This window comes from Panthera tigris, chromosome B1 (genome assembly GCF_018350195.1).
Source record: "Panthera tigris isolate Pti1 chromosome B1, P.tigris_Pti1_mat1.1, whole genome shotgun sequence".
Taxonomy (NCBI): Eukaryota; Metazoa; Chordata; class Mammalia; order Carnivora; family Felidae; genus Panthera; species Panthera tigris.
The window spans coordinates 157132307-157709022 of NC_056663.1; the positions used below are offsets into that span (position 1 = coordinate 157132307).

General features: G+C 35.3%; 1 long non-coding RNA gene and 1 pseudogene across 1 annotated transcript; one reads left to right on the forward strand and one right to left on the reverse strand.

The window, feature by feature from the left end:
* The first annotated feature begins 36546 nt into the window (after window positions 1–36546).
* LOC102957352 lies at window positions 36547–38311 on the forward strand (annotated as a pseudogene).
* Window positions 38312–112130: 73819 nt separating this feature from the next.
* Window positions 112131–429142, reverse strand: LOC122237736. Its single transcript, XR_006216358.1, has 5 exons — window positions 429054–429142; window positions 396506–396554; window positions 380182–380239; window positions 183974–183994; window positions 112131–112429 (listed from the first exon to the last, which is right to left on the reverse strand). It is a non-coding gene; the product is annotated as an uncharacterized LOC122237736 (long non-coding RNA).
* Between the last annotated feature and the right edge of the window lie 147574 nt (window positions 429143–576716).

A 576716-nucleotide genomic window follows, 5' to 3' on the forward strand; every position in this document is an offset into this window, starting at 1 on the left:
TGAGTTTGAACTTGATAATTTTTTTTCCTAGATGGTAGCTAATTGCAATTTAGTAAATAATATATTTATTCCTATCTGTAATTCCTCTTCAGCATGTTAGGAACTACATGTCAGAAAACGTGTAATGCATTTGTGTTTTGTAATCCCTCTGAAGCACCCATACAGATTATTTTAACCATAGAAACCTATGATTGACTAGGGTGAGTGTTAGTTAGATCATTTCTTGTGTAGACTACTCACAAGCCTATTTCATGTGAGTTGAAATTAGGCAATCAGTACTTTCAGGTCAAGCCTCTTGTCTTCATTTTTCTCATGAAAAAAGCCTAGCACCACACCCACCTCAAAGCAGATATTTGAGTTACCATTGGCTAAATAATTCAAGAGTTTACTTGCTGCTATTACTGAAATGCTTATTTTATTGTTAATGTTTTGTTCAGCCTTAACATAAAAAAAACACTATTTCCCATTTATAAGTTTAAAATGAGAGATCCCTCAAAGATTGTTCTTAGAGTAACAGTTTTGGTAACATTGAAAGCATTTAATTTATAAATTAATTCTAAGAATCTTTGATGCTGGAGTTTTCTTGATCTTAGCAGGAGTCAAGAATAGATTTTCACAAATCTGCTACCTGGCTGACTGACAGCAACTGAAAACACCATTAACTGAAAGACACATCCTGTTTTCAGAGAAATTAAAATGAAAACTTAAAAATGAAATGATGAAATAGGATGGATATAACTGTCTTTTCTCTCAGAAAAATAGCAAAAGTTATGTTGACTTTGTCCCCTCTTATTCACCATGTGACCTTCTTTATGCCCACATAGCTGAAGGTCTTGCCTGCCTCTAAGGATCCTCTCCTCACTTTGCCCCCAACACTCTTCAGTTTTCAGTTAGTCCTGTAATTATACCCAATCTCCCAAGCTCACTCTATGTTTGCAAACTTAACTGTTCTTTGGAGCTCTGCTCTAGTTTCTTTTCTTTTTTTTTTTTTTTTTAATAGAAAAATCTCATGGCAAAGTTTCATGGCAGATGAGAGAGTAAAATTTTTAAGAAAAGCTTTGACAATCTATCCAGGCAGTTATACAACTCAGCTCCATGTAGAATCACTAGCACTAAATAGATATTTTCTCACCATTTTCTGAGGACCAACTGGTGCCTGGCACTGTGACAGATGCTCAGGACTTAGGAGCAAGATAGACATACGTCCTGAACCTATTGTCTTTTATATTCCAGCAAGACAAATTTCTGACTTTTAAAACTCTTCTTTAAAAAAGGCACTATTTACTTATTTATTGCTTCTAAATGCAATAGTAATATTTGCACAAGGTAATAAATCAAATACGTAAGCATTAAGGATAATGATAAATCTCTTCTACTCTCCAGTGGAAACTAGCTTTAAATGCTTTGGTGTATAATTCTGGATTTTTCTCTGTTTCTCTCACGCTCACACACACAATTTTTCAGAAAGAAAAAGTTATTTTTCTACCTCTATGTCTCATTATGTACTTTTTTATATATAGCATTTTCCTTCTTGTGTTTATTTAACAAATCTACATTATGGAATTTTCTCTGTCAGTACTTACTGATTTATATCACTGTTTTTAATGGTCTTATGATGGTTCATAGAATGGCAGCGACACTCACCTTAATATATTTCATTCTTGGTTTGTTTACAACTTTTCCTTATGCAGGGTATGTCGCGATGGCCATTGTTGATCATACATCTAATAAAAATGGCTACATATGCATACATGCATACATATTTGGCTATATGTGCAAAGGCTTCTCTGTAGGGTAGAATGCTACTAAAATTATTGGTTAAGTGGTATGTTTTTTTGACATTTTGTTACACTGTATCTATTAGCCTTTATAAATGCTATATAATTTATGCTTCTAACAAAGGGCATAAGAATATGATTCCTGATGCTTTTACTAATGCTAAATATTATTTTAATGGTACATTTTAGATCAATGAAAAGTGATATCTGTTTTCTCTAATATATGTATTATTACTATTGTTATTGCTGAAGTTGTATTACTCCTTTATATGTCTTTCTTCTGAGAAATGACTCTTCATTTTTATCAAGCATGTTTTTCTACTATTTTTTTTAATTTTGAATGTTTATGTATTATATGTATCAAGCAATTATTTCTATTTCCCAAGAAAAGAAAGACAATCCAAAGAATTATCATTTATTGCCTATTAGGAACCAAGAGCTATGCTAGAGTTTTTACAGATATTATTTGTGTTTCTTGCAACAACTCTATCAGGGTGAGATTATTAATTTTCATTTTACAAATAAAAACTAGGTATCAAAGAAGCTGACTGAAGTACCTACGATCAGAGATAAAAAGTGACATTCATGCTATATGTAGATAAGAGATATAGAAAGAGTAATCAATCATCCTGGTTTACTTGGCCTTTTGCAGTTTTAGTTCTGAAAAGAACTGCATCTGGAGAATCCTCATAATGTCCAGACAACACAGGACATTGGTCATCTAGTGAGGACATGTTCACTGAGTTGAAATAAAGCAAATGACAGTGACAAATCTTGAGACAAGCATAATTTGAAGATTAGAATTCTAAATCATTCTCAGTTACTCTTTTTTTCTGGAACCATCAGAAGAGTAAGACAGGGTTCTGTACTATTCTGCTATAAAGTCGGAGTCAGTTAAGGCAGGTTTATAATTATAGACCACCAAATCATTTCCATTGGAGAAGGCACATTGTGTCTAGAAGTAGCAATGTTCTGACTATGTAACAGTAGATCTTAAGACCTTGTGAGGTAAGTAAATCTGTAAACTAGGTTTTGTGCAATGAATTGTTAAAGGGCAAAATAATTTTGACATGAAGCATTTTGATGACTTTACAAATGAGACTATCTCCACAAGGTTGTCACAGATTGAGTTTTACCCAATATTTTTTTTTCTTTAAGATTAGATCCATAAAATACATTTTTCACTGTTAATTTGGAGACAGAGGGACAGAAAATATTAAACAGCTAAAAAACAAGTGTTTTCTGACCTCTTGAAAATAACACCATATCATAAATACAATCCATGATACAATACCTCAATTTTTTGTTAGCAACCTGAGAAATATGAGAATACTTCTCATTATCAGGTCTCTTTGGGCTTCAGAAAAAAATTCATTTTAGATCTTTTCTGTTGTTGACAAAAGGTCATTTTCATCCTACAGTTTCAACATCAGGACTGATTTTGAAGAAATAAATAAGCAAGGTAATAAGATCAATATTAAAAACACTATTGTGTACACAGTTGTCTTAAAGTGACAGTGCCTATAATTACCATTATTTTCATTTTTGTGTTTTTAATTATTTTGCTAAACCCATTTTGTTTGCATTGTTTTGATTTAGATTTATCTGGATAAAAGAGCTGATTTAATTATTGTTCTTAGCAAGTAATCTCTGTCATACTAGTTAGTCTTAGTTTAAGTTTCTCAACAAAGTGTTAAAGTTTTACTCACATGCAACCCTGCTATTCCTTCTGCCCACCCCTATCCCCAGGAAAGGGCTAGATGTGTAATGAATATATTAAATCTGTTTGTTCAGTACTTGACCAGAACTAACTATAGGTTTATGGGACATCTGGGTGGCTTGGTTGGTTAAGCGTGACACTCTTGATTTCCGCTCAGGTCATGACCTCAGAGTTGGTGGGATTGAGCCGAGCCTCACTCAGCACTGACAGCACTGAGCCTGCTTGGGATTCTCTCTTTCTCTCTTTCTCTCTTTCTCTGTCTCTCTCTCTCTCTGCTCCTCCCCCACTCATGCTATCTCTCTCTTTCTTTCTGAAAATAAACTTAGAAAAAATAGAACTAACTATAGGTTTCTTGGTCTGTAACTTTGGCAACATTTAACATCTTTTTAAGTAACTCCTATTCTTAATGCACTATTATAACAAATCAAAAGATTGGAAGTTCTATATGAGTAAATAAAAAGAAAAACATATTGTCTAGGAAACCTTCTTGAAGAAAGAAAAATAAAAGTGAATATAAATACATATATTGGAGATAGTGTACGTAATTTAGGAAAATTTTCTTCCTAAATAAATTAAAAAATTGCTCATCTCTTCCTCCGTTTTCATTGTTTTACTCTTGCTATTAAAGTTTTCTGTTTTTGTAAATTCCTAAAAATTTAATATTCTATACATTGATAGAGTTACAAGAAAAGATATCTGGAGTTGTCAGAATGTTGTCCACAGGTCTAAACATTTTCATAATAATATACTAAAACTCATTTTACTTTTCACTGTGTAACATTTGCAGTGACAGTGACAACTGGTGCCTTTGCACAGTGGCAGCTCATTACATGGGTGTTCATTGTAATCGTCACTGTCACATACTCACAGTTAATGAAATAGCTTTTTAACTTAAGAATGGTCTTGAAGAAAAAGAAAAAACATTGAATATGAATTCCTGAGCATGTCACTGTGTCAAATAATCTCTGTGACAAACTTAAAACAAGAAAATATTTTCTGTTGCCTGCTGAAGTACAATGATTATCTTCTAGCAAAGCACTTGTGTAAATGTTTGAGTTATGAGCTGAACTGGATTTTTTCATGAAACAATATGTTTAATGGAAACAAAGACTTGATGCATAAACAATGGGTTTCACAGTTTGGTAGCTGGCAGACATTTTCTTGAGAATGAACAAAGGAAGCATATCCCCACAAAGAACATGGCCAACAGTATTATTACCAATTAAAAATTTGAGTTTTTAAGCAAAGATTCAAATGTCATAAAACTTGTATCTGCCATGATAGGCTTTATATCTTTTCAATATTTAAAAAGTTTCCTGAGGAGACTGGTTGACATATTAACAGATATGATTATTTATTTAACATTGTATTATAAAATATGTTCATATTTAGAAGACATGGATAATTCAGGGAGCCAATATTTTCCAAATGGTAAATGCATCATATGATTAAAAAAAGTTATGTATGGGTTAAAAATTGATACCAAGGACAAAATGCATTAATGGAATCTATTGAAACTAAGTACTAAAACCCTGCTGATATGGTTTTAGATTCGACATTACAAGTAACTTTTAAGAAATTGCCAATAGTCAAGTTTGGGTGTAATATAAAAGTCTCCTTTACAATTATCTGAAAGGAAATTAAAATACCCTTGCATTTATTTTATGAGTATAATTCTGTAGGAGGCCAGATTTTGTTCATATACTTCAACTAAAACAGCATAGGGCAACAGATTGAATTCGGAGTAAATATGAGAATCTGGCTGTAATTTAGTGTTCTGAGACCAATTCCAATGTGTATGCATGTATGTGTGTGTGGGGGGGGGGGGGGGGCGGTGGTGTCCCACACATACAACCAAGCAATTCTTGAACACCAGCAGGGTGGCTGAGGATTCAACTCAATTCTGACACCATCTACCCAAAGATAGTTTTAGATCTCAAAGGTGAAGGGGTCAGTCCTACAAGATGCCCCCACCCACCCAAACACACTTCAGACACCAGCCACAAGCCCATGTCATTACCTGTGCTTCTGACCCACTGTCTATATATAGACTGTTGGTTCTCACAACCTCTTCCTTGGACTTCAGACACAAATCCAGGTTGTTACCTGCACTTCTGACCAACTGGCTATAAATCAGATGTTCCCAGAACCTCCTCCTCAGGTTCAATTAATTTGCTAGAGCCACTAGGAAAAACATTTTATTTACTAGATCACTGTTTTATTATGAAAGGATATAACTCAGGGACAGCCATATGAGAGAGTGCATAGGACAAGGTATATGAGGAAAGGGTGCAAAGCCTCTGTGCTCTCTCTAGGTGCACCACTTTCCCAGGGAAACCATTTAAAAGCATAAAAAGTTGAATAAAAATTAAAATGGTGGGGCACCTGGATGACTCAGTCAGCTTAGTGTTTGGCTCTTAATTTTGGTTGAGGTCATGATTTCATGATTCGTGGGTTCAAGCCCTGCATTGGGATCTGTGCTGACAGCTCAGAGCCTGCTTGGGATTCTGTCTCCCTCTCTCTCTGGCCCTTCCCTGTGTTCTCATTCTCTCTCAAATATAAAATAAAATAATAAAATAAAATAAAAATAAAATAAAATAAAAATGGCTACATTAATACTTCCGAGAGGCTCAATTTTAAACTAAGGAAACTTTTTGCTCTCTTCTACAAACATTCTCTCCTCCCTTCTTAACATTTTGGGAAAATAAGTAAAGTTATGCACCATAAAATGGCCAACTGGATTAACATAAACTCTAGTTCGTAGCTTAGAGACTCCTCTTCCGGCTTCTTCTTCTTGCCCTGCTTTCCAGTGTAAAATAAAACTCTGATCCACCAAGATCTCAGAGTGCCGATTGGTTTTTCTGCCAGTAATCAAGTGTGGTTCTGTAACAAACCTTTTGTTTTAGGAACCTAGTACTACTCTGAAAATAACTAGGAGGCTGCGGGCACAAACACAACTCCTGTTGAAACTGGCTAGATCCTGCATTTTCCCTATAGACCCTTCCAGTCCCTGCCTCTGGGTGGGCTTGCAGTTTTGAAGGACTTACTACGGCCTCCTTTGCCTGGCAAAGCAATACATTTATCCTTCCTCTTTATCCCAAACTCTGCCTTTGCCTTATGTTTTGACTCTGAAAGCACGAAGGTGAGTTTCAATAACACCAGCACCTCCTCGTGTTTACCAACCTGAAAGCTCTCCAAACCTTAGCCTGTTGGGTTTTTATGGAGGCTTCATTATATAGGCATGATTGATTTACACACTGACCATTGGTGACTGAACTCAATTTCCAGCTGCCTCTCCAGAGGCAGGGGGTGGGACTGAAAGTTCCAACCCTCTCAACACCTGGCTGCTTCCACTAGAAACCAGCCCCTATGTTGGGTGTTGTCCAAAGTCATTAACGTAACAAAAGATGACATAACAAAAGACACCTTTATCACTCAGACACTTTAGCAAATTCCAAGGATTTGGGGAGCTTTCTACCAGGAAAAGGGAGAAAGACCAAATACATATTTCTTATTATAAATCACAATATCACAAGCTGTATTCTGTTTAACCAGATTCAAAGAGATTTGCAAAAATAATAAATACTTTTCTCACATATTTTTTGGGATAATTATTTTTCACAAAAATATGTTTATTTGTGTGATGTTAACTGAACTAATAAATATTTTAAATGTTTTCTCATTTTATTTTATAATTGGTATATAGAACTCACATAAACAAAAGTGATTCAGAGTTCTTATATTTTTTAAAAGTCTGAAAAGTTCTTGAGAAGCTTTGAGGGTGTGAGAAGTTTGAAAACATCTGCACTAGATATTTGGAGAAAGAATATGGTGGGCGTCTCAATGGCAAATAAATATTTGAAAAGGTTTTCAAGCTTCTTAGCAGTAGCTATTAGGAGAATCTATATTAAATCTAAATCTGAATCTAAATGTAATCTAAATCAAAGTCTATATCTGACTTGAAATATAAGCTAAATCTAAAGCCAATTTAATTTAAACCACAGGTAAATTAAAACCTAACTAATTTATATCAAAGTAGTAAGATAAGGGGATTTGTTAGACAAACAGAGAAATTACAAAAGTGAATGATTAGAATATTCACCTATTGTCTGTCCAAAATTATTCTACATCTCTGAACGTGGAAGAGACCAAGCCTGGATGTTATAATAACAAAGAGGAATTTTAATAATGCGGGAAAGAAATGATGACAGTATGAGCTAGAATAATAGTAATGGAGAGGGAGAGAAGTAGACAGCTTTAAGAAGTATCCACATAAAATGACTCAACCGTGCTTCATGATTTATTCTAAGTATTTATAGAGTGAGAAAGAGTTGTCTGTGATGTCTTCCAAATTGCTTGCTTGGTACACCAGAAGCAAATGGTATCATTTATTGGGATAAAATTATGGGAGGTGGGACAGCCTTGAGTGGTAAGATAATCTCAGTTTAGAAATGTTGAATTTGAAGTAGAAATACTCATCCATTTCTACATAAATATTTAAATAAGTGCTTGGAGCCCAGGAAACAAGTCTCAAAGGAAGCAATAGATGTTGGGAATCATCAGACACTGATGATGACTAAAACCACAAGAACAAATAAAAATAGATATTTTATAAATTTTTAAAAATGTTTTATTTATTTTTTGAGAGAGAGCTTAAGTGGGAAGAGGCAGAGAGACAGAGAGGGTGGGGGTGGGGGGGTTGGGCAGGGGATCTAAAGAGGTTTCTGTGCTGACAGGCAGACAGCAGTGAGCTACTGCAAGATCATGACCTGAGCTGGAGTAGGATGCTCAACTGACTGAGCCACCCAGGTGCCCCAAAAGTATAGATTTTAGAACAAGAAGGAAGAAGATGTAAACCGGAAGCCTGTGAGGTGAGCAGAGGGAGGAGAGCACTTCAGGAGACTGAGAACGAGCTGCAAAAGAGCTAAGATGAAAACAAGGAAGGTATAATTTCAAAGAAACAGACAAAGACAAGGATGGTAATCTATTTCACATGCTTCTGAAAAATGAAGGTGTAGACTGAGAAATATCACCCACTGTGGGATCCAAATATCATTAGTGACTTTGACAAAGAGAGTATCAGAAGAATGGCTGGGGTGCAAGTGATTGGGAATACAGTGAGAAGGAGTAGGAAATGAATAAGAGAAAGCAGGTGTACTAAGCAGAACATAAATACCATAGTAACAATTGCAACTTATCAAGACTTATGCTATTGTGGGGGAAAATGTACTTTTTCAATGCTTCTCAAGCTAAGATCTTTCATATATAGATCTGTGATATGTCTCCTAAAAGAGATTCAAACTCCCTTGAAATATAAATAGCCTAACATTTACAAGGGAGGGGGTTTCTTATTCACATATGATAAAGTTGATAAATGGCTTAAATGCTTGAATATGTCAAATTCAATTGCTCTCATATCTACAACACCATATATATGAAAAACAAAATACAAAGAGATTGTTCTAGTATTTTATTTTCTGATTGCTTTTACTTGAAGTTAGAAGAGTGAAAAGCATCCAAATTCATATCACATCTTTCATTATTCAGTTTTCTATACTGTTATAAATAAAATCTCAACTGTCCTTCCAATACCCTATGCTACATATAGGAAATATTATTAACCCTGTTCTAGACAGAACTGATATGTTTTTTCCAATTAAATCTCTATTATATATACATGGATTAATACTTACTATGTTGAATTTTTCTAAAATTAGACAGTTAAGTGAAAAAATTACACTTTCTATGAAATATCTAACATTTATTGAAAGCTTACTAGATTCAGGCATGCGTTAAGCATTGTTTATGAATGATATCATTTAATGCCCAAACTAACCCTTTGTGGCAGGCTTTATTATTATATGACAAAACTGAGATTAAGAAATTTTAGGGAATTTGTTCATATCACATAATCACTAATTAAAAGATCTGGGTTAGGAATACAAATTTGTCTGAACTCATTTATTCATTCAATAAATGTTGATTGTATCCCTATTATATGCTAAGCACCAGTGTTGTTTCCTGGCACATATTAATGAATGCAACAAAGATTTATCTCTGTCATTATGCAGCTTACTTTCTATTGGGGAAAATGAGACAACCAACAATGAACATTAAATAAGTAGATAAGGCAGTAGAACAGGTGTTGGCAAACTTTTTCTAAAGGCCAGACAGTAAATACTTCAGGTTTTGTTGGCAATAAGGTCTTTGTTGTAACTACTAAACCTTGCCATTGTAATGTGAAAGTAGCTACAGATAATATGTAAACAGATGAGCATGGCTGTATTCCAACAAAACTGAATTTGCAAAACAGGTGGTAATCTGGGCTTTGCCCATGGGCTGTAGTTTGCCAACCTTTGTGTTAGAAGATAATACATGTTTGTTCTGTGTGGTGTTTTTGTTTGTTTGTTTTAGATTTTATATCTATTAATCTATTAATCACACCCATTAATTATAGGGCCAAACTAACAACCCAAATTGTTGACAAATCTCCTGCAATCTAGGTTTCACAGGCACATGACATCAAATCCTAAACCTTCTAACCAATCCTGAGTGCATACTCCAAATTACCTTCTTTATCCAACTCACACACCTAGTCAATACTTCCCCTGCCATAAACATCCAGGTCCAGGTGCCAGACGATTAGACACCATCTTTATAGCTAGAACCTGCTGACATTATTCAAACTAGCCAACTCTAAGCTGCTTCCCTGCCCCACCATGACTTTCCTGCAGAAAATGCAATGAAGGCCCTGAGCCATGCTTTCCTTTCATTCTTCTTTCTTCCTCCTAACTGAACCTGGTGCTTCCCCTGTAGCCCTGCATAGTATAACACGTCCCCTCCTCTCAGGAACTGTGAGTAATAAAAATCTTCTTTCAATGATATTGACTTCTCTGTCTCATCACTCAGTCATCATTATAAATCAAAATCCAGGGGCACCTAGGTGGCTCAGTCAGTTGAGAGTCTGACTTTAGCTCAGGTCATGATCTCGTGGTTTGTGAATTAGAGCCCCGCATCGGGCTCTGTGCTGACAGCTCAGAGCCTGGAGCTTGCTTTGGATTCTGTGTCTCTTTCTCTCTCTGCCCTTTCCCCGCTCATGCTCTATTTCTCTCTGTGTCTCAAAAATGAATATACATTAAAAAAAATTTAAATCAAAATCCAGGCACAAATCAATGCCATGGAGAAAAGAGAAAGTATAGCAAACATGTTTGTTTAAATCTTCTAAGAAGCAGATGTCAAGTCAGGAATAGACATGTAATAAATTTATTGGGAAAACTCTCATGAAGGAGAAAGAGATGGAATCCAGAGAAGGCAAGAAGAGCTTTCAAACCATAATGCAGGTATGACTCTTGTAAAGGAGAGAAGAAAGGAGGGGGGATTGAGGAGGAAGACTCTTGAATATAACACAGTTCTAGGAAAGGTTTGGCAAGTCTGATGGGGAGTCCTTAAGGCAAAATCTGCCATTAAAGGAGCCCCATGCCTTGCTAGAACGAGCCTTCATTAAACCTCCAATGATGTTCATTTACTATCTAGGAGCCAATGAGAATCTTGGAGAGAACAGAAGGACGGGGGTATCATCTGAGATTTATCGAGAAGGGTAGTGACTGAAACATTAGTCAATCGGTGCTGGTCTGCAGTAGAATCTCAGCAGGGAATTTTCATGGCCACCACTACATGGGGGCACTAAGGTGATCGAGTGGCATAAAGATAAGTAGGTTGATCACAGTATTAAAAAGCGTGGCCAGAACAGAATTCATTGAAAAAGCTAATGTCTGAGCAAAGATTTAAATGAGATATGGGGTTTGTGAAGTAGCTACGACAGGGAAGAGCATTCTAATACAAAGAAATCCTTAGATTAATATCTCAGAGGACAAAAGGTGCCCAGCATGATCCATAAGCAACAAAGATGCCAAGGTGGCTGGAGCAAAGTTAGTAAGAGAGAGAGGGCTGGAAGATATGATGGCAGATCATAAAAGGCCTTATGTACCATAGGAAGGATTTCAGGTTTATACTCCAAAAGAAGCATCCAGTAGGTTAGAACAAATGAACAAAATGATTTGGTTTACATTTTAAATGATTTTTTATGTCTACCATATTAAAAAGGATTTAAAATTAAAATACTGTATTAAAATACATAGAGGTCAATGGTAGAAGCAGGTAGAACCAGTTTGGAGGTTCTTATAAGAATTGAGCCAGGAAAGGACGGTAGGGCAGACAGGGCCAGAGTTGTAGAGGTGAATGGTAAAAAGTGATCAGATTCTGGAGATATTTTGAAGTTAGAACTGATGAGGTGTCCTGATCCCAGTACCCATGTTCTTATTTACTACATACTACTGAATTGGTATCTTTCTGTCTATCTGCTTCTTCTACTAGTTCTTGCATTGAAACAAAAGTGTTTACATTCATTAATTCACACATTCAGCTAGACATGTTAATTAAATACTTGTTACAATCCAAATATATCCTTACTTTCTGAGAGAGTAGAACTTGGTCATTGGTTTTAAATGATATCCTAACATACCCATTACAGATTATACATAGATGATTTAGATAGATATAGATACAAGTATATATAGATACAGATATAGATGATATAGATATAGATAGATATATACATGAGATATAGATATAATTATAGGTGTATATATAGGTAAGAATAAAGGTAAAAGTAGAGGGAGAGAGAGATAATACTAATTATCTAAACTAGAGATAATACTAATACAAAACCAGTTGTGAAGGGTGGCGTGATAGACGTTTCACCCTAGTATGGTAAAAGCAAAAATGCAGGCACCATACTTGTCATTTCCACCCGGGTGAATAGACACAGAATACACTTTATATAGAAAAAGACATGACCTGAATTTTTCAAACAGAAAACTGGGAGGTAACAGAAGGGGAGAAAGAGGAGTATGGGCTGATCTGAGAACATTGCAAGCCATGGATCAACATGATCCAAGGCACTGAGGCAAGAAACAGCCTGGGAGGAAGAAAGAGATAAATCCAGTTTAGGCAGGAGCCAGATTACAGAGAAGCTTGTAGGTTACACTAAGGAATTTAGGTTTATCCCCTAGTTATTTACAGAACCAGTGAAGTTTCAAGTAGAGAATTAAAAATAATAATAATAACAATAACAATTATATTTGTAAAAAATCTCTTTGGGGGTGCCTGGGTGGCTCAGTCGGTTAAGCATCTGACTTCAGCTCAGGTCATGATCTTGCAGTTCGTGAGTTCAAGCCCCGTGTCGGGCTCTGTGCTGACAGCTCCAAGCCTGGTGGCTGCTTTGGATTCTGTGTCTCCCTCTCTCTCTGTCCCTCCCCCGCTCATGCTCTGTCTCTCTCTTTCTCAAAAATAAATAAAGATTAAAAAAAGTTTTAAAAAATCTCTTTGGCAGAAAGCAGTATATAGATGGGATTGGATAAGAAGTCAAAGAAATGCGGAACAAAATATACATGTTTTTCTTTTTTTTCTTGAAAGATTACAGTCTAGAATGAGAACAGTGTATGTAATCAAATGCAAGAGAGCATGGGAAGTATGGTGGATATTCTAGGCAATCAATATTTCACATTCATGTGCGCACACACTCACGGTTTTTCTACTAAACTGTAGCATTTCCAAAAAATAAGATAGAAAACCTTGTAACAATGCCCATAGTGATAACTTACTAGTTAATAAAAATACGTGTACATTTATTTAAGAATGAGAACATAAACCACCAAACAATGTGGTGAAAAAGCAAATGGATTTATGATTTAGGTCATAACAACGTAATGGAAGCATTTGTAAGATGACCAACATGGTGTTTCTCAGAAACATAAATACTTTAATGTCAAACAGATTGATTATATAGTGATTACCCATTTACAGCATAAGAAAATAAAGAAACAGAACCTACATGTATTTAAAGGCAAAAATTGTAGAACTGCTGGCTTTCATAGGTTTCTATTTATCTTAATGAATCAATTTTTGTGCCATAAATGGATTTGTTACAGAGCCATAATGTTGAACAAGCCACAGAATCTTGGCTTGAGCTGTGGTTAAATTTGATATTATGTATCTGTGTCCACATGGAAAATTAAGATGACCTAAATGATGAATGAATTTCAGATGATGTATTTTCTAGGTAAAGTCATATTCCGATAATATTTTTTCTATTTTATTCTTACTAAAGCACAATGTTATAATTTCAGGAAGAAAAATTAGAGATATTATCCAGCATGTGTCAATTCAAGTGTTCAGATTATTTTTAAAGTCACACTTTTGTTACAGGGATTGAGAATATACTTTATTTTATTCTCTGCCAGATTTGCCAATCTCTTTGATCTTTCTCCTTTTTCTCCCCTTCTGTACGCTTTCCTGAGTGTTGCTTGAATATCATTCATTCATGCTTGCAATAAAATGTTATTTAGTTCTTACCCTAAGCATAATTATTACTGGTGCTAAACATATGATGATAAATAAAATATAATATATAAATAATTAAATATGAAATTCACAGTCTCTTTTTCTTGTGACAGATGAGAAGAAAACTAATTATTTGAAAGAAGTCTTAAGAATAGTTGTTAGAGGCTTCTTATCATTTTCCTGTATCTGTCTTTTGGTGCTCCCCTGTCTCTGTCTTTATTCTTACTTTATTCTTCCTGGGGAATGCCATTTGGGAAAGGGTTCAACACCTAAATGCATGATGCTTTCTGCTGAAATCTGTATCCAAGCCACCAGAGTTCTGTAAGTAACTGCCTACTGAACCTGGCCATCCCTTAGATAATTGAAACCTAGCTTGTTAAAAATGAACCTAAATGTATACTCAGCTCCACTTCTACTTCCCCTCATCTCAGCACCAACAACCAAATCTGATTCTTCTTTAATTCTTATGATAAATGCCATCATAATCCATTAAATGGTACAAGTTCGGAATCTGAGAGTCATTTCATACTCTTGCAACCCTATATGCTTTTCCCCTTCCAAATGCAATCACTTAAGTCCTTGCATTTCAAACACCTCAATATTTCTATTATTTTTCATTCCTACTTGTTTTAACCTTGTTCAGATCCTATTATCTCCTCTCGTTATATTTTTGTAAAAATCTCCCGTAAGTGGTCGATAATGATCATTTTTAATACCTCACCAACTTTACCTCTATTTAAAACTTCCAGTAGCTTTACATTGCTTAAGGGATAGAAGCCTTAATCTCCTCACAGACTCAATGACATGGTCATGATTTGTGGGCTCTCTCTCTGTCCATTCTCATCTTCTGCCACTCCCCGGTGTAGATTTTATGCATGAGCAATATTGAAATCTTTGTGCATTCTTATATGTGTTGAATTTGTATGCACTACTCTTTCTTTCAGGAAGGACCTTGTCCCTCTTCTGACTGCTGTTTCAACTTCTTCAAGAATCACCAGACGTGTCACTTTGGCCTTTATGCTTTCTTTAATTTCCTCCAGTGGACTTAGTAGCACATAACTGTGATCATATTATGCTGTAATATATACTATAAGTGTCTTGATAGTAAGTGCTTTCTCTCTTCCCTATAAATCCTCAAATTCCAACTAAAAATAAAAAAGTGGTACTTATTACTAAACATAAAACTAATCATTGAAAGACTAAATAAAATCTTCAATGTGGTTTGGTTCCTTTATGTATAGACACAATGTCTAGGGTCCTTGACTTTGTATACTTCACATCAGGACTCAGCAGAGTAACACAAACTACATCTAGTTGATACTAGGCTCTTAGTAAGTATTTGTTGGAAAGCAGTGAGCCAGAGTTCAAGCTCTTCCATCGACCAAGTGTGCAAGTTTTTATTCGTCATTCATTTTACACAAGTTCCAGTTTTCTCATTTATAATTGGAGATGCTTATATTTGCCACGCTGACCTCAAATGACTGCTATGATTCAAATGAAATAAATAACATAAAAATATTTGGAAAAGAATACAACTCTCTATATGTTCTATTTAAAACACTCTGCCATTGATATATTTGTCTTTAAAGAGAACTATATCTGAAACTGTCTGGAGTTACTGGTTTCCAGCCTTATGTAGTGTCTCCAGACAGATAAGATTCCGTTCATGCTACAAATCGATGCCTTACAATAGCTACTTACAATATGAAAAATCCCTCATGCTAGAATTTAAAATCACATGAATAAAGATCTCATCTTGTGACAGTGGAAAGGGCAACCCCCAAATAAAATAGAGCCCTTGTTTGGACTAAAAATGTAAAGAAATACATCTTAATGAGGAACAATTAATTGAAAGCATAATTGCTTAAATATTCTTGATTCTCCTTTTTATTTAAGGAATGTTCTTTCTTAAAAAAATTTTTTTAATGTTTATTTTTTGAGAGAGAGAGAGAGAGAGAGAAAGTGTGAGAGGAGGAGGAGCATAAAGAGAAGGAGACACAGAACCTGAAGCAAGCTCCAGGCTCTGAGATGTCAGCAGAGAGTCTGAAGGGGGATTCAAATTCACCAACCGTGAGATCATGAATTAAGTTGAAGTTAGACACTCAACCAACTGAGTCACCCAGGTGCCCTGGCATGTTCTTTCTAAGAAGTCCCATTAGCCAATGAAAATGATTCTGAATTGTACTGAATCTTTCTTTCAAAATTAGTGCGCCTGTGCGCACGCACACACACACACGCCACAGTAGTTGCTAAAAATACTGGCTTTCATCATTTACTATGATACTTACTGGTATTTTAACTAGATATTTACTAGTATAAGTATCAACCAAATGCAGTATATTAAGTGCCAATTGCAGATTGGATTTAATTTACAAAGAAATATTTTCTTTATTTAAATCATCCTTCAGTTATGACCTAATTAAATCCTACATTCTTTACTGTTATTTCAGTGGAAATTAGTTTTAAAAATAAAGTTCCGAAAGATGATAGTCTGAAACCATGGCTGAAATCTGAATTAAACACCCCAAATCTTCTAACCTACATAAAGTCCCTGAATAGCGTTTTGTAAGTCATGACCTAGGAGTTCTTTTTAAATTCCAATTATCTTCAAAATAATATTATCGGCATGTAGCTGTCTAATTAGAAATGGCAGTTAATAAAAACACTTTATATTAGGTTGCCAACTACCAATTTATTCCAGTGTTATATTTCAATAATCTGAACCAAGCAAAGATTTTGCCTGCACAGAAGTGGCCTTGCCTATCATGATAAGCAGCTGAAAAATACACATAAGCTGTATGAACCCGGCAGAATCCATCTGGTGAACCATCTGTGTGAGGACTCACAAATATTATACCCCATCTGTTGTTTCATCTTTGCTAAGATTGCCAACCTTGTCTTCACTCTATTATCTGACTATTTTCCTTCCCCATGGACTTTGTCTGTACATTTACTTTTATTCCCCATTGGCACCATATATCTAATTTTCAAAGCACTTTCCTCATTTTTGAAAGAAATTAGTTTAAGCATTTAATTTATGCAACTAACAGTCCTCTTGGGAAATAAAATAATTGAAAAGAATTGCTGCGATATCCGTGTTCTTAGCAAATGAGTGCATTATTATAAACACCAATTTCTTCCTGGTAAAGTCTAAACATAGAACTTCCCACCAAATTAGCAAATTTCAATGTCAAGATAGTGTTTAAAATATAATGTTATCTGATTGCCTCTCCCCCTTTCTAATCTGCTCTCCATTTCATTGCATGATGTTATTTTCTAAAATGTCCTTGTCCCACCTCCTCCAGTCATTACCCATCAATGGCTTCCCATCTCCCCAAATGAACTCCTTTGAGATTTTAGCTCTAGTTCTCACGTATTTGCCAAAGCTTTCTTAACTACAGCTTGTGATCACTGTAGGCACAGTCTATACCAGTAATACTCCCTTGGCACTTATTCTAGCTTATTCTATCTTGTCATCATAGCTCCTGCATATCATTTATTTCTTCTATTTGCATGGTTTTTTCCCTTTGTGTGTCTTATATCAATAAACGGATATTAAGCCTGCAGAAAAGTGTGATAATGTCACCCAGTTTTTATTTTTTTTAAAGAAAAATATTTATTTACTTTGAGACAAAGAAAGAGAGAAAGAGAGGGAGAAGATGTATGGGAGGGGAGGGCAGAGAGAGAGAGAGAGAGAGAGAGAGAGAGAAGGAGAGATAGAACCCTAAGCAGGCTCCATGCTGTCAGCGTAGAGCCTGATGCAAGGCTTGAACTCAAGAACCTCAAGATCATGACCTGAGGTGAAACCAAGAGTTAGGAGCTTAACTGACTGAGCCACCCAGTGCCTTGTCTTCTTTAACATGTATACAAATAGCTCTGAGCCCTGTCCTCTTAACTGTGTTTGTTTAAAGTATGAAGACCTAACTTACGAACCATATTCTGGTTCTATCAAAATGAAGTTAAGTATTAAAATAAAGGATTATGCTGTCTCTGAGAAATTTCAAAATCTGTGTCTATAGACACCCAATTAAAAGGAAATACCCTCACCAAGGTAGACTTGCTCTCTCTTGACTCTGGCCTCAGAAGAAACAGCAGCTGCATTTGCTCTGGACTTCTGAAACAACAGCATTGATCAGCACACTTCTCAGAGTTAGTCTTCCTCAAACTCTGTACAGGTGAAACCACATTTTGGGAACTTCTCCAACCACACATAATTTCATGATGTAAGACCACAGCTGAGGCCAGAGACCATTATAGAAAATTGTAGCTGCTGATCTCTATGTATGTCTATGTTGGTCTCTTTATCTGTATCAAGAATAGCATGCCTTTGTTTCTATATCGATTTATATAGACTATAAGTATATGAATAGGAATATATATATCTACATAGGCATAGCTAAATAGTTACAAATAAGTAAGATTATAAAATGGAATAGGAGACAGAATATATAAGTGTAGTTAGGAAGAATGCAGACCTGTTTGTAAGTAGAATAAAATCTTACCCATCTAAAGACCTGACACAAAAAAACTACAAGCATTCAAGAGGAAAATGAATCAATAGTTTTATGTGTTCCACTGTGAAACAGCATTCAATTTTCAAAGTATGCATATGCCATGGGAATTAGAAAGAGACATATAAAGTAGTTACAGCAAAATCATAGTCTTTATAAAGAGCAAAACTGCTAAATCTCACCTACTGATTCTTACCATGATCACCAGCTCAAAGAAGCCTTCCCCAGCCACCATATCTAAAATCACATTACTTGTAACTTTCTGGTAACTTATTCTTGTCATTCTTCATAATATTTTTCAATATATGATTTTACTTTACATATTAAGTTGTTCACCTGTTTGTCACCTATCTCCTCCAATCGAGTATAAACTTTCTGAGAGTGGGGACTTTGTTTTGTTCTCTGTAGTTCTCATACTTGGCCCATAGCAGCCACTCAACACATATGTTATTATCTAAGGAAATGAACGTTAAAGTTCTCTCAGAATATCACTTTTTTTTCCATTTGAGGACACATCCCAGTTCTGTATGCTAAACCCAGGTCATACTCCTACTGAGTCAACAGCTCTACATTCAACCTAACCTCTTGCCTTAAATTATTTTAAATAACATTAATATTGTACATATATTCCAGACTTTCTGGCAGAAGAGTGAGAATAGCACCACAATAATTAAAATCACTCACTGTATTTCTCCCCTACACACTATAAAATGTGAGATTTCTTCAGCTTCCTGCCAGGTAATTGTTCTAAATCTCCAAGTCTGTGGTTGCAAATGTATTTCTTGGGCCAACTCTTTCAGCCCTTCCCCCTCTAATTCCAGGTCTCTGTGATACTGGTGTTGCTTGTTACTCTCAATGACAAAAATAGGACCCATGTGTCGATGTTCACCATTGACCAAAAGGGACAAGTCCTTTCTTATTGAACTCTGTTAAAGAATACACCGCTGCTGGCGATGGTAGTTGCCAAAGCACCAATACCAAGGCTTCTGCCAAAGGGTTGTTTGCACTGATTTTCATGGTGGAGCGGCCAGGGCCTAATATTAAGGGCACCAATGTTTGCCTCCTGTTATTGCAGACATCAGTGTTTTTTCTTCTCAATGTTGTAGAAGCTGCTGGCAATAACATACCTGACAGGTATGTGCTCAATTTCTTAAGTAGATAATACTGGAAAGAACAAAGGATATCTTTTTGAAACTCATCTTTCATTTCTCATGGACTTGCCTAAAGACTGAGGTATATGTCACTGGAAGCTGGGTTGAGGGATTAACTAAGTCAAAGCTTTGACCTTTTTCTCTGATGCTGACCCACCATCCTTGAAACAAACTCTGGATCACAATATCCTTAGTACAAGTTCTCTCTCAGGAGGCACCTTGTTCCCTCATATAAATCTTAGGGTGAATATAACTTACTTTCAAGCTGGGATGCCTGCTACAGAAAGTACTATGACTGAGCAGCTCATCAAATCATCAATGGATTTTAAAGGCTTTAGGATGTGTTTCAGAATAAAGGGTAAGCATGAAAGGACAGCAGCTAGCAGCCTTCTCAGGAGGAACAATATTCAAAGTCCCTTTGATAAAAACCAGGTGACTTTTTTTTTCTTTTCATACCTGGAGTTGGGCGACATAGCAAACACTTTCTCCATGCCTCTGAGCCAACCAAATCAGGCACATAGCAGCAGACAGCTGTGACCCCAGGACTCTGATGTTCTGGCATATTTGGAGAGTGGAATATGAGGTAGCTTCTTTATTTAAAGAGTTGTTACGACAGGTCTAGTTCGTCAGTTTGCAGATTCCAAAGCCTCTCACCTGTAGGAGGGCGATGTGTGTTATTGGAAGAGATATATGGTGCATCTAAAAATAATAACACCAACAGAGAATTAGATAAGTTTAGGATTTGGTGTCACAACACATTTAAGCTACAGGGTGGTGCCACTTATTGCTTTGAGACATCTGACAACCCATCAGGGATTGGATTAAGGACTTCAAAGGAAAGGTTGGATGCTCCCCCAAGTACCTTGTTGGCAAAGTGCAACCAAAGTGTTTGGCTTACTCTTTATTTTAGTGTAACTCAGAGATATTTGGAAAATACTCGAGTCATAAAGAAAAAAAAACACATTAGCCAGATTGTACTTGAAAGTACATGTATTTTTTTTATATATACAGGTGAAGTCTTTTTTTTTTATTTGTTCATTTTCACCTCTTTTTGGAATGTGTCAGGATATACTCTTGGCTAAGCAAAGACATCTTCTCACTTCTGTTCCCAAAGAAAACCAAAGCACAGAACTGGAAGCTGCATTTTTCATTTGACGCTTTTTTTTTTTTTTTTTGTATACAAAGCATGAAAGGGGTTCTTTTTTTAAGGCAGGGAAATTAAGAATTTAAAGAAGATGAAAGTTATACCACAGGAAATATATGACATTCAAAAACCTATAACAACATTTTTACAGATTGGAGGGGTCATCCATAAAATGTTATCATATTCTCACAGTCAAGAGTGGAAAATGGACTATTAAACTGCTGTCTGTAAAAAAGTGCCCAATATATCTGGCATACTCTATTTTGTAGTTTATTTGGAAGTATTTTTAGAGTTATTTCCCATGCTTTAATGGGATATAAAAGCATAAGCCTGTCAGGAAAGCGTAGTGCAATGCCATATAATTGTTAGATGGATCAGCATTGTCGATGACTTTATTTGAACTTTATTGATTCACCTTATATTAGGTGATACTCTGGTCCACATAATGTATCTAGCTGTCAAGTTGTAGTAGCTTCCAAACAACCAGATTTCACAATAAATCTACCTCATAGTTTGAGGGAGAGTAAAAATGTGATCGAAGAAGTAACTGCAATAATTATAGGGTCATTAATTCATATCTCGCTGTCTGTCTACATTGCTCTCATACCTAGACATTTCCCTAAGTAGAATTCCTAGATCTTCTTTTTAGAAAATGACATACGCCATCCAACTCTCTCTAGCTCTCATTTCTAATTAAGAGTGTTCAAAGTCAATGGCTCTGTTAAAGTACATAATATACTGGTCAATTGTTTATTATGTGTCAAGCCACATGGATAAAACAGTAATTTAAAAATTGTACCAATATGTGAAGAAAGTACAGTCTGCTGAGAAAAAGGCATATAAGCACATAAGTATAAGGGCACATGAAAATGCAGTATGAATGTGAGAAAAGAAGTAAAGATAGTTACTTTTCAAACTAAAAAGCTCTCAGCAGGGCACCTGGGTTGCTCAGTAGGTTAAGCATCTGACTTTGGCTCAGGTCATGATCTCATGGTTTGTGAGTTCAAGCCCCACATTGGGCTCTGTGCTGACAGCTCAGAGCCTGGAGACTGCTTTAGTTTCAATGTCTCTTTCTCTCTCTCTGCCCCTCCCCCACTCACACTCTATCCTTCCCTCTCTCTCAAAAATAAATAAACATTTTTTTAAAAAAAAAAGCTCTCAGCAAAGTGCCTAGCACACAGTACATGTTCAATAAAGGTTACAAATTATATTGTTATTAAGTATATCATTAAATGAGTAGTTTATGCTCTGGGATACCTGGATAGCAAAGGTTAATCAGTTGCTATTAACAGCACTATTTTCATCTGTTAAAGAGTTCAGAAATTATTTCTTAGGTAAAGCAGTCTCTTTTGGCTATCATATTTGTATTGAGAAAGAAAGTAACAAACTATTTGTTTTCATTTTCATGTCATTCTAATTTGTAAATCTGTATACTGTATAATTTTTCACAGTACCAATGATTCTAATAGTGTATCATGAAAAATATAAAAGGACAAAACAAAAGGTGGAACATTCCTTCTTTAAAGGACTTCTTATTTTAGAGAACACTGAAGATTAATTTTTGTCTCCATGAATTTATGGAAGCCTATATGCAGCCTGTAAAATGCTAGTCAGGATTTCTCTCATGTAGCAAAACACCCATTGTTCTGATATATTCAAGCATTATGGTTTTGATGCACTCTTAATTATTTAACACTTTCTTTTTTTTTTTTTTTTAATTTTTTTTTTCAACATTTTTTATTTATTTTTGGGACAGAGAGAGACATAGCATGAACAGGGGAGGGGCGGAGAGAGAGGGAGACACAGAATCGGAAACAGGCTCCAGGCTCCGAGCCATCAGCCCAGAGCCCGACGCGGGGCTCGAACTCACGGACCGCAAGATCGTGACCTGGCTGAAGTCGGACGCTTAACCGACTGCGCCACCCAGGCGCCCCTAACACTTTCTTTTATTTATTGAAATTTCCTTTTGCCATTTGACTTGTATCCTTGGTACATAGAATATGGGTAACAGCTTTATTAATAACACAATATAAACATGAGATGATTAATGTTCTCCAAAGAAACCTAGGTCCCACACCCCCCAGTATTGTTTCTTTACTATAGATGAAAGTTTCTGTGTGACACCCCCCTGAGGGAGGAAGTGTGTACATTTAAGCAATGGTTTTGCTAAATATGAATGGCACTCACCTTCAAAGGAGAGCTTACCGTGGAATGAGAGCAGGGTTAGTCTTTGAAGGAGCCCAATGAACAGCATCTATCTTTCTTGCCTGATTCTGAACAAAATGAGATATAGGAAAAGGAGTAAGGCATTTAAGGTGAAATGTAAATTGTTATTATTGCTAATACTGACAAAGACTAGCTAAGGAATATAGTTCAGGGACGAGCAGATGAGACTGCAGACTGGGGCTTGCCAAGACAGAGGGAGTGGCCCATCCTATATGGACCCTGTAAGGGGGTGGAATGTTTATAGAGTTTTTAAAAACAATAACACAACGGGCTAAGCCTTGGTCTGCTTTTTAATCAAAACCATTCATCAGCAATCTTGAACAATGTCAGTAATATAGAATTCCTTCCTTTTCTTTCCCCCACCTCCCTCCACCTGGGAAAACTATCACTAATAGCAAACTTATTGACTTAGAGGTAATCATGTATGAGGGTGGAAAGAGCCTACCTCTAGAGGAATAGAAGGGAACTCTTGCTTCCCAGGAGAAAGAAGAGAGAAATTGAGCTGGGCCTGCTCTGGCCTTTCTTTCCCAACTTAACAACCATATAAATTGTTCCACTTCCAGTGGGACAAAATAAATAAAAAGAGAGTGGACAGGAGTATTAAGTAATCAGAGTCCTTAATCATGGTAGACAACATCAGAAGTGGTAAAGAAAGATCCTTGAAGATGAGACAGATTAATATAATAAGCAAAGATGGAAAGAGGTGAGATGGAAACAAAGTGTGTAGCCTAAAAGTGACTATTCACAAACGCAAAAAGAATATTTTGCTTATTTATTTTGAAGAGGAATAAAATATGTTGGAATCTGGACTATTTGATGAAATGGTCAATGGTGAACAGAAGGATCAAAATACCTGTTGGTATATTTAAAATCATTAGTAAAAATAATTTAATGACTCCCGCTGCAAAAAGAAGACTGATAAGTAAATAGAATATGAGAAAATGGGGTACCTGGGTGGCTCAGTCAGTCAAGTGTCTGACTTCAGCTCAGATCATGATCTCACGGTACATGGACTTTGAGCCCTGCTTTGGGGTCTGTGCTGACAGCTCAGAACCTGGAGCCTGGTTCAGATTCTGTGTCTCCCTCTCTTTCCATCCCTCCCCGCTCATGCCCTCTCTCTCTCTCTCTCTCAAAAACAAACAAAAAGATATATAAAAAAACAGAATCTTAGAATCTAAAATCTAAAACTTACCTTTTTATTTTGCATTTAATAACTGAATCTCAGCATTTGCCTCAGCCTATGACAATTCTCATGCTTTATTACTGGGATGTAAGAACATACTTCTTTCACTTTTAGTTGCACTACTTTTAGGTTTTTATCTTAAAAGAGTGTTGTAGGATTTTGCATCTCAATTTCTCTCCCTAAGTGATCTTTCACTTTAAAAACAGACTAACAAGTAGCTATTTGACATATACTTAAAAAATCTATTTCGGGGAGGAGCCAAGATGATAGAACAGCATGGAAGTTTTTTTTGTGTGTCTTGCATCCATGAAATACAGCCAGACCAACACTGAAACATCCTACACACCTAGAAACCTGATCGTAGGATTAACACAACAATCTGTACAACCTGAACCACAGAATTCAGGTACATGGTGCGGAGAGGTGAACTTGGGGAGAGAGAAGCCAGGGTGGGCAGGGAGCTGCTTTTGCAGGTGGAGAGAGGATGGAGACTGGAGTGGGGGAGAATACGGGAAAAAGCACCCCTCCCCAAAAGCAGCTGAAGAGAGAGTGGAAAATTGGAAACAGCTGCAGGGACTAAACTTAAAAGGGAGAAAGGAGAGGGCTTAAATTCCATTAAGACTGTAAACAAGGGGAGTGCAAAGGCTGCAACTCCGAAGCTCAATACCTGGCAGTGCTCTGGTGGGAAGGGCGAATCCCCAGGAGCATAGTGGGGTCCTGGAGGTTCTTGGGCCACATGGGGAAAAGCGGTTCCACTGCTGGAAGGACATTTGGTAGAGATTGTTGAAGTCACCTGGTCCCAGCAGACCCCAGAAAATGGCCACATTCACTGGTGCTGGAACAAGGTTGTTAAGGGTGAAGCCTGGTGCCAGATGTGTGTTGCGATTTTCCATAATCTCTGAAACGCTGCTGCTACACTACCTTGTGAACTTTTTCTGGGACAGACTGGGACCTGGCCGCAGTGTCGGGGCAACGGCAGCAGCAGGCATTCCTGGGTGCAGCTGGCATTCAGCCATTGCTCGGTAAGACCCTCCCACAGAGGGGCGAAATAGGTCAAAGCCGCAGTCCTTCACAAGTAAGGGGCCAGGGAAAACAGCCACACCTGAAACAAAACTCAGGCGAGAGCTACTGCCTGGGGCTGGTTCACGGACAGTGAAGAAGCAGGGAGTGGATGAAAGCTAAAGACAGAGGATGGGTGCACAATTGCTGATCAGAGAGAACAGAGTTCCTATACTAGAGACTGGGTAGCTGCGTGACGCCATTTTCACCACTCCCATGCATGCGTATATGCACCTATGAGCCCTGCAACAATCCACCCCAGTAGACTGGCAGCGCCATCTAGTGGAGAACGGTCCTATTACACTGAGCCCTGCCCAACTGGGCCAACCTCGCTCTTCAAGAACAAAGTCTCACCGCCTACTTAGTTTATGGACAATAAAGTGCTACATAGTCTGACTTCTAGGGGAAAACGAAGTAATTTCAGTCCTATTTCAATCTAGTAGCAGGTCCATCTATTCAATTTTCTTTCTTTTTTCTTTTTTTTCTCTTTTACGCTGTTCTTTTTCTTGAATACAAAAAGAGAAAAAATTCATTTTTATTTTCAATTTTTATTAAAAATATTTTTCTTTATTTTTTACTATATTTTTTACTTTTGTGTAATTTTTCAAATTCTATCTTACTTACATCATTCTATTTTAGTCTACTTCAGTGTATTCACCTTTTCAAATTTTCAAACAATTTTCTTGTTTTCTTTTTTCTATTTTTTGTTTCTTTTCTTTTACTTGAATGCAGGAGGTGAAAAACTTCATTTTTACTTTTAATTTGTATTAAAAATATTTTTGTTTAAAATTTTTTACTATATTTTTTACTTTTATGTAATTTTTTTTCAAATTCTGTTTTACTTCCATCATTTTATTTTAGTCTACTACACTGTATTCACTTTTTCAAATTTTCAAACGATTTTTTTCTCTTTTTCATTTCTTTCCTTTTCTTGAATACAAACAAAAAATCATTTTTACTTTTAATTTTTATTAAAAATATTTTTCTTTTATTTTTTTCTACTATATTCTTTACTTTTGTGTAATTTTTTTCAAATTATATTTTACTTCCATCATCTCATTTTAGTCTAGTTCAGTGTATTCATTTTTACAAATTCTCAAACGATTTCTCCCCCCCTTTTTTTCTCTAATCTGTCGAACCACTTTCAACACCCAGACAAAAACACACCTAGAATCTAGCATAATTTATTAGATTTTGTTTTCTTGTGAGTGTTTTTAATTTTTTAATTTTAACATTTTTTTGATTTTTCTACCTCATTAATTCCTTTTCTCCCTTCAAAATGACAAAACAAAGGAATTCACCCCAAAAAAAAGAGCACGAAGAAATGACAGCCAGGAATTTAACCAACACAGACACAAGCAAGATGTCTGAACCAAAATTTAGAATCACGATAATAAGAATACTAGCTGGAGTCAAAAATAGATTAGAAACACTTTCTGCAGAGATAAAAGAAGTAAAAAATAGAATGAAATGAAAAATGCTATAACTGAGCTGCAATCACAGATAGATGCAGTGGCACCAAGGACGGATGAGGCAGAACAGAGAATCAGTGATATAGAGGACAAACTTGTAGAGAATAACGAAGCAGAAAAAAAGAGGAAGATTAAGGCAAAAGAACACAATTTAAGATTTAAGAGATCAGTGACTCATTAAAAGGAACATCCGATCATAGGGGTCCCAGGAGAGGAAGAGAGAGAAATAGGGGTAGAAGGGTTATGTGAGCAAATCATAGCAGAAAACTTTCCTAACCTGGGGAAAGACACAGACATCAAAATCCAGGAAGCACAGAGGGCCCCATTAGATTCAACAAAAACTGACCATCAACAAGGCATATCATAGTCAAATTCACAAAATACTCAGGCAAGGAGAGAATCATGAAAGCAGCAAGGGAAAAAAAGTCCCTAAACTACAAGGGAAGACAGATCAGGTTTGCAGCAGACCTATCCACAGAAACTTGGCAGGCCAGAAGGGAGTGGCAGGATATATTCAGTTTGCTGAAGCAGAAAAATATGCAGCCAAGGATTCTTTATCCAGCAAGGCTGTCATTCAAAATAGGAGAGATAAAAAGTTTCCCAGACAGACAAAAATTAAAGCAGTTTGTGACCACTAAACCAGCCCAGCAAGAAATTTTAAGGGTGAGTCTCTGAGGGGAGAAAAGATGAAAAAAAAAAAAAAAAACATATATGTATATATAGAGAGGGATAGAAATAAATAAATAAATAAGTAAATAAATAAATATCAAAAGAAAGATTAGAAAGGCCCAGAGAACACCAGAAACTCCAACTCTACAAGCATCATAATGGCAATAAATTCATATCTTTCAGTATACACTCTAAACATCAATGGAGTCAATGCTCCAATCAAAAGACATACGGTAACAGAATGCATAAGAAAACAAGATCCATCTATATGCTGTTTATAAGAGACCCACTTTAGACCTTAAGACACCTTCAGATTGGAAGTAAGGGGATGGAGAACCATCTATCATGCTAATAGTCAACAAAAGAAAGCCGGAGAAGCCATACTTATATCAGACAATCTAGACTTTAAAATAAAGACTGTAGGGGCGCCTGGGTGGCTCAGTTGGTTAAGCGGCCGACTTCGGCTCAGGTCATGATCTCGCGGTCCGTGAGTTCGAGCCCCGCATCGGGCTCTGTGCTGACAGCTCAGAGCCTGGAGCCTGTTTCAGATTCTGTGTCTCCCTCTCTCTGACCCTCCCCCGTTCATGCTCTGTCTCTCTCTGTCTCAAAAATAAATAAATGTTAAAAAAAATTTAAAAAATAAAATAAAATAAAGACTGTATCAAGAGATGCAGAAGGGCATTATATCATAATCAAGGGGTCTATCCACCAAGAAGACCTAACAATTGTAAACATTTATTTGCCAAATGTGGGACACCAAAATATATAAAACAATTAATCACAAACACAAAGAAACTCTTTGACAGTAATACCATAATAGTAGGAGAATTCAACACCCCACTCACAGCAATGGACAGATCATCTAATAAAAAAATCAACAAGGAAACAATGGCTTTGAATGACACACTGGACCAGATGGACTTAATGGATATTCAGAACATTTCATCCTAAAGCAGCAGAATATACATTCTTCTCCAGTACACATGGAACGTTCTCCAGAAAAGACCACATGCTGGGACACAAATCAGCCCTAAGTAAGTGCAAAAAGATCGAGATCATACCGTGCATATTTTTAGACCACAACCCTATGAAACTCGAAATCAACCACAAGAAAAAATTTGGAAACGTAACAAATACCTGGAAACTGAAGAACATCTTACTAAAGAATGAATGGGCCAACAAAGAAGTTAAAGAGGAAATTAAAAAGTATATGGAAGTCAATGAAAAGATAACACCACAACCCAAAACCTCTGGGACGCAACAAAGGTGTCATCAGAGGAAAGTGTACAGCAATCCTGGCCTTCCTAAACAAGGAAGAAAGATCTCAGATACACAACCTAACCTTACGCCTTAAGGAGCTGGAAAAAGAACAGCAAATTATACCCAAACCCAGCAGAAGACAGGAAATAATAAAGATTAGAGCAGAAATTAATGCTATCGAAACCAAAAAAGCAGTAGAACAGATTAATGAAACCAGAAGCTCGTTCTTTGAAAGAATTAACAAAATTGGTAAACCACTAGCCAGTTTGATCAAAAAGAAAAAGGAAAGGACCCAAATAAATAAAATCAAGAATGAAAGAGGAGAGATCACAATAAACACAGCAGGAATAAAAACAATAATAAGAGAATATTATGAGCAATTATATGCCAATAAAATGGGCAATCTGGAAGAAATGGACAAATTCCTAGAAACAGATACACTACCAAAACTGAAGCAGGAAGAAATAGAAAATTTGAACAGACCCATAACCAGTAAGGAAATCGAATTAGTAATCAAAAATTTGCCAAAAAGCAAGAGTCCAGGGCCAGATGGCTTTCCAGGGAAATTCTACCAAACATTTAAGGAAGAGTTAACAACTATTCTCTTGAAGGTGTTGCAGAAAATAGAAATGGAGGGATAACTTCCAAACTCTTTCTATGAGGCCAACGTTACCTTGATTCCAAAACTAGACAGGCACCCCACTAAAAAGAACTATAGACCAATTTCCCTGATGAACACGGATGTAAAAATCTTCAACAAGATATTAGCCAACCAGATCCAACAATACATTAAAAATTATTCACCATGACCAAGCGGGATTTATCCCTGGGATGCAGGGCTAGTTCAATATCTGCAAAACAATTAACATGATTCATCACATCAATAAGAGAAAGGACAAGAACCATATGATCCTCTCAATAGATGCAGAGAAAGCATTTGACAAAATACACCATCGTTTCTTGACAAGAACCCTCAAGAAAGTAGGGATAGAAGGAGCATACCTCGAGATCAAAAGAGCCATATATGAACGGCCCAATGCTAATATCATCCTCAATGGGGAAAAAGTGAGAGCTTTCCCCCTAAGGTCAGGAACAAGACAGGGATGTCTACTCTTGCCACTGTAATTCAACATAGTATTGGAAGTCTTAGTCTCTGCAATCAGACAACACAAAGCAATAAAAGGCATCCAAATCGTCCAGGAGGAGGTCAAATTTTCACTATTCATAGATGACATGATACTGTATATGAAAACCCCAAAAGATTCCACCAAAAACTGCTAGAATTGATACATGAATTCAGCAAAGTTTCAGGATATAAAATAAATGCACAGAAATCGGTTGCATTCCTATACACCACAATGAAGTGCAAGAAAGAGAAATCAAGGATATAAAATCAATGCACAGAAATCAGTTGCATTCCTATACACCACAATGAAGTGCAAGAAAGAGAAATCAAGGAATCGATACCATTTACAGTTGCAAAAAAACAATAAAATACCTAGGAATAAATCTAACCAAAGAGGTGAAAAATCTATACACTGAAAACTATAGAAAGCTTATGAAAGAAATTGAAGAAGACACAAGAAAAGTGTAAAAAGGCTCCATGTTCCTGTATAGGAAGAACAAATATTGTTAAAATGTCAATATTGCCCAAAGCAATCTACATATTCAATGCAATCCTTATCAAAGTAACACCAGCATTCTTCACAGAGCTAGGACAAATAATCCTAAAATTTGTATGGAACCAGAAAAGACTCTGAATAGCCAAAGCAATCTTGAAAAAGAAAACCAAAGCAGGAGGCATCACAATCCCAGACTTCAAGCTATACTACAAAGCTGTAATCATCAAGACAGTATGGTACTGGCACGAGAACATACACTCAGATCAATGGAACAGAATAGTGACCCCAGAAATGGACCCACAAACGTATGGCCAACTAATCTTTGACAAAGAAGGAAAGAATATCCAATGGAATAAAGACAGTCTCTTCAGCAAGTGGTGCTGGGAAAACTGGACAGCGACATGCAGAAGAATAAACCTGGACCACTTTCTTACACAATGCACAAAAATAAACTCAAAATGGATGAAAGACCTCAATGTAAGACAGGAAACCATCAAAATCCTTGAGGAGAAAGCAGGCAAAAACATCTCTGATATTGGCCGCTGCAACTTCTTACTCAATGTGTCTCTGGAGGCAAGGGAAACAAAAGCAAAAATGAACTACTGGGACCTCATCAAAATAAAAAGCTTCTGCACAGTGAAGGAAACAATCATCAAAACTAAAAAGCAACCGACAGAATGGGAGAAGATATTTGCAAATGGCATATCAGATAAAGGGTTAGTATCCAAAATCTATAAAGAACTTATCAAAATCAACACCCAAAAAACAAAGAATCCAGTGAAGAAATGTGTAAAAGCCATGAATAGACACTTCTCTAAATAAGACATCCATAGCCAACCGACACATGAAAAGATGCTCAACATCACTCATCATCAGGGAAACACAAATCAAAACCACTATGAGATATCACCTTACACCTGTCAGAATGGCTAATAGTAACAACTCAGGCAACCACAGATGTTGGTAAGGATGCGGAGAAAGAGGATCTCTTTTGCATTGTTGGGGGAATGCAAGCTGGTGCAGCCACTCTGGAAAACAGTATGGAGGTTCCTCAAAAAACTAAAAATAGAACTACCCTTTGGACCCAGCAATTGCACTACTAGGCATTTATCCATGGGATACAGGTGTGCTGTTTCGAAGGGACACATGCACCCCCATGTTTATAGCAGCACTATCAACAATAGCCAAAGTATGGAAAGAGCCCAAACGCCCATCGATGGATGAATGGATAAAGAAAATGTGGTATACATATATACAATGGATTATTATTCGGCAATCAAAAAGAATGAAATCTTCCATTTGCAACTATGTGGATGGAACTGGAGGGTATTATGCTAAGTGAAATTAGTCAGTCAAAGAAAGACAAAAATCATATGACTTGATTCATATGAGGACTTTAAGAGACACAACAGATGAACATAAGGGAAGGGAAACAAAAATAATGTAAAAACAGAGAGGGGGACAAAGCAGAAGAGACTCATAAATATGGAGAACAAACTGAGGGTTGCAGGAGGGGTTGTGGGAGGGGGGATGGGCTAAATGGGTATGGGGCACTAAGGAATCTACTCCTGAAATAATTGTTACACTAATTGGGTGTAAATTTAAAAAAAAAAGAAAAAAAAAGTTAATTTAAAAAAAAGAAAAAAAATATTTATTATAAGGTAATATTTATATTTAAAATTTTAAATGCCTAGGTATGTTATATAATCTGAATTTTTATGGCTTGTGGTATTTAAAGTTTTTCTAGGACTAGTTTCTAATGTTCTGATATTTAGTTTTAGATTGCATGTATGTATGTATTATGTATGTATGTATGTAGAATTAGAATTAGAGTTTCCTGTTTTGAGACAATAGTAGCTTTGGAATTAAAAATTAATCCAAATGAAATTCTTTAAGTCCATAAAGGGGCTTCAAGAGTAAATATTTATTGGTATATATTAAGTTATGAAATAAAAAATTTTTGAGGCAAAATGCATGTTAATAAATGTGTAATGCTTCCAGAAGTTATATTTTATAAATATTAGATGCCATGAGAAAATAGAAATTTGTACTGATTTCTTTCTATACAATCTCAAAACATCTTCAGCTCTTCAATGCAAAGAGATGCATAGTCAGTTTATAATTGTTTTCTGCTCTACCATTATTTACTTTTTAATAACATAAGAAAAGTCTGTCTGAGCCACTACTTTATTCATTTGCTCAACAATTTTTTATTGAACATCTACCATGTGTTTTGAGCACTCTTCTAGGTATCTGAGAACAAAAAGGAAAGTCATCCATGTCTTATGGAGCTCACGTCCTAGTTGAAGGACACAGAAATAAAAAGTAGTAGGTGTAATAAATAAATTACCATGGATATATTACAAAGTGGTAGTTTCTAGAATATAAAATAAAAAGGTGCAGAATGAGAGGGATGTGGAATGTTGGAGATGGGATGGCACAATTACAGATAAGATGGTCAAAGCAGTCTTCACTGAGAAAGTGACATGTGAACCATGACTTTATAGGAGATGAGAAGGGTGGAATGGTAGAAAGCAATCCCAGGAAGGGAGAGTGTGAAGGCTCTCTGTGAGAGGTTTACAATGAGGTCAGTTTGTTAGGAGCAGAGTCAGTAAGCAAGAGTAGTAGAAGAGGATTTAGGATAGGAGAGGCCAGATCAAACAGAGCTTCTAAAACATCATATGAACTTTAGTCATTACCAAGTATAAAAGAAGAGGCCATAGAATTATTCTGGAAAGATGGAACTATCAGCAATAGTGATTTAAAAAGTTTGTGAGAGAAGCAGAGTTTTGAATGGTGGAGGAAGGATTTAATTTAATATTAGACATACTGGGTTTGAAAGATCTTTCAGACATCTAAGTGGAGTTGTCAAAGTAGGGGGATGGATATTTGTCTGCAGCTCAGGAGAGTGGTGCACCATGGAGATAAATGTTTGAGACAAGTACACAATATGGATAGCCATTAGAGTGGATGAAATTAACAGAGAAGTGAGCATAAATCAGAAGATGAGTAGACAAAAGAGAGACCTGGACCACTCTGACATTAAAGGATCAGGGAAGGAAAACCAGAAAAGGAAGCAGGGAAGGAGCAATCTCTGAGGAAGTTTGCCAACCTAAAATCCAGAGAAAGAAAAAAAGGGAGAGTGACCAACCAATATGTCATTGGCTGCCATCTTCTATTAAGACAAGGACCAAGAAATGACTTTATCAACATGGAGATCACTGCTCCAATGGAAAAGAACTGGTTTTAAAAGGAGACAGAAAACTAACTTGGGTAAGTTTAAAAGAGGTTAAGAGAAGAAAAATTTAGGGCAGTAAATACAGGCAACTCTTGTAAAGAATTTTGCTACAAACATGAGCTTGAACATGAAGAAACAACTAAAAGAAGAATGAGAATCAATATCACTTTTGTAATATGGGAAAAACAAGAGCATGTCTGTCTGCTAATAGGATTGATCCAGAAGAGAGGAAAGAAATTGTGATGTTAGATGCTAGAGGAGAGAATTGCTGGAGAGTTGACCTGGAACAAGAAATCAAGCTCAGATTGAAGGATTAGCTTGAGATTGGAGCAAGAGTTCATTCACTACTACACCACATTCATGGATATAGATGAGAATAGAAAAATAAATGTGAATATGGGAATCTGTGGGTATTTTAATTATTATTATTATTTGCTTTAAATTCTTCAGCTAAGCAAGGAGCAATTTCAAGAGCTGAGAGTAGGATGAGAGAGAAATGGTGGAGTATGAGAAAGGGGAAGATGAGTAATAAGTCTCCAGAAAAAAAAAAAAAAAGGAGACAAAGAGCTGAGGGCGGGTGGGTGAGAGAAACTTGCTATTACAGCCAGACAAAATTAAGAAAATAGTCAAGATCAATGCTAATAAAATTAAAGGGAGAGCTATCACATATATCATCCTATGTATGCAAAAGTTCTCAAAAAAGACCTTGGGCTAGGGGAGTATAGGTCAATGTGACAGAAATTCCCTAACTAGAAGAGACCTTAGTGCAGGAATGGAATTAGAATTAGAATTTAGAATTAGAATTTAGTTCATGTTCAGGAACTATTTCGGGGCCACGGTGATACCATCACTGTGGCCGCTGCATCATATTTAGAGCAGTGCGTATGGGTCAGGTGCTGAGCTGGAGTTTAGAATTATTACTTCATCTATCCTTCACTGCAAAATTACAAAACAAAAATAAATATATTTATTTGTAGACTAGCAAAGTGACATTTAGAGGAGTTCAGTAACTTGCCTAAAGCTCAAGCTTGTAAGACGTTGGCACAGCCTCAAATACATGCAGTTACATACACTTTCACTTCTCAACTACTTCTTGAAGAATAAATTTTCATTTTACCAATAGCTTCTTTCAGAATCTGATTTACTTCATTTAATTAGTCTAAAGCCACCCCACTTACTCTAAAATAATCATTTGGTCTTTTGAATCCCATAAGTATTCTGTTTTGTGGAGATGTAATTCAAGTGTAAGTAATCATGTATAATTTCATGTGTTGCTGCTGAAAAATTTGGAAAATACATTCATATTTATTTTTCCATTTCAACTGTACTTCAATAAAAATGAAATAGAATAAAATAAAATAAAAGAAATAAACAATACATCCATATTACCATCAACATCTTAAGACCTTTATTCATATCCCCTCTTGGTCAATATCTACCCAAACTGAAAATCCTGTCTCTCTTTGTCTCCTTCTTTTATCTCTTTGCTTCTTCTGTTCTTTCTAAAGACCTGGTTGTACCCTGACATTTCCTAATTCATTTTTGCTGACCTTCTACCTTTCAGTTTATCTTTTCCATCCCTACTGTTACAGGTCTTTCCTTGATGATCAGTCTCCATATATGTCACTTTGAAGATTTCCTGCTATGACTTTCAGAAATAATGGCTCAAAATTCCTTTATCTGCTGACACGGCCCCCTTTTCTTCCTTTGTTATCATCACTATGATGCAGCTCAGACCCTAAATTCCAGTGTTAGGAAATGCCCTAGCTAACTTATACGTATGCATTTAGCATTTATCCTAAGCAATAATTTATTTAGAATCTACCCTTTGCCAGGTAATGACATGCCTGGATAAAATCACATGCTTCCATATTACCAAACCAAAAATGCTTTAAATAATAAAAACCAAGAGATAAGAAAGTCACCCCAGGATCGGGCTAATATTAGAAGTTTTAGGATCTAAATTCAGCAACTGGTGTCAAAACCAAAAACAAAAAATGTATAGTCAATATCATCTTAGAAAGAGACACAAATTCTCTAATAAGTCTACACAGGGAGTTTTTTTCTGTTATTGTCTCTTCAGTTGAACACCAGAATGCCTTAGATCTGAGAGTCAAACAGTATGAAAAATAAGTATCTTTATTACTCAGGATAGTGAGGTTCTCAGATGATGAGAAGCACATGGGAATTGAGACTGACTGAGGGAAGAGCAGATCCATGCCTGCCCTCTTAGATTTATTTGGGCAGAAGCTCATTAGATAGAATGGCAGCCAGGGTACTACGGATACTATATATACCCTATATGGAATTTAGGGTATAAACCGTTATAGCTCTTTCTGTTTATTTATTTTTATTTATTCATTTATTTGTTTACACCAGGAGCCAAATTAAATGTGCCTATGCTTTTTTTAAGCTTTTATTTTAATTCCAGTCAGTTAACAGACAGTGTTCTATTAGTTTCAGCTGTACGATACGGAAGCAACACTTCCATACATCACCCAGTGCTCCTCATGATAAGTACACTCCTTAATCCCCATTACCTCTCTAACCCATCCATTCACCCCCATCCCCTCTGGTAACCATCAGTTTGTTCTTTATAATTAAGAATCTACAGGGGTGCGCCTGGGTGGCTCAGTCAGTTAAGCGTCAGACTCTTGGTTTTAGCTCAAGTCATGATCTCACAGTTGAGCCGTGAGTCAGGCTCCTTGCTGACCATAGAGCCTGCTTGGTATTCTCTCTCTCTCTGTCTCTCTCTGTCTCTCTCATTCTCTCTGCCAACCCCCCCCCCCCCACTCATGCTCTCTCTCTCTCAAAATAAATAAACTTAAAAAAAAAAGAGTCGGTTTCTTGATTTTTCTCTCTCATTTTCCCTTTGTTTGTGTGTATTGTTTCTTAAATTCCACATATGAGTGAAATCATATGGCATATGTCTTTCTATGACTTATTTCACTTATCATTATGCTTTCTAACTTCATCTTTGTCATTGGGAATGGCCATATTTCATTCTTTTTTATGTCTGAATAATATTCCATATATATATGTACATTATATATATACATTATACATACATATATATTGTACATTATATATATACATTATACATATATATATAATGGAATTAGAGAAAAGTTTTATATCCACCTCTGAAATCCTAGAAGACCCTTCCCAGCTGCCTCCTCAAGACAGAACAGAAGACACTCACAGAGCTGCCAGAGAAAGCTCAAACCTGCTCACTGCTTCCTCAGGCATGGCTACTTTGCTCCCTGGTACTCACCTCAAAGGAGTATGTGAAGAAGGGCCCCTCATAGACATGCCTGGTGAGGCCGGCCAGCCCTGAAGACACTTCTGGTTCTGGGAACATTATCCTGACCAGCCCTCTGAAGCCTGGAGGGGCCACATCCCCAAGTCCTCAGAAGGAAGAAGCTGATGGACAAAGGGCCACCTCTTGGAGGAGCCGGCCCATAGGGCTAGAATTTGATTTCTCTGACAATGTCATCAGCAAAAGTTTGCCCCCACAAGGAAACTGAGGAAAAGACGTGGCCTTAAGCCTCCTTCTAGGATAGCAGAGGCAAGGCAGGAAAATGCACCTGAGGAGGTGGGTGTGGGGCCCATTCCCCTTCTCCAGGGGTCTTACAACCTGGACTGAAACAAGCTGGATGACCTGAACTTTAAGTCATTTGAAAGTGGAGGAGAGGCCCAGCCCCCAGAATAGGCCAGCAGGGCCTGTGGCCAGGCATCTGCATGCTGGTCTGGAGGCCACAGGGCACTTCCCTCCAAGCCATAAGGTGCCTTCAGCCTGGGTAGATGACACACCTGGGATGCACACTGCCTCAGGGACCCTGGGCACAGTGGGTGAGGAAGAAGCTGCCAACTGTGCCAGTACATCAGTGTCCCCTACTCCTAGGCGTGAACTGGAGCCTGCCGCAGACCTGGTTGAGGAGCACTTCAGAAACCCAGCTGAGGCTCAGGAGCCAATGTGGATTATCTGGAGCAGTTTGGGAGTTCCTCATTTAAGAAGTCAGACCCGAGAAAAGAGTCCTTGTAACTCAAGTTTGACCCACTCCTGAAGGATAGTCCTCACACCGGTGCCTGTGGCTCCAGGGACCAAAAGTGCACAGAACATGGCTGTGCCTTCCTGGGTAAGCCCTCCTGAGGGGAAGCTAAGGGTACCTGACTTCCCAGGAGCCCTAGGTACTCCCGTGCTGGACACCCCTCGATATGTCATTGGATCTAGGGGTCCACTGCTGCCCGTGGAGTCCATCATGGACTTGCTACAGTATAGCTAGAAGGATGTGGGTAGAGCAGTGGAAATCATGCGAGAGGAGAACATGTTGCTAAGGAGTCAGTGTGAGGCATTCCATGCAAAGAATCCGAAGATAGGAAAGATGATGGGCAGGTTTGAAGGAATTGTGTACCAGGCGATGGAGGAGGCTCAGAAACAGAGGGAACTTGCAAAAGCTGAGATCCAGATGATTCTGAAGGAAAAAGACCAACTCACTGCAGACCTGAGCTCCATGGAAAAGTCTTCCTCTGACCTCTTCAAGGGGTTTGAGAAACAGAAGGAGATGATCAAGGGGTATCCCATGAATGGAGAATCACTGAAGAAGTGTCTCAAAGATTACATAGCAGAATTGAAAACGAAGGCCAGAGGTACCAGGCTCTGAAGTCCCACGCAGAGGAGAAACTCCAGCTCGCAAAGGACGAGATCACTCAGGCGTGCAGCAAGGCCCAAGTCGAGGCCTTGGCCTTCCAGGTAAGCCTCAGAAAGGAACAGATGCACATCCACTCACTGGAGAAGACATTGAGCAAAAGACTAAGGAAAAGGAGGAACTACTTGAATCTGTGATGATTTCATCTCCAAGATGGGAAAGGTCTGATGTGGAAGCCCCTTCCCCAGCCCCCAAGTGCCTGTGTCTGTGTCTGTCTGATTGTGTGTCTGTGGAAGGTTTCATGTTATTTCTTTTCTCTTAACCTCACCTCAGTTCTAAACGTGATTGTATTAACAAGAAGACTAAATAAAGTTTCCCTTCAGTTTGCATGTCTATATATCTTCTATTATATAGTAGATAAATATCACTTCTTTTTCTTTATCTATTCATCTATTGATGGACAAAGGCTGTTTCCATAATTTGGCTATTGTAATAATGTTGCTATAACCATAACATAGGGGTGCAGGTATCTCTTTGAATTAGTGTTCTTGTATTATTTGGGTAAATACCAAGTAGTGTGATTGTGCAATTACTAGGTCATAAGGTAGTTCTTTTTTAACTTTTTTATCTATCTATCTATCATACCATACCATATCATATACCATATATATATATATGTATATGTATATATATATATATATATATATATAAACTTTTCAACACGCAAACTGAAGGAAACTTTATTAGTCTTCTTGTTAATGCAATCAGGTTTAGAACTGAGGTGAGGTTAAGAGAAAAGAAAGAACATGAAACCTTCCACAGACACACAGTCAGACAGACAGACACAGACACAGTCACTTGGGGGCTGGGGAGGAACCTCCAGAAAGAACATGAAACCTTCCACAGACACACAGTCAGACAGACAGACACAGACACAGTCACTTGGGGGCTGGGGAGGAACCTCCATACTGTTTACCACTGTGGCTGCACAAGTTTGCATTCTCACCAACCATGCACGAGGATTCCTTTTTGTCCACATCCTTGCCAATACCTATTGTTTCTTCTGTATTTTATTTTAGTATTCAGACAGGTTTGAAGTGATATCTCATTATAGTTTTGATTTTAATTTCCCCAATCATGAGTGATGATGAACATCTTTTCATATGTCTGTTGGCCATCTATATGTTTTCTGTGGAGAAATGTCTGTTCATGTTTTCTGCCCATTTTTTAATCCAATTTTTTGGTTTGGGTGTTGAGTTTTCTAAGTTCTTTATAGATTTTGAATACTGACCCTTTACTGGACATGTAATTTGCAAATATCTTCTCCCATTCAGTAGATTGACTTTTAGCTTCATTTATTGTTTCCTTCTTTGGGCAGAAACTTTTTATTTTGATGCAGTCCCCATAGTTTATTTTTGCCTTTATTTCCCTTACCTCAGGAGATGTATCTAGAAAGACGTTGTCATGGTTGATGTTAAAAAAGTTACTGCCTGCATTCTCTTCTAAGATTTTTATGGTTTCAGATCTCACATGTAGGTCTTTAATCCATTTTGAATTTATATTTGTGATGGTGTAAGAAAATGGTCCAGTTTCATTCTTTTGCATGCTGCTGTCCAGTTTTCCCAACTCCATTTGTTTAAGAGACTGTCTTTTTCCTATTGTATTTTCTTGCCTCTTTTGTCAGAGAGTAATTGGCCATATAATTGCAGATTTATTTCTGGATTTTGTATTCTGTTCCATTGATCTCTGTGTTTATTTTTGTGCCAGTACCATATTATTTTGATTACTACAGCTTTAAATATAACTTGAAGTCAATATTTTGATGCCTCCAGCTTTGCTTTTTTTTTTTTCAAGTTTGCTTTGGTTTTTGTCATTCTGTACAACTTTTAGGATTGTTTTAGTTCTGTGAAAAAAATGCTGGCTGTATTTTGATAGTGATTGCATTAAATGTGTAGAATGCTTTGGGCAGTATAGACATTTTAATAATATTTGTTCTCTATGAGCATGAAATATCTTTCCATTTCTTTGTGTCATCTTTAATTTCCGTCATCAGTGTTTTTATAGTTTTCAGTACAGGTCTTTCTTCTCTTTGGTTAAGTTTATTCCCAGGTATCTTATTTTTCTGGGTGTAGTTGTAAATGGGATTATTTTTTTAACTTCTCTTTCTGCTGTTTCATTATTGGTGTATAGAAATGCGACAGATTTCTGTACATTAATTTTGTATCCTGTGACTTTACTGAATTTGTTTATCAGTTCTAGAAGTTTGTGGGTAGTGTCTTTCAGGTTTTCTTTTTTATTTAAGTTTATTTATCTACTTATTAGAGAGGGAGAGTGAGAGAGAGCAGGGGAAGGGCAAAGAGAGAGAACCCCAAGCTGGCTTTGCACTGTCATCGCAGAGCCTGACGTGGGGCTCGAATTCACAAACCATGAGATCAAGACCTGAGCTGAAATCAAGAGTCAGATGTTTAACCGACTGAGCCACCCAGGCTCCCCTCTTTTTTTTTTTTTTTTTTTCATACTATCATGTTATCAGCAAATGGTGAAAGTTTTACTTCTTCCTCAATGATTTGGATGCCTTTTATTTCTTTCTATTGTTAGATTAATATGGCTAGGACTTCTAGTACTATTCCAGTTGACTAAAGTGGTGAGAGTGGATATCCTTGTCTTGTTCCTGACCTTAGGGGAAAAGCTCTGAGTTTTTTCCCATTAAGGATGATGTTAGCTATGGATTTTTCTTAGATGGTCTTTATTATGTTGAGGTATGTTCCCTCTAAACCTACTTTGTTGAGGTTTTCTATCACGAATGGATATTGTACTTTGTCAAATGCTTTTTCTGTGTCTTTTGAAAATGATCATATGGTTTTTATCCTTTCTCTTATTGATATGATGTATTACATTGATTGATTTGTTAATATTAAACCACTCTCACAGCCCAGGAATAAATCCCACTTGATCGTGCTAAGTGATTTTTTTTAAAGTATTGTTGAATTCTATTTGCTAGTATTTTATTTACAATTTTTGCATCTATCTTCATCAGGGGTATTGGCCTGTAGTTTTCTTTTTCAGTGGTGTCTTTATTTGGTTTTGGTATAAATGTGCCTATGTTAAACACAATTGTATATCTACAGGCACTTATGAAACTCAAATATAAAACAGGCACTAGCCTTTGGTCACCATTATCAGTCAGAAAAGCCAATGTTCTGATTCCAGGCCCATACTTTGCTAGAGACCCAAATTTAGTTTCTAGATATCTATTTTTATTACTTCCCAAGACAGTTATAAAACTAGCTTATAAACTCTGAAGTCTTCTACAATTATAAAACTATTATCATGGTCTTCTCTAATGGATGTGATATTATCAGAAGTAGATTTTTTTTGGTCTTACGTTGTGTCTTATTTTCTGCAGGGTGTGAAGAATGTTTATGAAGGGCACAGAACTCATTCATGGAGAAGGAAGAGAATTTTTTAAAAGCCTGTTGGCCAGACTAAGAGTAAACCTATTGTGTATAAAAATTGTGATTGAATGTGTGCTAGTAGAGTTATCAGGAAAGTTTAATCAGCCGGTTTAAACCACTTCTTAATCCCTGCCAGCATCTTACCCTTTACACCACTGTTTAATAGGAAAGCATAGGCATGTCAATAAAGGACATCACCACAATCAATGATTCCATGAAATGCTGGCTGTCACACCAGCTGCCTAATCCACTATTACTCCACTGCCAATTCCACCTTCAAAGAAAAATGATAACACAGATATTTGATTGAATTTAGACGTCAGTCCTTCCTAGCATGTCAGTTATAAATTGCAGAAGCTAAATTGTATGACTTTTCCAAAATAAAATCAGTTTTCAATGAAACTGTCCACCTTCATATCGATTCAGTTGGAATAAAACACAATCTTTTCACTACAAGTAATATTTCTTCTTGGAAAATGATGCCATAAGAAATAATGTAAAAGTACTAATTAAACTCAACTGGCATCTATACTATGCAGTAAGCATGGAAATGCCCTTTTGCAAATGTTTTGTATTTTTTGAGCCTCTTTTTTTGATTCTTATATTCTTCCAACCTTTTTCTCTTCAATGTACACTCAGGTAATGATCTTTCATTCATGTGGAGTTGTAAATAATTGAAAAGGTATATTGTTCCTACTGAATTCTTTTTATCTCAAAGTGTTAAGCTAAATAAATGAATGTCTAAAGGTAGACTATCAAGGGACAACCAACGGAATTGTTATCTACTTTGCTGAGCAAAAGACCAATTTTTTGTTGACAGACTGATGCTTGCCAATGCTAATCTACTAAAGAAATTGTCACAGCAGACATATACAGCAAGCCAGTAACATTTGGTGATTGCATAAAAATTTGCTGATATTGGATATTTTGAAGTAAAAATAATTGAATAAATAACATAATGGACAACCTATATCACATCACTCAAAATAGCTCTTTAATGTGTTGATTAAGTGAAGAATATGGGTTTTCAGAAAATCCCTGGAAAGTCATTTATTATACTTGGCTAATTTTAGTGACACAAATTTTTAGTGCCCCTAACCAGCCTCATTTTGCAAATTTTCTTCTCAGTGTCTCTATTCTGACTGCCAACGTGGGTGCTAATTAGCATCAATTTTGCTGGTAATATTTTTCTCCTCTTGGGGATGGAGTACAGCTGTTCACTAGGAACATAAATGAGAGGACCCCCTGATTTCTGTGGACCAGTGGACTGTGATAATTGATTTTAGTCATAGCTAATCCAAGCTAGTTTAGAACTCCATAACTGACTGTATATCCTATTAGTGATCCCATTAGCCATTAAGCTTGCCTAAGGTGACAAGGAAAACAACTCAACAGCACCAAGCTCAGCCACTGTGGAAAATAAACTCACCTACTGTGGAGTGACAGGACTCACTTGGGAACCGGGCTTCTGTAACTGAACACATTTCCAAGAAGCTCTCTTTAAGCACTTAATGAAATGGAGTTTTCTTTACGACTTTCATTTAAAAATACATTATGAAAGCCACTTGGCTCTTCTTTGCTACTGCCAAGTTTTGAATACCTGATTGCCAGACCCATAGCACAGCTATAACTAATTTCATATATTATGAAGATGTGTTTTCATTTCAGTTTATGGCAGTGAGTATCCAGGTTTGAAACTTGTTCATCACAGAAGACAAGCAATATTACCACCTCAGGATACTGCAAACAGAAGCGTTTAATGAAACATCGGTGTCTAAGATGAATAAAAGTTTGTTTTTAATGTAAAAATGGAACTTCAATTTCTATGGGGGAAATGGATAATTTTGAGTATGAAAATTTCCATCTGCCTTTAAAAAAAAAATCTCTTCTTGAATGCATTAGCATCAAATCAAATAAATCATGAGTACTGAAGACCTCCCAAACATTTCCCCATAAATATTCCACATATCCACCATTTAGTCTGGAACATTGGGAATGTCTTATCCATTCTTTGTTTTCTTCCCTATATCTTCTTTATCATTGAACACTGACATTTCTCCTTTCAAACTGTACAGTTTGTCCCATTCCTCATGCCTAAATTCCTTTCCATTTTACCCTCGGGCTGCAGGAGCCACCTCACGATCAGATTACCTACATTAAGTCCAGTGGTGCCACACCTTGGCTTAGCCTGGGAAATTTTGAAAACTATGGATACGTGAGATTCACTGAGATTCTGACTTAACTGGTCTGTGGTGCCACCCAGGTACTGGAGTTCTTAAAACTCCCCACATGAACCTAATGTTCAGTCATGGCTGAGAACGATGCATCTACTCACATGGGTAATGCCAACAGTTATCACAGCAGGATTCTCACTTGAGAAGGAACTAACAGTGGTCTTCTATTTGCTATGGCAAATACAAGGTTTAAATACTTCCACCTGTGTTTTAATCTGTTCTTTTAAGTAAGCTCTACCCTCAATGTGGAGCTTGAACTAAGACCCGGAGATCAAAAGTCATGTGCTCTACTGACTGAGCCAGCCAGGAGCCCCTAAATCTGTCTCTCTCTTTTAAATGTTTATTTATTTATTTTGAGAGGGCAGGGGTGGGAGGGAGGGTCAGAGAGAGAAAGAGAATCCCAAGCAGACTCCGTGTTGCCAGGGTAGAGCCTCATGCAAGGCTCAAACTCATGAACCATGAGGTTGTGACATGAGCTGAAGCCAAGAGTTGGACACTTAACTGCCTGAGCCACCCAGGTGACCTTAAGTCTGTCTTTATTATTATTGTTTTTTAAACAATATCCTTAACTACCTAATTTTATTTCCATCTATACCTACCACATTTGCTCTCCTTGAGCCAGATCTTTGCACACAAATGTTTATAGCAACTTGACTTGTAGTAGCCAAAAACTGCAATCTGCCCAGATATCCAACAGATGACTGGTTAAACCAACTGTGGCTCATATATACCAGGGAAAACTACTCAGGAATGAAAAGGAACAAACTACTGATACATCCACCAACTTAGATGAATCACCAGGATGATATCCTGAGTGAAAAAAAGTCAAAAAGTTACATAGAATACAATTCCATTTATATAATATTTTAGATGTGACAAAATTGTAGAAATGGAAGACAGATTAGTGGTTACCAGGGATTAGAGAACAGATGAGGGTGGGGGGGAAGGAGGGAAGGAGAGGAGTTGGGTATGGTTATAAAAAAGTAAAATAGAGGACTTGTGATATTTGAGCTGTTCAGTATCTTGACTGTGGTGGTGAATACATGAGCCTATAGAAGTGACAAAATTGCATAGAACTTTACACATACACATACATACCCTTACAACCAAGTTAAACTGGAAATTGTGAATAAAATCACTGGAATGTATCAGTGTCGATATCCTATAATATTATTCTGTGATTTTACAAAATTTTACCATTGTGAAAATTGGGCAAAGTGTCAGAGCCTCTATTATTTTTACAACTACATGTAAATCTACAATTATCTCATAAAACTGAGATAATTTTTAAATTCCAATTTAAAAATAGTAATTAAAATTTTCAATTAAATTAAAAATTTTAGGGGGACCTGGGTGACTCAGTCTGTTAAGCCTCTGACTCTTGATTTCGGCTCAGGTCATGATCTCATGGTTCATGAGTTCAAGTCCTGCATCGGGCTCTGCACTGACAGTGTGTAGCCTGCTTGGGATTCTCTCTCCCTCCCTCTCTCTCTGCCTCTCCCCTGCTTTCTCTCTCTCTCTCTCTCTCTCTCTCTCTCTCTCTCTCAAATTAAATAAACATTTAAAAAGATACACTAGGGGCGCCTGGGTGGCTCAGTAGGTTGAGCATCCGACTTCAGTTCAGGTCATGATCTCACAGTTTGTGGGTTCAAACCCTGCATCAGGCTCTGTGCTGACAGCTCGGAGTCTGGATCCTGCTTTGGATTCTGTGTCTCCTTCTCTCTCTGCCCCTCCCCAACTTGTGCTCTCTCTATGTCTCTCAAAAAATAAATAAACGTAAAGAAAAAATTTAAAAAGATAAACGAAAACTTTTAATTAAATTCCTACCCATCCTTCAAGGTCCAGCTGAACACTGGACATCTGCATAAATTCTGTTCATTACTCAGCATCATCTCTGGATAATTATCAAGGTTAAGAATAGCATATAACGTTAAATCTGTGTGTTAACGTTGTCCTCATAAAAGCAGGAACTGTGTGCTACTCCTTTCTTTGATGTGGAGTAAGCAATTAATAAACTGGTATCACTTGATTAGTAAATTAAATCTGTAAAAGGAAACACAGTAGATTTCACTTACATTTTTTTTTCTGAGAAAATCATCCGCTTGAAATGGGAGAAAGGGCACTTGGTTGAACTTTCATCTTCTTTGTTGCTATAATTAGTTCCTCTCTTTAGTTTTAACTTCTTTTTAAATAACAATGCGAATACAGAAAAAATATACACATCCTAATAGACTCAATAGACTTTCACAAGCTGAGATTTTACATGTCCATGTAATTGAAACCCAGATCAAGAAACAAGGTAACAAGTACTCCAGACATCCTCTGTGTTCCGTTCCAGTGGCTACAACCTTAGGATAAACCAGTATTCTTTTTGTGAGTGCATCATACAATATATAATGCTTTGTGGCTGGCTTCTTCTGCTGGAACACTGTTCAATTACATGCGCATCGTGCGTGTTGTGCTTTATTATATTGCATTGGGTGAATTCCTACAATGTATCCGATTTATTGTTGACAGACATTTGAGTAGTTCCTGACTGTGGATAATATGGATAGTGTTGCTGTGAATATTTGAATCTGAACTCTAATTAATATTTCCAATGAGTATCAGTTTGCTCTGGCTACTCATCTTCATTATTTTTTAGGTGGTCCTTGGAAAATGACACTGTCTCATGAGCAAAAATGATCCCTTTCTGAAGACAGTAGGTAGTCAAGCAGATCTGAAAAAGAAAAGTAATTCAGAGATTCGTTTCTTAGTTTCCACTTTCCTGAAAGATATTTGACACCTAAGCCCTTAATTATCTTTCCTATTTCAAGAGGTCGTATGAGACAGAGCAGAAGCATAGATACAGAAAGTTCAGGCGGCAAGAGTGAAAGAGGTGATTTCTGTTGGGTGGCACCAGGGACTCAATAGGGATTTCAGGAAGCTCTCCATTCCTTTGTGAGGCAGACCTAACAGGATGCATGATCTGTGTGCTCTGAAATTCATAAACAACCCATGCATCTGCTAGCAAAAAGAAAAATAATTATAAAAAGACAGTGGATTGCTCCCCCAGGTTATGACTGACTTCTCCTACTTAACACAGCTAATGCAATTGAGGGTCAATTGCAAATGGCACTAATCAAAAAACAAACATTCAGTTAGCGTGTATCTGCTTAATCCATCTTAAGAATGGCAAAAGACGGGAAAGACATGATTCTTCAAAGAAGTAAGGGAAAGATTAATCTAGTTTTCTTAAATGTTTATTTATTTATTTTAGAGAGAGAGAGCGCGTGCAAGCGTGCGAGTGTGGGAGGGGCAAAGAGAGGGAGAAAGTGAATTCCAAGCAGGCATTGGGCTGTTAGCACAGGGGCTCAATCCCAGAAACCATAAAATCATGACCTGAGTTGAAACCAAGAGTCGGACATTTAACTGACTGAGCCACCCATGTGCCCCAATAATCTAGTTTGAAAAAGATCTAATATATCTAATACCAAGAATACCATTTTATATCTATAAGACACACAACGATTCACTGTTGAGTTAAATACATCATGAAACAGTAGTGAATAATGACACATAATATGATTTAAAGCTAAATAGTATGCCTTATAGTTTACAGTTAGGGTTCAATGAAGGCTGGACTAATCATGAAAGTCCTCCAGGAGTTAAGCACTTACTGGAGAAAGATGATTTACAGACACAAAGGGGGAACAAGGTGACAGATTACTGAGGAAAGGTAACTGACTCTAAACTTAATTCCCATTCTATCATGTGTTAACTGGTTTTTACACATTACTGAAGTATGGGTTAAGTGGCACAGACACAAGGGAAAGTGCTACATTCAGGGTCTGCTGTGGAAATTGGTCTAACGTTGTAACTAAAACAGTGGTTGGTTACTCACTAGCGAAAAAGAGAAAGTAACTTCAAGGATCTTCTGTGTGTTCTTTATTTTTTCAATATTAAGGCATCATCCCTAATACTTCCATAATCAAATTATTTTTTTTTGCTTCCAGGCTTTATTTCAGATGAAATCACATTCTAGAACTTCAACCTGAAAGCATCATGCTGTATGAGGATCTACATCAATTTATTCACATCAATGTAGTTTTTTGAGACTTTCTTAACACGCTGCAACCTGATGCTAATCAGTTAATTAGATAGTAAAATCAACTATAACAGTTTATTTTATATCTTCTCAATCAAATGAACATATTTATCACAATCATTAAGCAATATGAAGTTTCTGGGTCACTCCCTCACATTTCTTCCTTTCCTAACAAGTTTGGTATGTTTGTAGTACATACACTTTTTTAGACTTTTTCTTCTTGGTGAATTCCCTGAGGCTCTTTAAGGTATACACAGAATGTGTATTCATTAGATATTGAGCTCCTCAAAATGAATACTCTGTTGGGTGATTCTATCCCATTCCCACCTAAAAAGCACTCTGAGCACAGTAAATGTACAATAAATGCTAAAAGCCATACCTAACAACCAATAAACAAACTACCTTCATGTAATGACTGTATAGCTGGGCATTGTGTTAACTTACACCAACCAGAGTAAAACTGAATAAAAAGTACACTGATGTCTTTAAATGTTGAACTACTAACCACACAGCTAGACTTTCCCACAAGTTAGTACCTGCTCATAGGAAATTTCTTGTGCTCCTGAACAGTTCTGAGTCAGCAACATGGTCTTCAAGCTATTTTGACCTTCTAGACCTATGCAGATTGTCAGCTTCACTTTTAAAAAGTGTGCCCATCCATAAATTTAGATAGGGAGCTATGTCAATTTGAAAATATTTTTCCTCTATTTTGAGGTTGTTTGGAAAATAAATATTTGTCATTCTTTCAAGTCTCTCTGAAGACATTTCTCTATATTTCAAACACTTCCACTGATCAGTTCCAGCTTTGAAACTGCTATCAGTTGTATTTGTAGAATTTCAATCAATGATAGGAAGTCAAAGTCCAGGTAGCACAGTAAAGAGTTAATCCATAGCCCTCAACATAAGATGTTTTCGTTTTATGTTAATTTACGTATCCTCTAGGATATATGACTTCAAGGCTGCTCTTTAGAACTAACACCACTTTGCATATCATACAGTGCCTTGTACACAGCATGACTGTAATGGAGAATTGGGAGACCAAATGAAATATTCTGTTTATGTTTGAGGTTCCATATTACTAATGCAAAGAGTTTCTACTAATCCTTGAAAAAACGATGCATTTCTTGAAGCTGGTTGAGTTAAAAATTAGTCATTAGAATCGACAAATATTTATAAGATTTTTTTTTGTTTTGACTACAAAGGAAAAAATGTATTAGCTTGACAATGATGGAATGCAAGGAGCTGAGGCGAATGTACTTGCAATACAGAAAAATAAATCCTAGGGATTTAAATAAATAACATAGGAGAAAAGCAAACAGCTTGAAGGCTCCCGGTTAGGTTTTGGTCACAGTATTGAAAAAGAAAATCAAAATTCTTTTTGCTCTTTCCTTCTTTGGAAAACATATTTAAAAGATAAAGTTTGAACTAAAAAGATGCCTCTTGGTTTAAGGGCCCAGTTATAAAAACCATTCCCCTTTCTCAAATTTTACTCAAAATCATTGTCCTCTTTAATCTCTTTTTTCCCACTGAGCTCCATTAGAACACAATAAGCTTTCTTGTTATGTTTCTGTGCCCATTTCCTGAGTAGAAATTACAGTGTTGATGGTTTGGGCTCCTCAAATGAAATGTCTATGAGCAGAGTTTTGAAGCCATGTATTTATAATCAAATGGTTATCACCAACCAATGCTATTAAAAGTCATAGTGGAAAGCACACACTATTCAAACTATATCTGATAATATAATATTGCCCAACATGAAACTGAAGAGAGGTTTGATATCCTACTGGTCATGTGGTCATGTCCTCAATAAGCACCAGTCTCCAGGCCTCAATTCAGGGTGATGGTTATAATTATATTTGACTATACATGTGTGTGTACATACATATATAATAAGCTGTATAATATATACAATATATTATATGAAACATGAATCTGAAGTATAGTTAGAAATACTTCATTCTATAACCTTGTTTTCCACCTGAACCAGTTTTCCAGGAATCTCTTCTTGTGAATAAATATATATATATATATATATATATATATATATATACACACATATATATGTAAAATCATGATTTTGTATTTTAATCAAATTAATCTCTCAATAAAATTATCAATATGCCCTTTTGTTTGATTAAAAACATAATTATATTTATTAAACACATAGAAGATATCTTTCTTACAGAGAACTCTTTTCCCTTAATATTTGATACATAAATTAAATATAATAACACTGAAAAAACATTTCTCTGTGATATTCAGAATGCAGTAGATAATCCATTGGAAGAAAGAATTTGGGGATCTATTTCATTTAAAATATTTTCATTTTACAAATGTTGAAGAATTTTTTCCCTATTTGTTATTCACCATATTGTTGTAAATTTAGTATGAATTACTATGCACTAATTAGTATTAATGTTAACCATTTCATGTTTATTATACACCCTGATAAGCATAATGCAACCTTGGAATTGGACCAAAACTTTTTTTAGACTAAAATTTTTAATAGACAATATAACTGCCCTTTGGAACCATTTTAAAGTGCTTTATATTCTGAAACCAATTTTGCTGTACTAGGTGCAAAGTTAACCTCATTGATGCAAAGCTAGCATTGCTAATATCAGATTTTCAGGTATATCAATACAATGTAATTCACTAGTAGCTTTTCTAAAACTGCAACTTTGTATCATATTTCAAATTATGTAACATGACTCTCATACAAAGGTATAGAAATTATCTGGAGAATTGATTTCCAATTGCTACCTGCCAAGCTGCTACGGTTTTTCCAGCTAAACAATAAAAATGTAAGTACGAAGTCTTTTAAATTCACTTAGAGACTAATCACCACGGAATCCTGAGATCTCTGTTTAAAAAAGTTTCCTTTTACTATTTTAAATGTGTTTCTTCTAAAAGTAACAAATTGAAATATATCATTCTTGATTCTGAAGTGAAGAAAACTGCCCATATGACATATTTTCACAGATGAAGACAGAAGACATATGGAAGAGTGTCTCTTTGAGAATTTCAATTCAGCACAATATCTCTAAGGATAAGGTTTTGAAATTTCTTATTTTGCTGCAAGACATCTAAAAGGCACATGTATGTAAGTCATTGTTCAAATATTATAAAAAAACAAATACACTCTACTAAAATATAGTAGTTATAAAATTATCTCTAATAAATTAATTTCAATCATTAGTGTAATGTGAGTGCTCCATAGTGGAATAATGTCTTTTAGGTAAAATATGAATGTGTTCCTACAACAATTACATGAGCTAAATGAGGAAAAGCATATTTGGGAAGTTAGTTCTTTGACAGTCTTTTAAAACATTCTGGTAGTGTGTGTTTTCTGGGAAAAAAAATATTTTTACCCAAATCACAGTTAGCATATGTTACATGGGAGTTGCGGTATTAATATAAGAGTATTTCTGTAGACTGTTTAACCAATTTGTCCTCTTTTTAAATATGCCTATGCATATTTACTGCAGGCATAGATGTCTGTACTGATAGTTCCCAAGTATTATTACTAGGTATTCTGTGTGATGGGATTTAAAATGATCATCACTCTTATTTTTGCATGTGCTAGTGTTGCTAGAAAATTAGTCATGAAATTTACAAAAAAAAAATGAGTTCAATACTAGTATTTTTGTCTTAAATTCTTTTTTGCCATTTTTTGCTTGTTTTGTCTTCTTTGAATGCACATACTGCATTCATGTGTCTGTTTGTTCAGGATATTGTTCTTTGCTTGTTCTTTCCACTGTTGGGTCATTTTGTTTTATCGTATCACTCTCACATACAAAAGATGATGATATTAGCTGCGTTGTCCACACTCCAGTTTATTAGGATCTGCTCAAGTTCCCAAATTCCCTAGCTGATTGGACACATGGGTTAAAACTTACCCACAAAAGAACTATCCACAGGATGAGCTGTAAATAAGATTCTCTTTCAGGAAAATATGAATTGAGATACAGAAATGATAGACATTGTTCCATGGCCAGTGTTCTACTGGGGCTCAGCGGAGGTTTATAAACATGGACTTTTGCCATTCAAAGAAAGTCCTACCTTCCCTAAAATGCCTATTTTAACATTTCCTTGGTTTTCTGGAATCCAAGTATAGTTTCTACTCTCAATTGCACATTCAAGGGGTTTTTTAAAACCCTTTTTATTTATTTTTGACAGAGAGAGAAAAGGTGAGCTGGGAGGGGCAGGGAAAGAGAGAGACAGAAAATCCAAAGCAGGCTCTAGGTTCTGAGCTGTCAGCACAGAGCCCGAAGTGGGGCTCGAACCTATGAACTGAGAGATCATGACCTGAGCAGAAGTCAGACACTTAACCGACTGGGCCACCCAGGCACCCCAAAGTTTTTTTTTCTTTAATGTTTAGTTTTGAGAGAGAGACAGAGAGACAGAGACAGAGAAGACAGAGCGCGATTGGTGGAAGGGCAGTGACAGAGAGAGAGAGAGACAGAATCTGAAGCAGGCTCCAGGCTCCAAGCTGTCTGCACAGAGCCCCACCCAGAGCTTGAACTCACAAACCGTGACATCATGACCTGAACAGAGTTGGAGGCTTAACCAACTGAGCCACCCAGGTGCTCCTCACATTCAAGTTTTTAATTATTGCTTCCAAATATTCTCTGGCTATGAACAACTTGTATTATTTGGATCTGTTTAAAATATTAGTTTTTCATTTTTTCTGTTTAAATTTTTTTAATTATTAAAGTTTTAATTTTAATTCCAGTATAGTTAACATACAATATTTTATTTCTTTCAGGTGTAGAATATAATGATTCAACAATTCCATACATTTCTCAGTGCTCTTCATGGTAACTGTACTCTTTAATGCCCATCACCTATTTCACCCATCCCCCATCCCCTCCCCTCTTGTGACCATCTGTTTGTTCTCTATAATTAAGAGTATGTTTCTTGATTTATCTCTCTTTCTCTTTTTTACGTTTGTTCATTTGTTTTGTTTTTAAATTCCATGTATGAGTGAAATAATCTGGTATGTCTTTCTCTGATTGATTTACTTCACTTAACATTGTAATATAGATCTATCCATGTAGTAGCAAATGGCAAGAATTCATTCTTTTTTATGGCCACATGACATTTCATTATATATATATATATATATATATATATATATATACCACTTCTTTATCCATTCATCTATCGATAAACACTTGTAAACACTTGGGCTGTTTCTACAATTTGGCTATTGTAAATAATGGTGCTATAAACATAGGGGTGTGTATATCCTTTCAAATTAGTGTTTTTGTATTTTTTGGGTAAATACCCATCAGTGAAATTACTGGATTGTAAGGTAGTTCTATTTTTAAGTTTTTGAGGCACCTCCATACTGTTTTCCACAGAGGCTGCATCAGTTTGCATTCCAACCCACAGTGTATGAGGGTTCCCTTTTCTCCACATCCTCACCAACACTTGTTTCTTGTGTGTGTGTGTGTGTGTGTGTGTGTGTGTGTGTGTGTTTTATTTTAGCTATTCTGACAGGTGTGAAGTGCCATCGCATTTTAGTTTTGATTTGCATTTCCCTGATGATGAGTGATGTTATAAGCATCTTTTCGTGTTTCTGTTGGCCATTTGTATGTCTTCTTTGGAAAAATGTCTACTCATGTCTTCCACACATTTTTTAAATGGATTGATTTTCAGGTGTTGAGATATGTAAGTTCTCTATATATTTTGGATACTAACCCTTTATCAGATATGTTATTTGCAAATATCTTCTCCCATTCAGTGGTTGTCTTTTAGTTTTGTTGATTTCCTTCACTGTGCAGAAGGTTTTTAATTTTGCTTTTATTTCCCTTGCCTCAGGAGACATGGCTAGAAAACTGTTGCTACAGCCAATGTCAAAGAAATTACTGCCTGTGCTCTCTTCTAGGATTTTGATGGTTTCCTGTCTCACACTTAGGTCTTTAATCCATTTTTAATTAATTTTTGTGTATGGTGTGAGAAAGTGGTCCAGTTACATTCTTTTACATGTCACTGTCCAGTTGTCCCAAAACCATTTGTTGAAGACACTGTCTTTTCTCATTACATATTCTTGCTTCTTGTGTTGAAGATAAACTGACCATATAATCACAGATTTGTTTCTTGATTTTCTATTCTGGTCTATTGATCTATGTGTCTATTTTTGTGCCATACCGTTTTGATGACTACAGATTCGTATAACTTGAAATCTAGAACCATGACCCTTGTAGCCTTGTTTTTCTTTATGTTAGTTTTTTTTTTGTTTTAATGTATGAAACTTTGCCTTTAATAGGGAAGCTTTACCCGTTTATATTATCATAATGCAAAATGTCTTTATTTTTCCTTTTTAGTACATTATCTGATTTTCTTTTCTCCTTGTTGCTGTGTATATTATATCTGCATAGTTTTTATTTACTGAGATGTTTTAGAAAGCATATTAGCATATTTTATATTCTAATCATGTTTATAAAAATTTGTCAAAAATTTCAAAATATTAAAGTTGTTCTCACTCTGAATATCCAAGTCTATTGTGAGTGTGTGTGTGTGTGTGTGTGTGTGAATATTGTATGTGCATTTCCACACTTGTGTCATCCATAGATTCTGTGTTGGCAGATTTACATTTGCTCATGCTATAATTAGGCAAATATGTTCTGCCTATGATTCAGTAAATTAACCTTATAATTTATGGCAATATATTAAATGCAAATCTTGAGTCTTTGAGATAAACATCTCCCAGTTCTTTTTATATATCACTCTTCTTTCTCTTGCAAGGCTTTGTAGAGAGGTATTTCCCTCATGGTGACTATGTTATTAACATCCTATCCTTCTGTACCTTTCCAATTGTCTTCTGCAATTTGAGATCTCTGAATAGATGCACAAAAATTAGCTAAATATGGACTTTGGGCATTACACTCTGACAGTGTCACTGAGCAATATCTAATATATAGAAATCAATACATTTTTTTTCAAATTTTCTATGTGGTACAAATTCTAATATTTCCAGGAGTAGGTGGCATATAGACAATTATTTTGCTATTTTTATTATAACCATCTATTTTAACAAATTTTTGCCATGTGCTAGATACAAGAAATTCTTAAATTCAATTTATCTATCTTATAATTCTAGCTAATTTTTTCTTGGCTTCTGACATTAGGTTGTTTGGTCTTAGGTTTTTGTTTTTGTTTTTTGTTTTTTGTTTTTGTTTTCTTGCTGTTATTATGTTATTACTGTGAGTTCTGTTGTGTTTTTTATTATGACAATCCATACTTGAGGGCTATTAAAGAGATCACTTTTGAATCAGAAATAGACCAATACATGAAACATTATTTTTCACATTTGGTTTCCTTTTCACTTTTGGGGAGCCCCTTGTCCATAATTCACTTACTTTGGATAGGTATTTTCCCTACCAGAATTTCATGAAGCAATTATGAAAGGATGAACTGAGAACTTCTTATGCTTGAGTGAGAGCAACCTCTACATGTCAGGATACCTTTAGAGCAAATGAACAAAACAAAACAGATCAAGCAATCAAACAACCAGTAAACAAATAGAGGACACAGAGGCATAATTCAGAGAGGCTGCTTTAGTTTGACTCTAGCCAAGAACATCATTCTGAGGGACAAAACAAGTCCTAACAGTCCTCGATTGGTTCAGCTCAATCCATCAGAAGATAAAATTACATAGGAACTTGCTTGTCAGAATCCCTGGCAGTATACACTTCTGTGGAGGACACTTTGTGGGTGATACCTCTCAGGAAACTATAGGGGTGGTAACAACGGGTGTGATTTAAGATGCTCTAGGGCTGATCCTGGCCAGAAGTGCCTCAACCACCAGAACTGAATCTCCTCCTCAATGTTATCAAATCAAAGAGATTTCTGGCAGATTGACTTCTCTTCTTTTTTTGCGTAACCCTATGTTCTGCACTATAATAGTGAGAAAGGTGGGAAGGTGAATTCTGAACAGGGAGGAAAGTATTTCCCTATTTGTTTTATACTCAAATACCTTATATCTATGCTTTCTGTCAAAGCCACTTCTTGGTATGGATAATGCTGTCAAACAAGAAAGATGGAAAAGGATTAATTAATCGATATCTCCTAAGGGTTTTTAGCTAAAAGGCTAATGCAAAGGCCAAGCACTGTCATTACCACTATGTGGTCTGATTATGGTGATTATGTGACCTAGAAGAAAAATGTCAAAAGGGAGACATTGCCATGAATTTGCATTGTTAATATAACTGTTGACAGCAAAGAGAAGTTTGCATATTTGAATAAGATCCCTCCCCACAAAATCTAGCTGTCTCATAGACTGATATATTTGATTAAGCTAAATTGTCACAGCCAGACTCATTATTGTCATTCTACACTAACATTAAATGTCTATTCAGTATCACTCCAAGAACCATGCATATGAAGTGTAAGGCTCAGGAGGAAAGAAAAGCATTTTTCAGCTTTTCCGTGAGTGTACAAACAACGACTCATATTCTAAAACAGCAGTTTTGCAAACCTTTAGCTTTTCCCAAGGAAAGGTTACAATAGCACCACTATAATACAGATTATAATCAGGTAATATCCACTAATGAACAGATAAATCTACAAATATGTAAAGCAGAGCTAGAGGAAGGAAAACATTGTATTAAAAATACTCTGGATACCACTTAGCAAATTCTTCTTTAATCACACATTAAGTATGGCCTTCAAGGCTTTTATGAAATAGTTTTGCAAAGAAAATACACAGAATGCATTGATTTAATTGCTTATTATCTTGATTTATAATCTTTCAATATTTAGAACTATAGTAGGTAGGTCTCAATTTATACACTTTCCCCAGTTGTGTGCTTTCAAGGAGCAGGTCTGACTTTAAATTTAGAATTGTCTGACTTTTCTTAGTTTTGAACAAGATTGTAGTTTCACAGCAAAGCCTAGCTCTGAGTGTACAAAGGCCTCTCCCTCTTCTACCCTCTCTTGTTTGTCTACACCTGCTTCCATCACATGAAATTCATGACTTTCCCACCTTGTTTGTATTTACAACATCATTCTCAGCAGCTATTAGATCCAAACAGGAGCTAAACAAATGGATAGAAGATTTCTATGATTTATTTAATAAGCACAGAGCAATATGATATTATAATACTTTTAGTATATGAGCATATACCATATACTATTATATATATTACATGTAATGGTATAAATATGGACTATTATAGTATTGATGATGTGTGGAGAGGCAGAAAGAGAGCAAGGGAGAAAGAGAGAGAAAAATTGTAAAACCAATGAATGCAGAATAAAAACTAATTTTTAAAAACAAGTGGAATACAGGGAGGCATCAGACTATGTCCTTTTACCATAATTCATTGAAATTATATATGAATGGTAAAAAAAGATTAAAATGTTCTCATATTTAGAAATTAACTAAAACCAAAAGTCCCCAGAACTAAAACTATAGCTAACTGTGAAACACAAAGCTAAATCTTCTAGGAGACAACAGGAGAAAATCTAGGTTACCATGATTCTGCTGATGACTTTTTAGGTACAATACAAAAAGCACAATCCATATAAGAAAAAAGGATCAGTTGGACTTCATTAGAATGAAAAACTGCTCTGTGAAAGACACTGTTAAGAGAATGAAAAGACAAGGTACAGACTGGAAGAAAATGTGTGCAAAACAGATACCTGAAAAGGACTTGCATTCAAAGTTCAAAAATAATAAAACACAATTAAAGAGAAATCAAAAGATCAGGACACCTCACCAAAGAAGATACACAGATGGCAAATAAACATGAAAAGATGCTCAACATTGTATGTCATCAGGCAATTGCAAATTCAGAAACCAACGAGCTACCAGGACAAAGCTAAAAGAATGGCTAAAATCTCAAACACTGGCAACACCAAATTTTGACGAGGAAGCGGAGACACAGGAATTCTCCCTCATTGTTAGTGGCAATGTAGAACGGTACAGCCACTTTGGAAGACAGGCGAGTGAGTTCTTAAAAAGTGAAGCATAGTCTTATACAACCCAGGAGCTATGCTGGATTTAGCCAAATGAGTTGAAGACCTATATTTACACAAAAACCTGCATGTGAAAATGTTTATGGTAGCTTGATTCATAATTTACAAAACTTGGAAGCAGCCAAGCTGTCCTTTAATAGATGAATGGTTAAAATATTGCACTGCATCCATGTAACAGAATATTTTTCAGTGATAAAAAGAGATAAGGTATCAAGCCACAAAAAGACATGGAGGAAGCTTAAATGCATATTTCTAGGTGAAAGAAACCAGCCTGAAAGGATTGCAGACTGTATAATTTTAACTATATGACATTGTGGAAAAGAAAGCAATGAAGACACTAAAAAAATCAATTGTTACCAAGTTTTGGGGGCAGGAATGAGGAGGGTAGGAATGAGTAGGTGCAGCAGAGAGGAATTTTGACCAGTGAAACAATTTTGTATGGTCCCATAACAGTGGGTAAAAGACATTATGCTACTGGCTAACTCCATAGCACTGTACAATGCAAAGAATAAACAGTATCTAAGCTATGACTTCAGTTAATAATAATGTCTCAATATTAGCTCATCAATTGTAACAAATGTACCATGCTAATGCATGATATTAATAATAGGGGAGACTGAAGGCTGAGAGAAAGAGAGGGGGAGAGAGAGAGAGGGGGAGAGAGAGAGAGGGAGAGAGAAATCATATGGGCAGTCTCTGTACCTTCTGCTTATTTTTCTACAATCCTAAAACTGTGTTAACAATAAAATATATACTTTAGAAAACAAGATTAATGAAGAGTACACAAAGCAATAACAAACTATTTAGAACTACATTATGAACACACATGTTAAAGGCAACAGTTGAAGGAAGAGAAAGTTTTTAAAGCAAACAGAAGTTGTATAATTTGTAAATTATAAGTGAGATAGATGATATATGATAGACATGAGATAGAAAGATAATCAGTTGACAAGAGTAAATACTCCAATCCTGGCCTAATTTGACTCTGATGATAGTAGGTCGCCTCCAACTCAGTGATGCCATGAATAATGCCAAGATGAATGTCTTCATACATGTCAACTTGCCTATGGATGATACATGCCTATGGATGTATCAAATGTATTAGTGGTGTGGATGACTATAAAGGGGGAGGGAATGGAGTGCGGACTGAGATTAAAGGAAGAACAAATAAATACTGTACACCCTGGGCTGAGGAGCATGTTTAATTCAAGTTTTTTACTTTTTAAAAAATGTTTATTTATTTGGTTTTGAGAGAGAGCATGTAAGCCAGTGGGGAAGGGGCAGAGAGAGAGGGAAAGAGAGGATCCTAAGCAGGCTCTGCACTGTCAGCACGCAGCCCGACACAGGGCTCAGTCTTATGAACTGTGAAATCATGACCTCAGCTGAAATCAAGAGTCTGATGCTTAACTGACTGAGCCACCCAGATGCCCTCAACTTTTTACTTCTGTGTTAGTAAAATGAGAGAAAGAAAATGTTTTGTAATAAATAAAAAAAAAAAAAAAACACCAAAACTCTGTGCTTCAGACTTGTTATAACTTGCAAAAACCTCATCCTTCTTACCTCTATCCTTTATTCAGCCCATGTTTCTTCATGCTTGCTTTTGTCCATAGATACACCATTCAGTTTCAGCCCAGACCAAGTCTCCATTCATACCCTTTCTCTTCCAGAAATCATACCCACACAATTCTGACTTCCTTTCATGACACAGCATAATCCATTTCATCTTAATATGCTACAGCATTTGATTATATATCACCTGTGTTTCTCTAATTTTTATTTGCATAAGTATTCTTTCAGTGGTATCGTATATTCCTTAAAATTTACTTATTCAGGGGCACCTGGGTGGCACAGTCGGTTGAGCATCTGACTTCAGCTCAGGTCATGATCTCACGGCTCACGGGCCCGAGCTCCACATCGGGGCTCTGTGCTGACAGCTCAAAGCCTGGAGCCTGCTTCAGATTCTGTCTCCCTCTCTCTCTGCCCCTCCCCTGCTCATACTCTGTCTCTCCCTATCTCAAAAATAAACATTAAAAAAAATAAAAAATAAATTTACTTATTCATTCATTCATTCATTCATTCGTTCATTTAACAAATACTTATTGAGACCTAACTATGTTCAAATGCATTGGAAAACTTTGAGGAAAGATAAATAACAATCCTCATGGCTTAATGAGTTCATAGTCTAGAGAGAAACTCAGAAAAAAATGTGGTTGAGGATTAAGTTTATCATAGGGTGGTATGCATGCTAAAGTACGTATTGTGAAGATTACATTATGTTCTCTAATAATTGTTAATATTTTACATAAACTATGTAATGATTAATATTAAGTGCTGATATTAATGATATTATACCATGTTAGTTACACTAATATTCATCAATATTATGCCAATAATATTAAGGGCAATATTAATAATACCATACCAAGTTAGTTTACAATAAATTTAACCAAGTAAATCGCAAAGCTAAACCTGCAAAAAGTATTGCTTATTTCACCAGCTCCTCTGAAATCTTCACATTGTTGCCTCCTTCCATTATTGCAAATAATCAGAACTTGGCTATTTATCAATTAGCCCAAAATTCATAAGGTAATCTCTAGTAGTGATTTATACTGTTGTCAGAATATGCAAGGAATAAATATGCCTACAATTTTGTTTCTATGACTTGCAAATATATTTCTATATTTATGGTTCAAGGTTTGCTGATTACTTACAAGGTGGATGACAGCAATGTTGGGAGACATAAATTCCTAGTGTCTCAAGGGTAGGATCAAAGCTGCAGTAGCACTAATCTCCAATCAGCCCATTTTTTTCCAATTTGCAAAAGGAGTCCAAAATGTATCAATACTTCTGCATTAATGAGACAACTGCAAGTGGAAAATGACAAGCAGTAAAGGGTATGTTAGGAAAGTGTTAGCAAGTATTCAGTGACCAATTTACCTAGATATGCCTAGGCTTCAAGTCTTCTTTAAGAACTTATTTTAGTAAAGCAGAGTTAACATTTCCTGCTATATCCTGTAGTGATTGCCTCTGACCTACTCTTCAGGCTTTCACTTAAGTAACATTTTATTTCTCCAATCTGTTCTTCCCTATTTCTGGGATAGCAATTCGTTCCTTATTAGTTTCAGCCTCGTTTTCTCTCTCTTAACCATATGTAAATATGGATTCTTAATTCCTTATGTGTTTATTTCACTGTCTGTTGTATTCTTGATATGTGGAGATGGAGAGTACCTGCAATATTTTCAAAACTCATGTCACTGAGTTTTCCTCCATATTTTTAGGATATCTTTGGCTTCTCCGATAACTCCTGTTATTCAACATTCACTCATTCAGTAAAGAAGCTCGGGCCAGCTTCATGGGTGTGTGACCTGGCCAAGTCACATGGGGTTTCATGCTTAGGAGGGCTTCGCACTTGGTTTAGTGCTGTTGTCATCCTGCAACTCTTAAGGAGGGGTCCCGGGTTTTCATTTTTCACTGGGCCCTCAAAATGACATAGCCTGTCTAATATTCGTAGATTGTACAAAATAAGTATAGATGATAAGGGAAAGATACACATAAATGTTCACTGGGGTTGTCCTTAGATGGTGGTTTTAAGGATAATTTTAATTTTAATTTTAGATTTTAATAATTTTAATTTTCTTCCCATATTTCTTCATTTTTAAGTTTTCCTGATTTTTAGAAATAAAGGAGGATAACAGAGTCCCAGAAATCCCTTGGGATTCAACACGTAGAATTTATGAGACCATCCTTTGGGGCTAAAATATTTTAATCTGCAATAGACAAGATATTTTCATTTGTAAGTGTACAGATAATTTTACATTCAATAGTAGTACTTCACAGCAAATGAAATACAGTATGTAATTAACTAAGCAGCATCTATAAACTATTGGTCCCCCTTCAAAAGTTCCTGAAAGTCTTGAGTTCTCATGATGGCACTGGATCCCTGCCTATAACTTCGTTTTACCCTATATTCACCCAACACCTTTTGTTTTCCCACATTTGTCCCTATTTCATACTTTCATGACTGTTTTAAAAACTAGAGCAAAATTAATAAGGAAAAATATTCACAATTAGTTGGAGAACTGTGTAGCTTTGAGTTCTGAGTGTGTAGGAAACAATTGGTTTACAACATCTGATGGATTTCATTTTCGTTGCCATTTTAGAGTAACTGTACTTCTCCCCAAGCAGGAGAGATTCAACAAGTAAGTATTTAAAAAGAAGAAAAAGGAGGAGGAAGAGGAAGAGAAAAAGGAGAAAGAAATCTTTGTTCTGTTCTTATCTTTGTCTATTCTTGTTGTAGTTGGTTTTCCTTTTTATTTTTTAAAAGTAAACTCTACCCTCAACTTGGGGCTCGAACTCAGGCTCAGAGATCAAGAGTCCAATGCTCTTCCAACTGAGTTAGCCAGGTAGCTCTGTTTTAGTCTTTCAAGGTGAATATGCGTATTTTCATTTTTACATATGAATTGAAATCACTTCATCTTTTTTAAAGCCAGGAAATAAAATAAAATAAGCAGTGTGGGAGCAAATTTGCAATACCCCCTTCAATGTTTCTCTGGAACACTATGTATAAGGCAGAAGTCGAAAGGGGGGGAATTATGTAACTTCACTTTCAGTTTCCAGATACAGTAACCAACCAGGACATTGAGACAAATTGCTTTGCCTTTCTTGGAGTTATGAAGAAGGGATTAAATAGTCAGTATAACTTCCTATTTGAAAGTGTGTACCCACTGGTGCCAGAGCGTTGAGGTCAAACCCATAATTGTATGGCTTTTGGCAAATAACCCTTTCTCTGAGCTTCATTTTCTCATTTGTATTATGAATATGATAAGAGAATTAAGTAGAATAGTTCTTGGCACATCATTAAACTCTTCAAAAGTGGGAGCGATTATTACTATGCATTTTATTTTCATTTAAAAATGACTCTAGGAGTGCCTGGGTGGCTCAGTGGGTTAAGCGTCTGACTTCGGCTCAGGTCATGACCTCGCCATTCAGAGTTTGAGCCCCGTGTTGGGCTCTGTGCTGACAGCTCAGAGCCTAGAGCCTGTTTCAGATTCTGTGTCTCCCTCTCTCTCTGTGTCCCTCCCCTGTTCATGCTCTCTCTCTTTCTCTCTCAAAAACAAACATTAAAAAAATAAATAAAAAATGACTCTATTAATTAAATTATAAAAACTCATCTCCTAAAGAAGAAACTTCAGGAAAAAAAAAAAGATATAAAAATATTTATATTATGAAGCTCAGGGCAAAAGGATCAATAATATCCTAAGACACTATGATACGGAAAACTCACGTTCGATCTTTTATAACTGAGGCAATGCTCTCAGTAAATAAACATATACACTAATTATAATAGGTTTTCATGTTTATTCCTGTACAGGGCCCTTTATTCCTGGAAGTTGCTACTCCTCGGACTTATATGAAATGTAAGTATCTGAACAATGTAATGGAAGAATATAATTGATGGTGCCTTTTATTTCCCCAATATCCCTCCAGGAAAAAGGATTATTCCCTTAGCTGCTGGTCGTGTTGCTCATTAAACACTCTCAGTGATCTGGCCTCTTCTAGAACTGCCTGGGCTGAAGAGAACAGACCTGCCCAAACCCAGGCCTCTTTGGGAGCAACCACAACCAATGACTGATAGATACGAGCATTGAATGCTTGGCACCCTTGCCTCTACACAGACATTTTAGATGCCTGTGGGACGTCTACATGGGATGGAGTTAAATGTGTCTTATTTTCCTGTGTGGTGGTGGTGGTGAGGGGTGCATGACCAGTATATAGAGACGGTTTCAATAAAAAAAGACAGACTTTTAAGAGAATTAGCAGGCAATGTAAGGAAATTAGGCAGGGGGAGCTAGAGGAATCCCTCCCTGTCTGTTGGAATTTGGAAGAATGATAAAACCATAACAGTGCTGTCGCTATACAGTGAGTGCAGGCTGCTGTAACCAATTACCACAGATTAGGTGTCTTAAACAACAGACATTTATTTCTTATAGTTCTGGAGGCTGGCAAGTCCAAGATGAGAGTGCTTATTTCTTACAGTTCAAGATGAGAGTGCCAATCAGATTTGGTGTCTGGGGAGAAACCTGGTTTACAGACAGCTGCCTTCTTGCTATATCCTCACAGGAGAGGGAGGGCTCTGATCTCTTCCTCTTCTTATAAGGACGCTAATCTTATCTTGGGGACTCTACTCTCATGGCCTCATCTAAACCTAATTACCTCCCCAAAAGCCCACCTTCAAATACCATTGCACTGGAGATTAGAGCTTCAACATATATTGAATTGGTGGAAGGGGAGACACATTCAGTCCATAGCAGGTGTGGAGAATAAAACCTTACCTTAACTGGGGAATCATAGTTTCTAATTAAGACGAAGAAATGTGGTAAACATTCTTTTTACAGAGCAAAAAGTTTAAGAATATTTATTAGAGGGGCTCCTGGGTGGCTCAGTCGGTGGGGCGTCTGACTTCGGCTCAGGTCTTGATCTCATGGCTTGTGGGTTTGGGCCCCACATTGGGCTCTGTGCTGACAGCTCAGAGCCTGGAGCCTGCTTTGGATTCTGTGTCTCTCTCTAGCTCTGCCCCTCCCCTGCTTGTGCTCTCTTTCTCTTTCTCTCTCTCAAAAATAAATTAAAAAAACTTAAAAATTTTTTAAAAAGAATTTATTACAAATATAATAAGTATTTTAAGGAAAGGCAGAGGAAAAAGTTCAAAAAAATATAAAAAAGGGCAAGCCATCCAGGAAAGCAGCAGGACAGGGCTGAATAAGGATGAGTAAATATGCAACCAGGGGTCCCTATGAAGGGAAAATTATTGTGTGGCTTCTACAGTCTGCGGATCTTACAAATAAAGGAAGTAGGAAATTAATTTTAAAACATGCCTTCGGCTGCAGTAACAATACCCTGTGAAAATGATTCAAGTGGAGAAGCCATTTAGTTCATTCACATAATTAGAGCAATGACTTAATGATGTCCGGAGACCCTGAACACCTTCTATCTTTTGGTCTAGCCTTAATCTGCAATTTACTCCAGCCACAGGTTTTCTTGGCCAAACCTGTTGCCTCGTGGACACTGGAAGGCTGATGCGGTCACTGGAATGTGACTCTATCTCAGATGTGCCCTAGTAGACATCTTCTACCCCAGTCTCCAAAAGCAGATCAAGAGTGAAACTGTAGAAGTGACTATCTAAGTATCTGGCAGACAATAGACAGTAACTGTGCTGGTGGAGTTAGCCAACAAGTATTGTTTGCATACTCTCCGTGGATGCTCTCAGATCATGGTCTCTCAAGTGGCGATCACTATTCCCTTACTATCTGGATAATCAGGGTGCAGGTAGTGTAGAACCTGGGAGTGTTCACTGCCATGCTGGGAGTCTAGGCTAAAGGTAAAACAAACAACAAATAAACACCACATTTTTTGTTGTTATGATTGTCATTGTTTAGAGCGGTATTATTAAAAAAAATATGTTCTCATTTAAATCCAAATATCGGAACACTACATACAATTCTGAGCAGAAAACAAGGCAATCCCTTGTTGAGTGAAAGGAGAACAGAAATAGGCTTTACATTTAGAAACTCATTTTTGGCTTTACCATCTACTTGTAGTGTGTTCATAATTACCACCTAATCTCTCTGAAACCCGGTTTCCCTCATGATCCAGCAATCAAAAGAATAGCACCAACAACAGTTTACCTGAGAGGTTTGTTTCAAAGAGTAGTAAGATTACCTCTAAAAGGTGCTGTGCTGCTTGAAGTCCGGTGCTATCGGATTACTTCTCTTCTTTTTTTACCCCTAGAATTTCTTCATTCTATGAAGTGTGTGTAGGTTTTGTCAGATGAAATAATTTTAACCTGAGAGTGAATCCAAAAGTGATTTTTTATGGTTGCCTCATCTCTTAAAACATAGATATTCAATATAGACATCTCTGAGGGAGAGATAAAACTGGTATTACTTACCAGAAAGATTGCTGAAAGATGGCTTGGATTTTAAGTTAACAAGAAGCATTTATTTCTGTTCAAAATTGGCCATCCCAACTACTAATGTAGAAAGAGATGTGCAACTGTAATAAGTTCTCATCTTTGCAAGATATGTTCTCTTCTCAGAAATTCCCCCAAGCATATTTTAGGTAAAACAAACAAATAAATGGAGAAAACATAAACAAGCATGAAAACATGTTGGATTACTGTTTTCTTGTCAGAAATACTAAAATGGTTTCATCAATCATAATATTTTATGAAGCACTTGTCTGCTGGCTTCTCTTTTGCACGTGATGCACAAAACATCATCATACCAGTCTTTTATATATTTTTATTTTTTTATTAAGAATTTTTTAATGTTTTTTTTTTTTTTTTTGAGAGAGAGGCAGAGACAGAGCATGAGTGGGGGAGGGGCAGAGAAGGAGACACAGAGTCCAAAGCAGGCTCTAGGCTCCGAGTTATCAGCACAGAGCCCAACTTGGGGCTCGAACCCACAAGCTGTGAGATCATGACCTGAGTTGAAGTCCTTTGCTTAACCGACTGAGTCACCCAGGTGCCCTAATATATTTTTAATTTTTAAAAATGTTTTTTCATTTATTTTGTGAGAGAGAGAGTGGGAGTGGGAGAGGGGCAGAGAGAGAGGGAGAGATAGAGAATCCCAAGCAGGCTCCCTGCCAGCGTGGGACTCGAACTCACAAATTGTGAGATCACGACCTGAGCCAAAATCAAGAGTCAGACTCAACCGATTGAGCCCCTTCATACAAGTTTTTCAAAGATGATGTTGCTAATACTTTATAAACCTGTACAACATACAGAGGGAAGAAGGGATAAACATCATTCTGCTTCCGTGTTACCATTCTTACTTTCCAATAAATTAAATGATTTGCTAAAATTTTATTATGATGTTACATCATAGATCCAAAAAGAAAAATAGAAATTGTATCCCTCCTTAACCCAACCCTCCCACTGCATCTGTACTCACTTTCCTTTAAGTGCTAGGGGTATTGTCACTTACGTGACAATTTTGCTCCACTGTGATCCAGCTCTTTGGGAATGGGCCCCAGGTGTCTTCCATCAAGAGATCCTGAGCCTCTCACAATTACATTGTGTCTTATTCATGTCTGCATCTCTAGCACCTAGGGCAGTGTTTGGCACAATGCAATGAATTGTTTCCTTATTTAGTAAATATGCAAGAACTACTGATGTCATCAAAACCAGTAACAAAATACCTTTTCACTCTGGTTCTCGGCTTTGATAAACAGACACTAACTGCAAGCATGTATATCCGGTAAGTGGTTTTCCAAACTCTCTATGAAGTATAGAGCAGATCCTCAATTTCTCTCAGCACAACTCCCATGTCTGAAAAGAAAAACACACAACATTTTATTTTTTTACTAGTAATGAGGGAAAAAGTCAAAACAGGATGAAGATATAAATAGCAAACAGGGAGTTTTGTGTATAACGAGAAACCTTCAGAGAACTAATTAATGTCAACACCAAAAGATAAATGGTGCTTGACTTACACCTTTTTAACTCCCCTCCTGTTCTTCCATTTACTGTCCTAGCCATTCTTGTCTTAAATGTCAGTCAATCCAGACCGTCTATCGCTTTAATTCTCCAGTCTATAATCCTGCCTCTCACCACCCGCTCCAACTGTCCCTTGAGACCAATGACAGTTCATGGTATCTGGGAGATGCACACCAATGTTCAGGTACTGTTTGAATAATAGGAAACAATATCTGGTGTAATAATTTCTGTTTTTTAAGATAGACTCCTTAGACCTCAAAGAGATATGGTGTGAAATGGAGCGGCAAGCAGTTAATGGCTGGCACATGGCTCCATATGAAAGGGGAAGGCATTAAAAAGAATCTATGTTGAATAAAACTAAAATTTATTGAGCACCAACCAAATGCCAGGCTCTTTACAAACGTCATCTCACTTAATTATTCCATAGCAATATATTGTAGTATTTATCACCACTTCACACAGATGCACAGAGGAAGCAACAGAGTTTCAGAAAGGTTAAAATAACTGCCTGAAGTTACACAACTCAAGATTTTAACTTAAATCTGCTTGGATCCAAGTCTCTTCTGTCTTCAAGAGAATTACCCTGCTTCTGAAAGTTCACTCCTGCAGTTTCAATAATAATTTCTAAGTCATGTTATAAAGCCATTCTATGTTTATTTGGGGGAGAAATAATGTAATATCAACCCTATATAAATGCAAAGCAAACCAGATATTACTTTTATATTTTTTTTAGTGTTTATCTATTTTGAGAAAGGGAGAGAGAGAGAGAGCAGGGGAGGGGCAGAGAAAGAGAGAAAGAAGGAGAGAGAGAGAGAGAATCCCAAGAGAGAGAGAGAGAAGGAGAGAGAGAGAGAATCCCAAGCAAGTTTCACGCTCAGCACAGAGCCCGAGGCAGGCTCTATTTCATGACCACGAGCTCATCACCTGAGCTGAAATCAAGAGTTGGACGCTTAACCAACTGAGCTACCCAGATGCCCCATCACTTACTCCTTTTGGTTAAAGTCATCATATACCATGCATTTATATTATAAAATATAAAGGATTAAAATAATATTATGACACCAATGGTTGTCAAATAAGTAGTTTGAAATTTAATATCTCAGAGCTATAATTTAAATACTTTTACTCATCTCTGGCCCAGTTGTTTGTTTTAGCTACTTGGGCATATTTCTGTGTCTTCCAGAAGGTTGTGAGCTGCAGATTCCAGAAAACTTGCTTTTTAAAATTATTTTCCCTCCACCTATTTCTGAACATAGTGTCTGAAATAGAGCTGCTAATCAACAAACAATGAAGAACCTGGTTTTCTATACTTCTTCAACATATTCTATTTCTGCCCTAAAAATCATTGACCTTGCTATGTCAAAAACAACTCAGAAGTACTCTTTGAGAACTACAGGTGAAACATGTCCTTTTCCTTCCTCAGAAAGGACTAGCACATGACCATGAGGGGTTGAATTCAGAGAGAAGAAATAGGGGGAGAAAGAAGAAGAACAAAGACCAAGGTCTATTCTTTTTTAAAAAGTATTATTTCCACTCATATTTGAGGATTTTAGTCATGCTTTCCATTGAAAAACAAAAGAACTTATACATGTCTTTATTGTAGCAGAGGACAAAAATCAGAAATATTTGTTCTTCCACATCCTTTTGATAGATGAAATAATGCTTCTCACGCATTGACTTTGGCATCTGAAGTTCAGGATGAAGAGTTATATTTGCGGACCAAAAAATATAAAAAGGAACTTTAATGTTACCCAAAATGTCATTTCATACAGGGCTAGCATCTATTCTGCATGCTTAGGGAAGGTCAAAGAATAATTTTACCCTACACACGCCACAGCAAATATAACGATTCTTTAGAAATAGGTGAGCCTACACACTCATTGGAAGCATACGAATAATCTCAAACATGAACCTCAATGTCACCTCAACTGCTTGATTCACACCTAAGGGATTTCTCATTTATGTGCAAAACGAGAATCTACAATTTCATCTGAGCACCCATCAACTAACCTGTGCCAAATGATTTCATGTAAAGTTCAATTGCAACAAGCTATGTTACAATCCCCCAATCTGACTAATTGGTTTGCAAAAATGAGGAAAGAACATATAAGCTTCTGAGACAGAAAATTATAGTTTAGCAAATTTTTGGAGCAATTTTCTTATTGCTTCAAACTGGATGCTGGTCCATATGCATATCCCATAAAGTCAGGAATGAATCTGTAATTAGATCACTAAAGTGAAGCCAGCAATAGAGAATAATTTGAACTGCATGGGGTTTATTTCTGCTTCTATATCATCTAAAGATTTTCACAGATAAAGTTACTGTTAAGTATAGAATGTTAAGTGTCGCCCTCTTCTGAATATGGTCAATAGGTGAGATGTCCTAGCCAGCATAGACCAAGTGTGCTTGTACAGTTTAAAGCGATGATACTCAAACTTTATCGTGCATCACAATCAGCCAAAAAGCTTATTAAGACACAAATGGCTAGACTCAACCCCCAGAGTTTCTAGCAGTCTAGGGCGGAGCTGAAAATTAACATTTCTAACAAGTTTCCAGGTGATGGTGATGGTGATGCTGGTATGGAGGCCACATATCAAAACCCACTCATTTAAAGAAATATATCTCAAGATGCAGTCTACCCCCTGACTTCATCAGAGTAATGAAGGTGCTTAGTAAGGTAAAGAAAGATTCCCAGATTTACCACTTCAGCCAGATTTACTACTTGGGAACATCCAGGATAGGACTCAGATGTCTGCATTTTTAACAAGAATTCAAGATAGTTCTGATCCGCTACAATTTGAGAACCTCTGTTCTTTTGTCCACTTCTGACATTTTACTTGCGTTCCAACATGCAATGTACCTTCAAGGTTCTGTGCATTATTTGGAGTTCCCTGTCATAAAATTCTACTTGACAATATATATATTTTTTTTATTCTTCAGGATCCAGGTCAGGTATCCCTTCTTTATAAGACTTCCCTTCCCTGTCAGGGAGATTGATTTCTCTATCAATTCTAGTAGCAGTCACTGCATTATGCATTCACATGTTTTTTTACTGACAAAAGATGAGGTTCTAGACTGAGAAAGAGAGGATATACTTTTTTTTCATTGAATTTTACCTCATTAGGTAAGGGATACATCAGCCATCAGGAAAATATTTTGACTCTAATGAAAATGAAGACAAACTTGAAAACTGAACAAAACTGAACTTTATATTTTGCAGTGTAGAAAGATTATAATGACTACACTATTTCCAATGAACACTTGAGAATTTTGTTTCAGTGAAAGTTGTTTTCAGAAAGTATTTTTAATGAATGTACATGTGCAAACACATGTGCATGTACACCTTTATTTATTGTTGTTGACCTTTTCAAAACTTCTCATTGATTTTTAAGGGTTTGGATCGTTTATTTAAAGAGTTTCTGCCCTCTTCATTTGCCAAATTTTCCCATTTGTCTAATTGTACCAGCTGCTGCCTTGGGTAACATCTGTTCTCTATTAACTCCTCCGAAAGACATTTTGAGAGGTCATAAGGATCATAGCTGTGATACACCTAGAGACATGGCCCAAAAGACTTGATCAGTGGATTATGGTGTGATTTTGTATCATAAGATGCTTTAGGTATTATGACATATCTACAGTTCAAAAGAAGCCTATGAGGATTTCAAATATGATATGATCATTAACAGAGCAGAGTAAAAATTTGAATAATGCCCAGCTCTTACCATTTCAATTTCATTTCTATTATAATGATAATGGCCTGCTCAGTTGGTAATTATTACTGTGGTTTCTTTCTTTCTTCTTTCCTCTTTGAGATGAGAAGCATCAGCAAAACAAAGTCAAGGATGAAAACATTAGAACAAGTAGCAAAGAAGCTACTCCTTGAGAATGAAAAAGGACATTTAGTCAGCGATGGAACAGTACTGATCATTATAGATCAGAAATGCAGTACTGTATGGATCCACCGTGACATCAATGATTCAGATATGTTGGTTACATAATTGAGTAAATAAATATCAGCCACAGAAAACATGATAAATACATCTCAAGTAAATCTGGTGTTCCAAAGTAAGGGAACTCTGAGCTAAAAGATGCACCAATATCAAACCTTGTTTTTATTTGTTTAAAATTCCTCCATTATTCATAATATGCCAGTGAAGTAATAAAAATCCACCTTTCAAATAAATTTGTAACACTGAAGACTTTACTTATATTTCATTGAATTATTTCAATTCATCCCTAGCAGTTAACCGAGTGCAGAGGGGACACTATAAGTGTTCATAAAATGAATTTTAAAGGCAACATCCTGTAGATTTTAAGACCTGAATCCTTAATGGAAAACAAGAATTACTGTTCCTGACAAGTTTTATTAACTTCAGAATAGACACATTCAGTGAGATGTCTCAGCTCTCTCTAGTGTTCTCTGTGGCATAATGATGCAGAAACCCATCAAGGATATTTGTGAATCAAAAGAAAAGTAAAAATCAGGAAGTCTTGAAGAGACAATTCATCTAAACAAGACTTCACTTTCGCATTCAGACATACCTGGGTTGGTTTAGTATACTAAAGATATTATATATGGGTTATGAATGTACGCCCATATAAAATTAGTTCTCCCTCCTTCCCAAAATAGAGAGATACTGAGATCTAATGGGAAGAAGGTAGAATTTCAAACTTGGAAGTATGCATTTAAATCAGTTTTGTCACTTAGTAGCTATGTTTTGTGGGACCAGACACTTATTATTCTTTTACTATAGGTGGGCACAGCATTCTAATTTTATGTAAGACAAGGAAAACAATATATAATAAAATATTTTATAAACTATAAGCAACTATATAAAGCCACTAATAGTTGGTTAAAATTTTAACAATTTGCTATTGTGTAAAAAAGGACAGAGACAAAAGAGTACATAATTTAGGATTCCTTTATATGAAATTCAATAATTGATCAATAATTGATTGTATGAGAATCAGAATAATAGTTATTGGGGCACCTTTTTGTTTTTCCTGGGCCACTCAATATCTTAAGGTGAATGGTTTACCAACATCCACTGTCTGATCTTCAACCCCTCCTAGCCTCTACTGTTCCTCTGACATGAGATTAAAGGGACCCTCAGAACTCTGCATGCTTCTGGAAAGACACTATCACTTACTCACAAGTATTTACAGCCTTGACATCCCTTTTCACTTTAATACTATCAGCATTAATATACTTACACTCTTTACAGCAACTCAAACTGATAACCACAAGATCAGTTCTTCCAACTTATTCTTCAGCTCTTGCATGCAAATCCTGATAAGACTTTTCCAAGCCCACTTTCTTTCCCACTTTTTCTGAGTTTTTGAAATCTTTTCACTGTACCTTCTGATAGGGATTCACCAGCAAAATCATGTCTTTCCTACACTTTTATACATTCTTGCTCTAAAGGAAACCAGCCTCTCCCCTAAGGACACTGATTATCCTGTAGCCTCTGAAGTGGTGTTATATAATACAAAATTTGTCTAGTCTTTATCCCACATTCCTGGGACTAAGCTTCTAAACCCTTGGAATTTTTCCAAGTGATAGTGCCTTTTCTTTTTCATGGTAGGTTCCTGCGACCACATCTGAGTTTTTTCTAAACAAATAACTCATGATGGATTCCTAGATTGTTTCAGGATAGTCGTTGACCATGCAGGAAAGACCAACTATGTGATTAGAGGGTTGAGGTCTTGAGCCAGATGATATCAACCTGACTTACAATCTCCTGAGGGAGATTGATTTCCATTATATAGCCAATAATTCAACCAAGCATGTCTATGTAATAAAAATCCCAATGACATTGGGGATCAGAGCTCAACTGAGCTTCCTGGTTGGTGAATACATCAATGTGCCTCTTGATTCCATGGGAAAAGACATTAAAGCTCTGTAGTTGGGACCTCAAAAACTTTCTCCCATGTGTCTCTTTTTTTTGGGGGGGGGGAGCTTGTTCCTGATTTGTATTTTTATAATAAAACTGCAGTTAAAGTCCAGTGCTTTCCTGAGTTCTATGTGTTGTTCTAGGGAGTTATTGAACTTGAGGTGGTAAGAGGAAATTCTGTATTTGTAGCATTTTTCAGAAGTGCTGGTAACCTGGGGAGCCCCAAACTTATGGCTGGTGTCTGAAAAAAAGGGGGAAAATTGTAGGAGTCTTGTGTCCCTAACCTGTGAAATCTATGCTACAAGTTAGCATTAGAATTGCATTGCAGGGTGGCTGTGTGGCTCAGTCAGTTGAGCATCCAACTCTTGATTTCCACTCAAATCATGATCCCAGGGTCATGGGGTTGAGCCCAGTGTTGGGCTCTTCACTGAGCATGGAGACTGCTTGGGATTCTCTCTCTCTCCCTGTGTCCCTCTACTCTGTACATGCTCTATCTATCTTTAAAAAGTAAAATTAAAAATTATATATTAAAAAAAAGAATTGCACTGCAGGTGCTGCCAGTTTTCTCCAATTCTATAGGTGCAATAGGTATCCTGTGTGTCCCTTATTTCCCAGTCAAGACCATTTTCAGTACCTCCTCCATCAAAACAAACATCTTTGGTATCAAAATATTAACTATCAGTATTCCTTACTATTACCATGACCCATAGGACCTCGGGTTACTATGTCATTTCTTAGAAATTTTTATCTCCTGGTTAACTGTCACTCTTGATTATTTCAGTACACAAATTATTGATCTTGGCAGTGTTATGATCTCTCAGTTCATTAAATGGCACACCCCCATTAACATTGTTATACTATTGTCCATCACACTAGACATTCACCAGCATGGTCATTTTCTAAACTTTGTCATTACTAGTAACTTTAACCCCTCCATAATCTCAGAGAAATGCACCTACTCTAGGACCACAATCTTGTGTCTTTTTAGTTCAGCTCATTTGATGCCTGAACTTAAATAATCCTTTGAAACCACTAAGACAAACAATACCGCCCATAATTTTTTCATTATTTCCTATTACATTCCCATTCCCATTTTCCTCACTTCAACACCTCTTTCTCCATTCACATTCCTTGTGGATGAACTTACTTCTCATTTTAGCAAGAATATCTAAGCAATTATCTCTATTTTAATATAAAAGTAAGTCATGGAAAGGTTAAATAAATTTCTTATGGTACACAGAATTGAACTCAAGTTCTCTGCTCTTAATATTTGTGTTAGCCACCTGCAGCCACAATGATGCTGCATAACAAATCACCCCCAAGCTCAGTGGCTTATTTTTAAAAAGTGGTTATTTTAATATTCCTGTATCTACGTTTGCTACAATTAAGCAAGTCTGGAACTGACTTGGTTAGGCAACTCTACTTCATAGTGGTCAATGTCAGGACTTCCGGTTTGGGTCAATTTTATTCTACATGTGCTTGTTTCAGGGCCTGGTTTTTGTTTTTTGGAGTCAGATATTATGGATGTTTTTTAGAAGTGGATATAATGCCCATTTTTAGATGATAAATCTCAGGAATGAAGAAAATACTCAATTATTTCTAACATTACAGGGGAAATATATGTATCCAGATTGGAATTCTCAAAATTCTGACTCTTAACCTAGTAGTCTTCTGTGGACTATAGTTAATTTATTATCAGCTTTGAGTTTGTTAACAGCTTTACTGTTGCTTCCCATTGACACTATAAGCTAGCTGAAAAAAAAGAAAAAACAAAAACAAAACAAAAAACCAAAAATTAAAAAAACAGTGATAGATCTTTCATATTTTTGGAATTTTATTTTTTCAACTCCTACCTTCACAAAAGTCCGTTCACGAAGCCAAAAAGTTTATTTCATAAAAAGATGGTTTCACTTTTCCTCTCTGTCAAGGGCAAAAATGGAACAAGGTGGTGAGAAGGTAATCTAATCACCAGCTCTTTATGAAGGGGCATGAGTTAATTTTTTATGACACAACTTGAGTTTTTTCACCCAGAAAGACCAGTGGGTAATATTCCCTGCCTCCTTCTAGGCAACACAGCGCACAAAACCATGGCCAGAGATCCTTTTAAAATACACTCCTTCTTTTCCCTTGGCCTCTGTTTTGGGATTAGTGGGTAATGAGTACGGCAAAATAGGTCACACAGTCCTGACCTTATGAGATATAGCTCATAATACTGAAATGTCATGGCTGGGAAAAAATGGGGATCATCATTTTCTCATCCTGACATTTTTCCACATCATAACTCACAGGTACTTCATTAAAGATCAAAAATGAAATAGAGTAATAAGACTGTATTGACAACCACAGTAAATAAAATTAAAATCTATGTAATATATTTGAGGCTGGGTCTTGACATTAAAGTTTAGGAATTTGACATTTGGTTATATAGACATTCATCATGAAGAAATTTAAAATATATACTAACCATAAACAGAGTAAAAAAAAGCTATGAAAGTGTTTACAATCTAGACTGTTACTATTAACTAACGTGGTGGTGGTAGGGAACACCTTCTTTTCCTGATTTTCATAGGACAAAATATAGGGTTTAAGTGAGATATATATCTATATATATATATATAGATAGATATATACATAAAGACATATGACCCAAATAAGGATAGTCTACAAAATATTAGTATATATTAAGAAGGGCTAGAACAAAATCAGTCATCAGAACAAACATGGTATTATTCTATATTTATCCCTTAAAAGAAATTTCAAAAATACTTGCAACAACAGAGATCTATGAGTTTATTTTGTTAACATATATAAATATATTATTTTAACCTAATAAGGTAGATATCCCTACATAAAAAATTGATATAAATAAACTATATAAATGCCAATGGAGAAATATGTATTTTAAATTTCTGGTAACATCTATGGTTTTATTCATTGATTAATTTAGTCATTTATTTTAAAAATATCAGTAAGTACTATGTGTCAAATATGACAATTCACAAAAGTCTATTGATTTGTAAACCTCTTGGATCAGATAGCATCTATGATTATACTGTTATTGTTACTGTCAATGATTCCAGTAATCTCTCTTCTAAGTAAACCACTGAAAGATAAAAGAAATAATAATAATAATAATTATTATTATTATTATTATTTTGTGGTCTAACACTGCATTATGGATTTAAATAAAATGAATGGGCTAAGCAGCCAGCAGAGAACCTCAGTACAACTTACAACATGTGCTCATGCCTTAAGGCAGACTTTTTTTGACTGGTACACTGAAAAAAAAAATCAATTTTTATTGAGAAAGAGTATCTTTCCCACTGAGTTTCTTCCCTTTACTCAGTGTGCTAGGAAAAAAAAAATCTTACCTTTATTTCATTTTATAGATGGCATACATGGACTAAAGAGTTAAAGAGCACAGTCAAATTCAAACTCCCTGGCCTCTCATTTGAAATATAATAAATAAAACAAAGTATGAAATCAGACAAATATAATTCCAAGAAGACATATTTCCAAAGCTGATTAAAGCAAAGAGAATATATTTGACTTAAGTGGTAGAAAATTTTCCCAAAGTATGTTTATATAAAGACAGAAGCTTGTAGCTTTGATTCTGAAACTGAAACATCTCTCATTCTTATGGTGCTAGCTTACCAGTAGTTTGGAATAAAGCCTCAGGGTGCTACACACTTTTTTTTTTTTAAGGAGAAGTTAAATGTTAGGTAGGGGTCACCTGGCTGACTCCGTCAGTGGAGTGTACAACTCGATACTGGGGGTTGTCAGTTTGAGCCCCACATTGGGTGTAGAGATTACTTAAAATATTTTTAAATTCTTTTAAAAAAATAAGTGTTAGCTAGGATTTATTAACACAAAATTTTGGATTATGTTATTTGGGATTTGCCTCAAAATTATAGCATTAGCAAATATATATATATACACATATATATAAACTAAATATATATATACACACACACACACATATGTATGTATAATATATGTATTGTATATGTTATAGTTCAGGACTAGCAAAAAGAATTCTCTTTGATTTCTATGTGATCACTCTTTACAAATGTTTTCTATTCTCTTTATCTCCACTGACACCTACTACACCTCATATATAATTGGCTTTCCCTGCATTGCTGAATAAAGTCTAAAGTTCAGCAGGCTGAGTAACATTCACTGTCTCCATCCTCAACCCTGTGGCCCAGCAGCTAGGATCACAGTAGTATCAGAGTAACCCCAGGGACATGAGACAAAGTGTGATGATATTTTTGCCCTTCCAGCTCATCACAACATTTCCTTTCACGGAGCTTCTTCACTTGATGAATATGACTTGACACAAGCAAGACATGGAAAGGGATTTGGGACTTTTCCTAAAGAGGTTATTGACTGAAAAAGAAATTCAAGTTGTATTTATGTTGACATGATGAAGGTTATAAGATGCTAACTGTTCTGAAGCTGTTGAGGTAGCTTTTTCTCAGTAGAATTTCTATATTTACATTTGGAAAATTGGGATATTGCATAACTTTTTGTTGAGGTATATGCTGAGAACCTTCTGAATATTTGGACAATTTTGGAATTATACATATAAAAATAAAGATTAAATCCTTCCCGTTTCACAAAATTTGGAGTGTTTATTTCACTACCTATAATTTTCTTGTTCACAACCAGGAATTCATGTTCATTTTTATAAAACAGTGAAATTCCTGGAATTTTCATCACAATAGAACAAATATTTAAATATTTTTAAAATAGCTATATACATGTGTGTGCATTTTTCTGTATCATTTATGTTCTTTTTTTCCAATTAGCACAAGAGTGCTCAGGAGCACAAATACCAATTTATTGATCAATAATTTTCCCCTGTTAAAGCTATTCAACAAAATTACTTAAGAAGAGAAACAAAGAAATTAAAACCAACATCAACAATAACAAAAAACCTTACGTGATTATTTTGCCCAAGTGAAGCCATATGGACCATTTACCTTCAAAGAGCAAATTACAAAATGATGATGAACTACATTTCCTCCTAACACCCACCAGAAATGCTGACCTAGTGAATGGAGTAAATGGGGTTTTTAGTACTCAGGGTACACATCACTAGAAAGTTAGTCTCCCTCAGGGTTCCTGGGTGGCTCAGTCAGTTAAGTGTCTGACTTCTGATCTTGGCTCAGGTCATGATTTCACAGTTCATGAGTTCAAGCCTAGTGTGGGTCTGTGAGCTTATAGTTCAGATCTTTCTTCAGATTCTGTCTCTCTTTGTCTCTGCTCCTCCTCTGAGAGTGCTTGCTCTGTCTTAAAATAAATAAACTTAAACAAAAAAAGAAAGTTAGAGTTAGTCTCTCTCTCCTTTTGTCCTCTCTTCACTCCTTTTCTCCTTTTACTTTTCTCTTTCCCTTTCTCTCCCCTTTTTGCCTAACTACCTATCTATAGAAATCCCCCTGTTAATTGAGAAAGCTATCAGGATGATTGTATTATTGTTTTCTTTTACTTGTGCAAGAAAGAATCATTAGAAAAAGAATTGGATAACTCTTTACCAATTTGTGTTCATAGGTAAATTATATTTACATGTAATATATAACCATTGGAATATTCTAGTTTCAGAATTGTGAAATATTCTTAAAAGTAAAGGAAGTATAAATAATAGTAATAGTAGTTAACTTGATTAATTTGCAAAGTGGTGTATGTGCACTATCTATTTTAAGATACAGAAATAATTCTTTGAATTAACTACTATTCTTTTTGTCACTATAGATGAAGATATAGAAGCTTAGAGAGGTTCTTGTCCAATGTCATGCAGCTAGAAAATACCAAAGCCACTGTAGAATACTGAGAGCCTATATCACACCACTCTTAGATACTATACAAACTTCCCTTGATGTGTTAAAGAGCAAGTATTTGGTCAGAAGGATTTAAAACTAATGTTCAAGATATACCTCCCTGAACTTCATGAAAATGTTTCCTTAAATGTAGAAACATTCAAAATAATTAGTTTTACAATCTATGATACTTCTTTATAATTAAAATCCTTTTAAAGCAATCAAGTAAAAATCTTTCCTACTTTAAAATTCTATCTTCACAACACATTGCTAATTTGCTATTGTTAAATTCTATATTTGGGAATCATTGAAAGTGATGGCTATTTTGTTGGTCAGAACATATAATTGAAGTAAATGTTTCAAAAAATATTGAGGACCATAATTATACATGCCAGAGACTGCAAGGATTCTGAAAATTGCCAGAGATGTCCCATGATTAATGTCTATCATTTTCTGCCAAATTCTTCAATTTTGTAACTATTCCTCTTCTTCCCAGTGGGGTCACCTAAGCCCTGTCTGAAAGTCCTGACCTAGTCTTTGTCTGGACCTGCTCCTGAACTTAGATATTAGTTCTAAAATGTTAACATGTGGCCATATTTGATTCATTTTTTCACTTTTATGAAATGTTAAAAAGTATCACCAAACTCCCTCATTTCTCTATCCTGTACCTTTCTCTCTCCACCTAGAGGTTAGCAACATCTTAAGGTGGGTATAAATTTGTATTTTAATATATTTTGATATATGTGTGTGTGTTATTTTATAAGAATATTTTAGATATTCAAAAGAAATATTAATGCTATTAGGCTTACATATTCTCCTGCAACTTGCCTATTATACTCAACATTATATTTCTGGAATTGAACAGTTTATACATTTTATTTTATTTTATTTTATGTTATTTTATTTTATTTTATTTTATTTTATTTTATTTTATTTTTATTTTAGATCATTGTGTTGTTATACCACAGGTTGAAGCAACATAAATTTCCCTGATGGGTGAACGGATAAAGTGTGGTTTGTACATAAAACACAATGCTATTCAGCTTTAAAAAAGAAGGAAATCTTACCATTTACAACAATGTGTATGAACCTGGAGGAATTTTGATAAGTGAAATATGCCAGACATTTAAGGAAAAATACTACATGATCTCACTTATATGATGAATCTAAATAGTCAAACTCATAGAAGTAGAGTGTAATGGTGGGTGCCGGGGACTGGCAGAAGGGGCAATTGGGGAGTATTTGTCAAAGGGTACAAAGTTTTTGATATACAACATAAAGAATCCTTAGGGATATACCACAGAACATAGTGCTATACTTAACAATACAGTATTTCATACTTAAAAATTTGCTAAGGGGTTAGATCTAAGTGTTATTATTATCATCAATAAGAGGTCAGGAGGGAACTTTGGGAGGTGATAGATAGATTTATGGCATAAATTCTGGTGATGATTTCATGGGTATATATTTATCTCCAAACTCATCAAGTTGTGTAAAGCTTTTCACATGCTAATAAATAATTAAGTAACCAAACAAACAAATACTGATTATATGTTCCCTAATCAGCATTTCATGTTTAACATAGCTAAAACTTTTGATTTTTCTTCAAGCTGTTCCTCTAAAAGCCTTCTTTTTTACCTTAGTATATAGTATCATCAGCCACTGACTTATTCAGGTGAAAGATCTATGCATCAACTGTAATTCTTCCTTTTCTTTCACCAATAATAATCACCAAGCTCTTAGAGATCATTCTACAAACCAAATCCTAAACGTGTCCACTTTGTTTAAAGACTTGCTGAAGATATCGTTGTCTATCACCTGGACTACTGCAAAATTTTCTTAACTGAATTTCCTTTCCACGATTCTTCTAAAGTGTATTCTTCAACTAATAGCTACAGCAATATTTTATTATAGTAAGCCTGATCATATCCCTTTACAAATGGCTTCCTATTTAAAATTCACACAGCTGCCCCACCAGAGTTTAAAAAGTCCCAATAACCTGGACGCTGATGGGTCTTCCAGTCCTCACTTATACCTTTCTGCAGCTATTCCAACATGCTTCAAGCACACCGCTCCTGCTTGTGAGGGCTGGTCTCAGGCTCTGCTTTCCACCCAGGAGCAAACTAAGACATTGGCCTTGATGTTTCTCTCCCTCTCTCTCTCTCTCTCTCTCTCTCTCTCTTAAACAACTTGTGATGTAAATATTTTATGAAGTAATTTAATACTCCAAATACACACAAATCATTTTAATTTGGCCTGGCATCATCCATCCATTCTAACACTCTTAGAGGTTAATTATTTTCAGACTTATTACCAGTAAACTGATCATTACTACATATGAAGTATGATCAGTAATATTAGCCTGCAGATAGAGGTTTTCCTTTTGTTCCCACCCGCCCCCCACCCCCGTCAGCAGAATAAAAGATACGAAATATAGCTAACATCCATGATAAACATGGATTGAGTACTTGAGAAAATAATGTCTTCTTTGATAGAGGCAGAGACAGTACAGAATGTAAAGAAAGAGTAACTATGGACATTCAACATTTCCCTTACTAAGAAATAACAGTAAATTCACATTTATGATTTTATGTGGTTTGTTAACAAATTTTAGGTGCTTTGCCATAATTCTGTCTCAATCTAGAGAACTATATTTCCATTCTCCTAAAAAGCTTAAAATTAAAACATGAATGTAATTGTTTAGGAAAGATTAATATTCTAGTTTCAGAAGATTAAACTAATTTAATCTGACTAGTAAAAAAAATGTTCTCTTTGGGAATATGTTTTACTATTTTATTTATTATTTTATTTCTACACTTTATACATATCTTCAGTGCCACAAGATTTTATATTCAGTGTTTTTGGATTCAAAAAGAAAAGCATTGAAGTATGCATAATTGAATCTATACACAAATCCTTGTAAGTATAAAGGCTTTCTTGGTGATATATATTTAGATGAGGTTCTGTCATTAGAAATCAATAGTGATGTGGTTTCTCTGAAATATAATTATTCATTGAAGTCATGAAATAGCAATGGAAAAAAAGCTAATATAAAAACAAAAGAATCGGGGCGCCTGGATGGCGCAGTCGGTTGAGCGTCCGACTTCAGCCAGGTCACGATCTCGCGGTCCGTGAGTTCGAGCCCCGAGTCAGGCTCTGGGCTGATGGCTCAGAGCCTGGAGCCTGTTTCCGATTCTGTGTCTCCCTCTCTCTCTGCCCCTCCCCCGTTCATGCTCTGTCTCTCTCTGTCCCAAAAATAAATAAAAAATGAAAAAAAAAAAAAAAAACAAAAAACAAAAGAATCATCAGAGAACATTTAACCTATGAAATGTATTATTTTAGGTAGAGCATTATTCTATTCATAATTGTCAGACAGTGAAATTTAAAGGTGTGAGGTGGTAGGCTCATTTCTGAAATAACCATTAAAGATTTATGCATATTCATGAGCTAGTATATTTCTGCTAAATCCAAACCTCTGCTCAAACATTGAGTATCCTCATTCTGATATTGTACCCAGAGTGGGTAGAAAGAACTACTAATAAATACAATGCCCTCTACATGTAATAGAACTAAACTAAAAGTTTAGCTTCTTCATTTATAATTTTTTTAGCATACTAGGACACATCTATCCATTCACATCTAACCATCCATGTGTATGTTTGTAAATTTTAGACATATAAAATTGCAACAGATTTACTCATCAAATACTTTCCCTATTATAATTCCTGGTACCAAGTAAATATGAACAAGTACTTGTTAACAAATGAATCAACAAATGAATAAATGAGTTAAAATTGAGGTCTTGAATATTTTCTTTGATTTCCTCTTCAGGTATTCCTTGAGTTGAATAACGTAACTAATTTTTTCTAGTGCCAATTAATTCAGCCACAATCATGTAATGTTATACAGACCCTGTGTTAGGGGAATAATTCCATGTAAATTAATCATTTAGGATGATTCTTATTTGTTATATAGAGCCAGAATATTCAGATTTCTGACCTCTGGCAATTTTAATGTAATGGTTGGACTTGTCAGTAAAAGTGTATGTGGTAGACAACAGAATGTCATGACTTTTATTTCCAAAATGATACTAAAAACTTTTAAGGGTGAAAATACCACTCCTCTTAGACAGACCTGCAATTTCAAATGTATTCTGTACCCTTCGCCCCAAATAATACAGTACATTAAAATAAAATTAATTTAATTGAATACCATCTGAGATGACTCCAATTAAAATTCAGCCTGCTTGAAGAGGCTAATATAGGATTACCAATACTGCATTTATTTTAGTCCACATTTCAGGATACCTTAAAAAGGACTAATGCCAAACTTTCCATATTTCACATTTTACTAACAAGTATATTCATGAAGTAATCTTGTCATTTGATACTAAAAATATATTTATGAACTTCCCATACACTCACCTGAAAATTAAATATTTTCATCCAACACTACCTCCAGTCTGTCTTACACATGTACTCCTCTTCCATAAGGCCATATTTTTAGCTCATTACTATTTTAGTTAATTACTACATCACTCATATGAAATTACTGATTCCTGATTAAAATGGAAAACACCCAAAAAAAAGCCAATGTATAAATATAATTTAAATTAGCATTTGGTATTTTATCAAATTCTAGTGTATTAATTTTCCTCATTAATTTTCCTCCTCATTTAATCTACTATTAAATATAGGTGTGTTCCCCCTAGATAAAACTCTTGAAGCTATTCAAGGTACCTAAAGGAATTTTACATATTTCTGATAAATAATGATAATAACTTTTAAGAAATTGTTTTTCATCTTTTAAAGAGTAGCATTATTAATATATAGATCTGTCATAAATAAAACCCAACTGTATCATGGGACATTGGAGGATGGATACAAAATAATTTGGTTCTATTAGCATTTCTATATTAAATATCCTTTAACTTATAATTTATAATGTTTATATGTGCATAGGTTAGAAAATATATTAATTAAAAGTATAATAAAAAACATACAAAAATTGCCTATAATCCCAATGCCCAGTGTCAGAGTTTACTTTTGGAATATCTTTTCAATCTTTTTTTCTTTCAATTATATATTTATTTATTTTTAAATTAATGTATATACTGATACATACTTCTAGAAATACTAAATATACATTAAATGTTAATTAAGTATAATCAATATTAATAATTTTGTAAAACTTTATGATGATATAACATCACATGTATAGGAAAATGATAAAAATACTACAAAGAAATGTTGAGCCTTTACTCAGACTGACCAATTGTAATAATTTTGCCTGTTCACTTTAGCACTATCTCTCCTATTTCTTTCCCCTGTCTCTCTTTCTTATTCTCTTACTCTCCTGATTGAATGATAGAGATACAGATATAAGTATATAGAAACACATAATTTTCTTGCTGAACCATTTGAGAGTAAGTTGTATTGTCATCCCCTTTACCTTAAATAATTCAGTGTTTGGTTCCTGAGAACAACAGCATTCTATGACAGTTGTAATACAATTAAAATCACAATTTACTACTAATAAGATGTTATTATCTAAAATATATATATCTACATGTTATGAGTTGTCTCAATAATGTCGTTTGTATCTATTTCCTTTCCCCATCCAGAACCAAATTATGATTACTCTTTGCATGTGGTTTTATTTCTGTTTAGTCAGTTAATTCCAACTTAAGTTTCATCTCAGGTTTATTTCAGTGGGCTCCTCCACTTCCAAAGATGACCCTTGTTTCTTCCTTTTATACATATCTCAAGGAAATATTTATTGTAAAATGGGCATCTTGGATGGCGTATTACAGAGACTGTTTATTCTATTATTAGCCACATGGGAGTTTTAATTTTTAGTCTTGTAGGCATTAATTTGGCTCAATTCAACTCTGTTTTCCTGTGGCAGATTGACCCTATGTTCAAGCCTCCACTTTAATAGAATCTGTGACTTACTTCTAACCAGTAGAACATGGCAAAGGAGGTGGGATATAATTCCCCTGATTATGTTATATGACAAAAGTGATAGGGTTCTACCCCGTCATCTACTAAATTATGTAAGACTCTGTCTTTACAGACTAGGGAGATCCTCTCCTGCTGATCTCTGAAAGCAAAACTGCCATATTATGGTGAGGTCATGTGTCAGGAAACTGCAGGGGGTTCTAGGGTCTAAGAGGAACCCCAAGGAAACTAATCCTGCCAACAGACAGTGAGTTTAGAAGATGATTCTGATCTTCAAATGAGACTCTGGCCCCAGATGACTCCTTGATTTCAGCCTTTTGAGACCTGGGGTAGGTCACAATCAAACTTTCCACTTATTTCCTCAACTGTAGACTGCTGGCACCTTCCATCAGAATCTTCGGAATCTCCTATTCACATGCATAGCTCTTGGACCAGCCAAGACCTTGGGCCTCTTTCCTAGAAGATTCTGGTGCCCTTTTCTTTGTAAGATTTCTCCTTGCCTCTTCAGATTCTTTGGCAATCATATATTCAGGCCACTGATTTCTCAACCAAAACCTTATCTTTTTGCCTAATTTTCATTTGTTTTTCCATATAAAACCATATAAATGCAAACCATATAAATGCAAATCTTTCCTGGTGCATTGTTATTATTTTCATAGTGAAGGACTCTCTCCCTCTCTTGTTTCTATTATTAATAACTCTACAGTGCCTTCAAGTAGTTGAATTTAAAAAAAATGTCCAAAGTTTATACTTATTATCTGAAGAAATTTTAGTCTCGTATAAGTTATTTTCTTCATTTCCAAAAATAATTATCATTAATATTCTAACAGATATGCTTCTGTTCTTTTTCCAAACATACAGATTGTGAAATAAGAAATCTGAAATTCTTAAAACTCATCAGTTCAAAATCTTGCTGGAAAAAGGAAAGGGCACATCAAAATGAAATATATTAAGTGGAAATAAAGACAAAATAGAATCTGGGCTCCTGTTTTTATTTAAAAAACCTAAAGATGAAAATTACCCATGTAATGGATTTGCCACCACTGAAGTGAGCGGAGAAGAGATCTAATTGTGAATACAGACCTTAAATATTTTTTGAGGAAAATGTCCTTGCTGGATAAATGTCTGTGGTGGGGTGTGGGGGGTAAGCAATTACCCTGGAAGATTTCTCAGGCCAAAGATTCTCAGAGAAGGAAGCAACATCAGAAGTTACTGTGTCATTAGTAGATTTATGGTTTTGAAAATAAGGAGATCTGGAATGCCTGGGTGGCTCAGCTGGTTAAGCATTGGACTTCAGATCAGGTCATGATCCCACGGTTTGTGAGTTTGAACCCCACATCAGGCTCCATGCTGATTGTGTGGAGCCTGCTTGGGATTCTCTCTCTCTCTCTGCCCTTTCTGTGCTCTTCCTCTCTCAAAATAAATAAATAAAAAAGAAAATAAAATCAGGAGATCTAACTTTCAATAGAAGATACGTTTTTGAAATAAGATCAGCAGAATGTTCAAGACTTTGCTTGGAGACATTCTTTTTATAAATGTGAATACCTTATAAAATAATAAAACAGAGGATTCAAGAACCAGTTAGAAGGAATATAATATGGTGCCTTTCAGGGTCCAAGAATTAATTTTCTACCTTAACTACATATGTGATATTGAGAAAGTTATCACTTCTGAACTTCTCACTTTTAACTGCAGTTATCTGACAGATGGAATTGATTTATCTGAAAAATGGAATAGGTAAAAATGCCTGCATCAGTAACTTTTCTAAAGATAATTAATGAATGCAAAACATCAAGGGTTCTGCCTACATGTAGAAAATGCTCAGGAAGGGCTGGTTTTAACAATGCTGCTGCTGTTGTTTATAACTAAGTGCACATTTTCCTTGGTGCATAGTATTTTGCTTTGACCTTCACTAACAGAGTTCCAATTGACTTTCTGATCCAATTAACCATTTTTCTGGACTTTTGCTCTGTATTTACATTTCCCTTGAGAAACTCATGGAATTGTTATGTACAACTAAACCCAGATTCCAGTTTATACCAGATATTCATATGTGATCTTCTAGACTGATTTATTTAGCAATTTTTTTTTCATTGCTCTAGGTCTAAGGATCTGTAACGAGATGAGCCTATTGAATTTTCCAATTTCTCTTGATATCCTTCTAATATAAAATACTCCTGTAACCTTAATATCTAGCCTTTTCTTTACATTTATTTTCCTCAGTTAACAAGGTACCCAGTGATGATTTTTATCCCTGCTCATCTCTAGCACATTTGGGTCCTAATTGTTAATAACTGCTGGATTGATGTAGGGACAAACTGAAGAGGTCAATGATCACAAGAAAGAATTAGTCAATAGGTCAATCTCTGGAATTTCAAGACTAAAGAATTGTGTTTATTATTTTTGAAAATGTATGTCCCAGAATCATGATTAGACATTAGGGTTAATAGAACTCTATTCTTTTCTACAAGATACAAAGTCTTCTGTGCTCTTTTGGTCAGAAGTTGGGGTAGTGGCTGGGGCACCTGGGTGGCTCAGTCAGTTAAGTGACCAACTCTTGATTTTGGCTCAGGTCATGATCTTGCAGTTCTTGAGTGTGAGCCCTTTGTGAGCTCAAGCCCCTTGTGAGTTTGAGCTCTACCCTGACAGTGCAGAACCTACTTGGGATTCTCTCTCTTTCTCCCTCTCTCTCTGCTTGCCCCTGTGCATTCTCTCTCTCTCTCTCTCTCTCTCTCTCAAAATAAGTAAAATAAAAGAAAAAAAAGAAGTTGGGGTAGTGGAAATGATCAGGAGCTCACTGAGAATGTGCTTGCATATGTGTAGCTCAAGAAAGATATTTTTAATTGTCCTCATTGACTTCATAATTAAAAGAGATTTCTGCCAAGATTTTGGTAATTTTTTAGCTTTAGATTACAATATTTTTCCAACAAGATTTTCCTCCTTCGTTCTATATCCTTAAATAAAAAAAAATAACATAATTGGTTATTTCAGAAAATAAAAAATGTGAACAACTTTCATTAATGTGAATTAGGCAGAAATTTTATTTGAATAACTGGCAGGGTAAATAAATACAATTAATGACCTTCCTTTTCATCATTGACATCACTAAGAGTTTGGACTTTAGCTGTCTTTATACATTTCAAAGAAAAATGGAAAGGGATAAAAAGAGTAAGAAACTTGTTTGCACATCACATATTTAGTAAAGCCAGCTATGTACAATATAGTACAGATCCTTGTCACAAATAAGATGGTTTGGAGAGCTATCAAATTTTGGATGTCATATCTAAATTCATGTAAGATAGATATAAATAGCATATTTCTTACATATATGCCTTTCTCATAATCTAGAAATCCAGAGAAGTGACTGAGTAAGCATTGTATTTATATATTGGCATGTATTTAGGAAAGAAGCTTTTTTGAAACTAAAGGCTTCAGTGATGGTGTTTGAAACATAATTTCCAAGGTTTTCCCTAAAATGTATGAGAAGAGTCATTAATGCAGACAGTGGAGAAATGCATGCACACACCCACATGCTCACATACAGAGATATAAATCAGTAATACTTTCCAGGCTTGCTTCCTCTTGGAATGGAAATATTTTTAAAGTATTAACCATTGAATATCCCTAATCCAAAAATATCCCAGTGTAATGTGAGTGCACAGAGGACCCTGAGCCCTGTAATGATACAGGCCCACACTGCAACTACAAGGAGGGAATAAGATGTGGCATCTTTAATTGTCCATCTAGAAGGCTCGTACTTGTAGGTGCCAGAGGCAACGATTTCCTATGGTGTCCTTGTTTTGTCTCTCCCGTTGCCTTTAGGTTTCTCTAGAGACTGCTTCCTAAATAGGATCTGAGCCTTGTAGTTATTTCCAGATACAGTTCTCTTATTATATAAAGCCCTGTTGATGTCATGGTAAACTGTGGGAGAAAGAGCTGTGTTCTCTAGCCCTGTAATTAGGTCTTAGTCTTTTAGTGAGTTTGTGCCCCTGGACTATGATCTTTACTAGTATTTTTCAGGCTTTTATTTATTTATTTTCAATTCTTAGCCTAGAGAGGACTGGAGTTCTCCATGTCCAAGGCTAGAGGAGGTTTAAGTTAGTTATTTCCCTACCCTCACACACATTAGGCTCTGGTAAGACAGCAGGAAAACAGAGTGCTCTGAGAGTGGTTGCTTTTCCCCTCATCTTAAGGAAGACTGAAGCGATTTTCTCTGATGTTTGTCCTGGGAACTTGTTTGTGCCTCTAGAGTTAAAATTCACAAAAGCCTCCCCAATGGCTGAGCCTCCCAGAGTGTATATTTCTCAAACTAATTCCATCTCACTCTCCAGCAATGAATCACTCACCTCTAGCAGTAGGTCTGCTCCCAATAAGTGGTGATCCTCTGTATCTCTCTCTCTTTCTACTTGTAAGGCGGTGGTTTGTCCTGTGACCTCAATTCTCTGATTAAACTAAGAAGAATTGTTGGCTTTCAGTTCATTTGGCTTTTTTCCTGTTGTGAGGATGGGAGTGATGACTTTCAAGCTCTTTATATGTGGGGCTGGAAACCTGAAGTCCAAATGTCTATAGGGGCCATATTCTGATTTTGAAGACATTCCACATCAATGTTCTAGAACTCCAATACTGTAGCCACTACCCACTTGTGTCTACTGAGCTCTTGACTTTTGGCTAGTTCATATTGACATGTACTGTTAGCATAAAATATACATAAGATTTGAATACTTTGTGTAAAACAAAAGAATGCAAAATATCTCATTGATAATTTTACTTTAATTATGTGATAAAATGTTACTATTGGATATATATTAGATAAAATAAAATATGAAAATAAACTTTAACTTCTTTTTGAATTTTTAAAAAGTGTTTACTTGCTTATTTATTTATTTTGAGAGAGAGAGAGAGAGACAGTGAGTGTGAGCAGAGAGAGGGGCAGAGAGAGAGGGAGAGAGAGAATCCCCAGCAGGCTACACACTGTCAGCACAGAGCCTGATGTGGGGCTTGATCCCATGAACAATGAGATCACAACCTAAGCTGAAATCAAGAGGTGGACGCTTAACTGGCTGAGACACCTAGGTGCCCCCCTTTTGACTTTTTTAACTAGAAAATTTAATATTTTATAATATTAAAAATTAGATGTGGCTCACAGTTTATTTGTATAGTCCATGATCCTCTACAAAATAAGGAGAGATCATAGTGTATTATTGGCAAAGAATGGGAAGGATTCTCTTTTCCTTGTCCTGAAATTAATTATAGGGTTCCATTTAGAAGATAAGATGCAACAAATTTAGCATTGCAAAAGACAGATATCAACCATAGGGTGTTTTAAAAACAAAGTTCATTGTACACAAGTGACCACAAACAAAGGGTCATCGTCAGGTGACAAATGGTAAGGAGAACCTGTTGCTGCATAGGCGAGATATCCACACATCCACCAGCACATGTATCTACTGTTGTCCCCTGTCATTAGGCCCAGGTTTCCAAAAGCTTAATACCCCCTACCATAAGGCCATTATCCAAAGTCAAATAATAAGATAGGTGACCATCTGGCCTGGCAATAGTATGAGCATAATACAATAAAGACACATGATCTGGTAAAGATAGGAGTTAAAAGGGACCGGTCAAAGCCGTATTTGCAAGGTCTAAATCTTACTTATATAATAACAACTACAGCTTCCATGAGGGTAAGGATTTTTTTTTTCTTTTTAACCACTATTCAGTACTTAGAAAATAGCATAATATATATTGGATACTCCATAAATATTTATTGAAAAAAGAAAAAAATGAGTTTTTCTTGTTCGGTTTATTTCATCTCTACCTCTGTGGACCCTTTTTCTGTCTAATAGTGGCAGATAAAATGGTTTCTATTATATTTTGACTTGGATTAAGATGATCTACTACTAAAGTACATTTCAATTTTCGGATTTTGACCTAAATTTTCTTGGTCTTTCTGATATTCACCCTTTTTTCCTAGCTAGTAAGATAGTATTATTATTTAGGGTGTCTATCACCATGTAAGCTATGGCTCTAAAAGAATTACTGAAAATAACATTAGTTAATTAATTAGAGTTATATAATATTTCAAGTAATATTAGTCTCATAATTAGAATAATGGTGTTATGGTAGCCAATATTCCCTGAACAAAGCAAGAAACTTTTAATGAACCTGCATTAAACAGAATTCAAGCCCTTCTAAGCTGAGCCATCAAATGTAACCACTGTAGATTGTGATGAACAAAGAATTAGCACTAATAAGTAGGGCAGCTAATAATATTAACTAAGCTGGGAGAACAAAAGTGAACTCAGTCTATGACTAATTATTCTATTCAGTCATGCTATAGAGTGTTTATTAGATGAACTATAAATGGTACTATTTTGCAAAAGGGGGAATATTCTTGATTTCTAGATCCCAAATATGTAATAAGTTGGCTCTATCCAGGTGAAGTGCAATACTAACTCTAGCCTTGTGTATGATAAGAATTAAAATTAACATATTTGGGGATCCTGGGTGGCTCAGTCGTCTAAGCGTCCGACTTCAGCTCGGGTCATGATCTGACGGTGCGTGGGTTTGAGCCCCCCATCAGGCTCTGTGCTGACAGCTCAGAGCCTGGAGCCTGCTTTGGATTCTGTGTCTCTCTCTCTCTCTGCCCTTTCCTCGCTCACAATCTCTCTCTCTCTCTTTCTCAAAAATAAACATTAAAAAAATTTTAAATAAATAAAATTAACATATTTATTGAAGCTTAAAAAAATAAAATCAAATAGAGGCACCTGGGTGACTCAGTTGGTTAAGTGTCTGGCTTTTGGTTTCGGGTCAGCTCTTGATCTCATGGTTTGTGAGTTTGAGCCCCACACTGGGCTCTGTGCTGACAGCACAGAACCTGCTTGGGATAATCTGTCTCTCTCTCTCTTTCTCTCTGCCTTTCCCCTAGTCTCTTTCGTGCACACTCTGTCTCTCTGTCTTTATCTCTCAATATAAATAAGTAAACTTTAAAAAAAATAAAATAAAATTTCTTGATTTTGTGGCCTTTATTTCCCAAATCCCCATTTAGCTAATGTTCAGAATTGCCTAGTCTTTTAGCTACTAAATCACCATTTTTTGTTTTATTGTTCTGTAGAGTTAATTTAATCTTTTTTTAGCTCATCATTAGTTATGAGTGTTAGTGTAATCAATGTGTGTTGTCATCAATTTATGTCCTCATATTATGTAAAGAAATATAAATATGGTGATTTTGTTAAAGAAATATATATTTGATTTGTCCGTTTCCAAGTTCATGGTCATCTTCTCTGTGAACCATATAATTTTGGTTCTAATCAAGCCAATGATGTCTCTAAGTCATTACTTCCTCCCCTATGTCATAAAGTTTCAGGTCTTCGTATTTGGATTTTTCAGTCTTTTCATGGTGGACATGGTAAAGTAAATTTGGAGGTCTGGGACATTCATTGACTACACTGCTACCTATAATCTATCAGTTTACTTGGTTCTGCCTGCCATCAAGATATATGGCTGGAGAAATAGCACTACAGAGGAAATAGTTACAGAGAAATAAATGACCTGTGAGAGAACTACAAGTCTCTAGAGTGTGGGGCAGAAGGCAGAAAGTTATCTTGGTCAAAGTTTTTGTTTGTATCCATATGTCCAGGCAAGTTTGGAACTGCAGGAATTATGTTCCTGACTCATAACCTTGCCCACTACCCAACTTCATTCTTGTTCTCTTAGTCATGACTCCATAGAAAATTTTTCCAGCCTCAGACTGGGATTACTCTTTTGCTCTACTGGGAAAATTTTCCTCATTCACGTGAGATCCTTCCTTCCTTCCTTCCTTCCTTCCTTCCCTCTTTCCTTCCTTTAATATGGGAGGAGTTTTATTCCACCCTTCTAAATTCTTGGCTGAGACAACCCTGTAATAAAAGATTAGTAGAACAAAAACAAAAAGGTGCTTAATAACATCAATACTCCTATGCACATGCAAGATACCCAGGAAAATTAACTTCTTGAAATGGCCCAAAGAGATAGATCAGTAGGTCATATCTTGGAAATTCATCTATAACTTGTAGTTATTCCAAAAGGAGAAAACGAGGCAAGTGAATCAGAAGATATATCACAGTATAAACATAAGTAAAATTTTCTGGGCTGAAAAGAAACTAGGCTTGGAAACCATGGGTTCTCATTCCTTTGGAAACAAAGCTCATCCAATGAAAGCAGATATAACCTGATTAATAGATACATTCTTTGAGCCCTCAACATATTCAAAGACACTGAAAACTCTCATATGCAGCTATGCTGAAAAAAAAATCCCAAGTCACCTGTTTCAGCACCTTTTATAACCCAAGTCCTGGAAAGAGTAGTAAGACAGCCATGATCCCTCCTCTTACAGGCTTTTCCAGGCTACTATAGGGAAGGAACAAGGTGCTCAGAGAGCAACACAATAATGGCTGATGTTAACTGAGTGCTTACTCTGGGCCAGCACTTGTTCTCTGTGCCTTAGATACTTAACCCTCATTAACTAGTTTACAAATGAGGAGGCTAAAGTGCAAAGAGGTGAAGAGACTTGCCAAAGTCACAAAGTGTTTAGGTGAGAGGATCTGGGATTTGAGCACAGACTGTCTAGTTCCACCATTCTGATTCTTTTCTACACATCTTAAAAAGGAAAGGATTTTTAAACTGAGGCTAGCAAGTAGGTAGTAGGTGACTGGGCAGATATAGGGGGAGGCAGACAGTAGCATTTGCTAGATAGAGAAAATAATCTATTTCAGAGACCCTGAAGTAGGAGGAACTTAGGTGCAGGGAGATTTGAAAGAACACTCACATGGTAAGCCTTAAAACTATAAAAGGAAGAAATTAATGGGATGAAATCTTTCTTTTCTTGAGGCTTTTAGACACTATCATGATGTGACTACCATATATATAAAATTTACTTCAAAAATCTCTGGGATTATAGTAAAACAGCTAGTTTCTCTCTTTCTGTCCCCCCCCCCCAATTTCCTTCCCTTCTCTTCTCTTCCTTCTCTCCTCCTCCCTACCCCTTCAACATAAATGTGATTGGTCCAACTGCCTTCTGGGTGGTTTCATTAAGATATCCCACAAACACCTCATTATACCTCAATTATCCCCACCCAAACTCGATTTGCTTCTAGTATTACATACTATTTCAGTGAACAACTTAGCCTATCAAAGGCCCAAGAAATACCTGTATACCTAATACTCAACCTTGATTATCTTCATGACTTACCATGCTCGTTTATCATCAATCATCAAATTCTATACAGTCTACTTCCTAGACAGGTACTGAAATCATTTGGCATTCCCATAACCACTACTGAGGACTAAAGTTTTGACACTCATCATTAGTCATGTGGATTTCTTTCAGGAAAACTCAAAACTACAGAAATTCTGAATGATCCCTTCCTTCCTTTTGTTGGGGATTGAGCTGAGCTGGAGAGAGCTGAGAGGCCAGGTGTCAGAGAAACCAATTAAAACAACAAACTGAAATAAAAGTAACAACAAAGCCTTTAGTCACTTACTGTGTGTGATAGTATCAGTAAGAGGTTAAAGCAGAGAAAGTATTGACTCCTCCAGCTCCATTTTCCCCTGGGATTGTAGCAAGAGAAGGGCCAGTGGATCAGCACATTTGTGGAGAGTTGCCTCACTATTGAGGGAGCCCGGAACAAAGCCTCCTGCAGTGTAAGGACCTGTGGGCTAGGAGACGGCAGGGGGAAGGACTAGGAGGAGAAAAACATGAACTACTGAGTGAAAATGGGGAAAGGTGTCCTCAAGATTTCTTCTCTCCCCCGATACAAGGCCCTGAGGAAGCCCTCTGCCTGGGCTAGGAAAGTAGATATGCCTAAGAGCATGGTAAACCAGGGGCCCCCACTCCTTGGCCTTGACTGCTTTCAGAGACTGCCATGAACTGCCCCTGCAAGAATCTGGTGTGGGAAAGGCAGCTTTTCCCTGTAAGACCTGCCAGATTAAATGCCTATGACTGGGCCTGGAAAAATATGCATAGGGCTGTGTATTGTAGCCAGGTGCCAGCCTCCTCACTTTCTGGATTCACCTCTCACTGTCATCTTCAGTCTACAAACACCTTCAGTTCTCTATACTTCTATGCTCTTATGTCTACTTACTTGTCTGCTTCTGCCTTATCTGCTATCTTAGCCACTTTTGGTGTATTTATTCCTTCTTTATACTTCAGATCAGTTTTTTTAAATGTTTATTTATTTTTGAGAGTGGGGGAGGGGCAGAGAGAGAGGGAGACAGAGAATCCAAAACAGGTTCCACACTGTCAGCACAGAGCCCACTTTGGGGCTTGAACTCACCAACAGTGAGATCATGACCAGAGCCAAAGTCAGACTCAACCAACTGACCCACCCAGATGCCCCTCCAATCAGTTTAAATACCAACCTGTCCAAAAATCTTTTCCAACTTGCTATTTAGATTTCCTCTAGCATTTTGAGCTAGGTCAATCATCAGGGTTCCTGACCATGTGTGTATATCAAACATTTCTTGTGATTACTTGTATCCTTGAACTAATGGTAAATGTAAATATTATTCCAAATATAGTGCTTTCCAAACTTGCTTCAGTATTTACCTATGCCTTGAAAACAAAACACATTTTTAAAAATGGTATAGAATTTTTTCAAATAAAGAGTTTCTCTAAGAAAGAGACATATTTCTATCCCCTGGCTGAACAGATCTGTGACACAGGATTCATTTTATAACAATTATAATCATTAGAAAACTGCTTATTAATATTGAACAGAAATCTATAATACTTTCAAGTGCTTCAACCTTTTGATATCTAATCCTATGTTTTGTTTGTTTTCTATAATGGGTATTCAGCTACTTGAGAACAGATACTAGTACACCTAATAAGTATTCTCTCCTTCTTTAGCTATTCTTCAAATGTGAATGATTTTTAGATATTTTCCTACTCTGAACATTATCCTTTGTGTGGGCTCCTATCTCTAAATATTCCTATAAAAATGTAATCCTATGAATGAACAAAATAAAACTGATGTAATCTTAGTTTAACACATTGGAGCTATATTAACTCCCTTGATCCTGTTACTTAATTCTTATCTGGATTTATTACATAGTTCTATAAACTGTAGTTCACATATCTGAAAAATCCCCATGTATGTTAATAGCTTCTTTCCCTTTAACACTACAGATAAGTGAACTATTAAAATATGTGTGCATATTTGAAGATATAAACTAAAAGTTTTTCTTTATCATCTTCAGCAATACTGAGACACATACTTAGACACTAAATCTTTTTATCTCCTCTACTTACATTTCCCTACTAATATTTACCCTTTATCTCAGAAATAACTTTGCGATATTATCAGTGAAGCATATCCTGTGTGGAGGATTCATTGGCATCTATTGGTGCCGGGTTCTACTGAATTGAGAGCCCAGCCGGAGGAAAAGAAAGGCATCTATCAGAAGCTCAGGGTCTCATGTTCCATAAGTCTCAAAAGGATGCTGATACAATCCCAATGGGTGTGCTTCGGCCATGGACCACCTCTAATAAAAATTATTTTTAAATAAGTGTTTTAAAATTGACCTTTTAAAAGCCTTATTCTAAAACACTGTGTCTCTATGATGGAATTCATTTGGAAACTGAATTTGCTTTACAGAAATTCTTGTTAAATATATGATGGAATCCAGTAAAGAGAAATCAATGCTATATATACATATATTTCCAATACCATTTAGTCTACCACTAGTCTATGAAATAGAGTTCATGTAAAAATCAATTTGGTCATTTCCAAGTAAGATTTAATAACCTGGTATGTCAAACATGTTTTATTAGATCCAGCTATAGTTCATCGCTAACAAAATTACACATGAAGATTGAAGTCTCTTAACTTGCAGAAGAGTTGTACAATCATTTGCAGAATGATTTAAGAAGAAAAAAATGAGCCTCTGTTGATAGTGACATTTAAGGATATATATTTACTCTTGAGCCAGGATTTGTAAGTAATTTGATGAGTGACTTAAATCTTTTTTTTTTAATAAGCTTGGAATATCGCTTATACAAAGAAATAACTAGAGAAGATGGAGACACCTTGTGACCATGGTTCTATTTCAAAGGTCTCTGAATTGGAGGTCACACTCTTCAACATAGTGGTAAGGACAAAAGGTTCTGAGGACATGGCTGGGTGTAGAGGTTGGCTTCATAACTTGATGGATATGTAGCTTTTCCTCACATTTACAGTGAGAATAAAAATTGTATCTACCCAACAAGTTTGTTGAGAAAGTAAAAAGAAACATCACATTTAAAATACCTACCACAGGGGCGCCTGGGTGGCTCAGTCAGTTGAGCGTCCGACTTTGGCTCAGGTCATGATCTCTTGGTTGGTGAGTTTGAGCCCCTGTCGGGCTCTGTGCTGATAGCTCAGGGCCTGGAGCCTGCTTCGGATTCTGTGTCTCCCTCTGTCTCTGCTCCTCCCCTGCTTAGACTCTGTCTCTCTCTCAAAAATAAATAAAGATTAAAAATTTTTTTTTAAAAATATCTACCACAATATTTGACATATAAGAGTTACTCAAAAAAAAAAATCATTATTAGTTGTTTAAGGTTGCATAAGAAACAAAAACCCCTGTTCCTTTTCTTACTATTTTGAAATATTCGTATTTTGCACTGTCATCATTGTTTAGAGAATACTTTTAAACAGTGGAACTATAAGACTTAAAAGCTCAGCTCTTTTGAATAAACTTCCTAATATGGTGCCTGCCATAGAGAAGGCAATAAATACGTTTTTAATGGATGAAGGGAGAACTGAGCATTCTGAGGCATGACTTCCTTTGCACCCTGACTTTCTTCAGGCACCCTCTAAGATCTTGCGCCATGGAATACTTTTAGAATATTTGCACCAGATATTCCTTAACTTTGGATCTCTTGTCTTAGGAGCAATTGCAGCAAGACCGGTAAATGCTAGATTGTAGGATTTGTTAGGGAGATTTATCACACTCACAGGTGATAGGAGATAGCCCAGTGCACTAAAGAGGCAACTTTAGTCCCGAGTCCCAGTGTGAGCATTTGAGATGCCTTGATCTTAGCTGAAAGACAAACTATGGATTTTGGTGAATTATGGAGCAGGGCTTATTCATACACACAGGAAGCAGTGTCTTGTCATTTGCCAGGCAGTGGCAGGACTGCAGACACACGTGTGTTTTGGCAAAAAATAATTGAAAGGCCAGATCAAGGCAAGACAGGAAATGGGTCTTAAAGAAATGGGATCTTAGTGTGTTACTAACACAGGAACTTGGGTATAAGCAACCAGTTAGAAAGCCCCCTACCATAACAAATTAGAGATGGGGATTTAGGGCAAAAGACAGAAGCCATGTTTGAAGAATTGGGCCACAGGATGAAGGATGACTGGCAGTCAAGTGTAACGTGATTTTGGAGTGTTACCATGTTAAGCAGCAGCTTTTAAAATCCCTCTGCTGAAAGTTAAAATCCATCTTAAGAAGGAAGCAAAGCTGGATCTGTAGTAGGATTTAGCATCTCTTTGGGGGAAAGAAGTCTCTGGATCAGGTAGCACCCAAAATTCTCCAACAGCATTTGTAATTAGACTTTAAAATATGCTTTATTCTTATAATGACAACAAGAATTTTCACATCGGTTGAAATACAGCTTCTTACAAAAGTGTTTTAACTCTGATTTGATGTAACAATTCTTTCCCTTAAAGTTTCTTGTTATGTTTATCATTTGCTATGAATCCTCATATACTCAAATATGTAAATACATTTAGTAATCCTTTTTTTTTGTCCCTCCCTGTTACAATATATTCAGAGATTTTACACACAATCCTGTCAAATGACCACATTGCCAGAAATCTTTTCAATATAGTTTGATGTTCTCTAGACAGATCAATGATCTGGGGCCTTGGATCCACTTATAATACCAATATAGACTCCGTGAGCTCTTAATCTCTGTCATACCCTTGCCAACTCTGCAACAATTTAGTGCCATTTTCTTGCCATATCATCTATGATCATCTCTGGCACTGGACTTCCTGAACATTGCTCTAGTGTCTGGTAGTGTGTAGCCTATGCAAGCACTTTCAGACTTGCTTTTTGTCTTGTACTTTGTCAGCAGCCTTGTCGTTGGTGGATCCCATTTCCAAGCATATCTGCTACATAACTCTTCCCCCTTTCCAGAAAAAGACTCAAATTTCCTAAGAAATTGTGAGTTTACAAAGGCTGAATTAAGCGTAATTTCTAGCCTGCAATGTTGTGAGGAAATTTCTTAGACTTTTGCCACAGGAAATAATCTTGCATGCTTCTGGCAACCTTCTGAATACCCACAGCTGCAATATAAGCTTTCCAAACTGACAAGTATGATCTTAAATGACTTTCACCATTTCTCTCTTGTTTGTTTTTTTTTAATTTTTTTTAACATTTATTTATTTTTGAGACAGAGAGAGACAAAGCATGAACGGGGGAGGGGCAGAGAGAGAGGGAGACACAGAATCGGAAGCAGGCTCCAGGCTCTGAGCTGTCAGCCCAGAGCCCGATGTGGGGCTCGAACCCATGGACCGCGAGATCGTGACCGGAGCTGAAGTCAGATGCTTAACCGACTGAGCCACCCAGGTGCCCCACTTGTTTGTTTTTTTATATTAAATATAATTTATTGCCAAATTGGTTTCCATACAACACCCAGTGCTCATCCCAACAGGTGCCCTCGTCAATGCCCATCACCCACTTTCCCCTCTCCCTTACCCCCCATCAACCCTCAGTTTGTTCTCAGTATTTAAAAGTCTCTTATGGTTTGCCTCCCTCCCTCTCTGTAACTTTTTTTCCACCTTTCCCTCCCCCATGGTTCTCTGTTAAGTTTCTCAGGATCCACATATGAGTGAATACATATGGTATCTGTCTTTCTCTGCCTGACTTATTTCACTTAGCATAATACCCTCCAGTTCCATCCACGTTGCTACAAATGGCCAGATTTCATTCTTTCTCACTGCTAAGTAGTATTCCATTGTATATATAAACCACACCTCTTTATCCATTCATCAGTTGATGGACATTTAGGCTCTTTCCATAATTTGGCTATTGTTGAAAGTGCTGCTATAAACATTGGGGTACAAGTGCCTCTATGCATCAGCACTCCTGTATCCCTTGGGTAGACCACTTTCTTACACCATTCACAAAAATAAACTCAAAATGGATGAAGGACCTGAATGTGAGACAGGAAAACATCAAAACCCTAGAGGAGAAAGCAGGAAAAAACTTCTTTGACCTCAGCTGCAACAATTTCTTACTCGACACATCTCCAAAGGCAAGAAAATTAAAAGCAAAAATGAACTATTGGTACCTCATTAAGATAAAAAAGCTTCTGCACTGCAAAGGAAACAATCAGCAAAACTAAAAGGCGACCAATGGAAAGGGAAAAGATATTTGCAAATGACATATTGGATAAAGGGCTAGTATCCAAAATCTATAAAGAACTCACCATTTATTTTGATCATGAGTTGAACAGTTTAGGTATTGTGATAAAAGAAAACTCTTGAAGTAATTTAAGGAGATTAAGAATAATCTGGGGACACTTGAGTGGCTCAGTCAGTCAAGCGCCTGGCTTTGGCTCAGGTCATGATCTTCTGGTTTGTGGGTTCAAGCCCCGGATCAGGCTCTGTGCTGACAGCTCAGAGCCTGGAACCTGCTTTGGATTCTGTGTCTCCCTCTCTCTCTGCCCCTCCCACGCTTACACTCTCTCTCTCAAAAATAAATAAACATAAAAGAAAAAAAGAATAATCTCATGTGCCTTTGCATTAAAAACCCCTCTGAAAGACAATTACTGAAGAGTTCCTGGAGGTATAGATTAAGGATTAGATTACACATCACATAACAAGTCTTCCTAATTTTTTTCAACATCTCTCTGGCCACTTGTCATCTGAACCTCATCATCTGTGTCCCCTGCTGCCGTCATCTCCTGTCTGACCACTGATAGCCTTTATTATTCAGAGCAACTTCATTTTCTCTTGATTTTTCCAATTAGCTCCTCCAGCTATTGTCCATTTGATTAATTTCATTGTTTTCTTTCTTTCTTTCTTTCTTTCTTTCTTTCTTTCTTTCTTTCTTTCTTTCTTTCTTTCTTTCTTTCTTTGTAATGGTTGTTTTTGACAGAGAGAGAGAGACAGAGCGCAAGCAAGGGGGGGGGGGGCAGAGAGAGAGGGAGAATCTGAAGCAGACTCCAGGCTCCGAGCTGCTAGCACAGAGCCCTGCGGGGCTCAAACTCACAAACTGTGAGATCAAGACCTGAAGCTGAAGTCAGACGCTTAACTGACAGACCCACCCAGATGCCCCTCTATTTTTTTCTTAAATGGTTGAAGTAGAGGTAAGAAACTTAAAAAACAAATAATATATTTTGTTCTTCTAGTTTTTTGATAGCAAGATCATAATCAGATTGTTACCATTTTATGACTGATATAAGATCTTCAAATGTTTTCCTTTTTTTTCAATATCATACAAGTATCACTTCCTGAGGCTCATTTTGAGGACAATTTTTGAATGAATTCATGCCTCAACTCAGCTCACCCTTTTGCTGTCAGTGAATCTAGATATTGGCATGGGTAACTGGATGAAATATTAATTCATTGCTGATGCCAACACTATTTGAGGACTGAATTTGCTTGACAAGACCTCAATGGGCATGTAAAAAAAATCCCATACTTTTTTTTTCTTCTCTGAATGCTTATTTTAGTTTACTTTTAATATTTCATTTTTGATTTTTTGTTTTATTTATTATTTATTTATTTATTTATTTATTTAAATTCAAGTTAGTTAATATATATGTAGTATTGGTTTCAGGAATAGAATTTAGTGATTCATCCCTTATATATAACATCCAGTGCTAATCCCAGCAAGTGCCCTCCTTAATACCCATTATCCGTTTAGCCCATCTCCCCCACCAAACACCCCCTCCAGCAACCGTCAGTTTGTTCTCTGTATTTAAGAGTCTCTTATCATTTGCCTCCTTCTCTGTATTTACCTGGTTTTTCCTTCCTTTCTCTATGTTCATCTGTTGTGTTCCTTAAATTCCATAAATGAGTGAAATCATATGATATTTGTCTTTCTCTGATGGATTTATTTAATTTAGCATAATACACTCTAGTTCTATCCATGTTGTTGCAGATAGCAAGATTTCATTCTTTCTGATCACCGAGTAATATTTCATTGTATATAAATATACCACATCTTCTTTATCCATTCATCAGTCAATAGACATTTTGGCTGTTTCCATAGAAACATTGGGGTACATGTACTACTTCGAATCAACATTTTTGTATCCTTTGCATAAATACCCAGTAGTGCAATTGCTGGGTTATAAGGTGGCTCTATTTTTTTATTTTCTCAGGAAACTCATGTTGTTATCCTGAGTGGCTGCACCAGTTTGCATTCCCAGTAATGGTGCAAAAGTGTTTCCCTTTATCTGCATCCTTGCCAGTATCAGTCATTTCTTGAGTTATGAAGTTTAGCCATTCTGACAAATGTGATGTGATATTTCATTATGGATTTGATTTGTATTTCTCTGATGATGAATAATGTTGGGAATCTTTCCATATGCCTGTTAGCCATTTATATGTCTTCTTTGGAAAAGTGTCTATTCATGTCTTTTGCCCAGTTCTTCATTAGATTATTTGGTTTTGGGTGTTCAGTTTGATAAGTAAGTTCTTTGTAGATTTTGGATGCTGATTCTTTATACAATACATCATTTGCAAATATCTTCTCACATTCTGTCTGTTGCCTTTTAGTTTTGTTGATTGTTTTCTTCACTGTGCAGGAGCTTTTTATCTTGATGAGGTCCCAATAGCTCATTTTTACTTTAGTTTCTCTTGCCTCCAGAGACATGTATTGTAAGAAGTTGTGCGGCTGAGGTCAAAGAGGTCACTGCCTCTGTTCTCTAGATGGTTTACTATCTTACACTTAGGTCTTTCATCCATTTGGAATTTATTTTTTGTGCATGTTGTAAGAAAGTGATCCAGTTTCATTCTTCTTCATCCCACTGCCCAGTAATCCCAGCATCATTTGCTGAAGCGACTGCCTTTTTTCAATTGGATATTCCTTCCTGCTTTGTCGAAGATTAGTTGGCCATACATTTGTGGGTCCATTTCTGGGTTCTCTTTACTGTTCTATTGAGCTATGTATCTGTTTTGTCTTGATGAATACAGCTTTGTAATAGAGCTTGAAGTCTGGAATTGTGATGCCTCCAGCTTTGGTTTTCTTTTTTCAACATTACTTTGGCTATTCAGGGTCTTTTCTGGTTCCATGCAAATTTTAGAATTGTCTGTTCTAGCTCTGTGAAGAATGCTGGCATCGTTTTGCTAGGGATTGCATTGAATTTACAGGTTGCTTTGGGTACTACTGACATTTTAACAATATTTGTTCTTTCAATACATGAGCATGGGATGTGTTTCCATTTTTTTGTGTCCTTAATTTTTTTTTTAATGAACTTTCTACAGTTTTCATTGCACAGATCTTTTACCTCTTTAGTTAGGTTTATTCCTAGGTATGTTATTATTTTGGGTGCAATTGTAAATGGGATCAATTCCTTGAGTTTTCTTTCTTCTGCTTAATTATTGGTGTATAGAAATGCAACTGATTTCTGCATGTTGATTTTATATCCTGCATCTGCACTGAATTCATATATCAGTTCTAGAATTTTTTTTTGGTGGAGTCTATTGGGGTTTCCATGCAGAAATCAAGGCATCTGTGAAGAGTAAAAGTTTGATTTCTTCCTTGCCAATTTGTATGCCTTTTACTTCTGTTTGTTGTCTGAATGCCAAGTCCAGGACTTCCAGTACTATGTTGAAAAACAGTGGTGAAAGACAGTGTCATGTTCTTGACCTTAGGGGGAAAGCGCTCATTTTTTCCCCATTAAGGATGATATTAGCTGTGCATCTTTCATATATGGTCTTTATGATGTTGAGATATGTTCCTTCTATCCCTCCTTTCTTAAGCGTTTTTACCAAGAAAAAGTATGCTATATATTGCCAAATGCTTTTTCTGCATCTATTGAGAGCATCATCTTCTTATTCTTTCTTTTATTAACGTGGTGTATCATGTTGGTTGATTTGCAGAGATTGAAACAGGCCTGAAGCCCAGGAATAAATCCCACTTGGTCATGGAGAATAATTCTTTCAATGTACTATTGAATTCTATTTGCTAGGATCTTGTTGAAAATTTTTGCATCGAGTTTTTTCTGGGATAATGGCCTATAATTCTCCTTTTTAGTGGGGTCTATGTCTTGTTTTGAAATCAAGGTAACACTGGCTTCATAGAATGAGTTTGGAAGCTTTCCTTCCATTTCTATTGTTTGGAACACTTAGAGAAGAATAGGTATTAACTCTTCTTTAAATCTGGTAGAATTTCCCTGGGAAGCCATCTGGCCCAGGATACTTGTTTGTTGGAAGATTTTTGATTACTGATTTCTTTGCGGGTTATGGGTTTATTCGAATTTTCTATTTCTTCCTGTTTCAATTTTGGTAGTTTGTACATTTCTAGGAATTTTTCCATTTCTTCAATATTGCCCAGTTCGTTGGCATATAATTTTTCATAGTATTCTAATTGTTTGTGTTTCTGTAGTGTTGGTTGTGATCTCTCCTCTTGCATTCATGATTTTACCTATTAGGGTCCTTTCTTTTTTCTTTTTGGTAAGTCTGGCTAGAAGTTCATTGATTTTGTTAATTCTTTCAAAGACCATCTTGAATTTCATTGATCTGTTCTACTGGGCTTTTTTTTTGTTTGTTTATTTCTGTACCATTTATTTCTGCTCTAATCTTTATTATTTCCTTCTTCTCCCAGATTTAGGCTTTATTTGCTGCTCCTTTTCTAGCTCCTTTAGGTGTAAGGTTAAGTTGTGTATTTGGGACCTTTCTTGCTTCTTGAGATAGGCTTGAATTGCAATGTACTTTCCTCTTAGAACTGCCTTTGCTGCATCCCAAAGGGTTTGGACTGTCATGTTTTCATTTTCATTAGCTTCCATGTATTTTTTAATATCTTCTTTAATTTTCTGGTTAACCCATTAATTCTTCAGTAGGATGTTCTTTAACCTCCATGTATGTGAGGGCTTTCCAAATTTTTCATGTGGTTTACTTCATGTTTCATAGCAGTGAGATCCAAAAATATGCATGGTGTGATCTTGATCTTTTTGTACCCTTGAGGGCTGATTTGTCACCAAGTATGTGATCTATTCTGGACAATGTTTCATGTGCAGTTGAGAAGAATTTGTATTCTACTGTTTTAAGGTGAAATGTTCTGAATATATCTGTTAAGCTCATCTGGTTCAGTCATTCAAAGCCATTGTTTGCTTGTTGACTTTCTGCTTAGATGATCTGCCCATTGCTGCAAGTGGAGTATTTTGATTTCTGCAGCAAGGGTTTGGTACTCTGTTGTCTTCTATGCTTTTTCCAAGCCCAGCCAGTAGTTTTATGACTATTTTTCTAAATTGTTGTTCAGATATATCACTTATATCTTTTTTGAGCAAGTTGCTGCCTGTGATATCTTCTTGACCTTTCTTTTGGGGAGAATTCTTCTGTCTTGTCATTTTGGTTAAGTTCTGTCTTTTGCATGTTTTAAAAGCTTACTATGTTTCCTGCACCAGAGAGTACTGCTTTATTAAAAAGGGGTCATACACTGTCCAGGTTCTGACACTTCAGGAAGTGTTTATGCTGTATGCTCTGTGCACTCTGCTATTGCTTTGTGGCTGTTCTTTCCAACTGGCCAGTCCTGTGCAGAGCTCCTCCTTGCTTGCAGTGGGGAGTGTTTGGCCCTTTAACTAGGTGTGCTTTGATTTGTTTGTTAGAATAGCCTGGAATAAAAGTAGGCTGCCATGGCTTCACAAGATAATCAAAACTGGCACTCCCTGTATTTCTCATTCCCACTCCGTGGTCCAGAGAGTTTTTCCCCTTGTGCTAACTCAATACTGCCATTTCACAGCCCCTTTGTCTTTCTCTCCTTTTTGTCTTTCTAATGGGTTCCCTCCCCTCTGCAGTATTGCCATTTTTTCCCTCATCCAATTCACTTCCATGCACCTCACACTCCCCATGCTATCTCCGCCCAACCTTGGAGATCCTCATGCCACACCACAGATGGATTTCCTGTGTGTTCCAAGTGATCTGACCTCAATATAGCTGTGGTTGAGGGAGGAAGAATGCCCAGGGTCCCCCTACTTCTCCGCCATCTTAACTCCTCCCTTAACTGCTTATTTTAAAAAGCTGAAATGTTGGAAGGGTATTCCCTTCCAACACTCACATTCCCAATGTGAGTGTTTTTGTTAGTGTTTAAATCAACTTGCTTCTCAGAAAAAAGTACCAGATTATGTTATTGATTTTTTTAATGTGCCATAAGCATGCCTATATCACATGCCTGAAATCTTTCAAGTAAAAACGCCATTCTAAAGGACCTCATATATTTGAATCCCTTTCAAATACTTCAGTACTTGAACACTTTTTTAAAAAAAAATTTACTTTCATAACTTCAGGATCATATATAAATACATAATTATTTATATAATTTGGGGTTTCCTTATTGTCTATTTGCAAAGAATTTGGAATTTGGCAAATATGTTTACAACAGATGTCAGGACACATGCATATAATTTACCTCCCTTAATATCAGAATCTGAACACATAATCCAGAACTGGATGTTTAACAAGATTTTTGAGTCCACAGATTTTTTTCTTAATATGATTATACTTCTACTGTTAACATAATGAGAAGAGGATGATTGAAATCTGATAAATTACAAGCTGCAGCTAAGGTGTCTTATTTATTATGTCCTCCTGTCAAGATTTTCAGGTGTAAGTCATGGAGATATTCCACAGAGATAACAGATTTAAATTTATGAACAGTTTTTTCCCCAAAAAACAAATTATCACACTTCTGTAAGCATTTAATACTGATTTGAAAGTAGGTCAGGAAATCTCTGCCATGTGTATAAAATGTTCAGAAACTTTATTTATGACATCAATATACTGTATATATTTTAATTTAAAAAAAATCAATGCCGCAGTTCCTTCAGGCTGGGATTGAAACAGGAACACAGCAAGGCCTCCAAATCAACCTTTTTCTGTTATAACTAGATGAGGCCAATGTATGCAATCTTGGATGTGGATTCCAAGTTTAGCCATAAATATGACATATTATATGATAATGAACAAGGCTCTTGGCCTTTCTACCCCAACTCTTCATCTATAATATTTACAGGCTGGACTAGATGCTTTCTCTGTCTCCTTAAACACTTTGGTTCTAGGTTCAAATAAAGAAGACAGAGGTATTCTGTGAAAAAAAATGGCATTTAGAATTAAATACATGACCTTGGAACTATCACTGCTTTTTTATTAATGCATGTATAATAAAGCTTAAAGATTATAGTTCCATTGTCATTATTATAAGACCACTTCAAGCTATATCTGTGTCATAAATTTATCTGAATTTCCATTTGAGTAACCTTCTGTGGAGTACTCTTAAGTGGGTTGGTGAAAATTAGTTTTTTCTCAAGCATTTAAAATTTTCTAATTATTCAAGTCTTGAAATTCTCATAATATTTCTTAAAACTTTAGCATCTTAGCAACTTTTAAACTATAACTTCATAATTAGTGAAGTAGCTTCTTAGCCCTAACAGCTCTTGTCTCACTAGTATTTTTTATGAATAAAAAAATCTTAAAGAAGAGAAATACTAAAAATTATTCTATTTTTTTTCAAACAAGGAATCTTACTTGAGCAGATGATCATAATGAACTAGTGACCAGAAACAAGAGTCCTTTATAAAATTATAAAAAAAAAAAAACTAAGAAATCTGCAAAGCAGAGAACAGTATGGTTTGCTTAATAGGAGTCTAAGCTTGGCACTTATATATGAATAAACATAATTTAAAGTATTCTTTTGTCAAGAGAAATAAAGGCACTCTTTTACTTAATTACTTAAAAAATATTTATCTCAATTTAAAAAAACCTATAACTCTTTGAAAGGTAAGGAATAGAGGAGGGAGAAGGAATAGAGGAGGGAGGGGAATAGAGAAGGAAGAGGAGGGAGGGAATAGAGGAGGGAGAAGAAATCAATTCTGTAGTGGACACCAACACAGGTAAGAACAAAAAGAATCCTGTTTCTACAGAGCATCTCTGTAAGTCAGATGATTATTTACAACCTAAGGTTAAGCCACCTTAAAAAATTTTAAAACAACTACCTGATTTAGGAAAGCAGTTTTCTAAAATTATGGATTGCAATTGTTTATTGTCCCATTTCATTTTCTTCAATAGTCATCTTAGTTTTGTTAAATTAATTCATAATTGCCCATGTTAAAAAATGAATATTGAATAGAAAAAGACTAAGCCAGGACTTACGCAAAAATAACACAAAAGGAAACATAGAATAATCTATATATCAAGATAAAGAATAAAGAATCTAAAAGTAATCATCCTAGTAAAACATTGTATAGATAGGTATTTCCTTATATTATGAAAGAAATCAAAGAACTGGGAATATTTTGTTTAAAACATTCAAAAAATAGGCATGTTAAGTAGTGGAAATAATGGTCTACTAGAGAAAAGATAGAAAAGATTGTTGTCTGAGGCCAGATTCCTTAGATGCAAACAGTGAGAGACAAGTCCTTTGCAAGCAATTTATTAAGACACTTTCAGAATACAATAGTAAGAGGAAGGGAACAGGGGATCAGTAATAATAGTCCAAGAACATCAGTAGCGTCCCTGAAATCGTCTTGGTCTGTATTCCCATAAAAACAAACTCTGAATCAAACACTCAAGTGTAAATACTTTATTTGGATAGTGATTCTAAAAAGGGCTGGTAAGAGAGCAAAGTGAAACATTGAAAATAAGAGTTTGATCCTATCAATGATGAAATATAGAGTTGCATCCTTAGATACACTTGGTGTTTATGTTCTTTTCTTTTTAATTTGACCTATTCTCATGTGTGATTATACATCAGCATGGTTTCATATGGATATCCTTGATAACTAAATGTGTGTCATATTTCTCTGGATGCTTTTAAGATTTGTGTTATCTTCAGTGTTTGGCTATGATGTGACTGTCTTCTTTAAATTTGTCCCACTTGAGTGTGTTTAGCTTTGTTGGATTTGGATACTTTGTAAAATATTGGGAATTTTCGCTATTATTTGTTCAAATACTGTGGTTTTTTTCTGAATCATTCACTCTTTCTTCACTTTCATGGATTCCAACTTATTTACATCAGACTTCTTAATGTTGTCTCACATAATATTGAGCTCTCTTAGTCTCTCAATTATTTGTCCCTTTTTAAATATGAGTTGGGTCATTTCTGTTGTTTGTTTCTTTGTTTATTTATTTATCTACTTTGCAGCTGCTAACCTTCTGGTAATCCCATTCATTTGTTCATTCTAGATATTGCACTATTATATCCTGGAATTTCTATTTCCAGACATTTGAACAGACTTGATTTCCCATCATTTTACTCATCATGTGCATCTTTTTCTTTATTACCTTGTACCTATTTATGTTAGAGTTTTAAAATCTTTTCTGCTAACGCTGACATCTCAGTTATTATGGGTTCTATTTCTATTAACAATTCCTCTTATTTTTAAAATTGATTTTAGACTAATTTTTCTGAATATATATTTATAGTTATTTATTTCATGTCATATATATGTACATAAAATTATGCTGGACTTTGTGGATATGTTGTGCGGAGTTTGACTCTTCTGTCTCTCTTTAAAGGTCATTGAATTTTATTCTGGAAAGCACCTACATCAAGCAGTATTCAGTGCTACCATTTCCTGAGTGTTTTGGAATTTTCGAAGTCTTCTTTTTTTTCATTGCTCCTTTAGGATCAAGTTTGCTTGTCCGTTTGTTTGGTTTGGTATTTGTGAAGTTAATCATCACTTATCCATTTTCCTTTTTCAAAATATTTCACTATTATCTCTTCATTCATTCTCTTTGTCCTATGGAGGTGTTCCATTTCATGTCATTTATGTCTTTTATATGAGACTTTGGCAGGGAATGAAAGAAAACACTTGTATCCAATCTGTCATCTTTGAACAAATTCTTCAAACAAATTTAAATATTCTAAATTCAAAACTTACTTCATCCACTGTGCACAGATGCCATTTGGTTTCCCATTAGCCTTTATGCTTTTAAGGTTTAATGGTTTAAAATACTCATTTTCCTCTGACTGGAATGCATTTCCCCACTTTCACTGCATTCTTTTCTTTATTTCTCTCTCCTTGAAGCCTTCCCAATTCCTACCAAATTATAATTAAATGGTTTCTCAGAGACTAAACATATATATACATAACTTTATTTTATAATTTATTGTATCTGTTTGCATTATACTTAATATTTATCTCCTAAAATACATTGTAAGCTTCTTAAGCATAGGGATAATGTTGATCTCCCGCAATTTTTCAGTCATACTGATTAAATATCTTAGAGGTGTCATATTATTAAAATATATTCTGACATGTATTAAAATGGCAAGGGACTTTATGCAAGACAATTGCAATAGGGATTTTGCAGTAGGGGAGAGTTGATTGCTTACAACTCCAAATACAGAAATGCAGCTGGGGATTTAGAACCAATGAACAGAGTAAGTGGTTAATGGATTGAAAATTACTAAGAAGAGATATAGGGTGATTCTTGCTAAACTGTCCTAACACACTTCTTGCTAAAGGCAAGCAAGAATTTATATATCAAATCACCGAGGGTGGTTAGATATTAACAGTGGGAAGACTTGCTAAAACTAAGCTGAGCAGGCCAAAGACTGGTACAAGGACTAGGGTTCAGGCCTAATAGGAAAGAGAGTTCAGAGGAAACTGATTAAAGTTTGGTCAAGGAAGAGTCTTTGTCAATATGCTCTTAGATTTCCATTTCTTTGTAACATTGTTAACCCTCTGTATGAAATAGTTTCCCCACCTCCACCCAGTATTTTGGATATCCTTTTACTCTTATCCAAATACTTTCATTATATGGTATTTTTCGTTAACTCCCTCAGAAATAATGAGATATAACTTAGTTTGTCTTCTCAGAGTAATTTTTGCTAAGCCCGTGAGAATACTTATCATAGGGTAATGTGCTTGAATCTTCTCCTACAGTAGACTCTACCTTAAAGCACTAAGAACATATCTTATCAACATTTTAGTTCCCACAGTATAAGAAGGTACATTAAAATGTTTATTGAATTGAACTTCTTGACTGTTTACAGTTGGATAACCCTCAAAAATATCTGGATTTTTGGATGTTAGCCAGATGATCTGTGAAACTTGTCACTATCAGCTATAATTACACATTTATTTATAAGCACTCTTTGAATTTAAATGAATGTTTTGGATGAAAAAGTGGTAATCTTGATCAAGAGACAGGTAAGGTCAATTCCTATTTGAAGGATTTTGAACTTGGTTGCTATTTAAACATGATGGTAACCTCCGTATTGTCATTTACATGTCATTCTTTATTTTACACTTACTTTGGTTTTATAAATATAATTCATTGCAATGACATTTTGAAAGAAATTTTCTTCAAAGTAGTTTTTGATGTGAACAGATGCTATCAATTGTAAGAAACACCATATATTATATATTGTTTCTCTAGCTCCTCTATATTTCACATAATATATAGGTACATTGTATTATTTTTTGTTTATTATGTGTTACTATTCATTTTTAGTATAAGTCTAATATACCTCTAATGTCCCTTAATTTGCATATAAATTTCAGAATAATTTTCTGGTTCCAAAGGATTCTGGACTTTATTACTTCTGAAGTGGACTAGTTCTTAAAAGCAAATGGTGATAGTACAGAAACAAAATATAAGAGATGGAAAATGGTGACTATTGTTGTCCTTGACTAATGTAAAAAAAGCATAGAGTTTCTCTATTTTGTGGTTGGAATTTGTCTAAACATATTAAGTTTACTAAAGTTGTTTGACCTGACCATAAGTTGTGGAAGATATTTCAGAGAGGAATCTATTTTTATTAGATCTGGCTAAAGAATGGATACAACCAAAAAAAAAAAAAATGGTAGCAGAGTAATGGAAAGAGTACTAAAGGAAATAGGGAATATAATGCCACATAAGATGGGAAAAAATGAGAAAAAGTAAACTGAATAAAATTTGATAGAATATTGGATGGGGGTGCAGTAGACAACAAACAGAGAGATCTAAAGGGAAGAAATGTAAAAACAGAAAAAAAAAGTCAAGAGGATTATAGTCAGAATGTTTTGAGTTGCAAGTAAGAGAAACCCAAGTGAACTTGAGCAAACAACAACAAAAAAGATTCTGGGGAATAAGGGGCAGGAAGGGGACAGGTGTTGCCTTAAGTAACTGAGTGGTCCACAACCTAAATCATGTTGGATCCATATACTTTACTAAAATATCAAAAATCTATTTTCATCTGTCTCTTATTCTGTCTTCATTCTTCATCACACTCTCTTCCTGTTGAAACAAAGATGGCCACCAGTTATTATGATCAGCCTTTAGTAGTTATTATGTAGTAGTTATGATCAGTCTTTAGTAGAAAGAAAATGTCTGTCCTAGCAGGTCTGTAGTCTTTCCCAGATCCTTTTCTTTTCTTTTCTTTTCTTTTCTTTTCTTTTCTTTTCTTTTCTTTTCTTTTCTTTTCTTTCTTTCTTTCTTTCTTTCTTTCTTTCTTTCTTTCTTTCTTTCCTTCTTTCTCTTTCTTTCTTTCTTTCTTTCTTCTTTCTTTCCATTTAATTTAAAATTTTTATTTTTTCTTTTTTTCAAATATAGTTTATTGTCAAATTGTCTAGCATACAGTGTATACAGTGTGCTCCTGATTTCGGGGGTAGATTCCCGTGATTCATCGCTTACATATAATACCCTGTGCTCATCCCAACAAGTGCCCTCCTCAATGCCCATCACCCATTTTACCCTCTCTGTCTCTCTCTCCCCATCAACCCTAAGTTTGTTCTCTGTGTCTAAGACACTCTTATGGTTTGCCTCCCTCCCTCTCTGTAACTATTTTTTCCCCTTCCCTTACCCCATGGTCTTCTGTTAAGTTTCTCAAGTTCCACATATGAGTGAAAACATATGATTTCCCAGATCCTTTTCATTGGCTAAATGCATGTCACATGCTCAACCCAAACTAATTATAGTAATCACAGGAATGGATTGTATTGACTGAACAAGTTAGATTGGGTGACCAACATTGAAGATTGCCACCTTCATCTGAAATACATGAACTACAAGTCGATGAAAAAAAGGAAAATCTGGGTGTTGTTATTTGAGAATAAGGTAATTAATTTTGGTCAGTTACCAATAAGAAAGTAAATAATATATACAGGAAGAAGGTAGTGAATACAGTGACAAAGAGACCAGGCTGTGAAAGAAAGTACATATAAGAAAGGAAGGAAGGAAGGAAGGAAGGAAGGAAGGAAGGAAGGAAGGAAGGAAGGAAAGGAGGAAGGAAGGAAGGAAGGAAGGAAGGAAGGAAGGAAGGAAGGAAAGAAAGAAAGAAGGAAAGGAAGCAAAGAAAAGAAAGAGAAAGAAAAAAAAGAAAGAAAGAAAGAAAGAAAGAAAGAAAGAAAGAAAGAAATAAAAAATATAAGATGAACTTGAAGGAAAAAATTTTAAAAATCTCATCAGAAACAGAAGATATATAGATGTATATATAATATACATTTTAGATATACATAAGATATATAAATGCAAGATATATATTATGATATGGTGTGTGTGTGTGTGTGTGTGTGTATATATACACACACACACATATATGAATATAGATACATAGATTTATTTTTTTAACCTCATGGTAAATTTACCATGGGAATTAGTGTTTTATACTAGTGATTGGAAATCTGATACACAATGTGAGCTCCTGAAATTCTGTCTTTATCCAGCTAGTTAGTTTGATCAGATGCTGCAGTAAATAAAACAAAAAGTAGCCCAGTTTCCCTTTTCAAATATACATTTGCTCTTGCAGATCTGCTAAAAAAAGATATATTCACTAAGTGGGAGGATATATATATATATATATATATATATATATATATATTTAAAATAAGCACATATAATAAATATGCATTGATATGGCTAAATTCTTGGCTTCAAACGTATCTAATTCCAAACTTGGAAACAGTATGCTAACAAAAATAACAGATTTGTGCATGCCTACATATGGAGGCTGTTTTATTATATATAAAACACTGCAAACCATTTTGAAGTGGATGAGGGCTAAAGGTTGAGTGGTTGTAATGAAGCAAAATTGCAGGTTCCCAAGGGCAGGGTGGGAAAGCAAATGAACTGTGTTTTTAGTTCCTTAGAAATTACTTTAGCAATTAAGAGGTATTCATATATGTGGTTTCACTGCAATCAGGGCACCCAGTGGAATACCCAGACATTTCTTAATGTATGTTGGCCATTATTTCAGCAATTATAAAAGAGATATAAATGCTAACACGCACATTTCCAGTAATCTGGCTTTCAGTCCCCACACCATCATTGTAGAAATGTATTATGTGGCTTCTTTAAACCCAGCTTGCTCTGCAAGGTCAGTGCAACCAGCAATTCATTCCTTGCAGAGTAACCATTTTATTAGGTAGCGTGGAAGTCAGAGCTCCCTATTTCATTAAATGGCAATTAAGTAATTTAAAAATAATACTAAGCCTCTTAATCAGCTTGTTTTGCCATGTGTTCCACAAGGGACTTTGGCATTCTCCAACAATTAATAAGAAAAGCACTTCATGAATGCAACCAATGCTTTTAAGCTTTGATTTTTCCTGCCAAATCAGAGGTTTAAAAATATTTCTTTGATGAAAATGCTGTCTTTTAAAATGCATTCTCTCTCAATAAGAAAAAAGCTTTTAACGAGTTAATGCGGTAATTATCCATTGTTATGTATATTTTATTTTACAATAGTTTAGACAAAAAACGGTCACATCTTAGGTGAGAAGTTATGAGTGTGAGCAATAAAAGCCCTTAAAATATCCATTAAATCATTGTGTTGTTTTACCTTAAATATATAGAATTTAAAACAGTCCTTGGAGGAAATTGTATCTTAGGTTACTGTTTGAGTTATCTGTTGCTATATAACAAACCACCCAAAAGCTTAGTGTCTGAAACAACAACAATAATTTGTTCTGATCCCAAATATTCCATTTGGACAGGGCTCAACAGGGCTCACAGTCTGTACTATGTGGTGTCAGCTGGCACAAGGGCTGGGGGATGCATATCCAAGATGGCTCACTCACATGGCTGGCAAGTTGGTGCTGGGCTTTCAGCTCTGGGAAGTCAGATGGTGTTGTGGGCCCTGGTTACTCTCCTTGGAGTGTTTGGGTTTTCTGAGAGAATGGTGGCCAGGTTGCAAGAGTAAGGTCCCATGAAAACCATGAATTGTCTTTTTGAACTTGGATGAAGAAGCAACATAGCATCATTTCTGCCAGAGGCACAACACTTCCTTACCTCAAAGGGGGGAAACCTAGCCTCCGTCTCAATGGGAGAAGTGTCACCACGTTGGAAAAGAGCATGTTGAATGGGAGACACTATTGTACATATTTATGAAAAATACTATCTCCCAATATTCATGAAAAAGATAGAAATATATTCAAGACCACATGATAAAAAATACATTCCTTTCTTTCAGAGTAACAGAAAAATAAATTCTTCTTAGACTTTTAAGTTGTTGGTCTTCATTCTATCTACCAGATATTCAGTATAATATAGTGGGGAAAGAACATGCGTTAGAGTCCAACATTGTATTCTAAATCCTGTGATGACTACCTAGGAGTAAAGTCACATAAGCTCTCTGAGTACTTTGTGATTCATCATTAAAATTAGGTCTAACAACAATGATTTTACAGGAATAATTGCAGTGAAGTTTAAATGATGTGATAATATAAAGAACTTACACATCAGAGTCATTAATTTTTGTCTGCGGTAAATATATTGACAATGTCATTGTGTTATTAAATAAGATGAAAACAGCGAAAATTTCTATCCATCAAAGAAATGTCAAAAATGACCCTGTATAAGTTAACAAGCTTGATGATGTATAGAGAAGATGTCTGCATAGGTTGATTCATATGGGGTTATTTTGAAAGACTATGATTTTCAACCTACATTGCTTTTAGTGTCCTATCTCCTGATACACTTAGTATCTGGCTTCTCATATTCTGCTGGAAGGTAAACAAAATAGTACTTTTTGGTTTTTTTCTTAGGACATGGAAAAAAATAAAATGACCTATCACAAAAATATGTTAAAATATTTTTGCTGTTGTTATTACTGCTAATTCACAAATTAAATGGATCTGGACAATTCAAATATGATAAATTGAATACATCGTTGTAGTTCTCTTCAATAGTAGTTATCTTATTTGCCAATCACCTATGTAACAGTTTATAAATATATCATTACCGAATCAAATATGTTGTCATTCAGTGTGTTATGTAGATGATTATGTTCAACAAACCAAATGTCCAAATCAATCCATTTTTTGCTATGTTAACATGCAGTTTATCAAATTATTAAGGAAACTCATATTCACTCACTATTCTATTTTTCCATGTGCCCATGCCTCTTGCACACACACACAAAGACACACTAAAATTCAGCAGCAGAATGTCATATAAGGAGTGATTATTCAGTTTTCTAACCTACCTATTTATACTAGAAATGTTACATCTAAATTCATACTATGTAAACATTTAATGTGTTAACTCCTTTCTAGCTGGTTTTGAAGGAAGAAATTTATAAAATTAAAATTCTGTAAAACAAATATAACAGTTAATTAATATAATTATTTCCCTAAAGCCTGCATGGAGAAACAATACTATTTAAAACTATGTAAGGTAGGGCTCCCGGCTGGCTCAGTCAGTTGAGCGTCCAACTTCAGCTCAGGTTATGATCTCATGGTTCGTGAGTTTGAGTCCTGTGTTTGATATCACAGAGGGATTAAAGACTCTTTAAGGATATTAATGCAACTAATTTTTATTACTCAGAAAACAGAAACAGAAAAAAAAAACAGGATTTGTTTTACTCTGGAGCTGTATCAAAAGGTTGCTTTCCTATCACTCCCGCCTATACTCTAAGTTCCTGGAAGAAAAATATAGATTAAACCCACTGTCTAAAAACTTGAACCAATAGCCAAGGTGAAGTAAAGGATCCCCGGTGGAGAAGAAAAGAAGAGGTCCCAAATCCAAGGAGTCCAGGCAAGTTGGAAGAAGGAGGAGGGAAGGAAAGCAGAGGAGAGAGACCCAATGACACACACTGAAGATAGACTTAGCCCTGCCCATCTAGTTGGAGGGAAAAGGACAGAACTGTTCTGAGATAATAGAACCAGAATTTAACTCAGAAAAACCATTTTCTCTATTACAGCACAGTGACTCTCTACTCCTAATATATCTCAGTTTATTGTATTTATTCTAAGAAAACAAATATATGTATTTATTTTATCTGATTTACTTAGTCTGACTCCATCCACAAAGAATTGAAAATATCTTAACCAGAAATTATAAATATTCTGAAATGTTTTTCCATAAAGTGAATATCACTGAAAACTAAATGCAGTTTTAGTACCATGGAACACTTAAATTCAGCAAGAGGATGCTTGCTCTGGGCCCCATATTTTACAAGTCCCCACATGTGTTACTGCAAAACCATTTATAGAACCAATGTCACTTTCTGTCACTTAAGATCTATCTTTCAACACCAACACTGTTTACCCCAACCAACCCTAGATACTCAATCTCATGGTAAACCTTGTTAAAACCCCAAGGGGAGGCTGGTTTCTTTTTCTTCAACAAGTCCCATGACCAAAAGCATCTGAGTAAAGGATTGAGGGCTGAACCACTGCCAGTGTAGGGCATGGAACTGCTCCGAAGGGCAGTGAAGAGTTATCAGCAGAAGCACTTGCATGTAGAAAATTAATTATCAAATCTTGTCTCTTAGGTAGTTGTTCACACAATGGATTTTTGCATAGGAAAGAATAGTTTCTCAGTGGTGCTGTGTTTATTTTCTTGCCTCTCTTTTTCCAGTTTGTAATTCCAGTGGTACTTATGGATAAACATACCACTGACATACCACTGACAATTAGCAACCGAGAAACATTTTCTAGAAAGTAATTGATGTATTGATATTCCTTTTAAATTTGTATAAGACCAGATAAAACACATGGGAAGCATGATACTATTTCCTTAATTCACAATGTGTCATTTATTGTTTGATTTAACTAATAGTTTTCTTTTTATGCAGATTATACATTTTAGTTTAATTTTATTTTTTTTTTATTTATTTTTTTTTTATTTTTTAATATATGAAATTTACTGTCAAATTGGTTTCCATACAACACCCAGTGCTCATCCCAAAAGGTGCCCTCCTCAATACCCATCACCCACCCTGCCCTCCCTCCCACCCCCCATCAACCCTCAGTTTGTTCTCAGTTTTTAACAGTCTCTAATGCTTTGGCTCTCTCCCACTCTAACCTCTTTTTTTTTTTTTTTTTTTCCTTCCCCTCCCCCATGGGTTTCTGTTATGTTTCTCAGGATCCACATAAGAGTGAAACCATATGGTATCTGTCTTTCTCTGTATGGCTTATTTCACTTAGCATCACACTCTCCAGTTCCATCCATGTTGCTACAAAAGGCCATATTTCATTTTTTCTCATTGCCACGTAGTATTCCATTGTGTATATAAACCACAATTTCTTTATCCATTCATCAGTTGATGGACATTTAGGCTCTTTCCATAATTTGGCTATTGTTGAGAGTGCCGCTATAAACATTGGGGTACAGGTGCCCCTATGCATCAGTACTCCTGTATCCCTTGGATAAATTCCTAGCAGTGCTATTGCTGGGTCATAGGGTAGGTCTATTTTTAATTTTCTGAGGAACCTCCACACTGCTTTCCAGAGCGGCTGCACCAATTTGCATTCCCACCAACAGTGCAAGAGGGTTCCTGTTTCTCCACATCCTCTCCAGCATCTATAGTCTCCTGATTTCTTCATTTTGGCCACTCTGACTGGCGTGAGGTGGTATCTGAGTGTGGTTTTGATTTGTATTTCCCTGATAAGGAGCGACGTTGAACATCTTTTCATGTGCCTGTTGGCCATCCGGATGTCTTCTTTAGAGAAGTGTCTATTCATGTTTTCTGCCCATTTCTTCACTGGGTTATTTGTTTTTCGGGTGTGGAGTTTGATGAGCTCTTTATAGATTTTGGATACTAGCCCTTTGTCCGATGTGTCATTTGCAAATATCTTTTCCCATTCCGTTGGTTGCCTTTTAGTTTTGTTGGTTGTTTCCTTTGCTGTGCAGAAGCTTTTTATCTTCATAAGGTCCCAGTAATTCACTTTTGCTTTTAATTCCCTTGCCTTTGGGGATGTGCCGAGTAAGAGATTGCTACGGCTGAGGTCAGAGAGGTCTTTTCCTGCTTTCTCCTCTAAGGTTTTGATGGTTTCCTGTCTCACATTCAGGTCCTTTATCCATTTTGAGTTTATTTTTGTGAATGGTGTGAGAAAGTGGTCTAGTTTCAACCTTCTGCATGTTGCTGTCCAGTTCTCCCAGCACCATTTGTTAAAGAGACTGTCTTTTTTCCATTGGATGTTCTTTCCTGCTTTGTCAAAGATGAGTTGGCCATACGTTTGTGAGTCTAGTTCTGGGGTTTCTATTCTATTCCATTGGTCTATGTGTCTGTTTTTATGCCAATACCATGCTGTCTTGATGATGACAGCTTTGTAGTAGAGGCTAAAGTCTGGGATTGTGATGCCTCCTGCTTTGGTCTTCTTCTTCAAAATGACTTTGGCTATTCGGGGCCTTTTGTGGTTCCATATGAATTTTAGGATTGCTTGTTCTAGTTTCGAGAAGAATGCTGGTGCAATTTTGATTGGGATTGCATTGAATGTGTAGATAGCTTTGGGTAGTATTGACATTTTGACAATATTTATTCTTCCAATCCATGAGCAGGGAATGTCTTTCCATTTCTTTATATCTTCTTCAATTACCTGCATAAGCTTTCTATAGTTTTCAGCATACAGATCTTTTACATCTTTGGTTAGATTTATTCCTAGGTATTTTATGCTTCTTGGTGCAATTGTGAATGGGATCAGTTTCTTCATTTGTCTTTCTGTTGCTTCATTGTTAGTGTATAAGAATGCAACTGATTTCTGCACATTGATTTTGTATCCTGCAACTTTGCTGAATTCATGTATCAGTTCTAGCAGACTTTTGGTGGAGTCTATCGGATTTTCCATGTATAATATCATGTCATCTGCAAAAAGCGAAAGCTTGACTTCATCTTTGCCAATTTTGATGCCTTTGATTTCCTTTTGTTGTCTGATTGCTGATGCTAGAACTTCCAGCACTATATTAAACAGCAGCGGTGACAGTGGGCATCCCTGTCGTGTTCCTGATCTCAGGGAAAAAGCTCTCAGTTTTTCCCCGTTGAGGATGATGTTAGCTGTGGGCTTTTCATAAATGGCCTTTATGATCTTTAAGTATGTTCCTTCTATCCCGACTTTCTCAAGGGTTTTTATTAAGAAAGGGTGCTGGATTTTGTCAAAGGCCTTTTCTGCATCGTTTGACAGGATCATATGGTTCTTCTCTTTTTTTTTGTTAATGTGATGTATCACGTTGATCGATTTGCGAATGTTGAACCAGCCCTGCATCCCAGGAATGAATCCCACTTGATCATGGTGAATAATTCTTTTTATATGCTGTTGAATTCGATTTGCTAGTATCTTATTAAGAATTTTTGCATCCATATTCATCAGGGATATTGGCCTGTAGTTCTCTTTTTTTACTGGGTCTCTGTCTGGTTTAGGAATCAAAGTAATACTGGCTTCATAGAATGAGTCTGGAAGTTTTCCTTCCCTTTCTATTTCTTGGAATAGCTTGAGAAGAATAGGTATTATCTCTGCTTTAAATGTCTGGTAGAACTCCCCTGGGAAGCCATCTGGTCCTGGACTCTTATTTGTTGGGAGATTTTTGATAACCGATTCAATTTCTTCGCTGGTTATGGGTCTGTTCAAGCTTTCTATTTCCTCCTGATTGAGTTTTGGAAGAGTGTGGGTGTTTAGAAATTTGTCCATTTCTTCCAGGTTGTCCAATTTGATGGCATATAATTTTTCATAGTATTCCCTGATAATTGTTTGTATCTCTGAGGGATTGGTTGTAATCATTCCATTTTCATTCATGATTTTATCTATTTGGGTCATCTCCCTTTTCTTTTTGAGAAGCCTGGCTAGAGGTTTGTCAATTTTGTTTATTTTTTCAAAAAACCAACTCTTGGTTTCGTTGATCTGCTCTACAGTTTTTTTAGATTCTATATTGTTTATTTCTGCTCTGATCTTTATTATTTCTCTTCTTCTGCTGGGTTTAGGCTGCCTTTGCTGTTCTGCTTCTATTTCCTTTAGGTGTGCTGTTAGATTTTGTATTTGGGATTTTTCTTGTTTCTTGAGATAGGCCTGGATTGCAATGTATTTTCCTCTCAGGACTGCCTTCGCTGCATCCCAAAGCGTTTGGATTGTTGTATTTTCATTTTCGTTTGTTTCCATATATGTTTTAATTTCTTCTCTAATTGCCTGGTTGACCCACTCATTCGTTAGTAGGGTGTTCTTTAACCTCCATGCTTTTGGAGGTTTTCCAGACTTTTTCCTGTGGTTGATTTCAAGCTTCATAGCATTGTGGTCTGAAAGTATGCATGGTATAATTTCAATTCTTGTAAACTTATGAAGGGCTGTTTTGTGACCCAGTATATGATCTATCTTGGAGAATGTTCCATGTGCACTCGAGAAGAAAGTATATTCTGTTGCTTTGGGATGCAGAGTTCTAAATATATCTGTCAAGTCCATCTGATCCAATGTATCATTCAGGGCCCTTGTTTCTTTATTGACTGTGTGTCTAGATGATCTATCCATTTCTGTAAGTGGGGTGTTAAAGTCCCCTGCAATGACCACATTCTTATCAATAAGGTTGCTTATGTTTATGAGTAATTGTTTTATATATCTGGGGGCTCGGGTATTTGGCGCATAGACATTTATAATAGTTAGCTCTTCCTGGTGGATAGACCCTGTGATTATTATATAATGCCCTTCTTCATCTCTTGTTACAGGCTTTAATTTAAAGTCTAGTTTGTCTGATATAAGTATGGCTACTCCAGCTTTCTTTTGGCTTCCAGGAGCATGATAAATAGTTCTCCATCCCCTCACTCTCAATCTAAAGGTGTCCTCAGATCTAAAATGAGTCTCTTGTAGACAGCAAATAGATGGGTCTTGTTTTTGTATCCATTCTGATACCCTATGTCTTTTAGTTGGCGCATTTAATCCATTTACATTCAGTGTTATTATAGAAAGATATGGGTTTAGAGTCATTGTGATGTCTGTATGTTTTATGCTTGTAGTGATGTCTCTGGTACTTTGTCTCACAGGATCCCCCTTAGGATCTCTTGTAGGGCTGGTTTCGTGGTGACAAATTCCTTCAGTTTTTGTTTGTTTGGGAAGACCTTTATCTCTCCTTCTATTCTAAATGACAGACTTGCTGGATAAAGGATTCTCGGCTGCATATTTTTTCTGTTTAGCACAGTGTAGATATCGTGCCAAGCCTTTCTGGCCTGCCAAGTTTCAAAGGAGAGATCAGTCACGAGTCTTATAGGTCTCCCTTTATATGTGAGGGCACGTTTATCCCTTGCTGCTTTCAGAATTTTCTCTTTATCCTTGTATTTTGCCAGTTTCACTATGATATGTCGTGCAGAAGATCGATTCAAGTTACGTCTGAAGGGAGTTCTCTGTGCCTCTTGGATTTCAATGCCTTTTTCCTTCCCCAGTTCAGGGAAGTTCTCAGCTATAATTTGTTCAAGTACCCCTTCAGCACCCTTCCCTCTCTCTTCCTCCTCTGGGATACCAATTATGCGTATATTATTTTTTTTTAGTGTATCACTTAGTTCTCTAATTTTCCCCTCATACTCCTGGATTTTTTTATCTCTCTTTCTTTCAGCTTCCTCTTTCTCCATAACTTTATCTTCTAGTTCACCTATTCTCTCCTCTGCCTCTTCAAGCCGAGCCATCGTGGATTCCATTTTGTTTTGCAATTCGTTTAAAGCGTTTTTCAACTCCTCGTGACTGTTCCTTAGTCCCTCGATCTTTGTGGCAAGAGATTCTCTGCTGTCCTGTATACTGTTTTCAAGCCCAGCGATTAATTTTATGACTATTATTCTAAATTCACTTTCTGTTATATTATTTAAATCCTTTTTGATCAGTTCATTAGCTGTTGTTATTTCCTGGAGATTCTTCTGAGGGGAATTCTTCCGTTTGGTCATTTTGGAGAGTCCCTGGCGTGGTGAGGACCTGCAGTGCACTTCCCCTGTGCCTCTTCCGTGGGCCTCTGGTCTGCGCTTGACTCCGGAGACTCCCTTCTGCTAATCCTCTGGCGGTTTTCTGGGTTCTTTAGGCAGGTGTAGGTGGAATCTAAGTGATCGGCAGGACGCGCTGTGAGCCCCGCGTCCTCCTACGCCGCCATCTTCCGGAACCCCCTAGTTTAATTTTAAAAATTAAATGAATTATAATTTTCAGATTTATTTAAATACATTTAATTTTAAATGTTAATATTGAATTATAATTTGAATGGATTTGAATGTCTTAGATACTTTTAATGTATTAGAAAAGAAATTATTTCCTTTGTAAATGTATAAAATGTTTTACTTTTTAATTTTATACTAACTTTATTTCTGATGAATACATATTTACGTATTATACACTGAATGCAATTAATTTTTATTCTTCACGTTATTTAGATTATTAGTAAGAGTATAAGTCAAAATCATGTTAGAAATATAGAAGAATAATTCCATTGAATAAAAATCTAAAATGTGAGAGTGAATCTTCAAAAAAGCAGTCTGCATAAATTTTTTAAAAATGGAGACAATAAAGGTGAGCAGATTTCTATCCAACATCACTCACATAAAATTTGCCATGAGGATATTACAAATTCATGATTTAATTACGGTATAATTACTGACCAAAACAATGAAAATTAGCAAGAAAATTATTCTCATTAAGTTCTCAAACAGGTCAGATAAAATTTCTGCCATTACAGATTCTTTGTAAAAGGAAGATTTAATTGTCAATCATGAAATGTTACTTGCACACAAATAAGCATATGCAATTTTACGACTGAAAAAAAATAGTGATATAAACTCCAAACAACTCACAGAATTCAACAAAAACAAGATGACACTAGGAAAGATTATAATCATGATGGACTTAAAAAAATAATATGCTTTCTTTTTATATTTACATTTTAGTGTTACTGGAGGCAATATATTTATAGAAAGCAATAAAAGGGGTAGATTTGATAAAAGTTATTTTGGAATAAAGTGCTAGAATGGCTGAATGGGTAGGATGGATACAATAATAATGAAACAAATAGTTATTTAACCTGAAAAAGCAAACATACAACTATTAATTTATCAGGTAATATACTGAGAAAAGTTATACATAAAATTGTAAATGTAATATTATTTACTTCAATTATATGGTATCAGTGATAAAAATATTATTGAACGACTAATGTTTATTTTGCACATTGTTGAACTATTAGAAAACAAGGGGCACGTGGGTGGCTAAATTGGTTAAGCGTCTGGCTCCTGGTTTTGGCTCAGGTAATGATCTCACAGTCATGGATTTGAGCCCTGAGTCCTACCGCCTGATGATTGTGCAGAACTTGCTTGGAATTCTCTCTCTCTCTCTCTCTCTCTCTCTCTCTCTCTGCCTCTTTCCCACTTGAGTGTTCTTTCTCTCTCTCAAAATAAATAAAAAAACTTTTAAAAGGAATAAAAAGAAAACCTGGTGTCAAAACCCCAATGTCAAAAAAATGTAGGTTTGGGGCACCTGGGTAGCTCAGTGGTTAAACAACTGACCTGAGCTCAGGTCATGATGCCACAGTTCATGGGTTCAAGCCTCACATTGGGCTCTGTGCTGACAGCTGAGAGCCTGGAGCCTGCTGCAGATTCTGTGTCTCTCTCTCTCTTTCTGACCCCACTTTGCTCACAGTCTGTGTCTCTCTTGCTCTCTCAAAATTAAATAAACATTAAAAAAAATGTTAATGTAGGTTTGACTTAAGCTAAGAACTGAAACACGAAAACTTAATTTTTGAAATTACTACAAATATTTGTTGAGGTTAAGCTTATTATAATGTTTCCACTATGGTTGATAAAGAAAACAAGAAAGGTGTAGAAGCAAAATTGTGGCCAAAAATTCATGATGTTTTTTAATATTTCATCTGTGTTTACAAATAATGACATTTTTTGTAACAATTCAGATTGTTTATAATTTTTCTTTCAATTTTTTATCTGTGTACCTGACTGAGACAACGTGGGTCTCCTGGGCGGCTCAGTCATTTAAGCATCCGACTCTTGAGATCAGCTCAGGTCGTGATCTCATAGTTAGTGAGTTCGAGGCCCACATTGGGATTCTCTCTCTCTCCCTCTTTCTTTCTCAAAATAAATAAATAAGCTTTTTTCAAAAAGTGAGACAACTTGATGAAACATATCAAATTTTACATAGTAATCATTCTTAGAAGAATTATGATAATCCTGCCTAATATCTGTGAAAGTAAGAGATTTAATTCAGAAAAGATATAAAATGCAGAGAAATGTTAAGAGTGGGAGTGGAGAAAGAAAGTGTACAAACAAAGAGTTAATCCTAATTGTGGTGTTTGATCAAAAAATTATATTAATGTTGAATTTTCTCTGTAGCTACTTAGTATGAACTATTGCTTTCTATGGCAATTGTTAGCAGTAGCTTATAAAAATTCAAACCATCCTAACTCTAAGAAAATCAAAATACATAACGTTTTTAAATTCCTCATACTTAAAAAAATCTCCATGGGGAATATGCAACAAAAGTGACATTCCGGTAATACAAAACACTGCAAGTAAATAAAACATTTGCATGGCTATGAAGAAAAAGATTCATGTTCAAATAATTACAAATTTTCTTTCTACAATAGTTTTATTTTCGAAATCATTTTTTCCTATAAAATCCATCAGTAAAAATGTTGAAAGAAGAATTTAATAAAGAATACATAGATCTAGACACTTCTTCACGAGATGGTGATTATCATGATGCATGTGATAGCAACTGATATGATTAAATTAAAGCGTGTTATAATGACAACAATGGCCAGCTGTATCAACACAGGACAACTGTTTATTTCAGTGTATTCTTCCACAGGATGATAAGACTGCAAATTAGTATACCACTTCACCTTTCCTTCAAAAAATGCCTGCAAACATTTTTCCAGACAGTTCACTCTTAATGAGATTGCAGCGTCCACTAATACTAAGCTATTATATGACAAAGCGGGCTAATTCCCAGTTTCCTGAGTGACCCCCTCAACCATTGAGTCAAGGCCTAAATACATTCCCTCTTTATATAAATATATAAATGTATAACTATAACATATATAAGTATACATTTTTATATAAATAAATTCATAAATAAATATAAATGAACATTTATGTATAAATGTACAAATAGACAATATATAATACAACATATCATATTATGTTATATATACATATATGTGTAAATCCTATGTAAGTCCTATACATCATATAAAAACATAACTTATATACATTCTTCAGTGCTGTTATTATAGAAGTTTCCTGTCGGGATAAAGGACAGAACATATTTTATTTAGCAATTTGGGGCCTCCATTTGTACTCTTGCCCTGTTCCCCTCCAAAAAAGTATTTGAGGTGGCCCTTTCAGTGAAAACAAGCCAATTTTCCATAATTAGAAAATTATTGATTTTCTGAAACATCATACACCCCAATAATGGCAAATTATTGAAGTGCTTTTGAGTTCTTTCTGCATTGGTGATCTTCCTTTTTTTAGGAGCTATCATCTATCTGGGTGAAGTATGGCAGATTTGACAGAGTAATTATGAATAATATTCAGTCAGCTCCAGACATTAGAGCTTGATGTGGAGAAGAGAACAGTGGTACTGGGGCAGAAGTATATGTGAGTCTAATCGCATGATGACATTAATAGAACAATGATTGTATCTAAAAATTTTAGTGTTTAATTTTTGAAAATGTGTGCTTGCATATTTAACCATGTTGACATGAATTTTTGGAAAAAAATAATGGCCTATTTCTGTCAATTATGTGTTACTTTATACCTGAAAATAATAGGAGCTATCCAAAACCACCACTGTGCAGTATTTCATTGAATAAACTGTTTGAGAGTAAAAACATACACTGCCTTTTATTCATGGAAAACCTCTCCAAGCCAATATTCTCATTTCCTTCTCATCATTTTGCATTTTTATTTTTATATAAAGTCTACAAGCAAAAATGGGGGCTCAATGATAATTATTCTTATACCAAAATCATTGGTTTTGATAGGTAGTACACTGAAATCAGTGGGCTTATATCAAATTACTTCATACAGCAACTCAATTTATTTAACTATGCACAGGAACAGTTTGCTCATAATTAATCCTGGCAGGAGCACTAAGAAACCAAGTTGCTTAAAACCAGATAATCCATGAGAGGTGTATTGATTTTCTTCCCTAGTGTTCTAAAGACTACTGAAAATTTCCAAACATTTCACTGTCCACATTTTTGGTTTAATGCCTCTGATTATTCAACTGAGAGTCTGCTCACAATGGAGAATAAGTGTAGAACTACTCCACACAAAAGGAGAGTTTAGGTCTGTTTGCTTGTGTGGCAATGCTGATGCAATGCTTTGGAGAAAGCAGACTAATTTAAATATTTATTGGGGTCCCTGGGTGGCTCAGTCAGTTAAGCGTCAGACTCTTGGTTTTGGCTCAGGTCATGATCTCCCAGTTCCTGAGTTCAAGCCCCACATTGGGCTCTGTGCTGACAACCTAGAGCCTGCTTGAGATTCTTTGTCTCCCTCTCTCTCTGCCCTTTCACCGCTCTTGCTCTGTCTCTCTCAAAATAAATAAATATTTTAAAAATAAATATTTATTAAATTAATGAATATAACTCACCTTTTCATAGTTATTTGGATGGTCTTTAATTCCAACAAGAGTTAAGTAAAGTTTATAAACTGTTAATAAAATCTGATTTTGAAAACAAAATATGCTACATTCACCCAGCGTTTAAGAGTAAAAGCAATACTAGAAATGAGTTTTTTAGGAGTCCCATCATGCCCTCTCTCCAATTACTGTCCCAAATCTAGACAAGACAGAAGAAATCCAGGGAAGACTTGATAAGAGTCTTTATATAATTTTGAAATTGAGGGAGCACATACCTAACGTTCTATATGAAATTTATTACAAATTAACTACATGTTTGTCATAGAAAACTAAGAAAGAACAGAAGAGGGGCTCCTGGCTGGCTCAGTCAGTAGAGTATGTGAGTCTTTATCTTGGGGTCATGAGTTCAAGCCCCATGTTGGGTGTAGAGCCTACTTCAGAAACAATAGAAAAGTAGAAAGAAGAAAATAATACTAGTTATTATTATAGTAATAATATAGTTCTACTAACTATAATGAAAAGCTGTTATAATTATATAGTAGAATCACCCCTTTTTCATCATAATGCCCCATCAGGTCATCATTACTCATTTTTTTTTTCTTGTTCATGTTGCTACTGCCATAAAATATTACATAAAGGCTCTGGTTTCAGTTCAGAAGAGTAAAGACCTTGGACATTGTCATTCTCATTCTTACAGGAAGAAGCTGGACAAACTGAAAAGCAACAACTCATCTTGGACCGTTTAGAGAAGTGAGGTCACAGAGAAAGCCACTATCCTGAAATCTGGATAGGTTTCTATTATGTGCTTACTTTATTGGCATCTGATGGTTTACATGTATATCTGAGTTGATATAAGCCCCCAAATTAAATACCTAAATCTTATTTGTTTTCTAAATACACATCTAACTTTGTGAGGAGTACCAAATTAAACTGAATAAAAATTAACAAAATCAATATGTAGTTGAGGAAAATCATATTTCACAGTATTATATGACATAAAGAAATCAGTAACACTATTCACTATATATCCACTCGAAAACCACCTGCTGAGCATATATGTGGAATAAAATTCCTCACTCAAAATTCATCATTTTGGATATTAAGAAGTTCACAGTCTAATAAATAGAGTGATAAAGTATGGATTAAGAGATTTCTTTTTTACTTTGTAATCTACATCAAGGAAATTATCTTTTTGTTATCCTCCTCTGAAATGTGTTATTCTTTAGAATACCTATTATGACTTTGGCCGCTTAGAGCTATAGTTACTATTTATTAACATGTTGAATACACACACAGTAACATTAACCAGAAATAAAAATCACTATTAAAAGCACTTGTTACTTCATTCTCACCTTCCATTTCACTAATTTCTGAGATATTGCATAAACCACTAGTTTGCCTTTCAGTATGAAAACATTGCATTAAAATATGAAAAAAATGATGATGTATCTTAACTATGTATTTATTTAGCTGAATTTAATCTGCATTTAATCCTATATCCATGCTCTATATCTAGCAGGAAGAAAAGTCATTCTAGATGAAGACTAGAAGTCAACTGTTGATTCATGGTTTAGTTTATATTTCTTCCAATGTATTTTTGAAAGAAATATGAAGAAGCAGTATTCATAATTACCATGACTGCAAAGCAACCTCATATTAAGAAGGTTGTTTGACACCTTTCAGAATTTTATCTTCCAAAAGTAGATGGTAATATTAGACAACATACAAGAGAGAATAGCTCATATAAAACTTCCTGATATATATTTATATAACATTTCCATATTATATAAAGATATTAGGAGTTATAAAATCATCAATGATCGTATACATGTGAACTATAATATGGGTATTCATGATGTTTGATAAAACAGAAAATAATGTTTTTTGTGTTGCTAGTGTATGTACACCTGAAAAATATATGTGAGAAAAAATAGTACATTTCTATATATATATAGTTACTTTGTATAACTTCATACTAAGTATACTGGTATATATAAGAATAACCATGGTCTTATAATTTAAAATTTCCTTTAGCAATCTTAATTATTCTAAACAACTGGAGGTTGAATCCATGTGCATAGCCTCTGGGACACATAAGTCATGTTCCTGAGGTCCCAGGAGAACCCATCACTTATAATCAATCAAATGCGTTTTGTAGAAAAATGGCAAAACACTTCAGAGCAGACAATCTAAAGTAATAAATATGATGAATTCTCTACTTCGATTTAATTTTCTCTTTGATTGTATAAGGCTAATCATAACACCAAACTCACAGAGTTTTGTATTCATTGTTGCTTTTATGCACTTTTCCAATGCACAATTTTTTTCTGAAATTGAACAGTGACAGTGTCTTAGATGCCTTGGATACTCCATGAACAAGCTCCCCCCCGCCCCCATCTTCAATACAGGGTAAGTGTTTCACTGGGTACGTGTAATCATTTTCTAAGAGACACTTTGCACACAAAGTCAAAGGCATTGATTTTGAAATACCCACTCTGCCTTTACACTCCTCTAAAACTAAATCTCCAGAGAAAACATATGATTTTGTCTTTTCCTATCTCACATTCACAAATCTCCATCTCCCACATTCTAAAAGGAAGACATATTTTTCACACATTTCCTAATATTAACAGGGTGCTTTGCTGAGGGGTGTAGAACCCTCAGGATGCCAAAAAAAATTACAACATGAAATATTGGCATCAGTAGCAAGAGAGTGAATGGCTCCAATGAGTGAGTAACAAATCACTCTGCAAAGCAGGAGGTTTCCAACTCTTTGCTTTCAAGAAAATTGAAGGAGAAGATCAAATTGTCAGGTAATAAATCATTAAAAATAACATTTAATGATAGAACGCTATGTGATTTTTGTCATATAATTGATATGGTGACCAAAATAATTGAGTTACATTGCTGTAACCAGATTCCTTCTAATTCCAACTACTTTTATCATATAGACAAGGCTTCTCAGGACTCACATCCATAAAAACCAAGTATGATAAAATAAATAATAGTGAAATTTTTATCATTCTAGTATAATATATGAACTAATTGAAGGAAAACCAATCCATCTAATTAAAAAATACATTCCAAATTAATAATTTAATTCATCATAATTGCTTGTTTAAATTAGCTCTATATGTAGGAATGCCAATAGTATATTGATAATAATTATAACTTTAATTATAATTTTAACTCAATCTAAAATTTTAACGTGGAGGAAATTATAGTAGCAAAAATGTGTTTGTTGGAGAATATGTATAGCCTAGAAGCATGTAATGTATTACATTAGGGTAAAATTCTGAGTAAAATCATATGGAAAAAAAATAGTTTAAATCTTAGAGATTATTTGCCTTCGGTAAATAAATGGATCATTCCATATCTACCATTACTCACTATCACAAACCTTCTCTTTGTGTCTCAGTTTCTCTTTATGAAACAGTTGAGTGCTCTTTCTGTGTGTGACTTTACCCAAAAAACTAACACAGTTAATTAAGTATCCCTTGACTAATTTCTTTTCTAGGTTAAATAGCCAGAGCTTTACAATCATTTCAATGACACGGCTTGAAGGCCACTTATTCTTATGCCTGTTCCACTACACCACACACACACTACCCTAGTTTTCTCTCTTAAAGTGGTTTGGGTATAGCCTATACCAATCCAGTTGCACACTTGACTTTAATTAATTCTGTATGTTAGAATTCTACATGATAACATTTATTTATTCTCCCTGTGCTGCTATACCAAAACTCCATAGATGGTGTCTTAAACAAGAAACATTTATTTCTCACAGTTCTGGAGGCCAGGAAATCCAAGATCAAAGTGTCAGCCAATTCGGTTGCTGCTGAGAGCCCTCTTCCTGGCTTGCAGACTACGACCTTCTTGCTAGGCCCGCAAAAAGTAGAGGGAGAAAGATTTCTCTGTTCTTAACCTTACAAAACCACTAATCCCATCATGAAACCCCACACCACCCTGAGGTCCTCTAACTCTAATGACAATAGCCCCTTCACAATAGCGCCTTCTCCAACTACCATTACATTGGAGGTTGGGGCTTCAACATACAAATTTTGGGGGAAACAATTCAGTCCCAGCAACATACAAATGTATAGTGTCTGGAGACTCATCAAAGAGGAAATAGCAAAACCAAAAACAAGTACTTCTAGATTTTTATAAACTTTGGATACGCCTGTTAAAGACTTTGAAAAACATGCAAATACCATGCAGATTTCTGTCTGGTAGAAATTACACCCCTAAGGCTACAATGTATTGCTCTGTAGATCATTAGCCACTTTTGTGGCTAAGCTAACACACTTACTTTAACATTCACCTTTTAAATACCCACTTATAAATACCCACACCTTCAAATTCGCTTATAAATACCCACACTTTCAAATTCATTTTAACTCAAACTTAATATCTTACTGGTTCAATCACTAATGTGTTGAATTAAATTTTTACCACATTTCCATATTGTATTTTCATAAGATTCATGTTTCTAACTTTTTAAAAATTGTACTTGACAACATAAAATTTATATATAATGTTTAAACTGTGATATTGTTTCATTTGTGATTGCCCCAGTGTAGTTTTATCTTTCCAGCTCAGTTAAAGAATGGTTTTTTGTCATATTACCCTTTATCATTGTTCTATATCTGTACAAAAGAGAAAGTAAGTGTCTTATTCCAAGACATAAGTGATTAATAAACTACATAACTAAGAATACGCTTTTCCAGAGTTCTATGGCTCAACTTTTGGAGATGTTTTCAATATTTCACTTAAATAGGGATACAGCCTCTATGGATGCCATTTGTCATCACTATTAATTAGTTTTATTATTATCTTTACCATAATTATTATAATGAATATATTTCTTCTTTATGGTCATTTAACAAAAAAAAAGTTATACAAATTAGTTCAACAAATATTGATTAATTCAGAATATAACCGCAAATGAAATCATTTACATAAAAAGAAGTTGTAAGTTTAAAAATTCTAACAAAATCAGTAAAAGCTCACGTTTGCACTTTCGGGAATAGAAAGCATTTTCCCATGTAGTATTTATTTTAACCCTCAGAACCACTCAAGCATTTAGCTAAGAAGAGTATAATTCACTTATTCGAGAAATAGATTAGCTGAGATTTACCCAAAGTAACATAATAAATAACACTTTGTTCCAGATTTTTTATTTCTAGTTCTTGGAATTTTCATTTTAAGAAGTGCTAATATTAAGAAGTTCTTTCTTCATTGAAAATAAATAACATCACTACGTACAATTCTTGAAGTTTGCCGAGGCAAATGAATATTTTATTCTATTTTATTGCCTATTTGAGGTCTGAGGGTGAAATTGCTACAAAAAAATAATAATAAAAAACCGCATACCCATCTAGTTGATAACTAGTTTAGACTCTCCATAAGGCAAATGATCAAGACAGACTGGAGTGAAATATTGCTTAGAATTCTTCAGGAAACATCCTAGATTCAGATATAAATAAAGGACTATTGCAACTATAAGGTGTGGATTATGGAATTTAAGTATTGGAACTATCCTAAAGATTAAGTACCTACAAGGCCTTTACTTGAACCAGACTTTATAAAGCACTTGTAATAGTATTGTATTGCCATTGAGACAGATATACAATTACTCAAACCAACTGTAAAGAAATAGTACTATTAAGTATAATTATCCTTAGCAGCTTGCTTTAATAAAGAAAAACCACATATTGCCTCATATGTTTATTTAATCTAGCAAACATTTCCCCCTAAGCATGTGATTTATATACCTTCTCATTGCTATGACATTTGTTCTATTGTCTATTATTGAGAATATATTATAAGAAATCTTAAAACCTTTTATATATACTAAGATCCAAGAACATTTTTTTGTTTTAGTTAGCTTTTGTGTGGCTGTTTTTCACAGAAAACTTCATTGTGCATAGTATGAAAAAAATAATAACTGTAAATGTCAATAAAGAAACACTAGCTAATTAGCTTATAGCAAAATATAATTTAAAATATATTACCAGATTGTTCTACCCTTAAGCCCAGAATTTAGACAAGTGAAAATATGTATAGTCTCTCCACTGAAATACTAAACTTATCAAAGTAGGGTTTACAGGTTAGGTATAAAAAGAGTGATGTTTATTTTTGCGAAAATTCTCAAACACATCATAATTAGTGACTATACCTATCTATTGCCTTGGTTGTTTTCCAGGTAGAATTTCAATTTTCCTTTAAAATTTAAGACTTTGAAACTTTACAAACTAATATTTTATAAGCTAAATATCATTCCCAAGTACTTGCACTGAATGTACTCTGAATTAATTCTATAAGCCAGTCACAATCATACCCTCACCATTAGTATTATATATTACACTGTGTATGCCTCCTATTCTTGGGCAATTTAGAGTGTTATGTCCTGAATGAGCCATAGATGCTCTTTTGGTATTGAATTTAACAAACTGTGGTTCTCTATATCATTTCAAAAGACTTTTTATTATTTTGTTCCTATTTTAATAAAAGATCATAGCATTTTACAACTTAGAGAAATAAGATGATATTGAAAGTGAAAGGAAGGGCAAAATGACATAAACTAGAGATAAAAATCAGGCCACAAATGATATTCCAATTCTCCAGAAAATTCAATCCAAGACAGTGATAATCAAATATACCTATTTTAATTATATAAGTGTACGGATGTATATTATCAATAATTTGAAATAGTGTAGTAAGATAAGTGAAATGTAATATCACAAAGCTAATAATGAGAGTAGATATTTAAAAAATGTTAGCATATCATCGAATGTTGTAAATTATAGGCACATTCCAATGTGTTCTCTAGAAATAATGACTTATTGGTGTGCATGGGTCTATTTTATTTTAATTAAACGATATTATAATTAAATTAATTAGTATTTAATATTAATTAATATTTAATTAAATGATATTTTAATTAAATGATATTTTATTAAATGATATTCTAGTTTTGTTAAAATCCTCTTTTAATCTAGTAAAATGTAGCAGAATATGCTACACCTACTTCATAACTTATTTATACTATTGATTAGGTTTATGTTAAATGAAGGAAGAATGTCAAATGGTAGTTATTGTACTAATGAAGAACAAAAACATATTGAATTAAGTTAAGCAAAAATAAAAGAAATTTGTAAGTGTTCAGAAACAATCTGATAGAGAAAACAACATGAGTTTTTGAGTGAGACCAACAGGAGTAAGAACACAATATTTATACACACACACACATACACACACACACACTACAGTATAGTATATAGTATACATATATATATATACACATATGTGGGTATATATGTATGTATTTTTTTTCAGAATAAAAAAAAAATTCTCTCATTGAAGTAGGATACAAATACTAGATAGTAACCACATATTACTATAATTGAAAATTTATAGTTATATAGTTATATACTTTATAGTATATAGTTATATACTTAAATTTCCTCATCTATTTATTCTCCTTTCTTCATACAATATTCATCATCAGTCTTCTACATACTAGGAAATGTACTGTTCCTCCCTTCAAGAAGTCCAGTGAGGGAGACCGATATAAAAACATAATTTTAAAAAATATAAGTGAAATTGTAGAAATATTTTCATACTCCTCAATTTATTCATTCATCCAGAACATATTTATAAAGCACCTATTACATGGTAGAGAGATGTTTTTGTTCTGGAGATGAACTGATAAAAGAAAATAAATCTGTACATCTGTACTCATATGGCTGTTGACTTAGTGAAAGACATAGGCAATGAACAAATAAATATGTTAGGAAGATACACACACACACATACATGTGTGTGTGCGTGTGTATATATATATATATATATATATATATATATATATATATATATATTCAAGCAAGGCAAGCAGATTATAACCCTCAATCCAATAGTAAACACCCTAACACAGGACTTAAACGGTAGTTATAAAAGGAGAGATATATCATTTTTGTGAAACAAATATTATATGTTAGGGGATTTTTTTACATATATAGTAAAACCTTGGTTTGTGAACATAATTTGTTCTGGAAACATGCTTGTAATCCAAAGCACTTGTGCATCAAGGTGAATTTCAAGGCTCAGTTGTAATCGTGACATTTGGCATCACATACTACTCATATTGCAAGATATCACCCATTTATCAAGTTAAAATTTATCAGAAGGGTTTGCTCGTCTTGTAGAACATTCGCAGAACAAGTTACTCACAATCCAAGGTTTTACTGTATATAGTTACGTATATATGATAGTTATAGAGAATAATAAAGCAGAAAATGGAGCAAATAAAGTGCCAAGAAAACCCTCTGTAGTAAGGTAGCATTTGAGTAATTATAGGAATGAAGCAAAATGAGGGAGGCAAGTGCATGTCTAGAGAAATGCAATGGCATTTGGAATTGCCAATGCAAAGATCTTGAGGCAGGAATTTATCTGAGTATTCCCGGAAAAACAGAGGTTAGTATGGCAGAGCAGCGTGAGACAGAAAGAAGTGATAGGTTATTATAAAGGGTTCAAGCTGATTACCCAACTCTTTTCTGGCCATACAGAATAGTTTCTCTGCCTCCTTGCAGAAGTGATCTAGTATGAATTTAAGCCAATGGAATGTGAATTACAGCAATATGTGTATTTCCAATAGAACCCTAAAATACTGTCCCTTAGTAACACTCACAAGCTCCTTCCGTCATGATACCAGGGAACTTACAACCTAAGAAGCCACGTGCTTGAAAATGCCAGAGCACAAGACATCAGGAGCTTGGTCACGAATCACCACTTGCAAAAGAAGCTATCATTCATCACAGGTATCCATTCTCAAATTTTTTTTTTTTTAATTTTTTTTTTCAACGTTTTTTATTTATTTTTGGGACAGAGAGAGACAGAGCATGAACGGGGGAGGGGCAGAGAGAGAGGGAGACACAGAATCGGAAACAGGCTCCAGGCTCCGAGCCATCAGCCCAGAGCCTGACGCGGGGCTCGAACTCACGGACCGCGAGATCGTGACCTGGCTGAAGTCGGACGCTTAACCGACTGCGCCACCCAGGCGCCCCCTCAAATTTGAATGAGTAAGGAATCATATTGTGTCAAGTCACAATTTGAGAAATTTGAGATTTTTCTGTTAAAGCAGCTCTTGTTATCATAGCTAATATAGAAAAAGTCATTGATTAAGAAGGCAAATTGCCTTCAAATTGCTTAGGAAATACAGGCTATTGTAAAATGTGTTTTTTAAATTTCAACAAAATAGAAGACCAAGAGTCTTGAACATAATCTGTCTTATGTTTTAAAGGGATCTCTCTATGTTTTTATCTATTAGCTATTATTTCACAGTTTGAGTTCCTACCCTTATCAAAACTTAAACCCTCACCTTCCTTGTTCAGGTCCCCCTAATCCCTCTTATCCTGCTTTAAACTTCTTTTTCCACAATGCCTTGTCAGCTTCCAACATATATTTTTATGTTAATTTGTATTATCTGTTTCCCCTGACCCAGAGTGTAAATGCCATGAAAGTAGAGATCTTTGTTTATTACCTCAATCACTTAAATCAGTTCCTCATACATAGAACCTATTCAGTAACATTCTAAGAAAATTGGTAACTCATTTAAAAAAAATATATATTTGTGTCACTTTTATTTAAATTCCAGTTACTTAACTTACAGTGTAATGTTAGTTTCAGGTGTAGAATTTAGTGATTCATCCCTTAATTACAAACCCAGTGCTCATCACAAGTGCCCTCCTCAATACCCATCATCCATTTAACCCATCCCCTGCCTGTCTCCCCTCCAGTAGCCTTCAATTTGTTCTCTACAGTTAAGAGTCTATTTTCTGGTTTGCCTCTCTCTTTTTTTGCCTTCTATGTTCATCTGTTCAGTTTCTTAAATTCCACATGAGTGAAATTATATGGTATTTGTCTTTCTCTGACTGACTTATTTTGCTTAGCATAATGCTCTCTAGCACCATCCATGTTATTGTAAATGACAAGATTTCACTTTTTTTATGGCTGAGTAATATTCCATTGCATATATATACATACCACATCTTCCTTATCTATTCATTCATTGATGGATATTTGGGCTCTTTCCATAATTTGCCTAACAACTTTACTAAAATGAGGTATTTACTTACCAAACCAAACCAAAACTGAAATGAAAAAACAAAACAAAAACAAAAATCATGCTGTATTATATACACTTCTCTAATTCCATACCAATATTTTTAAATATAATTTATTGTCAAATTGGTTTCCATACAACACCCAGTGCTCATCCCAACAAGTGCCCTCCTCAATGCCCATCACCCACTTTCCCCACTTCCTCACCCCCCATCAACTCTCAGTTTGTTCTCTGTATTCAAGAGTCTCTTATGGTCCATACCAATACTTTTAATAATTCCTCCAATGTTTTACTTCCAACATTTTATAAATGCCAGGATTTCCATATCTGTATTTTTGTCTACATAATTTTATCCTATCTCTGAGATAGGAAGGGAAGTTTGTTGTTTCCATTGAGGAAAAAAGCAAATGGGGACAGAAACCTTAAATAACATAATCTAATTTGTATAGCACACCATAAGACAAGATTGGCTCCTAGTGTGGTGGCCTTTCTATTTCTCAATGTGCCTTCTCCATTTCTCTTCTATACAGGAAAAGGCTAAGAAATTATTTGTGAAATGTGTAAACAAGCCAGAAATTTGGGTATGTAATAGGTATTTATGATTGTACTTATGTAAAAAAGAAAAAGAGGGGCATCTGGGTGGCTCAGTAAGTTAGGCATCCAACTTTGATTTTGGCTCAGGTCATGATCTCATGTTTCATGGGATCAAGCCCTGACAGCAGAGGGCCTGCTTGGGATTCTCTCTCTCCTGCTTTCTCTGCCCCTCTCCTGCTCATACGCTTGCTCACTCTTCTCTCTCCAAAAAATACATAGAAAGAAAGAAAGAAAGAAAGAAAGAAAGAAAGAAAGAAAGAAAGAAAGAAAAGGAAATAAGGAAGGAAGGAAGGAAGGAAGGAAGGAAGGAAGGAAGGAAGGAAGGAAGGAAGGGAGGGAGGGAGGGAGGAAGGGAGAGGGGAAGGAAGGAAGGGAGGAAGGAAGGCAGGAAGGGAGAGGGGAAGGGAGGAAGGGAGGGGGAAGGAGAGAGAGAGAAACAGAAAGAAAAATGAAACAGAAAGAAACACTATTAAGGTCAGAGAGAGTAACATGAAATCTAATTGGTATTAAATGATAAAATTATTGCTAGAATAAAAGTGCCACGCAATAAGAAAATACAAACATAACTGCTGATCTTTTAATAACAAGTATAACTTTTTTAGCTTTAATATCTAACCAATCTTTGAAAGTCAAAGTTAAAATATATAAATCCAGAATAAATAATTAGTCATCCCTTAAAAATAAAAATAAAAAGTAGAAATACATGAATAGTATAAATAAGTTTTATACCATTCTCTTCAAAGTAACATAATTGCTTCTCTTTGTCTCATGAGAAAGTGTTAGTCTATTCTTGTGTGTACCTTAAGGAAGCCTGAGAAACCTCATATAGGTAACAAAAATAAAGAAAAAACTGTTGACTTTGGGAGATAGTCTTTAATTGGTCAAAAAAGTACATGTTAATAGGGCTTAGAAACTATGACCTTTATCCATAATGTTTTCCTAAAGACTTATTTAGCAGAACTTCTTATTGACGTCCAAAGAGAATATACAGGATTTGTCTTCTGAAATGCCAATAATCATTTTCACATATTCAACTGTGTAAATGTTTCACCGGAAACGAATTTGGGGTTTAGGAACCAACAGAACTGAATTCACCTCCTGATGCAATCTTGGGATAGTCTAGTCATTTAAGTTCTATAGGCTGTTTCTCCACTTAGTGAAACCAGTAATGTTAATCACTTTTTCTTGCTGTAGAGGTCGCCTGAGATGATGAATCCAAAAGACCTGGATATAATACATTTTCAATAAATGTTAGCCATTACTAATTAAAATGAATCTGACATTTTGAGCCTAATTATTTGGCCACAGTTTAATACTTTTCATAAAAATAGGGAAGCAGCAATGAAATTTTAGATGATATTATGTAAACGATTTGGATTTGAGATGCCAGAGAGGAGCTGGCCATTCTTGGGAGTAATTGTAGGAAAAGAAATTTAGATTTAGGAGACCATTGGAAAGATGATATTGTAATTTCATTATTGCCCTCAAAAAGTAGGTTTTACCAAAAGTGGTTATTAAAGCTAATGTGTTAAGAAAAAAAAAGCACTAAAATGACATTAAAATTCTTTTATAAATAATTTTCTAAGGTAATTTGCATATTTCAAATTTCACAGATTATAATTACTATAAAATTACTATTGCTTAGTGATTTCAATCTATACATCTCTGATATTATCTGCAAAGTGCTTAAAATGGTGCTTGATACACACAGTAGCATTTATGTGTGTGTGTGTGTGTGTGTGTGTGTGTGCGTGTGCGTGTGTGTGTGCATATACACACACACATATATATATATATAACCAATACATGCCATGTATGAATATGGGTGTAAATGTATCCTCTCTGTACCTATACATATAGATAGATGAGTAGATAGGTAATGTTACATGTACATCTTTTTTTTCCTTAATGACAATCCTTACATAAATAAAAGAACTTGAATTGAGAGTTCTTTGTTCTAGTCTCCATAGGGACATACTAATCTTTTCTAGGGTATTTCCTGATCCTGCTTTTTTCCTAGAAAAGGCAAATAAAAAGTTCCCTTTCATGATAGTTCCTCTTTCTTAATTTGCAATGGAGACACAGGCACATCACATTATTGAAATCAATGAGTTGGAGATTACCAGACAAATTTCACATGTTTGAAAAGATAACTCAAATGTGCCAGTTTTCTGATTCCTCCAAGGTATAAGGGAAGCACTGATATTAGGCAAGAATGTTTTTTATTGCTTTTGTTCTCCCATAAAGTGATACTCTTCAACATTTATTACCTTTTAATACTTTTTTCTCTTATAAAAGAAATTAAATATTTAATTTTTTTCACCCAACTAACATTATGGAAAAAATCGGGGGATGTTCAGAAAAGAAAAAGGAAAAAAAAAGAATTGTGTCCCTTATCTATGAATGTTATCTTTGTTAACATTTTTCCAATTAATGGTATTAGATCACACCTATCTTTCATCATCATTTAACAAAAAAACAAGACATGCTAGCACAAGCAGTAGGAAGACCATAACCCCTAAAAAAAATGAAAATTTTGTTTTATGAAAAATTCACCAGAGGGTATTTTTATTTTTCTCATTGTACCTCTAGTGTCAATTAGCATTTGAGAATGACTGGTTTAAAGCAAGTTTTCCTTTTTTTTTTGGAATGCATAGCCTAAAACATGTTTATTTCAGAAACCAGTGTCTCAGTGAGTGCATAGTTAAAGGAATATATACAAGTCATAGAATCTCATCTTATGAAGAAATGTTGTTGAGATTCTAGTGTTTCACTTGCCTCCTAAAAAACACCATCAAGAAGTTCTTGTGTCATTTCATATTTCTACAACAAAAACTCATTTCCACACTCATCCACCTACTTGTCTTCCTGTTACACTGAGTGATTTGACCCTGACATTCTCTCTGAGGCCAACATCTCCACTTGTGTTATGAAACTACCTATTGTCTCCTTCTGAATTGCAATCGGCCACCTCTCTTCTGCAACATCCTTTTATGTTGGTTGGTTTCCATACTTAAATAAAATGGTTTTATAGAGGTTTCTATTTTATTTTTTAAGCTTAAGTGACACCTGAATTTGTTTGATCTCCATCTGATGCTTCATTTTTTTTAATGTTTATTTATTTTTCAAAGAGACAGAGACAGAGTATGAATGGGGAAGGGCAGAGAGAGAGACACACACAGAGAATCCAAAGCAGTCTCCAGGCTCTGAGCTGTCAGCACAGAGCCCAATGAGGGGCTCAAACCCACCAACCGCAAGATCATGACCTGAGCTGACGTCAGACGCTTAACCAACTGAGCCACTCAGGTGCCCCAAGTTTTCTATCTTAAAAAAAAAATACCTTCACTTCACAGCCCTTCAAGGCACAGGTCCTCTGCCAGCAAGACTTCACACAAAAAGCAGTCTCCAGTTCCTGCCACTCTCCACATAAACACTTTCTAATGGCCCCCTGTTTGAAGTAGAATAAACCTCAAATTATTTATAGAGTCCACAAGACTCTATATTAAGTGTCTCTATGGCTTGTGCAAATTCATCTAGACCACTCCACATCCTTCACACACTATGTACATGCGCACTAGTCTTTAGTCCTCAAGCACACTGGCACCTTTAGCCCCAAGCAGGCTGAAAGTTTTCTGCTTTCAGGGACATTTGACTTGCTTTGCCCTCTTTTCAGAATGCTCAGCTCTCAGATAATGACGGAACTGTCATTCAGGTCTTTGTTCAAATATTGTTATCCCCTGAATCCTGCACTACACAACCAACCTTCGGAAGTGTCCCCACTGCTATGTCCCATCACCTGCTTTACTTCTCTCGTATCACCATCTGGAATTGACTTCTGCCTTTTTGCTAGTTGTCTCATTATCACTCTGGGATACAAACACCATGTGAGAAGGGGCATTTCCTGTTTTATTTGCTGCTACATCTGTCATGCATACAACAGTTCCTGGCACATAGTAATCAACAACAACAATTTCGCTAATATATGCACATTTTTAATTATGTATCAATGAATATTGCTCATATTCACATACATACATTTTTAGCTATATTAACTAATCAATGCATTGTATTGTTCAGGGATTTGACCCTTTCGTAGTTGCTTTGATATGGAGTGATAAATAATTGCAAATATCCTCCTTTGTAATTTTCAAATAATTAGAACTTTATAATAAATTGTGTTTTTAATTGTGAACTGCACTAAAATTACAGAAATGAGCAAAGACACCTCTAATTTTTTAGCACAATTAATAAGCATCAGATTAAAAATGTATATGTAAATATATGCAAACTTTTACGTTCAAAGGACAATTTGGATTTTTATTGGTAGGTGGAGGTAAATTATAATATTTCTAATTTTTGAGATCAAAGCTATAGCAGTAGCTATTTATAGCATCTTGAGAGCTCCTCCATCATAGATATGCACATAAGCTCTAAGATGGTCTGCAATGATCCCTTTTGGTATTCAGGCCTTGAGAGTGGGATAGACTTGGGGACTTGCTTCTATCCAATAGAATATAGCAAAGATAATGAGTCACTACTTTCATGATTAGGTTACAACAGACTGTGATTTCTGTAATGTCAGCAGACCTACTACTCTCATGTTTTGGCGTAATTTATTACACAGCAATAGATAACTAAGACAGGCTTCTTTACATTGAGTCAATCTTAAAATACACTTAGAAGTGCCACCTTTATGTTTTAGTTCTTACTCTACTGTAAGTCATTTAAATGTTTTCCTTTGAATTATTTTTTTAAGCCAATGTTTTTTTTTTTCTTTTTAGTCTAGTGAAATGATGGCCACTTTAAATTTAACAATACAATTATCTGATCAATCTTCAATTTATTGCAGTAAGAACTGAATATCATTGACCATCTAGCCCTATATGCACATCAACTGCTAAGTTCTTGTGCATAGATGCTTGTGCATTAGGTTGAGGGCTGAGAAGAATGGCACACATTTCAGTGGCATATGGATTGAGGAGGAAGCAGAGCTTGGCATAAATAAATTGGAACTTCTCAAGAGTTGGAAGAGCTTGTCAAAAATAGTTTTCCCTAATCACTTATTTTATTATGTTTCTGTCAGGCCTTGCACACAGATATTTTTGAAATTGGATGCTGCAATTTGAAATGATCACATCTAGTTTCAAAGAGTAGTGCAAAGTAGATGAAAATCAATATAGGGCCTCAAAGTCCCACTAACCAGTTACCTTGGGAAAATATAGGGCTTAGACTCAAGCAGCTGAAGTTTATTGTGGCTTTTGATGTGTTCCTGGTACACAGCAAACATTCAAAAATTGTTGATTCTTGAATTTATAAGAAGTGTTGCTGTACTTCTGCTTAAATATAGTTGTGTAACACACAGTGTGACCTTGTTACTATTCTCTTAATTCAATGAAATTTATATTAAGACGCATTTATTACTGTATTTATTTGTTTTATTATATATTCCTTACTAGATACATAATAATGACAAGGACAATCTACTTTTTAATACACCATGTACCTCTTACTAAAAATGAGGCAATACATATAAAATGTATCCCATATATATTTTTAATCAAAAAAGGTAAGTAATTACATTCATATTTTCTAACATTTATTCTAATATCACATTATTTTTAAACTAATTTGAAATTACTTCAGTTTCTCTTAATCTCTTACTGTGTTCAACATCCTTTCCATAAAAAATCCAATCTTGCTAGATTTCTGGTTTTGTTATTTTGTTTTGTTTTCAGTGTGTGTGTGTGTGTGTGTGTGTGTGTGTGTGTGTCTGAAATCAAGTATAATCATGGTTCTCCTGATTATAATGTATCAATACTTGTCTATAGAATATGACCTTAATACAGCCTACCAGTTCTTGCTAGTACAGAGTATGAAAAGATTTGCAAGCTTGAATCAGGTAGTCGTGTGGGCAAAGCTACGGGATTTCATTTATCATATATAAATCACATTGACTTTGTACATATCTTCTTAATTACCAATGCCATCATTTACCAAAGTGAGGATAAGATTGAAAACCTTGATATTTATTTAGAAGACTAAATAAATAAACATATGGAAAAAACATATTCAAGTACATGATCCATAAAATCAGGGGGTAGTTGTCATCAATAATTTTATTTTCTATCTACTCAGTTTCATTCATTTCTCCAGCCATGCTACCACAGAAAAGTTAGGGACATGCTAGGGTTTCACTTAACATAACATTCCCTGTATCAAGTCCCCCTCACCTATCTTCCCCCTTGTGATTTCCGATTCTTTCTTTCAGACCCAATTCAAATTATATTTCCTACAATTATCTTCCCTCATATTTCCCACAGTTTTTACCATTTTACACTTCAACTTATTCAACTTTCAAAATATCATTTTATATATGATTATCTCCCATTTCTTAATAAGTGGTTAGCATTTCAAAACCATAAAAAAAGTTTTTATCTTCTCTGCATTTAGCACAACACGTAGTAGGCATTTAATATCTGAGTGAGTAAATTAAATTAATTAATCATTGAGAACCTACTTCTAGTTACTGGATTTATGTAAGACATTTATTGTAAACAACAGCAAAATAAACCATTCAATTGTTGTTCGTTTGCCATAAAATTAGTTAAATAAATAAGAGTAGCAGAAGGGATACAATGTTTTGGTACAACGGTTTACAGACAATTCTTCTCCCAAAGCTTAATTGTATACTTTATTGACTTCTTATCACATAAAAGAAATATAGGTCTCTCTACTCTGATGATAAGTTTTGTGGTCTTGTCATGGCCTCTAATTTTACCTTCAATTAAATAGTCAAAAGAGCAATTAGATTTAAGGGATTTCTTTCCTAAATAGACCACTTGGCTCCATCTATCTTTTCATCGGGAGCATTGATATAGTCTTAGATTACTTGGAAAAATTGGTAATGAATTATGCTCCTTGAGGCTGTGGTTAATTAAATTGGCTACCCTTTTGTCTTCAGCATGGGCAGCTGGGGCACTGGACTACAGAGGACTAATGAATCCTACTTAAGGTAAGTCCTCAAGGGATTTGAATTCCTGCTGTCAGACAGGAGTATGATTCAGATCACAAAGTTCTCCAATCTGCTAAGTAGGTCAAACTCTCTAAGGGAAAATATAAAGCAATTTCAGGTCTGTTAAAATCAGAAACTATGAATTTAATTAGTTATTATATCCAACAAACTTCTTTTTAATGCTGCATTGTGAAGAAGCTCTTCAGAAATCCTTTGTATTTAATAGAAAGCATTTGGATCAAAGGATAGTTCTGTTAGAAGCCACATATCTCAGAACTCAAGGACTTTCAGAAAAGGATACATGCCCAAATAGGTCATAAGCTTTATACTCAAATTTGTAAAGTGCTAGTCAGGTGATTAAAAACACCATACCTGGTAGCCAATTACGCAGTATTATGCATTTTTTGGTGTTATATATTATATATGTATCTACTAGGTTGATGCTAAGGATAAATAAATCAGTTGTAGTTTTTTTTTTCATTTTTTCATTCCGATTTTGCTCATAATTTTTCAGCATAATCCTATGTAAATCATAAAAACACATGTAGACTTTCCATATGTGTTATACACTGCCATGAAAAATGTATTAAACTGCTTTAATATAGGTCAAGCTAGAAGGAAAAGTTCACAGTACTATTATTAACAACAGTAATAATAATAAGTTATTAAATACTTATGACATGGAAAATACTATAAATTTATTCAGATTTAATTACACTGGAGGTGGGGGGAGTCCCCACATGAACAATTAATTCTTTTGGAACACCACCTGGGTGTTCTATAATTCAACTCAATTCAACTAAATTCTGACACTAACTACTCAGAAATAACAGCAGATTCCACAGGTTGAGGGCTCAGTCCCACAAGACTGAACCCTTCCCCACATCAGATATCATTTGCAAGTCGAGACTGTTACTTGTATTACAAATTAGAGATTCCCACGACCCCCTCCTTGGGTTCAATTAATTTGCTGGGTGGCTCACAGAATTCAGAGAAACATTTTATTTACTAGCTTACTGGCTTATTAGAAAAGGGTATAACTCAGGAAATGCCAGATGGAAGAGACACATAGAACAAAGCCTGGGGAAATGGTGCAAAGCTTCTGTGCTATCTCTGTGATCACTACCCTCCCCAAATCTCTACATGTTCACCAACCTGGAAGTTCTTTGAACACCATCCTGTAGGGGTTTTATGGAAGTTTCATTACATAGTCATGATTGGTTAAATCACTGGCCACTGGCAATTGAACTCAATCTCTAGCCCCTCCTTTCTGAGGTCTGGTTGGAAGAGACTTGAAGTTTCAACCCTCTAATCACATAATTGACAGCCTCCATCCTTAGGGGAGGTCCAAAAGTCACCTCATTAACATAAAAAAAGCATAAGGTTCTCATCACTTAAGAAATTCCAAAGGTTTTGGAAGCTGTAAGGCAGGAACTATGGAAGACCATATATACATGTGAAATACATCTTGGTCATCTAACTGATCAAATACATACTTCTTATAATCACCATATCACACACTGTAATAATCATTTTCCATTGAGTAGTTTATTAAATATTCACAAAATTATAAAAGGTAGTTATCATTATGAAGAAACTAGACACAGAAGGAGTAAGAAATTTACTCAGGATGATACAGTTTATCACAGTGAAACAAAATTTCAATCCAACCTAACAATAGAGCCTGCCCTCTCATAGGCAAAGTGATATTCCCTCATTTTGACCATGAATTAAAAATTTTCATAGAATCATGTATTTCAGATATGGTAGTATGTTAAAGATAACATAATACTTTACTATTCAGTATCTCCTGTGGACCAACAACATCAGCATCATCTGGTAGATTGCAAGCATTGCAGAATCCAACATCAACTGGACACACTGAACCAGAGTAGCACTTTTTCAGGATCCCCAGGTATTTTAAATACACATTAAATATGAGAAGCACTAATCAATTACAATTTTTCTCAAACTTAAAGACACATTTGGAATCCCCTGGGAGACCATATCCATGTGCATAGACTATACACACCATGTGTGTGTGTGTGTGTGTGTGTGTGTGTGTGTGTGTACATATATATATATATATATATATGTAGAGGGCACTCAATTTCAGAACAATTATTATAAATAATAATCTCTTGTGGGGTTGCCAAAATACCAGTATCTTTCCAGCCTTTAAGGTGATTCTAATGTGTAGTCAATGTTGAAAAACATCGCGCAAAACATGATATTCTAATAGGGTAGTTTTCAAATTTTGGTTTGTGTAAGAATAAGCTAGGAAAATTTCTAAAACACTGATTGCTGTACCCACTTTTGGAGGTTTTGATTCTGTAGGTCTGATATGAGGGCCAAGGATTTCTACTTCTAACATGTTCCTAGGTGTTACTGATCTGGGTACCACACTTTGACAACCACTGATCTAACAAAATCTTGGACTTTATAAGGGAAGTAATTAAAATTGCCTGGGGAATGAAATGAGTAAGGTATAGAAAATTCAGACTCTCAGATACATCTGGTTTAAATTTATTTAAATGTTTATTTATATCTGAGAGAGAGAGAGAGAGAATAATGCAAGCACAGGAGAGGCAGAGAGAGACGAAGACACAGAATCCGAAGCAGCCTCCAGGGTCCGGACTGCCAGCACAGAGCCTGACGCAGGGCTCGAACCCACAATCTGTGAGATCATGAACTGAAGCAAAGTCGGACGCCCAACTGACTGAGCCACCCAGGCGTCCTCAGATACATCTGGTTTAAAACTTACTTGTTGTCACCTATTACCTTTATAAACTTGGGCAAGATACTTGCACTTAACCTGTTTGAGAAAATCTTCTTACACACACACACACACACACACACACACACACACACACTAAGATGATAAGACTAGTTTCGCAGACAGTGGTAAGATAAAAATGTATATAAATACGTAGGATGGTATCTGATTGACAGCCTTACTTAATCCATCTCGTAGCTAATAATTGTTAAGAATGACACTGGGGAAAAAAAAAAAAGAATGAAAGTGGAGCGCAGGGCTTCTAATTTTCCCTCTACATCCTACATCCACTAGTATTAAAATAAATTTTATATTTCTAATTAGAGTTTTGCTAGTTATTAGAGCTAATCAAACATATGATGACAGAAATGGAGAGTTTGAGTTTTTCTTATAGGTTAGTTATCCAAAAGCTAACCACAGTGGAAAATCTCAAGCATATCATACAGCTAATTGAAACGTTTCTCTCTGGCTTTTTAAATATATCAATGGTCAACAACCCTTTTATCATAAATAGAACCATCTATGAAGAACCCCACAGGTAGTATGTTTATTTTTATTCTCCCTACCTTTTATTATAATGTTTAAACTTTTTGCCTTGGACTCTTCCAAGCTGATCCCTGCCTACCTGTCTTTAAGTCGACACCCATTCCCCACATGTAATTTTCACTCCAGCTTAAAGAAACAGTTTGCAAATCCCTAATACCACAACGTTGTTAAAGATATCTGGCCTTCTACACATCAATTTTCTTTTTTTTTTTTTTTATTTTTTTTATTTTTTTATTTTTTAATATATGAAATTTACTGTCAAATTGGTTTCCATACAACACCCAGTGCTCATCCCAAAAGGTGCCCTCCTCAATACCCATCACCCACCCTGCCCTCCCTCCCACCCCCCATCAACCTTCAGTTTGTTCTCAGTTTTTAACAGTCTCTAATGCTTTGGCTCTCTCCCACTCTAACCTCTTTTTTTTTTTTTTTTCCTTCCCCTCCCCCATGGGTTTCTGTTATACACATCAATTTTCTACGGCACTTACTGCTCGTGATTATTCTATAAACCTGCAGTGCCCCATGTGCTTATGTGGAATGGACTTAGCACTGCACTGTATGGAAATATTTGATGTAAGTTCTATCTTCAGTGTAAGCCTTTGAGACGGTAGATCTACCTTCCCAGCTTCTCACAAAGGTTGCTTTATTGTAAATACTCAATAAACATTTGTTCAATGAACAATGCAGCATGCACTCCAAAGTGGGATAGACACTTCATACACACACACACACACACACACACACACACACACCACGCACACTCACACACACATCAAGGAAAAATACACAAGTATCATACTAATATGGCAAATATGTCTATATGACTGGTTTAATGTATTGATAGGCTGGCATTTTCAAAAACAGAGCAGCAAATATGGAAATTTGTAAAATAAAAATTTTAGGTGAATAGTAATATTCTCTGCTCTTAGACAAAGAAATTATTTCAATCCTATATGGAAACTAATCAAAAATACCTATTTAGACATTTTGTGAAGTCAAAACTATAAGGTATATGTCTCCAAGAAAATCACTGGATATAAATAAGGAGTAGAGAAGATAGAGAAAGAAAAATGTGAATCACAGTCACAAATATTCTCTACTCTGTATGTGGAGAAAGTGCATACAACAAAACTTTAAAAGTATTTAAATAACATTCCAAATTCACTTTATTTTAAAGGAGCGTTGCAATTAGGACAGCCAACAAGGTTATGAGGCAAGAACATTTTACGAAATTGCAGAGGAAGCTGTGAATCTTGCTGTGCCAAAATAAATAAACCACAAGATAAAAATAACTCAGAAATAGAACAAGCAAGAGAAATGATATCATTAACAACTTACTTTGACAATTACTTTTCCTCAGGTAAAGCTAAGATATTTTTTTTGCAAAAACATGATAGGGCATAAATAATTGAGAATGCCAGCAATATAAACATAATATTAAAATATAGGCACGAAGTATCCATTCTATTTTAGGTCATCAAAAGAAGTAGCTATGATATAGGAGAACAATTACTGGACTTTGAGGCAGAACACCAAAGCATAAATACAGCTTTGAACTTACTGGTTTTGTGAACTCAAGCATGGTATTTAACTTCTGAGGTTCAATCTTTCATCTCATGTCTGTGTGTGTGTGTGTGTGTGTGTGTGTGTGTGTGTGTGTGTGTCTGCATTGTGTGTTTGCAATGAATTAATAGATACAAAGCTCCTAACCCTTTGTATAGGGTATGGTGTACAATTAATCTATCTCTGTATTTGACATGCAAATATGTATACTTCGATTTTTCAAATTTGTTTAGCATTTATATGTCAGAGAGGGAATCTTAAAAATATTTTAGCCCCTTAACAATTAAAAATCTACTGATTTGGGGTCACATGGGTGGTTCAGTCAGTTGAACCTCCGACTTTGGCTTAGGTCATGATCTCACAGTTTGGTTCCTGAGTTTGAGCTCCACATGGAACTCTCTGTTGTCAGCACAGAACCCACATGGGATCCTCTGTCCCTCCCTGACATGCACGTGCTCTCTCTCACAAAAATAAACATTTTTTAAAAATATGCTAATTTTACGGCAGATGCCTGGAATTCCATGTTGAGAATGTGCTGGTGAATATTACCCTTTTTATTTAAATTTTTCTTGAAAAATATCTAGATAAGTGGTAATCTTGTCCTAAGGCGTTAAGGAGAAACCTTGGCCTCCACTCTTTTTGAAGCTCCTGCATCTGGTCTCTTACCTCATCTCAAGAGACTCCTTTTCCAGGGCAGTACTTTCCTGAGATTCAGACAGGTGCAGTAGCAGCAACATTCATCTAGACAGACTCACCACCTTGGAGGAGAGGATATGAAGCGCAGCTCTCCTGAGGTTTTTTTTTTATCATCCAGTGCTTCCCATCAGTTTTTGCTGTGTGAGGTGGACAAATTCTATCATTCATAAAAATAATTCAAAGCCAATTCTCAAGTACTCTACTCAGTATTTGTAACTAAACAACCAAATTAAGCAGGGATTAGAAGGGAATTTACAGGTCAAACATCATCAATATTGATAATAATGAACATGAACAAGCTTTGGTAAGATGAAAATGTTTTAAGATATACAGAGAATTGTCATTATTATGGAATTATCGAAGTAACCATGCATTCAAATACACAAATTTCTAAGGATAATGAAATCATCACAGGTGCAAATTTTAAAATGGTAAAGGTTAAGTGTTAGGCTTTTTAAAAAGATATGACAATACTGAAAAAATAATAATCACCTGTCTAGGAATAATTAGACATAGCCTTGCTAGAGGTAGAAGAATGGCTGAATTCAGCGTGAAAATATGATTCCTACTAAAGTGAGTTGCTAGAGAAGTGTTAGACATTCCTTTTCTCAGTTTAAGATAAATTCCATTATATCAAACAGCATTAGACCTTGACCCCGGAATTCTTCCACCAGTCCGCCAGATGGATGTATTTTGTTTGTTTCCCCTTCTCTAATAACCTTTATGTTAATGCACTACTTTATAACAAAAGACTGTTCTTTTCCTCTACTTGTGCCTGGAGTATTCTGTATCCTTTTCCTATAACATGATAGCTAAAAAACTGAAATAATCGTTGTAATAGTTCTTTTATTTTTTTTCAATTTTTAAGGTTTACTTGCTTATTTTTGAGAGAGAGAGAACACGTGCACACTAGTGGGGAAGGGGTAGAGAGAAAGTGAGAGCACGAGAGTCCCAAGCAGCCTCCACAATGTCAGCATGGAGGCTGATGGGGGGCACAAACTCACGAACCATGAGATCGTGACCTGAGCTGAAATAAGAGTCAGAGGCTTAACTGACCAAGCCACTCACATGCCTGTAATATTGCTTTTAGAACACAGCATTAAAATCATCTTAAATTCATCAATTATCTAAAAAGTTAATAAGCACCCACTATTAGCCAGAAACTCTTTTGGGTATTAGGAATATAATTGTAAATAAAACAATGTCCTTTGATTCACTGAGCTTGCTTAGTGAAGGCATGCACTGAGGGTAGAGAGACAGATAATAGAAAGGTAAACATGTTTATGTCAGAAGATGACAAATTCTACAGAGAAAAAAAGGAGGGAATTAAGGAGTAGCTACAAGCAAGGCTGGATGCTCTTTGTACAGGCTTATCATCATAACAATTATGCAGACACCTGTAGGAAATGAAAGAGAAGCCATATATCTAGGGAAGGGCATTTGAGGCAAAGGGAACAAGTGCAGAAACTCTGGAACAACAGTGTGAAGGAAGACCAACGTGGCTGGAGCAAATGGACAAGATTTCATTTATCTGAATAGAACACATTGCAGGGTTCTTATATAATTGCCTGTATTATTAAAAATATATTAACCTAGAACTACTTATACTGAACTTTGCTGGGATCAGGGTAGGTCCCAGGCTTTGGAATGGGAGTAAATCCACATGTGTAGGTGAAGAGGTCCTAATTGCCAATGGGCAAAGATTCAGGGGTGAGGGCAGAGGCTGATGTGCCTGTACAGGCTTGTGTGTTTCTGTATATGCATGTGTATGATCCTGATTAAATGGGTGAATTTGACAAATAATACATTTCAATGATTAACTAGGCCAAACATCGTCAATTTCTCCTATGATTGCTTAGTCATGTTTCCATAAATGCCACAAATCTGTCCCATTTTGCCTGTATATTTATTTCAAATCTTCACAATTTTTAATTGTGTAAAATACAAAACTCTTTTGTACAAACAAAAGAGTTTTGTATTTTATATGATAATTTACAATACTTAATTTGTATTTATAATCATGGTTAGGATCAGCTGTAAATTCATTATGCATACCAAGTTTAAATAAATAGTTAGAAAATTACCTGCACAAATCAGCAGAACAACCAGGCACTTTGTATTTTGCAATTAGTGGTAGATAACGTTCTTAAAATTCAGTTTGTTTTGCACAAGGAAAAAAATATATGTAATTATGAGACCCCTTTCTAAACTATCTAAATCACCATGATTGGCAACTTATTTTTTTTTTTTTTGCATAGAGTTCTATTTAGTTGATTTTGCATATTCTGTGAATTAAATGTGCTAAGAATTCCTCCCATAAACTATTTCAATAAAGGGGGTTATGAAAGAAAACCCAGCCCTAAACCTCAGGACAAGAACACTACACCTGTACCACAGTGATTTGTTAAACAAGAACTTGAATAAATCAGAGCTCTGTATTGACTAGAGTGTGCATATGTTGGCTTACCAACAAAAATAATCTGATAGGGCAGCAATATCAGTGCTGTCTATAGACGGGCAGCTTGACTGTTATACATACATTATTTTGTCCATGCTATAATCTCAGCAATCTCTCCTGACGGTTTCTATGACACGAACCTTCCAAGAACCACTGTGTGACAGAAAGCAATTAGAAGATGAAAGAATGAAAATTCTTCTAACCAGACCCTTTAACTTAATCACAAAAGTGTTACTAACAATCCCAATGGCCTGATGCCTCCTCCCTTTAAACAACCCTCCATGAAGTTATGCTAGGATTAGTTAGACTGGTAGTCTTTGATACATGTGTGTCTCAGGGTGATAACCATACCTTTTGCTGAATGAGTAACTGAAGAAAAGTATTGTGCTAGCCTGTTCTTACTACTTAAACCCTGCTAAAAGTAAGAACTCTGAAATCCTGTATATGTGTGTGTGTATATATATATATATATATATATATATATACACTCATATATATATATATATATATATATATATATATATATATATATATACTCATATATATATATATGAGTCCAAAGGTATTCAAGTTGGGGGAAGAAAGTTTTTGCCTATTACAGAGGCAAAATAACAAATTATTTATTGACATTATATTTTTTAATTTATATCTTGATTATTTTCTTTATTACAAAACCTAGATTTTATTTATTTTTTTAAGTATTTATTTTTGAGACAAAGAGAAGACAGAGACAGAGCGTGAGCAGGGGACGAGCAGAAGCCATCACTTAAACAACTGAGCCACCCAGGAGCCCCACAAAAACTATATTTTAGAAAGACAGAGACTTTTATATCACTCTAGAGATCTTACATTCTGATTTTATTTTATCTCTATCTTTATATCTATCTATATACAGATATAGACATATATAGATAGGTAGACATATGTGAATATATTAATTATGTATATGTACATATATATATAATATAGAGAAATAAATCACTTTAAATCTTAATCATAGTAATATATTTAAATAGATATAAAGTATTCTCTAGTTGGGGCACCTGGGTGGCTCATTAGGTTAAGCGTCAACTTCGCCTCAAGTCATGATCTCACAGTCTGTGTGTTCCAGCCCCTCATCGGGCCCTGGGCTGACAGCTCAGAGCCTGGAGCCTGCTTGTGATTCTGTGTCTCCCTCTCTGCCCCTTCTCCATGCACATTCTGTCTCTCTCTGTCTCTCAAACATAAATTTAAAAATAATTAAAAATAAATAAATTATTATCTAGTAAAGAGAAAGATCCTGAGAAAATGTGGGAGTGGGGTGAGCAGAATAAACAAGTTTTGAAGAGTGACAGTATTTAAACAATGAAAACAGACCCTTTTGTGGACCTCAGAAAGTAGGAGCATACCAGCGGTTGTGGGTATAGATCTAGGACAAGTAAATACTATAAGAGATATTTTAATAAGACAAGATAAATGCTGCATATTTTATAGTATATTAGGACTGATACAGTTATTTTGTCTTTGATGTAATATGGGCTCAAGGTTCAGAAAACAGCATTATAATGTTGACAGTCTAACCATCAATCAGGCTATTAAGATTATAGTACAAGTCACAATTCTCACAGCATACACAGAACCAGCACCTGCTGTACATATAAAAGTGAAATAGAGATTCATTAATCACATCAGTGCTATCAGATGAGCTTCTGAAATTTAATATGGGCAAATGGATTTGATTTACTTTGTTGGCTGTGTTATCTATAGTATAAGCATCCATTTTACCTCTGACTTTCTAAGTCAGGCTTACTCATGTATACACTATTCTTCATACCAAGTCTTTAAATAAATATATAGACACCAATAGGTGTTTGCACAAATGACCAGAATTTTATTTTCCTGTTCATTTCTACCTCACTATTCCCCTAACCATTATGACCTCAATCACACACACACACACACACACACACACACACACACACACTGCCCTATTTGTATACTGTTTTGTTTTCTAGGCCATAAACCTGACTCTATAAACCGATTTTAACAGTAACTCTGCTTCCATTCAGTTATGGTGACTTTCCACTATTCATTAACCCTGTCCTCAGACTTGATTGGACTTCTGAAGTTATTATGGTTTTGCTCCAGTCTTTAGTTTCTGTGGTCACTGTAGTACTATATGCAAAATGCTAAATATAATCCCTGGCAGTAAAGCCCTGTTCCTCACCCTAACCCTTACTACCGTCATTATTCTGAGAATTAAAGAGAATAGAAGGAATTTGGTATATACATACTTTAAAATAGTAAATTCATAACATTTATAAAGCTAAAATATAAAAAATTAATGTGAAAGTACTAGAAACACAGAATTTAGAAAATCTTAGCCATTATTTTCACTAACTCAACTATTAAACAAAGACAATAATAAGCATGTAAAATAATTTTTAAATAGAGATACAATTCAGCAACAATATCAAAAGTATAATTGGTATTAAAAAGTACAGAAATAGGTCAAGACCTAAAGTGTCCACATTAAAGTGTTCATATTATTGAAAAATCAATCTTACCTAAAATTTTATATTATTTTATAAAAGTACAAAGCGACATCACAAGTATTTTCTTGTGTATTAATAGTGAGATTACAAATTCACGGCTTAAAATATGCAGTATAAACTTTTTACTTTGTACTGACATGTGAAATTATAAAATTTCACATAAAATTCTGAATTTTCAGTTTATCCAAAAAAAAAAATTTAAAAATCTAGCTACATGGGCACATATTTTTATATGTCAACATTTAAGTCAAGCAGAGGCTGCTTACTCTACTAAAAGTTTGAATGTTTTTCACCATTCCAAATTAAATGTTTAAATCAATCTTTTCTAATACATACAGGGGCGCCTGGAGGGCTCAATTGGTTTAACATGGTACTTGAGCTCAGGTTATGGTCTCACAGTTTGTGAGTTTGAGCCCCACATCGGGCTCTGTGCTAACAGCTCAGAGCCTAGAGCCTGCTTTGGATTCTGTCTCTCTCTGCCTCTCCCCTACTGGTGCTCTCTCTCCTCAAAAATACATAAACATTAAAAAAATTGTAATACACACGTAGTTATACATTCAGCTCTTGAACTCTTTTTATGTCTTGTATATTTTTATGAATTTCAAACTTATAGCAATGTTTTAGTAAGAGTAACAGGATTCTTATAAACCCACATGTATATATCGACATATTTTTTCTAAACCATTTAAAAGTTACAGACATCGTATCACTTATACCTTCAGTGTGTATTTCCTAAGAACAATGTCATTATTTTACATAATTATTAAGTCCAAATTACTAAGAGGTTATTATTTAAACACAAGTCTGTTATCTTTTGCACAGTTGTTTTCTTATCTGTAACGTACCATTTATTTCTGGATGCTTTGAAGAATTTTTTATTCTATTTACTTTTCAGCAATTTATTATTTTTTTTTTACATTTCTTTATTTTTGAGAGAGACAGAGACAGATCACAAGTTGGGGAGAGGGAGACTAGAATCTGAGGGAGACAGAGAGAGAGGGAGACTAGAATCCGAAGCAGGCCCCAGGCTCTGAGCTGTCCAGCACAGAGCCCAACATGGGGCTTGAACTCACAAGCTGTTGGATCATGACCTGAGCTGAAGTCGGACACTTAATCGACTGAGCCACCCAGGTGCCCCTACTTTTCAGCAATTAAAATACAGTATGCCTAGGTACTATTTTCTCTGGGTTTAAGATGTTTAATTGTTAGAGATTCTTGGATCATAAGTTGATATTTCCCCTCAGTTTAAAAAAATTTTTCAGCCATTTTATTCTCAATTATTTTTTGTAATGTCCTTTAATCTACTTCTGGGACTCTAATTATGTGTATGCTAAGCCAAACAATATTGTTCCAGAGGTCATTGAACCCTGTTTATTTTAGTTTTCAATATTTATTCCTTTGGTTGTTTAGATTGAATAATTTCTATTAATCTACCCTATAAAAGTTGACCCCATTTTTTCCTGTCCCCAATATTCTATAAAGTTCAACCAACAAATTTTACTTTTTACTGTTTTCTTCATAATTTTAATTTCTCTGTCAATAATCATATCCACATACACCTTATAAACATATTTTCCTTTAACTCCTTAAACTACTTATTATGGTTGTCTTATTTTTTTTTTTTTGTCTACCAATCTCAAAATTTGACTATCTTGTGTTTTTCTCTATTGACAGACTTCTTTTTATGGTGGATTAAATTTTCTTATTTTGTTTCATGAACAGAATTTGTATTGTTCACTGGACATTGTCCATCACACGTTGAAGTGACTGTGGATCTGTCATCCTCTCTTGGCAAAAATGGGATAAATTCCTGAATATATTGAGGAAGCAAGCCATGTAAGTATCTATGGAAAAGGCATTATAGACAGGGGAACAACAAATGCAGAGACTTGCTGCATTCAAGAAAGAGAGAGGAGGCTAGTGTGACTAGAGCTAAATGAACAAGAAAGAGAACAATTTTCTGTGTTGTTGAACAGTCCAATGACTGTACATATCACTTTTTTCTCTATGGAAGACTTTAAGGTCCTGTCTTTGTGCTTAAGTTTCAAAGTAAGTATGTGGCTTTCAATACAGAGGCCCTATACTTCAATGAAACACTGGCCTTTTCAAAAAATGCCGCTTTTAAAATTCCCTGCTACACTTTACCTCTGTTGCCTTTTTTATGGAATTCTTATTAGAAAGAAGTTAGATCTCCAGTATTTACACTTCTATTTTCTTGTTTTTTTATTCCATTCTCCATGTTTTGAATTTTCATGTGTTTTCTGAAAGAATTTCTTTGCTTGGTCTTTCAATGTTTCCATTAATCTTAGAATATTTTATTTTATGAGATAAAAATTGTCCTTTTTTATTTTCACATGCTTCCTTGTAGAAAGCAGTTCTTTTTCATTTCATCAGAGCAAAATCTTCCATCATCTCTGTAAAACCTAGTCTTTGGAACTATTTTGCCCCACATTTTCAGTCTGATATCTTATCTCTATGCTATATTGTGTTTGCTGTCCCCAAACTCAGAGTCTCATTTGTTCGGTTTCTATGTGGAATAATCCCCTAGTTTTTGGAGTCTGCAATAACATAGGGTCTGTTGCAACTATTTAGCTCTGTCAATGAAGTATAAAAGCAGTCATAAACAATATGTAAATAAATTAGTTTTACAGTGTTCCAAAATTCTATTTATAGACACTGAGAGTTAAACTTCATATATTTTTCATGGGTCAGAAAACAGTATATTTTAAACATTTTTCAATCATTTAAAAATATAAAATACAGCTTGTGGATTATACAAAATAAATAGCAAGCTGAATTTTACCCACAGGTCATAGTTTGCCAACCCCTATGCTGGAAGAAGAAATAATTGTCTCAGAGTGTATAACTAATTTGATTCAGGCTTGGGCATAAATCCTTCACATTACAAAAGTAATTCTGCTTTCATTGCAATTCCTATATGATCCTACCAAAATCAAAGTCAAGCATTTCTCATCTCTCTTTGCAAAGCTCTGATTTAGTCTCTTTTTCCCAAAAAAGATAGAAATGTCAAAATAGAAGGAGACAGAAAACATCTAAAATTATTTTTATTCTTTTTTGTTCCTTTTCAAATACAGTGTCAAGTGGTATCTAGATATCATTCACTTTTCCCTGCCCTCTGTCTAAAGGTAAAATTCTTCAAAGGTCTGACTATCTAAAATCCAACAGTTGGCATAGTTCAGTTGAATTGGAATAGAAGATGGCTTTCTAAGGAAAGAAGTGAGCCAATCACTTTAATTACTTCATCCAAAGCAGAAAATACAGCTCTATAAAAATATTCAAATACATTTCCCTGATATTTGAGACATTGATGATAACAGGAATTCCTTTATAGAAACATAAAATATAAGCATAATCACTCTTAAAAGGCAATGCTAGCAAAACACTTTAGACAGTGCAGTTCTCTTTTACTAAAAATAAACGGTCATAAGGGACACAAAGGCCTTGGCCAAGTATGGTACTTATTACTATTGTTTGCTAGATACTTATGTCTTCTCGTCATCTGGTAGCTTTTTATTCCCTGTCCCCCTGTGCTTTGGTCAGGGAGGGTGCATGTGACCATTTTACTCCATGAGTTATGAGGAGAAAGTGTAGTGTGTCACTTCTGGGTTGAGTGTTTAAATAGTTTTGCAGCACCCTCTGCTATTTAAATGTTATCAAAGCAAGTGGATATATTCTTGGTATGACTCCTCCAACAGCCTGGGACCCACAGTGAGAATGAATATTTAGAGTGAATGACATATAGAATAAGTAAGAAATGAGCCTTCGTTGTTTTAGGGAAATAAAGTTTGGTGTTTGTTTATTACTATAGCATACCTGGGCCTTTCCTGACTGACGTATCTATTGTTTCAAGTGCAAAATCCGTTAACCCTATTAGTCATTTGTGAGGACAACTATTTACTTGTGCCTATTAGAATTTTATTATGGAAACCAATTTGACAATAAATTTCATATTAAAAAAATTATTATTCTAAATAAATAAGGAAAAAGCTTTAAAAAAAGAATTTTGTAATGGATTTTACTGAGGATGTCTAATTGCACATGCTATTTCCCAAGTGAATGTACATGGGGATATATTTTGTCTACAGCAGTCCTCCAGACCTAGGTGTTCTACTTTGTCCTGGAGTCTCCAGAGTGGGATTATTTTCTGTGAACTACCCAAAACAAAGGAGCAGGCTTGAGAGCATAAGTCTTCTCTGACCCTTGATTTCAAGAATTAAACTCTGGCAATATTATGTACTGATTCATCATATTTGTTAGTATCAGCTTCTTAGATTCTATTTTTTTTTTACAAATTATAGCAAATATAAATACAAGGCAGATATTAACTGAGATACCCCATCTTATGAGATTTAAATGAAAATGCCTCCCATGCCACCAGTCACTGGAATGTCCCTCCCAGGATGCCTAGTATTTTTGAGAAGGATTATTGTGGGACATTTATATTGAAAAAAAATAACATGTAATGTTACCAAAAAGGAACAATTATTCTTTGCTGCTTTGCATTTTATCTTTTATTTTAAACATCTGCCTAAAAAAATCTACGGTCATAGAAAATTAAAGAAAATATCATCAAGAGATGCCTTGTTTTTCTGATACTATGTTGTTAGTACAATAATGTGGTAAAAAGAAAGCTCCTCAATGGGCAGGCTGATTTCAAGAGAGATTATATATATATATATATATATATATATATATATATATATATATATATAATACGACTGCTATAAAAGAAAAGAAAGAGCATGATAGACATGCACCAAAATATTATAACTATGGATAGTAGATTTTCAAGTAGTAAATGATTAGCATATTTCTTTGAAGTGTACAAAACCAGTTAGAGGCATTGTTTTTGCTACTGAATATTTTAGACCCTGGCAAAAGCCATTATGAAAAGCAATTAAACAGTTTATACACATAAGATATCTTTTCATGCCAGAATTTAATCCCCAAGGCCAAGCAGGGCAGGGGGACTTAGAAGAATCCAATGGGAGAAATTGCATACATTTCTTCAGAGCTTCAAGTGCAAGGTAAAGTATTACACATGAGAATACAGTAAACTCAGTATTGAATAAGGAAGGAAACCAGCAGACCAGTAGGGAAATTAAACTAAACACTGGCTTAATAAGTGTGAAACTATAGCACTACACATCATACATCTTTTTTAAAATGTCATTTCCAAAATATTATTACACTCTGATATATTCTTCTCATTTTATATAATAATAATGCATCTATTTAAATATAGTTATGATTATATGTTTTATCTCCTTTGTCCCTGGATTGCAAATACTCTTGTTTGCAAATATAGAATTTCAGTCATAATATCTACTAACAGATGTTACAAGAATTTTTTTGAGGTTGCAAACTCAATCTTTTTTTATTTAGTTTAAATATAACACAAAATAGATCTAGAATACATGGATGGTAAGCCAAATACAGCAATAAATTTTTAAAACATATGAAGTCTTAGGAATCAGTATTTGAAAGAAAGATGAAAAATAATCCAAATTTATTTAAAAGGCAAATTTATTTAAAAGGCAATAATGCAGATAACATCCTGCATAAGTGAGGAGCAAAAAAACCTACAGGCACCTTTTTGAACAAGATGATTAACAAAAATAATGAGAAAATGCAAAGAAGTACTATTTTCTGTATTCATAAAGCTTTGAAATAAATAAAATGAAAATAATTACATGAAAATCATAGATAATTTAGATAAGAATAATTATTGGTTTAACTATACAGATTATTATAAAATAATGACATTGGTTTCACTTTATAACAAGTTACCCTGTATGTCACTGTAAAGGAAGACACTCGTGATGAGCACTGGGTGTTATATGTAAGTGATGAATCACTAAATCCTATTCCTGAAATGAATAGTATACTATCTGTTAACTAACTAGAATTTAAATAAAAACTTGAACCATTAAAAAAATAAATAAATAGGCTACAAAGCCCCTCTATTTAATCACTATACTCCATCCTAAAGAAATGAAAATAAGTGATATTTTCTAGATGCCATTGTTTTAATTTTATTTTTTATTTTTTAAAATTTACATCCAAATTATTTAGCATATAGTGAAACAATGATGTCAGGAGTAGATTCCTTAGTGCCCCTTACCCATTTAGCCCATCCTCCCTCCCACAACCCCTCCAGCAACCCTCAGTTTGTTCTCCATATTTAGGAGTCTCTTCTGTTTTGTTCCCCTCCCTGTTTTTATATTATTTTTGTTTCCTTTCCCTTATGTTCATCTGTTTTGTCTCTTGAAGTCCTCATTTGAGTTAAGTCATCATCAGGGAAATACAAATCAAAACCACAATGAGATATCACCTGACAGATGCCATTTTTTTTTTTTTTTTTTAGTATTGGTAATATTCGTGATGCTTAGCAAAATATTTTAAAAGTAATCAAGGTGTTAAAAAATGTGTTTCAAAAGATATGCCCACATTCTCTTAATACCCCTTTACACAGAAGAATATATGTTTTATTGGCTCAAAGAGGACAATATACTCTGCCTCAAAATGTCCACTTAACAGGAACAGAAGATGAAAAGGAAGATTCATAATAATGAAGTGGGAATCATCTTCCTAATTTGACTTAAATGAAAAGGCCATGTAGTAATTGGGAATAACCACTTTGAATATACAAACACTACAAACGGTCAAGATAAAAGAGGTTCAAATGTAGCTGGTTGAGTGCAGCTTAGTGAGCTTGAGGGGAGACTAAAATTGGAATAAGAATTAAAACAATAACAGCAGCAACAATAACTGCCTATGTTTGGTATAAGTTCAGTAATAAAAATAAAAATAAACTATGGTTTTAAAATACCTCTTTGCATCCAACCACATTGCAAACCAAGATTTGCTAGCTTCTTAATCCCATAGGGAAATAGTGTGAATATTGAGTTTTCTTTATAGCATGATTCATAATAGTTATTGCTGTCACTTCCCCACCAAAAATCAAGAACCATGTAACTTTGTACTTAATTACCAACAAATGTTTTCACTGATTTTGTGCTTCTTTTGCAAACCTTGTCAGCAATCAATGATAGGAAAAAAAATTTTTAAATGTATAATGTTTGGTTTTCCTTCAAAGAGGTATATATTATCCCAGGTATTAGACTGATATAGGATAAGACAAACTCAGTATATGTACATATGCAAATGATGATGACAGTCTAATGGGTAGAAAAAAGCTATTTTACTTGAGATAATCATTATTCATGCTCCACAAATATTAGGCTTTCAGGCCTGTGTTATAATGTTTCAGTTTTAATTTGCATTACAGAGCAACAAAGAGCTGTAGATGTTACCATTCATAACTATTAGTTGTCCTCTACAACTGAAGTCAAAGGTAGAAAAAATTGTCTCATTGAAACCAAGAATTCATTATTGACTGCTGGCCATTATATCAAAGACATGTTTTTCTTATGTTTTTAAATGACATATTGTAAGAAAAACAAACTTTTTTCTTTATTTAAAAATAGAAAATGGTTTAAATAGTAATAATTCAATATTTTATATTGAATTTATCCAAATAAATATGTGTAATCATTTGTGAAAGTGTTGCCCATGGCACAAATATTGAATTAATTTTCAGGATTAGAACTATCTAGTCATAAGTTAAGAATTTGGAAACTCTCAAGTATTTATTAGGAATCAACTCATGAAACCATCATCCTTACATTGGTAATTTATTTTTCATTTGGGCTCCCAATTTGCTGAATAGGTAGCTTAATATAATGTGTTAGAGGAATTTATTTGATGAGAGTAAAGTGTGTAGGAAAAATAAGAAATTAAACAAACATTGCTCATATTTCATGGCCTTAGGTTAAAACTCTAATAATTGAAGGCCATCTTAAATCTTCCCCCCCACCCCCCCCCCCACCCCCCCCCCGCCCCTTAAATTAATTGGTTATACTGTATATGTTTTGGAGAAAACATCGCTGCTGCTAGGGTGACAAAACTCCATTTGCTTGCCTTATTGATGATAGTTCATTATTGCAATGCTTAATAGAATATAACATATCGCATATATTTTTCATGTATTAAAGACTATAACTTGTATTAAAAGTAACTTTTTTATAAGTCAGATGAGCAAAGAGTCAGAGAGAGAGGCAAATAACTTTTCTGGGAGTATTCATATTAACAGACACCAGAAGGAGCAGTATGTGAAAAAATGCAGAAGGTTGAGAGCATTTGGCTAAATGAAGGAACTAAAACATGGTACAGTTGGAGCATAAGTCAGCCTGGACATGGAGGGAACAGAGGCTGGTTAGAAAGATTGTCTCATGAAGAACCTTCTCTCTAACTATATTTAGCCCATGAAGTGATAATCCATAAGTCACATTATACCACACAGCCTTACTCACCTTGTGGGTGCCAGCTCTAAATAGCTGGTAACATTGTAACTGGGACAAAATGGCTTGCTATTGGAAGAGGTTCAGATCTTGTTTAGAAAGAATATATAAGAGGGGAACATGAAGCAAGGATTCTCTCTTCTTAGTCTATAGAATATGGGCTCCCCTGGGAGAAGAGAAAATTTAGAACATACATAGGTCAAATCTCATTCCAGTGATAAGTAGTTGGGGTTATGCCCTCTTTGTATTTGTGCTAAGATACCCAATCAAGGTTTCGGCCTCCTTTTTATTTTTAACTTAGGAAGATATGAAGAAAGTCTGAGAAAGGAAGGCACTTTCTCTACTGAATAACTTTTGACAGTGATTTTCAATCTAAATGATGTTTAAAAGCAGTGTTATTCTTGGCCATTACCTAGGCTCCTAAAATCCTTTCAGTTTAGTGCACTATTCATTATAATGATGTTCCTTGTGTAATGGATTTAGAACTTATTTGATCAGAAATAGAATAAAGTGGGATTGGATAAACACAAATTTCACTGAAGTTATGAAAAAAGATTCATTATCATAGAAGTTTCCAGGAGACAAAAAGTGTAACAAACTGGCAACATAATAGTTTATATTGTTTGTTCCTTGAAAACATCTTTACTTTGAGAATTCAATTTAAAGAGTTTATATTGCCATAGAAATATTCTAGATGGAAGAGCATTCGCAGCAAACATTATTTTTCTAATAATTGCAGAAGAATGAAAGTTCCAAAACCAAATCATAAATGGGAGCGTATAAATTCAGACCAAGATACTGTAAAATGTTTGACTTTTATTACACATTATTGATAACTCATTAAAAAGGAGAAAAATACATATGTTTGCAGCTTTCAGTGCCGGATTTCATTTTATCTCTTTTATATTTGCTGTGATTTACTTCTTTTAGTATGACTCGCTTTGTGGCTTTCTTTTCAGATTAATTCTTCTTTTTTTATGTTTGCCCAAAATAATTATTTTGTAAGGAAAATGTGTACCATACCACAATCATAGCACAGAGAGATGATCTTCTTGACATTCACAGTGATGCTGAAAAGTATTTATGACTGAACTGTCCCTTTTTAAGATTGTACTCTCTAACTCAAACATTTAAACTTACTTCAACTATTTTTTTTAACTTTAAAGATCTTATTCCTGTTCTTTCTAGTTCATGACATTCCTTTCCTTTCTTAAAAAAAAAATATATTTCACAGTATTTTTCTAAGTGATGGCAATTTTACCTTCCAGTGAGCTGTTGAATGATGTTTCCATTCCTTTCTTTGAAAGATAAACATTCTTTCTCTTTTCAGACTAAAATACTTATCAATGCTTTTATGATATTCGTTTATTTTGTAATAGACTATAGTAGTTTGTAGTGCAGAGGCCCGGGTATTATCCCCTTATTAGGGAAGAATAAACAAAGAGTAAATTGGGAGAAATTTTTCCTCTTTGTTACCATTTATCTTTTTCTTATACTGTTTTTATTCTGAAGTGTGTTATCTTATTTGATGCATTCTGTTTTCAGGGCCCTCTACTATTTAGAGTAGATAATTTCCTTAAGTACACAGATCTTCCTCTATTTATGGTGGGTTTCCACCCCCCAAACTCACTGTATGTTGAAAATATCATAAACTGAAAATGCATTTAACACACCTTACCTACTGAACATCATACCTTAGCGTGGCTTAACTTAAACAAGCTCAGAACACTCCCATTAACCCATTAACCATTTGCCTAGAGTTAGGCAAAATCATTAACACAAAGCACATTTTATAATAAAGTATTGAATAGCTCATATAATTTGGTGATTACTCTACTAAAAGCAAAAAACAGAATGGTTGTGTGAGTGCACAATGGTTGGGTGTTGATTATTCACCCTGGTGATCATGTGGCTCCTGGGAAGTGTGGCTCACTGCCCCTGTCCAGCATCCCAGGAGAATGTATCATACCACATATTGCTAGCCCAGGAAAGATCACAATTAAAAGTCTGAAGTATGGTTTCTACTGAATGCCTATTGCTTTTGTGCCATCATAAAGTCAAAAAATTCTAAGTAGAACCATCATAAGTTGGGGACTGTCTGTATTTTATAAAGCAGAGAAGTTTTTTTTTTTAACCCCTGACTTACTTTTTTTTTGTATTTTTTAAAGTTTTTATTTAAATTCCAGTTAGTTAACATACAGTGTAATATTAGTTTCAGGCGTACAATATAGCGATTCAACATTTCCATACAATACCCTGTTAAAGCAGAGTTTTGTATTCCAAGATTTATCTTATTTTATACAGAATACCTTCACTTTTTGTCTCCTAAAATGGGAAACTCCAATTTGTTTACATTTAATATTTTATTTTAAAGGAAATCTGAAAGTAGCATGATACTTATTCTGACTAAAGACAGTGTCTTCAACTGATTTCCTCATTCTTTACCTGTCGTGTTGATTTGTTTTGCAGAATCAAGCACCATACAACATGGGACCCAAATAGTTTGTCTCTACTTCTTTATTTTCAAAAAGCATGATTTAATTTGTCCATACGGTTTTGACAATCACTTGGCTTCTATTCATTGGTCTAAGCCTGATTTTGATTACTAAAGAGTGCATATATAAAGAGACAGGTGAGAGGGATGGCATTTACTGAGCACCTGCTGCGTAGAGGATAACAGACACTTTTATACAGGATATTTTTTTTAAACTTTTGCCCCAGTTCTAAAATACATGTGCTGGTATTCATCCGTATTTTTATTTTTTCAAGTCAGAAGCAAACACTTCAGCACTTCAAATTCATTAAATAATTAACGTTTTCAACAACAGTAAAATCAGAACTAATTACCCAATATCTCTGCACAGTGAATCCGGAATACTTACGGGAACCAAGGTCATTGTTTTCATTAGCTTATTCTACAGACACTAATGATTATTTTATACAGCATTCAGCTTCTCTACTCAGACTAGAAACAGGTTACAAGAAATAAAACACTGTTGGAAACACTTTTGCAAAGCATTGAAGTTCAGTTAAAATCATGTTTTTCAAAATTACAAGTCTATTTTTATAGTTGAGCAGATACTAGTATAGCACAGAATCAATTTAATGTACTTACAAAGCAATGTTAATGACCAATTTTCTACAAGAACAAAAATATTGCTCTCCTTAAAACACTAGCAAGCACCAGTGACTTCCTAACAGAATTAATAAAATGATTTTTGGTGTGTCCTTACAACTCCCATGTTTTAATTAATTCAAATGTTGTTGTTTTCACTACAAACACAGCAGGAAAACACTCATGTGCAAACATTATTCTATTTTCACAAAGGAAAAAGAAATGGCTAGATCCATATAAAGTGACTTATTGATTATTGTAATAACAGGGAATTTTACAATTCTTTATGTTGTAAATTTTCAAAATAAAATAGTTGCCAATGTCTTTGCTAGTTTTAAATATATAAGTTCTACAGACTACTTTGTTTTACCAAAGATATTGCTATATAAACATAAGGAATAAAGATTTAAGATAGAGAAAGGAATTGGGGTGCCTGGGTAGCTCAGTCAGTTAAGCATTTGACTTTGGCTTAGGTCATGATCTCAAAGCTTGTGAGTTCCAGTCCTGCACGGGGCTTTGTCTGTGCTGACAGCTCAGAGCCTGAAGCCTGCTTTGGGTTCTGTTGTCTCCCTCTTTCTCTGCCCCTCCCTCACTTGTGCTCTGTCTCTCTCTCTCAAAAACAAAATAATAAACATTAAAGAAAAGATAGAGAAAGGAATTGTCCATAAATTTTAAAAATTCACTTGTTAAAACTTTATGTCTTTTAAGCTGTTTTAGATCACAGCAAAATTGAGGAGTGGGGGGAAGCACAGAGATTCCACATATATTTTTGCCTCTACACACGCATAGCCTCCCCCATTACTAGCATCACTCAACAAAATGATATATTTGTTACAAAGGTTTACCAATGTAAACCTCCATCGACACATCAAAATCACTCAAAGTTCATACTTAGTTTACCTTCGTGTTTACTTTTCTTGTTGCTCATTGCACATGTTTGGACGACAAATGTATAATGACAGGTATCCATCATAGTGTCACAAAAAGCATTTTCGTAGCTCTTAAAATACTCTGTGTCCCACCTATTTATTACTCCCAAGCCCTCATCCCCTGCAACCACTGAACTTTTTACTGTTTCCATAGTTTTGCCTTTTTCAGGATGTCATACAGTTGGAATTATATAGTCTTCCCAGATTGACTTCTTTCACTTAGTAATATATAAGTTTCTTCCATGTCTTTTCATGGCTTTATAGCTCATTTCCCTTTAGCACTCATTAACACAATAACATTCCATAGTCTGGATGGCCTATAGTTTATCCGTTTATCTACTGAAGGGCATCTTGGTTGCTTCCAAGTTTGGGCAATTATAAATAAAGCTGCCATAAATATCTACATTCAGGGTTTTGTGTGGACATAAGTTTTCAACAAACCACATAGTTTAAGCCAACTTGACATGATAATTTGTTACCAAAGTGAATAATCACTTGTATCATTAACTAGTTTCTATAATCAATTTGAAGCTGTGTCAGGGACAGTGGAAGGGCCAAAGGAAAATGTAGAAGGAAATGTAGAAATGATGAAATCATCACTCCCTACAGAATGTAGGAAACAACTTGCTTCTTTCAAAGAATAAGTAATATCCTGCAACTCATTTTACCATTAACATGAGCTAGTTTTTCCAATTAATTGAATTTTACTTGTTCTCCTTTCAGTTTTCAAAGTCCCTGAAGATATGTGATATACAATTATATATTTAGGATTTATTGTGGTGATAACAACAAAGAGAAGAGCTTCCTCAGTCCTAGGAGCTTGTATTGGTTTTCTCAAATGTGTAATGGTACCTACAACTTGGGAGCTTAAAATAACACACTTGTGTTATCCTATACTTTCTGAGGGTCATAAATCCAGTAACATTTTAGCAGTTGCAAAAATAGCTGCAGAGCATCAGTTAGTGCTGGGTTCCCATCTACTGGCTGGACTATGGATCTAGCAATTCCATTTGTGGGTCTATACCCAAAAGAAATGAAAACAGGATATTGAAGACATATAGGTACTCCATGTTATTGCAGTTTTAAGCTTTATTCACAAATAGCTAAGATATGGAAGCAACATCAGAAAATGAATGGATAAGGAAGATGGGAGATACACACACACACACACACACACACACACACACACACACTGGAATATGATTCAGCCATCAGAATAAAATCCTGCCATTTTTAACAACATGGATGGACTCTGAAGGCATTATGCTAAGTGAGATTTCACACAAAGAAAGACAAATACCGTATGACATCACTTATGTGTGAAATCTAAAATGTCAAACTCATAAAGACAGAGAGTAAAATGGTGATTACTAGGGGCAGGGGGGATGTGGCATATAGGAGAGATTTTGTTTAAGGATGCCAACTTGCAATGAGTAATAAATAACTCCTAGAGATCTAAAGCCCAGTATAATCAATATAGACAACGATATTGTGTTATAAACATCAAACTTGCTAAGAGACTAGATCTTAATTTTTCCAATCACAAAAAAAAGAAATAAAAATCACATCACATGATGAAGGTACTACCTATGAATACAATTACAATCATAATATGATATATAAGTGTATCAAATCAACATCTTGTATACCTTAAATTTACACTATGTTACATATCAAATATATTTCAGTGGAGGCAGGACTAGGAAAGCATCCATTTCCCTATTCCTGTGGTCATTGGCTTCATTCAATTCCTTGTATCTAAAGGATTCCTAGCAGCTTGCTTCTTAAAAGCCAGACAGAGGAGACAGTCTCTAGATTGAGTCTGCTGGCAAGACAGAGTTTTACATAATATAATATAATATAATATAATATAATATAATATAATATAATATAATATAATATAATATAAATAATATATAATATATATAATATAATATAATAACAATAATGGGAATAAAGTCCTGTCACCTTGTGGTATTTCACATTGAAAAGTAAGGTAGGTCCTGTCCGTTCTCAAAGATGGAAGATTATACAAGTGTGTGAACACCAGCAGGTGAAGATCACTTTAAAGTCTTTCTGCCCCTATCTTTACCCTCTTCAGTCACCTCCCATTCAGAGTCTAGCTTAACCAAGCACTGGTGGAAAATAAAATAAAGGTATGAAGTGAAAAGTTGGCATTGAGAGGTTGCACCTTCTAAAATAACATTTAGACAGTTTCTTTTTTTTTTCCCCATGACAATTGTTTATTATAAAGGTGAACCCTGATCCTCATGATAGGCTTATCCTTTTAACATTTTTTAGTTCATATGCTATTTACTTTTATTTTAAAAATATGACATATGTATTAGTCATGCACCTAGTGATGAAAAATAATTTTTAATTTTTTTTAACGTTTATTTATTTTTGAGACAGAGAGAGACAGAGCATGAACGGGGGAGGGTCAGAGAGAGAGAGGGAGACACAGAATCTGAAACAGGCTCCAGGCTCTGAGCTGTCAGCACAGAGCCCGACGCGGGGCTTGAACTCATGAACCGCGATTTCATGACCTGAGCCGAAGTCGGACGCCTAACCGACTGAGCCACCCAGGCGCCCCGAAAAATAATTTTTAATAAACAACTGGGACAAAGGTACAAATATTTCAGAATAATAAATTTTAACCAAACTCTTTCACAATTCTAAAATTGGACTCAGACAATGCCTTTATTTAAATTTCAAATAGAATTTTTATTTTTAACAATATAAGAGAAGTTAGGTTTTCCACGTTTAACTAAAAAGGTCACAGCAAGTAGTTGCTGAATAAAAAATCCACCTTGCTCACATCATCTATTTCATTACTTATTTTTACTAGAAAAATTTTTACATGATAAAATGTACTTTTTTATTAAAAATATACCCAAAACCTTATTTACTATTATTGCTTCAAAATAAAATGTTTTTAAAATATAAAATAAGAAACAGTTTGTAAAAAAGACAATTAGATCAACTTACTTTTATAAACTCATGCAGAAAATTAATAAAGATAATACACAAGAACTTGGTGGAGTGACCCAATACTGTGTTTAAAAGGCTCACGTTGGTTTCTGATATCTGGTTTTCCAAATGCAGGCTGTACAATGTCCTTCACTGAGATTTTATGTTCTACTTATTTCTTCTTCTCTTTTTTCTTTTTTTCTTTTCTTGTCTTCAGAGAGACTTACTGCTTCCCAGCTCTGTTTGGTGAGATTTCTTTGAGTGCTTTCCTTAGTTTGTTTATGACTACTAATATCCTCTCATCACCTGTGCTGCTCTTTTACTAATCAATTCCAGGTTGTGTCTTACATTGATTTGTGGTTTTGAGATGTTGCCACTTAATCAGTAAGGAAACCATAGTTCTGTGTAAAATACTTCCCACATAGAAACAATGAGGGGAAGTTCAACATGAGAACTTGGTGGAAGGAGAAACAAATAATTCTTTAAAAAAAAGATCATTACGTCAATTCCTAAGTAGATACTAAATCTATTTATCAATCTTTTTAAAAATATGATATTTTACATTAAAAATTCTGATTATATGCTCATATGGATGCAATGAAGGCTGGTCAATGGGGAAAAACAATAATAAGTAATCTATTAAAGTTTGGACAGAAATAACTCCTCCTTGGCCAGAAGCTGAAATGTGAGTAAAGGCAGAGAGCATTCCTTTCCCTAAAGTGGAAAACTAATATTTTCCACCATTCTCATTCATGAGAGCAAAAGCAATGAATATTGGTGCTACTCTTGTAGACACAAGGCATCTAAACCTGAAATGACACATTTAGAAGTAGATGACTCTAAAGCAAAACAAATCTGGCTGTTTTCTTTTCAGCCTTCCTTATTGGATACCCCTCTCATCATACCAGGACAAAATTTATTTAAACTGTGTCACACTGCAAAAAATAATTGGTATGTTGATGGCTTCCATGATATCTTTGTGCGTCCTCAGTGCGTGTCAGTGGATACAAAAGAGAACAGGGGATCATGGTATAGATAAACATTTGGAAATCCATGTGTCAAACATTACAAGTCTGTAAACTGTATTTTGCTTTGTGGGTTATTTATTTATTTATTTATTTATTTATTTATTTATTTATTTATTATTTTGTTTCATCATGATGAATGTAGTTGATTCTTACCTCTACTTTCACATCTCCCATGTAGTAGATAAGATAAACTCAGTGATAGATTCACAATTTCAAGAGCCCCAACTATACTAAAATTCAGGTTACTCAAACTGTGATTGTTCTATGCTACTATAAATTTTCTCCATGTTTGCAGTAAATATATTGAGGTGACTCTAGACTATAACTCTAGTCACTATTATAAACCTCAATTTGGAATCTGGAATATATGTTGGAGGAATTTGATGCAATATGGTTTATAACTGCTGAATCATTTAATTTGACTTTTAACACATGTTTACATTTCTGATGAATAATTTTCAGAGTTTTAGAATACCAGAAAAGAATCTAAGTACTTGTTTTAAGTTCCTTTAATTATCAAATTTAGAAACAAATGTATATTCCTTAAAGAAAATTGTGTTTTAAGTTTTCTAAATTGCCATCAATATTTCAATTACTCTAAGAACATAAGGGAATGGGTTTCAGAAGAGATACATTTCTCTCAAAATTTTGACTAAAACAGTTATTAAATTTTTTTGTGTTTTTTCTTTCCCTCAGTGGGCAAATAAAACTGTGTTGATTACTCATTTGTATAAATCTTTCATCGAGGGGGAAAAAAACATAGTTAAGCACTTGAAAACTCATTAAATAATTAACACATTCAACAACAGTAAAATCAGAACTAATTACCAATATTTTGCTCAGTGAACCTTGTACTCTTACTCTGGGAATCAAGGTCATTGCCAGCATTTGCCTATTCTACAGACACTAATGATTATTTTATACAGAATTCAGCTTCTGCTTTCAGACTGCAACCTGATTAAACAAGACAATGACAGAACCATTTTTACAATGTATTGTGATTGCATCAACACATACATAAGCAACCTGATAATTTAAAGGGAGAGTTTTTGTTAATTTATTTGCTTTATATTCTGAAATCTTAAGTTTTGTTTTGTTTTTTATTTTAGGTGCTAGTGCTTCTAGATTTTGTCAGAAATGTTGCTTTGGTGGGGTGCCTGGGCTCCTCAGTTGGTTAAGCATCCCACTTCAGCTGAGGTCATAATCTCGTGGTTAGTGAGTTTGAGCCCCACATCGGGCTCTGTGCTGACAGCTCAGAGCCTGGAGCCTGCTTCGGATTCTGTGTCTCCCTCTCACTCGGACCCTTCCCCACTCACATTCTGTCTCTCTCTCAAAAGCAAATAAACATTGAAAAAATAAAAATAAAAAAAAAAAGAAATGTTGCTTTAGTTCATAGGTCAGATATTCTGAAAAGTGACACTATGAAAGGAAAGTTCTACTTTTTATGATAAAATTTCTATGAGGACCATTATCCTTAGTACAATTGTTTATCATTGAAATTGTATATACATATAAGAATATCAATTGTACTTTTGTCTTTATGAAAGCTGACTATAAAATATCCAACTGTGTTTTTAGTCTGAGAAATAAAAAAATAGTTTTTTTTTGTTTTATAGCAGAACCCAGGTAATGTAAGAAAAGGATAAAAAGAAATTTGATATAGACAATTATATGACTCAAATGACTGTATGCCACTACTAAGAAATTAATTTAAGACTGACAGAAATTCTCACAAATTGGAAGGCAGGGTTTAACTCTCTTTAAGTAGGTCATTAAAATAGCCTCCAGAAAAAGAAAATCATGCATAGAATTTTAGGGCATAATTAAACCTCTTGAAAGCCCATCCACCCCATCAACCACCAATACATGTTGAATTATGGCAATTGGCCCAGGCAAAGCACTGCTTCCTTTCTCAACACTTGAACCTCATTAAGTTATGCTCCTCTCTTAGAGGACACACCTTTAACTGAGTCTTACTGACTGTTTAAATTACTTGATTCCAGTCATAATAAATGACAAAGCGGGCAATTACCATACAAATTAATTCTTGTAAGGATTTTTCTAATGAACTCCGTACTACCTGAAAGAATATAGACTATATCCATAAGACATTTTGTTATGTCCCTATATGCTACATTCTTAAAGACCTAAGGACTATACCATTCACCCAAACTGGAAGTTTCTCTTTACTTCACAGATGCTACTTTTCATAAGGATATAAACCTGTTTCTACCTCCTAAAAACTGGCACATAGTGCTAACTACTGGAGATGAGAAGATAACAGAATGAGATTAAAATGTGTGTGTATGTGGAGGGGTGTGCTCAAGGAAGATTTGTAGCAAAGTACAATATCAAAATCAAAATCTGTATTAGAAGAGGTTGAGCATAGATTTGAAGCTGTAAATGACTGAGTCACTGATCTAGAAGACAAACCAGAAGTACTCACGTAGAAGGGAAGAAAACAAAGAATCCATAACAGACTAGAAACACTTACATGACATGTTCAAAACAGGCAAATCTATAGGAACAAAGTAAACTAGTGGTTTCTTAGGCCCAGGAGTTGGGGAGAATAGAGGTCAACAGTAAATGGAATCTCAATGGAATGATGAAAATGTTCTAAAACTGATTTATGGTAATGATTATAGAACTTAACAAATTAATTAAATATCACTGAGGTGTATGTTTAAAATGAGTGAACTGTATGATATGCAAAACATGTCTCAAAAGGATTATAAAAAAGTAGAAAATACAGTTGATAAGCAAACGAAAGTAATACAACAAGCGTGAAGGAAAGAGAATGTTGATCTTACATTCAGAAAATGTTGATCTTATATTTTATCCCATTAAAAACAAAAAAAAGATCTAAAACGTAACAAATAACAATTAGAAGAAAACTGAGCTAAAGGTAAACTTGTGAATGTAAATTGAAGGGATCTTGGAATACTTGAGAAATAAATTGTAAATGTTTGAATAAAAGGAAAAGAAAAAAGGCCTGCTGATGTGCAGACAGAAAATAGAAGTTAAATTTAGGGCATAGAAAACAAGGCTGTACCAAAACTGGGTTCATAAGCTTCCTTCAGTGTTAAGAAGACAATAGGTTTGTGTTTTCAAATTTTGAAAGAATAAATTATAATTCAGAAATAATGTATCTAATAATTGCCAAATATGAAAATATCATTCCCTTTAAATATGCAAAGCTTTGGAAAACATACCAACCAAATATTTATCTTTTTAGCAACACTAGAATTATTCTGGTTCACCAGAGATGGAAGGAAATTAAAATTCACAAACAGAAATCATTTAAAAATACATTTCTTAATATTTTGTTAGTTTAGAATCAGAAGTCAGGTATCATTAGATTCTGTCACACAAAGATGAAATTTTATTCTCTATTGCTTCTCTTAGCTTTCTCTCTTAGGTAGTCATTTCTTTTTGGTTTCTAGGATTTTTTTCTTCCTGTACCAGCTTTGTCATTCTACTGCTTAATTAAATGTTTTGCTGTTTCATTAATAGCTAAAACAATAATGATCTCCAACATTTTCCAAATTATGAAAAACTCAATTATTTTTACAGTGGCCCATGCTGGAAGAATCACTAAACAAAATAGCTCTTAATCTTCCTTAGCATAAATATATTGATATTGAATTGATATTGAATATATTGATATTACAATGTTCTGCCCTTTAAAGGACATAGGAATATTCATTTTTTTTTACTAAGTTGGAAAGACCAATACATTCACCAAAGTGTCTTCAGTCCACTCATGTTACAAATTTTAGCCCAGTGACAATAGTTTTGCATTATTTTCTAAAATGAAAATTTGTGTTTTGAGCTCAGTTCTGGTCAAATATTCTTATAAAAAGTCTGTAAGGAAGGACATTAAAATGTTACAAGTAATCATGTCTCCATATTAGAGTTATAGGTGTTTAAATATATTTTATATGATATCCACATCTCAAATTGTCCACAAAGTTGTCAGACTTAGTAAATATAAATAATGTACATCGAGTTGTTTGTGTTTCAGAAAAAAACATTATTGGAAATTTTATTGTAAGTGTGTTTCAGATATTGCAAAGTTCATACTTATACTAACATTAAATTTGAATTGTTAGATAAGAACAAGTAATTCTTAGTATATGCCCCATGCAATATTTGAAAATGCTAAGTGAAATAAGCCATACAGAGAAAGACAGATACCATATGGTTTCACTCTTATGTGGATCCTGAGAAACTTAACAGAAACCCATGGGGGAGGGGAAGGAAAAAAAAAAAAAAAAGAGGTTAGAGTGGGAGAGAGCCAAAGCATAAGAGACTGTTAAAAACTGAGAACAAACTGAGGGTTGATGGGGGGTCGGAGGGAGGGGAAGGTGGGTGATGGGTATTGAGGAGGGCACCTTTTGGGATGAGCACTGGGTGTTGTATGGAAACCAATTTGACAATAAATTTCATATATTAAAAAAAAAAAAAAAAGAAAATACTTCTAATAATAAAATGTCCATTGGTAATTTGAAATGCAAATTTAACACCTATCTGGTGTTTTTCTCTGGTAACCCTATCCACCATGAGAAAATATGCTTCTTTTAATTAGAAATATACCATTTAATTTAACACACTTAGCTTACTGGATTTGGAAAGAAATGCATGAATATGGTACAGGTATTTATTTCTCAGGTTCCGAGTTGCAGATAATGATCATGTTTTATATTTTACAGTGAAAAAGTCTATAGAAGTGAAGACTATTAAAAGGATCTCTAAGACAATTAGGATATACGGGAGGGGCGCCTGGGTGAGTCAGTCGGTTGAGCGTCGAACTTTGGCTCAGGTCATGATCTCGGGGGCTGTGAGTTTGAGCCTCACATCTGTGCTGACAGCTAGGAGCCTGGAGCCTGTTTCAGATTCTGTGTCTCCCTCTCTCTCTGCCCTCCCTCGCTCATGCTCTGTCTCTTTCTTTCTGTCAAAAATAAACATTAAAAAAATTAAAAAAAAAAAGAATATATAGGAAACACACTAATGAACCACAAAGTGAAAGGGAGGCAGCTAAAAACTAATCCATACTTAGTGGAGAAGAACCTGGAAAAATTATTTCCAATTTTTCCTCTCTAAATCTTTCCAAATGTCTTCAACTAACTGATATTTATATATCATTATATTGTATATATGTATATATATGTATATGTATATACATATATATGTATATCATATATTTATATATTTGTATAAATAACTTCAGTAACAATAAAAAGAAAAGAAAACTATTATCACTTAATGGTAAAAAGTCCTTGCAGATGACCTAAAAGCTTATGTTTAACTTACACTTAAATATACACATATACACATTGTTCCTCAGACTTTCCTATGAAACATCTTAAAGTTGATTTTCATGCTTTTTCAGAAAGTATAGACATCTAGGTGGTAAAAGATACCATGTCTAAGATCTACTATATTGATTTAGCTCTTTCCTTTTTTTTGTTTTGTTTTGTTTTTTTTTTTTTTGATTGATTTGACAGCTGAATTGAAGTCTGACTGGCATCCCAGAGGGCAATAGAATACTCTGCATCAAAGGTATACAGGTGAAGTTCCCAGGAGGGAAAATACTAGAAATCACAGCACAGCTAAAAACATTCCATTGTGATACTACTATTAAGAAATCCAAGTCTTGATAGTGTGGCTGCTGGGCCACATTTGTGTACTCAAAGACTCAAAAGACTCTTTTTAAGTAAACCAGTTACTTAAAGTTCTGATTACCTCACTCCAGAAACTAGACAATGCAAGGCTCAAATCCACCAGCAGCTCCAACAAAGGGAAAGTTGTATACACTGGTGAAAATCATGCTAAAAATGCAGAGATCCACAAAGAAAATGAAATAAAGACCACACCAAATCTCTAGAATTAGGAAGTAGTCAAATTCATATAGTATACTTTTAAATAAAAATGGAGCATAAATTTTCAGTTAATAAACACAGCTGAAGTTCATTTTGGAAGTTATTAGCTACTAGAAGTAAAGGGCATTTTTAATTAAAAAGTTAGACAAATTAGCATGTGTTCATAAGCATGATGTAAAAAGAAAATAATTTTCTCATTTTATTGTCAAGTTTTTAATTTTGTAATCAAAGAATGCTTTGTAACATAATTCGGATAATGAAAGTTTTCTAATTTTCAGTTGAGAAAGAATAGATAGCAGAAAAAACTCATAAAGTAGGGCAGAAAAATACATATGGCTAGATGATTTTATTTTAGTTTCATTTTTTTTAAATAAAAAAAAAGTTAAAAGTAAGATACAATTTTGTTGGCAGGGTACAATGCCAAAGTATTGTAGTCAAAAACTTTTTTTAAATTCTTTCATTTGGATCCTGGGAAAAGCTTTTTTTTTCCTTTCTGTTTTAGTTAAATGAGGTAGGGTATTAATTTTCTGCTGTTATTTATAAATAAAAATATCAGGATTAATTATATTTCATTATAAGGTTTAAGTTATGTTGCTGTTGTTTTCTCCTACTGATTCATGCATTTAAGTGACACATTATCCTCTAGTACAAAAGACATGAAATAACAATTGTGCATGGAGAAGAGTTTATTAAATGTTTATCAGAAGACTCATGCCAGAGAAGACTTACATGTGAAAACTAAATGTGAAAGATGCTGTTTTCACCTTCCAACCATTTCATGGGTAATCTTCACTGTAAACAAAGAAGGGAAGATTGTCTAATCTGAGAAGGCAACTGTCCAAAAACAACGTTGCTGTGAAACACGGAGGCATTCTCTGTAAGGTAGACTCCCTTGTTTTTTATAAATCTAGGAACTTATTTTGAGTCTTGCCACAATGATATATCTCTCTTCTAAATGAAAGTCTTCTCCTGGGTTCCATAAAAGATAGAATGGCCTTCATCTACATATTACAAAGTGGGCACATTGCCAGTTTAGGAAAGCTCTCTGGGAACTTTTACTCTATTATTATAGAACTTAGAAACATTGCCTGGCTACAGCAGAATGGATAGTGTCTTTCCACGGGAAAAAGAATCGATAAAGACTACAAAAAAGGAAAAAGGCAAAGTACTGTAGGTTCTTAAATGAAAATTGATTTCCACCATTGACCATGGAACAAGCTCATCAGTAACATCGCATTTAAAGGGAATCTAATTGTTTCTTCTTACGGTAGGGTTTGAACTTGGAAAGGAAGTATAAGAGGGAAATCAATCCTCTGTTCTCACAAGTAGCTTAGTCACAGCATACTGATTTCAAGAAAATACAATTGCTTAAGAGGGCATTGTAACCAGTCAATGGATTGCCTCAGAAAACCAAGCTGCATTCCTCAGGAACATATGGGTTCAATTTTTAATTCTTTCTTTTTTCATGTACTTTCTTGACCACTGGAGACACCCTTAATTCCTTTCAGTAACATAGTAAATTAAATACAAAAGAAAATAGATTAGTGAAAGTTCAATAGTAAAAGAGGGGTGATCATCCAGATTGTGGGCCATACTGATGATTCATCTCTGTATGTAAAGGAGAACATGTCATTTTATTTACTTATCACTTAAGTATAATAAGGGCACAGAACTGACCATGATATACAAATACTTTATTTCATGGTACTTATATTGTATATGTGAGTGAGAGGGAAGGCAGATAAATAAAGACATAAAAAAAAAATAATGAAGGAAATACTTTGTAATAGATGTAAGACCTAACCTTAAAGCATACCATCACAGGTAAAAGGAATAGCAAAAAGTGGAAGCATGACTTCCATGGTCAAGGGACAGAAAGAAGAAAGACCAGTGTGATCAAATCTGAATAAGCTAGAATAGTATTATGAATTGATATGGGAGGGGAATGCACAAACCAAAACATGTATAACCATGGAGACCATGGTAAGTGGCTTAGGTCTCTTTGAAAGTAAGTTTGGAAACTTTGGAAGGTTTCAGGGGGCTGGTAGGGGGTCAACATTTTATTTACACTGTTCAAAATCTCATGCTGGCTGATATATGAAGAATAAACTGAAGAGGCTTTCGTAATCAGGCCTTTATAGTAGTCCAGGGGAGGAATGACTATGTCTTCAATAATGGTGATAAAAACTTTTGTTACAAGACTATTGTGTTTTCACTAAAAGCTTTTTTAAATTTAGCCATCTTGGACTGGGCAGTTGCAAAGAAAATCGCTGAATGTGGTTCAATAAGAAGAAGAAAAGTAGAGAGGGCTGTAAATACATCCTCAGAGGGAAATGAGCCACAGACTAGCAAACACTCAAAAATAAGTCATCAAACCTTCCAAAAAAATCTCCCAATCCATGTATCGAATACTATGTTCCTTACATTCAAGTTCTTTTTTATTATTATTTTTTTTTTCTGAATAGAATATTTATTTATCTTAAGAGGGCTCTGAGCTGACAGCAGCAAGCTAGATGTAAGGCTCGAACTCACCAACCACAAGATCATGACCTGAGCTAAAATTGGTGTCTCAACTGACTGTACCAGCCAGGTGCCCCTTACATTCAAGTTCTTTTAAATGCAATAAAAACTATTGTCAAGTGCTCGCTTCGGCAGCACATATACTAAAAACTATTGTCAAAGACTACCTGTTTCCCTTGCTGACTTCCCTCCCTCATCCTTCATTGCAGGCATAGTTCATTTGTCTTTCCACCTTACTTACAATAGTTCATGACTATCATTATCATACTCTCTTTCTGGCACAGTAGAAAAAGCATTGACTTATAAGCAGATGGATTCCAGTCCCGACACTTGCTGTCTGCAGTGACCTTATGAAATTCTTATTCTTCCTAGGTCTTGGTTTCCTAGTGTATAAAGCTAGAACAGACCTTTCCAATACTCTAAATGCTTTAGATATTTAAATTTAATCTACAAAATAATTCTATGAGTTAAGTATTGTTATTGTTGTTGCTATCATTCCCATTTAATGAGTATGGAAACTGAGCCGTATAGGCAAGGTGAACAGTTCAAAGTCACTAACTAGTAAGTTGTGGAGCCTAGGGTCCAACATAATCTTCCTGATTACAGACACACATTCTGAAACATTATATGTTTAATGAACTAACATATCATAGATACTTAGTAAAATCTTCTTACTGCTTTCATATTTTCTGCACTTCCTCTCTTATTTCAACTTGTAGTAGCTGTATGTTCAGTAATAGTTATATATACCAGTATTATACAGTATTTCAAACTCTATATCGGCCCAAACTGGTATCCTTCCTTCCTAATTTGCCATCTCTCCCAGAAGTCATGAATCAGCTGCCACCCATTGTTAAGACATAACTCTGTTTATTTAATTTCTGTCTTTATGATTTCCACAGTTGTGTAATCTGAGCTGGTAATGCTAATTGAATTCCACATCTCATGGATGATTCTTCCAAAAGAAAAATAATATGCATAATGTATTTGCAGGATTCAGAGAAAATGATACAATTTTCTGCATTTGATCGAGCAACTGATATATAGTTATAACTTTCTGAGTTCTGACTTTCAAGTTATGGTAAATAATTTTTGATAGAAGCATACTAGGGAAAATGTCACAAATCACAAAATAATCTAAGCAATCACACACCTCAAATGTTAAGCAAAGTCACTTTCTGTGCAGTTAATGGTGTTTCACTAGTCATGGACAAGCTAATGAGTGGTTGAAGTGGACATCAGAAACAAGTGAGAGATGGAGCATTTATATGGAAAAGTATTGAGGACAGCATTAAGGATTTGTTTTCAATGTCAGAAGTAGTAATGATGACCTTCAGTATAGACATTGTTCAAACATTTTTTGTACATATTTTCTCATTTTATTTTGCTTTCAATAGCCTTAAGAAGTAGGTGGTAGTGGGAAGGTGGGAGACAGTATCATTAGTAATGATAATAATTTCAGGAGAACTATTTTCTAGTAGCGAAAACTGAGAAAGAGATACAGGTAAATTACTTCAAATTCTATAGCTAGTAAGGAGTAGAACTGGATCAATTCCTTATACTCAAAATCTCTGGATTTTCCACTATAAAAAAGCTTTCAACATAAATTAATTTTTCATTATGGTGCGTAACTATTTAAGAAAGACACTTACATATCTGAAAACTACACTCATGGTTTGGGTTATATATAATATGTACATTCTATTTTGAGCAGAGAAATGTTTTAAGTAAAATGTTGTGCTTTAATTTCTGAAGTGGGGTAAAAGTTATTGAGAATAATTCATTTAAAGAGGAAATATAGCCTAATTAAATCTATTTAATGTATTCAATCTCAATTTATCTTTTACTGATCCTAGATATTAAATATTATCCTCATTTTTTTTTGAGTAAGGAAACTGAGAGATCTATTGAGTGCATGGATGAGCTGTAAACAAAGTTAATGAAATCTAATTAGTTACTCTAGTTTTATCTCATTCATTGTAACATACATACTCCTATAAAATGAAGATTGTGTAATTGTCTCCAAGCATATTCACAATTTTGCATTTTTAAATTATAAATGTAAAGGTTTGCCAAAACATGTTATTCAAACAAGAATGGAACTAAGAACGTTATTAAATAATCATAGTGCCAATGAGGCACTAGTCGTTTTCATCTGTGTTATCTTATTTAACCCTGACAAATCTCCCTCAAGGTATGATTGAAATAATTTGCCAGAAGAGTAAACTTAAATTGAAGAAGATTAAATAGCTTGTCCACATAATGCTATTAGGAATTTTCCAAGTTTATATTTGGTCATATCTAGTTATCTTTTTGAGACCATTTAACCATGGCACTGGCTAAAAAGTAAAACAAAATAGAACAGTACAAAACAAAACATAAAACACAACAACAGCAACCACAATAAAAAAAAAAAGCCAACACTCATTATCACCAACTGTTGAATAAATATTTCTCAGGAGAACTCACTGCTACTACAGAGTCATATTAACCAACAAATAGTAACAAAAAGATAATGACTTTTGGGCTCAACAAACCTGATCTTCATAATGCTCTGACATACTGAAGAAGCATTAGATCCAGATCTCATTACTTTATCTGCTTGATCCATTTTGTGTTCTTGTGATACTAACTTGGCACTATTTCTTCACTTTCTATCATGTTGCAGTAGTACATTATTATAAGCTTTTCTTATACATTTCCACTGTAAGTACTAACAACTTCTCAAGAAGTGGTATCAACATTGAGCACTGCAGAAATGAGATAGGATTGCCAGTTACCACAATTTTGGAATACTCTTGAACTAATATTATAAATCAGATACTCAATGTTTTTGAAATCTATCATTTACAATAGAATTCAATTTAAGAGAAGGAGCGAAACATATTTTTACCATTGACGACAGTCTTAATTCCTGTAAATAAATGAAAGATATACATTCACTTCCGATAGCAGAATTAAGCAGGCAAAAAATTCAAACTTTTATAAGTTAAATTTCAGAAAGTTCATTATAATTACATAAGTGTTCCAGGGACAATAGGTCACTTAGATTTTTGTCTGGTTATTGTTTTAACAATTAGGCACCAAGAGTAAGTTATTTAAATGAAAAAGCCTTAAACCACAGTTTGACAGAGCTTTGATTTGGAAATGAAGGGCAAGAAATTCTGTGTCTAAAATATTATTTTTAAATTTTAAGCAATTTTATAAAATTTGGTGATATCTTCTCAAAATGCAGCTTACATTATAAAGTTATCTTTAACTAGAAATCATAATCCATATCATATCTAATAAAGTTCCAGTTAACAATAAAGCTAAATTTTAAGTTGCTATGTTAAAAATCTTAGGCAATTAGAAATCTTAATATCTAATGTTCTGTTATGCCATTAATAGGTTACAATCAGTTGATTTATACACAATAACAATGAAGCTAAAGTCTTGGGATATATCCCAGTGTGAATTTATAATGATACATTCTACTCTTGACTACCATCAGTCATCTTAGAGGCATTTATTTCTTTTTTTTTTTAATATTTTTTTAAATGTTTATTCACTTTTTTGAGAGACAGACACAGAGTGTGAGCAGAGTAGTGGAAGAGAGAGAGGGAGACACAGAATCTGAAGCAGGCTCCAGGCTCTGAGCTGTCAGCACAGAGCCTGATGAGGGGCTCGAACTCACAAACCATGATATCGAGACCTAAGCCGAAGTCAGACGCTTAACTGACTGAGCGCCCCAGGCGCCCCAGAAGCATTTATTTCTGATTCTAAAGATGGTTAAATCCAGGAAAGAAACATGGTTCTTTATCAGGCAATTTACCATCAAAATGAGAAAAACAATTCCAGCTAATTTCTGCATTTTGGAAGCAGAATTTTTTTTTTCTAAAAACCAATAGTATTCTTTGTTTCTGGGACTAAAAGGCAGATACCTTGAAAAGGAAGTAATATAGAGACATGCCTTTCCAGAGTGAGCAAAAAGAAATCACAACTTGCAAGGATCTGTACTAAATGCAAATCTGGGATAAAAATGTAGTATCTAGAATGTCTAATGTGGAAGATGCTATGTTAAAGCACACATTTCTGATTGTATGGCTAATAGGATGTATAGTATCAACAAAATTTTTACATGATCCATCTGTGATGAAACAGGCCCCCAGCCAGAAGCTAAAGATTTCATTTCATCCTTGTGAAAAAGTGATCCTGGACTCTAATGGCTGCCATACTCTGCCAGGATCCCAGGAATGGCCAGTTCATGCATACTTTTTTGAGTAGAACATTACCCCCAAAGCCCTATTCACTCTCCATAACTGGTGATGTGCATCAAGGAATGCAAGCCACATGCCATTGTTAAGCTAGGTCCACCTAGATTTCCATATGGAAATCTTGTCTCCAAGCAAGAGACATTTCTAAGCCCCAAAGAGAGAAATCCAAGTATTTCCTCACCTGTGAAATAGGGCCATTAATAGGACCCTAAAGCCTACTGGGATAATTTATTTTGTACCTTTAAGAAATTTATTTTATATTTTACTCACAAGATAACTCTGTCTTGAAAGGTACATACTGAGGAGGGACAGACCTGTTAGCTCTTCTCAAGGCAAATTTCTTAATCTGAAAGTGAGCTTCAGGCAGGTCACACTGCATGGAACTTACATGCAAAATATGCCAGCTTTATAAATATGTCCTCTTAACTTCTGGAATCAAATTTAAAGAGTTGGTAACTCTGAAAAGATTAATAACAAGAGATCAACTGTTGTGTAAGATAAGAAAGAAATTTCTGAAGGGAGAAATATATAGAGAAACAATATTTGAAATACCTCTAGGTTTTTTTAGTTAGCTTATTTCCATTAAAATGTTATGTCTTACAATACTTTAAAGAAATCTGTACATTGCAAAATTATGTGAATGTCTACTTTGCCACAAAATTACAGAAATCCAACTTTTACCACACACACACACACACACAAACACACACACACACACTCCCCTCCCCCCAGTTTATTCATTACATTGTCTAATTCTGCTGTTGTTCTAAAATGAATCCTGTGTCAGCTCTTAATAGCATGGTAACTGAATAACACTATGGCCATTGAAGAGGTGGAAAGTCATGGTATTATTCAGATCTGTCCAGGTTGGGACACAGGATTTAAAGAATTCACTGAGTTGATGAGAATCTTATCTAGTCTTTCTGGAGATAAATGCCTGGCTGCACATGCAAAAAGACCTATATTCTTTCCTCCCTTTTCTAGCAAAACAAAACAACAAAACACACTCTAGTTCTTCTGAAAACATTACTTTGGGTCTCAATAAAGTTCTGAACTTGAATAAAAAACATTCAGATGCTGAAAAATGTTGCATACAATTCTTTCCAGGAGAAATACACATGTATGGATGGTGTTCCCAGTGACTAGTTAGAAAATCTAAAGAAACTATATATAAAGTTTTGTGGTAATATAAATTTTGGTTTAGCACTATGATGATGAAATACAGTGAAATGAGATATCTTTCAGATCTTTCCTAATCCTGTAATAAATTGATGGCTCCCCAAAGAGTTAAAAGGTTACAGTGTCTTCAGTGTTCCATTCTCTGTCCTATGGAGATGCCAGAAGGTCCTGTATTTGAGGATAAAGGCTTTGGCTCAGCTTGTACTAGATGAGGCACCAACATGGAGACCCCAGAAGATACCTAATAAAAGCAGTCACTGAGACTCATCACTAAGGAAAAGAACCAAAAATAAGATTTATTTGCCAGGATAAGAAGTCTAAGGGATGAGAAAAGCATTATCTACCAGAATGTGAGAGAGGTTAAAATGTGGATCTCAGGCAATGAGCCAAGATGACTTGGTTTATCCCATGCTGGTTCTTCACCAGTATCAGGCTCATGGGAGTAAAGATGCTGCACTGGGCCAAGCATCATCAATGTTCAATAAATTCAAATGACTATATCGTATATTGTCAATAAGTATCACCTTGTATCATGAATAACTCCAGCAAGTTATTCAAAGTATGTGCTTTATCTCACTTACTTCATGAATTGTCTGGGTCCCAAACTCTCCATGTCAGTTTTGTTTAACATGAAGAACTTCCATCCCCACATTTAGGAAGTTATAGATTCCAGAGGATCTTAATTTTTAAAAAAAAAAATTTTAACATTTATTTATTTTTGAGACAGAGAGAGACAGAGGATGAGCAGGGGAGGGTCAGAGAGAGAGGGAGACATAGAATCCGAAACAGGCTCCAGGCTCTGAGCTGTCAGCCCAGAGCCCGATGCGGGGCTCGAACTCACGGATCGCGAGATCATGACCTGAGCCAAAGTCGGTTGCCCAACCCACTGAGCCACCAGGCGCCCCCAGAGGATCTTAATTTTTAATACAGTAACTTGTATAAGAGCAAGCATTCAGAAGTGAAGATTCTTATATTGGAGGATTCTTTTCAATATGCAAGAAAGTTTTCCCTGCAACACTGGAGATAAATTGACTTATTAAGAACAGTTGTTTAACATGTACTTGGCAGACATGAATTAATTCACATTCTGTTTTGCATCATTCCAAAGCCTAATTTTTGAGCCAAGCCTATGCTACACATTCAAGGTAATAATATATTTTTAAAGGTATTTCAAAATCATAAGGAAATATATACTGAGTGCTTGAGAGGTAAACTGTGTTATATATCATACCCTAACTATGCCAAGGCCGAGTGATTTTAATTTGTTCACTTAGTAAGCTCTTTGGAATTTCAAATGTATCTTAAACAAGCTGGTGATTGAGAATATACATTTTATTAGTGTGATTAAATATGACACTTTCATCTATTGCAGTTTAGAGCAGTCCTAGCTTCATAGCTCATATGTAAGAAATGAAATAATTTAATATACATACCATGTGCCCTGCACAATTTTTCTACATCTCATTGAAATTCTGTCACAATTTATCATTATTGAAACACCATAGAGTAGTAGTAGTCTATGAGATGTCTTCAAAGAAAAATAAAAAATGGGGTTAATAGCATGTATCTATCCTTGGAGAACTCCATATCTTTCTGATTCAAGAAAGGAATACAAAAATTTATGGAATGGACTAAACATTCCATAATTTAAATCATTTGTTACATCATGCAGAAAGAAACCCAAAAGTATATTAAGTTGGTCACAAATCATTGGAATGTATTTTATATTGTCTGTCAATACGTTAGTATTAAATCTTCATGTAAGGAAGAATTGAAGAAGTCCAAATTAAAAGAAGATCAAACATTGGTACTCTACAAGTACCTTTGACATTGTGAAAGGTATATTCCTTTACAATTCATTCCAAAATAGCATCCTAAAATCCACATCTAACCCACATTCTAAAAACTATTACTAAATTTCTCAGAATGATCCAGATTCTAGTGCCTTATTATTTCCATAATTTAAAATCAAACTCCAATTTCATTCATTTTTGAAATTTTCTAGCACTAATTATTCAAATAACATTTGATACTAGAAAAAGAATAAATCATTTTTTAGTTACAGGAAGTTAAATTATCTTGAATATATTTTCAAACTATGGAAAGAAATACTTCAATTCAGAATTTTAAAAATGCAGAAATTTTATGAAAAATATGAGTCATCAAATCTTGAAATGCATTAACAATCTCTGATAATATACTTTGTGTTCTATAATGAACTATACAAAGTACAATAACTTTTGTGGTTCCATACAAATTTTAGGATTGTTTGTTCTAGCTTTGAGAAGAATGTCAGTGCAACTTTGATTGGGATTGCATTGAATGTGTAGATTGCTTTGGGTCCAAAAAAGACACTGAATAGCCAAAGTAATACTGAAGAAGAAAACCAAAGTGGAAGGCATCACTATCCCAGATGTTAGCCTCTACTACAAAGTTGTAATCATCAAGACAATAGGGTATTGGCACAAAAACAGACACAGAGACCAATGGAATAGAATAGAGACTCCAGAACTGGACCCATAAATGTATGACCAACTAGTTTTTGACAGAGCAGGAAAGATTCCAGGTATCCAATGGAAAAAAGACAGTCTCTTTAGCCAATGGTGCTGGGAGAACTGGACAGCAACATGCAGAAGAATGAAACTAGACCACTTTTTTACATCATGCACAAAAATAAACTCAAAATGGATGAAAGACCTAAATGTGAGACAGGAAACCATCAAAACCCTAGAGAAGAAAGTAGGCAACAATCTCTTTGACCTCAGCCGTAACAATTTCTTGCTCAACATGTCTCCAAAGGCAAAGGAATTAAAAGCAAAAATGAACTATTGGGACCTCATCAAGATATAAAGCTTCTGCACTGCAAAAGAAACAATCAACAAAACTAAAAGGCAACTGACGGAACGGGAAGAGATATTTGCTAATGACATATGGGATAAAGGGCTAGTATCCAAACTCTATAAAGAGCTTACCAAACTCAACACCCGAAAAACAAATAATCCAGTGAAGATATGGGCAGAAGACATGAATAGACACGTCTCCAAAGAAGATATCCAGATGGCCAACTGACACATGAAAAAATACTCAGCAATTTAATAGAATTATACAAATAGCAGAGGAAAAAAAGCATGATCTATTTCTAACACAAATGCATGAATAAATGTGATATGCAGTTTTAGCAATAAATTCTGCTGAGTGTACAAACTTATACATGTGTGAATCCCATTTTCTCTCTCTTTTCTACTCTTAGGATAGTAAAATCTCTCTTTTCTATCAGAGTACTTCCTCCACTTTCGCTCAGATCCCATTCCTTATCTCATTCTCAAAGTCTCATGTCCTTGTTAATTCTGTCTCCCCATCCTATCAGCAAACTCTTTCCAGATTATCTATATCAGCATTAAATGGTGATCTACTACCCCACTTAAAAACAGCATCTAAGAATAAAGAAAAACAAAACAAAATGCTTCCCTGGATCAAACTTCACCCCCATCCCCCTCTCCCTGTCAACAAAGCTGCATTTCCTATTCAATCCATTGCTGACTGGATCCTGCCTCTACTACAGTCAACAACAAAAGATTTGTCCAGAACATTTGTCTATCTTCATCTCACTCAGCCTTCTAGAAACTATAACAAAGTGGCACAGTAATCTCTTCCTCGTTGCAAAACAGTGTATAGGGGTGGGAATTGGAGGGGAGCAGGAACATCTTTTATACCACTGTGCCTTGTTTTCCTCAACCTGGATTTGCCTTGCTATCTGTTGTTCACTCCCTTCCTGTACAAAGCCTCCACATATCTGGGTTTCCCAGGGTACCAGCTTGGGTCCAATTCTTTGGTCTCTGAATATTTAACCTGTGATGATAATCATAAGTACCAGTGGATTTAAACACCACCTCTCTGCTGATGTTTCCTAATTAATTTCTCTACCCCAGACTCCTAGTCTTGATTCTTTATTTGCATGTCCACATGATCTCTCCCAAACAATCTGTCTGTGATCCTTTCAGTCTTATGCCCCAATTATGCCCCATGTTTCCTCTTTTATTCATCTCACATTTATAACTTTAGCCCACACCAGTAACATGCAAACTTATTTCCCCACCTCTATTTATCTTACATCCCAATCCATTTTTTATCCAGCTGCAAAAGCCACTTTAAAATCCAAATCACATCACATTTCACTGCAGATTAAGTGTTTCAATGACTTCCCACTGAAGTTAGGATCAAATCATATTATTTACTTTGGTCTGAAAGTTACCGTGTAATTGCGTTCCTCTGTGAATTTCCATCCTTATCTCTGACTACCTTCATCTTTTCTTCACTGTGCTTTAGGCACTCTAATATTCTTTGAGTTCTTGGAATAAGCCAAGTTCTTTCAGCTGCAGGACATTTGCACCTGGTGTGTACCATGCCTGGAGTGTTCTTCATTTCATCGTCAAAGAGCATCTTCTAATTCATTTTGGTTACAGCTTGAATTTTAACTCTTTAGAATATGTCATAACCACCTTCTATAAAATATCAATCTATTCACCCTGCAAATTTCAAGTTCTCTTTGTTTTTCAATATATAGTTATTGTTAATATTAAAATATTGTTACTTATAATGATCTAATTTGAGTATCCATTCCCCACTTTTTTGTACTTCTACCTTTTGGCTGCAGGACTTAATGGATTATATTTGACATCTGTACCCCAATTAATTGGAAGATGCAACTATTTTCATTTTAATTTTTAAATGACTTAGAAAGCCAGAATAACTTGGCCACTGCTAAGTTGCTTTGGGAACATGGAAATGCAAAGATCTAAACAGCTAATGAACATTTGTTGACCCTTTTGAGAGGCTCATTTTCTCCAAAGGCAACATTTAAAATAAACATTCAGGTCCTAGAACATACATATGTAGATACAGATAATTGTGCCACTCTCTAAATTAAACCACACTCTACTGATAATGTCATTCTCTTTGGCATGGGTATCCAGCTTATTATAGAAATATACAGTAGGAATCACTAGGAATTTGTGAAATAAAAAGAATAGACAAACATTTCATCAAATGAAAGGAGTCTGGGGAGTCTGGGTGGCTCATTTGGTTGAGCATCTGACTCTTGATTTCAGCTCAGGTCATGATCCCAGGGTCATGGAATTGAGTCCCATGTTGGGCTCCATGCTGGGTGTGGAGCCTGCTTGAGATTCTTTCTATCTGTCCCTCTGCTCTTTCCCCACTCCTCAAAAATAAATCAAATTAAAGGCATTTTTGTAAAATATTTTTGTAAGTAGATCTGTTAATATATCTTTTAACACAAGTAGCACTTTGGAAAAAGCAAGACTTTACATTTATGTGGTAACAAAGATTTCATCATTTATAAAACATAGAGATATTATTTTCCTCATAAAATTGATGTGAAGATTAAATGAGATATATAAAACTCAATATTCATATTGGGTGCACAGTAGGTTCTAGTAAGTGTTATTTGTATAATACTTAAATGTATTATAAAATCTCACTTATTAGTAATTTCAGGGAAAGCAAATATAATAAAGAGAATTTAAAATTATTTAAATAAGAGCTTTATCATATTCAGCTTCACATATTAGTAAAAATGTACTCAGGATGTGCTATGTACATATATGAAATTTTAAATTGTGAATTATTGGTCTTCCATTATTAGCTTAATAGAAAATTTAGTGCATTACTGTGTAAAAGTTCTTAGAGGGCTTGATTTAATAAATAGTCATTTTGATTTATAGTTTGTGGCTGTTTAAAATAACAAATATTTAAGAATGTCTTTTCCCCATTATATATTCTTGTCTCCTTAGAATAATTGACCATATAAGCACGTGTTAATTTATGAGCTCTCTATTCTGTTCTATTGATCTATATGTCTATTTATGTGCCAGTACCATCCTGTTTTTAGTACTACTGCTTTGTAGTATATCTTGAAATCCGGAATGTGATGCCTCCAACTTTGTTATTTCTCAAAATTTCTTTGGCTACTCAGGGTTTTTTTGTAGTTTCAGACAAACTTTAGTATTATTTGTTCTAGCTGTGAAAAATGCCATTAGTATTTTGATAGAGATTTCATTGATAGATTGCTTTGGGTAGTATGAATAAGGTTTTAGAAGAATCTCTAAGCTTCCTTGTTAAGAATAGAGGAGGTTTTGGGGTGCCTGGGTGGCTCAGTCAGTTGAGTGTCTGACTTTGGCTCAGGTCATGATCTCACGGTCCATGAGTTCGAGCCCCACATTGGGCTCTGAAGTTCTGACAGCTCAGAGCCTGGAACCTGCTTCAGATTCTGTGTCTCCATCTCTCTCTGCCGCTCCCCCCTCATGCGCTCTCTCTCTCTCTCTCTGTCAAAAATAAACATTAAAAAAAAAAGAATAGAGGAGGTGGGGGAAGATCAAATAGAATTAGGCAGGCCAGTTATAAGGTATTGCAATAATCCAGATGAGACAGATCTGCTCTTTTGAAAATGGGTTAACAATGGAGCTGAATAAAAGCAGTCAGGTTCTCAATATATTATGTAGTTACAGCCAACAGATTCTAGCAAGATTTTCTGATGCTAGCATGTTTTGTTTCTAGAATGAAAGTATCAGTGTATCACAAGTGGTACCAAGGTTTTGGATCTGAGTAACTGGGAGACTAGATTTGCAATAACTGAGTTGGGATGGGAAAGGACACAGATCAAGAATATTTCGTTTGTTGTTTGAAAGTGACAGTGAATAAATATTGAATTTGAGATGCTGTATTTGATATAATACACTTTGATAAAAGTGATGTGATAAAAGTGATAAAGTTGATAAACACTCTTTTTTTTTTATAGTTAGTTGGGAGACCAGTAATTCAGGTTAATAATAATCGTTAACATTTATTTTTCACTTATTACATGCCAGATGTTGGTTTAAGCTTATTACTTTTCAATGAATGCCCATCCATATTGCTCAAAATTTATTTTCATAAGGATGTTTAAATTAACACTTTCTTATCTAAAGCCCTCGAGGCCAGAGAACTATAGATTTCAGGAATTACTAGATTGTACAAAAAGTAGTACAGTGTACATGCAATCTATTTTACAATACCTTTCAGTTGGATCTAGGGTACTATTCTTTAGTTGACCATATTATTATATCTTCAGAAAAACATAAATATTCACAGTAGGAGGGATCAATAAAGAGTATCATTAGCCTGCTACCTGTTCAGGTCAGGCATTCCATCAAATCAATTCAAGTCAAATCAGATTTTACTGCCAGATGAATTATTTCAAAAACCTTCAGACTTTCAGAATTTATCGGGTTTCAGATAAATTTTCAGATAAAGCCCTGTAACCTACATTAACTGTAATTTTGGAAATCCTAAAAATAAAACATAAAGTCGATGGTGACAAATCACTCTTCTATACAGGTGAACTCCTTCTTTGGATTACAGCTTAAAAGAGATAACTTCCAGAAGATTCTTACAAATTTATTGAATATTTAATTCATTTCTGGTATTTTTGTGGCATATGTGCTTTGATGCACATTTTAAAATATTACTTATAAAGCTCTTAATAATAAATTAAATCTCATTTGATCCAATGATAAATACTAGTTGTTTCAATGCCTATTGTATTCTTTATTATTGGCTAAGAGAAATAATGGTTTTTTTATGATTAACAAGAGATAAATGGGAATAATGTATAAGCTGTATGCAGGAACTACTCACAAATTAAAGTGTCCATTATAAATTATTTTCCTAAGCACTTTTCTATGGACACAATAATTAAAAATACCTTGGAATAGAATGGTTAAATAAATAACTTTAAGTGTTAGATCAATTTTATAAACATGTCTACTCACTTCAAAGAATGCAAGTAATTGCTATAAAATGTTAAACACCACAGTATATTTTTAAATGTTTTTAAAAGCATTATATGTCAATGTCTGTCTGTCAAGTACACTGAATTCCCAAGTAAATTGAAGAATCTACTCTTTTTTAAAAATAGACTCAATTTTTTAGAGTAATTTTAGATTCGTAGAAAAACAGAGCAGAAAGTACAGAGTAGCTGTGTACCACCTGCCTTCTTTACACATGAATGGCCCCCCCGCTGTCAACACTTTTCACCAAAGTGGTACATTTGTTGCAATCAATAAACCTACGTTGACATATCATTATTATGCAAAGCCCATAGTTTTCATTAAGATTCACTCTCTGTGTTGCACATTCTATAGATTTTGCCAAATGTACAATGACATGTATCTACCATTATAGTATTTTATAGAATACTTTCATTGCCCTAAAATTCCTCCAGGTTTACTCCTTTTTAATACATTAACATTTTGTTTGAAATGTTGTATGGAAAAATTTATAGCTTTTTTTTCCCTAAAGATTCCCAATACAATTTATATTTCATATAAATGACCTCCCTCAGTCATGTACTATTTCATCTTTCCTGATATAAATCTGTTATGCCTCTCTATAGCATGAAATTAGAACCAGAAATAGTCAAATGACTTAAAACAGAAAAATAAGGAGAATATTAGCAGGGGATAGCAGTAACCATCATTTTATCAATTCATTTGTTTTGCATTTAATAAATATATATTTACTGTCTAGTTTATGCCAAGCACTCTTGAGGGTACTGCAAAATGTGAACATACAGATAAAATACCTTTGCTTTGGGAAAAAGAAAGACAATAAATATAAATAAATGATTAACAAAACACGTAGAAGTATTATGGCAAACATTACAACAAGAAACAAAGCAATGTAGGGGGGAAAATACAGTGAGGGATTTTATAGATTACTAGTTGGAAAGGGCGTCTCAGAGCCAATGTTCTATGAGAACAGACCCAGATCAACTGAGACAGCAAGTCATGCATAGGTCTAACAATATTCTAGGCAGATGGTAAAGAAATTACTAAGTCCCCTAAGTAGGTCTGAGCTTGGTACATACATTTAAAGAGTAGAAAAAACATGATGTTACCTCAGTAGAGTAAGTGGTCAGAGATGGGGTGCAAAGTAACAGAAAGAGACCAAATAATATTGGACTTTTATACTATTAAGAACTTTATTTTGTTTTGTTTTTCTATTTTTTCTCTCCTGAGTGTAATGGGAATCCATTAAAGGTTTGAGTAGGAATAGAACAAATTTTAGTTCACACTTTCTAAAATATTAGATTGTATAGAGAATGGGCAAGAGTGGAAAATGACAGATGAATTGATATGTTATTGCAGTAGTCTTGGTGAGAAGTAATAGTATCTTAGACCATAGTGTTTCTCTTTCATTCTTTTAATATGGATAAATGTACTGAAATGTTTTTAGAAGTCAATGGATATCTTGCATTCCTAGGGAAAAAAAAACCCTGCAGGCATAGTGTATTAGACTATGATACATCATTGAATTTTATATGCTAGTATATAATTATATTCTATATTAATATATTTTATTACATATTAATATATTTTTGTGTCAATAATTCCATAAGGTATTTTGCAATGGATTTCAATAGTGTAGTAATGTTTTCTCATTTTAGTATTAGAGTAGTGATGGCCTCATACAATGAATTATTATAACACTCCTTTTCTGAAAAAGGTAATATAGCATTGGTATTATTTTTTCATTAAAAGTTTAACAAAATCTACCAGTATAGCCATCTGGACATAATGTTTTCATTGTGAAAAGATTTTATACTATGAATTAAATTTATTTAATTGATGTAGGCCAACTTAAATTATTTATTTATTCTAGAGTCAGTTTTGATATTTGTATTAGTTTTCTATTACTGTCAAAACAAATTATCATAAATTTAGTGGCATCAAACACATTTTTTATCTCACAGTTCAATAGGTCAGAAATCCAGGTGTAGAATTGCTCAGTTGGATCATCTGCTTAACATCTCCCAAGACTAAAATCAAGATGCCCTTCTGAGAGGTGCTGAGGATGAATCCACTTCCAAGGTTATTTAAGATGTTAGTCAAATTCATGGTTCATATTATTTACATCTACAAAGCCTCTTTAGCTATGTAACATAACAGATTCACAGATTCCAGAGATTAGAGTAGAGACGTATTTTGGGGTCAATTCTGCCTATTATAGTGACTTTCAAAGAATTTGTCCATTTTATCTGAGTTGCATTGAATCAGTTTACAAAATATTGTTTATAATATTTATTATTGTTTTAGTATCCTTAAGATTGGTACTTATATACCCTTTTTATTCTTAATGTTTGTGAGGTTTTTTTATCTTGATTGATCTAGCCAGATATATACTCAAACATATTTATCTTTGTAAACAAAAAATCTTTTGGTTTTCATGATCTCTATTCTCATAATTTTCAATTTCATTATTTCTGCTCTTGTATTTAATATTTCATTTTTCTACACATTTAACTTTAATGTATTTTCTTTTTTAGTTTCTTAAAAGCAATGTCTTCAATCTTTGATTTAGTTAATAATGTTAATGGTTTCTATATCCCCACTACTTTTTTGTCTATTTATTCTAGCAATTACTGAGATAGGCTAGTTGAAATTTCTAACTATAATTGCCAATTTGTCTGTTTACTTAAGTTCTGTCGGTTTTTGCATCAAGTATTTTAATGCTGTTAATAAGTTTTGTGGAATTGTTATATAATAAGAAATACGTATTTTGGTTTTCATCACTGGCTTCTAGATAGAGCTACTGAACCTTTTGAATTTCCTAAGCGATGAGGGTGCTAGGAGCATTTTATTTGGTTTTTGACCCATCTCTGGCATAGAGCTCCTAAAACTTTTGAGATTTCCTAAACAATAGGGATGCTAGGAGTATTCTTTGTTCTAATATTTGGGCTTTGACTCCAGTTCCTATCATAGAACTTCTAATCCCTTGGAATTTTCTGGGTGGTAGGAGCATTTTTTGTTCTAATGAGGCAACTCTTGGTGAACCACTGAATAGCTTCAGAATAGGGATTGGTCACCGAAAGCGGATGCTTCATTCAGAGGGAAGAAGGGCTGAAGATTAAGTTAATAACCATGTCTATGTGAGAAAGACTCCATAAAAATCCCTAAAGTTGGGGGTTTGGAGGACTTATGGGTTAGTGAACACATCCATGTACTGAGAGGGTGACACAGCCCAACTCCACAAAGAGAGATGCTCCTGAGTTCAGGACTCTTGTGTGTGGAGGCTCATAGAGGCTGGCTGGCTAAGATTTAAATAAGCAATGTTTGCAGCCTGGGAAACAGCTGGTTGAGAAGCTGCAACGCAGTCCAGGAAAACTGATCTCCTTTGAAATGTCAAGGCTGAAGACAGCCTGACCTTGCCTGTGGATCAACATGTTTTCCCACTCTGTAAACGCTTGATCTAATGTAGTAAAACTGCCCCCATCCTATGATGTATACACTGCCCCTGTGATGTATGTCTGCACGTCATTACCTTGATTGTACTGTTCCCTGATAATCAATGAGTATGCTTTTGCTTCTGCTTTTAAAACTACACATTCCATTCCCCTGCATCCCTTGAAATGTACTGATAAGATTAGCAGTAAAAACTGGAGAAGAGCTTTGCTCGGGCCATCACCACTGGAGCGCTTGTCTCCTTCGCCCTCTCCTCTTTCTGATTCAGATGTCTGGAGTAATCTGTTAATTGGCCACCCCAGGGTTTGCTGGTCAAACCCAGCACTTTTAGACCCAGCCTTACCTATCTTTCCTTCTGGGTGTTTGTCTGTATCCTTTATCATATCCATTATTGTATAATAAACTGGTAAACATAGTGTTTCCTTGAGTTTCATGAACTATTCTTGCAAATTATTAAAGCAAGGAGGAGGCAGTGTGAACCCTGATTTATACAGCTGGTCAGTCTCAAATACAGGAGACAACCTGAGACTTCAGATTGGTGTCTGAAATGGAGGCCATCTTGTGCGACTGAAAACTTTAACTTGTAGAATCTGATGCCAACTCCAGGTAAATAGTTCCAGAATTGAGCTGAATTGCAGAACACGTGGATGTTTTCTGGAGGGTTTGGAGAATTGGTTGGTGTGGAAAATCCCACACACTTGGTGTCAGAAGTAGACCGTTCTGAGAATGTCAGGAGGAGAAATAATTTTTCCTTTCCTTTAGTGTAGAAAAGACTTTTTTCCAGGTTTGTAGACAGTTAGGGTATTATGTGTTCTTTATAGATTGTCCCCTTCACGTTATGAAGTGTTCTTTTTATCCCTATAATATTCCTTGTTCTGGAGTCTACTTTTCTGATATTAAAATAATCACTCCAATTATCTCATGCTTAGCTGTATATTTTATATATCTTTTTATATATGGTTATAATTTTCTCATTTTAAAAAACTTTTAACTTCTCTATATTTATATTTAAGTTTCTAGTAGGAAGAAATTGGTATAATCTCTTTTTATTGGACAAGATTTTAATGTACTGTGTTTCATAGAAAAAAAGCATATAATATTTTTCCTTAAAAATCAAATACTTTGCCAAAATTTTGGACCACCCAAAGATCTATTATTAATATTAAAAAAGAGAGATTCTAAAAAACTCTGCTATGATTATCAAGTATAACAAGAGCAAAATTGTGAGCTATTGAAAACAGGCATATTTGTTTAAAAGTTAACTGTATTATGAAAACCTACTGGGCTATATTATGGATGAGATGAGAGAAAATATTTTTCTATGGTTCACTCTATGTTTTGATATCTTTACTTACAAATTACAGTTACATGCATTTATTTGTGTCTTTGTTTGATGCCTGTCTCCCCACTAGAAAGTATACATCAAAAGGCAGGATATATTTTTTTTATTAATTCCTTTATCCACAGTGTCTACCACAGTGCTTTGAACATTGTAGATGGCCAATGGATAATTGTTTAATAAATGATGACTAGTATTAATCTTGCATTTACAAACCTGTTAGATAATAATAATACATAACATTAAAGAGTTTGAAGTATGTAAATGTTATGACAAAAGTAAAAGGATGGATTTTCTAGAGAAAAATAAAATGTGTCATTTGTCAAAAACTATCAACAGTCAGATGGACTGTTGTTCTGTCTTGTTAAAAGAAATAAAATGGGAGAGAAATGAATTAGTGAACTTTAAAACATATTCTCCCCAATGCTTTGGAAAAGGTGATACTTCATGGGCCCTGCCTCTTCTAGGAAGGCTTTGTCACTTCTTGTAATTTGATTATCTCAGCTCTGTGAGGCCTTAAAATATTTTATAATTTCATAGATTTTCCAGTTGTTCTTGTTAGAAAGGGACTACATTCTCTTGCCGCTTTCCATATTCTCAGCAGGAGCCCTCTTTATTTTCAGCTTTGGGTATTTTCCTTAATACACAGAAATCAAGCTTTATTTAAAACAATGATTTTTGTTAGGTTTCCATCATCCAGGTGTTCTGTATTGAAGTTTCTCCACCCTCAGAATCTCTCTAATAAAAGGTGTAGATGGAAACGAAGTCATCTTCATTTTTCAAAGCAAAGTCCATAGATATTCCCTAACATTGACTAAACAGAAAATAATTATACTATTAGAGTTATGGATTTCAGTTTCAGAAGAAATTCAAACCCCAAATAAGCAAAAGTGGTTGCTACAGGGGAGTTCATTGGAATTTTGAACTGTCTTTGACTTTTTAATTTATACTTTTCTGTAGTGCTTAACTTTTTTTTAACATTGCTTATGTATTATTGTTTTCATATATATATATGTATATACATATATACACACACATATATGTGTGTATATATGTATATACATATATATATATATATTTTTTTTTTAATCTTACCTGTAACAACTACAGTAGGTTTGTTTGCTGAGTAAAAAGGTGTTAGTTGAACAAAAGTAATTCTAGCTATTTAGGACAGGTATTCACCTGGCGTGCAGTTTACGCTAGGTCATAATCTTGCTACATATTAGATGGACAAGGGGACTAATCTGGATGGGGAAGAACTTTAAACATCAGAATGGCAAGTTATAAGTGAGGCAAAACAAGGTCTTAAGATTTACAGGAGTAAGAGACAGACTCTGAGTGTCCCAGAGTTAAAGTCTAGTTAGCAAGGACAACAAGATAGATTGGGATCAATAATGTGACATAAAGCTAACTAGGTTATTCAATGAAAAGCCAGAGAAAACTTCAAAGGAACAAGGACTTAGGACATGACGTTTTGTTATATCCGTCCCCTCCGTCTCCATATGATACTGCATAATCTCTCTGCATAATACAAGTTTTGGACACAAATATTTAACACAAATTAGGGGGAAAAATCATTCTTGCTGTCAATTGGGCATTTTAGAATACTTGGCCAATCCTAAAATACATAGTTTTTGAACATTTATGTAAAATATGCTGACAATATTCATAATCCATTTTCTTTCAAATCTATACTGAAGATAGTTACCATGAGTATGTTGTTATTGATTTAAGTTGTTAGACATACGGTATGCTGTATACTACTTTGTATTATAAGTAGTTATGCTAGGTCAATTGACCTAAAGTAATTAAGAATAATGGACCTTAGTGATGACTTCTTCCATCAGCAATTTTAAAAGATACTACAAGATTAGAGAGGTAATTACTGTTTCAGCCTTGCAAATCACTGGCAAAAATAAATCCATGACACATATCTACTTTTAACAAATCAGAAATGAGTGTAGCCCCTATATAAATACCTTTTTTGATGACCTCCACATTTAGGTGAGGGAAGGAGCTATCAATAACAACCACTGGGAACCACAGATATTGCCTGGCATTAAAATAATTATGTTAAATAATGTGTTATACAATAATTTCATTTCTAACACTTTATCATATACTAGAAATATTAATTCATAAGTGATATACACTAATTACAGAGCTCTGGCAGGGTAAACAAATGATTAAAAATCACATGTGGTATTATTGAATGAGCACTTGAGAATGTAATCTTTGTCTTCAAATAAAGTATAAGCAGTGTCTAGTTTTATAATGTGTGTGTGTTTGTAATGGTAATAAAAGCATTTTGTTTGGGACACAAGACCCCACATAAACTGATGGCAAGCTGGGGACCAAAATTTTATGATTTGCTTGAATTATTATTCTATAGTTAGTATTGATGGTTTAAATGAATCACTGAATCAAAAATGTAGGGCTGGAAGCCATCTCAAAGTCACCTTTTCCAACAGTGCAGAAGCAATCGAAACAAATGAAGTCTATCAGATAGCTATCTGTCTTGTCATTAAAAATTCCCCTTAAGAGAAATTTACTGATCTCCCTGGGTACATGGCTCTGAGGTTTGGTTGGACAGATTACCTTGAAACAAAGTCTGCTTTTTGGCTAAAAATCTTAATAATGTTAAAAATATTTAAAAACCCTCTTAGAAACCTTGTCTCTTTTACTCCTTTGTATTCAGTATAACACTGACAATGAAAATAAGAGCAGAGCACAGAGGATTTTTAGGGCAGTTAAAATACTCCGCATGATATTGTAATGATGGATATGTGTCATTACACTTTTGTCCAAACCCATAGAATATACAACACCAACAGTGAACCCTAAGGTAAACTACGGACTAAGAGTGATTATGAAAGTCAGTATAGGTTCATCAATTGTAACAAATGTACCTCTCTGGTGGAGAAGGCTTAGAAAGGGGGAGGCTGCGCGTGTGTGAAGGCAAAGGATATATGGGAAACCTCTGTACCTTTCTCTCACTTTTGCTGTGAACTTAAACCACTCTAAAAAAAATGAGGTCTTTAAAAAAAGAGACTCTTCTTTTTAAGATTGTCTTCACTTACATTTTATGCCCTCTATTCAATTCTTTCCTCCTTTGTCTCATACTATATCTCTCCCCTGTTCTCTTCCAATTACTCTTTCTCCTCTGGCTGAGTTTATAGATTGGTTTTGGTTTTTGGTTTTTTCTGGTCTCCAAAACAACTTTTCCTTAACTGAGATAACCTTTAAGAGGTATAGACCTATATATGATTTTTGAGTGAATCATACTATTATTTACTAACTTGTGCTAAAGATTACATATTACATTCAATTCCTCTCATTTTTAACATCCAATCTAATTTTAACCCTTCCTATTCAATAATTTTTCATTCATTCATTAAATAATCATTTCTGAATTCCCGTTATGTACCAAAATCCAATCATGGTTAGTAGAGTGAGGAGATAGTCACAGGGTGGGAGGTAGGAAAAACAAGCTCTGCTTTGCAAAGCATATTCCATGATTTTACTAAAATCTCTCCTTCAAAAGTCATTGATAAGAGTGTAATTGTCATATCTAGCAGCCTTGACTCACTGCACATCTGATATGTTTTTTTCTGGAATGTGTGACCTAAGTGACTCTTTCCTGACAATTTTTCCTACCTTTGTTTCCATGAAAGGTTTCCATGAACATCTCAGGAAATACAGGAAACATATTGGTCCACTCCATCAATGAGACAAAAATAAAGTAGTCGATAGCAAACTGACTTAATTCCCCTATCTACACTGCTGTTGATGTCTAGATTCTGACACAATAATGACATCAGATGTTTTCTCTGCCTCTTAACACAACCCTGTTGCTCAAACAAGCTTGCTGCTTGAATCTCAAACCATCTCCTAACTTTTGTCATTCTCTCTTCTTATGAGTCTCAAGGATACCTTGTCACAAACTATCTTTTTATAGTACATCAATGGTTGTCATATACTTGCTCAAAATCATTATAGTTTCCCAGTACCAAGAATTGGTGACTCAATATATATCATTTTTCTCTCTCTGATTCAAAATTATATATGTTTTATCTCTTCTCACACCCTTGATAAGCATAGATCATGTTTGTTTGCATGCACAAATGCATACACATACACATACACAGAAACACACAAGAACAAAAGCTCATGAAGAAAGGAACTTAATCTTGTTCACTGCTCTATGTTCAGAACATAGCACTATACAGGGCACATATCAAGTGATTAACAAATATATTTTGGATGCATGAAAACATAAATGAATGAATGAATGAATGAATGAAGTTACTATATCCTTCCCAAGATTTTGAGTAAAGTTGGTATTTCAGAAGAAACCCTTAGGATACCATTGTGCACTGTTGATGTTACTCATATGTAGGTCCAAACTAGAATCAAAGCTTTCATGTAAATCTCCCCTTTGCTGAAGAGAAAATCGGGCTCAAGATCCATCAGACAACATTTCCAATATTTTATTCAAAGGCATCGATGGGTTTTGTTTCTGAGATGTTCTCCCTCTTCTTTTCTGCCAAATTATTAGTTGCTATTCCTTTGGTATTTTAAGTTCTAACTCACATGCTATTACTATCCTGTCTCTTCAGATCAGCTGGTGGAATTTTGTTTTTGCCTGTACTATAGAGAAATGAATATCTGGCTGGAATTGCAGAAGACCCTTTTTTCCTAACTTCATCTCTTATTGGATGTGTTACTTTTTTTTTAAGTTTTTAATAGCTTATATCCTTTATCTGCAAAATCTTAGTATTTCCTTTTCTATGTAACAGTGAATGCAGGTCTTCTTGGTTGACTACATATGGGGGGGTTTGTGTGCAGGGGAGTAAAGTATGCCATGTGGTTGCCAGATTATTGTCAGAAAATATTTCTTCAAATTCTCTTCTCTCCACAAACTATGAGATTTAGTACCGAGAATGACTTGCCCAAACTAACATAAATACTATGACACTGAATGCAAACACTGATGCAAATACATTTTGCACACAGAGGTCTTTATTTTGGCCTCCACCCTGATCCCCAAGAGGTTAGCCTTTTTTGATGTTAAGGATACATCAGTGAAAAAGTATAAGCAGTGTCCTAACCATTGAAATTGTTATGTACTGTGTTCTGAGGATAGAGCAGTAAACAAGACTAAAGTCCTTGTCTTTATGTATTTAAAACAAGTTTTTCTGTTACGAAATTGGATGCTGGCATTAAAACCTTAGAAGAATCAAAGGTGACTGTAAGAAAAGTTGAACAAATTCTCTTATTGCATTTATACGCTAGAGGCTACGTTAGGAGATATATTTCCATGACTTCATATAATGTCTCACTTATATATAACAACAGAATATATTTCTTTCAAGCCTACCTTTGAAGAATAGGCTGTAGATTCAGCAACTGTTGTTGTTTTTTTTTTTTTTAATTTATTTTTTTTTATTTTTTAATATATGAAATTTACTGTCAAATTGGTTTCCATACAACACCCAGTGCTCATCCCAAAAGGTGCCCTCCTCAATACCCATCACCCACCCTGCCCTCCCTCCCACCCCCCATCAACCCTCAGTTTGTTCTCAGTTTTTAACAGTCTCTTACAGCAACTGTTTTTAAAGACATTCTGTACATCACTTTGAAAGTGCTTTTCAAACAGGAAGACAGCTTTGAACTCTTGCCTGCATGTTCAGTGTGTCAGCTCTCCTGTCTGGCTTAGATGTTTGAGCAGGTGTGTGTATATACGTGTATTTTGGTATTATAATACTAGAGTTCATGGTTGCTGACATAACTTAATGTTCTAAATCTGAAATGATACTCAAGAGTAAACAATATGTGACTGATATATATACACACACAGAATATGTATATTGCCAGTGAATGATGAAGGTAAAGTTATTTTATATTTTATCGAAGATGTTATTTTATAGAAGGTGAAGTTCTATTCTATTATTCAAAAATATTTCATTATAACTCATAAATTAACATGTATCCCACTTTGAAAAAGTAAGTGGGATGATTTACAGATACTCCTTTGCAGCTCAGATTTGCAAAGAAAACCCAAGAAGAAAGCAAAAAAGTATGAATAATGGAAACAGACAAGGGGTGAAATTGTAAAAGCAGAGAATATTCTCTCACATCTATTTTTTAATGTTAACTTGGAGGTTTAGTTTATTTATTTTTATAAACTCTGTACTTGTCCCCAAAGACTACACTTTTTACTCTAAATTTTCATGGAATGGTGGTTAACTAAGTTAAAACCTGAGAATTGATAAAGCAATTGGAAGCCCATGGCATTTGTGCTCAAAAATTTAACTGTAATAAAACTTCTATATCTGAGCAACACAAATGCTATTCACCTATGTCTACTTAATTCCTTATGCATCTTCCCAAGGGATTCCCAAGGGTTTATTACTTAAATAAACCATGGAGGTTCTATTATCTGTGTGTGTACATACATTTATATGTGTGTGTTTCTATGTATGCATATAGTTATGTAAGTATATATATGTATGTATGTATCTATGTAGATATAGGTTGTAGCATCTATATGTATGTATTTTTTCAAGAATCTGACTTGAAAATTTTTTTAATGCTTTTATTTATTTTAGAGAGAGAGAGAGAGAGAGGGCACAAGTGGCGATGGGAGCAGAGAGAGAGTGAGACACAGAATCCTAAGCAGGCTCCAGGCTCTGAGCTGTCAGCACAGAACCCGATGTGGGGCTCAAACTCGCAAGCCATGAGATCATGACCTGAGCTGAAGTCAGACGCTTATTAACCGACTGAGCCACCTAGGCACCCTTAACCTGAAAGATTTTTTTAACTGATTTTAATTTTTCTAGAAGGTTTCTTCTTATTTTATCTACTACAGTATTTCATATACATGCAGACTCAGCTCACAATTAATTTTAATTTTTTCCACTGCTAATAAATGTAAAAAAAATCTAAACACTTAATGAATAAAAGTATAATACCTACTTTTTTGCTAGGTTATTTCAACTCAAATTAGAAAGCTTGTAAGCATGTGATTGCTGCTACAGAAAAAAGCTGGTTTGAAAAAACAGTGTTCATTCCCTTTTAAAAGCCCCAGATCATCATTCCCAACAATTTCTTGAGAAGGGGAAAGCAAACCACAAGAGAGCCTTAAATACAGAGAACAAACTGAGGGTGGTTGGAGGGAAAGCTAAAATGAGTGATGGGCATTGCACTGAAAAGGGCACTTGTTGGGATGAGAACTGGGTGTTGTATCTAAGCCAATTTGACAATAAGCTATATTCATAAAAAAAAAAAAAAAAGAAGATTTCGTTGAAAGGAAGGAAGGAAGAACACCCTGAAGGCTGGGTATTAGAGAAAGGAAGGAGGAAGAGGAGAGATAAAAACTGAAATAACCATTAACCTGCCATGTATAGATAACAACATTTTGTTCTAATCCTTTTGGAAATATATTTTAATTTTCAATTTAAAATGATGTCCAAAACTTGTAATCTGCTTTTATTTTCACTTCTTTTCTCATGCAGTTTACTTTCCTCAAACATAGAAGAGTTACTGTTCATAGTATTTTACTATATATTTAAATTTTTAATATAGGTCTATTGCCAGGTATTTTGCTTATAACTCTGTTGCAATCTCTGGTTATGTACAGAGGATTTTTTTTTCTAGATTAGAATTAAAAATGTGCATCTTCTAAACTTTTGATAAGCATTTAGAAATTACTCTTTAGAAATATCATTCCTGTTGGCTTTCTCAACAACGGTACGGGAAAGTGTCCACTTTGCAAACAATTGCAAAGGTGGGGGATTTTTACAATAATAATTATTATTATCCCATAATGTAATAATAACAATTATGATTATCTGATATAATCATACACCATAATAATAATTATCATTATTACATTAGAAGAGAATCATATCTAAGTTTTGTTTTCATAGGCTTTATGGATCACTTGAATCACATTACTTGTAAAATACTGTTTGTGTTCCTTCTCAATTTTTTTTAATAATGTGTTTCAGTTTTTATAAGTTGTGGCAGTACAATTTAAACATTATGGACATTTATTATTTTTGTGGTCCATACATCATAAATATTCCTATCTGTCCTTGGCCTATACTAATAATATTTTGTTTGTTTTGTTTTCCATCTTTGGTCTTTGATGCCAGATTTGGAAAAGCCTTCTTCAACCAAGATAACTATGTACTCATAATTTCTTCATTTTTTAAAAAATTTAAACTCTTTTATATTTAGTTCTTTAATCTATCTGGAATTTTGTAATTTACGATCAACTGTGATACTCTCACTCAAAGAAGTAATTGCTCAGACCATTTATTAACTGAGTCAGCTTTTCCCTAGGATGGAGAAACTTGTTTGTACTAAATGCAGACAAACATACACACATCCACACACATGTATTTATTTCTGAGTCTTCTCATTGATTCCATGGATCTGCTTTGCTACTTTGGTACCACTGTCAGATTTAGGTTTTAATTACTGAGACTTAAAATTGGTTTGTTAAATATAGTGGTAATGGAAATTGTTTTCAATTCTGAATTATTGTTGTGGTTAGTCATGTAGATTTAATACTATTAAACTGCCTTATATTCATTACTAGAATGAAACATACTAAGTAATCATGTATTACCATTTTAATGTAGAACACAATTTGATTTACTGCTATTTTTAGGTAAGATTTTTCATCTATTAGACCTAATGTTTTAGGAATGTGCATTGGGGTACAAACATTGTAATATTCTGATATTAGGATTATTTTCACTTTATTCCAATCATGTAGTTGCTTCCCATTGCCATAGTATCATTATTTAAGCTTATATTTATAAAGTCACCCTCCACTCTGTTGAGATAGCTATTTTGGTGCAATAGTCTAAGTATACCTTACAGATCCTATATTTTGGTTCTGCTAGGTCACATCCCATGTTCAGCTATGGTTCCTCAAAGCAACCTTCACTGGGGTGGCTGGGTCTCGAGAGATTATAGTCATACTTTGGCAATGTAGAGGAAATATTTTTGTGTTTCTTCAGAGTTATCTGAATAAATTTTGCTAAAATACAGGACCCTGGGCTAAAAGCAAGTATTGGGAGGTTAATATTCACCTACATATAGAGTGGGGTGTATTATGTTAAGCAAAATAAGTCCATCAGAGAAAGACAAATATCATATGATTTCACCTATATGTAGAATTTAAGAAACAAAACAGATGAACATAGGAAAGGAAAGGAAAAATAAGATAAAAACAGAGAGGCAAGAAAACCATAAGAACTTTTAAATACAGGGAACAAACTGAGGGTTGCTGGAGGGGAAGTGAGTGGAGAGTGGGCTAAATGGGTGACAGATATTAAGGAAGGCATTCACTGGGATAAGCACTGCGTGTTATATGTAAGTGATGAATCACTAAATTCTACTCCTGAAACCAATATGACACTACATGTTAACTAACTCAAATTTAAAGAAAACCTTGGAAGAAAAAATAAATTCACATGCATAGATAGTGAGAAAACTCCAGAAAGAGTTACCTAGCTTTTGAGATATAGGTTTATATTTCAAAGGAAAATCATTCCCAGGACCCTGGAGCCATCTCTAGGTAGTAAAATCCAGAAACACTCTAGGGTATATCTGGCCTTTAGGGAAATGCACTCAATTCTATATTATTAGAGTGAGAACCTAGGATCATTTCACCCCATCTCCAAGGAGCAGAGGTTTTGTGCCTCCTTTTGGCAGAGAAAACAGGCAGCCACCTCGTTCTCCTTAATATAAGCAGAGAAAATCCATTTTACTTCCTCCTTCATCTATGGATTATTTGGCCACACATGTCACTAGATGTTTTTCATCTTGTTTACATTGTGTCATCTCAGGTCTAAAACTGGGACAGAGATGGCCAGTGAAGTTACTGTCATTTAAATAATAATAACCAATCTTTCTGATCCAGAAGACCCATATGTGTATTCTGAATACAACTAATAAAAATAAATGCTTAAAACACAATATTCGTTCTCTGTGCTTAGAAGAGCACTGGAACCTAGGCAGTGAGAACCTTTCCCAAGATTCTTCTTGTTCCTTCCTATAACCAGGCCTTTATTGAGAGAATAAAAATCAGGAATTGTGCTGAGTACAAGTGGTACAGAAATGATTTGTGATGTGATTTCTATAAATAATTTAACAAGTACTAGTGTGGGATAGTCATGCTAACAAATAAGTGCAAACAAGTTTTCCAGTACATTGTAGGAAATACTCGGAAGGAAGTAAGAGCATAAAGAGAGGTGGGAATTAAATTAGACCTATTCTTGGCAGGAATGAAAAAGCCTTTATAGAGGATGTTTCTGTGGGTAACAAATATTTACTGTTAACTTGCTCAGTGTCATACGCTGTTTTAGCCACTAGGTGTGCAAAGACAAATGTGAATGTCTGTTCTTCAGAAATTCATTGTGTACTGAAAGAGTCAAAAAAGTAACCTTTAAGTGTTATGATAGGAGTATAGAGGTGGACAGATAAAATAAATGTTTAGAAAGCAAAATTGTCAAGGCTTGGTGTCAGCTAGAATGAAGGGCATAGAGAAAAAAGGAGTTTATATCTTTTCTGGCTTAGAGGATTAGATGAATGGTGATGTCACTTCAAAGAAAAATCTAGAAGTAATTGAATCAAGGGTTAGAGCTCAGAAGAGAGGTCAGGGCTGGTGATATGGATTTTTCCAGCATCAACGTGTAGATAACGGTTTCCCAAAAATACCACATTTTCCCCTGACCCTTTTTTCCACACCCATCACAAATATCAAAGACATCGATTGTTGCTACTAATCAGGAATACGAACTATGAATCCTTCTTAGTCTGAGCTTTCCAGATAGCACTATAAAATTATTAAACTTGACAGATGAGATAAAACTAATGCCTTTTTTCCCTTTCAAGCTGAAGGAATTATTTTAATAATGATAGAGCAAATATAAATAGTTAGAATATCAAAGGAGTTAAGGCAAAATTTAAAGCATAGAAAAATTAAAGAAGTGTGGGGTAAAAAAGAAGTATAAAAGACCAAAATACATTAAAACGGGTTAAAATATATTAGAGTCATATTTTTAGAATATGAATCATTACTGGGGTGCCTGGGTGATTCAGTCGGTTGAGCACCCGACTTCGGCTTGGGTCAAGATCTCATGGTTTGTGGGTTCAAGCCCCGCACCGGGCTCTGTGCTGACAGCTCAAAGCCTGGAACCTGCTTTGGATTTTGTGTCTCCCTCTCTCTCTGCCCCTCCCCACTTGCACTCTGTCTCTCTTTCTCTCACAAATAAACTATAATTTTTTTTTTTAAGAATATGAATCTGGACCCAAAACAGACACTTAGTTCAATGGGACAGAATAGAGAGCCCAGAATGGACCCACAAATGTATGGCCAACTTATCTTTGACAAAGCAGGAAAGAATATCCAATGGAATAAAGACAGTCTCTTCAGGAAATGGTGTTGGGAAAACTGGACAGTGACATCCAGAAGAATGAACCTGGACCACTTTCTTACACCATACACAAAAGTAAACTCAAAATGGATGAAAGACCTCAATGTAAGACAGGAAGACTTCAAAATCCTAGAGAAAGCAGGCAAAAGTCTCTTTGACCTCGACCACAACAACTTCTTACTCAACACATCTCCAGAGGCAGGGAAACAAAAGCAAAAATGAATTATTGGGACCTCATCAAGATAAAAAGCTTCTGCACAGTGAAGCAAACAATCATCAAAACTAAAGGGCAACTGACAGAATGGAATAAGATATTTGCAAATGATATATCAGATAAAGGGTTTGTATCAAAAATCTATAAAGAACTTATCAAACTCAACACCCCAAAAACAAATAATTCAGTGAAAAAAATGGGTAAAATACACGAATAGACAACTTTTCCAAAGAAGACATCCAAATGGCTAACAGACACATGAAAAAATGCTCAACATCACTCATCATCAGGGAAATACAAATTAAAGCCACAATGACACCCACATCACCCAGTCAGAATGGCTAAAATTAACAACTCAGGCAACAACAGAGGTAGGCGAGGATGTGGACAAAGAGGATCTCTTTTGCATTGCTGTTGGTAATGCAAACTGGTGCAGCCACTCTGGAAAACAATATGGAGGTTTCTCAAAAAGCTAAAATCTTACCTACTCTATGACCCAGCAATTGCACTACTAGGTATTTATCCTGCAGGGATACAGGTGTGCTGTTTCGAAGAGGCACATGTACCCCAAAGTTTATAGCAGTGCTATCAACAATAGCCAATTATGGGGAGAGCCCAAATGTCCATCAACAGATGAATGGATAAAGATGTGAGGTGTGTGTGTGTGTGTGTGTGTGTGTGTGTGTGTGTGTGTGTGTATGTATGTATTACTCAGCAATCAAAAAAAATGAAATCTTGCCATTTGCAACAACATGGATGGAACTAGACAGTATTATGCTAAGTGAAATAAGTCACTCAGAGAAAGACAAATATATGACTTCACTCATATGAAGAATTTGAGATACAAAACAGATGAACATAAGGGAAGGGAAATAAAAAGAATATAAAAACAGAGCGGGGGGCAAAATACAAGAGACTCTTAAATACAGAGAACAAACTGAGAGTTGCTGGAGGGGCTGTGGGTGGGGGCATGGGCTAAATGGGTAAGGGACATTAAGGAAGACACTTGTTGGGATGAGCACTGGGTGTTTTACATAGGGGATGAATCACTGGAATCTACTCCTGAAAACATTATTGCATTATATGCTAACTAACTTGGATGTAAATTAAAAATAAATAAACATACAAAAATACAAATAATATGAATCATTATCTACTTCAGTCAAAATAATATCATGCAAACCCAGTATTATGAAAGAAAAATATGAAGACATGTGTCAGTCCTGTTTCATGACTGTAGTCTTTTAATAAGTTTACATTCTATTTATAAAACAATTTAGATGATGCCTTGCATGTTGGAAATGATAAAAAGCTAAGCTTTGTCAGCAAAAGAGGATGCTTATACTGAGCACTGTGTAAATAATACTGCATCAGTTGGGTTCCCCAGCAAAAAATCTATATCTGTATCTGTGTCTATATCTATATCTATGAAATGAAGAGATTTATTTCAAGGAATTGGCTCATGTGATTGTGGAGACTGACAAGTTCAAATTTGTAGGACAGGTCAGAGGCTCGAAGATTTCAGGTAGGAGCTGATGTTGCAAACGTGAGGCAGGATTTCTCTTTTTTCAAGGAGACTTACATTTTTACGGTTCAGGCCTTTGAACCAAATGAATGAGGCCCGCCTACCTTATCACAGTGATTTCTTTACCGTAAAATCAACCAATGGTAGGTGTTAACCACTTCTACAGAATATGTCCTCAGCAACAACTAGATTAGTGTTTGCTTGAGTAACAGGTATCATAGCCTAGCCAAGTTGACCCCTGAAAGTAATCATTGCAAATACTTTTTCTCCCAATACAGAGAAATCCTCGGTTGTTTCAATGGTCTCAATGTGTTATCATTTTGTTACCATTTTGTTTTATTGTAAACATGGCATGGCATTGATACAGGACCCTGCTAAGAATGTTTCTGATAGGTTGCTGATGCCAGTCTTTTGCCCTCTGGGTTAAAACAGGAGCCCAGAAACTTCGAGTGTGTCACCTACTCAACTGGGTCCCAGAGTGCAGTTAGGACCTGGTGGGAATTGTCATTATATGGTTCAGATGCATGGCCCAGAGCAGACCAAATATAGCTCCTAGATGAAAGAATGATCAATACCTTCCTCTCCATTTGAACTCTAGCTTTAGGATAGGTGGAAAAAGGCAGAGGTAAAAAAACATTTGCTTTTCCAGAGCCCCCTCAAGCAGTTTCTGGGGAAGGGAAATGGAAGATTTGAGACAGTTCCATGGCTGGACTCAGAAGCACAAATGTTTGAAAATATTTGGCTTTTCTAATGCTTCACACACTTAATCTGATGTTTTTATATTCCTATGGTGACTTAATTAAATATAAATGCTGATTTATTTCTCAAGTTGAAAAACACTCTGCTGAAACTGAGCATAAGTCAGTACAAAGTGTTTCTAAAATGCTGTAGCATTTATCTGTGTTAAAGATTTTTAAATGTTTTAACAGAAAGAGGAATACAGGAAGGAGGATAGGAGAAAAGGACATAGAGAAAATGGGAGAAATGAATACAAAAAAAAGCTGTAGATTTCCATTACATACTTTGTTCAATTATGTTTATAATTTTCAAAATCATCAAATAGCAAATATTATGTCTATTGCACAATGCTTAAACTAATCAAAATGGGGAAAACTTTGTTTCATCATGTTTATTGAAAAGTTTAAGATAATCTTTAAAACAATTCTATTCTCAGGATTTAAAGAAACTATGAAATAGTGTATATTAACTAAAAATAGTAAAAGAAGTAGACCAGGATAAGTAAAATGGAGGGAAAAGATTTAAAATGTAAAACCGAGACACTAAGCATCATAATAGTTATAATAAATACTTTAATTATCATGTTAAAATAATTATAATATCTAAGTGCACTTGGCACATTTTTCATCGAGGCAAAAGTGATATACAGTAACACCTTGGTTTGAGAGCTTGATTCATTCCGGAAACATGCCTGTAATCCAAAGCACTTGTATATCAAAGCGAATTTCAAGAACCATCGGCTCAGTTGTGATCATGTGATGTTCGGCATCACATGCTACTCATGTTGCAAGACATCGCTCCTTTATCAAGTTAAAATTTATCAGAAATGTTTGTTCATCTTGCAGAACATTCACAGAACAAGTTACCCATAATCCAAGGTTTTAATGGATAATATTTTCCACATTTCTAATACTGCTACAGAACCCTTGTAAAGATATATTCTTCTCCAGAGAAACTTGACTACCTAAATGTTCAATGAAAACAACACAAAACCTCAAACAAACAAAGCCTGCCATTGAAATTGACTCCATTACAAATACTGCATTTGATTAAGAAAATAATATGAAGTGTCTATGATTTATGTTTTCACACCAGTTCTTATTATACCTTTTAACCTATATAACAAAACATTTGGAATATACATCCAGAAGGATGTTATAAATACTTACTGAGGATTTTGAGAATAAGTAGTCCAAGTGTGTTTTATAAAACCATAACAAACTACAGTAAAAAAATTAATTTCTAGTTTATTTTACAGATCCATTATTTTAGATAGATTTCAATTAACATTTCGTTGAGGATGACATAAAATTTGCACTTTGATAAATTTAAAGAGAATAGTTGCATTTTGTGCTAGAAATATATCCTTTCTTTAAATTTTTTTAATGTTTATTTATTTTTGAGAGAGAGACAGAGACAGAGCGCCAGTGGGGGAGGGGCAGAGAGAGAGGGAGACACAGAATCTGAAGCAGGCTCCAGGTTCTGAGCCTGACCCGGGCTCTAACCCACAAGCTGGGAGATCATGACCTGAGCCGAATTCAGACTTTTAACCCACTGAGCCACCCAGGCGCCCCACTAGAGATATATTCTTGAAGAAATCTTGAAATTCAAAATTCATGTTATTCAAAACTTATTTTTTAGGTGAGGGGGATTAAGAGTACGCTTACCATGATGAGCATTGAATAATGTATAGAATTGTAAATCACTATATTGTAAACCTGAAACTAATGTAACACTGCATGTTAACTATACTGGAATTAAGAAAGAAAAAGAAAAGAAAAGAAAAGAAAAGAAAAGAAAAGAAAAGAAAAGAAAAGAAAAGAAAAGAAAAGAAAAGAAAAGAAAAAGAAAAAAGAAATAAAACCTTTTATTCATAGGAATCAAGTATGGGAGAGGCACTCGCAGAGCACATAAATGTACACAGTTTTCATGCTGATAATGGTGTGGATCTTGCATCAATATCACCGGCATTTTCCCATCATCCTTGCTTGCTTACATATTGGTTTTAAAATTATAAGCAGTTCTGCTTTAGTGTCCTTTAAAAATATTCGCAACATCACATCAGTATTTCATAGAGTATACAATTCCAAATTAACAGCAGAGTGTGTCACAATTTTTACTTGGTCTTTTCTTTTTTCTTGTAGTTTTTGGCTCACAATTTGGTTCACATCCAATTTCTGGTTCACAATTAAGGATTTTAGGTATGATTTTTTGCAGTGATATTAGCAGTACTAAACAATGGATATGTGGATAACCTTGTTACGGGATATGAAAGTAATTTAAATTGTAAAATTAGGTAAAAATAAAAGAACAGAACAATAGGCATCAAAAATCATTCAAAAAAAAAATCCGGTGCATGAAAGCAACAATATTTTAGTCAAGACACTTATGTCATAGGTATTTTTTTTTTCAGCTTAAATGGCCACAGGTAGAACAAAATGCTTTTTTCCTGTCTACTTGTGCAATCCTTGATAATTTTTTTTAATTTGTATGTTTTACATTATTTCCATGTGCATAAAAAGTCTTTATTAATACCTTATCACACTATATACATTGTCCTGATTTTAGATCTAGTTCTTAGAGATCTAAATTTTATATCTCCTTCTTCATGAAGTTCAAGTTGCTGAGAACAAGCAAGGTGATACTGTGATTGCATGTGTGCTGAACATACTGTGTGTGCTACACATATATGTATAAGCTATCCATATAGTATACATGCTAGCTGTTCACACACTGCTTTTACCTCGTATGGCCTCACATAAACTTAAATATGAGTAGGTAAAAGTGATTAGAAATAAAGCTCATTTTGCCTTCTTCTTTTCTTTTTCTTTTAATTTTGTGGGCGAGAATCGTTTTGTCTTACAGGAATGTACAATGTTTTGTACACAAGAAAAGCCTTAGTTGAGGTTAGCCTCAAAAGCAGATTTTTAGGCAAGGGTTGAGCACTCGTCATTTTGAGAGGAATGTTGACAGTGTCATGGAGAGGTGACACGGGGAAGGGAATGCAGACAATAAGGAATATACTGTTAAATGAACTTCTGTGGTCACTGGCCATAGCTCAACTCCACAGAAAGCTCTGGGAAACAGTGCGAAACATGTTTCAGAATACCATGGCCAGAGTTGGGGAGCTAGGGTATATATTCACTCACTCCCACCCTTCTGTTATCCATTATGGGGTGGACTTCAGGGGAGGTATGTTATATATGAGGCGTTCCCAGGCTACTGGGCTCCTGGGCAATGTAGGGTCCAGAAGTGTGAGGGCTGCTCTTCCACAAAGTGAGAAGTCATGCTCCTGTATGGAAATGCTAGGATGATGAATTCAAGACTGAATCCAGGGGCGCCTGCGTGGCTCAGTCGGTTAAGCATCCGACTTCGGCTCAGGTCAAGATCTCACGGTATGTGAGCTCGAGCCCCGCGTCGGGCTCTGTGCTGACTGCTCAGAGCCTGGAGCCTGTTTCAGATTCTGTGTCTCCCTCTCTCTCTGACCCTCCCCCGTTCATGCTCTGTCTCTCTCTGTCTCAAAAATAAATAAATGTTAAAAAAAACATTTTAAAAAAAGACTGAATCCATACAACGGATAATCAGAAAACACTTAATAAAATAAATGAATTTAGTGAAATAATTGTTCAATTTTAAATGGCTAGTGCTAGAAAATACAAATGCTTTTTTTTTTAAAACAAGGATGTGCACTTTCAAGACTTCTTTCTTTTTTTAAGTTTATTTTTATTTATTTTGACAGAGACAGAGATGGCACGAGCAGGGGAGGGGCAGGGAGAGAGGCAGAGAGAGAATCCCAAAAAGGCTCTGTGCTGCCAGCACAAAGCCCAACATGGGGCTGGAACCCATGAAACTGTGAGATCATGACCTGAGCCAAAACCAAGAGTCAGACGCTTAACTGACTGAGCCACCAGGCACCCCACAAATGCTTCTATTCTATTTAAACTTCTTAAACAGTAAATTTGTTTTCTTATGTAATGATGGCTGCTCATTTCCATTAACTAAATGTCATTTTTAAAGTTTATTCACCCACTTTGAGAGACATAAAGAGAGAACAGGAGGGGCAGAGAGAGGGAGACAGAAAGAATCCTAAGCAGGTTCTGTGCTGTCAGTGCAGAGCCTGATGCAGGACTTGAATGCACAAACTGCGAGATCATGACCTGAAATCAAGAATCAGACGCTCAACTGACTGAGCCATACAGATGTCCCCTAAATATCAATTTTTAAAACATTATTTCTTGGGAGTCTCTCCCTGTCTCTCTCTGCTCCTCCCCTGCTTGGGCTCTGTCTCTCACTCTCTCAAAATAAATAAATAAACATTTTAAAAAATCACAACATTTATTTTTTTCCTATTCTCATTTATACACTTCATCAAGTAATACTTATATATTAATAATTCAGTTTGATAAATAATGAATTTTTAATTTTTATTGATGATTAAATCAATATATGTAAGTAAACTACTTAGAAAAATAGCCTGACCTAAAGTAAGGTTTTAAAAAAATATTTTATTTAAACAATTATCATTATTATTATTATTATTATTATTATTATTATTTCATGTTAAATTCCTCAATCACAAATGGTCTACAACTCAGGAATTTTGATTGCATATACTACATGTGCCATTCATATAAGCTAACTCCTTAGAATATCAATTGCAATATATCCTGAAAAAGATAATGGGAGATTTATGGTGAATTAGCTCTTAAAACCAGAAATATATTATTAATTTATAATTATATTACTAATATAATTAATAACAATATTAATAAGGTTGACCAAACTTCACTTTGATTATTATTCTGATGTAACCTCGCCAAGGTTTATTCCCCAGCATTTACTTTGTAAAAAATATTTTTTTTGTTCTATTCCTAATAGGCCCCTATCTGTCATTGGCTTCTGCCAAGACTAACCGATGGAAAAGCCCAGTGGTTGACTCCTCCTAACCAATGAGCAGATCTGTGTCTCTGAAGTACATGTTTCCGAGTCAAACTAAATTACGTAAATATTGAGCAACCAACATATGCAAAGTGGTTTGTTGCACACTGGGCCACCAAAACTAACAAATCATGAAAGAGTCATTGCTCAACTTCCTCGAGCTAGTACTTTGGGGCTGTGAATTCTCAGAGCAGCCACTACAAATCTTTCTTGTAGTGTCTAACACTGGATATTGCAATGCTTTGCATGGAATAAGTAGGTATCTTTTTCTTGGAAAGCATAATGTCATGTTTTCAATGCAACTTAGCTAAGGCACAGGATTTATATAGCTTAGTTCTTTTATAAAGTTCAATAGAATGTTAATAGCCACCAAGTATTGAAATCTAGGATTTAGATTTCATTATAATGGGGCCAAATGGCATGCAGGAAACCCCAAGCGTCTTATTCAGTTTTGCAGTACTTGGCATACCTTGCAGGTGGTTTCCAGGAACTTGTGTAATAGAAAACTAAGGAAGAATATAGCAGATGGCAGAATGATAGGCATATTGAAATTCTTCTCAAGATTTTTAAAATATTCAAGTCTTCTTTGATAAGAACCTCTTGAAATTTTGCCCATAGTTCTGAAACAAATTGAAATCAAACCTTACATAAACTCTGTTATATTTTTCTAATTTTAAGTTGATAGGTAAATAAGTACTATGAAATAAGTACTATAAAATATTAGAATAAGCCTTGAAAATATTGCAAGGCTCCCAATTTAGCTAATAATAAACTACAGTTTCAGAGCCAAAAATTTCAAGATCTAGTATAAAATCTGAGAAATCTCAATGAACTTTAAGGATAATTTCCTATAGACATTATAAAGCATCAATATAAAATACATTGCCATTCTTTGTGAATCATAACTTTGATCAATATATCTTTCTGGGCATAGAGATGTGTAGAGCTTATGTAAGATTATGGAATTAAAAGCCAGTGCTACTAGAAGAAAACTGTCTGTATGTTTACTAAGAGAAGCCTAGGAATCCCCAAACCCATCTAATTGTATATTCCCTGTGAAGTCCTCTTTTCTTAGCAGCTCTAGATCAGCACTCTCCAATAAAAATGAAAACCATAAATGAAAGACACACAGGCCCACTTGATATGGCCACTTGCATAATGCGTAGCATAATGAACCAAACAGGTCTCGAACTTACATACACACACATACATAAAAACGCACATACACATTCCTTTTTCTCCATCGGTGTTCAACATCATGATAAATGGTTGTATATCCCCCAATTCATTCTCCACTCCCTATTACTCTATGTTTGACTTTGCCAATGGTTGACACCAATAGAAATGACCAGGAGGAAGTAGGAATGAGCAGGAGAATGTAGGGGACAGTCAGTCCATTGCCCCCACCCCCATATCTCCTTGGTAGTGGCTGAAATTCTCCACCTAAGACAATACTTTCTTCTTGATGCCAATCTCATGGTTAGAATTTTTGCCAGGTTTAATAGCACCACAATCTTTCTTTACCCTTCAGAAAAGCAACTGGCTTTCTGTGATCCTAGTTCCTGGATGCTTTACCATCTCTCGTTGGATTCCTTTACTTTGCCCACATCCCTATACATAAGTCCTTCATTACCTTCTCCGCAACTAAACCTTTCAATGTACCATCTGTTTCTCATTGTGACACTAACTGATATAATGGCATAATAATTTACTTACTTTGACTTATGCCATAAAACTAACATCATTTTTTACTCATCTCTGCCAAATTAGCAGGCTATTTAGCCATTAATTGCTTTCTCCTATTACTTTCCATATTTGCATCTTGGATTTAGTCACTTTCTAACAGAATTTGTCAAAATATTCTTTTGCCTCCTTGTCTTAACTAAAAATTGGATTTCCCCACAAGATACCACATTTCTTACATCTGCTCTTTACTCTCATGCTTCTATTATAGGGGCAGAAAGCAGAGCCCACATTCTTATTTTCCAATTACCAACTTTTCATCATTCCTTGGTATTCTAGCTTTCATTCAACAGACATTTATTGAACATTAACTATATGTCAGGCAACTTTTTTTCAAAAAAGGAAAAATCAAGAACCAATTTTGCAAAATTCCATGTTCTCATGGAGCTTATATATTGCTAGGGGAAACAATTAACAAGACAAGTAAATATTATATATTTTATGTTAAAGACTGACATGGCCACTTACACATCATTTCTCTTCAGCAACTAGGCATGAACATTTCTCTTTTGAGGCTTATGTCACCTGAAATAATCATGTAGGAATTTCTGAGAAACAGGTTTACCCTATCACTCTCCATGACAGTTGTGGCCCTGGACTCACAACCCTCATCTTTCAACTCCAACTATTATTCTCAGTACTATCTATATTAATGTATGGACACTGACACACTCCACCTTCAGATTTCTTTGACCTTCTTTAAAGCCTCACTCTATTTCAGTCACTCTGACAACCAAACTTCATGAGTATATTTAGTATGTCACAGTAACATACAAATTCCATGTCCGATATATTAATATAACATAGCACTCTTTTACCTAAACTATCATCATTCTAGCACATGGAAAGCCTTATTTTCACTGTATCTACTGATATTTATAAATAAAACTTCAGAATTTCTATACTCCTATGGGCTGTTGGGCACATACTGCTTTTGTTTTCTTTCTCTATCCAGCATGGGGTGCAAGGTTCCCTTTGCAGACCTTCTGGCTGGCACTTTTAACTTTTTCAACTGCAGAGACTCACTGTAAACCCTCTAAACCTTAATGAATCCAGGTTAAATGTTTTCTTTGCCTCTACAACCAGATTAACACACACACACACACACACACACACACACACACAAACACACAGGAGTGAACACAGGCACTACAACAACAATAACAAACCTGCATATCTGTAAATCACAAACAGTGTTGCCTATTTGTTTTTCTAGGTCTTTTTAGTTGACACGTGAAATATTTGAAACAGCTTTTTATCCAGGTCCTGTGACTCTCATAATCTTCGTTGCTCACTGCTGATGAGGCGTATCTACCCAAAAGGAGCTGAAGCAAATACACAGAAGTTGCCTTATTTCTGCCTTGCAGATCTGGGTACTTCATGTCCATGCTTACTTTCTTGTCTTCTATCTCAGAGAAATAGATGATTCCATTGGCTAGTTCATCATAGTCTATTCCTTATCCTCTCCTTCAAATCTTTCTTTTCCTTTGGTTATCCATTCTCTTTTCATTAGCTTTTTTTTTTTTAATTAATGTTTGTTCATTTTTGAAAGAGAGGAGACAGAGTACAAGCAGGGGAGGGGCAGAAAGAGAGGGAGACACAGAATCAGAAACAGGCTCTAGGCTCTGAGCCATCAGCACAGAGCCCAATGCATGGCTTGAACCCAGGAATGATAAGATCATTACCTGAACTGAAGCAGAGTGCTTAACTGACTGAGCCACCCAAGTGATCCATCCACTAACTTTCTAATAAACCTTATGTTTGACATATAACAATGCCCCAGGTTGTTACATTAAAGTGCAAAACAGAACATGAACAAATAAATAAATCAAACACAAAAAGTAAGTAAATAACTTCTTATGTCTCCTCTTTCTTCCGTTTCATATTTCTAGAATTCACCAGTAACTCAAAAAAAGAGGTGGAAAGAGTTTGAGGAGTCAATCCAAGGGAGCAGTATAAACTCTTCTCTTTCTGTGATTGTCCAGGTCAAGGTCTGAAGCTATATGGGTGTCCAGCTTCATCACTTGTCTAATTGTGAAACTTTGGTAAGAAACCATCTAATTTCTCTAAACTTTCTTCTGGTCTTCTTATTGTAAAATGGGAAGAAAACAGTAACTGACAAATTATATTGCATATGCACTATATTAATATATTAGACAGTATCTACTATAGTTCAGAAATCAATAAATGTCTCCTATCATCACTATCATTATTGCCACCCAGAGAAACTATAATTACACATTACCATGGTATTCACGACATTTCAGAAAACAATCTAGAAGACTTCTTTTTTCTGAATTTTATAAACTAACAGATTACATTAAAGAACTATCTTGTAGTCCATATACCTATCCCATCTGGGCACTATTGATTCAATCTGAACTGCAAGAATTTTATTTTAAAAAGGCTGGACATATTTTCAAAATTAAATGCTGTATCTTGTGTCCAAAATTGCCTCATGCTATGCTTGTGATTCTGTATTATGTGCTTAGACTTGATAAGCAGTAGTATTCAAGGCCTGTGATTGAAGATGACATCAAGACAGCTTTGATTTGCCTTGTAAGAATTTATTAGTCTGAGAGAATACTCCAAAGCATCTAGCAACAACATACTTATTTCCAGTGACTGATAGATGAAACAATGGGTGATAGGAATTACCTAGAGGCACTAGTTTACTTAAAACTTTTCATTGTAGTTGACATGACCTTGGAAGGATATGAATACTGGTTCCTCAGGGTGTTTAATCAACTAGGAAATAGAAACTTACAATTGTGCCTTGGCAAATATCAATTCACCATACCTCTCACATATAGTGTCACAAGAAGAGATAAAAAGCTCCTGAAAAATATCTCTGCCATGATCAGTTTATCATATCACAACAGATGTATATAATTAAACATATTTTGAGGATTCAGTGGAAACTATGGACGTTTGTGATTTATATAAGGATTTCCATGCAATGGCTTAAATTAATCAGAATTGGGGAATACATGAGGCACGTAAAAATATAGAAAATTACCTTTTTGATGACAAACTAAGATGTGAAGAAATAGAAACAGATGGATCCGTCTTAGGCAAAAAAAAAAAAGGATTTTTTTGTGGTAAAGGATGTTGTGGAAAAGAGCAGGACCTCTGAAAGGCATGAGAATGATAGCATAGATTTTTGAAGAATGTTTAGAGAGAGGGAAAAGTATCGGAGTCTTCTTCAAGAAGCCTGTGTGGCAAACAGGAAGCATTAGAACTTTATGAAATGTTACTTTCATATAAACTTGTAAAATGATGATATGGAGAATAAAGAGATAGGTCTGTAGCTTCTCCATTATCACTCTGCCACAGGGTTAGCAGGATTATAGTGTCATTACATCAAGAATAATAGATTCCTCTACTGCTAAACAGTGAAGCCAGCTGAGGCCACCAGGAGATCCAGGATTTCTAGAGAGCATAACTCCGTGGCAAGACACATTTGATAAGGTGGCATGTTAAAAACAAAAAATAAAGGCTAGAAGTTGGTCACATATTTATTCTATCAACCAACTTTTGATTACTTAAGCATTGTGGTTCCACCGTGCCTTTAGAACAATGCTAGACAGTGGAGATGGAGCAGAAAACCTTAAACCCTGCATACAGTAAACAGAATAATGCCCCCCTCCCATAAAGATGTTCACGGCCTAATTCCCAGAACCTATGAATAGGTTGCCGTACAGGGCAAACGGAACTTTGTCAATGTGATTAAATAGTGATGTTGAGATGGAGGAAATTATCCTGGATTATTTAAGAAGGGCCTGTGTAATCACAAGGGATTTTATAAGAGAAAGAGGGAAACAAGAGAGACATAGTCAGAGAGCCATGATGACAGGTGAAGTTGGAGTGATGTGCTTTGAAGATGATGGAAGGACCATAGGCCAAGGAAACATCAGGAAAAGAGGTTCTAAAGTGCTGTCTTATGATCCAATAATTCCACCTCTAGATATTTACCCAAAGAAAACAAAATCACTAATTCAAAATGATATATGCACCCCTATGTTTATTTCAGCAATATTTATGTTAGCCAAGATACGGAAACAACCCAAGTGTCCATTGATAGAAGAATGAATAAAGATGTCACACACACACACACACACACACACACACACACACACACACACCACACTCTGGAATATTATTCATCCATAAAAAAGGATGAGATCTTGCCATTTGCAACATTATGGATGCACCTAAAGGGGATTGTGCTAAGAGAAATAAGTCAGACCTAGAAAGACAAATACATATGATTGTACTTATATGTGGAATCTAAAAAAATCAAACCAACTGAATAAACACAGAAACAAAAAGCAGAACCAGAACTATAAATATAGAGAGCAAACTAATGGTTGCCAGAAGGAAGAGTGAAGGGGGGTGGATTAGCAAAATGGATCAAGGGGAGTGGAAAATACAGGCTTCCAGTTATGGAACAATAAGTCATGAGAATATAATATGCAGGATAGGGAATATAGTCAATCGTATTGTAGTAATGTTGTATGGTGACAGAGGGCAGCTACACGTGTGGTGAGCATGGCATAATGTATAAATTTGTTGAATCACTACATTGCACACCTGGAAGTAATGTAACATTGTGTGTCAACTGTACTAAAATAAAAACAAAAAGAGAAAAAAGAAAATAAGATAAAAAGAAAACACTCTCCTTTGCAAACTCCATAAGGAATGTAGTTTAGCAAAAACCTTGATATTAACCTGTAAGTTTAATTTCAGATCTCTGACCTCTAGAACGGTGAGAAAAGTTTGTTGTTTTAAGCCATTAAACTGGTGGGAAATTGCTACAGCTGGAATATGAAAATAATAAAGTGCTCAAAAGAAATATATAGTCTGTACCTTATACAGACAAATTCTTCAATAATTACACACAAATATCAAGAGTATTATAGAGAGTTTTGTAGATACCAATGGCAGTCCAGGAAAGGGGCATTGGGCTTTTACTGGAGACTTATGTAATGCTTTCTAAATAAAATGATTGTTAATTTTTAATTATGAGTAGGAATTTACCAGTATCCTTAGTCAATATCATTTCTGTTCTGTGATCATTCCATTCCCAGTGCCATTTTTCTAAAATATAAATGTGATCACATAATTCCCACATTTAAATCCTTCAGAAGATTCCCAGTTTATAATCCTGATACCTATTTTTTAAACACCCTCCCCTCAATTTGTCTTGCTAATCTGTCTTTATACAATATAGCAGGGAGAAAGAACAACAACAGAATAGGCAGCACCTTCAATACCTGGGTTTAGAAATCCCCTATTCTATACAACCAATGCCACCACTTACCAGTACTGCCTTGCACTTAATTGTAGGAGATAGTTTCCCTAAATTCTGCCACTACAAAAGAACTCACTTCCTCCAGTTTCCAATAACATGTTCTTTCTGGGCTCTCACTGTCAGCCTACTTCAAGTCCAGACTTCTACTAATAGCCTGTTCAAGGTGATTTAGGCTTTCTCTACCATTCCCCTCAAATTCATTGCAGCCTCCGCCCAAAACCATGTCCACATTTTTAGGTATTTGTTATGGAAGTACCCCACCTCTGGTACAAAAACCAAATTGGTTTCCTATTGCTGCACAAAAAATTTTACTCGAATGCAGTGGCTAAAAAGCACATAATTATTATCACATAGAATCTGTATGGCATAGTCTGGTAGGGTTTAGCTGCACCCACTACTGAGGATCTCACAAGGGCTACAGCCCAAGTGTTAGGTAGGCTGTATTCCCATATGGAAGCTGGACTGGGGAAGAATCTGCTTTTAAATTCATTCAGATTGTTGGCAGAGGTCATTTCTTTGTGGCTATGACTGAAGGCCCCTGCTTTTTGCTGGGTGTGGGCTGGGGGCTGGTCCCAACCATGCCCTAGGGACTTTCTGCACATTCACACTTACTTTACCAAGTCATCCAGGAGAATTTCATGCTCAGTCTGCTAAAATGAAGACTTATATAATGGAATGTAATCTCAGGGATAACATCCCATCGCCTCTCCTATATTTTATTACTTCAAAGCCACAGATCTTGCCCACACTCAGGGAGAAGGTACCACAGCACACATTGATACCAGAAGGTGAGAAATTTTAGGGCTTTCCCACAATTGATAATTTTCAACTTATTTTATATAGAAATGCGCACATAAATAATGTATTCTGGGACTGACTTGCCCTCAAGGTCAAGAAAATGATTCCCCATCCTATTAATTACCAAAAAGAAATGTTTAAATTAACAAAGTCTTCAATATCGTCATTTATACTTTTTATACTAAATTAGTATACTTACATTCTTTGGTGACAGGGCAATGTGATGAAAATAGCTTGGATTATAAAGTAAAAGCTTCCAAGACTATGATGTGGATTACTGACTTGTCTGTAGCGCTTTTTTAATAATCTTATGTACCATATATGAGTAAATCCATTTTAACTCTCTGAGCCTAAGTTTCTTCATCATCCAAGTCAGGATAATAATCTACAATGTCATGAAAAACCATGTATGTGTATGTGTATGTTTGTGTGTGTGTGTGTGTGTGTGTGTGTGTGTGTGTGTGTGTATATATATATATATCAAGTGATCTATATCTATATATACATCTACATATATATATATATATATATCAGTGTGTATATGTGTGTGTATATATATATATATATCAGTGTGTATATATCTATATAAGTATTATATATATGTATATATATATATATATATGTATATAGTCACACACATATCTTTTGTAAACTTTAAGGTTTTATGTATATGTTGACTTGAATAATATTGATGATCACAGTACTAATTATAATGTAAGACTTATGAATGTCATCTCAATGGTTAGTCTTTGGGAATCCTGGAAAAACAAACTGTCAGTACAGAGCACAGAGCCTGATGTGGGGCTTGAACTCAAGAGCTGTGAGATCATGACCTAAGCTAAAGTTGGATGCTTAACTGACTGATCCACCCAGGTACCCCATCTCATTACTTTTCAGAAAGATTACTTGCAGCAATCATCTGTTTCACACAAACTTATTTTTGTCTACACATGATGCCTCCTCTGAGGCTTTTGTTCAACAGCCTTTAAATTTTCCTCATTTTCTCATAAACATGTAGTAATATTAATGCCCATATTCTCTGTAAGTAATAGTTTACTTTTCCAGAACTAGTTACAAGACACTCAAATAAAAACAAACTTTTCTTTATCAGTCTTTCAGGTCAACCTTATTTTCCATCTTTCCATTTTCCTTATTCTGTTTGCCTTAATCATTAACTATATTCTTTACCTTAGCACAGATTATTGTCTCTTTACCTATTCAGTTCAAGCATATCCTCAGGTGTTAAAATCCCTAGGAGTAGTTAGGATTTTTTTTTTACTGTAAGTTTTTACTGTCTTTGCTTTTCTTTATATGACTCTACTTTCATTAAAATGATGATAATAATAATTATGTATATGCAAATTATATATTATATATATACACATATATATAATTTTTATTTATGAAGTGCTATATTTGAAAGAATTACCACGGTGAAAATTATTCTAGGTGACACTAAGCCGAATTTTTATTGTCACACAGCATAAACCAATTGGTTTATAACAGATGAAAGTTTAGCCTCCTGAGAAAAATGAAACTTTTTAAGAGTGTAAAAAAGTAAAATTTAGGAAAGGGAAGTAATTTTAACCACATTAATGAGTTTCCTAAAGGAAAGGAATGTCTAAAGTAATTTTAAAACCTCATTTATAACCATGAATGTTTATTTTTATTTTTAAAAAGTGTATGAATTTTTTATTTTCTTATTTGTTTAATTAAAACATATAGTCAATTCCCTCTGAACATCTTAATTTTGGCATTTCTAAAAGCATACTTTTACTCTTGTGGTAAGAAGAGATTCTCGTCATTTATTTAACATTCTAATTTTGCTATTTATCATTATAGTTAGCCTACAAATTACCTTAAAACAAAATTTTATGTTAAAAGTAGAACTCACATTACTTTTTTCCTTTATATTTATTTTCAGATTTGAAAGAACAAAGAAAAATGTAAACTTTTGTTACTCTTCCATATAAGTCATTCACCTCTGTGATAAGATAAAGAACTGGTAAACACTTAGATTCTGGACTTTTTAAATTCTCAAATATTAAGGTAAAAAGTTTTTAAAGATTGTTCAACAAATGTTTTTAAATTACATTGCCCTTGTCAGGTACCATTAATGATTACTGATGACCTTTGGCCCTCTTCAAATGGAGAATTATCCACACTAAAGCTTTAATCTTAAAGTTTCAAATACTTTCCCAAAACTTTTTCTCTGGGTTTACATTAATGGGACACCTGCTACCTTAAAGCAGCTAGAGTGTCAGTTCACCTGTAAGACAGGATATAAATCAGACAACTGGACAGCTACAAATGAAATGGTGGGCTCAAAACAGAATTAGTAGTGGTAAAGTATTCTTCTTACAGCGTTTCTCACTATTTAATAGCAGGTGTTTATTTCACATGTATTATCAGATGATTGTTCCACTGTTAATTATAATTTTAGAAATAAAATATCTTTTCGCCAATTGAATATATTTGATTGTAGAATATATCAAGTAATGGATCAGTAAATATGCATTTATTTAATAAATATTTGAGGAGATACAAATGGGCACAAGTAACTAGGCCAGCCAAGGAGATCAGAGGGAAAGATGAGTAAAGTCCAGTCTATGCTCTTAAAGGATGTGTCACCTAGTTCTTAAGATATCTACACATAGTTGTAATAAACATCAAGATGCATGGGGCTCCTGGGTGGCTCAGCCAGTTAAGCGTCCAACTTTGACTCAGGTCATGATCTCACAGCCTGGGTTTGAGCCCCACATCGGGCTCTATACTGGCAGCTCAGAGTCTGGAGCCTGCTTAAGATTCTGTATCTCCCTCTCTCTTGCCCCTCCCCACCTCGTGTTTTCTCTCTCTCTCTCTCTCTCTCTCAAAAAATAAACAAAATATTTAAAGAAAATAAATATCAAAATGCAGTAAGTGTGGGAAAAAGATGTAAATGAAACCATTATGGTAGTTCAGAAGGAAAAAAAAAACCTTTTTTTCCCAAGAGTGATCAGAGAAAGCTTCTTGAGGAGGTGGTATTCAGTTATACCTTGCATGGTAACAATTTTGTTCTTTTAGACATGTATGTAAAATTGCTGCCTGTGCAAAACAAAAATGTTACAACTTCCAAAAAGCACTGAATACCTTCAACGTACCAAATGCTGGTTTGGGTCCTTTATTAGCTTTCTATTGCAGCATAAAAAAATTATCACAAACTTAATGTCTTGAAACATCACAAATGTCTTGAGGTCAAACATTCAAGTTGGCTGGCTAGGTTTTTTCTTAGGATACCACAAGCATGAAATCAAAGTGATGTCTGGGCTGGGCTCTTATTTGTAGGGCCTGGAAAGAATCTTCTAAGCTCATTTAAAATGTTGGCAAAATCTAGTTCCTTGTAGTTGTAGATCAGAAGTCTTCTTTTCTTGCTGCCTGTCAGTCAAGGACCACTTTCTGCTCCTAGAAGTTTTCCATATTCCTTCGCATGTGGCCGCCTTCAAGTTCAAAGCAACAACAATGTACTGAACTCTTGCCATGTTTCATATCCGTGATAGCCCTTCTGCTGTATCCGTCTTCCCTATTTGTCTTACTTTTCTGCTATCAGCCAGTGAAAGTTATCTGTTTAAGGGATCGTGTGATTAATTTAAGCCCATCTGGATAATTTCCTCCCTTTTTTAAGAGCAATCATGCCACATAACATAACATAACCATCACCTTCACAGGTTCTGGGGATTAGGACTTCTTTGATTCTAATGTTCAGGTTCAAAATTCCACTACTTATAAAATTAGTAATGTTCAGAGTTGTGAAAATTATTTAAATCTCATATTTATCCAAGTTAGACACATTGCATTTATCAAATAGACTGCTTCAGAAGAAAATTGTGATTCTGAGATATTTCCACAATTAGAAGTCCCTGATGATGACACCCTGAAGAAACTGTGTTTCCAGAGAGAAGTACATCAAGCAGGTGAGAAAATGGGCACTACAAGGAGATTCAGAAAGACCTACAAAGATCGCTCTCCAGTACCCCAGTGAAGAGAGGGGCACCTGGGATTCCCCAAACCCCTCTTTTATCTGCATGGGAATTGCAACTTGAGCATGAGACTACAAGACAAAGTGGGCCACAGTTTCATGACCCCTGATAAAAAGAATAGCCCCAGAAAATATCCAGCCAGATCCTTTTATCAACATGGATGATTCCAACACAAACTTGGTACTACAGGGTCCAGCTAGTCCCACATCAAAAAGAATAAAATACTAAAGAATAAACTTAAACAAGGAGGTAAAAGACTTGTACAATGAAAACTACAAAATGTTGCTGAAAGAAATTAGAGAAGACACAAATGGAGAAACATCCCTTGCTCATAGATTGGAAGACTTACTACTGTTACAATGTCACTAGTACCCAAAACAATCTACAAATATAACATAATCCCCATAAAATTCCCAATGGTATTTTTTGCAGAAATAGAAAAATCCATCTTAAAGTTCATGGAATCTCAAGGGACCCCAAATAGCCAAAACAATCTTAAAAAGAACAAAGTTGGACATCTCATCTTTCCTGATGTCAATACTTAGCACAAAAGTACAGTAATAAAACAGTAGTTATTGTCATAAAGAAAGATATATTGACCAATAGAAAAGTATGAAGAGCCATGAAATACACCCTCACTATATGGTCAAATGATTTTCAAAAATGACACTAAAACAATTCAATGGAAAAAGATGGTCACTTTAACAAATGGTATTGGTAAAACTAGATAACCCTATGCAAAAGAATGAAGTTGTATTCTTACCTTACTACATTCAAAAATTAACTTAAAATTGATCAAATATGTAAATATTAGACCTAAAACTATAAAACTTTTATAAAAAAACACAGGAGCATAGTTTCAATCTTGCCAGATAGAAAGAGTTCTGGAGATTGGTTGCACAACAGTGTGGATGTACTTAACTCTACTGAATTGTACACTAAAAAATGGTTAAGATGATAAATTTTATGTTATATATATTTTATCATCATTGAAAAGTATATATGACTATAAAAAAGTCCCTGATGAGTTTTAAAGAGATCCTATCTACCATTTAAGGAAACGTATGGACAAACACACATACACACACATACAGATGTACACACAACACATGAAGTGTAAATATGGGGCGAGTCAGGGAGAAATCTATTCTTGGTTTATAGGAAGGACTAGAAAATTTTGAGAGAAAGTCAAAGTTGCATTGATTCAATATTGCTTTCACATAGCCTCTTTATTGGTTAATATACAGTTTGTCCATCATCCAAATTATTACTTACACAGTACCAAACAACTGTGTGTTTGGAAATGTGATACACTTCTGTTTCCCTCAGTCTCCTTAGATTGATAGGTAGACACAAAACACATTTCATGATTTTTTCTCAAGAGAAAGAAAAATGGAAATGTTGGGTTGGGATGTATAAGGTATACATTTTTCATATTTTCATTTTACACCTCTGGTACTGTTATGGTATTAACTTTTTAAAAAATCCATCACAATCTATGAAGAAGCCCTATTCAAAATATCCTTTTATCAACATTATATTTCTTTTTGATAACAATGTCTGTATTTTCTGGAAGAAAGTTTTGTCTTTAACTGTAAAGCAGTAATCCCTCAACAAGATATTTTCAAATGGAAGCCTTACCTAATTTTTATATTTTGGGTTATTTCCATACAAATTCATGAGTCTGATGCTACTGTGGTGTCTTCAACAATGTATTAAATTTAAAACCCAAGAAAGCTCAAATGTTCAAGTAATGCAGAAGTTCCAAGAGTAATAACAGTTGTTCTGGCTTTCATATTAGCTGGATTCAGGGCACTGGAAATCTAGTCACTAATAATGTTGACAACATTTTATATTTATGTACCACTTTAAACTTTGCAGTCACTCATTTATTTTCAATATATGCATACAATCATCCTTGAGACTGTTGTCATCATTCACATGTCTACGATGAAAGCCCTGATAATAAGAGGTTGGGTAAGTTGCCAAAAGTCAAAGCTAATGAGTGGCAGAGTTGGGAAGAAATTCAGAGGTACTGGAATCTAATTTTAGTTTCTCTTTCTTGAAATATGAAATCTGTCATATTTCAAGACTACATAGACGGCCACTAGTTGGGTTCTTCTAGCAAACTCTGATTTGCCCATCTTTGCTTGATATTCTATCCCAGAAAAGGAAAGTTGCTCTTTCTTCTGACAAGGTGGCATGCTTCCATTACAACATCCTTTAATAAATAAACACATCTATTCAATGTCACAACAAATTAGAAAGTACTTATTTCTGTTCAGTGAGCCAGATGAAATCAATAATCACCAGGGAGTTCCCACTATAATTCGTTAGAGCCATTCGCTGGGCCTCAGTAATCTGCTCAGAGAATGGAGCCAAAGGCTGGGTTCACTGGGGAGAGAAAGTTAGGATCAAATATTTCAGCTCAAGTGAAGAAAGTATAAAATAATCATTGCATTTCAGCCTTCTTCACAGTGATGCATTTCCTTCTCAACAATGCAAGAAATGGTTTCAGAATCACCCACTAATTTTTAGAATGTATCCAGAATTTTAAAAAAACTTTCAAACGACATACGCTGGAACAAATAATGGCAATGATTTTTTTTAAGTACTGTGATAATCTGGTCTTTTTGGTCCCCTAAGTCCACCTCATTCGTCACACAACTCATCAGTTCCTGCTGGTCTATTTCACTACTTACGACTTTCAGTTTCCTTTCTTGAAAGCTCCTTTTCTCTTCTACCTCAGTGTTGGAGGCTTCAAAGTGCATTCTTTAGTACTCTTGTCTTCTCTACATCTAAACCCATTTCCCTAGTGATATTAACCAGTTTCACCATTTTAAATAATATTTGAATGGCCACAAATCCTGAATTTATAAGTCTAACCTAGATTTTCTTTTTCTGAACTCCTCACTAAGATATTCAACTTGACAACTGGCTACTTCATTTGGATTTCTAAAAAAAAAAATTCAAATGCAGCATGTTCAGAATTGACTCTCATTTTTCCCTCCCAGAGCTACTTTGCTCAACCTATCTCAGTTGATAGCATCCCATCCTTCAGCTGCTCAGTCTCTGAACCTTGAAATCACCTGTGTCTTCCCCTTTCCCCTTGCACCAGACTTGTATCCCAAGAAACCGTGGACTTTATCTTCAAATATACAAGAGTCTATCCACTCCTTACTGCCTTCATTACTACTTCCATCAGAGTTAATATTATTTTACCTGAATTAATGCAAGAGACACCTGAAAATTCTCCCTGCATCAAGTTTGCACTTTTCCTCTCAGTTTATTCTCAAAACAGCAGAAAGTGTAATCCTTTGAAATTATAAATCAGAATAAATGAGTATTCTGTTTAAAATCTTGCTATGGTTTGCACAGTATAAAAACAAGTTCTGAAAATGGCCTTCAAAGGCCTGCAGAATTTGGCCTATGCTTACCTTTTTACTCACTCACTTTACTCCATATATTGGCCTTGTGCAGCTCCAGGAAGATGCCAGCCCTGCTACAGGGTTTTGAACATTTGCACTGGCCGCTCCCTCTGCCTGCAATGCTCTAATTCCTAACATCTAGATGGCTGTCTCCTACAAACACTTCAAGTCTTTGTTCAATTTCCACTCACTCAAATGACCCTTTTTTAAGTCACAGCTTGTAACTCCAGCCAAGTCCACTTTTCTAGTTCCATTTTTCTCCATAGCTTTTACTATCTTCTAATCTACTATGGAATTCACGTTATTACTATGATTATTATTTGCTCTCTATCCTTTGTTGTTACAATAGAAGTTCCATGAGGGACTGAATTATTGCTTTTTTTTCACCATCGTACAGCAACATCTAAAGTGTCTAATGGATAATAGACAATCAGCAATGGGTGAAGTATTTTTTCTAAAGAAGTTTATTTCTTTAAATTATCGCAGTAACTGTTTCTCTAGATATCATATAAAGCATATATGTATGTATATATATGTGTGTGTGTGTGTGTGTGTATACATGTGCATATTTTATATGTTCCTAAGTTCTAATATTTTAAAATAGGTTTCTGTGTCACTAACTTGAGTAAAATTGCCCTATGACTAATGCACGCAGTTGTTTACAGAAACAAGTTTGTATAAAACTCATTTCAAATCACTCAGTAATGATGAGTTATGTTTAATTAAAATTAAATGATAGTGTATATATAAAGAAAGAAACAAGTACTGTGTAAAATAAAGAATAGAGGCATCTAGAATTGGAAATGACGGGATGTAAACAAAAACATTATTAGAATTAGACTAGCCTCTTTTTTTCATGTTTATTTTTTTTACTTATGAGAGAGACAGAGAGAGAGACAGAGAGACAGAACCTGAGCAAGGGAGGGGCAGACAGAGAGGGAGAGAGAGAAGCCCAAGCAGGTTGCATGCTGTCAGCTCAGGGTCCAGAGCAGGGCTTGAACCCACTAACTGTGAGATCATGACCTGAGCCAAAATCAAGAGTCAGACGCTCAACTGACTGAGCCACCCAGGCTCCCCAAAACCAGCTTCTTAAAATTACTTACATTAGGGTAAGGACAAAATTTCAGATTTAATTACTATTTTAACATTTTTTAACTCAAAATAATTTTTTCCATCTCATATAAATTATGGATACAGAAAATACAAAGTTCTATTTCAATAGCATGCTTATTCAGAAAAAAAAATTATTTCTGAACTAATGTTAGGAAAAGGAACAAACTGATTAACTGAGTTTTTAACTTTTCAACATTTTTCAGAATGTTATAACCTATAGTTCTCTTTTATTACTTTATTACTTGTTTGCCACAGTTGAGATAGGTCATATTCCATTGCTCCATGGTATATATATAGAGAGGGTAACAGAATTGTTGGTTTGTCAGAGAAACTGTATAAGTTATCTATTTTTTATTTTTTTTAATGTTTATTTATTTTTGAGAGATAGACAAAGCACAAGCAGGGCAGGGACAGAGAGAAAGGGAGACACAGAATCTGAAGCAGGCCCCAGGCTCTGAGCTGTCAGCACAGAGCCTGACATGGGGCTCGAACTCACAAACTGTGAGATCATGACCTGAGCCAAAGTTGGACACTTAACTGACTGAGTCAACCAGGTGCCCCATATAAGTTACCTATTGACGTATGACACCTTGCCCCAAATTTAACAGTTTAAAAAAAAATAAACATTCTTTTTTTTTCTTTTATGTTTTCTCTGGGCCAGCAATCTGGAAGTGGTTTGGCTGAGTGGTTCTGGCTCAACATGTCTTTCAGAATTGGAGTGAATTTCCAGAATGGGCTAGGATTGCAGTCTCTCCTGAACACTTGATTGGAGCAGGGTATGCTTTTGTGTTCACTAACATGATTGTAAGCAGACCTCAGTTCTTCATTGGCTGCCAAACAGAGACTTCAAACCCTCACCACAAGGGTCTCTCCATTTGCTACCTGAGTGCTGTGGACATGTGGCATCTAGTTTTCCCAGAGTAAGTAAGTGATCTGAGACAGTGACTGGGGGAACAACACTCATGATTTAAAAAAAAAAAAATCCATTTTATAATCTAATCAAAGTAGTGACATATTATCAATTCTGCCATATTCTATTCATCAGAGGAACATCATTAAACCAAATCAAATCCACATTCAAGCAGAGAATATTAGATGAAGATAATATCTAGAGGCAGGGATCATTGGGGGCAATCTTAGAGGCTGCCTACCACAGTCCAAACTCTAGTTTCTAAATATTAATGCCCCTTAATATGCAAAATACATGCATCCCCTTCAAAAGGCCCCACAAAAGTCTCATTACAGAATTTACTCAAAATCTAGAATCTTTTCATCTAAACCATATTCAGGTATGGAAGAGACATTGGGTTTAATTCCTTAATTATGGCTCCTCAATACAGATACTCTGATTCTATAGACCTGTGAAACTAAAGGGACAAGATGTCTGTCCCCACACACCCAATATAGAATGGTAGAAAAGACACATAATAATCCCTGTGTACATTTCTGTTCAAAAAAGTAAAGTGTAAAGTACAAATGAATCTGAATTTAGCAATTCTGAAGTTCAATTGGACATATGGAAGTTTCTTGATTATGTCCAAAGGTCCAAGAATAATTTGTCCCCAGATCATAAGGGACAGTACTAATCTACCTGTAGAAGACTGCTAAAGTCTCCAAAAGGCAACTCTATCTACCATTGACAATTCAAACACAAGTGGATATACTGAGTCATATGGTTCCAGCAGCAAAGCAGTTGTAGAGGAATTGTTGCTTCCTGCTCACTAGGTCCAATCAGCATAATATTATCAATGTAATGGAATGGTGTGATGTCCTGTGGAATGAAAAGTAATCAAGGTCATTGTGGATGAAATTATGACATAGGGTTTTCCGTAGGCAGAAAAATGATCTCCCCAAAATGTCCATGTCCTAATCTCAGAAACTTGTGAATATGTTACCTTTCATGAAAACAAAAGAGATATTGCAAACGTAATGAAGTTAAAGATCTTGAGATGGGGAAATTATCCAGGTGGGCCCAATATAATCACATGAGTCTTTATCAGAGGGAGTCAGGAAGGTCAAAGTTAGAGAAAGGGATGTAACAATGGAGGAAATGATGTTCACGTTCTACTCCCTAGAAGTTGTGAATGTTAATTCATATGGCAAAAGGGACATGGCAGATGTAACTAAATTAAGGATCTTGAGATGGTTGAATTATCCTGGATTATCTCTGTGGGTCCAAATAGTCAAAAGAGGGACTCAGGAGGAGTCAGAGTTAGAGGAGAAGCAGATGTGATGATGAAAGTAGAAATTGGAGTGGCCCACCCTGAATGGAGGAAGGGACCACAGGGAAAGGAATACAGGCAGCCGGTAGAAGCTGAAAAGGTAAAGAAAGAGATTCATCCCTCAAAGTTTCCAGAAGGAACAAATCCTGACAACACCTTGTCTTTAGTCCAGGGAAATTGATTTTAGGCATCCAACCTCCAGAACTGTGAAAGAATAAATTTGTGTTGGCTTAAGCCACTAAATTAATGGTAATTTGTTATAACAGCAATAGAAAATTGATACAATATGTAGAGAAAAAAGAACTTGCCAAATCAATAACTACATATTAGATGCCAGGGAATGTATTTATTTGCTCTTGCACCCAAATCTAATCTGGTACAGCAGCTACAATGGGAGTCGCTACCTGAATAAGTTTATAAAAACCCACTATCATTTTCTAAGATTCATTTATCTTCTACACAGGCTAAATTGGTGAGTTGGAGGGGAATGTGGTAGTATTAACTGCAAAAACTCTCAGCACATAATGACTCCGTCCAAAGCCTTGCACTGAGACTTGACCAAACTGTAGCATGTTTTCTAGCAGCTTAAGGCTGTGTCCCTATGATTGGGTCCTAAAATCCTTGCCTAAAAACACTAAATGTGAGGTGCTTGGGTGGCTCAGTAAGTTAAGCATCTGACTCTTGATTTTGGCTTAGTTCATGACCACATGGTTCATGAGATTAAGCTCCTTGTTGGGATCTGCGCTGACAGTGAGGAGACTGCTTGGAATTCTCTCTAGTTTTCTCTCTGTCCCTACCCCACTCTCTCTCTTTCTCTCTCTAAATAAACAAACAAACAAACAAACAAACAAACAAAAAGCTAAATGCTGCCAGGAGAATGATGATAGGACTCTTAGAATAGCTGCTTTGGAGGGCTTGCAATTATAAATCCTTTCTCTCCCCCTTTGAGATGTTAATCTTCTAACATCCAGAATTCTTACCTCAAGGACCTGAGAGTTCTCTCTTTGAGATGCAAACATTCAGGGAGATAACTCCCACTCTGCCCCCCCCCCACAAGCTCCCAAGGGAGAGGAAGGGTCCAAATTCTATGAGCAACTTGCTCCAACTTGCACATATACCCCCTGCCTATCATAAAAATAGAAGAAGTTTGTTTCTCTTCTGGATAAGTGCCAATTACATACACAGATGACCTAGTCATGTGGACCAAACCTCCCCTTTATGAACTTCGGTGTCTTTCCTTTAGCATATCCCAGCATTTAACAAGTCTCCTGTGGAGGATCCAAGATGGTGGAACAGCATGGAAGTTTTTTGTGTGTCTCATGTCCATGAAATACAGCCAGACTAACACTAACCCATCCTGCACACCTAGAAAACTGATCTGAGGATTAACACAACAATCTCCACAACCTGAACCAAAGAATTCAGCAGGTATGTGGCATGGAGAGGTGAACTGGGGGTGAGAGAAGCCACAGAGGGAAAGCAGCTGCTTTTGCGTGTGAAGAGAGGATGGAGATGGTGGGGAGAATATGGGAAAAGCACCCCTCCCCAAAAGCAACTGGAGAGAAAGTGGAAAATAGGAAACAGCTACAGGGAGTGAACTAAAAAGGGACAAAGGAGAAAGGAGAGGGCTTAAATTCCATTAAGACTGTAAACAGGGGGAGCACACAGCCTGAAACTCTGTAGCTCGATACCTGGCAGTGCTCTGGTGGGAAGGGTGAAACCCCAGGAGCAGAGTGGGGTCTGGGAGGTTCTCAGACCACATGGGAAGAAGCAGTTCCACTGCTGGAATTCATTTGGTAGAGGCTGTGAGGCCACCTGGGCCCAGCAGACTCCAGACAAGGGCCACATTCATTGGGGTTAAGCCTGGTGGCAGACGTGTGTTGTGATTTTCCATAATCCCTGAGGTGCTGATGCTACACTGTCTCGCGAACTTTTTATGGGGCAGGCTGGCATCTGGCTGCAGTCTCTGGGCAGCAGCAGCAGCAGCATGGTCCCACAAGCGCTCCTGGGTGCGACCAGCACCCGGCCATTGTTCGGTGAGACCCTCCTGCAGAGGGGCCAAATGGGTCAAAGCCATAGTCCCTCAGAAGTGGGGGACCAGGGAAGGCAGCTACATCTGAGACAAAACTCGGGAGGGACTTGGTCATGGACAGTGTGGAAGCAGGGAGTGGACGGAAGGCAAAGATGAAGGATGGGTGCGTGATTGCTGATCAGGGAGAATAGAGTTCCAATACTAGAGACTGGGTAGCTGGGGGACGCCATTTTCACCGCTCCCACGCATGCACATAGGCACCTACAAGCCCCACAATAATCCACAGCAGTAGGCTAGCAGCGCCATCTAGTGGAGAATAGACCCATTACACTAAGCCTTGCCCAACTGGGCCAACCTTGCTCTTCAAGAACACAAGTCTCATTGCCTGCTTAGTTTATGGACTATAAAATGCTTCATAGTTTGGCTTTTAGGGGAAAACAAAGTAAAGTCAGTCATATGTCAGTTTGTTAGCTGGTTCATCTATTCAGTTTTCTCTTTTTTTTTTTTCTTTTTCATTTCTTTTCTTTTTCTTCAATACAGATAGAGAAAAAATTAATTTATTTTCAATTTTTATTAAAAATATTTTTCTTTATTTTTTCTACTATACTTTTTACTTTTGTGTAAAGTTTTCAATTTCTATTTTACTTCCATCTTTTCATTTTAGTCTACTTGAATGTATTCATTTTTTCAAATTTTCAAATGATTTCCTTTCTTTCCCCCTTTTTTCCTCTAAGCTATCAATCCACTTTCAACACTCAGACCAAAACACACCTAGGATCTAGCATCATTTATTCAATTTTGTGTGTGTGTGCGCTTGTTTTTAATTTTTTAATTTTAATATTTTCATTTTAATTTTTTTTTATTTTAATTTTTTCTACCTCGTTAATTCATTTTCTCCCTTCAAAATGACAAGGAGAGAATCATGAAAGCAGCAAGGGAAAAAAAGTCACTAACCTACAAGGGAAGACAGATCAGGTTTGCAGCAGACCTATCCACAGAAACTTGGCAGGCCAGAAGGAAGTGGCAGGATATATTCAGTGTGCTGAAGCAAAAAAATATGCAGCCAAGAATTCTTTATTCAGCAAGGCTGTCATTCAAATAGAAGGAGAGATAAACAGTGTCCCAGACAAACAAAAATTAAAGGAGTTTGTGACCACTAAACCAGCCCAGCAAGAAATTTTAAGGGGGACTCTCTGAGGTGAGAAAAGATGAAATTATAAAAAAGTAAATAAAAAAAGACCAAAAGCAACAGAGATTAGAAAGGACCTGAGAACACCACCAGAAACTCCAACTCTACAAGCAACATAATGGCAATAAATTCATATCTTTCAGTACTCACTCTAAATATCAATGGACTCAATGCTCCAATCCAAAAACATAGAGTAACAGAATGGATAAGAAAACAAGATCCATCTATATGCTGTTTACAAGAGACCCACTTTAGTCCTAAAGACACCTTCAGATCGAAAGTAAGGGGATGGAGAACCATCTATCATGCTAATGATCAACAAAAGAAAGCCAGGGTAGCCATACTTATTTCAGACAATCTAGACTTTAAAATAAAGACTGTATCAAAAGATGCGGAAGGATGCACTATATCATAATTAAGGGGATGCATTATATTATAATTAACGGTTCTATCCACCAAGAAAACCTAAAAATTGTAAATATTTATGTACCAAATGGGAAAGCACCCAAGTATATAAAACAATTAATCACAAACACAAAGAAACTCATCGATAGTAATACCATAATAGTAGGAAACTTCAACACCCCACTCACAATAATGGACAGATCATCTAAACAAGAAATCAACAAGGAAACAATGGCTTTGAATGACACACTGGACCAGGTGGACTTAATGGATATTCAGAGCATTTCATCCTAAAGCAGCAGAATATACATTCTTCTCCAGTGCACATGGAACATTCTCTAGAATAGACTATATATTGGGACAAAAATCAGCCCTCAGCAAGTACTAAAGATTGAGATCATACTGTGCATATTTTCAGACCATAACACTATGAAAATCAAAATCAACCACAAGAAAAAATTTGGAAAGGTAACAAGTACTTGGAGACTGAAGAACATCCAACTAAAGAATGAATGGGCCAACCAAGAAGTTAAAGAGGAAATTAAAAGGTATATGGAAGCCAATGAAATGATAACACCACAACTCAAAACCTCTGGGACACAGCAAGGGAGGTCATAAGAGAAAAGTATATAGCAATCCAGGCCTTCCTAAAGAAGGAAGAAAGATCTCGATACACAACCTAACCTTACACCTTAAAAAGCTGGCAAAAGAACATCAAATAAAACCCAAAACAAGCAGAAGACAGGAAATAATAAAGATTAGAGCAGAAATTAATGCTATCGAAACCAAAAAAGCAGTAGAAGAGATTAATGAAACCAGGAGCTGGTTCTTTGAAAGAATTAACAAAATTGATAAACCACTAGCCAGTGTGATCAAAAAGAAAAAGGAAAGGACCCAAATAAATAAAATCAAGAATGAAAGAGGAGAGATCACAACCAACACAGTAGAAATAAGAACAATAATAAGAGAATATTATGAGCAATTATATGCCAATAAAATGGACAATCTGGAAGAAATGGACAAGTTCCTAGAAACATATACACTACCAAAATTGAAACAGGAAGAAATAGAAAATTTGAACAGACCCATAACCAGTAAAGAAATCAAATTAGTAATCAAAAATCTGCCAAAAAGCAAAGTCCAGGGCCAGATGGCTCTCCAGGGGAATTCTACCAAACATTTAAGGAAGAGTTAACAACTATTCTCTTGAAGATGTTCCAAAAAATAGAAATTGAAGGAAACTGCCAAACACATACCATGAATCCAGCATTACCTTGATTCCAAAACCAGACATAGACCCCACTAAAAAGAACTATACACCAATTTCCCTGATGAACATGGATGCAAAAATCCTCAACAAGATATTAGCCAATTGGCTCCAACAATACACAATCAATCACAATACAACCAAGTGTGATTTATACCTGGGATGCCGGGCTGGTTCAATATCTGCAAAACAATCAACATGATTCATCACATCAATAAAAGAAGGGACAAGAACCATATTATCCTCTTAATAGATGCAGAGAAAGCATTTGACAAAATATAGCATCCTTTCCTGATAAAAATCCTCAAGAAAGTAGGGATAGAAAGATCATAACTTGAGCTCATAAAAGCCATATATGAACGACCCAATGCTAATATCATCCTCAATGGGGAAAAACTGAGAGCTTTCCCCCTAAGGTCAGGAACAAGACAGCGATGTCCACTCTCACCACTGTTATTCAACATAGTATTGGAAGTCTTAGCCTCTGCAATCAAACAACACAAAGAAATAAAAGGCATCCAAATCGTCCAGGAGGAGGTCAAACTTTCACTCTTCATAGGTGACATGATACTCTATATGGAAAACCCAAAATGTTCCACCAAAAAACTGCTAGACTTGATTCATGAATTCAGCAAAGTTGCAGGATATAAAATCAATGCACAGAAATCGGTTGCATTCTTATTCACCAACAATGAAGTGACAGAAAGAGAAATCAAGGAATCGATCCCCTTTAGACTTGCACCAAAACCCATAAAATACCTAGCAATAAATCTAACCAAAGAGGTGAAAAATCTATACACAGAAAACTATAGAAAGCTTGTGAAAGAAATTGAAGAAGGCACAAAAATATGGAAAAAGACTCCATGTTCCTGGATAGGAAAAACAAATATTGTTAAAATGTCAATACTACCCAAAGCAATCTACATATTCAATGCAATCCCTATCAAAATAACACCAGCATTCGTCATAGAGCTAGAACAAATAATCCTAAAATTTGTATGGAACCAGAAAAGACCCCAAATAGCCAAAGCAATCTTGAAAAAGAAAACCAAAGCAGGAGGTATCACAATCCCAGACTTCAAGCTATACTACAAAGCTGTAATCATCAAGACAGTATGGTACTGGCACAAGAACAGACACTCAGATCAATGGAACAGAATAGAGAACCCAGAAATAGACCCACAACCGTATGGCCAACTAATCTTTGACAAAGCAGGAAAGAATATCCAATTGAATAAAGACAGTCTCTTCAGTAAGTGGTGTTGGGAAAACTGGACAGCAACATGCAGAAGAATGAACCTGAACCACTTTCTTACATGATACACAAAAATAGATCCAAAATGGAAGAAAGACCTAAATGGAAGACAGGAAGCCATCAAAATCCTCAAGGAGAAAGCAGGCAAAAACCTCTCTGATCTTGGCCGCTGCAACTTCTTACTCAATGTGTCTCTGGAGGCAAGGGAAACAAAAGCAAAAATGAACTACTGGGACCTCATCAAAATAAAAAGCTTCTGCACAGTGAAGGAAACAATCAGCAAAACTAAAAGGCAACCAACAGAATGGGAGAAGATATTTGCAAATGACATATCAGATAAAGGGTTAGTATCCAAAATCTATAAAGAACTTACCAAACTCAACACCCAAAACCAAAGAATCCAGTGAAGAAATGGGCAAAAGACATGAATAGACACTTCTCCAAGGAAGACGTCCAGATGGCCAACCAACACATGAAAAAATGCTCAACATCACTCATCATCAGGGATATACGAATCAAAACTACAATGAGATACCCCTTACACCTGTCAGAATGGCTAACATTAACAACTCAGGCAACAACAGATGTTGGGGAAGATGTGGAGGAAGAGGATCTCTTTTGCATTGTTGGTGGGAATGCAAGCTGGTGCAGCCACTCTGGAAAACAGTATGGAGGTTCCTCAAAAATTAAAAATAGAACTGCCCTATGACGTAGCAATTGCACTACTAGGTATTTATCCAAGGGATACAGGTGTGCTGTTTCGAAGGGACACGTGCATCCCAATGTTTATAGCAGAACTATGAATAATAGCCAATGTATGGAAAGAGCCCAAATGTCCAAGGATGGATGAATGGATAAAGAAGATATAGCGTGTATATATATATATATATATATATATATATATATATATATATGTGTGTGTGTGTGTGTGTGTGTGTATGTATATACATACACAATGGAGTATTACTCAACAATCAAAAAGAATGAAATCTTGCCATTTGCAACTACGCGGATGAACTGGAGGGTATTATGCTAAGTGAAATTAGAGAAAGACAAATGTCATATGACTTCACTCATATGAGGACTTTAAAAGACAAAACAGATGACCATAGGAGAAGGGAAACAAAACTAATATAAAAACAGGGAGGGGGAGAAAACATAAGAGACTCTTAAATATGGAGAACGAACAGAGGGTTGCTGGAGGGGTTGTGGGAGGGGGGATGGGCTAAATGAGTAAGGGTCATTAAGTAATCTACTCCTGAAATCATTGTTGCACTATATGCTAACTAATCTGGATTTAAATTTAAAAAAATAAAATCAAAATAATAAAAAAATAGGCTGCCAGAATCATGCTGACAAAAAAATAAATAAAATAAAATAAAATAAAATAAAATAAAATAAAATAAAATAAAATGTCTCCCACTTTCGCATCTGTGAAGCAGACCTCAGTCTATAGTGAGTTCTTTTCCTACTGCAGTAGTCGCCACTAAATGAAAACCTGGCTTTACCACCTTTGCTCCACCTTTACCACCTTTACCTCCAGCTTTGCTTCTCTTTGACAGTAGTATTCACACTCCCTGCATTTTCAAGTCCTTGGTGGTATCTCCAATCTTTGTAATCCCTCCAGAAGTGAGGCATAGTTTTTGTTTTGGTTTATTACATTCATATGTAGAGGCAGTTCTAGTGGCTTCTATTTGGTATTTTCTATCATAATAGAAAGGTCTTACTTTACAGGCTAGGGAACCAATGAAGAGATTCTACCAGCTATTGACTATGTCCATTTCAATTATATATCTGGAACTGGGGAAATAACCACAATGTGGGTTCAGGGACCTACTCGATACATTGTGAGATTAACTAGAGCCAAACTCCCTGAGGACCTGACCATTAGCCTCTACTCTGACCAGAGGACAAGACTGGTGTTTGGGTCTCCAGGACTTAGTTTCATTTGTTTACCAGTATTCTGTAATACCGAAAATGTCTCATTGGGCTTCCTTCCTTAATTCAGTCATCCTGGAAGATAGCTGTGGTTCTCTTTAGGAAAGGCAGGGAGAAAAATTAATAATATAAAATCTGGGCAGTATAAGAGTCCTTGCTCAAGATGACCCAGCATTCCATTCATTCAAGGGGCTCCAGGTCCGTGAAATGGTTCAAGTGTGAAAATTGAATGTGTGAGGGGCAATGGTTCTTTGTCCTGGTGATTCAAGTCAGACTTCTCTTCACTGGACCTAGAGTTTTCCCATTTATACAGATCAAGTAACACTTTAGTTTTCTTCCCACTCCAGGGACACCATAGATCAACTAGCCAATGAAAATATCTCTGCAGGTCAGAATATTCTGATTGCTGTTTTTGCTCCACTGTATATTACATCTTGTTTTTGGAGATTTGGCTCTTCCACTTAGACCCTATAACCTGGGACCCAATTAACCCCACTATATTTAGAGATCGCAGTTTTATGGTAGCAGCAGTCACTACAACTTCTGATACACAGAGAGGAGTAGCCACAGAGCTCTTCAAGGATGCTGTGGCTTCTCTCTCAAATTCAGTTCTTATAGTTATGGTAAAGGGCATGTCCTCTGGATTCTCATGGGGTGGATTGGCAAGTCACATGTGATAAACTCTCTCTAGCATTCTGAATCCCTAAGTCTTTGGATACCTTGAGCTGTAGTATACCAAAAAAGCTCCGGCATCTTGACTTCATTACTGTAGGACATCTTTGGATACTCATTTCAGTCAACCAATCAGGCAATCTATTAGAGCCATGATTAGTCTTGCAAGCTAAAACATTGATTCTGAAGTCCAATTTCATATTCCTTCAATCTATAGCTTCCATTCCCACACTCAGTCCCAAGACTTCCATTGATACCTATTGGCAAATTTGTGTGATTATTTTGGTCCACATCACACTTTCTCGTGGGTCACACTTCGTACTTCAGATTCTTTGGAACCTGATGGGACTTGAATCTGATTATGGATCCAGATACAACGCCAGGTGGTAGAGAAGGACCCTGAAGAGGAATCAGCAATGTTTTTCAGATATTGAGCATGGTTTTCAGAAATCTCATGCCTGAAGATATGAGATATAAGGGTTTCTTTCAGGGCACTCATAGAAGCTTTCACGTTCCTTGAGCTGAGAACTTAAAATCTTCATCTTATCATTTTCTTTCCCTAAATTCTCCAGTGCAGTTAGAAGCAAACAATCAATTCATTATCCCCCCCTTTCTTTACACATACGTGTGTATGGTAGTGAACATTTTGTTGCCTTGCTTTCTTTTTTTTTCATAGGCAATTCATTATAGGTATCTACAGGTGATCATTTAAGTAACCATTTGCCATGCATGATATGGAATAGCCAGTGACCCCTTCACCAATGGAAACATGAACATTGATGGCTTTAAAGCTAATAATATCAGAGAAACAGTTTCAGAAAACCATAAAATAATTAAGAAAATTCGTCTTTAAAATTCTGGTTCTCTGAGGTAGATTGATCAATAATTCCAGTTTGCTCAGAACTGTCTCGATGATGGCATTGAATATCTTATATCCCAGAAGGGAATTCTGGGAAATGAATTCAGCTTAACCACATTGACAGATTTCAATGCAAAACCACTACAGTATCATTAAACAACATATCCTCCCAACTTTAGGAAAAATTATCAGTGCTTTCTGCTTTTTTAGTTGTTTGTGAGAATGCAACAATATCTATTCCATGTATATAGAACTTAACATGCAGACTTTTTTATTTCATAGTGCTTCTTCATACACATATTTAGAACTGAGTCTAATATGGAGTTTTTAAACATTATCTATGGTTATTTTGGTCACAAACATAGAAATTTGTTGCTGCCTAATTTATTAAGCTATGTAAAAATGTGACTTCCCTCAACAAACTCTAAATTTTCAATGAATTCACAAACCTCATAAGTGCTTTATTTGATTGAAATATTTTTGGTAACATGGTATGGGGTGAATTTTGCATTCAAGGAGGTTTCATTACAAAAAGGGCAGTTATATGAGTACAGAATTCTAAGAAATTGCAGAGGCTGTGAATACATTAAACAATCTGGTAATAAAAAAATCAGGAGAGGAACTTTATACATCCCCAGGCTCCGAAATCAGAATTTTACAATGGTGCTATTGGATCTCCCAGATCCAAAAAACTCTGTATGATATCATGTGAAAAATATTTTTGTTTTTGTTGTATATTTGATTTAACACAACAATATCTTTATTATAATGTTGTCTACAAATGAGGTAATTTCAGAGAATTTCTAGGTGCTATTTTCATTTCAATAAAAATATTTAATGAAGATGTTTTCAATGACATTAGGTCTACAAAATTTCTATTTGTTCTACTGTCATCAAAAAATGTTCAGAGTCTTAATTAGGGATATCCACTGCCCACTCCTCTTGAGCAGGCATAATAAAAAAGATATTCCTTGTCCTGAGCACACTGCACTGCATTCAAGGAAACTAAAATGGGAACAAATTTGCAGGAACCTCTTGAGTCCAAGTCGAGGAATTAAAACACTGGGCAGTTTCAGCATCATCCAGACCAGATATTAGAACCTCTAAGTTAGGAAATAAAATTATGAATTGTAAGTTCAAAATATGGGTAAACCAAGGTCCCAACCTTTGAAAATATCAAGACAATGCAGAAAGAGGAGGGTTAATTCAGGAAGGTACTCCTTCAGTGATAGGATTGAAGAAATTATCCAGTTATTCCCCACAATGCACTAAAATGCAAACCATATGAAATACTAGTTGAACTGACCTGTTTATACGTTCTGTATGTAGGGAAAATTTGCAAAGTATTATTTGGGCTTCAATTATGTGGAATCCAAAATATTTTCATTATACTATCCATTTATTTTTCTTAATTTTTAACTGTAGAAATTAGAGCAATCGTCGTTTTAAAAAAAGTATTTTTAAAGATAACTTCTATTAGAGCAATTGTCATTTTAAGAAAACGTATTTTTAATACTTTCTCTCAAATTAAAAAAAATAAATGATATATAAGAACTCCAACCTCCAGTTTTTGAAGAAGTACTTAATATGCATTAATGTGTATATATGGTCCTGTATTGCCACACATTTTCTTTATATACATCTCAATTAAACTGACTTGAAATATGTTGTAAAAATAAAATGTAAAATAATATACTTAAAAGTATAATTATTTAGGAGCACCTGCATGGCTCAGTTGGTTAAGTGTACAAGTCTTGATTTCACTTCCAGTCATGATCTCACAGTTCATGAGTTCAAGTCCCTCATAGGACTCCGTGCTGGCAGCACAGTGCCTGCTTGGGACTCTTTCTCTCTCTCTCCCCCTCCCCTCCTTGCACTCTTTCTCTTTCTCAAAATAAGTAAACATTAAAAAATACTTTAAGTATAATTATTTAAAATGTTATATGAAAGTATTTTCATGAATTTTTTGGTAATTGAATAGATGGAATATATCTTATTAAAGCTTTTTTTGTGATTATTTGAAAATCTGTGACCTTAGCTATAATATGGTAAAACAGCATCTATAAAATTTGGTGAATTAAAACAACTATACTAAAGTACTTTAGATTCGTTCACTGTGTCAATTAAATTACATAAATTCCTTAAGATAATTTCGTACTCATATGTCAATGTGCTCACTAAAAGAAATCTGGTTCCACAGATAATGAAAGGTTCAATTTCAGCCTTGCCTTTTCTCAAATTCTCAAATTCAGTTTTTCAGAATGGCCTGAATTAATGAGTCGTTTTTATGATAAAACTCTGAAGGAAACATTAAAATGATGAATGTATCACAAACTTAGGAGGGAGCTGGTGTCATAAAAAGAACTTAACACTTCTAATAATAAATAATTCTCTCAACTGCTGAGTTTTCAGTTCAATACCTTCTCAGGAAGATGTCAGAATGAAGCATTAAGGGTTGCTTGACTCCATCAGAATGGGAATAGAGAGAGTGGCAATCTTGAGGAGAAAGCGACTGGAGGAATCAATAAAGCTCCCCAGGACGGCTCCACAGTGAGCAAAATGGAATTAGTAGTATGAGCACTTGTGACAGACTAGCCATTTTCAACATATTTTTCCATTTAGTTCCCACAACAAAGCTGGATATGATTTTCCTTAATGTAGAGGTGAGAAGAATGTGGCTTAAAAAGCTTCAATGACTTAACAATGATAATTATAATTTGATAAGCCAAGATTAAAAGTGAGATCTGTCAGAACCAGCTGCTCAGTGTGGTCTCTGGAACAGCAGCATTAGTACCACCCCAAAGCTCCTTGGAAATATCCACCTTGGCCCCATCTTGGATGTACTGAATCACAGTCCATAGGGATGACCCTCAGAAATTGGTTTTAACCAGCTTTCTAGGTGGTTCTAATGTATACAACAATTTTTCAGAGTATTGCCCTATACCACACAGGTGACTTGGAATTGGGCTGCATTTATCATATTTACAACTACATGTCCTTGTACTGAACTCTATATTTCATTTCATCATCTTTTTAAAAGATGGAAAAAATACCTTCCATGCCTTTCTTGTAAGACCTTTAAAAAAAAAGAACACTGTAACTACAAAGCATTATAAAATATAAATGTTTAAATATATTATTATCAATCATAATTAGTACAATTATTTTATGTCACCATGTATGAAATATTCATAGTTAAAATTCTTTAAAGAAAGAAGCTGACACCCTCCCATCTTTTTTCCTTTGTCAAGAGTTCTTAGCAGTTGCCTTTGACCACAACAATAACTGATGGCCTTGTAAAGATTATAATTCTATCCTTGGAGGGTCTACGTCCCAACTTGAGCAATAAACAATTAGTTTCCTTAGGTTATTAAGATCAAAATTAGAACTTAACTATTCTTTTTTAGGAGAACAAGATTTTGTGATCTTAACAAATTCTGCCTCTAAAGAAAGGACAGTACTGAGTTAAAATTGGAATTCATCATTCATATCTTAATTTAACAGCAGTTTTGAGCTAGCTTTAGAGACTACACATCAAGCATTCAGAAGCGTGATCTGTCAGAAGTGAGATAACCTTGTAGAAATAGGAGTTTGTGCTTTATTTCACAAGGGTTAAGACCCTCCCTCCTTCTCTTTCACTATATTGGGAGTGTGTGCGTGTGTGTGTGTGTGTGTGTGTGTGTGTGTGTGCGTGTGTGCGTGTGTGCGTGTGTGTGTGCGTGCGCATGTGCAGATGAGTGCATGAATAATGCATAAACAAATTATGATTTTAGAAACTTCTAAATGAGGATAATTCTGAAATAGAGAGTTACACTTTCTTAAGACTGCCTGTATCTTCTTTCTGCCTTTCTCAAATCCAGAATTTTTTATTAATCCCTCCTCCATACCAACATTTCTCAAATTAGTAAATGAAATTTTCTCATCTCTTATTTTTTTAAATAAATAGACAAAGTACACATATGCAAGCCCACCCATTTTATGCTTACTCTAAAATAACCTAGAATCAAGCACTTTAAATTTTGGGGGAGATAATACTGATTGTATATTGATACAAGCTGAAATCTGTCTCTTTGTCTCCATGTGTGTTTCCCTCTCCTTTGTCTCTGTTGGTCTCTCTCTAATATGCACGTATGTACACACGTGCACACACACGCACAGGTTTGGGGGATTTTATATGCTGAGGGCCATTTGTGAGCCTGCTACTGAAGGTTTGGGCTGCTCATGTTTGGATCTGGAAGGTCCCTGTTGCTGAGAGAAAGCATCTTGCAATTGCTAAGGGCCTAGTCTGGAATAAATTCCCTTGTAATTCTGTTCCATTACTTAGCAACTATGTTAACTTTGGACAAGTTACTTAACCTCCCTAACTCAGTTTCCAGATCTATAAAATGGGGTTACCAACAGTACTTACCTCCAAAGATAAGTATTAAACAAGTATTAAAGTATTAAATGAATAAGTAGTAAGATCAATTTCCCTTATTCAAAAAAAGACTTATTCAAAGTCTCATATTTCTCTGGTTCATCAGATCAATTTTTGAGTTGACTCTTATCTTCGCAACTTTACTGTTAAGTATTTCTAAAGGATGCACTTTATAAATGTGAGAAGCAACTGAATCTAGTAGTGTCAACGCAGTGTCCATACCTTCTAAGAGCACCTTTTTTTTTTTTTAAGGTTTATTTATTTATTTGAGAGAGAGAGAGAGAGAGAGGGAAAGGCCGAGAGGCAGACAGGGAGTCCCAAGCAGGCTCCACTCTGTCAGGGCAAAGCCCAAACTGTGAGATCATGACCTGAGCCAAAATCAAGAGTCTGACCTTAACCTAACCCACTGAGCCACCCAGGTGCCCCACTTGAAATTTTTTTCTTAAAGAAGTACATCATGTTACAAAAAGAAGACTTGTATGAAGTGAAACCATAGTTTTTGTGTTGTGGTATATTTCTAAGAGAGGACATAAATGAGATAAAACCAAAGAACCAGTGTTAGACAAACAGCTGATAAATATCAGGCACTCTTAAGTAAACAACTGTAGCCTAAAGTAACAGAACCATAATTTGTTACTAAGTCAAAGATACTAAGAGAGAGAGAGAGAGAGAGTGTGAGTGTATGAGTGTGTGTGTGTGTGTGTGTGTGTGTGTGTGTGTGTGCGTGGAGCGTGTTTTGTATGTGATTATTGGGAAAATGATGATTCTAAAAGCTCATAATGAACAGCATACAGTGATTTGAGGGTGATAACAATAAAAGTGTTATATTGAAGAAAAGAATAAGCAACATGAGGAAATAATAAAGAAATTCAAGGAATACAGAAAAGGAAGCAGGCTGAATTAAAGGTATACCCTTCTAATAACATTTTTACCATGCATGCATTTACAAAAGATTTGTTGAGCTTTGTAGAAAATATAAGCATAGTACAATATTATCCTTATAAGGAACCAAATATTTGGTAATTTAAAAAAAAAAACATTTGAAAGACATACCTCGGATAAGAGTTTAGATTATTACAAACTTTCTGGAAAATATGTTAAAAGGTGAAATTAAAGTCTAAAATATGAATACATCTTATGCTCTACGTCAAGAAACCTATTTTAAACTGGTAATCACCAATAAAATATATATGTATGAGAAGGTTTGTTGCAGGTTATTTACAAAAGTAAAAAAATAAAACAATATAAGTAAGCAATGATTAATTATTAAATTAATTCTTTGGCATCCATGAAATAAAAACAATTCAACATTACATTTTGCAATACTTTTTAATGATTTGAAAAAAATATATATAAACGTAATGTCAAGTGAAATGAGGTAAATCAGATGTAAGAATATAAAACTGTATTTTCAATTTTTACTATGCAGTTTCATACATGTTTGTAAGCAGAAGTATATATGTGAGCGAAAGCAAATAAAGCAAAATGTTCTCAGTGGTGATTACAGATGAATCTGTAACAAAAAGTTACCATTTTTCTGGTATATAGATATTACTTCTTTAATGACAAATAAACCTGTTTAAAAATAGTTTGGTTTGGAAAATATTTGGAAAATTTGAGTATTTCAAAAATATATATTTAATTCACTCGTTTAAAACATGACCAGTGGCACCTGGGTAGCTCAGCCTGTTAGGCGTCCGACTCTTGGTTTTGGCTCAGGTCATGATCTTTCGTGTTCGTGGTTTCAAGCCCTGCATTGGGCTCTGCACTGACAGTGCAGGACCTGCTTGGGATTCTCTCTCGCCCTCTCTCTCTCTCCCTCTTTCTCTCTCTCTGTCTCTGTCTTAAATCAATAAAACAAAATTAAAATATAAAATAAAAATAAAATATGAACAAATAATATTAAAGCTTTTATTTATGTTAATAAACTATGTTAGTTATATAATAAAATGTTGCTTTATAACAAGGAAAATTTTCCTCAAAATAATTACTTAGTGACAATGCTATTTCATACATGTGTATCCACACTTAATATCTCTATATGTCTCCCATTTCTCCTTTCCTCTTAAAAGGAATCTTTGAAATTGTATATTTATTTAATTAAATAAAGTTCATACAATATTTTCTAATAGTTGAAAACTATTCTTATTAAATTTGGGCCCTTCATCATTTCTATCTATGTCCCTGGAGTGTAAAATACTTAGGTTCCTTGTGTCTGATTATTTCAGTTAGTCTTTTACATGCAGCAAGGCAATTAAGTTGTTTGTGCATATCCTTAAAAAAAGGAAAAAAGTAGTTGTCGTGGGATATTCTAGTTGAACAGGACCCTCAGGTGTCAGTGAAAGAGATCCTGAAGTATCTTGTCCATTACTTGCAAGATTTGGTATTACTGACAAGTTTCTACACTCCACGGGCAACACCCTTAGATGAAAGAAGGTGTTATATTGACTGGATTTTCAAAACATTTTCCTACATGTTATAGTTACTATCTAGGAGTAAACAAAGAACAAAATGTACTTTTAGACTTCCTCCTTAAGATTAGAATTTCTGGAATCAAGATGCCCCATGGTAAAGGTGAAATTTTCTCTGAAGAGTAAAGGGGCAGACCTATCTTTGATTAAGATGCTTGCAAACTCACATCTCTTTGCTCCATTTATTCCTCTCGATTTTACAAAGTAAAAATAAGTGAAATAAAATGTTTCACTGAGGTACTTGCTTTGAACTCTTTGAAGTAAGATAGACTGACATGAAAATAAGAATGAAAATACTTTTAGGATACATAGACAAAATTCTGGAGATGCACTAAAAACGTGTAAACTGGCTGGCAGAGCAGAAATACGAGATGAAAAGATGAAAAATTGCTCAGGGATAAGTTGGGATCTTGAGCTTTAGAACTGAATGTGATAAAGTCAGTGGAATATTCCATTTAAGTTGTTCCTCTTCCTCCCCATCTCTATCGAAGGAGAGATTAATCCCTCAAAAAGAACATTGCTAACACTTCAAAAATCCAATTTGTGAACAATGTTCAAGTGTCTGAGAATACACATTTATAATCTTAACAACCTAGTCACTCTAAACTTGGAGGAACCTGTCATTCATTTTCAAATATCAGAAGATGTCATACCCGGAAGAGAAAATTAACATCAGAAACAAAGGAAATTTTACAAAAATTTGAAGAAAGAACAGTTAAAGACATAGGTACTTTGGTTCCCCTGACAAAGTTTAGCCAGCCAGAACTATAGCAAAATATTTTAGACTTCATATTTTGGTTGGAAAGTTTGTAATAATGATGATCTCACGCTCTGTATTAAATACTTAAGAATATGGAGAAGGCCTGCCTCAAGGCAGATGAAAGTGGCAGGAAAGCCTCAAAAGAAAAACTCTAATGCATATGTTTCATATTTAAAGAATGGGTCTCACATCCCAAAATCCATCTTCTCCAAATATAAACTTAAAATACTTAACTGAATCTCACACACCCTTTAAATTATTATTAATGGCACTAAATTTTTGTTTTCTGATCTATAAAATGATAAGTTATCATAGTTGCCATGAAGATTAATGAGAAAGCCATAAAAGTTGTAGCAGAGTTCCTGGCACAGAATAGGTGCTTGTTAAATGTCAGCCACCACTGTCAGCACTTCAGAAGCCACCTCACCCCTTACTGCTATTACCAACATCAATACAATAATAATAATTTACGTTGTTTTTTATTTTTATTGGTACTCAGTTTTATATACCTTCCTGTTTGATTGCTTGTTTGTCCATAAGAGCTTAAATATAAGACAGATGTTTATGACTATATGTCCTTGTTTTTCTTTAAATTTGTTACAAGACCCTATATCACAAAATCTCCCAAGCCCTTAATAAATACACCATAAGGGTACTCGATAAGCCACAAAACTGCATCTCCTTACTCAACACTGAAGTCGCACAGATGCGCAAACCAGTTCTACAAGATAAAATGACATGAAATGTTTTAGCTGCTGCACAAGGTGGAACTTTTGCTCTCAAAAAACAATGCTGTGTATACATTCAGGTTACTGCAAAAATATTTCTGGATTTCTAACTGACATGAATATTTGAATTGGTTAGAGATTGGTTATTAAACTCTTGGACTGGAGGATTTTTGTCAACTACCAAAGGACTTTTATTGGAGTTTCTTTCTTGTTATTCTAATTATGTTTTGCTGTTTTCTCCCATGTCTCTCTGCCTGGTGCCAAGACACCACCACTGCAATAACTTCAAGTCAGAAGATCCTCTCTACTTAAGGAGATTCATGTATGTTGTCCACCTTGGATTCAGCTGTCTCCACCTTTTGCAAATCCCCTATAAATTCCCCAACTGACCGATATTGACCCATAGGTAGGAACGTCTCTATGCCCCTACTTAGCTGGAAGAAGTTACAGAAGATGAGACCTTCCACCTTCAATAACCTTAAAGATTTAAGGCTCAAAATTGTTCAGGGGGGATATGATGAGGGAGCATGAGGCAGGCTAAGGCAAAGCACCAAGCTAGGACCCCTACCCCCACCCCGTAGGTGGGAAATGTATGATATTCCTTGGACACTCCGGGCTACCCAAAAATGGGAAAGGACAAAAACACAAGGTCAAACTGATAAGAGTCTCCACCAATTTACCAAAAAAAGGCAATCCCATCAACAGCCTAAAGTGCAGGAACTCCCTACTGTCTTAATGTTAATGCTTGGCTAGAGAGAAACAACCTTAACTTGACAATGGCTAGGCCTCCAGTAAGTCTTTAGCATGTGAGAGTCTCTTTAGAAACTCTCTCTTGACTTTATCTCTCCCAACTCCACAAAACAGTCACCCCTCACACTTACAGCGCAGCTCTTTCTGCGCACGGGCTCTGGTCCTGCTCTTTAATAAAATTACCTTTTGCACTAAAAGGAAAAAAAGAAAAGAAAAGAAATGCTATCAAATAGCTAAAATTTAAAGAAAAAAAAGTCAGTCAAAATAGGTGTGCCTGGGTGGATCAGTTGGTTGAGCTTCTGACTCTTGATTTCGGCTCAGGTCAGGATCCAGCCCCATGTCAGGCTCTGCACTGATCATGCAGCCTGCTTATGATTCTCCCCACCCCCTACCCCGTTCCTGTTCTCTCTAGAGTTAAAAAAAAAAAAAAAAAAAAAAAAAACATGAAAAATAAAAATAAAATACACTGAGATATTATTTAACAGAATACTTTTCTGAAGCCCATGTTGGCATATATAGGAAAAGGTAATATTAAAGGAAAAAATTTTACCTGTGTTATGAATGGTTTGTTTGAATTAAAAATAATTATTAAAAAGCCAGACACAATGTCCTGCTGACATTTTAACATAAGGCACAAAGTTTGGTTAGTTATTAATCCCGTTGACCTTCCTGTATGGCTTCATTTGAACATTCAACTCTGTGTAAGGCACATGGATCCCTATATTACATGCATTTTGACTGTATAATGAAAGGAATTATAGTACACATTAAAATAATAAAACCCTGTGACTTAAAAAAATGTATATTCTCAAGTTAATAACTGGAGATAGCATAAGCAAAAAATGGAGGAAATAGTCAGAGGACAGAAAAAAAAGAACAATTGTTATTGCCAGGAAATTGAAACCAAGAACTAAAAAGCCAAAATGAATTTCCTCTCTAAGAGTCGGCTCTGCCTTTCTCTATTATCTGCTTCAGTTTTTAATGTTAAGACCACATTGTTTCTCACTTTCATAGTTGAAGATGGGCACCCCACAGTTTCTAAGTTTATAATTTATTATTCCAGCTCATACAGAGACACTCAACAGTGTCTGTGAATCCCAATCCAGACTCCTTGGGGGACAGAATATGATTGGCCCAGCAAGAGGCAGCAGCTTATCTCGTCTGATTAGTTGTGGCCAAAATGACAATGTCACATAGTAGTACAATAGCACTTAATCCCTGGGGGTTAGGGAGGCAATTCTCAAAAATAAGAGGTCATTGTGAAATGGCAAAATACCCTCAAATGTATCTATATCATCCAATATTATTCTTAACGCTGAATACCCAGTATGTTGGCCTATACTAGCTACTTTCCAGAAACTCGTGTCCATGCCAAATGATTTCCAATGTAAGATTCCTCTTCAAAATATGCCCTATGACCAGTCTACACATACTGACCTCACTTTTCCCCATAGTCCAATAAATGCTTGTAAATCTTTTGCCCTTCTTCATGAGTTATATTGAGTGAAAGCAAATTGAAAAACGAAACTAAATTTTCTTGATGGTAGTTCTGTTATTGCCGTTTGTTAAACATAGTTTATAGATGCTGATTAACAATGCCATTCATCTTTCACAGACAGGATTCCAGTTATGCTTGAAGTATAACAAAAGACCCAATGATTTGGCTTGCCTAGAAAGTCAATTCAGTAAGAAATATAAAAGCAGTCAGGTCAGTTTTATGCTATTATGTGGACAGACCACAAAAAGCAACAACAGCCACAAAAATCAGGTGATTGGTTGGCTGATTTTCTTTTTTTTTTTTTGAAAAGTGAGTTGGATTGATGCAGAGAATCCAATTGATGCAGAATTTTGGCATATCTTAGTTAAAATTCTGGGTGGTCCATCACAATGATCCAACTTGAGCTTTCATGATTCTCTCTGCACCTTTTTAAGCCCTTCCATTTCTTTTGTCCATTGTCTTCATTTTGTCTCACCAGGAATAAACAGATGTTGAGTCATATTCTATAGTCTGATGACTTGAGTCTTGCTGTGTCCCTGCTTTAAGTGAACGATCATAAGCTACATGCACTTGCCCCTCTCTTAAATGGAAAATATGGGCAACTGAGCAAGATAACCTCATTCCACTTCAAGATATCAAAATCTGATAAAGCTTAGAATAGTTAATATTTATGGTGTTAGACTAATATTTGAGTGCAGCATTTGGATTTTGGTAAGAATGAAGTTCAAGATTTCTCTGGGATCCACAGGAGTGCTTTTTGTTTCTATGAATAGTAATGGCTGCTTAAAATTGCATATGTGTATGACTCTAGAGGTGGCTGGCAACAGTGAACCAATCACTTGGAAATATTTACATTGTCAAAGAAGACAATTAGCCAAAAGCACTAAGTTGTGTAAGTGAATGTGATGTGGCCCATAGATGGAACACATATTAGAACACAGGGGTTGCTCCTGTTCATATCTCCACATACATCAACCTGCAAAACTGGTATAAAATGTTTTAAATGGCTTACAAAATAAAATTCTTCACTTATAAAATTTATCTTTATGTATTATATAAAAGCAATTTTAATGTATTAGGGTTTATCATAGATTCTTCAGTCATGTCTAAATTTGAATTGACATTTTAACATAAAGCATTGATCATATTGCTTACTTACTCCAAAAAATCATATTTGGGGATGAATATGTTGAAACCTAAAAGCAGATAATTGTATGTGCATGGCAGTTACTTTTGCAGCTCTGCTTTTGAGAGTCCGGAATTAAGATGCATTTTCTGATCTTTCTACGTAAAAGCTGTGACACTGTATTTCCTCTCAGTCCTAAACCCATGCTTTTTTGAAATGCTTTTTGTGATGATGACTCTGGGGCTAAATTCTATAAACACTTCTGCTTTGATAACTAGAGCAATATTAAGCCTTTTCATACAGGATAGATGAGGATCATCGTGAGGCTATCCCAAAAGAAAAAGCCTGTCTCCCTGGCTATGATGTGTTCTTGCTTTGTAGGTATGTCTGATATGTCCACAGGTAAGCCTGTGGGAGGCCCAGTGGTTCTTATCTTTGTGGTCCTTGCAGTATCAGTTCCAGTTCACCTGTACCCTTCAGGAAGTTTCTTGGTCATCCAATGGACTATTATTATGAATTAGTTTTGACCTGCCCACAGTCCCTTGTGAGTTTCTCTATCTCCTAATGATTCACTCCTACAGTCCTCATCTATTCATCTGTCATGTTTCTCTGCCTTGGGTAGACTATGTGTTTCTGTGGCAGACATACATTCTTCACACATTCTTCTACAAGTTCAGGATCTCAGTTTGGGGATAGAATGAGGTGGGGCCAGCGAATGTTTCTCTAAGTTCTTAGTCTCTTCCTTGTCACTTTTTCTCAGCCAGGTGCTTCCTGAATTTACTTTTTCTGTATTCCTAGAGTCCTAGGTTGCAACCCATTCAATTACCCTTTTTTGCTAGTTAATAATGATCTACATTAAATCACCCCTGTTCAAATTGCTGATGCAGTTTCTTTTTACTTCATGACTGATGGAAATGCATATTGATATTTAAAAAGTCACACTTAAAAGTTTCAGTTGTATCAGTGGTGAATCTTATTTATAAGAAAATATCACTAGATCTCAAGATATGGTGTTCAAAATACCAATTCAAATAGGTGGGATTCATTTGTTTTAACATTTGCATTTTAGTGTACAAGAACATTTGCAGAAAGGAAAAGGCAACAGTTGGTCATGAAAATAAATCTATCCAGTAAACTATTGTACTTGTTACTTGACTTAATATAGTACATCTTGTCCATATTTGTTTCCTAAGTATTAGCAGCTTTGAGAAGGTTTATGTGACTATAAACAAGTCTCCCAATGATATTCATTTCCATTACTACTATATTTACCTCTGACAAATGAGAGAACAGTAACTGAAGCAGCTTAAAATACTTAATGGGATACTGTTGCCATGTCAATAGAACTCTTATCTCTCAGGAAAGTACCCTATATCTTATTAGGCACTCCTAAATCTTTTCTACTTGAGGTTTTAGTTATCTTACTTCCCATATTATTACTATATTATAGAATTAACATAAGCAACTTCAAAGCACTGATATTCTCACTTGAGGTGAAAAGGATTCCAAGCCTCAGAGCACTTGGAAAAGATTATTAGAGCTTGTCTGATAAAACCTACGTTACTTCCCCAAAACAGAAGACTCTCAAATCACCTCTAACAAATCAGTAGAAATCCTAGAGTTACAGATCTTTTGAATGAAGTTTTGTCTTCAGATTTTCTTCCTCCCAGTGTCAACTCAGCTCCTCATTGTAGCTTTCACTAAGCCATGAACCTCACTATTCTACAACCCATATTGTAACTGAAACAGAAAAATCTATGGATCTCTCTCTATTCTATGTACTTCAAGTTCAGGTGGTAAAGACAGTGTCCTGTCCTACCATTGCAGCAGTCTCCAAATTTCCCTATAGTTGTCATTAAATAATTAGTCATTAATCATAAAGTCTTCTAAATTTATTTTTTCCAACCTAAGACCTGTCATTATTTTAACATATCAATGTCCATAAAAGTAATTTTTCCAAAGAATACCAGCAAATGATTATTTCTATATTCTTTTCACTCCCCATGACTCAGAAGTATTTCATTTCCAAAACTTTTAACGTAAACATGCCATTCTCTGGCCACAGTCTCTGCCCTCTTCATTTTCCTGTTCTTAGGTTTCACACAGACCACCAGTATATGATGGAAAACATGCCATCCTCCCTTTATATCCTCTGTATTCAGCTTTAATTCCAAGTAAAAAGACACTTATTTCAATCACTATTTTGAAAATACCCAGATCTCTCTGAAACACTGTAATGGTAAACATTACAACCCAATGGCAAGTCCACATCCACAGTGAACCCAATCAGAAGCTTTGTCCATGACTACAATCATGTAGGTGGACATTTCTGGAGAAAAATCACATATCTGGGAAGTTTATAATAATCTATGGTCTCACTTCAATATTTCCTAGAGATATCACAATGTTTCTTCAACAAGTTAGCTCTCCTTAAACCTCTGACATCCTTATTATATCTTTGTACTCAGAATATTACTTTTCCTTTGCTGCACTGACAAAAATACAAGTTTCTATCAGATGAAAACTCTATCACTTTCTCTCCAATAAACAGAACTTTGTGCACTATAAACATTCTCTTTTTGCTCTGATGTTATAATGTGGGGAAAACGTCTTCTACTTAAATTTCATCCTTCTATCTTAGCTTTGGTCCCATATTCTTTGAAATTCATGAGATAGTGTTGCTATAGATTATCTTTTCTATCTCTCAGAGATATATTTTTTTTTTTTTAGACATTTTTTTTTTTAATTTTTTTCAACGTTTTTTATTTATTTTTGGGACAGAGAGAGACAGAGCATGAACGGGGGAGGGGCAGAGAGAGAGGGAGACACAGAATCAGAAACAGGCTCCAGGCTCCGAGCCATCAGCCCAGAGCCTGACGCGGGGCTCGAACTCACAGACCGCGAGATCGTGACCTGGCTGAAGTCGGACGCTTAACCGACTGCGCCACCCAGGCGCCCCTCTCAGAGATATTTTTAATCCACTTGGTTCTTCCCAGTAGGACTAAAATAGGATTTTTTTCAGTGGTTTTCATAATGTGAGTCTACGTGTTTCCACACCCACAGGTTCTGATCAATTGGCCAATAGTTGGTCCTGAACATCTGTTGTTGTTTTTTTTTTTTCTTTCTTTGTTTTGTTTTGTTTTTTCCCTAGAGGATGATTTTAATGTAAATAATTGAAAAAAAAACACCATTCTAATCTCTCATATAGTTAAAACTCTTCCTCCCAGTACTACCCATCTCTTCCAGATACCACTGTATTATTTTTCTTCCCTTCAAAGTGAAATATCTCAAAGAGTAATTTACACTAGTTGTCTCAATGTCTTTTGTCATCATTGACTTATCAACACTCTTCACAAAATCTTTCTTTTCCAAGCACAAAAATGGTCACTATGTAACTAAATCCAATACATGCCTTCAATCCTTATTTCACTCAAATTCACAGCATTTGACATATGTGATCAGTTGGTATTCTTACAACACTCCTTATAATTTTCCCGCCTCTAGTTCCATCCACAATTCTGGAAATAGCTTTTGAAATTCTTTTATCATTGTTTCTATTATATACAATATTTACCTATTGGGATCATAATTCACTGGAATTTTTCCAGTATACAAAGTATTAACTTTGGATCAATAAACTTTTTATGCAATATTTTCAAAGTGTGGACTGAAGCATCCATATATCAAGATAGGCTAGATCTGGCTGAAGGCTTAAAAAATTCATAACTTAAAATAGGAAAAGGTCTATTTCTGATTCATGCTTCATGATCATCAACAGAGGTTGGCAAGGAAGGAATCTTTGCTGATGGTAATCATTCAAGGAATCAGGCTGGCAGTTCAGATACTACCTCAAATGTTACTTGTCACTTTGCAAAAAAAAAAAAAAAATATATATATATATGTGTATATATATATATATATATATATATATATATATATATCAACCCATAAGTGACAAATACCATCTCCGTCTTCAACTTATGACCAGAACTAGTCACATGTTCCACCTAAACACAAAAGATTTCTCTCTCTCTCTCTCCCTCTCCATATATATATATATATATATATATATATATATATATATATATATCACAGGCCTGAAACCAGAACTGTATAGTAGTGAGCAGCATTCAAAATTGCCACCTAAATAAAAAGACCTTTGTTACTCACAGCAAAGCTTCTGAACAAGACAGTTTAGAAGACAGCCCCTGTATTCTGTATATGGTAGGTAACAAGCATTCAAGAGATCTGTATGCACACAAAAATTAGGAACCACTTCCCTGTGGGTTCCATTGATAGACTTCAAAGAGGCTTAAATACCATGCAAAAATGTGTATCTGTACATAAGTAAGGTTACAATTATAATATGTTATCCAAAACAACATACATTTGACATTACGAGGTGTATGATTAATGTTTTATTAGGACAGGGGCATAAACTAGCACTATCCAAAGTAAACTGGGATTGGAATGCTGTGGGACATACAGGCAGAATATAAAAAATATTGTCTACGGACATACCACCCTGAACGCGCCCGATCTCGTCTTATCTCAGAATATAAAAAATATTAAGTAATTTTCCCAAAGCCCGATGGCTCATTTTTATGAAAAAATAGATGAAATAGATTTCCTGATTCTAGTGGACTTTTCACTACTTCATAATCATACAAAATCCCTGTCTGTCTTCATTGTAAATGTAGAATTTGTCATATAGTATTATATAGTTGGAATGACTAATGACCAGTTTCAAAAATAATGGAGTACTTTCCTTATAAATTCCACACTGAAGACTTTGAGTTGGGATTATTTTTACCCTACTTAAATTTTTAATTGCCATATGTCTCTGAGCTGGACTTTGCAAATGTAAACTTCTAGAAAAGACACTTCTCAGAATTTCTCCTAGCAACTGTAACATCCTAATAATACAAAGGCTATAAAATTCAATGTAACCTTAATTTTGTTTCTAATGTGCCATATTTCTGCTTTATATGAACATAATTGAAATATTATTTTAACTGGACCTAAATTATAAGACAATGAAAGCTGACAATTTCAGAGGATAATCTCAATTTTATAATCTTCATTATTCCTATAACATGCTAGTATTTTTACTATTCTTTCAGGTGGATGTCCCTCAGTCCATCACTTTATCTTGGTTATAATGGTTGTTATTGTACCTCTGTGTCAAGTGAGTTCTTGATGAAGGAACGAGTTGTAAGGAAATAAAGTACATAAAAAATATTCTTTTGATAAGGATTATTATTCCAAACATACAAAGAACTCTTAAAATATAACACTAAGAAACAGTAAGATTAAGCCAAATAAAAAATGGGCCAAAGACCTGAACAGACACCTCACTAAAACAGATACGAAGGCAAAAAGTATGTGAAAAAATGTTCCACATCCTATATTATTGGGACATGAAAATTAAAACAATACCCCAAATTAAAACACATCTGTTAGAATGGCCAAAATCTGAAACACTGACAGTACTAAATGCTGATGACCATATGGAGCAACAGGAACTTTTGTTCATCGCTGGTAGGTATGCAAAATAGTACATCCACTTTGGGAAACAGTTTGGTGGTTTCTTACAAGACTAAGTATACCCTTACTGCACTATTCAGCCATCATGCTCCTTTGTATTTACTCAAATGAGTTAAAAACTTGTGTCCATCCACGTTGCTGCAAATGGCCAGATTTCATTCTTTCTCATTGTCAAGCAGTATTCCATTGTATATATAAACCACAACTTCTTTATCCATTTGTCAGTTGATGGACATTTAGGCTCTTTCCATAATTTGGCTATTGTTGAAAGTGCTGCTATAAGCATTGGGGTACATGTGCCCCTATGCATCAGCACTCCTGTATCCTTTGGGTAGATTCTTAGCAGTGCTATTGCTGGGTCATAGGGTAGTTCTATTTTTAATTTTTTGAGGAAACTCCACACTGTTTTCCAGAGCAGCTGCACCAGTTTGCATTCCCACCAGCAGTGCAAGAGGGTTTCCCTTTCTCCACATCCTCATCAACATCTATAGTCTCCTGATTTGTTCATTTTAGCTACTCTGACTGGTGTGAGGTGATATCTCTCATGTGTGGATCTTGAGAAACGTAACAGAAAACCATGGGGGAGGGGAAGGGGAAAAAAAAGTTACAGAGAGGGAGGGAGGCAAACCATAAGAGACTCATAAGGACCGAGAACAAACTAAGGGTAGTTGGGGGGGGGTGGGTGGAGAGAGGAAAGTGGGTGATGGGCAGGGAGTAGCGTACTTGTTTGGATGAGCACTGGATGTTGTATGGAAATCAACCTGACAATAAATTATATTAAAAAAAACTTCACAAATAAATAAAACCTCTAACAAAAACAAACAAACGAACAAAAACTTGTGTCCACATAAAACCTGCACATGGAGAGCTTTATTCATAACTGCCAAATTTGGAAGGAACCCAGATAAAGTAGATGAATGAATAAATAAACTAGTAAATCCGGACTCTGGGATATTATTCAGTGCTAAAAAAAGAAAAATCAAAAACAGCTATCGAGCTGTGAAAAGATGGGGAGGAATCTTAAATGAATATCACTAAGTGAAAGAAACCAATCTAAAAAGACTGTAGACTGTATGGTTTTAGCTATATAATATTCTGAGCAAGACAAAACTATGGAGACGGTAAAAAGATCAGTGGCTGCCAGGAGTCTGGAGCGTGAGATGGATGAGTAGGGAAAGCACAGAGGATTTTAAGGTAGTGATGATTCCATAATGTAAATATGTGTCATTATACATATATACAAATACATGTCCAAATCCACAGAATTTCAATAGCAGGAGTGTGCCATACTGTAAACTACTGACTTTGGGTGATTCTGATGTGCCAATGCACACAGCTCATCTGTTGTAACAAACATACCACTCTGATTGGGAATGTTTCTAATGAGGAGGCAATACCTGTGTGGGGTTAGGCCTATATGAGAAAATCTCTGTGCCTTCCCCTCGTTTTTGCTGTGGACCCAAAACTGCTCTAAAAATATAAGGTTTTAATAAAAAAAAATTTAAAGTGTTCTTTCTAGCTTTTTCCTAAGGTGAAACATTTATTATCACACAGGAAACAAATACTAATAAATGTCTTATATAATATTCTTCCAAGTTTTCTGATAATAATACATTTTAAATCACTCTACAAGAATGAATATTCATAAAGAAAATAGAAGTACACTCTCAATTTGTCAGTCTGTCACATGTGAAATGAGACTTCTGAAGTAGATGGAAAGATAATAGTTATTGAAGCATAAATGAATGTGACATCATCTAGGCAACTTACAAATGACAGCCACATAACCATTTCCCTACTTGGTCTTCTACTGATCATCTTTGAAGCAATTCACATGACATATGTGTTATATACAAAGTTAAGGAATAAATTGATTTTGTTACATTTTTTAGCATCATGGAATGAAACCTCTTCACGTTTAAATAAGCTTGATTCATATTTTAAAGTAAAAATAATAGGCTACTTTTTTTAATCTTTTTAATGTTTATATATTTATTTTGAAAGAGGGAGCACAAGCAGGGGAGGGGCAGACAGAGAGGGGAGAGAGAGAATCCCAAGCAGGCTCTGCGCTGTCAGCACAGAGCCCAACATGGTGTTCGATCCCACAGTGAGGTCATGACCTGCACCAAAATCATGAGTCAGTCGCTTAACCAACTGAGCCACCCAGGCGACCCTAGGCTTTATGTTTGGAATGGTTCACTAGCAGTCGAGGGTATCTTCTTTAAAGTTATTCTCTTTTTGAAAAAATTATTTTCAATTGTTTATAAATTTAATTTAAGTTTACTTATGCACTACATTTTATACAAGTATGGGCTAATTTAACAGAGTTGCTTTGAAAATCATCTCTCTCCTCTCTCTTCTCCTCTATCTAAACCAAATTAGTAATGGAATATATATATATTTCCATGTCTTTCTGTGCTTCTATTTAAATATATATATATATATATATATATGAGAATGTTCATTATCATTTTGCCAAAAAATACAAGTTTGACACACTTTTCTGCATCTTAGATTTCTTTCTCAGCGAACCTTTTAAAATAGCTTGAAAGTAAACTGTTAGAGCTTAAACTAATTCTTTTTAATGGCTGCATATTACCTCATAGTTGGATATGGAATCATTTGATAAACCATCACAGGGAATAATAGGCCTATACAGTGGCTCTACAAAAACGCTTCAGTAAACTTTTTTATATTTATGTTCTAGCTCTTGAACAGATTTCTGTAATTAGGTTTGTGACGTAATTTAAATTTTAATGTACTTTTCAGATATTTTTTCAAAGTATTTGTAATTTCACATTTTTCAACACTCAGCAAATGAGAATACCATTTTTCCCCCCCTGCCAGTTGGCAAAAATTGTTAGCCTCTCTTTAATGTTTTCCAGTGTGATGCATATAAAATGACTTCATGTTACCGACGTTGGTATTTATCTTATCATTAGTGATTGGAAGTATTTTTTCACATGTCTGTTAGCCATTTGAGTATGATCTTACAATTTTTTATTCAAACTCTTGTCCCATTTATGTATTGAGTTGCTTGCCCTTTGATTGTCAATTTGTAAGAGCTGAGAGCTCTTTGTGTAGACTAAGAATCTACACTTTTACCATTTGAATATTTTTTGTATTGAAGAATGTGTGGATATATAATTTCTCCAAACAGGCATGCTTATACTGGTTTTTTTTTTTATGGTTTGTAGGGTTCTACTTTTGGTAAGTAATATTTTCCATGCCTCCAAACTGTACAGGTATTGATGTAGATTTTTCTGCAATTATACATTTGGTTTTTTACCTACATGTCTTTATCATCTAAAAAATCTTTCTTCTGTACTGTAAAACTTTATTTTCTTCCAGATGTATTGTCATTTGGGCCAGAATATTTAACAAATAATGCATCTGTTTCCTACCAAAATGAAATACCACTTTTCATAGAATACAGTCTTGTATGCTGAGACCTATCTCTGCATATCATATTGTGTAGTTCTGTGCTATTCATCTATTCCAATGCTAGTGCTACATGGATGTTATTATGGTTATATTAATAGATTATATGATATTGACAATTTAGTACTCTCTTCTTGCTGAAATTTCTTTTTATATATTATCAGATTTTTTTAAATGTTTATTTGTTTATTTTGTGAGAAAGAAAGTGTGCACGACCTGAGGGAGGGGCAGAGAGAGAGGGAGAGAGAGAATCCCAAGCAGGCCCTGCAAGGTCAGCACAAAGCCTGACATGAGGCTCGATCCCAAGAACTGTGAGATCATGACCTGAGCTGAAATCAAAAGGCAGTTGCTTAACCAACTGAGCCACTCAGGCGCCCCTAGATATAGACATTATCAGGTATTACTTTGACATATGAATGTGGAAGTTAGTTTATCCAGGGGAATAAGGAAATTGTCTTGAAAACCTAAAAGTAATTAGAGAATTCATATCTTTAAGATACTGGATTCATATCCAAGGACATATGTCTTGCCATATGTTTAGACCTCTTTTATATATTCATTACAATTTTTAGTATAATTTCTACATTAAAAATATTTAATTATATCTCTATACATTTCTTCTTAAAACACATTTCTAAGTTTCAGAATCTATTTGGTATTGTAAGTTGTGTCTTTTTTCCAATTTCTATTACTGGGAGCATATTGCTGGCATAAATAATAATTGAGTTTACATGTTAAAATTATATACAAACAAATTATCAACTTTTTTTTTTTCCTGGCAGCTTTGTTACTGGAACCTCTCAGGTTTTCTAAGAATTCAATCATAAGGAATTCAATCATAGCAAAGGAGCTAAATTTGCCTCTTCCAATGTTTATTCAGCTTATTTAGTTTTCTTGTCCAACACATCTGTTAGAATCCCTAAGACAATATTAAACAAGTGCAGGTGATAACTGGCATTCCTCGTTATTTTCTATTTTAATTAAAGTGTTTAAGATTTCAAGTAATTCTATATAGTCTCCTTCTATTATGTTTGTTTAGTGTTTTATTTAGGAAGATAGATAAATGTTATCAAATCTCTGTTCTGCATTTTATGTTTATCTTATGTTTTCCCCCCTAATGTGTTGATGTAATCGATTATGTATGCTTCTATACATCTATTAAAACCACCCTTTGTCCTTAAAATTAAACCTATTTGGACACAGTGTCTTATTCCTGATACATGGCTGAACTATAGGGCTAATATCTTATTCAGAATTTTTGCATTTATTTTCACAGGTGATAAAAAACATGTTTATAAGGTAAACAAAATATTTCTAAACAATTTCTTGCTATAATGATTAAATATATCTTGAGATAACTTACTACAATAAAATATTTGACTTTTTAGTTTTACCAAGACTATGATAACCAACAGCATCACAGCAATCACTGAGATAAAGAAATTTGAAATTCATTGATTTTGTACTTGGTGGTTCCTTAGCTTATAACCCCAGGATCAGTGTAAATTAAGCCACATAAATCTAAACTCCCTAAATATCAATAATAAGACATCTGGAAAGGGTTCAGAGACATATCAGCCAATGAAATCCATGTAATTACACATTGTTTAATAGCTGACTCCAGAAAAAACAGCTTACCTCTGATGTGATTTCAAAGGTGCTGGGAAGTTACCCTATCTCCCAATATATACTCTCCCAGGGTTAATGCCTGACACAGTAGAGACTACCCACCACTCTGTTCTAGTACCATGACAGCTGTTACTTCTGATTGGACAGAAGTACTATCTTCTATATGTTGTTAACATTTTGAACATCTTACCTGGTTTTAAACATATATTTTCTTTTTAAAAAAAATTATGTTTATTTTTGAGAGAGAGACAGACAGATTGTGAGCAGGGGAAGGGAAGAGAGAGGGGGGAGACACAGAATCTGAAGCAGGCTCCAGTCTCTGAGCTGTCAGCACAGAGCCCGACACGGGGCTCAAACTCATGAACTGTGAGATCATGACCTGAGCTGAAGTTGGAAGTTTAACTAACTGAGCCACCCAGGTCCCTCATGGCTTTTAGTGTTAAAATGGTGGCAGTCTTTCCCATGAGAAAGGGAATATATACCATAAAACTGAGAGATGAGCCCTAACAATCTGAATACGGCCATGGATAAGGACCTTCCTTGCCTTGGTATTCTTCCTTCTGTGGAAAATAAGAAGTATCTCCCTTAGTGAATAGTTTAAGATACATGATTACTTTCATATGCTTCTCTAGTGTCAGGATAGGAAGGGTATGCTAGAAAATGCAGAAAAGGGCAAAAACAAAGCTTAGGGAATATTCTCTATCAGTTTATATTAACTCAGGTCTCTGTTTTCCATAATTGTCTATTCTACCTTCTGGCCCTACAATTATTCTTTTATATTAAAAAATATTCAGTGTATTCATGCCATCTTAATTTTTTATTAAAACGTACTTTCAGAAAATATATGTTTAGGGGCACTTAGGTGGCTCAGTCAGGTGAGTGTCTGTCTTTGGCTCAAGTCATGATCTCATGGTTGCCCAGCTCATGCTCTCTGTCTCTGTCTCTCTCTCTCTCTCTCAAAAATAAATAAACATTAAAAAAATTTTAAAATAAAATTAAAATCCATGATAATTTCTATGCAATTATAAAAATGTGCATATTTATAGTCTGTACTCACAAACATATATATTATGATTGATTAGATTAAAGGGGGCTTTAACTCTTTGATTATTTGATAGCATCATAAGAATTTTAAAAGAGAACTTTCCTCAAAAGTTGTCAGTCATATTGAGTTCACTTAGTATTCTGATACTGACAGCATTCTAATGTAGGACCCCAGATCTATGCTATTATTAATTCTGATGTACACATTGATTTTTCCTTTGGAAAAGTAAGGTTGGTTGACTCTCAAAGATGGATACCATCAAGAAGTCTGGAGGAAATCTTATAGTCAAATATTTGAGACACTGCCAAGGAGATGGAAGTGCTAGCTTGAACCATATCACAACTGTAAAATTCTAGAAGTATCTCAGATATAGGAAAGGTCCAGGCAGAGCACTTGGAGCTATCTGAAAAACACTTTCAGTCAGAGTAATCGGATAGAATGGAAGAAAAAACATGCTACTGGTGAAATGGAAAAAAGTAAATACAGCCGTTTTTCTTATTCCCTTAATTTGGGCAAAACTGTCAAACAAAAATTATGAATCTTCTTCAATCAGCAATGCTGAATCTTTGGCCTTTAAGGCCACAGTTCCCCATAGGTTAATAGATTTTTTGACAACAAAAGAGAGGCTGGAATCGATTAGAGCACTTCATCATGTCGTTTTTTTTTTTTTCCAAAGAAGGAAGGATAATGATCATTTGTCAGTAGTCCTAGCCATTCCTCATTAAGAGAGGTTTATACGAACAGCTAGCTGTGGTTCCTTCCTTAAGATGAAGGCTAGCAACTAACAGGCTTGATATCAGAGAGGATTGGGAGGTAATCATTTTACTTATCAAAATGTCTGGTTTTTCACTTTGTAAAATGAATTACATGACTTGCCAGACATTCCACATAGTTTTCAGACAAATGTCAGTATTGATTTTATTCCTAGTTCTTTCCATGTATAGAATCAGCAGAATCCACATAGTTTCAGGAAACAAATGTAGACTATAGGTAGTAGAGTTTCAGACTTTGTTTCTCACAAGGGTGCTGATTAAAAAGACAGCCAAAGGAAAAAAAAAAAAAAAGACACCCAAAGGCATTTTGAGGAGCTCTAATGAAATCTAAGAAACTAAGTATTTGAAATACAGACCAATATGCCATGGCTGATGAAAGAGATACAGAGCTGTGATGCTTGACAGTCTTCTGATTTATTGTTTTGCATCCATCATCATCATCTCTACCCACTGGTAAACCTAAATGTGTATGATGGTCTCTTGTGTATTTAATATTGGAAAAGAGACACTGGACAAAGTCAAAGTAAGAATATAAAGAATTTTAGTAAGGCCTTATAAGATAAAAAGTTTACTATCAAAATAGAAATAAAATTTTATATTCAAAGCACCTAATTTGCCACCCGCCCCCCAGAAAAGCCTAGGAAATATACTAACGAATATATATATATACATATATATGTGTGTGTATGTATATATATATATATATATATATATATATATATATATATATATGAAATCAAATGTATATGTATGTGAAATGACCTCTTCTTTCTACTCTATTCCTTCCCTTCACCTGAACGAAGGATAGAATCATATTTACAGGTAAAGCAGGTAACTGTTAATGAAATGGGTGAGCTTCAAAATGGAAATTATAAACATTTAGAAGACTATTTAGATTACTCTTTAGTTAGAATAGATGTTCTCTGAGATATCACTTTGTGATGGGCTGTGTCATGGCAGCCAGAACTTACATATTCTTATGAGGCTAGGGACAAGATACCTAGCAGGTGGAAAAAAAGCTTGGGAAATTTCTGAAGCTGAGATGCAGAACTCCCTGAAAATTGCATGAAGTAATTGACCAAGATGAAAGAAAGATGACAGAAAAATATGTTGGAAGGAGAATGATTTATAAAAGAAAGAAGGTAGTAGAAGAGTGGTAAAGTGGTGAGGAAAACACAAAAGACAGGCCTATTGAGAAAGGAAGAAACAAGAGGAAAAGAAAATAAGTCATTATTTGATTTAAAGTTGAAGACTGAATTTAATGGTCATAATCGTCACCCCAGAGAATTTGTCACTTGAAGGTCAATACATTGTAGAAATGTGATTTTCAACCTAAGCCCCCTAGGGCCTTCATCTATCTATTTGAAAGACAGAACATAAAATTCTTTTCAATGTGATGATAGTGGGAAGTGATTTCATGTTTAACTAACAAGGTTTTTTAGAAATGTATCTCTTTCTGTCCTTGCTTTGCCCTATCAGATTATTTTTCTAACTTCCTCGTTTCATCTTTTCTTCTGCTCTTTCTCCTACTCCATAACAGCTACTAAAATACTGGGCTAGAATCGTGTAATGCCAAAGGTGCCGAATTGCTCATCATTTTTGTATTGAGTTTAACCTTTAATTATTGAAACGTTTTTTGTTGAACTTTAGCTAATGATCTTAGACCATCAAATTGGCCCCATGATATCTTGGTAAATTTAGTAAAAAGAAACAAACAAACAAACAAAGTATCCTATTTAAGGCCCCACAGGATTTCCAACAATAAAGATCCATGAAAATTAAATATGCTAAATTTAAGCACTCAGGAAAACAACCCAAGGAGTTCATTTGTTCCAGCAAAAAATACACCTGTAGGGATTAAAGACATAAGGGAAGGAAACAAAACCATACAAATATAAAAGTCAACTATATTTTTTAAAAAAGGTAAAAGAGAAATAGAGACAAATAGAAATCCTGGGAATACAAAGGATACTGTTGAAATTAAAGATTCATTGTTTAGTTTCCATGACAGATAATGAAAAATATTTAGTAGGAGAATGAGAATACTGACTACATACAAAGCAGAATTAAGGGTTAAAAAGGGGATAAAATATGAAAATGAAGATAAGAAACAAGGGAGATAAAAAAACAAAATCATTTCTGATAGCAATTTCAGAAAAAAACTCATTTCAGCATTTTCTCGTGAATGTTCCAAAACTTTTTAAATGAATAATTTAATCATGCATATTTTAATATACAATCCAACACATTATATTTGTTGATGAGAATTCAAACATATATATCTTGAAATTAAAGAACCTCGCAAAAAACTCATCCTTATAAATACCTGGTGAGTAAAAAAGTGATCACAAAGTTGCATATTATTTAGAAAAAATATGAGTACATTTCAAAACTACAGAGTATAACAAAAAATACTTAGAATATTATAGCATAAATGCATCTTTTGAAACATGGACAATTTTTAAAAAATGAAGTCGCTGTTCACTTAAGAAGCTAGAGGAAAAGAAGACAAAACTAGAAACTAGACAATCCAGAAATAAAGCAAGGGAAAAGAAAAGATTAATGAAATAGTAAATATAGACTAGAAATATGTTTCCTTGAAAAATCTACTAAAAGTGGCACACTTCTATAAAGATAGATTAGGGAATACAGAAATGGCATGAAAAATACTAGATGACTTAAAAAAACCATCATTACAAGAGACTGTGAACAAGTAGATGCTATAAATTTGACAACAAAATGTACAGCTTTATTAAAAAAATAACTTTCAAAACCTAATTCAAAATTTTTTTACGGGTATTAAATAATCAAATCAATATTTAAAATCCTTCCTCAAAATAAAGAATCAGACCTGGATATATTTATTAGCAAATGTTATCAAACCCCTAAGTAACAGATATTACCAATCTCATATAAACATTGAGATAATAGAAAAAAATAGAATGTCCCTCATTTCATTATATAGGGGAAGTACATCTTTGATGCCAGAACCAGTAATGAATTGTGTGATGAGGTGAAATTATTACCTAGTTTCATAAGTGACCATAAATGAACATATTGTACACAAAATATGAGCAAACTAATTATAATAAAGTTTATAAAATAATTATATATGATTAGGTTCAATCTAAGAAATACAAGCATAGTTTATAATTAAAATAAATATCAATGCTATTAAATATAATAACATATTAAGGTTGAAAATATAATGCAAAATACAAATAATAGCATTTCATTAAAATGCCTTAGTAACTTATTAATAGAAGGAGGCTTTCATAACTTGATTAAAAAAATATCAAAGAGTTGGTGAAATGTGCTTAAAATCTATAAAGTAGGCAATTTCTCTCCTTCTGTTGAGAAATACGATGCAGATATGTAGCTGATGAAGTTAAAAAATGATAATCAATTTTGTTTGGAAAGGAAAACACAAAAGAGATTTTTTTCCCTTAGTGTCCAGAATTATCCTCACAATAATTTTAAGATAGTTTTTAGAGAATATTTGTAATATGTGATATTATACAATGTCTATATCCAACAGTCATTAAGTCACAAACATCCCAATTAGAAAGATTTGTTATTTTTAATATACATCATGTACACCAGCAAACAAAAAAGCAAGTAAAATTTTAAGAGGTCTGACATGGAATTTCAATAAAAGACAGAAGAGCTTTTCAGAGGAAAGTATAAAATCTATATCAACAGACCTATAAGAAGACCTAAATAAATGTAAAGTATATAAATTCTATGTAATTTTATTTAAATCCCAAAAAGGTTTTTTCATGAACTGACAAAGCTGATCTTAAAAATTATATGAAAAATAGTGGACCGTAAAGAACACCACCACAAAAATTGGAAGAAGTACGTTCTCTGAGGATTCTCTTTTCCAAATATCTATAGGCATTATTGACCATAGACCATCTCAACACAGATTCACTTATATATGAAAGTATAGTATAGAACAGAGTAGGCATTGCTAATAATGGTTACCTGTGACTCAATAAGTGATGTTGGAAAAATTGCCTATTTGTGTGAAAAAAAAGATAAAATCCCCAGCTTATATCACATAAAAAATGAAAAGTATAAAGATTAAAGACATGCATGTGAAGAACAGAATTGTGTAACTATTAAAATCAATATACGTAACAGTACAAAACCATAAAATTTCTAAGATAAAAATTTTGATATAGTGAGCTTCCCCTCCAATTTTAAAAAGCTGAGCAGTTGTTTTCACATATTTGGCTCTTCCAGAAACACAGAATCTTAACAGTTAGATGAACATTATCAACAAGCACTTATTGAATATCTGGTAACATTTCCTTTATTTTTTTTTTAAATAAGCACAGCTAGAAAGGGATGTTGTATGAATACAAAAATACACCATGAAGATGGCACATATTAAGTGTCACTGAAGAACTGATATTATTTTTCAGATATGGATGGTGAAGTAGTTTCATCAAGTCATAAATAGTTTTCTACAAATGTAGAGTTGCAATTATAATTCTAATATCTGTGGAGTGACATGATCTCCCTGGGACTTCAAAATATACTTAGACATTGGATAATTGAATCTTTATACATTTCTATTCCTTACCTCCTGCATTCATTCCATTGCCTGAGCCTATCTTATTTTGAAATCTGTCTTATTTCTTTTATTTCTCCTGCTGTCAGTATCGCCAAGGGTAGCTGATATCATGATGGTTCAAAGTTCAGCTACTAGAGTGAATGATCTATGCTCAGTCCTAGATCTGTCTCATGTCAATACATAACCTGGGAAAATCCTGGGCTTACAATTTTTCTTAGTAAAATTGAGGTAATCACATATCATAGTGTTATTATGACTTTTAAATAAATATCTATATGTGTACACACACATACACACACACACACACACACACTTAGAACAATACTTTTTCCCATAGTACTCTCTCAATGATAGAATGTTGTTGGCTTCAACAGTCATGTCATTATCTCACGCCCTTAAGTATACCTTTCTACAATCTTTGTGACAAAAGATTGTCTCTACGGTATATATGAGATTGCTAACTAAAATCTATTTCTTCTTTCAAGACACAAAGCTAAGTTACATTTTTTTATTTTGCTTTGCAATTAGTTTAGGCCAGGTGAGTGAGTTTTAACCAGTGGTCTGTGAACAGAAAGCACATATGATTTTGAGAACTGGGTAATAAAAAGCCCCTATACTTGTGCCACTTGTAATGTTTTTCCTTTAAAACAATAATCTTGGCAATAATCTTGAGGGTGAGTTTGCATGCCATGTACATAGGATCACAGAGCAGCTATTACTTTGTGTGCCAAATGAACATTCACAGGGTATCTTCCCAAGCCTTCAGTATTATATGAGAAAGAATTAGACTACTTTTGGAATAGTTAAAATTTGAGTACTGTATTAGACAGCGTTCTCGAGAGAAGCAAAACCAACAGGATATCTGTATCCTATTTATTAATTTGTTATAAAAATGGGTTCCTGGAATTATGGAGGCTAAGTCCCACATCTGCTCTTTGTGAGTAGGAGAACCTGGAAGGTGGGTGGTGTGATTCAGTCCAAGTCTGAAGTCGTGGGAACCAGGGGAGCTGATAATGTTTAAATCCCACTCTGAGTTTAAAGGGCAAAGAAGGCAAGGTGGCAGGAGCAGTAGTAAGAGTCTTGGTCAGAGTCTGGAGGCAGAGAACCAGAATCCTTCCAGTATCTGGGTCTGGAGAAGATAGATGTGCCATGTCAAGTAAGAGCAAATTTCCTCCTTCTCTGCCTTTTCTACTCAGACCCTTAATGGATTGGACAGCATCCACCTGCATTGGTAAGGGAATCTTCTTTATTCAGCCTGCAGTTTCACATGCTAATCCATTCTGGAAACATCCTCACAGACATACCCAGAGATAATGTTTTACTAGCTATCTTGACATCCCTTAGCCCAGTCAAGTTGGCACATAAAATTAACCATTACAGGCACTATATTTTACTGAAGTCTAGGTTATGCTGATACTACTTATTCCCCAAACAAAAACTTTCAGTAATTCCTAATTGGAAATTATACTCTAAAATCAAAACATTTTTGTCCCGTTCTGCTTGGCACATTTTAAGCAAAGCATGGACCAATGAGTGTGCACTCAGTTGTATAATCAGATAGATAATAGACTTAATATAATAAGATATTGAAGAGCTAATGACTATTCAACTTGAAGATAATGCTACAGAACTCATGCCTTTTTTACTCATTTACTCATTCAAATTTAATTTACTGATTGCCTATAAGTTTAAATTTTAATCCCTTGTGCTGGAATTGAAAAGAGGATTTAACCAATATGTCTGTACCGAGAGCATTGTGGTAGAATAAGATTGAATAAATAATTGTAATAGATAATCTAAGGCTTGCAGAGAACTACAACTTGGTAGAAGTAATGACTAACACAGCCAGGGTTTGAGGTTTGAGGAATTTTTATATAGATAATGTTTAAGTTTATCCATGTAAAACCTGTAGCAACTTAAGCTAAACCAGGCTTAGATGGGCCACTGAAACAGATCAAGTAATACTACATGAAAAGCATAAAACAGTTTCCTTCCAATATTTTTAAGTGCTGTCATGTGGAAGAGAGCACAGAATTATTTTGCTTTGTTCAGGAATATCCAGTAAGAGCATTTTCTGTGGAAGATTGAACAGAATGTGTAAAGCCAGTCATTTTCATGGTACTAAAACGGGACTTGGTAGTTGAACACAAAAGGGCTTAGGGAAAAGACAAAACACCAGGAGTGGTTTCCTAGCTGACAACAATGAAGTGAAGCAGAAAAGTGAGCTTGAACCTGGTTATTTATTAAAGGAGCCAGACACATGCTAAGTGTGAAAACATACTCTAAATTTGTCATATTTTGATATCAGGCTCATAATGACCTCATAAAAACAGTTAGTCATGGGGTATCTGGGTGGCTCAGTTAGTTAGGCATCTGACTTCAACTCAGGTCATGATCTCTTAGTCTGTGAGTTTGAGTCCCCCGCCAGGCTCTGTGCTGACAGTTCAGAGCCTGGAGCCTGCTTCAGATTCTGTGTCTCCCTCTCTCTCTGCCCCTCCCTCACTCACACTCTGTCTCTTTCTCTTTCATAAATGAATAATCATTACAAAAAAATTAAAAAAAAACAGTCATCCCTCCTATTTTCTTAAAATATTTGTGTGAAATTTGTGTTATTTCTTTCTTAAATGTTTAATGAAATTCACCTCTAAAACCATCTGGGTCTTGAATTTTATTTTTGGACATATTTTCATAACAAATTTAATTTCTTCAATATAGATATAGATCTATTCAGGTTTGCGGTGGGTGTGGGAATTTTGATAAGTTGTATTTTTCAAGAAGTCTATCCATTCATCTAAGTTGTTATGTCAAATTTATTGGCATGAAGTTTTTCATAGTATTCGCTCATTACATTTTAATTTCTGCAGCATCTACATGATAGCCCTATCTATATGATTTGTGTTCCTTTTACTCTTAATTAGACTATATAGGGATTTATTTTATACCTTAATGGTTTTAAATGTTTTACATTTTAATCAATATTTGTTGATTTTATTTCTTAGAGTGCTTAGACCAATAACATTTAATGTAATTATTGATACGGTTGAATATAGATCTCATATTTTATTTCTGTTTTCTGTGTGTCCCCTCTAATTTTTATTTTTCTGTTTTACCATCTGTTCCTTCTTTTGGATAATTTGATCCTTACATTTAATGTATCTAATGACTTTTGTGCCTATATCTCTTTGTATAATTTTTGTTACTCTAGAAATTAAAATATACATATTCAAATATTCAGTCTACTAAGAGTTAATGTTGCACTACTTCAATAAAATGTAGGAAGCTTGCACCATATGCCTTTTTTTAACCCCCACTAAGCTTGATCTTATAGTTGTTAAATCTATTACATCTACATATATTGAAAGCTCCATAAGACAATGTTGTATTTTTTGCTGTCAACATATATCTTTATTTTAAAGAAATTAAAACAAAAATAGTCTATTATATTTAACTATATATTTATCATTTCTGATCTTTCTTCCCTCCTAAAAATCCAAGATTTTCTCTGATATTTTCCTTCAGCTTGAAGAACTTTCTCGAACATGTCTTGTAGAGTAAGTTTGCTGGTGACCGACCAGTGCTCTTACTTTATAATTCATTTCAAAATCCATTTTTATTTCACCTTCATTCTCCTAATGCACTCAATAATTCCAATTTTTTTGAAAACTTTTTCTACAACCTGATTTTATTTGTTTACTTTTACCATAAAAAAACAAAATTCTAAGATCACAAGTAGTTATTTTTTGTATTTCATTCAGAGATTTAGTTGTAATCAGCAGAAAAGTCTTAAGTGATTTAATGCAGCCATACCATATCTGTAGCTCTATATAAATTGATTTTTGTTAAGAGTGACATGGAAGAGGGGCACCTGGGTGGCTCAGTCAGTTAAGCATCTGACTTTGGCTCAGGTCATGATCTCATGGTTCATGGGTTTGAGCCCTGCATTGGGCTCTGTGCTCATAGCTCAGAGCCTGGAGCCTGCTCCGGATTCTGTGTCTCCCTCTCTCTGCCCCTCTCCTGCTTGTGCTTTGTCTCTCTCTGTCTCTCAAAAATAAAGGTTAAAAAAAAAAAGAGTGACATGGAAGAAAGGTGACCAAAGTGTAGGGTCCCAATACGGAAAAAAGCAGGAGCTATTCAAAGTGAAAATTGTTGTGGAAAAAAAAAAAAAATGGAACTTTTCACTCTAACTCAATAGCATACATAATAAATGTTCTACATGTATCACCAATTTCCATTTAAATACACTAAACTGGGACACCTAGGTGGCTCAGTTGGTTAAGCATCTGACTCTTGGTGGTCATGAACTCAGGGTTTGTGAGTTTATGCCCCATGTCAGGCTCCATGCTGGCAGCATGGGATTCTCTCTCTCTCCTTCTCTCCCTCTCTCTCTGCCCTTTCCCTGCTCACGCTTTCTCTTTCTCTCAAAATAAATAAACTTAAAGTAAATACACTAAACAATAAAACGTTTACTATAATGCTATCTTCATTCTCATAAGGTATAAAAATATTTTAAAAACAAGATGTAATAAGTACTAACTGTAAGTGAAAAAATAATAATTAGACTGCATTATAACTAACAGATGTCTGTCAAAAATAGCAATAAGTAAGTGAAAAAGTAATCCACAGGGTGGGAAAAATATATGAAATACAAACACATGACAAATGATTCATTTCTATAATATGAATATATCTATCATCTCTACCATATACACACATATGTGATATATACATAAAGTTCTCATATGTAATATGTTACATAATATATAGTGTACATGCATATTATCCATGTATAGACATATGCATGGATAATATGTAAAACTGACCTACAAAATGTAGATAACTCAGTAGAAAAATGAGGAAAATACTTGAATGGGCACTTCATAAAACAGGATTTCTAAATGACTAATAAGCATAAGAGAATGTGTTCAACCTTATTAGTTACCAAGGCAATGCAAACCAGAGAACACATAAGCACACATACAGAATATGATACCACTTCTCATCCAAAAGAATGGTCATGATAACAGTTAACTATGGTCATAATAATACTATGTAAGCATCATACAACAGTAAGCATTAGCTCACCAGGTTTCAGGGCAGCTAGAAGTTAGTCTATGATAGGTTCCATTGGATAGCTCTGCTCTGCTCCACATACCTTTCATCCTTCTCCCGGGATTCACATGATTAATTTCGGTATATATTTCTCATGGGAATTACTGAAGCACAATAGAGCAACTGAACCACTTTACTCACATTGTTAAGCTAACATTTCATTGACCAAAGCAATTCACATAGCCAGGCCTAGATTCTAATGGCAGGGAGTTAGTCTACTCACTGAAGTGGGGGAAATAGTGTAACTATTAATCTAATCTAATAATCTAATTTTATTAATCTAATCTACTGCAATAATAATAATATCAAGTATTGGTGAATAATGTGAATTATCTGGAGTTATCACAATGATGGCAGAAGTGTAAATTGGTGTAACCACTTTGATGCTATCTGGGAAAATTGGAACAAATTATATTTTTGACCCAGTAATTCTATTCCAGTTATATACTGAAAAATGCATATATGTGCATATATGTATACATTTATATATAAATGTTAATACCAACTATGTGTAATAGCTAAAGTATAATATGTATGCAAATTGCTGTATATTCATATCATGGAATACCATCAAACAATGGGAATAAATGAATTATTGCCTTATTGAACAATATAGATAAATCTTGGAACATAATATTGAACAAAAGATACAAAACACTATATAAAAAATTATCTGTTTATATAAAATTCAAATACGAACAAGAGTAATACAGTACATAAGAAGACATGCGAGTGGTTAAGATTTCAAAGAAATCTTTAACTTAAAGGGGGAATGAGGAATTTCTTTGTTTTTAAGATTTTATTTTTTTAATGTTTATTTTTGATAAAGAGAGAGAGTGAGTAGAGGGGAAGGGATTTGAAGTGAGTTCTGTCCTACCAGCAGAAAGCCCAATATGGGGCTCAAACTCATGAACCTTTAGATCAGGACCTGAGTTGAAGTTAGATGCTTAACTGATTGAGTGACCCAGGTACCCCAAGGAATTTCTTAAGTAATAATAAAGTTCTATTTTTCCATCTAGATGTTATTGTTTTTTTTTAATGTTTTGCTTTCTTTTGTTTTTCTTTTGTGAAAATTCAGCAAACTGATCACTTATTCTCTATTGTTTTCTATATGAATGTGACACTTCAATAAATATTAAAATTAAGAAAAAAAGAATGAGAAACACAAACTCTGGGGTAATAATACAAATAAAAGGAGGCTCTGGATGATAATTTGGAGAAGCACAGAAGATCATGCAATGCTATCGACAAAATTCCAGTTATGTTAGGTTGTGATTTGATGGGTGTTCATTTTACTGTTTTTTTTTCACTAAATAGATATATGTGTATAAGCTAGTTCCATACCAGCTGTTACATAGTAATTAAAAATCAGATGATTGCATAATAACACAATAAAAAAAGAGACTCATGACTGGCACTGAGTAGGTTCTCAAAATATTTATGAAATGAATAACAAAGTGTGATTGACTCATTTCAATGTTTTATATGTTTGTATGACAATAAATCATATTGTTATTAGATATTTCATTAAATGCACAATAATATTACACTTAATATTTTGCAACTTTTTTGTTTGCTTCACACTAAATTCTAAACATCCATTTTCCAGTTTTTTTTGTTGTTGCCACAAACAGATATAGTCATAGGGGTGGGTCATATTTCATTTACTAATCTACTGAAGAGAAAGAGCACAAAATATTCAATAAACTAAAACCCTTCTAAATAAATGTCTATATTTCCCCCATTGATGTGACTATGTTTGTGATATCAATTTCTAAACATGAAAGTGTGTCAAAGAATACTTAATGTTTAGCAACTAATAAATGGTGTTTCAAAATGAAGTAGCAACTCAGTTCACATTTTACCAGCAACATATGAAAGAGGCTTTTTTCTCCCTGCCAACAATATAAGATAGGCACAGATAATTAACATTATTGTTGGCATGAAGTAAAAAGGCTGTTTTATAAAAAGACTGCTGATGGAATATGAACATATACACTGATATAGAGAAATATAGATAGGTAAGTAGACAAATGCACATGTACTTTCTAAGGTCTATTTAAAATTTTTTATTAGTGAAACAATAATTTGTTTTATAATTCATTTTATTTATTTGGTGTCATTTTCTTTGGGATGTTCCTTTCTAAGGATTGATTTATTGATGTTCCTTTCATAATAAAAATTTTTCACATTAACTCTTTTATTCACCATGCTAAATTTTTAATTTATCTTCTAGGATTTTTGTGATGATTTTATTTCCATATAAGACACCATGTATTTTGGAATTTTTGTATTTGTTTCCATAATCTGAATATTCATCCATAATGTTTTAGTCATTGCCATTTTTCTTTAAAATTTTGATTCAGCCTAAATTATTTTTGGTATAGACACTGAGAAATCCAGCTTCATTTTATTTTCCAAATGGCTAACCAGCTAGTAATAAGTGTTGAATACAACATTAATTTAACTTCCACTGATTTAAGTGGTATATTATATATTAAATGTATATATTTTGTATTCAAAATCTTTATTTAAAAAAGTTTTTTTTAAATGTTTATTTATTTTTAAGAGACAGAGACAGACCGTAAGTAGGGAAGGGCAGAGAGAGAAGGAGACAGAATCGAAAGTAGGCTCCAGGCTTTGAACTGTCTACACAGAGCCCAATGCAGGTCTCAAACCCACAAAGCATGAGATCATGACCTGAGCCAAAGTCGGATGTTTAACCAACTGAGTCACCCCAGTACCCCCAACATATTCATTTTAAATAGTTTTAAATATATCATGATTATACAATTCTTTTTAACTTTGTAGTTATAGCAAAATGTCAGCCATTTCATGTAAAAGAAAATTGAGCCTATTTTGAAAAGTATATAGTTGTACGTCATCATATTCAATACATACTTCCAGTTCCCCACCTTTTATCTTCCTGCACTTTGAAAAGCTTCACTTGTGTATAAATAGTCATAGTGACAAGACACAAACATCTAATATTGAAAAGGGAATGATAGATTTATAATAAATTTTGTAAGTGCTCAGGAAACATGTTTTCAGTCTCCTCTTTTTACATTTACCTTTTTATTTGTAATATATCTATAAAGGAAATAAAGCTTCATTGGTAACATAAATGTAGAATCTCTATTCTTACATATCCTTTTCATCTGGTATCCAAACACGGTCTTGAATTCATTTCAGGAATGTTTACAGCAAACCTATCCAACAATACATATTCACCAATGTAAAAATCACCTTGAAATCTTGTGTTCTTGCTACGTAAAAATTATTATTTTCTTCCTTTCATGATAGTCAGTTTGGAAGAAGCTATATAATAGGAAACAGGGAAAGTAATGAAGATTATATAGTTTGTATCAGTAAATGGTTGAAAATGTTTTTTGATTGAACCTTTCTTTATAAATACGATTTGGGATTTCAATAAGGGCATATTGCAAATGTCACTCAGTACATTCAGCAAATGTTACCTTCTATCACAGAACACCACTCAGGCTCCAATGTGATTTGAGTAAAAAGAAACCATGAGGGAATAACTCGTAAATGACACTTTAGCTTTTCAGTCTTGATTGATTTCAATACTGAATTTGAGAACAATATTGCTGCATTTGTAAACAAAGTTTACTTCTAGTTTTATGCAGCCATTAAGTGTTTTCCTTTAACATTCAGGAAATTATTGCTTCTTCCTCTAAAGTCTGTATTTCATTTTTGTACCATAATAGATTTTAAAACTTTGGATAAGCAGCTCTGAAATCCTAACTGTTCCTGTGGGCAGGACTTGCATTTCCATGAAATCAACTGTTCAGTGACACTTCAAGAATCCTTTAGCAGGATGACGCTCTCCTTTTCCAAATCCATGTGCTCTTAATGCTATTGTTCACTGCTCTCACCATCAAAGATAGGGGTGTAGGAAAATCCGGTAAAGCTTTCTTTTGCATTTGCCCTTCCACTCCATTATTGAGTCTTAATAATAAAGGCTCATATCTTAAAAATCTGTACAATAAAAAAGCTTCCAAGTGGCAATTCAAATAAAAATATATAGATTCAGTGACTCAACAAACTTCAAAGCCCTATTCTCTACACCCATCATAAAACCAGATCCTTCTCTACAGATTATTCTTATGTATTATTCTTCTCATTCACATTCTATTATCAAAATATTTAATTAGAGCAAATAAATTGTGATTATTTTTTTAATCCCACTAATAATTAGAATAACTCAGGAACTTTGGATTACTTGAATCTAAATTCTAGTAATGATTTAATAACCTAGGACATCCTTAGGTATTGCAAGATGTTGTCTGTCAGATGGCTTAGTAGTGGCCTAGGGATGCCACTCAAGGAGCAAAATCAGAAGGCTTAATAAGCTTGTCTCAGAAAAATCTCTGAGCCTCCTATTCATATAATCAACCACTCACATCCTACTTTTAATTATTGCTGGCTGCTAGTTAAGTGTTGCTTTTAGCTCCTAGAGGCTGCTCTGTGGTCCTTGTACATGGCTTTCTATCTTTAAAGCTGGCAAAGATGTCCAGAAAGCTTTGTGTGTTTGTTTGTTTGTTTGTTTGTTTGTTTGTTTGAATATCTCTGGCTTCAATTCTGCTACTAGCTCGAGAAAGAGCGCTGCTTTTAAAAGGTTAACATAACTAGATTGGGCCCACCTGGATAATGTCCCCTTTGATTAATTCAGTGTCAACTGATTAGCAACCTTAATTACATCTGCAAAATCCGTTTTGTTATGTAGCATAATATAATCACGGGCAAGAAGTTTCTATACTTATCATCATCGGTGTTAGGGAGGAAAATCCTGGGAGACAATTTTAGAATTTGCCTACCACAGATATTGATCTCCCATCCCCCCTTGGCATAAAGAGGCAATGGTCTAATTCTGCTGTTGAAGAAATGTCAGTGTACCTATACAGAGAATTGGTCTTCATTCCTCCACCCAGCAGAAACAGATGGTGTTCTAATTCACCTGCCAGGGTCTTTTCATGGCAGTCCAACAGGGAGCTGAACGGCCAACCACACTTGGCAGCAATAGGACTTGGCAAGGTGATAAGAGATGGGCTAGTCAGTGCTTCACTTACCCTCTTCTGGTGCAAGCATGATCTAGTTAGGAGTCGAGTCCCAACTCCCATCTAGCAACAACAACAACACTGAATGAGGCTGTGTGAGGCAGGGCTACTCAGCCCGCTGATCTCCATCTACCCCACTCTATGTGTCAGCAGGAACCAGTAGGGAGCTGAATTTACACTCACCTAATACCAATGTACCCTAAACAGGGCAACCGCTAAAATAGATTATATAGGATCCAGAGTCTTAGAACATTATACCCAAATATCTACAGTACGATAAAAAATAATTTACTCTTTATACCAATAACCAGGACACTACAACTAGAATAAGAACTTGTAATCAAAAAATGTTAATATTGAAGTTACTGAGATGCTGGTTATCTGACAAGGATTTCAAAGTAGCCAACATAAAAATGTTTCAGTGAACAATTATGAACACTCTTGAAACAAGTAAAAAAATAGAAAATATTGGCAAAGGAACTGAGAATATTTAAAGAACCAAAAAGAAATCATAGATGTGAAAATACAGTAACTTGAAAGAAAGAAAAACAACATATCAATAGATGGGCTCAATATCGAATGGAGATGACAGAGAAAAGAATCCGTGAACTTGAAGACATATCAATAGATATACCTAATCTGAACAATCTGAACAAGTGAGAAAATATAGACTAAAAAATAAAAATTAATAGTAAAAAATCTTCAAAGACTTGTAAGTCAATACACAACTATCTGTTTAGCATCCATATCATTAGAGTCTTAGAAAAAGAGGAGAAAGAATGTGGAGTACATATAAGAACTTGGATAGGGGCACCTGGTGGCTCAGACAGTTGAGCATCCAACTTCAGCTCTGGTCATGACCTCGTGGTCTGTGAGTTCGAGCGCCACATCGAGCCTGTGCTGACAGCTCAGAGCCTGGAGCCTGCTTTGGATTCTGTGTACCCTCCTCTCTGTCCCTCCCCAACTCATGCTCTGTCTTGCTCTGTCTCTCAAAAATAAATAAGTGTTAAAATTTTTTTTTAAAAAAAGAACTTGGATTGATCTCAAGGACATTATGCTGACTGGGGGAAAAAAACCTACTCAAAAGGTTATGTATTGTATGCTATTTATTTAACATTGCTGAATAGCAAAATTATAGAAAATTATAGACAGACAATAGATTGGTGATTTCCAGAGGTTAGGAATGGGGGGGGGAGGAGTTTGGGCATAGTGATAAAGGGTTAGCCAGATGGACCTTCTGTTGTTAAAACAGTTCTGTATCTAGAGTAAGGTGGTTAGTTACATGAATCTATACATGTGGTAAAAATGCATATCACTACATATCACCCCCAACACTCTCAAATACACAAATGAGTTTATATAATAAGTTCTGTGGAACGTACACCAATGTTGATCTCCCATTCTGATGTCGTACTATGGTTATTCAAGATGTTGCCACTGGCAAAACCTGTGTGAAGCATCCATATAATCTCCCTGTACTTTGCTGTTTGTTTTTTGTTTGTTTGTTTGTTTGTTGCAACTTGCTATGAATCTGCACTCATCTCAAAATAAAAAACTTGAAAACATTGTTGAACAAGTACTCTTTTAAATAATTTGGTTTATACTCTATACCTCAGTTTATCTTTCCTTTAAAATATTCTCATTTCAGGGTGCCTGGGTGGCTCAGTCAGTTAAGCGTCTGACTCTTGGTTTCAGCTCAGGTCATGATCTCACAGTTTGTGAGTTCAAGCCCCGTGTCAGGCTCTGGGCTGACAGCTCAGAGCCTGGAGCCTGCTTCGGATTCTGTTTCTCCTTTTCTCTCTGCCCCTCCCCACTCATGCTCTGTCTCTCTGTCTTAAAAATAAATAAAACATTAAAAAAAAAGAAAATCCATTTCAAATGCTTGAATCTTTCTTTATAGCTAAGTAAGTGGCACACTGGATTTCTGATGGATCAACATGGTCCATTGCAATAGCCCCTAAATTTTGAATAGATCATTTGGAATTTCTAGAGTTGACACTTTATCCTATTGTTTCCTTTGTAAGCAGTGTTTTTCTTACCTTATAAAACTTTTGTAAGGAGTAGCTACTAAAATGTCTAATAAAATTTTAAGTTTGCACATAGTTTTTATAGAATGCTATAACAAATAAAACAGAGAGGAACAAATACTGATATTGTAAATACCTATAGATTTTAATACCGAAGAAGATTTAACTTAAAAATCCTTAGTCTCATGAAAAAAAATAAAATGGCATTCATAGACATGTCGAAGCAACTTGATAATTGGTCTTAAAAATATCTAGCTAATAAACCCTGTTGGTCACCCCTAAATTTAAAATAGTGACTTAAAAAATAAAATTGTGTTGCACCCCTATGTTTATAGCAGCACTATCAACAATAGCCAAAGTATGGAAAGAGCCCACATGTTCATCAATAGATGAATGGATAAAGAAAATGTGGTATATATATATATATATATATATATATATATATATATATATATATACACACACATACACACAATGGAGTATTACTCGGCAATCAAAAAGAATGAAATCTTGCCATTTGCAACTATGTGGATGGAACTGGAGGGTACTATGCTAAGGGAAATTAGTCAGAGAAAGACGAAAATCATATAACTTAATTCATATGAGGTCTTTAAGAGACAAAACAGATGAACATAGGGAAGGGAAACAAAAACAATATAAAAACAGGGAGGGAGGCAAAACAGAAGAGACTCATAAATATGGAGAACAAACCGAGGGTTGCTGGAGGGGTTGTGGGAGAGGGGGTGGGCTAAATGGGTAAGGGGAATTAAGGAATCTACTCCTGAAATCATTGTTTCACTATATGCTAATTTGGATATAAATTTTAAAAAATAAAAAAAAATTTTAAAAATAAATAAAATCAAATAAAATAAAGAAATAAAAAACTAAAATTGTGTTTCACAAAATCTTTAACATTTTGTATTTTATGCCAATAGATGAAGAATTCTAGAGTGACCGGACAAATTTTTTTTTTCTAACGTTATTATCTTGAATAACCTGCATGAACACGATACAAATAGAAGTAAATATATTCAGGAATGCTAAAATCTTTTGAGAGGTTTGAATACCCACCCATCCATAAATCACTGAAAAGAAAAGTTAAAGATTTCATGATGCATTCTGTTATCATATTTGATGGCTACATTTTCAGCTTGTTTATTGGGTGAACATAGCAGTGTCCTCAAATTTTATTAATGAGGAGAAAGTTGCAGCCTAGAAAAGATCACTGTTTAAGTATTAGTAGACCGGAAACAAAGGCGAGGGTACAATATAATAGCATAAAAATTTCTTTATTTTACTATCAACTAAATGTTCAGTTAGAGTCAAAAATAGAAGCAAACCATAAATTACTGTAGTGAAGAATGTAGTTACCTTTATTTTTTTCCATTTTCTGGTCAAATTATGTATATAGAAGAATAACTTTCTAATTTGAACCCTTTAAGAATAACACTGCACACAGATAATTAGTCTTTTCATATTTGAGGGTTGAGGGTCAGAATGCCTAATAACCCATTAATAGAATATCAAACTAGACTTTTTTTTAAGTGTTGTGTTTTATTTATACTGTCCTATGACACCTAAAATCTAACTTTTGAGATTACAGGCTCTCAGACAGTCAAGGATTGACTAAATTAAATCTATTATAGGTTATCGAGTTTGTAAATTCAGTCATCACCCGGACGAATGTTTGGAAAAGGCACAGAGAGAAAACACCTGAGAGAAGGGTGTAAGCACAAAGCATGCAAAAAAAAAATCATATAAACTGTCAGCATCTAGAAAAATTGTTCACTGTTTTTGACAAGTGGGTCAATGGTGAATACTCACCTTTTGCCTTTTGGATTTAAAAAATACAGATAGTCAGCAAGCTGGCAGTTCTTAGTCACTATGTAATTCAATGAGGAACCAGGAGAAATACAGTTTCTTGTCTGTTACATTGTGCTTTACAATTTCAGAAAATCTTGAAACACTTGAGCTTGACCTTCATATTCTCATTGTTACAGGACCAAAAAAATTAAATAAATAAATAAATAAATAAATAAATAAATAAATGGAAGCAAGCTTTTGTTGACCCTTAAAATAACAATTTTATAGTAATTTAGCAGGGAGAAAATACTCTCAGAAATTCAACTTGCTTTATTCGAATATAGCTGTGTTCTTCTCCACATAAAAATGTGTACTACCTTGTAACTTATTGGAAATATTAACCAAATATTTAACATAGTAAGCAGAAAAACCCCTCAAACTGCCAGCTGCAGTAATAAAAACAAGCTAGAAAATCCATACTCTAACTTTGCTAAAATCTCTCTGTGTCTTTATTTCCAAAATAAAAATCTCAGAGGAGAGGAAGAGTGAGGAAACTGAGAGGAAATGTTCTCTAGATGTGCTGTATAATATGGTAGCCTTGAGCTACTGAGCAGTGGTAATTGTAATATTACTAGTCCAGAATGACTTGTACTCAGGTGAAAATACAAAGTGATTTTGAAGACTTAGTATAGAAGACAGAATGAATAAATCTCAATAATTTTATAGTAATTAAATGCTGAAATTATAGTTTGAACATACTGCGTTAAAGAAAATGTATTTTTAAAATTCATTTCATTTTTTTAATCAGGTAACTACAAAATTTAAAACTATGTATGTGGCGTTCATTTGTGGCTTATGTTCTATTTCTATTGGACCATGCTGATCGATAGAATACTCATAGTTCTTCCATTTACAAGTTCCGTTAACAGGTTTACCTGACTACCATCTTCCCAATCACTAAACACTGGGAAAGAATGTGCAGGAAGTATGTGATAAGTTTCTACATTGTATTTTTGCTCTTCTACCAAGTTTTTGGGGGTTTTTGGTGTTTCTTTGTTGGTTTTTTATGGGTTTCTTTTAGTTTTCTTTTTTTTTTTTTTAATCGTCCCTTTTTACTATCTGTGCTTCCCACTGTGAATTCCCAAGGTGGAACACTTCTGTCCTCTTTGTATTACTAAGAGGTGAGATTACATTTGCACACAACAGATGTAAAATAAATATATGTTGAATGAATGTCCCCAACTTCCATTTGCTATTTTATTTGGAATGTTATTTATTTATTTATTTATTTCCTTATTTGTGTGTTTCTGCCTCCCCCCACTAGAAAGTAAGCTCCCTAAAGTCGAGAACTTGATTTACTCTGATTATTGCTATTATATATATCTGGAGTCTAGAATAGTGCCTGACACAAATTGGTGCTCAAAAGTGTCTTTTGAAGAAATGAAAGTAGACCAGTTGAAAAGAACTGTGTGAAGAGTCGGTTCCAACAGGCAAGGCAAATACCCTCCTTTTCCCGTCTTTCCATAATGAGATTTTATTTCCCAAATCATCCTAGTTAAGAAGGTAGCCCTCTAACTTGTCCTTCTTGATGGCAAGAACATTTTTTTTCTTTTTCCAATCATCTGCTCTCTAATAGAACATTCTATCTCATGATTGTCTGGTTTAAGGGTCAGACTATAAATGCCACTTAAGGCAAAACACTTTTACAGGAGATTGCCACATTGTTGTTTTCATGTGAATAGAGTGGTCCCACTGTGTCCTACTTCTGCTCTGTGTCAGGCCAGCCTTCAATTCCTTGAACAAGGAGAATGCATTTTAAGGGATATGCATAATTATCAAATACAGTATTCTTGAATGAATTCCTAAGGTTCTTCACAAAATATCAGTAGTACACTTAGTGTGATTAGGAGGAAAGGCAAGGGTTCTAAACATAGTATTTGTCATCATTAAGTACAACCAGGCTAAAATAAGTAATACATATTAATTTTCTAAATATAAGTTAATATATTTTATTATGCATGCTTGATATTAAAGTCTCACATCTGTGAATAAAAAAGATTGTATTAATTTTTATCATATAGATTTTCTGAAAACAAGACAAATTTTATTTTGTTTTTAAAAGAGAGGAGGGCAAACAAAAATGGAAAAGCCAATTCTATGGAACTAAGACAATTTCTTTATTTTAAAAAAAAATTTTAACGTTTATTTATTTTTGAGCATGAATGGGGGAGAGAGAGAGGGAGACACAGAATCTGAAATAGGCTCCAGGCTCTGAGCCGTCAGCCCAGAGCCCAACACGGGGCTCGAACTCACGGACCATGAGATCGTGACCTGAGCTGAAGTCGGTCGCTTAACCAACTGAGTCACCCAGGCGCCCCGACAATTTCTTTATTTTAGAAAACAAAACTTCTTCTCTAAAAACTTCCTGTTACCTATCAAAGAAAGACAGAAATTTTCACCAATCACTTTTAAAAAATGACAATCTCAGGCAGGAGAATCAACCATAATACACAAGATCAAGAATATTTCTAGGCAGAGTGTCAGACGCTAAGGATCAAATCTTTATTCAATTCTGAATTGTCACTATGACAACTAATGTGACTTACTCAAAATGCAGTGCTTTATAATTCAATAGTAATATTGCTAAAATATGTTTCAAAGAAATGAAAATAATCCTATTATGTATGTAGCTGTTTAATTTATATATATTACTCATATAAAGAGAGCTCAACCCTCTACATTAAAATTGACTTCTCAACTTCCCTCATTTCCCAAAGCGTATTCCCTAAAATCCAAACACTGTAAAATGTTCAAGGCCCCAAATTGGATAAGTTCCCACATTCTAGTCCATACTAACAGAGAGGTTTAAGAATGATTAGATGGCAAAAGCTATAGCTAATACTTTCCTACTAAAATCACAAGGACAGTGAGTTTTCCAATGGCAGTTGAAATGATTTTACCAATAATTACACTGTCCAGATAGCAGATTCATGAAAGAAGATGATGAATTATTTAAGGAAAGGAACTTCTGTGCAAATGAGTTCTTACAATTAGTAGCAACACCCTTCTGCATACACCTTTCTTAACTGCTGCAACTGAGTTGATAACAATGCACAGTGGTAAAAATGGCGCAATATATCTGCCCTACTCCTAGCTCTGGCACTAATTAACTTGCCAAATGAGCAAGTTATCTTACCAGTGTGCATTTCTGTTTTCTTATCTGAAAAACTATTGGGACAGAATAAACATTCCCTAAAGTTAATTTTTAGATGTAAATGTCTGTGGCCAAACAAAAATAAAACAAACAGAACAAAAACTAGGAAATGACTTTTTCACTGCAAATGTTTCCAAAGTTAACTCAAAAGCTTTCATGAGTATCTTACAGGATATATACTCAACAATAAGTTAGAGAATGTCACTGTTTATTTGATTGGCCATTTTCTGCACTGAGTATCTTTTATCTTGCTATTATAGAAATAATCACACTCATTTAGTAATAAATTTTGGTAATTTTTTGTCAGATTAAAAAATTAAAATAAAATCCTAGATTAACAATGAAGCAGTTATATGAGCAACTCTATGCAAACGAATTTGATAATCTAGATGAAATCGACCAATCCCTTCAAAGACACAAGCTGCTGAAAATAGGTAAACTGAGCAGGCCTGTATCCACTGAAGAAACTGAATCAATAATTAATAACTTCCCAAAACAGAAACACCAGGCCCAGGTAGGGTCGCTGGTGAATTCTACCAAGCATTTAAGAAAGAAATTATACCAATTTTGTATAATGTCTTTCAGAGAATAAAGCAGGGGGTACAATTCTTAACTCATTTTGTAAGACAAGCATTACTTCACTAAAAACTAAAACACGGGGCACCTGGGTGGCTCAGTCAGTTAAACATCTGACTTCGGCTCAAGTTATGATCTCATGGTTCGTGAGTTCGAGCCCCGTGTCGGGCTCTGTGCTGACAGCTCAGAGCTTGGAGCCTGCTTCAGATTATGTGTCTCCCTCTCTTCCTATCCCTCCCCAGCTTGTTCTCTGTCTCTCAAAAATGAATAAACGTTAAAAAGAGAAAATTTAAAAACTCCTAAAATATAACAACAGAAAAAACCTACATGAGAGCTTGTATATGGTGATGACTTTTTAGATACAACAAAAAGGGCACAATGCATGAAACGATAAGCTGGATTTCATTAAAACTAAAAACTTTTGCTCTCCAAAAGATAATATCAATAGAATGAGAAGACAAGCCACAGCCTGGGAGAAATATTTGCAAAAGACACATCAGATAAAGGACGGTTATCTGAAATGTACAAAGAACTCTTAAAATTCAACAATAAGAAACAAACAATCCAATCAGAAAATGGGCCTAAGACCTTAACAGATGATTCACAAAATAAAATATAGAGATGGCAAATAAGCATATGAAAAAATACTCCACATCATTACTAATCAAGGAAATAAAACTAAAACAACAACAAAATATCATTACACATGGATTCGAATGACCAACATATGAAACACTGACAACATTAAATCCTGGTCAGGACATGGAGCCACTATAACTCTCATTTATTGCTAGTGGGAATGCAAAGTGGCACAACTACTTGGGAAGACCATTTGGTGGTTTCTTGTGAACTCAGACATACTCTTAGCATATGACCCAGCAATTGAGCTCCTTGGTGTTGACCCAAGCTCCTTGGTGTTGACCCAAGGTGTTGAAAATTTATGTCCACCCCAACACCTGCACGTGAATGTTTACAGAAGCTTTATTCATAATTGCTAAATGTTAGAAACGACCAAGATATCCTTCAGTAGGTGAATGGATAAATAAACTGTGGTACATCAAGACTACAGAATACTATTCAGTGCTAGAAATAAATGAGTTATCAAGTCAGGGAGAAACTTTGCATGCATGTTACTAAGCAAAAGAAACAAATCTAAAAGCTGTATGCTTTGTAATTCCAACTATATGACATTATATAAAAGGTAAAACTATGATGACAGAAAAGAACAATGATTGCCAGGGGTTAAGAGTAGAGATAGGGATGAATAGGCAGAGCACAGAGGTATTTAGGGCATTTAAGCTATTCTGTATGATACTATAATGGCAGGGACATGTTATTATACATTCATCCAAACACATGTAATACACAACACTAAAAGCAAACTTTAATGCCAGCTATAGACTTGGAATGATTACAATGTGTCCATGTAAGTAACTCAATTGTAGCAACTATACCACTCTACTGGGGGGGAGGGGAGGTTGATATGGAAGGAAGCTGTGGGTGTGCTGTGTGAACAGAAAGTACACAAGATATGATTTCACTCTTATGTGGATCCTGAGAAACTTAACAGAAACCCATGGGGGAGGGAAGGAAAAAAAAGAGGTTAGAGTGGGAGACAGCCAAAGCATAAGAGACTCTTAAAAACTGAGAACAAACTGAGAGTTGATGGGGGGTGGGAGGGAGGGGAGGGTAGGTGATGGGCATTGAAGAGGGCATCTTTTGGGATGAGCACTGGGTGTTGTATGGAAACCAATTTGACAATAAATTTCATATATTTAAAAAAAAAAAAAGGAAGTACATGGGAAATCTCTGCACCTTCCCTAAATTTTGCTATGAACATGAAACTTCACTAAAAAAAAAAATCTTTCTTAAAAAGAAGTGTAGCAGAGATGCCTGGGTGGCTCAGTTGGTTAAGTGTCCCAACTTTGGCTCAGGTCATGATCTCACAGTCTGTGGGTTCCAGCCCAGCGTCTTGCTCTGTGCTGACAGGTCAGAGCCTGGAGCCTGCTTCTGATTCTGTGTCTCCCGCTCTCTGCCCCTCTCCCACGCACACTCTTTCTCTCTCTCAAAAATAAACATTAAAACAATTTTTAAAGAAGTGTAGCAGTTATTTATTTTGAATGTGTAAAGATTTCTTTCATTAATTGACTTCAAAGACACAGTACTGAGAAATCTTGTTGATTAAAATATTCAGCTGTGAGAAACATTGATGCTTGAAATAAAACCAAGGACAATGGAACATTCTGCCTTTGCTTAAAAGATCTGAACAATTTGGGTAACTTTGACACACTGAAGTAGCCTCATTTCTAGCCTCAGTTCTTCCTGTCAGAGCAATTTAGAGGGCTCATTTTTTTTTCATGACATTCCTCGTTTATGTTAACTTTGCTGTGAAAGAAACAGAACCCCAAGTCTTCCCCTTGGTGCTGCTGGTAATCAGGCTACATAGCATTTCTAACAGGAATGAAAAGAGTGATTCCAAGTAGACATGAACAAAGCCACATAATTTGAACAGTTAATACTTCTTTACCAATGATTTCCTCTGCCCTGCTCTGTTTTTCCTGCCTCCTGAGTAAGACTACTGTGATAAACAGAGCTGTTTCATGCTTTTCCAAGTTGCTCCTTAGAAACAGTCATTAGGTAAGAACAAGCCTTATTGAAAGTCCCTTCCCATTCCCTTTTATTTATTTGATCCATTGATCCTCAAGGAGAATGTTTTTCCTTGCTGCAGAAATGTAATAAACCTAACTTTGTCTTACTGCAGGTGTTTTCTTGGTGGTATTTATCAGAAAGGCTCTCACAACATGAAAATGTGTATCTTAAAAGAGGGTGGGAGACATTTGTTGATTGTCTTTTCAATTCCAATTCTCTTTCTTTCATCAACACTTTTTGATCTTCCCTTTCTTAGCTACATGGCTTGAGTGGGATTGATTGCCTGAAACAAACCTCCTTTACCAATGAAAATTGATTCAAGTCGATGGAAACAGGGATTCTTCAAGATCTGAAGAAATAGCAAAAGATACATTCTATTTTATCCTGGATTGCAAAGTGTAAAAATGTATGGTCTGACTATGTTCTAGTGATATTGCTATCCTGATAGGAAAATATGGAACTCTGGTGTGTAAACTAAAACCATTAAAAGCACAGTGAGGGGGTGCCTGGGTGGATCAGTCAGTTAAGTGTCCGACTTCGGCTCAGGTCATGATCTCGCAGTTCACGAGTTGAAACCCCGCATTGGGCCCTGTGCTGACAGCTCAGAGCCTGGAACCTGCTTTGGATTCTGTGTCCCCCTCTCTCTCTGCCCCTCCCCTGCTCACACACTCTCTCTCTCTCTCTCAAAAATAAACAAACATTAATTTTTTTTAATAAACACACAGTGAGAGACAGAGATATGAATTCCTAGAGGAAACTATATGAATAAGTGGATCCAGTATCACTTACTTGTGAACTTTTAATATAAGAAAGCCAATAAAATCCTTTCTTAAACTAGTTTTAAGAGCACCTGGGTGGCTGAGTCACTTAAGTGTCTGACTTCGGTTCAGGTCATGATCTCACGATTCGTGAGTTCAAGCCCTGCATTGGGCTCTGTGCTGACAGCTCAGAGCCTGGAGCCTGCTTCGGATTCTGTGTCTCCCTCTCTCTCTGCCCCACCTCTGCTTGTGCTCTGTCTGTCTCTGTCTTTCAAAAATGAATAAACATTTTAAAAAAAAACTAGTTTTAGGTATATTTTTTTCATTAACTGCACTTGAAAACTTCCTAATTAGTGTAATTATAAATGTAGTCTAACCTAAGGACAGAGAATGTGGTGAGAATTCAGAAGAGATATCAACTTTGGTGACTCCAGGTGCACTATCATCAAATAAGACCAATTAAAGACTAGCCTGTTCCCACTAACCTTGGCCCATCCACATGGCAAGGAAAAGACATAGTAATCTGGGAGCTGTGTGTTTGACAGTTTTCATTAATAACAGCAGAGTCAGCTCCTGTTCTCTTCATGAGGACAGTCTCTGATTGAGAATAAAATGAAAAATGTTAGCCCTGCAGGTTAAAAGACTTGAGATTGTTTACTTATGTTGCGAAAGAGAAGTCCTAACACGGGAGACTCTAAATGGTGAGAGCAACTAATACCTCTTCTCTACCACCAAAGGGGAAAAAAAAAATATTTGGAAATGTTGTTAATGCTATTCTTTAAGGATGAGAAAAGTGAGCTTCTGAGACTTAAAGGGTCATGCCCAGCCTGTATCTCATGAAACAAGAACTAATAGTAAAAATGATAGCTAAATTTTATCATCCAGCCATTCTGTTTCAGGCCCCAAGTACACAGCTTTTCCCATTCCATGAAGTATAATTATCATAGTTTTGATTATATAAATGAGAAACTGAATTACTAGAAGCAACTTACCCAAAAGCACTGAAGTCATAAAAGTCAAACCTGGAAATTTAACCCATGTCTCTCACCTTCCAGGGAACATATACCTAATTACTAGCTAAGTTTCATCACCAAAATCCAAATATTTTGATTCTCAGTCCAGAGATTATAAACATCTCTAAAGATGGGATCAAAGTATCAGTTTGTTTCTCAAGGAAGTTATGGGAAAACAATCAATAGAAACATGAAATCTTTCTTACATGATCAATTCTATAACATATTGTTTTACAAGTTACATCGTATCTTTTTCTACTCCTATGTGTGTAAGCAGGATTATTCTAGTGGCTAGGGAGAAGTAAGCAATATGAAGAGGTAAAAGATGAGGCTGAAAAAGTTGATAATTCATAAAATTGCATGATGGCAACTCAGGTTGTAATGGTTTTGTAGGACATGTTGATATATTTATATATTTTTTAAGTTTATTTATTTTGAGAGAGAGAGAGAGAGAGAGAGAAAACACATGAACTCATGTGTGCAAATGGGGGGGGGGGGGCAGAGAGAGGGAGAGAGAGAGCATCTCAAGCAGGCTCCGCACTGTCAATGCAGAGCCCTATGTGAGGCTCAGACTCACAAACCATGAGATCATGACCTGAGATGAAATCAAGAGTAACATGCCTTAACTGACTGAGGCACCCAGGCACCCCAATATATTTTGATTTTTGTCAGAGTTTTGTGGAAAGTGACTACAGCTTCTGTTTAGTGTGCTAATAAATTCTAAACTTAATAATTAATTTTTAAAAATGAGTTGGATTATAATTAATGCAGTAGAAAATCAGATCTTGAATATAAAAAAGTTTAATGTTATAATATTTTCTTAAAGGACAATTGCCATTTTATAATGCATTTTACCTTTACTTCTTTAAGCACTATTATATTGTCATGTTACTTTTCAGTTATATTAGAAATATAAAATTGTACAAACTTTTCTACTTAAAAAAAGACCCAAAAATAAAATTATTTTAGGAAATCACAGAAAGTTTGCCCAAAGAGACATTTGAGAAAGTTATATGCAGTTCAAAGCAAGAATCTATAAATATAATCACATCCTCTCTTGGCTAGAGTATTTACAACTGTAGATATAATGTAGTTTTAACTTTTTGCATTCAATAGACATTACCCATTAATCCCAATGAAATATATTTCTTCCTCTGGGTTTTGGTAGTTCCAAGTAAAATCTTCTTTAAGAAAATAGAATTTAATATGCTATTTCGTGGCCTTATTATACTGCTTCAGCAGGTTGGCTAGAAGTCAACTTGATAGCGTAAGTATCAGAGGAACTAATGTCTACCACCAGAAAAGAATTTCTTCTGCCCTTATCCAGAGTGTATCGTGATGCTGTCTCCAACTAGTGTATCTATTCTCTGGCTCCCAGTATATTCTATGGAACCATAGCCATATCTGGGTTTCTGCACTCAACATTTTTAAGAATTGATTATCGGTTAGGAAAAAATTTAAACTACATATCTGTATATTAAATATGCATATTTGTTAGAAGAAATTGAAGTGACTTCTACTTGTGGCAAAGATGAAATAACTGATATGCTAAATCTCCCCATAACTTAACAACTATAAAATCTGGTTAATAAAAACAGTGTTGTGAAGGCATCATGTTTTAAACACAGTGGGCAGTATTTGAGACAAACATTCTGAAGGAAAAGAAATAGAGTCACATTAATGCTAACTTTCCACTCATTCCCAGGCTTGACATTTGATTATTTGCTGTTCAGGGGCAAAGAGCAAAAACATAGCAGTGAACTAGAACTTGCGGCAATCTCATCAGGCTGGGGAGACAAAAAAATGGCATTGAAGTTTAACAAACAAGTATTAACTCTATGGGTCAAGATTCAGAGGAAAGGAAACCAAAGAATGACTGCAATACTTTGAAAGCAGTTTATTTTTATTTGTTTACTCCCAAAATGCTCAAGTCTGGGCTAATATTTGTGAAAATCAAAGTGATAGCTTCTAAAAGCTATCCAAAAGTGTTCGCAACTTTACCATACTGGGGAGATGAAAATTGAAGTTTAGGGGCTTTCAAGTATGAGGGGGCCAAGTAAACAACCCAACTGTTCAGCTCAGCCTTAGAAGTGTTATTCTCTAGGAAAAAAGGCAAACAAAATTTACCAGCACTATCTGGGCAGGTGATATGCCCATATTCTATCTACTAGAAGAGAAATAAATATTTTCTGGAGGAAGATACCCTCATGCAAAGTCTGTATTCTTTTTCATACACAATGCACAGCATGTAAAGTAAATAAGCAGACAAAACAAAAATATCACAAATCAAGAGAAATGGACAAGTAGAAAATAACAGATATTTACTTTTAAAACCCAAGGATCAGTATGTTTATTAAATGAAAATTTAAGAATTAAGAATTTCACACACAAAATAAACAGGAATAAATAAAGTAGCCAAAGGTAAATCCTAAAACTAAAAAAGGCAATAGTTGAAACTAAAATTCAATAGATGGGTTTAACATCTGGTTAGACACAGCAGAGGAAAACATTTAAAACTTAGAATACATATCAGTAGGCTTAATAGAGATTGAAGCACAAAGCAAAAAAAAAAAAAAACAGAAAGTGAAAACTGAGAAAAGGGAAATGCTGGAAAGATATAATAAGTGTGTTTGGAGTTGTATGAAAAGATAAGGGTAATAATGGAACAAAAATAAAACTTAAGATGGTATTGCCCAAGAATTATCCAAAATTGATGAAACGCATTGTGGTACTCTGCCTCCAAGATGACCCCAGTGATCCCCAACTCCTGATATCTATGCCCCTGTGCTGAGTGTTGGCTGGATTTAGTGGCTCCCCTCCAACTAATAGAATGGAGCAGAATTAATGTTTCTGACTCTAAGACTAGGTCATAAGAGGCAGTGTGGCATCTTGTTTTTTTTTTTTTCCCTTGGTCACTCATTCTAGGTCATGAAGCCAGCTGCACGAAGATGCCTACAAACCAAGAAACTGAAGTTTCCGCCAACTTCCATGGTTGTGAACATAGATGTGTATCCTTCAGCTCTTTCAGCTAACTGCTACCCTATTAAGAGTTTACCTGTAACCTCATGAGACACCCTGAGCCACTCCTAGGTTTCTAATTTTCAGAAACTCTGTAAGATAAAAAATGCTTGTTTTAAGTAGCAAAATTTTTGAATAATTTGCTATTAAGCAATGTATAATTTATCCAGTTGCATGGTCTAAAACATGAAGCTATTAGTATAACTACAAAATCCTCTGTTAAGACCTTAGAAAGAACAAAAGAGGTGTCTGAAAGTAAAGTTCAGTCAGACTAAAGACTCTTACAGTAGTTCATTTCATCAATTTTGGATAATTCTTGGGCAGGATCATCTCAAGTTTTACTTTTGCTTCAGTATTACCCTTATCTTTTCATGCAACTCCAAATATACTTATTATATATTTCCATCATTTTCCTCTAATTCACAGATCCTCTCAATTAAAAACATAATAAAAATAGGACATCTATGCATTATAAGGCTTTGTTCCTTAAGATAAATGTAAGTTAGAAAAAGGCTTATTCAAAAAAAAAAATCTACTGGCACTTTTTTCTCAAATGGTGTGGACACAAATAAGATTCCTGGGAGATCTACAAAGTTTGAAAAGATTCCCATATTCAGCAAGATGCCAGCTTGAACTGAAAGAAGCAGAAGCAGTACAAAATGAAATCGTCCTTTAGACATCCAAAATTCTACTTGCAGGAAGTAGACTGAGGAAACTATTCCATTGCAAACACATACCAACTTTCATGAAAAAGGAAATATGGCTCAGAAGATGGATCAAGAGATAGACAACAGATTCCAGAGACATGACTAGTCATTGCCAGGTATAAGTAGAAGTAAATTTTAGCTTCCAACATAAGTCCTACTTTCTATTTTGTCATCTATTTAAATAACTTGACTTAACTAACCCCAATATTATTTTCTCCTGATCTTCAAAAGACATTTTATTTCTTTTAAGAATGTAAGTCCTTATGAAGTTTTATAGCCAATAGGAAATTTAAAGATCTGCTAATCTAACATTTGTCTAAAAGTTAATAGCTTCTGTACTCACAGAATCAGGATTAGGACTCAATTCAAAGTTGTCAGTATAAATGTCAGGAAAAATTAAAGAGATGTCCTTCTGACTTCACTACAGGCACACTTTTTTAACCTAATGTGCAATTTCATTAACCCCCATTAAATATTCTTCTAAACTATATAAGGGGATTATAGGTTTGTTATGAGGATTACATAAAACAAAACATTTAAAATACTTAGAGGAGTTCTATTGTATCAGCCAAGTCATTATTTAAGATTAAATTACACAAAAACATATGGGTACATACCAGTAATTGCCAACATTTTGAAACACCAAAACTGAAATGAATGGACATTCAATAAAGAATATGAGGCAAATACATTATATGCTTCAACTTTGCAAAGAGATAAATTGTCAATTACATATTGACAGAAATGTCCGTGTGACTTTTCAATAACATAAATAGTAAGACAGACTTGTTCTTCTCTTGTTTATCTTTTAATGTCTTTCCATTTAAAATTAAAACTCAGCCCCTTATTTTAGCTGATTAAAGATGACTTCAACTTGCTGGCATTCACCTATGCGTCCTCCTCTTGAATCTTGGCAGTCTCTGTGGCCACTCTGACAAACAGCATACAGTGGAAGAGATAACGTGCCTGCTTCTAAGCCCTGGCCATGAGACTTGTGTTTTCTTCTTCTCTCAGACCAATTGCTCTCAGAATTCTGAGCAGCTGGGTAAAAAGCCCAACTTCCCTAAAGTTGGACACGATGAGAGAAGACCACATGGAGAAACCAAAAGAGGCCTTGAGACTACATAAAAAGGAGATTTCCCAGCTATTCCAGTCCCCAATTGTTTGAGCAATTGCCACTGACACCTTGTATACTGTGGAGAAGAGGCAAGCCTTTCTGTGTGTCCTTGCCCAAATTCTGGACCCACAAAATATAAAGAATAATAACAAAATGAGTGTTAATTTAAACCACTAGATTGGTTTAATTTGGATAATTTGTGTTATAATAAAGAACCAGAGACTGATCATGATAAAATTTTGAATCAGTTATTAGTGAAAATAAAGCACCTATTTAAGGTGTTTTCATAATAATACCATCCCACTCCCAAGTGGAGAAAGTATATCAAAATTGCAAATAGGATCTAAAATTTGTGATTAGGCCATAATTTCAGTAGTATAATTTGGAAAGCAAAGGTAAATTAGCAAAACTTACTACAAGTAGGAAGACTGAAAGATCCTTAGGAATCTAGTCATCCTACTACCTGAGCGAGGTGGTTACAAGAGATAAGACAAACACTTTAAAATGTCTGGCCCAGTTCTATATCCATGAGATATAATAATAGCTATTTATCTTAATTACCTTTTATGAAAATCCATTCAGCCAATACATATATTTATGGAACATCTCTAGTATAACAGACATCAATAAAAATATTGGAGAAAAAATGATAAAACAGAAGAAAGATTACTCAAATCCATAGAACATATGCTCTAGTTGAGCAGACAGACAAACAAATAAAAGAGGAAGCAAATGCTTTCAGGAAAAATAAGAACTAAGAAATAAACCAGAAAGGTTAGAGATCACTATGGAAAAGCCTATTTTAGATGGAGTAGTCAGCGAGACTCTTGAATAGAGGTCAAGTAAGAGGAGACAAAAATGAAATTCAGACAATCAGATGAAGAGGAAGCTGTGGGTGCATTTATACTAAAGACAGGGATCCAACAAGTACATTTCCATCAATATGAAAATAATTTTACATATTCCAGCAACGAGAAAAGATCAATGGGATCAGGAAAGGAGATAGAGATCTAACTTGGAAGAGATTTCAGCGATTCAGCAGACTATAGTAAGAACGCTCAATTTTATTCTAAGAACTTTGGAAAACAATTCAAACTAGTAAGCAATGAAACAAGATGATCCAACTTACATTTTAAAAAGATCATTTTTGGAGCACCTGGTTAACTCAGTCAAATGAGTGTCCGACTTCAGCTCAGGTCATGATCTCGTGGTTCATGAATCCAAGCCCCACATTGGGCCCACCGATGTCAGCACAGAGTCTGCTTTGGATCCTCTGTCCCCCTCTCTCTGGCCCTCACTCACTTGCGCTTTCCCAAAAAATAATATATATATATATATATATATATATATAATCACTTTTACTGCTACATAGAGAAGAAATTGAAGCAAATTGACAGGAGGTAACTGCAATGATTCAGATAATGGTTAACAGCAACCCAAGATAAATCATGTAGTAAAGGAATCTAAAAATTGGCAGATTTCTAAAATATCACCAGTATACAATGCAAAGATGTAATCAATACATTTCAGAGGTAAAATCAATACAACTTGTTGTTGAAAGGACAGGGGCAGGGAGACATTGTTAACATAAACAGATTATTACAAATATGGTTATATATAAATTATATAGTTATTTAAATTACTGCTTAATAAGAAGGGATTCCCCCTGAATTCCTAGCTTCAGGAGGGTGGTAGTGGTAATTTACTGAAATGAACAAGAAAAAAGTAGAGGGAGGTTAAAAAAAAGATATCAAGAACTAGAGATGTTGTCTAAAGGGTAGTTGTCTATGAGATATGCAATTAGAAACAAACAGTACAAAGAAAATAAAACTTTTGAGCCATCAGCATGGACAGGACACTGGAATTCTTTGAAATTCATGAGATTACTGAGAAGTAATGAGAAAGAAATACTTAAAAGACCCAACACCAAATCTTAAGGATTTCAACAACTAAAGATTCGGTTTAGGAGGATGAGCCAGAAAAAGAAAATTGGATGAGCAATACAAGAAAATCCAAAAGACAAGGGTTTTGTGGAAGCCAAGAAAGGAGAATACTTCAAGAAGGAAAAAGGCATTCACTGAGTCCTGCAGTAAAAATGTCACTGATAACCTTAACAAGAGAAGATTTGATGGAATGTTGGGGGTAGAGTTAACCTTCAAGGAAAAGAGATAAAATCAGGAAATGAAGACATGGGAACTTTGTGAAAACAAACCATTTATAAAGTCTGTTAATAAATGGGAGGGTAGGGGATCATCCAAAATAAACAGAAAAGAGTGCACTTGTGATGAGCACTGAGTGCTGTGTGGAACTGTTGAATCACTATATTGCATACCTGAAACTAACATAACACTGTATGTTAACTATACTGGAATTAAAAATTTAAAAACAAGAATAAGCAAATAAATGGGGTCAGATAAATGTGGCTATAACTGAAATGAAAGCATAGTTCACAGAACAAATAGAAGTTATCAGAATATGCTCTATGCTTGTAGGGCTTATCAAATGGAGAGGAAAAATTCTGCAGGGAAGAAATAAAAGGTATGACTAAAAGACTGAACCTTTTGAAAATGGATTAGATCCACAGAAATGCAGGGAAGACCGCTTTTGAAAAGAAGAGTAACACTCAAAATTGTAGTCTAGAAGAGAAAGGGAGGTGTGGGATAAATTTGTAGATTTGGTGGCAGAATGTGGAGGAAACCGGCTTCTGTTGACTTCTAACTTGTCAGTGAGTTAAAAGATAAATCTTTAGTTAAGATTAAAGGTGAAGAAGGTTAGGATTAAGAGACAGAAGAAAGTATATCGTGCAGCATAATATGAGCCCAACAAGAAAGCATTATTAGAGTTCAGTAGTTTTGAGGACCTGTTTAAAATGTGTAACATGAATTAATTCAGGTCAGCTGAGCAGTTATTTGCTAAAGTACAAATCTGGAGAAAATAAATGGATATTGGTATTTAAATCACTTTCATATCTTCAGGTGAGTTCTATTAATGCGAAATAAAAGAGATTTGGTAGGCTTTTCAAAGAAATAATGATAATGATGGAGTATGAATTGTAGGTTAGACAAGGAAAAATGAACCCCAGAGAGGCCTGATTAATAATGATAAAGTGGCATAATCCATGGATTAGAAATCTTGATGAAATCAAAGAATTATTGCAGTAGAGGTACTTCAATAAGTAAATTGGAAAATAAGATATAATCAAAAAAAGACATTTTTTAGACTGCGATTTCAGAGATAGATCAAGTGCGATAGCCCAAGCAAATGTATGCAATTTGATATAAACTGATTGATAAAAACCTAGAAATGAATTCTAAAGTATATTACCACCTAACATTTAGTTATATTAAGTTTCTGATTAAGTGCTATTTTCATGACTACTCTATAAATTCTAATAGAATATCTGGTTAGAACTGCTAATTTAACTAAAGAGATAGGAAGTGGATTCATATCATATAACCTAATGGCATGAGGACCTAAGTTAGGAGCCCTTAATATAGTTATATTCCATGAGCTGAATATAAGTGAAAAAGATCTCAACTATAAGCATAATTTTAGAATAGTTTATTTTTTTCCACAAAGAAGGAGATACTTAGGGGTTTGATTTTGAAATTTAAGTAATACATTTGGTAACCAAAAAGTATCATCTGGAAAAAATGTGTTAAGAAAAATGTCTGAGTTTTGTTGACTTTTTTAGGTATACAAGAAAAAGCAAACCTAGACATGTGCCTTATACTTCATTGTTCCAAAATAACGTGGAATGTTTCTCTGAGGGAACAGAGAGTATATTCATAGCAGATGCAAGTCTCACACCACAAACATAAATATTCAAGAAATGTATTTTATTTTTTTATAATTCTGTATAATTTTCCTTTTAAGTCCCCTACTGAAAGAGTGGAGAGGAAAATATTTAACCAAAGCTAATTTCAATTCCCTCCCCTATCCCTGGGATTGTGCATAATTTCTAATATATTGCATAATGGCAAGAATTTCGTAGTTAATATCTGGTCTTTCTATGCCTTCAGTCTCAGTTGACAACCACTAAAGACTTGTCATCCCATCTGATCATCCTTCCTTTGTCCATTCCAGGGTCTCCACTCCATATCATGTTAAAATGTGAATAGTTCCTTTATTTTTAGCAGCATTCCTTGCTGGCATTCACTTCATCTGCTTCCACACCACAACAGAACATGAGAGTACCTCTGTGGATGTCACATGACATCTAAGTCAATGCCACTCTTTAGTTTATTTGGCTTCATTCATGCTATATGGATGCAAGTGAGAACCAAGTAAACTCAGTTCTAGACCTATCATACCTATATTCCTAGATTGGGGCTTGGCTACTTTTCTAAGGTCTATTAAGAAACAGAAGTGTTCAACTTTTTTTTTTCCTCTTAGATTACACAGTCCTCACTGGTTTTCTACTGTTCCATTCCACTTGTGGCTCATTCCACTTGAGGCTCAAACACTTTTTCTTTTTGTCTTTTTTTTTTTAATTTTTATCTATTTTTGAGAGACAGAGCACAAGTTGGGGAGACTTGAACACAGAGAGAGAGGGAGACACAGAATCTGAGGCAGGCTCCAGGTTCTGTGCTGACAGCAGAGAGCCTGACGTGGGGCTTGAACTCACAAATCATGAGATCATGACCTGAGCCAAAGCCAGATGCTTAACCAACTGATCCACCCAGATGCCCCTCAAACCCTTTTTTAAAACTGCTCTACCTCATCTAAACTCTCCATTTCCGTTTTGACAATTTTTGTCTTCCATTCTGATCTAGTCTGAGGATAGCACACCCTGGTTTTTATACTGTAGATTTTCTCCTTATTTTTATTTTCCAAGATGTGAGTTCTTTGTATTTCCCTCTAAGTACCAAACCTCGGAAAAACTAAGGCAGTATTTGACCATGGAATTCTCTTAGCTACATTAACCTTTCTCTGAGGGGGGAAAGGGTCAAATCAGTCAAGAAAACACAGGGAGAAATTACGGATTAATATTTTGAAATTGCGCCTTGCTCTGTAGTAATAATACAGAATTAATAAAATCTTTTCAAACGAGCTTTAAGTGATCTTAATTTTTCCCCAAAATTCTGTGAAGAATTGTTAGAAATCTATAAATATAAACTGCAGGTTCTGCTTTTGGGGGGAGGGTTATAAGAGTAGGGGAGTATAGACTGATAGAAAACAAGAAATGATATGGTATAATATTATGCTAATTTTAATTAAAAAATTAAGACCAGGGAAAAAACACAAGTAAGTATATTAGGTTATCTGTGCTATATCTAATAGATAATTGATAACATTGTGTCTTTGTGTTATGTAATAAGCTATATGTAAACATCAGGCTGTTTAGGGAGAATAAGAAGTATTGGCTTTGATAAGTCTCTGGTATAAAGTCTGGTATGAAAGCTATATACTAGTACTGGAGTTATAGTAATGAAATATTAATGGTCACATTCTTAAGTGATTAACATGTGTGCTAATTAATGGGAAATAAGATAATACTCTTTTTGGATGGCCAAATGCATGAACTTAGATGTAAACTATGTTATTATGATATCATTGAGTATATCAAACTCAGTCAAGACATGTGTCAAAATATTATTCCCTTACAGTCTAATCCCCACGTTTTTCCTCATTTCTCTTTTTCCAGTCTTTCCAAGATAAAGTCCTTTTAACCCTAGAGACTTACTGAATATGGTTACTCTGTTTTGAATTCTTCTCACAATCTGTATTTTTTTTTCTACAGAGTTGACACCTAAACATTATTCTGATTTTAGCCCAATTATTACTTCTAGAAAATCTTCATGTTCTGCCAAGGGAGAGTTCAGAACTCGTTAGCACTGCTCTCCTAAGAGTGAAATATAATATTTACTCATGTTTTTCCCTCTTCCTAGACTAAAATCCTTAAGAAGCTATGACAATATGCAAGAGAAACTTTGACATATTTCAATATATCTCATGTTTTAAGAATCTAATCCATGAAGTTTTTAGTCACCTTTTAATAGTGTAACTTATAATAATGTAACTTTTAATGTAATTTTTAATAATGTATCTGGTTAGAATCCTCTTTTTGGCTGTCTGCTACTCTTAAGAATGAAATCCAAAAGCCATTTCTGAGCTGCAAGGACTCAGAGGTTTCTGCTTACACTTTGAACCTTGTCTTTTATCATTATACCGCAACTCACTACACTATGATCTCTTTCTGTAGTTTCTTTTTTAGAGTCTTTGTACTAGATACTTCTTTTGCCTTGATCATTCCGACCTTAGAATTTCCCTATGGTTGACTCTCTTGGATCCCCAGAGAAAACTTTATCATTCCAACAAAAGTTGGATTCCTCCACTCATTGTGGTCAATTATTAAACCATCACATCAGTTTATTTTCTTCAAACCAGTTACTAATGGCCATTATTTTAAGAATTTTAATGCTTATTTGCTATTTATTTCCACTACTATAAACTCCACAGAACAGTATTTGTTTTCTTTACTCAATTATCTTTTAAAGACTTATTAAGTAATAAGGTAAATAGTCTTTCCATTTTCAGATGCAGTTGTCATTTCTTCTGTGGTTCATTCTTTTATGTAGATCCAGATTTTGATTTGGAATTACTTTTCCCCCACCATCCCTTTAATATTTCTGCAAGCACAGCTTTATTAGCAAGTAAGTCTTTCTGCACTTTTGTATCTGAAAAAAGTATATCATTCCTTTGTTTTTTTGAAAGGTAATTTTGTTGGGTTTCTCTCATTAATTTCAAGATGTTACTTTCTGTATGTATCCTCAGCACGGGCAATGTCACTCTCAAGAAAATGACAGTTGATGGTGGAGGAGAGGGAAAAATCATATGACAGTGGCTTGTGTTCTTCAAAAGAGCCACACTATATACAGTGCTGAACAGATACCTGTATGTATATCTGTATATATTAAACAGACATACAGTATATCTGTGGTGTTGAGATTTGATCAGTCAGGAGTGATTAGGAAAAAAAAAGTATTTAAAAAGACTTCTGGGTGAGAGTAATAATGAAACCAGAGTTGAGGAATACTGCTCTATTGTCTTCTCTTGCATTGTTTTGATGAGAAATCTGCTAATAATCCCTATAATCTTTCCTCCCCTTCTCATAATGCTTCAGAACAATACGACTATGCTAAGACTTAAGATAGTTTTCTTCATATTTCTTTGTTTTGGATTTATTGTGATTCTTAAGTATGGATTTTTTAATCTTCATAAAATTGGGAAAAACAGGCATTATTACTTCAAATATTTTCTGCCCTCCCCCCTCTTTCAGGGACCCCAGTTACACATATGTACAGCAACTTGAAGTTATTCCACAGATTTTCTCTATTTTCTCTCTATTTCATTTTAGATAGGTTCTATAATTATCTTTTCAAGTTTACTGATCTTTTCTTCTACAATATTTAAGCTTCCATTCATCTCACCTGTGATAAAGATAGTTATACAAATATGTGTGTGTGTGCATGCATGCATTTGAGTAAAAAGAACAGAACCATAAAAACTACATGCCTTAATAATGTTAATATTCAAAGTCAGAAATTTATACATCCCTGCATATAGGCCAAAAATTCTATGGCTGACTATAATGTAGATGGCTACTTTAAGGAACAATGATTTAACTCATGAATTAATTATATACCTTCATTGTTGAGCCATACTACAATGGGATTCTACATTCTATTTTAAAGTGGGTTTAAAAATACTATGAGAATAATAAGGCCATCTTATTATAAACAATTCATTCATACTTATAGACACACCTATATAAGCAAATGATTGAAAGGTGATTTGATTTGAAATTTAAAAAATTATTGTGACCAAAATCTATTTGAGTGGAATAATTAAAATCAAAGCCAGTTTTAAAAGTTGGTAATGAAGATAAGAAAATTGTATCAATACTCCCTGGCTAAAAAATGAAACTACAGGGGTGTTTGGGTGACTCAGTTGGTTAACCATTGGACATACGGTTCGTGTGTTCAAGCCCCACATTGGACTGCATGCTGGCAATGTGGAGCGTGTTTGAGATTCCTTCTCTTTCCCTCTCTCTGCCTCTCTCTCCCTCTCTCTCTTTCTATCTCTCTCAAGATAAATAAATAAAGTTAAAAAAAAAAAAAAAAGAATGCAACCACAGATGGGAACTTCCTATCATCTATAACAAAGAAGAACTGATGAGGTACATGCTATTGGTACATGCTGTTTGTCTTTAGAAAATTCCACTAAATATATGAATCTATGCATAAAGGTCATTACAAACCAAACAGATGATATCTTTAGAGTAGTTACATTTTCAAAGACAGCAAATATTCTCATGCACATGGCTATCACAACATTTCTACCTTGCTACTACTCTGTACTGTGGCCTCAGAAGTTGACTGTCAGGTGATTTGTCTCCATGGTGAAATAAAATATATAAGAAACTCCAATGTACGTTTGACATATCCCTTAGACCCAGAGATTTTTAAACTTACTTTTTTCTGTATGGAAGCACTTTTATTTAAAAATATATATTATTGTCAGTAATTTTTGTTTTGATGTAATTACATTTATATGATGTTCATGACACTAAAAGTATAGTGTCAGCACTCCGGATGGTGACTTACCACCTTTTTTTTTCCATGAAAGAGGAAACAGCTAATCTAAAATATATATTGAAAATTTCATATCTAAGTAAGGGAGAAATAGAACCATAAAAGTCTCCTTAAAATTATAGGAATTTGCTTTGCTAGAAAATAATTGCTAGCTCCATTCTTTCCTAACCTGCATATAAATAATTCTTGTTGGTGGAGCTCTAAATAAATAAACACATGCTAGATCAATCATTGCACAGATGGTATATTGCATTTATTTTTTGACCAAAGTTTTACCAAGTTAAAAAGAGGGTAACAATGGACCAAAATAAACTAATTATGCCAGAACTCAGCCTATTTCTTCCACAGGATATTAGACTAAGAGCCTCGTGAAAGAAGAAGCTGTTCTGAATTTTGAGGGGATAGTTAACAGCTAATGGCTCTGCATTTTGAACTAGTAAATATCATTTGAACGTGAAATGGACTATACTTTAGAAACAACCTCTCTTATAATCATTCCTTTTATGTATATTTCTTTGAGAAGATGTATTTGCTTGGGATGCAAACTGAAAATAGAAGGTGTACTCCTCTTCACTTTAAAAGAGAGATTGTTACCAAGGCTCAAGCATGCATTTGATTTTTTAGTTAAATTCTTTCCACCACTTCTTTTGAGGAAATTGTTTTTATAGTAATTCATGTTGTTCTAATAAAATGACCTGTTAGAGTAGTTACATTACTACTGTTTTCAGGTGAGATTCTTGAGATTAGATTTCCAGGCTATTTAGCACTGAATAATTTCCAACTATAGTTCTAATCTGTTTAGACTTCTGAAGTCTTAAATTACCATCTAGGTATAAATGAGCAAACATTTCATTAAAAAATGAAGAGTTTTATGACAATACCTTTCCTTGGAAAATGGAGCCACCTGAGCTTTCCTAATAGCTGGTGACATCCATTAGTGGTTTTCTCTGAAATTGAAAACATTTTCCATCTGTTCATACACACTCATTACAAAGTAGTTAAGAGCCTGTGGGATCACAAAGGCACATTTTGGCAAATTACAAAATATCAAAATGAGTTATTGAAGAGGCAGCAATGACTATATAATAAGCTGCTCAAACTTGCAATTGTCTGGTTTTGTGTAAGAAAAGACATATGTATACTAAAGTCTATTTTAGCTTTTTTTTTTCTAATACATGGGACTCTTCCAATTGATGGTATTCATTTCTGTGCCTATGACCCAAATTCTTTCTTCTATGGGAATTTATATAATTTTGTGTATTATAAAAATGAAGACTTTCTTTTTCAGTCTTTATGGAAGTGCTATTTAATGGATTCTCTTCAGACGAATGGATTGATGCAGTGGAATTAAATAAAGGCAGTAAAGGATTCAGGTGAGCCCAAGAAGAAAATCTTGATTGTCAGTCTACTAAATAATGGAAAATCAGGGGATGCAAGTAATAGAGACTTTTCATTCAGATACCTTTAGGAAGAGACTACATGGCCATCTCTGCTGGATGCTAAAGACAGTCTCTTGCCAAATGGATGGGGAAATTTCCAGATGATTTTTGGTGAATGTTTTAGTGATCTCTTTTTCTGTCTTAATAAGGACATATTAGCTATGCACAAGTTGCTTACGTGTCACCTAGAAGCAGAGACTAAAGGAATGTGATATATTGCAGCCAAAGTTCAGCCTAAGGTGAAGAACAGATCAGAGCAATAACGATCTCTATGAGACAAGAGAGGTTAGGCCTGAAATGGTGACAATAGGAGAACAGAAAATGGAGCAGGGGACAAAATGAAAAATATGGCTTCTATAAAGAAAACCTTATTTGGTTCGTAGTTTTCCCATGACTTATCTGCAAATGTCTACATAGGTATAACCATAGAGATTTCCTCTATTATACGGTATTTTTGAAAAAATACGTATAGGGGCGCCTGGGTGGCTCAGTCGGTTAAGCGTCCGACTTCGGCTCAGGTCATGATCTCGTGGTCCGTGAGTTCGAGCCCCCCGTCAGGCTCTGTGCTGACTGCTCAGAGCCTGGACCCTGTTTCGGATTCTGTGTCTCTCTCTCTCTGACCCTCCCCCGTTCATGCTCTGTCTCTCTCTGTCTCAAAAATAAATAAACGTTAAAAAAAATTAAAAAAAAAAGAAAAAATACGTATATAAATAATATTTATATTACGTAAAATGGATAATAAAAATTTGATAAATTATGTTATTTCAGATTCAATCTTCTTTTAGGCAATTTTGTCAATGCAACTTATTTTCATGAAATCATTCTAAACTGAGAGTCTATATTCATTTTATTTGTATTTCTTAAGAACTGAATAGGAACGAAGGAAGGAAGGACAAATGGAGGGAGGGAAGAAGGGAGGGAGGGAAGAAGAGAAGGGGGAGAAAAAAGCAAATCCTTATGCTTATGCATGAAATTCTAATACCATTATGTCTAGCATTCACTATTTAACATCATGCTCCAATAATTTTTTAGATGTTTTTAGGGATACAAATCAAAGTGAAACTGAAAGAAGAATGACAAAGGATTCTCAACAGTATTTCTCAGTGTTTGGTAGTCTTAAGCAATATGATTGCTTCAAATCCAAGCCTCATTCATTATAACAATCAACGATTAGTTTTATCACTTTTGCATTTTTTTTCATTTGCCAGACAATTAGATTTTAATGCCCTTGAATATTATAGAATTAGTTCAAATTGTTGTTGGAGAGGTAATATTTCTGCCATCTCGAAAACAGAAAGGTAAAAAAATTAAAGATGTAAAAAGTCTCATTAGATGTAAACCAGGAGTGCCCATTCATGAAAGTGTAAATATTTTCTTGTTTCTTTCAAGATGGTTTTCCTTTTCTATATTAAACATTTCCTTCTATTTTCTATACTGTTTCTTTTTTTTTCCTCTTCCAATATTTTATTTAAATTCAAGTTAGTGAACACATACTTTAGCATTCGTTTCAGTAGAATTTAGTGATCCGTCACTTACATATACCTTTCATTCATAATGCAGCATCTCATATATTTTTCTACCACCCTGTTTGTCATGCTACTCTGAACTAATAATAAAAGGAGAAAGTAAGAGAGAAACCACCTGACTGATCACTCATTAGATCTCATTACACGTCAGTCTTATCTGAATGGTACACTCTTGGAAGAAGGCTTCTTCTTCATTTATTTGAAAAGCACTGTGTGGATATTTGCTCTCCATACAACTGTGAATAGGAAGAGATATTTTCTGATGAAATCTGCTTTGAATATTTTCAGGAAGATTAACCTTTAAAAATTGAGGCTGTTTGTACTGAAATGTAATAAAATCATTAAACACAGGTAAGACTGCCGCTAGGCTGAAATGGAGATTTCAGCCCCAAATTCAATGTTGAACAGAATTCTGACCCAGTCTGTGGTAAATACCTTATGAATTTTTGTAATACTAATATCGACTCTTATCTGATGGAGTATAGCTCATTCTCACTCAAGATGGATACTACCAAGTGCTGTAAATTTGTATTTGGAGGCCATATTCCTTTGCATATTGTATATTAGAAGTGACTTCAAATTGAATTCAGTAGAAAAGTTGCAAAAATCAGTATAATCATATAAATTCTGCCTTTATCAACTGTGATGACAAATGCAGTCTGTATGCCAAAGGCTTAAATGAAATTGAGTTGAGCTTGATGGGAGTCAGGCAGGGGTCTAATAAGAATAAAGTAGCAAGCCCAAAAGAATTTCAAAGCACTTTTAAATCCACATTCTATTCACTTCTTGTTTGGTTTTCATCAGCATGTGCTAGAGAATTCTGAGCATATTTGCTACAGACAGATGCTAGTGTTGTTTGAGCTTATTGGAACAAGGAGCAGCAGGAGGTATGGATTAGGAGCTATTGATAAACAAGGGTGGGCTGAATGAGTTTTGAGCAGGCCAAAGACACATATTATAGATGTAGTGTTTTTGAAGATGATTTTAAATCTGTACTATATATATATGACATTATTAAACAAAAGGGAGTAAATATTAAAAAATAATTAAAGCAAATGGCATACTTGTTAAAGTATACATACAAGCTGAAGATTTCTTATCTTGGACATGCTTTGGTTGATACTGCATAAATGTACCTTAAAATAATGTTATTTTTCTATAACAAAGTAGGTCTCCTTAAATAAAAACTAGATATCTTTAGCATTTATTACTCAAACACCCAAGCTTTCTTTTCAATATTCTTCAAGGAATAGTGAGAACAATCCTAAAGTGCAGAGAAACAGATTCATAGATACAAACAGCTCTTATTAAACATCAACAATAAATATTTATTCTCATAGCATACATTTGAGAAGATAATGTATAAAATGCTTTGAATTTATGGTTAAAAGACTCGGTTTCAAGCCCAAGGTTTATTACTTACTAATTATGGAAATTCAGAGAAGTAAACTAACTCTTAATTCAAATTTTGGCATTATAATAGTTATCACATACAGTGGTTGTGAAATGATAGCATCACCAATTATTGCTTAAGTCACTAGTAATTGTTTCATTCAAAAATTATGAAATAATTTTTCCTTATATTTTACCTTATAAAATTAGTATAAATAAAATATTTGTGATTGAACATAGATTTGCTTATCTGAATTTTTTCTTACATTAGATAAAAAATAAAATATTATTATTAAGAAAAACTTTAAAAACCTATTGTTTGTGTGACATAGCAAAGAACAGAATTTAGGCATGATCTTTTATAGCCACGGAAAGCATATGATCACTTTAAGGAAAGCAGAAAGCTATTTTGTAGCAATAACATCAGGAAAATGAAAGTTATTAATGAAATAGAAGAAAAGTGTCAACCATTAAGGAAAAGAAACATACTCTTGTCTAATGAAAAGAACAAAAGTGATCAAAGTGACAAACCCTATTTTAACAATAACCAAAATAAGGGTGCTTGGGTGGCTCAGTCAGTTAAGAGTCAAACTTTGGCTTGGGTCATGATCTCATGGTTGGTGAGTTGGGGCCCACATCAGGTTCTCTACAGTCAGTTCAGAACCTTCTTCAGATCTTCTGGCTCCCTTTCTCTCTGCCCCTCCCCTCCCTCAAAAATAAATAAACATTAAAATTTTTTTTTAAATAAAAATAACCAAAATAGAGGACCACAGATTTTGGTCATCATCTCTATTTGACTGTTTATACTTGTGATAAAATGGTGACATCAAAGCTACCTCAAAAATTTTTTTCTAATAAGAATTTTGTTGAATTTTTTCACATCAGTAATAATACTTACAAATATTACTACACATGAATGAATGTAGGCATTAAGTAAATAAAAACCCTTATTCTTTGGAAGCCTACTTTCATATAATAATTCCTTTAAACAAATATATTGCATACAACTCTATGCAACATGTTAGCTAATATAATTATCGAGAAAGTAGAAAAAGTTATAAAAATTAAGTCAATTAACAAATAATTTGCTAATTCTCCTTGTGTTAATATTAAGAATATTTGAATAAAGGTAAATTCATTGCATGCTTTAGAGAAGATACTGAGCCCATAGACCAAAAGGCTGAAGAGATGTTTATAAAAGGAAATAGACTATATTATACTTTTGCAACATGAAAAAGTAATTTTGAAAAAAATTTAGGTCTCTTGTTCTTTGCTAACCAAAAATATAAAATTATCTATCTGTTGCTTTTATTTTTTTTTTATTTTTTATAAGTTTTGTTTTAATGTTTATTTACCTTTGAGACAGAGAGAGACAGAGCACAAGTGGGGGAGGGGCAGAGAGAGAGGGAGACACAGAATCCGAAGCAGGCTCCAGGCTCCAAGATGTCAGCACAGAGCCTGATACAGGGCTTGAAATCACGAGCCATGAGATCATGACCTGAGCCGAAGTCAGAGGCTCAACCGACTGAGCCACCCAGGCGCCCCAACTATCTGCTGCATTTAAAAAGAATATTTTAGGGGCGCCTGGGTGGCGCAGTCGGTTAAGCGTCCGACTTCAGCCAGGTCACGATCTCGCGGTCCGTGAGTTCGAGCCCCGCGTCGGGCTCTGGGCTGATGGCTCGGAGCCTGGAGCCTGTTTCCGATTCTGTGTCTCCCTCTCTCTCTGCCCCTCCCCCGTTCATGCTCTGTCTCTCTCTGTCCCAAAAATAAATAAAAAACGTTGAAAAAAATTAAAAAAAAAAAAAAAAAAGAAAAGAAAAAAGAATATTTTACATAAGAGTGAAACCATATGGTATCTGTCTTTCTCTGTATGGCTTATTTCACTGGATCCTGAGAAACTTAACAGAAACCCATGGGGGAGGGGAAGGAAAAAAAAAAAAAGAGGTTAGAGTGGGAGAGAGCCAAAGCATAAGAGACTGTTAAAAACTGAGAACAAACTGAGGGTTGATGGGGGTTGGGAGGGAGGGGAGGGTGGGGGATGGGTATTGAGGAGGGCACCTTTTGGGATGAGCACTGGGTGTTGTATAGAAACCAATTTGACAATACATTTCATATACTGGAAAAAATAAAAATAAAAGGAAAAGAAAAAAATAAAAATAAAAAGAATATTTTAAATATGTATGCATAACAAAACAAATTTGATATTAGTGAATATAAGTATCAAGTGTTGAGATATAATAATTTAAAAAAAAAGAACAAAGATTCTGAGTTTAGCAGATTTGGTTCCATTCTTGGTTTTACTACTATTAAAGAAAAAGTTATTCTGACACTTGTTAAAATGGTAACAAAGACTATTCTAGACCACTGTGATAGGTTTCGGTACTATGGCAATAGGGATAAGAAATGGAGCTCAACTCCAACTATAACAAAGAAAAGAAAACATAGCTAAGGAGCAGGTTGAAGGGGGTGGTTTGTGGATGGAAAATTAACAAGGGGAGACATCAAGCGTACGGGGAATTCTCACTAAACTGATTTAGGATTTGTCTGAAGTCAGACCAACAATAATTACATCAAAGCCAAAGGATGAAGAATTTAACCAGTTATCAAGGGTGAGGGAGTCTCTTTAATTGGCTTAGCAGGATTCTTGCTAAAACACTGGGCTATTCAGGCCCAGCAGGACAGGGGCCATGATGGTCCAGGCTTACAGAAGAGGGCTCATAGGGGCCTGAGTAAAGTTTGATCAAAGAGAATCTTGGGGGAGAAAAGGAGTTAAGGTGGTAGAGTAGTAAGGAGACCCTATGCTTGCCTCATTCCTCAAACACAGCTAGGTAAATATCACATCATTCACAGGGTGCCTGGGTGGCTCAGTCAGTTAAGCATCCGACTTTGGCTCAGGTCATGATCTCATGGTGGTTCATGAGTTCGAGCCCCGTGTCAGGCTCTGTGCTGACAGCTGGGAGCCTGGAACCTGCTTCGGATTCTGTGTCTCCCTCTCTCTCTGCCCCTCCCCCATTCACACTCTGTCTCTCTCTGCCTCTCAAAAATAAAGAAATGTAATAAAAAATTTAAATATCACATCATTCAGAACACTAATGAATCGATCTGAAGACTGAGAAAAAAACTTCACAAGTAGAGGGAGAAAAGAGGCCACGTGATGGAAGATAGGAGGTGCAGAGACGTGATTTGGAGGAGAAAAGAATTGGGGGTGCTGTGGAGGGAAAGGGACCACGATCACAGAGAGATGTCAGGGAGGGAGAGAGAGACAGAAAGCAGCACACAGGGCATTGCACATGAAAAACACTTCCCCAAAACCATTGACTTGGAAAACAAGAGGGGTTGATAACTGTAAGTTTTTACAAGCAGCAGTGAAACTCAAAGTCTGAAGTTTTAGAGGTCTGTGCCATCACTAGGGTGGAGCCCAGGGGTGTAGTGGTGCTCCAATGGAGAAGGAAGGCAGAGGCCTAGGAGCAGACTACATGGTCTGAGGATGCCCTTGGTCACACTGGGAGACACAGTTCTCCTTCTTCGAGGGCATTTGGGAGAGGTGGCACTGTCTCACAAGGGAATAAAGATCCAGAAGGCACCATTAAGCTACCCTGTTTATTAGCACAGGAGCAGAAGCACCTGCTGACTGCAGCTAACCTGGACACAGGCTCTTTACTGTGCTTTACCATGAACTCCAAGCCCCTGCACGTTCACACAACTGACCTTCCAGGACAAAAGAGCACAAACCACAGTGGGGCAAGACCCCCTCCCCCCGAGGATCAGCATGAGTCCGTGCCATGTTGGGTCCCTAAAATTTGGAGTTTTGATACCCAGTCAGTGCATCCAAAATAAAACAGAGGAGCACTGTGCCATCAGGCGGGCAGATGGCTTGGACACACAAAAGGTGAAGCCAGGGATCTGAGGGATGCCTGGGATACACAAGGGAAGATAGTTCACTTTTTTTTTCAGGCTTCCTGAACAGTGGCAGGTGTGAACTCCCCTCACTGGGGACGAGAGCAGGCAGATGCCATCCCCCCCACCCCCATCAGCACAGACGGACTTCAGTGAGCAGCACAATGCACACAGTAGAGGCTTGAGCTCCCTACACCAAACCCCACCCTCCTACACTCTGAAGGTGGTTTTTAATTAGGGCAAATGTGCCTGAGAGTCAGAGCAGCAGTGCACCCCTCCCTGTAAGACCAGCACAAACCCCCCACACCCACCAAGTCTACTGACCGTAGAGTGTTGCAGCTTCACCTCTAGGGGAAACAGGATCAAGCCTCAAACTCTGCAGAGACTGATGTGATGTAAAGAGCAGCCAAAATACAACAACAGAGTACACACAGCATACACCAGAAACACTTCCTGAAGCACGAGGCCCTGAACAGTATATGATCTTTTCTTAATATAGCCATTACTCTCAGGAGCAAGAAACATAATGGGCTTTCCTAACACAGAGAAGAAGATAGAGACTTAGATAAAAATGCCAAGACAGAGGAATTCATCCCAAAAGAAAGAACAGGAGGAGGCCATGGCCAAGGATCTGATCAAAACATATATAAGTAATATGCCTAATCTAGAATTTAAAACAACAATCATAAGGATACTAGCTGAGCTTGAGAAAAGTATACTAGACACCAGGCAGTCCCTTACCACAAAGATAAAAGACTTTAAAACCAGTGAGGATGAAATAAATAATCCTATAACCAAGATTCAAAACCAACTGTATGTAATGAACAAAAGGATGAAAGAATTAGAGGAATGATTAGGTGATATAGAAGATAAAAATATGGAAAATAATGAAGCTAAAAAGCAGAGGGAAAGAAAAATATTGGATCACAAATGTACGCTTAGGGAACTCAGCAACTCCATATAGCAAAATAACATTTGTAACATAGGAGTCCCAGAAGAAGAAGAGAGGGAAAGGGGCAGAAGGTTTATGTGAGCAAATTATAGCTGAAAACTTCACTGATCTGGGGAAGGAAACAGACATTGATATCCAGGAGGCATAGAGAACTCTCATCAAAATTAATAAAAGCAGGCCAACACCAAGATATAGGATAGTAAAATTTGTAAAACACAGACATAAGAAAAGAATCTTAAAAGCAGCAAGGGAAACAAAAATCCTAACCTACAGCAGATCTCTCCACAGAAATTTGACTGGCAGGCCAGAAGGGGGTGGCATGATACATTCAAAGTGCTGAATGGGAAAAATATGCAGCCAGGAATACTTTATCCAGCAATACTGTCATTCAGAATAGAAGAATAGATAATGAGTTTCAGGGACAAACAAAAATAAAGGAGTTTGTGACCACTAAAGACCTGCAAGAATTTTTAAAAACTTTTTTTAATGTTTATTTATTTTTGAGAGACAGAAAGAGAGACAGAGTGCAAGCTGAGGAGGGGCAGAGAGAGAGGGAGACACAGAATCCAAAGCAGTCTCCAGGCTCTTGATTGTCAGCACAGAGCCTGATGTGGGGCTCAAACTCATGCCATGAGATCATGACCTGAGCCAAAGTCGGATGCCTAACTGACTGAGCCACCCAGGTTCCTGTAGACCTGCAAGAAATACTAAAGGGAACTCTTTCAGTGGAAAAGAAAGACCGTAAGCAATATAGAAAGGAGTAGAGAAAATCTCCAGGAAAAATCGATTTTACAGGTAATAAAATGCACTAAATTCCTATCAATAATCATTCTGAAAGCAAATGGGCTAAATGATCCAATCAAAAGGCATAGGGTATCAGAATGGATTAACAAAACAAAACAAAACAAGACCCATCTATTTACTGTCTATAAGAGACTTATTTTAGATGTAAAGACACATTCAGATTGAAAGTAAAAGGATGGAGAACGATTTATCATGCTAGTGGTCATCAAAAGAAAGCTGGACTAGCCATACTTAAATCAGACGAACTAGATTTTAAACCAAAGACTGTAACAAGAGATGAAATGAGCACTATATCATAGTGAAGGGATCTATCCAACAAGAAAATCTAACAATTGAAAATATTGATGCCCCCAACTGGAAACACCTAAATATACAAAACAATAAATAATAAACATAAGGAAACTCATTAGTAATAATGTAATAATAGTAGGGGACAGTAACACTCCACTTCCAGCAATGGACAGATCATCTAAACAGAAAATCAACAAAAAACAATGGCTTTGAATGACACACTGAACTATATGAACTAAAGAGATATATTCAGAACATTTCATCCTAACGCAGCAGAATACACATTCTTCTTGAGTGTGCATGGAACATTTTCCAGAATAGATTACATACTGGGTAACAAATGAGCTTTAACAAGTACTAAAAGATTGAGTACATGTCATGCATATTTTCAGATCATAATGCCATGAAACTTGAAGTCAACCACAAGAAAAAATTTGGAAAGACCACAAATACATGGAAGTTAAAGAACATCTTACTAAAGAATGAATGGGTTAACCAGAAAATCAAAGAAGAAATTTAAAAAATACATAGAAGCAAATGAGAATGAAAACACAACAGTTAAAAATCTTTGGGATGCAAGAAAAGCAGTCCTAAGTGGAAAGTATATAGCAATAAAGGTCTACCACAGGAAGAAGAAAAGCCTCAATTACACAACCTAACCTAGAGGAGCTAGAAAAGGAACAGCAAATAAAACCTAAGGCCAACCGAAGGGAAATCATAAAGATTAGAACAAATATAAATGATAGAGAAACAAACAAAAAAACCACAGTAGGATAGGTCAACAAAACTAAGAGATGGTTCTTTGAAATAATTAATAAAATTGATAAACTCCTAGCCAGACTTATCAAAAAGAAAAGAAAAAGTATGCAAATAAATAAAATCGTGAATGAAAGAGTAGAGATCACAACCAACACCACAGAAATACAAACATTTATAAGAGAATATTATGAAAAATTATACACCAATAAACTGAGCAATCTGGAAGACATGGATAAGTGCCTAGAAACATACAAAGTGCCAAAACTGAAATAGGAAGAAATAGAAAATTTGAACAGATCCATAACCAGCAAAGAGATTGAATCAGTAATCAAAAATCTCCCAACAAACAAAAGTCCAGGGCCAGATGGTTCCCAGGGGAATTTTACCAAACATTTAAAGACAAGTTAATACCTATTCTTCTCAAACCATAACAAAAAATAGAAATGGAAGGAAACTTCCAAATTCATTCTGCGAAATCAGCAGTACATTGATTCCAAAATCAAAGACCTCACTAAAAAGGAGAACTGCAGGCCAATACCACTGATGAACATGGATGCAAAAATTCTCAACAAGATAATAGAAAATTTAATCCAACAGCACATTAAAAGAATGATTCACCAGGATCAAGTGGAATTTATTCCTGGGTTGCAAGGGTGGTTCAATATTTGCAAATCAATCATGATACACCACATTAATAAATGAAAGGATAAATCCATATGATGCTCTCAATAGATGCAGAAAAAGCATTTGACAAAATAAAGTATTTTGATAAAAACTCTCAACAGAGTAGGGATGGAGAACATACCTCGACATCATAAAGACCATATATGAAACACCTACAGCAAATATCATCCTAAATCGAGAAAAACTGAGAGTTTTTCTTCTACAGTCATGAATAAAACAGGGATGTCCACTCTCACCATCGTCATTTAACATAGTTCTAGAAGTTCTAGCCTCAGCAATCAGACAACAAAAAGAAATAAAAGGCATAAAAATTGTCAAGGAAGAAGTCAAACTCTTCACAGACAACATGATACTGAATGTAGAAAACCTGAAAAACTCCACCAAAAAAAATTCAAGAACTGATACACAAATTCAGCAAAGTCACAGGATATAAAATCAATGTACAAAAATCTGCTGCATTTCGATTCACTAATAGTGATGAAGCAGAAACAGAAATTCCAGAATGGATCCCATTTACAGTTGTACCAAAAACCATAAGATAACTAGGAATAAAACTAACCAAAGAAGTAAAAGATCTATATTCTGAAAACAATAGAACACTTATGAAGGAATTTGAAGATAACACAAAGAAATAGAAAGATATTCCATGCTTATGGATTAGAAGAAAAAACATTGTTAAAATGTCCATACTACCCAAAGCAATCTATATATTTTTTTAATGTTTATTTATTTGTTTTGAGAGAGAGAATGAACAGAGGAGGGGCAGAGAGAGAGAGAGGTAGAGAAACAATGCCAAGCAGGCTTTGCACTGTCAATGCAGACCTCAATGTGGGGCTCCATCTCACAAACTGAGATAATGACCTGAGCTGAAATCAAGAGTCAGTCGCTTACCCAACTGACCACCCAGGTGCCCCATCAATCTACACTTTTTATGAAATCCCTATCAAAATACCACCAGAATTCTTCATAGACCTAGAACAAACAATTCTAAAATCTGTATGGAACCACAAAAGACCTTGAATATCCCAAGCAATCTTGAAAAAGAAAAGCAAAGCTGGAGGCATCACAATTCTGGACTTCAAGGTATATTACAAAGCTGTAGTCATTGAGACAGTATAGTAATAACACAAAAACAGACACATAGATCAATGGAACAGAGTAGAACCCACATCTATATGGTCAACTAATCTTCAACAAATCAGGAGAGATTATCCAGTGGAAAAAAGACAGTGTCTTCCACAAATGGTATTGGAAAAACTGGACAGCAATATGCAGAAAAATGAAACTGGACCACTTTCTTTAACCACACACAAAAATAAATTCAAAATGAATGAAAGACCTAAATGGGAGACCTGAAACCCTCAAGAACCTAGAGAATAACACAGGCAACAACTTCTTTGACATTGGCAGTAGCAACTTCTTACTAGATATGTCTCCAGAAGCAAAGGAATCAAAGCAAAAATGAACGACCGGGACTTCAAGATAAAAAAGCTTCTGAACAAGGAAAGAAACAAGAAAACTAGAAGACAGCCTACAGAATGGGAGAAGATATTTGCAAATGGCATATCTGATAAGAGGTTAATAACCAAAATCTATAAATAACTTATGAAACTCAACATCCAAAAAAAATAATAATCCACTTAAGAAATGGTAAGAAGACATGAATACACATTTTTCAAAGAAGACACCCAGATGGCTAACAGACATGAAAAGATGCTCAACACCACTCATCATCAGGGAAATACAAATCAAAACCACAATGAGATACCATCTCACACATTTCAGAATGGCTAAAATTAACAACACAGGAAACAACAGATGTTGGCAAGAATGTGGAGAAAGAGAAAACTTCTTACACTGTTGGTGAGAATGCAAACTGGTGCAGCCACTGTGGAAAGCAATATAGATGTTCCTCAAAAGGTAAAAATAGACCTACCCTGCAATTCAGCAATTGTATTACTAGGTATTTATCCAAAGGATACAAAAACACTGGTCTGAAGGGACACATGCACCCTGATGTTTATAGCAGCATTATCATCAATAGCTGAATTATGGAAAGAGCCCAAATGTCCATTGACGGATGAATGGATGAAGAATAAATATTATGTATATGTTATGTGTGTGTGTGTGTATATATATGTTATACACACACACACACACACACACACACACACACACACACACACAGACACACTCAGCCATCAAAAAGAATTGAATCTTGCCATTTGTAATGATTTGGATGAAGCTAGAGTGTAGTATGCTAAGCAAAATAAGTCAAAGAAAGACAAATACTGTATGATTTCACTCAAATGTGGACTTCAAGAAACAAATGAACATAAGGTAAGTGAAAAAGAGAAAAAAAATAGGTAGGCAAACCATAAGAGACTCTTAACTATAGAGAACCAATGGAGGGTTGCTGCAGGGGAGGTGGGTGAGGGACAGGCTAAATGGGTGATGAGTATTAAGGAGGGCACTTGCTATGAGCAGTGGGTGTTATATGAAAGTAATGAATCACTAAATTCTATTCCTGAAACCAATATTACACTTTATGTTAACGAACTTGAATAGTAAATTAAAATTTGAGACCAACAAACAAAAATAGAATCTTTTTCACCACTTATCAGCTGTGTAGTCTTGTTAATTTACCAAAAATTGTAATCCTCAAATTTCACAGCAGCAAAACTAGGGTAATATCAATCATGAAGTTTTTATAAGGTAAAGTTTCTTTGGTACTTCTGTTAGCATGCTGGTGTGGATAAACATATGGCTTTCACACTCCTGAATTCCTTGGGTTTTTAGGCTGAATTTCAATCAAGAGAAGTGAAATTCTTCTGACCACAGGCCTATTCTTCCATACGATTTTCAATGAAACACTTTCAGCCCCCTGGCTTTAGCGTTTACAGTTGTTAGTATTTTCTCAGATAGAAACCCAACACAATATTTTAAACTCCAGAGGCTTAGCACAGCTCCCTGTTGCCCAAAGGTAAAGGCAACACTTAGTTTCCTACCAGATGAGAAAAGATAACAAGATTATATTAGCAAAACAGTTTTTTTCTCTACTCCCTCCAGGCATTATATTTCATCTCATCTTCCGAGTTTATAAATGATTTGAAATACTCAGTGAAGATGAAGGAAGTACAATATTAGGGAACAAGCAAAACTTGTCTTACTTGACCAATATCAAGGCTTAATAAAGTAGGAATAAACAGGAAGGTGGTAAGTACAATCCTTCTGTTTGGCCTCCTGGTCACTGTTCATAGCAACTCTCATTAAAGTCCTCTTCTTCAACAGAGAGGAATTAGTGTTAAAGAACACTAAATACGTGTGTGTGCTTTTATCCAGACATAATCTATTACATTTTATCATTTGTTCTCATTACAGAGGCTGAGCTGGATATTTTGAAGATGATTTTACAGAGTGTAAAATGAGAACAAGTAAGTCTCAAGGCATTCTGTTTTTTAAGGGTAAAACTCTATATTATTTTCTCTTTAGAGTATTATTTTACTCCATATTATTCTTTATTCTTACACAGTAGTGGGAAAAATTAATTTTATTTAAATAGACTTATCTAGCACTCAAAAAAATTATGACATATTGCAAATGAGAGACAGTATTTATCCATGAGAAAGCAAAACTCTGGAAATCCTGTGTTCCTTAATTTTATGTATCTAAATTTTTCTTGTCTGAAACAATTTTGGCCATACAAGCAACTGCAAGTCAAATGATGGTTTTCTGAGTTTGAATGTCATTTTTAATCTGTAAGCTATTTTTATCTAAAAGTGGAGAAATTTATAATGCAAGTTTTCAACAAAAATCTCTTCAACATTCTCTGTTAGGTTAGGAAGGAGGAAGATTCACATAAATAGAAAAATCTTGAAAGTCCTTTCCAGATCCCATTTTTTAGGTTCAGCAAAAATGCTACCTCTTCTGAATTTCCAATGCACTATTCACAATTCAACTACTTTTTTTTCAAATATTGATTCTCTTTTTATTGAAATATTTATGAGCGATAATAACATGGGAACATTAGTACTCAATGAATATTTACTATGTTCTAGTCACAGTATTTGGTGTTTTGCTTATGGCATTCATTTGTTCCCAACTCTCTATATGATAGGTAATATTATTTTTATCTTAAAGATGTGAAAATTTCAGCTTACTGCAGATAGGAAACTTACCCAATGCTGCATAGCAGCCAGGTGGCAAAGTCAAGATTTTAACTCATTGGGTTACTCCTGAGCTCTCTCTTTCCATTATGTAAAACCTGAAACAACCTTTGTAGCTCTAACTCTATTGTGGATCAAGCTTCAGCTGACCAAATCATTAACTCTCTGAGAAAACAACTTACAGATTTACCTTGAAAAGTTTGTTATGTTTCCTTTTGTTTTGTTTTTATTTATTTTTTTTCTGGAGGGGTTAACTATTAAATGAAACAAGTAAATTGCTTCAGGCAGAAAAGAAAAGAAACTGATATCTTTGATATCTTGTTCCCAGGATCAAAATAAAAGCCCACACTCTCCTTTTGTTGAAATGTGTTTCAGTCCAGCTTTCTAGTTCAAAAATAAAAGAATAATAAATGTCTTGGATACAATTCTAACCTAAGGTGGTCATTCTAGCCTAAATAGGACTTTGGGTCTTACCTGTGCCCTGAGAAAGGGATCTGAAATTTCTGATGAATGGTTATAATACCCGCAATGATGCCCAGTTAGCAGATTATTGATGATTTCCAAAGAAAACAATTGCAGAACAGAGAAAGTAATGCTTCCAAAAAAATGATTTATATGACCTACATATAGCAGCAAATACCACACATGTTCCATGAAAGGCTAAGATTCAAATGTGTGTTCTATGAAAAGTGTTTGTTTTAGTCAACTCTGTATGCCTAGCATTCCAGCAGCCTCCCAGTAAACATTTCTATAATAAATGGTTTATTATTCATTTGCAAAAGCAGTTTAAGGATGCAAGTGTTGGGAGAGAAAAAGGGCACTATATTTTGTTTCTAGTCTCAACTGTCAATTGTATGGTAGTCAGATTTTATTCTAAAATGTTATTTTAATAGTCTTACAAGCAATGAAACTAAGGTCATCACAAATTGTGTAAATCAGTCTATTAAGGATATATGGGCATTTAGGGTTTCTGGGCTCTCTGCTGGAGGCACTCCAAAATAGACCTGAGAATTAGTGGCACGACACACTAGAAGATCTGAAGTTCAGGGATCATATCTTATTCTGCATTGTATTTCTAGCCCCTTCCACCTTGACTGGGAGCAGTCTGAAATACAAAACTTTGGTTCAGAAAAAATGGAGAAGGTCAGTGGAAGAGAGGTCTGAGCTTAGCATCAAGCCTTGACAGAAAAACAGCTCCTGTTTCAGTTCCTAGGAGAACATGATGGAAACTTCTCACAGAAAAAAAAAAAGTAAGCCTGAAAGAGCAAGGTTACCCTGTGAGACTAAAAGAACATGAATCAGATAGGCTTTCTAACAGTACCTAAAAAGGAATAGTGTTCTTTCTATTTGGGGCTGAAGAATTTTTACTAATAGCTATTATAGAAGGCCTATTATGTACCCGGTGCTCTGTATCCATTATTTCTAATCTACCAGCCACCTTCCAAGGTTACATCTCCTTTTTTTCATAAGAAGAAACTAAAACCCAGTAGGTCAAGGAACTTGCTCATAGCCACACAGAGATGGGATTAGAAATCTTTGCCTGTCTGGTTTTAATGCCTTTGTGCTTTACATTATACCTTGATGCCTGTAAAATATGTAACACTTAGTAAAAGCAATCCTAGTGTATTGATTGCCTTGTATACTAGCAGGCACTTGCCCATTGCTGAAAGGGATCTTACAGACTGAGGTCTACTTAGATTTTTTTTTACAATGCCCTTTCATTCAATAAATACATTTTTGGGCATTTAATATCTATGATAGGCACATTTCCTTAAATAAGTTGCCCTTGATATTGAGACAGAAAAAGAGATTAGAAGGCATTCTGGCTTCCCAAGCAACTACTTGTGAAGGCTGGTGGAATTGGAACTTCAATGGAGAATTAAAAAAAAAAAAAAAAAAAAAAAAAGACTTTAAGTTTCATTGACTTAAGTTGAGTACTTGATATTTTTTTTTAGGTCTGAGTTAGTCTGTGGCAATCAAAGGTTACATTAAATAGAATCATCAACTCTTTTTTCTTGATTCCCCCCCTTTTTTTACTCTACAAATTCTATTGCATAAATCTCACTGGGAAATATGAAAAACCTCTAGGCTTTGAAAAATTCCATTCAAGTATGCAATAAAGAATGCAGTAAAGACCAATTGTAGATGCTATGGTTTAAAACACTACCAATGATGCATTAACTCAAATATGAGGAATGGTAATAAAAGGAAAAACAAGGACATTGTATTTTAAAATCTATTTTTAAAAAAGTACTGGAACCTAGTTGATTAGTTCTTGCAGTAAGAGTTAAAGTAATTCAGGATTTTATTCTACTCTTTTCTGGATGACCGAAAATTTGTCTTAGATTTTATTTCTGTTCCTAATTTAGCTGCTTTTCTCCCAAGGACATCTAAGTAATGTGTAGGCATGGAAAAAAATAAGCGTATATCTTATTTAGCCATATAATTTAAGAAAATCAATTATTTAATAAAAATTACATGTAGTTTCATCCTTCTTCCAAAAAATAGCTCGCAAATTTGTAACAATACTAACATATAGGAGAAACAGAAATTAATTCTTTATTGCTGCTTGACTTCTTATCAGGAACAAAATTCAAATGTAAGTTATCTTAAAATATTGATGCAATCACATAGTAACCCTTTGAAATTGACTGAGACTTGAGTTTTAAGTTTATTCATGGGATAGTATAATATAGTCCATTATTTCCAGTGTTTCTCTAGACCACAGATAATCTTAACCATTAGGAAGATAAGTGAAGGAGTCCATCATCCATAAATCACTTGGAATGTTCAGAGTATACTGGGAATACATTGGCATGAACTGTGTCTTCTCATAGTGCTTTCCAACTAGAAAAGATACTCAGAGGAGAATCTCATTCATAAAGTTTTACTGTAATGACTGGCTTTGGGAATAAATAGTTCAACTTGTACTTGTCTCCTTGGCTATGAGACACTCCATTGAGGCTTTCTATGCCCTATTTATCACAATCATATCAAACTTTTCTGTGAAATAAACAAGTGCAGTCATACTCATATGAGATGTTTGAAGATGAGTAAAATACTCATAACCTTTGTTTTTCAAATATGGAATGATATATGTGTATATCAAAAATATCTTTAACTTGTTATCAGAAAACCAGTAAAGGAAAAAGCTGGTTAAAACAGTATTTTGAGAAACTAGGTATTTTGGAGAACTAGAAAACTAGATTAGATTCAAAATTGATTAATGTTTGAAGAAAATTAAAAATCAAATATTTAAAATTATTTTGTACTAGACAGAAATTATGTGGAAGTCTACTGGACAAAATCTAGGCCTTTAATCAATAATGACAGTAAGGTAAACAAAGTACTCTCAGGACTTTGAGGACTGTTCAGATAAACAGGAAAGTACATTCTTCACTTAGAGCAGGGTTTGTAGGCTCATAATCATCAGCTCGAAGAAACTGCTTCCAGCTCTATAAAAGAGGCATAAAATACCATTGTGACAGAAGATTTGAATGAAACTTGAAGGTAGCCATTATTGTGCCACCCCTATCTCAATGACTTTCTTTACATACTGACACTTTTTTAAAAAGCTAAGGGTCCAATAAATGAATGTATATCAGGAGTTTGTCACAAAATATTCTTCAAAAACATTTTTTATAAAAATTTTTTACATTTGAGGAAACCATGGGACCAACCTGAATGATCCAGAAGTCCTAAGAAAAAATTATATACTCATGAGTTTGTTAATTTTGTTGAGTATTTAAATATCACAGCAAGTGATTTTCAAATGAGGGAACATCTTATTAGATGTCATTTCTTCAAAAAATATATTTGGAGTGAAAAAATGTTTAAAATATCTGCTCTTGAAAATAACCAGAGAGGGGCGCCTGTGTGGCTTAGTTGGTTGAGTGTCCCATTTAGCTCAGGTCATGATCTCACCATTTGTGAGTTCCAGTGGGCATCTGGCTTGCTGCTGTGAGCACAGAAACTGCTTTGGATCCTCTGTACCCCCTCTCTCTGTCACTCACCTGCTCACACGGTCTCTCTCAAAAATAAACATTAAGAAAAAACCCAGATAGATTTGAATATGAAACTGAAACAATACATATCATTTAAATATCCTTTTGTATTATAAAGATAAGCAGAAAATTCAGTTAAAAAATAATGAGAAAAAATCAATGCATAGAGATTTAAGTACAGTTCAGAGAAGATGTACGATTTTACTCATGTTCTTTATGTAGCTCATATAGTGCTTAACAACCATCTGTTTTGTGACAAAGTACACTTGTCACATACCAAAGAAGACACATTGGTTACTTTATCTTTCAGTTCCAATGTCACACAAAGGCTCAGATTTGTTTACTCTAACCTGATGACCAGATGACATTTTGCTTATTATCTGTTCATATTCTGTTTGTAAATTTTTTAAAAAGCATATATGTGTGTGGGGGGGGGGCATGTGGGTTTGGCTGTGTGGGGATGTGTTTCCATTCCAAAATTTTTAAAAAACTACAATGGAAAATTTGAAATTCTGCCAATAAAACAAAAAAGTATATAGATATGGACACCATAAGAAAGCTATTACTACTAAAACTATTAATAATACCAAAATACTCATAACAAAATATATTCCTATCTTCAACAATAAGCCAAATTCATCATTATGAGTGCTATTGTTCATGACACACAATTTGACAGTTTCAGTGAGAGACTGTTTTTTTTTCATTCTCTATTGTTTTTTAAATATTTTTCCCCACTAAAGTTTTCTTCTCATGTCATCTACATATACTCTTCTTTTTGGAAACCTAGAAAAATGAGGAACATATTATATGTTTTAACTAATTTGGCCAATGAATAAATTAGACAAACATAAATCACCACGTTCAAATAAAGAACTTCTGAAAGTAGGCACATATTTAAAGGTTGGGGACAATCTTCCTATACATTTGAAGTTTTCCTCCACACAATTAAACTCTTTATAAGGTAGTGCATCATACTCAGAGTATGAATAAATCCAAAGGCATTATATGTGATTATTTTGACTTTGTCAGAGAAAGCTGAAAAGTGATATATAATAGTATTCAAATATAAAAAAAGGTATTCCATAAATCAGATCATGTATAGCTCTTCTTTTCCATCAATAAATGCAATTTTCCTACAAGACACTCAGAAGGAATGAGAAATAAAAATGTTTTCCTCTATAAATAGTAAGCAAAGAGAAAATAGCTCATTCATTTATTTGCCTATTTATTGTATGTCTACCACATAGAATCGCAACTTGCCAGAACACAAAAAACATATGATAAACCCTCTAAAAAAATCTAAATTTCCTATTGAATCCTAATATCATGGCATATATATTTTAAGAAATATCCCCAATGATCCTGCCAGAGCCAAGAATGATAATCATTGGTGCAATGTGTAGGGGGACATCATTTTGTTGCAGGGATACAGGCTGTATAAAATATAATCTTGCCTTCAGGAAGCTCATTGTGTAGTGGGAGAGATAACAGTGTAAGAAATGCAGCAGGAAAAATCTGGGTATAAGTAAAAATACAGTGGCCACACAGACGTGAGAATGATTAATTCTGTCCAGGTCTGTCATAAAATAGATCTTAGAAGAGAATCTAGAAAATAATGAGTAGGATTTTTTTCTAGGCAATGATAAAATAGTAGCAGATATCAGTATCTTAAGGCTTTTCACATATTAATTCTACTTATCCTCTACAATATTCTATAATAACCCATGGAATGGAAAATTATTCTTTTCCTTATTTAACAGTGAAGAAACGGAGGCGCAGAGAAGTGGGGCACAGAACATACAACTCAAAAGTGGCTGCAGGGAGTTTGGAACTTTGGTTGTGTAACTATAGTACTACGCTCTTAACTCCATTGCACTCTTCTTTCAAAAGTGAGGAAGGGAAATATAAACAAAGGTAATAAAATGTGCAAAAGAATGTTTAAGGTACTATAAGCATAGACATATCCTTTTTTTAATCTTTTTTTAATGTTTATTTATTTTTGAGAGAGACAGAGAGAGCTCAAGCAAGGGAGGGGCAGAGACAGAGAGAGACAGAAAATCCTAAGCAGACTCTGTGCTGAGAGACAGAGCCTGATGCAGAGCTTGAACCCATGAACCATAAGATCATGACCTGAGCTGAAGTCAGACACTTAACAGACTGTACCACCCAGGTGCCCTATCCTTTTTTTTAATATGAAAAGCATAGTAAAAAAACAAAAAACAAAAACAAACAAAAACAAACAAACAAACAAAACACTGTTTGCAATGACTCAAGACCACTAGAATTTACTACCGATTTAAAGGTCAGAGAAGATGCACCAAATAATTCATCCTTAGGCTCCTCCTAGCTATCTTTAATTTGAAAGATGGTAACAGAAGAAACTAACTACACAAACTAGCCATCTAGCTGTAAAGACCCTGGAATTCTAATAGGTCTGTTCCTAATATTCTGAAACTTGCTGAGCTGCTTCAAAATTCTAACAGGATTCAAATACTCACCTGTTTTGTCACTGTTGACTATACTCTCCTTCTTGAAATACCTGTTTTAGTCTTTTATATATCTATCTCGCTTTTTCTTCCCACCTCACTAACAATTTTCCTTTGTCAGACTTCTAAATGTTGAAGTGTTTCATTGATTTTGGCCCTTTGTTTCTATGTAATCTTATCCAGTATCATGACTATAAATACTTTCCATCTATGCCTGACTCCAAAATATATATTTTCCAGCCCAAAACTTTCTCTGAGTTCCAAACTTCTAGATCTATTTAACTGCTTGGTATATATACTTGTCTAAAACTGACAAGTATAGACAAGTAGTGTGTGTGTGTGTGTGTGTGTGTGTGTGTGTGTGTGTCCGCGCGCCCGCGCGCGTGTGTGTGTTTCACCCAATCTATCCCTTTCCAATAGGGATATTCACTCTTAGTAAATATCAGAGTGAGTAAGATATTCACTCTTAGTAAATATCAGAAGCCAGTTGTTCAGGCCAAAATTCAAGGCATCATCCTTATTTTTTTCCTTCTTCTATGTCTTATGTCTAAACTCTGAGCAAAATGTATGGAATCAACCTCTTAAATATGTTCAGAATTTGGCTATTTCTCTCTATCCATATATTGACTGAACTACCATCACTAGTTTCTAGAACACTTCAACTCCCTTACAACCAACTTCTCTGATATCAGATTTGGTCTTCTACATCTCTGTCTCTCTCCCTTACCCCCTCCTTCCTTTCTTCCATCCCTCTTGGCTCTCCTTCTCCCTTTCTCTCTCTTTGCATTAGTGCCCAGAGTGATAATTTTAAAGCACAACACTGATCATTCTACTACTCTGATTAAAACTCTTCAAAAGCATGTCATCAAACAAAATATAATCCAATTTTTTATTATGTTCTTACATTGTATTCAATTCATATACTGCTTTCTTTTTGTAGAGGATATCACTACTTTACCCAGATCTCCCCAGATCCTTTTAATATTTCTATGTCCCAGGAGCACTTCCTTAATAAATTGTTTGCTCATTAATTCTCTTTTCAAGGTCTGTTTCTAGAAAATGAAACTTAAAGATATCCTGTTCTCGTGCTTTAGCCATAAGGACTTTCTTTTTATCCTTTCAATAAATCAAGGTCATTCCCACCTCTAAAGATACTACACATAATCTTCCTTCTCCCTGGAATATGTTTTTTCGAGGTCTTTGCATGATCTCTTATGATTCAGATCTTAGCTTAATGGAATTTTCCTTTTAAAGACTTCCTGAGTAAGTCTGGTTCAGGTACATCTTTACCAATTACCTATTTTATTATCTTATTAGTGCCAATAAAGTAGGGCTCATGTCTATTTTATTCACTGTATCCCAGAAATTATAATGCTTGCAAGAACATTAGGAGGATTCTATGAGAATGTTGTTGAATAAATACTGAATAAGGGCTTTCACTAGCAGATGTATCTCTCTGCAAAACCTAGTATTATGTAATTTGGAAAAATCCATTTCACATGCAGTGTCATGTTTGGAATGTGAGCCAAAATGAATCTGCAATTAGGTTATCACTTGAAATACATGTTTTATATCTTCCAACTACTGGGGAATAATGTCAAATAGTTGACTATTAAATCCCTTTATGCCCAATATCACATGAGGAACATTTTCAGTTGGCTCATTGAGTTAGTAGTAAATTAATTTACATGCATGTTTAGGATGGAAGATTAATATAAGGAGAAGAATTAATAAGAATTAATAATTAATAAGTAATAATATACATATATACACATGCATATATACATATGTGTATATATGTATATTATATACATGTGTGTATATTAAGAGATGAATATGTTTTGGTCATGAAGAATTTGATGCTAATACAATACTTTCAAATAAGAACTCTATAGAAAGCTGGAAATATGGGGTTTATATTTGATTAAGAAATTTGGGGTATTTAGAAGAACATATTTTAAAATATTTGCAGATTGGACTCCATGAGAGACCGACTCTGAGACAGAATATTTTTTAGAAAATATACTCGGCATGAACACCTTTAGAGGAGATGTAAAAAAGCAGAATTAAGGGAAGGGTTGAGCTGCAATGAAATTCCAGTGAAGACCTCTGCTGACTTGAATGAGGACCTTAAGACTTGGGATTCTCCTTCAGAGTTACTTCAAGACAGATCCAGTAGAAGCCTTTACCCCCACATTTTGGATTGTGATTGCTCGGGAAGGAGGTGTGGCCATATCTAAGCAGCTCTTTAGCTGATGCAATGTGCAAAGCAGGGAGACAGCTCTAAAAAAAAAAAAAAAAAATCTCTAGCAGCATTCCCAATAGTTTAGGGAATAAGTCCTTCATTCCTGAAGGGAGATCTGGGTCCCACATCATGGCACCAAAACTTCCATTTTAAGTAACACAAATAGTGTGTAATTTTTTTAGGTAAATTAGGCAGTTGGAGTTGAATTGACATTACAATATATTCAAATGAATAGAGTTCCTGCTTTTTGTTTCATCAAAGGATTATTTTATGTAGATTAAAATAGACTAATTGTGGAATATTCTTGCAACTTTTCACTGATATGCCCACTTATACAACAAAATACCAACGGCCATGTATAACTTAATTTTAGAAATCTATTCTCAACAAGTTTGACCCTGTTGCTCTCTTGGAACATACTTTATTATTTCTGACTGTGAGAATATTGGAGTCTGAGATTTTTAGCTTCTAAGAAGAGGTGTCAAACATGTTTCAAGAGAAGCCCACACCTAAATAAAGTGAATGACATTTATACTGCTCAGGAAAGAGCTTCTCAGTCACCCTGACAATTAATCATAAAGTAAAAGGGAGTAGACACTTTTAAAGAGAGAATAAGAGGGAATAAATGAAATGGTTCAAGAAGATTGATATTCTCTTGTCTATTAGGTAAGGTGTTCTTCCTATCTCCTGCTTCATGTAAAGTTAAAATAGTTAACAAGGCATACATATGATTCTTAATTGTTTATTTTTTTTTCATAATTATACCCACCTAACAGAATAATTTGGTCTCCTAGTACATATCTGTGAAATGTTTTAGAGTCCTTGTCGGTATTCACTGATTTGGAGAAGTTGGGTCCAGCTTCTTAGTCATATCTGGCCACACTCCCTTTGCCTTCATCTCTTTCCATTTTTTTGAAATATATTATTTACTCCTCAGGAACCATCTAAATGTCATTTATTCTCTAAGACACATATATAAATTCACCATTTCCTTAAAGCTTTGCAACTCTGTTCTAATCTTTAATCCTCTCATGAATACTAATAACATAGTATTCTTAGTATTCTTAATACTGCTAACTGTCTTGTATGTTCAATAAAATAGGTGATGGATATTAAAGAGTGCACATGTTGTGATGAACACTGGGTGTTGTATGTAAGTGATGAATCACTAAATTCTACACCTGAAACTATTATTGCATTGTATGTTAACTAACTGGAATATAAATAAAAATTTTGAAAAAGAAAAAAATCAATTATATGTTACGACATGTCTCTTCAACTAGATTATATATTCAGTGACAGCAAAACTCATGTCATATAAAGTGCCTAGAATAATGAAGACAGTAAGCTCTATAACTGGTTGATAATGATATGATTCACTGAAGCATTGAAACAAGTTGTCTAAATAGAAATAATGACTTTACCTGAATGTCAAGAAGTAATAGGAAAAACTAGTATGTTGTAAATATGCTACTTTTCAGTTTCTATTTATTATAAAATTTAATCAAAGTCACCTTCTGGGTAAATCCAGTTGTAGTATTTAATTTTTTAAATTTTCTCACCAATAGCATCTAGCTGAAAAAAATAAAACTTTTAATTCTGGAGGAAAAAATGGGGAACTTGAACTTTATATAAATAATAGCAAAAAGATTAAAATAAAAAATAAGTTTTTGTTGTAAGCTGTATCTTTGAATCATCTTATTATATTTCTCCCTACAGGCAGAAATCCCCAGGTGTTTGCTTAAACAAATATGAAATGAAAGGAAAGGCAAATTCAATTATTTCCACTCAGCAACTGAAATTAGCATGATGGAAATGTTCAGGAACAGGTATAATTAGAAACAACAGATGTGTTTTTATATATTGAGTTGCCATGTTGTAATCACAGAAATAATCACAATGTCTAAGAAAGTCGTATCATTTTTACATCATTAAAATTATATATGTATATATATAATTTATATATAATTTCCATTGATGTTGATATGGAAACAGCAATAAAATATAGGCATTTCAGTAAAAGGAGTTTTTCTCCCAGTGACACTATTTTAAAAATATAATTTTTTTTTTAAGTCACCTTGCTTCCCACCAGATTTACTATGAACATTTCTCTCACTGTGATATGGAGCAAGAAATCTCACAAAAGCTATTCATTACAAAATCATGTTGTCTTCTAGCCTATTGGGTAGGTATGGGTGTTTAGGAAGTGGGTACTACCATTTCATTTGCTAAACTGAGTAAGATAATTATCTTAAACATTGTTTTTGAATTTTTAAATTTAATTTTAGAGAAAGCATCAGCATGGGAGAGGGGCAATGAGGAAGAGATTCCCAGGCAGCCTCCACATTAAGTGTGGACCCTAGGTCATGACTTGAGCCAAAATCAAGAGCCCTGATGCAGGGCTTGATCCCGATCCCATGGCCCTGGGATCATGACCTGAGCCAAAATCAAGAGTGAGGTGCCTGAGCGGCTTAGGTAGTTAAGTTTCTGACTTCGGCTCAAGTCATGATCTCACAGTTCCTGAGTTTGAGCCCCACATTGGGCTCTCTGCTGTTAGCACAGAGCCAGCTTAGGATCCTGTGTTCCCCTCTCTCTCTCTTTCTCTCTCTGCCCTTCCTAGTCTCTCTCTGCCCCTCTCCCGCTCATGCATGAGTGTTCAGTCTCTCTCTCAAAAATAAATAAACATTTAAAAAGGTAAAAATAAAATAAATTTAAGATAAAAAGAGTCAGATGCTCAACTTACTGAGCAACCCAGGAAACTCTATCTTAAATATTTTTATAAAAATAGTAACTGATCAAGAACATAGAGTTCTAACTAGTAATAATAAGTCTGGCAACAATTATACAGATTGTATTATGCATTTAATTAACTGTGTATTTCAAACTAAGTTTGAGATAAGAAGAAAACATAAGAAATAGAATATATAGGAATTAATGACTATGATATCTGAAATATTTGATATTTATGGCACAGTTTATATGCATGTTTTTAAATCAACATATTTCCCACCTGACATGTAAAATCTCTGTGTCACATATATTTCTATGTCAAATAGCTTCCCCCTAAATATAGATCTTTCTTTCTCTTTAGGAGACTAATAACAACTAATATTCTAACAAATTGCCAACAAAATCAAACGACTTGCTAGTGATGATAATTACAATGAAACCTAAATAATGTTACTTCCTCCAAGCAGTGCAACAAAATACTAATTTTACCTTGATAACTTCTAAAATATTTAAGAAAATCCTTATCACTCTAATTTTGCGGTGTGTGTTTCCTACCAACTTGATTAATAGGTGCTAGATAATAAGATTTCTTCTTGAGTGCTGTTAGGACCCAGGACTAAAGACCATGTACTGTTAGCAAGATGACTTCATTCTATCTTTTGAACTATATTCAAGAAATGTATACCTTGTCCACATTCATCTTTTAATTACATGGTCTATTCTTATAAACCTTCTGTCAATGAAAAGTATTTTCATTCAGCTTCTATTGAAAGTCTATATATTTACTCACAAGTCTCTGTATCCAGACACATACTATAAGAAATGTAATTTTCAAATTTCAAGTTTGAACTTTTAATATTTCATAAACTTTGATTTTAGAACAGTTTTAGATTTCCAGAAAAGTTGCAGAGATACCACAAAAGTCCCCATATTTTCCATACCAATTTTCCCCACTTGTCAACATCTAACATTATTATGGTGCATTGGTCACAATTAATGAACCAATACTGATACATTAATATTAACTAAAGTCCATATGTTACTCATATTTCCTTAGTTTGTACCTAATATTCTTTTTCTATTTCAAGAACCAATGTAGGATATCCTATAATATTTTGTCATTATGTTTCCTTAGGCCGCTCTGGACTGTTTTTTATGATCTTAACAGTTTTTTTTTTAAGTTTTTATTTAGTTATTTTGGGGGAAAGAGAGAGAGAGGCAGACAGAGGGAGAGACAATCCCAAGTAGACAGAATCCCGATGAAGGGATTGATTCCATGAACTACGAGATCACAACCTGAGCCAAGATCAACAGTTGGATGCTTAACCGACTGAGTCACCCAGGGGCCCCTGACTTTAACAGTTTTAGGAACATTATTAAGAACAAAAAAAGGAGTATTATTCATGTATTTTGTAGAATGCCCATCAATTGAGATTTTTCTGATGTCTTTGTCATATTTAGACCTAGTGTTTTATGTTTGCAAGAAAACCACAGAGGTCAAATGTCATCCTCCTTACTTCATATCAAAGGTACACACTGTCAATGCAAATTAACAATGTGAATGTTAAACTTGATCACCGGAGCTAAGATAGAATTTGTCAGATTTCTTCACTCTAAAGTTACAATTTTCCCCTCTTTTTCTTGCCATAGTCTTCCAAACGTAGTCATTATGTGCAGCCCAACCTTAAGGAGTGAAGAGTTATAGTCCACCTCCTTGAGTGTGAGTTTTCTACACAAATGATTTGGAATTCATCTGTCCAGGACACCTGTTTATTCTTCTCCATCTGCCTATTTATTTAATCATTCATTCATATCAATATGGACTCATGGATATTTATTTCATACTTTGGGTTATGACCCAATACTCCTTTTTTGTCATTACTGAAATTGTTCTGTATTTGGCAACTAGAAGCTCTATCATTTGGTGCTTATGTCCTGAAATAATTCCATAATCATTTGTATTTTTAATTTTAATTTTCTGCACTATAATTTCAGGCACTATAAGATGCCTTAGACTCATCTTGTACATTCCTTGCCCCGGTATTTAAATTTAAATCAGCCATTTCTCCAAGGATCCCTAATTCCTTTTATTGGAGAATATTAGAAACCAAAACCTGGGCACTGTGTGTACTCATTGCTATTGGGGTGTTGTTTCTAGATGCTCTCAGCTGACTAAGTATATAGATATAGATATAGATATAGATATAGATATAGATATAGATATAGATATATACAGATATATATATATAGTATATATACATATTTATATATATATATTGACCTAATATGTACACATATCTATAATTATTTCTCTATGTAATCACTATACTTATACAAAGATAAACATGAGCTCATACTGTTGCCTACAGCTGAGTCATTATGGCATAGATTGTTCTAGCCTCCTCTCCTTGCTGGCCTATAACCTTCCACTTTACCAGTGGGAAATCTGGTTCCTGCCATCTGCTATCCAATTACTTAATTGTTTAATTCCAGGACATATGCATTGTGGTTTCAGTATTACGAATCTTTATCTCCACATCAAACGACTTTACCAACTACATCAGAGTGTTATACTTCCTTTGCTTTTAGTCTTACATTTTCCATTCATTTCCAAAGTTATGTAGATCAGCAGCTTTCCCCCCCCCAAGCCTAATGTGAAGTTGTATTATTTTGCCACAGTCTCCATTCTATCATAGCATCCATGTCCTCCTAATTTTTTAAATTTACATACAATAGGATTCACTCTGACCTGTGACATTTTGTGGATACATAGACACATGAATAGTGCTATATACTCACAGTTATACTGTCATGAAAATTAATTTCACTGCCCTTATATTCCACCGTTTCACCTATTTAACCTTACCCCTTTCTAAATTTCTGACAATCATTGATCTGTTTACCTTCTCTATAGTTTTGCCTTTTCCAGGATGTCATATAAATAGAATCATACAGTTTGTAGTATTTTCATACTGGCTTCTTTCACTTGACAATACACACTTAAAATTCATTTATGTCTTTCCATGACTTGTTAGCTCATTCCTTTTTAACACTGGATAATATTCCATTGTGTAGATGTATCGCTGTTTGTTTGTATATTCATCTCTTGAATGATAACTTGGTTGCTTCCAGTTTGGGGTGATTATGAATAAAGATGTGATGATCATTTGCACGCCAGTTTTGTGTTGACATAATTTCAAATAAGTTTGGTAAATACCCAGGAAATAATTGTTGGACTGTATGGTAGGGTTCTGTTTAGCTCTTAAAAAACTGTTGAACTGTCCTCCAAAGTGATGGTGCCACTCTTTATTCTTACCAGCAATGAATGAGAGTCCCTCTACGTCTTCACTAGTAATTGATATTGTCAGCTTATTAGATTTTGGCCATCCTACTGAAAGAAGATACTTTAGCAGAAACTAACATGAGAAGGATGGAAAGAGTTGCACTGAATTTCCATAGACTACTCAATCTCATTATTTCTACACTTTTAGACCATGTATATTGGGGAATTGGATTGGGAAAAAGGCTTGTGTGTTAGTGTTATAAATTCTGCTCTTGAAACTGTCTTGGATATTTTTTTCTATTTTTTAACATTTATTTATTTATTTTGAGAGAGAGAAGGGGGAGAGGGGTAGAAAGAGAGGGACAGAGAGAGAATCCCACGCTTGATTCCACAACCTTGGGTTCATGATCTGACCTGAAATCAAGAGTTGGACACTTAACCAACTGAGCCACCCAGGTGCCCCTTGGGTATTCATTTCATAAGAGAAATTATCACTGCAATTTTCTTCTGTGCAAACTTTAGACACTTTCCATGTTCCTATAGCATCCTCTCTCTTTATCAGAGGTCCTCCATTTACCTCCCTAGAATTCCTGATTATAGTCCCCTAATCCCCTTTTCATTTTTTTCTGGAGCCATCTGGTTTTCTCTTTGATCTGCCATAAAACTTCCAAGCCATACTCAGGAGGGCTTATTTCCAAAACTAAACAAATTCATTAAGAAGGATTCTTATCCAGAAAATTCTCTTCTAGAACTCTGTGACTAACCTTTGATGTAGTAATTTTGTTTTTGTTTGTTCGTTTGTTTGTTTGTTTCCTACTACATGCATTATCACATAGATTACCCTAAGGAACATACACTAACCCACCCAATGACATGACATTCTTGGCCCATCCTGGGACTTCTCAGTCTACAGCGAAAAAAAAAATAATTTTTCTTGAATGAGAGTGGGAAATACAGAGACTGAAATGGCTCTTTTGGGAGAGAAAAGAGGACTGACTAATCCAGACAAGGTGGGAATGAAATTTGGAATTGGCCATATTTACAAATACTAACTGCCAATGATTATTAGATGAACATTAGAGCTTCTTAAGGAAGTATCAGTGTGGCTCTGAACTTTCAGGAGATACATGTACTTTGAGAAACAGCTAGACTGAGAAACAATCACAAAGTTTTTCACGATGGTCCTCAACAGTGTCTTTGGTTCTAAAAATCTGTTGTCACAGTCCTGCCCACCCTTATTCCCCTTGAGATTTCCAGGGATGAGATTTCAGACCTCTTTGTAGGAGATTACTACAGTAACATAGCTAGGTAAATTGTCAATTTGATAGATTTTAAATGGCTGATCTTCAAGGCCACCACAGAATATCCCTTATTTTCAAGGTGCTGTATGTAGTTTTGAGTAATTGACAGATTATACACTTTATAGATTTTCTGCTATGTTTTTAAAACCATAAAACAGATATTTGATAAATAGTATTCAGTTAAGTTGATATGCAGATGTGATTCCTCCCCTTCTCTTATTTGCATTTTGGTAACACATTGCCTATGTCTTTCTTCTGATTAGCATCCCTATTTTTTTCTCTTCTTTGACCCACTTTTGAATGTACAAATACTCCCTACTTATAGGATATATGGTTATCATGCCCATATTAACAGGAAGAAAAATCATAGAGCATTCTATTTTCCTCAACAATAATTCTTATTTAGTGGTAAAGTGACAACTTATAAATGAGAAAATTTCAAGTAGGGTAAGTTCATAGAAACTTTGCTTTTCCTTTGTTAATCATTCAATTCTGTCATCCTGTCACCACTAAAATTTTTCATCTTTAGAACCTAATTACCAAGGTCAATTTCTAACAATTCCTTTATTCTGTAACCATGAGAAAAATGAACCATTTGAGTAGAAGCTCTGATTAAAAATGAAACAGTCAAATAAATTGAACAGGTGACATTCTTTTCAAGGTTTTTAATTCATTTTTATTAGTAGAAATTGTGTTTCATATAATTAATAGAAAGTTTTTACTGGGCTCAGAAAGAGATTCAAACAAGAGTTTGTTAGTTATAACAGAGAAAAAATACTTATATTTGGTCAGGATTAATAACTTCTAAATGCGAAATTTGTTTAACTGCCAGTATGTATTCAAAATCCTAACTAAGTTAAAGATTAAATTAGAGCTGTTGGGAAATTTTGCAGAAACTCAAGCTTTAAAAGTGACTTATTTTCCATGTGTCCTTCATTTTCAACTGAAAATATATTTTCTATTCACTCGTAGTTTACTTACAGTATAATTACAAACTCCCAGTTTTATTTAAAATGCTTGACAGGTGTCATGAATTTTATGCAAGGTTCATTCTCATGTCATGTAAGAAAATTTTTGTTCATAATGTATTTTAAGCTTCTTTAAACCTTGGAAGTAAAGTATGCTTATTGATACATTACAACTATACACTGAAAACAAGATAATGTGCAGGGGTTTTTCTCTTGTATTAGAACTTACTCTTTCTTACTAAGGTATAACTGACATAACATTAGTTTCAGGTGTACAACGTAATGATTTAGTAGTTGTATATATTGCAAAATGATCACTACAATAAGACTAGTTAGCATTCATCACCATAGATAGTTACACAATTTTTCTTTCTTGTGGTTAGAATGTTTAGCATCCACTCTCTTAGCTATTTTCAAATATGCAATACAGTATTATTAACTATTGTCATCATGCTATACGTTCCGTCCAATGGCTTACCCATTTTATGAGTTGGAATTTGTACCTTCTCAGTCCCTTCACCCATTTCACCCACCCCCTTACCCTCTATCTCAGGCAACCACAACCTGTTCTCTGTATCTATGAGCTCAAGTTTATTTGTTTGTGTTTTTTTTTTTGGTTTTGTTTTGTTTTTAGATTCCACATATAAGTGAGAATATACAATATTTATTTTTCCCTGTATGACTTATTACCCTGAGCATAATCCCCTCAAGATCCATCCATGTGGTCACAAATGGCAAGATTTCATTCTTTTTTATCGCTAATAACATTCCATTGTATATATTTACCACATTTTCTTTATCCATTAATTCTTTGATGGACATTTAAGTTGTTTCCATTTCCTGGTTGTTGTAAATAATGCTTCAATGAGCATGGAGGTGCATATATCTTTTCAAATTAGTGTTTTTGTTTTCTTCAGGTAAACACTCAGAAAATTGCTAGATTATATGGCAGTTCTATTTTTACTTTTTTGAGGAACTTCCATACGGTTTTCCATGTGACTGCATCAGTTTATACGGGGGTTAAGATTTCAACATATGAATTTTGGGGAGACACCAACATTTAGTCAGTAAAGAGTCACCTTTAAGACAGGTATTCTGATATTGGAAGCCTTGAATTTCAGGGGAGGGAAATATGGGAGGGATCCTTTGGGACTATCCTAAGTTACAAAATAATATTTTCACAAGCAATGTAACTTTGTGATGTTACAAAAGAAGAAAAAGATAAATTCATTACCATACAAAACATGATAATCCATGCAAAAGCTATGTCAATTGTGAAATATAAGTCATGGTTCAATTTGGTAAGTAACCATGTAAGAATCCAGAAATTTAGCAGATGCTAGCAAATTAACAAAACAAAGAAAGATAAAGTATCGGTGCCACATTATTGTAAGATACACTGATAAAGGTTCAAATTATATCTATTTAGTAAATTCTTTTTGATGCTACCAGCCAAGGAACACGAGAAAAAAAAAATGCCCATGTTCCTGAGATAAAAGATGAAGTTTATCTGACTTTGTGTTAAGAACAGAAATGATCACCATCAGACTAACTCATTCTGATATTGGTTCTCTGTCCTGTTTTCAAATAAACACACTGCTAATTGTTGAGAATTAATGCTGAGGGAAATGCTGGTTTCATTAGGAATTTCAGAAAGTAAGGGCTTTGTGATATGTGATTGGCCAAAATACTGATTCTTCTGTAACAAGGTCAGTAGATCTTAAGCCATCTGTATCTTAAGGCTGATCATGCCTCACTCCTATTCTTACTTCCTGCTTGAAGGTTAGATACTATTTGTCATTGTCACTCGATTCCAATAACGCTTTCTGTCATGTTGTTTCCTTTGTTTAGAATGTTCTTCCTAACCTGCCTTTGCTGGGCTAAATCTTACTCATTTAAGTTGCTGCGAATGGTTGGCATAATAATGGCCTTACAAAAGCACGCAAACCCTAACCCTGGAACCTGTAATATATTAGGTTACATGGCAAATGAGAAGTAACCTGTGGATGGAAATAAGACTGATAATCAGCTGGCCTTGATATGGAAAGATGATCCTGGATTATCCATATGGGTTCAGTGTAATCACAGGAGACAATAAAAGTAGAAGAGGGAGTCAGAAGGGAGAGAAGCCCAGGGATAGCAGCATGAGGCCAGTATGACAACCATAGTTACTCCCTTTGAATATGGAGGAAAACTGGCACAAACCAAGAAATGTGGTAACTTCTAGAAGCAGGAAAAGGTAAGGAATCAAATTTTTCCCCAGAAGGAGTGTGTCCCTGGAAATCTCTGGGCAAAATTACTTTGCCCAAGGAAGTTCCATTAGGTACTAGGACTTTCTCCTTGACTCCCTTGTGAATATTTCTTCTGTCTTTTGAAGGCAGAATATTTATTGTCTTTCAGTCCAAATTCTAATTTGTATAAATTTACCTGAATCAGAATATCACTTATAGGACTATTTAGAATAGCCCTAAAAATACATGGGGCACTAATCCAATAGAACTGGAATCAGATAGATTAGAATCTAATCTGAAAGAAGAGAAAGAAACACCTGAGATCTCTTTTCCCATGCATGCACAGAGGAAAGGACACATGAGGACACAAAGAGAAGGCAGCCATCTATAAGCCAGGAAGAGGTCTCACCAGGAATCAACCCTGATGGCACCTTTATGTTGGACTTTCAGCCTACAGAACTGTGAGAAATAAGTATGTATGTATGTGTGTGTGTATCTTCTTAATATAAATATAGAGTATTTATTTCATAAGCTTATATTGTTGGTGTAAGAAATTAAAACAGTTTAACATTTCATACTATTTTTATATCGGTATTTGTTCTCCTGATAGTTCCATGTTTAAGAATAGATAGTTAAGTAGTACAAAATAAGAAGAAAGAAAAAAACTTACTTCTGTCCTTACACCTAAACACAAAAAGGACTTAGCTGTCTGGAAACACTAATACTGTCAAGTCACAGAAGGATATTTAGGAAGTATCCAGTCATTTGAAAGAAAATTATCAAATGCCATAAATCATGATTCTCTGAGGCCCTGTCATAGTTCAGGTTGCCAACAGACTGACATCTCTCTATGAAGAATTGGTTCCAAACTTTCTCAGCATAAGCAAATTCCTAGGAAAAATGAGTAAATATCAAGAGAAGTGGCTGCTTTGTTGGCAAATTTACTGGGACGTCAACCAAATCAATTCAGCAAAGGAGGTTTAACATTACTTACAGCAAGTAATCTTTGCATCTGTTTCTTAGGAAGCTATATTCTGTTATTTTTGCTTATTGAAATTATTTTCAGTCTATGGGTATCAATAAATTGTGTTGATTTCAAGTAGATCTTTTAATTTATGTATTAGTAACCTCTGTGTTATAGTGACCACTAGCCAACGTCAATTTACCAAAACCTATTAATTTTTTAAATGTAAAAAAAGAGTATAGAAATAGTAACTGTATGATTGATAGCCTTTTATTCTACTTGAAATTCTCATTAGCCATTTAAATTAAAAAATTCTTGAAATTTTCATTAGCCATTTAAATTAAAAAAATGCATTATGACACAGAAATCTCTTTGTTAATGAGGCCAGATACTAAAAGGACACTAAGAACGTTATGTTCTAATATTCCAGATTAATTAATTTAATAAACGTGTTTGAGCATTTATGATGTATCATGTCTTCCGCTGGACTCCTAGAGCAACTTACAAGCAAATCAATCTGTATGATATAATGTCGTAGAAACCACAAGAAGTGAACACAAATACAGTCCATTAAAACATATGAAAGAGAAAGAATTTACTAGGGAGGAGAGCACCTTAAAAAAGGAGAATTGAACTAAATCTTAAAGACAATGTGGAAAAGAGGCTGATCCATGTCTGAGTATGCCAGAGAGAATGCTTTATTTACTTGGCAGTGTTTGTGACAAAGCAAATACAAGATCCAAAGATTTAAAGATATTTTAGTAACAAAACCCCACTACTCCATATACAGTATAGCACTTTACTACTATAGTGCTAACAAACCACTGGAGTAGGATCTGAAGGACCTCAAATGTGTGATTTATTCCATGGGCCCCGGGTCAAAGTTTGACATCATCTGGGCCTGAGGGACAAGCTGTGAGCACAGGTGGGATTTCAGGCCATCATGTGCACTGCCAGTACCATGTGCTGGGAGGGGACCCTGGCCAAGGAACTCTCCCACTTGGAGCAGTGTATCCGCTCAAGGTGGGGCTCTAAAGGGTTGCACAAAGGCCCTGGGTTCCCCTCCCTTGGGGCACTGACCTCTCACCACCCCAGTGTTCCCTCTGTGGCTTGCCTCCCCTATGCAGCCACTGATGCCACCACAACTGCCTTTTGCCTGTCTTATCCAAATGGCCTTCCTCAAACCCTAAGTGGCATCTCCCCAGACTTATCTCTCAGTAGCCGAAGACCCCTGGGGTAGGAGTTTTGTCATCTTTATGCCCCCTACCACTCCCATTTACAACTGGAACCAGACACCTGGACCCTAGACTTCCTCCCACAAAGCCTCTGCCATGCCCTGAGGTGATGGTACTGGTAGGATGAGAAGCAGTTGCCTGCTTGCCTGCTGAGCCAGCGCTCTACTAGTTATGGCACCCCTGGCATCCTGTCTTACTGGCTTCACTTTGACAGCACTACTCATGCCTCCTGCTCCCCTCTGCCCAACCTGGAACTTATGTATCTACTCTGATCCCGGTCCCCTCTAATAAATTCCTGTCCATAAGACACCAACTGAAAAAAAGAAAACTATATATACATATATATTAGTACATATAATTTGACATATCTATATAAATTTTACATTTTTAAGCAAGAAGTCTTTCTACTAAAATACACATGGCTTATCATAAGATTAATTTGTTAAGACTTCTACTAGTTAGGATGTAGAAACTAAGTTTGTAAGAGACCATCCATCCCCCCATAAACATAAGCCCGATAAGCCACAGAATCTTCAGGGTTTTTTTTTTGTCTTTGTTTGTGTGTGTGTGTGTGTGTGTGTGTGTGTGTGTGTGTGATGGTGGTGTGGTGTTTGTTGTCTGTTGTCCTTTGCTCTATTTTCTTACCATACTAAGAAAATAAATTAATGTGTAACAGGCAGCCTTTGAGGTAGTCACTGATGATCCCTTTGTTGTTGATTCTGAGGGCATGTGAATCCTGTCTGAGTGCAAAACAGTGGCCCTTTGAGAGCTGTGCATGGGTGAAGGAAGCTAATAAAGGTCCCCTTAGCCACTCCAGACCTTCACCATGTACACTAAAGCCACACTCCAAGGCTGCAGACAGTGTGAAAGGATAAACAGCGATCTTCCAATTCCCAGGAAGCTAGAGAAAGGGCAGAAGAAAACTCAAGCCAATGATCAAACAAAAACCATCCCCAGAGGAAAAAGGCTGGCAGCCAAGCTGTAAAGCAAAGAGAGATCACTCACATTTGGGAAACCTGGAGGTAGTTTTATAAAATACGAAGGGATTTCAAGAATCTCTCTAATGCTCAGAGTGCAAGCCTTGCTGAAGGAAAGTCTAGACTGTGTCCTGAAAATATGTGACGATAACAGTAAACTAACTAAATTTGTAACCAAGCCCATGTACAACTCAACTACAGAATATAAGGACTCAGTCCCTACTCACAACAAACCCTAATGGCCTTCTAGAAGGCACGGCATGTGCTTCCCTCCAGGTAAGTATTGTTTAGTTTAATCTCTATTTTTACACACAACAATTGTCATATAATCAGAAATTATGAGAAATTTGAAAGAGCAAATATATAGGATCCATAACCAAGAGTAAAAAAAGAAAAGCAAGCCTCCAGGTATCCAAAATATTGAAATTAGACAAAGAGATTATTTTTTGTAATAAATATGTTTAAAACTAACAGAAAGAGTGAACCACATATATAAAGAGTTAGTGATTTTCCAGCAGAAAATGGTAAGAAAAAAAAGGAAGAAATGAAAATGCTACAAATAAAAAATATATATAATATTAGCCTTAAAGCTGACTTGATACAGTAGAATAAAGAAAAAAAAATGAGTGAAGATGAAACAGGCCAGAAGGAGTTCTCCAAGTTGAAGCACAAAGGAAAAAAAAAATACGTAAAACATTGAAGCAACACATTTGAGATGTGTGGTATAAAATCAAATGACCGAACATGCATGAAATTGGATTTCAAGAAGGAGGGGAGAAGAAGAATAGTGCAGAGGAATTATATGGAGGGGTAATGACAAAAAATTTCCTAAAATTAATAAAAGGTTTCAAGCCAAAAACCTAAGAAATTCAGTGAAACTCAAAGGAAAATACAAAGAAAACACCAAGGCACATAGTAATCAAACTGCTAAAAAACCTAAGATAGAAGAAAATCTTAAAAGCATCCAGAGGAAAATGCAGTTTATACACAGAAAGACACCAGTAGGAATCTTGACTGACTTAGCTGAAGGAGTTGAGAAGATAATGGAATGATACTCTTAAAGTCTCCTGTGAAAAGATTAGATTGTTAAAATATTGCGTTTTTTGTAATAAGACTGTTAAATCGCTGCCTCATTTTCTAACAATTTTTCTTAATTAAAATAAGAGATATTTTATAGTGCATGGTAATCTTAAGTTTGGGCCTGGTAGAAAGAAGAAATCCATGGAAAATGAGAAAAATGAATATGAAAATCATGGTTATCTCTGTGCTGTCTTTGAACCTATGAACTTAGAGTAAGTACTTAGAGTGTCCTGAAGAATTGGGAGGGGTCAGGAAAAAATGAAAAAAAAAAAAAACAAGTAGAAAAGTAAAGGTCAAAAATTAACAGTTTGGGAGCCTCCCTTCCAACCAGATGATGGCATCAGTAATTGGTTATAAAGACTCAAGTACCTCTGTAACTGTGTGCACTTCTGTTTTACAGATCTATATTAGGGAGTTATTTCAAGCGCTCTTTACCTACTGGATTGTGTCATTTACTAAACAACAACAACAACAAAGAGAATATTTTCCCAGTGTCTGTGGAAGTCTTTCTGGTAATCAACAACATAGCCCTAATCAAAGCACGCAATAATTGAATCTTAAAAGAACACTGCTCCATGTGGATGTTTTTGTTTTCTTTTTTGTTTAGTATTCTAGTGTCATTTAATGTAAATATTTTCTAATCCTTTATTCCTTATCTTTTTTTAACGTTTATTTACTTTTGAGAAAGAGAGAGAGCACTAGTGGGGAAGAGGCAGAGACAGAAAGAGAGAGAGAATCTCAAGCAGGCTCCAAGCTGGAGCCCTATGCAGGGCTCAAACCCACACACCGTGAGATCATGACCTGAGCTGAAACCGAGAGTCAGATGCTTAACCAACTGAGCCACTAGGTGTCCCTATTCCTTATCTTTACTGGGAAAAATAGTAACTAGCAGAGTTTGCCTCCATCCCTCACCTTATCCATGGATTATCTGGTGCAGTTGTCCTGACCCTTTTCCACTATTGTATGTTAGACATTAATGAGGGAGACAACTTCATTTCTTTTTTTTTTACATTTATTTATTTATTTATTTATTTATTTATTTATTTATTTATTTATTTATTGTTTTCTTAATGTTTATTTCTGAGAAAGACAGAGAGACAGAGCATGAGTGGGGAGGGGCAGAGAGACAAGGGAGACAGAGAATCCAAAGCAGGTTCCAGGCTCTAAGTTGTCTAAGCTCAAACTCACTGTCCCCAAAATCATGATGTAAGCCGAAGTCAGAGGCTTAACCAACTGAGCCACCCAGGCGTCCCGACAACTTTTTTTTAGAGGATGACATTATCTTCAGACTTTGAAGCAATTTAATGGAAACTTTTGAGTGGAAGAGATGAGTTTTGTCACATGGAAGGGATGAAATCTTTTGGGGAGAAGAATGTGAAATATTCTTGTAGGGTACAGACTATGGTCGTCAGTCTCCAAAGCTGGCTGCCATATATTTCTTCCCTCCCTATATGTTCATGCCACTCTAAGCAAGAGATAGAATTTATTTCACTGTTACTAATTTTTTCCATTTTCCTTAGGCTCTATTGTCTCTATATGACACTTTTTTCTTTAGTTTTTTTAAATTTTAGTCATTATGGATTATTTACACTAATATTGATTATTTAAAATATTGTATTAAAATATTACCTGTTTTTGTTACTGAGGTGTTTGGAGCTTCTTTAAATTTTGTACCTGTGGTGAGTACATCATTTATCATGCCCTGGTCCTGCATCTGTGAGAAGTATGGAGTGGTCAAAACATATCAATCCTATTAGAATATAAGCTGTATAAAGACAGTTTCAAATATGTTTTTATATTACCTTATTTATCTATGCCAAAAATCAGGGCTAATACTTGGAACATATTGAATAAATTTTTGTTGAATAGAAGAGTCTTAAGAACATTAACTATTTTTCTAATTGGAAGGAACAATTGTTGAAATTTTAAAAATATTTTTTAACATTCATTTATTTTTGAAAGGCACAGAGAGACAGAGCATGAGTGGGGAAGGAGCAGAGAGAGGAGACACAGAATCTGAAACAGGCTCCAGGCTCTAAGCTGTCAGCACAGAGCACAATGTGGGACTCGAATCCACGAACTGTGAGATTGTGACTTGAGCCAAAGTCAGATGTTTGACTGAGCCACCCAGGTGCCTCAATTGTTGAAATTTTTTAAGTAAGGTGGTTATATGATACAGCTACAAATGAAATTTCTTGTGGAAATGAGGACATTGTTTTACAAAACCTTAGCATTTTTTTTTTCTGGAAAATGGGTGAGAGGGGAGCGGCCCTCTTCTTCCTTTTGAACCACTGGGGTTCTTGCAGCTAGCTTCTCTGTGGCAGTCCTTTTCTCCTCCTCCTCCTCCTCCTCCTCCTCCTCCTCCTCCTCCTCCTCCTCCTTTTCAAATGTTTATTTATTTATTTTTGAAAGAGAGAGTGAACCTGGGGGTGGGACAGTGAAAGAGGGAGACAGAGAATCCCAAGTAGGCTCCGCACTGTCACCACAAAGCCCCACATGGGGCTCAACCTCAGGAACTGTGAGTTCCTGACGAGAGCCAAGATCAAGAGTCTGATGTTTAATCAACTGAGCCACCCCAGCCCTCCTCTGTAGTAATCTCTTTTCTTCCTCTTTTTTCCCAGTACTAAGGCTTCCCTGCAGGTTACCTTAAATGACCCTTTACCTTAAGTTATCCTGACTCTTCCATCTTATAAATCCCTGGAAGGTGCTACTTGCTGACATTTGAAAAATAAACGCACTGCTAGGCTATTAGCACACATTTCCTGGTGTCATTGTTACAAGACTGCATTTTAAAGAGACTTTGTAAAAAGCAATGCATGTGCCTAATTATTAGTAACAAATGCTGTGTATTTAGCAAATTGAAAGTGCAATAATTTCTTACACTTTTAAATGCTAATGAATTAATGGAAAAATCCAAAGCTGAATTCCTTATTGCTCTTTCTATACATTTTTATAGAATTCTATTGTAGGGTACCAATCAATTGAGAAAGCAATTCAAGTCAGAAATGCTAGCTTATTCATAGGAACATTATTAAATCAATTAACTTGCTAATGGCATCTGCCAGTTCATTTTAGGAAAGGCTCAGTAGCAATAAAATTAAAGTACAGTCATAAATTTTTCTTTGTTCCAGGTATTGAAGGAAGAAAAATAACTAAAAATGTTTTCAACTTTGTCTTTAACATTAATCAGATTGTGATAAGAAGCTCAGAAACAAGTTATGCTATCAAATGGGAAATCTATTCTGAAGCATTTCCCATTAAGTGAAAATTATTTTTATGTAACCTTTTTTAATTGCTGAAAGTGCAATTACCTTCACACATTTACTCTCTGTTTAGGGACAAAATGAAATAAATCCACACTGCTACATTTTGTATCATGTTTCTTCTGACTGATTTTCCTGTATCAGTTTATCTCCAGTATTGTAAACAGTTCTGGTTACTGTCTCTTAGGAAGATGTAACATAAAAGACAATGTTTGAGAGCAGTGAGATAGGAATGAATAACCAAACATTAAGACATACTTACTTAAGGTGAAATGAATCTGCCCTATACTAGGTAGAAAATATGAAAGATTAAGAAATAGCTAATGTAGTCTTCCCTTAGGAAAAACTGTTTGGTTGTTTTTTTTTTTCTGATGGATCAGAGCATATGTTAAAATCATTAGAAAAATTATGCATTTCGTTATAGTTGCATGGGAAAATACAGGTTTACCTGAGTATTTAAAAACCTAAAATATGGCTCATCATGGGCCATTAGATACAAAGTAATCTTAAATGTTTACAAATTAACAAGAGGTGAGAAAGAATAAAACTAATTGGTTAATGATAAGAAAAATCAAAATTGCATGAAAAGACATTGTTTGGATTATATTCAGAATGTCTTCTTTTAAGTATAGAAAGAATCAAGCATGCAACTTTTGTTTTTAGAAAGAGAATTAGCTATGCTTTTTTTAAAAAAATGTCTTTCTATCCATCTAAATGAAAGTGCTGTCAGCAACACTGAATTAAAATTCAGAATAAACACGAACATATCTCAACTCAAAAAAAAACCTTCTATATACCATTTTTTACCTCCTGGTAGTAGCAATAAGCTTGAATAAAATGTAAAATTTGTGCTTCATACTGAAAGGAAAGGCAATCTTTTTTTCAGTCCTTTTGTTGATTATGTAGATGGCACAACAAGTTAATATATCAAAGATGAAAATTTCACATTTCAAATTGCTATAAAATCTCATCTTAAATGGACTTCTATTTCAAAAGACGTTTTTAATGTTTATAAGATCATAAGAAAAAACACTGGGTCAATTTCATCTGTTATTTGTCTAATGATTTATTTCCTTTTCCTAGAGTTTTGTTGTTTTATGTGTAGGCTGCTACATTTTAGCAATACGTATTTTGTGCTAATTAGACTTTTAGAAAATGCCCCTGATTCAAATGCTATTCCGGATGATGTTACCATTTATTAAATCGGTGCCACTAAAATATTTGAAACAGTGCTAAATTATAAAATATCCTGGTCCTCTAACTTTAATATTCTGGATGATCATGCTTGGGAGGTTTTGAATGTCATTGTTTGAGATATTCCAAATTATTTGAAATGCTTCAGATGAGAGGTATAATAGCTTCACAGCATTCATGCTCCCATGGCAATCTGTGAGAAAACCAAGCCTTACTCTTTCTGTTAAAGCTAATTTAATCCTTTGAATTAAATAGCTATGTCCAACCTTATAGCCACCGAAGTATCAGGAAACATGAACTTTGGAACTCTGCATCAGGACATGATTTTAAGAGGAAAAGTTGATAAAATACCATTTGTGTAATTTATTTGCTCTCCCATAACCATTTCTGTGACAAGGGCATGCAAAAATATCAAGAATAGAAATTTCAGGGTTTATTGTCTGCCACAAGCCCAGTGAACACTTGAAGCCAAAATGATGAAATACTGCCCTAAGAAATCCAACCACAATTTTCTCTAGTCCCAGAAGTTGCAAGAAGGCATTTCTTTGTTAAAACTCAAATGCTCAAATTAAATATATGTTACTCAGAAAGTAGTGGTCTTTATTAAAATTCTGAAAATTGGTAATATCCTATAACTTGATGCATACTATTTCTACCATCAGATAAGCTTAAACCCCTTCTAAGACAAATCTCAGGGTATTTTTAGTCTTTTCTTTTTTCTTTTTTCTTTTCTTTTTTTCTAACAAAGGCAGCATTCATTAAGAATCAAGAAAACCTCAAGCTTTGTGCTAGAGTTTGGGTTGGGTGAAAAGGTGTAACAAAATAGTGCCCATGATTCTGAGAACACAGTAACTGGATGGAGAGAGATAGATGTGCAAACAATACTGGTCCAACCGTATATAAAATCAAATACTGAAATGCTATGTGGTACAAAGTAGAGATGAGGGCTTCATGCTTTGTGAATGCCAAGGAAAGAGTGGTTAATTCTGTTAGGTGGAGTTATGGAAGCCCTGAAGTCAGAAAAAGAGTTGAGCTGGAACTTGGGAGATGAACAGGATTTTATGAATCAGGAAAGAGATAACCATCATAGTCAGCTAGAACTATATACACAGGCATAAAAGAACGAGCTTTGCTGGTTTGTAAAAAATCATCAGTGATGAGAAAGCAGAGGCTGTGTTTGAAGGACACTGTTGAGGGGTAAAACTGAAAAAGTAGGCAGGGCAAATTGAGAAAGAACACACCTATTAAGTTTTTTGCTATGTATTTGATTAATGGTGACTGAATGGAGGTTTTAAGCAGAAAAATCATATGATAAAATCTGTGTTTCTCAAAAGTTCTCAAAATACCGTAGAGAGAAAACTGACATGAGAAGAGATTGCTTGGAAGGAAGGCAGATAAAAAGTAGCCCCAAACAATATATAAGAATCTGAACATTTTTTAAAAGTTTTGCTATTTATTATTTACTTAGAGAGATAGAGCAAGAGAGACAGAGACAGAGAGAGACAGAGAGAAGGAGAGACAGCATCCCAAGCAGGCTCCACATATTCAGCAGAGAGCTGGATTCAGGGCTCAATCCCACGGACCCACGAGATCATGACCTGAGCCAAAATCAAGAGCTGGAGGCTTAACTGACTGAGTCACCCATATGCTCCAAGATCCTGAATACTAGTGCAATAAAGATAAAGAGAAGAACAGGGATAGTGAGATTAGTTTGGGACAATTTAAGCTAGAAATGTCTTAGAGAAATATAAAAGTTGTCCAATAGACCAGAAGTCAGCAAATATTTTCCATAAAGGACAAAGAGTAAATATTTTTGGTTTTGTGGGATAAAGATATATATATATCTTTATACATATATACATATATATGTATATGTGTGTACATATATATATACACACATATATATGTATATGTGTATATATATATATACACATATATATGTATATGTGTGTATATATATATATATATATACATACACATATACATATATATATCTTTGCCATTCTATCATGAAAGCAGTCATTAATGATAAGTATGTGAATAGGTATGATTGTGTTCCGATAAAATGCATTTACAAAAACAGGCCCTTTAGCCACTGTTCACCAAACCCTCCTGTAAACTGTTGAAAGTATCTAACTGTTGCAGAAATGCCATTGTCATAGGGTGAGCTCCCTGGAAACAGATGCTTAGAGGGGGGTGCCTGTAGAGGGTTTATTGATGAACACACTGTAGAATGACAAATGTAAGGAAGTAAGGAATCTAAGCTTGAGCACAAGTAGAACTTGAACTTGTGGTATGCTGATAAACAGGAAAAATAATCATTGATTTGTAGCATTTGCTGATTTGGATGGTGTATCTAAACCTTTCGAGCTACCATTATGAAATTCACTGAATGCAGAATTAGGAATGAGGCACACAGTCGGCTCTTAGGAGCCATATGGAGTTCGTTCCAGTCCACCTTTGAACTGAGCTATCATGTAGTTGCAACAGAGGCCGTGGCAGATCCTACAGAGCATTCTGGAGCTCAGACTCTCTCCAGTTACACAACACTCAAGCGACAGGGTTAATCTTTATACCTCGATAGTCATTGGTTGTGAGCAGCCCAAGGAAAAGCAAAAGGGGCTCCCTTGAGGTAAGGACACATCCCGGAGAGGAGTTATCTGTGGAGCTCAAGGATGGAGTGCTTCAACCATGAAAATCATCTATAATGAACACCATAGGACCCATCGATTATCAGGTAGCAGGAGTATGTTTGTGCAGAATTATATTGTATCCAACTTTTTCACAATATTTAGCTTCCAAAAATAGTGGTACAGTAGCAACTATATCTGTCATAAAGCTGCATTTCATAAAATATTTTCTAACAATTGCCATTGATTATTTCATCAGCCAAATGACTTACTTTGTTAGATAAAATAGTTAGGACATGAATAAATTAAGCCATTTCAATACCATTTGCAATGATAATTCCAAAATTAAAAATCATAATCATCATAGCTTCCATCCTTTGCTTAATTCAGTATTTTTCTTCTCATTAAGAATAAACCTTAAACATAATAATGAGCACAAGCTCTGCAGACAGACTTGCATTTGAAATATGTCCACATCTTATTTTATAGCTTCGATAAAGTATCTTAACCTCTGAGACCCGTTTTCCAAAACTATACACTGAAAATAACATCTATTTTGTTAATGTTTGATTTGATATTATATGTAATTCATTATTTTAAACCTGTCCATCATCATTTCCCATGTGTTCAGTTCATGAATTGTATCTCTTCCTCCACCTAGATTTATTTTTGTCCCTTCTTTCAGAGCCAACCTTCTAGAAACTGGTGTCTCACTAATGCTTCTCAAACATTAATATTCTGGGCAATCACCTGGATATATTGTTAAAACACAGATTCTGATGCAGCAGCTATGAGGAGGTGTCTGACATTCTACATTTCTAACAAGTTCCTAGGATATGCTTATGCCATTGGTTCTCGGACCACTGTTTGAGCAGTAAGAATTATTCCTCGGGAGATAAATGCCACCTCATCCCCAGCACTCCACAGCATCTAATGAAACCATGAACAATTGGATTCATTGCAATTTAGGAGATTTTATCTTATCCCTATGAAACCATATAGTCATATATTTTCTTATTTCTTTTCTTTATCCCTTAACATGTTTAATCTCTTCCTTTAGCACTAAACGTAGACTCAACACTTCTGAGAATTATTCCACTCATAGGAAAATGGAGAATGTTGTAAAATTAGAGGAGGAAACAAAAATTCTTATCTTTTTAAATCAGAAAACAATATATAATTCTTTGTCCACTAAAGCATGATTTTTTAATTTTTCAAGAAAAAAACTGTAAATATTTATAGAAAAGTTAGAAAGTACAATGTCAAGTAAATTTAAGACATGAAGACGTTCTTTTGATTTTAGAGGTAGAGAGAGAGCACACGTGTGAGTGGGGCAGAGGGGCAGTGGGAGAGAGAGAGAGAGAGAGCGAGAGAGAGAGAGAGAGAGAGAGAATATCTTAAGCAGGCTTCATGCTCAGTGTGGAGCCCAACACAGGGCTTGATTCCATGACCCTGGGATCATGACATGAGCCAAAATCAAGAGTCAGACGTTCAACTTACTGAGCCAAGACATGGAAATGTTCTATTATCTGAGCAGTTAGGTGCCCATGATTATCTGAGAAAAAAAAAGGGGGGGGGGCGGAGTATCGTTACACCATACCTATCAGGATAGTTACTCTTTTTCTCCTCACATACCACTCACATACCCCCCACACACACACACACACACTCTTCAGCCTGAGTTCCACCAATTTTTATACTACCATGAGGACATTTAAAAAATGTAAAAATATGAGTAACATGAGACCCAAACTAAATAAAATGAGTAGATCAGTTATTTAAGTATTCAACAAGAAGGGTTTGAGGTAAATTTGAAAGTGAAATTTTCAAGTGGGCTATGAATTGGTAGGAGTAAACTAAAAATTAGATTGAATTTATGATCTAATTAGACAAGAAGGCAGGATCTTGCTGGAAGTGAAGTGATCATATACAACAGGAATAGAAACAGCCCAGATACAAATAGAGTAACAGATCACAGTCACATTCTATATTTCAGGAAACTGAGGCATGAATAAATTAAGTAATTTACCTAACATTACACAGCAAGTAAGTGACATTGCTACATTCCCATTCGATTAATCTTATTCTAGAACCTGCACTTTTAACTCTTGGTTGTATCCCAGGCACCCTCCTTAGAATTGGGACTGTACAAAATATGACAAAACATTTAAGAGTCCCTGTTCTCATGAAATTTACAAATCTTATACTTGGATGTGATCTTCTTTTTGCTGAGACCTATACAGAACTAAATTAAATATATAACAGAAGATTGGTAGAAGAGTAAAGCTGGGCACATTTTAGTGACATCTACTTGTCCCTAATTCAGACACACACTGATGGAATTAGAGTCAACGTGAATCCCTGAATTACAGGTTAAGTGTCCTGTACACACACACACACACACACACACACACACATACACACATACACACACACACACACACACACACAAACACACCTTCAGACAAATAAACAAGGGACACACATACTTAATAAGTAGAGTCTGTTTCCCCAAACGATAAATATTCAAAAAAAGAAGTTTAAGGTTTAATATTTTAAATGGCTACTCAGAAGTCATTAGTTGTAAGAATGACATTTACAAGACATTACTCTGAGCACTTCATTACCTTGGCCACATCCTGAAGCAATCTTTAATAATTTCTTTAATGGAATGAGCAGATCAGAACTGTAATGAACCCCTTCAACTTTTTTTTAATGGACATTTTATTAGTTAAAATAGATATCTGCTTCTCTGTGTTTAAACCTCTTATGAAAACCCCACGTCAGTCATATTGGATATTAAAAAATAAAAATAAAAACTGGCTCTCTTCATTTTGATTAACCACCTCTAAATGTATTTTTGAGCTAGTGAAATCTAAGTATATTTTGAGGACCCAACAGACGTAGAATGCAGAGCTAAAATAATTTCAAAATCCCCAAATTTTTCTTTCTTCCACCATAGGGCTTGGACATTTGTAATACTTACACATGTGTATATCAATTTCCATTGGGTCTGCTGGACTCCATATGGCATGATGACATTAGCAATGGTGGATTCCAAGTCAAAATGTATAGGAGCATCATTATGCCCTCATCCAAGAATAGAAGTCCTGAGGTGACACTTTTGTCTTAAATGTTTGCTAGAAATTAGTAAATTCACTGTTGTCAATCAACAGTTGGGGCAGATTTATAGAGTCAGTAAATTAGACCCATAAGCAGTGTGGTAGAATTTTTACAGCCTGGAGACTATGACATAAAATGGAACAATAAGATTTACAGTTTTGAGACTGGCACAGTTTCTGGTGTAGGGTGGCAAAATAGTACTGATGAAGTTTTCAGATTGAAATTATAAAATCTATAAGTAGGCAAGGCCCAAGTTTGGTTTTCATAGATCTTCTAGTCACACACACACACAAAAAATCTCTATTACACAGTCATCTTCAAAACCATTATATGTTTTGTTCATAACCACATATATATGTATATGATACATGTACACATCTAAACCAAATCAAATCATACCATGTGCTAAAAAAACTATTACAGATACATTATCCTTTATATGGCTTTATGTAAGTTGGCAACATATATCCTATAAAGCTTCTTTTCTCTTAGATTACTAAAATGTGAGGGGTATACGCAGAGAGAAAATGATGGAAAACATGTTAGGTTAGATGACTAAATCATGAGATGTGTAGGAAGAGAGGAAAGGACGGAAAACACATATACAGTTTTGTAGAGCTGACTTTCTTCAAACTGTTTACAAGCTCTACTTTTAAAATGCAAGGACATTTTCAAATACAACATAGAATTGTAGTGCAATAAATGCTCGATAAGAACAATTCTCAGCTAATGGTTCAGTCTTAGTGAATTGTGTTTTTACTATAAGCCACTTCAAATCCTTTTAGCAAAAGGTGAAATATAAATGTAGAGGTAAATAAACTAAACAGAAGCACCATAATACTAGTTTATATTCCTTATTTAAAGTAACAGCAGATTCACTCCTTGCAAGAAAACAAAGAAATCTCACTAACTTTAACGTATTATTGAGTCACAGATGTCCCTGCCTCTGAATACTCCTCCTTCCAATATAATGTTTTCTGCCTCGCCTTGGCTCCTCCAACTGTGCAAAAATGCCAAATAACCCATGAGAAGCTGTATAATAAAGGATTTGGGGCAGGGAGATCCATTAGCAAACCCTATTTCAACTTTACATAATAGCAGGAGAGCAAAAGTGCTATTACTCAATTCAAGAGGGCTTGGGAATTGGTAGATTAAATAAAATCCACTTTAAATTGAGGAACAAACAAGAAAAAGAGATATTCCAAACTTAAATATTTTAACTTAAATAGGAAAGTATATATTTGTTTGCTAAACTTTTGATACACGGCCAAAGATATTTTTGAGTGTAGATTTGATTGGAGCTTAGAATCACCTATCTTAAGTAAAGCACACCCAAAATTTAACATCAGTTCACCATTTCTCAAATTGTATGAGAATAACACAGACAAGGTAATTGAATTTAGTAATTCATCTTGGTAACAATCAACCAGCAGCGTGGGGAACAGGCAAGATTGACTGGTTAAGCCCTGAACTCAAGGGCAGAATCAAGAGGTGTGGAATACTAGACGTGACTATGAGCACTCAACTGTGACTGCAATGGCAGGTCAGGATGCTTCTCAGAAGGAATTGTTGGTTAATCTGGTCAATCAATAAAGTGCAAATGGCTTAAGAGGGCTTCCAATATACATATGATTAAAATACAGTGGTCTCTTATGAAAGATAGGTTGGAGATGTGGCCGGGACTAAGGCAAAGGCTAGAAATATTGACTGCAAGAAACCTAGGAGGAAACCTAGGAAGTTTCTGGTGGGGAAGAGTGGCCCGGCCACTCTTAGTGGTCCTGTTAATAGTCCTGTTAATGTTGTATTAATTACTTACATGTATCTTACCACAAATGAAATTTCTGTAACTTCTAATTCACCAAAGAGAAAATGATTGCTGCCAGAAGTTTCTGGGTTTAATCTCTTGTTTTACCCAGGAAAATTTATTCTAATACTTAAATATTTTGGTGCTACTTTCAAAGTTCCATGGAAGGAATTTTATTTACTATGTAGCCATCTATTTGGCTGTCTGCTCCTTCAAAGTATGTAGAAGTAGGGAAGATACACATAACTTGGGATGAAGTATTAAGTATCTACTTCAGATAAATTTTCTCCAAAACTAGGAAAAGGGGAAATCACAAGGAAGACTAAGTTTAAATAAACAGAAATCAAACTAGTGTTCCAGTCAGCAGGAAACCCTGAGACCCAGAGACTTAAAGAAAAACAAGCAAACAGAAAAGAAAGCAAGACAAGATCGCATTGCAGTCTAGGCCATGTGGGGAATTCTGCCAGGTTACTCTGAAAAAAATGAATACCCACTGAAGAGTTTTAAGCAGAGGAATGACTTTATTTCAGTTAATGTTTTTATTTTTATTTTTTTCTTAATGTTTATTTCTGAGAGAAAGAGAGAGAGCATGTGTACATGTGTGAGCTGGGGAGGGGCAGAGATAGAGCAAGAGAGAGAATCAGAAGCAGGCTCCAGACTGAGCCTGACCCAGGGCTCAGGCTCACAAACTGTGAGATCATGACCTGAGCTGAAGTCAAACGCTTAACCGACTCAGCCCCCCAACCACCCCTAATATTTTTAAAAGACCATTCTGGTTGTAGGTTCCAAGTGGTTTCAGTGAAGAATCTTGTGACAAAAGAGATGACTAATGATGAGAGACAGGAATCTTACATTTAAAGTAAAACAGTAAAACTAGCAAACCTTATGGCAAAATGTCATGGTTTATATTTGCAAGAATATCTTGTCTTTGTGGAATTATAATAAGAGGGAAAGCAACCAAAATCAGGATTTGTTATATTCATTGGATAGCCCTGAAGAGAGATGGCTTTTAATAGAGGCAAACAAAGCACTTATCTGTCACCAAGTATACAAGAGCCATTCAGAGAATCTCATCTTTGACTCTTGTTCTACCTTAATCAATTTACCCAAACAGGTAGAATGGTAGTTGCCAAAGGCTGGGGCAAGAGGTGAATGGGAGTTGTTTAATGGGTTGAGAGTTCCAGTTCAGCAAAATGAAAAGAATTCTGGAGATTGCACATCAGTGTAAATGTGCATAATGCTACTAAACCATATATCTAAAAATGGTTAAGATGGTTAATTTTATGTTATGTATTATTTTACCACAATTAATTTTTTTAAAGCTCTTGCTATTTTTCTGGACCCTCACAGAATCCCTTACTATGATGAGAACAATGATATCCACCACAACTGTGGCTTACACATTACCATCTGCCACACACATCCCAGATCTCTCAAAGACAGTCTTCAAAACAGCTTTTATGTGAAATCCTTTTAGATAATTAAGACCTAATCTCTAAAGCTGAGAGAAAAACAGATACCATAGCAATACACCATAAATAACCTCCCTTTCTCTTGGATGTCACAAAAACCTCCTTCCTGAATTTCTGCGACTGGACCAATCCTGAAAATGGATACCAGATAAGTCTGAAAGGAAGATGAGTGAGTGCTGATAGATTCACATGCCAGACTGTCTTCATCTCAGTTGAGCCAAATGTTATACCATAAATGGCCAATTCTCTTCCATTCCCTTTGGCAAAGCATTCATTAATATAAAATTTCACATATACAAATGGGATGGGGGTGCCTTGGTGGCTCCATTGGTTAAGCAGCGGACTACGACTCAAGTCATGATCTCACAGTTCATGAGTTCGAGTCCCGTGTTGGGCCCTGTGCTAACAGTTCAGAGCCTGGAGCCTGAACCAGTCTCCCTCTCTCTCTGCCTCTCCCCATCTCACACTCTGTCTCTGTCTTTCTCAAAAATAAATAAATGTTTAAAAAAATAAATAAAAAAAAATTGGGATGAATCTAAGCAGCCACTGTTCTTATTTTATACTCAGATCTTGAATCAATACAATATATCAATGAAATTTAAAAACTCAATTAATTCATGAAAGCAACGTAGCACACTAAAGCCAACAATTTTTAATAAATTTACAATGGACTAGGCACTATTCTAAACAGTTTAAATGAATCTACTCACTTAATCTTCACACCAACCTTATGAGCTGGAACTATAATTGCATTGTGAAAATGAGGAGAAAGTTCCAAAGACATTAGGAAACTTGCCTAATATGATACATAAATGGTGGACTGCAATTTTCACTTCAGCAAATCAGTTCCAGGACAAGTAATCTTAATCATTACTTGATACTGCTAGATGAAGAAAGTAAGATCCATAGAGGTGAAATGATTTCTCAAGACCATACAACCATGTAATAGAAGAGCCAGACCTCTTATTCCCAGTCCAGTGACTTTCTTCCCTTTTTCATATCAAAGCAATCAAAGTAACCATTTTGTAATCTCTCAATAAAACAAAGTAGTCCTAATGACTATGATATGACCATATTCCCTACTTGTCATGGTATAGGAAGTGAGAATTTAAAGGAAAGACTTTAGCAATAAGACATTTGGCCCCTCTGTCATATTATTCTTTTCTTTATATTGGTTAATTTATGCCAAATTACAGCACGTGTTTATTATTTTTACTCTAGTTAGTTCAAGAGTTTATAATTCAAAGCAAACACCATGTTTCTTTCTTTTTTATTTAATATCACCATTTAGACAAAGATTTTAAGAGGTGGAGTGAAAGCACAGCTAATATATAATTGTAAGTGTAATAACATTTTAAATTAAAATATATTCCTTTTAATTCTATACATTGATTCTTGTCCAGCATATTAAATAAAAAATGCCTTACTTAGGTGGTCCTGAGATTTAATTAGGTGTGACATGACTAACTTTAAACACTTTTCTTCTTCTTTTTGTATGAGATGACATTTTTTGGTTGTTCTTTGACTTAGTAGCTAATACATTAAATTTTGAAGAAAGTATGACACAGAATAAGATTCGTTAGGGAAAAAAGACACAATATAAATATAAGTTACTCATTCATCACTGTCATTTAGCTGGTACAATCATGCTGATAGTTTGGCACTTTTCCTTCTCCTAGGTGTTAAGAAATGACTTGATCTTATCGAACACACAGTGTCACCAAAGTGAGTATGAGTCATACTGGTCTTAGCAGGCACTATCCCTTTGATAATGTATAGAAAACTATTTTGTTTTGTTTACTGTATATAAACATGCAAAAAAAAATCTTAACAAAGGCTTGACATTCATTTTCAAGTACATGACTGCCTTAAGTCACTTAGAGTCTACCAAAACAAAATCAGAACTCTGTTATTTGAAATCAGATCACAACTGTGTTCACATGTACCATTACAATTTAATCAATAGCTAACAAAATATTCTGAAATGATTGCAACCATTAGAGTTGTCTAAGCAATTCTTTATCTCAAATCAATCCATTTATTAATAGAGAAAAAGAAGAGAAAAAAATAGGAGACTACTTCAAGTCCCCCCCCCCCCTTATCATTCTCAAAAGGGAATAGTACAAAGGTGAGGCAATGTACACTGGTCATAAAATGTTCGGACAAGAAAAAGAAATCATGGCATGAAGAAGAATCACTTTTGTTGAAACTAAAGTGAATAATACAGAACTGTGTTCTCTCAAGGCTGAGTCCAAGGCCCCAATTCTATCACTATTGGAGAAAATGATGCAAGTTCAAGAGTCAAACTAGTTTCTACTATCAAAGCAGTAGATTATCCTGGGATTAGTACTTGAAACCACTAAGTTCTACTTCTGCTTCTATTGAGCAGTACTCTCAAATAACCTGGTTTCTGGTCACTCTCCCTATCTACCAGGACATGTGAAGTTCTCTAATGGTCTACATAAATGGATACATATGAGTGAGATAAATATTAAGCAATTTGAGATATTGATTTCTTTTCAGGTAACAAATCTGAAACTGCAGTTCCTACTAATTTGTTGTTGAGTATGGAGGTGACACAGTTAAACCTGATAAATAGAAGGTATGCATTACGGGCTTTTCTCTAGAGATGGTGATGGGCTTTACACTCACCCTCCTCTTTGAATGTAAGACCAGATCCACATATGCAAGGTTGTTGGCACTGCCTGGAAATTTCATCATGACCATTAAATAAGTTAATGTTAAGTAGTGGGCACAAGAAAAAAAAAATCTGATGTTTCTGGCACAAATAGATGGATGTTCCAATTAACTAATCTAGCCGGATTCAGTTCCTGACTCATAAGGCAGATCTATAACACTGATACTAAAGAATTTAAAATACAGAGGACAGCAGTTAGGCCAGTATAATGAATTTAACTATAATAATATGCTAGAATTATCTAAGTAGAAATAGCATTGATAATGTACAGAGGTGCTAAAGTGGGAATATGGCTGAGACTGGAGCAGGGCATACTCAGAACAGCTTCATTTGGTAGGGAAATGTATCTTATGGGTTACAACATGTGAAAAATTTAATTATGCACACACACTGAGGCCTGAATCAATAATGCTTAAATATGATGATGATTATAACTATATTCACAGTTGATCAATGCTTCAGTGTTCTAAAAGAATTCTAAAAAACTTCCTAGCAAAAAAATAATCTGTATCTGTTATCCTGTTTTGCCCCAAAACAAAGAATTTTAAGAAACTCAATATAGTAAACAAAAAACAAAACAAAAAAACCTCACACCTATTTTATTGAATTACCACTATTGAAATTTGGACAGTTGAAATATCCATTTTTTTTTTAATGTAGAAGACAGGATACACAATTGTAGTCCATTTTGGGGTTTTGTTGTGTTTATCCTCTAGATCACACCTTAGTTGTTAGATCCATCTGGACCTTGATCTGATATTTAGTAAGTCAAAGGTAGACAGCAGGGAGGAATTTGAGGAAAGAGTCAGGAAATGTTTGGGGACTATAAGCTATAATGCTTAATTCAGTGAGTGGTTATGGAAAAGTAAGAAGCTCAATATTCTAGATGAGGTCATAATTTTTTTTTCAATTGTATTAATCAAGGCCACCAAAGAAATAATTGGAATATACAAATTATGATAATTCAAGGAGGGTTATGTAAAGGGATAACACAAAATTGTGGGCAGAGTACAGGGAGGTTGTGAGGAATGGTGCCATGGCTAGTAAGAGTAGTGCACCATTCTACCCAATGGACTGTGGAAGGAAAAGTTTACCACTCTTCAGAGGCTGAAAAGTCTTTGTGGAAAGATTGTCTCAAGGAATTGAAATCTTTAGTCAAGGAACTCACTTGGACCCTGGCTGCACCACAGGGAGGAAGCAAAAGTAATGATTCCCATCTCCTTGTCCTCTTCCAATCTATTGCTGAGATTCCCAGTGAATTAGCCCACTAGAAGTTTGAGGGAGAGAACCCATTAATGTAACCCATGTAGATCAATTCATGAGGCATTGGTGTATATGGAAAAGGGTGAGGAGAGGTGGAAGTGGAGGGGGGAAACATTCAGCATGTGTAGCAGAACACAAAGTCATCCTTTCAAACCTTACTGACATGCAACAATTTCTTTAGAACTATGCCGGGAGATGTGTTTTGCCTTTCTTTTCTATTTTTTTTTTTAATGTTTACCTATTTTTGAGAATGTGCAAGTGGGGGAACGACAGAGAGAGGTGGACGGAGGATCCAAGGTAGGCTCTGTGCTGACAGCTGTGAGCCCGATGTGGGGCTTGAATCACAAACTGTGAGATCATGACCTCAGCTGAAGTCAGACATTCAACCGACTGACCATCCCCTTATCTTTCATTTCTAGAGAAGAAAAGAGATACTTAAATGTACCAAGCATCCATTCCAGATAAGCTGTTTAAGTAATACATCTTAGGGGCTAAGCAAACAAGCTTTGGAGTCAAACTGTCTGGGTTTGAATTCTCTCCATCAACTCTTTAGCTGTTTGACATTGGACAAATTACTTAGCTTCTCTGTACATAAATCTCTTCATCTCTGTAGTAATAGTGTTATAAATCCTCATTCAGACAAGTATTTGGAGAATTCAAGGAGATAATAAATGTAAATTAATAATCAGAATTAAAAGCAAACCTCAATAGATGAATATCATGATAAATTTGTGATACATTAGTAATAAAAAGAATGGGCACCAAGGATAAGCCCTATTGTTTCAGAGTCTCAAAGCTTTCTCCTGCTGATTTTCTCCTAAGTTATTTTAGACTGAAGAGCCATTGCAGGTGAAGACACATTGCTGAGCTCAACAAGGTTCATTTCTAGCTTCTTGAAACCTTGGTGCAAATTGGAATTAACAGAGACTTTTTAGACATTTTCTTTCATTATCACAGAACATGATAATGACAAGAATAAGTGAAATCATGAATAAGTCTATATCTGCTCAGTGTTAGCCTCCTGGAAGAGAAAGCAGTAGAATCTGCGAGTGCACCCCTATAATGGTTTTGATTGGAACACTGTACTGTCACCCCCTTCTGGAGTCAAATGATGCCATTTTTCATATTCTGAAAGGAGCACCACAAGAGGTCAATGCAGAAACAACTTCCCCTCATAAATCTTTGTTCTCTTATGAAAGTTAATCCAAAGAAAACTGGAAAACAGGTGGATTATCTGTACATAGTTTATTCCATGTGTTATAAAGTTTGTGAAAAAAAAATTACCTGCTCACAAACTGCAGGATATCTAACACCCTTACTGGCTGTCATGTCCTCTTGAAGCTGTAAGCAGATTCGTCATTGCATAGGATGCCTGCCAAGTATACCTTTATATGCACAGATTTTAACACTATTTAGCTTCTCTTACAAGATTTGACTGAAGTATGTTTCTACTGCCTTGATTTTCTGACTACCCTCATTTTGTAATACAATCTAATATTGTCAGATAATTAACATTTCCACAGCTGTGCTTTGTTTAGTGGAGGTCTGTTTTGATAAGACTTCAAAATAACTCTTATTCTTATTAATCCAGACTAACATGTTTGGAACAGAAAATACAATAAAGCATGACTACAATTATTTGACTTCCTATGGATCCCCCATATCTACTCCCTAGTACTAATAGATTTTCAGGAAAGCATAACATCTTACTTGGTACCCTACAATAGTGTCCTGTAAACAGGCATCTTTGGTTTCCAAAATTGTTTATTTTATACCTTAGACTAGTTAAAAGATTAATGTATCAGTTTTTTAGGGTTGCCACAGTAAAGTATCACAAGATAGTTTGGCTTAAAGAACAGAAACTTATTTTTTCACACTTCTAGAGACTAAGAATCAGAGATCAAGGTGTCTGCAAGCTTGTTTCCTCTAAGACCTCCTCTCTTCTTGACTTGTAAATAGTCATCTTCTCCCTCTGTCTTCACATGGTCTTCTGTCTGAGTTGTCTGTGTCCTCTTCTTATAAGGACACAAGTCATACTGGATTGGGGTCCACACTCAGGATCTCATTTAACCTTAATTACCTCACTAAAGACCCTATCTCCAAATAGTCACAATCTGAGGTACTAGAAGTTAGGACTTCAACATATGAATTCTGTGAGAACAAAATTTAGCCCATAAGAGTTAATTACTGCATGAAATGTTTAAGACATGCTTCTGAGACAACAATTTTAAACTTTATACCAGGAAGTATGGCAGAGTAAAATCCATGACTGATGAAATATAATATGCCCAATACTATTTCAGGGTTTGCATTGGTTCTTCCCTCTGACTGGAATGCTTTCCTAAGGATAGTTCCATGTCTCACTCACTTTCCTCCCTAAACCTTTACTTAGTGTCTTTTTCTCAGTGGGACATCCTTGATTTGTTCTTGGACACTATCCACAGAACTCTACACCACACTTTCCTTCTCTGATGTTTCCCTAAAGACTTTCTGCCTACTAAACACCTTACATTTTACTTATTTTTTAATTGTCCTTTTTTTTTTATATCAACTAAACTTAAAAAGTTCTGTGGGCATAAGGATTATATTTATAATATATTTATAATAGTTTTTTGATATATTGAATATATTGAAAATAGTTTTTTTAATAGGATTTAATAGTTTTTATAATAGGATCTGGCATGTAGTAAGAGATTAGTAAATATTTGTTGAGTTAATGTAAAATAATTTCATAAATGCCATTATTTTTCTATTAAATAGGAATAAAGAATAATTTATTCTATTCAATTGAGTCTCCTAAGTACTAGTGGTACTTGAATGTTATCTGTGTGGTATTTTTGGAGGTATAATCACATCTAAGCTTTGTATTTCCAGATTTCTTTAGCAAGCAAAGAACCTCTTGCCAACATGTTACTAAAAATTCCAAGCACACTCTTTGCAAACAGATACTGATTTAAAGCGCCTCTTCAAGTACCTTTGAGTGTAGGAGAAGAATGTGACAATGAGTGTAATTTTTGTGAAGAGTGATATTGAGGTCTACACTGGGGTCAACAAGAGGATGGATAAAATGAGGTTGGTTGAGTTAAGAAATTACTTCCAGATTAACAATTCAGGGATCTGCTATTTGATGTACAATTGGTGCCATTCTAAGTTAATAAACAAAGTAATGGCTTGAGAAATGAAAAGAATGAATCAAATGTAAACTGAAGAAAATAAAGATGGAGAAATAGAACCTTTGGAGCAGTGGATATTTATATTAGCTGTCCTGCTTAGGTGACTTAGGAGATTTGTTGATTTGCATGAAAACTATGCCACCCATGCATCTTTTCTAGAATATATAGTACAGCATACTAGTACTCATAGTTTGTACTTCATTAAAATTTAATGATGTAAATTTAAATTTTAATAATATAAATATAATTTTTTCATGGAAGTATATATTGAAATGATAAATGTGATTAGGTCATGGTTGATATATAATGTGAGTTCAAATTATAAGTGAAGTACCTTGGTTTCATAGGAAGATTAAAGATAAGGAGTCCTGAATTCTTGATCTAGTCCTGACCCATTCTAAATATACAATTAGATTTAAATTTGAAATAATCACACAGACTACTGTATGGAAAATTAGACCTATAGACATTTGGGGGTATGTGTAAGAGTAGAATCAAGAAAATAGTTAAAACGTCATTCTGATAGTTTTGTTAAAAATTACAATACCTTGGACTAAGAAGGTAGCAGGAAGCAGCTGAATGTGGAGCTTATGGTGATAGGGTCTGCCGAGGAATTGGTGGGTTGTGAAAAAGTGGGAGAAATGAAGGATAAATGCAAGGCACTTATTCTTTGACCCAAACATTTATATGTTGTTCCTCAAAAAAACTTATATTATTAGCCAGCTTTTATCCAATATTCATTTCTCAAATGTTTATTCAGTAGTTACTTAGAATGCACCAACTACTAGATGGTAGGGTTCAGGGGATAAAAATTATCAAAAATAACATGGTTCCTATTAGACTATAGACTACTGGAAGCTCTCACTAGGCTCTTTGTAGTTACGCCAGCACATGGTACCATCTTTTGAATACAGGAAGTGCTCCCTAAGTTTTAATGGAAGAGAGGAACAAATGATTCAGTCACTGTTCTACATTGCTTGCTATCTAGACTTTTATTTCATTATGGTTAACTTAGATGATCTTTCATCTTCTTCTACAGAAAAGATTTTTTTGAAAGTGTACATATTTCTTTGTTCACATTATTATATGAACTAGTTAGAACTAAATAAAGCTAGATCTTATGGATACTATACCATAAATACTCATCCCTACCTTAAATATTTCCAATATTTCCCTTTTCCTTTTAGAATTCTTTTTTTAAGCTTATTTATTTTGAGAGAGCTCAAAATAAATAAATAAGCTTAAAAAAAGAGTGAGCAGGGATGGGGCAGAGAGAGAGGGAGAGAAAGAGAATCTCAAGCAGGCTCCAAGCTGCCAGCTGCAGAGCCTAACACAGGACTTGAACTCACAAACTGTGAGATCATGACTTGAACCAAAACCAAGATGTCGATTGCTTAACCGACTGAGCCACCCAGGCGCCCCTCCCTTTATCATTTTTATGTGTACTTGTAATTTCTTTTTGCTATAGATAATATGCTAAACCAATAACTATTAATGTGTATTTGAGGTGTGTTTGGTTCTTTTGTCCAAAATTTCAATATATTTCTGCTATTGTGTCTATGGATCATCATTATAATATTACCATCTTATGGTCTTAAAGCACCTAACAATTTGATATCCTGTTCTAATTTATGTAATTTTATCTACAGATACATTTTCCAAATTACTCCTCATCTCACCAAAAGAAAAAAATCAACTAACCAAACAAACACAAAAGAACCTTACATCAGCATACCATAACAAGTTAAACTATTTGTGATCAGCTTTATGCCAAGGAAGATACTAATTGTCCTTTTTCCTTCATCTTTCCCTTTCTCCCTTATAATAAACTAGAGATTGCAATTCTGTGTGCTGGCTTTACTATAACATCCCTACTTTCGCCTTTTAAAAACTTCTTTGAAAACAAGAGGATGTTTATGAAGGCAGGAAACAGGAAAAGGGCTCTTCAATTATAAAAATAACCAAACATATTAACTATGTTTTGAGAAATTATGGACATCCTGTAGAAATACAGGGGCACAGACTTTTATTACTTGTTTTCTACTTATTCCCAAAAGGAGTAAAATCACATTTCCCAGATATTAGAATAAAAATCTCAAGAGTCCATACATGTAAATCTACATAAACTTGAATTTCATATATATTAAGCACAGTTAGGGCAAAATCTTAAAACAGTATTCAAGAAGAAAGCTAAGGAATACTCCTATAACTTAATAATTATAAATTGTAGATGGCTCTTGCTAATTGTCAATACAGATCATTTTCTAGACTATGTTCTTACCTCTCTGACCTCCTATTTTACCTTACTATTAACAAAATGTCTTACCTTCCTAGTTGTAGTGGCAATAACTTCCTTTGACCATCCCCCCTACTCAGTAATACTATTAAATAAGAATCAGAGTGCCTAGGTGTCTCAATGGGTTAAGCATCCAACTTTGGCTGAGGTCATGATCTCCTGGTTCATGAGTTTGAGCTTTGTGTCAGGCTCTGTGCTGACAGCTCAGAGACTGGAGCCTGCTTCCAATTCTGTGTCTCCCTTTCTCTCTGCCCTTAACCCACTCGTGCTCCATCTCTGTCTCTCTCTCTCTTTCTCTTTCTCTCTCTCTCTCTCAAAAATAAACACTAAAAAAAGATTAAATAAGAATAAATTTATTTTCTGTATTTAAATACTACCTTTATATGGTTTCTGTAATGTGCTATTATAAATATTTCTTTATGAGGCTTTCTATTCAACTAGTTTGCAAATATCTTAAAGGAAAAACGGTTATTTTGTTCTAGCCCAGTCTTTTATTCTTTCATTCAGTAAATATTCACCGACTGCCTCCCTCTGTATTTCATTAAAACTAGCATGTCACTGATGGTAAGATATACCATATTATTTTATCTGCAAATAAGAAAGAGAAGATAATCTTTTTAATGGATCTATGATCTGCTATCAATGGTATAATGCATCCTGTTTATAAAGATATTTTAAAAGTTTAAAGATGTGCATTTCAGACTAGATGAAATTTGGTATGTACAAGAGATTTTTTTAGGTGGCCAGTGTATATCAATGAAAAACCACAACAACAAGAGATTAAGTTCCCTCGGGTGATGACATCTGATCAAAGACTAAAAGAAGTGAATAATTTTTCGTATGTGGATATTTTGTGATCGATCACTCCATGCAAAAAGAAGAGCTAGTGCAAGTATCCTGAGGCTGGAGCACACCTGGCATGTTTGAGAAAAAACAGGAAAGCCAATGTGAGTGAAGTGTGAGAAAGAGAAAAAGAAAAAAGAAATAAGGTAGGTAATAAAGATAAGTGGGAGTCGGATCATGTGGAACTTTATGAACCATCCTAATAACTTTGGCTTATGCAATGAGAAAAATAGAAACCTTTTGTAGTTCGGAGCTGAATAATATGATTTTATTTATGTTGTAACAGGATAATTCTTGCTGCTAATAAAAAAGAAGGTTATTGTGGCTCAGGTGTGAATGGTGGTGAGAAGGAATATAACTCTGGATATATTTGGAAAGTAATGCCAACAGAGTTTCCTAACAGATTGGATGCAGAGTTATAAGAAAAAGAGACAAGTGAAGGAATGTTTGAAGCATTTTGTCCCGAGCAAATGAAAAGATTCAGTTGTCTTTAACTAAAACAAGAAGGTTTTTTTACTAGAGATAACAGTTCTGGAAAGTCAGGATTCACATGTCTCATGGGACTCCAAATGGAGATATTGAGTAGATATTGAGAGATATTGAGTTAGAGATAGGAGTCTGGAATTTAAGAACAAGGTCTAGGGTTGGAGATATAAATTAGGCAGTTTTTAGCAGGTAAAGTGTACTCAGTCATTACACTGAGATCACCAAGGGAGGATTTATGGATAGATAAGAGAAGAACACCAAAGCCTGAGTGCTTGCATACGCCAACATTAAGAGTTCAAGGAGAAGAGGAGAAATCAGCAAAGAAATCTACAAAGGATTGTTCAGTAAAGTAATAGGAAAACCAAGAGTGCAAGTGTCCTGAAGCCAGATTCAACCTCAGGACACAGAAGGCTAAATAGTCCAGAGTAAGTTCTCAATAACTGTCAAATGAGTAAATTCCTTTTTACCCATTGACTCTTTCATGGCTTGAACAGCCTATTCTCTTACCCAATTAGAGTACAGAGTGATGATACCATAATTTCTAGTATACATTCTTCTACCATTAAAACACATGGAGGAGATCTATAGCAAGCCCTTCACAGAGATCAATTACATATGACAAGGTGTATTATACACAAATTTGTAAAGGACAGACAAGAAAAGAGAGAAGACATGAAATTCATTCTATCCAGTGGTGATATTTATGGTCAGCTCTGCTACATTTTTCTAGGTGAGAAAGTTGATGACATTATTACCCATATGATGTTTGGAGATTTATAAATAGATTTAAATTATTTTCTTATTTCCTTTCGTATTTGTCTTTTAATAATAAGAGTTGAAATGTATCCATTTAGGCAAGATACTAAACCTCATAATTGTTTGTGGCTTTCTTTTTTTTTCCTTTGGCCAAATAAATTCTAGCTCTAGTTATGCTCACAAAAAGAATTCAAGCAGACTGGTTGAACATTTACCACCCTGATGACAAATGGTGCTTTAGGTATGGCATTTCAATTTTGGTGCTGTGGATAGAAATGTAATAAATCAAATATTTATATGCTGTTCATTTCTGACAAAGCCTGTTCAGCAGGGACATAGAAAAAAAACATCTTTTATGAGGAAAAAAGCCTAGATAAAAATCCCAGTCATATAATTTACTGCAGTTTAGAGTTTACTACTGCTATTAATGGGCATCCTCTATTAGATGGTATATTGAGATAGTATTAGACAGGTGACTAGAAGAGAAGGATTTATGAAATCAGCTAAGGAGAGATAAAACTGAGGTTACATGGAGACATATAAGTCAGAGAAATTGAGGAGTAGATAGAAATAGCATTACAAAATATATCAAGGTCAAGCAACTCATATTGTGGAATTGAGTGAATCAATCCAGTTGATCTGTAACTGTCAGAATATTCCAGAGACTACTGTGGTGATAGGTTAGAACAAACCATTCAAAATACATCATTGTATCTGTCTTATAAAAATAGTAAATTATATATGTGTGTGAATGTTTATATCTATATATGATGTAATCTAGTTTAAATGATTTCAATTAAAAGGGTTGAAAATTTAGAGTAACTGTAAAGAAAACAACAGTAAATGGATAATTATTCAATTTAGGAAGAAATTTTAATATCCTTTTATGTTAGTAAGTAATTAGGGAGAGTTAGAGATTTGGGGTCAAATAATTCAAAGGTTTGTTTATAACAATCCTCTTAATGGTTGCCACATCTTCCATCTTCCTGCCCCTTCTATCTAATGAATTGATTCCATATAAAATATGGCTTTAATTATGTTATCTCTCCTTGCTATTACTGCTATTCACAAACATTTAATAACTCCACACAAAGAAATAAATCACAAATACTTTGGCCTGGCATTGAAAGCTGACACCACCTGTCTCCAGTCTGGGGATGAATCACTTATTACTCCTCAGTAAGACTCCTTAGATCCAATAGATAGGTTTGATCTGCTTTGCTCTATAAAGCCTCTTGGTTTTCTTACTCCTTAATCTTCTTTGAACCAGACTTGGTCTCTGCTTCCCACACTCCACCACTGCTGCCTTATTTCTCCTCAATACCAACTCAAGCCCCACCTCCTCTCTAATGATCTGGTTACTGCAACAGAAGTAAAAAAACTTATCTCATAATTGGATGCAAATGTTTTATTGGAAGTAATCGTTCCTGTACTTATGTGTAACAACCGCAAGACCTAGAATATTGTTAGAATGTGAAGAATGTGGTGAAGAATGATGAATTAATTTATACTGATGCTAGGAAAACTGATTTAGCCACAGTAGATATCTCATAGCCAAAAATAATAGTATAGATATTTAGTCAATCATTTGATTAAAATGAGGGATTACCAAAAAAAATGGGAAATTCTAAAAGCATATAAATGCTTCAAACATTTTATGTGACTATAAAGTATTGAATACACATCCATTCACCAATTATTTTTAATGTAGGTCCCAAATCTTTTAGTTAAATGATTAAAGTTCTGCAGTGTCTTGTTTGCATAAACTCCAATCTAATGTGTGAATTTCAGCTTGAGTTTCTTCAAAGATAGCTGGAATTTAAGACAGTTGCTAAGCAATGTAATGTAGCATGCCTCCAGATTTTTCTGATTTTCTCCCAAGTTTTGGCTTTTCTGCCTATACATTCAGCAGACTTTCTTTTCCTCTCATCTTCAAGTCTATCCTAAGCATTAAAGTTCATTTTCATGCAAGCATCCACACTTTGTCTTTCACACTCATATTTCATCTGAACAGACATACTTAAAATTCATAATTGCAAATGACAATGTTAACTGGAATAAATAAGTTCAGGAATGAACACAAATGATTTTTGGTAAATTCAACGCAAATGATACAAAAACACAGGCTTTTGATCCAAGACGTCAGGATGCAATGGGCCACCATCTGCATAATTTAGAGTTGACTAACTAAAGGTTCAGTTAAGGATTTTTTCCTATAAAATAAATACTCAACAAATATAAGTTAATCACTTATTAGCTGAGCACTGTGACTATGGGTCTGCAGCTGTCAAAATGAAAGACATGTGAAAGGGGAGGATACAGGAATGAATGAACCGGAGTACCAGCATCAAAGGCATTACAGTTTCTCTGGCGGGTTGTGAGATCCTAAAAAATAGCACCAGTAAACAAGCAAACAAATAAACAAACAAATATGTGAATGAATAAATGAATGAATGAATGAATGAATGACAGTCACTGGACTTAAGGCATAAAAAACTGCACACATAGTTGGAAGCTGAAGGAATTATTCCAAGACTGCTTCCTACCCTGTGCTTGGAACTCTTTTACTCTGGTTTGTTCCTTTTAAGTTCCAACCAAGTCCTTCTTACCAGTGCTGACTTCCTCTTCCATTTCTGCTACCACCCTAGGGAGGTGCAGTCATAATAAAGGCAATGTGAGTAATCAAGATGCCAACTATTATAATGTTTCTGACCCTAAAACAAGTCACACAAATATGAAGACAATAAGGTTCAGTATTTTCCCTAAGTTTCCTTAAAGGCTTAGAAGTAAAACAGGTGACACAATATAGGCAGGAAGCCACACAATCTGTTATCCACATGGATTTAAACAAAATAGGAAAAAGGATGGCCCAATGGGATGTGAATACCTAGGCCTACATTAATATTTTTGTACATTTGTAAAATTATTTAATTCATGAAAAATACTTCCCAAACTTCTTAGAACCTTCTCCTTACCACCGCTAGAACATAAGTGACTCTCCCTCTAATTATAGTTTACTTCTCTTTTGTAGGTATGTGCTTCCTCTTTTTCTTATCATAAGATCATTACCATGGAAAGGGAGACTCATCACTTGAACAACTGGGATTTCCACCTATTCCATTCTGTGGCAGTTGACCTTCTATTCCATTTGGTCCAGCCTAACTATGTCTTAAGATCAATGAACTTTTGTGGTCACTTTGTCTGGTTTCCGCAAGGTGTCAGAGCTCTGTGATTTGTGAATTCATTGACTTTATATTTTCTGTTTCTACTAATATGATGTTTAATTTTATGGGTACACTTAACTGGGCCACAGGGTGCTCAGAAATATAGTCAAACACTATTCTGGATGTTTCTGTGAAAGTGCTTTACGTGACATTAACATTAAAATAGGTAGACTGAGTAAAGCAAACTTCCCTCCTTAATGTTGTTGGGCCTCATCTAATCAGTGGAAGCATTTAATATAACAAAAAAGACCAACCTTTCCAAAGTAAAGAGGATTCCTTCTTGCCTGACAATCTTTAAACTGGAGCATTGGCCTTTTTCCTGCCTTAGGACTTGAATTGAAATCAGATATTTTTGGGTCTAGAGTCTACCAGCCTTTGGAGTAGAACTACACCATTGATTCTTCTTGTTCTGAGGCCTTCAGACTTATACTGGAACTATTACTATCTGCTGTCTTTGGTTTCCAGCTTTCCAACTCCCCCTGAAGATGTTAAGAGTTGCCAGCCTCCATCATGCGAGCTGATACCTTATAATAAATATCTCTTTATATATATATATATATATATATATATATATATATATATATATGCATCCTATTGATTTCTCTGGAAAAGCCTTATCAATACAACAAAAAAGACTTTTTATAGTTCTGTTTTCAGAGGCAATATCTTCTCCCTCTTAATTCTTGCTCTGATTAATACTGCTTAGGTAATAAATTGTCTACTCCTATTTCCCTTAGCCTCTTCAGACCACCAATGTCAGAGTTGAACTGACTTTTTCCCTTTGGTTTTCTTTTTACCCCAATAGTGACTCTCCAAATGCCTGCCTATATTTTATGCACTGAAATTTAGGAGCACTTCTCATTGTTCCCAGGTACTTAGTCTAGATTACTGGATCAACACATCCTAACCATGATAAGCACTCAAGCTCCTACATATATGATTTTAAAAATATTACATATGGTTAATTAAAGGAAAAAAATGAGGGATATTTACTCTTTAAACATTCTCCTATCCTACACACACACACACACACACAAGCACACACATACATGCACACGAAACTTTGAAATGATTCAACATCAAGTCAGCAAGGAGTCTAAAATATTATGCATAACATAATATGTAAACATTATGAGTGACTTTATAAAATAAGCTTTCATTGGAATTATTTGGAATTATTTAGAATGTTCAGAAAATTGTTTTTAAGTTCAGCATTTTATGCCACAGATGATGTGAGAAGATGTAGCTTTTATAATTAAAAAAAATGACAATCCATAAAAAATTTGGAAAATGGCCACTTAACCACTTTTATCTGGCATGTTAGGGCACCTCACATTAAATGGAAGGCCCATTGTCTGACTCCATCAGTCAAAGCAGATGAGAACCAAAACCCCCATACCTCAATGAAGTGCGGATATGAACAGCAGCTAATTAGGATTACAGAAGTTCTGACGAACTAGAAAGTAATGAGAACAAGAGTGAAAAACTCTGGAAAATGCTGGAGTTTCCTACACAGAGACTTGCCTTCCCCAACTCTAACAGAACTTATGTTGGTACACCATATAGACTGATCTATCCTAAAATCCCAACCCTAATTTCAAGAAAAACAAGGTTTAAAGACTCCATGCTTTTGAATATACTGTGGTTCAGTATCTAACACCTACCTTTATATGGGCCTTGAATATTTTTTTAGTCTCCTGTGTATGTTTGGATCAGCAAGAAGATTCACAAGTCACAACTCAATATTCCTGGCACCTCTAACTTTGTCGTAGAGAAGGAAGTGAAACATCAAAAAGCTCAGCTCATGATTAGCACTGAATGAATTTGCCATACCTTATGTTCTCTTTGTGAAGTGAGAAAGTTTACCAGAGCCGATGAGACACGGAGAACACTGTAAGAAAAAACAAAGATTATATGATGAAAAAATAAAGCAATATTTCCAGTATTTATAATTAAAAACAGATGAACTTAGCATTCCATGGAATTAAACATGAAAATACAGCTGCTGAGAAGCACAAACAATATCTCATAAATCCAGGGTTTATTTGAAATACCCAAGATCCATTTAAATATTATGCCTTATTTTTTCTTATTGGAAGAACATCGTATGAATACAATTCTACATCATTTTCAACATGGGATTCACGAAATATTCACTGAAAGTCTATTATATGCTAGGTACTGTGTTAAGCACTGTGTGTGAAAGGATATATTGAATAGGGTACTAATCTGCATGATGCTAAGAGTCCACAAGAGAGAGACATGCAAACAATATACTCTGATAGGCTCAAATACATGGTTTTAAAGAGATTATGGAAACAAGGAGATTGAAATATTCACTTAGATTGAAATATTCACTTAGATATATCAATGATCACATCTCAAAGTCAAGAATCATCAGTAGGAATTTGCCAGGAAAATAAAGTTACAGCAAGCATTTCAAGCAGAAAGAATATTATTTAAATAGGCATGGGGGCATTCAATATTATGATATATTCAGATAAATACAAATAGTTTAGTGTGGATAGACTGGTTGATATGAATTACAAAGATTCACAGATGACCAAAGAAAATTGGAGAGGCCAGAATGTGAAGGGCCTTGAATTCCATGTAGGGATTCTGGCTTTTATCTTGGAAGTATCCACTAAAGATTAAGCAAAGGAATCATAATGTAAATCAGATTTATGTTTCACACTAGCTGTAACACTGGCTGTAACATAGAAAATGGACAGGATATTTAAATACGAGACACCTGTGTTTGATCAGGTGAAACTATCCATTTAACCATACTTCCTTACCAATACTTCTTAATAAAGATAACTGCCAGGCACTTTGCATATATAAACTCATTAAATTCCCTTAAGAGTTGCATGAGTTAATTACCATTATCCCACTCCTACATAAGGAAAGTGAGGTATAGAAAGTTAAAGGAGATATTAAGAAAAGTGTACATAAAGTAGGAATGATTTTAACTTCTGCTGTATTTTTTAGACTGACAAAAATCAAATAGAAAATATTCATATTTATCAGCTTTTATGTAAGCTGTCTAGAATTAATCTGTCTTTGTAAGACCACACTTACAAGCAAAATCTTGATTTTATTCAATACACTTAGTCAAAAGGTTTTCTTTGTTAGTGTATTTTATTCCTAATAATTTCATAAAAATAATCCAGTGTGGATATTTAAGCTATACATATACAATTCACATACCTAGATGCACAAGTATATATTTGTGAATATCACTGACCCACCATTACCTCCACCAATGCCAGTAACTATCAGATAAAACTTGTAATGTTCTGTGTTACATAGGTATGGTAGGGGTGGGAAAGAGATCAAGAGGGAAATTCAGTACTTGCTATTTTAAATATAAACCTAATAACCCTTTCTGACTCTTTGGCAATGTTGTTGTTCCATTAAAACACTATTTTTAAAAACTTGGATTATTGGAAACAAATTCTTATTTAAACTTTGAGTGACATCCCACATTCGTACTTTTTAAAATTTCTTTTCTTATTAAAATATCTAAATCAAGGGGCGCCTGGGTGGCTCAGTCGGTTAAGCGTCCGACTTCGGCTCAGGTCACGATCTCGCAGTACGTGAGTTCGAGCCCCGCATCGGGCTCTGTGCTGACAGCTCAGAGCCTGGAGCCTGCTTCCGATTCTGTGTCTCCCTCTCTCTCTGCCCCTACCCCGTTCATGCTCTGTCTCTCTCTGTCTCAAAAATAAATAAAACATTAAAAAAAATTTTTTTTTTTTAAAAAATATCTAAATCAAAATGTACTTCTCATTCTTACCATTTTTAAAAATTTAGGTGCAAAATGAAATTCTAGTACTGCCTTAAAAACTGATATTCAAAAAAATTAACATGAAATTGCTAAGTAATGCACAAATTAACACAAATCAGAGTTCATTACATGGCATTAGCAGCTAATTTATTGAAATCATTATGTCTGCTGTTAGAGAGAGCCATATGCCAACTCCAGAAATAACAAGCATTCAGAATCAGGGTCATTGCCTTCATATTTGCATATGTGATACATTAATTGATCTCATGTGCATATTAAAATTAAAACTGCATTTTTCTTGAATATTCCCTAAGAAGTTTGGAGAGCATTATGTTATTAAGGCAAATGTTTATTTCTAGATAATTTCTTTTGCATATGTAAATTTACTCATACAAATCATTATTAGTTACATGTTTCCTTATTTTTCTTATAGTTCAAGTATGATTTCTTCTTCTTTTTACAAATGTGTTATTTTATGCTTTTATACTTCTATCTTTACCCTATATGCAGTAAAACGTGTAATAATTCAACAGCCAATTCTGAGATACATATTTATCTTAAAGTAGAAGGAAATAAATTATTATTATGGGTTTAAAAATTTAAATTGCTCTAAAATAAACAAATTAGAGAATATATTTTTTATAGTTTCTCTGAAGGATTTTTTTAAATTTTTTTAACGTTTTTTATTTATTTTTGAGACAGAGAGAGACAGAGCATGAACGGGGGAGGGGCTGAGAGAGAGGGAGACACAGAATCCGAAGCAGGCTCCAGGCTCCAAGCCATCAGCCCAGAGCCCGACGCGGGGCTCGAACTCATGGACCTCGAGATCATGACCTGAGCTGTAGTTGGACCTTAACCAACTGAGCCACCCAGCGCCCCTCTGAAGGATTTTTTTAAAGTTTTTATTTAAATTCCAGTTAGTGGGGTGCCTGGGTGTCTCAGTCAGTTAGGTATCCAACTCTTCATTTCAGCTCAGGTCATGATCTCACAGTTCATGAGTTCGAGCCCCACATTAGGCTTTGTGCTAACAGTGCCGAGACTGCTTGGGATTCTCTCTCTCCTCTCTCTTCCCCATCCCCATTCTTTCTCTCCCTCTCAAAATAAAGAAATAAACTTTTAAAAAAGTAAATTCCAATGAGTTAACAGAGTAAAATATTAGTTTCATGTGTATAATATAGTGATTCAACACTTCCATACAATATCCGGTGCTCATCACAAGTGCAGTTCTTCTTTATTGCCATCACCTATCTAACCCACCTCCCTAACTATTTCCCTGCTAGTAACCATCCGTTTGTTCTCTATAGGTAAGAGTCTGTTTCTTGGTTTGCCTGTCTCTTTTTTGCCCCTTCGCTCATTTCTTTGTTTCTTAAATTCCACATGATGGGAATCATATGGCATTTGTCTTTCTTTGACTTATTTCACATAGCACAATACTCTAGCTCCATCCATGTCATTGCAAATAGCAAGATCTCATTCTTTTTATGGCTAAGTAATGTTCCATTATATATAATGTATATATATTATATATATTGTATTATATACAATATATATTGTATTATATAATATACATATTATATATATATATGACCTCTTCTTTATCCATTTGTCAGGCAATGGACACTTGGGCTATTATAAATAATGCTGCTATAAACATTGGGGTGCATGTATCCCTTTGAATTAGTATTTTTGTATTCTTTGGATAAATACCTAGTAATACAATTGCTGAGTCATAGGGTAGTTCTATTTTTAACTTTTTGAGGAAACTTTATACTGTTTTCCAAAGTGGCTGCACCAGTTTGCATTCCCTCCAACACTGCAAGAGGGTTCCCCTTTCTCCAAGTCCTTGCCAGCACCTGTTGTTTCTTGTGTTGTTGATTTTAGCCATTCTGACGGGTGTGAGGTGGTATTTCATTGTAGTTTTCATTTGTATTTCCCTGATGATCAGTGAGGTTATCTTTTCATGTGTCTGTTGGCCATATGTATGTCTTTGGAAAATTGTCTGTTCATGACTTCTGACCCTTCTATAATTGGATTATTCTTTGGGTGTTGAGTTTTATGTTTTATATATATTTGGGATGCTAAACCTTTATTGTATATGTCATTTTCAAGTATCTTTTCCCATTCTGTAGGTTGTCTTTTAGTTTTGTTGATTATTTCCTTTGCTGTGCAGAAGTTTTTATTTTGATGAGATCCCAAGAGTATATTCTTGCTTTTGTTTACCTTGTCTCAGGAGACAGATCTAGAAATAAGTTGCTATGGCCAATGTCAAAAAGGTTACTACCTATGTTCTCCTTTAGGATTTTTATGGTTTCATGCCTCACATTTAGATCTTTCATCCATTTGGAATTTCTTTTTTTGTATAGTATAATAAAGTGGCCAAGTTTCATTCTTTCACATGTTGCTGTCCACTTTTCCCAATACCATTTGTTAAAGTGACTATCTTTTTTCCACTGGATATTCTTTCCTGCTTTGTCAAAGATTAATTGACCATATAGTTGTGGGTTCATTTCTGGACTTTCTATTCTGCTCTATTGATCTATGTGCCTATTTTTGTGCTAGTACCATACTGTTTTGATTACTAGAGCTTTGTAATATAACTTGAAGTCCGAAATTGTCATGCCTCCATCTTTGCTTTGCTTTTCAAGATCGCATGGTGATTCAAGGTCTTTTGTGTTTCCATGGAAATTTTTGAATTGTTTGTTCTAGTTCTGTGAAAAATGCTGTTGGTATTTGACAGGAATTGCATTAAATGGGTAGATTGCTTTGGGTAATATATACATTTTAATAATATTTCTTCTTCCAACCCATGAGCATGGAATGTCTTTCCATTTTTTTTGTGATATCTTCAATTCCTTTAATCAGTGTTTTATAGTTTTCAGAGTACAGATCTTTTATTTCTTTGTTTAGGTTTATTCCTAGGTGTCTCATGGTTTTTGGTGCAATTATAAATGGGATTGATTCCTTAATTTGTCTTTCTGCTGGGTCATTATTGGTGTATAGAAATGCAACAGATTTATATATATATTGATTTTGTGTCCTGTGATTTACTGAATTTGTGTATCAGTTCTAGCAATTTTTTGGTAGAGCCTTTCAGGTTTTCTATATAGAATATCATGTTATCTGCAAATAGTGAAAGTTTTACTTCCTCCTTGTCAATTTGGATGTCTTTTATTTCTTTTTGTTGTCTGATTGCTATGGCGAGGACTTCCAATACTATATTAAATAACAGTGCAGAGAGTAATGTCATTAAAGAGAAATTTAAAACTAGTGTCACTTAGGTTACTCACTTGATGATTTCATTATAAATTTCACACTTTATAATATGTAGAATACCCACAACAGATATCATATTAAGTCTTAAAATTACAAATTACACATAGGACTAACTTTCATACTGAATTTGAACCCCAAAACATGAGGTAAACTGAAATATTACCTTGTGGTATACAGACTTCAACAGTCCAATATGTAATTCCCTCTCTCACACACACATGCGAATGTTATGAATATGAATGGTAAATATTTCATTATATAGCTTGCTTACCATTTATCTTTTGTGATGTTGAATTATATTGATAAGCTATGCAATTGGTAAATTGGGGGGAGATGAATTTATGTATTTCAATGACAGGAAAGTGGCACTTATACCACAATACAACATATCTCTCTGAAACAGTTTCAGGGTAGCCTATAGAAAACCAGTGCCGGGATGCCTGCGTGGCTCAGTTGGTTAAGTGTCCTACTTAGGCTCGGGTCATGATCTCACAGCTCCTGAGTTCGAGCCCCACATCAGGCTCTGTGCTGACAGCTCAGCCTGCTTCAGACTGCTTCAGACTCTGTGTCTCCCTCGCTTCCTGCCCCTCCCCTGCTCATGCTCTGTCTCTGTCTCTCTCTCTCAAAAATAAATAAACATGAAAGAAAGAAAGAAAGAAAGAAAGAAAGAAAGAAAGAAAGAAAGAAAGAAAGAAAGAAAGAAAGAAAGAAAGAAAGAAAGAAAGAAAGAAAGAAAAAACCAGTGCCTATTTCCCCATTTCTAAAAAATAAAAATAAAAATGTCTAACTTGAAGTATTACTCTAGGAAGACTGCTGCAGAATGCGTGTATATGTATGTGTTTATGTATCTCTGTGTGCATCTATCTGTTCAGAGGCTGCCTGATGTAAATATTGCATGAGAAATTAGGGAAGAAAATTAATTAAGCAATTAAAAAGTAAAGATATCCACAAATGTGAAAAAGTATTTCCCATACACATAGGCGATAAAACGTTGAAATAAACCTATATATTTTAGGGATAAAAGCTTCAGGAATTAAAGTTGTTTTTAATCAAAAATAGAAAAGACTGGGTACAGTTTTATTGAGCTTGACCCTAGAGATAGAAAATAGTCATTGTACAGCATCTTATAAAAAATACGTTATCTTAAGATTATAGAATACACAGATGATATTATATTGATTGATAGAGAAGATACAGACAAGTAGGTATTGTTTAATGAAGAAGCAACCTTCTTAATTGTAGAAACACAGATACATATAATAGAAAGCACACATCCCCGTTAGAAAGCCCGAATTCAAAGAGTAATTTATTTACTCAGAATATCAGTTTAGTCTAAAATAATGCAGTTAAACTTAGTCTCTAAATTCATCTCCTGTTATTGAATTCTATGACTAAAGCCCACTATATCTATAACGAAAAGTGAAAATTCATGACTAGAGTTGCAAGTGATCATATAAGGACATAAACTTATGTTTGGATTAGTTACATGAAAGATCAAAGGATTGCCCATTCCTTTCTTTCATCTACTTTCTTGCTGCCTCCTCCAACATGGTCATTTGCTAATCTAATAGGACAAAGTCCTGTTCACTAATTGGGCCATATTGCTTAATAAGGAATCATGCTTATGAATGTGGGCCCTTTCTTCTGCTTATTCTTATGTTTTAAGATAAGAAAGCTGAGCCTTGTAGCCCATTCAACTTTTTTTTCTCTTTCTTTCTTTCTTTTTTTTTTGTTAAAGACCACTCAAATGCTTGACAGATTTCACCATGTGGGATTTTGGTGAATATGTGAGAAAGAGATTAGAACTGCATGAAAATTTTGTTCCCTGTTGGTCTTTAGGTTATAAATGCTGTGTGCTCCAATCTATTTTTGGCCAGTAAACCCTTGTGATAGCCAGCAATGATGCAGCCACAGAGGTAATATTTAATTTCCTGTGTACTACTCTTTCTAGTAGATCAACATCCTTCAAATTCTCATGGGTGGAAGTGACTGTCAAGAAAGGATTCAGAAACATTTTGCCCCCCAGTTTTGCAACATCTTCCTTTTAACAAAACCTCCTCTTCACTTATTATACAGCTAAGTAGCTCTTATTTCATCTGGCTAGCAAACCAACCTAGTCACTACCCTGTGACTACAGGGTTTAGCAGGGGAACCAGTTTTGGTGCAGTCACAGCGCACCTAGCCATATTCATTTGTTCATGGTAGGCATGTGACTCAAGGTAGGTCAGGGTCCTTCCCAATAAGCAAGAGCTCTCCTCCAGGGCCACTCTATAAGGTAGACATAACTCTGTGAACCAAGTGGCAAGTTCACTTTCTACATAAGACAAGGCTGTATCCAATTTGAGAGTTGAACACGTGAGAGTCACTCAGAGAGAGTAAATGTCTTAGAAGCACTGGGTTGAGTAGAATCCCCAGAAGCATACTGGGGTCTTCTCTTCTTTTCATTAAGTAAACTACACCAATATCCTTTTACTACATTCCTTTTTAATTTAAATAAATTCAAATTGTGTTTTTGAAACTTGTATCCAAATGAATCATATTTCATCTGCCAAGTATTTGAATATTTCCCCATAATTTAAAAGTTTTTGAAAAATATTTATCAGTCATTTCATTATTTAACTTACCTTTCATATCCTGTAGTCTTTTTTTTCAAGTTTTGACACTTAAGATTTTTCTTAACTTAATAAATTACAAAGATTTTTAAGGGTGACATACAAGTAATTAACTATTTTTCAGCTATACATATTGAAATTATATTTTCTCAGCCTGCCAGTTATTTTTTAATTTGTCTTTGAAAATATAATATTATTTAAAGATTTGTGGTTTTCAGATCTACAAAAATGTTTTTTTCTTTGAATTCTTTCTCACTCTTTTAGTTTATCTTTGGTGATTTGTATAAATACTGTAGAAAGGAGAACTTAGCTCTTTTCATATGTACATATATATGGGAATACTTCTTTGGTATGGACTTTAAATGTTGCTTTTCTTTATGAAATAACATTTAAAAATTCTTACAGGCTTCTAGTTCCAGTTATTAGAGTCAGAAATTTCATTAAATTCTTCTCTATCTCAAAAATCCATGGAGTGTTCAGGGAAGAAATATGAAAGTGAATAAATCTGCAGAGCTTCTGAGAATGGCAGCAGAGAAACATCAGCAGTCAAAAGATTAGAATGAATTTCTGGAAGACAGAAGACTGATGGGAGCACCTTGATGGATATATTAGAATAAAAAGAGCCATCGCTCAGTATATTCAACAGAAAAAGCTGCAGTGGAACTAGCAGCAATTTTGCACAGTGCAGCTCTCTAGAGTCAGGAGCTAAGGAAGAGAAGGCGTAGGAGGAAGGGCAGAAATCATGATGACTGATGGAGAATCAAACTGAAAGACATGTGCATGTTCAGGCCACCCCCATTCCTGTGCATTAGGAAGTGACATTTGCTTCAATGCCAGATATAGATTGAGTGATATGTTGAGGGAGACCCACAGCTCCCAGATTGAGGGTTTGTTCACATTAGTCATACTGGCCTTGTTTTGGTATTTGAATGTGTCTGAATTCTTAGCTATATGCCTGCTTCATACTTAAAACCCAGAAATATCACAGTAACACCTCAAAATACCACACACACACACACACACACACACACACACACACACACATTGTATACCTCTCCCTCATTCAAGGAACAGACCTATTACAGCAGAGGAAACCCCTGCTAGCCACATAGTTAATCTACCAGATCCTTTATTTTATGTTTATCAGTGACCAATTAAGAATCTGTTGCTATCCTAGAAATTCAATAGTTATATAAAAAAGAGTAAAGATGAACAAATGACACAACTAAACCTGAAGGAAAAACAATAAAATTCAGATTAGAGAAAAGGATACAATCAAATAATAAACTACTTCTATTAATATGTCTAGAGAGTTTAGATAAGATATTGTTTCAATGCAACATAAACAGCCTGTTATGAACTGGAGTAATAGTTATCTAAAACCATATTTAAAATGTGGTTATTGAAAACTGAATCCAATAAAGTATTTGAAATGAAAATTTAGAAATTATTTCAGAACACAAATGACAAATGACAAATAGATAAAAAATGGTAGAGAGGATATTGGCAATCCATATTTCCATATTCTTCCACTGGAAGAATCATGAAATATTTAAAAACTAGAAAAAATGAAAAAACGGAGGGAACAAATTATCAAAGAAATCAAAGAAAGGAAAATTTCCAGAGGTAAAGACGAAGATATATGTCTTCAGATCAGAAGTTCTCACTTAGTATCAAGAAGGTTGAGAGGAGGTTCGGAAGATGGTGGCGTAGGAGGGCGCTGGGCTTACCTCGTCCTGCTGATCACTTAGTTCCACCCACATCTGCCTAAATAACCCAGAAAACCGCCAGAAGACTAGCAGAACAGACTCCATGGAGCCAAGTGTAGACAAGAGGCCCATGGAAGAGGGTAGTAAGGGTGGAGAGGCAGTGCTTGCTACACGGACTGGTGGGAGGGAGCGGGGTGGCGGAGGGGTAGCCCAAGCCGCAAGGTGGAATCCCAGAGTCTGGCTTGCAAAAGCAGAGGGCTGGACCGGGTGAGTTCTGACAGCCTGGAATGTTATAAGTCAACAGCTCTGCTTGGAGAGTGGAAGGGTGAGAGGACACCGAGAGGGAGAGGTGTTGAACCCTGGAAAAGAGAGCTCAGCTCAGCCAGAGCCATCTCCCTCTCCCATCCCCAAGCCGAAATCCCAAAGGGAACCCGTTTCCATCACCCAACTTGCTTGCACCGCACAAACACCCAACACTGTGCTTCTGTGGATCCATCTCTCCGAGGGGCTGGCCTCCCTCCAGGTGCTGCAGGACCCCTCCCGCAGGGGACCACCTATAGCAAAGTGAGCTAAGCCTGCCCCTCCTGTCCCTGTGCACCTTGCGGATCCACCCTGTTTAATACGCTATTGGCCAGATCTCATAGAAGCAGCACCACAAGCCTGGCAGGGTGCAAGTAGCCCAGACAGGGGCCACAGCACTCCACAGGGGCCCAGCACTCCTGCCGCTGGGAGAGGGGAAGATAAGGTACACACCAATCTGACTGTGGCCCCAGAAGTGGGCTGGGGACAGACATCAGGTCTGACTGTGGCCCCGCCCATCAACACAAGTTACTCCAGACAGCACAGGCAAAGTGCCCTGAAGTCGGGCGCCACCCCAGGGACTATCCAAAATGATGAAACAGAAGAATTCTCCCCAAAAGAAATTCCAGGATGTAGCGACAGCTAATTAATTAATCAAAAATGATTTAATCAATATAACAGAACAAAAATTTAGAATAATAGTCATAAAATTAATTGCTGAGCTTGAAAAAAGTATGGAGGACAGCAGAGAATCTATTGCTACAGATATGAAGGGACTAAGAAATAGTCATGAGGAGCTAAAAAATGCTATAAGTAAGGTGCAAAATAAAATGGAGGCGATCACAGCTCAGATTGAAGAGGCAGAGGAGAGAATAGGTGAATTAGAAAATAAAATTATGGAAAAAGAGAAAGCTGAGAAAAAGAGAGATAAAAAAAATCCAGAAATATGAGGGGAGAATTAGAGAACTAAGTAATGCAATCAAACGGAACAATATCCATAAAATAGGAATTCCAGAAGAGAAAGAGAGAGAGAAAGGGGCTGAAGGTGTACTTGAACAAATCATAGTTGAGAACTTCGCTGATCTGGGGAAGGAAAAAGGCATTGAAATCCAAGAGGCACAGAGACCTCCCTTCAGACGTAACTTGAATCGATCTTCTGCACAACGTATCATAGTGAAACTGGCAAAATACAAGCATAAAGAGAAAATTCTGAAAGCAGCTAAGGATAAACAGGCTATAACATATAAAGGGAAACCCATAAGACTAGTGGCAGATCTATCTAGTGAAACTTGACAGGCTAGAAAGAAATGGCAGGAAGTCATCAATGTGATAAACAGAAAAAATGTGCAGCCAAGAATTCTGTATCCAGCAAGCCTGTCATTCACAATAGATGGAGAGATAAAGGTTTTCCCAAACAAACAAGAACTGAAGGAATTCGTCACCACTAAACCAGCCCTACAAGAGATCCTAAGGGGGACTCTATGAGCAAAATGTTACAAAGACCACAAAGTACCAGAGACATCACTACAAGCATGAAAACTACAGACATCACAATGACTCTAAACCCATATCTTTCAATAATAACACTGAATATAAATGGACTAAATGCGCCAGCCAAAAGACATAGGGTATCAGAATGGATAAAAAAACAAGACCCATCTATTTGCTGTCTAGAAGAGACTCATTTTAGGCCTGAGGACACCTTCAGATTGAAAATGAGGGGATGGAGAACTATCTATCATGCTATTGGAAGTCAAAAGAAAGCTGGAGTAGCTATACTTATATCAGACAAACTAGACTTTAAAGGCTATAACAAGAGATGAAGAAGGGCATTATATAATAATTACAGGATCTATCCATCAGGAAGAGCTAACAGTTATAAATGTCTATGCGCCAAATACAGGAGCCCCCAAATATATAAAACAATTAATCACAAACATAAGCAACCTTATTCATAAGAATGTGGTCATTGCAGGGGACTTTAATACTCCACTGAAAACAATGGATAGATCATCTAGATACACGGTCAATAACGAAACAAGGGCCCTGAATGATACATTGGATCAGATGGACTTGACAGATATATTTAGAACTCTGCATCCCAAAGCAACAGAATATACTTTCTTCTCGAGTGCACATGGAACATTCTCCAAGATAGATCACATACTGGGTCACAAAACAGCCCTTAATAAGTATAAAAGAAGTGAGATCATACCATGCACACTTTCAGACCACAATGCTATGAAACTTGAAATCAACCACAGGAAAAAGTCTGGAAAACCTCGAAAAGCATGGAAGTTAAAGAACACCCTACTAAAGAATGAATGGGTCAACCAGGCAATTAGAGAAGAAATTAAAAAATATATGGAGGGGCGCCTGGGTGGCTCAGGCAGTTAAGCGGCCGACTTCGGCTCAGGTCATGATCTCACAGTTCGTGAGTTCGAGCCCAACATCAGGCTCTGTGCTGACAGCTCACAGCCTGGAGCCTGTTTCAGATTCTGTGTCTCCCTCTCTCCGACCCTCCCCCATTCATGCTCTGTCTCTCTCTGTCTCTAAAATAAATAAACGTTAAGAAAATATATATGGAAACAAATGAAAGTGAAAATACAACAATCCAAACGCTTTGGGATGCAGCGAAGGCAGTCCTGAGAGGAAAATACATTGCAATCCAGGCCTATCTCAAGAAACAAGAAAAATCCCAAATACAAAATCTAACAGCACACCTAAAGGAAATAGAAGCAGAACAGCAAAAACACCCCAAAGCCAGCAGAAGAAGAGCACTAATTAAGATCAGAGCAGAAATAAACAATATAGAATCTAAAAAAACTGTAGAGCAGATCAATGAAACCAAGACTTGGTTTTTTGAAAAAATAAACAAAATTGATAAACCTCTAGCCAGGCTTCTCAAAACGAAAAGGGAGATGACCCAAATAGATACAATCATGAATGAAAATGGAATTATTGCAACCAATTCCTCAGAAATACAAGCAATTATCAGGGAATACTATAAAAATTATATGCCAACAAACTGGACAGAAGAAATGGACAAATTCCTAAGCACCCACACACTTCCAAAACTCAAACAGGAAGAAATACAAAACTTGAACAGACCCACAACCAGCAAAGAAATTGATTCAGCTATCAAAAATCTCCCAACAAATAGGAATCCAGGATCAGATGGCTTCCCACGGGAGCTCTACCAGACGTTTAAAGCAGAGATAATACCTATCCTTCTCAACCTGTTCCAAAAAATTGAAAGGGAAGGAAAACTTCCAGACTAATTCTATGAAGCCAGTATTACTTTGATTCCTAAACCAGACAGAGATACAGCAAAAAAAGAGAACTATAGGCCAATATCCCTGATGAATATGGATGCAAAGATTCTCAATAAGATACTAGCAAATCGAATTCAACAGCATATAAAAAGAATTATTCACCATGATCAAGTGGGATTCATTCCTGGGATGCAGGGCTGGTTCAACATTCGCAAATCAATCAATGTGATACATCACATTAATCAAAGAAAAGATAAGAACCATATGATCCTGTCAATTGATGCAGAAAAAGCATTTGACAAAATTCAGCATCCTTTCTTAATAAAAACCCTCGAGAAAGTTGGGATAGAGGGAACATACTTAAACATCATAAAAGCCAATTAAGAAAAGTCCACAGCTAATATCATCCTCAGTGGGGAAAAACTGAGAGCTTTCCCCCTGAGATCAGGAACACGACAGGGATGTCCACTCTCACTGCTGTTGTTTAACATAGTGTTGGAAGTTCTAGCATCAGCAATCAGACAAGAGGAAATCAAAGGCATCAAAATTGGCAAAGATGAAGTCAATCTTTCACTTTTTGCAGATGACATGATATTACACATGGAAAATCCAATAGACTCCACCAAAAGTCTGCTAGAACGGATACATGAATTCAGCAAATTTGCAGGATACAAAACCAATGCACAGAAATCAGTTGCATTCTTATACACTAATAATGAAGCAACAGAAAGACAAATAAAGAAACTGATCCCATTCACAATTGCACCAAGAAGCATAAAATATCTAGGAATAAACCTAACCAAAGATGTAAAAGATCTGTATGCTGAAAACTATAGAAAGCTTATGAAGGAAATTGAAGAAGATATAAAGAAATGGAAAAACATTCCATGCTCATGGATTGGAAGAATAAATATTGTCAAAATGTCAATACTACCCAAAGCTATCTACACATTCAATGCAATCCCAATCAAAATTGCACCAGCATTCTTCTCGCAGCTAGAACAAGCAATCCTAAAATTCATATGGAACCACAAAAGGCCCCGAATAGCCAAAGTAATTTTGAAGAAGAAAACCAAAGCGGGAGGCATCACAATCCCAGACTTTAGCCTCTACTACAAAGCTGTAATCATCAAGACAGCATGGTATTGGCACAAAGACAGACACATACACCAATGGAATAGAACAGAAACCACAGAATTAGACCCACAAAAGTATGGCAAAGTAATCTTTGGGAAAGCAGGAAAGAATATCCAATGGAAAAAAGACAGTTTCTTTAACAAATGGTGCTGGGAGAACTGGACTGCAACCTGCAAAAGGATGAAACTAGACCACTTTCTTACACCATTCACAAAAATAAACTCAAAATGGATAAAATAAACTCAAAATGGATTCCTGTCTCCTGAATGTGAGACAGGAAACCATCAAAACCTTAGAGGAGAAAGCAGGAAAAAACCCTCTCTGACCTCACCCACAGCAATTTCTTACTTGACACATCTCCAAAGGCAAGGGAATTAAAAGCAAAAATGAACCATTAGGACCTCAAGAAGATAAAAAGCTTATGCACTGCAAAGGAAACAATCAACAAATCTAAAAGGCAACCAACAGAATGGGAAAAGATATTTGCAAATGACATATCGGACAAAGGGCTAGTATCTAAAATCTATAAAGAGCTCACTAAACTCCACACCCGAAAAACAAATAATCCAGTGAAGAAATGGGCAGAAAACATGAATAGACACTTCTCTAAAGAAGACATCCGGATGGCCAACAGACACATGAAAAGATGCTCAACGTTGCTCCTCATCAGGGAAATACAAATCAAAACCACACTCAGATACCACCTCACGCCAGTCAAAGTGGCTAAAATGAACAAATCAGGAGATTACAGAAGCTGGAGAGGATGTGGAGAAATGGGAACCCTCTTGCACTGTTGGTGGGAATGCAAACTGGTGCAGCCACTCTGCAAAACAGTGTGGAGGTTCCTCAAAAAATTAAAAATAGATATACCCTATGAACCAGCAATAGCACTGCTAGGAATTTACCTAAGGGATACAGGAGTGCTGATGCACAGGGGCACTTGTACCCCAATGTTTATAGCAGCACTTTCAACAATAGCCAAATTATGGAAAGAGCCTAAATGTCCACCAACTGATGAATGGATAAAGATATTGTGGTTTATATACAGAATGGAATACTACGTGGCAATGAGAAAGAATGAAATATGCCCTTTTGTAGCAACATGGATGGAATTGGAGAGTGTCATGCTAAGTGAAATAAGTCATAAAGAGAAAGACAGATACCATATGTTTTCACTCTTATGTGGATCCTGAGAAACTTAACAGAAGGCCATGGGGGAGGGGAAGAAAAAAAAAGGTTAGATAGGGAGGGAGCCAAAACATAAGAGACTCTTAAAAACTGAGAACAAACTGAGGGTTGATGGGAGGTGGGACGGAGGGGAGGGTGGGTGATGGGTATTGAGGAGGGCACCTTTTGGGATGAGCACTGGGTGTTGTATGGAAACCAATTTGACAATAAATTTCATATTTAAAAATAAATAATAAATAATTAAATTAAATTAAAAAAAAGAAGGTTGAATTCTTTTAACCCACATTTACCCAGAGATCTCATATTAAAAAAATATATATATCTAAGAAAAAAATAATGGAAATTCTCTATAAATTTCCAGAGAGAAAAATAGCAACCCATTATAAGGAAATAAGAATCACAATAAACTTTAGATTTCTCACAGCCTCTCTGGAAGCGAAATGACAATACATTCCCTCAATAGAGAATGAGCAAAATGAGATGCAGAAAGCTTACTTCCCATGCATCTTTTCTGAAAAAAAATAATTAACATATACTTCAAGAAAGAAAAGTCACCCAAGAAAGGGTCAGACATGGGCTTCAGAAATGAGTAGCTAAGACCTTCCCAGAGTAGTAACCATTTGGCACACCTAAGGAGGAGTCACTATTTATCAGAGCATTCACGAAACCATTACAGATTGACCTTACTGATTTGGAAAAGGCATTTGGTCCTGGGACAAAACAGCAAAATGTAAGCAGAATATCCAAGAGAAAATACCGAGCTCTAAAGGAGGAAGAGAGTGCAAAGCAAACTAACATATGAGATAATTTTGAATGATTAATATAGTGTAAAAAGAGCATGCTTTGAAGCCTTGGGGTTTTCCCCCTTTTACTCACAAAAATTCAGTGACATGGAGCCACCACTCCTCAGAGAATCTATCTGGTTCTGAAAAAAATTATATTAACATAATTTTAGTATGACAGAGACTACATCTCAGCTTTAAGTTTTCAGGGTCAACCTATAGGGAAATCATGGAAATCTGTAACATTACAGACCTGTAATCATGGAAGTGTGTAATATTACAGAATGCAAATTTTTTACAATGGAAAGGAGTACTAACAGATATGCAAGGTAAAGAAAGAAATGAGGGAAGAAGGCTGTTAAGAGATTTTGAGGTTGATGGATCAAGTAATAGAGTTTTAAGTATATTATTTAAAATCATATAAATAATCAATAGAACCAATATTTATTATAAAACATGGAAGATAAGAGGAGGAGGGAGTTTAATTGAAGTTAATCCTTAATAAATGGAATCAGATAATGCTTACAGTTGATGAATCAGGAAAATCTGGCATAAGCCTACAATTAATTTATTTTTTTTAATATGAAATTTATTGTCAAATTGGTTTCCATACAACACCCAGTGCTCATCCCAACAGGTGCCCTCCTCAATGCCCATCACCCACTTTCCCTCCCTCCCACCCCCCATCATCCCTCAGTTAATTCTCAGTTGTTAAGAGTCTCTTATGGTTTGGCTCCCTTCCTCTCTCACTTTTTTTTTTCCTTCCCCTCCCCCATGGTCTTTTGTTAAGTTTCTCAGGATCCACCTAAGAATGAAAACATATGGTATCTGTCTTTCTCTGTATGACTTATTTCACTTAGCATAACAGTCTCCAGTTCCATCCACGTTACATATCAGACAAAGGGCTAGTATCCAAAATCTGTAAAGAGCTCACCAAACTCCACACCCGCAAAAACAAATAATCCAGTGAAGAAATGGGCAGAAAACATGAATAGACACTTCTCTAAAGAAGACATCCAGATGCCTAACAGGCACATGAAAAGATGCTCAGTGTTACTCCTCATCAGGGATATACAAATCAAAACCACACTCAGATATCACCTCACGCCAGTCAGAGTGGCTAAAATGAACAAATCAGGAGACTATAGATGCTGGAAAGGATGTGAAGAAACAAGAACCCTCTTGCACTGTTGGTAGGATGCAAACTGGTACAGCCACTCAGGAAAACAGTGTGGAGGTTCCTCAGAAAATTAAACATAGATCTATCCTATGACCCAGCAATAGCACTGCTAGGAATTTACCCAAGGGGTACAGGAGTGCTGATGTATAGGGGCACTTGTACCCCAATGTTTATAGCAGCACTCTCAACAATAGCTAAATTATGGAAGCCTACAATTAATTTAATATAGATGACCAAAAGAACTAAAATCAGAAACAGTTTAAAATTGTATAACTAGAAATGGGAGACAGACATGTATCCTGGAGACAGACATTCAACTGTACCTCCTTCAGAAAGTATTGGAAATATATTTCCTTCACATGTCTTAATTTTACAATATAAAATACAAATGAATAGGTTTAGAGATTTTGTTTTCAAATATTTTTTCTAAAAGATGAAATAATTTCTTCTTGCCATATGACTCTCTTTTCAATAAATATAGGTTATATGGAAAAATTGTAATGGGGCCTAACTTTAAATTAATTGAAATACACCCTATTAAAAATTCGATTAATAAAGTATTTAGACTTTTAGTTTTATCTTTTGCATTTATAAAAATAAAATATAAATTATAAGAAATAAGCCATTAAAGGTGATGTTAGATATTGCAAAGGTAAATTCAATTTATAATGTGGGGTTCACTGTATATTTTAGTGTGGGTCTTTGGATTTTTTATTTTTTATCCATATCAATGTTAAGTGTAAATTTCAATTTTAAGTGATAATCATGAAACACATAAAAGCTTTTCGTCAAAAAAGAGAAGTGTCTTGGTTTGGAATGATTTTCAATAAGACTTTTAAAAATGATTTTTATTCTTAACCACAATATTTTCCCCAATCATTCTATCCTATCAACTATTATTTAAGTGTTTATGCCTTAATCAGAAATTCATTCTGATTAGGTATCAGCATGAATATTTTATCAGGTGGCTTGACAATTATCAGAATCTGTTGCGGGGGGGGGGGGGTGGGGAGGGCGGGGGGGAGGGGAGAAAGAGAGGGAAGAATTGGAAGAGGAAGTACATTATTATCTGTTTCAGTAATTGAATTCCAGAAGAGCCTGAGCTCAGGGACCATGAGTAAAACCTGACGTTTTTAGAAGGTCTTCCAAAACTGGTTGACCTCATATTGTTATTGCTTTGCTATTGCATTACACATTAGAAAATGTGAATAGGAGTCTTAGAAATGAACCTGAGTGTTATCTGACTTTCCATAAAATCTGTAGCATATTGGTAAAAATGTGGGCTCATTTGGACTGCTAACCCTATTGCTTACTGACTATATACTAATCTCTCTGTGTATCTCTACTCCTTCATCTATGAGATAAAGAATATTATAGCTTGGTGGCACTATGAGGAATAAATTGATGACACATAAAAAGCCCTTGAAACTGTGTCTAACTCAGTTGATGTTTACTATAATTATTATTTGCTCATCATAGGAACTCATACAAAGAGGATCCAGAAAGTATCCCTAGATTTTTACAACATTCTCTCCTCTATTCAGAGGATGGCTCTGTGTGACAGTCCTAGTCTCTATTCTTTCATGTTGTTGGACATACAGGAAGGATGTAGGGCATCACCTCATGGTTGTTGTAAATACCATTTTCATTTCCCACTATTTTCTATATGGAGGTCACAAGCGATTTTCATAAAATTTGTCTTTTATCACCTTTTTCATGAAAGTCATTAATGGAAGGATGGTGGAGGAATAGAGCTGGGGTACAGAAATGTGAGATGTGGTGAGTCTCAGAGTTTTAATGTTCACACCACCAGACAGGGAATCATAAAGTCCATTTATGGCTAGCCCTCCTGACAGCACATTATCTATGAACTAGGATGATTTTACTGACTTGCCTACAGCCTTTCTTTCTTAATTTTCTCTGATATTTTCATATCTGGTATCCTGGCTACAGCATTGGTGGAGAGAAGTGAGAAGTACATTGTTTTCCAAGTTACTTGCTGTATTTTGTTTCAGCTTTAGCCTTTCCCTTCCTCTACACTTTCATCAATTCACATGTACCCATACACACACATGCACATACACACACATATACACACACTTCAAAAACCACATATACTCATATAAGTACATACATCCACATGCTTATAGCCAGAAACTATACTAATCTTGTAAACTTGTATTAGTTTGCCATTGCTGCTGTAACAAATTATCACAAATGTAGTGTTTTTAAACAACAGAAATTTGTTATAGCTATAGAGACAAGAAGTCCAAAATCAATTTCATAGGGCTGAAATCAATATACTGTCAGAACTGTTCTCTTAAAGAGATTTTATGGGAGAATCTTTTCTTCCCTCTTCCTACTTCCAGCTTCTAGCTTCTGCTGGTATCTTTGGTTTATGGTTACATCAATCCAATCTCTGCCTCTGTGGTCACACTGCCTTCTCCTCTTCTTTCTGTAATCTTCTTCCTCCACTTTGTAAGGACACTGTGACTGCACTTAAGGTCTACCTTGATAATCCAGGATAATTTTCCCATCTCATAATCTCAAACTTAGATCTTCAAATTATTTCCTATATAAGGTGACATTTACAGGTTCCAGAAATTAGGACACAAAAATCTTATGCCCAACACATTTCTCCCTTTTTGGACCCTCTTGATAAGAATGGCTTCATTTTCTTCCTAATCACATAAACTAGAAGCTTCACTATGATCTTTATTTCTTTTTTCTCCTCTAACATTGACATCCCACCGTAAAACAAGCCCTTCTCCTTACCAGTGACTCTAAAATTTACAATATTCTCTCCATGTACACTACCACTGTTATAGAGATGTGCAGTTAGTCTCATCTGTATTATTTCAGTAACCAAATGAGTCTTTGCCTACAAGTCCTTCCTCTTTTGCTCATCTTCCATGTGGTTTCCAAAATGTTTTATAACAAATACGGTCATGTTCTTGCCCAACTTAAAAATCTGTCAGTGGAAAAAAAAATCTGTCTGTGGTACTTCACTCTTGGCAGAATGTATCTAAACTATGTTAATAAAACCATCATCCACTTCTTATCTCTATTTGCTACTTGACCATTAACTATGTATAGAATGTGTGCTTATACTATTGAGCATTTCTGCCATCTGGAGAACCCTTCTCCTTGGTGCATTGGACTTTCTTCTTCGTCTTTAGGGTCTACGTTGTCTATGTCCAACATTTCTTCTGTGATCCTTTTTCTAAATTGCTTAGGTAATATCTTTCAAATATTATTTAGCTCTTCATTTATCTTAACAGGGCATTGGCATTACTACTGAAATCTCAGAATTTTTATATATTATATATATTATTGTATATATTTATGGAATTTTGTTTTCCTAGTGCCAAGCAAAGCGTCACTATAGAATAGGAACTCAATAAACATTATGCGAATCAGTAAGGACATGCTGGGTGCTCAATAGCTATACATCATGAGACATGTACCCAAATATCCAACTCAACACACTGAACTTCAGAGCATAGAAAATGAACATAATTGCCATTTATATAAATACTAGGTTATGATAAAATAACAAATTCCACTAAAATATAAGTGGCTTTATAAAACAAATGGTATCTCTTATTTATGCAAAGTCTGATGAGGTTCAATAACTTTCCAGGGCAGTTTTTCACTAAGTGGTGTCTTGGGAGATCTGCCTAGTTTTTATATTATGATTTCTTCAATGCAAAGCAGGGCTTTTAGACACTGCAAAAGGAAAAGAAAAAGAAGGTTGCAGAAGGATTTTACACAGCCTCCTTCCTAAGTTGACATTCATATTTTCTACTCATGTCTATTGACCACAAGGAGTCATTTGGCTTACTCAACTAGACTAGAAATGACAGACTTTCATATGTTCAGATAGGAGAGGTCAATGACATAAGCCTGAAGTAACTATTATTCATGTCCTTTAATTAGCTTATGAAGAGTTCCAAATCAACATTCAGACTGTACCCTATTTATATATCACTCTCTTCTTTTTTCTCTTCAAAATAATTAGCTTCCCCTTATAGACAGGAATAGAAGTCAATAACAGGTACATCCACTACCCAATAAAATGGTTGAAAACAGTTATGGCTGGTAGGTCTTAATGTCATCATCATTTTTTTTTCACTCTAGCAAACCATTCTGCAATCTGAAAGTATATTCAAATAATTTTACATGTTTTAAACAAATGATTACTCAAGCAAACCATGTGTCCTATTAAATGACATTTTTGTTTCCTTTTTCTTTTGAAAAATTATCTCTCAACTGTAACTTTTATCCTATTATCTAATGAACATGAATTGGATTTTGTGTGTGTGTGGTTGATGCTAAATGATTTAACAAAAAAATCAAAACTCTAACTCTCTAGAATGTATTCAGAGGATTTCCTGGGCAAGATGACTAACTGAACCTATAACGTTTTAATGATACATTTAGTAAGATAAAGAATTTATGTGGTCTATGGATGCAATTCAGAACAGCTTCATATCAGCAATGCAGAATCTCATCTACCAGAACTCTTGCTAAAAGAACTTGACATATTTTCCACAGTCCTTAACAAGTAAGAAAGACGCCACTTGTTTTAAAATATCCAAGGGTACAGGACATAGGAAATATTTTCTCCAGCCTATTTTTTCTCCACATAATAATCTATAAACTTGAACAAGGATCTCATTCTCATTGTATTACACAAATAGGCTAGAAAAAAATGATCTATATGACATTTGGATATACTCTATTCCAACAAGAAACTTTCCTCCTGGATGTGTTACAAGTTGAACTCAGTCTAAATAAATGAATGATAAACTTCTATAAAGGCAAACAAACAACAAGAAAATAAAAATAAACATAAAATAGCAAGTGAACAAAACTCCATGTCCATAATGTTATTTTTTAAAAAGTAGTTTTCTACTATTTCTTCTACCAGACATTTTATTTTATTCATTCACATATGTATCCATTCAACAAAAATGTGTTAAACATTTAATCCATTTGGATTCCACAAAATGTGTGATTTAAAAGTAAGCGAGAGGGGCACCTGGGTGGCTCAGCCGGTTAAGCAGCCGACTTCGGCTCAGGTCATGATCTCGAGGTCCATGAGTTCAAGCCCCATGTCGGGCTCTGTGCTGACAGCTCAGAGCCTGGAGCCTGTTTCGGATTCTGTGTCTCCCTCTCTCTGACCCTCCCCTGTTCATGCTCTCTCTCTCCCTGTCTCAAAAATAAATAAACGTTAAAAAAAAGTGAGAAAAGATCTTGCTCTCAGGAGACCTTAGTCTTTTAGTATAGTAAAGGAGATTTTAGTATAGGAGATCTATGTTTTGAGTGTTTGTGTGTATCGCTCTTCTAGAACCTATGATATAGACACATGGAAAAGTATCTGCATACATGCAGAGTTCAGAGAAATTTTTAAAACAGGATGCCTGAGATGAAAACAAGTCTTAAAATGAAATCACATCTGAGAGAAAAGAGGTGCTGATGGTGTAAATGATCTAGTCCCAGATTGATAGATTTGTGGAAAAGACCTGGGAGAAAACCCCAGTACAGTCAGTGGCATGAAGCTTAGTGGCAAAGGAGAGAAATTCCAGAGAGAGTTATAGACAGAGGAAGTTGCTGTAATAAAAAAGTATCCCCCATTTCATTGTTTCTCCTTAGAGAAGACAGGTTATGAAATAGCAAATGTGATCTGTGATCACAAAACAGGTAGTAAATTAGCAAAGACACCAAAAAGTATACCTATTTATGAATAGATAGAAATACAAAATTAACAGTGAATCAGAATTTTCAAACTTGGTCTATAATTCTGGCATTATACAGGAAAGAGAGAGAGTAGATACTGGTATCTCCTATGCTTTCAATGATACCAAACAGATGCTAGGGAGCATTAGTTGCTGACTATTTATCTGTGGTATTTTTCTATTTTTCATTTTCTATTCCATGCCTCTTCTATTCCTCTTCTTCCATTACTCCATATATTAACCAATATTCATTGAGTGCTTGCCAGGTGCCAGGCACTGTTTGGGGCACAAAGGATAGATAGAGCAATGCCTAGAATTGACAAAGCCCTTCCCCTTATGTGGATTATATTCTAGGGAGGAGACAGATAATATACAAATACACAAGAAATATAGTAAGTCAAGTGTAAGTACAATGAATGAAAGCAAAGCAGAAAGGAGGAGGGCAGTGAGTATGAGAGTGGCAGTAGATTTTGCTGTTTTGTAGGAATACACAGTGAAAGGAATACACATTTGCACAAAACTAAAGGAAGTGATGGAGCAACCTGGAGAAGTCCCTGAAAGAAGTGAGTTAAAAAGTTATTTGGGTTTTCTGTGTTCACTGAACCAAACTACCAAGAGGGCAGAGTTCCTGGAGCTAAATGAACAAGGGGGCTGGTGGTGGGGATTGAGTATAGAGAAAAGTTCCTTTCACACAAGAAATACAGGAAGCGTTCTTAAAGGGCTACATATTCCATCTAGTTTTAATGAGTGAGGCAGAGCTCCACAGCAGAATTTTGAGCAGAACAGTGATATGAACTGATTGCTGTTTTTTTTAATCTCTTAGTTATTTATTTATGTGGAGAGTGGACTATCAAGGCAAGAGTGAAAACATGGAGGAGACATATTTGGAGGCAAACGTAATAACTCAGCTGAAAGAGAATGGTGGCTTAGACCAATGGTTACAATGGAATAATGGATTCTGGATTTTTTTTTTAATGTGAAACATGAGAATTTCTGCTAGATTTGTCATGGGGTTTTTAATATCCCCCTAATATCTTCTCTATTTGCACACATGTTCCATGTTCCCTCATTGAAATTCCTATTGCTTCAGTACATCTAATTTAAATTAGCAAGAAAGGAAAGGCTATTGTATATTATTGATAGTTTCCTTTCAACTGATTCAGGTGTACTTATGGTAAAAAAGAAACAGAACAAATATTAATTAGACTAATCTGAAATTCATAGGCTTTTGTGAAGTACATTAAAATGAAGTAGAATATTGTGATAATGTTGGGAGCATACTAAAATGAGGAGTGTAAGAGTCATTTGTACGAACAAGTCAATTAATAGACCAGTGTTTATAGGTCAGTTACAGAGGCCTCTATAATCATGTGCCATCACAAAATTTATAGTAAGACCTAACAAAATACATTAAAGAAAAGAGGTTAAGTGAATAGGCTTTAAAAAGATGGTCTGTGTTCTAATGCTGGCTCTGCAATTGCCTAGCTTTGTGACTTTAGCAAATAGCCCCCTTTATACATTTGTTTTCTCATCTAAAGAACTGAGGTGATGATAATAATGGCAATTACCTCATACAGCTGTTGTAAGAAGTCAATGAAGTAACAAATCACATTTATAATAGTGCCTGACAAATAATAAGTACTCATTAAATATAAGTAAGCATTCATTAAGTGATATTCACTGAGTGATTAAGTGACTTATTAATATATAGACACACACATACATATATACTAAACCTTCATTCCAAGTTTTAGATTATATTTTCTATTTTCTAAATATCTTTAATAACATGGTGATTTGTATAACAATGTATATGGCATTTTTTGGATGCTAATAAACAACTTACAAAAAGTTTAATCCCTAAAATTCCAAGAAACTAAATAGTATTACCACAATAATATTTGATGGCAAAACAAAGTCATTCAAAATTCTTTCCAGAAATAAAGCAATATGTACTCATCCAAACACTAATACTGTAAATATGCTCTTGTCCAGCACTGTTAGGTCCTACTAATAAAAACTTGAATCAAGTCTGTATCACTAACACAAATACTGTATTATTAGGATTTGAAATAGATTTACTTTGGGGCATCTAGGTGGCTCAGATGGTTAAATGTCTATCTCTTCATTTCAGCTCAGATCATGATCTCATGGTTCATGAGTTCCAACCCCGTGTCAGGTTCCATGCTGAGAGCGTGGAGCCTGCTTAAGGATTTTCTCTCTCTCTCTAGATATATATATATATGTATATATATATATATATATATATATATATACCCATTCCCTACTCTCACTCTATCAAAATAAATAAGTAAACTTTAAAAATATGCTTTAAATAGACTTTGGAATAAATTACTGTTATTTTGCGTTATACTATTTGAACACAATGACCATATCTCTTCTTTAAAAAAGAAAGAAAGAAAAGAAAGAAAGAAAGAAAAATAAAAGCTACCCAAAATCCCACAGAGTACAACCATAGCTATGAAATCAGAGTGAAATATATTTAAGGCTATTTCCTTGATTGTTTGAACATCACTTTAACATGCCAGTATAAAAACATTAGAAATTGTTTTGGAGTAGAAAAATCATCATTTTAGTGATCTGAAGTTGAATTTTGATGAACAACTTTCAGAATTAAGGACTATTGGTTTCTCTATCATAATCAATTTTAAATATAAAAGTGCTCTAATTTAATGGTTTAGATTATGGTGATTTTTTAATCCTTAGAAGCAGAATCTGCCTTCTATTTATGTAGATTACTCCCTCCTCCCCCATATCCTCACAACATTGGTGATTGAAGAATTAGGCCAATTGTTTGCACCTGTACATCATTTGCACCTGTATCCAGGAAAGGTGGCTTCAGTGGGAACCAGCTGGAATAATTCTAATGACTCGGGTACATAGGAAAACACTACCACTGGTATATTTTCATTGTCTTTTAAAAATTCTGTTGACATTTTTACCCCTGAACAGTGTTCATTATGGTTGCAAAAGTGTACCAGGCCATTTATTTTATAGCATAAGAGATTTATTCTACTTGAAAGGCGTTCATCAAAGCATTGTCTTTGGCAACTGAAAATATGTCATGCAGAATTGCACTCTGTTATCAAATGACATTAATCTAAGATCTGAGGTTACCCTGAGGTGAGGAAATAAATTGAAATTGGGAGTGTTGAACATGGCACATAGAATGATGCTCTACACTGAACTAATAATAAATCTATTTGGGACATCATTAGTCTTTTAAAATAGTGAACAGTTTTGTTGCCTTTAAAACAAGAGTCAGGGAATATTAGATATTTAACATATTTGATATTTTTGGAGCAAGAAAAAAAGGAGATGAAAAAACAGAAGCAAAAATAGATATTTTCTCCAAATTGCGTATCTTTAGAAATATTTCATGTTGTAAGAACTGTTCACTATATCTTTCATAAATGGCTAATTTAAGAGCAAGCCTAAAGTTATTACAGTTATATGGCAGGTCTAAATAACAATTATATTTATAATGGTTATAATACTTTTTCACCTATCGCATTTAAATATACACATAAGATGGGAAATAACTAAGAATGATATGGGCTTTTTGGTTTTATTATATCTATATTTTCTGTTAATTAGTCAATGAATTAGAAACACATTAAAATTAAGGTTGCTTGTTTAAATAGAGCTTGGCATATTTTTGAAAACATGGTTCAATCATCATTAAAATAGATTAAAAATATTCTTAGACTCAAACCCTGAGTTGAAAGTCACATCCCTATGATTTGTCACCTTTAATTATTTTTAACTCCTTAAGTGCTTTCACCCGCTAGTGTATATTATTTAGTCCTGCTTTGCTATGTTCATATGTTTCCCTCAAGTCTTATCTCTGAATTTCTTCTACTTAGCTCTGTTTGTTTAAAAATAAAAACTAATACATGCAAAATTTATTAGCCTCCCTTGGTTCCCTGGGAATCCTTACTAACAATAGAGTGTGGATGGGCCAGTGCAAAGCCCTTTACATGTATTCATTAAACAACATAGGACCTGAGCAAAGTAGGTTGTCATATTATCACAATTACTGAAAACTCTGCTTCTGTTCCAACACTTACTCAAATTCAAATTCTACTGATTAATAAAAACTACCCACAGGGCCCCTGGATGGCTCAGTCAGTTAAGTGTCTGACTTTTGATTTCTGATCAGGTCATGATCTCACCATTCGTGAAATTGGGCTCAGTGTTGGGGTTTCCTGCTGACCATGCAGAGCCTCCTTGGGATTCTCTCTTCCCCCCTCTCTCTGCTCCTCCCCGCACCACTCTCTCTGGCATGCGCACTCTCTCTCTCTTTCTCTCTCTGAAAATAAATAAACTTTAAAAAATAACAAAAAATAAAAACCACCCACAAAGTAAAGATAAAAAACAGCTTTCCACACATATCCATAATTGGTAAATATCAATTTCTAGAATTTCCAATTGGGATATTTTTACAATTATTGTGAAATTATGCTATTTGGAAGGAGGACAACAGAAAAACACAGAAATGAAGAAACAAGAATGAATGGAGAAATTATTAGATAGCAAACTCTAAAAATAAGTTTAAATTCACTGCAAAAGACATATATACATGTAATTTTCATATACATAAAAGTACATACATATGGCTAAAGGTACATATATATTTTACCAAATAAATAACATTTTTAATTTTATAAATTAATTTCATTTCCATTACTGTTTCATTTGAACATTGATTGACTTACATTTTTAATAATAAGCTATACTGAAAAGAATACAAATAAGCACTTTTAAAATGTATCCAAAATTCCAATGGCCCATTATTAGTTTGATTTTATCAATTAAAAAGATGTATTCATTAACTGCTTATTCAATCCAAGTATAACCTAAACTATAAAATATCTTTCCTAATCATGAGAATAATTAAAAAAGGTAACAAACTTATAAAATACACACACACACACACACACAGATTAATCTCCAAAAAATCTAGGGGTGCCTGGGTGGCTCAGTTGGTTAAGCGTCGTCTTCAGCTCAGGTCAAGAGCTCATGGTTTGTGAGTTCGAGCCCCACGTCGGGTTCTGTGCTGACAGCTCAGAGCCTGGAGCCTGCTTCAGATTCTGTGCCTCTCTCTCTCTCTGTCCCTCCCCTGCTCATGTTCTGTCTCTCTCTGTCTCAAAACTAAATAAAAACATTAAAAAAAAATTTTTTTTAATCTAGAAGTTGTAACTTGATTCTACATGCAATGGAAGACAGTGAGGAATTTTAAGAAGTTGAGTGTCATGTAATGTATTAAGTTTTTTTAAAAAAATCATTCTGGTTGTTTTATGTTAATATTAAATAACTTGATTGTACTATGACATATTTTTATCAACTATATTTAATACTAATGTTGCTTTCACTTTGTGCTTTCTATATTCCTTTTCTGTCTATTCCTGTCACAATAGCTGTTACTTCAATTCTAGGACAGTGTGATGAATTTATGGAGGCACTTCATGACCTTTAAAAGTCATGCTAGTCACATTTTCTAGGGATGCTTTACCTACAGTACCCCCAAAGTGGCCTGGCCATTAAGAAAAAAACAATTGGAACTAATCGGTAATGTGAAAAAGCCTGAAAGTAAGCCTGTAATGCTAGATTTCAAAAAATGAACAGGCTGAGAAATAGAGCACAGTAAGAAAGAGGTCTTGAGTGTTAAGTAAGCATACTTCAAAGTTAAAAGAAAATAATAGTAATAAGCATGTCTTTGATTATATAACCTTTTTTATGCTACATAAAGCTTTTGTATTAACTCATTTTATCCTGGCAACCTCTTTATGAGGTATTTTATCTCTATTTTAAAATCAGGGAAGGGAAGCAAAGAAGGCTAAGTGGCTGCCTGTCATAAGACTTATAAGTGACTGAGCAAGGTCTTGGACCTAGGTCATCTGATAACAACTCTAGGACTATTTCCATCTCTCCACATAGTGTTCCACAGCTAATACCTGGAAAATTAAATGTCTCAGATGGATGGGAGCTCTTCAGGAGCAATCTCAATTAGGGGTTGAAGGAAAGTTTATCATGATTACTTGTGAGATTTTTTTTAACCATTCACTAACACACACATACACACATACACTCAGAGACTCAACCAAATGCTATGTGCATGGACTATATTATCCCTAGTTTGGGGTATTGTCATCACGAGCCATTGGTATTGATGGAAATGACTATCAAAAGGTGTAAAGATGTTTAAGGACAGAAATAGTTGAAAATCAATGATCCAATAATTTCATTCTAAAAAATAATCTTGAGTAGTTTTTACCTGAAAGTAAGAAGAAATATGGTCAAGTAAATTAATATAAATGCCAAGCTGGTCACTGAGTAGATCAGGTATGAAATAAGCTTATGTAGAAAATGAACACAAGTCATATCAAAGGATAAAACAACAGAATTTTGTGGATCTAAGAGTGTCATAAAGATTTAGACTTAGAACACATTAAGACACATGAAATTAACTAGCAAAAAAAAGGAGATATTTAGCAAAGAAACAAAACTTCATTTTTAATTATAAAAGAAAATGTATTCATTATTTAAAAAGTTGGAAAAATACAAAGAACTACAGAAAAGAAATAAAATTTACCTAGAGATAAACACTACTAATATTATAGAATATTTTCTTATATTATATACTCATTGTTTAACTGTATTTATTGTTTTCAGAGAGGCTGAACATTTTTTATATGTTCATCATAAAAATTCATTGATACTTCCGTTAACATTAATAATAATTTGTACTGAGGTGCCTGGGTGGCTCAGTCAGTTAAGCGTCCAACTTCGGCTCAGGTCATGATCTGGCAATCTGTGAGTTCGAGGCCCGCGTCAGGCTCTGTGCTGAGCCTCCCTCTCTCTCTGACCCTCTCCCGTTCATGCTCTGTCTCAAAAATAAATACACGTTAAAAAAAATTAAAAAGAAATAATGATAATAATTTGTCCTGTGGACTTCCTCTCTACAGACATACTACTAAATGCTTTATGTGCATTATCTTATTTAATTCTTTTTTTATTGAAATCTAATATTATATTGAAATATATATATTGAATTACATATAACATTATATAAATTTAAGGTAAAATAATAGGTTTATTTGATTCATTTATATATTGCAATATGATCACCACTGTAGTGTTAGCTAACACCTCTGTCACATCAGATAGTTATCATTTAATGCTTTTAAATGACTCAGTGCCCTTTTTCTATTTTTAGAATAATAGTGCTTCTGGAAACTCTACTTGTCTCAGCTCATTTTAGCTTGCAATATAATCCTTTTTCTGGCATATCTAAAAGGATTTTTAATGCTAATATTAAAGAAAAATAATTAGAGGAAATTTGTATACATAATTAACATTTAGGGAGGAGTGTTAACAGATGACACAGAAAAAGCAGATAAGGGGCTCCTGGGTGGCTCAGTCAGTTAAGCCTCTGACTTCACCTCAAGTCATGATGTCACAGTCCGTGAGTTTGGGCCCTGTGTCAGGCTCTGTGCTGACAGCTCAGAGCCTGGAGACTGCTTCGGGTTCTGTGTCTCCCTGTCTCTCTGTCCCTCCCCTGCTCATGCTCTGTCTCTGTCTCAGAAGTAAATAAAAACATTAAAAAAAATTAAAGAAAAGCAGGGAAGAGGATAGGTGTGTTCTGTGAATCTTCAGGAAAATTATTGAACTTTGTTTATGTAAAAATATTTTAAAAGCTATAATTTAATATAAAATTATGAAGCCACTATTACTACTAATAGTATAATTTTTAGTTATTACTATTTAAAAGTCAGATTTCAGATTATTAAAGGAAAAAATATTCAGGCATTTAAAGTGGTCTAGTAACAGAATGAAAAATAACCTGGATTAACCCCTTTCGTTACTACAAGTGTCCACCGAAAATGTAATGAGTACTTATGTATATATTTACATAGATGTGTAAATATATGTATATATGTATGTGTATTTACATATATGTGTATAAGAGTGGAACCAATATATCATTGGTTCATTGAGTTAACTTTTACACTTTCATTGAGAGTCTACTCTGTGTAAGATCCTATGACAGATATTTGGTGGAAAACATTGATAATCAATATTACCTTGTAGTCTAATAGAGGTGATAAAATATACAACAAAAAATGTAATATTAAGCATGATCACAGTTTAGGATGGGGAAATATTCCTTTTAGATAACACAATCAAGTAAAGCTCTCTGAAGGGATTACCATTACAACTACTGATGAATCAGGTTTTAGACATGTTAGTGGGGAAGGCAGAGGTAGTACAGATGGAAGGATGGGAAAGAAATTACATAATTTAAGATAGGCAAATAAATACAGTAAACTAAATTCTAGAAGCAGCCATGGAAAGAAAAATAGGAGATTAAACCTCAATATAGGTTTAGTTCAACATATGAAGTTTGGGGAGTGAATAATATTTCACAAGAGATTGACATATTTGTATTATTTGAGATGTTTACTCTTGAAAGAAAATAGGAGAAATATTAGAAGGAAAATTTTGAATCAGCAAGCCCAAGAAAACTTTTTAAATTATTCAAGAGGCAGAGAATTTGTGTGGTAGCGATGGAAATAAAGCCAATGAGATGGTGTAAAAGCTGTTGTCTATGTAAATTAAGAACTCTTTGTACCTGAGTGACTAAATGGCGAGTGGTATGTAAAATAAGAAGGGAGGGTGCTGAGAATCTAAACATGTCAATGCTATTAACAAAAACAATATTAGAAAGAAAAGCAAACTTACAGGGGAATATATTGGTTTGATTTGGAGCACGTATGACACAGATTACAGGTAGCCTGTCCTTAGATATTTCAATAAAAATGGCAAGAATATGTAAGTAAATGTGCAAAAGCTATTTATTCCTTTGGAAAAAAGGTAGTGAGGGGTGTGGATAATTTTTGTCAATTGTGTTTAGTTCTGTGTTTCATCTTCTGTTGAAATAATTAACTTTACAATAAATATTTCCATCTATGTATGTTGATTATTCCTCACCATGTGCACACAATCATAAAATGTAGTACCCTGCATATTAAAATTTCTGGCATATTACCAATGACTAAAAGGAAAACTGTGAAAGAGAACTACCATGCTTATATATACATAATGTTTCAACAAAATAACTTAATCATAAATGAGCCAGTCCTATAATTAAAAACATGTATTTTTGAATTTGTAGTGAATTCAATCATATACTACAATTAAACAATGTCACAAATTTTTAAAGGCTTTCTCAACCAACATAAGGGGAGATATCTATCTTTTTCTAGGTCCTGAGTTAATTAGTCATTTGTTTTGATTGACAGAAATAAGCATTAATTACCATATTTTGTTTTCCTTGAGTGTGGTAGGTGGTCTCTTGGATGGTGCACAATGATCCTTGCCTCCTAATATTCACATGCATATCTGATACCAACCCCTTAAATGTAGGTTGGACATAGCAACTTTTAACAAATAAAATACAGAAAAAAAATAGATTATACCCCTTCTGAAATTAGATTACAAAAAGACTGTGATTTCCATGTGATTGTCTTCTCTTGCTCTGAGAAAAGCCAACTGCCATGTTGTAACCAAACCTATGGAGAATCCACTAAGCAAGAAACTAAAGGAGGTCTCTTGCCAATAACCAGTGAGGCACTGAAAATTTCAGTCCAAGAGCCCATGAGAAACTGAGTCTTTTCAAAAATGACTTGAGTGACCTTAGAAGTGAATCTTCTCTCATTCAAGTTTTCAGATGAGACCACAAACCCAGCTGACATCTTGATTGCAGCCTGCTGAGAGAGCTTGAGGCCAAGGCATCCAGCCAGTACATGCCTGATTCCTGACCCACAGGAAACTGAATTTAACATTTACTACTTTAGCTACTAGATTTGGGGATGATGTGTTTAACAGCAAAAGACAACTAACACATTGGGGAATGTTTAGAGTTGAGCTCCTTCTATTCTGTAAAACAAATATTTCATAAACCAAGCATGTAAATGTCATCCTGGAACTGAACGAAATAAAGAGATGTCATTATCTTCTACATCCACTGCATCTACACTGCATCTACATCCACTGTAACTTATATAAATTAGCTCTTGGGAATGGAACCAGTCAAGCCTTGCTATGTTATATAACAAGTACTAGTTTATCAAGACTTTTTCTCATAGAAAACATAGTCTGCTTCAGAAGATTGTCTGAGGATCTCTGAACACAATCAGATTTTTCAGAGGATCTGGAGAGATAAGACACATTTTACACTGTGGAAATTTCAGCAACATATACACAAGTATTATTCATTCTGTTTTTTAAAAGTCCTAAGCTATCTCTCCCCTTTTAGGTTTCAGACTCCTACTGTGTTATTTCAACTTCGTTTTCCTTCTTTGACCCACTCTGCTCATTTTCATCTTTTTCTTTTAGCCACCTTAAAATTATTCTTCATTTATTCTTAGAGCCAATTTGTTTTCATTACTTTCTTCATACAAATTTGTGCCTTCATTTTCTTATTCTCTACCCACAGGTTTCCTATAAATGTACTTTTTCAAAGGAGAAAATTTTCTTCCAGATGACTAATTGTAGTGACAAGTTGTTAAGATAATATTTCAGTTTTGCCCAGAACATTGGATTTGAGACATCAAACAAGTAACTTATCCGTTCATATTTTAGCAAAACTTGGTGATATAGGATAAAGTCATCCTCCAGTGAGAGGCCATCTTCAAGAGAGACTAATTTTTTTAGTTTAGCAATGGCCAAAGGAGATCTACTGAAGGTATGAAAAGACGCCCCCACCATTTTGTTTAAGAATATCCCGTTCACCATCAATTAGGATTTTTCTTCCCCAGTTTGACGGTAAAAATAAACTTCCTAAAAACAACTTAGAATGCCATTCCACAGTATAGTACCACTCAGAGGGTAAATCACTTCCAAATTGACACTGTAAATTTTATTGCAAGAAATAAAGAAACCTTTTGAATCTATGTGAGCCAGAGGGATGAACTCAAGCTAAGGTATTTTATAAAATATTGTGATAAAATCACCTTTTAAAAAAAAATAATTTTTGGCTTCTAGCCCAGAGGGAGTAACAGATCAGATTTTTCTCCTCTTTCATAAAACAACCAAAACTGTACAAAATATATAAAACAATAATTTGTGAGACACTGGACATCAAGAAACAAAGGACATAATCACTGAGACCAGGAAACAAACAAAGTGATTCTTGTGATTTCCCACAGCTTACTTCCTTGAAAGAGTTTCCAGCCAAAATACAGGCAAAGGGAACCCAAGCATAGCCCAGCAGATTAACTGAGTTCAAATGAAAGAGATGAGAGGCTGGGGAGACTGAGGCAACCAGGCTTTGCAGGATAGAGTACTGGAAAGAAAAAAACTTCAAGGTAAGAAAACTTCAGAGATCTGCAGAAAATTTTCCCTGGAGTATTTCTCTGAGTACTTATCATTGTATATGTATTAGGAACTGACCTGAGACTGGGAAAAGAACCACGTGAAAGGGCTAGTGGTAACAGTGTTCAGGACTCACATGAGGCCAGGTATAGTGCTTTCTCTCACCAGCAGAACAGGCAACCTAACTTCAAGTTTTATGGGACATTGAGAACATTCATAAAATAGCCTTCTCTAGTTAATGGGGAATAAATAGTCCTAGACTCACAATGCTCTGGTCCCACCTAATACATCTTAATAGGAAGACCTGAAAGGGTAAAATTGTTCCCAAGTAACTTTACTATGTCTGAGTACAATGCTTAAGAATATAGAAATACAGGGCTGCCTGGGTGGCTTAGTCGGTTGGGCGTCCAACTTCGGCTCAGGTCATGATCTTGCAGCCTGTGAGTTTGAGCCCCGCATTGGGCTCTGTGCTGACAGCTTAGAGCCTGGAGCCTGCTTCGGATTCTGTGTCTCCTTCTCTCTACGCGCCTCCCCCACTAGCACTCTGTGTGTGTCTCTCTCTCAAAAATAAACAAACATAAATAAAAAATTTTTTAAAAAGAGTATAGAAATACAAAAAATATTTAGCACAAAAATAGTTAAAATCCATGATGTCTTCAATCTAATAAATCACTAGATATTAAAAAAAAGTAGGGAAGTCTGATTCATAGTGATGAAATAAATCAGTCAATCTTAAACTAGATTGGATTGATAAAGATCTTAGAATTAGCAGAAAAGAATATTAAAACATTAATTATAACTATGTTGCATAAGTTCAAATGTTAAATACGTACGTAGAATATGTAAAAAAATGTCATCCAAATGGAAATTCTAGAGATGAAAACTACACTATTTGTCATAAAAAATACAGAGATGAGATAAAAGGGAAGATAGATAGTACAGAAGAAAGGATGAGTGAACTTGAAGATGAGCAATAGAGAGTAAAAATAAAATATAGAAATTAATAAAAATAAAGTATATAAAATTAAAAAAAGAGCAAAGAATAAGTGAACTGTGGGGAAACTCAAAGCTTCTCAATATACACAAAATAGAAGGCATTAAGAAGAGAACACAGAAGGGGCAAGATGACTGAACATTTCCCAAATTTGATTAAAGCTATAAATTTCTTGTAGGTCACTGAACTCCAAGCACAAGAAAAAGAAAGACAATTATAAAACAAGTGGTAAAGACAAAAGCTAAAATTCACTCAGTGTAAAAAAACAAGAGAGGAACAAAGATGACAGATTTCTTATTGGAAATAATACAAGTTACAGAAGTACAGCAATATCTTTAGATCACTGAAAGAAAAATTTAACCTAGAATATATACCAAGAGAACATATCTTTAAAAAAGGAAGGTGAAATAAGGAGTATTTCAAACATACACAAAGAATTCATCACCACATTTCAAGAAATATTTTAAAAGTTTATTCAAGAGGAGAAAAATTATACCAGATAGAAATATGGATCTACATACACAAAAATGAAGACCACAAAAAATAGTAAGGGTTTGGGTAAATGTGTAAGATATTTTCTTATTACTTAAAGCTCTTTTAAAGATAATTGACTGCTTAAACAAAAATATACATGTAGTACACAGTTTATAAAAAAATATGAAAATAAAATACATAAAACAGCAGCAGAAAGATCAGGAAGGGAGAAATGTAAATCTGTTACTACAGTATAAGGTTATATGATATTCATGAATGGTATAATATCACTTAAACTATGATAAGTGAAAAATGTACATTATAAACCATAAAGTAACCACAAAAATAATCAGTGATAGTTAATAAGCCAAAAAGGAAAGAAAATGAAATTGTAAAAAAAAATTAGCTAATCCAAAATAAGGAACAAAAAAGAGTAAGAAGGGAACAAATATAAAAAAGTTAGCAAGAAGATAGACTTCAACCCAATCATATAAATTATCAAAGTAAATATGAATGACCAAACACAAATAAAAATCAGAGATACATGCTTGCCCACTAGAAATAAAGTTCAAATATAAAACATAAATAGGATAAAAGTAAAAGATTGGAAAAACACATAATATGCTAACACTAATCAAAAGAAATCCAGAAAGGCTATAATATTATTAGACCAAATAGATTTCAGAACAAAGAATATTGCCAGGAATAAAGAAGGTTATTTCCACAATTACAGTTAGAAATTTCAATCATCCTTTTTCAATAATTAACACAAGTAGACATATTATCAGTAAGAATATGTAAGATTTGAATAAGATCATCAATCCAATTGTTTTACTTGACATTACTAGAACATTCTATCCAACAATAACAGAAAACACTTTATTTTCCATTACACACAGAATAAGCTATATTATTGGCCATAATACCACCAGTCTCAACTAATTTAAAAAGGTTCAAGTCATATGGTATATATTCTCTGAATACGAGGATTAAATTAGAAATCAGAAAATAATGATCTCTGGAAATTCCTCAGACACTGCTAAGTAATCCATGGATCAATGAAGGAATTAAAATGAAAATTAAAAAAATATTTTTAGTTGGATAAAAAAGAACACATGTCAAAATTTGTGGGATGACACAAAAGCAATGCTTAGAGAAAAATGTGTAGTGTTACATGCCTTTATAAATATCAAATCAATAACCTCAGCTTCTACCTTGAGAAACTAGAAAAAGAAGAACAAATTAAACACAAAGCAAGTAAGTGAAAGGAATAATTTTTAAAATGGAATTCAATGAAATAGAAACAACTACAAAAAGGAGAGAAAAATTAATAAAACCAAAATCTTACTAAAGAAGTTAAAAAGAATTAATAAACCTCTACCTAGACTGACCAGGGGGAAAACAAAGACACAAATTACAAATATTAGGAAGAGAGAGACATGTCTTTAATACAGGCTTCCCAGATATTGAAAGGATAATTGAGAAATGTTGTGAACAAATTAATGCAAAAAATTCAACAACATAGATGTCCCAGTTCATTAAGAAACAGAACCACAGTTTGCTCAAGAAAACAGATAATCTGAATAGGCTTATATCTATTGAAAATATTGAATTTGCAGATTAAAAACCTTCCAAAAAGGAAACTCCAGGTCCAGATGGTTTCACTAGTGAATGTGATCGAGTATTTAGAGAAAACTACAATACCAATACCACGCAAGCTATTTCAGAAAATTGAAAAGAAAGGAATACTTTAAAATTTATTCTATAAAGCAAGAAGTACTCTGATACCAGAAAGTAGAGAGATAAAAATAAAGGAAAACTACAGACCAATCTCTCATGAACAGAGATGCAAAAACACAAACAAAAAACATTATGACTAATTGGGATTTATCCTAGAAATGCAAGGTTATTTTAATATTTGAAAACCAATGCATGTATTTCCCCACATTAAAAACTGAAAGAGGAAAATGCTTAAAAACATGTCAAAGAAAGGTGTTTAACAAAGTCTAACATTTCTTCTTGATTGAAAAACAAATTAGCAAATGAGGAAGGAAACTGGTGAAAATGATCACAAAAACCTATAGTTAATATCACACAAAATGATGAAATATCAAATGCTTTCTCCTGAAGATCAGGAGCAACAACATAAAATTATGTGTATTTTCTTCAGTTCTAGTCAATATTATACAGAAAGTTATGACCAGTAAATTAAAGGAAAATAAGTAACAAAATAATCATAACAAAGACACCCAGTCAGGAAAAACAAAGTAAAAATGTCTTTATTCATGGACAAAATGATTTTCTATGTAGAAAATCCACTGGAATTTACTTAAAAATAAATAAATAGCTACTAGGATAAATAAGAGACTTTATCAAAGTTGCAGCATGCGTTAACATACAAAAATCAATTATGTTTTTATAAACTAGCAATGAATAGCTGACAACTAAAATTTTTAAAAACTATCATTTACAATAGCACCAAAAATATTAAACATTAAAGGGTAAGTTTGACAAAATGCAAATGTACTCAACGTTGAAAACTAAAAACACTAAAAACTAAAAACATACTTAGTCCATGGATTAGAAGACTTAATATAGTTAAGTTGTCAATTCTCCATAAATTAATCTTTAGATTTAATGCAGTCACAAAATCCCATCAGGATTTTTTTTATAGAAATTCACACACTGATTTTAAAATCTATATAAAAATGCTAAGGTAAATACCTAGAATAGGCAAAACAATTTTGAAAAAAAAGTTGGAATATTCACACTACTTGACTTCGAGCTTAACAATAAAACTACAGTAATCAAGACAGTGTGGATCCTGAACAATGTGGGGGTTAAGGGCAGTGATCCCCAAGCATTCAAGAATCCACAGGTACCTTTTGACTCTCCCAAGACTTAATAGCCTATGATTGACCAAAAGCCATATTGCTGATACTATAAACACATATTTTATATGTTATATATAGATATAGATAGATATAGGTATAGATATAGATATAGATATAGATTATATAGTATGCGCTTACAATAAAAGTAAGTTAAAGAAAATATTGTTAAGAAACTCATAAGGAAGAGAAAACACATTTACAGTACGATAATATATTTAATGAAAAAATCTGCCTAATAATATTGTCATAAGATAGACAAATAAATCATGTGAACAAAACATGGTCTAGGAACAGACCACGCATATATGGACAACTGTTTTTCCACAAAGATGCAAAGGCAATATGATGGAGAAAGTTTGGTGTGTTTACCAAATGATGCTGGAATATCTGGATATTCATATGCAAAAAAAGAAAAATCTTTATACACAAAGGACATTAAAAAATTAACTCAAATGGGGCAAGTGGGTGGCTCCGTTGGTTAAGTATCTGACTCTTGATTTCAGCTCAGATCATGATCCCAGGATGGTGAGATCTAGCTCCACATTGGGCTCAGTGCTGAGCATGGAGCCTGCTTAGGATTCTCTCTCTCCCTCTTTCTCTGCCTTTCGTCCTCTTGCAGTCTCTCTCTCTCTCTCCCTCCCTCTCTCTCTCTCTCTCTTTCTCTCTCTCTCTCTTTCAAAATAAGTGGATAAACTTTAAAAAATAAAAGTAACTCATGTGGATCAATTCTAAATATAAAATATAAAACTACAAAAGTTTTAAAAGAAAACTTAGAAAAATTGTATTACCTTTGGTTAGCAAAAGATTCTTTTGATATCACCTCAAAGACACAACCCATTAAAGAACAAGTTGACAAAGTAGACTCCATTAAAATTAAGAACTTCTGTTAAAAAGATACTGCAAGATAAGGGAAAGAAAATTAGGATATTGTATATTAATTCAATATTGGAGACTTGTATCCAGAATATATAAGGAATTCTCAACACTCAATAATACCAAATCAAAGCATCCAAAATAAAAACAAATGAAAGATTTAAACTTCACAATGAAGAAATATGGATGGCAAACTCATGAAAAGATGCTCATCATCATTTGTCATTAGGGAAATGCAAATTAAAACCATAAGGAGATACTATTAAACACCTATTTTACAACGACTAAAGCTAAAAAGTCCATCTATACAAATTATTGGGCAGGACATGGAACTTTCATACATTGCCAGGAGGAGTTTAAAGTGGTACAACCACTTCAGAAAACAGTTTGGCAATTTTTTAAAAACTAAACATACATAGATCTTATGATCCAACCATTATACTACTTCGTATTTAGCCAATAGAAATCACATGACCTTACAAATACTTTTCCACAAGTGTTCATAGCAGCTGCATTTGTGATATTCAAAAACTGGAAACAATCCATATGTCTATCAACAGGTGAATATATAAAATCTGGTATATCCTGCAATGGAATACTTCTCCGTAATTAAAAGGGAACGGAGTCTTCATAGCACAAAAACTGAGCGAATCTCAAAATAACTATTCTGAGTTAAAAAGGAAGACTAAAGAAGTGCATGGTGTATGGTTTCATTTATATAAAATTCTAAAAAGTTCAAATTAATATGTAATAAAAGAAAGCAGGTTAGAGGCTGCTTCCAGACAAAGCTCTCAAGAGTAAGAGTGGGGAAGGTAAGAGTATGGCATTAAAAATGGGAACAAGGAAGTTGGAGTGATGAGTGATGTTTTTTTTTTCTTCATTGTGGTGATTGTTTCATGTTTGTATACATTTGTCAAAACGAATCAAATTGTATATTTACAATATGCGTAGTTTATGGTATGCCAATTATACTTTTATAAAAAATTATTTTTAAGACTACTTTGCTATTTAAAGCTAAAAAACATTACTTTTCCAAAAGATTTTATATTAATGTACTATAGAAAATAATATTAAAATTAAAAGTATATAAGTAGTACTGTCAGGATATAGAAATATAATTATTGTAAAAATACCAGAATAGTTATGTTTGTGTTATCCAATACATATTTACTAGAATTCAGGAGTTTGTGGACCTTATAAACATTTGGTTGATATTTGAAAAATAAAATGAACAAGCAAATTGATTATGAAATAGTCATTTACTAAAGTGTTTATACTGTATGCACTATTGTTTTGTCTTATGTTGAATTACGAAGTTCTCAGATATGGGGAAAAACTACTTTATGACTTCCCTTCAACTTGAGTCAGGTTTCAGCCTTGAGCAAATTTCTATGAAGAAGGTAGAAATGATGAGAAGTCTTTAAATGCTGCAGATCAAACATTGCCACTACAATGAAACCCAGAATGGCAAGCAAACAACAGTTTAGAGGACGTAAAAGAAATTCTGAACTTATTCCCCAGAAGCCATTACATTAGTGAAGTTTATCTCAGTCTTGAAATTCGCATAAGTCATGCGCTGAATTGAATTTACCACTAAGGCATCAGCATCAACTACTGCAGTGTCATCTTGTTCCCCTCCTAAATCACCTTATTCTACTCAAAGATAAAAGGCCGCTTTCATTTCTGTAGGGGACAGATTAAACATTAGCAGTCAGAAGCAATTGCTTTTCCCTTCAACATCACCTCTAGCCTTTTTACGCACAATACCCTCTCCAGGGATTTCCTGCTGGCTGAAGAAGAGGCAAATAACATTTGTGCCTCTGCACAGGACAGTTGATTCCAGGCTGTAAAACCGAGTTCTTTCAAAACAATGCATCAGGTCTTAGCAGGTGAGAGGTAGAGTCGTAGAATAGAGCTTTGAGAAGCTCATAAATTAATCCAGCTTTCCCAGAAGTCTCTGCATGTTGCTTAGAATAACTCATAGGGTATAAGTACATACATTATAAAAGACTACTTCAGCAGTATCTGACATTAGTATAGAATCTAACATTAGTCCTATAACTGTTGACCAAGACAGCCTTAACATTCCCTTCTGCTTAATCAGACTTTAGATAGATACCCCACTGACTACAGACCCCTGACCTCCCTTTTCTTAGAGGACTTTAGAAAACTCACAATTGTCAATTCTCTTTCTACCCCTTTGAAATATAAATATTCTCCTAGAAAGGCAATGGTCAAGAAAGACAGAGCCCCTATATCCCAGTCTTCGTGGGAAGGTAGGAGCGTTAACTTTGACAAGCGTCAATTAGCAAACACAGATGGCCTGGTCACATTGAACATAGCTCCTAACTAATGTCCTCTAGTTCTCTTCTGCTCATCCCAGTGCTTAAAAACTCTTCTGCTTCTTGGAGTTGAATTGAATCTCTCTCCTCTTAAATAAATTCTTCCCTGCTTAACTTCCCTGCCTGCTTAACTCCACTTGGTACAATTTTTCTTTGACACTGCCCTTGAGAAACCACTCCTTGCCGGCAACCATTAGGGTACAAAAGAGATGTGATATAATCTTTAGTAAAATAACTTACATATTTTTTGAATTTGAAAATCAAATTATGAATTAACCAAAATTTGAGTCACTCTGAATTGAGGGTGGTGTGGCTGCCTGTTGTGACCTGAGTAGCTTGAGGGTTACAGAAATCTTGAATGCTTTCTCCATCATGATTCTACTTGCCTGCACTCCTTATCTATTTAATAATATTCACTGGTAGGAGACACTACAACCCTTTTTGTATTAGAATATTTTGTCTTTACCTGTTATGAGATACCTCTGTGGTTTTGATTTCTGCCTGGCCTATTGATCTGAAGATGAGGTAGGAAAGACAAAGGAAATACCCAATGGGAAACTACAGTGAACGCTGAATTTTATAGGGCTTGTAATTGAAGTATCCCAAATCTATGGGTAGATAAAGGAACTCAAACAACTCTAAGTTTAAAAATCACAAAAACAAACTACTTTTCCCAGTTTCTCCTGATCCTATTTTCCCCATTCTTCATCACAGAATGTGAATGTTTTGAATGTGGAGAGGGAATTGTAAATAGTACTGGCTGCTGTCATAATAGAGTAAGCTGAGTTGACAGTGGTCTCCTTTATGAACCTTGTTCGGATTGATCATTTTGGAGCTTGGCCTAAAAAGACTAAGTTGGTTTATAAAAATTCCAGACCAATATTTGCTTTCATAAAGTTATTCTAGGACCCCAAAAGGCCATGACTACTGTGAAAATGTGGTTCTGGCCCTGTGATAAAATCTACTGACTGTAAGACTTAAATTTAAAACTAATTAGCTAACATATTATAGGGATATTAATTTTTTTTGCTCTCAATTACTAATTGTTAACATTTAGCCTTGTGTTTTCTTTGATCGGTTGCTACTATTTTCTATACCACTGTCTCTTCGGATGTGCTATTGCTGATATTTTCAAACTGGCATTGTGCTTAGTCTGTCCAAACTAAGGGACTCTTAACTATAGAAAACAAACTGAGGATTGATGGAGGGAGATGACAGGGAGGATGGGCTAAATGGGTGATGGAGATTAAGAAGGGCACTCGTGATGAGCACTGTTAGGATTCCTTGGAACCACAGTAGAGGGGACGGCCATCTTGCCAGTGCAACCCAACGAAAAGCCCCTAGTAGCCTGCCAGAACGAATTTGGAGGTCAACCAACTGAGCGACAGCACGACCTGACGCAAAAAAAGCCCGCCCGGACCTAAACCCAGAACCAATGCAGCTTAAAAACCCCACCCCACAACACCTGGGGGCGACTTCCCTGATATCTCTCTCTCTCTTTCTCTCTTTCTCTCTCTCTCTCTCTCTCATCTTTACCCAGCCGTATGCCTGACCCTAACAAGCACTGGCTGTTTTATATATATGATGAACCACTAAATTCTACACCTGAAACCAATTTTACCATGTGTTAACTAACCAGAATTTGAATAAAATCTTGAAAATAGGGGCACCTGGGTGTCGCAGTCTGTTGAGTTTCTGACTCTTGATTTCAGCTCAGGTCATGATACCAGCATGGTGGGATCGAGCCCCACGTCAGCATGGAGCATAGAGCCTACTTAAGATTCTCTCCCTTTTCCTCTGCCCCTCTCCCCTGCACATATTCTCTCTCTAAAACAATTTTTTTAATGTAAAAAATAAAGTGATTTATTAAAAAACAACTTGAAAAGAAAAAAAAAGCTTTAGTGTTATTATTGCTTACACTGTTATTCTTTATCTCTCAAGCCTTAGTATCTGTGAGCCCCGTGTAATGTTGGCTATGAAGTACATAGGTGCTACAAGCATATTTACATACACAGTCTCCTACAAGGAAACTCAAAACCATTCTCGGGTATTCTACCTTGTTTACCATGAAAAACAAATTGCAGCTGTGGAGGAGGGCCTAAAAAGCCTGCAACTTTAGGATTTTTGCTCACAACCTTACTGTCTTGTAACTCTACGTGAGTTACACCAGGAGTAAATATGTACCTAAAAATATAGAAAAGTGTTATTTATGTCCCTGGAAAAAATGATGTGGAGAGATGATTGAAATGATCACATGCAAATAGTGACATGATTAATATCAATGGCAACTACAAAATTTATGAACTCTTCTGAAAAATAGCATCTGAATTTCCATGTCTTAACCCTTTGAGATGCGCTCCACAGTACTAGGCCCAAGAGAACTAATGAAATAGTAGACATTATAGTCTTTGAGGTTTGCTGTTCAACGGGGAGATGGGATAAGAGAAAATGCAAATGTTTACATATGTATAGAGAACCAATATTCCTTAATGCTTTAAGAGATATTAAAGCACTTTAACACCCCATCACCACATCTGGTTTCCAAGAAGCTTATAAAAGAAATAGAAGAGATTTAACTTTTTATTTTATTTTATGGCAAGGACTTGAGATCTCTGAGGAAATCAAATGATTTGTCCAAAGCCACGACTTATAAATTCTTCTTATTCTTGTTTCACTTTTTCTTATGTTTTAGTATTATTATTGTTTTAGATCCCACCCTCACTATAGCTTTTAAAAACTGAAGGGAAGGGGCGCCTGGGTGGCTCAGTTGGTTATGCGTCTGGATCTTGGTTTTGGCTCAGGTCATGATCTTAAAGTTCATGGGATCAAATCCTATGCTGGGCTTTGCTGCTTGGGATTCTCTCTCCCTTTCTCTCTGCCCTTCCCCCACTTGTGCACGTGCTGTCTCTCTCTCTCTCTCTCTCTCTCTTTAAGTAAATAAGTAAACTTAAAGGACAAAAACTGAAAGGTATATGAGAGGTTGATGAGTTTCTGGGGAAAACATATTGTGAAGGTTTTTAATCATGCACATTTTTATTAAACATGTAATGTTTGTTAATCATTAAACATTCTGGTACTCATTTTACTTGAATTTTCAACAATTCAGTAAAGTTCACCATTCCTTTATCCTGGTAATACTCTACTTCCTGTAGCCATGAAATTTCTTTCCTTATTTCCCTCTTATTCACTTAGTCACAACATATTGGTGTCTTTTGCTTCCTTAGTCAGGTTTTCCATGGTCATATCCCTCAGGACTTAGCTTAGGTCTTAGCTCTGTCTTGTTTGTAGGTAGTCATACGGATGGACATATAATACCACGTGCAACTCCCAAATATGTATACTTATTGACCAGACTTCTTCCCAGATCCACTAACCTTAATGACCTATAAGCACTGTTTTAGAGTGAGAGAGACAATACAACATTCACTCTTCCAGCTCCAGCTAAAAGAGTGTGGGGAAATTAATTAGCCTCTCTATATCTCAGTAAATTCATTTGTACAGTGGGGAATACAATAAAACCACCTCAGAAGTTCAATTACATGAAGTTTATCAGAGCCTAGACATCTCCACTGGCATACTCACAGGCATCTCAGATTTAATCTACCCAAAATGACTCCTGCTGTTTCTCCGTGAATTCTAGCTCACCCAAACTTCTTTATATCAGAAACTGACAGGGCTTCCTTTTCCCACATATATCCGAAACCATCCAGGATACAAACTATTAGATTCGATCTATTGAATCTATCAATTCTACCTTTAAAATAAATTGTTACTAGGTACCGTTTTCTCCATGTCATTGTCACACCTCAAGACCAGTCCTCATCCTGTCTTTCTTGGATTAATATACCAGCCACATAACTGATCATCCTATTGTTTTTACTATTGTATTCTCTTCCATTCATTTATCCAATGAACAGCAAGTCCTTAAAAAAAGAAACAGTATCATGCCACTCCCACCCTTAAAATTTTGCAGCAGTTTTATTTCACTAAGAATTATACTAAAGCCCTGTACCATTGTCTACAAGAACTTCTGTAACCAACCTCTTACCCATCTTTCCATCCTTATCTCAAGCCCCTGCCTTCTTCATTCACAGTACTATAGTCACAAAGATCTGCCAAAAATTCTCAGAACATTTTAACGTTTTATTTATTTATTTATTTATTTATTTATCTATTTATTTAGAGAGACAGAGAGAGATAGAACATAAGCAGGGGAGGGGCAGAGAGAGGGAGACACAGAATCTGAAGCAGGCTCCCTGCCCTGAGCTATCAGCACAGAGCCCCACAGCACTTGAACCCACGAACTGTGAGATCGTGACCTGAGCCAAAGTCAGATGCTCAACCAACTGAGCCACCCAGGCCTCCCCAACAATTCTCAAAATTTAACAAGCTTTTTCACACTGTAGGCCCTTTATATTTCCTGTCCCTTTTGGTTAAATGTACTTCCTCTGGCTTTCAGCAAGGCAGTTTCCTTCCCATTCTTTAAGTCTTAGTTATTGTTTCAGAGAGCTCTGACAATCCTATTTACCACCCCTCACAGTTATTTTGTTTTTAAACACAACACTACACACTACTTTTTCCTTCAGAGTATATATTATAACTGTTATTATTTTTGTTTATTTCATATATGCATCTGTTACTATTTTATTTCTTGGTTTCATTTATTCATTTTTCAAAAATTTTGAGTGCTTAATACATTGTTTTGTTCTAGGTCTAAGGGTATAGTAATGCATGTCCTCATAAGTCTTACTTTCTAGCAAGAGAGATGAAAAATAATCAAGTAAATACTCTGAAGGGAAATATAGCAGAGTAAGAGAATGTACAGTTGAGAGAAGGTTTGACTGGGTGTCTAGGATAGGATTTTCTGAAGAAAAGATACTTGAGCTTACACTTGAATGACATAAAGTAAACGTTTAGCAGCTATGAAGGAAAAGCAACACGTGCCATAGATTAAGAGTTTGGGTCCTGCATATGTAATATGTCTATAAAAAAACAAGTGTAAATAGGTAGTTGGATATATAAGTAATGCCTAATAGGAGATACAGAGAATGAGCGGTAGTCAGTCAGTTACAGGAACAGTGTGGTCACTGAAACTGAGTGTAACTGAGATGGCATTCTAGTGCTAGTATTCTAGTAGGAGTTTTAGGGAGAGATATAGGTAAGTTTTTTTGTTTGTTGCAGAAAGGTTAGAGAGCAACTGATGAGTACTTTTTGTATTAATCAGTAACCTCCTTTGTGTTTTGACTTCAAGTTTCTGACACTTAGGTTTCTCACTAAATGGAACCCCACAGTTAACTGCCAAAACTTCCCAGCATAGATAGCGAAGGATTTTTATTCTTATATTCATGGTTTTGATTTCTTTCCAGAGTCAATCTTCTTGCTTTTATTCCTACTCTCCAACCTCTGACTGTGCTCAGCTTTATGCCAATCACATGTTTTTTCCTTAAGAAACTTGCCAGGCACTTAACATGGGCCATCTTTGTCTAAAAGGCATATTTAGTCTGAAAGATTTTTTTAAATTATCATTACTCTAAACATGTGACAAATATTAATTGATATTTTATAGCTAAAGTGGTAGGGAGAGGAGATGAATGATATTTTTATTAAAGTTGGATATTGGGGGGAAGTTTGCTATTTCAGGAATTTCTTATTGAAAGTAATCTTCCAAACATTTCAGGAAGCACTAGCTAAGAACATACTATTTAAAAGTATGTTATTATTTTTAAGAATTTTAAAAAAGAAGCTTAAGATGCATAAATGCAAGCACTGACTTATTTATAAGGACACATTTGGGAAAACGCTTCCGTAAAACTATCAAGTTTTTTTGGCTCCATTTAACAAAATTAAAATGAACACTTTTATCAGTCCACATTATGACTCTATTGTGATCTTAAAAATTTAGCCCCTAAAGCTATTTTAATTTGGTCGATGGATGTATGGAAAGATTTTTATGATACTTTTTTTTCTTTATGAAGCAGAAAGCATCAAGAGTTTCCAAAACTACCATAAACTTTCGAAAGAATCAAAAGAATAAGCAAAGTGCTTGGGGAAGACAGAGTGTTGGGAAAGACTAGAAGGGTAGGGTTTAAAAATAGATGCTTGAAAATATATTTGCTTTGGCCATTTCACATTAAGATAATTGGTATCAAACACACAGCTGCAATTACCACATAATCATTGTCAATGTTGTGTGTAGGCAGATGGTAGCAATGTTTGGGAGACGAGATAACACTGAATTTTTAACAAGTGACAAAAGGATTGGCATGGTGCAAACAGAACACCACTGCACTTGGCCAACAGCCAGGCAGCCCCATGTGTTGCCATCCTGCCACTTCACAGAAGGCTTACATGGTAAACAAGACAGTGGATTTTTTTCTGAAAGACACGGACCCACAGAACAAATATATATATATATATATATATATATATATATGTGTATATATATATATATATATATATATATATATATATAAAATCAGAAAGTGAGTAAATGCTTGCTTTTATATTCTAAAGCTTACTGAACTTGAAGCTTTAACATAGTAGCTCAGTACGGTATTCTGCCCGTGGTAGAAAGCGGTAACTCCAGTCAGAGTCATATAGCATTCTGGTTAAGAACAAGCACTCTGGGGCTTGATTAAAATACCAACTCTCCTAAGTATTACTTATATGACTTTCAGTAAGTTATTTTATTCATCTGTTCCTCCATTTGAACATCTAAAAAATGTGAAGAATAATAGGACGTACCAGTTTTGGGTAGAAGGAGAGCTGAAATGATGATTCTCGTGCAAGTGACTTACTGAAGGGCTGCCCTGAAGAAAGGAGAGGAGGTGAGAAGCAGCACAGAGCTGGGGAAGAACCTAAGCAAGTGTGAGGGCTCAGCTGGTGTTCTTGTTATCTCCAGCCGCATACTTCCTCCCAACTTAGTGGTGTAAAACAACAGTCATTTTGTTATCTCATGATTCTGGTGAATCAGGAATTTGAGGAAGATTCAGCAAAGTCAGATGGCTCAAATGACTAAAGGCAACTGGAACAATACAACTGGAGACAAGCTTGGGGTCCTCATTTCTTCCCGATGTTGCATCCACTGGAATTGGATAGCCCAAAAGAGTTTTTGCACCCACATGTCTAGCCCTTGGGCTGGGATACACCTGGAAACACCTGGACCTGGCCAACATCTGCTCTGTGTCTACCCAAATTCTACATGGCTTGTGCTCCTAACAGCATGACCTTCACAGGACAGTCATATGTTTTTACATGGTGGCTTACTTTCCCCAGAATAAACATTATAAAAGACAAATGGTGATTCAAAGATTCTTATAATCTAACCTCAGAGAGTTGTAGTGTTACTTTTGCCACATTCTTGGTTGCACAAGCCTAGCGCAGATTCAATACAGAGGAAGATCACACGAAGACAAAAATACCAAGAGAAATGGGTTCACTGGAGAGCCATCTTGGAGAGTACCTGCTGCTGCTGGAGCCTACATCAGCTTGAACCTATGGGAAAAACATGGAGTTGGTCCCACCTAGGCAAAGAGCCAGCCTTTTGTACTTTCATATGGATTGGGGCTAATCTCTCCACTAAGACTGTTCCAGGCAGAGGGGAGGGCAATTCTTCAGAGATAAAGGTATCTGTGAATAATTAGCACCCAGAACTCAACATCTAAGGTATAAATATACAGCCAGGAAAAGGTGAACAGAACAGGCCACAGATATTGTGTACACTGCTGTCATTGAGGGTTAATTTGAAGACTGTAGCATATACATGTTAATGAAATGGTCCATGAGAGGTCACTTTGATTTATATCTCTCAGTCCTCAGAAGCAGTTTTTCCTGGGACACTGTGTTTCGTAAGGGGCCTGAGAAAGCATATCTACAGATTAATACCCAACTAGCAAAAATTCCTTCTATTGTATATTTGATTATATTACTTAAGAATAGGCACAATTAAAGACTAATTATCAAACTTTTACATTCTGTTACATATACAGAGAAGTTTCTAAGAAGCATTATGGTGTAAAAATTAAGGAACTTCAAATGACATTGCTTCTAATAAGCCACCTTAATTGGCACTTGGATTTCAAAGACATTTTAAGATTATCAATAACCTTGTTGAGCTCCAATGTGGTGCTAATTACTGCAGGATTAGCTTGGTAGACATTATTTTATCAAGTCTCATAATACTCCCATGAAATAGATATTATTTTCCTTATCATACTGGTGCACAAGCTGAAAATCAGACTAAGTTTTAATGTATGAACATACATACTTGAGTAGTTATGAAGTAGTATTGGATCTGAACCTGGATCTCTTTAATTTTAAAACTCTGCTTGCTAATCATACAGTAATCTATGGTCAATACTCTGAAAGTGGTTATTTTGCAAGGAATATGGAAGCTTCTTTCTAAATGTCTATGGTGTCACTAAGATAATTTGTCTAATTTTTCTTCAGGGAAACAAAGGCAGATTTTTGGATCAAAGGAATTGCCAAAGGTTTTATTGATTATTCAGAGGAGCACAATAACTCAAGGAGAAAAATCTTTAGTTCCTTAATGAGTCTATTGATATAAATAATACCAGTGTAGCTACAGTATTCTGACCAATGAATTATTACTGTGTTATCACAGCCAATACAATTTCTATGTTTTTAACTTTTTAAAAAAGAAAATGAATAATTGTTCTTACTACTGTATTATATAAATACTGGTTCTACTAAGCGGCAGATACATTACCAATATAAAAAAGGACTGGCTTTTCAACTCTGCCATTTTTCCAGTGAGTAGGATTTTAAATTTGGGGGGGAGGGAGGAAATGTGCTCTAATTTAAAAAAAATGTATTTAGTTCTAGTCTCTCAGTTACTAGTTTGATATTGTTACCTTACAAATTAGAAAATCAATCATTAGAATATTTTAACATGTTTAAGTCATATTAGTAAGTGGCAAAAAAATCATGGATATTTAGGGAGGTGAATTGCACATGTATTCTGTTGGCGAAAGAAGTAATAATTCTGCCAAAGAGAATACATCAATTCTACTTACTTTACAAATAGCATATATGTGGGGTGCCTGGCTGTAATAGTCAGTAAAGCTAGAGATTCTTGATCTCAGGGTTGTGAGCTCAAGTCCTATGTTGGGTGTAGAGATTCCTTAAGACAAAACAAAACAAAACACCAAGAACAAAGAAATGATAGTATATATGAGTACTATCAAAATAAATATTAAAGTAAAATTATTTTTATAGCATTTATAAGACACAGTCCAAAAACAAAGAATTTAGGCACATTTGGAGCAGAAGGTACAAACGGGCAGGGGACTCAGCATGCAGTTAAGATGGAGCCTGGTGGTGAAGCACCGTGTAGACTGTGTTAAAAGGAAGTTTGGATTTTAAGCATTCTTTATTTAGAGGTTATTATATTAGCCTCTTAAATATAAACCATTTCACACACTGTCCTCAAGATCATATGAGCAACAGAAACTTCAAAGGAAACCATACATGACCCATGCCTTCAGCATCATTAGAAGATCAGAAATTCCACCAATTTCCCATCATCACAGATATGTAGAAAAACATAGTCCAAATCCTGACGGAGCTAATGCTGAAACACACACCATGACTGCAGGATTCTGTGCCTGGCGAGCAGACTAAGAAAGATTTACACACAGAAAAAGAGGATAGCAGAGTGGAGACCTTAGATGTAGCACAGAGAAAAAGTCTAACACCAAGTGCTAAAATACTGAACACAGATATCTCCGCCTCATTCACAGCACCACCTGTTGGAAAAGGGCTTCAATGAATGTGGAAATAAAAGTTTGCAGACTTGCAGATGCATCGCTCTGGGAGAGGATTAGATAAATGCAAGAAGAATACTGCGTCTTGGAGATTGGAAGTGGAGGGACAGAAAGAAGGAACGGGGAAAAATTCATGTGCAGAAACGAAAGAGAACAAGATATTGCAAACCCACTCTGCACTACCACCACCAGTATCAGCCATTAAAGAAAGTGAATTTCATTATACAATTGCCGAGGGTGCTCTTCAGTTAGGATTCCTGTTCATGAAATACTTAGGAATAAAATTTAAAAAAAAACCAACTTTGATAAATCACACTTAAATGGCATGGAGTCCTTTCGAGAAAATATTAAGTCAAGTTTAAAGTTCACATAGAGTATGCTGTAATGTATATATGGAAGAAATGAAAACAGGTTTTAATCTTTCAGGTTTAATCTTAAACTAACAGATTCTTTAAATCTGTTCAGTTTTAAAGAAAGAAATACAGGAAATAGAAAACAAAAAGTAATGAAATTAGTGACCTATAAGGAGAAAAGTGGGTGTGAAATGGCATAAAGGAATAGGCGAGTGATGACGCCTTTCTGAGTGTCATATTGTTGTAATTCTGTCTTTTGGAAGAATACTAGAGTTCTACGTACTCAAAACTAAAGGTAAGTCAACAAGAATTGGATAAAACTTCAGATTTTAACAGAAGATGATGGTAAGCAATTGCAGGTGATTAAATAGGAGGAAAGAGTTGGTGAGTTTTGAGTTTTCAGAGTTCGTGTTAAATGCAATGTGGAGAAACAGAATACCAACTAGGAGTATAAAATAGAGAAAATTCACTTTTCCCTTCCAGACTACACGCCTGGAAGAGGCTTATTAGAAAGCTGATTTCTGGGGCACATAGGTGGCTCAGTTGGTTAAGCGTCCAACTCTAGATTTTGGCTCAGGTCATGATCTCATGGTTGGTGAGTTCAAGCCCTGTGTCAGGCTCTGTGCTGACAGTGTGGAGCCTGCTTGGGATTCTCTTTCTCCCTCTCTCTGCCCCTCCACAGCTCACAGTCTCTCTCTCTCTCTCAAAGTAAATAAACTCAAACAAAAAAGAAGAAGGAGAAGAAGGAGAAAAAGAAAGGAGAAGGAGGAGGAGGAGAAAGCTGATTCTTGAGGGTAGTTTTTGAGGCCCTGAGCAGCTCAAATGCATGGTAGGTGGCATCACTTTCTTCAGTGTGAGCTGACTGGTCTCTTGGTATGCAGAAGCAGTACAGAAGAATGCCTGTAGAAGCAGATACCCAATCCAGAGAAAGGCATGAAACAAGGTCTGGACTATGGATCAACTTCAGTTCCTAGACTGAAAAAGAAATCCAAAAACATTGGAATGTAGTTGAAATTCTGGAATCTGCCTGGGAGGCCAGAAGACCCTACTTTTATCAAGTATTAAATATCCTCTATTTATCATGATACACCAAAGGAAGGTTATTAATTATTAGAGTTAAAGAGGTGAATGTGAAGAGTCCAATAATTCTTTTAAAAAGATAGAATATAAAGATATAGTATGTGTGTGTGTGTGTGTGTGTGTGTGTGTGTGTGTGTGTGTGTGTGTATAAATAGATTTATTGATTTGGGGTAGGCAGAAACTAGCATTTTCTTCCTAATTAATAAATGGGAAAATAACATAGCAAGGAGATAGCAATAAGTCATAAAAATCAAAGAGAAATGTTCTGATATAATTACATAAGGTCAATGTAATCACCATAAACTCAACTAGGATTCTTGCAATTTGACAATAAGACACAGCAGATTATAGATTTTAGAACATGATTCTTAGAAGAATAGATCTGAAACAACCTGTCTAACAGATGATGAGCCAAATCATTCCAACAGAACTATTTCAACTATACTCTCACAGATAGAAAGAGTTCAAATTTACTGTTACTTTGATTTTCTCACCTGCTGGCATAGGTTGGTACTCAAATCAATGGAAGAGAAAGCTCTGGATTGTAGATTAAAGCCCTCAGGTGGGGGGAAAACTCAGAGAGTCATTCTGTGCTCATCTCCCCAATTCAGTAGCACAGTCAGAATGATCAAAGTAAAATTGGGCCTTATTGTTTTAAAAACAATAAAAATGTAAACTTTTAAGACACTAAAATTCTGTTCAATGTAATTCTCCACTCAGCCCTGTGTAAAGAATTGTGGCGATGAATAGCAAAAGTGTTACTTCTGAATCTGAAAGACTCTTCTTGTAAATCAAATCATGTTTATGATATACATTGCTAGAGGGGGTTCAGTCCTCCAGGTCTCCATAGAATTCATGATGACATATCTAAATCTTTATCCTGTGGCAAGTATTTATATATATATGAAATGTCCAAACTAACAACACAACTAAAAGATTCACTGTCCATAATTCAAAGATTTGGAAATAAGATGTTATCAAGTATATATGCATGGCAGATGGTAGTATTTATAGAGCATTCACTATTTTCAAAGAGAAAGTAGATTCTTTGAAGATGTGAGAAGGAAAAAAAGAGAAACATTTCCTGTCCTTCACAATGTTAGTATTTGTTTGGTTATTCAAAACACATTTCTGATAAACTTGGAAGCAACTACAAAGCAATATATTAAAACTGCAAATTAAAATAATGTATACTGTAAAAGTGTAGGAAAAAAAAACTTTGATAAGGGAGGAATTAGGGGTGGGTGTGTTTAAGTGGAGGAGGCTTCCTTTTAGAAGTAAGAGGAGCCGGGGTACCTGGGTGGCTCAGTTGGTTAAGCGTCCAACTTCGGCTCAGGTCATGATCTCACAGTTTGTGAGTTCAAGCCCTGCATCAGACTCTATGCTGACAGCTTGGAGCCTACTTTGGATTCTGTGTCTCCCTCTCTCTCTCTGCCCCTCCCCCACTCATGCTCTGTGTCTCTGTCTCTCTTAAAAATAAATAAACATAAAAAAAGAGAAGTAAGTTTTAAAAATTGGTATAGAAGTGAAGGGAGCAGTCCAAGAAAAGAGTATGGTGTATCCCTAGCTATCTTAGTAGATATCTCTACAAACATTAATAAGGAAATACATAAAGTAAATTATATTTTCTTAGATGGAGAATGTATCAAGTGTTGATATGATCCTTATCATATCACGAGTAAACATGACATAAAGAAAGAACAATTAGTTGTACTTTAGTAGAAAATGGTCAGGATATTATACATTTCTCCAGGTGTGAAAGCATGGAAAATGAGTGTGTGGAGATTCCACTGATGATACTATCCAAACAGACAAAGAAGCCATTGACTGGAAGCCTTGGAGGTATCCAAGAAGCCAGGGCCTATAGTGATAGGAAGAAACTGAGGATAGGACAGCAAAATAGCATGCTCCTCAAAAGAACAGGGTTTTGTTTTTTTGTTGTTTCAATAATAGGATGAAGAAGTAATGATCTGTGTTGGGGTATAAAGGGTGACCAAACATCACCTATCTTTTCCAACTGACCCAATTTTCACAAAAATTAAGAGATGAGATTCTGGCACAGAAAGATCAAGAGATCACACTTAGTTGTTTTGTTTTGTCTTTTGCCCCAGCACTGTACTTTTATTTCTCTACCAACTCCATGTCAATAGGTGGTTACAGGGTCCTGCCACTCTCCCCCACCTCAAGACCCCCTTTCCTCCAGCAGGAAAGAAGCAGAGAATCTCTGCGGGCTGGTACCCCCTAAGGATCACACTGGTTTTAAGTAACAGTTAACAATCACTATGGCCAAGTGCATTGTACAGTATTTTAAAGTTGTACTAAGTTACTTAATCTTCACAATGCTATTGGATAAAATATTATTATTCTCTCCATGAAACACATGAAGAGATTGAGGTTCACAGTGCTAATTAAGAACAGAGCTAAGGGTCATCTGGGTGGTTCAGTCGGTTGTGAGACTTCTGCTGAAGTTATGATCTCACTGTTCTTGGGTTCCAGCCCCACAACCAGCTCTGTGCTGATAGTTCAGAGCCTGGAGCCTGCTTTGGATTCTGCGTCTCCCTCTCTCTCTGTCCCTCCTCCACTCGTGCTCTGTCTCTCTCTCTCTCTCTCTCTCTCTCTCTCAAAAACAAATAAAAACATTTAAAACATTTCTTAAAAAGAACAGAGCTAAGAGTAAAATTTGTCTGAGTCCAGTTGTTACTAGAAAATGTTGCCAAAGTTTATAACAACAATGGCTTCCAAAAATTAGACTATGAAACTAGATTTACTCACTCAGCTATAAACAGCACTGCAGTGTCTCAGACTTCTCCAAGGACCTTCTTTCTCTTCTCTAATAAAGTGAATGGAATGGAAGTGTAGACCAGAATGTATGCTTCCTGTGTGCACCTTACCTCCCTGGAGGAAGAAGTAGGAAGGGCCCATTTCTACTACTCATTCAGAGACAAGTCATATTTCCTCCCTCTGGGCAGAATTAAGTAAGGTGGTAGAAAAAGATCAGTGTTATGCTAGTGGAAACCCCTGTCCTGCCTGTAGCAGAAAGCACAGTCTGTGTCCCTCCTTGCACACACTCAAAATGTCTAGAAGCAGAATGAAAGAAAAATAAAGACTTGTCTGACCTCTTGATCATGAGATGTGAGCTGAAGAAAAATAGGCCAGCAACCCCATCCTCCAAATGTTACCTAGAAAGTAGAATTCTCATGAAGAACTCTAGGTAGCATTGTGTTAAGCAAGCAAAAAATAAATAAATAAATTCAGTAAAGGTATGGATGATTTAGGAGAGTTTGAATAAAAAGAAATACATATACACACATATCACGCATATACATGTGTGATGTGAGATACGTAGAGAGAGAAAGACAGAGACAGAGATAGCAGTCTTAGAAGGCTCAGGTCCAGTAAAGAGGTCTGGGAGGAAAAGGAGAACTATAAGTTTGGGTTAAAGAAGTGTGAATATGAGAAAATAAAGATGGCTTAAAAGGAGCTATTGGTAAGTATGTTTGGTTTCCTCTTTATAACCACCTGGTGGATGATGTACATTCTGGCCTCATTTAACTGAGGATCTGAGGACAATATTCCTTTTTTTTTTTTTTTTTTTGGCTTCACACCCAGCACAGAGGCCAATGTGGGGCACCACTCACAACCCTGAGATCAAGACCTGAGATGAGATCAAGAGTCAGATGCTTAATGGACTGAGCCACCCAGGTGCCCCAACATTCCTTTATCTCTTGACCTCCTGAGATTGCTAGTGTCAGGGGATAGCTACAAGCAAGGTGGCCTTGACACCCTCATGCATATTGGGTAGAGGGCCTGGATGAGGAAGAGAAATAAATAGTTTAATACTTGGAAGCATCATGACTGTTTTCTGTGGCTAGTGTAGTATTAATCTTCAGTTTTAAATACCCAGGAGGTATTAGCAATGAATATATTTAGCAAAATGCCATGGTAGCTGACATTACAAACTGGAAATAGATATTAGGGCTAGGAATTGAGCCTAGGTTAACATTCTAAATGGAAAGATTAACTGGAACTACAGGAAAGAGGGCAAAGAGGGGAAAGGAATAAGATGAGAAAGGGTCAGAAGAAATTGTCAGAGAGAAGGGAGACAATTTAACAGAGTACAATTTAACAGAGTACAGTGTCCAGGGTTCACAAGATTTTCAAGAAGAAGAAACACAATCAGAACAACTGAACCCAGTAATACAGGGCAAGGCATGTTTCAGAACTAAATGAAGCCTGTTAAGAAGGAACTGCAGATATTCAAGAGAACATTGTCCATTGGGTGCTTAAAGAAAAAAAGTTCCGGATTCAAGCGGATAAGGAGATCATCTGAAATGATATGATAGGCTAAGAGAATGGGAAAGATTGAGATCACGATAAAAGCAGTACATAGATGCAGTGAATGATAGAAGGATGGGAGGTTGTAGTCAGAGAAACACATGAGAATCTGAGTGTTTGAAAGGGAAGACATGTTTTTCAAATATCATTTAAATTGTGGTCTTGGTTTGCACTTCCACTAAGTAGAAGTCAAAAATAAAGATTATATGTGATACTTAAAAATTGGGGGTACCCAGTAAACCTTAATTTTTTTTAGCTTGACTTCAGAAAAAATGGATTTGATTTAAAAGTTACTACCAGTTACCACCTCAGATTAAGTGGTATATACCACCTTGCCTTTAAAATCATTTGAGAAACTCACCTAAATAGCAAATGTAAAATAATTGAAAACATCTTGTTGAAAAAAGCTATAAAAGGCACCATTCTCCGGCATGTGAGAGTTTCAGACTGGATGTTTTACTTGCCAATCATCCAGGATCAGTCAAGAAGTCTAGCTTTGAACCAGAGTAGAGAGAGGCTTCTCTTCTCTCTAGGCCCAGGACACATTTAATTTAGACTTTAGGCAGGGGAGTGTGGGCAAAGGCACCTTTTTTGAAGAGACTGGTTGATCACTATATCATCAAGACAACGCGGGAGCCACAGATAGAGACCAATAGAGGGCACCCCTATGAGAGGCATAATCTCAGGACTCCAAGAGCAGTGATTAGAATTCAAAGTTTCCTTTTTCTTTCATTTAAACCCAAGTTTTCAGTAAAGTTCATTAAGGTCAGTAAAGTTCATTAGCTCTGCATTGAACAGTGAAGAGACTGGCTAGTGCCCACCCTTGGAGAAGGGATGATAGTATAACAGGGCAGCAGCAACTTGGAGACATTTATGACACAGTGACAAGAAAGGACCTATAGAAAGCGAAAGCAAATATTCAAAAAGAGAATAGGTGTAGATGACAAGTAACTACCACCTTTTCTTGGGGAGTCCCAAAAATTTATCATGGAAAAAAAGCAATTTGAAAATATAAACTTCTTAAGCTTTCAGGATGCAGGCTGTGGGAAACATGGCTGGCTTAAAGACTGTGTAATTTCTGAGTTCCAGATACATAAACAAACTCCAATTATAAAAAACCATATTGTCTTCTGAGAACATGCTTATGTATCAACTGGAATTTATGATACATTTTTCAATAAAAATCATTTCAAATGTTTTTTTTTTAATTTTTATTTTAAAGTAGTCCACAAAGCATCTCTAACTCACTGCATTTGATTTCTGGTGCTTATGATGATGCAATCACTCTGCTAAACATCTTTATCATATTATCTCTATTAATTCTCATAATAATTCTATGAAGTGGCTACTGCTATACTATTTTTCTGTAGATAAAGTAACTGGCATATTCAGCAGTTTTCAATGCTCAATGTCACACAGATAATGTGGGGTTCTTTTGGGATATGAACACAAAATATCAGACCTGAGAATTTACACTCTTAAATATTACACATCATACTGTAATACATTGTAATTATGGAACCAAATAATTGTGTATGTATGTAAATGTGAATGTCAGTGTGTGTGTGTGTGTGTGTGTGTGTGTGTATGTGTGTGTGTGTGTATGTGTGTGTGAGAGAGAGAGAGAGAGAGAGAGAGAGAGAGAGAGAGAAAGAGAGAGTGCAGGCACATAATACAAATTGCAACCTTAAAATCCAGGAGTATACACTACCAAGAGTAATAAGAAGGTCCCCTCCCACACACACACTTTGCAGTGACTGTTGTCAGTCTGCTATGTCCTAACTAAATGGTTATTAATCTATTCATCTGAGACAGCAACCTAGTAGATGGGCATTCATGTAATGGGGGGGGGGGTCACTGAATTGAGGCTCAGGAAGCTTCTTGGTCTAGAAAGCAGATTGCTAATACAGTGTCCAGAGTGCAGCAAATGATAAAAAAGTTAATTAAATGAGTGAAGAAGTAAACAGAAAAGACCCAGGGGCAGGGAGAAGTGTTGCCCTTGCAATAATTTCTTCATACATAAAGAATTAGATAAGTAGAATTTTCTACTTGCTTAAGAGTAATATATGCAAAACCATGAAGTGGTTATATATGTAATATATGTGAGTATATACATGAGAGTAATATATGTGAAACCATGAAGTATATGTGGATCCATGCTGGAGTGAGAAGAAAATGAAACTGTGTGGGGTGATTGCAATTGTTATAGGCTGAGAAAACAAAAGAAACAGAAAACTGAGTCAAAAGAAAAGAACAAAAGGAGTTACTATCCTAGAAGTCATGGATTTCATGATTTCTGTGAAGATGCAACTTCTTGTTTATTCTGTTCATTGAATAGGTGTGAATGAGCTTTGTTTTACCTTTACCTTATCAGAACAACATTGTCATTATTGATCATTTTAACTACATATGCAGCATTTATAATAGATCTTTCTGGATATTGGCATGCAATACCACCAAGGATATTTCACAGGCAAATTTTAAAGAAATGTGAATATTTTCCAGTGTATTAATTTTGGTTTGCTTATGTTTGAATGACTTCCAGATTAAATATTAGAGAAAGAAGTCACTCTTCATAGTTTCATAAAGCCTGGGGAAAACACAAACAAGCTAGAAATATTTTTCAAAATTCCTAAACCTCTTAAAAGAGCTAACAGACTCAAAAGACTAATATCATTCTAAAGTTTATTCAAAATGAATTTTAGATTGAGCAGAGGCAGTGATTGACAACAGGAAATATGAGTGAAAAGGAGCTTAAATAATTTGGTACATCATGACATGTCTCTGCTAGCATTTATTCTACAATAAATAAATGCAAGGTCTATAAATTATTTAGTTCCAGAGTCTGATTTTATTGTTAAAGAATACTAACTTTTAGAAAAGTAGCAACACAATCCTTCCCATTTCTTTTTTTTTTAAGTTAATTTGCTTAATTTGAGAGAGAGCACACAAGTGGGGAAGGGGCAGAGGAAGAGGGAGAGAGAGAAAATCCCAAGCAGGCTCTGTGCTATCAGCTCTGAACCCCAGGTGGGACTTGAACTCACAAACCATGAGATCATGACCTGCTCCAAAATTAAGAGTCAGATGCTTAACCGACTGAGCCACACAGCCTTCCACCTCCATTTCTTTTTCATTGTACATTTTCTCTTGAATATTTTTTCAAAGGGATTTGTTCATACTTCAACAATGTCAGACTGAAAGCTGAGTTTCCATGCTGCTTAGGAAAAATGTAATTTGCTTTCTCCAATAACTTAGCTCTTGAAAATCATCTCTAAATCAAATTAGTAGTAATCAATAATTTAAAATGCAGTAAAGAATGTCACAATTAAAAAGACAAGTCAACAGTGGATTATTTTGCAAAGTAATAACTTTCTTGAAATGCTAGTCATTTTCTAATGTAAGTTTCCTGTATATGTGTTTTCTTAATATGGATAGATGCACATTCACTTGCATAAGATATTTTATCTCACATAAAATCTGTACATAATCAGCTTTTATATTAGAATTCTATATCAATTCTTAGACTAGAGAGCATGGAAGTCACAAATCTCAAAAAATTATTATAAAAGGCTGACAATTCATGAAGATAATAAAAACCAAAGGAGTCTGTATAAGGTCGAATCATTTTGAAATCACATATGTGAAAACACTCAGCTTATTGCTTCAGGTAAAGAAATGAACAAAATATCAGTGACCACAAAAATAATCATTCGAGTTGCCCTTCCCTGCAACCTTGAAGTTGAGCATTGGCACATGACTTATTTTGGCCAATGAAATGTGTGTGGATCTGACATGTGTCACACTTGAGCAGAAACATTTAACAGCAGAGTGCAATCATCCGTTCTTGTTCTTCTCCTGTCTTGACAAATATGGAAGTGCATATTGATTTGGAGGTGCAACACTGAGCCATCTTATGGAGCACAGCTGCCCCAGAGAGTTATTCAGGCATCCAAGGACTCTGTGTTAGCAAGAAATAAACGTCTGTTGTTTTAGCACAGAGAGGAGCAAGCTTTATCTATAAGGGTAAAATAGTAAATATTTTCAGCCTTGTGAGCCAAATGCTCTCTATCTCAACCACTCATTCTTTCCATTCTAATGGGAAAGCAGCCATAAACAATATGTAAAGAAATGGGTGTGGCTGTGTTTTAGTAAAACATTATTTATAAAAACAGGTGGATGGCCTGATCTAGCGTTGTTTTGAGCCACTGAGATTTTCACGTTGATTCCTGCTGCAACATATTTTATAATAACCTAATACAAGCATCTTTTACTCTTTGTTGTCCAATACTGTTTTATCAGAGAGAAAAATGGTTGTGGTATGATATGGAAAGGATGGGAATGTATCCCTGAGAGGGAAGGAGAATAGTCAGCATGGCATCCCACTCTTTTCCAAGATAACCGTTTTCCTCTCCACAACTCGTAGATGTTGATCAGTGCCCAAACTAATTTTTGTTTAATTTTTTAAAATTCATTTATTATTTTTAGAGACAGAGACAGAGAGATCCTAAGTGGGGAAGGGGCAGAGGGAGAGAGAATCCCAAGCAGGCTCCTCAGCATCAGTGCAGAACCCGATGTGGGGCTCAAACCTGCGAACTGTGAGATCATGACCTGAGCTGAAGTTGGATATTTAACCAACTGAGCCACCCAGGCACCCCCAAACTGATTTTTTAAATGACAACTTTATTGAAATATAATTCACACATGATAAAAGTCACTCTTTGAAAATGGCTGACTCAATGGTTTTCAGTATAGTCCCAGAGTTGTGCAATCATTACCACTAATTAAGAACATTTTCATTATCTCCAAAAGAAACTCTGTACCCATTAGCAATCATTCCCCTTTCTTTCTTCCCCTCAGTGCCCAGCAGTTACTAATCTTTGTTTGGAGTCAGTAATTTGCTATCCTCAACCCTTCATATAAATGGAATCATAAAATATGTAGTATTTTGTAACTGGCTTTATTCACTTAGCACAGTGTGTTTAAGGCTCATCTATCTTGTAGCACGTACCAGTACTTTATTCCTTTTTATTGCTGAATAATCTTTCATTATATGGATATACCAATTTTGCTGATCCATTAATCAGTTGATAGATATTTATGATGTTTATGTGTTTTTGGTTATTGTGAGTAATGCGGTTATGAAATCTGTGGTCAAGTTTTTGCATAAAAATACACTTTCCTTTCTCTTGAGCACATATCTACAAGAGAAAATCCTGGGACAATTGGTAACTCTGTGTTACCATTTTGAGGAATTACCAAACTGTTTTCCAAAGTGGTTGAATCATTTTACATTCCTACCAGGAATGTAATGTTTCCAAATTCTCATCAACACTTGTTATTGTCTGCCTTTTTAGACCTCCTAGTGAGGATGAATACTAGCTCTTTGTGGCTTTCACTAGCATTTCCTAATAACTGATAATGTTGAGCATCTTTTCATGCGCATTTTGGACATTTGTATATCTTTTTTGCAGAAACATCTATTCAAATCATTTGTGTATTTAAAAAAATGTTTAAGTATCTATTTATTTTTGAAAGCAAGAGAAGCAGAGCACAAGTTGGGGAGGGGCAGAGAGAGACACACAGAATCTGAAGCAGGCTCCAGGCTCCAAGCTGTCAGCACAGAGCCCAACACGGGCTAGAACCCAGGAACTCCCGGATCATGACCTAATCAGAAGTCAGACTCTTATCCGACTGAGCCACCAGGCGCCCCAATCATTTGCCTGTTTTTATTAGGTTATCTTTCTGTTGTTGAGTTTTAAAAGTTATTTATGTATTCTAGTTGCAAGAACTTTCTCAGATACATAATTGACAAATATTTTCTCCTTTTCTGGGGTGTTGTCTTTTCACTTTCTTGATGGTATTAGTAATGCACAAGATTTTAAAATGTTGATAAGGTCATATTTATCTGTTTTTTTTTTTTTTCTTTTCTTTTCTTACTTGTGCTGTTGTTGTCATATGTCAGAATTCTATGCCAAATCCAAGGTCATAAAGATTTACCCTTACATTGTCTTCTAAGAGTTTTATAGTTTTAGATCTTCAATAGCAGTGTTTTTAGTGTAAACCCTGACAGTTGGCTTTTCTTTTTGTAATGCAAGTGCCTGATTTAAGCTTTGATTGCTGAGGCATCCACTTCAAAGAGGCATCAACTTCAAAGATGGCTATCTGGAATAAAAACATTGCCAGCCACAGGACTAGATAAAGCTAAATAAAGAATCAAGTCTACATCCCTGACCCCAGACTCGTTTGTTTTAGTGATCTTGGTTAATTTCAATAACTGACCATTCAGGCCACTTGTTTTTTCTCTTCTCACATTTTAAATTCCCACTCTCACATTTTAAATCCACCAATAAGAAGTGAGCTCTTGCAACCCTAGACCCCACTTTCAACCCCAATGAAAGCAGAACCCCAGGCCTGTGGGCTGGCGCTCTCTCTCTCTCTCTCTCTCTCTCTCCCCTTCACCTCATTGTGTGGCCCTAGATGTGCTATGTAATTTCCAGAACTTGTTAAGTAACCAACCTTGTCTCTTTCAAAGGTTCCTGATGGTTATTGCTGAAGGCATCTTGCAATCATAATAAGAACCACAGGGGCTTGATCTCACCACAGTGCTGGTTATTGATAGGCTGAGAATGACACAAAAGAGTGTTTTATCCATTTTGAGTTAATTTATCTAATTTAAGTTAATTTAAATTTATAAATATAAATAAATATAAATATAATTTGTTGAAAAGACTATTTTTCCCCACTGAATGGTCCTTAAATTTTTGTCAAAAATGAGTTGACTATACACACATGAGTTTACTTCTGGACTCTCAATTCTATTGCTTAGATTTATGTTCTATCCTTATGCCAATAGTACACTATCCTTGATTATGGTAGGTTTTTAATAAGTTTTTAAATCAGTAAGTATCAGTCTTCCAACTTTGTTCTTTTTCAAGATTGTTTTGGCTATTTTCAGTCATAAATTCTATGTGAATTTTAGAATCAACTTGTCAATTTCTACAAAGACGACGGTGAGATTCTGATAGATATTGTATTGAATCTATAGACCAATCTGTGGAATACTGTCCTCTTAATGTTAAGTCTTCTAATCCATGAACACACCATGTCTTTCCATTTATTTAGGTCTTCTTTAATTTCAATCAATAGTATTTTATAGTTTCATAGTTATTGTACTTCCTTTGTTAAGTTTATTCCAAACTATTTTATTCTTTTTGATGCTGTTGCAAATGCAATTGTTTTCTTCACTTCATGTTTGCATTGGTAATTACAAATATATAGAAATACAATTAATTTCTGTATCTTGCAACCTTGCTAAATTTATTTATAGGTTCTAATAGTTGTTTAGTGGATTCCTTAGGATTTCTATGTACAAGATGATGACATCTGCAAATAAATATCGTTTTACTCCTTTCTACATTTTATAGAGGAGAAAAATTTTGGAGGTCTTTACTCTGTTGTTCGAGAATGCTTCTTCCATCTGGTTTTGAGAGAAATGGTGCCATTATGTATGATGTAAAATAAAAACTCAATAATAATGAAAAATGGGACTTAAAATAACAGTGAGATATCCGGAAGGGATATTTTCTGAACATTTTTCAAATAAAAGTAATTTTTTATATTCAAAAATTGAATTAGCTTATAATTCTTTGGGTATTTCTCAAGATGTAAGTGATTCAGTGTTCAGATTTTTAAGTCCTGAACTAATGTTTTATACCAACAAAAATACCAGTATTTTCATATTTACAACTAGCATAGTATATGCATATCTGAAAAGCTGTATTGCTAACAATAAATCAGTCTTATTTACAAGAAAAAGGGCAACTATGGGATACATGCCAAGGAGGAGGGAGAATATGCTTATTGTATTCTCAAAAGCCTTTTGGGTGAAGCTAAATTGAGGAATGACAGAAGAGACAACATGCAAGGATCACAAGAAGTGGGCAAAGTGTCAGGAATTCAATGAGTAAAGGAGGGAACTCAGAAACTGATTACTCCTCATGGGACATATTCACCTAAATTTAAAGATAATTGACTGGAGGGCGCCTGGGTGGCGCAGTCGGTTAAGCGTCCGACTTCAGCCAGGTCACGATCTCGCGGTCTGTGAGTTCGAGCCCCGCGTCAGGCTCTGGGCCGATGGCTCGGAGCCTGGAGCCTGTTTCCGATTCTGTGTCTCCCTCTCTCTCTGCCCCTCCCCTGTTCATGCTCTGTCTCTCTCTGTCCCAAAAATAAATAAAAAACGTTGAAAAAAAAAATTAAAAAAAAAAAAGATAATTGACTGGAAATATGTCTAAGAAATATATACTTTTATTAAAATTTGTCTCACTCCCAAAATCCACCTACTCTGAATGTTCTTACAATTTTCTGACTGCTGAAAAGTAAACTATAATAGGAAAAATGAAGTCAATTTAAGCTACTGCTCTTGTTAATAGGACAACCCCCCACAATTCTACAGTTAGCAAGCTATTATAGGCATTCATGTTTTATACTGGTAATTACAGTATAATTCATGTTAATTCGAAAGCATGTTATGCTGATAATGGTACCAGCAACTTGTGTCACTGTTTCATGGAAGAATCTTGCTAATTATTTAATAATTCACTAACTGCAAAAAATAATGGTGAGGACTCCAAACTCCAGGTCTTGGGATATTTTAGAAAATCGTATCCACTTTCGAATTAACCTATGAAAACCTTAGTGATGCTACCATGCTAAAGAACAAATGCACACCAGCAGTGGCTAATTTAAACTTTCAAACATATTATCCATGACTTTAAAAAGTCCTGTGACACATGTGAATTGAGATATCAAATTCTAGACACCATTAATATAATAGATACTCTTAGGGACCCCACACAGGTCCCCTTACTGCTTGCTAAAGCAGGTATTCCTCATCTGCCGGGTGCTGGGTGCTTATGATACCAAGTTCCTGCTTCTCCACAGAATTCCTATTGGATGAACAGGAGCCACCTTGCTCTATAGAAAAAGCACATTGCTCCTCATCCCCATCTTGCCCTTGTAGCTGGGAGCCAGGACTGGTCATGACAGACACAACTATAAGGACAGATGCTCCCTTTGCCTCCTGGGGTAATTCTCAGGTGTGATTGATGCTGCAGAGATCCTGTGCAATCAGGCTAGGTTTAAACTCACATTCTTGCTTAGCAGCTTCCCCTAATCTTACTTTGCTTACTTCAGTTTCTTTCTCCTAAAGGACATCCTCAATCACTTGCACTTGAATCCCATCTCCGGCTTTCCTGCTAGAGAATCAGGCCTAAGACAATTCATTTCCCTGATTGAAGGTGATGGAAGAAATCTTACATTTTGGAACACCTACGATGTCCTACTCTGCACAAGTGGTACTGTTATTATTCTCATTTCATACTGAAGAAAACAATCAGAATATCCAAATCCCATACTATATCCACTGACTCATGTGATTTATAAGAAAAACTTTGAGAAACACCAAATTTGCAGAATTTCATTATATAAAATATCTCTCTAAATCTTCTTTGATCATGGCATCAAATTCACTCAGAAAAGCAAACAGAGAACAAGTAAATAGGGTTGCAGCACAGAGGGTAAGAGACATTTGAGAGTGAGACTGAGTCTGTCATTATCTTTCTGACTGTAAGTCAGTTAATTAACTTTTCTGTATCCTAGTTTCCACATTAAAAAAATATGGATGAGGGTGCCTGGGTGGATCAGTCACTTAAGTGTCTGACTTCAGCTCAAGTCATGATCTCGCAGTTTGTGAGTTTGAGCCCCTTGTTGGGCTCTGTGCTGACAGTTCAGAGCCTGCTTCAGATTCTGTGTCTTCCTCTCCCTGCCTCTGCCTCTTGCCCACTCTCTCTTGAAAAGTAGATAAACATTAAAAAAACTTTTTAATAGGAATAACTACTGTATCTTCCTCAGATTTATTTTTAAAATTCATGAGTCCATGAATGAGCCTATAAAACTGATGACCTTTTGGAAAAGCATCACAAATCTGCTACATTTGGAGAAATAAAAGGCAGATTTTTTTTTCAAGAGAAAATCGAATTTGGTAATTGATGATTTCCTTGATTGTGAAAAATCCTAAAAGCTATTCTGTGTTTTATTGCATGCATTTGCTAAATAAAGTAAGAAAGTTCTGGAATGTCCTCTCTGCATATCTGAAACCATAATTAGGTACTAAATAATATAGAGGCTTTGTACTATTAACTCATACAGTTATTTAAAACAAGCAAGTTTCTGGGGCACCTGGGTGACTCAGTTAGTTAAGCATCTGACTTGGGACTTGACATGGCTCAGGCCATGATTTCATGGCTCGTGGATTTGTGCCCCGCAACAGGCTCTGTGCTGACAGCCAGGGCCTGGAACCTGCTTCAGATTCTGTGTGTCCCTCTCTCTCTCTGCCCCGCCCCTGCTCATGCTCTGTCTGTCTCTCAAGAACATTAAAAAATAAAATAAAATAAATAAATAAAACAAGTTTCTTTTGTCACTTCCTGAATATCCAGGAAAGGTTTGAGACCAAAATAATTGAAAAAAAATTAAGGCAATTTTGTTCACAGAAAATCAATGCCCTAAGAGCCTTACTTGCTTGTGAAATCTGATCCCATTTTAGAAAATAAGAAACAAAAGATGACTGCACCAAAGAGATAAGGTCATCAACGTTTAGTTTAAATCACTGTTCATAAAAATATTTCAATAAATGTAAAAAAATCCAGTTTTCCTTCAGGAAAAATCCCTACACCACACCCTCTCCTTTAATTGCTTCTAATAACATCTTCAGAACAAAATGTTTTATCTTCCTCTACACTTCACTGAAAACAATCTGTATTCAAAGGGATATAAAGTTTGAGCAAAAACATAAAACTCAGATCAAGAAGTTCCTAGATTACTCTCTTCCTGGGAAATACTGCATATTAATTTTATTCAACAGCAATTTTTGAAAACTGAAGGATCTCATGCTTCTACAAATTGGATGTTTCTTTTCATTCATTACTTAATTAGGTATTTGGGTAATTGCTTCATTCGGCCAGGCCGCAACAGATGCAGCAAGTATTGACCAAGCATATTCTAAGTGTATGGTACTTCTCTAGATATCATCACAGTGACAGACAAGGCTCTTCTTTTTTGGAGATCGCATCTCTAGTGTGGAAAATTTATATTGAACTCATAAATGATTGAACAAGAAAATTGTAGTTTGTGATCATTTCTATGAAGGAAATGAACTGTGTGCTGTTTTAGAAGAAGCAGGAAGGTCTGGGCAGTTCTGAAAAGCTGCTTTAAAGAGCTATGGTTGGGAGGCTGAAAATAGTTGGAAGCTGAAAATAAGCCATTCAGGAAGATTTGGAGGAAGAGCTTCTGAGCAGAAGAGCAGGGGCAAAGGCTCTGACTGCCAAGAGACTTGGAATGTTCACGGAGGTGACAGAAGATCATGACCACTCTGTTTTTGTTTTGTTTTGTTTTTTAAGATTTTATTTTATTTTATTTTATTTTATTTTATTTTATTTTATTTTATTTTAATTTAATTAATTTTATTTTATTTTATTTTATTTTATTTTATTTTATTTTATTTTATTTTATTTTTGAGAAAGAGAGAGAGACAGAGACAGAGTGTGAGTAGAGGAGGGGCAGAAAGGGAGACACAGAATCCAAAGCAGGCTCCAGGCTCTGAGCCCTCAGTATAGAGTCCCACACGGGGGCTCAAACTCACAAGCCACAACTCCAAGATCATGACCTGAGCCAAAGTCGGATGTTAACCAACCAAGCCACCCAGGTACCCCAGATCATCATCACTCTTGAAGCACAAGTAAGTGGCAAAACATAAAGCTGGAGAGGGAGAGAGGACTTAGGTCATGCTGGTTCATGGAGTCTGGTAAAGGATTTTAATTTTATTAAAAGAACAATTGGCAGCCACTGAGGTTTTAAGTAGCGAGTGACATGATTTAATTAAAAATTAAATTTTAAAAATTGATTCTGTTGCATCTGAAATGAATTGGAAAATAATAAGACTAAAACTAAGGAAGATAAGTAGGAGGTTAGCAAAGAAATCTAGGCAAAAGATAATGCCAGTTTGGAAGTACAATGGAAGAGGTGGAGAGAAGTATACAGAAGCAAGATACTTTGTGAGTTAAACTGAAAGGCTTATTGATGTTTCAAATGTGGGTAGGGAGATGAGATGAACAGAGGAATTAACTAGATTTTTAACTTAAGAATTGATGTTAGTGAAGTCACTTACAAAATACAGATGATTAGGGGAAGTAGAGGCACACAGAGGAAGAAATAGAGAACCCCATTTTGGCCATTCTAAATGTGAGATGGTTCCATTTGGCATCCAAGTGGTGATATCAAGTAGGGATTTGGAAATAAAAACAGCACCATCAGGAAATAATCCAGAGTGAAGACATAGAATTGGGACACATCCATATACAGATGGATTTTCAAGTCATGACATAGGACAAGATCATCCAAAAAGAGGAGTGTACATATATGTATAGAAGGAGACAAGTGAAGACTGTGTTTCAAGAAGGAATGGTCAACTTTTAAGGCTTTTAGATGAAGAACTCCAGGGAGAGAAGGATAAGGATGTAGAGGTGTCCATTATATTTGGAAAACAGGAATGTTCAGTGCTCCCTGACAGGAGCAGATTCAGAAGAAACAGAGATGAAAACCAAGAAGGGATAGATGAAGAACAAATGAGAACTGAGGTAGTAGAGACATATCAGTACAAGTAACATATCAGCATTTTTTTCTGGGAAAAGATGCAGAAAAAACGGCCTGTGACTGAGGGGACATATATAGTGAATTAATGATTTTTCTTCACATGAGAAATACTAGTATATACTATATGCTAATAAAAATGAAAGAATAGAGAGAGAGACTATTGATTCAGGAGACAAATGCTGGAAATTAGGAAAGAACACAGTCTTTAAAAAGAAGTCATTGGAAGCATGAGAAATAAAAAGATTTGGATTTCACCTGAACAGGGTCATTTCTTCCATTTGAACATCAAAGAACACAGAAAATAAATAGAGGTAGAGATTTTGACTTCAGGCATGACTAATGGAGATGAAATAAGTTACCTTTAATGACTGGAAGCCATGAAATTTAGAGGAAGGAAATCCTTGATAAGGAATGATGCTGTTTTGAAGAAGTTAGGGTTGGTTAGAGAATGAGATATGTAGTGGTAATAAAATGATAACCAGAGAAGTTAGTGGGCCAGCTATTGTGAAATACTTATAACTGGCCGTGTTACTTCATTTTTGGTATTTGTCAAAAGGGGCAACTCTAAAGACAATGTGAAAGAACAAGAAATATTTCAAGGACACTTAGAGTAGAAAACGAAGGTCCTGAGTTCCTCTTAAAATGTCTAACATTTTAATTTATTATGATGCACTAACTCCTAATCTTTTTGTTTTACTGAAGAAAGCACCTTTCCTCAAAATCTTCACAGAATACACTCCCTAAAATTTTTAAATTCTGGCAAGCCTACCAGCTGAACTCTTTATCACAAGTGTTTCCTTCTGGTTGAAGACTTAAAAACTTTTCAAAAATTAACATTTTATCAGTATGTCAATTCCACTGTATTTAGTACACGTAAGATAACTTGTCTGTTTTTTATATTTTTTTGAAAACATAATACATTCAGAAGAAAAGCTAAAATATAAATATATACCAGGATGAGTTATTGTAATATGAATACCTATAAATACTAAAGCAAGAGAGAAAAAATATTGCCAAGCCTCCAAATGCTCCTTCCTGATGACAACACTCTTCTTCCCTCCCAAAGTTAACCTGTCTTTACAGTTTTATTCTTTAATGGTTGATCCCTAAGCTATACAGTTTTTCTTTGACTGTTTTGAACTTTATATGAATAGAATCATAAAATATGTGCTCTTTTATATTTGAGCTATTTTGCTCACACCTATGTTCTTTGTTAAATGTTTATTTTTCTTATTTTTGAGAGAGAGAGAGTGAGCAGGGAAAGGGCAGAAAAAGAGAGACAGAGGATCCAAAGCTGGCTCCCCGCTGACAGCAGAGAGCTTGAGGAAGGGCTGGAACATACATTTCATGAGATGAGACTTGAGCCAAATTGGACACTTAAATGACTGAGCCACCCAGGTGCCCCAAAGCTATGTTCTTAATACCCATCCTTGTTGGTTTGGTGTATCTATAGTTAACTCATTTTCATAGCTATATGGTATTCTAATTTCTAAATCGTTTTATTTAACCATTCTGCCAGAATACAAGACATATTCACTTGGGGGTTATTATTGAAAAAAATGCTATGAACATTCTTGAACACACATTGTGGTGAAACTAAGCACTTATTTTAGTGGTCTGTAAAATAAGTAAATCTGCTAGGTCAAAGGGTTTAAATATCTTCAGTAGATAACATCAAACTGATTTCAACATAATTGATTTATATTTCCACCAACATTTTTATCAGAATTCCTATTGTTCAATACTTGATATTCTTGCCAACACCTGATAATACCTAATAGTTTCATTTTAACCAAATCTGTTGTGTGTATAATCAATCGTATGTCATTATTTTCATTTGTATTTCCCTGATTACTACTGAAGTGTGGGAGGTGTAGGGTGAAAGAAGGGAGACTGCTCTGGGTGTCTAGTTGGCAGAGGACAGAGATGCTGCTAAAAATCCTGTAACGCACAGGACAGCCCCTGCAATTGTCTGGTCCCAAATGCCAATAGTGCCAAGGTTGAGAAACTCTAACCTAGAGGAAACCCTAAAATTTTTGAACTATTAGAATTTGATCCTAAAATTTCTACACTACTAGAAGCTGTACACATGGGTGACACTAAGTTTATGCTATTTTGGTTTAGAAAAAAAATTCATTGATCAAAGAAAATGAAATGTCAGAGCTGCCAGGGAGCTTTAGAAATCATCTAATTCAGCATTCTTATTTGATGCTGAGGAAACATGAAGCTTAAAAATGATGAAGTTATTTGCCCACTTAGATACCGGCTTCCTTCCTTATGATAATGCCTTCCGTTTCCAGGGCTATGTTAGCATCTGTGTCACCACAATTCAATCTAGTAGATAGCTTTCTATTTCAGAGAAGAAAAACTCTTGTTTTCTACATAATAAAATTCTCATTGGAAAACAAGACAAAATAAATACTTCATTGGTCTTCAGTAAATGTTGCCTGATAATTATGAAAATAAACCATTACCACTGAGTAAAACAAATCCACTAGCATTCTTATTCACCAGATTTGACGTGAAGTGCAAAAAAAAAAAAAAAAAAAAAAAAAGACCAAAACAAATTTTGACCGCAGAAGTGAATTACACAAATGGATAATCAAGCTTCATTTTTAGACTAAAAAAATATTCACATCCAATTTAGATTTAATCACCTGTGTTAATTTTCAATATTCTCAAAAAGTCCCCAAATTTTATTTCTAAGGACTGAGTAGATACCTAGAACACATATAAACTAGTTTAATATTTATTAGAAATACAAGTAAAGCATATCAAGAAAGTCCATACTTGAAATATTTCTACATAATTGCTGGTAACCTCAGATGGAAACCTTTTCGGGAAGAATTCTACATCATTCAATGAATTTTAGGTTTTTTAGAAGTTTTCTGTTTCCAAGAGGTCCATCTGCATTAATGACTTTTATGTGATCATTTAAACTGCCATTAAACCTCAGAATGCAATGATAGGGTTCCATTTGACCCTGGATAAAACACATTCTTCCATTCTGACCTTGTTTTTGGAAACTTCTCAGTAAAGCCTGACTGAATCATAAGCTTCTGACCTAGCTTAAAGATGCCCTTGAATCCTGATCCTTTTAGGAAATATTTTATACAGCAATATGTCCTTTAAGTGTTATTTTCTAAAAGGGAGAAATCAACATCAAAATTATATATATTTGAAATGAGCTGACATATAGCCACTTCGTTTGTCTACATGACACTAGCCCTAAATGCAGAAGTCTATTTGAAAGTCCTTATCTAGTTTAAATTTATATTAACTACAACCCACCCTAAGGGTTTATTTTCATCAGTGTGATCAGTAGCCCTTTCTTGTTGTCTGTCCAGAGAGCAGCTTGCAGTTATTACTTCCACCACTGAGCTCTGACACTGTATATCGTCTAAATGGGACAGATGGAGCTTGTCTAAGGTTGTGTTTCATCAACCATATCCTTGGCAGGCGTCCCATAGACATCAGAGTGAGGCAGACTGATGCCCGATGTGTTATTTATAAAAAATGATTTAATATTAAATTACAAAATGCTATTGACACAATTATAGGAGAGAAATTAATAGTGTCAGATTCAGTAATATAAAAGTTTCTCTGACATCATAAAACCATCATCAACCACTTTATTCATGCATCTGCATCCCACAAGCAAAGAAGTATGAGAGTGAGGCCCTTACTCCTATTAAGTAACAGAGCATTTGAGAAGGTAACCATGGTAGTGTTTTTTTCCCTGACTCTCTTCAAAGAACAAGTCAGGCTTGAAAATGATGACTTCACTGCAGATGAGACAACTTTCAGTAAGTGGATCCACTGGTTCTTGAGTATTAAATCTCACAGACTGACTGAGAGCCAGAGATGAATAGTGACAATGGCCACACTATTCTACAGAGATGTTTTATTACCTCTAGTTTTCTGCTTCTAATTTTTCGTGGAAGGATGTGTTTTCAACTTCAGTGTGGAAATTAAAAGGTCAGAGGAATTTCCAAAGATTAAGTTACTAAGAATATTGTGCAAAGCAATGGATACTGGTATAGGAAGAACATAAAAGTGAACTTTAGCCCCCTGAAGGTCTTTCATATCACCCCCACCCCCAGTTTCTGTTTGCCATTGGATATTCTTCTTCATCTCCAAATCCCATGTTATTAATTTTCTGCATTGTTCAACTTGGCATTTAACTCGGGTTCTGTTTAGTGTAGTCTGATGTTTTCCAGGAATGTATCTTTTGTCTCTTTAAAGAGTAATAAATTCCTTGGAGGTAAATACTCTATTTAATACTATGGGATCTCCTCTATGGCACCAAGCAGAGAGATGAGCACAGTGGTAGCTATTTAAAAAATACCTATAAAACCAATGAAAACTGAGTGATTGAATTGTTTAAGAGCAGTGCTTAAGCAAATGTTTAAAACACATCAACATATTAATAGATTTGAGTGCTATTAAGTAAAATAAAAAACCAAGATATAAAAGAGCTCATATTTCTCCCACAGTCTTTTTCACTTTTCCCTTCTGCTTTACTATATATTGAGAAGCAAATACCAAAAGAGGTCAGGAAAGAAGGGTAAGTGAGACCAAAATAAAAACATAAAATAATAATAGAGTGTGACATATATACACAGGTAATGGTATGTACCACACCCAAGTGGGGCACAAAGTATGCAGTGATCAGTTTTCTTGGATGAATCAAAGAGTAACTACTTGATCTGGATCTTGAGGCATGAGTAGAAATTCAGCAACTATATGGAAGAAAGAATCTAAGTGTGATAGCTATTTCTGGCTCTGTGTGTTAAGGTATTATGACAAGAGAGGCATTAATGTTTACTGAAAATCAATGAGAATTTTTAAGAATCAAGCATCAATTGAACCCTTAAGGAAGTATAGAATTTAAATAAATGTAGACATGACTTTATGTAATAAACTTACAAATGAGCTTAATTGTGGCTAGTGTTCTTAAAGTGAAGAGAGGCTACCCAAAAGAGCATGTACAGCACTAAATCCAGACCCCAATTCGCATCTATCATCAAACAAGCATAAGTCCCCAAATACCAATCTTGGTACATTCATTTTATTGTTACATGTTTTGAACTCTCTGGTATTAGTCATTTTACACAGATGAAATCAATGAAAATATTTTACTAAAATATACTTGCGCTATTTACTGAATTCACCAAGACAATATCTACTGAAAAATTCCAAAGTCAAGCAGATAAAATAGTTTACCAATATACCAATATCTGCTAAAAGAATCTATCTCTAGTATTGGGTCATATCACGCAAGAACAACTTTCATAAACATTTATTCGGTAAGGAAACACCTAAGAAGCTTAAATTGGAACCCATTTCTAGACAAACAGAGTTGAGCCTATGTGAGCTGCAATGAATCAGCAATAGCAAAAAATATATATAATCCACAAAAGATTTATTGGCATAATCTCCTATGGTACATCTGGTGCCTTTAGATAGCTAATAGAACCGATTTACCAGGAATGACATGTCAAAGCCTTAAGAGAAAATGACTCCTGCCAGATGCCACCTATAATCACTTTCTGCTGGTTCTAATATCTGTCTCTCTCTGGATGGCCTCAATCCATTCTGGCAGACACAACACAGAGAACAATGTCACTAGACATTAGAAATGAATGGGAAGTGTAAATGAAAATACTGCCGTGGAGTAGGTCACATTGCAATCTCAATACACAGAGGCTTAAAAGCAGTAACAATTTGGTTCCATTTCATTTAAATGTCATCCCAACTGTTTTAAGTATTTCATAGTAAGAGTGACTTTGCAATAAGAAATTTTTAAATCCCACATTTAGGCTTCAAGTTTGTGGCCTTGAGAGCCAAGGAGACACTTGGTCCTTGCCTTTCATCCCTCTTATTCTTTTATTATTACAACATGAGTTATTGTGTTCTGTACCTATTATGTGCCTATCACTCTACTAGCATATTTGAGGGATACACAGATAAAAATACTGACCTTATGGGGTTTGACTTAAATTAGCAAATGGACCCACAAAAAACGGGAACACTAATAGTCGCCAGTCACAGGAAATTCTTTCTGGAAAAAGTTCAAGTTGTACAGAACTTGAACTTCCCACTACAGTGGGAATGCCCTAGCCAAACCTTCACTTCCTGATATCTATTCAATTTTCTTCAGATGCTCTAATTTCTGACTTCTGTTCCTATTTTATTAATAGACTTTAGAAAACTCTTGAAATAATTCCATCAGCAGTATTGTTTTTCAAAATTAAAAGGATGATAAATCCCAGACTCCGGAGATATATCTGTATTTGAGTGTGTTGTCTTAATCATGACATTTTTGCTTTCCTCTAGACACTGTTTTTCATGTTTATTTTTTGACAACTACCCTGATAAAATTCATTAGGGTGTAAAGCTCCAAATGTAATATTTTGAAGGAATTTATTAAGCAAAATATAATTAAACCTCAAAGGAGAACAATTCTTTTACATTTATGACAAAGTCTCTTTTATCTTCTTTATACTTTATTCATCCATTAGCCCTCAATCATATCAATGTGTGTTGAAAGATTAGCTCGTGAGACAAGAAACACTATTTCAGTCCCGTGTTGCTCAGCATCTAGATCACACTTGACATTCCACATGCACCAACTGGTCTACTTTAATAAGCCTTAAAAAAAAAAATAAAGACATCATATGTACTCCACTGAGTTAAACTATATTCTCTTCAGATTCAGTTGCAACAATACTGGGACCTGTTGAATCGATGAGATATTCTCATCCTGACAGCAAAAATCTCAAGTTGGACATTGTTTGGCTTTGCAGTAAAGATTTATTAAGTAGTAGCAAAAGATTCTATTATAAGGAGGGCAATCAAACAGCCAGGTAGTTCTCAAAATGACTAATTTATAGAATGATAATGACTCAATTCTTTCTTGCGTGAGTTCAGAAGCAGAGTGTTTGTATGAGTATAACAACGGCCTTGTATTTCAGTCTTTCAGAGTTATACATCTCAGTTCCTGGCCCTTATAATCCTTCTCATGACCATTCTGCTGACTGGGATGAGAATCAAGAAAAAAAAAATCACACCACCTCACTCCCACCATAAATACTCTGTTTTTTATTTGATTATTATTTTAATTTTAGTGCTCCTTCTTTCCTGGTCAACCCACGTACACAAATCATTAGCTGAATTTCCTATCTTCCAGGCCTTTGTCCCAGGAGTGAGCACAGAATCCCAAAGAGAGACACAAATGCCAAGCCCAGCAGGTCTGTCAGTGTGAATTGTGGGGATAAGCTGAGATCAGACATAGGACTGACTGTCCTGAGAGAAGAACATATGACAAGTATTATAAGATTATATTCATCTGCATCTGAGATGCTGCCCTTCACAAGCATGCCCATAATTTTACAATGTTTCTTAAATCTAAGATTGCATATATCAAAATGATTTTAGTAACATAATGCTTTGGCAGGGTCCTTCTGGAAAAGAACACATTCTGGGTATTCCATTAAAAAAAATTCATTTTAAGGTTACAATAGAATATTTGGGATAAGGAAATCACTGTGCAGTGAAAGCCTTTATTATTGTGTTTGCATCACTTAACTTTATCATTAGGTGTGCCTTTTAGCGATTTACATTATTTTAGTTTACATAACAGATTTAAATAAAACACAAAGAACATCACACATGACAGTTTTAGGTTTGAATTCATTGTGTGGTGCAGCAAGAGAGCAGACTTTGGAGTCAGACAGGGCTGACTAGTTCCAGTTCCTTCACGTAATAGTTCTAGAACCTTAAGGAAATCACGAACTAGTCCCTACCTGAAATGATATTCAATATTAAATGAGAGAACATACATTAAACCCTGTGCTTAAATAGATTCACAAGATAGTAGAATGTGTGTTGCATGTCCGTTTGTAGGAATGTACCTGCATGTAGGTCAGCGGGCAGCATCTTTGTGAAAAAAATACTGTGTTTTTAAACTTGGAAGAAGCAGTTAATACAAGCAGTCTCCAACTTACTAATTGGATAGGCTCTATACAATATTAGAAATATGTGTTATTATTATTATTATTAGAAATATACATTAGAAACAACAAATTACAACAAACTTCATGGCTTAAAACAATATAAATGTATTGCCTTATAGTTCTAGCAGTCAAAATGTGAATGAGCATCAGTGGGCTAGAATCAAGGTGTGGGCAGGGCTGTGTTTCTTTCTGAAAGCTATAGGGGAGAATCTGTTTCCCTGTCTTTTCCAGCTTCTAAATGCCACTCACATTCCTTAGCTCGTGGGTCCTTTCCTCTCCCTTCAAAGCAGGAACACTGCATCTTTTTGATATTCTTCCATTATCACATCTCCCCCTGACCATACCGTCTGCCTTAGCTGGGAAAGGTCTTTTGCTTTCAGAGATTCATAATTAGATTAGGCCCATCTGGATAACACAGAATCATCTTTCCATCTTGATCTCCTAACTTTAACCACATCCGCTAAGTCCCTTTTGCCACGTAAGGTAAAGTATTTATGGATTGTGAGGATTGGGCTGTGGGTGTCTTTGGGAGGTCATTCTGCCCAATAGTTGTATATGATATTTGATTAAAATTCAGAATATATGTCTCCATGTGAAATAGTGTTATATATGCTGGCTATGCCCACAGATTAATTCACAAAATGTTTAAGTCATAATGTATGTCAACTCTAAAAATGCCCTACATGAACAAATAGGGAAAACATAATGCTGAAAGATGTTTGTTAAATTTACCTTTAAGAATTGCTGCAAAATTCACCAACTTTAAATCCTTGAGCGGAATGATCATGATTGGGGTGAAGAGATAGAGCAAACATAGGATTTACGTACAAAGACATAAGGAGTTGTAATGAATAATTTTATGTATCAACTTGACTGGGCTCAAGGATGCCCAGATAGCTGATAAAGTATTTTTTCTGAGTGTGTTTGTGAGGGTGTTTCTGGAAGAGACTGGCAATTGAATTAGCAGACTAAGTAAAAAGATCCTCATCATCTAAGCCCTATGGGCCTGAAAAGAACAAAAGGCAGAAGAAGAGTGAATTCTCTCTTCCTCTTCTTCAGCTAAGACATCCTGATTCTCCTGCGCTCAGACAGCAGAGTTCCCAATTTTCTGGCCTTCCGACTCTAGAACTTATACCAGCAGCCTGAGACCTTGAACTCATACTGAACTGTATCACCAGCTTTCCTAGTTTTCCAGATTGCAGATCACAGACTGCGGGACTTCTCAACCTCCAAAATCAGGTGAGCTAATTCCTATAATGTGGGAATACAGAGGACAGGAGAGATAAAAGTAAGGCAAATGCACTGCGTGCTGAACGCAGCACACGCCGGACACAGTAGCTGTTCAACCAAGGGAAAAACAAGACACGGTGAAAAGAGTATAGGCTGAAAACATCAGAAGTGTTTTTCCTTCCAAGATGAAATGCTTAGGTTACTAACGGATGCTGAACCCACCCTTACCCCTTTGCCCCGTTCGTTCTTGCGGAGTTTGCTAATGTATATGCGTAGGCGGTCAGGTAGAGTCGTGGTATGTCTCCTGTGATTTATTAACTTATTTTTCTGCTTTCGTTTCCACATACTATTGTTCACACTCCAATAAATACAAGAGAGCTACCCAGGTTGGGGGCTGCACCCAGCCCTGTCTTCAGAACAGAGTGTTTCTTGGTGCAGTCCCTCAGCGCCGCCCATTGTTCCAAACCATTTAGACTCTGAGTAATCTTTTCAGTCTCACGTGGCACCAAGCAGCGCGACACTATAATAAATTTCCTCTTGTATCTCCATATATCCTGTTGGTTCTGTGTCTCTGGAGAGCCCTGAGTAATATAGGAGTTTCATCCTTGCCTGTGGTGACCTCATCATTATCTCGTGACAGGTCTTCCTCTGCCTCGATAGATGGCAGGACAACATGCTTCCGTTCCCTGTGCCAAAAGCTTCCCTCTAGCTTAAGCCCAGAATATTAACACACAGCTCATCCCTGCAGCTCCTCTACTTAAAATCCACTCTGAGTTGTCATTACGAGGATCAAAGAGAAAACTCAAGAATCAAAGAGAAAACTAAAGAATCAAAAGGCTTCTCGGCATGCCTCTTCCTTTGCTTTCTTCTCATTTTGTTTTTATTTCCTTCCATTACTCCTGCCTTCAGGAAACACAGCCCTTTCCCAAGGGAAATTTAAGAATCAGGACCTTGGGTGTATTCCTCTTCCTAAGCAGTGGAGGTCAGGAGAATAGAGGGGATTCAGGGGGATGCAGACTAGTGATGTTTGTGAGCTATGTAGCATTGCTGATGATTTCTTGGTGATCATTCTTGCATAAAAAGTGGTCATAAATCTGGTGTAAACTTTGAAATAACAGACAGTATGTGTACCATTTTTACAGAAAATACAGGCTGGAAAAAATAACCTATATTTCATCAACAGAGCATCTAAAGTGGGAACATCATAATCGTAATCAAGTCTATCTTCCCATACTAGGTAATACAGGACCTCTAGCTTCTTGTCAACAATAATTTCTGAGATTCTATGTCACACGGTTGCTGATCATAAGCCCTCTCTATCTCAAAAGCATCAGCCGTGATATCTCCATGTTGCCCATGCCCTCCACTACCCTGAAGCAGGGCAGAGGTAACTTCATGCTACCTTGAGCATCCAACCCTCAACCATCTCCTGGCTGACTCCTATGTCTTCCCATAAAGCACTTCCAACCTCCCGCTCCGGCTTCCCCTGCTATTGCTGCAGCAGATCCTCAAATTCCTGAAGTAGCCCTGCATTTCCTCGTGCAGAGAAGCCTCACTGAATCCTCATTTTAAAAAAATAATAAAATAAATAAGTTTCTGCCCTGCCTTAACTCAAATATTGGTACTCAGCACAGGGGTTCTTCTGCCACAAGCAGCTCAAGTTTCCCTGGTGACAAGGCCTTTCAGGTCCCATTACAGCAGTTCTCCCCACAGGGTTAGAATCTGGGGATGAGCTTCTCTGTTGAGCTTCCAATCACCCCCTCCTTGGATATTTGTGAGCTTTCTTTCTAATATCCTCATGTAAATTTGATTCCAGGCAAAACATGTCTGAATATGTTAGGAACGGCTTAGACTAAAGCTAAAACTCCCATTATGGAAAGAAAAAATCAGATAAAAAAATGATAAAAAATACATTGGAAGTGTCTCCTGGCTTTATTAGAAGTGGATATATTACAGCACTAAATAATACAAAGTGGTGCCATGTTTGGGATGGAAGTGATGCCTTCTGTGGTGATAAGGGTTGCCAATGTTTATCACCAGTTGGATTCCCATTTTGTTGTGACTCGTCACTATAATAATTAGGTTAATTTGAACATGAAGTTTCTTCAAGCATTGTAGTTACATTCCGATTCTTTTTATAGGCTATGATGTAATCCTCCTGCTGACTACATTCACTTACACTCACTAAAATAAATGTGTACAAGTAACAATACTATGAAACACATACACTTGATGCTCTTAGGAATAAAAAATGAAAAAGACTTATATTCCCTGTCCTCAAGATCATAATTTTGCAAGAAACTATATCCATAAGACATACTAAAGTTGAACTACTTAAGACGTCAGGGTTTAGTTACATTAACAAACAGAAATTGAAACTGAAAAGCATTTTATACATATGTTATTAGATTAATAAAATAAAAATGTGCATGCAATTAATGTAGAGGAATATTCTTTTCAAAGAGAAGTAAAAGAAGCAGATAAAGTTTAACTAGCAACTTATTTTCGGTTCTTGAAGACAAATACTGATTCATGTACAAGTTCAGGTGTGTTTACAAGTGCAGACCTGCATACAAGTCCTGGGATTTGCTTATAAAAGGCTCTAGCTGTGTAGTGGAGCATTCACTTTGTCCACAAAGAGGTCTGACATTTGCCTTAGGCTACCACTGAGAGGTGATCTCTAGGCCCCTGGAATGTCCTGCTTAATAAGAATGTTCCTGTCTGCCTGGTTGCTTTGGCCAATAGGCAGTCTTAAAATGTGACCTGTGATACTAAAATCCTTCATTTGTTAAACCCTGTCAACACTAAGGAGGTTTCTTAATTCTTAAATATTGCTCAGTGATAATCAACCTTAACCCCAGGGAAGAAAAAAGAAATGAGATACATATTTGAATTCTGTTATCCAAAATAAGGCTAATATATCCCAAATATAAGGAAAAAAATGCCCCTATGATAGGGGCTTTGGAATATACCGTATCAGTTGTGATCTCCAGGAGAAGCTGGAAACCAAAGGTCAGTCATGTGACTAAAGGTCATGACTAAAGGTCAGCAGCATGTGATGGAATCCCAATACAAGTTCAGGACACCAAAAGCTTAGGTAAGCTTCCCTAGTTCATAATACTGAGTATTGTGGACAAGATGAGGTAATTCTTTCAGGAATGCAGGGGGAGAGGGCAACCAGAAGCTCTGTATTTCCTTTCTAGACTTCACCCTATGCATTTCTTCCTTTAGCCAGTTCTAATTTGTATCATTTAATATATTAAACTTTAATTGTAAGCTTAGCACTTTCCTGGGTTCTATGTGTCATGCCAGTAGGAACTCACAAATTGATAGCTAGGTACTCAATAGTTAGGGTGGCTTATGGATCCATGAATTGTGGCCTCTGTCAATAGTGGGGCCAGTCTTGTGGAGGACTGTGCCCTTAACCTGTGAGGTGTGGCCCAGCTGTAGGACTTGGTTTCAGAATTTATTGTAACTGCAGTTTTTTTTCTTCATGATTCATAAGCAAGATAAAGGACAAACAAAACTGGGTAGGATAATACGTCGCTGCCAATTTTCATAAGAATTGCCGAGGTTTAAGATGAGAAAATTTGTTCCCCAATCATGATTGTGACTTCTCACTCATTGTAAGGTACTGCAGCCAATTAGGATTAAGATGTGAGGAGAGAAACTCCATCTCCTTATTAAATTCTTTCATAGACCTCCAATAAGCCAATATGAAGGGTGAGGACTAGAGCAATCAGCAAGGTGAGGCACTATTTCCCCAATGCCAGTTACAGTACTACACATGGCAGGTTACTGCATTAGAAGAAAATTTTCTAAATTATTTTATTTCCTCATTAGTATTTAAACAATCAAGTCTGGGACATCTATGTACATGGAATTCCCTCTAAAGAAATCTCCCAAGGTTAGTCAGCTATAAAAAACAAATGGAATCTTGCCATTTGCAATAACATGGACCTAGAGGGTATTATGCTAAGTGAAAAGAGTCAGTCAGAGAAAGTCAAATACTGTATGATTCACCTATATGTGGAATCTAAAAAACAAAACAAATGCACAAAAAAACAAACAGACTCATAAATATAGACAACAAACTGGTAGTTGTCAGAAGGAAAGGGGATAGAGGGATGGGCAAAATAGATGAAGAGATTTAAGAGGTTAAAAAAAAAAAAGAAAGAAATCTCCCAAGGTAAAGAAGACCTTTTGACATGTCTATTTCAAGCTTTGGATTTAGAGGGAGAGAAAAAAGGAAACAGGAGTTAAATGGTTATTCATATGTATCCCCAAATTCCCATTTCAAGACTTTGGCTAAGTGATGGTGAGTTGTATTGGATAAATGTGGATAATGTCAAAAGCAAAGCTAATACGTTATTTTGCCATCTTCACCTCACCCCTATGTACTTTCACCCCCATATATCCTCAAAGAGATTATATTTCAGACTGCCTTCTCTGAAATATAGATGGTGTACAGACCTATCAATTTAGTTACTGTAGTCTGGTCAGAGAATCCATATTGACAGTCTGAATTTTTACCTTCTTGTGTCACCATTTAGGTTATAGGAATAGAGGGGACCCAGAAATAATGGAGATACCAGATGGAGGACTTCTTAGAAGAGCAGATGGCTGTGGATTGAGAGCTACAGAGCAGATCACCCACATCAGGACTGAATGAAATTCACAGCCAGACACACTCAAGGAGTCTCCAAACCCTACTGGAGACAGAATGAAACCTGCTGAGCCAGACAGTGCCTCAGGATTATCATTAAGCCAAAAGACCTGACCAGTGGTAGACTTCAGTTTCAGTGACCAGAAGACTACCCAGCCATAAAGTGGGTAAGAAACATCTCCTGGAGATCAGAGGAATGAGGGGTCACTCTATTCAGTGACTCATCTCTTCCATGCTAAGATCACCTGAACCCCAAATGAGATCTCCTTAAAGACAGATGATGTTGTAGAATGTCTATAAAACTTTTGAAGAACTTCATATTATCTGAAGATATTATTTAAATTTTTTAAATGTTTGTTTATTTTTTAGAGAGGGAGAGAGGCAGAGAAAGAGGGAGACACAGAATCCAAAGCAGGCTTCAGGCTCTGCACTGTCAACACAGAGCCCCAATGCAAGGCTCAAACTCATGAACCGTGAGATCAGGGCCTGAACCGAAGTCAGATGCTTAACTGACTGAGCCACCCAGGCACCCCTGAAGATATTATTTAAATGATTGGATTGGGCTAAGATTTAAGTAGGATAGGAAATTTAAAGTTTTCTGGTAGTGTTAATGAGTGAAAGAGGCTTAGAAAAGGAAGAACAGATTGTTCATACCCCAACTAAAGATATATTTTTCTGCACTATTGTATTGAAGATCAGGTTCAATTTTGTAATCCACTAGACAAATAAATGATTAATTTTTCATCTCCAGTTATCTTCAATATATAGATCCATACCCAATACACACATATAATTACTCAGAAAAAGATAAATGATAGATGGATGCATGGATAGATAGATAGATGATAGATGGTAGATAGATAGATAGACAGACAGACAGGTAGATAGAAAGAAGAAAAGAACTGGTATGAGAATCAAATTGCTCTAGATTTCTTACCCTAACTAGTTTGAAAGCTTAGTAAACTATTTGAATCACCATAAAGGACTTATTTCTAATTAACAAATGACACGTACCCAGACCAACAGAGCTTAACTACAGCAAGCAGAGCTTTGGTGCTGGCAAATGGATGAGAACCAGGATTTCAGATCTGTTGAAAATGGGTGGCACCATCCTGTTATACTAGAAAGAGCACTTTGTAAAGGGGCGCCTGGGTGGCTCAGTGGGTTAAGCGTCTGACCTTGGCTGAGGTCATGGTCTCAAGGTCGGTGAGTTCCAGCCCCATGTCAGGCTCTGTGCTGACAGCTTGGAGCCTGGAGCCTGCTTTGGATTCTGTGCCTTCCTCTCTCTCTGCCCCTCCCCACTCATGCTCTGTCTCTCTTTCTCTGTGTCAAAAATAAATAAACATTAACAAAATTAAAAAAAAAAAAGAAACAGCACTTTGTCAGGACAACAAACATAGATAGACAGAACTGCAACTGGTAAATTATAGCTTGGATACTGTCATACCCGTTCAATGCATGTGCCATTTTAAACATTAATTTAGTCTACTAAATGAACACTCTTGTAGTCAACACCCATTTCTCCTAGGAATATAAAGTCAGTCTTGGCATCCTAGTATCTGACCGAAAATAAACACTACTGTTTATTTTCATAAAGTGAACTTTTGAGTCAAATATCATCAATGAAGGCAAACTAATCTCATGTCTTCAAGGTAAGTCCCACTGAAAGAACTCTACAACTATCAGATATACCTCACATTATTGATTATGTGATGTTTGCAGTCTAGCAACAACCCGAGGGAAGGTTTTGACATAGTTGGGTCTTTGGTGTCTATAATAGCATTTATTATTTTTCATAGTCCCCAAACCATGGGGACAGAGGTTTTGTTAGCAACCAACTCATCTATATATCAAAATCCCCCTTACCTGATAAGCCAATAATGGACAGCTATTTATAGAAGTAGATAATTCCTATATGCAGAATTTGTAAAAACAAGCACAAGTATAATCTGACCATTTCTGTAGATTCAGAGTCCAAGTATTAAAAAACTCAAAGACTTGTCTAAAGAGAACACACCAAACTAGACTTTGAGGTAGCCATGGGCAGCATTCAGGGAATAACATTTAGGAAAGAGCAAATGCCTCTCTGACCAGTCATACTGAGATTTTACCACAAGTAACTTGGTAGACATCCCTGATATTTACAAAATAGTTGACTTATAGATGCAGTGTTGTTGGTTTATTTTAAGTTTTGTTGAAATTCTGTGAGCAGAATTTTGAAGTTAACCTGACATAAAAATATTTTTAAAAAAATGGTGATGCTTGTACTATAGAAACAAAACTTCATTTTTACTGTGTCTCTATAAGTCCACATTTATTTGAGGGTAGATGACTCAGAAATATAGCTCTCAGAAATTGATTTCAGATTTTCTCCACTTGTGACCTAAAAATGCTCAGGACAAATTAACTAGAATTAAAGCTGTGTTGCATTTCTCTTTCCTTGGTCTTCAACTTCCCTAACCTACCTATTTCAAATGGACAAGCAAGGGGGAGGTGACAATCCTACCTACCTAAAAGGAGAATAGCTCTGGTGAAGAGCATAATAACTCGTAAGCCCATGTTTCATTCCTGGGAAGAAATTACAATGCATTCCTGAGTAAAGATGCTTGAGGATCCAAGACCCTGGGTAAAAATAGACTTTCTTCCTGGCTTCACCTAGAACTGCCCATTGGTACCTTGTTCAAAGAATAAAATGTAATTCTTTTAAGGACACAGCTCAGTAAGTTTTGTCATTAATAGATCTGAAACTGCCAGCTTGACCCCAGTGAAACTGCCTTTTCCTAAAATTCAGATCGAGACCCTACAATTTTAAAGTCAAAGATTTTAAGCAAATAGTATATATTGAACATGTATATTATATTGAGTTTATGTGCATTATCTTATTTAATTCTCATACTATGAGATAGGTGCTGTGACTATCTCTGTGCACAGATAAGGAAACCAAAGCTTAGAAATGTTACCTACCAGCCTCTCCTACCTGCGCTGATGCAGGACTAGGGCTGGCATGTGTGGTCTTATTTAACCACTGCTCTAAAGATTAAAGGCAAAGAAACAAAACTGGTAAACTCCATTAAAATAATCATTTTTTTTAATTTAGTTATCAAAAAGGGTGGGTGGCAGGGAAAGAGAAATAAAGAATTCATTGGAGGAAAAAAAAATTGTTGGAAAATATAAACATAAAAAAGACTTAAATTAATGTGGGTTTTTTTCAGTTTTGTTTTATTTTAGACTTTTAAACTAATGTGGTTTTTTTTGTTTCTTTGTTTTATAATTTGGTTACAATATGGTTAACAGGTTTCTATCACCTAATTAGCAAGAGTTTTCATTTTGAATATGAGCTGTTACTTCTTAACCTTTCTTTCTTGCGAACCAATTGCACATCATGTTTATATTGAACATTTATACACCACAATCAGAAGCCACACAAAACAAAACAAGAGAATAACAGTGTTCTAAATCAAAACTCATTTTTGTGAGTCAGTAAAACAACTATGATCAGGATTAACACTTCAACTTTTATCATAAATTTATACTTGTGGGTTCTAATGTGCTAATTAATAAATTTAATCTGATCTATTTTTTTACCCCAGAATTTCCTAGTATTAAAGAAATGCCTTAAGTCCTTTCATAACTTTGCGTTAAGTGAATAATATTGACAGAGGAATTAGTTCGATGTGTGTTTTAATTGCCCAACAAAGCAATTTGTTTTTATATTTAAGGGAATCTTCATTTAAAAAGGTCCTTCCCATATCAAGTTCTGATTAAAACAGGTATATGCCTTCCCTTCCAAATGCAGTTCTTTGCATTCTATTAGCCTGAAATGTTTTTAGGATGCACAGACATTTATAATGAAACTCTCCAGACTAAATACCTGTTCTAAGTTCTTTGCCTGGAAATGGTTTCATTATCAGTATATTGCTTCTTCAGTATTTAAATGCTGCACTATTTTAGCAAAGCACGACAAAATTAGCTTTGGATGTTGAATAGTTCAAACTGTTTCACATAATAAGTGTCTGCTTTCAATGTTTCGTGAGAGGTTATTTCACTTCTTGCTGCCTCATGAAGAGATGAAACTGTATATAAAGTCAGAAATGTGTCTGCCCTGTGGATTTCACAGCAAAATAAATCACAAAGGATAAATCATCCCCGATAATGAAAACGATGTTCTCTGAAGAACTCTCCTTACATGATACAGAGGAACGACAGTAAACATTTTAATTTTTCATCTGAATCTATTACTCCAGGCCATTAGCAAAGATCATTACAGCCCTACGCGAAAATCAAACTAATGTTGCGTTGTCACCTTTCAAATGAGCAGGAGCCATTCATCATGTTCAGAGACAGAAAGTGATGTTTCTCTAATCAAATAGGCATGAATAAATTCATAATCTATGATATGAATTAGAAAGGGTGCTCTCCCAAGAGAAAAGTAGCTTTAACAGTCAAGACAATAGTTTAATTCTTTAAAATTAAAAAAAAAATTCTTCTTTATTAAGTGGGTGTCATTAGCATTTATATAAATTTAAATCATAAACAGACATTTTATACTGGGAATAGCAAAAGAAAAAATCACTGATGCCTTTACACTAAGCCAGGACTGTTCCAAATGCTTTACATGTATAAATTCATTCAAAAGAAGTGCACTTGAAAAGAAATCCCACTCCAATGTCATCTGGCACACATACTTCTGGAAAAACCTTTTTAATGATTTATTTGTAATCAAAGGAATACAGAAAGACTATGAGTTAAAGGAATGCAACTAAAGATTTTAAATTTGCTTCATATTTTCACTCATTTAACAAATCAGAGGTCACTACATACAAGTCTCTGGGAGTGTAACATTTAGACTCTCCCTTCAAAGAACATATGAACTAGTAGAAGGATTGGTATTGTAGTGGGCTTTTCCTATTTTCAAAAAGTAGGACAATTAAAGCAACCTCTCAAAGTCTTGAAATCTTCGAAACAAAAACGAGGATAATTACAGATTCCTGTTATAAAGTGTGTAAAAATATTATGCAACAAGTCTTCACTTAGAGGATACTTAATAAATGGCAGTTCAAATTCAACAAACCATTGAACTATTGTTCTTCTCAAAAGCTTAGAAAACTCATAGGGGAAGCTTGTCAGAATTGTAGCGTTCTGAATTTGAACAGAAGAATATCTGGAGACCAATGTAAGTAAGAAACCAACAGGCATAGCATCTAGAAAGTAATGATAAAAACCTTTATTTCAACATTTTTTTCTCCTTCTAAAGATAAAACATGTTCACATGTAATAAGCTTTACATGAGAAAGTCTTCTCCCTCTTGACCCTTTCCTAATGTTATGAGTGATGGGAAATTGTCTTGGGTGTATCTCACATAGCCATTTTATTAGGCTTTGAAGAGCACAGGTCCTCTGTATGCAAAATATACAGGACAGTAAAATATATATATATGTGGATCTTGAAGCCTCACTTGTTAGGGTTTTATTCCATTTGAAGTCACACTCACCTTTCTTGGCTACCTCATCTCCAACAGTTGCTGAATTCTTAAAAAAACAAAAAACAGAAGCAAGGCCAAGTTCCCCATTCTTTAAAAAATTTGCTGTTAAAAGTTGTCCTTCCCATTCTCCCCAGTTATTTTGTACTCTACTTTTGTTTTATGAGGCCTAGAGAGACACAGAGTTCCTTTTTCTAAAATATTGGGTATACTTTAATATGTTTCTTCTCGTAGGCTTACATAATATGATGTTCTCTGACATGTTCTTCCCTAAACTTCGAAAAAAGTGAGTAGGTAGCCTTAGGTCATAGAAGCAAAAAGTCAAATTGTAATACAGTTTCAAGATTCAAAGTTAAGAAAGTATTGAGGAACAATTCATAGGAACCTATGACAAAACAGAAACCTCAACTTTAAAGGAAAAAATCTCAACAGTAAAAGCAGGAAGACAATGAGAAGTTGGTAATCATCACTCACCAAGTGGCAGGGGAACCAGAACATCATCAAAGATGATGTATGAGCTTCAGATAATTGCATGAGTGAGTTTTAAATTTAAGACAATGAGATTTGAGGGATTGAATTTTGCAAAAGTTTGGGCATTTTAGTGAACAGATTATTTATGATTGTTAAGAAAACATTGTGGACCATTTGTTACTGAGACAGGAAAACATGAATAACTTAATAAAATGTACATAATCCATAGAAGATTTGAGGAAAAATATCTCTGCAACATAAGGAGACACTTTAAATAGACGTTGGCCCGGAATCATTAGAATTAAAAGTGTAATTTCTGGCCAGTGAAGTGTAATAGAAGCATATTTAAGAAAATGAGATTTTAAAGTGATATGTTGTTCCCCATATCCAAGGCCTCTATAATGCAGTTTCTTTAATGTTTACCTTTGAGATTGGACTATAGGCAGGAAACAGAAGAAGAAAAGAAAAAAAAAAGCTTTTTTATCTTCTCTTTCATTCAAGGAGTTTCTCTTATAATGCAATGCATAATTATGTCAAACTTTAAATTAGTTTCACAGTATAAGAAGTATTCCTCAAAAGAGTTAACTCTCCACAATTCACACAACAGGTCTACTTTAATAGAGTCACTGATGAATAACCCCACAAGCAAATTTGATAGAAATCCTTGGTTGCAATGTCAAAAAGCCAGCTTAGGGAAAAGGGAAGATTGAATAAGCAGAGCAGAGGACTCTTAGGGCAGTGAGACTACACCCTATGATACTATAATGATGAATCCATGCCATTATACATTTGTCCAAACCCATAGAATGTACAACACCAAGAGTGAACCCTAATGTAAACTATGGACTTGGGGAGATAATGATGTGACAATACAGGTTCATCAATTATAACAGATGCACCACTCTGGTGGGGATGCTGATAATGGAGGAGGCTATGTATGCATGGGGAACGGACTACGTGGGAAATCTCTGTACCTTCTGCTCAATTTTGCTGTGAACCTAAAACTTCCCTAAAAAATAAATTCTATTTAAAAAAAAGAAATCCAACACAAATTAATTTAGGCAAGTTGTGCGAGTTCTTAGTGTATATAGCCATGATAAGGGTGAATGGTCTTCAAGACAACAGAAACAAGAGACTGGACTGCTACCCATCACTCTGTCTCCTCTCTTTCCTTCTGTCCTTATTCCTCCACACCTAGGCATACATTTGTGATTTTCCTTGGCAAAGTCAGTCTTTAAAGCAGAAAACAACTGCTATAGCACATTGATCTCACTAGTAGATATGAGGTAGTGAACACATTTCTCCATTCCTAGTTCAAGACTCCCAAGACATGCCTCTGAAGATCTGAGCCAGTTTGGGTGACCATTTTCATTGAAATTAACTATTGCCAGAAACCCAGAGTCATATGAAAATATAGAAGTCCCACTAAAACCACATGGCTGGAGTAGGAGAACTAGCTTTTCCCAGGAGATGTGGGAATGAATGCCAAAAAGACCCACAATTCAATTTCATTTGGCTCTATCCCCTATTTCATTTCAAAGGAGAATAGCAGCACTCATGGAAATTCTGTTACAAATTGGCCATGATAGATATACATTTAGCCTTGCTGCTTATAATGGTCCCATGATGTTCTCTTTTTGATCACCTTTGCCTGGTGTTAAGAATATAATTGCTTGTGAAGCCATAGGTATAGGGAAAGCTCCAGAAGGATTCTGTGTAGAGCGTTAGTTTTTAAACTGCTGAAATATGCCCAAAATACTTGGTTAAAGGTGTTTAAGTAATGAATGATACTGAGAGTCGGCTTAAAATTCATGCTGTTTTTCTCCAGGTCAAGAATCAAAGGTAGAAATTAGCATCATATATTGTTTCTTTCTAACAACAACTTGTTGTTAGTTCCTTTACCAACTTAAAGGGAGCAAAATTATCTTCCTTTCAATTTTTCAAATAGAGTAAATGAAGCTACCATTTATATCTAATGTAGAGTTTCTCTGTGTGGTCTTGGACCACCTGCACTAGAAGTGCTAGTATTCTTGTTAAATCTATTGAATTGAACCTTTATGAGTTGGCCTCAGTAAATGTGCTCTTTAAAAACAACAACAACAAAACACCTCAAGTGATTCTTATACACATAAAAGTTCAAAATCCACTGAAAGTATGAATTTTCTTCATATTTTAACTCATCACTGCCTTTCACATATCTAGTGCATGGTCAAATCATATCTGTTTTTCTCACTGCAGCATTATTCAGTACACGATTCTTAAGCAACTAATGTATGTTGTATAGTCTGTATTTCTCTTTATTTCCCTTCACCTGCCTCAGTTTTAACTAAATCATAATCTAACATGACTGGGTTCTTCCACTGACTCATTTGTTCATTTATTTGCTCATTCTGGCACTCAGTAAATATAACACACTTATTTCATGCCACATACTTTGTAGATAACGTGCATACAAATGGTTCCAGCAGAATCACTGCCTGGGCTCCCAATACAGAAGCAATGATAGATTCTGCTGCAGAGGGATGAATGCTGTAATGCACAAGATACAATGGGGCAAAAGAAGCAATTAATGGAAAACCATTATGACAGTTTCTTGAAAGCATGTACCTACTCCAAACATCACAATTGCTTAGATCAAGTTTTACTAAACCTATACTATGAATCATTGTTTCAATCAATCCACAAAACTTACCTGAACACCTGTTATGTTCAAGGCAGTGTTTGAAGTACTGATGGGAAACACAAAATTATAAGATTTGTTCTTCAGTTTTTTTGAGGTTGTTAAAGAGACAACATACCATTAAATAGAAAGATATTTAAACATCCTATAATATATATCTACCATTTAGTGGATTGAGTCTAAAATATTCACAGTAACTTCAAAGCCCTTTGTTAGAGCACAGACTTTATGGATAGCTTAAATCTCTTTGTTCTGTTTTCTAGAACTCTGACCTAAACCTACCCAAGAATTCTTGCTAATCATCTGTTTTCTGCCTTTGAACTTTCCCTTATATTCATTAGTCCCAAGACATCCACTAATTTTCTGAACAAATGTAATGTCAGATTCTCATTTGCCCCAATCTATTGGGGAAATCTAAAGAACGAGTTATAAGAAACCACGCTGTTGTGTCTCTAAATGTCTTTATTTACCTGTTCTAAGCTATTCCCTGAGATGCATATCTTTCAAGTTCTTTCTTCTTCCAAGGATGCTCTTCACCTCAGTCTTTCTTTGACAAACTTCTACTCATTCTTCAGATTTCAGCTGAAATGCCTCTGCCTTAAACTTTTTAGTTCTTTTCTTTAAACACAAGTCAGTTTCCTTGTTGCACTTTTCCTAGAAAGTTAGATTTTCCCTTCAGAGGACATATAACAAGTTGTACTGTTGGTAGATATACATATTTGTTTAATATATCTCCTCCTGTAAACTATAACTCCATGTGAACCAGATGGTATTTTTTAGTCACCGTCATGCACGCAGCACATAAGGCCTTGGCTGGCGTCCTGTAGGTATACACAAACTAATTTAGACAGGATAAATTATAAAAACAAATTTCAAAATTGTGTTATGGAGGACTTTTGTATGTAAAAAAGTGAATGTTACACTTTGTTTTATAATATCTTTTAAAAAAATTTTTTTAATGTTTATTTTTTTGAAAGAGAGAGTGTGAGCAGGGGAGGGGCAGAGAGAGTGGGAGACACAGAATCCGAAGCAGGCTCCAGGCTCTGACCTGTCAGCCACAGAGCCTATCATGGGGCTTGAACTCACAGACCATGAGATCATGACCTGAGCCGAAGTCAGATGCTTAACCAACTGAGCCACGCAGGTGCCCTGTTTTATAATATCTTAAGTATAATTGCATTTATTATCTCACATTTTCCAGCTAGGAATTAGAGTATATATTAACTCAAATTGTTATGCAACTATTCCTTGAGTTTATGTGTTGTATCTGCAATTAAATTATGAAACACTTAAGGATCAAGGATTCTGCCTTATGCATATTCTGCACTGTCCAGAGTATGTAATATGACTTTGAGAACATTGTAGGTTTTTAATACTGCTTAGTGAATCAAATTGAGCAGAACTGAATTGAAATGAATAAGAGAAGAAACTTGCAAAACATTTTGCCTTCTGGGTTTGGCAGATAGAACACTGAAGTACTAGTTAGAATTACTATACTTAGCTCTCAACTAGCTAGTGATTTGGAGCCATTTGAAAGCTTTCCAATTCTCCATGTAGAGAATAAGGATAATGCCTCTCATCTTCAAGAGGATGCTATGAAGATTAGACACTATCTTTACATGAAAAAAATCTTAATATATATGAAGTATTGTCATCTCATACCTGAGCAGGTTAAGCACAGATCTAGTGATAGAATTGAGGTCTTATTCACATAGATGGAAATCTGTTAGGGTAGAGAAAGGTATGTAGAGAAAGTTGTGAGATAAATTTTTTGTGATATGACTACACCTTATCTCATTGGCTTAGTAATTCCAGGATGCCTTTGGATCCTTACCTGTTTTTAGATATTGGGGGAGAATATGAGGCTCACACTAATATATAAAATTAATCCAACCATGATGAAAGTTTGTTGTTGATATTCTCTTTATCCAGTTATATCATGCAAACTCCAAAATTAATGAATCCAGCAGAATAGTATTTATAATAGTCTTATTTCTAATAGGCCAATACTTTAGCCTCCTGAGCAATCAGTCTATTGGGGAAGTTATCCCTCCCCACACAGCATGATACTACTGGTCACACCCCCCACCTATATTACAATCTCGATCATAACTTTGGGCATACAAATGTATGCACTCTCCAACGAGAGCCAATCAGAAGCATGTTGAGTGAATCAATAAGGATTTTATGTGGAAGAAAGACTCCTTCAATGAAATACTGCAAAGTCCCTTGGACATCTGAAGACTGAACCAACTACGGGATCTCATTGTTGCCACATACAAAGAGGCTGCCTGAGAATAAACTCACCACAGAGAAAGCAGAGCTGAGATGAGAGATGGAGAGAGAAAAAGGCAAATACTTGATGGGATGATTGGAAAAATATGAGTATCTGTTCCTATAAGATTTATCCATCATTAGACTTCCACATAGTTATGTATAAATACGTTGCCTATATCTTAAATAAATTTGTGTTGGGTTTTGTAACTTACATCTGAATAACCCCTTCTTATAAATTCTACTTGCCATAGAATAGAAATCGTTTTTTCCATATTTATTTTCCCCATCCCCTATCATAGAAATAATAACAATCTTTGTAATTTGTAAGTTTTATGGATATAATCTTTAGGAAGCCTAAAAATAGGATTTAATATTGATCATCTTTAGCCTGAGTTTACTCATGAAAAAAAATGCTTCCTGTTTGGTTATTTTATTATCATAGCATTTCCTTTGAGCTGTGCCTACTACATTGTCTTCAACTAACGGGACTGAAGTAAAGACATATTCACAAAATGATATGGAGAGGAAGACTTGGTATAGGACTTCACTCAGTGTTTAAATTTCCAAACAAGTGGCCATCTGGTGCCTGTGATCCCTCTAGAAACAAACACAGAAACAAGAACATCAGCCCTGAGGAATCCATTCCATTTGGGAGCAGGTCTGTTTGACAAAGTTTTCTTTATAATGATGTGAAATCTGCTTGCATTGGGTTTGTTTTGACCCATGATATTTATCTTTTCATTTTATAATCTCAAATAGACCAGTGACCACGTCTCTTTTGTTCATCATTGTATTATGATTACACAGTGTGTGGATCATTGTATCTTCCAATAAATATTTCTGAATAAGTAGAATAATAAATTAATGAATGAATAAACAGATGGATATGTAATCTCTGTGATCATGAAGAATAATTCCAATATTGAAAAATAACTGCTGTACTAAGGCTTTGGTTTTTCAAGTTCAGCGGTCTTTTATTTCAGAGAGTTATTCAAACTCCTCACTATCCTGTTTGTTCTTCTAAGAATCCATTCTAATCTGCTAATGTCTCCTTAGAAGTGTATTCTTCTAAAATTCTATGACTGCACTCTAAGGTCTTACTAATTGTTGTTTTGTATTTTTATTTTTTGTTTACTTATCAGTGCATAATACTGTCGACTCAAAATGAACATACAGTAAGCTAAAACCCTAGAATATTCTCAAATACTATACTTGTGCAGGTCTTTATATATATATATATAAAGACTATGAGGATATGGGATATATATATAATCAAGATTCCTAATGCTAGACTAGATCCATTTATCCAGTCTTCCAAAATAATTTTCATATTAACTCTGTTGTTCATCACATTTGTCTTTCACTTTGATGAATTTGGTAAACTTTTACCTATTGGGAGATTTATACAAAAATATATTGAATAGAAGAAGAACTCTCAAATATTTGTGAATTAATGAAATCAGTGAACCTAATGAAATCAATGATATATCCAATGCAATTCAAACTTAGGATGAGCAGGAAATCAGAGCTGTTGGGAATCACAGGTTTGGTGTTAATCATTGAGAATACTTTTTTTGTCATATCACTTTCTGCACTCAGCATTGCAGTATGCTAATAAGAACATAAATATTCTAACCAGGACATCTATCAGGAGAAGATTTGGACTTCTCATCTTTGAGCTTTATTGTAATCAGTGGCACTTTGTTTTTACCTGATGTGTTGCCAATTTAGTGTTTGTCTGACTGCAGTAAATTTCCTTTGACATGCACTCAATATGAGCTTTTAAACACATATTGCATCTTAAAAAAACAGGGAGAATTGCTGTTGCTTTGGTTTTCTCTTCTATCCCACAGACAGAATTTGGGAAGAACAACAGGAAACATACAAGCTAAGCATATGCAAAATGGAAAGAAGTAGGTCTTGAAAATATCCAAGGGGAGTCCATGCTGAACGACTAATTAGTGTCTTCATTAGTGCTTCACAATAAGAAATATGAGCATGGAGGGAGGGAACTCCTAGATTTCTCCGGAGAGATTATAAAACAAAGTGCTCCTTGATCTGATCTCATCTGTTCTTCTCTTTTGTCTTTACAGACAAAGAAGAGACATAAATAAGCTCCCACCTTCTGCTAAGGGCTGCAGTGCTTGCCAATTATTTAAATGATTAAGGAGGAGAGATGACTATTGGAAAGTGCACTTAAAAGGAGAGAAAGAGGCCAAAATACCTATATCATGGCAAAAGATTCATTCCCCCCTTTATTCCAGATTTGGGCACATTTAAGATAGAAACCAAGAGGCTCTGAGCTGTAAATCCTTGTCCCTTTACTTTGCATAGGCTTGACTGGATAAGCACTTAGAAGTACCAGCTACCTGCCTAGACATGGCCCTGAAATGAATCAAAGGGAGGAGAATCTGGCAAGCTCCTCCAAAAGCACAGTCAATCCTTCAGAATCAGCAGAGTCCTGAAAGGATAGGTAATATTTTAGTAAAACATCCTTATTGCCAGACTTTTAGGAAAAGTGATAGAATTCAGATTCTAATCCCAAGATTTCTCAACAACAATAATAATAATAGATGATATTGTGATATTTGCAATGTGCCAGGCAGTTTTCCAAGTGCTTTATATGTATATCAATTCATTAATTCACTCAGAGATGAGGAAACTGAGAGTAAACAATTCACCCAAGCTTACACAGCTGGTAAGTGTTGGAGTTGGAACTGGAAACCCTGCTTGGGCTCTTAACCATCCTGCTAAACTGTTGCTATAGTGATAGTGATCAACATACTTTAGCCATGTGACAGGCACAGGCCACCATCTAGACCACGGGTATGTGGGTTCACTACAGGGAAGTTACTATGTAAAGCTTCTATTTACTCATTCACTACATAGAACTGTCACAAACAAATATTGGTAGTGGCATCAAACTTAAATCAAGATTTAAATATCTAATCAAGCCTTTTCATATCCATTGATTTACATATTATGAGTAGCTAATAATTTTTTTACTCCCTCCTTTTTTTTTCAAAATTCTTACTATAAGGTACACATAGCAAAAAATTTACCATTCTGATTATTTTAAATATACCATCCAGTGGCATTAAGCACATTCATGTTATTGTGTAGCCATCATCACTATCCATCTCCAGAACTCTTTATCTTGTAAAACTGAAATTCTATACCCATTAAACAATTCCCCGTTCCTCCCTTCTTCCATCCCTAAGCAACCACCATTCTACTGTCTGTCCCTGTGAATTTGGCTACTCTCAGTACTTCATATAAGTGGAACCATACAGTATGTATCTTTATGTGACTGGTTTATTTTACTTAACATAATGTCCTCATGATTCATCCATGTTGTAGCATATGTCAAAAATTGCCTTTGTTTTTAAGGCTGAGTAATATTCCATTGCATGTATATATACCACATTTGGTTTATCCATTCATGTGTCAATGGGCACTTGGATTGCTTCTACCTTCTAGGTATTGTGAACAGTGCTGCCATGAATGTGGGTGTGCTCTGCCACCCTTTAAGTTCCAAAGAGAATCCTCAAAAATTACTATATAAATTAAATAAAAATAACTATATTAATTAAATTTTTGAATCAGTGATCAAATTACAAACTATTATGCCAGCTGGTAATCAAAAATACTTTTAAATTTATATATACATTTGTATCATTGAAAATATTGTAAGTTTAAAATGCATTCATTTCACAAGCACTAACAAATGCTTATTTTGTGCAGGGTACTAAGTATAGTTGGTGCTTGGATGAATTCAATGATGATTAAACAATCAATGGCCCCTTCCCAGACAGGATAAATATAAATTCAGTAAAAATAAAATATACATGAAATATTTAGTGTAATTAATTCATTCAAAAATAATAACATAGCATGTAATATTTTAAAATGAATTATCTCTGTCAAATATAGTCAGAGTAAGAAGAAAACTGCAATAACCAAAATATAAACTAAAGCTGTGTTAGTATAAGTGAATCTGATTGCCATTGCTGCATTAAAAACCACCCCAAAACTCAATAGCAATCTAAGCTGTGCTTGGCTGGGGAGTTCTACATTAGACTTAAGCAACTAAGTACCTCTGTTTCTCACTGCAGGTACCTGGACTGCCCACTAGGCATAGCATGTTGTTTTCACAGCAATGCCTATGTGCAAGAGAGCAAGCAGAAACATATGAAGCCTCTAAAGTCTGAGCTCAGAAATGGTACATTATCACAACTACCTCATCCTGTTGACCAAAACAAGCCATAGAACCAATATCAAAGCCAAGAGAGATGGAAATATATTTGATTCCAGGTCTGAAGAACTGCAAAGTCACATAGCAAAAAGTATGCATATAAGGGGGTGTCTGGGTGACTCAGTCGGTTGAGTGTTCTTGATTTTGGCTCAGGTCATGATCTCACAGTTGGTGGGATCAAGCCCTATGTCAGGCTCTGCACATAACCTGCTTGGGATTCTCTCTCTCCTTCTCTCCCTGCCCCTCCCCCACTCGTGCTCTCTCCGTCTCTCTCAAAATAAATACATAAACATTTAAAAAATTATGGATATAGGAGGAGAAAAGCTGGCATCAATGAGGCAAACTACCCAAGTGGAAAGTAAACATAAAGTCTGAATAGAGGACTAGCAGCTGGCTCCCAGAAGAGGAATTATCTTGGTAGGGAACCAGAATTAATAAAGGTTATATGAAATTAAATTGTTGTCAAGGTATTAGATATGCCTTGAAACAAATAGCCGTTGCAAATTGTGATAATACATCACTCACAGTTTTCAGTGAAGCATCATAATGCCTGAATTTACAGTCTCTGGATTCCTTTAAAAATCAGAAAGGACTGTAATTGGAGATGTGGGGGGATGGACAAAAGCAGGTGAAGAAATGTATACCAAAAATCCAGGGAATGTTCAGTTGTAGAACAAATGATTTGTGTAAGAAAATAGTAGGATAATGGGAGACAAGTTACAGAATTTAAGACTTCTTTTCAAAACTATTTAGTTTTTTACTCAATGGGTTTTGTGGAAAATTAAAGACTTTTGAACAAATGTTTAAAATAACCAAATAGTGGGAGGAAAAATCTGCCTGGGCATAAAAAATTGAGAGAAACAGAAAAGTTTAGAGGCAAAATTCTAGGTAGAAGGCTGTCAAAATGATGGAAGACATGGTCCTTGACTGGGGAAGAAGTATAGTGACAGAAGCATAGTGACAAAGGAAGGAAGAAGGTTAAGTGAGAACATCTGGCATGTGATAAGATTGAGAAGCTATAAAAAAGAAAAAAAAATGTCAGAAAACTCAAAGATTTCAACTCAAAGTTCTCAAGGCTGAGTGACCAGAGACAGGAATATATAATTACTTAACAAATATCAAGAGAAGAATTTATCTTAGTGAGAATTCTGGAGAGATTATGTGTCTTAAGGTGAGAAGGTCTGTGATCAGTTCAAGAAATTAAAAAACAAAACAAAAGCAAAATAGACCATGAAGAAGACAATATACAGTAGTTCCTGTGTATCTGAGGTTTTTGCTTTGCACAGTTTCAGATACCTGTAGTCAACTGTCTTGGGAATCAGATGATCCCTGTTCTGACATATTGTTAGAAATGTCCACAATGGCCTAATGCTACATCAAAATGCCTATGTCATTCACCTCACTTCATCTCATCACAGACACCACAAAAAAAAGGAGAGTAAGAACCATACAACAAGATGTCTCTGAAGATAAGAGGAACTACTAAAATTAGGATTCTAAAAGTTAGAAGTGAGAAAGTAAGAGAGAGAAAGTGTCAACATTAAGACTGTCGAAATGAGCAGAAATTTGAGAGTACAGGTTTCTAAGTAGGTTGAATATTTGAAACTTTGTGTAAACAACAGTAGAGAGTTTTAAGCACAAGAATAAAACATGATCTGATCAATATTTTTGAAAGACCAATCTGACATAGGTAAGGAAATTACTAATTAAACCAATTATATACAGTGTACACAATATTTCAGCATAAATGTGTCATCCCTGGAATCATGTCAGCATGTGTCCTGTGTAAACAAGATAACTAAAATGGGTTAAACATGTTTTTTGTGTGTGTGTGAATGCAAAAAGAAAAAAAGGCACACTTTCTAGTCTAAAAGTTGAAATACACATCTTTCTTCATAGTAATATCATTAACTACTTGGGGATTGGTTAAGTGTCCATGATTATTAAAAACACAATGCAGCTTGTGAATAATTGAAGTGATAATCAAACACTCAGCTATATCAAAGATTATTTCCTAAGAAGCAGTGCCAATATGGTTTTCTAAGAAGGAAGATGTAAGTCTTAAGAGGCACAGTAATTTTACCTAATCAAAACCCATTATACTGGTCAGAACACATTACTTCTGACATGCAAACACTGCTGAAACTCTATTTCAGGTTGGAGAAATGGGTATATTATTTAGGTGATCATTAAATATTCCTTTATTTATTGGGCATAGTTTCCTGGTCTCTCTCTTTGTGGACGCTTTGACACAAAATAAGAATTCACAGAATATTTAGGTGATATTTTGAAAAGAACATTTTGATTAAGTACTGATTGGATGGAAAGGAGAGCAAAATAAATAGCACATCTCAATTTTCTGAATAACCTACACATTTTCCTTTTTGTCCATAAAATTGACATTTACATATATCATAACTTTGTGTATTATTTCTCATTGAAGATTTATCTTCTCCTGAAGAAGATTAAAGATTGTGCAGATTCATATACATATAAATGTATCTCCTACACCTTTACTTAAATATGAAATAGTGACTTTTTTTTTTACTTAACCTTCTAAATTAAACTTATGAAAAACTGTAAAGGCCAAAGTTGGAGTGAACTTACTCTATTTTCATCTTAACCAAAGTTGAACTTACTGTCATTAAATTACTTAAAAGGAAGAAGCAAATATTATTTTTATAATTACAAGTTATTTTTAAGAGTATCAAAGTAAACACAGTAGCAAAATACACTTAAACTCTACAAAGGGCAACCATTAAAAGCAAAGGAATCACAATAAGGAAATAAGAGAAGTAATAAACATCAGGTTCTATTTTAGTACTTTTTATCTCCTATGTATTACAAATATTTTGGTTCTCAAGTTTTGCTCATATTTTGACTTTACTTAAGGAATTTTTTTCCACAAAGAAATTTTGTAATGCAATTTAACTCAACAATTGTCTCTATTGTTGTTTCTGGATATTTTGCAATGCTTACAAATAATTGATTAAGTTCTCCAATATTTGCTTCTTGTACTTTTTTTAATGGTTTCCATTTTATACTCTGATACTCATCTTCACTTCAACAGGAAAATGCAAATCAAAACCATAATGAGTTATCACCCACATACTTCAGAATGGTCATTATCAAAAAACAAAGATAATAAGTGTTGGCCAGAATGTGGAAAACTGTAATCTTTTTAGTGTTGGTGGGAATGCTATGAAAAATAGTAAGGAGGTTCCTCAAAAAATTAAAAAATGGAACTGCAATATGATCCAGCAATCTCACTTTTACATATTTCCAAAATATATACACAGGATATATACACAGGATACATATCCAAAATAATTAAAGTGAGGATTTCAGAGATATTAGCACTCTCATGTTTACTGTAGTGTATCCACAAGAGCTAAGATGTGGAAACAACCTAATGACTGGATAAAGAAAACATGGTATATATACATACAATGGAATAACATTCAACCTTTAAAAAGAAGAAAAATATATAATATGGGTCAATATAGATAGAACTTGAGGACTTTATCTTAAGTGAAATAAGCCAGTCACAAGTACTGCATGATACCACTTTTATGAGGTGTCTAAAATAAACAAATTCATGGAAGAGTGGAATGGTGGTTGCCAGAGGCTGGGGGGAAAGAGAAATGAGTTTTATTAATCAACAGGCATGAAGTTTCAGTTAAGTAAGATTAATAGTTTCTAAATATCTGTTGTACAACACTTACTATAGTGAACAACAATGTATTGTGCACTTAAAATTTGTTAAGAGGATAGATCTCACATTAAGTGTTCTTACAAGAAGAAGAAGAAGAAGAAGAAGAAGAAGAAGAAGAAGAAGAAGAAGGAGGAGGAGAAGGAGGAGGAGAAGGAGGAGGAGGAGAAGGAGGAGGAGAAGGAGGAGGAGAAGGAGGAGGAGGAGAAGGAGGAGGAGGAGAAGGAGGAGGAGAAGGAGGAGGAGGAGGAGGAGGAGGAGGAGGAGGAGGAGGAGGAGGAGGAGAAGGAGGAGGAGAAGGAGGAGGAGGAGAAGGAGGAGGAAGAGGAGGAGAAGGACGACGACGACAAGGACAGGGACAAGGACAAGAAGGAAAGATGAGAAGGATAAGAAGGGAGGAGGAGGAGAAATTTTGTTGACTATAAATTTACTGTGGGATAATAATTAACATAGGGGCCCAACTTGCTATTGTTTTCCCATGAGCAATTTCAATGTTTCCAGTGACATTAATTGAATGATTGACCCACTTTAATCAATGCTCCTTGTATCACATATTTATTTGAATAAATTTCTGATCTCTATTATGTTCCATTGTTGTGACTTTTTATTTTTGAGTCAGCTATACTATTTTATGTATTGTAACTCTAAAATTTATTTTAAGATTTGTTAGCAATAGTTTCCTACATAAATCATTTAATTGACAAATGCTGGTAGTAGGTCCAGTTTGAAGGAGAGACCAAGAAATAGACTTTAATTGGGTAAATGACACAAATTTGACTAAAGATACATAAAGAAGTAAGCTTGGTAGGTTTCACAGGAAAGAGGGCAGAACTATTCTTCAGTGATGGGTGAGGGATTAATTTTTTGGCTCTCTAGAATTGATACACAGTTGTAGATCCTAAATATGAGTCTGGGAGAGCTAAGAACTTGAGGAAGGTCAACTACCCCCACCCCCTTTTAAGTTTAGACTTACATGCAAAAGGTAATAGCACCAGATTCCTGTCTGGAAAGGTCACCTACTAGAGACTACTGACAATGGCTGGGGCACTTCTTAACCTTAAACTTATGCAGTATACTGTTTGATCCCCACTAGTATGTACATGGCATGAAGGCAGGAACTGTCTGTTTTTTCATCACTTTATTCCCAGCATCAAGAACTGAGCCTGGCATGGAATAAGAATAAACATGCTGAATCCCGAAAAAAATGAATGAAAAGATTTCTGGGATAAAGCACACAATATACTTTGACTGAAAGCAACTCTTTATCCATCACTCTCAACACCTTGAGTTAACACAGTTTGGCTGACCTTGTGACTATAGAAATGGAACAAGGGTCAGTTTGTCGCTGAGAGTTATGCTAATCAGATACTGGAAAAGCTATAAGGTCTATTGTGAATTGCCTGTATTCTTCAGTTTCAGAAACTCCTTGATTATTCAGGCAAGGTTTTTTATTTTTTTATTTTTTTTATTTTTTGGTATAAGAATTTAAAAGATTATCTCATTTTTTGAAAACTCAGTATTTAGAGGGTATCTTGTTAAATCAATAGATTAGTTGAGAGAAGTGACACATGCCCAGACCAATAACAGATTATGCCTTTCTATTTATTAAATCTCTATTTTATGATCTTAAGTAGCTTTATAAATTAGTTTTTCTCATGGGTCTTGCATACATTTGTTAATCTTATTTCTAAGTATTTTATAGATTATTTGCCTACTGTAAATATTTTCTCATTGGATTTGTTTGTATATAGAAAGATGAATGCTTTTATATGTAGATACTGGATGCAGCTACATAACTGAATGTTCCTATTAATCATCATAATATTCCATGTCATTCTCTTGAGTTGTATAATTATATAATCAATGATAAATATCTTTTTATATATATTTTTACAACTAATTACAGTGCTAGTAACTCTAGAGCAATTTTAAATTAATTAAAATTAAATTAAGCTTTTTTGCTCTACCTTGATTGTGAAATTCTGGTATTTCATTATAAGACATAATGCAAAATGTAGATAGATACACAGATACATAGATAAGCTAACTATCCCTATTTCGCTAAGAACTTTTTAAAAATCTAAAACAGCTAAAAAAATTTTTTAGCCAATGCTTGTTTAGTATTTCCAGTAATCATATGATTTTTATTTTGAATTAACATTTTGAATTATTAACAGATTTCCTACTATTAAAACATGATTGCATGCCTTCTATGAGCCAGAATTACTAATGACACGTAATAATATTATGCAGTATATTGTGATATATCATAATAAACACATGAGTGAGTAGTTTATATCTTAAAAACAAAATTTTCATAAGTTGCAATTGCTCTGCTGATGTGTTTTTGTATGAGAGAATGTATGTATCTGTGTGGATGTACAGATGTGCTGATATTGTGCCAGCCCTGAAAATGCACTTATCAAATCTCTGACTTCAGGAATGTAATTAAATGATGGCCCCAGCTGCTACACTCTCAAATCCAACATGGCATTTGCTCTGGAGCCAAGCATCCCATGGGATCCTCCCAACCAATAACTGAGCACAGCAGGGATACTAAAGTGACTTTGTTCAAAGACCTCCTATGGGCCTTGCTGAACTCTTTAGAACTGTGTTGAAATCTAAGACTCATCCTTGCAACCTAGATTTCCTTCTCTCCTCCATAAGGATCAGATATGGGACAGACTCACGGCTCTAGCAACTCTGACTCACTCCCCATTCTCTTTCACATTCATGTCTCCTACTAAATCTTTCGCATGCTTAATCCCATTTTGGTATCCACTTCCCAGAAAACTCAAGACCATCATAACTGCACCCAGAGTGGTCAGAGAAAACAGGCAGTTAGATGGAGACTTGGGATTGGCTCACAGTGAACAATAGATTCTAAGATGGAGTTAATGGCTATGTATGAGATCAGAGAACTTTTGGGGTAATTTCTCTAAAGGCCTTTATCTTATGCAGTGGAAAGACAGGCTCAGTTGAGCCACAGGCTGATGATCTAATTGGTAACATTCCAGAGCTCCAGATATTTAAATGTTCAAGTAAGGCAAGTCTGTTATTCAAAGGTGAGGACTCCGGTGGGGAAATCCAAGAACCTGACATGCTGGATGGGGCCATCTGCCTAAAGACTTTGAGGATGTTGTCTCTGCATCTGCACCCCTAAACTCTCCGGGCTCGAGTCAGGTGCTCTCTTCAACAGCTACCTCCACCTTCTTTCCAGGTCAATAACCCAATTTAAATCCCACCATAATTAGGCTGGGAATATTCTGTGACTGATAAAAAGAAAACAGACTACATGAAAAAATTTTTGCATAAATTAGGTAGGTAGCATGTATCAGGAGGAGCCAGGGAAATATACCTAGCATTGGATTTTTAGAGTGCTTGACCAAGGTGTCTAGAATATAAGACTGGATAAGAGTTCATTGATTTGGGGATATCTTCTCAGGACATGGAATTAACAGCTCAACAAGGATACCAGGGATGTGCCTAACTCTGCTGGCATGGCTCTTAAAAACATGGAAAAAGTGATGGAAAGCACCCAGAAAAGAGTAAATGTCTGAGTTTCCCAGGAAAAAATGGCAGAGAAGGAGGAGGAGGGGTGGTAAGTGTGCTAGAATAATATATATGTGAGATCAGAAAACTCATCAGAATGTGTTCCATGGGAGGGCCAGAGAATGCACCTTTCATTAAAGCATTCAGGAACTATGGGTGACAGGGGCATCAGCATGACATAGAAGTTTAGCGAGGCTGCAGGCCAAGGATGATGGTAAGAGTGGTGACCACAGAGTTGGGCTCATTAACATCTATAGGGATGATATGGCCTCAAAATGGTAAAAGTTAAGTTGCAGTATTTAATTGCCAGAAGACAGGAGGTCATAATTACTAGAAAATTGCTAACATAGGAGAGGCAGACAAGGAGGCTTGACATGAAGGAAGTTTTGGAAGTGGTTTATGAAACGGGGCAATCATAGAGGCAATAGGACAGGTAGCCAACAAAGGTTCAACGACTTCTACATCTGCAACCAGAAAGAGGCAAGAATGGAGGAGTAGGAGGCTAAAGGTTATTGCTGCAATGCAAAATTATAATCCCTTGCTTAGCTCTCACACCTAAGCCAATTTTTAGATGGAGAACCCACTGACTGAAGAGGAAATATTCTGTAGCACCCATAATGATTCCCTGTGTCTCAAAGGGAATATGGCAATTAACTCAGATTGCATTGAGGAATAAAAATTACCAAGATATTTCAATGACTATATGACACAGGCTCTGAGTTGGCATAGGTGTCACCACAGACCTCATTGGCACAGAGATTTATGGGGTTGGGTAATAATAGAGTCCTGGCAAAAGTCCAGCTCCCAGTGGCTCACCCAAACAGTGGCATAGACCCCTAGTACACCACTGATATTGATAAGCTTGGCAGTTGAAGTAACTCCCACATTGGGTTCTTGTCCTGTGAGGTAAGAGCTCTCACAGTAGGAAAGGTCAAGTCAAAATCTCTAAAACTTAACCCCATCACCTTGCCCAAGATGATGAGTGAAACACAGTATCACAAGTCTAGAGAATAACAGAGACTGCTGATATGATTAAAGACATAAAAAGTGCTAGGTTAGCAGCTCTTTACCATATCTTCATTTAATTCACAAATCTGACCCCTGAAGAAACTGAATGGATCCTGGAGAATGACTGCAGACTACCCTAGGCTTCAACAAATTGTAGCCCCAATCATAGCAGCTATGCTAAACATTGTATCAGTGCTAGAACAGATTAATAAAACTATTGATTTAGTGAATGTGTTCTTTTCCATTAGAAGAGAGGATTCATTAATAGGGCTCTGCCTCAGGGTTATGGAAATCTCCTGCCATGTGTCATAATATAGTCTGAAGAGTAAACCATCTGAACATTTAAGAAGAAAATTACACTGACTCATTACATCAATGACATCATACTTATTGGTAAAATGAGCAAGAGATGGCTGAAGCCCTTAGTGAATATATGATGTGCAGAGGGTGGGAGCTAAACCATATGAATGCTTGAGATTTGCAGCTTCTATGAAGTTTTTAGAGATCCAATCATCAGATGCAAGGTCAAAGTAAATGACGGATTGCTGCATCATTCATTTCCTACAACTATGAAGGAAGCATACCACTCTTTGGCACATTTCATAACAAGCCAGCCTGTATACTGGGTTACATGGAAGGCCCAGCTTTGAGTGAGTTCCAGAGAAGGAAAGGATTCTGCCACAAATTCAGACTGTGGTACAAAGGCATTATTGCTTGAGTCATACTATCCAGCAGACACTATGATGTTAGTGGTGTAAGTGTTGGGAAAAGATACCATATGGAGCTATGGCAAGCCCCAGTGGGAGAATCACAACCACTGGTCCATGGGATTCTAGAACAAGGCTATGGCCTCTTCAACAGAGAATTATATAGCCTTTGAGAAACCCTTCCTGACATGTTAATGAGTCCTAGTAGAAATGCAATGCTTGACCATAAGACATAATCTGATCATTCACCTACAACTGCCATTATAAACTAGATTCCATGGCACTTTCCAAGTCATAAGTTGAGTTTGCTCCATAACAGTCCACCATAAAACAGAAATAATACACCTTTGAATGAGCTAGAGCAGGGCAAGAAGGTACACAAGTAAGCTGCCTGGGAAGTACCCCTCTTTGGACTTGCATTTAGAGGTAGGAGTGTGTCTCAAACCAGCTGAATGAGAAAGAAAAAGACTGAGCTTGTTTTATACATGGGTTAGCTCACTATGGGTGCACAGCCAAAACAAGACATGAATGGACTGCAGGATCCAGAATGAAGGATCCCACTGAGAGACCGCGGAGAGGAGAATTCTCCCCAATGAGTACAGCTGATCCAGTGTATCTGGCCGTCAACTTTAGGTGACAGTGGCTAGAAATGAGAATATACAGATTCTTAAGTACTACTTTGTCTTGGATTTCCTCATGAGTTTGCCTACAAATTTTGATGTGCTAACTATTCTACTTGTGTAACATAAAAGATAATCAGTTTAGATAATGCATTTTTCCTTTTTAATCTTTTTTAGTCATGTACCTTGTTTTTTCATCAGAAATTAACTTATCTGATATTAAAATAGTCACTCTATTTTTTTAATTAAAAAATGTTTAATGTTTATTCATTTTTTTTAAGAGACAGAGACAGAGTTCGAGTGGGGGAGGGGCAGAGAGCGAGGGAGACACAGAATCCGAAGCAGGCTCCAGGCTCTGAGCTATCAGCACAGAACCTGACCAGGGGCTCAAACCCATGAACTGCGAGATCATGACCTGAGCCAAAGTTGGAAGCTCAGTGGACTGAGCCACCCAGGCACCACCTCCCCACTTTTTTTTTGAGAGGGAGAGAGAGAGTGAAAGCATACACTTTCATGCCCAAGTAGGGGAGGGGCAGAGTGAGAGAGAATCTCAGGCAGGTTTCATGCTCAGCATGGAGCCTGACGCAGGGCTTGATCCCATGACCCTGGGCTCATGACCTGAGGCCAAATCAAGAGTTGGAGGCTCAACAGATTGAGCCACCAGGCACCCTTCTTCTTTATTTTTATGATTTTGTTCCTTAATCTTTTCATGTTCAACCACTCTGAGTCCATTTCATATATTTCTCTTAAAAATGACATACAGTTGAGATTTTTGTTGAGATCTGAACCTAAAATAATTTTCTTTTAATAGAAAAAGTTTAGTTCATTCACATTTATGGATATAATATATTTCATCTTAGTCCTGATAAATTAGTTTATATTAGGATGGCTGTTTTTAATGAGATTCTTGTTTTTATCTTTTATTAAATGTCACCGTACTTCCTTTCCCTGAAGATTTTTGTAGATATAGTCGTCATCACATTCTAGCATGTGGCTGCTGTGGTAGTTTGAGTTTTGAAATTTTCCCCTTTGTAGGTGACATATTTTGCCTGAATGATCATCTCACATTTTGATATATAATAATTTACTATATTAAGCATAAATTATATGTTGCTTCCTTTTTATTACTTAGAGTGCATGTAATTCTGTATGGAAAAGATTACTGAAGCAAAAGAAGTTGAAGCAACTTGTTCTGAGTTCAGCAAGTAACACTGACTTCAGAGCAAAGATCCTTAAATACTGGCTTGTGGATGTTGGTTTAAACTACAATTTTTCTCACAATTTTCTGGGTTTCTGAGGCTCTTCTTTCAATTATCTGAACAGTTCCAGTGTCCTCCAGATAAAACTCAATTTTGTTTATTTATCTTCTTTTTGCCTTAAACTAGATTGAGTTGGGTTTATTTAACTTGCAGCTGAAAGAAAATGGATCCAGTTTTCAAAGTAGACAACATGGACATTTGGAAGTGACAAAGGTGAAGGTTAAAACATCTTAGCTCCTCTTTCAGAACAGAACAAAAGTTTCAGCCCTTTGAATGATGGCATGCTTTCATGTCTGTAGTTTGTAGTAATATGCCTGAAGCACTTAATATATCCCTAAGGTCTTGCACGGTATCTGGTTCTCACAGGAAATTAATAAAGTGAGAAAGTTCCTGAGCCTCAGTCAGCCTCAATTACCCAATATGTGAAATGAGGGAGAGAGTATAGTAACACTTATCTTTCAGAACAGGCATAAGAATTAGAAGCAATGCATGCAGAACAATAGTTCAATGCATGGCATGTTATATAAAGAATATAAGCAGTATTGATTAATAGTAAAATACTATTAGTAGTAATATTAATGAATGATTAAATCAAATTTGAATGGCAGCTTCCTAGTGAGTGGTAATCATTTCTTAAACTGCTTAAATTTCTTAATGATTAAACTGAAAGTCACACCATCAAGTCATCTAAGACGAACTTCAAATGTGCATGGCCTGAAAAAGGAGGTTTGTAAGTGAAAAGATAAGAGGCTGGAGTTTAGAATATTCAATATTTGGCTTTCGATGATCCCCACGAATGATTACTTTTAATACAATTTTTAAGAAAACGCAGGGGCGCCTGGGTGGCTCAGTCGGTTAAGCGACCGACTTCAGCTCAGGTCACGATCTCGCGGTCCGTGAGTTCGAGCCCTGCGTTGGGCTCTGGGCTGATGGCTCAGAGCCTGGAGCCTGCTTCCGATTCTGTGTTTCCCTCTCTCTGCCCCTCCCCCGTTCATGCTGTGTCTCTCTCTGTCTCAAAAATAAATAAACGTTAAAAAAAAAATTTAAAAAAAAAAAGAAAACGTGTGTGGATGTCACAATATAAGTGGGCTCTAGGAATCAGAAGCACTCTGGTATTGGATAAAAGTAATGACTATGGTCTTTGAATAAAACCTCAGAGGTACAATGAGGCTGAAATCAGTCCCGTCGGCAGGTACCTAACTCCTGCTAAAGACTTCCCAGTTCAGAAGCATTAGGATGACCATTGGCAAATTAAATCCACGCAGAATTTTAAATGTCATTATGAATGAGTAATCACACTCACACACACACACACACACACACACACACACACACACACACACACACTTGACTGAATTCACCAATTAATCTCAAGTTGAAGCATAGTCAAAATTTCTATAAGGTAAGAGTAAGTTAAAAGTATGATAAAATCCATTATTTTGATCAGTCTCTCAAAATAATCACAGGAGGATCTAGGAGGTAATTCTTTCCACTCTCCCAAGCCCATACTTCCAGCAAGTTATTACAGATCTAGCCTAATATCAGTGTGTGCTTTAAACACATATTATACAGTGAGTAATAAATTATATTCCCCAGTAAAATCTTCCAACTTTTTCCATAACTCATTATTAACACTAATCAGCTAATCAATATAAGAATAAGCATTTCAGAAATGCAGAATTTCAGCCAGTATAGCTTTTCTGATACATGCTCACTATGTTTTGTTTTATACTGATAGAGGATCAACTACATAATGAGATTTTTATTATCCTATTTCTCCTTATTTTTACTTGCTTCCTTTCTTCTCTTAAAGATGTTTTGCATTGTATATAAAAATATGTTTTACATTGTAAATACAAATGTTAACTCTGGCTAACTGTAATTAATTAAAGATGGAATTCAAAGAATGTATTGGTGGCCTCAGAGTAGAAGGAACTATTGAAAGCCTGTGCTGGCAATTACTATTTTGTGTGCTCAAATGAAAACTCAAAAGCATAAGCCAAGTGCCCGGGGCCTAGGGGCTGGCAAGATAAAATGACAGCAAGATTATTTAGAAAACGATATCACCCAAACCTGAATGGCTCCTTGTGATACAAAGCATTGGTTAAAGCCAAGAAATACACTTGGAACCATACACCATCCTTATGGTCCTCTGATACTTTTGAATACACAGAACATGACAGATATATATTGCCCTCATCATTCACTCCCCTCCCACTTTGCTTTGGAAATAATTTTCCAATGAAGGGTTCCTTGCCAGTGCATTAAGGCCCATTTAACCACAAGCAGTCCAAACTCTCTATCCATTGTGAGTTAATTCTTGTTCATTATGCTTCCTAAAAGAATGGGTCAATCAGCACCTAAGATGCAATGTTATTATTCATTAAAGCTATTTTTAATTGCACTCATTAAAATGTATCTTGCACATCCATTGCAAATTCCTAAATTTTAAGAGATGAAACTCTTCTGATTCACATAAAAAATCTTTGACAACTTCTCCTCTCTTCACATTCAACATTTAATGAGGGCCTCCTATGTGTCAGGGAGTCAGCTGGACAGTCCCACACGCACAGTGGCATATCCGCTAGATTTTGGCTTTTAGCCACATATAATGTCCCCTTATGTGGAAATAGGTAATGTAACAAGCAAAATATATTGATGTAGGTTAAATAACCTCATAAACATTGTTACAAATAAATACCATAACAACAATATTTATATATTAAAGTAATTTTTATCCACAGTTCATTCTCCATCATTTGGTAGATCCTGTGTTCTCAAAACATCCCTGATCCAGATTTATAGTCATTGTTATATTCAGACAAAAATAATTTAATGGTCCAGGGACATAATTCTTGAATTAATAATAAGTCATGTTATTATTGAAAGCAATAACCAACATATAATAAAAAGCTACATAAATGCATATGTCTAAGGAATAGTAATTGATTTATAGAACAGTCTAGACCCTGTCCCATTTCTGTTCTCTGGTGTGTGTGTGTGTGTGTGTGTGTAAAGTATTTTTATTTACTATACTAATTCCCTTTTTTTTCTTATTAAAATAATATAAAATCTATAGCATATATAAGTATATATTTTGTAAGTATGAATGTGTTTCCTAAATCGTGGTTAAACAAATAAATTATAAAATGTTGAGAACATTAAACATTTAATTTTATCTAAGTTCAGAGAAAAGATATAAATTCAAAAGGTGAAAAATGCATGAAAAAGTAAACACACACCTCAAAGTATAATAAAATACTTATGCCAATATTTTTTTAAAAGGTGGGGAGTAATTCTTAGGGATAATAAGATTGGTTTAAGATTGTATGTCTCAGTCATTTAAATACAGTATAACTTATATTACAAAATTAGTTACTGATCTGATTTAAATATAAATCTTCACATCTTATTATGATGATTTAACCTCCTCAGGAATCACCTATATTAAACTTTGGACAATAATAAAATTAGCTTACATAAAGCTTTAGAATTTATAAAGCCTTAGAATTTATAAATCATGATCATACACATTCTTCATTAAATTCTCACAATGTCGTCTTGATTTTATACCAAAATGAGCCATTCAAGTCCCCACCAATAGTAGGTAATGGAGAAGGAAATTAAAACCCGATCTTCTAGCTTCAGGATCTCTCTGTTAACTTATGACGTTTCTGGATACAATTGCCAGCTAATTCCCTTTTATAACAGTACATTCCTCCTCATGAAGACCAAACACAGGTGGTATTTAAAACAAAAACAAAAACAAAAAACTTAAAAGTCAGAAAGCCAGTTCAAATCACACCCATGCACTTGTATGGCTTTGAACAGGCTATTCAACTTTATTGTAGACTCTCAGGTTTCTTGTCCCTAAACAGAGATACAGAGTAACCACCTTATGGAGATGCGGACTCAAATAAGAGTCATAAAGCAGCTATCCTATTATAAATTCTCAAAAGAATATGAATTCTACCTCTTTCTTTTGTATGTTTGTTTTGATACTGAAAAGTTTTCAAATTAAAATCATGACTTTATTCCCATGTAATATATGGTTTCATTTTCCCTTAACTTCATTCTTATTATATTTTAAAGCAAAAGAAGTAACAACAAAGAAAAGAAGTCTTCAAGAACAGAACATAGGAAACAGTTGTGTGAATACAAGGAAAATTTTTTTTAGAAATGTGGAGCTAACTAAGAGATAAAGAATAGAAACCCCCAGCTAAGGTGTGTGTTTTATTTGTCCACTGAGGATGCAGATTTGAACCTTCCATTTAATCACAAGAGTATCTCCATTGATTTCCTCAAAGACTCCTAGTTCATATCATTAACATTGAATTACAGAACAAGGGGCAGATCAGTGTGTGGGAATCTCATATTCCAGAAAAAAATCTTGAAGTGTTTCTTGACATGCAGCAAATTTCATTAGTGTCACCTCACATACATGATTAGTTCTTAATGACAACTCAGGGGAAGTACTACAGAATAGCCAGATAAATGGAACTAACATACTAGGGGAGACCAAGTACAGGAACTCAGAACAGTGTGCCCAGAAGAAATGAGAGCAAGAACTCTAAGTGGTTTCTGTGTGGGATGCTGACTTGGGATGAAACATAAAAAGGGTGGTCACAGAAAATGTGCTGAGGAAAATGTCAAAACATGGTTTCCAGCAAAATGAGACATTTGGATTTCCACGAAAGGGCAGTGTTTCCTCAACATCCTCTGACCTTTGCTTTAGTTAGAAGCGTCTGTAATGGTTTAGAATGATTATTTAGATTAGTCAAACAGCAAAGAAGTCTCTAGTAAGAACTAGAGAATGTGTATCAAAGTAGAGGAAATAAAAATATCAACTAGGCATCAGATCCTCTCTTAAGCACTCCTTAAATAATCGAACAAAAAACTCCTCTGCCTTCACTCTGTTAGCAAATTTTAGTTCACTATATCTAATGCCACACACTTTCCCTCTTTATGAAGTTAGTCTCTAAATCCTTTGTTGCTTTTTTAAAAAATAAGTTTTCTATCCCTTCCTGTCCCTGTAGTCTGACCGTACCCACCCTTACCCAGCCCATTGTGATACCAGACCTGAATGGCTAGCCTTATCCCATCTTCCTTGATGATTGCAGCCCTTCCTTCCATCTCGAAGCCCAGTGTTACTAGTTTCTAGGTCTTTGGAGAATTACTTATGGAAACCAGTTTTTTTTTCCAGCTTTCGGGTGCCTGGGTGGCTCAGTCAGTTGATCGACTTCCACCCAGGTCATGATCTCATGGTTCCTGGGTTTGAGCCCTTTGGTTTGTGAGAGTTGTGCATTCTGCAGGCAGTGAGGAACCTGCTTTGGATCCTCTGTCCTCCTCTCTCTCTCTGCCTTTCCCTGCTTGCACTCTTTCTCTCTTTATCAAAAATAAATAAACATAAAAAGATCTTTATTTTTCAGCTTTTTCCATGTATTCAGAAAATGCCTCAGGTCACTCAGTTATCACTCGGCTTTTTAACAGTTTCCCAAAATATATTGCTGTTGTGTTACCTCCTTTTCCTTCCCTCTTTCCCTCTACTCATTCATTCACCAGATAGTTATTTTGTACCTCTTATTTTCAATATACTTTTCACATACAGTTCATAGTATTAAAGTGTTAACTCATGTAAGGAAGCTAAGGCAATCATATGGTCACTTTGGTACATATTTTAGAAGTTTTATAAACCATACGTTATTTTTTTTTAAGGACTAACTGATGGGTACCTGATTGGCTCAATCAGTTGAGTATCCATCTCTTGTTTTCAGCTCAGGTCATGATCTCTGGGTTGTGAGATAAATACCTGGGTCAGGCTCTTAGCATGGAGCCTGCTTAAGATTTTCTTTCTTTCTCTCACCCACCCTCCCCGCCCCTCTCCCCTGCTCACACTCTAAAAAATAAAAAAAGTACCTTTTTTAAAGGTACTAACTCAATTTACAACAATTTACAACAAGGGAGATGACTTCTGGTGGAGGGCATCAGGGAAAATGTTGCAAAAAATGTGGATTTGAACTGTACCATATAAAAGAAGGATTCCTACATGAAGATTACTATCTGCTCTGTACAGATAGTAGTCTATGTACAGCATCTGATACCCTTTGCTATAGCATAATGAATGTGAACACGTTTTTCTTCCAATTCCACCTCTGCTACTAGTTTATATATCATAAGCATATTACCTGAGCTCTTGGTACCCGAGTTTCTTTACCTATAAAGTGAAGATAAAAATATTTACCGCATGGTGTTGGCACATATATTCCATTTGTTAATGTACGTACAAGTACTTGGAATCAGGTCCAGCACATAGCTGCCAATACATGGTAGATGTTATTTGTATTCAAAATTCTATTGCCTATTGCATTGCATCCTCAGGTTTTGTTCTGTCTTATTTTTAAGTTTCCATCTCAAACTCAACACTCTCCCTTTGTTCCAGAATACTCTGGCCCATATCTTCTCTTTTAGCCACACCTCCTCTTGCTCCCTGTACAATTTTAGGTTGCAGAAATATTTGCAACAACAAGCAATATTCTATGTTGCTAATTGTTTTCCCCGGGGCGGGGGGCAGATTGGGGGCTGCTGTTCTCTGGGCTTGGAATGACTATCCTCACCCTTTCCTTGGTGATAAATTCAACCTCCAAATCCCACTCTAGACATCATCTAATCTGTTCGGTCTTCATTGAGCCCTTTTGTCCCCAAATTTGCTTTCTCCCTCTTCTGTGCTTCCTCTGTATGATATTCCCTTATATCACAAATATTCCTTTATATTTCTATTACTCTACCTAGTTATTTTTTCACATGTATATTCCATAGGAAATCTCAATGAGTCTTATTGACTAATAGTAGACACTCAGTATAGTTTAATTGATTTGTAGTCAAATAAACAAACGAGTCTAATAATTTTAAAAGAAAAATAGAATACTTGGATTTCAAAGATGTAAAGCAAATGAGAGAATGTTGTCTGACCTCTTGATTTTACAACCAAAATACTGTGTAATTTGCATAATAAAGAAGAATGGTAGTAACAGGTCTATGCTCCAGGCACTTTGCTAAGTATTTTATGTGCTTTACCTTATTTAATTTTCTTAACAACTCTCTAAAGTAGATGGTGTTACCATATTTAATTTACACTTATCATGCCTTCCCAAACCCCACCAATTCCAGGAGGAAACTGAAATATAAAGGGTATATTAGTTTGTTAGGGTTAACTTAACAAAGTACCAAAAACCTGAGTGGCCTAAGCAATAGAAATGCATTGTTTCACAGTGCTGGAAGCTCTGACCTCCTTCTCAGGGAGGCTAGACCTTCAAGATCAATGTATCAAGAGGGCTGGTTTCTACTGAGTGTCTGGAAGGAGAATCCTCAACAGAGATCAACTCCTATCTTCCCATTTCTGTGGGAAGGTAGGAGCCTAACTTTGGTAGGGCCTTGTTCCAAGTTGTAAAACTACCTGCTGTCATAAAGATAAGAGAAGTTTGGGGCGCCTGGGTGGCTCAGTCGGTTAAGCTTCTGACTTCAGCTCAGGTCATGATCTCTCAGGTCATGATCTCGCAGTCGGTGAGTTCGAGCCCCACATCAGCCTCTGTGCTAACAGCTCAGAGCCTGGAGCCTGCTTCTGATTCTCTTTCTTTCTTTCTCTCTCTCTCTCTCTCTCTCTCTCTCTCCCCAACTTGTGCTCTGTCACTCTCTCTCTAAAAAATAAACATTAATTTAAAAAAAAAAAAAGATATGAGAAGTTTGTTTTCCTTCTGAATAAATCCAATTAGCTAGCACAGACAGTCGCCCCAATTATCAGTCAGGTAAAGTTACCAGGAACTCTGTGTGACAAGAGGTGCTATCAAGCTCTACTATTGGACTAGTCATTGTTCATCTTGAAAACATGTGTGTAAAGGGTTGTATCTGCTTGGTGATATAAAAGGGTGAGGATTTCTTTCTGTTTTTGAAATCTCTTAGCAGATTGTGATGCACATCACGTTCTAGTTTAAATCACATTCAATAATAAAACTGTTTTCTTTACAAACTACTTCTATGGAAGGGTTCTTGAGTTGGGAGAAGAGTTTCTTTCAAGTTATATTTCCCCAATTGTACCTCTGTGTCGAAACTGCCTTCTTCCATGACATCAGTCATAGTGGATTAAGGCTCGCACTAATCACCTCATCTTAAGTAATTACATTTTGAATGGCCTTATTTCCAAGTGAGGTCACATTGTGACAGACTAGGGGTTAGAACTTCAACACATGATTTGGGGGGAGGGGAAAAAATTCAACCCATAAAAGAAAACTAATTTATCCCAAGCTTAATTAGTAAGTAAAAGGGCCAGAACATATGAACCACATATATCTCATACCAGTGCTTTTAAGCCCTATACATACTTATTCCAAGTGTTTTTTCCACTGTGTAGAAACCCAAAAATAAAATGACTGAATTTCACATCAGACTGTCTCAAAATGAACTGCAACTCCAGGCTAAAGCGTCCTAATTGGTATTTTGCTGACGAAGAAATTCTAGTCATTCTCATTCTTTCACTCTCAGCTTCACAAAGAGCTTATCATCAGTGGAAGCAGCTTCAAACCCAAAATACATTTTTAGATCTTTTAATACGAATTTAAGATGACATTACATGAAAGCACTTTAGAAAAACAGCAAGTTTTTGTTTCTTTTGTGTTTATTATTTAGAAAAATAACTGCCTGGTAAATTGTATATGGGTTCATAATCTTGTGATTATAAGTGTAATTTTTACTAGCCTGAGACTTTAATAGAAAGAAGGAAACAAAGGCAATGAGCTCCCTGCTTCCCAGACACAGCCTCTGCTTCAAGTCCAACGATGATCTCCTTTTTCCTTTTCAATTTATTAAAAGTCCTGCAACTCTTTCATTACAGTATCTCTGCCATACAAAACCATCTGAACATGAATTATTTCTAATTCTTAATAAGACTCTCAATTGAAAAAATGTGTTTATGGCCTTTATTGTTGCATTTCATCTCTTCTCAGGCCAGACTTCACTGCTGGCTTCTTCTTTATTGGTACAGGAGAAGTTTATTGCATAATTCATAGCCCATTAATGATCTGGCAACCAACAAAACTCTTAAGGCACTGCAAAAATAGCCATGTCCACTAAACAGAGAGATTAACTGCACTTGGATGCTGTGAACAACTGTGCAGGGGAAACAGGTACATCTAGGTGGAACATGCTTAAGCAAAGAAACTAAATTCACAATTCCATCTTCTTTATCAGAAGAGAATTTTCTCTTAAGTACTTTCTTCCTTAGGGCAATCTAAGAAGGAGAATATTTCTCATGCATTACAGAAACACAGAAATATTTACTTGATAATTAATAAGTACTTCTGTACATGAAAGCATAAATCTTCTATTTCTGCCTATGGAAATAAAATTGTGAGCATGCTCTAATTAATTCTGGTGATTGGGTAGATCACCATTTAAGATCTAACATCAGTAAAGTCCATCACCTGTTCAACAAATATATTTTTTATGTAGTCAGTAAACAGCTTCATGAGGTAAAATTTATATGTTTCATCTTTTAGCCATTCCTTATGGGCCCTTCCACCTAAGTATTTCATTTTTCATTGAAATGGATATAATGATTCTGCCGGCTTTCAATAATATTCCTCCTACCAGTGCAAGTTCATCTCGGCACAGACAATACTGCTTGCATGAACTATTGGACAATCAATCTCAGATCACTCTCTGTTCCACCAGGTCTTACCCTGTTTCTGCAGTAATTTTCTCCAGCTGTGTTGCTGATACAGGTAATATAGCAAGCATTTATAAAATATTTGAAATCTTTCTTTTGTAGTTGAAGTCATGTTCAGAGCTTTCTCCAAGTCAACTCTAGGGACCTTTGATACATTGTGTACTTTCTAAAATAACTTAGAAGTTTTGGGGGTTTTCTTTTTTAAAGTAAGTTGGAGAACTTCAAAAGAGAAAAAAGAAAGAAAACTGATTGTTTCAGTTCCATCCAGACACATATGCCATGCATGCTAGGCTTGCAAAGCAGAAAACCATGAAGTAATGTCTGAAACATTTTTTTTTACCCTAAGAGCAGCATTGTGCCTTATAAATAGCCTTTCTCTTCCAAATCCTTTAAGTTTACATCTTAAGTACCTGCCCTCTGCATGTTGGTGATGGAAGTATTATACAGATCTGTCCCAATATCACTTGTCCAAGCTTATGTCCCATCATGCCTATTTAAGAAGCCTGCAGCCATACCAGGCTAATCTCCTTATAATATTTAAATATAGACTATTTGCTGTTTTCTTTCAGCTATTTATTGTGAAATCACCTACCACCTAGAATCCCTTCCTTTTGCTTGATGACCTTTGAAATTCCTTAATACTTAAATGAAGTCCCATGTTTTTCATGCCTCCATGTTAATACATTTCTTCTCTGTATTCCCACAGAACAAAACATAAGAGAAAGAAATGTGGTGGATACTGTAGAACAACACCTTCATTTTATAGGAAAAAATTCTGAGCTTTGTACATGACTCATTCATGAACTCATTCATTTTTTTTTAAAGCAAAATCTTTAATTACATCAACTTCCACTGGCTTCCATTCCATCTTTATGTTACCTATATGGTTACTTTAACATTGTCAAAGTTTGCAGTTTCTAGAGTCTTCTCATTAAATATATTTCTCTTCTGTGTTTTTCTATAGAAAAAATTGAATACTCTTAATAATATTTCTATCATTTTCATGTCACCACTTTTTTTGCATTTTTTAAATTTATTTTTTAATTTACATCCAAGTTAGTTATCATATAGTACAATAATGATTTCAGGAGTAGAATCCAGTGATTCATCTACTACATATTAACACACAAGTGTCCTCCTTAATACTCCTTGCCCATTTAGCCCATCCCCCCACCCACAACCCCTCCAACAACCCTGTTTGTTCTCTGAATTTAAGAGTCTCTTATGTTTTGTCCCCCACCCTGTTATATAAATATTGTTTTTGCCTCCCTTCCCTTATGTTCATCTGTTTTTCATCTTAAATTCCACATATGAATGAAGTCATATGGTATTTGTCTTTCTCTGACTTATTTTGCTTAGCATAATACTCTCTAGTTCCATCTATGTTGTTGCAAATGGCAAGATGTCATTCTTTTTGATTGCTGAGTAATACTCCATTGTATGTGTATGTATGTGTATGTGTGTATATACACACATATATATACATATATACACATATATATACATATATATACATATGTATGTATGTGTGTATGTATGTATACATACATACATACATACATCTTCTTTATCCATTCATCTGTCAATGGACATTTGGGCTCTTTCCATACTTTGGCTATTGTTGATAGTGCTACTATAAACATTGGGGTGCATGTGCCCCTTTGAAACAGCACACCTGCATCCTTTGAATAAATACCTAGTACCGCAATTGCTGGGTGGTAGGGTAGTTCTACTTTTTAACTTTTTGAGGAACCTTCATACTGTTTCCCAGAGTGGCTGTACCAGTTTGCATTCCCACCAACAGTGCAAAAGGGTTCCTTTTTTTCCACATCCTTGCCAACATCTGTTTCCTGAGTTGTTAATGTTAGCCATTCTGACAGGTGTGAGGTGGTATCTCATCGCAGTTTTGATTTGAATTTCCTTGATGATGAGTGATATTGAGCTTTTCATGTGTCTGTTAGCCATCTGGAAAAGCATCTATTCATGTCTTTTGCTCATTTCTTTGCTGGATTATTTGTTTTTTGGGTGTTGAGTTTGAGAAGTTCTTTATAGATTTTGGATACTAACCCTTTATCTGATATGTCATTTGCAAATATCTTCTCCCATTCCACTGATTGCCTTTTAGTTTTCATTAGTCATGATTTAAGAATACTTCCAAATCCCTCGAGCAAAAAATAATCCAATATTATAATTAGAGTGTAATCTCTTAAAAGTAATGAAATAGTACTTACGTTGTTTTTGTTCAATCAATTAACCAATCCTCCAATAAACATAAAATGAAAGTCTACTATTTATTAGTACTGTATTAGGTGCTATAGGAAATACAGAGAAGTACACATGTGATGTCTCTACTCCAGACACTTCCAGGTTACCTGATAGATAAAAGAATAACTAACGTAAGATGTGAAAAGAATTACAAAAGTGAAGAAGAAAGGTCTCTGTGGTCCAGAAAAAGGCTTTGTAGAGAAAATGGACACAGATGAATCTTGAATTATGGGTTGAAAACGGCCAGACAACAGTAATAACGAAGACATGAAAATGGCAACGTATAAAGTCTGCTTCATGAACATACTTGCTTGAAAGTTAATACAAACAAGTCTAAAAGAATAGGTTTTTTTTTTAATTTTTTTTAACGTTTATTTATTTTTGAGACAGAGAGAGACAGAGCATGAACGGGGGAGGGTCAGAGAGAGGGAGACACAGAATCTGAAACAGGCTCCAGGCTCCGAGCTGTCAGCACAGAGCCCGACGCGGGGCTTGAACTCACAGACCGTGAGATCATGACCTGAGCCGAAGTCGGCCGCTCAACCGACTGAGCCACCCAGGCGCCCCAAGAATAGGTTTTAAAAGTTAGCCATCAGTCCCATTGAGTCAGCGAGGGCAATATGGCCCAATGACTAACAGTGCCATCCATGCGAAAGCTTTAGTGGATTCCATCTAAGAGTTTTCTTTTATACTTAGCCAAGTGTTTAATAAATGTGATAGCCTATAATGCAATAATTATTATACAGTTTATGACAGGTAAAACATATAAGTGATAGAGTATAAATATGCCTAATATTTTCTCAACAAGTTAAAAATACGAGACCAAAAAAACATTAAAATAATTGCCATGTTGTGTCTTTAACTCATACTCTGCATTCTACTGAGATGGTCAGTAAAAACACTGAAATAGATTCAAAGTGTTAGTAGTGCTGAAACTCTTGAATGAAGTATAGAATAGTACTTATAAATACGGACTTTGGAGCTGGACAGGCATGGGTCTAAGTCCCACGTATGCCATTTATTAATCCATTGCCTTAGGCAAATACATGGAATGCTTTCACCTTGCATCATTTTAACACGGTAATTGGTGTTATAAGAACCATTATTTTAATTAAAAATGAAACACTAAAGCAATACCATCATGATTATGTACCATTTTCTGTCATTTCTAATCAATGCAGTAACATATGAAATGCAAATGAGATAATAAGTAATACAAATCAACAGAAAGTAAAAGAATACAAGAATTGCAAGGCAAATCAATTGAAGTCTGTATTCCTCCAAAATGGTATAATGTGTTACTTGATAAACTTGGCAACACAAGTCAATGAAAAAGATGAGGTTACTAAATTGGGAAAATTGGTAATATTTATAAAATTTTTAAACCAAATATGTTTCAAATGAATTAAAGACACAGAGGAAAAATAGATACAAAAAAGAAGCTATAATAAACATTTTTAAATCTCTCATTAAGAAAATATTTGTAAGGTTAATGGAATAAAACATGCAAGTCAACGAATCCCTGAGTCCCTATACCATTTTTAAATTAAAAAAAATTTTTAACATTTATTTTTTTGGGAGACAGACAGAGCGTGAGTGGGGGAGGGGCAGAGACAGAGGGAGACACAGAATCCGAAGCAGGCTCCAGGCTCTGAGCTGTCAACACAGAGCCTGATGTGGGGTTGAACTCAAGAACTGCGAGATCATGACCTGAGCTGAAGTCGAACAGTTAACCAACTAAGCCACCCAGGCACCTCCCTACAGCATTTTAGTGCCTTTTAATTATACCCCACTTCAATTCTAAAAGTTACAAGAAAAAAAAAAAAAACTGTGGAGAGCAAAGTGATGAAGTGTACAGGCCCAGAAGCACACCTTTGCTACGTCCTAGCTATGCAACCATGCTTGGCAAAGCAAGTAACCTGCCTCTACCTCAGTTTCTACATCTTTAAAATGGGGGTCATGATAGTACCTACTGCATAGGTTTCTTTTTGAAATAACAGAGCACCTAAACAAAGCCTAGCAAATTGTATGTACTCAGTAAATGCCAGCTAGCTATTACTATCATTTTATACATTTAACACATTTATACATACAAAATGACACCTAAAAGAAAACATGATGGTATCATGAAATAATAAATAGGAAGAAAGAAAGAAAGAAAGAAAGAAAGAAAGAAAGAAAGAAAGAAAGAAAGAAGTAAAGCCAGTAGTTTGCCTCAATGGGTATAACAAAATTATCCTCTCTTATGTTGGTAGGACTTCAGATTTAGCTACACATTCTCAGCCAACCCACAAAAGAAACATGATCATTTACACAATTCCTGAGTTGTGTGTGAATGGTACTCCTCTGAAGTAGCATTAAAATTTTTTTTTTAATGTTTATTTTTTTTTTTTGAGAGAGAGAGAGAGAGAGAGAGAAACAGGCAGAGAGAGATTGAGACACAAAATCCGGAGCAGGATCCAGGCTCTGAGCTGTCAGCACAGAGCCCAACTTGGGGCTAGAGCTCACCATTGATGAGATCATGACCTGAGCCAAAGTTGGAGGCTTAACCAACTGAGCTCCCCAGGCGCCCCAAAGTAGCATTGTTTTTAACTCTAAAGTCACTCTGGGGCGCCTGGGTGGCGCAGTCGGTTAAGCTCCGACTTCAGCCAGGTCACGATCTCGCGGTCCGTGAGTTCGAGCCCCGCGTCAGGCTCTGGGCTGATGGCTTGGAGCCTGGAGCCTGTTTCCGATTCTGTGTCTCCCTCTCTCTCTGCCCCTCCCCCGTTCATGCTCTGTCTCTCTCTGTCCCAAAAATAAATAAAAACGTTGAAAAAAAAATTAAAAAAAAATAATAAAGTCACTCAGGGATTTCTGCCACGAAAATACATTCTGTACCATATCCCCCTTCAGATACAGTCATTTCAACATCATGCTCCTTACATAAGCCCTCGCGGCTATTAAAAGGGTTATTGCATGGTACTTCCCATCAATTATAAGTTTATTTTTCTGGGTGGATTTGAGTGTTTTCCATTTCCTTTTTTTTTTTTTTTTTTTAATTTGTCTTTTAACAGCATTTCCCATGCACCACAAAAAGCCCTCAGAGCTTCTCACTGAATCTGGTGTTAAGGCCGATACTCCTACATGACCAGAGGCCTCACTTGTCACTCCTCTCCACCACGAGGACACTCTGGGTACAGGCCATTAATAGCTGATTGACATCCTCTCAGTGTTTCAAGTTCACTCACTTGTTCAGAGCCTGTACAGGTATCTTTTTATCAGAAATGTTTCTGCTCCCCGATCCAATTAGCTATCTCATCATCATGCCTTAAAAAATCAAGTTCCCTCCTCTGAAAAGTCTCTTCTGACTTCATCAAGCTGAAGGAGATAGAGCTCCCTGCATGGATATCTTTAATGCCACAGATCGTATACAGGCACCACTTACGTAACTTTCCCAAGAGATTTCGCGCTCTTTGTGGGCATCATCGTGCTGTATCGTCTTTTCTCTACTTTGAAACCCACGTGCATACTTGCTAGGGATTTGTCAAAATAATTATTGAGTCAGTAAATGAGTCTGTGTGAGTATATCAAGTGAATGAAAACAAAACTGTGTGAACAAATAAATGTGTCTCTTCCTGATTTGCTCCCACTGATTTTCTCTCTCCTATCTGATGGATGTCCTATATTGCAGATTTGTGATTCAAGTAAAATATTTAAAATATTCAAGGACACTTGAATATACCAGGTTAGAAAATGGGATAAAAACTTCCCCACTGTACTTGAACTAATGATGTGGCTATTTAATGGTGAGGCATTTAACACAATGGGATTTTAAATAGAGACAATTCTAAAGTTCTTAATATGAATGATGCAATTAGTTTAGGATGTTAGAAGCTAAATAATAAAGAAAACATTTTATTAGTCATGAATAAACTGCCAATCATTTGTTATTTACAAAAAAAACCCAGATATTTTTGAAATATGGTATTTGATTTAACTATCAGACATTAATGAGATTAAATAATTTACTGAAAGTGACAGCTTTTAATGGGCATAGTTTCAAGTTGCAGCCCCTTATTCCATTTTAGCAATGCCCATAGTTTCTCTAAATTACTTAATATGGAACTTTAATTCCCACTGACCAGCCTTTACTTAAATAAATTTGGAATGCTACCATTGTGATAGAAGACAATGTCAACCTTTTGTGCAAAAACACATACTTGACCTGCTGTAACACTATGTGTATACATTAGAGCAAGGTCCATGATGATATCCTCTACATAGTTAGAAAAGAGGAACAATTAGACATCCAAATAGTGTATATCTTATTCCTCGGTTAAAAAACCAATAAAAGTCAATTATCTAGTCATTTTAATTTCATTTAGATACTAGAAGAAAAAACTGGTGTTGAAAAAATATGTTGACACTTCGACTGGAAAAATCAGAAAAGCAATCATGATGGTATGAATGAAGTAGTTAAACACTTAACACTTTTTGGACTAGCAGTGAACAACTGGTAAAAACTATGTTAGAGCTATCACACTGGCACAGACAGAAGGCTGTGTGAAAACTATCTTTAGACATAGTGTGCCCACGTGGAACCTCACTGTAGATGGTCACTGAACCTCCCTCATCTTTTGAGATATACTCTTTATCCAACTATTCTATCCCTTTTCCCATAAATACTATGGCAATTATCAGAAAATAAATTTCAATTCTGAATCCAGATGGTTCAGAACAGCCAGCGACTCAGTCTTTTCTCCAAAGCATCTGAATTTCTTAGTATTTAAGAAGTCACTCTGGGGGTACCTGGGTGGCTCAGGTCACTATCTCACTGTGAGTTTGAGCCCCGCATTGGGCTCTGTGCTGACAGCTTGGATCCTGGAGCCTGCTTTGGATTCTGTGTCTCCCTCTCTCTCTGCCCCTCTCCTGCTCATGCTCTGTCTCTCAAAAAATAAATAAATGTAAAAAAAAAAAGTCACTCTGTAACGTCTCTGGAAGCTATCAACTTCTCTCCAACCCAACTTCCATCTGCCAGGCCAAGCCACCATCAATTCTCTCCTGCAGGGAAGAAAGTCTCCTGACTAAAAATATTTAAGTCAGTCATGTCACTCATCTGCTTAATACCTGCAGGGAATTTCTACTGCCATCAGAGTAATAATATGAAAAAACTTTTCATACCCTCTAACACCTCAGTATTCTGGCCCCTACCTACATCCCCCATTTCAATTACATGCCATGTTCGGTCTCATACCCGTTGCCCCAGCAACACTTCCTCAGTTCCTTATTATATTATGATCTTTCCTGTCATAGAGTTTTGCCTCCCCTCACCTGGAATTTTCCTCCCACTCTGTCCTTCACTTGTTAACTCTTATTAACTTTCAGGTCTCACCTTAAATGTCACTTCTTCAGAGATTGTCAGTCTTTTATATACATCTACATTTTGCATTTCTTCTTTACCACATGTATCTCACTTTAATAATTTTTTATGTATCTGTCTCCTGCATGAGACTTAAAATGCTGTGATGAGAGGAGCCATGTCAGTCTTGTTATCTAATCGTAGGCCCTAACAAAATACAGAAGAGGTGTACTGGGCTACCTCTGAGCAGGAATGGATCAAACACTAGCACCTGAGTTCTACTGCAGTTCACTGCACTGAAATATCATTGTGCTGAGTCAATATCCAAGGTCAAGACAACTGGAGGACACCAGAAGTTGAGGTTAGTAGGTCCCTCAAGGTGTCATTCTACAACAGAAGGCATTGATATGCCACATGCCCTAACAACCTGAGTTCATATAACACAGAAAAAGAATAAAATCAATTTAATATTAAAAATGATTCAGGTTAAAAGTGAGAATGACAATTTTATGACTTGAAGTAGAAAGCAACTTTAGGCATTGTCTGACACAATTTACTAAATAATAAAAAAATATTCTATCCCATTTCCCCCTTTTTAGTCCTTCTAATGATGTTCCACCCTCTAACAAAAAACTGTGTTGTTAAAGTCCCTGAGGATTGGGCCTCATGGAGACAAAGGAATCTCGCCATGTTTAGAGAAAAAGACAAGCAGGTAGGGAAAAAGTTCTCTTAGGCAAGTGCCCCTTGGCCAGGTTAATTGCAAACCTCACTTCCTCATCTCCACATATTACTCTCCCATTTATTTTCCCTTTCTTTCATTGTATTCCCTCTTTCATTATTTATCTCTCCCCCTACATCCCTAGCTCTTTATCTCTATATTGCCTTCTTCAATCTTACCGAATTTTCTTTAATCAAAATCACTTCAATTAAACATGGTTTTTATTTTATTTATTATTATTATTATTATTATTACTTTAGAGAGTGAGGGAGTGGGGGTAGGGGGTAGGGGCATAGAGAGAGGGAGAGAGGGAATCCCAAGCAGCTTCTGTGCCATCAGTAGAGAGCCTAACATGGGGCTGGATCTCACAAACCATAAGATCATGACCTGAGCCGAAATCAAGAGTCAGACGCTTAACTGACTGAGAGCCACCCACGTGCCCCACAACATGGTTTCTATTTCTATCTTACCAGGCCTAAAAATAAAAGAGGATGACCAAAGTAGGAGAAAAATGATGAATTAGGGGCAAAAGGATACGTGGAAGAAATTTGACCCTGTGCACCCTACCATATTTCCTCTGTGAATTGGATCCTGTATAAGAATGGTGAGGGGTGGCTGACGGACAGCATAGCCAGAAAGGGATGTATGACACAAATGTGTATGACACATTTGTTCTGTGTTCAAATATAATATACAATGGATTGTACTGAGCACAATGAATGAAAAGTAATAAAAGAATTGAGAGTTAATCTATAATTACACAGATCATAAGGTAACCAATATTTCTTCCTATAAGTATTTAATTTGAAAGCTTACACCACTTCAGAAAAGAAGTTAAGTCTTTCCTGCAAGCAAGTTACATTTGAATGTCATGAATAATGAGTTGTTGTTTTTAACATATCACACTCATAATATCTTGCATCCATATTCACAAAGAACTCATGGGCTGAAGAACCTTCGGAGATCAGCAGAGACAACTGCTTCACCCATCACAGAGATGGAATCTCCTCTGGGAAAGGAGCTGGCAGCTCTTTAACAATGCATAATGCCGCATGACATTCTAGAAGGGGTTTGAAAGCTGAATTCTGACTGTGCTGTGGCATATCCTCCAAGTTCTGTTACATCATACTCAACAGTTAGTTTCTACCACATAGATTTTTTTTTCTCTGAGCACAGCATCTTATAAATAAGGCAGCTTATTACTCTGCCCTTTTGTCAGGTGTCAGAAGCTTTACTGATTTATGGTTGGGAAGTATGTCCAGCTGATTCTCACTCACAAGATGTAAGAAAAATAGGGGAAAAATTCTGAAGGCAGGGTCTCTAGACTTGGTTCTATCTTTTTAATGTGTTATCTCCCACAAATCCCTTGACTTCTGTCTCAGGTTCATTAGCAAATGTTAGATGTTAATGTTTTTATCTACCAGTGATTATCTAGGTACCTATACCATAAAATCAGTGTGTGTTACTTCTGTGTTGAGAAAATGCATTTATCCAACAGATTTTCATGATGGTTCCACACTTTTCCAAAAATTAGGAATACAGCTACGAGCAAAAGGAAATTCTTGTCCTCCTTGAGTTTATACTCAAGTGGAGGCAGATAGACAATAAACAATGTCAGAGTAAGAGAAAAAAGTGACAATGGTAGGAAGTGGCTGTTTTATAGAAAGTGATCTGAGTTGTATTTCTGACGAAGTGGCATTTTAGCAGAGACTTGAAGTCAGTAAGACTGTGGGTCATGTTGGTATCTAGGGGAAGAGTATTCTAAGCAGTGCATAAATTAAAGTTGCAGCAAGGAGGCCAGTATTCTTAGCCAAAAGAGAGAAAAGGCAAAAGGGGGAATATCAGAAGACGAAGTCAGAAAAGTAGCAAGTGTCCAAGTAGGATAGAGCTTAAAGGCCATGAAAAGATTTGGATAGAGCACAGGAATGACAGAGTCTCATTTACATTTTAACAGGATCACTCTGGCTAAATGGTAGAGAACAGACTAAAAAGCAAGGTCAGAAGTAGGGAGACCAATTTAGGAGGCCATTGCGGAAGCCCTGCAGAGGGATGATGGTGCTTTGAATTATGACTTAAGACAGTATATGCAACATGATATTCAAAAAGGAAAAAATGTTCAGTAGAGGGGTGTGTGGGTGGCTCAGTTAAGTGTCTGACTCTTAATTTCAGCTCAGGTCATGATCTCACAGTTTGTGACTTAAAGCCCCATATTGGGCTCTGAGCTCATTGCGGGGAGCCTGCTTTGGATCCTCTGTCTCCCTCTTTCTGCCCTTCCTCGCCCCCCCCCTCAAAAACAAATAAATGTTAAAAAATGTCCAATGGAAAGCTTATCATAACTCAAAGAGTTGAAAAACATAGTAATTTTTTTTTAATTTTTTAATGTTTATTTATTATTGAGAGACAGAGAGAGACAGAGCATGAGCAGGATTGGGGCAGAGAGAGGGGGAGACACAGAATCTGAAGCAGGCTCCAGGCTCTAAGCTGTCAGCACAGAGCCCGATGTGGGGCTCAAACTCACAAACCTCAAGATCATGACCTGAGCCAAACTTGGAGGCTTAACTGACTGAGCCTCCCAAGAGCCCCAAAACATAGTAATTTTTATCACAAAGGAAAGATTTAAATTTTTTCACCTGAGATATTTATCATACCTGGAATGTATAATTTATTGTTATTATGTCATAGTCTACCAGTTGTTTCTCAGTGGGTGACTTTTTTTTGCAATTTAAGAAAAAATTTGGAGTTTCCCTTTTCCATCTATTGGTAGAGTCCTCTCCTTCAAAAACTAGTTCTTTCTTCTTTTAGAGTATAAATCTAAACTCACAAACAATACATATACACAGAGATAGGCACAGTACACATACACAAAACCATCTTCTCTTTACCATCTGACCAGCAACTCTACCTTCTTAGGAAAATACTTCATGTAGTTTTGAGGATAAAAATAGTATAGCATTCCAAGAAACACAATGAAGCAGTATTAAGTTTATAAAAATACATATGGCATTCATGACTGGGCATGTTATAAATTTATTCATATATGTGCACAATTTATTCATACATGTGACAGTTATTTTTGATTACCTATTAGGTACTAAGTGGTTGCTGAGACACAAATAAATCCACATTCTGGGGAACAATTAGCTAGAATTATAAATAAATTCCATGATTGACTATATATTAACCATCTATTCTTTCTCCTACAAACATTAACATATTACTGGATTTTTCAATGTTTTAATGTGGTGTCTTTTTCCTCCGAGGCAATGAAGGTAAACCAGGAATACTAGAGAATTGAGAAATACTCAAGAATTGGGAGATACTTGTCTTTCCCTCTTCTTTGTTTACATTTTCTTTTTCTCAGGACTGAATTTCAAAAACTGATGTAAAAGAAAAGCTTTCTCAACTTAAGTTGGGAAGTTAATGGGTTTCTTGGATCTAGAAACCCATGAAATTATAAACAAACTTTATCAATTAGTACATGTGTTAGCGAAAAAAATAAACCCAGTGAAAACACTTTTTAAATTAAAAAGGGAATTTCTTAGATCATGCTACCAAAAATTAATGAACACAGTTGGCTTCAAGAAATTCTTGTTCCTGGGGCACAAGGAAAATTACAACTCTGTCTTTTCCTTACCTCTAGAACAGACACTTAAAGGGTGGCAAAAGTTATCTTCCACCTGCTCAAGACTCACATCTTGCCACCTGAGAATCTGAGGAAAAGAGAGTGTCCTCCCCATGTCTCAGGAGAAAGTTCCATGGAGGGGTGTGATGAATAATTTTCTGTGTTAACTTGACTGGGCTAAGATATGCCCAGATGGCTGGCAAAACATTATTTCTGGGTGTATGTGTGAGAGTGTTTCTGGAAGACATTAACATTTGAATTGGCACACTCAGAAAACAGAATCCTCCACAATTATAGTGGGCTATCTACCCTCCTTGAATAGAACAAAAAAGGTTAAGAAAGGGAGAATTGGCTCTCTGATCAGTTGGAACATCCATCTTCTCCTGCCCTCAGACTTCGACACTCCTGGTTCTTGGGCGTTTGGACTCCAACTGGGACTTCTGTCATTGGCTCCCCTGGTTCTCATGCCTTCAGAACTGGAACTACACCATCAGTTTTCCTGTGTCTCCATGTTGCAGAAGGAAGATTGTAAGGCTTCTCAATCCCCATATTACAAGAGCCAATTGCTCATAAACACATCTTTTTCTATATATCTCTGAATGTCCTACGGGTTCTGTTTCTCTGGAGAACCCTGACTAATAAAAGTCTACTGGATTTAGCTTAGGTTGTGTACCCATACATTAATGAATCACTGAGGTGAGGGAGGTGGCATAGCTGAAGAGTTAAACCTAGGTAACAGGTCTGGTCCTATTTTTAACTTTTATTATGGTAAGAAGACTTAACATGAGATCTACCCTCTTGACAAATGTTTAGGTATGCAATGCAGTATTGTTGACTATAGGTACAATGTTGTACAGAAGATCTCTAGAATGTATTCATCTTGTTTTAACTGAAACTTTATGCCTGTGGATTAGTAACTTACCATTTTCCACACCCCCAAAACCCTGGCAGCCACCATTCCACTCTTTGAATTTGACTATTTTAGCTACCTCTTACAGGTGGAATCATGCAATATTTTATTTTCTGTGATTATTTTATTTCAGTTAGCATAAAGTTCTCAAGGTTCTTCCATGTTGTTGCATATTGCATATTTTTTCTATTTTAAGGCTGAATATTATCTCAATGTGCATTCCACATTTTACATAGCTTGGCTATTGTGAATACTGCTACAATGAATATGGGAATGATAATATATCTCTTTGATATCTTAATTTTAATTCTTTTCTATATATAGCTAGAAGTGGGTTGGTGGTTCATATGGTTGTTCTATTTTAATTTTTTTGAGGAATATCTATACTTTTTTTTGATAATGGTTACGTCATTTTGCAATTCGACCAATAGAGTGCAGGACTTGTAATTCCTCTACATCCTTGCCAGTACATGTTGTCTTTCATCTTTGTGATAATAGCCATCCTGACAGGAGAGAGGTAATAGCTCATTGTGGGTTTGATTTGCATTTTCCTGATGATTAGTAAAGCTGAGCATTTTTTCATTTACTTATTGGTGATGTATTTGTCTTCTTTGGCAAAATGGCTATTCAGGCCCTGCATCCATTTTTTTAATTGAGTTAATAGTTGTTTTTCTGTCAAGTTTTAGGATCTACTTATATAATTTAGAGATTAACTTCTTATCAGATATATGATTTGCAAATATTTTCTCCCATTCCTCAGGTTGCCTTTTCATTCTGTTGATTACTTGGGGGGGTTGGGTCAGTTCCACAATTAAGTGGGTTCCACCACTGAAAAGGGGGAAATTTTACTCTAAGAAAGAGAGCGACTAAAAGTGGCAGATCAGCCTTAACTACATCTGTGCATGTTTATGAGCAAGAGAAGCAATTTCTACAGATTGTTAAAGGAGTCCATGATGCCCTCTAAAAAAAAAAGTTTAAATAGCATTGCACTGAGTATAGAGCTATACTTAGAGGTACAGAGAAAGAAAATCCCCAAGAATGAAAAAGCAGGTATTTTTCATTATCAATTGGATTTTGACCAGTATGAATTTCCTTTTGTCAAATAACCTTGTTAGCATTAGAGGACTTACTCAAGTTCTTATAGAAATGGAGACAACAAATGTTCAGAGCCTAAATCATGTGGTGAATATAAACTCAGCCTCTGGTGGGATGATTTTGTTGTTATTTTTCTTCTTTTTGTAACTCGTAGGTCTTTAAATCATGATACATAGCATATAATCACAAAGAGACTTTATCTCCCACTTTCTCTTTGAAATTCACCTAGTCTAGTAAATCCTTCCCCTCTTCTTGCATGAAAGAAAACTCAAGTACTGGCATGACTTATATAGTGACTCTTAGATTATAAGATCCATGGTTTCTTTTTTTTTTTTTTTAATTTTAATTTAGAGCAAGAGAGAGAGAGCACAAGCCAGGTAAAGGGACAGTGGCAGGGGAGAGGGAGAGAAAGAATTCCAAGCAGGCTCCATGCTCAGCATGGAGCCCAATATGGGGCTTGACTCAATCCCACAACCCTGAGATCATCACCTGAGTTGAAATCAAGGGTCAGACTCTCAACCAACTGAGCCACCCAGGCACCCTAGACTCACAGTTACTTTAAATCATCAAATACAGCAGGACTTGAAAAGTTGGGATACCCATAATAATTAAAACTCTGATCTTCATTTAATTGTCCTTAAACTTCTGGCTCCATTTTCATGTCTACGGAATTTTGACGAATATCCAACATACATTTGTTGTCATGTATGTAAACTGTTAAAAAAAGAAATCCTGAATGGACCCAACATATAACACCACCAAACAATGAACAAGCAAGACTAGTGGAATCCAACTGCCAAGCCACTTTATTTTCCTCTTCCCTGGTCTTTTACCTTTGTTCAAGAAAGCTAGCTTTTCCTACCTTGGGTAAAATTTGCTTAGGACTCAAAACTAAGAAATTTAATATTTCTTTAAAGCAACGAATATGTAGACTTTATTCATTTCTTACCATATCTAGACTAACTTAATAATCTAAGATTCTACTTTCACTCAAAGTTACGGATACTATGCTCCTTGCTAGGGCCTACAGCAGAGAGAAATATAAATGGTCCAGTGAAGAAGGTATATTCAGCTTATGCTTTTTCCTTCCTTCCATCTTCCATTATATTGCTAACCATGATTTCTCAATAATCTGAAATTGGAGCATAGGGAATGAAAGATATTAGAGAGGGAAACATTTGTACTTGTCATAAATGGTTCTAAATTCTCTGGACCTAGCTGCTATTTAAAGTTGATTTTTTTTTCTGGTGTGGGTACATTTGTTGGTCCTGTCCCAACTGCTGAGGCTCTCTCACCTGCGATATCCTTGATTTGGGCCACACACTCACTCTATCACTTCCCTCTTCCTCCACCTATCAGAATCTGGCAATTCACATCCAAACTTTTTCTGCTGACTTTGTTTGCTCATCCAGGCAACCCACTTTGTGAGGACTTGAAATAATTTTACTCAAGTTTGATCTTACCATTGCCCACATTGGCTGCAAGTGACATGCTCACCCATAGGCTTATGCCCTCATATGCTCATGCCCTCGGATGCTTATGGAATGCAGGCTCATCCCCACAGAGCCACTTCATCACTCACCATTTAGGTGTCTTAGATGGATGCAGACACCAGTCCATGGTACTATTTATTCCTGTTCTTCCAATGCAGAGGGCACATGCCATGCTTCCCTCTACATTGGATTAGAAGGTGAGGCTAATGATAGAGTCTTTCCAAGGAAATTCTTTCTCAGTCTCCACTAATCTGACCCTTGATACTACCAGGTTTTGGCAAAGAATCATGTAATTGATTCTCAAATATTTCCTTACAAATTTTGCCTTTTGTTTTGCTCTTCATTTTGGCATATGTAGTTTATTTGATTTTGGCGACTCAATCAAATGTTCTTTAACAACTTGTTAAAATAGTATTTGTTATTTTTAAATAGTTCTCATTTTGTCCAATAATATAATTAATTCTAAATAAAATGAAGTTGAGAAATGCCTATAGGATTGTATTAATCACAGCATTTACATATTTACTCCAGTTACAGTGTCTATTTACTCTAAAATTATTCAACAAGAATGACTTAGGTGGATATATTTGTCTCACAGATTTAGGCTCTCTCTGGAATATTTATGATTGTCACTCTCCTCCAAGTCACAATACAAAGTCCATAAACGTGCACACCACCCACTTCATCCTGCTCACCTTAAATGGAACTTTCCTGCACATGGACATTGCCCCTCACTTACTGTGTATTTCCATCCCCAGAAGTAGCCTAGACAACCTTACCCTGGTTTCCCTTGCTTCTTCTAATCCTCTTATCTCCCCATCTTAGATCCTGGCGATAACTTGGTTCAAACGATTTTCGAAGGAGCTATCCTGATTCCCATGGTTATGGAGGTGTGATCTGACTTCTAGTGACCCACATCCTGGCACTCTCATCAGTGTCTCAGGCTAATCAGTTAAGAGGGATTAGAAGACAAAGAGCTAACTCTTCTCATCTAATGGCAGTGTTTGTGTGTCTGTTTTTGTGGCAGTATTAATTGCTATCATAAGATCTAAGGATCTGTTACAAGTTAGTTATTTATTTGATAGTATCCATTTGATTAAGAGATATTTATTTTTATCCTGAAAGCAGCGTGCAATTTTTAAAGTGAATCTGTCCTTTCACTCTTTAACTAAAATAGGGAATGATTCCTTCTTCTCATTCCATCAATCAAAGCATCACAAACAGAGCTTTGATGGATGACCAGCCAAGATGGATTAGAATTATGTCATTATTAGAAAATGTCTCATCATCACTTTTCCAAGTGTTTATCAATTACAGAGTCTCAGAATTTAGATGTAATAACTGGGAAAACACCTTCACACAGATTTGCATCTTTAGAAGTTCACTCTTTCTTTGCTTTGTCCCTAATGGCTCTGATTTTTATACCAGTGTATCAACCCAAATAATAATTTTGGCTTCCTCTAAAGACATTCTTTTTGACAGTCTTCTTAATCATACTGCTGGATTCCTCCAGTACTTTCTAACACGGAGCAACCAACTGAAACTGAAGTGGAGAGAACATTTCATTCCACATCTAAACCATCGTCACTCACACTATTTGACATTTTGAGTCTCACTTTACTGTTTGAAGAGTAAGTCATGCAATTACGATACATTGTCTCATAATATTTTACCAAAATGCTTTCAGTCTGTATGATACAATAAAATTTCTTGGTACTCCACCTGCCAATATCCCCCCTACTTAAAAGAAAAAACAATACATTAACCATTCATTGAAATGTGTTCTTTGTGGAGGCAGCAAAGCCTGATGGCATTTATGGAAGTTGAGCCACAGTGAAAAGTGAATGAGTTTTTGATTCAAAAAGAATTGCTACATCTTTGATGCTTTTGACACCTTCTCTTTGCAAATTCTCAAAACGCATTTGTTTTATTTTATTACTGACATTTTTGATATCTGAAAATTAATACATCAAATATGTATGAATGCCCAGCATGATTGAGAAATTATATTTAGCCCATTGAAGTTAATGATAAAGAAAAAATGTTTTTCTTGTAGAACTCAGTATTAGCATATACTATATTCTTAAATGTGTTTCAAACTGGACAGTATATATATTATATTCCTTTGGTAAAGATGAATGAAATGTAAAATGTTGATCTGTCTTCAGTGCCTGGAGGAAATTATAGAGGAAAATCAGGAAAAAGTTATACTCAAAGTTCCACTAAAGTGAAAATTGTGGCATAGAAAAGAACATTTTTTTCTGCTTTGACAGAATTGTATTTAACCATATTGAAGGTATTATTTTTATAACAAGAAAATATAGAAGTGATAAACTAGAATACATTGTGCCTTATCACAATTTCAGAAGATAGTTTAATCATATAAATGTTGTGTTCTCTCTTTTCAAGGAAAAATAAGGCTCATTTGTAGAAATCACAAGATTTCTTTTTATTATTATTTTCAAAATTTCATTTTTAAATAAACGTTGATGAAGTAGTTGCCGACAAATAAATCTATATCCATGCGGAATTCTCAATTTCTCAAGCTTCTTGTTAGCAACTACCTTGCTTCATAATTGCTGGGTGATAAACAGATGGAAAGAGGACTTTAGTCATGTTTTCAAAGTAGGTGAAATTCACTGAAAGGAACATTCTACTGAGGATGGACAGGACTATATTCTATCTCCCCATCTCTTATGAAACCACTGATTTTCCTTTCCTTAATTTATGTGTAATATCACTTGCCCTGGATATCTCTCAGGATACCTATAAGTAAAAAGAAAAAAAAGAAAAAAGAAAGAAAGAAACAAACAAACAAACAAAGAAGCTCTAAAAAGTGTAATATGCAACCCAAGTATAAAATATATTAATTGCCGAGATCATTACTGTTGTTCTAGATTTTCTAACATGGTTGCTATTCATCAGAATGTTTTTGGCATTTATGCTTAGCAAAAGTAAAGAAAGTTAGATGACAGGTTAAATTCTGAAAGAGATACATCCATGCCACATGGCTGTTGTCGGGCTGTGACAACAATATTACATCAGCTGATGTGGCAGACAGACTCCAGGCCTGCTGCCCATGGTCCCTGCCTCCTAGTAGGTGCATCCTTGTGTAATCCCCTCCCCCTGATCATAGGTGGGGCTTGTCACTTACACCTAGCCAACAGAACATGGCAAAGGTGATGAAATACTACTTTTGTAATTGCTTACTATGTATGAGACTCTGTCTTACTAACAGACTCTCAAAAGGCCCTCCTTGCTGGCTTGATGAAATAAGTGGCCATATTGAAACAGCCACATGGCATGGAACTATGAGTGGTGTCTATGAATTGTGAGCAACTTGTAGAAGGAAATTGCAGCCTCTGGCAGATAACCAGCAAGAAGCCAAGGCTCTTGGTGCAGAGATCTAAGAGATTAAGTTCTGCCAAGAGCCTTAGTGAGCTTGGAAGTGGGTTGATTGTTCCTCATCCCCAGACAGGAATACAGCCCAGCCACATCTTTTTGTTTGTTTGTTTGTTTGTTTTTAAATTTCTTAAGGTTTTATTTGTTTTTTGAGAGACAGAGAGAGAGAGAGAGAGAATGAGCTGGGCAGGGTCAGGGAGAGAGGGAGACAGAATCCACAAAGCAGGCTTCAGGCTCTGAGCTGTCAGCAGAGAGCCCCACACGGGGCTTGAACCCGGAAACCACAAGATCATTATCTGAGCCAAAGTTGGATGCCCAACTGACTGAGGCATCCAGGCATCCCCCAGCCATATCTTGATGCAACTTTATGAGACCCTGAGCACAGAGATCTCCGCTATTCTGTGACTAGCCTCTTGAGCCGTACAAACTGTGAAATAATAAGTGTGTACTGTTTTAAGCTGCTAAGTTTGTGGTATTTAGTTATGCAGTAACAGAAAGTTAATACTCTTGGCAAAGGATTTGTTATTACCCTGATCTAGTTAGTGATAACTGTCAAACCAAGAGGTTAAATGATATTTTGAGAAGTTTCAACCCTGTACTGATCATTATTCCCCCTGAGATACTGATTATAAACTGAATACTTAAAATATTGCACTGAATCAACTGACCAAATCCTAAAATTTAGACATGTAAATCAAAAGATTATTCACCTTTAACTATTAGCTCCATGTTGTTTCTCACTCTAACTGTAAGAGATGTCAAATAGCGTTGGTTCTAAAGATGTATAAGTGAATAAGAAAGTATCTGTAAATTATGTCTGTTCTTTCCTCATCACTGTCTGTTTCATCACCAAGAAAGCCACTTTTAACAGAGTCTTTTGTAGCTGAAACAGTAAAAACTTGTGCATGTGATTTAAGCAGAGCATATTAACTACACTCAATATGCCTATTTTCCAATAGCAAAAGACACTGTTTTATTTCCATTTTCCCATTATCTTGTATTATTTTACTCATCATTGGAGTCTTTTCTGTTAAGACGATAATGAGGAAGTATCTAATACCAATAATTATTCTTCTGGCCCCTACATTATTATTCTAAAGAAATGAGAGGAAATCTGTTAGGTCCTTTCCTTATTTGAGGATTCAATGAGATTAACTTTAATGTGAAATGTATCCCCAACCATCCAAAACCATGTGAGTTAACTCCCTATTTGACTGCTAAAATACAAACGATAATATAAAATTCCTTTTTAAAAAAATAAAGTAACTTATTCAATTAAAAGAAAAGTTTATGTTATAATTGGACATGTGTTGCATATTTGCAATGGCCAAGGATAGTTCCAACAATCTACTCACTGAACTATTTTCATCATATGTTCTACCAAGCTGCATTCATCAACCCTGGCTCGTGACTGGTCCTTGGGAATGCAAATGAGGAGTTCAGAATTTGAATTCTTGCCAGTTAGTTAGCATATGGACCTTCCTTTCCTAGCAGAGAGACATCAGAGAGAACTTTAGGTCACTCAATTGGAATGTTTCCATTTAAGTCCGGATAAGGTAGTGAGAGATAAAAAGAAAAAATCCTCATTTCTAAAAGTAAGAGCTCCTTCCCAGCAAGCCATGCAGTGCTTTCCTGAGTCACCTCCCTCTATGATCCTCTATTCTTACACCAGACTAAGTGCTGCAAGTTCAACGACTACTTTCTAGCATTCCGCCACCCCCCCCCACCCCACACATACATAGTTTTGTACAGATTCACATCACGAATGTCCAAGTAAGTACCCAGCAAAAGATTAGAGAGTCACATGCCTGCAAATCTCCAGATCTAGTTCTCCCTCCTCTCCTGTACTGTACCCTACACATTCAAGCCCCCTGTCTTCTGACATCTATGTTCTCACTTGGGGTGATTTCTAGGCTGCTTAAGATCTCTCTCTCTCTCTCTCCCTCCATACCTTCCTCCATGGCAGCCTGGAAACTGCTTTTAGACACTAAAACAAGGCAATCCTAGACTAGCCTAAGGTTTTATCTTTACTTGGAGATAATAGATACACACTGCCTGTTGTTTAATGTTGAAAAAAATGGTTGTTTCACATATTTTCTTCTGTTTTTCTGGTTGAATCAAAGAAGTGCAATCCTAATGGCAATATTTCTTGGCCAATAGCAGAAGTCCTCATTTTTTTTTTACCCTATCCTTCACAAAATGCAGGATATCAAGTATGACTTGGCATTATCATAGACAGTGCCAGTATCACACAATTGAATCCCAAACAAATGATAAGCTGGAGAGAGAGGTTTTCACTCTGAGGAAAGCAATTTGGAGGCATAATGGAAAAGAGCACACATTCTATGTTTATATCCTGGCTTGCTATCTATTAGCTACGTGATCTTTTGCAAACCATTTAAACTGCCTCAGTTTTCCAAGATGTCAAATGTGGATAGCAATAATAACTCTCATTGGAGTTTAGTGAAGATGCAATAATTTGGTGTATGTAAAGTCCATAGCACGTTAATTATTATGTTACTTATAATTATAATTATTATTACTAGTATTATTAGTTTCAGGAGATAAGAAAAATGGTGTTGAGAAAAATGAGTGATAGGATTGTTTATTCAGTTGGAGAGTAAAGACAGTAGTCTTAAATACATGTGAGCTAATATGTTACCAAGGATGGTTTCTTCAGTCCTACATAAAGCTAAAGTTTAAGAAAATCTCTTGCAAGTATACACAATTACAGCTAGAGGAGAAAAAAATGCCTTGATAGAAATGGTGATTGAACATTGAACCAGAAAGTTTTGTGAAATACCCTTCTCTGATGGCCTCCAAAATTAGGATCCTATGAACACAAGAATAAAGTTCTAATTTGGCTTGACAGCAAGGTGTTGCCCATTCACCATGTCTTTGTTTCTTCCTTAAAAAGGGTAGAATAGCATCTGCTATGGGTTCTGTTTGAGATCCTTGTTTGATATGAAGATGAAACATTTGATCTCCACTCTTGAGGAGTTCATGATGTAGAGATAAAGAAAGATACAGAAACATAACCTCAAGGCTATATAATCAGACTTCCAACCAGAGTAAGACCAAAATGTAATGAAAGAATCAAAAACTGAAAGGGGAACCCCCTTGCACTGTTGGTGGGAATGCAAACTGGTGCAGCCACTCTGGAAAACAGTATGGAGTTTCCTCAAAACGTTGAAAAGAGAACTACCCTATGATCCAGCAATTGCACTACTAGGTATTTATCTAAAGAATACAAAAATACTAATTCAAAGCGATACATGAACCCCAATGTTTATAACAGCATTACCTACAATAGTCAAATTATATAAACAGCCTAAGTGTCCATTGACTGATGAATGGATAAAGAAGATATAATTTACATATAATATAAATATAAATATAAATATAAATATAAATATAAATATAAATATATAATGGAATGTTACTCAGCCATAAAGAAGAATGAAATCTTTCCATTTGCAATGATATGGATGGAGCTACAGAGTATGACTGAAATAAATCAGTCATGGAAAGACAAATATCATATAATTTCACTCATATATGGATCTTAAAAAACAAAACAATTGAGTAAAAGGGAAAAAAGAGAGAGAGACAGAGAGAGAGACAGAGAGAGAGAGGGCGGCAAACCAAGAAACAGATTCTTAACTATAGAGAACAAACTGATGGTTACTAAAGGGGAAGGGGGGGAGGGAGATGGGTAAAATAGGTGATGGTGGTTAAGAAGTGCACTTGCTGTGATCAACACCAGGTGTTGTATGGAAGTGTTGAATCACTATATTGTACACTTGAAACTAATATAACATTGTCTGTTAACTAACTGGGATTTAAATAAAAACTTTAAAAAAAGAATCAAAATCAATTGTCTAAGAGTACTTAAGGCCTTATTTTAAGGTTGAAAGAAACAGTGTTGTTGGTTTATTTTAAAAACTTTACTTCACATTATTTTCCTACAACAGTCTCAAAAAAAAAGGAGATATTTTGATTCATTGATAACTAATGAGTAATCATTATATGCCAATAAATGTATTTAATCATCAGCTAAAAATTAATCTCCAAATATTCAAAGATAGCATAAAAACAAAGATAAACAATGTGTTCCTCCACTTTGGTGTCCCTTAGTACATATTGCTAAACTCTATGATTTCAAAATATGAGAATGATGACTAATTCTAAATATTCCCATGATGATCTTGATCTTCAAAAAAATCCATCTAATTTCATTTATTGACCTAATTTTCATCATGGTGAACTGAAGATAGGTGTGTCAAGGCAATAAAATGATAGCTTTTATTATTAAAAATGGGCTGCCTGGGTGGCTAAGTTAATTAAGCATCCAACTTTTTATTTCAGTTCAGGTCATGATCTCATGGTTTGTGGGTTCAAGCCTTGCATCGGGCTTGGTGCTGACAGCATGGAGCCTGCTTGGTATCCTCTCTCTCTCCCTCTCTCTCTGCTCTCTGCCCCTCCACCATTTGTTCATTTTCTCTCTCTCTCTCTCTCTCTCTCTCAAAATAAACAACAACAACAACAACAACAACAAAAACTTTAAAAAATGATGGCTACTATTTTTAAACACTATTATGGACCAGGAACTGTTTTAGACACTTAAGATCATTGACTCCATTTCATTTTCATAATCTTAATCCAAAGTAGTACTATTATTTTTTCCTTCTTGGGAACAAGGAAACTGAGTTTTAAGGGCAATAAATACATATGGGTTATGTGGTTCCTAAATGGTGAAGCTGGGATTTGAAACCAGAGCCATGTGTCTCTAAATCCCTAGCTCTTAACCACAATACCTACTACCTCCAGACCTGAATGGCAAATGTGGCCTAAACTGCTGCATTTGAGCAATAAGTAGTGAAGCCCTCAAAGGGACTCCTTCCTCCTCCCAAGGCTTTAAGGTACAGGCATAATGCAGTGATTTAAAACAACAAATTTTTTAGGAGTTTTATTTAAATATCATATAAAAATTAGTTTCTTCCACTTTGTTTCACCCCATCGTTTTTCTCCACTAAAAAGACTCAGTATTCTTACAGAGAAATCAAAAAATCAAATTACTTCAATACACAAGACTGATGGGACCTCAGAAAAAAAAATAATGATTCAAATTCTCAGCTGCTCTCCAAGATGATTAAATCCTAATTGAGGGATGGGCCTTGTGTGGAACCCGCAGGCTATAGCAGGATGGTTCTGTTGGCTCTGAAAGAGATACAGTTGGATCTATTGCATTCAGCAATTGCTTTAGGCAGTTCCTTATCGAGTGGTTACAATTCAATAATAGGAAGGGCTGACATTATAATGATTTCTACTCTCCCTAATTATTCTATGGTGTTTGTTGATGTGCATAAGCAATGATTGTGAAACACTATTTAAGAGGGCACAGAGGACCTCTCATTTAGGTACACAGAGCTCAATTTTAGGAGGGGTGACATTCTATTACCCTCTTAAAATGTATTGTATATCTAACATTTGAGCTAATACCCTCTGGCTGTTATTACTTATCAATACAAGATGACTATTCAGGTGAAGGAATGACAAAGTCCTATTAATATTTGAGTAGTAATTTGTCGTTTAGATTCCCTCCAGAGACAAAATCTTGGAGAAAATACACACAGGTTTTCAGGGCAAAGACTGTCCCATTTTGCAGATTAGGAAAACGGGGTTCAGAGATGTTGTATAGTTTATCAAAGACAACATAGGATATTGGGATCCTGAGAGGTCTTATGTGTTTATACTGTTGTTGCCAGTGCCTCTACCACCAAAAAAAGACCTTGATCTGTAGGTTATAGGAAAAAATACCTCTGTCATCCCATGGCCTAGAATCTTTTACTGCCACTCTTGTTAAAGAACTGGAAGATACCATACCCTAATGGATAATTGTGAAATGGACTGATACAGGCTCTGGGTTCACCTAAGTGTCAGTGCTTATCAACATGTCAAGGGGTTAATTCCAACTCAATTTAAGCCTAAAGAGTACTTAAATTCCAATAAAATAATAATCACCAGGGAGAAAACTCGTAACCCTGACATTGGGACATTCTGGAAGAAGAAACTTATAGATATGGGCAGAGAGGACCTCCTGATATATCTAGTAAGCATGTGCATGGGTACATACACACACACACATGCACATACACACCAACCTTGATACCAAAGGAGGAAACAAAAATTGAAAAAGGTCTCTTACTTGATCTAGTTAGAAATCCAAAATTTGCTATGCTAAGTGAAGGAAAACTATTTTGAAATCACATTACCAAATCACTGGGGGCTTAAGTCCATGTTACATTAAATCTTATTCTATTAGTGCATTGAGAAGGTAATCTTAGAGATGATGGGCCTTGCAGTGCTTAGTCTAGCAAAGTATGGTTAAGTTTTTATGCAATGTTTTTCTCTAACCAACTACTGGTTTTTATATAAAATTCTTTGATCCACACAGAATGTGCACAAGTTTCTGTTTTCATTTTCTTCTTTCAAATAGGAATTACCTTAAACATTAGCTAAGCATCTTTTCATGTTTCAAAAATAAGAAACATTGGGTGATTTGAGAGATAACTTAAACTCCAGATTTTTTTCCTAAATAAGTAAAATGTTTGTTAAAAAATTGCTTTTGTTTAGGATATGTTTCATGTTACAAGTAAGACAAAGTGTCCATTCATTCTTTAATGTACATTTATTGTCTGCTTACCTCTGCCAGGCATTATGCTAAGTATATAACCATTCAAGACAAGGCCTATGCCTTTAGGAGTTTATGATTAGCTGCATGTAAACTAGCTATACACAGGTGCTATTCTTCCTTAGATATATTTTAGTGCAGCAAGGTTGGTTCTTCTAACTATACCTATATGGCCACAGTTTTGCAAATTTAGGCAACCCCAATAAATTGCATCTGTGAGCATCTCATCCATGGGTCTTGGGATCCTAATTCATGCACTTTATGTGTTTCAGTACAAGATATTAATTCCCTTAATAGAGTGGGAGTATAAAAGAGGAACTTAAATATGCCTGGTATGTCAGGAAAGACTGTGCCTGGTATGTCAGAGAGTGGCATTCAAAGAAGCATGAACTTACCAGGAAGCAATGTCGCCGAGATGTTATGTTAAAATCGGAGAGGTGTTGCAATTTGACTGTGGTTAGATTTTCAGTGACTATATAATTTATTCTTTAGTGTAGATGAATGGGAACCACTGAATAATTCTGAGCAATTAGCATAGTCTGATTTGTACACGTGAAAGAATATTTTGGCGGCGTATGTGGAGAATTAATTAGAAAGCAACAGGGGTTGAGGCACCTGGGTGGTTCAGTCAGTTGGGTGTCCAACTCTTGATTTCAGCTCAGGTCATGATCTCATGATTCGTGAGTTAGAGCCCTACATCGGACTCCACGCTGACAGTGCAGAGCCTGCTTGGGATTGTCTCTCTCTCTCTCTCTCTCTTTCTGTTCCTCCTGTGCTCTCTCTCTCCCTCAAAATAAATAAATAAACTTAAAACAAAAAGAAAACAGTAAAGATATTGTGATAGTCTGATAAGCATTTCTGGCATGCTTTGTGTGTGGACTTTCTATGCTTACTTCTGTAGAGCACAATATTAGAAGAGAACATAAAAGGTACACTGATGACTTCATACAAAATGGTAACATTAAATTAAGCAAAGCAAATTATTTACTCAAATTTAGGTGTAATTGGCTTGTCTAGATTTCACTCTATATGCCAAATATTCTTTTAAGAAATAACAATCCTGTAAGCTAGCTACCTTTATCTCCATTTTATGGATGAAGAAACCGAGACTTGGAGAAGTTAAGTCATGTCATAAATAACAAAGCTGGGATTTGAATCCAGGTCTATCAAATCCTTAGGCTCCTCACACTCCCCCCGACTCAGGCCTGCACTACACCACGCTATCTGCCGAATACCACCACACTCCCAGTTTCTTATTTAGAAATGACAGCTTTTCGATCACATTCTTAGTGGCTTGGCTGACAGATTTGATGAATTCAAGTGATGTACTTTAATGAAAAGGAGAAATGATAAAAATATCATTGCTAACCCACTGTTCAGGCATTCACTGGCAATTGTGTGTGATTTATTTTCTTTTTGAGGTAAAGAACAATAAATTCACAGAGATTACAGAAACAAGGTCTGTGAACATGGCCACCCTCAGTTAAATGGAATTTGTTAAAAACCATCAAAAACAACAATTAGGTTGAGAATTCAGAGAAGATACAATCACAAATACACACAAAATAGCTGAAGTTTGGCAAATGCTTTGCAATTGAGTGGTTGTCACTTGCTACTTCAAATCACTGCCCTAGAGGCCAGGAACGGACTGTTGGAAATATAATGAAATATCAACATGCACTTGTATTCTTTGGTATATTATGTTTTTGTTTGAGAATGCAACAACCCATTGGGAAACTTTCTTTCAAAAATTAGGCACTATGAATTCTTTACCTGCACCTCTTCCCCATTCCTTTCAGCAGCATGATTTTATCAGGAAAATGATAAGTGGACTTCTATTGAGTTCAACAAGAATTCACACTGAGCGACTGCATTTCAGCAGTGTTTTATAAATTATTTTGAAGAGTCTTGTAACACCTGTTAACCCCAAGAAAAATATAAATTATTTGTATTTTGCACAAGAAAGGTATATTGGGAATAGAGATGTTTTTCTCTCATATGATAACTTGCAGAACTCTATTTTATGATATATAAACAGGTGACATTTGGGTGCCACAGAAAGATTTATCTAGCAATATAGTAGGGATTAATGATCTTTTACTCTTATAAAGGAAAAAGTTGCCTAGGAAACAGGCATAAGATTCATGCTCAGGATACAAATAAATGCCTCCTTAGCATTCACAAAATAATCATGCAAACAACAAAAATGTTTGGAGTATCCAATGTACAATAATGTTCTTTGTTAGAGAATGAGTAGATTATTAAAAAAGAATTAATTATTTTATTTTAGAAAACTTACCTTCTAAGTCAAAGATGAAAAGTGTGTGTCACTCATGCTGCCCTTCACCCTTTCTGGCCCAAGGCAATCGTGATATCAAAGACACTGCCAGAGCCCTGACTAACCTACCTAAACCATCTCAACACAATAAATCTTCTTGGCCTCAAATGAAACTAAATTTGGCTTATAAACTGAAATCTCTTAGCTAGCCTGGTGAATACATTGAAGATAAGATGGTAAAAAAAATGAGACCAATATTTGAGGGATACCTATGCTGCACAACATGGAGTCTAACTGAATTTGGATAAAAATAAAGGAATAGTTCTAAATGCTATCCACTCATGCAGTTGAGGCATGAATAAAGAGGGTCAGGAGAAAAACGCCTAATTCAATATCATCTTTTAGCTAGTCAACAATAAAGCAAAATGGAAATTAATGAGTTTCCCATCAAGTTTAAATAAAAAACACTATTGTCTTGTATTTAGCTCATTTTTCTAAATGATGCTCCATGAAACATTAGCACTGTGGAATGTTCCATAAGGAGACTTATTAATTAAGCTAAGGGAACCATATATGTTATTTACATATTCATTCAGCTAATAAATACCTAGCACCCATTTTGTGCCAAGTACCTTTTCAGTTACTGGAGATCCAACAGTGACGTAATAAAAGTTCCTAATTAGGGTATGTTGAAAGCATACAATAACAAAACAAATGCACACATATAATATTTCAGATGATGACAAATTCTATAAAAAAGCAAGTGAGAGGGGTGCCTGGGTGGCTCAGTCAATTGAGCATCTGACTCTTGATTTCAGCTCACATCATGATCTCATGGTCAAAGGATCAAGCCCCACATCTGCCCCACCATACTCCCCTGCTCGTGCTGAGCTTGGCAGTCATCAGTGTATGGATGCAATGTAAAGTCAAGAGCCTCAATGAGATAATCTAAGAAGTAATAGCAGACAGAGATGATGGAGGAATAAGCCTGGAGCCATTCAAACTTTGGAGAGCAAAGATTTTAGGACTGCAAAAAAAGGAAAAGTCAGAGTGGCAAGAGGAGAAACTAAGCAGGTTCCAGAAGCTAAGCAAAGAAAATATATCTAGAAAAAGACAATTCATTTACACAAAAATACATTTACAAATTACAACATCTATTCATGTTAAACATTCTTAAAAATAGGAATTTCTGTTCACCACCTGAATGTAGTGAATATATAGCAAAATGTGTATACATTAATCTAAGTCAAATTCTTATTTAAAAAGGAAACAATAACAGCTTTCTCACTAAACACAGGAAGCAAGAAAAGGATGTCTACTATCTCTACTATTATTTGGAATAGTTCTGGAATGTTAGTCAATGCAATGAGAAAAGAGAAAGCAAACAGAAGTATAAAAATGGAAAAGAAAACAAGAGAAGTCTCTACTTGTAATGATGGGAAATCTATCTATCTATCATCTACCTATCTCAATATATCTTATACTTATGTGTGGATACATGTATCTATAGGTAATAAATTAAAATTCAAATATGCAAACAGAAGCCAATTGTAAGATATAGAAGTTAAGATGTTATTTAAAATAGCAACCATAAAACTAAAGCACTTAGACATAAATTTAACAAGATGTGTCTAAAACTTACATTTATAAAATCATAAAATACTCCTGAAAGACATATATATAGACCTAGATAAATAAAAAATATGTGATATTCTTGGATAGAAACACTAAACATCATGAAGATATTGGATTTCCTTATGCTAATTAATCAACTTAATGCAATTCTATCAGTTTTGTTGATACCTTACATTTTTGAAACTAAACTGATGATAAAATTCATTTGAAAAACAAATTAGCAAGAATAACCAAGGAAAACACTGGAAAAAAATCACTTCAATGATAGGGGTATAGCCATACTAAATATTGACATTATAGAGCCTCCATGATTTAAAAAAAAATCTGGTATCAGTGCATAGAGAGACAGATCAGGATGGAAAACCCAGAAATAGTCTAACTGTCTCTGAAATTCAGAATATAATAGTGGCAGCAGCTCAAACCTCTGGGAATGATTACTCTTTTTTAACAGGTAGTGTTGATATAACTGAGGATTCTTATAGGGGAAAAAATACAACTGGATGAATTTCAGTTTGCAAATTCCAACTGCATCAGAGAATTGAAAGTAAATAAATGAAATTATACAATAGTAGAGGAAAATATGTGATTTTCTCTATAATTTGAGCAGAGTATATTTTACTAATTGTGACACAAATTATAAAATTCAAACTCAATAAGAGAAAATATCAGTTTTAATTACATAAAATTTTAAAAAAGAAAATTTCCTGTATGGCAAAACACACATAAGCAAAGAAAAAAAGATAGTTGGAAAACTGGGAAATAATGACAACTTCTACCACAAAGAGTTGATATGCCTAATATGTAAAGAGCCGCTAAAAACAGAAGACAAAGGCCAACACCATTAGAAAAATAAATAATTCACACAAAAAAATGCAAATCAACCTTAAGAAAAAGATGTTCAGTCTTCTTGTAATAAGAGAACCACAAACTAAAGCTACATTGATATACTCAATATCTACTGTCAGTTTGGAAAAGTCTAAAGGTTTGAAAGTATATTCTTTTTTTTTAAAGTTTATTTATTTATTTTTTAGAGAGAGACAGAGTCAGCAGGGGAGGAACAGAGAGAGAGGGAGAGAGAGAATCCCAAGCAGGCTCCACGCTGTCAGCACAGGGCCCGATGCAGGGCTTGAACTCACAAAACTGTGGGAACATGACCAGAGCTGAAACCAAAGGTCAGAGGTGTAACCCACTGAGCTACCCAGATGCCCCAAAAGCATATTCTTTAGGTGATACTGTGGGTAAGCAAACCCTCTTGGATACAGTTGGTTTGTCAACACTTAGCAAAATGAACATATGTACTTTATCTGTTGAATCTGCAATTCTACTTTCAGAAATCTATCTCAAACATGCACTGGCAAAAATGTGAAAAAATGTGTGTGAGACTGATGATCATGGCACCATTTTATGAAACCAAAGTGCTGTATAAATTATTGTATATTCACATTATGGAATGCTGTGCAACTTTTAAAAAGAGCGTGATCTCTGTATACCACCATGGATGATCTTTGTGCTACATTACTAAGTGTAGTAAAAGTGGGGCATATAGTATTCTGTTGTTTATAAAATAAACTCTCTCTCTCTCTCTCTCTCTCTCTCTCTCTCTACACACACACACACACACACACACACACACACACACATATTTGTACTCTGCTCTGGATATTATTCCACTGTAGTGTACAACAGAAAACACACCCATGCATACACAGGCATACGTATGAAAAGATGTGCATACAGTGTTCCAGTCTTTCCCAGTCTTCTTCTGGGACTCGGATCAGGGAAGAGAAGGAATAAGAAACAAGGATGAGACATACTCTATGGGGAGGAAATACTCTTGTCATTTCTACTTAAAACAGTTTGGATTGGAAGAAACAACACTGGGAAACAGATTATTTACTTTCTTAAAAGATCACTTCTGTTTGGACTTTCAATTTATGTACATTAGTTTGCAAGTTTTTATGATCTCCCGCATAAGGTGATTCTTTTGCATGTTTAAAGAAACCTAATGCTTTTTAAAGCTGATAATTTTAACATCTGCATTAAAAAAAAGACTTCTCACATGCCATGCATTAGCAAAGGAATGTTTCTTTATATTCTTTTCTCTTCTAAATAAGCAATGCCTTCTTTACACTTTTGATAGTTTCAGATTAGTTGGTTAACTAACTGGAACTAAAATATTTAATGTGTATATAAAAATGATAAAAGTCAGTCATAACACAATCATATAAATAAAATAAGTGCTGCATTTTGGTGCCCAGTGGTAAAAGATTTCCTTACAAATATAAATGAGATAAAATACTGGTGAAAACTTCTCCTCTAACTTGCTGCAAATGAACCTCCATAGAACAATCTGGATTTCAGAGTTGCATGAGGTAAGAACTGTAAGGAGTGGGGCTTGCCTGGAACTCTTGAGGGCACTGTGCCTTTAATCTCATTACATGGGTTGGAAATATATTTCAGTGGTATCTTTATAAATGTTAAATTTTATATCACAGGTATAAAAAATATCATTACTTTTTTTCCCAATCTGATATATTTTCCATCCTAGTTGTTACCTGGTCCTGAGTCAGTCAGTCAATACTTACTTAGTGAAAGTGTACTCACGTCAGGCACAGTAGCAACGTAACAGTAAAGAAGAAATATGTGGTATGTGCACTGGCTCAGCTCTGTTCCTATACCAAATACCTCCTGGAATTGAGCCCCCACTTGTAGGCTTCCTTTGGGGTTTATCATGTCTGGATAAGTGTTAAGGAAATAGACTCGTGTAAATCCATGAAGAGTATTTCCTAAGAATCAGGAAAAACGAGGACAATTGAGACCTCAACCAGAAAGCGTGAATGAAATTCTCAAGGATAATATTTCCTGGAGCAATGACATATACTTTGAAGTTCATCAAAATTACCTGAATTCCTTATTAAATACAGAAATTCGGCTTCTGTGTATATTATGTATACGGAATCAGAATACATCTATTCTATTCACTAGGTATGTGCTGGGACCCAGAAATAGGTCTGGGCCAACCTCCCAGATGATTACTATGTAAACTAAAATTTGAGAATCATTAGCTATGATCAAGTATTGACAAACTATGGCCTGTGGGCCAAATCTGGCTCCAAACCTGATTTTGTAAATAAAGTTTTATTAGAATACAGCTACACTCATTCATTTACATGTTATCTATGGGCTGCTTCTATACTACCATGGCAGAAGTTAGATAGTTGCCACAGAGAACTTAGCACCCACAGAGCTTGAAATACTTAATATCTGGTGCTTTACAGAGAAAAGTCTGCCAACTCTTGGCTTAGAGTATGGCAGAGAGGAAGACTTGTCAGGTGGAAGAGGTTATATTGTCTTTTGCCAATCCAGACAATAGGAAACTGAACCATTTTCAAAATATCTAGATGAATTAATTTTTAAAAAGTGACACACTGTGAAGAGCTTCTTCCAAAAGGAAAGAAATGGGAAGAGGCCCCAGCAAATCCATTTCTCTTCACTTTGGTTGGGGGTAACACAGAGTCAAACCAAGTGGGGAACAGCTTTATGTTATTTTTAGCATTTGAAAAAAAAATTTAAGGGTACAGTACCTATAAACTTCATTTTCTTTGAGAATAAATTGGCAATAACTGAAATCAAACATAGGATGGGAGTTAATAATGGGCATTAGGGTTCAAAGGTTTTATTTTAACAGTAGTTTGATTGAAGCCAGATGGTAATGACACAGTGAACTATTTTTAAAGTATCACACTCCATCAAAAAAACCCACACTGATTAATTTCAAAATTATTGTTTCTTGTAACATTTCTAGCATTATCCCCTGCTTGAATGAACACAGGAAATAGCTCTGGATGATAGATAAAACAAGTGCTCCCGTTCCTCTATCTGCTCCACACATTTCACATGAACCTGAACACTGCCTGGAAAGTCAGAATTCTATGAGAGAAAGTATTGATTTTTATCAACCTGGAAAGTGAAACGAGAGAGAGAATGACATTGCTAGCCACAGGGAGTTTAGTTCGGGTCAACAACCCCTAAGTTTTATGGGAATTGTTCAGAAATTACAAATGTTGCAGTGCTAAAGGACTCTGACATAGGACTGGAAAACACATTTTGACATTGGGTAGTGTTCAGCCTCTGTTCTGCCATGGTCACTGAAATCCAGAGCATATTAAGTACACCACAGACGTTCAAATGAGGCTGCTTTTTGGAATGGCATTTGGCCTAGATGTTGCAAAAATTCACATGCGAAGTTAATTCCATTGCCGCAAAGTGCACTGTGTAAATCAGCCCGTTTGCTGTCGCTGCTCTATTTGCGCTTGTCCGTGTTATCCAAGATGTCATTACATTAGGACATAATGTGACAGACCCCAACAGATGAAAATGTGAACCAACAGAGCATGGGAAATAGCTTTATAAGCAATCTTTTTTATGTTCTTCTCTTTTTAAATCTCTTGGTTTGTTGGTTTGTTTGAACTAAACCTAATCTCTTTGTGGAAATGATACAGCCATGTTTTAGTTTTGTTTGCTTACATTTTTCTTCTATAATTACAAGTCAGCCTCTGCAATTGGTTACACAGAAGTAACTATGAGACACGTTATTTTTACTCTTTTCACTTTGGTGTGTTTTATTATTATTGTTATTATTATTATTATTATTATTATTATTTAGTGCTCTAATATTGTTAGTATGTCTTAAATGCTGCCCTTTACAAGTCTGTGCAAAGGAAATGAAATTTAACACCTCAGTCTGGAAAAACTTTTCACTCAAGTGGCTTGTAGTATGTCATATTTTTTAATCAGTGCTCTTTTAGAGTTCATGGGCTGCCATCTCTGCCAAATAACAGACCTTCTTATTTGTTATAATCCCACTCACTTATCAGACCGTATTGAGTTGACTAGCTGAGATTCATAAAAAAAAAGTAAAAAATAAAAATGTAGGCAAAAAAGAAAAAAAACAGTCAATGCATCTTGAATGTCTCCATTAAAGGACAGAATTGTCAAATCTCTTAATCAACCAATAATTTATTCGAGTTAAAGCAAATCATTATGTTAATGGAATGTGTAACAGGCTGGCTAAATCAAAGAGGTCTTAAAATTGAGATTTGTGGGGCACCTGGGTGGCTCTGTCCATTAAGCGTCCAACTTTAGCTCAGGTCATGATCTTGTGGTTTGTGGGTTTGAGCCCAGCATCGGGCTCTGTGTTGACAGCTTAGAGCCTGGAGCCTGCTTTGGATTCTGTGTCTCCCTCCCTCTCTGCTCCTCCCCGATCATGCTCTGTCTCTCTCTTTCAAAAATAATTAAACATTAAAGAAAAATTTATGAAAAAAAGAACTGAGATTTGTATTGAGATCTTTATACCAATTCAGTGGAAGGGTAACAAGAGCTGCTCATGAGAATTGGGATTCAGAATTGCTAATTTTTTATTCTAAGATCACCCCTCTCCAAGGAATGTCAGTGCCAAAAACACATTGTGTGGTCAATTTCAGGGGCTTTGAAGATGTTCTAAAACCTGGCCTGAAGTTAAGAAGCCTGCCTATATCATGTGTCCCATAACATCACATGGTATGTGGTACAATAATGTATTAGATAGTATATTAAATTGAGTCAACTTTGACAATCAATAAAAAAAAGTACAGATAATTCATTTTTTAATGGTTATTTATTTATTTTTGAGATAGAGAGAAAGAGATAGATTTTGGAGGAGCAGAGAGAGAGAGAGGGAGACACAGCATCCAAAGATCAGTCAGGCTCTGAGCTGTCAGTACAGAGCCTGACGCTGGGCTGGAACTCAAACTGTGAGATCATGACCTGAGCTGAAGTTGGATGCTTAACCAACTGAGCCACCCAAGTGCCCCAAGATAATTTACAGGGCACTAATCAGTCTACCCCAGAGAAGAAGTGTAGATAACAACTTAAACATGTGCCCTTGCTTACATAAAATAATGAAATAAATGAAATGCCTTTAGAGTATTAATAAGATTTTTCTTATATATTATATAATTGTTTATAGCTGTTATTTTCCATTATATTCTACTGTATCATTACTATCTGTGTTGGAAGGTTTTGACCAGAATAACCATTTAAAGAATTAGATCACAAAGCTGAGAATTTCTTTTTTTCCTTTATATAAGTATTTTGGAGATTTCAAAGAAAGTTGCTTTATGGATATGCAAGAACAATTACTCTTATTCTGATAATGTAATTAGAACCACACTCTCTTAATTGCACTAAATTATTCTAATGATCAATTTTAGACTTGGGTTTTTATTCAAAATTAGTAAAATTTTCCCACAAGAGGAGATAGCACATTGAAACAGATACATGAATAAATAACAAATAAATTAAAGTAGAAGCATCAAATATGTCAAGCAGAAAGAAAATTTAGTAAATATATTAATTGTTTGGCTTACTTATTGCGAGGAAAATGGCTTTTTTCAGATGAAGTAATTCTAGGCTGAGCCATTTATTATAATTTCCATTATTAAAAGCATTTAGTGATTTTGAGGCACTCATTAATCGATTCATTTATTCATTGGACAAATATTAACTGAAAACCTACTTGTGCCAGACACCATGATAGAAGCTGAGGATATGAAAATTAAAATGACAAAGAGCCCACATTCCAGCACAGGAAGTAGGTATGTAAGTAGCTAATCAAGTGTCCTCAAATGGGCTGATAAGGACAAGTGCTACACATAGAGAGAACCCATCTGAGCAGAGTTGATTTGCTCTGATGTGACAGGTCAAGAGGTGGGAAGGCTCCAACCAAGACTTCACAGAGGAGTTTCTGCTGAGGCAAAGGAAAACTGATATTTTCATATACTTATAGAAATCTAAGCCTCGTCTATCTAATTGACAGGCCCAGAATACTGAATCTATTAAATATGCCTTGTTGCCAGTAAAAATAATTCAGTGGAAAATTGAAAATTGAAATATAAATATGACTTGTTTTGTGTGTTTCCTAATAGTTTCATTTTTCACTGTTAAATATCTCATGAATGTCAGCCTTTTGCAATATTAATTTCAGTTCAAAAAGCAGAGTTTAAAGTCTGTTATACATGAAGCATTGAGTCCAGTACTGGTATCAATGTAAAAGTAAAGATGGGGAAAGATGGGCACTAATAAAATAATCAGAAATAGGTGTAATTACAAAGTGATATGAAGAAATAGTAAAAGGGGTATCAAGGGAATATAAACGAGAGAGTTAATGTAATTTTAGGGCCAGCGAAGCTTTCCCCAATAAAATAGTACTTAAAGTGAAAGCAAAAGTATGAGTCAAGGTAACAGGGAGAAGAAATGTGTGTGTCAGCATTTGAGGAGAAACAAGAGTAGAGGTAGAACAGGAGAGGCCATATCAAACTGAAGAACAGCATCTGCAAAGACCTCAAAAAAGAGATCATATGATTACCCCCTGCCTTGCTGGTCATGATAAAGATTTCCATTACCCATCCTCAGAACAATAAGAAGCCATCGAAGAGGGGGAGGAAAAGAACATAACCTCTGCCTCATGGAACTCAGAGTATGGCAGGAGGAACTTCAACAGGTAATAAAATTGATGCTATAAAGAAGTTTGCATTAAGGGTTAGAGAAGCACAAAAGGGGACATTTAGCTCAACCTGGGGAGCCTCAATGCTTCTCTGGGGAGTAAAATGACTGAAATGAGCCTTGAAGAATGACTAAAATTATCAAGAGAAAGGAAGATGTGTAAGTGCTCCAGTCAAAGGAACAATCTATATAAACAAATGAAAACATAAAATAAATGGCATAAGCAGAACACACAGACATGTTTTCCTTCCAGGGAGTAAAAGGCAAGAATACAGAAAGGAGTGGAAAAACTTAAGACTTTAGAGAATCTTCATGGCTGGGGCCATAAAACCATGATAGGATTTAGTAATTCATTCTACAGGCAAGTTATTAAAGAGTGTTCAGCAGGTGATTATATGATTACATCTCCTGTAGTTTATTCAGAATAGAGTGGTGAGGGCAGATTTAAGGTGGTCAAGAATGAATGCATGGAGACTCTTGACAATGCCATTCTAATAGGGCAGGAGAGGGAAGCTGAGAGTCTTAAGTAGAAGAGTGATAGTGGGAGTAGGGGGAAATACAGAAATTTAAGACTTATCTAGGAGGTAAAATGGGCAGGAATTAGTCATTAATTGGCTATGGAAGTGAAGTAAACTGAGAAATCTGGGAAAATCTACAGAGTCTATTGCTTGGATACCTGGGTGTACAACAGAGTCATTTAGTGATATTAATAATAGAGAATCAGGTTTTTGGATAAACTGTAATGAGTTCAGAGGTAGGACTTCTAAATAGTACTGTGAAAAGCTTGAGGAATCTTATTCCCTGGAGAGACATCTATTAAACTAATCAAAATTAGCAAAGTCAGTCAATCAAAGGAGATTCTCTGCAGATTGCTCAAAGGGCTTACAACTCAAGAAACATTAATTCAACATAGTCTATGGAGCCTACTACAAAGGATGGGATACCATGGCACTCAAGCTAAAGGCTGCATCCATACCCCTGCAGCTTTGTGCTGCAGAAGACTGTACCAGCAGTTCCCATCTTCTTCAGGTCCCTGACGTGGAAAAGCTGTTCTGGGTGGATTCCACAGCGAATAAACATCAGTACACTCTGCTTCCCATAGTTCCATGCTGTAAAAGCCCTCTACCAAGCAGCTAGTGGCATCAGGGCAGCATGACAATTTCCCTCCTCTTAACTTCCACTACATAGAGAGGATACAGATGAAAAGTACATGTAGTCCCCTATTTCCTTAAAGCTTTGTGTTAGGGGAGAGTTGCTGGGGTAGGCTTAGCAGCCAAAATACAAATTCAATTTCCTCAGCTCTCAGGGTGGAAGGGCCATTCCAGGTAGATTTGACAGCCAGAGAATATTGGCAGATCCCACTTCCCCCAACTCCGAGCTGCAGAAGATCTATACTATGTGGTAGCGACAGCCATGCAGCAGCAGTTTCTGTTGCCACCTCCCAGCCAACACACACCAACCATCACACAAACAGGGAGGATGCAGATGGGGAAGCTGGTGAAGACTGAGTTCACACTGCACCCAGCTTTTATTCTATAGTGCAGAGATTCTGTACCATGCTGCATCCATCCTCCCTATCCATCCAATGGAAAGGTGGAACGAGCCTGAAAGACTGGTAACACTCGGATTGTACCAAACAACATAACTTTATTTGGTTCAGACTGTTACAAAGTATAACCCTGGGCATTGTTAAAAACAAGAGAACGGTCGGGGCGCCTGGGTGGCTCAGTCGGTTAAGCGGCCGACTTCGGCTCAGGTCATGATCTCACAGTCCGTGAGTTCGAGCCCCGCGTCGGGCTCTGTGCTAACAGCTCAGAGCCTGGAGCCTGTTTCGGATTCTGTGTCTCCCTCTCTCTGACCCTCCCCCGTTCATGCTCTGTCTCTCTCTGTCTCAAAAATAAATAAACGTTAAAAAAAATTTAAAAAACAAACAAACAAACAAAAAAAAAAAACAAGAGAACGGTCAGCTAGAAACTAACAGCTGGGTGTGATACCAATAAGACCTGCCAGAGCTCAATGGTAAGACCAGGGAAAGAGACAATCAAAGAGAACCTGCTAAAATCTGAGTCATCCTGGTGGTCATACTTCATGCATGTCCTCTGAGGAGCAACCAAAGAAGGAAATCCTGAGCTGCAAGTCCCTGAACGAATGCAAGGCAAACTTGTAGACACCTTGAACAGTGGAAGTAGTCTCTAAGCCAACTACCATTATGTTGAGGAAATTATACATAAGAATTAAAAAAAATATTTGGCAATTATGTGTAGAATAAGCAGAAACATGTAGCTTTGATAGCAGGGCTAAGGTATCTCAGGGTTCTCTGTTGTAGGAGCCAGTGCTGCTTAACATCTTTGCCTTGGAGGTTTTAGGAAAGGGGGGTGAGGGTACATTCTGATATCAATGAATTTGGGGCAAGGGAATGAGGCAACTGACACTTAGAAGCCTCAATTGTTTGGAAGTAGGAAGTACGAAAGTAAAATCATCTGCTGAGGGAGAGCAGGTAAGTGAAGTGTGGGCACAACAGCTGGGCAGAACAGAAGTAATTAACCAAGTATGAGTAAAACCATTGTTGTGCGAGGTTGAGGTACCATCTGACTTTGGAGTACATGATTTTGTGGTTACATCAATTTTGAGGGCTGACTTGTTTTATTCAAACTCTCTTAGCCCCAGGAAGTCATTAGCATGCACCCAGGGTTGTAGTTTTGCTGGAAGGATGCAACAGAGGCAGGTACGCAACATCGTTGATGGTATTGATCAGGGTCCATAAAACACACCCTGAGAGCAACAAAAGTAAAGCCAAAAGAGAGATGAATTACTGAGAGAAGGTCGTGGCATCAAGGAAGTAGAAGTGGATATGTGATTAAAAAAAAAATGTTGGAGTTTGAGTGTCTGAAAGAACTGAGAGCATTAAGACTATAAACAGCAAGTAAAACACCAGAGTTTGGTGTTTCTGATTATCATAATGAGAGTCACAGAGTATGTATGTTGACAACAAAAGCCAGGATAGAAATGAAACTTCATTGAATTCAGAATATCACATGGAGCAGAAAGAGCTAAGGTACTGGATCCATCATCAACATGAACACTGAAATCACCCTGACTGAATATGAATTATGTGGTTGAGAGAAAACATTAATACATCGGATATAAGGAACTGCCTATAACATTGGTTAGTGATTGCAATGAGACCAGATGAGGTGACAGACATGTAGCATTGAACACAGAGGAGGGAGACTTTTCCCCCCAGGAGTAGAAGAAATGGCAATAAAAAGGTAGAAAAATGTTGAACTCACTTTCAGGCATTCGACCATGTTGGGTGTGGCAAAAAGTATCCTTCTGTGCCTAATAATAATAATAATAATAATAATAATCATGTCAGGAGTATCAGTGTATTAACAAATCTTTATTAAGGCAGGGGACACCTGGATGGTTAATGAAGAGGCTGAAGATTTATGGAAGGCTTCAGAACTTAAAAGGCAGAATAGTGTGGAAATGTGAAAAAAAGGAGATGAAGGACAACTGAAGGGTATTATGATTCAGATGAATGCTAAAGGGAGACTATGATGCCAGGAAAGTTTAGTTAGCCATAGTCCTCTAGATGTAACCTTGGTGTGTCAAACCATGGAACCACAGTAAGGGAGGTTCAGTGGGGGAGAGGGGGATGTGGAGGAGGGGGGACAGGAGTGGAAGGTGACCTCAGTAGGAGTCTCAGTGCTGTCATCTTTGCAGATATATGGCCAGGAAATCTGCAATGGTGCATTCCAAGCTCAGATTTTCAATAGTGTGTGTAATTTATATCCTATTGCAACATCCCCTAAATGGATAATTTATAAATAATTTTTCCCTGACTGCAGATGTTAGGGAACAAATTCTATTGAAGTCATTATTTCAGGAAGAGAAGCAGAGTTGAAGGGAAGGTAGGGACAGAGAATGAGGGAGAAAGGGAGAGAATTGAAAGGTGAGGAGTTAAAAAAGAGAAAGAGAGAGAGAATCAAATCATTCTATCAGTAATTGCATGTAATCAATAGGGGGACCAGAACCAACTTGCAGAAGGGATTCTTTTTGTTTTCCTGTGAATGTTGACAGTCTCTAAAAATGTTGACAAGTTGAGAATGCAGGTGTGCTGTTCAAATATTTGCCTAGTGGCTGTGGGAGAGAACCTTGGATTAAGGAGTCCCCAAGTATTTATGTTGCTAACATTAAGTTAATCAATGTGGTATAAATCAGGATGCTTATGACTTTGTCAGAATATAAACTCCTCATGGGTAGAATCCATCTCTTTTCCTACTCAAAGAAGTGTTTTGCATTAAAAACATACATAAAAACACCTTCAATAAGTGCATTTGATAGCTTGATAATACCTACACTTTACCTTCTAAGGCAATCAATATTTAATCCTAGACTAAGATATGTAGAATCTTCCTTCTGTTGCCCTCGTATAGAGTCATTCATTGTTCAACAGCACACACATATGCATGTGCCTCCCACAACTATACACATAAATGTATGCTTATACCACCACACACAAAACTATGCCTAGGTAACTGCATATATGTATACACAGATAAGCCATGTTTCTACAATTAAATTAGAAGTGTACATGTTTTCCTTCATAGCTATTATATTTTATACTGGGTGACATTGCATGCCATATTAAAGCCTGATTTCTCTTAACTTTGTATAAAGCACTTTTTTTTCAAATGCCAAATAAAGCCACAATTTCATTTTAAGATAATTAACATGGGTAATAGAGTTCTTCCCACAAGTTTACAAAGCAACATTAAAATGTTATGTGTATTTTAACATGGAGGAAAAATGTTTATTAAACTAGATTCAATGAGATTGAGGATTCATCTTAGGACCAGTCAGGGCACTTTGGAAGGTACATTAATTCCTCAGGACAATGTAAAATATTCTTTAGCTATTTTAGACTGAAATATATTTATAGAACTACTATTATTTATGTCTAATTAAATAATTTTTCTCTTCTGAAAAGCTGATTTCTCTTTCACTCTTGCGAAACATGTTGTAACTATTGATAAGACATTCAATTAAAAAAACATAGCTAGAAATATTATCACAATTCATAATTGATCATCTTTTTCTGAGTATCTTATTCAATAATTCAAATTCCCTGTAGCTTTTATTTTTGCCATTGCCATTTTTAAGACTTACAGAAGCCTGTTAAGACATATATATATATAAATTTTAGTATATCAGTGCTTTATTTCTTTCACACTCTGGACATTTGTGTACAATTATCCATTGTTGAGAAAAATCTCTCTCTGTAGTGTGAAATTTGAAATCAGTTGTTTAATTATCTTTTGTGTTGAATATTTGTGGCTAAGTATCACTTCATGTGTCAAGCTAAAAACTCTTCAATTAAAGTGACTCTCCAGGGAACATACACTACCTTATATAATAAATGTGACATGACAAGAAAGGAAAGAAAGGGGACAGAGTTGTTCACATCTCTACAAGTAAGTGGAATCATTCTTACAGGTAGTGGCTTATTCAGGTGCCCTGGAAGCCAACTCCATGATGGAGATTTAAGTGCTGGATGGAATTGAGGAATGGTCTAGAGAATGATGCCTGAAAAGAGAAGGGAGCAAGACTGAAATGAAGGTGAGTTCGAACTGTAATGCAGTTGCTTAGAGGCTTCAGCTGGTCTCCAGGGAGTTCTGGTCTTTCAGAGTCACCTCAGATTGAAGCCAGAGGCCAGGCATTTGCATCTGGTATATACTGGTCATTGGATGCAAAACTCCCCCGAAGGCAGGGAGAACATTTGGTGAGGCAGCCCCTTCCACAGCCTGGAAAGGGATTCATGTGTGAGCCATCAGCCAAAAGGAGGAATAATGGCTGCCATCCTAAAAGGGGATCTCACTAATGCACTATAGTATCCAGCACTTTAACAAAAATTATAATTGTTATTTTTAGCCCTCAGTCTTCTCTGATTCTAAAACCTAAATGGTGATACTTCCTCAGACATCACCTGATAGCCACTGATGTCATTCTTATATTTGTCACCTCCTAGAGGTATCAGTATATTCCCATGCATTGGCTGGATTTCTATAACAAGTTTTCTGTCAAAATCTCAAAATGCAGAAAATTTAAGATAGCAATTCAAATAATGTTGTTACTTCTTACACTTGAAAGCAAAACAAAAGAAAACATGAACAACATAAGAAAACATTTCTTAGACAAAAATCAACGTAAGGATTCTACTCATTGCCATCTTACTAATGGCAAGATAATATCTAAAAAAGAGGTCATGCAGCATGAAGAGAAGCCTCACAGATTTCACAAGAAAACATGAAAGTTTATTATACACAGATTTTATGAGGAAAATAATTGCAAAAAGAATCAGAAAATAAATTTTTTGGATAGATGACTATGGGCTATCTTCTCTCATACACAAAGTAAAAGCAGAATACTTGAAATTTAACGTATTTTGTGGATGCCACCAAGACTTTTTTTGACTGGGAATCATAAAGACAATGCTATGATGATTCTAAGTCATTGAAAATTTTGCATGCAAAATTCACTTGCATCTCTCCACAACTATAAACCTCAGAAAATGAAGTACCTCTCTACTTAGCCAAACATTCACTCATCCATTCAACAGAAATTTAATGAATACCTGCTATGTGTCAGGCATTGTTCTCAGATCAGAAAACAGAAAAGTGAATAAAAAATTCTGTTGTTAATTGTGTTTCTAGTCTTCATTTTTTTCTTCTGTGTTACTATATGCTTTGAAAAATTTAAAGTGCTCTTCCTCTGTGGATGGAGAATACTTCCTTGGCTCTTGACTTTGGAAATGGCCATGTGCTTTGATTTGGCCAATAGAAGAAGACAGGCAGGGTTGATGGTGTGTTAGTTTCAAATCTAGTTTTCAAGAGACCTTTTCTGTCTCCATGTGCTCTCCTCACCTTTGATCAACACAATGAGAAAAATATATCTGGACTAGTTTTCCAATCTAGAAAGAAAGACAGAGTAAGAAGCACCCCAGCTAAGCTCAAATTAGATCAACTGATCCCTAGACAACCCACAGTTTTAGGAATAAATAAATGTGTATTATTGTATGCCACTGAACACTGGAGTTTTGTAATAGTTGCTAACTGAAAAAAAATACCTTTAAGGCATTTCATAATTAAATGTGATAGAAAAACATATGGATTTAACACACTTTGGTAAATAACATAATAGAAACAAGGAGCTGAATCCTGAGAGAAATGAAACAAAAAATAACTGCCTGAAATGATCAAGTACATGAGTATAAAATTGTGCTATTGTGAGAACAGGCAATAAATTACCTAACATTATAGAGAATGTAGATCCACAGATTGTTTTTAATATAAAAATCACAAAACTGGCACTAATTCAGGATATATAAAAGGATAAGCAACTACTCAGACATCTAATTCTAATTCTGCTAAAAGCAGATCATCCAATAAACAAAAGAAAAAAAACAGCATTATTTATCTTTCAGCCAAGTTCATTTCTCAACAGATTGAAAAGGGCAATGAGAAAAACTGCTTACTCTGGATTTAATTTTTAACTAGCAAAGAATGGCTTGTTTGTAAACTCAACTACAGAAAATAATACCCATATGTTGGAATCTACCACATTAACTTTTTAAAATAAATGCTTAATATAGAATAGTTTTAGATTATGGAAAAGTTGCAAAAATAGTACAGAAAGCTCACAAATACCCCACACCAAGTTTCCCTTATTTTTAACATCTTCCATTTTTACAGTGTATTTGTCTCAATTAAAGAATATTTATAGACTATTATTTTTTAAAGTCCATATTCCATTCAAATTTCCTTAGTTTTTACCTAATATTCTTTTTCTGTTGCAGGTTTTCACCCAGCAAGTCACATTACATTTATTTGTCGAATCTCCTGAGGTTCCTTTTGACTGTGACAGTTTCTCAGATATTCTTTGTTTTTGATAACCTTGACATTTTGAGGAGTACTGGTCAGGTATTTTGTAGAATGTTCCTCAGTTGGGATTTCTCTGATGTTTTCCTCCTGATTAGATGTGGAATTATGGAATTGGGGAGAAAGACCACACGGGTAAAGTGTCATTCTCATCACATCATATCAAGGGTATATGCTATCAATATGATTTGTCCCTGCTGATCACCTTAACCTTGATCAGCTGCCTCCAGCTAACGTAGTGGTTGTCAGGTTTCCCCACTGCAAAATTACTTTTCCTCCCCTTTCCATATTGTACCTTTTGAATTGAAGTCATCATGTGCAGCCCACACTTAAAGACTGTGTAGTTATGCTCCACCCCCTTGGGGACAGAGTATGTACATAAAATTATTTAGAATTCTACATGGTAGATTTGTCTATGCTATCCTCCACTATCCTATCCTATTTATTTATTTATTTATTTATTTATTTATTATTTTTATTTAGTCATATATATCAGTATGGAGTCATGGGTATTTATTTTATACTTTGGGTTATAATCCAATATTATTTTATGCTCAAATTGTCTTTAATTTCAGCAAGTATAAAGGAACTCTTTCAGTTGGCACCTATATCCCTCTCACATATCCCACTGGTATGTGTGTGTGTGTGTGTGTGTGCATTTTCTTACTTTCTGGCACTGCACTGGAGAATGATACTAGAAATCAAGTTATAGGTGTTATATGTACTCATTGTTACTGGAGTATCATTGTTCTTAGCGCCTCTCAGCCGAAATTAGGTGAGTGTGCCAATTCATGTATAAACACATACCTGTCTATCTAAGCCAAAACTTCAGGTCATACTAATGTGTCAAACTTGAATCCATTCCCACATGGATCATTTTATCCTCCTCTGCTTGCTTATTTGTAAACTTCTACTCCAACAATGGAAACCTGGCTCCCACTATCCACTATCCATTTACTTAATTTTTAAAACGTTAACCCATACACCCATGGGACACCATTTTATCAGCTGGAAGACACTGCCTTTTAGTTTTGCAAACTCCACTTATTTCCAAAATTGCATAGATCAGCACCATTCTTCCCACCACCTTCAATGAACTGTTTTATACATTTGTACAAAAGACCATTCCTTTGTCACATCATACATCCCATAAGTGAGATTCTTTGACCTGCTAAACACTTTAAGCATTTTTTTCATACATTAATGGTCATTCTTTGGCCCATAAAATTGTATAGGTTTTGACATATTCACAGTGTCATGTTTCTACCATTAAAGTACCATACAGGGACGCCTGGGTGGCTTAGTCGGTTAAGTGTCCGACTTCAGCTCGGGTCACGATCTCACCGTCCGTGAGTTCGAGCCCCGCGTCGGGCTCTGGGCTGATGGCTCAGAGCCCGGAGCCTGTTTCCGATTCTGTGTCTCCCTCTCTCTCTGCCCCTCCCCCGTTCATGCTCTGTCTCTCTCTGTCTCAAAAATAAAATAAACGTTAAAAAAAATTAAAAAAAAAATAAAGTACCATACAGAGTACTTTTACAACCTTGAAAATTCCCTTTCCTCTTCTATTCAACTTCTCTCCAAAACATTGTCAAACATAGATATGTTTACCATCTCAACAGTTTTTCCTTTTATAAAATATCATATAAATGGAATTATACAGTACATAGCCTTTTCAGATTGGATTCTTTCACTTAGCAACATAAATTAACAATTTGTCTATGTCTTTGGGTGGCTTGATAGCTCATTCCTTTTTATCACTAAATTATATTCCATTGTACAGATATACCACAGTGTGTTTATACATTCACTACTGAAGAAAATCTTGGTTGGTTCACATTTTGAATATGAATTATGAATAATGATATTGTTAACATCTGCATACAGGTTTTTGTGTATACAAAAGGTTTCAATCACTTGGGTAAGGAGTGTGATTGATGGGTCATACAGCAAGATTATGTTTCACTTTTTAAAAAAATTACTTTAATTCCTATCTTTGTTCCCTTGTTCCTCTATAAGCAAGATGTTTTTGTTGTCTCCTTTATTTAATTTTGAGAAAAAGACAGAGAGACACAGAGCAGAGGAGGAGCAGAGAGGGAGACACAGAATCCAAAGTAGGCTCCAGACTCTGAGCTGTCTGCACAGAGCCTGACGTGGGGCTCGAACCTAAGAACCATGAGATCATGACCTGAGCCGAAGTTGGATGCTTAACTGACTGAGCTACGCAGGCGCCCCATGTCCCTTTTAGAGTCTTTCAAAATGTTCTCTCTCTTTGGCTTTCTGCAGTTTGAATACGATATGCCAAGCTTGAGGGAGTTTTTTCTGGGGATTCTTTTGTTATTTTTTTGTTTTTATTTTTTTTCTTCTATTTATTCTGTTTTATCAGCTTGATATTCTCTGAACTTTCTGGAACCTGTTTCTTGGTGTCTGTCATTAATTTGGAAATTTCTCAGCCATTATTACTTCAAATATTTCTTCTGCCCCATTCTTTTTCTTCTCATTTGGAATTCTAATTATGCTTGAAATTGTTGAAAGTCAAATATGTTGTATCAGGTAATAGAAACTAAGATAAATGGGACTTTAATTTAAGTATTTATGTTAATTTAGTTAGAAGTTAGGCTGTGTTTATTGTTTGTGATAGCTATAGATGTCCAAGACTTCAGTTTCCTCTATTGTCTTTATTTTTGTCCTCCCTCTGATGTTGGTACTCCATAAATATTCCTCTTCAGAGACAGAGCCTGTATGTTACAGATTTTGAGGTGTAATCCCCTGTTGCTATACTGGAGCCACATTTATGTGATGATAAAGTGTGAGTAGGTGGAAACATTACATAATTTTCTGATTCAATCTCAGTGTTTTAGCTGGTCTATGTCTCCAAATTGTGACCTACAGAATTGTTTCTGGTGGTATAGCTACCCTGCCCCCAACTCTTTCCTGCCTTAGTGTGCACAGTCTATTTTCTTGTACCCCAACACCCTTTGACTCTGTTTCCCCTGCATACACTTTGGTGAGACAGTAAGGTTAGATTGTGCTGAAGTGGAAACAGTGTCCATCCTCAAGTAGGATATAACTTGGGTGAAGTTTTTTTTTCCCTAGAGAGTAAGTCTTTGTTATGGAAAATGCTCTAGGTCAATTCACAGTATTTACTCTTCTCTTCCTGCCAGAGCTACAAAGGATCTTCTTCCAAGGTTTACCATGGAAACCTGGTAGGATTTCTGGAAATAAAAGTCAAAATAGTGTGGGGAAACACCCAAGACAAAAGTCCCCAGTTGTTTCTCACTCTTCATGCTAGCCTCCACCCAGCCTGCAGCAATTCATCAGCCACTATTTAATTGTTCCTACAAGTTTGTGGTTCCAGAGGCTTCTGCTCTGGGTAAGCAGATCTCAGCTATGACTCTGATGTTCCTATCTCTTCAGACTTCAAGGAGATAGTTGGCTCTTTGATCTCAGTTCTCTGGGGGGGTCAGGGGAGTCCCAAAGAAGTCATTGATTTTCAGAGTGCCTAGCTTTTCCTTATTTTAAAGATGAGAGTGATTGCTTCCAAGCTCTTATTATGTCTGAGTTCAAACCAAAGTCTCAGATAATTTTTAGTCAGGATCTTTCAAAGTAGATGTGGTGCTTAAGAGATTGTGACTTCACTCTAATTGAACAATAAAGCTTATCATGAAAGGGGGGAGCATGTGGAATAAACATGATAGAAATAATTCATATATTACGTATGAAATTGGACTAAATGATATTTGGAAGGTGTTCCACTCTTGAGATTCCATGATTCTCTAAACTTTGATGAGACAGAGCAAGTCAACCAAATGAGTAAACTCTCCAATGGTATGTTTATCAACATGAGAATGCCTTAGAGCAGTGGGCTTTAGCTAGAAATCCCTAAATTGAATTCAAGATTATTATGAACTTTCTGAAGCTGTATAAAACATTGTGCATGTAGGATTATCCATGTGTTTTATCATGCAAAGAGAATCTGTAGCTTTCAACAGATTCTAAAAGAGGTTCATAACTTCTGTAAAATACTAAGAATTAAAATTTTCACTATTACTATCTATATCTAGCTTCGTTCAATAAACAGAGGATATGAGTGGTGTAGAAGTTTTATTGCTTCCTATTAAGTTACATTCAATTCAGAAATCAGGTATTACATATCAGATATCAGGCACTGATGACTGAATGCAACGGATCCTGCCCTAGTAAGGGAGAAAATGGAGTAAGCAGAATATTATACATTTTTGGTTATACGTTCAATGTGTTCAAAAGTCCAGAGATAACAGAAAGGTTGACCTTTGAAAGGAACTACAAAGAGTTCAATATGTTGGGGCAATGTGGGTGCTCATTTTGTGAATAAAAGGATGTTTGCATGGAAATGCTGGCAGAGGTCATTTCACAAAAGGCCTCTGTGCCATGTTAAGGATTTTAAACATCCTGAAATCTATGAAGAATCACTGGAAGGTATTTTTAGCTGAATAGAGATACACTGTCCATTTAAGTTATAGAAAATTTACTCTAGCACTTACTGTGAGGAATATATAGGGTGGTATGGTAAGACACTCAACCAAAAACTAGACTGAAGAAACCCGACAGGTAAATGTGGAGATGATTCAAATTAAAAAGGAGTTGGGCACCTGGGTGGCTCAGTCAGTTAAGCGTCTGACTTCAACTCGGGTCATGATCTTCTGGTTTGTGAGTTCAAGCCCCGCGTCAGGTTCTGTGCTGACAGCTCAGAGCCTGGAGCCTGCTAAGGATTCTGTGTCTCCTCTTCTCTCTGCCCTTCCCCTGCTCATGCTCTCTCTCTGTCTCTCAATAATAAATAAATATTTTTAAAAACTTGAAAAAAAAGGAGTACCTGAAATATGGATATGGCAATAGGATGGGAAAAAATAATATGGATTCCAGAGGCATTAAGATGAGTACTGGATGTGGGGAGGAAGAGGAGAAAGAAACACAGAATGACCTTTCTTGTTCCTAGCTTTTGCATTCCCAGGTAGTAATTAGGAATTATCTTATTAATTAATTTTTCAAATAAAATAAAAATTTTACTCTAAATTTTAAAAAGGTTTCATAGATTTTATTTAAAGCTATAGTGTCAAATGAAATATCAGGTAAATGTATAGAGCAGGTGCTTGTTTGTGTATTTGTTTGATTTGGATTTACTGATGCAAATATGAATAGTGCCTCTAGGACAGATTTTTTTTTCATTTTTTGCACGTTTCTGCTAGATTGTTCATCTAAACATGGTTTAAGGATAAAACAAACACTTGGAAATATTAAATCTGTATCTTTCATCTGTACAGAGAAAAAGAAGACCTGCTTTCCTCTGGTTGTTGCTTCTCTAGATTATTTGAAGTGATGGCTGAGTCATTGAATATGCTGCTCACTGATGCCACGTTGTGAAATATTGATGATGTATTACTGTGAAGCAATTTGAGGCACTGATGTGAAAGGTGCTATTCAAACTGAAGTTAGAATTTGTTCTTAGGTAACACATGGTAAGGTTTACCAGCATCTGTAAGCAGCTAATCTCAAGTTCAATTATACTTAAATTGAAAGAGAGATACCTGCTATCACCATCAGAGGCCAAACTAAAAAGAAAAAGGGTGAGCGGTGGGGGAAGCCACTGTAGTTCCTAATGGAATATCAAACATAGAAAATACAAGACTCCAGGACTGAGTTTATCAGCTTGTAGCACATTTGCAACAAAAGATTTCTCTAAGCAATGAGGGCAACTTCCAGAGGATAAGATATTGGCTGAGGCACTGACAAGAGCAAAGTAAAATTTTCCTGAGCAAATGACTCTTCAGTGGCTGTTTGTTCTTTCATAATAGTTGTCAGGTTCATACTGCAGGGTTTGTATTATAAATTGGTATCTGGATACCTATAGAAATGTGTAATGTTCTGGTGGAGATAATGTTGAAGAGAATGCAGAAAGTATTTTACTCCATCTTACTACTTTCTAATTTTGGACTTGCAAAATTAATAGGTCAGCAGTGGAGATAAGACACATTTCTCTCCTTCTGGACCTTGAAGGTAAACTTGTCCTTAAAATGCCACAAAAGAGTCCATTTACAAGAGTCTAAATTATAAGAGGAGCCTGGAAATCATCTCAGGGCATCCAGTTGTAAAGGGAAAGCCCCAGGAGAGAAGGGGATTCCGGACACAGTTAATGCTAAAATGGACCTAAAACTATTATAAACTAGGCACAAAGGATGGATTATACACATGTGATAACAACACACCCCATTTCCTCCTTCTAACACACTACACAAACTGCCCTATTTTCTCCCCCATTTAATTGATGTTAACCAGTCTTCACTTCTTTAAAGATCTTAGATGGTAGGGGTCAAGATGAATGGAATGATTCTGTTCTAGGCCACCTCACCAGTAGACCACACAGTAAAGAGAATTCCAGAATCTAAATGAGCTCTAATTTAGGAATCGGTAATGTTCCTACAGACGTTTGTAGTGTCCACCTGTCTTCTCCATCACCTGTGTGGTACTCAGCACCCCATAACCTGGGGACATCCCATTTCCTTTGTTTAACATCTACCTCCATTTGGTGGCAGTCCACTCCTCAAAATATGTTACAACACAGAATCTCAGAAAACGTGGCTCTTTGTAAACAAGGCTTCAGTAAACCACCTTCTCCAATAGATGACAAAGGACTAACCAGTCTTAAAAAACATTCTACCTCCAGTAAGGAGCCCATCAACCATATTTGCATAAATGAAGGAATGGAGGAATATGTCCTAAGAAGAATTGTGATGCATGATGTTTCTTTTTTCCCCCCTGAAATCCTCTGATTTTAACCATGTGGAAATATCAAGTAATTTGTTTAGGATGTCAAACAAATTCAATCTATCTCAGTAAAATTGTCATAGTGCCTACTATATGTCATGTGCTGTTCTTAGCAAACAAATGTAAAAAAGACATGGTCCCTGTCCTCAAAACCAGCAGAAGCTAGGTATGAAGAGGGTCACTACACACTATTGTGATATGTGCCATGACAAAGGGTTGCCCCAAAACCTTAGACTATACAAATAAGGCGATAGCTTTCTGTGCCTTGGGGATACAGGGAAGACACACAAATGGAATTTATGCTGCATTTTAAAGATTATATTTATCAGATAAAAAATAAAAAGCAAACAGAAAAAATATATATACATAAATATATATTTGTATATATAAATGATATATACAAATATGCATATAAATGATATATACAAAAGTCATTGACAAGAAGGAATAGCAACATGCTTAGGGCTTTAAAGTGGTACAGTGTATCATGTATTGAGGCTATTTGGCACATGCTCTCTAGAAGGAGACATGACTGGTCAGGTTGTGGGTAGACAATGACGGTTTTTATATGCCAAAGGAGGAGTACAGCTTTTATTTTTAAGGTAGATTTTAAGCATGAAGTGATAAAGTAAAAAAGTGAATATACAGGGTAGAGGAAGACAAACTAGAACAGGAAAGATATTGACAAAGAGAAACCATAATATCCTTTTCTAGCTAAAAGCAATGGGCCCTTCAATTTCCAAAGTAGTACATACATACACACATACATGCAAAATTATAAAATTAATTAGTATTTTATGATAATAAAAATTTAAATTTAGGCATGAGATTTGTTGTTTAAAGATATACATATAAAATATAAATATAAATATAAATATAAATATAAATATAAATATAAATATAGGGCGGAACACCATGGAAGTTTTTTGTGTATCTCGCATCCATGAAACACAGCCAGACCAACACTAAACCATCCTGCACACCTAGAAAACTGACTAGAGGATTAACACAACAATCTGCACAACCTGAACCAAAGATTCAGCAGGTACGTGACGCAGAGAGGTGAACTTGGGGAGAAAGAAGCCCTGCCGGGCAGGGAAGTGTTTCTAAAGGCGGAGAGAGGACGCAGACAGAGGGAGAATATGGGAAAAGCACCCCTCCCCAAAAGCAGCTGGAGAGAAAGTGGAAAATTGGAAACAGCTACAGGGAGTGAACTAAAAAGGGACAAAGGAGAAAGGAAAGGATTTAAATTTCATTAAGACTGTGTGTCTTACATCTATGAAATACAGCCAGACCAACACTAAAACATCCTACACACCTAGAAAACTGATCGGAGGATTAACACAACAATCTGCACAACCTGAACCGAATTCAGCAGGTACGTGGTGCGGAGAGGTGAACTTGGGGAGAGAGAAGCCTGCGGCGGGCAGGGAGCTGCTTTTGCAGGTGGAGAGAGGACGGAGACTGGGGTGGGGAGAATTCGGGAAAAGCACCCCTCCCTAGAAGCAGCTGAAGAGAAAGTGGGAAATTGGAAACAGCCGCAGGGACTAAACTAAAAAGGGAGAAAGGAGAAAGGAGAGGGTTTAAATTCCATTAAGACTGTAAACAAGGGGAGTGCAAAGTCTGCAACTCCGCAGCTCAATACCTGGTGTTGCTCTGGTGGGAAGGGCGAATCCTCAGGAACAGAATGGAGTCCGGGAGGTTCTCGAGCCACATGGGGAAAAGCGGTTCCACTGCTGGAAGGACATTTGGTAGAGACTGTTGAAGCCACCTGGTCCCAGCAGACCCCAGAAAACGGCTACATTCGCTGGTGCTGGAACAAGATCGTTAAGGGTGAATCCTGGTGCCAGATGTGTGTTGTGATTTTCCATAGTCCCTGAAACGCTGCTGCTACACTATCTGGCGAACTTTTTCTGGGGCGGACTGGCACCTCGCCATAGTCTCGGGGCACTGGCAGCAGCACGGTCCCGCAAGCGTTCCTGGGTGCAGCCGGCATCCGGCCATTGCTCAGTAAGACCATTCAGCAGAAGAGGACAAAGCCACAGTCCTTCAGAAGTAACAGAGCCGGGAGAACAGCCGCATCTGAGACAAAACTCTGGAGAGAGGTACTGCCTGGGGCTTGGTCACGGACAGTGAAGAAGCGGGGAGTGGATGAAAGCCGAAGACAGAGGACAGGTGCGCGACTGCTGATCAGGGAGAACAGAGTTCCTTCCAATACTAGAGACTGGATACCTGGGTGATGCCATTTTCACCATTACTGCGCATGCGCATACGCAACTACAAGCGCGGCAACACCCCACCCCAGTAGGCTAGCAGCGCCATCTAGTGGAGAACAGAGCCATTACACTGAGCCCCGCCCAACTGGGCCAACCTCACTCTTCAAGAACACAAGTATCACTGCCTACTTAGTTTATGGACTATAAAGCACTTCATAGTCTGACTTCTAGGGGAAAATGAAGTAATTTCAGTCCTATTTCAATTCGGTAGCAGGTCCATCTATTCAATTTTCTTTCTTTTTTTTCTCTTTTTCACTACTTTTCGTTTTCTTGAATACAGAAAGAGAAAAAATTCATTTTTCTTTTCAATTTTTATTAAAAATATTTTCTTTACTTTTTTCACTATATTTTTTAAATTTTTTGTAAATTTTTTCAAATTCTATTTTACTTCCATCATTTTATTTTAGTCTACTTCAGTGTATTCACTTTTTCAAATTTTCAAACGATTTCTTTTTTCTTTTTCCTTTTCCTATTTTTTGTTTCTTTTCTTTTTCTTGAAAGCAGAAAGAGAAAAACTTCATTTTTACTTTCAATTTCTATTAAAAATATTTTTCTTTAATTTTTTACTATGGTTTTTATTTTTATGTAAATTTTTTCAAATTCTATTTTACTTCCATCATTTTCTTTTAGTCTACTACAGTGTATTCACTTTTTCATATTTTCAAACGATTTCCTTTTTTTCCCCCTCTTTTTTCTCTTTCTCGTTTCTTTTCTTTTTCTTGAATACAGAAAGAAAAAATTCATTTTTATTTTTAATTTTTATTAAAAATATTTTTCTTTAGTTTCTTTCTAGTATATTCTTTACTTTTGTGTAAATTTTTTCAAATTTTCTTTTACTTCCATCATCTCATTTTAGTCTACTTCAGTGTATTCATTCTTTTCAAATTCTCAAACGATTTCCTTTTTTCCCCCCTTTTTATCTCTAATCTGTCAAGCCACTTTCAACACCTAGACCAAAACACACCTAGGATCTAGCATCATTTATTCGATTGTATGTGTTTAATATTTAATTTTAATATTTTCTTAATTTTACTTTTTTTATTTTAATTTTTCTACCTCATTAATTCCTTTTCTCCCTTCAAAATGACAAAATGAAGGAATTCACCCCAAAAGAAAGAGCACAAAGAAACGACAGCCAGGGATTTAACCAACACAGATACAAGCAAGATGTATGAACCAGAATTTAGAATCACGATAATAATACTAGCTGGAATCGAAAATAGATTAGAATCACTTTCTGCAGAGATAAAAGAAGTAAAAACTAGTCAGAATGAAATGAAAAATGTTATAACTGAGCTGCAATCATGGATGGATGCCGCAGCGGCAAGGATGGATGAGGCAGAACAGAGAACCAGCAATATAGAGGACAAACTTATGGAGAATAATGAAGCAGAAAAAAAGAGGGAGATTAAGGCAAAAGAGCACGATTTAAAAATCAGAGAAATCAGTGACTCATTAAAAAGGAACAACATCAGAATCATGGGGGTCCCAGAAGAAGAAGAAAGAGAAATAGGGTAGAAGGGTTATGTGAGCAAATCATAGCAGAAAACTTTCCTAACCTGGGGAAAGACATAGACATAAAAATCCAGAAAGCACAGAGGACCCCCATTAGATTCAACAAAAACCAGCCATCAACAAGGCATATCATAGTCAAATTCACAAAATACTCAGGCAAGGAGAGAATCAAGAAAGAAGCAAGGGAAAAAAAGTCCCTAACTTACAAGGAAAGACAGATCAAGTTTGCAGCAGACCTATCCACAGAAACTTGGCAGGCCAGAAAGGAGTGGCAGGATACATTCAATGTGCTGAATCAGAAAAATATACAACCAAGAATTCTTTATCCAGCAAGGCTGTCATTCAGAATAGAAGGAGAGATAAACAGTTTCCCAGACAAACAAAAATTAAAGGAGTTTGTGACCACTAAACCAGCCCTGCAAGAAATTTTAAGGGGGACTCTCTGAGGGGAGAAAAGATGAAAAAAAAAAAGACCTAAAGCAACAAAGACTAGAAAGGACCAGAGAACACCACCAGAAACTCTAATTCTACAAGAAACACAATGACAATAAATTCATATCTTTCAGAACTCACTCTAAACGTCGATGAACTCAATGCTCCAATCAAAAGACATAGGGTAACAGAATGGATAAAAAACAAGATCCATCTATATGCTGTTTACATGAGACCCACTTTAGACCTAAAGACACCTTCAGATTGAAAGTAAGGGGATAGAGAACCATCTATCATGCTAATGATCAACAAAAGAAAGCCAGAGTAGCCATACTTATATCAGACAATCTAGACTTTAAAATAAAGACTGTATCAAAAGATGCAGAAGGGCATTATATCATAATCAAGGGGTCTATCCACCAAGAAGACCTAACAATTATAAACAATTATGCACCGAATGTGCAAGTGCCCAAACATAAAAATCAATTAATCACAAACATAAACTCATCGATAGTAATACCATAATAGTAGGAGACTTCAACACCCCACTCACAGAAGTGGACAGATCATCTAATAAAAAAATCAACAAGGAAACAATGGCTTTGAATGACACACTGAACCCATGGACTTAACAGATATATTCAGAACATTTCATCCTAAAGCAGCGGAATATACATTCTTCTCCAGTGCACATGGAACATTCTCCATAATAGACCATATACTGGGAAACAAATCAGCCCTAAGTAAGTACAAAAAGATCGAGAGAATACCATGCATATTTTCAGGCCACAACACTATTAAACTTGAAATCAACCACAAGAAAAAATTTGGAAATGTAACAAATACTTGGAGACTGAAGAACATCCCACTAAAGAAGGAATGAGCCAACCAAGAAGTTAAAGAGGAAATTTAAAAGTATATGGAAGCCAATGAAAGTGATAACACCACAACCCAAAACCTCTGGGACACAGCAAGGGCGGTCATAAGAGGAAAAGTATATAGCAATCCAGGCCTTCCTAAACAAGGAAGAAAGATCTCAGATACACAACCTAACCTTACACCTTAAAAAGCTGGCAAAAGAACATCAAATAACTGGAAATAATAAAGATTAGAGCAGAAATTAATGCTATTGAAACAAACAAAAAAAACCCAGTACAACAGATCAATGAAACCAGAAGCTGATTCTTTGAAAGAATTAACAAAATTGATAAACCACTAGCCAGTTTGGTCAAACAGAAAAAGGAAAGGACCCATATAAAATCAAGAATGAAAGAGGAGAGATCACAACCAACACAGCAGAAATAAGAACAATAGTAAGAGAATATTATGAGCAATTATATGCCAATAAAATGGAAGAAATGGACAAATTCCTAGAAACATATACACTACCAAAACTGAAACAGGAAGAAATAGAAAATTTGAACAGACCCATAACCAGTAAGGAAACTGAATTAGTAATCAAAAATATGCCAAAAAACAAGAGTCCAGGGCCAGATGGCTTTCCAGAGGAATTCTACCCAACATTTAAGGAAGAGTTAACACCTATTCTCTTGAAGGTGTTCCAAAAAATAAAAATGGAAGGAAAACTTACAAACTTTCTATGAAGCCAGCATTACCTTGATTCCAAAACCAGACAGAGACCCCACTAAAAAGGAGAACTATAGACCAAATTCCCTGATGAACATGGATGCAAAAATCCTCAACAAGATATTAGCCAATTAGCTCCAACAATACATTAAAAAAATTTATTCACCACGACCAAGTGGGATTTATACCTGGAATGCAAGGTATGTTCAATATCCACAAAACAATTAACATGATTCATCACATCAATAAAGAAAGGACAAGAACCATATGATCCTCTCAATCGATCCAGAGAAAGAATTTGATAAAATACACCATACATTCTTGATAAAAACCATCAAGAAAATAGGAATAGAAGGAGCATACCTCGAAATCATAAAGGTCCATATATGAACAACCCAACGCTAATATCACCCTCAATGGGGAAAAACAGAGCTTTCCCCCTAAGGTCAGGAACAAGACAGGGATGTCCACTCTCACCACTGTTATTCAACATAGTGTTGGAAGTCTTAGCCTCTGCAATCATAAAACACAAAGAAATAAAGGCATCCAAATTGGCCAGGAGGAGGTCAAACTTTCACTCTTCACAGATGACATGATACTCTATATGGAAAACCCAAAATATTCCACCAAAAATCTGCTAGAACTGATTCATGAATCCAGAAAAGTTGCAGGATATAAAATCAATGCACAGAAATCGGTTGCATTCCTATACAGCAAACTAGGTACAGCTACTCTGGAAAACAGTATGGAGGTTCCTCAAGAAACTAAAAATAGAACTACCCTACAACCCAGCAATTGCACTACTAGGTATTTATCCAAGGGATACAGATGCTGTATCAAAGGGACATATGCACCCCAATGTTTATAGCAGCACTATCAACAATAGCCAAAGTATGGAAAGAACCCCAATGTCCATCAATGGATGAATGGATAAGAAGATGTGGTGTATACACACACACACACACACACACACACACATACACAATGGAGTATTACTCAGCAATCAAAAAGAATGAAATCTTGCCATTTGCAACTATGTGGATGAAACTGGAGGGTATTATGCTGTGTGAAATTAGTCAGAGAAAGACAAAAACCATATGACTTCACTCATATGAGTACTTTAAGAGAAAAAACAGATGAACATAAGGGAAGGGAAACAAAAATAATATAAAAAACAGGGAGGGGAACAAAACAGAAGAGACTCATAAATATGGAGAACAAACTGAGGGTTACAGGAGGGGTTGTGGGAGGGGGGATGGGCTAAATGGGTAAGGGGTACTAAGGAATCTACTCCTGAAATCATTGTTGCACTATATACTAACTAATTTGGATGTAAATTAAAAATAATAAAAAATAAAAATAAAAATAAAATAAATAAATATAAGTAAGCCAAAAGAATTGAGCTTCTTGTTCACATAAAGTGACCATTGAAGTATTACCTTGGCTTTAAAAGCATTGAAGAGCAATGCAGGATTTTACTGAATTCCCTTGTAAAGGTGGTGGAAGATCAGCAAGAAAGGCAGGGGATTAAACTACACCAACACAGCAAAATTTCCTTAAAAATATTCTGTAGACATGTTTCTTCTGAGAGTTCGTCTTGTCATAGCAGTTGCTTACAAACTTATCTCTTCTCTATTTCTACCTCCCACACCACTCCTCACCATCTCACCCACCCATTCATCCAGCCTCCTTCCCCAAAGCACTCTCCTTCTTTTCTAATAGAAATGTTAGTTAACTCTTTTGACTGGTTTCTTCCAGATTTCTTCTGACCTCTATCAGCGCTAATATCAGATATTAACACTTATTAGCAAAGCCTGTTAACCAATCAGCATGATGAGTACTGTATCTTTAGAAGGCAGGAGATGAGGACAGCATTATGAATTCTTTGACATTCATATTTTGTCCTGTTACCAAAGGGAAAAAAAGGAGTAGAAAGAGGGAGTCATGTCCCTGCTGTTAACTGGGTGTGCAAGGAGAGCATGGATGCATAAAGCACTCATTCATATTTGTGTTTGTATATAGAGCAGAGGTAAGTAGGGCTGTAGTTAGTGTAATGCACACTTGTGTGGAAGACAGGAGATTCAAATTCTGTTCCTTTTAAATTTTTGTAATTTTAACTATCGTGGCTTCAGTTTCTTTATCTATAATTTGAAGGTCATTATAGAATATTTTTCAAAGGCCCTTCATGGCAAAGCTACAATTTAGGCATTGATTTTGGTGTTAGAAGACCTAGTTTTGAGCTCCTACTCCACTATTATTAATTATCTGTGTGGCATTGATTCATCTCTCCAGGTGTATTTACTCTACTGGAATATGGGGAGCCAAGCATCCATCTCAAAATGAAAACAAAATAATGATCTAAAGCACTATCTAAACACATAAACTATTATTCTAGGAATCAGCTCTCTAGGATTCCAAACTACAAAAAGAAATACTGATAATACTTATAGAAGATAATTTTTGAATCTATCCCCCTAGCCCAATATAGACTTCAACTTAAAATGTTCTTGACAGATGAATAACCATTCTTATTTATGTTAAAGTCTTACTGGGAAAACATTACCATGTCTTTCAATAATATAGTCCACTGATATTTAAATCCAGATCATCTTTTCTCTGTGCCTACTTGTGATGGAGAACAACCAGTCATCATTCTCTATATAATAACCTTTCATAAGATGTGCTCAGTATAAATTACTTTTTTATTATTATTACCAAGCTGCTGCTGTTATAGCCATGGTACTTAAGACAACAGTTATCCACAATTCTCTTCTCCCTCCATACAGAATCCATTTACTGCATTGCCTCCCTTCACTGATGATTACTTCAAAGGGATGAAGAGAGCACAGGGAGGCTATGTTCCTTGTTAAGATTAAATAATTAATTGAGTAAATAAAATCAAGGCCAGGAAGAAAGGAACTAACTGCTCCTTATAAATGTTTACTTTGTTTGCCTTGATGCCCATGGGTGATGGTTCCTTATCAAAACCTGGATGCTATTTATGACACAGTAAGTTATTAAATGGTGAGAAGAATAAACAAGTGAACAAAACTCTGATACCATTAGCCTTGGTTAGTGAGAGACCATTTTTCAGCATCCTCTGCTGACCACAAACAAATACAATTTTAGAGATTTTCTGAACTTGTCTACAGATTTTGGTGTCACTTGTACAATTTCATGTGCTGTGTCTTAGTTTGTACTGCATTGCTCATCTCCTTTTCCAGATTATCTATACCCTCATCTGTTTTCAAAGACTAACCAGAATATTCTAGTATTCTAGTTTACATTGATTTCTGCCTTCTAGCAAGTTCCATCATTCCTAACAAGGTAGAATGTATTTATTTAATATGGTGCCTCACACTTTTCAAACACATAATGTAAATTTTGTTTCTATAACCTTGCCTAAAAATCCCCAGTTCAGGAAAGCATATCTAATACTTGTTTTTGTATCTCCAAGACATAGGGGACCTAGCCCAGGATTGGCCCTATACCCATTCCTCTACAAATACATTTATTGGTTGTTTTCAACAAGGATACTCTATTGTCCAAATTCAATGGATGTTATTCGTTTAGTATACAGTCTGAAAACATAAGCACTGTGAAAATGGGAGTGGTCAACAAGACCAAATGCAATAGAATAAAATATTGATAGGGACCCTGGAGGTATTCAATGCTGGCAACTGTGCATATATTGCATTAAGGATTCTTTGAAACTATAGATGAATGATAAAGAAATAATCATAATTTTAAGAAAAGTGACCATACAGCAACTACTTTTTTAAGAAAACATAGAACCTCTGGGGCACCTGGGTGGCTCAGTCGGTTAAGTGTCTGACTTCAGCTCAGGTCATGATCTTGCGGCTCTTGAGTTAAAGCCCCACATTGGGCTTTGTGCTGACATCTCAGAGCCTGGAGACTGCTTCAGATTCTGTGTCTCCCTCTCTCTCTGCCCCTCCCCCACTCATGTTCTGTCTCTCTGTGTCTCTCAAAAACAAATAAACATTAAAAAATTTTTAAAAATATATATAGCACCTCTGACATGATTCAAATTTTACGGAAACTTAAACTACCTACATTTGTGAAATTATACCCAATTTAAAATTCAATTAATCTAGGAATACATCCTTGCCACCTTCTCAGTAGCAAAGGCAAAGGGTTATTTCTCTGTGTTCCCTTAACACTCTTATATATTTCTGCTAAGGCATTTTATCATCTCCTATTCTAAATTTTATTTGTCCTCTTCAGAGTTTTAGCTAGTCATAATTTCAGTATAGTCAAGTCCATTGGAAACTCAGCTGCATGGTCTAATAGGAAAGAGGAGTAAGGCAGAGTGCTGCCTGATCAAGTCTGGGGAAGTGACTACAATCAACACCTAACTCCTAAGAGAAAAATCAACAAACTACCAAGGCTACTCAGGCTTAGTTCCAGCATTCAGCAAGTGATAGGAAATACCACTAACTGAAGTAAGTTCAATACAGTAGCAGACAGAGGTACAACAGTTAGTATACATAGAGTATTATGTGGAGAAGGCAAATCTAATCAAAGCATGTGGCTAACAGACAAGAGGGTTAATAGAGAACTCCAGGGATAGGAGGTACTTGAACTATTCTAAAAGGAATAAAGTTTAAAAAGGATTCTAGACAGGCAATAGCATAAAGATAAGAGATAGGACACAGCATGTATGTATAGGAACTACAAGTACTCCACAGAGATGAAGAATAAATTCTGAGTTATACATTACTGAGAAAAAAGCAGATTATCATGGGTTTTTCATGCAGTGTTAAGAGCCTCAAACATTTTCTTGCAGGTAAAGGAAGGCATCTAGGCAGTTAGAGAAAGAGTGACCATATGTCCTGATTTCCCTTCAGAGGGAAAATGGTGAGTTTCCTACAGGAAATGCAGATTAAGTTGTCCAGCAGATGGAAAGATATTGGAGACCAGCTACTGAGGAAAGAGGAAAAAGGGGGAAAGACGTTTGCCAGGGAATACACATTTGGGCATATCACTTTGTAGGTGGTGGGCATAACTATGAGGCTAGATGAGATCACTAGGAGACTGTGTAATTGTGGCTTTAAAAAACTACATTGTTTTTAAATCACTGTGGGAGTTTAAAATGCACATTTCTAGGTATATATAATATCCCTACCCTAGGTATTCTGATTCTATCTTTGGGGTGGGTCCATAGCAACTGTAGTCTTAAAAATACCTTCAGTTAATTCTGTAGTGCAAAAAGAATCAAGAACCAATGTTTTAAGGGTTGAATGAAAGGGGGAATCTGCCAAGAAAACAGAAATGTTATAGTAGGAGGGGTCAATGGAAAAAAAGAAGGTGTAGATTCCCAAAAGATAAGGGAATGGAGAGCTTTAAGAGGATCTGGGTTCAGCTCTGGCTTTGCCATTTAGTAACTGTGTAACCAAGCATTTACATAATCTCTCTGACTCCCAACTTCTTTGTCAGTAAAATGAGAATAATAATAGTAACTCTCTCATAGAGTCACTGTGAGGGTGGAATGAGATAAGTATGAAATGAACAGTATCATCAAGATATATCAGACAATGCTCATAAATGTTAGTTTCATTAATATATTATTATGGATATTGTGATTAAGAGTCTCAAATATTACAGCTCTCCTTTGGAGTTAAGTGTTAATAAATTATTGATGGTTTTGTCAAGAGTAATTTTGGTACTGTGCTAAGAACAAGAGCCAAATTATAATGGACTGGAGAGTGAAGGAAATAATAAAAAAAGTAGAAATGAGTTGCAACCATTTTTTTCAAGTTTGGGTAATACAAGTTCACCTGGGTGGCTCAGAACTACATTAAGGGGTGCCTGGGTGGCTTAGTTGATTAGGCATCTGACTTCGGCTCAGGTCATGATCTCATGGTCTGTGACTTCGAGCCCCATGTCGGGCTCTGTGCTGACAGCTCAGAGCCTGGAGCCTGCTTGAGATTCTGTGCCTCCCTCTCTCTCTGCCCCTCCCCCGCTCTCTCTCTCTCTCTCTCTCTCTCTCTCTCTCTCTCTGTCAAAAATAAATAAACATTAAAAAAAAATTTTTAAAAGAAGTTTGGGTAATACAGATAAAAAAAAGTTAAATGGGTAACCTAAAAGACATAGACGATACAAGCAAGGCTTTTTTTAGGAATAGAAAATATTTGAATATGTTTCTAGACAAAGAGGAGCCAAGAGTGATTAGACAGGAGAGATACGTGAGACAGAGAAAATATTTTGTTTCTAGTCCCAAATGTGCTAGATTTAAAAAGGTAAAGATCTCAAGTCTGCAGGACCTGAAAATAAGGAAGGAGATAAAGATGAATATGGTTATATTTGTGGAGAAGGAGGAGAATGTGGAAAAGTAAATGTGGAAATATATATGGAAAAGACCACATTTGAAGACTTTTTGAAAAGCATGTTATTTTACTATTTTTCATATATTTTTATTTACCTCTTTTAAAAATGTTTTTTGTATGCTTTATAAAAAATGCCTGTAGAGCTTAAATTGTTTTTTGCCCCTTAGCAGTCGGTTAAGTCCTCTTTGCTATATGTGCTAAACTCAACTAACATTTCTAAGGAAGTCCAGTTGCATTGAATGCAAGATTATCACATGGAGTAAAACCAAAAAGTGTGGTGAAGGTTAATATCATTGTTAAGAAAAATAGTTACTGACCATTCCATGTAAAATGATAGATGATCAGTGCTTCAGTTCAGCTAAAGGACATGAGTATTTGCAACAGCTGACAAAAATTCAAGTGCAAAATCAAAAAAGAATTACAGCACTGAGCAAAGAATGCAATTTTTCTGACTAGGTCAGAAGGAAAGCTAAGGGGACAAAGGAATTAAAGATGTTGGTGGGAGTATGGCTCAAAAGATTAATCATCAAGTATAGAATAGACAGGGAAAGAAGAGAAAGCAGAAAGTGGTTGATGGATTTGGTAGGAAAGGTAGCATGCAGACAACTGTGAGACTAAGGAGTACATGTAGGGACAGCAATAAGTAAGGCAGCTTTGATCAATATTTACCATCCCATTCCCAGATGCACTAGGCACCATGTCTAAAGTAATGAGATGAATTATAGACCCACTGACTGCTGAGACAAAGGTAAAACCAAAAGAACTGAGGCATCTGCCTCACTCTTTTAGTGAAGATTTTGGTTTCCTTGAGGTGATCTCTCAAGGCACAGGTCAAGTGAGACTTCTCTAGTCCTCCTTCTATTTCCTCATGTAGGAACAATTCTTTCTTTTCAGAAGATCAGAGTTCCAGAGTTTCTATGCCTTTACTTCCACTAAGGCGACATATTTATTAGCTTTAAACATCAACAGTGAATCTTAGAACTCAGGGCATTATACCTTAATTACAAAGGAACATGATAGAAAAGACCCCCTCAATCAAAACTCTTGGGGAAATTGAAACTTCTTGCTCAAAGCTATCCTAAGCCCAGTGTAACATTAAAGACTTAAAATTCTTCTGGTGTAATCAAATAACCATGTAGCATATATATTTATTTCTCCAATAGTTGAATGGACTTTTACCTCAATCATTAATCCTCTTGTAAGAGAATAAAATGGAATAATAAATCACTGGTACAGATACACTGATTTGATCAATGTTTCTCCTCAGAAGGAGTAAATAATAGAGCAACATCCACTCTGCAATATTTATGTACCACAGCATTCTGTCACGCAGGTATGGGGATTGATATAGACTGCTGAGAAAAAGCAAGACCTCCTCTCCCCTACAGAACTGCTAAAGCAACAAGTTATCATTTACAGGGCAAATGACACCTCATTCCAGAGCAGTGTAATACGTTCTCAGGAAATAACTGCCCTAATCCTCAACCTCTTCCTCCCATAAGGAAACTAACAGTTGCTCATTTCATTAATCATTCTAACTGGCCAAAGAAAGGAAATAGTACTTAGAAAGGAACTACTCCACTACATATGTTTTTTGAAGTAATCCTTAAAAGGCAACTGTAAAATTACAACACCAGTTTCCAAAGAGGAAGACTTGAATGTAGAAACTTGATATAAATTCTAATGTCACACACAAATCAAGTTATGTTGGAATGCTGATACTTCTACTGAATATCTCGCCCCAAAGTCCATCTATTCTGAGGTCTTCTACAATGTTTTTTTATTAGGAGAAACGTTTTATTCAGAACCCCTCATTCCTAAATCAAGTGGAATTGGTTATTTCTATCTAGTAAATGCTTTAGAGAATATAATCATATCTAGTAAAAATAACCAATGAATAAAAATGTTTATGGCCATGTACCTCACAGGAAACTATCAGAACCTTTAGGGGCCAGAATGTCCATGAGAAGATTCAGGGATCAGGTATGTGTATTTTGCAAAGTTTCCTAGACTCCCCAAGTGATTTTCATTGTGTTAGTGCCCCGCCTTCCTCTTCAGGCCACACTAGCTGAAAAATCACTTTTCAAATGAGCTAGGTAAAATGTTGTTAAAACGGTTGTCCCTTCAGGGTGCCTGGGTGGCTCAGTCAGTTAAGCATCCAACTCTTAATTTCAGCTCAGCTCATGATCTCATAGTCATGAGACCGAGCCCTTCGTCAGGTTCTGTGCTGAGGTTGGAGCCTGGTTGGGATTCTCTATCACTCTCCCTCTGCCCATCTACCCTGCTTGTGCACACTGTGTCTCTCTGTAAAATAAAATGAAATTTAAAAAATGGTTGTCCTTCTCCAAGCAAGATAGCAAGTGCTGTAAGGTTTCACTTCATAAAGAGGCTGCTAAGTTGAAAAACAAAGTGGGAGGTGAAGAACAGTGAGTGTGCAGTAATTGAAGAGCATGAGGCTGGATCATCAAAAATAAATATTACCACAAACATGAGCACGGCAACACATCCATTATCCTTTCCAGAATTCAGACACCTCATCTGTAAAATAAGGAATTGGATGAGATGACCTCAAAGCCTGTTCCAACTGGTAAGAATCCATGAGGAATGATGCCAGAGGTTTTGTTTTGTTTTGTTTTGTTTTGTTTTATGTATTAGCACGTTAGGTAACTATGTAGACTGCTTCTTCTCCTCCTACAATATCTACAATGTAGAGTAGCATTTAAAGCCACATTCAAAGAGCCATTAAATTTTGCTTAACCTCATTTTTTCCCAAGTATATTTATACTTCTCTACTTTAGAGGAAAGTCTGTTCATACTTAAATTATCTGCAGAACACAGTTTAGGAAAATCTAGCTTACAAAATAAGAATATAGAAAATATCGATAAATATCTAATACTATTTTCGATGTTATAGCAGATAGAGTGGACTGATGAGGCTATGACTTGGGTAGTATACATGACAATTCCTTAGAATAAGTGTTTGGGACAAGTTTGAAACTCAAATGCCTACGGGGACTGGAAGTCAATGTACATCAATGAAGAAGAGCAAAATATAAGATGATAAATTGAAACTGACTTCCATCTGAGACACAAAGGACCAGGAAATAGCACATACTTCAGTAAAGTGGATAATGTAAAGCTTCCTTTAGGAGAATAGTTATTACTCATCTCAAGTACCTGTTGTCACATAGGAATATGGGTGCTGTTTTACCAGTGTTTCAATTTCAAAGAGATGATGGAAATGCTTGTTTTTAATGGAAAATTCCCACTTTTTGATATTGGAAAGTAATTCAAATTAAAACACTGTGTTTTCCATTACTTTGGAAGCAAACGGATTGAAGATCAGAAAATATGCCATCAGGTCATTTTTAGCTCATGAGCCATCTGCCTGTGGTGACTGCCTGAATAATCATATAAAAATATTGAGCACTTACTCTGTGAATCACCATGAACAAGCACAAGTGAGAGAAGAAGCAATCTTTAAGGGAGACTTTATGGTGAGATTATGTTACTTGCCAAAGGGAGAGAGAGACAGAGACAGAGAGAGACACAGAGAGAGACAGAGATTCATTTCAACTAAAGTTAGAGAAGTGTGATGGGAAAGTTTGAGGGTGCAGAGTTTGCTCACAGAGTTTCCACAAAGCTCAGCGGAATAAGCTTGTGTGTAGTGAGATTGAGAGGTAGCCACAGTTGTAGTGAGGTTAACTGGAAGAGAATAAAATCGAAGGAAATGAAATTTGAAATAAATCAGCCACACATCACAGCTAAAACATCAAACTGTCCTTAAGGAATAAACACACAGGGCGTGCCTGAGTGGCTCAGTTGGTTAAGCATCCAACTCTTGATTTTGGCTCAGGTCATGATCTAGCTGTTTGTGAGTTTGAGCCCCACATTGGGCTTTGTGCTGACAGTGCAGAGCCTGCTTAGGATTCTCTCTCTCTCTCTCTCTCTCTGTCAAAAATAAATAAACATGTAAAAAATAATAATAAACATGCAGGGTACTATGCAGGTGAGAGGTTTACCAAAAGTTGTGCTCCTTGTAATAGCTGAAGTTCAGGGTGTCACTCAAGGCTTCCAACCCCAGTCTAGGCTTTTTTTGTCAAACTATGATGCTTTTATTATCTTAAAACTATACTTTTACCATAAATTTGTTACAGGTATATTTGAATAAATGCACTTTTTGATAATACTTTTGTCACCTTCTTCCAGACCATAAAAATGATATAATAGAGTGTCCTTTAAAGCTAACCGCAGGCAGCCAATACTATACATGATAGGATATTAAAATGAGATACATTGAGTAATTAAATTTTTCTCTCAACAAGTTAATGCAATTCTGAATTCTGAATCAAGATATAATAAAGCATGAAATGAGAAGTTCTGTTAACCCTACTCTCAGTATTTTTTTTTAAGTTATTCCAGATGCATTGCTACATTGAAGAATGGATACAGAGCAGAAGAGAGGTTGAGGAATTTTCAAAAGTAGTCCATAGTAGACATTTCCAAACCTGGTTGCATAAGAATCACCTGTGGACCTTGTATTAAATATTGACTATAGAAATTCACTGGATATTCTGATTCAGTAGGGGTTGGATAGGCTATAGAAATTGTATATAGAACTACATTTTAAAAACTGTGATAAAAATATATAACAAAATTTACCACGTTAATCATTTTTAACCATGTTAAAATTGACCAAGTACAGTTCAGTGGCATTAAGTACATTCAATTGCTATAAAACCACCACCATCCATCTCTAGAACTTTTTCATCTCCCCCAAATGACATTTTATGCCCATTAAACAATAATTCCCCATTCTCCTCGAACCCTCTATGGACAACTGGCATTCTACATTTTGTCTATATGAATCTGACTACTCTAAGTACTTCGTATAAGTGGAACCACACAGTAAGTGTCCTTCTGTAACTAGCTTATTTCACTTAGTATAATGTCTTCATAAATTCAACCACGTTGTAGCATGTCAAAATTTCCTTATTTTTTTAAAGACTGAATAATATGCCATTGTATGTATATACCACATTTTGTCTATCCATTTCCCCACTAATGGACATTGGGTTGCTTCTACTTTTTGGCTATTATGTGTAATGTTACAATAAACATTGGTGTACAACTATCTGTTTGAGTCCCTGCTTTCAATTCTTTGGAATATATATTCAGGAGTGGAATTTCTGGATCATATGGTAATTCTGTGTGTAACTTTTTCAGTAACCACCATATCATTTTCCACAAGAACTGCACTATTTATATTCCTCTCAGCAATGCACAAGGGTTTCAATCTCACCACACTTTCACTAATACTCGTTATTTTGTTTTTTGTTTTGTTTTTGTTTTGTTTGTTTTTTTATAATAGTGCTCCTAACAGGTGTGAAGTAGTATTTTACAGTGGTTTTAATTTATATTTTCCCAATAACTAGTGATACTGAGCAATTTTTCATGTGCTTACTGGCCATTTACATATTTTCTTTGGAGAAATGTCTATTCAAGTCCTTTGCCCATTTCTAATTGGGTGGTTTGATTGCTGTTGTTGTTATAGAGTTTTAGGAGCTCTTTATATATATTTGGCTACTAATCCTTTATCAGATACATGATTTGAAAATGTTTTTACCCATTTTATAGGTTGCCTTTTCATTCTGTTAGTAGAATCATTTGATGCACAAAAGTTTTTAATTTTGATAAAGTCCAACTTATCTATTTTTTTCTTTGTTGCTTGTGCTTTTGGTGACATATCCATTCCCCTACACTTTTTTCTAAGAGTTTAATAGTTTTAGTTCTTACATTTAGGTCTTTTGTTCATTTTGAGTTATTTTTTTTAATGTTTATTTATTTTTGAGAGACAAAGAAAGACTGAGCACAAGCAGGGGAGGGCCAGAGAGAGAAGGAGACACAGAATCTGAAGCAGGCTCCAGGCTATGAGCTGTCAGCACAGAGCCCGACACAGGGCTCAAACCCAGTAACCATGGAATCATGGCCTGAGCCAAAGTCAGAAGCTTAACCAACTGAGCCACCCAGGAGCCCCGAGTTAGCTTTTATAAATGGTGTAAAATAATGATCCAACTTCACTTTTTTCCATGTAGATATCCAGTGTCCCTAAGATCATTTGTTCAAAAAACTGTTCTTTCCCCATTAAATGATCTTGGCATTCTTATCAAAAGTAATTTAATTGTAGGGGTGCCTGGGTAGCTCAGTCAGTTGAGCATCTGACTCATGATTTTGGCTCAGGTCATGATTCTAGGGTCATGGAATCAAGCCCTGTGTTGGGTTCCATGCTGAGTGTGAAACCAGCTTAGGATTCTCGCTCTCTCTCTCCCTCTGCTCTTCTCTCTCTAAAATAAAACAAAAAAAGTAATTTGACTACATATTCAAGTGTTTATTTCCGTGCTTTCTATTCTATTTCATTGGTCTATGTGTCTGTCTTTATGCCAATAACATACCATTTTGTTTATAATAGACTTGAAGTAAGTTTTGAAATTCAAAAGAATTTTGTTCTTAATTTTCAAGATTGTTTTGGCCATTTTTAGTTCCTTGAAATTTCATATGAAATTTTGGATGAGTTTTTCTATTTCTACAAAAAGTTAGTGGGATTTTGATACAGATTACCTCATATCTGTAGATCACTTTAGGAAGTATTGATATCTTAACAATAATAAATCTCTAATCAATGAATACAAAATTTCTTTTCATTTATTTTGTGTCTTCTTTAATTTCTTTCAGCAACATTTTGTAATTTTCAATGTATAAGTCTTTCATATCCCTGGTCAAGTTTATTCATAAGTATCTTATTCTTTTTGATAGCATTTTAATTTGAACTGTTTTCTTAATTTCCATTTTGGATTGTTCATTATTAATGTGTAGAAACACAATGGATTTTTGCGTGTTCATTTTGTATCCTATAACTTTACTAAATTTGTTTCTTAGTTCTACAGTTTTGTGTGTGTGTGTGGAATTTTCAGAGTTTTTACATTTTAAGATCATGTCATCTGCAAAGAGAGATTATCTTCTTCCTTTCCAATTTCCATAACCTTTCATTTCTTCTTCTTGCCTAACTGCTCTGGCTAGGACTTCCAGTACTATGTTGAATAGAATGGCAAAAGTGAGCATCCTTGTCTTCTTCCTGATCTTACAGCAAAAGTTTTCAGTCTTTTGCCATTGATTATAATGTTATCTATGGATTTTATATATATAACCTTTATTATGTTGAGGTAGTTTTCTTCCACTCCTAATTCTTTTAGTGTTTTTAATCATGAAAGGATATTCAATTTTGTCAAATGATTTTCCTACATCAATTGAAATGATCATGTTTTTTTCCTCCTTCATTCTGTTAATATAGAATATTACATAGATTAGTGTTTATATGTTGAACCATCCTTATGTCCCAAGGATAAATCCCAATTGGTCATGCTGCATAATCCTTTTAATATGCTGTTGAATTCAGTTTGGTAGTATTTTGTTGAAGTTTTTGCATCAGTGTTCATAAAGGATATTGGTTGTAGTTTTATTTTCTTGTAGTGTCTTAGTCTGGCTTTGGTATTAGGAGGATATTGGCCTCATAGAATGAATTTACGAATAAAATTGTAGTTCAATTAAAAGTCATCTATGGATCCTGATGCTCAACTTCTGTAAGAAACCATTGTTCTGCTGGCAGATATAATACTTTAGTGTTATTTACAAATCCTTTAAATAAGCTTTAACAATAGATATTTTCTACATTGTTAAGAAAATCCTCCTTATATAGGTTTTTTTAATTATTTTTTTAATATATGAAATTTATTGTCAAATTGGTTTCCATACAACACCTAGTGCTCATTCCCAAAAGATGCCCTCTTCAATACCCATCACCTACCCTCCCCTCCCTCCCACCCCCCATCAACCCTCAGTTTGTTCTCAGTTTTTAACAGTCTCTTATGCTTTGGCTCTCTCCCACTCTAACCTCTTTTTTTTTTCCTTCACCTCCCCCATGGGTTTCTGTTAAGTTTCTCAGGATCCACATAAGAGTGAAAACATATGGTATCTGTCTTTCTCTGTATGGCTTATTTCACTTAGCATCACACTCTCCAGTTCCATACACATTGCTACAAAGGGCCATATTTCATTCTTTCTCATTGCCACATAATACTCCATTGTGTATATAAACCACAATTTCTTTATCCATTCATCAGTTGATGGACATTTAAGCTCTTTCCACAATTTGGGTATTGTATAGGTTTTAAAATTTATAAAGCAGCTTCACAAAAGTTTAACTTCCCAGCAATTGCACAAAAAAGAAGTTCATTAGACTCTCATTTTACAGATCACAAAATGTTGATACAAAGAAAATAGCTTAAATTTTGCTAACAAATGATAGAGCTGAGAGATGACTCAAGGATTGATTTGTCACTTCATATCCATTAAATATGCCGCCTCATAAAAATAATTGGAGTAGATTAAAAAGGTAGAATGAATTTGTAAACTATGACTGTATCATATGGACATTTTAATTGTGATGATATATATTAAGTTTATGAACTTGTCATGAGTTCATAGTCACAAAGATCATGGATACTATATAACACCTTAAAATAGTAAATAATGTTTTAAGTTGATTATTTCTACAGTATTATCTCAAGTTGGCTTTTTTGATTTATAGTGTTTTCTACAAAAACAGTGATGAATACTATTGCTGGTTGGATTTCCATGTGCACAATGTTAAAATATGAGTAAGAGAAGGAAAGAAACATAATCAGATAAGGAGAGATATTGTGACTTGAATTTTTCCATGCCCCCAAAATTCATATGTTGAAGCTCTAACCCCTAATGTGATGGTATTTGGAGGTGGGAACTTTGGAAAATAATTAGATTTAGATTAGATCACAAGGGTGGAGGCAAGGATTGGATTAGTATTCTTACAAGAAGAGGAAGAGAGACCATAGCTCTCTCTCTCTACCAGGTGAGGGTACATTGAAATAGCAGCCATTTGCAAACCAGTAAGAGAGTTCTCACCAGGAACTCAATCTGTGAGCACCTTGACCTTAAAATCCCCAGCCTCCAGAACTGTGAGAAATAAATGTCATATGTTAAGCTAACCAATCTGTGGTTATTTTGCTATAGCAGCCCAAGCTAAGATAATTGTAAACAGGTGTTAACAATCTTAGACAACTCAGAGGGAGTTTTGGAGCCAGAATGGCCTTTCAGAATTGTCCCTGGTTGTGCTAAAATGAGGGTTTTATAGTCCCTAAAAGTTTCGGCATTGATGTGAGCTGCAGTGGTAAGGGCCATGACATCAGGCAAGGCAGCTCTCTGCAGCTGAGGAAATCAGTCCCTCACTGAAAGGATCTGCCTAGTGTGTCAGACTGTTCTATTCAGTGAGGTTTTCCAGGATTTATTTAGCTGTATTTTCCTATCACCTGTAAGTTTTACACTATCATGCTTTAAAATCGAATCCTCTATTTTTGAAGTTGTACACTGAAGTTTCTATATAGGTAGGATGTTACAACTTTAGAGAACATACTTGGCTAAATGCCCCCATGTTCATTATCTTAAGAGATGTTATTTCCTGTTCCTGATGTCAATGAGAAAAAAATATGGTTCATTATCTTACAAGCCTTTTCTTAAAATAAACTGAACTACCAGCGGTTTTTCAGATGGTATGCTTTTTTCTAGAGACTGAGTTTTTATATATTTGATGACATGGTATATACATCAAAAACATAAACTTTTCTCTATGAAAAGAGAAAATTGTGAAGTTTTTATTGTCTAAGGAATTAGTTGGTGGCATTTCAGAGCAACCATAAAGATTGCCTTGTCCCAACAAAGTATCCACACATTTAGATATTTTTTCTTAATTTTTTTCCTTATACGTTTTCTTACATTCTTTTAACACATATTCATCTATTATTTACTATATATTAGGTACTATACTACATATTAAAACACACGTGACTCAATCATATAGTACCTTCTTTATGACTCAATCATATAGTACCTTCTTTCACGGAGCTTACAGTCAAGTTGAAGAAATATACAAAAAACAAAACAAGAGCAAAAATGCAGTGCAGAATACTATACATTGAGACACTGACATAGAAATAGTGAAATGAGACAGGAAATTAACCATTAATACCTCATAATATAATTAGGGACATACGCAAACCATGGAATTGTTGTCAGGATAAATCCTAGGGGTCATTTACACAAACTTACCATCTGATATTTGAGTACCTTCAACAATTTCTTTGCTCAGAGCTGGTCAAGCTAATGTTCATGACTTTCATTGACATATAATTCTAATTCCATCTTCAGCTAGCTCTGATGTTAAAATAAAAATTGAAATGAAGAGAATATTAAGATGGACTCTGTCCCTTCAAAGATGATACTCATTAGTCCTTTTTTATCCTCTGGACAATGAACATAATCTCTTCTTCCCACGTCAGCCCTTCAGGTACATAAACACAGCAATAGTTATTTGGTTTGTTTATTTCCTTCAAACTGCAAAACATCACAGGATAGGAATTAAGACTTTATTTTTTATATTAAATAGAAATTTGTAGGAGGATAGAGAAGGAGCAAATATCAAAGAGAACATATACATAATTCAAACATATAAAGAAAAATATGCAGTGAGAAAAATAATAAAATTAAACTAATAGAATCATAAATTATGATAAAATATTTTCAAAATTTTAAGGAAATATCAATCCCTCAATAAATAAAAATAAATGAATATCAATTCTTAGAAGAAGAAACAGTAAATATGCATACAGAAAAAAAATCTCACTTGCTAGAAAAAGTGACATTAAAACAACATATAGCATCATTTTATAAGGGCTAAATGAACAATTTTTTAAGTTTATTTATTTATTTTGAAAGAGAGAGAGAGCAGGGGAGGGGCAGAGAGAGAGAGGGAGAGAGAAAGAATCCCAAACAGGCTCTGCACCAGCAGTGCTGAACCTGATGCGGGGCTTGAATCCACGAACTGTGAAATCATGACTTGAGCCAAAACCAAGAGCCAAATGCTCATCTGACTGAGTAACCCAGGCACCCCAACAATTTTTTTAGACAATTTTCTTGTGTACATGGTTATGTTTTAAAATGATAATTCCTAGTGCTGGTGTGGTTAAAGTTAAATGATAAGTACTAGATGGAATTTTAAGTTAGTAAATTGTAGTTTAAAATATTTGTACTTTGGAATAAAAATAATAATAACTATATATAATAGTTATTCAGTATTTCCTATTGCAATATGTGAGATTTGTATAGATCTCATATAAATTCCATATGAACCCAAAAAGTAGGTGTTTTAATATTACTCTCATTTTAGAGATAAGATTTCTCAAAGTCACATATATCATAAGCAATGGAACCAGGACTGATACCTAGGGCTAACATCAATTACTTTCCATGTTAACTAGTCCCCAGGTAAATAATGCCACAGAAGGAAAAGAAAAAAAGAAAAAGCAGTTAAACAAACAAAAGTGTATTGCTCATAGTGCTATATGTAATAACTAAAAAAGTAACCAAATGTAAAAAAATAAGAATATGCACATAGAAAGGAGTGTCTAATTTTTAGTCACCACTCTGAGGATAATGTAGAAATAAGGAATGTTAGGGGTTAAAAGTTGAATGCAAATGGTATGTACATTGATGACAAACACATAAATATATATTGGCATGTAGAAAAGGAGAGGAAGCTACTATGTAAAATAAAAAAGATATGTCAAAGATGATTTGCTCAAATCTGATTTTATTTTTAATAAAACAATTTTTCAAGAGTGCTACATTTCTCTTGCTTTAGATTTTTGCCTCATTAAATTACACATATCTTGAAGTAGGTGTGCAATAAGCCATGTTAGTCCTTTGTACCTTAATATTGTATAACTAATTTTGAAAAAAATGGAGAGAAAAGACACTTAAAAGCAAAGCACAGAAAAAGGGAAATGAGAAGGAAAGACTCAAAACTAATTTTATTTTTTGGTTTTACTATGAATAGTATTGGGTAAAAATCACACATAGAATTATGTGTGACCTTGTTTGATTTTTTTTAACTGAAAAGTTAGTTTGGTCTTAGGTTGAACTCAATCTTTGAGTTGACTACTAAGAAAAACAGTAAGAATTTTTAATTTTATTTCAAATACCCTGGCAATACTGTCTTATTTCCTAAAGAGATAATAGAGGTAGAAAATAATATCTAGCAATATTTTGTAAGTTAACTGTAAGATATGTAACATTTCAATATAGTGGTATCCTGAATCAACTGAGTGCTGTGTAAGTAGCAGCAGCTGCTAAGCTTTTCTTACCATACTAGATCTACTAGGCCAATAAGGAGATAACAAACTTTAGTTGATTGTGACAATTTATTACTTACACTGACAGTGTAAGCAATATCAACATGGACTGAGTCTCCCAAATTCCACAGGATGGCACCAAACTGGAGGGGCCAGATGAGAGATGTCACAAGTGATTAGTTTCCCTATTGTGGGAGAGTCGATTCTGTACCAACTCATGGAAGCATCCAGCAGGATAGGGCATCTCCCCCAAAACAGAGAAGCAGTTGGGAAAAGGCCAGTGAAAGTGTATTAAAGGATACCTATTTTGCCATACATTGGTGGGATCACAGGGC